The following is a 576,716-nucleotide window of genomic DNA, read 5'->3' as shown; positions in this document are numbered from 1 at the left end:
AGCTACATTTTGCTGTCCTTATCACCTACGACAGGAATATCGAAGTAACATCTGGGAGCAAGGCTACAACTGGTACCTACCTGAAGAAAAATTAAAGTAGCAAGTATGTAATAAAACTAAGATTTTTGTTCTTTAAAGATATCTTCAGTAATAGATTCCTCTGACCTTTAAAACAGTTTTTTAAAGTTTCTTTATGACATTTATATGGCAGTTACACCTTATTTTTAAGTTCTTTAGTTCTCTGCTGCTCTATACTGAGAGAATGAAGATTTGGTTAAAGTCTAGATAATTTGCCAGCACTCTGGCATGTCTGGATTCTCAAGAATCCATCGCTACGGAAATAAAAAGGAAATTAAACCACTAGAAAAATAAAAAAAGTATGTTAGGTTGCTATGGAGCCTGATTAACAAGAGCAAGGAAATGTGGAGGTAAGATTTTACTTTATGCTTAATTCGCTTCATTATGCAGTGGCTATGGCAGGAGATTCAAGGGCCCCGTGCCACCGCTCTGCACTCACCTGAGTGCCAGGTCCTCTCCAAAACCCACCAAGCACCCAGGTCACCTCCTCAGGAACCAGACCGAGCGCTGCCAGCTGCCAGATTCCAGGCAGCTCTGGGCACCTGAACCTTACACTTATTTTTGCAGGTTTAGCCATTTATTCAGACTGTTTCAAACAGCTCCGTAAGCCAGTACAATTACATCGCAGCCTATTTTTGATCTATTACAACTGCAGCAACGGAAGGCCTCCTCTGAGATGGCCCCTCACACAAATTACACATCATAATTTATTAAGCATGCCTGGAACAGCCTTGGGAATCATAAAGAAATTAAACTGCTTTTCTGCAGTTTTCCACTATTCAAGTACAGACTAATATAATGACTTACCACAGGACTACTACTTTTCAATGAAGTCTGTGATCTAGAGTTTTTGTCAGCAATGGATGTGCACTATTTGATAACAAGCAGGTATTATAATACTGCAAGAAAAGTCAAAAGATCTGAGATGGACTGTAGCTCCTTTCACTGCTCATTCTTTATGAGCAATAAGTCAGGCAGTGTGGGCCTTCAAAGTAAAAGCAGGTGTTCTGGAATTAAAAGTCATAACTTTACAAGCAGTTTCGCAGCTAAGGACAAGACCACTTCCATCAAATACAACATTGTTAATGAACTCTCGTTTCTGAATTACATTTTTTTTTTTTAACTAAATGCATGTTTTCAACTGATATTTCAGTGAATCTGGAATTCCAACAGTTAAAACAAAAAATCAGGTTCTAGTCACACAAAACAAAAAGCTGAGAATACCAAAGGGCAGAGTTGACAGCATAACTGCTGAGAACAGCCAGGTTTGTAACACATGATAACAGAGCAGTGTGTTAATCACCATGATTTTATATTGTTATTGAGTATTGCAAGAAGTTACAAATCAGGAGGGTCTACAATGAATACCTGCATGTGAACATGGGCACAATGTGGGCCCCAGCGAGTCTCACTGGCATGTTGCTTCCACTGCAAAAGTCAGATGTGTCTGTAAGAACATGTATCATGCAGCTCTACCTCAAAACTACAATTCCCCAATTCATCTCTGTGCTTTAAATTACCATATACTTCTATTCTATTTCTGAAATGAATGAAACAAATGTCCCAGTAATTTCACCCTTCCCTCTCTGCCCCATCAATATGCAGGGCTTCCAAAATATCCACTCCTGGCCCTGTCAGCAAGCCACTGGGTTACCTAACAGTGCTGCTTCCCCTCCTCAGGGCTCGTTTTTTGTCTGTGAAATGGTAGTAAACAGGAATCCTCCTGTCACAGAAGTGCTGCGAGGAAGGAAGCTAACGGCTGGTGTAAAGTGTCTATATGCTCAGCTAGAGTATCGCTCCCTGTTCAAAGCTTCCTCCCATCCAAAACAGACACCATTTTTTTTACAAGCAGACAAGTATTCCTCTGGAGTAACTCCATGAATTTGATCCCGAAGGCGCAGCCCCATCTGCATGCATTGCTTCCTTGGGTTGAGCAGAGCTGCAGAGACACCTTCCAGGGCAGCCGGCAAGGCAGGAGCCCCGGGCACGTCAATCTGCCAGGCTGTTAGCAAATCCATCCTGCTTTTTGATGAAGTCCCTTAAGAGCAGGATAGTGGGACTGACGGCAGGCTCTCTTCCCAAAAATAGCTTACTTTCCCCTGGTCTTGAGGAAAGCTGCCTGGGAGGAGAAAGCAGAAGGCGGCTCGTGAAGTCTATAAAAGCTACATCAGCCCTGGCAGTTATTCAGTACTACACAGCATTTGGGGAGCCCCAGATGAACAGTAAAACAGCCCGGCAGATGACATGATGACTAACAGATGTAACAGCAACAGCAGTTCAGTCATGTTGCTAACTCCTGCCCCTGGGATACTCATCACCGCAGTATTTTAGATGTAGGGGTGCAGAGGAAAGGACTGAGGAACTGCTGTTAAGCACAGTGGCAGAATATAGGCTTTGTCTGCTGTCTGTACATTGTATTTGAAAAAATAAATAAAAAATCCCAAAATAACCTGCATCCTGTACCTTTGTGGACGTTGTGCTGACATTGTTTTTAAACCACCTGCAGGTTTCAAAGTGCCCACAACAACCTCAGGTACTCTTCAGTATGCAAGAACAACTCAAAACTGTGACTGCTTCTGTCATTTGCAGGCATTACACAACACTTGTAAGTCGGTGAGCTCGTGAACAATGAAGTCGAGTTGCTCTGTCCATCTACTTTGTCAGCATTTGACCACAGGATTCAGACAAAATGTTTTTCTAATACCACCGAATGCAAAACGCTACATCTGGAAACCAGGAACACAGATGTTGTCAATACCAGATGGGAGATGGAGCTTTGAAGAGCAGCAGATGGACTCTGAACTCGCTGCAAATAACTGCCAGTAAGAGCACTCAGCATGCCATAATGCTATGGTAAAAACAGCAAGCACAACTTGGGGACACAAGCATCAAGAAGCTGAGAAGTAATCTTAGCACTATATCTTTTCTGTGGCTACGTGGAGCACTGGGCTAGCCAACTGGTGCTGGTTCATTAGATACACAGGAACAGAGTTCCCAAAGAAAAGGTTTCCAGCTTCCAAATCCAATACATACAATATCAGGCTTCAAGGGCTCATTTTCCTCAGTTCATCCACGAGCTGAAAGGGATTAGTGGATAGCATGAGACAGACTGGGACTTTTCAGCCTTGTTGATAAGGATGCAGCAATACCCAGGTCAAAGATTCTCGAGAATCCATCGCTACAGAAACAACATAATTCTCAGTAAGGACTACAACCAAATATTAGAACAGGTTCTCAGAGCACACGATAAATTTAAGGAAAGCACTTTAGAAAGATTGAATAACTTTCCAGGAGTTACACTGAGATATAGCTTTCAGAGTAAGTAATTCAGATAAGAGATATATAGGGGGTGGAGAAGGGAATTGCTGCAGGTGGCAGGTTGATTTCGAAGTGAGAAGAGTGCCCACAGTGAGACTGATTCGTGGGTGCAATTCACATGTTTCACATCCGACATGCTCAGGAGACTTGCCTTGCAGTTTGAAGGCAGCAACCGAAGCAGAAGGCTCACATCGCAACCGTTCTCTTGTAAGGAAGACAATTTTCACTCTGCCTGGCATACAACCAGTATAATCTGTAGGTTTCACCATTTTCTGAAGCAGTTTTGCTGTCCAAGCACCATATGAGTCCGATAAAGAATAAAGCTAACATGTTTTGGGGATAGAAGTGAAAGGGCACCAAGTGTCCCCTGCACCACTTAGCACCCATGGAGACTCAGTACAGCATTTTGCTGGATTAACCAGCCTAAGTAACTGGTTCCTGCTGGTTTACCAACCCCCTCAACTGAGAGCAAATGTGGTAATGCTGCAGCAGACAGTATAGCTTTCCTTAATTTACATAAACGAACTACCATCTTCGGATCTAGCAGCTGCTTTGCACATGGTTCTTGGCAAGACTCTGTTTTTCCAGCACGATGACTCAACTCCTTCCTACTAGGAAAATTACTAAGGTTTGGGAGGTTAACTACTCCCTTCACTAGGCAGTCTTGCCTATAGGATACAGAGCTTATCTTTTTATCACTGAACCAAACCCGACAGATTACAGCACTGCTACTACAGCAAAACATGTCTGGTATGTCTAACACCCACACTCAAGTGGTGTATTGCATCCTTTGATATATCTCCCTCTTTAATGTCTGGATAAATGCAAACCCTGTTTTATTGCTGAAGACAACAACTACCCCTATTCAGTGTATTAATGCACTAAATATAGTAAATATGTTGCAAGCAATGTTCAAAATAAGCAGGCACACAGTCTCTGTTTCTCCTACAGAAGCATCTGCTCTGTCTGCACGAGGGCACATTGAACACTGACTTCAAAATATTAAAACCAACAGGAGCCACCATCACGGAAGGCAGGCAGGAAATAATTACATCTGCCAGAACAGCGGTGACAATTTGGAGTACCAGTCCTCTCATTCCTCCTGCTCCCCGTCACAAAACCGAGCTCATCTTGCCCAGCATGGATAAGACCGGGTTCTGGCAGTACCACCAAACAGGATGCTTGTTTTCACTAACTATGTGGCAGCAATAGACTAGAGCGACTCACTTCTTCATTTACTCTCACAGTTTTGACCGTGCTGGAAGTTCCTTATGGAACTGAAAGCACGCATACAGCCACTTGCCTAACCATGGCCATCTTGCTGTCGCGCTGTCTGACCCTGCATATTTAAGCCTGGTATTCTAGAAACCTAAGGGATGTTACCCAAAATAACTCTGAAACTTTTACGACAAGATAAATTGAGGAGTTGAGGTAAGGGAGTTTCAGGTGACAAACAGATGGTTTGTGTCATCCAGCTTTTGTACAGCTGCATTATCAGTTCTCCATTTACGTCCATAGGGAAGCAACTACACCTTGAAAGGGGACTACACAGGCTTCATGATTGCCTTTGTAAGATCTCAGTGCTCCTGCTAGCCTCTGCAGAAGTTCCCCCTGCAGTTGTTACAGGGTCCTGAAGGGTGGACTTCTGAGCTCTGGGAGGGATTAGAAGCGGGCATGCTTTTTATAGTACATTTATTTTTGATTCTAGAGCAGGAAATATACTGCCACACATCCCTATCTTTTATTTAGCTTTGACCTGCTCAGCCTACATTGATGATTAAGTTCTAGCAGTTCACGGCTTACAGAAGCATCAAATCTTAGGACACAGTAAAAGCACAAAGACTTTCAGCTTGTAGGTATCTTAAAATGTACTTGACGACTTCATTTCTCACCTCCCTGACTCAAACTGAGGTACAGAGGGGCCACTGGAGCCCCTGACTTGGAGTAGCATTAAGTTGAAGCACAGCACAGAACACACACAGCCCCTAGCTCAGAGGGTTGTTGCTGACAGGCCTAGGAACATGCTTCCACATGTTTCAGTCTCAGACCAGTGGGAGAGGAAAAGTGCTTCTTTAAAAAAGATCACTGTAATCTAAGTGAAAGATGAATCACTTACCTGTCTCATTTAACTGACTCATCCTCAGCCAGTTGAGAGGCAGATCTGTACATTAGTGATAAAAAAATTCTTGAGGAAGATCTAAAAACCAAACATTACTGTGTACCCCACCACTATTTCTTCCCCTCCACCAGTGTATTTACACACACCACTCAATAAGCTCCGAAGACTTCCAGTCAGCACTACTTAGGTGCAAGAATAACTCGAGGCAAGCAATGTTTAGCATAAGTTTATTTGTACAGGAATTGCAGTATCATTACGGTCCAAAACCCAGTTTCCAAGGGTGACAAGTGAATACCACAGTGCAGAACAGTAGATAAAGTTGTTGTGACCAATCTCACATCCGGGCTCGTCACAAATCCAAGTACTTCTAGTATCTTGTTCTGCCAGCTTAAAGGGAAAACTCACTTTTTCGAACAAGCATGAGATTTTCCAAGAGCTGACTTCTAATAGTAAAAAAAAAAAAAGAAATAAACATAGAAAAAAGCCTTCAAATTTCAACAAAAAGTGCAGTTTTAATCAGAAAGAAAGACAGACAAGCCCAATGCAGATACTTCAGTGAGTGGCCTTCTCTTCCAATGAAGGAGAAAAACTGGAGTGCTCCAACCATTCCCACAAAAGCTTCTACAACTATAGCCCGGCATCCCACCTTGTAACAAGTTTCAATGAAATTAAAGAGCACATATGAAACACTTCACCATATTTAACAAATCATTGACAGCAATGGTTTGAGTAAGACTTAGATGCAAAAGCTGTAAGTATCACTATCCATTTGGCTCTCCCAATGCCCAAATTAGACCAATTTGCCAGTAACGATGGCCATCTTATTGCTTATTTCTTTGCCTAACAATTATGGCACTCTGATTCAACAAGTTTAATAAGAGGGACAGCAAACAAGTCCTATCAGTACACTGAATTGAAGCAATTTGCCCAAGTTATTTTCTAAGAGGCCTTTTCCCAACCAATCACACAGTAAGAGATCACTACAAACATTTGCAGTAATTCTAGCAATCAGAAACCCACAACATCTAGGCACAAAATATACCAAGTGCTTAATTCTACAGCTCAGTCACAAAAAATGTGGGGTTTTAAGTCTCAAAAAAATCTCTAGGTACATGGACTAGATTTAAATACTATCTTCTGCTTTGTAGAAGAGATATTCATGTTAAAGCAAAAGGTGAAGAACTTTTGAAAAATGGTTACTCAAAAGCAGCCTCCAGCTTAGTGACTAACTCAACAAGCTGAGGACAAGCACAGCAACGGTTAAGTCTTGAGCTGGGGGAGCATAAGACATGCTTTACTTTGTAGCTTTCCAGAATGACTGTGGATCAGCATAGGGATTTCAGGGAAGTGACTAAAACCCACCCTACTAGTAGGTCTCCTTGGTAGCATCTTTATCAAATATAAGATTTCATCTATCTTACAAATGAGCAAAAATATTAATAAACTGTACGTTAAGGAGGACTTGGTGATGAATATTCAAAACAGATGCTTAACCTCAGACTGACATAGCCCCGCAGAGTTTAAGCTACAGGAAGAAGAGAGCTATTTTAAACCATATGGTCTAGTTTCCTAGAAGCCTAGTCCTTAGGAATGATGCACAGATACAAGTCTTGCAGTCCAGTATCGCTGTAACTTTGCTTTGATGCTGCTGCCTTGAGGGAATGCATTTGGGTAATAGCCTGAAGTGTAGCAGCCTGTCTCAAACCTCCACTTGATACAGAAGCAAGCAGAGGAGAGTGCAGGTTCGCATCACTTAGCACTAAAGGGAGACTGAATCATGCAGGCAGCCTAAACTTGGCCTAAGGTCATTACTTTAACCTAGCACTTATTCTCATGTTACTCCCAGCTACAGGGCCCCCACAAACCTGACTCCAAACCAACTAGCACGCACCAGATTAAGCTGCTGCTACCTGTGACATCAGGCTGCCAGGACAGCTTGAAGTCAGAAAGGGGTAGACTGCTGGCAGCACCACAATGAAAAGCTATTCAGTATTTCAGCTCCACCTAGACCACCAAGCCAGGCTTGTTTTGAAGGCAATGAGACCCAACATTGTCCCAGCAATCCCTTATATATTAGTGCCAATGCAGTAGGTAATGTGCAACTTCAGGCTACAGTTTAGCTACTCAAGACGTTAACAATCCAGACTAAAAAGCATCAATTATTTATTATCCCAGAGCAATTTAAGATGCAGACAGGGAACACAACAGTCCTGCAAAGCTTAAACCAAGGAAGTCAGACATTCAGAGAACAGCCATTCAACTTTTAAGAAAGCTTCCTTAGAATCCTCTGTTACAAGTTACATTAGCAAAAGCACAAATACTTTTGGCAGGAAGCTTGAGTTCTCCATAGCTCTGCCCCAGCATAAATCCAGGAGAGCTTTTTCTAGCACTTTCTTTTCCATTAGATACATCTGGCCTGATGCAGAGCAGCCAAGGTATTCAAAGACTAGTAAGAAATAAGTCAGCTTGCTTCAAGCTAATGAGGACTCCCTCCTGAGCATGGACTGCTTCTTCCACATGAGCTGATGCACAGAAAGTTCCTAAAGATCAGCCATGAGATTTCCTAAAGATAAGCTGTGAGATCCTGTAAGACATGAGTGTAAGCTATTTGAAACGAAAATCAAACATGTCCCTCTAGGCACTGGTTTCATTCTGCAGTGGGCATAGCTTTTTTTAAAGCCAACTGAAGCTATTTAAGAGATGAGAGCAACTAAACTTTCAAAAAGACTTCCTCCCTTCTGGTGATACTCTGTACTGGTCCAAGTATTGCTCCTCATGCAGAAGTTACTCATTCTGGCAGTAAGCTTGTCTAAGTTTGACATACATGACAACACCAGCAATTTGTTAGTTTTTTTAAAAAGCCTTCCAACTAGTGTCTTGGGTGAGATGTACCTTGCCTGTATGCTACTCCAAGTCCAAGCCACAGTTTATGTAAAAGAATAGATTTACTTTTAAATTCAACTACTTTGGCAGACTATTCAAGAGCCTTCAATAATAAAAAAGCCACCAAACTATTTGCTACTGAAGATGCTTACAAGACTGTTGAAGAAGTTACCCTAAAGCATACCTGGCTACAGCCTGCTTCCTCAATTGCATCCCTCCCTGCCTTCTTAAGCTAAATGAAGGAAACAGTAGCTCTGCTGCTGTACTAATGTGGTCTTCATGAATCAGTTATGTTGCAAATTGTCCCACTTTTCATAACTAGAAGTCTTTGGTCCTACCAAGAATAAGCAGTTTTTCACTGCCAGGTAAGTGCTGCACTGCTACTGTTTTCTACTTCTATTATCAGCTATAGGAGTTTCATCTGCTTTCTGCTTTACCTTCTACACATAAATCATTTGTTTGATTCAGCACTTTGACTTCTAGCTGTCTGCATGAGCTTGTGAGACCAAAGAAGGGTTAGCAATTAAGTATCCTTAAACATTGCACCAGTACATATTAAGTATCTCAACAGTTTGCCTTTCTAGTTCTATACCTCTTTCTGTTTCTAGTACTTCTCTGGTTAAGCAAAGGAACCTCAAGATCATTTGCTATATGTATTTTTTTATTGCAGTTCAGTGAAAAAGTCTTCCAGTCAGTTTCTAGTACTGCTGCATACAGAACCGTGGAACTCTCAACCATCCTTATAAAGCACAGGAGCATCAAAGCAGGAAGTTCAGCACATACCCTTTAAGAAGGTCAGCCTCCAAGGGAGTACACACTCTTTCAGAGGCTATTCTGAAAATAGGGGTAGACTTTCACTACACACAGCCTCTGTGGAAAGCTCTGCTTAGGGTTTATATACATGAAGTGAAGGTTAAGACTGCTAAAGACAAAGATCTTGACTTTAACCTCCCAAAATACTATCTCATACAGTGACCAAGTGATAGTGATAAGCCAGTAAGCTTAACCCTTAAGAAGAGACAAAGGCAAGCCTTCAGGACCTCCTGAATTTGTACAAGAAAAAAATCCTTAGGAGGCACTTCAGGAATTTATACTGTGACAGACGTGCACATCAGACTACAAGTTAGTGGTTTGTTTTTTTTTTTTTGCCTGCTGTGGACCCATGAGGAAGAAAGTTAAGTCACACTTCAGTATAAGAGCTGCGCTACTTTCCAACTGTGCTAATAACTGTTTTGAAAGATACAAAGACTTTATCTTAAGCCTATACTTAATAGTATTTTCCCATCTTCACCATTCAAACAGCGGTTCCAATTTAAGGTTTTAATGCCTTATTCCAAGGACTTAGTAATTTTTTAAATCAGGTTTTGGTACATGTTTAGACAAGCCACCTTCCATCCCTTTTTGTACTCAAGAAAAGTTTAGCCAGCTCATGCTTTAGGGACAGATTTACTAATTCATCTTCAACTTCCAAGATGTTATCTTGAACTTGAGGCAGGACCACACACACCCATGTACTACAGGAAAGAACCTTTAGGCCCTCTACAAGAGGGACAATATCCATACCGTTATCAGTTCTACACAGCCAGAAAGTAGAAGCAGCCCAAGCATGACACAAGCCCACTCTTGCACAATTAGTTCAATAGAAAGCTGACTAAAAATTGAACTGAGGAAGTATAAAGTAATGAGATTAGGCAATAGAAAGCAGAGTTTTGGATCAACTTCTGCTCTGCACAAGACATTTTCCAGTCTTTGCTCTATTAACTAACACAGTTTACTGAATACTCCACTTAGATGACATGTTAACAGCTATTTCCAAGACTGGTACCTAGTTTTGTAACTATTCCTCTAACATTTGGCTGCTGGTTCTCTTCTCCCAGTGAGGAGGTAATAAGGCTTCTTGGCATTTGTAGAGATATATTGAAAAGGTTCTTCACACATCACCTGGCTGTGTATTCCTACCGCACACCAGGAAATGGATAGTCCAACAGTCATATTTATTAGAAAGCCTCCAACCGGCAGTCATTACTTGTATATATACACTCGGCAACTTGGCTTTTAGTAGCCTCCACTCAAGAACGCTGGAGTGGAACGATCAATTGCAAGGCAACCAAGTCGGGTAGGACTGGCTATATGGCACGGGAGCATTTGCAAGGTAGTAGTTGCTGAAGTTCACATCACTAACATAAGGTGCTGGCTGGTAATAACAGGTAACAGTAGTGGCATTAGGGATGATGTTCTGTTCTGCCAGTACTCTGAGTGCCAGCAGAGAAATCAAGTTGAGAGTCTGCCTTCGCTCATGCCCCATGAGACACACAGTGCTCTCATTTACCACTCTGCGCAGAATCATGAGGTAGTCATATTTGCTCCTCTCTTCTTTGGAGAAGTGGTTCTGGAGGTAGGTCTCTAGTTTGCGCTGCTGATCCAGGATGTCTGGGAAGTCTATGAAGAATCGGGAGCACATGTAGCGCTCCAATGTTTTGATCTCATCTTTATCCATGGGCCTGAAGTCTCGCACTAAGAGGTTACTATACTTCAGAAGTCCACCACCTCGGATCTCTTCAGGATTTTTGGTAGCTATCAGCTTGTTCTGGAGGTGATCAAAAGCCGCTTCGAAGTCTCCATACATACTCTCCCCAATCACAGTTGGATGGAAGTGCTCTGACATGGGGTTTTCTGAGTAGTCATAGTAGAAAAGCAGGGAATCCAGTATGATTTGGAAAGAGTCCACACTGAACTCGAACTGTCGTCTTATACAGTCCACAAACTTCAGCTCCACGTTCCTACCATGTTTGTTGGAAAGTGATATCAAGCTCCAACGGTCCGATTCTGTTGACACTTTAACTAGCTTCTGGATGTAGGCTTCCTTCAGTGTTACTGGACTGATTTTTAGCTTGCTTACTCCTTCTGGTAAGAAATTCAAGAGGGAGCGCAACACCACATCTCGAACTAACTGAAACTCTGCCTCACTTGGAAGAGAAACTTGAAAAATGAGATCCAGGTCTTTGCATCCCAGACCATTATCCTTGACCAGGACGTGGCCAGCTGCAGAGCCATTCAGACGGACATCATGTACTGCAATGCCTGCTTCATTCAGCCTCCTCCGAACAGTCTGAACAATGTCCTTCAGAGTTATCTTCAGCGTCGGGAAGTTACCTCGTCCATGGATTGGGACCACCTCTGTAAGAACCTCATGCAGACGGCTGACCTGCTCCCAGTTCAGTACGCTGCATGACATGCAGTCTGTATTACTTCCTTTGCTTGCCATGTTAAGGTTTTTCTTCTCCAAAGAAACTGTAAGGAGGTGGGGGAGGAAAAAAAAAACACAAGTTAGACTTTTGGTTTGCACTTCCTAAATATACATCCTATGCTCTGCTTGCTGTCTACATATAGAACCTAAAGAAATAATTCTACCGACTAATGATTATCAGCAAGCCTTTCACCTGAAATGATCCCCTATTTCCCTACTTGTTCAGGCAAAAAATTTAGTTGTCTGTGTCCTTCTTGGTGATGGAGAGTTAAGTACTGCAACACAGCAGTACATTTCAAAGGGAACTTTTTAATGAATAATACAAATAAGCTTTGCCCAGGTTTCCAAGATCTGCAGTACCAGCTGAAGCCAGCAAGAACCATAAGCACAGAACACTTTCAAAAGCTAACATTGAACTTGTTTCATTATAGGTAAAGCTCAAACTTCTCTTGAACTAACACAACAGTGGAAAACACTCAGGTGTTTTAGTTCCAGGGCTTAGAGATCCAATTCACTGAGAGCACTTCAGTTATGCTAGAGACACAAGATAGTTTTTCACAGAAGTTTTTGCTTTCTTAGCCATCCAGTATCTCCCTCTTACAGGCTAAGGAAGAAGTCCACCTTGCTCCTGCAAAAACTATAGGACTTCAGCATCTTGGACAGAATTTCAGCTATAAAGCCAGATAACAGAACTTTTAAATTTGCATTCCAGTCTGTAAGCTATTCTTTTTCAGATACACTACATAATCAAATTACCTTTTGGGCAATATTCCTACTTTCCCTGACCTTTTACTCATTTGTGGAGGGAAAACAAGCTCGTAAGAGCTGGCATATATTCAGATGGGATTAAGGCACACATGTCAGCTTTACACTAAGGACTTAAGAACCTCAATGACCAGATTTTGTCACAGCCTAGTCCAAGCTTTAGCACTTTAAGGGGAGCTGTCCCATCTCTTGTAATGGTTGAGCAGATATTCTCTTGTACTTCAGTGGCTTGTTTTGAAGTATGTCAGTACTTCTGTAAGCTCTACAGTCATGCAATTCCAACTGGAGTTAATACACTTTCCTGTTTTAAGTGTTCCAGCTTTCTATTGTGGCCAGGTGCTCCCTGACAGCTACAGACTGAGGTCTCACCTTCATCTGCCCCAAGTACTTGTGAAGGCTGCACTGGCAGCCGCCAAGGTCAGACTACTCAGACTTAGCGCGGTTAACTCTTGCCTACCATGAAGTGTTTAAAAAACAACCATACTGTTTCCCAACATGAATCAGCGCTGCGTACGGAACACTTTAAGCAAGATTCAAGCAGCAGCTATTGTTATCTCTTGCTTGTCACCCTCCACCTTTTAACTCCCAAGAAGCTCATTTGATCTGTCACCTCTAAGAACACAGTCAAATCCTAAAGCAGACAAACAGCAATGTAAAAGTGCTCCGGGGGAAGCAGTTTCTGTCCTTGGGCATAAGCGGCTGCATATCATATCAGCTTCAGTAGCCATGAAACAAACTTGTGATTCATAAAATAATTAATCCAGGACAAAGCAAGGGTTTCTTCAAACTCAGTACTTAAAGCTCCAACACAGCATAACCCCAGAGGCATCAAGGCTGACAGGAGTTGCCCTCACAGACTTCAGGCATATTAAAATACACTTTCACCTTAAAACACTATCTTCATCAAAAACTTCTGATCGCTACACAACATGGGAGTCTCTCATGACTTCTGGCTCACGCTGCAAGTGCACAGGCTCCTCCTTTCCATCTGTGGGCTCCTTAGCAGCTAAGGCAAGGCACACAGCACACCAAGCAACCAGAGAGGACTTCTCCAGCAGAAGCTTTCCACCCCACCGCCCGCGCTTGGTTCTGCTTGAGCGTTTTTGTGCAGGGGCATTGCGTGCATTGCCGTCCTTGCCAGCACCTGCTAGGGAAGATTTCACCTCCACAGTTCAGGGGAGAGTTTAATTATTGGGCTACCAGCCTAGGAAACCTCTCACTCCGGAATCGCTCGCATGCTTTGCCTACTCTGCGAGATTTAAGTTACTGACAACAGGAGCGAGCGGCTGCCTGCAGCCCCGCCACCGGCTGCGCTCCCCGAGCCTTTATTACCAAAGAAATAATGAACGCGCCTGCCCCAGAGGCTCGCACAGCCTCGCCCGGCGGCCGCAGCGAGGAGCTCCGCGCTCCTCCCGCCCCGTCCCGGCCCCGCTCACCTCAGCCCGGCCCCGCCGCGCCGCCCGGCCCCGCTCCCGCGCACGCCTCCCTGCCCCCTTCGCCCGCCCTTTATGGCCGCGCCGCCGCCCCGCCTCCGCTCCTCCTCCGCCCTGAGGGGCGGCACGGCGGCTTCCAGCCGCACACGGACACACGGACGGACACATGGACGCGGTGCCGAGCCCGAAGAGACGGGGACCGGCTGCCTCAGCCACGGGGAGCCCAACGCCCCAGCGGCTGTCCTGAGGAGACCCCCGGGGCAAACGCCGCCCCCGGTGCGGGCAGGGCGAGGAGCGAGCCCCCGGCGTGAGGGGAGCCGCGGGGCGCTGGTTTAATCGCTTTGAACGCTGAATATGGGGTGGTTTTCCAGCACCGGGTGGGTTAATGGGGTTTGGTTTATGTTCAACAGCCCACACACAGGAGGGAAAGTGACTGGAAAACACGGTCGGGAGTTAGGGAACAAAAACTGCACTTGCTGGTGGAAACCCTCAATATTTGGGCAAAAGAGGTGAAAAGGGATCTGGGATGTTTGCTGTGCACCTAGCAGTGCCACAGCAGTGTTTGCAAAGCATTGGGAAAAACACATCTGGAGTGCTCTTCTGTCATACACGCCAAGGAAAGATGAATTCAAACCTGAGCGCATGCAGAGAGCTGATCTTGTGAGAGGAGACTGAAAAGCTCCTCTTTTCTCAGCAAACAGAAACAGGCTTTCAGCCACCAAAATAAAAGCTGGGCAGGAATATGGGTGGGTTTATTTTGTTTTTGTATTTTTCTCTGTGGGCACACTTGGCATAAGTAACAGGAAACAAGAAGAGCTATTTGAATTAAAGGATAACATCGATTCGAGAATAACAATCAAGACAGGTTATCATCTTTTTGTCTGATGACATCGTCATCCCTTCAGACTATTGCAGTAGAGAGGAAGGGGAGTAAAACTAACTCATTTTAAGATGCGGCTAGATAACAAAATCCATAATACAGTTGTCTGTGGAGTTACAGGGTTGAACTTCTGAATCCAGGACATCTTTTTCAACATTTTTTTTCCTGTGCTTCTGAAACAAGAAAGAGAAATAGGGAACTCAAAAAGGAGTAATAGCAGAAATGACGGAGGCGTAACCACCGGTAAGGAAGTGTCTCACTTGGAGGTTAAAATACTGAATGGTCTCCCCTTTTAAAAAGGTGTTTTCAGCAGTACTTCTGCATCAAATGCCACTGTCTATTTTGGATGGTATATTTTCTGTTCCCTCTTGGGCAAACAGCAATTACATGTTGAAAAAATATTGTTTGTAATACTTATTTGATATCAATAAAGGCAAAGACACTTGTAGTACAATGATATTACAGATGTTAAAATACTGATAAAAGGTTCGTACTTTATTTGTTTAGAAGTTCTTGTTTCACAAAAATGTAAAAACAAAGAGGTGTCTCAACCATATCTTAGACATTGAGTATGCTTCAGTGGAAGTGCAGAGCTCTTTGTAGTGAATTTAAACCTCCTGACAATACGCCTGCTCTTGTCATCCATTGATCATACAGGAAGGCCAGAGGGACTGGATTTTGAAACGCTGTTTAAAACCTGCTGGGGCAGACTCTTGTGTAGGTTGCAGGAGGCGCAAGGAATGCATCTTTGAGTAATGGATGTCTAGGGGAACGAGCCCATTTACCCCTGGCAGGAGCCAGCCTTCTGTTATCCATCTGCATCTGTGCGGTGGATTACGTGAGGATGGAAAACACGGGAATGCACAGCCCACTGGCAAGACGAGAGATTAAAAAGCACAGGCTATCGCACGAGTGCTGTGGCTGCTGAGGGGGTTCTGACCCCGTCCCAGAGCACAGCCACAGTGCCTGACATTTAGGCAGGACTGACTTTCCCACTGTCAGCTCTAACACCAAGCCTAGGGAGAAGTGACAGGAGACAATCGCAGTCTCAGCAAACCCTCCTTTCTTTGAGAACAACTGGGGGACAGATTCTTGCTGAGAGGCACCATCTCCCTCTGCTCCTGGACAATCACCCTCTTGCCCTTCTCCCACAGCTGCTCTGTCCCTCATCTCTGCCTGCAACCCCAGTGCCTCCCCACAGCTATGCTTGCTCCTCTCCTGTCCGTAGCTTCCCTGTGGTGGGTTCCCCTTTGGGACACACTCTGTGGGAACCATTTCAAAGAGTTTTCAGAGAGGATGGGGAAGGAAGAAAGACCAAATGGGTGCTGGGACATTATTGTAACAGAGGGAAAAAAAAAAAAGTCTGGAAACCACCAAAAAAGAGGTAAGTATGAAGTTTTATAAACACAGAGCAACTTGTTCATTTTAATCTAGTAAATAGGGCAGCAAGTTTGGCAGATGAAATGCACTTAAAAACTTGTAAGTCAGCTCAGTGACCTGGCACTGTCAGATTAGTTTCCCTTCGTGATGCATTGCCGAACGTAATGTGTCACTATAAATCTTGCCAGCTGCAACTGTTAAAGCCATAAAGTGAAGTAGGGTTATTAATACACACTAGTAAAAGCTGTCATGCTCTATTCTGTAATTGAGCATCAAATGTGCAGTTGGAAAACATTCCGTTTTGTTTGACATGTGGGGTAACTGCATGTCTGCAGATACTGAGAGCATGGAGACAGGTAAGAACATCCCACTCATGTGGGGTTATTGTGAAATCCTTCTTCAGAGTAACAGAAGCGAGCTCCTCTCTGTGTTAGTAGCTGCCTTTACAAGTCTTTGAGGTTTCCTGTGGGGAGACGCAGCAATCTTTCCTCCCGATGAACAAAAATAGACATGTAAAGTCCTGTATAGACCCACAGGGCCTAATGCTGGGAACAGTAGTGTTTCAGAAATCTGAGGTTAAATTTGCCACTAAAAGCACAGCAACAGCTGAAAGGTTGTCCAAGGAATGAGATGCTACTGTGTAGGGCTCTCCAGCTCCCACCAAGTTTCCGAGCTCAGCAAAAGCTGAGAGGCACTTCTCCAAGAGGCAAGAAATGCCACCAGGGTGCTTCACCAGCAGGACCCATGCAAAGCATGACCTTCAAGTGTCTGCTACATTGAGACCTGAGGACACAGAAACTGAGTCATTGTCTCTCACAAATGTCTCAAGATGTGTTCCCACCTGTTGGCCCTTTCACACACAGCTTTGCTGTGTGCCATCTGTGGGCTACAGACTCTTCTTCTCATGAACTGTCTTGTGTATACTCAAAAATCTGCTTAAAAGCTTGAACGAACAGAGATACTTTTAAGCATGGTGACAAAGTACACTGGCCACATACTTCTGGTTGGGCAGAGACACCTGTGCCTTAATTTGAGCCCCCGGCACTTTTGCTTCTGCAGTAGACCCAGTTTTGCTGATCCGGTTGTGAGGCTCTGGAGTGGGAAGCCCAGGGAAGCCCAGCATTTTCCTTCCCAGCAGTGTTGAGATTTCTCCCACGTCAGCCCTCCCTCGCGATGCATGCTGAGATGGAATGCACTTGCTGGAGCGAGTGGGCAGTGGTCCGTCATCTGAGTTGTTTTTCCTTGCACCTGAGCTTGCCCCAGCTACTTAATTAGTCACACGGTTTCCCAGAACCCGGGGGAGAATGAACTGTTAAAAATTTCGGTGGCATAGGAGAAGACAAAAGCTGAAGAGGGGGAGGCGAAGTGGGGGTTTGCAAATCAAACTGAAAAAAATATTTACTCTATTTTGGGAGTTGTGAGCAAACTCAGGATACATCACCATATGCTCAAGCTGCAGGTGGCAGACAGCAAAGGGGAGTTCACAGAAACAGTGAAGCTGTTTAGGGAGTGCAGCCTCAGTCGTGTGAAGCTCTTGCACACGAATTTTGTACTTTCCCTCACCACAGATTTTCACTTTGAAATTACAGCTTTTTCACATTCCTTCATCATCCATGGCTCTGGGAGCTGATGTACAGGAGTGTAGTGGTCACACCACACCTGTACCAACCCCACAGGCATCAGACAGCAGTCTTCTGCATGTGAGCCCAGTCTGTTGCTTCTGTCACTGTAAAAACAAATGCTACTGGTCACCCCTACAATTTGAAGGCTAACAGACATGATTAACTATCTCTTAGTACTCATACAATACTGACATAAAACTCACAGCCCCTTCAATAACATGTACTTGCCTGCAGACTTTATTCAAATCCCTCAAGAGCTGGATAATCCAGTGTTTTGCCATAGTAGTTTGTTGCAACTGTTAGTTACTTTCACAAATAAAGGTCCACAAAGTTTGATCTGGTTTTAATTTTCACCTATCTTTATTTTCAGTATGCTTTTTTTCTTCCATGCTAGGTTATAGGGTCTTTTATTGAAAAGTTGTCTGAATTCTTTCTTTCTTTCTTTCTTTCGTTCTTTCGTTCTTTATTTTTCCAACAAACCCTTTTCTTCTAGCTGGTGGTAACTGGAAAAGGAGGTTTTGTGCATAATGTAGTTATGTAGTTTAAAATAATCTAAATTACAGCTATCAAAGACTCTCCTAACCCATGCTCAGAGGTCAGGTTTATGCCACTGGGCAGTGAGGCAGCTCAGGGAACTGACCCAGCTGAAAACTGATCCAGCCAAAGAGGTCAAATTCAGCTGGGCTAGCCTGCTAACAGGGCCACCACGCAATCACGTGGGCACCAGCACAAGCATGGGAGGTGAGGCAGGTTGACAGCAAACTTTAAGCTGCCATGGACTTGCACTCTGAGAAGCCTTTGGGCTTACCTAAAGTACAGACACATCTTGGTCTGCTCCATGGGCCACCAGCACTGTGCAGGGAAACTCTACAGCCCTGGAAGCTGCTGTGTCCCAGCACAAGGCTGACAACCAGTGCATGATCCCCACTGGCATGGGTCAGGGAGTCCTTGAAGAGCATGTGGGTGGGTAGCATCTCTGTCAGGATTTCTGCTGTGGCCTGTCCTGCAGCGTGACAGCTGCTCCTCCAAGCCCCAGCTCCATCCACGTCTCTTGGTGGATGGGGATAACAATCTCCCTTCCCACCAGGTTTAATCTCACCCTATCAGGTCTGAGGTGACTGCCAGCCTCACCCCCTCCGTGGCCAGCTGGCATCCTACAATGATCTGAGGGGCCCCTGCAGACTGTTTTTGCAGCAGTTCAGCCTACAGCTGTCTCATACAGAGCTGTGCAAGAACAATCCTCCCAGTGACAGATAATCGGGGCTTTCAGGCTCTCTTATCTCATACAGGGCAGGTAGGGTAAGGTTTCACATCTCACTCTGGGAAGACAGCATTACCATACCTCTTTCTAATGAAACCCAACATTTTTCTTCTGTTTAGAAACTTGCCAAGCAGTCTATGGGCCTTTCTGACTATGCTGGGAAAAACTTGCAGCTACATGCTAGAGATCACTTTAGACAAAGTTTGAGGAAGTAAAGTATCGGGATCTTTTGAGATAAGGAAAGGTTAAGGCTGTAGATGTGTTGCATGGTAATGTTTTCCACAGGTGTCCTGCTAAGGCAGCGCATCTTCCTCTGTGGGAGTAAAAGTGAGTGCTCTGTCTCCTTTCATCATACGGCAGGTCTGAACCCTATGCAGGGCAGAAAAAAGTAGCTGCACCAAGATTTCTGCATTGCTCCATAATCTTCCATGGCTTAACTTGCAATAAATCTTGGAATCAAGGAAGACATGTTGCCTCTGTCTACACTGTATCAGATTTCAGCACCAAATGCAAGTCATGGCCTGGTTAACAGTAAGAGATCAGAACAGAAATCTGGAGTTAGAACTCTCTTGCAGTTTAAAATCTACTTGTTGCATGAGAACCAGCACAAAACAGATAAGCGTGACAGGTTTCAAGCTGGGACAGGCGTTTGATTTTTAGTGGCAAGAAGCTACTCAGAGGTTTTATGCAAGGCCCATGAGGAATTACTTGGTCTGGATTCAGTTTTAGGTTACAGTGAGAAGCATATTCAGTCCATAAGGTGTGTAACAAAAATGTTTACAGGAATGCAAAATCTGTGACAGTAAAAAGGTGCTTATAGTTTGGGTCCCGAATGAGAAGCCTCAGTCTAGAAAGAGTTAAAGCTAACTGCTGGTAGTTTTATTCTGTAAGTCAATTTTACTCCTGCTTATGTGGATGTGATTGTGTAACAGATTTTACAAGTGCACTGATTTTGTTTCCCAGCAGATTTTCTCTGTGGCTGATTTCCTGTAGAAGAACTCAGCTCAGATAAAGAACCCTGCTCACTGTGAGTGCCCTACAAAAGTAACGCACAGGGAATGAAGGGCCCTCACAGCCCTACGGTTTGTTTTAATCTCCAAGCCAGCAATTCACAAACACAAACCTACATACCAGTGTTGGTTCCAGAGGCTTCCTAGATAAATACTCCTCCAGGCCTCCTTTCCTCACTGAATGTAATGGTTATATCACAGGACTACTTTGAGGCAGGATAGCAGAAATCTTAAAAAGTGTAGGTGCTAGGCTTTCCTGCAGTGACTGATCTCACCTTTAATCCGTTTGTCCACTCAGACCCCATTGTTTCAGCAATGTATCAGGAGTTTTATTAATGATGCCTGTTTTCTGAGTATTTGTAAGACCACAATACTTGATGCTTTCATGGTTTTCTCTGTAACTGGAATTCCAGAGCTGGAATGTTCACAGCCTCATCGTAGCACTCGAAAGGCTGGCAGCACTGAACATGTGCCATTTACTACTTCTCCCCTTACAACGCCTTACAAATACAGGTTAAAAAAAAGGGGGGGGGGGGACTGGGGTAGAAGAAGGAGTGCCTCCTATGCTTCCCAATGCCACTCTGTGCCAAAACCCCTTTGGGCAGAAAGGGAAAATGCTATCTGCGGAAAACCTCTACCAAACTCTGTGCATGCCTTCTTTACCAGAAACCATCCTAGGCATACGGAGACCATTCACGCTACCACCACGGCAAAAAGAACCACAGCCCAACACCGAAGCGCGCCGCGGTCTCCGACAGCTGCCAGCCGTCCCTCACACACCCGCACAGGCCCCGTCCCGCCCCCCTCCGCCATTTTGTGGGCGGCCGCCGACGGATGCCGCCATCTTGTGGGCGGCGCCGGGCCGCGGCCATGGCGGGCGCTGCGGCGGAGCCCGGTGTCGGCGGCATGGTGGCGGTGTCGGCGGGGCTCTACGTGGGCGGCGCGGAGTCGTGCTCGTCCCCGGCGTCGCTGGCGGCCGCGGGGGTGGTGGCGGTGGTCACAGTGGACGCGGAGGAGCCGCCGGCGGTGCCGGGGGTGCGGACCCTGCACGTCCGTGCGCGGGACGAGCCCGGCGCCGACCTGCTGAGCCGCCTGGACGAGTGCGCCGCCTTCATCGGCGCGGCGCGGGCGGGCGGCGGGGCCGCCCTCGTCCGCTGGTGAGGGCCGGGGCCGGGGGCTCGGCGGCGGGGCTGGCAGCCCCGGGCGGCGCCGAGGGCCGGCCTCGCCTCGTCCCGCGCCTTCCCTTGCAGCCAGGCCGGGGTGAGCCGCAGCGTGGCCGTGGTGACCGCCTACCTCATGAAGACGCAGGGGCTCGGCTGGGAGGAGGCGTACGCTGCTGTCAGGGCTGCCAAGCCCGATGCCGAGTGAGTGCCCGGCCGTAAGGGCGGAGTGAGGGGCGCTGCCCCCCGCCCGGCCTCAGCCCGCGCCCCTCTCTCTCACCGCAGGGTGAACCCGGGCTTCCAGGGGCAGCTGAAGCTCTACGAGGCCATGGGCTGCACGGTGGACAGCGGCAGCGCCCTGTACAAGCGGTACCGCCTGCAGATGCTCAGGGAGAGGTACCCCGGTGAGTGGGGGAGCCGGGGGGGCTGTGGGAGCGCCGCCCCTGCCAGTGGCGCTCGAGCTGGAGGTGAAACTTGCCGCTGTGGTCTCCCAAAGGCCTGGGTGGCTGATGCTGGGTGATCACAGCATCATACGGTTTTTCTGCTCTGTGCTTTTTTGCCCCACGGACCGCACCAGGCATCCGGGTGGGTCTTTCTGATGTGTGGTTACTTTAAGTTACCGTTGTTAGCAGTTTTAAGTCATGTGCCCCCATCTGTGGTTTCTGAACTGTGTTGCTGTGGTTTGTGACTGTCTTTAACTAGCTGTGCATCAGGAAGATCTCATGTGTCTTGTGTGCTGTAGGAGGGCAGCATATGAGTATGGTGGTGGGACACGGTTCAGAGATCATTTAAAAAAAAAACCACACTAATTTCAGAGCCTGTTTGATGTCTTTCTGCATGGACAGCAAACCAGTGGATGTCCTTCCGTAGGACATCTCAGGTGGGACGAGCATCTGTCCTTAAATGCACACAAGCACATCAGAATTACGCCACTTTACAGACTCAGCTCAGTGTTTGTTGACTGTGAGTACTGCGCTCAAAGTAGCTGGGCATAGTAGTTTGTCTGGCCTTGAGCTGGCCAGACAAACGTTCATATCATATTGTCTCATCAGTGGGAGAAAACAGGGTATTTGAGGTGTGTCTGAGAAATGAATCTGTGATGAACTGTTCTCTAACAATTCCTCCTATGCTTTTATTTCCTGTTTAAATGAGAACACAGAGCAAAAGGCAACTAATTTACCTTTGTTAAGGCCACATTATAGATTTCATTTCACTGTGCTAAGTGAATCCCAGTCTGAGTGTGGTGGGATGAGGCTGTTTTAGTTTGAGCTTACCTAATGGAATGGTTGAGTGAACAAAGTAATGTGAAGAAAGTAGCTTTTACATACGGTGACTGGGGCAGAGGCATAGTGCTCTCTTCTCCCACTGTAATGCGTATCATGGCTTTATTGATCTGATTCGCAACTTAATATTGTCTGCTTTGCAGAACTTCAAGACTTACCTCGAGAAGTCTTCGCTGATGATCCAACCAATATGTGTCAAACACTGAACACAGAGGTTCTCTACAGATGCAGGAAATGCAGGTATTGAACCATTCATATTTCCCACAACATAGCATTTTGAAATGATCTCAAGAGGAAAATAGCCTGTGTAAATCAGTGGGTATGTCATTATTGTTAGAACAGGGATAAGATCTTGCGTAAATTTCCATATAGCATATGCCACAGAAATTAAACAGAAGTAAATTGTGAAATACAAAACTTGAAGTTGAACAGCACTTGTGCAGCCTAGCTCATCACATTGTACGGGAAGGTATAATTCTGCTTGGCTTTGTGAAGTTGCTTGCTCTGAAACTGTAATTTCTAGTTTGTTTTTGAAAATCATGTTCTCCAGAAAAAGACTTGACTCAATTTTAACTACTTTTTATGGATTATAAAGTAAAATACAAAGTCCTGCTGCTTCTTAGATGTAGATTTTTTTCAAGCATATGAGCTTAGATTTTAAATTTCAGTAGGTGGGAACTATTTTAAAAAAGATCTATGTAGGAAACAGCATATAGCTGAAAACTACACAAATTGTAAGTTTTGCTAAGAAGCAGACCTAAACAGTCAGTACCTCCTGACTTTTCAGACTAAATGAAAAGAATGTAGGATATGTAATCCTATTTATTTACATATTGTCAAAAGGTTTGTGTACCTGTGCTCCACTGTCTGTAAGTTTCCCCAGTAAAAACAAGCATTTTACTTTTTCTTGCTTTTTCCCCCCTTCTGTCGTGGAGGACAGGCGCTCTCTATTCCGTAGTTCCAGCATTTTGTCCCATGTGGAAGGAGATGGACCAACAGCCTTTGTTCACAAGAGAATAACGGAGTCAGCGCAACTTTGTGGTGGTGGCCCTGATAAGTGTACCTCTTACTTCATTGAGCCCGTGCAGTGGATGGAGCCAGCGTTACTAGGAGTCATGGAAGGACAGGTGAATGTGCTCTATTTTTGTTTGTTTTTTGCCAAGACAAAACAAACTTGCTATTCCCTCATGTGAAGGTCCCCACCCACTGTCCTAGGTCTCCCAGCCTCTCCCGAATCAATTTTGCAGATTACAGACAGATTCTCAAATGTGAAATATCCTTTTATAAGGAAATGAGCTAGAGATCTTGTTGGCCTGAGAACACTAGCAAGGGTGTTGGACAAGGATATTCTGGTGTTTGCTTTTAGTATGAGAACGGGTTTGTGAGACTTACAAAGCCTGCTGTGGTCTCAGGCTGACTGAGGCTTTCTGATGTCCAAGAGACTGGCATAACTCCTGGAACCAAACCAGGTCTGATTAGCTGCATTTCCACGCCATCCCTTCTGCCAGCACAGCTGTCTCCTGCGCCCTAGGGCATGGCAAGCACCAGCCTATTTAGCTTTCTTTTTTTGCCTGTTTTTCAGACTGTTTTTCTGTGAAATGATACATGGGAAGGAGCTGGCTTAGTGCAGGTTGCCATAACTTAATGTACCACAGAATTACATTTTACATAGAACTACATCTGAATGCAGCTTATAACAGTTCATTTGTTTTTCTTGCAGCTTCTGTGTCCCAAATGCACATCTAAGCTGGGCTCCTTTAGCTGGCGGGGTGAGCAGTGTTCTTGTGGCCGCTGGGTGACTCCTGCCTTCCAGATTCACAAAAGTAGAGTGGATGAAGTGAGAACGCTGCCAGTTGGTAACCTCCTCACTGCCAAAACCTGAACTCATCACGCCTCTTGATGGACTTCTAAACAACCACAGAGAAATGCTGGGTAGCCTGGGATTGCCGGAACTGAGGTTGTGACTCGCACCCCCTTTGTAATACAATGGAATTACTTGAACCTCCTCAATTCTCACTTTCAGTATCTCTAATACATGATGTATATGCATGTGTATATATGTGTGTGTGTATATATATATATATGTATATATATGTATAAAGGCAAAGCATGTCCCTTAAAGGGGTGTTGCAGAGTGGTCAAAGATGTACAGAAATGTGCATGTGAGTGAGAATATACTATTTACAGAAGGTCTCAAATCCTTATATAGGAAGAACATTACCACGTTAGTTTAAGGGTGTGGACAATAGCGCTACTAATCTGATACAGGAGTTCAGAACAATTTACCTAAAACAGGCATCTCAGATTTTAAGAGGGATATATTCCACAACATGATGTACAAGGCATGGAGATACTTCAAGGCTTAGTAATGGTGCCAATGTTAAGGCACTTCACAAGGTGTTGCATTAGCATGTGTCACAGCAAGATCACAGTTATACTTCTATTACAATAAAGCACATACACTGCAACATGACACTTTTCAGATGATGTCTGAGGAGATTGTGTAAGCTACTGGAGTGGGGGAACTGAGTAAAGTGCCCCTGCTAAGTTTATTCCAAGTTGATTTAGAAAGACCCCAAAAGTAAGATTTTTAAAGGAAGGTGTATGCTTTGCTTATGGTATGCTGTGAACACCACTGTGGCACAGCTTTGGTTTGACATCAGAAAATGGGATGGGTAGGAGCTACATTAAATCCATTTTATTCTCATTGACTTCAACAATTTTTTAATCTTTTTTTACACAATTTCCAGCAACATACATTATGAAATATACAAGATAAAGTAGGCGGCTGGGTTCTGCCCATCATTTCATTCCTCCCACTTCTGTGGAGGGAAGACTTGCAGTACACAGTGAACATCAGAATCTCAACACTGAAAACTGAGACACAAAACAAAAAAAAGACAAAAATATATATGAAACTGTTTGAACTGGTCACACGTCAGGGCCAGGTACAGCACAATAAATATTAGAACTGCATTATCTTAGACATCTTCTGTAAAGTTTATAACATCCTCTATTTAAAGAGATAAGAACATCTGTTTTCTAGCATGAAATGCTACATAGTACAGTGCTGAAGGGTATGAACAACGAGGAATCCAGCAAGAGCTTGAGTGGTGACTACTCATTCACACATGCTCATTGTTAAAATAAGCAGCACTCATTGAAAGTTTAGTGAACTGTAAACCTAACCATTCACTACCAGAATACCAGCTGTAGTAGTAGTTTATTTTTGGAGAACCAAGAATAGTAAATCCATTTAAGTTTCGGCTGGGCTTTCCATGGCAAACAGCGAGCTGATACCGTAATGGAAGTGGCAGCATTTGGTCCTTAGCTCCAAGATCCCTTTGCACCATTACTATTCAAAGCTGGCAGCTGGTGGAAAAACACTTCAGTGCAGAATGAACGTTTACACAACCATGCCACTACCAGTGTCATCCACAACAGTTACTGTTTCGTGACCATAACAAGTCAGCAGATGCCAGCCTGGCACAGTGTTGCACGACAAAGAAGTGTTAGATGCTATGTGACACAAGTGAGAGTTCAAAGACTGGAGAAGATGACAGCATCTTTTTCCTCTCTCTGCAGCAATGATAGGAGTGCTGGCACTTGAAGTTCGACAGGAAGGCTGCTCTATGCTCACTCCTCATCTCAAACTAGTTTTGCCAATAAGCAAGCCCAAGACAAAGCAATTTCAGCTGCTTGACAGACTGTGCTTCCAGAGCATAGTGCAGAAGTCACCAGTTTCTCTTGCATCATAATCAAGAAGGCAGAAGTAAATACGCTTTGTACTGTTGACCTTCCTCCTCCTCACCCCCTATCCCCAGAAGCTTAACATCATATAATATTTTTATGCAAGAACTGAGGACCTGTGCCACTGCCAAACAGGCCAAGTTGGCAGAGGTGGAGCGGGAAGGTTAAGCACGTGCTTTTCTTTTCCTAAAGACGACCTGGACACTGCACTGGAGGCAAGTGTTGGTAGAGAGCACCACCTAGGAAGGACTGTATTCCTGGTCCACACGTGGAATCACCACAGCCTGTTATGGCCAGTAGTACGAAGCAGCAGTAACACGCTTCACAAACTAAAGCAGCTGAGTGTTGTGAAATTTTATGGGGTGAGTGGGATGCAAGAAGGCAAAAATCTGCTGGAAACTGAGCACCTATGGCTTTGACTTTAGCTGATGCTCAGTCCAACAGTCCCATCTGTATTAAGTAGGAAAATAAAATTGTTTCTCCAGTGTACAAAAGCATACTGGCTACTTGTACACGCTCATCTTCTAGTCAGTCCTTTCTTGGAGAGAGCCAGAACTACCACAATTCGATAGCGACAGGCTCAGTTGAAGGTCGCAGAAAGGACAGGGTAGTGAAGAACTTTGGTCATCACAGTATGGTCAAAAATTCTGTTTAAGAATAGGGAGTTTCATAATAGTCACTTAGCAAAGTGCTAGACCTAAATGCCCTTACCACTGCCAGCTCAGACCGTACCACATGACTGCATTAAGATCTACACCTCCTCTGCCAGTGCAGCTCAGTTGGTTGGGTCCCAAGGCCAGAGACTGCTTACCAAGAGAGCTGGGAGAGGGCAAGCTGAATTTTTTCCCGCCCTAGAAGTGTACAACAGCATTTCTTCACTCAGCCGGGCCCATTCGCACGTCACTCACCATTTCAGACACACAAAGCAATGCTGAACACAAACTAAGAGGAATGTTTTGTAAAGACACTGAGTATGAACAGGGAAACATAGGGCTATTTATCAACTCAAGTACTGTTGCATCATTCTTGTAAGGTAGGGAAGCAGAGGAGTTGAGATGAGGAATTCAGAGGACAAAACGGAGTGGTCGCAGAGGCCGAGTCTAGTCTTCCAGACTGCGAAACGCATTCTGCATATCCTCAAACAGTTGAGCATAGTCTGCCTTGATTTTTGCTTCACCATCTTTGACAGGGTCCTGGAAAACAACATAGTGGATGAACAGATCAGTCCTGAAAAGCCTCCGGTACTCAAGACAACCCTGCTTTGCCAGTGCTATAGTTTCTTGACCTCAGCATTAACACCTGCTAACTACAGAGCAGGCATTTATAGCTCTGTGTCTGCTTTCTGTCAGTCCTTTGTCTCAGCAACAGCCACAAGATTTAAATCTCATCCACTTTCCACATTCAGCGAGCAGGCAGAGTGGATACTGAACAGAGAATTACTTGCATGAGCAGTGCTTACTTTACCTACTGAAAAGGAACTGATTTGGAGAGGATCCAATAACACTTAGCGTCTTTTTTAATACTGTGTGATCCAAGAGCTGCAGTAATTCATACCAGCTCCTGTCCCGAGAGCAAATGGAGTAAGGTTCTTGTTACTCAGAGAAATGCTCTGCTGTATTTTTTGGGGTGCATTCCTTGTAAATGCAAGAGTTACTTTGCTATCACTCAGATGTTGATCAGTTAATTAAAATGGCCTTGTGAAATCATAACAAGCTCAAGGACATCTTTGAACAGCTGCATGTTCCTCAGAATACCTTTCATGAAGGACAAGGGCAAATACTGTAACAATCAGCCTTGTTCTGAGGCTGCAAGGCCTTCCCTGTAAGAAGCAACAGCAGTCAAGCTATGAAATCTGTTAAATGTCTTCACCATTCTCTTCTCAGCATTATGTTCCTCTAGGTCAACTCAGCTATTGGTAAACACAGAGCACTTACAGCTACGGATTGCATTACCTATCGCTCCAAAGTACACAGACAGCAGGACATTTAAATTCACATGCCTTTTAGGCTGTTGCTCAGGAAACACATTTTTTCTTTCATAACTATCACTGTATTAGAGGGCCACCTCCACATAACATTTTAATTCTACAGATTGCATTTTTCAGTCATGCCTATCCACTGCTATGCTGTATGCCAGGTGTCTTCTAGTGGCCGGGGTTTGTAAATGAAAGTATTACTTCCCCTATTTCCACATAACCAGCTCTCAAGCAAGCTCACATGCCCAAGTGTATCTTGTTACGTTCTTGATGTTTTCAGAATATATACCAGGGATCTGCTTGTTGCAGAAACAAGCCAGTACCCTGCAGGAATAGAACACTGGCAACACAAGAATGCTCAACTTTAAACATAATTTTATTTCATGGCATTAATTCTTGAAAGATTTGTGATACTGGCTCATAAGAGTTTTAAAATAAGCATCACATTTTTTACAGAATATTGCTTAGCTACTTCAACATCAGACAGCGCCACAGGTTACTGTCCTAGCAGTAAATGCTACTACCAGCATGCTATGCATGAGTTTTAAGAGAGGAGTAGGAACGCTGCACTATAAAGGATGGATACCGAAGTTACTCAGAGGGTAACCCAGTGAGTAGACCTATATCTAAGACAACCAATGACCACGTTTGAGTAAACAGCTTTTAGAGGCCCTGGTAACTCCCGATAAGGAGTGCAAGCCAGTTCCTAACAAACATACCTTGAATTTCATGGAGGTAAGTCTGTAGAGGATTTCACTCATGTTCTCTCGGATGATGGACCACGTGATCTTATTGTCACTCTGGGCTGTGGTTTCTACAGCACGGCGTGCCATGTCATAAAACGCAATCATATTGGAAAGCATTCCCACTGTTTTATAGAAAGGGCAGAATCTGACGGAACAGAAGAGGATTCATCAGGCATCTTGGAACAACTAACAGGACTAGCCTTTGCTCCTGCCTTCACAACAACTCTGAATTCTCACCTGAAATAACAGCCTGCACTACTCCACAGCTTTCTGATACATGCTGTCAAAGGAGACAGTGAACCTATGATTCACCTATTCAAAAATGTGGGACCTATTAGAGGCAAAGGCAATCATCCTAAAGTGAGGTTTCCAGAACACCCAAACACTGAACAAAACAGGAGAACAGTAACCATCACCGTACAAGTCTCACATTCAATCCTTCTTCCTGTTTTGTCCATTATGGGATTAGGCTTTCTGCAAGCAGCCTGGGAGAACCCGACAGTTCCGCAAGTTTCTTTGCTCACAGGAACGGGAGTATTTTTATGATAAGAACAATCCAGAGGCTCCACGCACAGAAAATTCCTTTTTTAATGGACAGATGACTGCCACAGAAGGTACCTCATTATTATTTATACAATACATCATGGTAATTCCTGTGCCTCCCTGTCACACACAAGCATACCTTGCCTTAGCAACATAACCAAAAGGCACACACCATTACAGAACGTGTCTAAGTTTTTAGTGATTAACAAGAGAGCTATGTAGCCATTCAGATCTCACCTGTCATAAGGTGTATAACCATTCTGTTGCAAGAAGTCATCTTTTATCAGCTTGGCAACCTCCAATGTAATTTTGTCTGTTTCTGCCAAAGAAGCCTAGAAAGTAAGGTCCACTGTTAGTTTAGTACTCAACTCCATTCAAATCACAGAATAGTTTGGGCTGGAAGGGACCTTAAAGACCATCTAGTTCTAACCCCCTGCCATGGGCACAGACTTTCACTAGACCAGGCCAAATCCCCATCCAACCTGATCTTGGACACTTCCAGGGATGGGGCACCCACAGCTTCTCCAGGAAACCTGTTCTAGTGCCTCACCACCCTCATAGGAAAGAATTTCTTCCTAACATCTAATCTAAACCTGCCTTCTTAGTTTAAAGAGTTTAAAGCATAGTATGTCCTGGCCAAGAACCATTATCTTTCAGTACCTTCTTTCCTTTGGATGTTTCTCACTTCCTGCTACAGAACAGCCAATTTACTATTTTAATAGCCCAATGGGCCAAAAAGTCAGTAATTCTACTCTAAGCCTACCTGATCATAAACAATGAAAAGGAAGTTTCCTTTAAGGTAGGAAAGAGCCACCAAAGAAAACACACATGGTGCTGCTATGAGATACATTGAAACATTACCTTCCTACATGAAGAAGTAAAATTATTCGCCCTTCCCTAAAATTCTGATATCCATGGAAGAAAAGCTAGATCTGAGCATTTTAGATCAGTAAGTAATATTAAGGATTTGATATGAGCCTCCACAGCTAACCATGGGCTTTCCCTTTGTGGCATTCAAGAAAAATAAAGAAGTTGATGACAACAGTATGTCGTACTGTGCAGGACAGACACAACCCTGCTGCACAGTTATTACTGTTAGGGCACTCTTCTCTACTAGTCCGAGTACTTCTGTGGTGGGAACAATACCCACAGTTACAACCACTGGACTTGGTATCACTTCCGTGCCAAGGAACTGATTCTATCCTGTTCTGTAAAGTAGTCTTTTAGAACATATTTTTGTAAATAAGAAACTGCAGAAGGCCCTTTCCTTCAAAGGCATATCTAAAGAAGAGAGCTCTGCTAGGCAAGATCTAGTGAAAAGCCTCATCTTAGCTGGGCTAGAACAGTAGTGAACAGGGCTAGCACCAAGACCAAACCTTCTTCAAACAACGGTAGTTACAACATGTTACCAAGCATTACCGGTACCTTGTAAATCAGCATAACTCAACTAAACATCATGGAATTAAATTACTCTCAAGTATGTGCTGGGTACCTTTCAATTATCATATTTACAGTGCTAAGCTAAAACCATTTTCAGTAAGGTCCCTTTTGAGAGCTCTCAGGGGAAATTTTGCTGTCCAAGTTCAGCACTCCATCCAAAATAGTGAAGTGAAGGAAGGAAATTAAAGAATGCCTGTAAAATGGAGCCATATGTAACGTCACAGGTTTCCATAAAGAAACTAGATAATCGCCAGTTTTAGAAAACGCAGACCACTTCTGTTTCTGCATACTAACTTGTAAATACCAGCACCTCTCGTCTGCTGCTGGCAATATGGTTTCTGAGAAATTGTAACTCTTCAGGCTACTAAAAATAAAGATCAGTCTGCATCATCTCTCTTACAAGGTCTACTTCCAACAGAGTACTATTGCAGTTTGCAACAAAGGGGACTTTAGCAGGACTTGAACACTGGAGCGAAGTTTCTTAACTCCACCTATTAGATGCCCTGCAATTTAATTTACATGAGAAAAGTAGCCTCAAGCCAAGGTTTACCAAATCTAAAAAAGTGTTTGTCATTAGAAGTCAAATAACATACAAGAAAGTTTCACTAAAGCACAGTTAAATGGAGGAGGAGCCTGGCATCTCCCAGTGAACATTTGCCTTTTTTCCACAATGCAGTATCCATCAAGTTGGGTCTAGGATATGGTCAAAAGCCTGTGCTTGCAGTAATGAAATGGAGGACAGCTCACAGACCCCCTATTTCCTCACAGCTGGTTACTCACCTTCCCCACAAGCTGCACAATCTCTGCAAGGTCCTCCTCTTCTTGTAGGATCTCTTTCGCTTTTGTCCTGAGAGGGACAAACTCTGTAAAATGCTTGTCATAGTACTCATCCAGAGCACGTGTGTATTTGCTGTAACTGATCAGCCAGTTGACAGAGGGGAAGTGTTTGCGTTGTGCCAGCTTCTTATCCAGGCCCCAGAAAACCTGCCAGAACCAAACAGATCAACTAGTCTTCTGAATCGAAAGCAAAACAAAATAACTGAAAGCAAAATGAAAACACGCACATACACACACAAAAACACAATATAACAAGCAAGTCTGAGCAAACAACACAGCAAAGGCTATCACAAAGAAGCCCGAGAAAGAAAAAGAAAACCCGATTTATGCTAATTTAACTATAGTAGTGTCTTTCAACTATGTATCTCAAAAAATGATGAACTCCTTTAAGCTGAATTTAGCTTGAGACTCCTCATAAGGGAGGAATAAGCAGTAACAAAGACAATGTCAATAGTGGAGTCTAGTTAAGCAGAGCCCTATTTAACTCAGCTCCTTTTCCCAAAACAGGGATGGGCAATCAGTTGCAAGATATTCTTCTCCCAGTCACCTGCTCTGAGGATTTTTTCCTGGTTTCGATGTACCTATTAGAAGTGCTTCACTTTCCATCCTAGCCAAGAGTGGCCACACTTCAAGTGCAGCTCAAAGGGATGCAATCAGGAGGCACATGGATATTCCTGAGCAGTCACTGTTGGCAGGAATTGGCACCTCTTCTTCCTCTTCCAAAGGCTTCTCAAACACATCAGTTCAGAGACCATCTCATAAGGTCACACCTTTTAACACTGTTAGAACATTTTCCAAAGCACCCTACAAAGTTGCCTGTATCAAATCAAAGCTCTCACACAGCCACTGGCACAAACGTACTGAAGCACAACGATTTTGAGTCTGACAGTATGGGCAAAAGAGCTGCAGCTTGAGGGACGTACCTGCACAATGCCCAAAGTAGCTGATGTGACAGGATCTGAGAAGTCACCACCTGGGGGAGAGACACTGAGCAGGAAGACAGAAGGAAAAGTAATCAGAATCACTGTCACGGTTTAAGCTGAAGTACCAAACATGTGACTATACAGGTCAGTGATCACAGAAACAAGAAAGGCTAACACCATTTCACATAAATAATAGGTCGCAAGCTTCTGCTGCGGTGATAGTAGCAGCATGCCTACACAGGGGTGATATCAAGGGTACCATGAACTATAGTTATTTCAGTAACTGATTGGCAATATCAAGGTATGATTTTAGTCACTTTAGCTTCAGGTAGTAACTCCAGCTTGGATTACCAAACCTACCTCAACAGGAACAGATTCAATAGGTGTGCCGATAGGGCAGCTTGAAACACAGTGAAAAGATTATTTTACAGAAAATATCCCACTTTGAAATTATTTCAGGTAAATATCACGTATTTATCTATACTATTACCAATTCAATTTCATTTGGGCTTGACATGCCTTCCCAAACAGGTAAAAATCTTCCAAACTCAAAAGCAGATGCATTTGTGCACTTATGTTGTATACAGCAGAACCAAGCAGAGCAAATAAAGGACTTCGGAGTAGTTGCAGATGCTAGAGGCTCTCCTGAAGACCCCATGAGGAAAAGCCATTTTACCCACAGTACATTATACAAATAAATACAGCCTACAAAAGGTGTCTGCCTCGTGTATAAGTTTCTAGTTCATACCACTGCAAGCCACCTATGACATTTTATCAAAAAAGAAAGTGGTGATGGCCCATTTTCTCTTCTCTCACCCTGAAAATTTCAAGTGCCTCTGGACTTGGTTTTTCGTGTTTTGGTCATTCTTTCAGTACAATGCAGTAACTGGTGAGAAGGGATTCAGTACTGTCACCACAGCCTAGGGTACACAGGAATGCTTTTCAAAGTTCTCTTCTAACACTTCAGCTGAAAATTTCCATGTTCTACATGATGTCTGGGCACCACATACTTTTCGCAGCCCATCACAGCTTGAGATATGCTGTTCTGTGTATTTCTACTCTTCAGCAAGAGAATCATAATGAATTACGTCCCCGCACCGCTGCTCTAAATACCCCTTCTTTTCTTTTCTGAGCGTGGTTTGACATACTTTGCAGTGACAGTGCTAATGACACTCTTCCTGGAGCCACTTACTCTGACTGCTGTGACTGTGATTCCACACCTCACAGAACTAGCGTCCACATTCATTCTTTCTGCCCCTATGCACAATTTAGCGTTACTTAAGGCTGAACAGAGACTAAGCATCTATTTACATATCTGTAGTTCTGCAGCTGCACAGAGCAACAAGGCCTTCTTCTTTGAAAGTACTTTGACTTGCGAAGATATACGGGAAGAACTGCAGCCAGTGCAAAGCAAAGAAATGCAACACTCACGCTCCGACAATGCTGACGCTGCCTTCCCTTTCAGGATTTCCCAGACACTTCACTCTGCCAGCTCGCTCATAGAAAGAGGCTAGACGTGCACCAAGGTAGGCTGGATAACCACTGTCTGCAAGTATCAACACAAAGGAATCAAGTCAAAGGCTCTGAGTTTAAAGGATGTATTTACAAGACTGGATTGAGAAAAGGACTACTCACCAGCTGGCATTTCAGCCAGTCGTCCCGAAATTTCTCTGAGGGCCTCAGCCCATCGGGAGGTAGAGTCTGCCATCATACTGACATGGTAGCCCATGTCTCGGAAATACTCAGACAGGGTGATTCCTAGAACAAAGACAACAGCACGCTGCAGGATACAGTTCAGAAAGGAATTCTACCCTCATGTGTTGTCACTAAGGGGCAAACAAGATAAATAATTTAAGTTTACACTCTCATGTCAACAGAGACTGAAAGTCTTTCTTCCCACAAGATCATGTCCATGCTGCCTTTTTTTTTTTATTTCATTTCACTCTCCCCATTTTTGCTTACAAACCTCTCCAGCCCATCTTACATTTCTGTGCATTTTTTTTGAGGAGACAGGGCAATACCATTGACAGTATTCTTTGCCTCACTGAAACCATGAACACAGCCTCTTCTTACTGTAAAATGTCTCCTTCCTTTCTAAGCTACCAGAATACAAATGTCAGAAAAGACGTTTTATCTGACAAATTTTAATTAAAAAATATTAAAAAAACAAACCTCTAAGAGGCTGCAAAGGAAAGCAGGCGACTCAGAGAGCCCTATTCCTGCCCACTGAGTAGCTGTACTTGTCAGTAAAAAGCTATTCATGAAGAATGTAAGCTTACATAGTACGTGGGGCAAAACTAGATGAGACCTGGTGTGGTAAGTTCAGCTTATAAGCAAGAATTAATGTGTGGAGATCATAGTTATATACAAGCAAGTCAAATTCAATTGTGATACTAGGACTTTACACAGACAAGGCCTGAAAGAGTTGATTTCTGTAATTAAGCATGTTTCATGGTACCAACCATCTCAGGAATGGAAAATACTAGAGCACAATAGCCTGCTCTACACACAGAACCTTTTTCAGCCTTCTGCAAATCTCACCAGTGTAGATAGAGGCCTCTCTGGCAGCCACAGGCATGTTGGAGGTATTTGCTACCAGAGCTGTTCTCTTCATGATGCTTTCTACCTTGCCATCAACTTCCATTGTTAACTAAAATGCAAGGGGAAAAATAAGACAAAACGATAACTTTAGCTAATTATTTAATCTGTAGTACTCACCTTATATGAGGACACTGTCCTCACAGCCAGTCTAACGAAAGCAGTGACTAGATAATAAGATTTCAGGATGCTATGCAGTTTTGCCATCCAGATTACACACAACTTAGCCCTAAATTACACACCTCAGCCTCATTTCACCTTCTGCAAGCGCCAATCCCTATTAAACCCACTTCTTACCACAAACAAATGAGTAATGACAAATCCACTGCGTCAGGAAGTACATTATCTTCTTTCAGCCTCACTTTACTAGGCCAGAAGAGGCAAATATCTTGTCCTCCCCTCCTAAGTCTACGACGAAACAGAATGTTTTTTCTCCCACCTATACCAATCTGAGATCATTTTTGACAACTGGACATAAACCCACATACATATCTCAGATGAAGTCTCACAAGCATGTGAACTATAGAATGCACATCCTGTCATTCATGCAGAATTCTTTAAAATATCCTGGGATCTACCTTTTTCATGGCCACTCCAGCTTGCCATCATCATCTTGCAATCAACACAAGCAAGACTTCTACCCCTTACTTCTAACAGTGGAGTTTCAACCTAACAGTTCAGACTATCTGCTCTTTCCCTTATTTTACAGAAGGCTGTGCCACAACTAATCCACTAACATATAACAACAGGCAGGACAGAACTTGTTGCATCTTTTTTTTTTTTTTTTTTTTTAAACTAGGCATTTTCTACTGCATCCTTTAAATTCAAATGCTGCATTTGCTATATGTGCTAAAGCTAGAAAAGTTAGAGAAAACACCAATAAAAGGTAATATCTTTATAAATTATACCCAGGCGATTCATGTTGGCTTTATTCTAAACAAGTTAAAAAGTACATTCAAATACTAGCCCAGATGTTTCTTGAGGGGCCACTGAAGTCATTCCTGAATGAGCCAAAACTAATTTATGCTACTACAGTCAGAACTTACAGCCAGGAAGATCTTTTCAAGTCACTATACCAATAAGAAATTTTACTCAGTTACAATACAGCATAATAGCAAGTCTTTCCAAAATGGTTTACTCTCCATGAATTCTCCATACTAACCTCAGGGAAATCTCTCAGTACTTCAGACATTTCATTTCCTCGTTCTCCACAGCCTACATAAATGATGACATCACTGTTGGAGTACTTTGAGAGAGACTGTGAAATTACAGTCTTCCCACAGCCGAATGCCCCGGGAATCGCTGTTGTACCCCCTTGTACACACCTGAGTAAAGAAAAGGGACTCTGATTTGCAAGGAACTCAAAAACAGCTCTCTCCCATCTCAGAATATACTTTCTAATAAAGCTGTCTAATTAAAAGCAGAACGACAGGAGTAACATTCTCTGTTCTAGGTGAGAAGCACAGAGGTATTTCACTAAACCAGAAGACTGAGGGAATAAACTACACTTTTCCTTCTACTGCCCTTGAATTATGTGAGTTATGCTGGTACAACAGCTATGCTTTCAGGCTTGAAACATGGTTGTTTTCACAGCTGGAAGCACTGACGGAACGCAAACGTCAAGAAAAGAATATCAACTGCACTTAAGTGCGCATTATAAGAATAAGCAGCACAATATTTTAGGACCAAAAGTTACCAAATTCAGTGCCTTGGAAGTTAGCCATTTAAAAAGGCATTTTGAGTTACAATTCTGTGTGACAGTTTTCGTAAGTAGTGATTCTAGAAAAGCACAACCTCAAGACCATGGAAACAGATCCTACTCGTGCTCAAATGGAGATATCCAACCTTGAAAGCTATAGCCTTTCTGTAGATTTGGCATGATTAAATTTAGACTTGTCAATTCTTTACTGGATTAATGCACAAGAACTATCTTATCAAACTAACTTTTTAACCTTTTTCCACTAGCAGGTTCTCCTGGCAGATATATTATCAATCAATATTATCAGCTAGATGTGGGTGGTGGTTTTTTTTTGTTTTGTTTTGTGTTTTTTTTTAGATTTATGCTGAGGTACAAAGTGAAGGTTTGGGGTCTGTTTGCCCTTAAAAAATTAACACCACCCTCTCCCCTAAAAGAAATTTCTTACATACTAGAAAATCAAGGGTAATACTTACGGGAAGAGGGCATCCAGCACTCGTTGGCCAGTTAACAAAGGATGGTTTGCTGGTAACTTTTCAGTAACAGGACGGACTTGACGTACAGGCCAAACCTGGACCATAGTGAACTTCTCCTTCACACCTTCAAACTCCAGCTCTAAGACAACATCCTAACAAAGAGCACCAGACATCTGAAGTAAGCAAACAGTTGCACACTGGATCAGCATGCAAATTTTCATCTCAGTTCCTCTGTGCTGCTAGGTCTTTGATACAACTTCAACACCCTATCATCCCTTCCAGGGGAACGCACTTTCACATATTTAGAATGCTACTAGGAAAAAAAATACAAGATGGAGCTTCAACTAAAAATATGCATTTAAAGAGGAAGTGAACTTTTCATATTCATAGGATACTGTAGATCCCTACACAGGATAGCAAACATGGCATACTTAAATGCCACTGGTAAGTCATAAACAGAGAAAGTAACTGCACAACCATGAAAACCCTGCTGGCAGGGTAGCAGATGTGATTGTCAACTCTGATATTCTGTTGCATGAAAAGCTTTGTAGCTTCATACAGAACAGAAAGGGTACATCAATCCTATGAAAGAGATATGGAATATCCTGATAACTGCTGTTTGGGAGACTTACTGAAGTGTCATAGTTTCCTGGTGGAGCAATGTATGTAACTGTACCCCTGTTCCGTGGGGGCAGCATGATTTTGTGCTTGATAAGGGAATTTTCATTCACTATGCCATAAATATCTCCACCCGTGATGTGGCTGCCAACCTGAAATCAGAACAAGTCTATTAGTCATAAGTGAGAACTCTAGTTAAAAAAAAAAATGCTGACAAAGAATCATATAACCATAGCTATTAAGTCTAGCACCATGATTACTTCTTTTGTAAATGCATTGCTACAGCACAGTAGCCCATTTACATAACTCATTACTCTAACATCACATTGCTAGCGATACTACGTGTGTTCAGAAGCATTTCAAGGCTTGGACTGAATCAATTACTGACTGGTGCAAGGAATTCTCCTTGTTCCTTTTATACCTCTCAGCTTAATGTGCTAAGTAGAGGAAGGACAGCATATGCTAACCTGAAGGACTGGAATAAAAATAATAATAAAAAAAAGCAGGTGCCAAGGGCTAAAGCTATGATATTTTCCACTTCTAAGGCCACCTTCACTGTGAGCAAAATGTGTGCTGTTGTTATTCTTTTTGCCGAGGTAGCACCTGCTGGTGTTTAGTGCAATTCCACTAGGCTCTTTATAGTACTGCAAACACATTAAACCTTTGAAAGTTTTCCATATGCAGCAACAACACACAGTAAGTCACACAGAGTAAGTTTTCATGATCCTTGTCTAGTCCTCACTCTCATATATCACTAACACCTCCTCGCACCCCTTTTCATGAACTTAATTCATTGTAACCACAGTTACCAGCAGTCACAGACTTCACAGTCTGCTGAGGCTCTATACTCCAAGAGCAGAGGAACAAGAGAGGATGACAGGCTTACCAGAACCTACCCGCAAATTTCTAGAAGGTGTGAAGTCCCATTTGACATCTCGGCTCAAAGCTGACACATTGACACCTCTAGGGATATAGATACTTTTGGTCAGAGTGCTGATGTCTGACAGAGGCCTCTGGATACCATCAAAAATAGCTCCCATAATGCCAGGTCCCAGTTCCACTGAGAGGGGTTTGCCAGTACGCAGTACAGGATCTCCTACAGAGACACCAGCTGAAGATTTGCTGAGGAAAAGTTCATCCAGGCAAAGGACAGGGAAGAAGGCATCACATTCACATCATCATACTCTTAAATCATCTTTCTAACTTTAATGCGATACTTTTGTTAGTATGTTATGTATCATCATTTGAGAAGCATGTAGACTTTATACTAAACTCAAGCTGAAAGTGCTAAAGCAACAAAGTTGCCCATCCTCCAGAGAGGCAAAGCGGGGAGTATATATTCTGCTTTATGATCAATGGTTCAAATCAACTACATGCATGAATTTAGCAGAGTACAAGGCAGCACGATGGCAACGCATCACGCATTTCTTAAGTCTTCAAACCTGCTTTCTAGGTTTATTGGTAAAGCCAGACGATGCCGTGAAAATATATAATTTTTTGCTTCATAATTTGTTATAAACACAGCACAACTGTTTTGACTGTGAGCGTTGCAGAGCTTTTTTGTCAGGAGTCTTATTTTAAAGAGCATTTGTCTTAGATTAGCATTTCCCTCATCTCTAAAATTGAGCTGTCTAGTCTATGCACCACCTGAGCTCCAAAGATGCAAAAGGCCAGCAGGGCCTTCACAAAAGGCCCTACTAGAATATAAGAGAAAACCCCAAAAGCCTATGTAAGACTTGAGAGTAAATGCAAATTGAGTTCAGAAAGCCTTCATTATCCTCTCATAAGAGATCTAAGAATAAGATATACTTAAAACACTGGATTTGTTCAATGTATTGATGGAAGGGTACTAAATATTACAATGATGAGACAACTAAAATCACAAATTATTAGGTACAGACACAATCTAGTAACCAGTTTACCATCCAACTCCCCAAAACAAAACTTTGGGAGTCAGCACAGGCTTTTTCCTGGCCTTTACACATAGGCAGAGCCAACTCTTCAGTTTAAAAGACTTAGAAAAAAAATCTCTGGCTTCAAGTTTAATGAATTGCTCTGATGTTCTCTTTTACACTTGCAACAGGAAATCCACTTTAAGACTAGATTTTAGAATACAGGCTGTGTCTTGGCTGGACACAGATTCTGCAAGCACAATACAGAAGCAAAAAAAAAGAATTTATCACATCTGTTGGAATAGTTCGTCCAGAAGAAATCCTGCCCACTTTACATTTCCTTCTGAAGTGTGATAGAAGAATTTTCAAAAGCAAAGAAAAAAATATGACAAATACTACTGCTTGGTAGTCTTGCCAATCGTGGTTGACATTTGTCCAACAACTTTGTTAGCAAGGAGCTGTAATACTTGAATTCACGTGAACTTAAATATATATTACTTGGTTTTCATGTAAAACAACAACAAAAAATTATTTGTCACACAGCCAAGCAAGGTAAGATTGACCTTGAAAGTGTCAGAATTTACAAAAGATGTGGCAGAACAGATGCTGCTGCCTGCCGGCATTGGAAGTACCAAGCGCTGGTCCCAGCCAGCTTTGTTCATTGCCTTTACCATAACCACCGCTGTGTTCTGGACTGAACAGTCTGGCTGCTCCAAAGGGATCAGTGAAAAGGATACACGTTTCTTCATATACCTGGACGGTTGCCAAATCACCTTCCAGTCGGATAATTTCCCCTACCAGTTCACTGTGGCCTACTCGTACCAGTTCATACATAGCAGCACCTGCCATGTTGCAAGCGGTGACCACTGTAGAAGACAGACACACATGTGAATATTTTTCCTATAGTTCAGCAAATTAGCTCATCAGAAGCCAGTAAGAATTGGACAGGATAAGCCTGGTATTCACCCAAATCAGAAGCACATCCTTGATTTAACAACGGGATAACTTGGCTGCCACAAGTCCTGATATTTTTAGTTTAAAAGCAAAAAAAAAAAAAAAGGCTTTCTTTTACACATTTTACACTGTTCCTTTATGTTCATAAGACAATACTATCAGAACATAGTACACAGACAAATCCTCTGGTATATCCTGACAGATGGTGAACGTTAAGGGTTTTGGAGGTACCGTGGACTTTGCAGACATCATATTAAATAGTCACTTCTCCGTTTAAGTTAGCTGGGCCACTTCCCCATCTGATTAAATTAAAACATACAAGAAAATGTCAAAAGGTCACCTGACACTTTGTAGTTACAGCAAGATGTGGCTGGGAACTTGCATTTTCAAGTTTATAAATTTCTGTTTAACTCGGTAGTGTTTCTCAGTAACAAACTACTTCCATACATAGATCAATTTTGCGGTATTTACTAAAAGCAATGCATATCTTTATGTCTGAAGTGGCAGACATTTGCACAAGTTTAGGGAAACACTATTCTGATATTTTATTTTGTAGAAAAGGGATGTGTATTTCAAGGCATTTAAGTTAACCTTCTACAGATGAAGTCTACTTGTTTTGGACCTGCAGCCTTCTACCATGTTGACTTCGATTTTAACAGGTTGCACATGGACTACTACATGAGGTGTTGCTGCTTTAGGACAAAATTCATCAAGTCTTTTATAGCATCCCTTCTGCAGTTAAGGAACTGGCATTTTTCTTTAGGTAGGTACAAGCCATGGAAGTTTCTCAAAGCAGCTCCACTAACAAAAATACATGCCCTTCTTCTGTTCTCACATTAATATCCTTTCCTTCATCTCTTGAAAACAGTGCAGGAGGGAGAGGAAAAGCCAGTACAGTCTGGATATAATTCAAAAGCTGTTAATATCAGAACCCATATAAACCATTTAAGGTGATAAAACAGGAGGAGCAGTCATCCTTCTCCCAGCTGTAATACCACCACGTACTGCCACCCTCCCTGACACCCGCAGCACACACACTGTGCAGTAACACAGGACAGCCTGACAATGGCAGAGAATTGAATATTACAGAGTCCAAAGGGTCAAATGGGTTTGGGTCTGGAACACAAGCCCTGTGAGGAACAGCTGAGGGATCTGGGGTCGTTTAGTCTGGAGAAGAGGAGGCTCAGGGAAGACCTTCTTGCTCTCTGCAACTACCTGAAAGGAAGATGTGGGGAGCTGGGGGTCAGCCTCTTCTCACAGGTAACTAGTGATAGGACTAGAGGGAATGGCCTCAAGTTGTGCCAGGGGAGGTTCGCATTGGAAATTTGGAGACATTTCTTCTCAGAAAGAGCAGTCAGGCATTGGGATGTGGAGGCGTCAATGTCCATTGGGGGTGTTCAAGGAAAGGTTGGACCTGGTGCTTAGGGACATGGTTTAATGGGTGACATTGGTTATAGGGGGATGGTTGGACCAGATGATCTTGGAGTTCTTTTCCAACCTTTATGATTCTGTGATTCAGTGAGAACAGACTAAGCATCACATACGTTTATAGAGAAGCTTAATGCAGTTTCCTGAACAAGTGGCTTTATCTCACTGAGAATGCTTGCTAACTTTTTTTTTTTTTTTTAAATATTATTCCTCAGCCTGCTTACTGGTCATTATATCTTTAAATAAAACTAATTAGCATTAAACCTTGTTAGTATATTTCTTAATCTTTTATCAGAGTAAAAGGCAGCAATCCTTCTTAAAAATGAAAAAAAAATCCCACCCAGAACTTTATTATACTTCCTCCAAGCTAACAAGTAATAATACTTCTCGATTAATAATAAACTAGATGAAACAGAAGCTATGATTTTCCTTACAAAATACCTACCAGGTCCTGAGACTCCATGGACATAGCCAACAAAAGCCTCTCTGTCCTCATCACGGATTTTGGGTAGCTTGGAGAAGTCCATTTTGTCTATTTAACTGTACAGAAGGAAAAAGAGAAAAAAGTCATTTCTAAACAACACAAGCATATGCAGGAAGTTCATCCTCTCCCTCCCCTCTGCACTCTTTTTTTCCATTTAGAAAAAACACTGAATAATTCTGAACTCATACAGCCCGAAGCACCTTAACCGCTCTGATTTTAAAGCAATAAAACGTTAAAAAGTAACTCATTTAAGCAAACAAGAACTAGCTTCCACTATTGCAGAAACACATGGCGGAACATCACTCCCCAATATGCTCCACAGAAGAGACACGCTCCAAAAACACCCTAAAACTGCTGGTCTTCTTTCAAGCCAAGGAACAAGATATTTAAACAGTGGAGAACCTCTTCTGCCATCCACATCTCATCTAGCCGCCTTCAAAACACAGAGTTTTCCATGACTGAGTGATTTCTAGTCTACTGTATACAGAATGTTCTGGTGCTGCTTTACCACCACTGTTCTTTAAAAAGCAATAATTCAAATATTAGTTGTGGAAATTCAATTTTTGCTATCTCAGATTGCTGAATCAGAGTGTTCAGAGTAAAAAAAAAAAAAAAATTTAAAAATTGACAAGCACCAGCACTCAAACGTGAAAGTCTGTTCCACATGCCTCACAGTTAGCAAAAGGAATGAGGCCGTCTTTGCTCTTGGTGAAACCTGTGGAGCATTAGAGAGGAACTGTGCTGAAAAATGGCCAAAAAACCCACCTCACAACAGTTAAACAACAGACTCACATCTCTTGCCATTTATTGACTAGAGAAGTGAAACAAGGAAAAGCTCTTCACAGACAGACCTCGTAGATCCATGTTTGTCCTGTAATTGGCGGTTGGGCTGTCCTGCTTCTGGTGCTGGTAAGAGCATTTAAGGGTTTTGCTTTGTCAGCCCTTATCATGCTTTGTGTTACCTTGGAAACTGATCGGTGTTCAAGAACAGCAAGGCAAATGTCTGCCCACTTCTACCTTACTGACACTTTTACAGTGCTGGTGGAAGGTGCAGTGTGGTAGCCCCAGCACACGACGTGCTCTGCTTATCAACAGGGCCTATCCAGCACTGCTCAGTGATGCGAACCTTGCGCTGCATCTGTTCACACTCACAGTCCCCGCGAGAAGCTTGACCTGACCCAGCGTCATCTGCAAGGCAGCAAACAGAAGCACACACAGGCTTGCAGCCTGCCATGTATACAGTGAGTAGAGGACAATTAAATTGCCACCCCTTCCACAACTGTTAAAAGTTGCTTTGCCGTCTGCTCTTCAGGAGCCATAGGTAGCTGACATTTGCCATCCTTAGATCTTATGACCGTTTCCATCTCTTTAACGCTATACTACAGATCCTCTGCCCCTCAGCCTCTTTACCAATACGAATGTTTTAAATCGGTGGCTCATCTCTGTAAGAAAAGGACCTCCAATGATTCAAAACTCCTATTTGTCCCAATGAACAGCTTCTTCCAGGCTCCGTTTCTCACTGGAGTGGGTTGTGTAACATGGCTACCAGCGGTTCCTCTCACAGCAGCCACCCCAACAGTTGATCGTGACTCAGTTGCTACCAGCCTGGAGTAGAACTGGTAACTCAGAGCTCAAAGCTTCTCGAAGTGAGGCATCTGTTAGATCCCCCTACTCTCTAAAATGACAATTTATCCTTTAAGTTGCCTATTGTTTAGGCGCTGAAGATGACTTTAATTTCACTGCTTATTTTTCATAAATCCCCTCTGACAAGGTGCAGAGGGAGGGCCTCACAAAGCAATCTGCAGTTCCTGAGCAACTGGTAAGAGCTGGTTCTAATTGGACCAACACAATTGTCTCATCTTTCTTTTTTTGCTTCTGACAATTAAAATATTGCAAAACTTGAGCACAATTACTATTTGTACTGAAAAAAATGCAGCTGGTCTTATAAAATCCACCCAAAATGCTCACTTCAACACACCACACGAAACAACCTCTAGAGTCCAAATACCAAACCTTCTAGAGGAGCACAATGAAGAAAGGGTTAATCCAATTTTTCCTAAGTGAATTATCCAGTTTGGCAAATAGACAGTACATGGTCCCCTAGCAAAGACTCAAATTACCAAGGTAAGCAAAGGTGGGAAGAATACTGGCCAGCTTCAATTTAAATTAACTTTTCATATCCAAGTCAAAACCTGAAGGTTGGCTGAAGCTGCTGCTTGAAGCAACCGTTTATTTTTCAGGGAGGCGAAGAACCACCTCAAAACTGTCATTCCACAGTTAAAAGGCAACTTCTTCACTTCCAGCATCGGCCTCTCTTGTTCCTGTGGCTGCTCTTCCTTACAGCCACCTTCCCCACTCACCGTCCAAGCCAACTACCAGGGAAGGATCACCTACGGACAGGCCAGCGAACCCTGGCCCTGTCCTGACCGTCAGCAGCTGTACCGACTGCTTTGAAACACAAGTATCTGCTACTGTTCCAAGTGTAAAAGAAGCCGTGAATTCTTCCTCACCTTTGCTGACCCATTCTTTAGGGGGCTACTAATCTTTCAACCTTGAGTGCGGCTTAAGAAAAAAATGTTATTTGTCTCTACACTGTTTTCTCGTCTTTGCATATCAGCATTAGGTGTTTATTTTAGATGGAAAAGTCTTAGAGAGCAGAAACGTTATCTACCTACACTGTTACATGTCTGCCTTGTCAGTACTCAGATAAAATGACTTCCCTAAAGCGTGCCAGAATTTGCTGAACATCACTTCATGTGTGGGCAGACAGTACGTACTGACCCCAGAAGGCAAAGCAGCTAGCCATTTTGGAAATCTACTGGTTCTTACAGCCCTTCAGAGGCCTCTCGCCAGCACAGGATATGCAGTTCACTCCAGCAAACTCCACTAGCACACCTGCACAGAGTATTAGCTTAATTTTAATCCCCATATCATAAAAAAATGCATCTTGTATCCTCTACAACTTATAAATTAGTAATCTTGCTTCTGTTAAACTGATCAACTATTAATTTGAAACATGCTTTAAGCTCTAACATGGTCATATCCTGCATAACAGTACCAGAAATCAAAATATTACTTGCTGCAGAAACATCTCAGACTGAAAGGTGCTTTAAAGTAACACTATAGTCATCCTTAAACAAGAAGTGGCCAGCAAACCTCATTTTCTATCTTTATTTCTCCCCAGCACAGCAATTTGGCTACACAGTAACCCCCCATAATGAAAGTATCCTGCTCTCAGTGCTGTTTTCTGTTACCATTCCTTGGTTCTGCCTTAACCATTTGACCAGTCCCCAATTTACACAATGATTTGCCTAACCACAAAGATCTCTTCAAAATTAAGACTCTGGTGAGATCTTTAGAAGGAGCCTCCTTATAGCAAGGAAGAAAATCCGTGACTATTTACTAACATAAACACAGATTCTTACCTTATTTTGCAGAAATACAGAGGAACGCAAATCCCCGAAAATGGAGCAGTGCAAGAATTCAGCAGCTAAGCATCGCCACTTCAGAAATAATTGTCCTTCTAGTGCCCCTACACACAGGGATGAGAAAGCCTGCTGCAGAGGGGAAAGAAATTTCTGACACACAGCAGAGGCATAACCACCTGACTTGATGAGTCATCAGTCTCTCTCCCACCAGCACTGAGGAATGCCGCAGTAGCAAACCAGCTACCTAAAGCCCAGCCGAACTCCCATCTGCGCCCTCCTTAGTGCCCAGTACTGAGCCCAGGAAATTCAAAGCAGCAGACATTGCTCACAGCAAGGACCTCCTGCAAAGCCAAGGATCCCAAATGCTCCAAGGGGTGCATAAAAAATCCTGGAAAAAGAGAGAGACGCCTGCTTTCTGCCGGGATCAGCTTGCCTCCAGTGTAACATATCCATGCCAGTGCACTCCGCTCCCCACCAGCTTAACAGCACGACTGTTTAACAACAGACTGCACAGGGAGACGCTGACAGCACTGCAATGCTAATTGCTGGAGTATTTAGAATAGGTATTGATTCTTGTCAAAATAGTCTTGTGGGGCTTACCACTGCTAACATAAAAGCCCTCCCCCTAGTTGGCAGAAGCATTGATGCAGCTGCATGATATCCAACACCTCAGCTACACAGACTGATGATCCACACTGAGTGACGGCCACGTGCATCCGGTGCCGAAGATCAGCAGGCACTGACACTGTCCTGCATATCGCACAAAGGACGAGCAGCTGTGGGGTCTCTCCCCCAAGAAACCGCATGATCCAAAGTGCTCCCTGCAACCGTCACAACTTCGTGAGATTGTCTTTGCAGGTTCTAGGATAAGCAACATGTCAAGTTGGCACAAATGCTCAAATACGCCAACCAAAGCAGTATTAAATAGCACAAGACTAGCAGTTCAGAGGCAGCAACATCATGTTAGCAAGTCAACAGTGCTTGGATTCATTCTGCTGGAGTAAATTTGAACTAAGGTCACAGATTTTACTGTATCCGAAACAGAGTAATGTGTTTTGACTTCTTGGGTAGGAAAATGTAGTTAGAATACAAGCCCATACATTCAATATCCAGGAAAGCTTAACAGGCCTACACAGTTAAACCCAGCCAAATAAAGTTTTCCAAAGAAAGAGGTACAGGGCACAAATCCCACTATCCAGATGCACGAAGATGTGTTGCATGGGTCCCGTAAATATGGTAATCATTGACGTGGATTTGCTGTAAGTTGGAGACTTTATACTTCCCCTTTGAACAGATGATATTTTTAAGAGGAAGTATTAAAAAAGTACAGTGCCTGAGTTACTAGACAAATGCAGAAGTTAGGCAGCATTTCTGCATCTACAATCCGGGATATTTTCCCGGAAGGAACAGCATGGCCAGAACTCTGACACAGGTCACTGGGAATGGACAACAAATAGCGTTTTCAGGACATTTGCTCCTTCACACTACACGGTTGCAATTTTACCATAATACAGCAAGGAAAATGATTCCAGGTTTCTCAGGCACCGAATAACAGAATTACTGAGGTTGGAGAGCACCTCTGCAGATCGTCCAGCGGGGTTCTGGTTACCTCCAATCATGGAGACTCCACAAACTCTCTGCACAACTTGCTCCAGTGTTCAATCACCCTTGCAGTAAACAAACAAACAAAAATCATTTTCTTATGTTTAAGGGGAACCCTGTGAATTTCAATTTGTGCCCATTGCTTCTTGTTCTTTCAACAGGTACTGAGAAGAGTCTGGCTCCATCTCCCTTGTTCCCTTCCATTATGTATTTATACACTTTATGGTCAGGTTCTCCGAGCTTTCTCTTCTCAAAGCTAAATAACTCTCAGCCTCCCCTCTTAAGAGAGATGCTCCAAACCTTCAACCAATCTTTGTGGCCCTTTTCTGGACTCACTCCAGTAAGTCCACATTTTTCTTGCCCTGGAAAGCCCAGAACCAGGCACAGCACTCAGGACAGCATATAGCTGGTTCAACTCGGTGTCCACCAAGACCTCTTCTGCAAAACCACTTTGCAGCCAGTCAATTGCCAGCCAGTACCAGGGCATGCGGTTATTTCTCCCCGTGTGCAGGGCTTGCCATCTGCCTTTGTTGAACAGCATCAGACTCCTGTCAGCCCATTTTTTCTAGACTGTTCATGCCCCTCTGAATGGCAGCACAGCCTTCTGGTATGTCAACAACTACCTTCCAACTTTGTATCAGCTGCAATATAAGAAAATCATGCAGGATTTTCCTGTAACATGCCGTAATTTTCTCTTCAAAAAGAGCGTCATAGCATTGAGATACTAACTGTACCAATCTTCTTGCCATAAGCCCAGAGGTATCATTGTTTCTTAAACTCAGCAATACAGACAGCCTCCCAATTAAATATTCATACAGTTCCACTTGCCACAGGGCACGCTGAGGTTGTCTCCGCTCTTGATAGGTCAGGAATTTGTGTAAATAATGCTCACTTAGAGCTATGGAACCACCTGCAACCATACAACACAATTTGTCCTTCATGCAACTTGTTCGTGGGTGCTATAAAGCCACTTCCTCTCATGTGAGGCTTGCTACTTAACACATGTACAGTTAAATCCAGGTGTATTCCAAAGAGAAACAGACACAGGCTGCCACTGTCAGCACAGTACACTTCTCCTGAAGTCTGATGCCTTCAGGAAAGCCAATGGCTACAAAGTGCAACTGTGCAACACAGCAATTCATTCACAAATTCCTACTGCCTTCTTCCTCAAACACATGGGGACTCACTGGTGGGCAGCCAATACATATAAGCTTCACACTTCAAGCAAACAACATATCTCACACACAAGCCAAGTATGCATAAATTCATGAATATATATGTAATAAAATAAACATGAGACCCTCCCCTACCACAAAGCGGGGCTGTGAAGCCTGTCCACGCAAGAAGCACCACCAACCATAAATTACCTTTCAAGCACCCAAGCTTTGGGAGATTTCTTCAGTTAGAGCAGACCTGGACTAGAGAAAAGCTGTGTTTGAACATGGCCGAGAAGTTAGCAGAGCAGAAATCAATCCAGGCAGAAAGGCAGGCAACTCATTCACTGTGTAACTGATTTGACCCACTGGAGATTTGATCAGCTCAGTAGATAACCAGCCTTCTGACTTCAAATGCAGTGGTCACACTGTGTTTAGAATCAGTAAATATCCCAGTTTTGTCAATTAAAATATTCCTGTTTCTAGAGAAGCCACTTTGTCTGTGTGAGTAAATCTTCACCACCTAAAAAGCCACCCAGCATTCCACAATACATTTTTCTACAGTGGTTCTTTCCTCTCAGCCCAGAAGGCTTCTCCAGAAGAGCTTTAGAGGTTGAAATGGATGAGCTTCCCCTTATTTCTGAGCTGTTACATTGCTTTACTAACTTCTGACTGTGAAAAATTTGACATTCCTTTCAGACTGTAATGCCTCCTGCCCCTTCTTTGGCTTGATAGACTTTCACACAGAATAAAGATCTAACACAACAGAGATCCAAGCTATAACAGAGAATACCAATACAATATTCATTTCTGTGTCCTACAGTGACCATAGTTTCTCATCCTGATCCTGTCTTCTAACTGCTAGGGCTGAGAAGTTCTGCAGCCATCTGCTTTGTGCAATGCTCAGTCATTTCCCCTAGATGAGCAGTAGTTTCATTAACCTCACTAACGTTACTGCAAAGCTAAAGTATCCACTCTTGTTTTCATAAAATAAAACCATCACTCAGCTTTTAGGCGCATTTGGCCTTGTTGCTTGAAATATTTCTTGTTGCTCTAGCCTTTAAGATGACAAACAGCAAAATGAGATGAATGCAAAGCTGTAAGCAATTACAGCAGCAAGCTTTACTGCGGTTCAGTAGAGTAACTTCTGAACAGTCGAAGATTCTTAGCTTACATGACAAAAGGTGTGCAATCTCACAAAACAACTACTGCTAGATTTATAGGTAGGGTCAGGTATTTTATACAACAAAACATATGAGTAATTTGGGCCCGTTAAAACATACCAGCTCCTCTGTGAACCTTATCACTACCCAACCCCTTGTCCCTAAGAGCGATAGCCAAAATACTGGCTACAAATTCACAGGAAGCATTTCGCTACCCTTATTTTTCAGAGCAGTCTTTAAAGTAGGGTTATTATGGAATCTTCATTTTATTATGTGATGTATTTGACAAAGCAGCTTGCTTGAAGAGCTGAATCAAGAATGATTTTGCATGAAAGCCTTTAAAAAAAACCTAATACACCTCGGAGATAGCAGCACTCTTTTCCAGCACTTTGGTATAATGAAACACCTGGTTGGAATCACAAACACACCTATTCGCATGGGACTCCCGTAAAAAGGAAATTAAATTGAGGTTGACTTTTCCTGTAATGGAAAACTTCATCTTTATGTTTTAAAGCAAGTTAAACCACATTTGGAGATTTTATGTTCAATTACCTAAGTATTTACAGATTCTTCAGAGTAGCCAGAGCCCCTCCAACATAAACTATGTATGGTGGCAGTTGTCTGAATATCTACTAGGTGACGCAAATTTGTCACAGTAACAAACCCCTCAAGATTTCATGGATCTAGAAGAAATTCATTAAGCAAAATTTACTTTTAAGAAGTCCTTATCAACGCTGTTTGCATTTAGCCACAAAACACCATATTAGTTTTTCTGAAGAGCTGCTTTTAAAACTTTCTATTACAGTAAGAAATGAAATAATGATGTAATGATGAGAAGGACCAATCGTTTGTCCCACTAACTGAACTTCTTGGAAGATGCAGTATTATTTGCTAGATTAAAATATTAAAAAAAACAGGCAAGTAATTCTTCAGGCCCTTAGGAAACTCGCACAACTGAAACCACAACTGAAAGCTATACTAAACTTTTCTAACAAAGGCACAGTTCAGTGCCCATAAAAATAATGCCTTTACGTATAATCTTTGCATCCCTCATTGCACTCTACCATGATGATGACCTCAGAAGTACCACTGCTCGTGCTTAGGGCACAGAAAGCCAATCAGTGTCAGAGATGTTCAGACCACCTATCTTTTATGCAGTCTTAAACAACAGCAGCAACCACAGCACTCCGTTGAGCACAGCTCACAGCATCCCAAAGATGCAACACAGTGAAGGAAACACTACATCTCTACAGGGCAGATTTCTGCATTTTTCTTGGGATGCAGGCTGGAAGGAAGAGTTAGTTGGAATAAGTGATTCCCTGAAACTCATCAATGCACCAACATTTCAACTTGGCCACAAAACTCCCATTCATCTGATTAGGAAGGACAAAGATGGAATTCCACATTACAGAGGCACCCTCTAGGAACACCATTGTCCCTTAGGAGCTTGCATCTGCAACAGGTCAACTTTCAGCACGAGTTTCAGTTCGTTTAACAGTCTAGCAGGAAAAATCTCAGTTGTTAATTGATGCAGCAGTAGTCTTCAAAATTATCCTTCTCAGTAATGCAAAAAAGCAAATGCTAATGTAAGCGGCCCAGTGCTTTGGACACATGGTCATGACTGCATCTTCTCATACTAGTTTTAGTACTTCTTGATTACAACATTTTAGAACAGCCACAATGGACTCTCCAAAATGATGTGAACAATGACAGAAGAACTGTCGACAGCTACCACACATGCATTAGATCACTGTCAGACAAACTATTTCTGGAGTGAGCAGTGACACTGAAATTTACTGTCAGACAAGCTCAGTGCAGTAACCAAAGTGATGACCTAGGAAATAAATTCAGCAGCTAAGAGTGATTTTCACCTGCTATTTGGTTAAATGATAGTAATAAAGTCAGCTAGACTATGACTTTCAGGATTTATCCATATATCTCTAACCAGTTTCAGAATAAGTGTATCACTTCAATACAGAAATGATGCTAATAGATAGCAGGTAAATTATATAAAGAAGTCTAAAAAGCTGTCAGCAAAAGGTCAGTTGTTCTAAGTGGGAGGTGTTTAGGAGAATCTGACAGAAGCAGGCGAAATAAATGCATGCAAAGATGAGATAAGCTAGCCAGAACAAAAATAACATATACATTGTAGAACTTATTGCAGTGAGATACAACCAAATCCAATAGCTTAGTATAAGCTCAGTCTTCTGCTTTCAAAGGTGGGGGGGACGATGATGACAATACACATACAAAAAGCACTTTTTCATAACAAGGGCAAGATACAGTGCTGCCATCCAGAAGGTCCAACCTAAGCCAGTTTTGCATGATGGATCTGTAGGTAATCACCTACTGAAGAACGAGCTTAGTCTCTGTACAGACAGAAAGGGTGGATTCATTCAGCTTCCCTTGCTGGAGCAGATCCCCATTTCTCTCCATCCAGCTGGAAGGCTGAAGAAGTCACATGCCTGAGGACAGTGAGTAAGAATGAACAAGCATGATATCCCAGTTGTTCCAATCACCTGTTTTCCTTGACTGTGTTCCATTCTAAAAAATCATGTGGATACCATTGTTCAAGAATACCTCAATAGTTCCAAATCTAAAAAAAAAACAACCACCTTTTCTTTGTAAGAAATGATACAAGTATTGGGGAAAGAAAATCCGTTTCAGTTCATTGCGATAACTTCTGTGTAAGTTCTAATACTTTTCCATGCAATTTAGTTAAAAAAAAATAAATAAAAATTAAAAAAGGCATGCTATTATTGGCCAGCAACAGCATGCAACATATTTTGGTCAACACCAAAGTAACCAAATAGATCTACTGAGCTCTCCTGTAATCCTTTCAACTCTTTCTAAAAGGCTGGGGATGTCTAATTAAGAACATAGCTTCAGAACAAGCAAGCATGAGGGAAAAACACAAGCAGGAGTTTGGCAGGCTTGGGAACTCGAAGAGACAGCATCGTGATATCAAAACACAAAAGGAGGACCAAGGTGCATCTAAATGTATCTCCTCTAGTAATCTGCTGGTCTACAGCTGTTTCAGATGACCACGAGTAATGTTAGTACACATGTGCATCTGGAAGATAAATGCTGCAAGTCATACAAGGAAAAAAAAGACTGAAGCACACTGAAGCCTACAGACTTTGCAAGTTTATATTGAGTTATAAAGCAGTTAACATATACTTAGATCAAAATAAAAGTTAAATGTAAGCTAAGATGGTATGAAAATTAAGGAAGTAGTACTAATCACTCATGGATGAACTTTAATAGCAGCACTATCTGTAGAAAATAGCTCTTGATTTGGAAAATTGAAGAGTGCATTTTCAGGAAACTGAGATCTTGTGTTACTATTGCAACACAAGACTTCAACCCCCATTTGAAGAGTCAGCTGATGTCAGCTGACATTTTCCAGCCTCGTCTTAATTTCTCCTTCCCCACTCTATCAAAGTGATGCTTGTGGTTGTTTATCATTAATGCCACGCTTTGTCTCCTGATTATGGAATTAATACTAGTTTTTTCTGCCATGCAATAATACAATAGTTGTCAAGAAGACATGACTTAATAACCTGAAAAGCATAGTAAAAATAATCTGCAAGATTTTGGGGTATTCAAAGACCTGTAGACATTGACTTCAAGTCACATATTCTTAATTAGAAAACAATAAAACATAGATACCATTAAATACGTATGCTTGATATTCATCGAAAACACCTTTAGAAGTACGGTGTAGACAAGCCAAACCTTCATGTGCTGCAGGTCTGTGGAGTGCTTAAGTCAGTACAAATTCAGCAACTGACACAATAATTTAAGGGTCTGCCTTGTAGTTGTTCAAACTTTCACTTGCCAATGCCAACCTACACTTGGCACATGCTCCCTGAGGCGCTACAAACGGGTGGGCCCATGAACCAGCTTTAGCTTGCTGTCAGCAGGTTTTCCTCCTTTTCCCTCTCCACTTCATCAAGTAGCATTAGCATTTTAAATACTGTGACAGATCAAATGACTGGTGTGCTCTGCTGAAGTATTGCATTACAACGAATAAAACGATCACCAAACTGCTTTTATTCCCCGCTGGAATATGAATTCTGTAATTTGTAGTAGGAGAAGCTAATAAAATTGTAGAAGAAATCACTTTGAACAGATATATCCTGACACACACGTGTCACATACCTGAGGGTCACGGCTAGCGATGTGAATGTCACCCGGAACAAAGCCACCTCAGACCTATCTTACCTTTAAGCGAGTTTTACGGGCGGATCACCTCATTTGGGCTCAGATTCCACCCCTGGCTCCAGGAACACAAACCGCCCTGGACTCACCAGCAGCGTTTTCAACCAGACCACGACCTTCGGGCCCTGGCAGCAGCACTGCCGTGCCACAACGCCCTCACGGCGCAGCGGGGAAGCGCCCCGGGCACCCCCGTCGGGCCGGCGCTGACTGGAGCTCCACAGCCCCCACACGCCGGGCCGGGCCATCATGGCGGCGGCGGGCACCGGCGGCCGTTGGCGACCGTTGGCGGCCGTTGGGGGCCCTGACAGGGACCCCCCCACACACACAGACCGCGGGGTAGGGGAGAGGATTGGTGGGGGCAGGCGGGAGGGGGGTGTGGGGGGGGGTGTGGGGGGGGGCGCGATCCTCACCTGCGGCGCCCCGCTCCCTGCAGCGGCCGCGGCCCGGCTCAGCTGACAGCGGCCCGCGTGCGCATGCGCCGCTGCCTCCTCCCCTCCTCACCCCCCTCCTCCTCCTCCTCCTCCTCCCCCCCCCGCCCAGCTCCTTGCAGGCCACGTGATCCCCCGCACGCGCGCGCGGCGCCAAGCGCGCTCCTCTCCCTCTCCTCCCCCCCCTCCCTTCTCCTTCTCGTCCTCCTCCTCCGCCAATCACCGCGGGCGACGCGCGAAAGCCCCGCCCCCGCCGCGCACGCGCCGCGCTAACGGCCGGAGGTGAGGGGGCGCCGGGGGCGGGCGGCGGCGGCAGCAGCGGCCCATGTGGAGCGGCCGCGGGGCGGGGAGGCGACGGGCAGCGGCCGGGGCAGCAGGCGGCAGCGGCACCGGGACGAGCCCGGGACGAGGAGGAGGAGGAGGAAGAGGAAGAAGACGAGGCCCGAGCCGCGCCGCCGGGCCCTGCACGCAGCCAGCGCGGACGGCGGGTAACGGCCAGGCCCGGCCGCGCCATGAAGGGGTGAGTGCGGGCTCCCTGAGGGAGCCGCGGGCTGCGCCGCCGCAGCCGTTAACGGCTGTTAATGGCCCCCCAACGCCCTCACGGCTCCGTCGGTTGGCTCCCGGAGTGCCTCTCCGCCGCGGCCCTGCCCCGCTCGCCCCTGGCTGCGGGTACCCGAGGGCCTCACCCGGCTTCTCCCGGCCCAGCGGCCCGAGTGACCTTGCGTAGGGCTTACCTGCTTGGGTGCCGCCTGCGGTGTGGGGCCGCGAGCCTTCCCCTCCGCTCCTTCCCGTGCGCGGAGGAAGTTTCCCGCAGCTGTTTCTTGAAGCCCGCGTTATGCAAGGCAGGGTGTTATTATTCCAGTCTGGCGGCTTAAGGCAGGGTGAATGGAAGCTGAAGCTCTTAAGCTTTTGCTAAGAAATGATAAGGGGTTTACCTTATTAGCAGCGAGGGGGAGGTCACACAGCGAGGCTGCTTGGTAGCAGGTACTTTGCCATTTCTTACAGCTCATAAGCAGCTTCAGGTGTCGTGAGTGGCTGGTGAGTATCAGTAGAAAGGCTTAGCAATGACTGTGCTGAAAAAGTAATGAGCCAGCTATGTTAGATAGCTGTGCTTGGAGTCCTGGGAAATCCTTTATTCACCTGGGTGTCCTAGGTGAAAAAGGGCCCTCTAACAGCTGGAATGATGGGCTTCATGAAGAGTGCAGCAGCACTGCTCGGTGAAGATGGTGGTGGGGACATGATCCTTGCTCAGCAGTGCTCCTGACACAAGAGATGTGTTTTCCTTCCACCCTCCATCAGCCAAACAGAGTGGCTGAGCTGCCCAGGCCAGGCAGCAGCTTCTGAGGTCTCCTGGCAGGTTGCAGCCTGAGTTGCCTGCTCTGCTGCCATGCTCCACTAGGGGCTGGGGCCCAGCCTTGCTTGTGCTGCTCAGGACTTCTTACAGGGAACTTCTTACTTATTTTTTTAAATATGAAAAACTATGGAAGTAAAGAACCCACAGCCCTCTTCTGCTCCCAGAGCACCCAGCTGTGCTTAAGTTTTTGTTTTCACTTAAAGGCAGCTTTATCACTAGTGTGGCTTGAGAATGAATCCCTTAAGGTTCCATGCTTGCATATTTCTGCTTTTCTGGTATTCCTTCATGTCTTTGAAGAGCAGAGCATGTTCCCATCTTGTCAAAGCACTGTTAGCACCATGCAGCCAGTTCTTGTGTGGGATAAAATCTTAATATTGAGTCCAGGTGTTCTCTAAAAATTCAGATTGAGGCAAAGGGGATGATAGAACTCAAGCTGAAAAATAACTGAGTTTCAATACAATGAAAGGGCTAGACGAGCATTGCAGAAGCAACACATTAAATTACATAGGGATACTCTGGAACAAAAGCAAATTGTTTATCAAGCTACAAAGATCAGAGGAGATCTCTAAAAAGCAAGTGCTCTCAGAAGATAGATCCCAAAATAGATCTAAGGCTTCAGATAAAGCTTCCAGCTTATAGAAACTAATGTGTTGTTTGAAGAGATCCGATCTGACTTGAGTATTTAATCCAAAATTGTGGACCAGTTCTTTTGAACAAACTAACTCCATCTGAGCGCATTTTCTCTGGGAGTGCATATGTTGCATAGTAACACACACCACAAAGCACAGAGGTAATTTTGGGAGCACAGAGACCCATAACATCAGCTGTAATTATGAACAGTCTACTTTGGCAGAGAAAGAATTAGGAAAGCAACTAGCAAGTTCACTGACGTTTTTGAAATTTCAGATCTACAAGAGACCATGTAGTCAGCATGTGTTGCTTGCAGCCCTCTTTGCTCTCCAAATTCAATGTAACACTGTTAATAGCACAGAGCAGATTGTAGTGTTTCTGTCATCCAGGTGTGTGAGATTAGGTGACCTCTTTTACAGAGGACCTCTGAGTTCAGGGAAGGTGAAAGTTTTTGTTTCATTTAAAACTTTCTCAGCTGCTTAAGATTTTTTCTTAATTGATGGGCTAAATACCAGCTTCTGAGTTTGATAATTGCTATTATATCCCACCTGATTTTGTGTTACTTGGTATTATGTTTGCTCTTCTCTCATCTTTTGAATGATTTAGGAGGAGACTTAGGTTTCCCATTTTTTCTTAGACATGATTTGGAAAACTGAGATAAATCACTGTTCTGTTAGTGAACTTGATGAATCTCTAGAGGTCCATTTCGTCTTTGTCGTTTATTCATATATGTTGTTATTGTTAGTTCTGGAATTTAAAAATCTATTTTAGAACTGTATTTGCATGAGGAAAAATAGCAATGGTAAGGATTCAAGTTTTACTGCCTGTAGTAATTTGGCTCTTTTTGTGGAGCAGATGTAAATAATACTCCCTGTGCTTTATTGGTTTTGCAGGGCTGATTCAGTTGTTGCTCAATAGTTTTGTATTTTTGTTACAGTTGTTATGCTGTTCCTTTTAAGGACAGAAAACAGAAAATCTTGTACTGATTCTTGAGCTGGTTGCTGTCTGTGGCCTTTCGATGCCTTTATTGTCAGGGTGCTTTCCTGACCCGTGTCAGTTCAGGCGAAGCCAGTGAGGATGCCCTCCAGCCTTTCCCTGTTGCCCTTCTCTCAAAGCCATGCCACCCGAGGGGTGCAGTGCATGACACGTGTGCTCTGTCACGTGCTTTTACCCGAGGGAGCATCAGCTCACACACAGCATGCAGCGTGTGCTATGAGCAGGGCCCCAGGCGCGTGTTCCCATGCAGGTGTCGTTTTGTCCCGTGGACCAGAGTGCTCCCTGCTTTTATTGGGAACCACTTGTGGTGCTGCCGTGTGCCAGCAGGCGTTGGCTGTGTGATGAAAAACCTGCTGAAGTAGGGAGCTGGGTGACACGTGCTGTACCGCTGCTTTTAAGAAATATCCAGGAGACCGCTCCCAAACTTGTGGGTGCTGCAGTTCAGTACAGTTTATAGTCCCTGAGGGTCCCGTCTCGGTGACTAGATGTACAGAGACGGCAGCTGCTGCAACAGGGAGCTGTGTAACTGAGAGGCTTTGCGGGCTCACGCTCCTCTAGCTGGCTTTGTGCAAGTGGCACCGCAGCTGGGGAATGCTGGGCATAACAGAAAAGTATCAATAGTGTATATATAAACACGGTGAACAGTTCTGGGTGAGCTCTGATATCAATGCTTGTTTTGCCTGGATTCAAGCAGCAAACCCTTCAAGGCCCTGAGGCTGTACGTGTTTCTCACAAGAACAGGGAATTCCTCCCCCCCCAAGTTAGCATTACAGAGTTCGTGCAGAACTGTTGACTTGTTTCCATTTGCAAGGCACAGCGCTAAGCTTAACGTATACGGGAGGAAGTTCCAAGTTTATGAGAAAACTGCTGAATTGTCACGTGTACTGGAGGCAGGACAAAAAAGGTAATTGAGCTTGAAAATCAGTGTTTGGTTTTGGGATTTTTCTGAACCTAGAAACGTCCAAGTGTGAGCTGTATTTTCTGCACTTAATTTCTTCGTTAGTAAATGTAGACCTTGCCTAGAGCGTGCTTTCAATCGGCGTAACTTCTTCTAAATCAGCTTATTGAAACTCTGCAGTTTACTATAGGTTCTTTAACTGAACTTATAACTTTTACCACTTTGAATTTAATTCCTTAACCAGGTTAAGGCGCTCCATGAAGTAGGAAGTTTTGGCAGGAGAAGAAAGAGTTAGGCTTGTAGTCTTTTTATGAAAGCATCCTACAACCTAATCACTGTTCTTGAGTGGAGTTTGACCATTCAATTCTTTTTATGTGTATGTATGGGCTTGCTAGTTTGGGACATGTTGGTTTGGGCAATACTCCTGTGAAAAATGTATCTTTAGTTAGTCACCAAATGCCACAGACTCTGCTGCCATCTCCTGAAGACAAAAGAAATGATGCATCCTCCTTCCCCACTAAAATGGGGAATAATGGGTGATGGTTGAGCCAGATAAATACTTTTATACAAGTGGAAATGATTCAGAACTTTTAAATCCTGCCCATTTGGCAAATACTAGAAGTGTTCAGACCAATAATCTGAGAAGGCACTAGATATTTCTTCCCAGAAGAGGAGGAGGGAAGGACAGGAGAAGTCAGATCTCTGTATTTGTTTGGGAATCGATAAAAGAGAAGTGCAGCAGTCCCTTGCATCCCTTCTGCTTTAAGTGGGGCAGGCGATGTCAGGGTTACTTTCTGCTTCCTGCTGAAAGAGGTGAAGGGAAGAAGTGACCCATGTGTTCTTCCTGGGAGCTTCAGAGGAGCAAAAGTTTGCCAGGAGGGAGATTGGAGGTGGGGACGGAGGGGAAGAAAAAAGAGAGGAGCCGTCTATGCATAGAAGACTTGCTGGTTATCTGGAGGCTCCTGGACTCGAAGACCTGAGAGCAGAGAAGCAGAGCATTGAAATGGGGTAACTGTATTTGTATCGAAGAAAGCATATTGAATTAATTCATTAAGGGAAGGAAATGAGGCTTTGTAGAAAATAGAACCAAACCCGCTTCCACAACAATCTCATTAGGAGACTAAAATTAAGATATTTGAATTTTCCTGGGGGCAGAGTTATTCTCTGGGTTGAGAACGCCGTGCAGTGCGGTAAGATCTTGATGTATGAAATGCTTCCTCAGCTCATGTGACCTTCCTCCTCCCTCTTCCCTTTCTTTCCCAAGCTCTATTTGATTTTTGGCCCTAGCAGACTTGAATCTCAACCACTGAAAAGTTTTCCCATTTCCCCTATCTCACCATTGTATTATGTGCTCTTCAGAGTACAAGGGGAGACTCAGGGCAGCAACTCAAGGCTTGGGACACTTTTCTCTACTTGGTGCTTGAAATTTCTCACCAGTAAGGATCACAAATTATATTAAAATTTGCAGTTAAAGGAGATTGTTTGTTTGTTTTTAATAAGTGGCTCTTAAGCACAAGCTTTTTGTTTGAGACCATTTTATTCTTCTTGAAAATTAGGAAAATGAGAGAAGAAAACAGCCTTTTGTGCTTCATAAGTTAGGAGTTTACAATGATTGTTGCCTTAGAAATATTGAAGTTAAGCACACAAAACTGATAGCACGCTCTGTTAGTTTTTCACAGTATGCATCTATAATATGTGATTTGAACACCTGAAATAACTATATATCCGGGATTAAAATCCAGATTATGGGCAGGAGATCCACAATGAGTTGTCATGTTGCCACAAACCATGAATGGTTTGTGAGGAAAGGTATTTTGGCAACTTACAGAAATAGTTTGTCTGATAGTTCTCTGTGGAGAAGTTTGTTACCTAATAGAAGTACAAGAAGCCTCTCTGAGGTATTCAGTTATGTAAATAAGGCACTTTGTGAACCCAGCATCACTTCTGTTTTGAATCTGAAGGTAAACCTCTGTTCTCATCTGAGGATCATTAAGTATTTCATGAATGTTAATTAGCGGAGGCTTGTGATTTCTTCAGGCATGTAAGGATTATAACTTTCATAGCCAGGGGTATTGATGGTATGGAAAGGGGCTGTAATTTGTAAGCAGTCCCAGGATATTGGTAGTGGAGCCACAAAACTAATTTTAAGTTATTCCAAACTGGTGAAGGATTCCTGCTTTGACTGGAATCCTGGTTCAAAATGTGGATGTGGTTGTGAGCTTACCTGACTAATGAGGAGAGTGGTTAGACCAGCAATGGAGAGTTAGGATTTCTGGCAGTTCTTTATCTGCTGTGTGATCACAGGCAAGCTGTTTCCTCTTTCACCTTACTTTGATGCACCTGGGTCAGGTAACACAATAAGCCTTTACCTCATGAGGCGCTTTGAAGAAGCAAAGTGGTTTGGGCTGCTAAGTGATGTATGCATGGCTGCTTCTCTGTTCTAGACCAGCTATTAATTATTGCTATTATTTTGGAGTTTGGAAGTTCTGCCAGCTGTGTGTGGCGATTCCTGTTCTTTGTGTCCAGCTGCAGAATGAAAAAGCTTTTAATTTTCTTGGGAAAGTTTATTTTTGACACTTGTTGACATGGCCTTATTGTCTCCTCTTTGCTCTTGCATAATCAGACAGCTGAGACTCTTCATGATTGTATTGCCACTTTAAGGGTGTTTGTTTGCTTTTTTGGGGGGATGGGGACAGGGAGATCAAAATGTAGATTTGAGCTTCAGTACATCAAAGAAAAGAATTAAGGTGGGAAAATTGTGGGCTATTTTAGCACAGCTTTGTTTCTTGCATTGGAAGACCAGCCAGTCCTCTGTACAATGGTCAAATTTTCTAGATTGAAGCAGAGCAAATTGTCCAAATATAATGAAGAAAAATGGAGTGAAATGCACTGTGTATTTTTTGTAATAAATGAGAGGGGACAGGATGGTCTGGAGTATGTCTTGTGGAATTGCATCATGTCAGTGAAATCTGTTCACATCTAGATCCATTTGAATTGCACATCTTGGGCAAAGTCTTCTGTTAATTCTGGTTCTAAAACTACTTAGCTTTCTTGTATCTAGTGCTGTCCCTTTTTACAACCCAGCACCCAGCTGGGGGTAGCTTCCAGCAAGGTATCAGGTGTTGTGCGAATACGTGGTCTCAGTAGTAAGTGGGGCTAAAGAAGACCAGGGGCTCAGAAGCAAATCGGTAAGAAATTTTGCATGTTAGGTTTCTACTTATCCTTCTGGTTTTCTGACAAGTGAAGTAGAGCAGATTTACAGCCCGCAGATCTTCTAGATAATTGAAAACATACTGGTCTGCCCACAAGAACTAGACTAACTTGTGCGCCTAGCAAGACAGCTCATCTGGTTGGTTTTTTGTTGCTTTTTTTTAAATCTAGAGAGGCTCTTTTGGCTTTGGAGCTGAATCTGAGCAAAGCCACACCCTTCAGGTCTATAGCTTTCATAGCTCTGGTTTGGTTTTATTTTATGGGAGTGGATTATCCTGTCTAGACTCCTGCTTTGACTTGGAAGCCAAAATAGAAGCAATAAAGCTAGTTGGCTGCTTAGTGGGTGACAAGCCTTCTCTGAAGTCCTCTAATTTGTTCGGGAGCTCTTCTTCCCCTGCTCCCTCTCCTGCCTCTTCCACTGTACCTCAGTAAGTTTTGTGAGTTGCAGATATGGTTCTGCTAAATATAGAGTGCCAGATGCTTTAAATAAGCCTGAGCCCAGCTATCAGTTACACAGAGATCTGTTTCAGTCAAGCACATCCCTCTGGGGAGGGACTTGCACTATTTAAAGCTGAATGAGACTGAGATTTGCACAGCGTGAAGAAACTCAGATTTTCTCCCTTTTTTCCCTGATGCCTGCTCTAAACTGATGTCCAATGCATGCTGTTCCCTGTGACTGAATTAGTTTCTCCTCACAAACTGTAACTCTGGAAACTGACTTTTATGAGCTATCATCCTCTATAGCAGTTCTGCATTACTACAGAGCCTTACAGCATACAGAAATGCTAATGTCTTGCTTAACCTGTGTTACTTCCAGTCTGAATTTAAGCCACTATCAGAAAAGTAGACTCTCTGCAAATCGCAGCCACAAAGGCTGTGGACAGAGGCATGCCGCTGCAGTATAATTAATTGGATTGCATTTGGTCCTGCAAAAAGTGTTGGTTTTTTTCTGGCAAGTGCTTGAAGGATTTCAGGGCAGTGCATGCAAGAGCAGGAGTGTTGGTGCTTATGCTCTGGGCATGGATCCAGTTTCAGTAACTACTCCGTGTCACCTCTCTTAATTCCTGCATCCACTGGGATTTTGTGAATCACGCTTCACTCCGCTCTGACGTAGTGGGCGGCGTTGCCATGCACCAGAAACCAGCTCACCTCACCAGCAAAGTCTGGGTGTGTGTCTTCTCAGCAACTGAACTGCAGTACGTTGCAGTTGGGAGAAATGCAAGTGTAGTCCTAGGATATGTCAGGAAAAGACTTCCAGTGGAGACAGGGAAAAGCTAGTGGGGTTGTACAAGGTGCCAGTTTGCATTTAGTTCTGTGAGCAGTTTTGGTCAACCGTGTTTAAGAAAAATTAATCTGAAGGTGCAGAGAAGAGCTAGGATGACAATAGAGCAATAAAGGAGGAGGCTGGGATCTTGGCTTTAGGTCAAGATCAGGAAAGTTGAAAGAGGGCACAGTAGCTGTCTGAGAAGCCAGGCAGTGGGGTGGGGTGTGTTGCCTCACATCAACTGCTGAAGCAAATGAGCAGTGCAGAAGAGCATATGGGTAGGACTTGAATACATTCAGGGTGGAAATCAAAAAGACTATGAGAATAATGATGACTTGGGAACAGCCTTGCAATGGAAGATGTCTAAGGCTCCAGGGGCTGGTACTAGATGAGCACTGTGTATAATGAGGCCTGATCTGATGAGCCACGAGTCCCTTGTTCCTCCCTGTTAAAACTAATTGAATGGGGTGTTGGGCCTGCAGTGCTCCAGAAGCTGTGACACTTAAGATGGATACCGTTGACTGTTGCCTCCTGCATGGGGTGTTGTTTGAGATACAGGGTGACAGTAATAAGTCTGTATCTTCTTAAGAGTATTATTGGAATAATAGAACAAAATAACTTGTTAAGGAAGGGCAGGTCCCTTCTGAGTCCTTCAGGTTCTGTCATGATAATTTGAGCTCATGATGTGTTTTTTTTTCCTTGCAACAGTAAAGGATAGGTATTTGTGGTATGGCCTGTGCTGAGCTGGAATACACAGAACTGGCCTAATCAAACTGTAACTGATACAGGGAATTTGTTACTGGTTTGATTGAAAGTAACTTGAGAAAATAGGTCTACTTGTAAGTAGCTTTCAAAAAAAAAAAAAGGTAATAGAAAAGCTACTACCATTACTCTAGAGGAAAGAAAGGTGTGGCCAAGTGGTGTACTTTGAAACTAAGGACTTAAAACAACCCCAGCCTCAAAAGATCCAAGACAAAGTGCACACTGTTCCATACATGATAAGGTAGAGCACAAAATCATCTACTCACTGAATTATCCCTGTGCTCCTCTTGCACGGCTCTTCCAGAAGCAGTTTAAACTGGGGTAAGCTAGCACTTCTGCTCAAGAAGCAGTTCTGCCTCTGGCAGATTTTTTCCTCTATGTTGGCAGAAGACTTTGTGTGGTGAACCCAATCGGGGGACTGATGTGGGTTAAAACTAAACTTTTATTTCTTTGGCTAAGTTAGTTTTAATTGGGGTTGGTTCACCACATTGTTGCACAAACCTTTGTGCCAATAAAAGGGTGGAAATGAGTGGCTTGGGGACAGCAAGAGCGCTGCTTTCAGCAGCAGGGAAAGCTTTCCCTTGTTTTTACTTGAGGCCCCAGTGGCACTTTTGCTGTCCTCCAGTAAAGTGAACTCTCGTGATGTGGGTCTTCCTTTCCATTGGCTCATTTAGTTTACTTATTAAAGGTGTGTAATAGATGTGGTGTTGATTTAATCAGCTAGTGCTATACATTAATGTAATTTATGGTTGGAGTACATAATATTTAAACAGATGTACTTAGCATACTGATTTATGCTTCCTGTGGTGGTTCTCAAACTTCTTTCATATTATCCTCCAGGATAACTTGCTGGCCCTGCCGCAATTCTCAACCCAGGAGGAAACAGCTAGTGACAGAGCAGAGGAAGTAGGCAGGAGGAGATGGCAGGAGGCAAGCGGTGACAGTGGGGTGGGGAGCCCAGGGGCTATAGGAAGGAAATTGGTCAGCAGCACACTTCAGCCACCTGCTGCTGGAACTGTTTCTCTGGCCTGACCACTTGAGAGGTTATGTCTTGGTTCAGGTGCTATGAGCAGCCTTAAACTCTCCTTCTGCCTTTACTTACTCATTTTTTCCTGTCTGGAACCTTCTTGGGGAAGGCCATGTCTCTCTCAGACATCTCAATCCTAACTGCCCTTGATAAGATATCCTAATCCTTCTGTGATTTCATCAGAAATACTTCACAGTGCCTGGCCCACTGTCTTCTAATGCTTGATTTCTTGCTTCATCAATGACTAATTTGAAAGTAATATCAGCAAGCACATGCTACCTGCTAGTAGTCTGTTGGAGACTTGCCAAAGTGTGAAGTGGGAGTTGCTCTGCAATAACTTCACCATGAATTCATTGTAAAAGCTCAGGCTAGTTAGTGTTAGTGATCTACTGAACCTTGGATCTGCTGGTTAACCATGGCGATACCTTTTTATTTTTAATGTATTATTCAATCTTTTGGACAAGTGGTCTAAGCTTTCAGGGGATTGAGTGTGAATGAGGTTTTTTTCTTCTCTTACTGACCATCTACTCTGCAGCTAGTCTGATCTAGCCAGGCAGGTGGGACCTGCTCTCTTTGGTTTCCACTCTGATGCAGGCTGCAGCAAAAGAGGCCTTCTCTTTGCACCTAGAATGAGATGACTGAGGTGTTCTACTTGAGCACAGCACTCGTGGACACTAATACATGTGGGAACCTCACATGTTCAGGTTTAATTCCTGCCCTTTCTGAGAAAAGGTGGCAGCACTGCTGGCTGGGATGAGGCAAGGATGAAAGTTGCTTTCTGTGTGCCCAAAGAAACCCTGCCATGCTAGGCTGAACAGCTGTGCCAAGCTGGGTGTAAAACAAGTGTTAGTTAACTCACTGTCTAATAACTTTGCTATCATTTGATAGCATGCTTGTTTACCGTGCAGTACTTCTGTACTGTGAGGAAATCATCCCTTACGAGCTCAGCGCTTCATGTTGGAATATAATTCTCAAAAGGGCTTGCACAAGTGATGAAACATGAAGAAAGGAATCTTACTATTGAGAGCAAAATAATCTAGAAGGTGGAAGAAGTTGTAAAACAAAGGGCTGGTGGCAGTAGGAGCCGTGGAAGATGGATACTGCTTACTATCTGAGCAAAGCATATTGGTTTGTAGCTAGAAACTTCAGTGGTATATCCCACTGCTGCTGCTTTTAGTATGCCTGGGTATGTTGGCATAGGTAAAGTGTAAGATTATGGGGAAACTCTGGTTTCTTCTGTCAGTCCTGAGATCACTGTTGGAGAACATACGGTCCGGTTCTGGTGAGACGTCTCTTGAGAGATTTCCATGCAACAGGGCAGAGCTCAGGGGCGAACTACAAGCATTCATGCTTTAGAAATTGCTCTTGTATTGAGGAGGGGGAAAGAAATTCACTCACCTGTTCATCTGTAGGCACCCATACTTGCACGAGATGCTTGACACCAGAGGATTTTTAATCTGTTTGGTAAATACGTGATGGAATGTTAGACTTTGCTGAATACAAAGTTCAATATGCAAGTACCATCATTAGTTCTTTGTGGTTAGGATAATTAACTGGAACACACTAGTCTGATGGAGAACTACACACTCCTCCTTAGTCCATTAGTTAAGGCCAGGTGGTTCTCCAAAAGGTAAGCCTTGCCTATGAATTGTTCCTCTTTTGCAGGGCTCACTAGGTAGAGTGAGATCTGTGTCAGAGTGGGCAGTGGTGGTCCTTGGTGCATGAGGCTGAAATAGCTTTGTAGAACGGGAGGCTGTGGTTCTTGCTGTAAAAGAAAAGGAGAGAGGTGGGTGTGAGGGCAAGTTAGGCTTCTTGAAGTAATTGTTAAACTCTCTGTTCCTGTAGCTTTTTTTCTGTTAATTGCTCTGCAGCCTGCATAACTGCCTGGAAAGCATTGGATATCTATCACCATCATTGGTAGTGGCAACTAAAACGGATATGGTACCTGGAGTATTAATTGTTTAAGGTGTTTTTGATGCATAATTGAGGTCAGTTAATAAAGCAGACAAAGATTATGCTCAGCATTGTTGGTACAGTTCTTAAAGGAAAAATGCTGTTGGTTATTATCTCTTCTTTGTTTTACTGTATTATGTAAATTAAACTGAGTTGTTGTGCCCTAGGCATCAACCTATTTGAAAAAAAAAAAAGCTGACTAGGCACAAAAGGCGTTGGAGATGGAAAGCAGCTACATGTTACTCGAAGTAATGTTGAAGACTGGCATACAAGGATCTCATAAAACTGCCTTTTTTTTGAAAACACGTAAATTTTTTAAAAAGTAGCAAACAGTGTCTTTAACAGTGTTTGGGCAGAAAACAATCTGCCTGTGTGTTTGGTAAAGCAGGGTTGCAGATGAACCTAGAATTGTGTATATTTCTAACTCTGTATGCATTGGGTTTGTTCCTGCCTGCATCTTCTGATTACTATTTCAGAAAGATACTGCTTAGTTTCTTTTATTGTTCATTCTAGTAGTCCTTGCTAAAACTGACTACCTGCCCCCCAAAGAAAGTGGCTTTGGGAATATGAACTATTTTTTTCTGCAATATGCTTCTGGATATGATGCAGTGTTTTTACCAGGAAGTTAGCCTCATAAAAGGGAAAAGCTTGGAATGCTTCTTCTCAGCATAATTCATCGCAGTACTGGTATTTCAAGTCTGTATTTCTCAGTCAACAGGAAGAATGACTTTGGTGATGATAATAATTGATGCGTGTGCCACCCTGAAAGTGGCACTCTTACATATTAACAGGCTTAATAGGAGTTTGCTGCTGCACACAGTATTGCTGCACTTTAGAGACAGATGTGTAATACCAACTTGTCTAAGCATAAACTTTATATTGATAGGTGGTAGAATTAAGGCTGTCTTTGAAGCATGGGTGAAGACTTCATTACTTCATTTTCTTGGTATCTATCTAGCCTCTTGTCACTCCCAAGATTTATTTCTCTATTGTAATGTTCCTACAGTGGTAAGTATTCTCCTGAATGTTTTGCTGTCTGCCAACCGAATAAAACACACACACTATATAGTATGTGAGTGTTAAGTGTGGCCTGAGAAACTTCTGACTGTATAGCACTTTTTTTTGAGTTAAATCAGCTACCAACAAAAGAGTTGATTGTATGAACACTGTAGTTCAGATATGCATTGAGCTGATTCTTAGGACAGTTCTCTTAAACATAAAGTAACTCATTTTTGGTGTCCATAGGAATTCTGGAGTGTGTCAGATGTTAAGCATGTTTTGGTTTGTTCCAGTAGCCGGATCGAGCTGGGAGATGTGACGCCACACAACATTAAGCAGCTGAAGAGGCTAAACCAGGTCATTTTTCCTGTGAGCTACAATGACAAGTTCTACAAGGATGTACTGGAGGTTGGCGAACTAGCCAAATTAGGTACAAATGTTTTTGCCAGTAATTGTGGGCTGTGGTGGCAGAAATGCTCATTGTTGCTGTCCTTAACGGTTTTGAATTGCAGATCCTTCTATTTTGTTGTTTAACATAATGAGAAATAACTGTTTGGGAACCTTAAAAAGCTACAGTACCAATCTCAATGGGTTTGTGTTCTAAATAGCTTACATTTCACTGGGAATAGACATGTTTTCTGTTACAGCAGAAAACTTGATGTTTGCAGCCAGCTTACCTTCTGAAGTCATTGCTAGTTGGTTTTAACTGAAATAAACCAGCCACTGTGTCAGAGCACCGCTGGTAATTTCACTCGGTGTCGACTACGATCTGATTTTTATCTGGGTGGGGGAATTAGCAACAGGGAAAGAAGGAAGATAAAGGGCTTAAATGAAAGAGTTGCATGTGTAGTCTGAGTCTTGTGACTAATAATGCTTTGTTTCTCTCCCGGTAGCCTACTTCAATGATATTGCAGTGGGAGCGGTGTGCTGTAGGGTGGATCACTCCCAGAACCAGAAGAGACTGTACATCATGACGCTTGGATGCCTGGCACCTTACCGAAGGCTAGGAATAGGTAAGGAGTTCTTTTGTGTCTGAGTTTTCAAAGAAACAAGATTTCTGTGCAGCTACTGAAATTCCTCTTTCTAGTTTTTTCTACTTTAACCAAGATAGCCCAAGATCGTGCACTTCCAGAGCAATGATTTCTTTAGAAGGAACATTGGGGAGAGAATGATTTATGACATACTCTTGCTTTCTTGCCTTTCAAAAATTGACTTTATTTGTAGAACTTTCTAATTCAGTGCTTCAGATTCTTTTAATCACATCATCCTGTGATGTAAACACTCAGCTACTATAGATATGAAAATTGAAGCATAGAGATACTATGAAACAACTTCTCAGAGGTACGTAGCCAATATGCAACTCACACAGAACATCGTAGTTCAGTTGGAAGGGACCTACAAAGATCATCTAGTCCAACTGTCTGACCACTTCAGATAATCAGAAGTTAAAGCATATTGCTGAGAGCATTATCCAAATGCCTCTTGAACGCTTGACAGCCATGGGGCATCAACCACCTCTCCAGTAAGCCTGCTCCAGTGTTTGACCACCCTCACGCTAAAAAAGTTTTCCCTAACGTCCAGTCTTACCCTCCTCTGGCACAGTGGTGTGCTGTTCTCATGCATCCCATCATCGGTGACAGGAGCAGAGGCTGCACCACCTCTGTGCTTCCCCTCCTCAGGGAGTTGCAGAGAGCTGTAGGGTCGCCTCTCAGCCTCCTTTTCTCCAAACTGGGCAACCCAGGTGTCCTCAGCCTCTCTTCACAGGACACGTGTCCAGCCCTTCTACCAGCGTTGTTCCCTTCCTCTCAACACTGTCAATTATGTTAACAACCTTTTTGTATTGCTGAGCCCAGAAACACAGCTGTCCTTCATTGGGTCACTTCTTCAGTCTTCTAAATGAAGGCTTTTTGCTAATTTTTTATATTCTTCTCCCAGTGCTGATTATTGCTACTCAGGGGTAGTACCTGATTTCTGTCTATACAGCAATGAGTATTTCTCAATGCTGCAAATCTGCAGGCCAAGTTAATCAAAACCTTATGGTATTAGCTACTTGCTTTGAAAACCTGAAACCAAGAAAACTATTTTCAATTTTATTAGGTTTTTGTCAGAAAAACTTAGCAGTGCTCTCACGAGTTTATACATTGCTTTGACCACATTTTATCCAAGTTTGAGACCTTGAAGCTTGTATTTAGATAAGGTGCTTTATACTTGTGCTTATGGGCTGTTTTTTTCTCCAGAGAAATAAAGAATAAAGTTGAGTGGAATTTTGTGTACAGAAAGATGAAGTACTTGTATACCATATTTTGCCTTTCCTAGTTCTAGTAACCTCTTCCTGAACGCAGCAGTGGAGAAAAATCATAAGCTATTTAGAGAGTTGATTTATTCAAAGTTGGTGCATTTATAATTATAAGAGTATCTCATTCACAGTGATGGCTTTGCAACATGTATTTCTTACAACTGATGTTTTTTCAAATTTTGGTGCTCACAGAAGACATCTCCATGTTAAATTTTATTTTCTGATTTTAGAACATAGTGCCAATGTCATCAGTGCATGCTCTTTCATTTTAGCCTACGTATGGTTAACCTGCCCCTGCTCAGGAAAGCTCTTACTGATTGTGCGCTTCTGGTTTTGTTAAGTATTTCTTTACCTTTTGGCAGGAACTAAAATGTTGAATCATGTCTTAAACATCTGTGAAAAAGATGGCACTTTTGACAACATCTATCTGTAAGTAAATGAGTTGCACCCATACATTCAAGAGAATTTGAGGTGTACTTGGGAACATAGGAAGGGAGATCCAAAAGCATTTTAGCAACTGTTTCAGTGGGGTCATGAAACATCTTTCTTTGTAAATGCTAACAAGAAAGCGGGGGATTGTATTCTGAGCTGCCTGTGTGACGCAGAGAAAACCAAGAGCTTGCTTGCTTTACAACAGCTTCTCTAAATTTGCTGAATTTGAAAGTAGTTTAGTTATAAAGCAATGATCTTTAAAAGAATTACATTGCATGATTTGAAAAAAGTGATAAGTTTTCCATTTGAGGACAATGCTACAGTAAAAAAAAAAATGCAAGTCTTGCATGTAGTTTTGAGGCATTTGCTGTCTTTTATGATGTTAATGTGTTAGACCATCAGCACAGGTGCTCGCAAGCCCTCTAGGTTCATACTCAGTAGTAAGCCTGACTGTTTATTCCCATTCTTGTGGTGTGACAGGTCAGCTGTTTGTGCAGCAACACAGTAAACTTAGTCAGTGACCTGACCCAGCTGGGGAAAATTGTTTTTTAGCATTTTGGTTCTGGGGTTGGTTGGTTTGTTTTAAAAAAATCAGCCACATATCTACATAAGCACTTGACATGATACCAACATGTGGGGTACTACGGTAGAGGACTGGGCTGCTTGAGAGGGCACTGCCATCCTAATAGATCCAAATGGAAATAGAGCCTGAAATCCATGGATGCCAGAGTTTTGCTTCCCCTCACTGCTGGTTGCACGCTTCTGCTTCTTCCTGTGCATTGGCATCTGTTTGATTACCAAGTGAGCCAATGCATTTTTGACCAGATCACTTCTGAGCCATTTTTTTCCCTGCCCGTCACTGCCTGGTTGTATCAGCACAGGCACTGGGCATTCCTGGGGGTAATCCCACAGCAGCCGTGGCTTAGATGCACTTAAGCTGCCACAGAACTGCACCCTGAGCTCTTGCCAGGACTGAAGATGTGCGGAGAGGAGTGTTTCATACACTGATATCAGTGTAAATAGAGTGACTTTCTCCTCAAGCTGAGTCCTACTCTGCCAAGAAGGTGCAAATCCTCTACTAGTGTAGCTCTGTGTCCACTCTGTAAGAGGAGAAGGTATTTTAAAGAGGAGTTTGATTAAAGCTGCTTTTGGCTTATATTTCTGTTCTCCTCTCTCAGAGGAAGTGGTAATGAATTCTCTCTCAGATGCCTGCTAATTGGCACAGGCTTTCTTTTTTGCACATTACTGTGTGCACAGCAGAGGAACTATTTGCTGTTTTTAATGAAAAAAATCCTTCATAATCCTTCTTTCAGTTTGCCAGAGTGGGATTCTGGGATGATAATAAATAGCTCCCACAGTTGGGCACAACAAAATTCTTTGATTGGCCCATTGGTTTTACTGCTCTCTGTTGCCTGTGCCCCTACAGACAGAATACTTATCAAATTGGGTGCCCACACTGCATATCACTGGCTAAATTTGTTGTTATGAAATTCACTTTTAGGTACTTGGTGTTTATTGGACTTGACACTAACATCTTTTGTTTTGCTCTGCTGTTACTTCTGGAGTTGCTTTGGTTCTATGGTTATGCAGCACGTTGTCATGACAAAGTGATTCATGAGCTTGTGCAGTGTCCACGGAATTTGGGGAGTATTTGATGAATACCTTTTGCTGAGCCAAGCTTTTTTTTTGGTAGAACTTGTGTAAATAAATGCCCTAGTTGCTTAAAGGGAAGAACTAGTAGCTGTTTTTTTTGGAGGCCTTCAAATTCTGGGAATACACTGGAGCAAGATCTGTAAAACCTGGGGGGAAGGGAAGGGAGGAGGAATCTGTAAGTCCATAGGGCTGCTTTGTACTGACTTAGTTTTTTGTGAGGAGAGAAGGGCAGTAAGCAATGAGCAAAGAGTTAAAATCGTATCAAATGACATATTAGTGCAATCACTGGTTGGTTTTGTGTTACAGTGTGTAGGGATCATCACTCAGACAACTGTTTTGGGCCATTTAAGAAGTGTTTCTAAAGGAAGCTAAAAAAAGTCTCAAACTTTTTTTCTATGTATTTCTACGAAGTATCTATCACTTCTAAATTAAAAGTTGGAATTACACAGTAATACAGCAGAGTTTCTCTAATATCTGTGTTCTTTAAAATGGTTTTACTGAGGGGAAGTATTTGCCAGTTCTCAGAACGATTGCCACAGGTCATCTAGGAGCTGTGTTAGCTCAGGATTAAATTGAGAAGATGAAAACTTTGAATCCTGAACTACACAATCATTTGTCTCTGTCTAGATAGCTCCTTTTCTTATCTTGCTTGTGTTCTTTATCCTTTGTTCACAGTGTGGATGTACAATTTTATACCGCAGAGTTCTGATATGTCTGTCTCCTCCTTTCTGTCCCAGGCATGTCCAGATCAGCAATGAGTCAGCAATTGACTTCTACAGGAAGTTTGGCTTTGAGATCATTGAGACGAAGAAAAACTACTACAAGAGGATAGAGCCCGCAGATGCTCACGTGCTGCAGAAAAACCTCAAAGCCCCTTGTCTTGGCCAGAACGCAGATGTGCAAAAGACCGACAACTGAACAAAACCCCAATGAACACTTTCTTGCACTTGCTTGTCGCCAAATAAGGAAAGAGAGGCCTATTGATTTTTTTATTCCACCCCTTCTTAATTTTTTTATCTTGACCTCTCTCCAACAAAATGTAATGCTTCTTCCAAGGATTGTCAGATCACGGGGTTTTTTTGATCTTTTTATTTTTAGGGGTGGGAAGAGGTGTGCAGATCTCTTTAGTCTGAGGTGCGGAGGGCTTGAGCAGGTTATCCTGATGACAAGCTTCCTTCAGAGAATTAATCTCTTTCAGTAAGCAGAATGTAAATCTGAGGCGGGGGAAAAGGAACAGCAATATCTTGTCCTTTGATTCCTACATGATCGTGTTTTTTATAACCTACAGGGTACTTTACTCCCCCCAGCCTTTGAATGTTACTTCAGTACTTCCCATTCTTCCTCTTAATTCCCCCCACCTCAAAAAAAAGTATTTTTAGTTTTTCCCAATATTTTTGAGTATGGCTTTTTCCTCCATCTTTTGCTGAGAAGGGCGGGCTACTTTACCATACCTTTTTACTCTGCCTGGGCTGATCTTTTTGAATGCGCTTTTTTTTTAAATAATCCTCACCCAAGCTGGTGCTACATTTCTTAACTGACTAAGAGGAGGGTTTAGAGTGGTCTTTGTTTTTTCTTATCTTCACTTATCAAATTCCCAGCAGACTTCTGTCAGAGTAAGAGCTATAGCTGCTGTTGGCAAGAGAGAACTTTTTTTTTAAAAAAGGAAAAGAATCCTGAGGCAAGATCCTTGTTCTAAAAATGGGTGAAACGCTGTCGGGCTCATTGAAAGTTAGTTTTATCTGTGTTGTTGGAATGGGAAAAGTGATTGTGACCATCTTAGTCTCTTTGATCACATAAGGCAAGCACCTGTCTCCAGGTAAATTTGCTACAGATACTAAATCTGTGGTGACAAATCTGAGATGAGGAAATCTGAGGCAAGGGTTGAGGAAGCCAGGCAGCAGGGTTGAGAACATAAGTAAGAATCTGACCCTAATCACATAGCTTTGCATGGGTCTCCTGGATTTGCTTGGGAGTGGCTTGGCTTGCTGTGTTTGTGCTCCTTCGGGAGGAGGTGGTTTAAAAACTGCACGTTTTGCTCCTTTTGAAGATTCTTTTCCCCTTTTCCCCTTCAGCTGTAATAATGCAGTTCTCCCCTCATGAGAGGGGTGTTCATGGAGCACTGGAGAAAGCAGCATATTCTAGACCATTTTGTGGGTTTAGAAAATAAACCGAATGGCTTCTTCCTAGTACTGTAACCTCAAAGCTACAGTAAACTCTATTAAGCTCTGCTTTGCATCCTTTCATGCTTTCTTTGTGTGAACATCAGTGCTCCTTTCTATGCACTGTTGTCAGCAATTTTACGTATGCCAACACAAATACCAACTTGAGCTTGGACTCTTCACCAAGCATTTGGGAAAGTGCACTGAGCTGAGACAACACCAACCTGCCCCATTCCCCAAGTAGATACAGAACTGCATTCCTTTCCTGTTTGAGTTTTTTTTAAGTTTGATCTTGCATCTTGAATTCATCCACTTTGAAAGCCTCCAACCTGTAGTGTGCACTGCAGCATACATCTTGTTAGTAGGTGCTGTCCAGTCGTTTGAGGGTGATTTGGGAACCAAGGATTTCAAGATGGGAGCTGTCATAAGGGAAGGGATGGTACCCCCTCATTGCACACTGTGTGGTCTTTGATACCTGAGGGGTGCCTATACAAGCTGCTCCAGAATTACTGCTACTTTCCCAGAGGTGTGGAGTGTTTATTGGCGTGCATCTGGACAGACCTATGCTGGGAAACGGCAACTCTCTTTGCTGGGTTTGCACTAATTGAGTCTTGGTGATGGGCTGATGTCTAACAACAAAAGCCCCTCTGCATGGCCTGGGCACCTGTGTTTGCAACAGTTGGTAGCAGACTCTGGCCAGGAAGCTGCGCACCAGTTTCTTTGGCCAGAGGCAGCCTACTTTTGACAAAAGCTTATTTTTAGGACCTGCTTGCACTGGTTATGTTGGCAGTTCCAGCATCTTTCTAGAAGGGGGATGTACTGAAGCACAATTAGCTTGTCATATGCCAGCATAGTTTCCCCGGCCATCTGTAGACCAAATCAAGAGAAGTATGTGGCAGGAGAGAGAGATAGTATTGTACTTGAGGATGTTTGCGCAGCACAGCTGTAACTCAGACCATAGCTGCCTCTGGTGCCAAGCAAAGTGCTCTTCATTCTTCTAGAACTAAGTGGTAAGTGTTTGGGTTGGGTAGATGGGTGTGGGGATATGAACTCTTAGGATTTGCTGTTGTCGTAGGCTTCCACAAATTGGTGTGTTTCACAGACAGTTTTCCTTCAGGTTTAAAAGTACGAGTCTGATGTCTGAACTTGCTTGGATTAACCTTTGTTTCTGTCTCTTTTTGCTTTGGGCTGCCATCGTTCTATGAATGTATCCCTGAAAACGATTCTTAGAGCTCCTATTCCACAGCAAACCTGCCTCATTGTAACTTCTGATGAAATGTATTGTAGGAGGTGGAAGAAAGAGTAACCACGCATCTAAGACTCCTTTTCCCAGGCTATTAATCCTGGAAAACGGTTGTTGAATCTTGAATACAAGGTTTAATCTAAATCTCTTAGAAAGCTGTGTTCCCTGTACATGGATGAGAGTGAAGGTCAGTAGTTCTGAATGACAAACAGTTGTATTAGTGTATCAGCTGTGTGGCTGTAGGAGGACAATGCTGTAGTGCTGTTTTCCAGAGACACTGAAACTGTGTGAAGTATGAGCTTACTGCAGAGAACTTCAGTTACTTTATATTTTGCTGCAACAAGACCTCCTTTTAGCTCAAAAGTGATGACTTATAATGGCTTATGAACAAATACATTTTTTTAAGTTAGGAGTTTAAGTGGAGAGAAAAAAAAAGCCACCAGCATTTCCTGTTCTGGATGAAGATGTAGCAAGAAAAAGGTATGCAACTAGCAGCCTTAGAGCATAAGGTGTGTATATAAGTGTTATTCCTGAACCTCTGCAACCTGTTTTGTCGTACATGGATTGAAGAATGAAGATGATACCTGCAAAGAGACTCCTACTAGAGGACACCATGGTACAGGGGAAAAAGAATCATCCAGGAGAGATATCCCTCATTTTTGGGAGGGGGAAGGGAGAGAATTTATTTTGTGTATACAGAAACTGGCTGAGTTTACATGATGCAGCTAATGGTTAAACCTGCCAACTAAATATGACATGCTGTTACAATTGAAACAAACTTATGTGATATTTTGTTAATTCTTGATGGTGCCCTGTGATGTCTAGTAAAAATTTGATCCCCCAAACATCCATTGTTATATTCTCCCCTGTGTTGTAATCCAGGGTCAGCTGCTATCCACAAAGTCTGTGTTTTGTAAAGCGTTTGCTGACTTGGATGTTTCTTTTGAATCTGCGACTGCTTCCTGATTAATTTGGCTGAGACCACCCCTGGTCTCTTGAGTTTAAATTTAGTTAAAGGTATGCTGTTTGCAGTTTACAAATGCATTCTCAATGTTACAATTTAAGTTGCAGGGGGAGCAAATTCTTTACAAATAAGATGGTCCATTTTTAATCTATATCATTGCCCTTGTTGTACATCAGGAGCATGTTTTTGTTTTTTCTCAAACTCTTTAGAAATACCGTTCAGAATAAACGTGCACTATTTGAGTTATGTCACTTATGACTTGTTGTGCATTTTTTGCAGCCCAGCTGTGTCCTTCTGAAATCAGATACAGAACATTCTTCCAAAGCCTCACAAACTAACTGTGAAGATTTCTAACATAAACTGTAAATTAGGCTGCTGTGTGATGAATGCCATGTGTGTCTGATGACTGAGAAAAGTGGGAGTTGTTTATTTTCCCTTAAGTCATGAGCCTTTTCTCAGAAATCCTCAGCCTTGTGGGGTAGAGGGAAGGAGAAGAATTACAACTCTCCTGGACTACTTTTGCATCAAATAGTGAGCGGCCTTGAAACAAACAGACCAGGCATCAAGAGCCTAGTGTTTTATAGTTGTTATAAATAGTATATAATTAATAATTCATCTGAGTTAAACTCAGGCTTTTTATAGGCTAAGTATTTTGAAAGTATTGAAATTAATTGCTAGCTATCACCAGTTAGACAATCTTTGAAAAAAGTCTGTACACGTAAAGCAATTTATTGTAGTATGTGGTGAGTTCTTCAATACTGACCTTTTAGAAAGGTGCTTAAGTAAAACTCACCTCTTCTTAACTATTCTAGTTCCATCTTCTCTTACAGATATTTTAAAAATAATTTTTCAGCTCCTTTCATGCTTTGAAGTGCCATTTATGGAGTGATATATTGTGGTACACTTTTTCAGGGGGGTGGAATGTAACCCCAAATATGTTACAGTGTATCTGTTTATGGAGATTGCCTTATCAGTGGTTGGAGTCTGCATCTGTTAGGATACCATGCAAAAGTGAAGTTCAGACTGCAGACTTGACTGTATTCTTGAGCTGCTGCTAGCAGCTGTCTTCCCTGACCTCTACTGGAGGGCTTAGAAGGCACAGCTGGAGATCTGTCTGGAGAGCAATCTTCATCCACTTTAGCCTCACAAGGCAGCTGCAGAAGCTGGAAGACTTGCTGTACTTCAAATTGCCTCAGCATTCCAAACCATTCCGCTTATTTTGATCTCTTCGATGTTTCTTTCCTTCTCCATACTTGTCCCAATCACCTCCAATCAGTCTGTAAAATTTCAGACAACTCAGTTACTCCTTTACAGGGAAACTAGCAAATAGCCCGCTTGTTCATGTTGCTTTCTTCTATAGATTAGGTGGCTCTGCTACTAGCTGAAGGCATGCAGTTACTTCCCCCGCAGTATTCAATACTCAGGTATTTACATGGTCCTTGTAACAACTTGTGGTGTGCTATGATCTCTTTTAGCACTTTGCATTTGTTTGTTACTGAGGTGATGTATTCAAAGAACAATTATAATGCCATTATCTAATTGAGTATCAACTCATTTACTTCACATGGAAAAGTGGGATTTCTTTCCTATATTGTGTATGTAAGCGTATGTGTTGGGTGTACTTTTCTTCTCTGACACTTAGTATTGGAAGGTTCATCTGTCATTCCTCATTCTTATTACCCTTACTAAACTTTACCTCACTCTACTCCCTTTTTGCAGTACAGTAGTGTTGAGGAAAGATGGACCCCCAACATAGACTTTTGTGGGACTCCACTGTTGGCTTCCCACTGACATGAAAACTCATCTCCTATTCCATACGTTCTCATTTCTGCCTTTTCATCAGATTCTAGCCCTGTGAGGATACTATCCTCTGATGTAGCTCTGATTATTTAAGTGTTTGGACAGGCATCTCTTACTTTCGGGTTCATTTGTAGTCCCTTTGGATATCCACCAAACAAATTTCCATTGCCCATGGGTTGATCTACTCCTTTTCAAGTAATCAAGTATGGTTTGGTAAGGCTTCCTTTACAAAAATGCTAGTAATGGGCATAACATACAGAAAGGCTTTGCTGGAGCTCCTCAGGGTGAGCCATTGGTAGAGTATTGTAATCTGTTCCTTGCACTAATACTTTCTCATTGGTGTTCTCCGAATGTTTTCAACCCATGTAGTCCAGATGTTTTATTTTCATCCATCACCATAACAGCAACTCATCTCATCCTACCCCATGTGCAACTTCCTGAATATTTGTGCAAAAATCTATTGTTTTAACTAACAGATGTTAACGGACTGCTGATCCTAACTAATTTCCTGCTGCATGTGATTTCACCTGTGACTTTTTGCTGGCTTCTTGTAACTGTACATCAAGCGGAGGATGCGCTGCACTGGTGATGTGAGGATTTCATGGAGCACTCCAGGGCACTACGGGGTAGCAAAAAGTAAGCTCGTTTTTCCTGGTTTGGACGAGGGCTGCATTTTTAGGGAAAATCCTTGTTTAAAAAAAAGCAAGGTAAGGATGTAACATATAAAGGGTAAGTGATGGGTGTGTAGGGCAGCTAATTAGGAGTGCTAATTGCAGGGGGCGGTGGGGAAGGGTAAGGAGGCAGAGGCTGGTGTTTAGTGACAGAAACAACATTTTTTATTTTTTATTTTATTATTTTTTATTTACTTTTATTTCTTTGTCACATAGGTGTTCTGTGAACACAACGTTTTAAATGGGAGAAGAAAACAAAGTTTTATTTTATTTTAACTTTGCCAGCCCACCGGCTGTGGAAGCGCTCGGAGCCAGCTGTGGTCCCGAGCCCCCCCTCAGGGCCCTGTGGGGCCCGTAACGGCCGCCCGCCGGGGCGGGGCCTCCCGACAGCTGCTTTCCCTTTAAGAGCTTCCGCCCTCCCCCGCTCTCTCATTGGCCGGCCGGGGTGCCGATCTGCGGCAGTTCCTGTTTCGGCCACCTTAACTTGTTGACGGCACGCGCCGCCAGCCTCGACCCCTCCGCCCGCCGATTGGCCCCGCGCCGCCTCCGCCCCTCCCACTTCCAGCGAGCGACGCCTTCCCCCGCCCACCGCTCTTTGATTGGCCGCGGCGGCTCGACCCGCGCCGCCGGATTGGCTGCGGCGGGCCGCGCGTGCGGGCAGCAGGTTCGGGTGCGCGGCAGGGGAGCGGAGCGGAGAGGAGGCAGCGGCGGCGGCGCGGGGTGCCCGCACGGAGAATGGTGCCCGCCGTGGGGGCGCCGCCGCCCAGCCCGCCCAGCCCGCCGGTGAGGGAAGGGAAGGGAGGGGAGGGGAGGGGAGGGGAGGAAAAGGGAGGGGAGGGGAGGGGAAGAGGGTCGCCGTTATGCCCCCCCCCGACCGTTGCCCTGAGGGAGGCGACGGTTGGAGGGCGCGCGCCGGGCTTCGGCCTGTTGCCATGGCGACGGCGGGTGCCCCCCCCCCCCAACCGGGCCCCTTTGTCCGTGAGGGGGGAACGACCGGGGCCCGGTTGTGTCCGGGGTTTATTCACGGCACGGCCCTTGGAAACCGGCCCTTCCCCTCGGGTGTACCTTCGGCTGGGGTCCTGAGGGAAGGAGGCTTGTGGGCACACCCCGAGCCGTGTCAGAATTAAAAATTCTGGCCGATTTCAGTCGGATTTGGCAGTAGCAGAGGCCTTACGGAGACGCGGGTAAGGCAGAAGGATGCGTTGGGTCACTGGCCGTAAGTACCTAAAAAATTGCGTGTCTTTATTTTTACTTTTCACATAATAGCTTAGCTTTTCTATTATATCGCATGCAGATGCGATTATTAAAAACATTAAGCAAAAGTAGCATAACGATTGCACGTTAAGCAGTCAGAAGTAGGTGATGTAAAAGCTTGGTTTGGAAACATGACTTTAGTTTCTTTTTCTCCTCCATATCCAGTGCGTTAGAGCAATGTTGCTTACGTTGATTACGTTATACAGCACTTTAACAAACCGCAGGGTGTTACTTGGCACACGTGTGCAATAATCAAACAAGCAAGAAGGAATAAATATGGAGAAATGGTCCTTAGTATTATTATAAGGATTTAGAAGTTTAATTCTGACTTACAATTACTGGTATAATAATGATCGTGCTATAATAACGATAAGTACTTTTTGGAGTGAAGTAGGTTTGACAACTGGAAATGTGTTCATCACTTAACTGGAACTAAACTTGGAAACTGTTTGTGTTCCAAGTGTGGCTTTAAGGCGGGTATGTTCAAAATAACATATCAAGTGTGTGAAGCACCATGAGAATAGATGCAACCCATGTAGTACTTGGATATTGCTTACTGCCTTTCAGAATAAGGTTATCAACACCTGGAAGGATTTTAAGAGTGGAGAGAAAACTGGTGCTGGAGCCTGGGGGAGTCTAACAGCTGCAAGGAGAGAATTAGGTTGTGGGTGCGTGCTGGGAGCTTTACTCCTTTGGTTCCTGGCTTTCAAAGCAGTAAGTGTTCCCAAGAGCTGAGCGGGGATGGACTGAAGTGTCTGTTAGGTGTGTGGCGTTGTGGTGTGTGTCTGGCACGTGCCTGCTGTGTGCATCACCGGCTCGACTGTTGTAGCCGAGCGTTAGCCTTAGGCTGCGATTCCGAAGACAACACGTGAAGAAGGTGGCAAAAATTAAGCGGCAGTGTTCTGCGGACACCACGGACCGAGCTGCTCCGGCCTTTCCCCTTTCTCTTCTTGGGTCAATGTAGAGGGTGCTTCCAGCTTCTTTAAGGGGAGGAATTAAAGAGCTACTTCTGTGTGTTGTTTGTTTGTTATGATTTCAACATACTAAGAAAACAAACAACACCTCAGGCTTCCAGGTATTGAAGTCTGACAAATTAGTCATCAGGGCGACTTGGAATTGAGTTCTATTCGCATGCACCTTTACTTTGCAAAGCGGGTTGGTGCAAAGTGTGTGGCATTATACACAGTCATCTTCAGTTTTGGCGTGAGTTAATGTAATGTATGGATTGAATTCGGATTCTAAACAGGGTAGAAGTTAAATACTCATGGAGGACATGGGTGGGGTCATGCTGAATTTGGCAAGGACAAGTCAATTGTTTAATTTTCGTATGAGTGCTTGTGTTGTTACAATAACCGTTTGGATCCAGGATGGTCTTAAAATTAACTTTGTAAATGACACATGCCTGGGGAGAAGTATAAGTAGCATTTGGTGTGAAGGGATCCTCCATGAATCACGGCTGTTTACATCTGAACTTTTAAATATATATATTATTACACTTGTTTGTGTGTGTGTATATATATATACTTACTGTGAAACCTGTGCCACTTTGAAGGGTCGTGAATGAGTGTCACCGCACAACGTTTCAGCTGACTCTGTTTTCTGTTAAGTAACATAATACTGAACATTGTCCATGAATACCAAAATCCCGTTGGAGACGCGTGCCTAGCTGTGTGTACAAACCAGATGTTTTTAGGAAAGTGGGTATATAAACTCTGTGTGTATGTGCAGCATCTGGCAGCATTAATATCTCTAAGAGTTTAATAACAGGTTGAGTTACAGTTTTTGGGCCTCTGAAGACACGTTATGCTTGTCTTCAGCTTTAAGGACTACTCGCTCCTAGTATTTGGAGTCCCTTTATAACTTATTTCCTGTGCTAGCATTCTTTATCTCCGTTATATTTGTGACTCCAAGTCAAGTTCCTCAGGAACATATTTTCCTATTCTGAAGGGTATTGATCATAATGTGGTTCTGAAAAGTCGAGTGAAAACATTTTGGATTGAACCACTGAGCGGTAGGGCTTCCCTTTTTTCAGAATGTAGTAAAGCTTCTAAAGATCATAGCTCCCTGATGAAGCAACACTGTGCAGTGCCACGCTTATATAATGATAACGTAACTCCACGGTTAAAATACAATTCCAGCTTTTACATGTGCACTTCATGTATTCAAAGTGTGCTTTGTTGTGACTTGACAACTGTAGCACTGTTGTCATGCTCTGAGTAAGCACAAAACTGATTCTGCTACGTGCACAGGATTGACAAATCTTGTGCAAACAAAGTTTGTTTCCTGTATGAAGAGCAGTGGCATCACTCTTCTAAGATGAATGAGTTACTTCGCAGCCATGACATGCGATAGCAATCTTTTACATCAGCCAAGCCGTGTGCCATTGTGCTTCAGATGAGAAGAAAGTAGCGAGCTGTTAAAGATGTTCTGTGCTCCATGTTAACAAGTGCCTTTCTCGCCCAGTTACCTGTGCTGGTACTTCTGTCAGGTTAATTGGTTAAGAGGAGTACCATTAAATGAGATCGATTCCATCTAAAAGCACACCCCGATTGTGCTGGTACTCGTGTACCAAAATGAGTTTTTTGGGACCCCTCTCTAGTGAGACTGGAGAGATTAGAGCTTGGATCTAGTAACTTACAAGTCTAGGTGCATGTTTCTCAGATCTTAGGATCTGAAAGTCATTGGGATGCCTGCCTGTGTCTGTAGTCTGTAACGAGTGGTTGGCTTATGGGACATTAAATTCATGCTGACCTTCACCCTTTGGTACAGTTGGACCCTGCCCTGCTTTCCTACATCAGTGAAGTTAGCTAGAAATTGAACGCTAGTCGTAGGTTGTCTGCAAACTGCCTTTTCCTCAGTACTACAACTCTTCTTCCTCATTTACTACAATAATAAAGTGTATCTTCCTGTGTCTTCCTCTCCATGGCTCAAGTTCAAAAATTCTCCTGCTGGAGGGGGCTTAGCTTGTGCCTGTGTTTGGAACGGGAAACTTCCAATAGTTCTTTCCTTTGTTTAAGTGGAAGTAGAGAGAGCTGAAGGCTTTGAGGTTTGTCTGTTCGGTTTTTAAGTCTGAGACCAAGGGTGATGCTCAGTTCCAATACCTGACGATCTGGATTGTTAAGGATTGCCTTTGTCTGAAGCAGTAGTGTATATTTTATGCTTGCTGTGGTTGGCAAGGTATAGAGTCCCACCTGTAAATTGTTTCAAGAGGCTTTCCAGTCCCTCTTACTCATTTTGTGGCTTTTTTTTTTCTGCTTGTTTTTTGTTTCTGTTTGTTTGTTTGTTTTTCTGTTTTATTTTGGCAGGGCAGGGATGGGAGGACCTTGTTTCTTAGCTTGGAAAAACTAATGCATTTGGGCTATCCCTTGCTCAGGAACACAATGGGGATCTCTCCCTTCTAGTCTCACTTTAAGATATTCTTGCCAAGGTAGTCTCAGGTGGCAACTGGGGGATAATTTCAGACAATTATAGAAAAAAAGAAGATGGAAGTCAAGCATTTTCATTTTAGAGAAGGATTTTCTAATGAAGTAAAACTTGCAGGATCATGATATTAGTCTGTCTGTTGTTCCTGTCCCTTGCCATTACCCATTTCTTTCAAACTTCCACAAAGTAATAACTTGGAAGTCTGCTTTTAGCTTCTTCTCCATTACTGGTGGTGAATTTCTGTAATAGTCCTGTGTGATTTTTCTGGTGTTCACAGAACTACTTACCTCTGGATAGCTCATGTACATTTATTCTCCCAAGCTAAATAACTAGTTCCTAAAGTAAACAAATTAATGAATCCAGGTTTCCTATGGATTTGCATCTAGTTGTTCTGTTTTTCTGGTGTCTAACATATACTGATCTTGATTTTAAATTTCTTTTTAAATGTGGCTGTTAAGACAGTGTGTCTGTCCTAGTCACCTGGTCTTAGGTATCTTTCATTCCGACCTCTCTGTTACATCTAACTGAGATAGTCTGCAACTTTATCCCTGCCAGTAGTACACAAAGCTATCTGTCAAACATCCAGACCACAAGGTGAATTCCTTATTCTTGGAACTGAAGAAATTGCCTGTTGGACCCCTTTTATCTGGAAAAAAACTTTGAAGAGCAAAGGGGAGAAGTGGCTCTCTTCCGGCTGCTAAAACCTTTTGTTAGGAGCCTGGAATGAAAAGGACATTGCAAAGTTCTGGGGTTTTTGCTCGTTTTTGTTGGGTTTGTGGTGGTGGTGGTTGATTTTAAAGCTCGTTACAGCTGATGGTAGTGAAAGTACCATTTCTGGAATCCTGTGCTGACCTTTTCTGAAGGACATGGCCGTATGCTCTGAACAGGTGCTTTGGAAGCACTTTCACACAGTTGCTGTTTTGCAGGGTTCTGAAAGTTGAAGTTTCATTAACTATTTCTTTTAAAATCAAGGTACTCAGAAATTACATGCCTTAAAGGTGGTGTTGGGGGGTAAGTTAGATTAGCTTGTGTGATAAAACTACGTACTGTTTCATGGTACCTTCTACCTCATCCATTTCTGTGTTTAGCCCCGTTAAGATTCATAGGGAAAGCTTTCATGCTGGGAGGCCAATGTTTGTAACCAAATCTCAGGATGGATCTCTTCTGCATGGTTTAAAGGAGCTTTGTAGTGAAGACCTACACAGTACTGCTTCCCGTAGCATGAACGCGTGATGAGTTCTTGGTTTGTGTCATGTTTCTTAACCCCTAACCTTTAAAACATTCAAAAACTTTATTGTGTAATCCTTTGTACTTAATTACTTATCTGAAAAGATGGATAAAAAAAAAAAGTTTGCATAAACGCTGTGGATGCCCTGCACATTTCAGTTCTAGGATATTTTGCACTGCTTATTAGTTAGGGACTTCAAGAGAGAGCAGCAAGTTGTTTTAGCAAGTGCCTGTGCATCTGGCATGGCTACAAGGGGACGGTCTAACAGCTAACCTGATACCTCCTCAAGACCTTATAAACAGGCTTTGTGAGGATCATTTGTAGTGGCACAACAGGTCAGGTTTAAACCAAAAAATTAAGTGAAGAGTAGTATCCTGGGTGCGGTAGCGAAAATAAATGTTTCTGTTTTGATTTTAAATCGATTATTGAGCCCTGTAACAAAGTACTGGTCTTTAAATAGAGATTTCATTTGGTGGCGAGGTCATATCAGAAAGCAGAATCAGATTAGCTGTTGCTGAATCTGTAACTTCTCATTTGTTCAGTCAGTCTTTAATGTTTTGGATACAGCTTTCCAGTGGGGGGCTTCCTCAATTACAAATAATCATCTAGCTTCCACTAATCAGAGACCAGGAAGACTTGCATGTTACAGCTTTTTCAGGAAAAATAAATGGCTTGTTCTTTAGGTAACATCCTACTAGAAAGGTTTGGCTCCCTGGTAGATGCTATTGCACCAGAGTGGAAGTGCACTCACAGCCACGGTACAGGCTGCTTTTGTCCTCTGCTACAGGTAACCTAGCCCACACAGGGAATGATGGCCTGTCACAGAAGGAAGTTGTCTGCACGCCACTCTGCATCCACTTAGCCTTCCCCCTCAAAAAAAGGTCTTTGATGCCTTTTTCAAGCACGATGTAATTATCTATGTCTTCAATTTGAAATTAATCTCATGTCTTGAAGTGCCCAGTGGATCACTGGACATTGAAAACCAGGGAAATGAGCAGTGTCTTGCAGCTTAAAGTAGTGCCTCATTTTTTCTCACATCTTTCATGAAATTGGTATGGGGTGACTTTTGAATCTTAATGAAATATCCAATGAGCATGGTATCATGAGGATTTCCATGTGTGTTTTTTTTTTTTTTCCTGATTTCCCAATAAGAGTTCTGGTCCCTTTATTTTGATCTAAAATAGCTGGAGACCCTCTTTAGGGTGACAGCTCTGGTCTTTGTGATTTTAACTTGTGTGCTACTTGTGCACTTATCACTCTTTGCCCCCCGAGTGCCTTCTTCCATGTAATAGTTCATCCCGGTCACAGGAGACAGTTTGTGTAGGCATTTTCCTTTGCTAGCATTTCATGCCACCTCAGTCTGTCTGTAGTACCACGATCATCCACACAATGAGTGAAGGTGGCAGCAGTTCGCTTCTGGATGCTAAGGTCCAGAGGTGCCTCTCCAAACAGCTTTCAGAACAGCAGAGCAGGTAAGAGATTCGATTCAGTGAAGCAGTAACTCCTCCCTGTCTCCCACAAGGTTTAAGTGAATGAGGTTGTAATCTAGGAGAGCTGGAGGGGCAGCAATGGCAGAGCAAGAAGAATAAACAGGACAGGTGGATCTTCAGAAGTTTCTTAAGCAGATTTGGTCAGGATTTTGCAGATGAATGGCTCTACAGCAATGCTCTCTTGAAACAACGTGTTAGGAAATGGTCACAAGCAATTATGGCTTTAATATTATGGAATTTGTAAATATAAACCAAAATGACTGTAAGTGTGAGAGAACGTTACTTGAATGATAAGCCAGCTTCTTCCTGCAATGTAGTTATAGAGGGAGGGAAAAAAGACCGTCTTTCTAGTTCTCTTGCGTGACCTTATATAACATCCTTACCGAAACTTAATTGCTGTAAGTCAGTAGGAGGGAAGATACCAATGTCTTTGAGGTTAGATAGTACAAACAGAAGAGGTAAAGAAAAAATTCTCTAAAAGCAGTGATTTTTTTTCCCCCATCTGTTGTTTTCAGACAAGTTAAAAGAATGAAGTGGATTGTATAACGAGCTGTAGTTTGTTGGCATTGGTTTGCTGATAGTAACTTTTGCAGAAGTTCTTGGAGCAGCCCACTTGCCCAAGGAAATTATCAGCTGGTTTGGATCGGGAACGTGTGTTCTGTGAGAAGCTGAGATAGCTCTCGCCTGCCCTATAATCCCCCATACACCCACCTAGACCAACCTGACCCACCCTGGCCAGCCAGTACGTAGGTGCTGTAGAGTTAGCTGGTCACAGAGTTGGGCAGGATCCATCTGGTCACCGTCAGTGTCAGCACCGACCTCACCTGTTCTTCTCTGCGCAGTCTTAAGTTTTTTGGTAAACAACTGGCAATTTAATGTCTTGGATTTCTTTTAGGTCAGTCAGTGGGCCCGGCCATCATGAGCATGCAGGTGAATAGACACAGTGCAGTAACAACAAAACCTTGGGTTCTTCAGAAACCAAACTAAAAGATACCAAAGGTAATTTTCCTCTTGAATAGGACTGTTTTTCCTGCTGGTTTCCTGTACAGTGGTCTTAAAAGGCTACTTTTAGTAGCAAAAGTAGTTGGTAGGTAGGAAACAATCACAAAGATAAAGTTTCAAGTTAAATTTTCTGCAACTGAGAATGTAAAATGAGCGTAGAAGCGTCTCGAGGGGAGAATAAAGAAAAGGCAGTAAGTTGTGGCTTTTTATCTCAAGGGCACCTTGCTTGTGATTAAAAGCTTGAATTAAGTCCCTGCTTGAAGCTAGCCTTGTTGTAAAACATGCATGGAAGACTGGAAAAATAGTCACTTGAATGAAGAGGACACTGTCTTGCTGGAAAAAATTAGCATTTGTGTAGTAGATACCTATGCCTTGGAACTGATCTTGGCCATAAATCATGACCTGAGGTATGAAACTCCTAAGAACTGCAAGACTGTAGCACTGATTAAAGTGCATTAAACTTAAATCTCCAGAAGACAAAGTATCTCTTCATTTCTGGGGATGGCATTGCATTTAAACTAAAAGCAGTATTTCAAGTTGACGTTGTAAGAGCTATAAACTACATAAAGCGTGTGAGTAAATAGCCATAAATGGCCAATTGCATCTCCTTGATCTGTCTAAAGAATTTATAATTTGGTACATTATTTCTGCAAAAGATATTCAGCTGAGTCAAGTGAGCATGTTGCATGAGTGAACTTAAAATATATTTGCCCCTGAGCTTATAAAGCAAATACTCGTCTTCTGCTGTGCTGAATCAGAAAATGAATCTCTCCTGGAAGTATTACTTGACATGGAATAAGTAAAGAGAAACCATTGTTCAAGCTCTGGTGTGGTGACAGCTGCTAGGAAGAAAAGGAGGTAGGATAAACATTATACAGCAGCCCACAAAAGTCTCTGCCTCGGCAGCTATATTTTAATTTTTAATTTTCAGAGTCTGTGTTTTCAACAACTCTTTAGAATACCACCTGCCTACTGTTGCCAGCTCTGTTTTGGGGTTTATCAAATAAAATGCAAAGGGTTTTGTCGTTATAGGATAAGAATAAGAAAAAAATCTTCAGTTCCCCATCTGTCTTTTCATACAGTCTTGAAATAGATGCCCCAGGGTTGTATACAAGTGCTGTTTAATACATCTAACCACTTCTTTTCAAGGAGCAAATCGGAACATGAAATAAACTAATAGGTTAATTAGGTAATGCGTACAGCTTTGTATGTTTTTATCACTCCTATAAAACTGCTTTGAAACTTTGGGGGAAACATTGTTTGAATTGTGTGAATCTCAATAAGCTTCTGGCTTGAAGTAATCCCACAGTAAAGTGAAGTTAAAATAACACTCATGGCACTCCTGTGCCCTCTTCCTTCGATAGGAAATGAACTGTGCCTCCCAGCAGAATGAACCATATGAAATGCAATCTTACTAGTTATTTATATTTGATATTTTGTGAGGCTAATACACTCAATGTGGTGGCATCTGGCTGGAAATATGCAGGGAATGGCACTGCTTAGAAGAAGGTTGTTGACCCTCATTAAAAATAAATAAAAATTAAAAAAAAAATGGACAGAGGAGGATGAAACAGGGAGATAAGACGTCTTTGACACTTTGTTATAAGAACTCTCAATTTTCTCAGGATCTAAAAATGTTTACAAGCTTTATTAATAAATTTCAACACAAACTTCCCATAAGACCTTGCCTTTCTTCCCAAATATGTAATGTATTGCTGAATCATTTAAGGCATCTGCTAGGGAGGAAGGAATAAGGCCGGTGGAAAAATACATAGATCTTGATTTTATTAAATGGGGAACCTGGTATTAGGAGTAAGAATTGAGCTGAGGGAATGCAGACAGAAGCAGCTTTAGTGTAGGAGCATGGAGAGAAGATGGGAATGCGGATGCAATCTGGACTGTGTGTAGGGAGAAGCAGGTGGAGTCAGAGCAGATGTGTCTGGTTTGGGAGAGGGTTGGTTGTTTTTATACCCATTAGCTCTGACACATCTGTGCTTCATCTCGCATAGTAACTGGCCATCTAAATTCATATTAATGCTTTCTACATTAAATACACTGTACTTCAGAAATATCCTTTGGTTCTGAAATTGTATAAATTTCAAAAAAAAAAACAAAACAACAAAAAAAAAACAAAAAACAGAGCTATCTGGTAAATACTTAGTCTTTTAAAAATGGTAAATTCACCAAAATGGAGACAAATTTCATCTTTCTGTTCTCACTTCTAGTGTACTTGACATGGTCTAGTAATGTCCAATAACAGATGCCAACTCTGCCCTTATGGATAGCTGCAGAAAAGTCAAGAAACAAGGTGTATGGCTATCACCGGATGCAATCAACATCTTCCATCTTTTAAACATAATGTTTGTTTGTGAGTTTTTCAGTACCAGAACTATGTCCACACACTCTGTTGCCCACATATTTACCCCACTACATAGAAACAGCACAGCATATGCTAAATTGAATGTTCCCTGTGCCCTCTTGCACAGCAAGTTCACCTGGTACACAAGGTGCGGTCTTAAAGACGGATAGACAAGAGTGTACCATTGCCAGCCAATGAGTCCGCTTCTCATGCCTTTTCTGATGGCCTCAATGACAATAGATATTGCTGTGCTGGTTTTACACAACTGAAACATCAAACACTGAAATGAGGTGTACAGACCTCAATCCTGCAATGTGTATGTGAGCATCTCTCTGGTGGCCAGCAGTGTAAAAGGTGCCTGGGGTCTGACCAGATTTACTTTTATAATCAGGATTGGACATCTGCTAAACTCTCCCAGTTAATCCCTTCATCATTCAGTGTGGCCCCACCTGCCTGGTACGATGAATGCAGCTAGGATGCGTGTAAGGACTGATGACCACCACCTCAGGGAAGAGGTTATAAATGTCTTGAGTGTGGAGCTGGGTTTTCTGGCCTTCAGAGTTTTGAATTTTCAGTAACTTGAAGGACTCTCCCACAATAAGAGACTACATTAACTCTCAGTTTTTCTCACACCTTAGGCAGAGCATGGCTGGTGAGAATGGAGAAAGCGAAGCCTGTCAAGAAATAGAAGTAGGTAGTGCTGTGCTCCCTTTGGGTGAGTTATGCCTCAGATGGGCTGTACATAATGCCCAGCGGAGTGGTGTAGTGCTGTAACTCATCTTGCACAGGATTGTGTCTGACTTCGTGTTGGTGTGCATGCTCTTGTGTCAGGTGGACTTAGGTTCTTGAAAACTTCACGCACTTTGTGTTTCCCGAGCTGGACCTATCTGCAGAGTACTGCCTGTTTGTTTTATTTCATTGTTTGCCAACTTTTCCTCTGTCTTCCTAGGAATAGATACAGTGCTTAAATAAGAGACAGTGTGGTAAATGGCATCAGCTGCAATGTTAATCAATTAAGGTTTACTGAGTGAGAGTGTTACATTCAAGCAGACTTTTAAGGGTGTCAAGACTGGAGAGCAAACCCAAGTTCTGCTCTGGCCCGATAGGGAATATTTCTGTTAACTTTACACACATGTGCACGCATACTCCCTTCCGAATTGTGTGCTTCAGTGTTCTGGGAGCTCTATAGGTGGCTGGTCCTAGTTCATAGGGATTTTTTTTCCTCATCTTTTAAATGCCATTGTCAGTAATGGTAGACTCAGTTTACTGAAGAACAGCTTGATGTTGAAAGTTGTATTAAAACCTACCCGCACTTCCTTACAGTAAAAACAAGCAAGCAGACAAACAAAATACCCTAAAGATACAAAGCTTGGTAAAAGAAGGTGATAGGCTTTCCAGGACGAGCCAAGGAGAGGTGAAGCCACCAGGAGTGTGAGGGCCCATGGGAAGAGTTGCAAGAACAGGTTGGTTGGCGAGAGTATGAGCAGGAGCATGATACTAAATACAGACCTCTGTCTTGTCAAAAATAAATAAATAAATAAAAAATCCCCTGGTGTCATCTACAATATACTTCATGTTACTTGGTCTATAAAGCTCCTTGCTCTAGTAGAAATGTGTTCAATCGTCACTCATTTAACCTTATCTTCTGTTCTCTTTTTGTCATGTTTTTGTTGTCTTAATACAGACTACTTATGTGTTCAGGCTGAGGATCTGTGCAACATACTAGGTTATCACATATAACTTTATTTCATAACTTTATTTTTAACTGAATTTTATGTATCTGAAAACATGAATGTAGGGTGTCGGTTTGGTCTGTTCTAAACTGTACATTAACTCAGTAACAAGCAAGTTTTGTAACTTTCTGCATTATGAGGTCATTTCATTAGAGTGCTATTAAACAGTCACATAATTAATGTCCTCATTGTAGTTTGTATTTTACTTAGCATTCAAACTTTATTTAGAACTGAGAATTGAAAGCATATTCAGCTAGGAAGTGCTGATGAAAAAGACGAGTTCAGCTGTACCTCTTCCCATTCAAAGAAGCAAACAAAAAATCCAACAATCATATATTCTAATTTTCCTTTTTGCTTTCTTTAAGTAGTTGGGATTATAGTTGTGGGTTTTTTTGTTTGTTTTTTTTTTTAGTTTAAATTAACTGAGGAAACCGAAACCAGTTCTTCATAGAGAGCAGTGGTTCTTATAGCACTTGTATAGGTAATGTACTTCATTTTTAGTGCTCACATGACTAGCCCCTCTACAGCAAGGTGATAGACTTCTGCGTACTGTGTAGTGTGGCCCTATCCTTGTGGTCAAAGGCAAAATGGTGTAACAAATGTGTGCTAAGAATTCTGTAGAGTGCAGTTATTGTTAATTCCTTCCACAATTTTCTTCAGGCTCTCTTCTCTGAAACCATGCCAGAGATGACAGAGAATGAGACACCTACTAAGAAGCAACATCGGTGAGTTTCTGTGGAAAAATGATTTTTGTAGTTCTGTAGCCTGTGGTCATATTGCAGTGACAAAATTTCTAGTTAAAAGGTTCTAAGGGGTAATAAGGGTACTAATGAGAAGCTCTGAGGGTTGACCAGGATTGATCCAAAAGTCTGGGAACTATGGCTACAAACCTGCCTCTCTCTCTTCCCCTGTCTACGGTGAGTTATTTGTCAGGTGTGTCTACCTTGGCCACCAAGGCAAAGGAGTTTCTTTATCGCACAAACCAGCCAGAGGCATGTAAGACTGTATCACCACCTAGGTTAGACTGCAGCCTGTATTATTGCAGAGACTCCTTGCAGATGTTGGGGGAACACTATGATCATTTTGATGGAGGAGTTTTTATCTCAAATCGCAGTGAAATCTAAGTCTTCTCAAATCTCTGGTGGAAGTCAAAACACACCCGTAGGTTGAATAGCAAGTCTATAACCAAAATTTGTAACAGAGGGACTCAAAATTCATTACAACCTTTCCAAGTCTTCATTCCTGTGTAGTAGGTTATTGATCTAACACTTTATGTGGCAGGGCAGTCCTTCATTCCCTAGTTACAGCATCCATCTTATGCTAGCTGGCCTTGTAGGATATGATTTATGATAAGAATGACAGATGATTGTTTTGTATATAAGTGGGAAAATTGTATTTTATTGTAAATTGAGAAACCAACGATCTCCTGCTTGCATTTTAGTTCTGGTGGTGCATATTTTCAATGAACAGAAGATTCATCTCTTCTTGAATAGCTGTAGAACAGATGTGCAGGCTTCAGTGGCATTTATTTGACTTTAAGATGTTCATCTTTAGGCATGATTTCTTAGCAAATGTCTCCAGATATGGCCGTCTGCAGTAACAGCACTGTCTTGTAAAGGTTGTCTGAGTTACACACTGCTTTTGGTGAGTTATCATAAATAAATGCCAACTCAAAGCACAAAAGGGTACGTGGCTGATAATAATCACACGTGTCATCCACCTACATCTTGCCTTCTCACTTCAGATTCCTTGTTATGTCTGGACTATGCCTTAACAGTGAGTGGAGAGCAGAAAATGCTATTCCCTTTTTTGCAACTAGACTAAGAGGGTGCTGCTGGACAGACATACTTTTGAATTTTTTTTTAATGAAACATTTCTTTTTCCATAAGACATGTGCTTTGCTTTAGTAGATTTCCTGAAAGTATTTGCCTTACTGCATGAATAAGCAACATTTGATTTATATATGGAGAGTACATATTTAGGATTTACTGATTTCCGGCAAAGCAATTTGAGGCTTTTCACAGTGATCGTGCTGGTAGCTGTTGGTCCAGAAATCCCAGATGAACATATGAAAATAAAGACAACCATCACACCCCAAAAGCATAGACAGAATTTTGAGGCAGTAAAGAGGAAAAGTTGCAGAAGAATGGTAATTCAGGCTTCTCACACAAAGGAAATGTTTGATACTAGAAGGTATGATGTTTGAAGGTAACACATCTGAAAGAATCAATTTGTGTGGTAATATTTTCTCCTGTTACATTGATTCTGTGAATGTAAAAGCAATATTTCAAACAAACAATTAGCATTCCTGGTGCTCAAAAGTAGTGTTTTTTTAATAATTGGCTTTATTGAACATTGGATAGTGTAATAGTTCTTGCTGAACAAAAACATAAAAATCCTGCCCTGTAAATATGTAACAATAACCAAATTGAGTATTACACTATGCTTTGTTTTGCTGAAGTTGATTTAAGGCTGAACACTAATGATTTTTTTGTTAGAAACTGTTTAGTACCAATGTCTAATACCAATTCTTTTGAGTGTAATTTCTGCCGTGTTCTTGTTCAGAGCAGAATACAGTATTTAGTATTTTTAACTGTAATTAAAATAAGAAAATAAGAGAAATGTTTGTATGCAGATTTTTTTCCCTCTGTTTCATATCACTGTTTTCCCTTTATGCTTAACAGAAAGAAAAACCGGGAGACACATAACGCAGGTAGGAACACAATTTTTGTTTTTTTGATCTAGAAATAAGCACATATTCTTTGAACTATTAAAACTTATTTTGCATGGAGAAGGTTGCTTCATAGGAGTTTATTACATTAAAAAAAAAAACACCCTAGCAAAAGCATCTTTCTGTGGTCCTGCTTAGAATACCTATGCACAAGTACCTCTTGCTTGGTCTCTAGGTTGCTGTTTTCCACACATGTCCAAGTGTGAAAGTGTGACCATGTAGCCAATCTTACCATTGCCATTAAACTAAAAAGTGAACAATCTCTGTTCAGTTATAAAGGAAAATAAATGCACAGGCATTCACTCACAAATAATTATCACCTCTATTAAAAAAGAAGTAAACACTTAAGCAAATCAGAGAGAGGTATCTCATCCAAGCGCTTTAGAGGTTACATGGATTAGAAATACTCCTACAGCCTGTCCCTTGGGCACCCACCAGTAATTGTGTGTGAATACCATCTGTGTGTTGTAGGACTTACATCCCTCACACAGCATGCAGTCTTTTGTCTCTGTCAGATTTTAGCTTCAGTGTCATTTGATAGGTATCAGCAGAAAGGCTTTGGAAGAGTCTGACAGGTTTATCTATATAGATAAGAAATGCTAGACCGTGAATCTGGTTCTCCCTTCATCAAACAATTCAAATGTGTGGTCTTTACAAACTCAAATGGAAAAAACACTGAGCAGTTTCCATGTGAAAGCTGTGGAACATAAAGCTTGTAGGGCTGTACCCAGGGTGCAGCCAATTTCTTAAGGATTAAGAAGTATTAGGAAATAATCTTATCAAGCCTACTTTTAAGATTGCCAAACTCATTCTAATTCTCAGTTCCTGTTTTGCTTGCTGATAGCTTTCCAAAGTCTTCATCTTCTGGGCTGAATTCTGCAAGATGTGGGGACCAGCTCCCTCCAACCCTGTAGCTTGCTTAGTCATTAATATCTGGACAATCTGAGTAGAGTGGATAATACTATCAAAACAAAGGAATAGCACTTCACAACCACTGTGATATCTGTATGTATAAGTAACAGTAAGAGATACAAAAATTAATTCCCAAGGATCGTGGGTTTTAATGTTTATATAGCTGCTCTTGTGTGACTGACCACTAAGAATACTGGTGAAACTGGTATCCATTAATGAGCTTTTAAATTCATATGTGGTTTAATTGGATAATATTATGTAAAAGTTACAGGCTTAACTCTTCAGAGCTGTTAAATTGCTTTAGAAGATAGGCTATAGGATTTCTTTAAATGCTGAATGCAAATGTCTGCCTTGTCTTTAAATAATAGTATGAAATGCAGCTTTAGTTCAGAGTAACTGATTTGATCAGTTTTTACTTCTTTGAGGAGTCTGTCGTTCATTTGTTCTAAAGGAGAGTGGCCTTTTGCTGTAGACATGTTAGAATGTCTAACATGGGAGGAAATGTCTAACACTGGGAAGAAGTGGAATGATGTTCAAACATTGCCCCTGCCTTAAGCTTGGCAAGTGACTTAGTCCTCAGAGCAGAGAGGACACCTTGTGGATATACTTTAAATGAGGTGTATGTGACAGATTCCCGCGTGCTTCAGTTCCTATCTAAATGGAGACTTGGGGCAATGCTTTTTTTTTCTCCTTCAGACTTTGTCTTTGTTTTACATCATAAATTTCTTGCAGAAGATGCTTTATCTTGCTGTATTAGAACAGCATTTAGTGTATCTAGGCCTGTCTCTGTGAACACCTTTCAGTCTGTCCTGAAATAATAATAATAAAAAAAAAACAGTAATTTGAAAAATGTAAATTGAAGTCACAGACTGCTGAAATAAAACTGCTTAAATCAATATATTCTTTGTAAAGGAGTACAAAGTAAAGCATTGTTTCACTTGTTGAAAATGTACATTAACCTTTGGGTTACTGTGGGTTTCTATATGCCATCAAAACAGCCCTGCTGTACAAAACATAAGGCACAGTGAATGACACATTGATTCAAATCTTGACAGAGCTATGACAGAACTTTATTCAGGCTCTTGTGTAAAAAGAGCTTGCAGAGAAAACATAAAAATCTCAAAAAGAAAAAACAACAACAAAAACTTACATAAGACTGAACTATGTGGGAAAGAAGCTGACTATGGAGGAAAACAGAGATTAATATCTCTGAAAAAAAAATGCCCAGAGGTACTAGATATGTAGCGTATACCCTTTTTGCAAGTGTTTAGGCCTCATAAAGAGATAAATCATGTTACTAGAGGACTGTAATTTAAACACTTTTTGACCTTCTCTAAATAGGTAATTCACCAGAAATATTGTTCATTAAATATTTTATTTAGTCCCAATTATAATTAGAACTTGCACAACAGTTATAGCTTTGAACATAAACATGAGTAACTGATAGTTCTTGGAGCTAGAGATAGATTCTGTGTTGGCTGCTCCATCAATATGAATTTAACATTCAAATCTGATAAAAAAGAAATAATTTCTCTTTTGGTGCTAAACTTCACATTAGGATTTAAGAGACCCAGATTTTGTTCCTAAACATGCAACTGATTCTTTAAATAATCTTGTTTCATTTGTTTTCTGTATGTATAAAGTTACTCTGTCTGCCTTTTGAAAAGGGTTTCATAGAAATCAGCTAAAAAACATTATCAAAACCTGAATTATGAGTTGCAATAGCTCTGCTTTTTCCACAAAGGGGTCCTGAACATGCTCACCTTTTAAAGATACTGCTTCTTATGTTACAGCTCTTAGTGTCATTGAGTGCTAATTCAATAACTGAGCTTTACTTTAGAGGATTTTTTTTACACTATCATATTATTAAGGGTCCCAATAGCTCAGGAAATAATGTATTTACGAGCCCTTACATTGGTATTAGTTGTCCTGCTGTTGACTTGTTCAACTAGATGACAAAGTGTGTATTACCTTTACTTAGTGGAGAGACATCGCAAGAAGAAGATTAATGCTGGGATAAACAGAATTGGAGAACTCATTCCCTGCTCTCCAGCACTCAAGCAGGTAAGTGTTCATTCAGAGGTACGTAGAAGTTTCCTGTAAAATGCTTGTGTGTTTCCTTGTCCATAGAAGTATAAATACTTATTTTGCTATTTGTCTTACAAAGAACACGAAACTGTCTGAATTAACATGCTTGAAATCTTACTAGGTCTTAGTAGTATTTAAAAAAGATACATGTAATAGAATTCCTTTTTAGAAGTACAGGGCCACATTAATGTAATTGTACAGATTTTGAGCTTCATATCTGAAGGTGTTGCACATAACTGTTGAAGGAATGAGTTGGACATGTGACTGACCAACTTTCTCTTTGATTCACATTTGCGATATTTTTGAGAAGGCATAAGACAGACTCATTTGCCCATAGCCATCTAGTCATCTTGCCGATGTCTGCCTTTCTGTCTGATCCACAGCTTCCCAAAGTTCTCATTAAGGGCGCCTGAACATTACTAACAACAGAAGATAAAAAAAAAAAACAAACTGTCCCAGCTGCTGCCTTTTCTGTGTTGACCAAATACCTGTTCGCTCTCTCCTCTGATGAAAGGGTGGCAGGATGGACAGAAGTAGGTTGGATCTGGCCAGTGGGTTGCTGGTTGGATTGTGCATCTCCTGTTTGTCAAGTTGTTCTTTACTGTTTAATACAGTCTTTACAATGCTCAACTAGTGAAAGCTATGGGTTAAGCAAAATCATTTTTCAGGTCATTCTCCAGTCCCTCCTCTGCCCTTTGCTGGTGATTGCTTAATGTCGTAAGATGTAAATTGAATTGCATGTACGTTTATTTCCGTAGTCTTCGATATAATGAGATGAAAGCAATTCTGAAAGTTGAATGCTAATAGTGAGGTAAGACAGTGTCCTTGTGAGAGATGAAAAGACAAAATGACAAAGGCTGACGCACAGAAGCATCTTTTTCCAGACAGAACAATCTACAGCAGAGACTATTACTACAGAACAGCAGAACAAGAAAGAAAATGAGAAGTTTAGCAGGCAGAATAAACATTATCTTACAAAAAGAAGATGGTGGAAAGGTTATGGTATGTTTATTCATCCCGTATTATCCAGTATATTAGTTTCAAAATTATGCAAACGCTTCCCTGGATAATTGTTCTGTGATTGCTTCTTTCCTAATAAAATATGTATGAAGCAGCGTCCTGGAAATTTCAAGTGGTGTATATGTTTATTAGTGAACAAGAATGATGCTTGCTGCTTGGATTCTGTGGCTTAGTATTTAGGTTTTGGCATCAGAAAAGTTTCAGCTCCATCATGAAACATTCAGTTCTTTAAAAACTCACAGCATTTTAAGGTCAGTATCACCCATGAAATTTCTGGTTCATCTTTTAAAAAACAAAGAACGAAAAAAACTACATTCAGAGAATCATTCAGGTTTTTTAAAAATGAAGACTGTTGGAACAAATGCAAGATCTATTGTTGGTAGATCCAATAATGATGAGGTTTTTCCTAATTTTTTCTTTGTTTTTCCTTTAAAGAGCAAGAACATGATCCTGGACCAAGCCTTTAAGTATATTACAGAAATGAAAAGACAGAATGATGAACTTCTGTTAAATGGAGGGAACAATGAACAGGGTAAATAAAGATTTCACTGGAGGCTTTAGAATTTCTGTCACTTCTTTCCAATGTGTGTCTGTTAGTATTTGCTAACAATGAAGCCCGGGACTCAACAGACTTGATGAATCCCAAGACATGCATGCAGGAAAAATACATCCACTTAGAATAACTTGAAACAAGACGTAAAGAAAAGCCCAAGTGCATGTTCTTGTACATAGCTATGAGATATAAAGAAATCATATTGTGATGTAAAGTAAAGAGCTCACAGATAATGCAGTATGATCTAGCAGATTCCATCCTGATGTATTCTACTGTAACGCGCAGAACAATTTCTGACATTGTTAGATTTTTTTTGTTGGAAAAATGGGGTTTCCTTCATGCATATTCTTTTTTTCTCCTTTCAAATACTTTGAAGGTAGTAACAATCTACTTTATAAAAGTATAATACATCATATAGATTCTTATTTAACAGATGCATAAAAATACAGTGACGGAGATATGACAGAAATAATCTCAGAGCTAATGTTGTGGTTTGTAGTTTTTATTTCTCCACATACAATAGAATTCTATTAAATAGTTCATCTTGTTGATGTAATTGCATTTGACAAGCCTAGTTGATTTTCCTAGATAGGTGAGCTGTCTCCAAGTGCTGTTTTTTGTGGCTTTACATAAGTGCATTGTATTTAGTTTTGCATATCATTTTCATATATAATGAAACTTAGTGTCCTGGAAAGTCATGAGATTACCGATTCAATAAAACTAATTTTAGTGCCTGCAAAGGATCAGGAAAAAAAAACAAGATAGATCACCATGTTTGTTTTTCATTTGGTAATTAAATGATTAGTGTTTGTGGGTTTTTTGTTTTATTTTTTAACTAATTAACATATTTAACTATTGGTAGTGGAGTAGCCTGTGGGTTTCATTAGTTTCCTGCTCAGTTGAAGGGTTTACCAGGATACTCTTAATTTACATTATTTTAACCATTTGAAGTTATTATTATAATCCATACATTGTTAGTAATGTATTTCAATATTGCATAGAACTTACTCTCCAAATCATGTGGTAGTATTACCTGGTATTTGCACAGGTGCTGAAGTAATGGATTGCTCTCACTGTTTTGTAGCTGAAGAGATAAAAAAACTCCGGAAACAATTGGATGAACTTCAGAAGGAAAACGGGAGATATATCGAACTACTGAAAGCAAATGATATTTGCCTGTATGATGATCCTACAATCCACTGGAAGGGGAATCTCAAAAATGCAAAGGTTTCAGTTGTTATTCCTGGTGATCAGGTTCAAAAGAACATCATCGTCTATTCAAATGGGAGTCAACCCAATGGAAATAACCAGGGAGCATCTGTCCAGGGAATAACGTTTAATGTTAGTCATAATTTACAAAAACAAACAGCCAATGTTGTGCCAGTTCAGAGAACTTGCAACTTAGTGACTCCTGTGACGATTTCTGGTATTTACCCTGCAGAAAACAAGCCACGGTCTCAGAGTACGGTTTCTCCACTGGCACCCACTCAGCCAGTCCCAGCAGGGAATGTTCTTGAGCTTTCCACCCTAGAGAATGAGCAAGGTGTGCTTGCTACTGCCAGCTCACAGAGCACTTCTCAATCTGGAACAGAACAGGAACTACAGAGTTCTCTAAGTAATACATCACAGAATGATCAAAATCTCTCCAAAAGTAAAAATGATGAGGGGTGCCCGAAATTAATGAAGAAAACACTCCTGCAGGGAATCAGCCTTCCTTCCAGTGCCTCCACGGAAGCCTCTCAAGTTCAACAGGTGAATGCAACCTGTTCAAAAACACCCAATTCTAGGAATGAATTTCAAGAAGGCTGTGTAATTTCAAACAGTGACACAGCTTGCGTGCCATCTGTGAGACTGTCTAGTACAGATAGCTTTTCCTCTGTAAATGTCCTCAAAAGTACAGACTTGGTAAGTAGTGCTGGAATGCCTGTGACTTCTGCAGCAGAAGGAATTAAGGCTGTAACGGCAATAAGCACTCTGCCTGCCAGTCCCCTAGAGAACTGCTGGTCTTTTTCAGGCTCTACAGGTGTTGGCGCTTCAGACTTGAAAAACATGAGTAGCCTTACACGGATGCCTTCAGCTGGAAACACACAGACCACGTGGACAACTTTGCAGCTAGCAGGAAATACTGTTCAGCCACTAAGCCAAACACCATCCAGTATGATGACTGCGCTACTAAATGAGCCAGTTAATGGCGCTGGTACTGTATCTCCTGCTCACAGCAGGCCTTTGACCACAAGCATTAGTCTAAATACTTCTCTGCCTGGAGATGTGCAGGCAGCTGAACAAATTGTAGTTACCTTGCCCTCATGTCCGTCCTTACCTATGCAGCCATTAATCAGCCAGCCACAGGTTAAAACTCAGGCTGCAGGAAATATCCTTTCATTAAATTCAGCTATGCAGGTAATTCAAATGGCTCAGCCAGTTGCGTCAGCCGTAACAGGAGCACCAGCCAACCAGAATGTCATAATTCTCCAGCCTCCAAACACCACTCCATGCCCTCCAATCATGAGAGCAGAAGTTCCTAGCCAAAATGTCAGTCAACAAATTGTAATTATACAAGCTGCTAGTCAGAATCCTCTTCCTCTCCTCTCTGCCCAGCCTTCTGCTTCAGTAAGAGTTCCCATGAATGGGCCTACTGCAATCGCAAACTCTAGCAACTCTGTACAAAATTCCCCTCTTCCACAGACTTTTGGAGGGAAACACCTTGTTCATATATTACCAAGACCATCCTCTTTGCCATCTTCTAGCTCTACACAAACATTTTCAGTTACAATGTCAAATCAACAGCATCCTCAAACTATCTCATTAAATGGGCAGCTTTTTGCATTGCAGCCTGTGATGTCTTCATCTGGAGCTGCAAATCAAGCCCCTATGCAAATTATTCAACCCACCACCAGCGAAGATCCAAATACCAATGTTGCCCTCAATACATTTGGTGCTTTAGCTAACCTCAATCAAAGCATATCACAAATGGCTGGACAAAGCTGCTTACACTTGTCTCTCAGCCACCCTGCCAATCCCACAACTGTCCATAACCAGATCGCCACAGTTAACTGTGTGTCATTACCAACTTCGGTGGCATCTGCAATATCTGCAGAGGGTTCAGTATTAACTAGTGCATCTAATTCAATAAATGCTTCCCCCAAAAAAGCTGCTGCTGGTTTGCCATCTAATACAAAATCAAAAAGGACAAACAAAAAGCCGAGTACTAAAAAACACCTAGCAGTCAACAGTAAAGTTTCCTGTCCAGCAATTCCTTGCAAAGATGCGGGGAAGGTAGATTGTGCTCCTGTGGAAACTGTGTCAAAGCATGCAAACGGTGAGGGGCTGTCTGAAAACATGCCGGCAGCATCGCAAGCTTTAGCTACGTCGCAGGCGAGTGGTGTGGCAGCACCAAGTGGCACGAGCATTTCTGACTGTCATTCCAAAGAGTCTGAGTGCTCTGAGCAGGCAGCCGGATCCTGCCCTGTGCCAGAGCTGCCGTCGGCAGAGCTGCCGGCTTCCTCGCCCCTGCAGCCCACGGTGTCTGAACCATTGGTGCTGGACCCGCCGGCTGCCAAAGATGCTGCTCCTCTCCCGCAGGCGCGTCGGTCTCAGAGCAATCCACCTACTGCCTCTGCCTTGTCAGAGTCTTCTGCTCCCTGTGAACCCCCTGGTACCTTAACGACTTCTCGTACTGAAGCACATATGACAAATTCTCAGGTTGCTGGGATGACAGCAGCACAGAGCAGCGCAGCAGACCATACTTCCAAAGCAGGAGCAATTTCGGAGTCCTGCAATGTTGCACAGGATTCTTCAATTATCATGCAAGATGCAGACTTGTTAGAGGGGCAGGGTCTAACCAAAATGCTGTCTGATCTCACAAAAGAAAGTACAGCTGAGGAAAAAAACTCTTCTTTTACGGTTCAGGGGGAGCATTCTAATTTTCCCATGGAAAACTCTAAATCAGCGGAATCAAATGTTGATTTGCCTGAGAAGCAGGAACTTTTGTTAATGAACTCAGAGGGAGATTCTCTCTCCCAGCATCACACCTGCATTTCTGATCAGGAAGTAGTTAGTGCTTCCCTAATTGCCAGCAGGCAGGCAGACTCCCCAATGTCAACCAGTTCTGGTAGCAGTCGAGGCTTCTCAGTGGCGTCGATGTTGCCAGATACCACCAGAGAAGATGTTACAAGCAGCACATCAACCAGTACATGTAACAACTGCACATTTTCAGAACAACCCGACATTGTAGCTCTTGCAGCAAGAGCTATTTTTGATCAAGAAAACCTCGAGAAAGGTGGAGGAGGAATACAAGTTAATATGAGGGATGCCATCTCTAAGTCAACTGAGGTTGCATCTTTGGAGAGAGAACAACCGACTTTTAAACCTTTACCAGCGAAAGAAAGCAATGCAGGGCCATTAGAAACAGCATCAAACAAATTCAGTGCTCAGGATACAGTGCAAACAAATGTTGATAGACAAGTTGAAAAACCAAGCTGTTCTGTAGGAGGTGTGGAAACCTCAAACACTTCTTTGCAGATTTCAGCCTCCCAGTCACCAAGCATAACCAGTTTAAGCGTGAATAATCTAATACACCAGAGTCGCATTGTCCATCCCCTTGTGAGTTGCTCAAGTTTATCCCAGCCTTCAGAGCCACCAAGTGTTCCTGCAACGGTGAGTCTCTCCCTTCCATCTAGTTCATATGTCAACCAGTCTCCAGGACCAGCTATGATGAATGAATACGCTCAGGAGCAACTGAATGCTATTAGGGCAAACACCATGCAGGCTCCCCAGCTGCAGGAATCACACTTAAAGCAGCAAGGCCATGAAGGTCGCAAAGACTCAGCCAAGCGGGCTGTTCAAGATGACCTTCTGCTCTCTACAGCAAAGAGGCAAAAGCAGTGCCAGACAGCACCTATAAGGCTCGAAGGCATGGCACTGATGAACCGAACACCAGAGAGCATTGCTGATCAAACGCAGATGCTAGTCAGTCAGATTCCTCCTAATTCATCAAATTCAGTGCCGTCAGTGAGCAATCAAGGGCACACGGATGGCCTTAATAGGTTATTCCCATCAAACAGCAACTTTGTAACACCAGCTTTGAGACAAACTGAAGTTCAGTGCAGCTCTCAAACATCAGTTTCAGAACAGCAAGGTCAAGCAGGGCAGCACTTGCAGCCGATTCAGCACGGTCCTTCTCAAGGCATATCTCATCTTCACAGTAATCATCCATACTTAAAACAACAGCAGGCTGGACAGTTAAGAGAAAGGCACCACTTGTATCAGCTGCAGCACCATGTCACTCATGGGGAAAACTCAGTCCACTCTCAACCCCATGGTGTCCACCAGCAGCGAACAATACAGCAGGAGGTGCAAATGCAAAAGAAACGAAATCTTATCCAGGGAAGCCAAGCCACACAACTTTCTCTACAGCAGAAACACCATGGAAGTGATCAGACACGACAAAAAGGTGGTCAGCCTCATCCTCACCACCAGCAAATGCAGCAGCAGATGCAGCAGCACTTTGGAGCTCCTCAGCCTGAAAAGAACTGTGAAAATCCCGCAACAAGCAGAAACCACCATAACCACCCTCAGAGCCATATAAACCAGGAAATTATGCATCAACAGCAACAAGATGTTAGCAGCAGACAGCAAGGTTCAGCTTCTGAACATGTGTCAGGGCATAATCAGATGCAGAGGCTTATGACCTCGAGGGGCTTAGAGCAGCAAATGGTGTCCCAGGCAAGTATTGTAACCAGACCATCAGATATGACTTGCACTCCTCATAGGCAGGAGAGAAACAGAGTCTCCAGCTACTCTGCTGAAGCACTCATCGGGAAGACACCCTCTAATTCAGAACAGAGAATAGGAATATCTCTTCAAGGCCCTAGAGTTTCTGACCAGCTTGAAATGAGAAGCTATCTAGATGTTTCTAGAAATAAAGGGTTGGTCATTCATAATATGCAGGGCCGTATATCTGTTGATCATACAGTTGGCTCAGATGTGCAACGGCTTTCTGATTGTCAGACATTTAAGCCAGCAGGACCCAATCAACAACCAACAGGCAATTTTGATGTACAAGCCTCAAGGAACAGTGAAATTGGTAATTCTGTGTCATCCCTCAGGGGCATGCAGTCGCAAGCTTTCCGAATTGGTCAAAATACTGGGCCGTCTATAGAAAGACAGAAGAGATTGCCTTACCAGCCAGTACAGGGTATTCCAACAGGAAATACCCTTCCATCAAGGGAAAATGAAAATACATGCCACCAAAGTTTTATGCAGAGTTTACTTGCCCCTCACCTTGGAGAGCAAGTTAGTGGAAGCCAAAGATCACTCCCAGAGCATCAAAGGAATACGCAGTGTGGTGCGTCCTCCACGATCGAGTACAACTGTCCCCCAGCGCGAGAGAGCGTCCACATCCGAAGAGATGGTGATGGTCAGAATAGGGAAAGCTGTGACATGTCTATCGGTTCAATTAACACAAGGAACAGTTCTTTAAATATTCCTTTCTCAAGTTCTTCTTCTTCGGGAGATATTCAGGGTCGAAATACAAGCCCAAACATTTCTGTACAGAAGTCCAATCCCATGAGGATGACCGAGAGTCATGGAACGAAGAGTCACATGAATACACCTGTTTCTAGCAACATGCATGGAGTCGTGAGGTCCACTCACCCTCACCCTGCAGTTTCTCATGGAAATGGTGAACAAGGGCAACCATCCGTTCGTCAGCCAAATTCTTCAGTTACTCAGCGATCGAGGCATCCTCTGCAAGATAATGGAGGCTCTAAAATACGTCAGCCTGAAAGGAACCGATCTGGAAATCAAAGACATGGAAATGTCTTTGACCCTAGTCTTCCCCATCTTCCCCTGTCTACCAGTGGCAGTATGATCCTCGGGCGCCAGCAGTCGGCGATAGAAAAAAGAGGAAGCATTGTCCGCTTTATGTCTGATGGCCCTCAGGTGTCTAATGATAACGCAGCCCCTGACCAACACACGCTCTCTCAGAACTTTGGCTTCCCTTTTATTCCAGAGGGTGGCATGAATCCACCAATAAATGCCAATGCATCTTTCATCCCACCAGTTACTCAGCCTAGTGCCACTCGAACACCAGCCCTAATCCCAGTCGATCCTCAAAATACGCTGCCATCCTTCTACCCGCCATACTCTCCTGCCCATCCCACTCTTTCCAATGACATTTCTATCCCTTACTTTCCCAATCAAATGTTTCCTAATCCAAGCACAGAAAAGCCAAGTAGTGGAGGTTTGAACAATCGATTTGGATCCATTTTGTCCCCTCCCCGGCCTGTTGGTTTTGCTCAGCCGAGTTTTCCTTTGCTTCCGGATATGCCGCCCATGCACATGACCAATACGTCACACTTATCCAATTTTAACTTGACGTCTTTGTTTCCAGAAATAGCCACAGCTCTTCCTCCAGATGGTTCAGCAATGTCGCCTTTGCTTTCCATTGCAAACACATCTGCTTCAGATTCTTCCAAGCAGTCATCAAACCGACCTGCCCACAATATAAGCCATATTCTAGGTCACGATTGCAGTTCAGCTGTATGAAGACTGATAGACTGACTTCTAGTCTGATGCATTGTTTATATATTTAAGAAAAAGAAAACGGATCTTACTGGCATCCCTGAAGAGCCCATTCATAGCATCACTGTTTATTTGCCTAAACGTATGTATATGGGTACGTTTTGTATTTATATACACACTGTATTTCCATCCACCTTACTAACTTTAAAGCACCAGTGCCTATAGTAATGCTTACTTACAAGTAAATGGTAAGAATGCAACATTTAGAGCTGTGCAAATATTGATTGTTGATTTTACAACAATCAAGTCTGATGTCTGATTGTCCCAGGATAATCGCCACCTTCAGTAGTACTTGGATGTAAAGAAAGAATTGAGAACATCCGAACGAGAGATAGGAAAAAAAATGCTACAGATTTCAATTACAATGTGTTTACCTAAAACTAAAGACAAACTTGAAGTGGCTTGGGTTTCTCTTCTTCCTTTGAAAAATATTTTCAGGAGCCTCATAACAAGTCAAGTCTGTGTTAATCCAGCATTATTTGATAAAGCCATTTGTTGTGCAGCTTTTGTCTCTTTGAAGCTTGTCACATACACTTGACTTAAGGCTGACATTACCTGGCAAAAATTACTGTGTTTCTATGGTCAGCAATTAAAAATACTGTTTTAGAAAATTGACATTTCTTTAAAAAATGACTTTCTGTTTCTAAGACAAAATTTGTTTGGATCTGTTTTAACAATGGCATCTGTTACTGCTGAACTTGGTCAACGTTTTAATGTAGCTTACTACCCCTGCTGGTGTAGTCAGCAGAGACAGCAGCCCTGTTTGTTGCCATTTCATTGTTCATATGCTGCAAGTTACCTCAGGGTGTTTCTTGAACCTTGTTTAGCACCTTCTTAACGTCTTTTTTTTTTTTTTCTTTCTCCTCTTTTGGCCCATGCTCAAACACCAGCTTTCTGGTTTCTAGGAGTGACAGCCCTCTGTTGTATTGAACAGCACATAGGAGGAGCACTGAGCCCATGGCATCCCACAAAATTAATGGGGATCCTCGTGGGCACAGCAGCTACTTAACACTGCCAACAGCGTCGGGGCCTAATTTAATATCAGTACTTTGCACTTGAATGCACCTTTTGTCTAAACCCGTATGATTGTGGGTGAAGGAAGAACATGAATGTGTCAAGATTGAAATATTGCATACCAGGAAGACGTGGTTTGAGCATTGTGAGGAAGGGGGGACGTGTTTGTGCGTGCATGAAGGACAGAACGAATGTGTGTGTGCTAGCTTAGTCTCTGGTATACTTCTACAGATTTTGATCCCATTTCATTTAAGGGAGAGGGAAGAACTAGGTAAGTTTTATTTATTTAATGGCTCTGCGATGTGATTTTTCTTTTATTTTTAAGTGCATGGAAATACCATTCCAGATTATATTCTTCAAATAGCATAGTAACTTCAGGTTTCCTCATATGCAATCATCCCACACCTGGCTGAGAGGCTTTAGCATAGAAGAGAATTGGGCAAAATAGAATGTAGTCTACCCTGGTGATGTCTCCATTCTTAAAACGTGGGGTATCACAGTATCACAGTATCACAGATTTCTAGGTTGGAAGAGACCTCAAGATCATCGAGTCCAACCTCCGACCTAACACTAAGTACTCCACTAAACCATATTGCTAAGCTCTACATCTAAACGTCTTTTAAAGACCTCCAGGGATGGTGACTCCACCACCTCCCTGGGCAGCCCGTTCCAATGCTTAATAACCCTTTCGGTAAAGAAGTACTTCCTAACATCCAACCTAAACCTCCCCTGTCGCAACTTTCGCCCATTCCCCCTCGTCCTGTCACCAGGCATGCGGGAGAACAGACCAACCCCCACCTCTCTACAGCCTCCTTTAAGGTAACTGTAGAGAGCGATGAGGTCTCCCCTGAGCCTCCTCTTCTCCAGGCTGAACAAGCCCAGCTCCCTCAGCCGCTCCTCGTAAGACTTGTTCTCCAGACCCCTCACCAGCTTGGTCGCCCTTCTCTGGACTCGCTCGAGCACGTCCATGTCCTTCCTGTAGCGAGGGGCCCAAAACTGAACACAGTACTCAAGGTGCGGCCTCACCAGAGCCGAGTACAGGGGCACAATCACTTCCCTAGCTCTGCTGGCCACACTGCTTCTTATACAGGCCAGGATGCTGTTGGCCTTCTTGGCCACCTGAGCACACTGCTGACTCATATTCAGCCGACTATCAACCAGTATTCCCAGGTCCTTCTCGGCCAGGCAGCTTTCCAGCCACTCATCTCCCAGCCTGTAGCTCTGCTTGGGGTTGTTGCGCCCCAGGTGCAGGACCCGGCACTTGGCCTTGTTGAACTTAATGTTTTGATGTTTTCCTGCAAAGCTAAGTAAAATGGTTCTGCTTCAAACAGGGGATCACCTTTTAATTCAGATGGGGAGTATCTTTAGGACACTAAATGTAAGTGGTGGTTCACTATTTTTGTGTTTATTAAAACTAACTGATGGAATATTTATTTTACTTCAGAGCAAGCCTGCTTTACTGTACTTGCCACAGAACAGTAGCATGTGGTCCATGCAAAGCAGTAGCCTTAGGAATGACTGTCAGTCCTCAGCACTGACTGAGCAAACTGCAGGTCTGCGTTTTGTCTGATTGGACCAGACTGGTTTCCCCTAAATTCTGTAGATCCCAAATGGGCTGTGTCAGGTGGTGGAAATGTGTTCCCTAACATGTCATGGATCCATGGGTTGTGGGTGCTAGAGACAGGAGGGTTGTCTCAGCAGTGGCACCGTTTGTTACTGGGTATTCTGTGCAGAGGAATGCAAAAGAGCCATTCTTATTCTCTTTAAGTGGCATTTGTTATGAGTAAGCGTATTTGGCTTTCAAGACAAAGTAGTGAGAAGTTAAGCCCTGGTTTACAGGACTTTACTTAAAGATGTTAATCCTGCTCATCCCTCATGTCGTACTGCATTAGTTTCCTCTGCTGGAAAAGCTCCACTGCTCCATGATGTCTTTCAAAACTGGAGAGAGCCTGTAAGCTTACATGGATATATTTCTTCCTTTATATTGATTTCACTATTAATTTCACTGGTGTTGTATCAAGGTTTAAAGCGATCATGAGTATTCAGTATAGAACGTATTGTTTGTGTTGGGTTTTAGTGTTTTTTATCTTTTGTTTTTTAAGGTGTGCATTGTTTTCTGAACAGGCAGTAACTGCATCAGGAACTTTCGTGTGCCCCTTTTCTGTGTACAAAGATGACCAAAAAAGCAATCTTATTCACAGGATACCTGTAGTGCAGGCCATTACCACAGAGGCATTTCAGTGGTGTAAAGACTGTGATTTTGCAGCAACTGCACAGTTTCCTGGTGCGTGGCTTAAAACTAATCACCGTATCACCTTCATTCTTCTCTAGAGGATTGTACCTTGCGTTGCTGTTGCAGGGTGCGGTAGTTCCCATACCATGCTGCTTCACGGTCTTTCTCAGGGCTTTTTATGAAAGCTGCTGAGACCAGGATGGAGACCAGTTCACTACCCTCATTGATCAGGGCGATTTCTGTTGACGTTCAGCCACGTGCCTGTAGGAGTATTTTTACATGCCATAAATGATGCCAAACGATCCAGATGTCATTCACGTGGGATGAAAGAAAAGGTAGGAAGACCTAGCCTGAAGAGCTTCATATAAATCTGTTTGTCCAAATTCTATTATCTTCCCCCAAAATTCTGTTATTTTCACTGTTGACTGGCATTTAAATCAATTTAATTCAAGAAAAATTGGCTCTAATGCATAGTGGTTTGGTCTAATTGACAGTTGGGGATGGTCTTTGCTGTGTCTGGCCGGGTGCCCTGGTTTGAGAGTGACTTGTGGGCTTGCCATGGAGTTCAGTTTCTCACATTGGTGCTCACCTGCCTGTGGGAGGAACGTTTGATGGACTGGATAGTTTGCATCAAAAGAGAGGAAATGAGATGTTGAGTACTTTTGTTAGCTTTCAATTATGGAATTGCTTTGGTTTTCCTCTTCACTGTAAACTAATTGCCCCCGCCTTTCCATATGGACCAGGCGGCGACTCAGCTTCTTGCATTTTTTCCGGAGGCTGGTTCGGGCCTTTGGCACGTTGGTGCTTCAGCTTTCTGAGTGCTGGCCCTTTGCAAAGGCTTTGCTCTCAGCATGAGCAGTGAGGGGAATGTCTTTACTGTTGAGTTGAAAGAATATTTTTCTTTTTCCTCTTCCCCTAACATTGAAACCGTTTTGTGTATCAGGTTGATGAAATTTTAAGGAAGGCTTACCTTACCTCAGACCATGCTTTTTTGGGGGAAAAAAGTGTGTGAAAAAGGAGCTTCTGTAAGTTTTGCTGATGAAATAATTGCTCTACTTGTTGTCATAAGAATTCTATAGGCAAATGCATTTTATTCAGCAAACTTCTATAATGCCAAGAAGAATGACTTGGTATTTTAAAGATCTCTTGTTTTTAAAAATATATTTGGAAAAGGTTTCGTGGTTTTAATTGTAATTTATTGTTCTGAGAGTGGAATTGTTTCTTCCAGAACGGTTCCACTGTATCTTTCTGAAGGCTGCTTACTCTAAGTGGGGGTTTGCTTTGTATTTGAAGAGAGGAAGAATACTCCATATTGGTTAATTTAACAAAAGTAGTAGCAAAAGGGAAATGTTCAGAACTACCTCTGGGGTGGGACTGCCACAGTGAACAAGCATTGTGCATCTGTGGCTTTCAGCTTGTCCTAAACGAGTTCAACAAACGATAGCAAATGGGCATAGGGCTGAATTGCATGTATTTTAATGTAATCCTTGATTAATCCCTTAAGAAACCTGGGTGAATACGAGCAGAATCAGATTAAGTTGAAAGCAGGCAATAAACAAGTAACGTATTAACATTTATGTAAGTTTGATTGAGAGAAAGGAGCTCATTTAAGCGCAGCTAAGGAAACAGAAATGACTTGAGTGTGTGTCTGAGCCATACTGGAGTGTGTCTGGTAGCTCCTGCTGCAGTCACTGGACTGCTGCCCAGGGGCAGAGCACCTCTCTGAAGAGAAATGCGCTGTGCTAGTACGGGGCCGCCACAAGTTTGCACAGATTGCCTACTGCACTTTAAAGCTGTGCTGCTGCTGCTGCGGTCGGTCACTATTGTTGTTGCAGAAACTAATCGTTTGGCAGGGCAACTGCAAAGGGCATTCCTAGAGAAAAGGTGTCATTTCATTATTTCTGATCTCCTGGTGTCTTTTTCACCTTGTTCAGAGGTACTTGTGCAGCCCTGGCTCAAGGACTTTGTCACGAATGCATGCCGCCATCTGTTTCTGGATGACTAAGTGTAGTCAGAAGCATTAAGAGCTGGGACCTTTCCCTCTTCCCCAGATAACTTTCATGCTTATCACTTCAATAACAATCTCACTTTGACTTGGAAAGAAAGAGTAGAATTGGATCTATTTATACCAAATTGATCAATCTTTGTGATACAGTGATGTAAGAAGCTCCATTCCCTATCACCTAACCTGTGTTTTCCTCTTATTTTCCTTTCTCCCACTGCCACCGACCCAGCACTGCCAGCAGCTGTGAGGACAGGCATGCCCGTGCAGACACAGGTTTGCACAGAACTCTGCCTTCAGCCTCCTGCTGCCTCTGCTGTCCTTAGAGTAGAGATAAGACCAACACTTTATTCCCACTTGTTACACTGAGAGCAAATTATTCTGTGAAGCAGTGATTTACCGGAAATGTTTGGTCATCATGATACAGAACAGTCTTCTCTCTGCTAAGAATCCTTACTTAGTTACATGAAAGCCACTTATTAGTTGCTGATACCAGTTTTTATACGATAATTTCAGAAGAAACCTAACTGAATTTTTACAAGTAGGTTCCAAGTTTGCAATATGCTGTGCAGTTTCAGCAATCACAAACGTGAAACAACCAAGACAGCAGTGGGTTGTACCCATGTTCCTGCCTGCTCACTGTGAGAAGGAAAGCAAAGATGGATTTTGCCACAGGAGATTAATCAAAGATGCTGTTGCCCTCCACAATGTAAATTATTTATATTCAGTCTAGAATTTTCTGCTGTGCTCTTGTTTTATACAGCTGTAAATTACTTGGATACAGCGCCACTGGAACGTCCTTACTATTTTGTAATGGAAAAAGGAAATCTGCAGTAGAATATATAATGAATGAACAGGAACATCATCTTGCAATTGTAAATAAGATCTTGTTCTGTTTATTTTGACATCTTTTTACAAATGTGTTGCATTTGGGTGTAAATATCCCAAACCATGACCTTGTTCAGAGTTCTGAGATTTCTATTGTTAAATGTAATACTTTGTTTAATAGCTGTAATAATTATTTGTATAGATATGAACATGATAGTATTTTATTAAAAAAAGGAAAAATGTTCCTTGAGTACTGTATTCTTTTTGGTGCAGCTTCTTTCCCTATTTAAAAAAAAAAAAAAAGTGAGATGGAAGGCTTTCAAGGTAAGTAAAAGTTTTGCTTTGAGAGTAGGAATTTACAGTTAGGCTTTTCCATCAATACATATTCACTACTATACTAGAATGATGTACCACTTTATTTGGATAGATATAAAACTGTTATCCAGAAGAAATGTGTATTCAATCTAAGTAATGCAGGGCAAATATTGTCCCTGCACAGGTGGCAGTCATCAGTGTCTTAAAGCACCTTCCTGCCCCTTGTGCTTGCCGGCCTGCTCTGGGCCAAAGGCCCCTGTCCTGCCGGGCTCATACAAGTGCTGCGAGTACAAAAGCAGAGCTGAGGCTGGCTGGAGCTGGTTCTTCCCATGCACCACCCAAAAATCACTTGACTTAGTGACAGCACTGCGCTGGCTTTTACTGAGGAAGATGTTCAAGGCCAAGGCAGGTGCAGAAAGGTGTTGCAGGAAATATAAAAAAAAAAATAAGGCCAAAAGTTAGTAGTGCTTCTGCTTATAAAACCAGCAAATACTTATACTATGACTTAGCAAATCAGCACGAGTTCGTATTTAATAACCAACTGTTGAAAACAGTATCAGTGTAGAAGTGGAGATAGCTTTTTTTTTTTTTTTTTAAATGCCCTACACAGTCTGGCAGCCACCATTTCCAGCTGGGGTAGCTTCTGCTTCTGTTATGCTTCTCAGCCCCTCGTGAGCCATGTAAACTCACCGAGTGAGGGGAAAAAAGAAAAAAAAAGAGAAAGGATTCACTGGGAAACTGAAGTGTTTGTTCCTCTTCGCAAGAGGTGTTAGAGCAGTTTGTGCTGAGTGTAGGAGGGATGAGCACATGGTAGTGGATGCAGGGACCACGCGACCAGCCCCTATCACACAAGGTCTCCACAGTTGCTGCTCTGCTTTTCTTTCCCTGTACCCCCCATCAAATGCTGTTCTGTTCAGAGAGAGATGAAACAACAACAAAAAGCGATGAACTTGAGTCCCAGAGGAGTTGCCTGTAAATTGGGGAACACAGATCCTCCCACCTCCCCAAAAACTCCTTCCCCAAGGACATTCACCGGCTAAGTGCTGCAGGACCAGCGGCAGGAGTTGCCCTGTAGCTGCTGAGGGCTGCGCGGCCCAGCCTGGCCAGGACAGGTGGTGACACAGAGCTGCTCAGGGGCCGAGCCAGAGGCTGAGCCACTTCTGCCAGTGCCAGGTCTGAGGTGGGAGAACTGAAGCACGAACAGAAACCAGGGAGGGCAAAGGCAAGAGGAAATTTAAGTCGTCGCATCAAGCTGTAGGCACAGAAGCAGCAGGGAGATGATTCCAGCTCCTCCTCCCCCGTCTTGGCTTGAGGTGCCGCTCCGTGTATTTAGCTCTGTTTTTCTGCTCGTTCTGTGCCAGTCGCTCCCGCGCTGCTGCTAACACCTTGCCGTGTGCATGCTGTGCTCAGCTCTGCGTAGTGCTCAGCACAGCGAGCCCATATGTTGCTCTCCTACCTCCTACACTGACCCTTCCAACTGCTGTTCAGCATTACAGTTTCTTCTCGCAGTCAGAAATGATCACCAGCTTCTTGGTCAGCAACAAAAACAGGCTTGGACCAAGCTCTGAGACTACAAGAGAAGAAGCTGCCACTTTTTCTCCCCAGCTAAGCACAGGTTGGGGCAGTCCTGCAAGGCAAGAGCCCATCCTGCACCCGGCTGAGCGGGGGGCAGGGGTGTGAAGGCAGCACAGAGAGCAAACAGGACTTTGGATCAGACCCACAAACAGCAGGATCCTGACACCCTGCCAAAATCAACAGGTTTTTAAATTGACGTCACGCCCCTGCCCAGCTCTCTGTCTCAAGGGGTCCGAGGGAGGCAGCACCTGCTAAATCTTGTAAGAAACTGCACTGGATCCTCTGGCCAGACTTGCCCACTTCGTATAAAATATTCAGCGTGCCCTTGCCTGGTGCGATTGCTGCTGCACGGTGTGACAGCAGCACGGGCACTGAGAAACGGCGTTACAAAAACACAGGTTGGTGGAGTTTCTGCAGGGGGCAGAGGCTCCAACCACTGAGTCTCCAGCAAATGCAGGACACTCTCTCCACCTCAAGCACCTTTACCACCTCAGCAATGCCTCCCACCTCCAAGAATTTCCCACCCCAGACAAAGAGACACATCGCCCTCCAGGTCCCAGCAGGGTGGGATGGGCCTTGCCTCAAGGAGATGCTTCTTCTGGTTTACCACTCGGCAGGAGGTGATGCTGCAGCTGTTGGTGTTGACAGGCCATGTTCTCAACCCCCCTGTGCTCCCAGCACCAAGGATTTAGCCCATGCACTGCCCTGCTGCAGCACCTCCCCACACAATGCCATGTAACCCGCCACAAAGGCCCTCACAGGGCTTGGCCTGAACTTTTCCAGGCACTTGCTAGAAAAAGAGATGGCCAGCACAAGGCCCACGGTGAGGACTCCATGGGGAAATTTTCTCCCCTCTTTCTGCTACATCTCCAGTCCTGCCCCCAAAGTGCTGTCCTACTTGCTCACCTCACCAAGTGATATGACCACGGCGTGGACGTGTCAGCTCCCAGCAGCTCTACCTCTGCAGTTCTTCATGCAGCCTCAAGGTGCCACCACACAGCCCTGCCTCAGTCCTCTGCTCCTGCTGTTGGAGCCAGGAATAAAGAAGCAGAGAGCAGAGGGAACAGAAGGTGCTGGCAGCACTCAGTGCCATCACTGAGTATTACTGTGTGACCTTAAAGCTCCAGGAAGAGCACATCCTGCACACCTCAGCTTCCTGAACATGGGCTCCTACAGCAGCCCTCGCATTTGTGGGTAGCAGGACAGGGTAGCACAGAACCTGCATTGCAAATGTGTGTGTATACACACACACACACACATATATATATAAATGTATTTAAATATATATACACATTATAAATATATATATATAGTCAAACATTCATACGCTTCTAGGTACAGAAACCCAAGTGGCTCCATCTGTACAGCAAGCTTAGGGTTGTGCTGAGCAAGATGGAGCTCCACAGCTTCACTACGAAGCCCTGATCAGAGTGGCCCAGTTTGCTGCACTCAGCAGTAAGGATTTGGGGTTTCTGCAGGTCAGGCTTCCCTGCAGTCTCTCCTTATGGAGAAAAAAAAAGAAGCTGCAGGCAAACCTGTGTAGTTGGTATTGGATTCTGTCACTTTAGCTAGACCAAGAACAAACGGCAAGGCTGCAGGGTGGCTGAATAGAAAGCAGGAACGCTCCTCAGCCTGATACTCCTCTGCTGGCACTTCTCAGAGAAAAGCAAGTGGCTTTTTTTTTTTTTCTGCAGCACACGCTGATACCTTGAAGGAAGAAAAGCTCATGCTTAGCAACAGGTCTGAGAAACCTGCCCCTATTCATACCTATTCTGCGTACTGAAAATATACAACTCCATCTGCACAGCAAACCTGCAAGCAAGCCCCAACAAGCCCAAAACATTATAACCCAGCTCAGCACGCTGGGACCACCGCTGCCTTCTGTGTGCTCTGCCTGTAATGCAGCTGCATCTCGGTGCAGCTAAATGATGTCTGGCAGCCTCCCATGTGATTCCTCCTCCATCCCGCTCTGCACTCCCTTTCTACACTCGAAGGGGCTACCATGCCAAACAAAAGCCTCTGTTCCCAGCTGAATTGTCCTCATGGGGCTAACTGGAGAAAAGAGAACGAGCAGGTCATCAGTACCTCTGCTCAGGAAACTTTGCCAGGGTCACTGTTTGCTCTTAGTGACACCTGAGGATGACAGCAGCTGGCTAACAACACCGGGTGTCCCTTTGCCCCGAGCACTCCCCTTGCCATTGCTGAGAGCTGTAGCAGGACGAATTCAGATCAACCTGCAGAGCAGGGAACCAGGAACATTCATTTTATTGACCATCTTGACAAACTTCAACTTAGAAAAAAAGTAAAATAAAAACCCGTTAGTGCAAACACTTCCTAGGAGATACAGACTTCTCAGAGTAGAAAATTACCAGTCTTCTGTTTTGGTAAACACAACCAGAACGGAGCCGTTGCATCACTGAATACATGCATATACACCAAAGGAAAAAAAAGTCAGATAACAAAAATAAGGACAGCAGGCCTCAAAGAATAGTTTTTAATCCAAAATTAGCAAAGCAGGTCACATTTTAGATGCAACACCTGCAACAATTCACATCTCTTTCTTTTTCTCTCTCTTTTTTTTTTTTTTTTAAATAACTGATCATTCAGGAAGAATGTGAAGACATTAAAAAACTTCAGATGCAGAAAAGTTGAAGAAGTGGGGGGAAAAAAGTTTGGTCCAGATCTCTAGATAAAGAGCTCAACCCCAATGTCCCCAAGACCTCCTCTGCACCCCAGCAATTTTGGGAACCTGCTTTGCCGAGTTTCCCAAAGCTTGTGGGAAGAGAAAGCCTGAGGCTGCTGGACAGCTTCCCTACTCTCCCCTACCCCTTTAGTGAGGCTCCTGGATTGGGCCATGGAGCAGGAACCAAGGAGCGACCCAGCACACTGGGCTGCGGCTTCACCACTCCGTCTCCTTCATGGTCACAGCACGTTTGGTGCTGTAAGGAGACCATCGCACTGACAAGCGGTTGCATAGGAGCTGCCAGATAAGGGACGGGAGGCTGTTTAACACGTGTGAGTGAGAGCGGCTGCAATAGCAAGGTGAGGCTCTGCCTATGGCAGAGCACTTGTGAGCAGCCCTAGTCCACCATCCACATCCAACACTGCAGCCCCTGGACGTGTTCCTCTTGTTACTGTAGACCCCACCAGCTACAGGAGGAGCCTCTCCCGCAGAAGAGAAAGCAGTCCCCTGCTGCCACCTCAGCTTGGAGGCCTTTGCTCACTCGGCAGCTGTTCTGCACGCTGGGGTGGCGGTGGGACAGAAGCCAAACGCTCCCCCTGGGCTGCCAAAAGGGACCCTCCAAGGGCAGCAGCCTGCAGGGAACAGGCACTGGCTGCCGATGCAGGAGGAGCTGTGTTGCACTTCTCAAACTCACCGGAGAGGAAGCAGAGCACATCGGCAGGGAGAAAGGGAAGCAAAGGTGTTACGTACACCTCCTGTTTCCTCCCTCTTCACTGCCTCCAGTACCTGCTGCGCCCACGAGACAGAGGGCTGCACGCTGGTTGCAGCTGCTGGGTTGTACCTGCCCCAGAGGGTGCGGTAGCAAAGGAGCAAACATCATCTTCCCTCCCGGTCCTGCCTCAGCTACCGCAGCACCCCTTGGTGCTTGCTGTGGGATCCGGCTCCTCCGCTCCCACGGGGCTGCAGGCCACTGAAGCAAGCCCATTCCCCACAGACACCAGTGCTCCAGCGCCTTCAGCCAAGGGGCCTGAGGACGCCCCCACACCTCCGTCCCCCAGGGGCTCAGAACACCGGGATCTTGTCCCTGCGCACCGTGTCCAGGTCATCATCCAGGGTCAGCAGGACCTAAGGAGGGAAATGCAAGGCTGCTTCAGGTCTCGCTGGCCAGCCACAGCTAGGGGAGAACAGCTGTGTGACCCACAGCCCCAGAGGGAATTTGAGGCAATGAGGCACAGGGAGGAACAAGGCAAATGAGGAAGCCTTATTCCTGATTCCAGTGGCAAGGGAGCATCCTACTGTGAAGGATGTCTTGAGGCAGAGCCAAGAAGAGTTGGGGTACTTCTGTGGTGTTGTAGGGTGGCTGCAGCTCCACACGCACATGGAGGGACAAGGAAAAGGAGGAGAGGGTGAGGCCATATGGCAGAGCTGAGAGCAGGACTTACCAGAAAGGAGAAGAACAGAGCAGCTGCAGAGAGGAAGTGCCAGACATCATGGTCATCAAAGAAGCCTAGGAGGATGCACGGCCGGTTCTTCTCCCGGGACTCTGCTGGAGTCTCCTAGGGGAGAGCGCAGGTGGTCAGGACCTGCTATCTGCTCACACAGGACCACGCAAGCCACTTTGAACCCTCCGGAGAGCACCCTGCTCTAACCCTCCATGAGGAAGCAAAGAAAAAGCTCTGTGTTGACAGGACATGAAGCAAGAACATGGGAGAAATGCAATGTAATGCTTCACACCTGGGCAGAGACCTGGGACCACAACCCACAGCTTGGGTTGGGTTAGTCATCTCTCCACAGGTGCAGGCAAAGTCATTGTTGGCTCAACACAGCTTCTCATGCTCCCTTCCCAATCTGCTAAAGGAGCTGAGCCATTTCAGTTCTCCATGAGCAGACCAAAATTTTTGCCCATAGTATTTTATTTTATTTTTTGTAGAAAAAGAACAACAGGAAGGAAAGGTGACAAGAGACAGACACAGGCAGAAGGATGGCAAAAGGGAAACATTACCTCCCAGCTGCTGAGGGTCTGGAAGAAGAAGTAGAGGGCAGCCGCCCACACCACTGCTGTGGCCACGATGCAGAACAGAGGGATGGGCAGGAGCTTCTCAGAGCTGCGGAGCTGCAGGGAGGGATGCGTCCTCACCACGGGGGCTTCCCAGGGGCCAGAGCCACACACGGGGCTGGCCTGCCAGCCTGGACTGTCTACCTCCATGAAGGGTCGCCCACTCCAGGGAGATGCAGTCCAGTTATCCTGAAGACAACCACTGCGCAGCATCCCCTTCCCAATGCCAGCCCCTTGTCCCACCCCAGGCCCCACAAAGGCCTCCCCATGCCCCTCTGCAGCACTGCAGGAGTCCAGACTGCAGCCAAAAGGAGGCCTATTCCTTCCCCTTCAGAGGCAGGCAACCCTGAGACAGCTACATCTCCCTTTTTTACCTTCATGATGATGTAGAAAGCCAGATACAGCAACAGGTTACAGATAAAGATGCCCAGTATGTAGGAGGCAAAGTCTCTGGGCCGATACACCAGCCCAAAGATAGCACTGAGGGGAGAGAGGGGAGAAGAGACATTAGACAGTTTCTTCCATTGGAGACAGGGTACATCCCCAAACTGATCAACACCTGCATCTCCCCCCAGACCACAGGACACGGCAACATTGCTGCAGCCTCCCAGTTTCCTGGAGAAAATAGTGTTCAGCCCTGTTCCCCGTTGAAACGCAAAGTGAAACAGACTCATCCATGTTCATCCACTGAGAGTGACCAGAGATACCAGAGGAAAGGCCTGGGTTGCTTCCACCCCATGGCCAAATGCATCTCACTCAGAAGGACTTGGCCCCAGATCTCTGTGTTTAGCACAGGGCGTGTTCCTGAGAAGCAGCTTTAGAAAACAGCAAGAGTTTAAGGCAACGATTTCACATCTCATCCAAGAGCTGGTCCCTCCAGCCATCCCGTTACTGCCGAGCTGGACTCTGCAACTGTGAGTAGTTAAGTGTCTCTGTCAAATCTCCTGCACCTGGGCTGTGCTGGAAACCTCCCAGCTACAAGGGACATGTGCATAGCACAACAGAGCACTGTGGTGGCAGACCAACCCTGGACAAGCTCATCAGACACAAGCCATGAGACAGCACCGGCTGAAACACTAAGGATGTCTCAGGTATCTCTGTAGTGCCCTGCAACCCATAGACCTGGATCCATCTCTTTGCCAAAATGTGTCAGAAGGGCTCCGGGACAGGACTATTGCAAGGCACTGCTGCATTTCCCCACCACCACAGACCACCTGCATGTCAGTACTGAATCCTTCTGCCCACACGCACAAGTACACAAGACACTGGCAGCCCACTACTTACAAGGACCAGTTGACCAGGTTTCCAACGATGAGCAGCACCATCCTGTCCTGAAGAGAAGACATCAGTGTTTGTATGAAAGCAGAAGGAAACAAGAAGAGGCCTTTGCCTCAGAAACTCAGGATAGCATTATCTGAGGATTTGGAGTCTGGTTCCTGTAAATGTGTATGCACCCGGCTCTCACGTTTGCTCCACAGTAGCGCGTGTCAGATGAACACTGCTCTGGCCCTCACAGATTTGAGGAGCGCATTGCAAAGTAGAGACTAAACATCTACACAAAAGGACCAGCCCATCAATTAAGAATCAGTCTCGGGAGGTTCATTTGTCTGTAAATCCTTCGACTAAGTTTCCACTGTTTTCCTCGTTAGATTCCTCTCCCCGCGCCAATTTACATGAAGTTTATTGCACAGAAAAAGGACGTTTGAAAGAGGAAGCTGGAAAAAAAAACTGATAGCTTCCCACACATATTCACAGAGCCCTTTTTCACCAGTCTCACCATTAGCAAGGGAAGAACTTTAACTGTGGCAGAAGGGTTACATCTGTGGGGCATGTGCATTTATGCTTACACAGCTGCTTTTATGACTTAGCTATTTCAGGCCAGCCAGGCTTATTTTATACTTGAGTGCACCAAGTTTGCTTGCAAAATTCAGTCTGAGGCTTATTGTGAAACTGGGGAATTAAAAAAAAAAAAATGTAGCCCATAAATAAAAAACTTCATTTGGCTTCAAACACTAATTAATGCTCTCTGCCCAGGGGAAAGCAATCAGTGGGATACGAGGTAACAGCTACTGGTTTTGTTGTTGTTGGGTTTTGTTTGTTTGTTTGTTTTGTTATTTTTTTTTTTTAAACACTGCCAGCCCCGAGGCGCTGTGGTAGCAATAGCCATTGCATAAGCCACACAGCCATGGTAGTCACTGTATTCCCTGGAGAGGCTGTGCTGCACAGAGCCTTAAACCAATTCCTTTGAAATGATGTCCCCAGAGAGGAAGAGCAAAGGCAAATACAATCATGCTTGTATCACCTTTGCTTTGATGTTTTATTCACCAAGCCTTAGATCTGAGAAGTTCTGGTGGGGTTAAACAGCTCCAGCAGAGATCTATAATTACTTATACATTGGTGGGGCTAGGGGGAGAGAAGGGAAGCAGGCAGCATCACTTTTGCAGATAGTCACAACCCTTTCTTCTGTACACTGGAAAGTGACCAAATGCTGAGGGAGGTGCTGCGATGTGAGAAGTCACCTACCATGTACATCGGCCGACTGCACTGCTGGATACAGTCTGTGTACAGCACCATCGCTGCCCGACGAAATATCCCCAAGTCTGCCAAAGAAGAGGACAGAGAAGTCAGTGTAGCCAGCAGAGCGAGCTCCAAAGTGCCCACAGGAGAAAGATGCAGGCACCCACTGGCTAACAGAGGATCCAGAGTGTGGAGGTCAGGGTGTCCACAAATTAATTTCTTGCCCTTTGGGAGCAGCCCATGCTGAGCAGAAGGGCAGCCACCAGGGGATGTGGACAGTGTTTGGCGAAAACAACAGGCTAAAAACCAAACAGCCCCTTGACACTGGCACTGCCCAGAAATCAGATAGGCCCTGCCTGTCCACTTACACAGGTTGGCTTTGCAGCCATTTCTCTTTAGGGCAGATGCGTATGTAGGATGGGGAAAAATGCTTTCCATGGAACAAGCTGGCAGAGCAGGAAAATGCAGCAGACACTCATCTGTTGTACGAGGGGCCTAGAGAGGCAGGGTGTACTCAAGCCATTTCTGCTCCCAAAAGCATTGTGAAAACTTCACTGGAGAGCCATCAGGGGCAGTGGGGATGGACAGACATGCACGCACACAAACACCCCTCTTAAGTCACAAACGTGGAGCTCAAGAAGGCTCCCAAGCCAAGATCAGAGCTCTCCTGTGCTACACCGTCCCCTTCCTGCCAAGGAGCAGCACAGCTGCTGGCAAACTGACTTCACTTCTCCAGGTGGCACACGAGCCCGCCCACCCCTCACATCCATGCATCCCCAGCCGCTAAGCTGCTGTTCAGTCTGTTCAGAGAAGAATGGGAGCTGCTCCCAGTTACCTGAATCAGGGCCATCTGAGGCAGACAGGAGCAGAAGAGGAAGGAGAAACATGTTTGTAAGCAGAGCACGAGAACCAGGATCCCCACCAAACCTCCTCCCCCTCTCCCCACGAGGGGGGGTTTATCTGGCTCACCCCTCTGAGTACGGCACAAGGGAGAGCTGCAGCTGTATGGCAGACTCCCTGGGAGCCCAGGTCTTTTGGCACCACAGGGCAGACGGGGTCTGCTGATTCCCATGGTCTGGGAAGCAGCAACATGAGGACTTGAGAGGCCAGGAAGAGCAACAGATGAGGGAGAGGACAGGATAGCCCAGAACACAAGAGCACACTGCAAGGCTGGCCTCACAGCTGCACCAAATGCCACTGAGGTGGCTTACATGGCTTTGAGCAGGAGGCACCTGCACGCCCCAGGGGAAGAGGGCTCAGCCACACCACTCACCAATCTTGAAGCGGCCCATGTAGTAGATCTGGGTACTGAGAGCCAGTGAAGCCAGCACGTGGATCATCGAGAAAATGACCCAAAACCACATACCATTTTTCCCAAACACCTGAAAGCAAAGACATATGAAAAGCAAACTGAGCCCTGTTACCAGCAGGATGATCCTTTTCTCTCCTGTATCACCACGGTGCATTAGACAGCCCCACTGAGCATGTAAGAGAAACCCCCAAATCCTCCAAGCCAAAACAGATCTATAAATCCAAACATAGTTCAGGAAAGCAAGAGGAGCTCAGCACTTCTGGAGGATGGACTGTTCTTCCCAAATGTCCCTTCAGACAAGGGTGACAGCTCAGAAGGACTGCAGCTGGCTCAGGGAGCAGAGAAACAGGGACTCCCAAATCAGGCAAGCTCTCTGGTCAGCAGCTGGATTTCACAAAGGCAGTCAGAGAACCAACCATTACTTTACCAAGTATACTACTGCAATCCCAAAAGGATAAAGCTGTTCTGCGGGTAATTGTAGGCTTTTGGTTTATTTAAAGACTGGAAGTGACCTATTAAAACATTAATATTTCAGTTATACATTGAAGAGTCCAGAAACTCCAGTCTGCTGACAGGCTGTGACCACACATTCCCCTCCCCTGTGGCCACAGCACATGCCTGAACTTTTCCTTTTGCATTGAGAAAAAAAGCAAGCTGAAAACCTCTGAATGAATGGAGCAAGAGAGACACGCAGCTTATAAGTTCCACCCTACAACTTCAAAATATCTCACAAAAAATCATACAGCATCCCATAATAAAAGTGCAGTGTTTTGAACCTGTTTTGAACAGTGTTTGTGCAAATCTAGCACAGCTATCAAGAGATTCTTGGAAATTCTCGAGTTCACCAGCTATTCCTTCTTGCCTTATCCCACAGACAGCCTCTTACCTTCATAGAATCAATTGGCATTCTGCGTTATGTGGGGTAGAGTTTGGCTAACAGTCCAGCTGGGACCCAGCCAGTAGTTCAAAGCAAGAATTCAATGGATTTTGCTTGGTTACTGCTGAATGAAACAGTCCTACAGTCCTTCAAATGCAGAGAACCAGAGACCTCCAAGGTAAAGAAAGCACAGGCCAGGGATTCAGGCAAACCCAGCTCAGCACTTACAATGCTATATGAGCAAAGAGGCAAAGCTCTGTACCAGCCTGACCCACCAGTGTCCGCTGGTGTCAAAGGGTGACCCTCTTGTGACTCCCCTCTGCTCCAGTGCCCTTCTGTAGGCAAATATTCCAGAAACTTGCCTGGGACCCTACCAGCCATTATTCTCACTGTGTATTTCTCCAAAAATAGCAAGGCCAATGGCAGGAGATGTGGCCAGCGCTGCAGATTTTTCCAGACGGGAGAAAGAGGCACAAGCAACCAGGTCAGGACACTTGTCTGGGAAGCTCAGCCAGCCTCACCTTCCTCTTCCAAAGTGGGTCACCCTACTGGGGGCCAGCCATGTGCCTGTACACAGACACCTTGGTGCACGAAGGAGGGAAGGAGGGCATGTGGTAGGCAAGGCCTGAAAAGGAGCCCACCTACGGAAACTCTGCCCTTCCCATCCCTGTGAGATCAGGGAAAGGAAGGAAGAAAAAACCAAAAGCACCAGAAATTCAAGTTCTAGCAGCTGCTTAACACGCTTTTATCCAGCTCTGCTGTTCTCCCCTGTCCTTTGCCCACTTAAGCCATATTTCCAGCCACACCGCCTGCTTCCCAGAGAATGTAGGTAAGAGAGAGCCATACCACTCCAAGGACAGCCAGACAGATGACCACAGCAAACGAGGCATAGGCAGAGTAGGCGCTGGCATTGATGTCTGGGTGGCGAGTCTGGTAGAGCTTAAGCATGCACAGTCCTGCGATCATGTACATGAAGGAGGTATCTATGGAGGGAACACAATAAAAAGTAAAAGCAGGTACTGCCAGCAGGCTGAGAAAGCTGCTCAAAGTATGTACAGAGAAATGGGGCAGCAGGGTCTAACTCAAGGCCAGCTGGCACAAATCCCTGATGCTGTACTGCATCGTTCAGCAGCTTGTCCTTTGCTATCTTGCAGCACACCTACCATGCGCCGGGGCAACAAAAAAGAGGCTCAGAAGAAAAGTGCCCAAAACAGGACAGCACAGAAATAGGCAAGGAAATGCAGAAAGGTTGAGGTTAAATGGGACCTCTGGAGGTCATCTGATTCCACTCCCTTGCTTAAGCAGGATCAGCTGTAACAGGGTTGTTCAGGACCATGTCAGGCTTTGAATACATCTCCACAGGAGATTCCACAAACTCTGAGCAATCCATTCCAGTCTTTGACGACCCTCCCAATTACAAAAAAAAGCATTTTCTTGTGTTTGAATGGAGTTTCCTGTCCTCATCCTGTCACTGCGCACCTCTGAGAACAGCAAGGTTGCATTGTCTTCATTCCTTCTCATCTGAAATTTATGCATGCAGGCAAGTTTCCCCCCTCTCCCCGACCCTCCTCTTCTCTCTAGGAAGGTGAAGCGGCTCCACAGTGGAAAGTTTCCACTGCAATGGCAGACAGAGGCTTCCTGGGCTTGAGCACTTGGCCACTCAGGCTGTACACTTGCCATCTTCAAACTCTGAGCAGCAAAGGCAAAGGGAGTTCATGCCAACAGCACACTACCAGAGTTTCAAGGTCTGGAGAGGAGGCCAAAGTGCATCAGTCTCCATCATCCAAAGCCTCTCTACCTCCTGACTGAGCCCTGGAACAGGCAAGCTCCAGGGAGCCTAGCAAGGGTAGGGGGGTGAGAAACACTGGCAGTTCAGCAGGAGACAGAGCATGGCCTATCCTACTTCCAGCACATGAAGAAAAAGGCAACTCATCTTACCAAACTGGAAATTAGAGTAGTTAGGGCAGACATGGTAACAGGCACTGAGCACGCCTTCCATCATCAGAGCGATGCCCATAGCATAAAAAAGACCAAAATGCTTTGGGATCCCATAGTCCTGGAAGAGAACAGAGCTGTACAGAAAGTGCCCTCACCGTCCTGATTACAAGCAAACTTTCATTCTCCATCAATTCACCCCTCCTAACCCCCACACATGTCCTTCAGCGTGTGTGCAATTGTAGCCATACTGCATGGCTGGTAGAATCCACAGGCAGCGAATCCAAGTTAACTACACAAGCCTCTGGTCTAAAGACCTCAGATGACCTTGTTACTGACATCTGGAGACCAAAATGTCACTGCCCTGTAGCTGTGCTGTGCTACATCCTGCACAAAACAGAGAGAACAACGGGGACCCAGAAGAGCAGCCTTGCTCTTGTGGTCACTGAGGGGTTAAAGGCACCTGAGTAGCAGAGTCCATCAACACAGCTAAGAAAGCGTCTCCATCAGGATCTGGCTGGGATCTCATCTGAAAGCCCATAAGCACCAGATCCCTAAATCTGCTAAGGCCTTTACTTGCTACCAAGCCGGTGAAAGAGCTGCCTTTCTCCAGAAATCACCAGCATGACTGCCCACAGGGCTGCAGATTTCCTCCATCATCTCCCGGGAGATACTGAAGAGACCGTAAAGGTTCTGACTACAACGAGCTCTGCTTCAGAGCTCAAAGAGCCAAATTCCTCTGGATTATCATACAATGCTTTGTGCCTTCTTGCTAACAAGAGTAACAAGAAGAAACTCTTGGCTGTGTTGTACAAATCAAACCTCACTACTAACAAAAGCACTCTCCAGAGGAAGAAAAAAAATTAATATTTCAGCAACACCACATTTAGCAGGATGTTAGTTAAGGCTGCACTTTTCACAAACCCCATTACAAACCTATGTCTAGCTTTTTGTTCACAGGAACATACTGCTTTCTAGAAGACAGATGCTTCTCCCCACTGCCACATCATGGGACAAAACAGGGATCCAGATGTGCTCCCAGACATCTGTCCCTGTTCTTCCACAGTGAACACCAGAGGAAGAGACAGAGCCACAGGAGTTGTTCCTCTACTCATCTCCCTGTCTTTGCAAGTCCAGGCTGGGTAACCAGAGCAACACAGACACACTGCAAGCAGCAAAGTGGTGGGGTGTGCAGGAACATGTCTCACCTCCACCCCTTTTCAGTGAAGGAAAAAGAGGAGAATTCAATCCTCCAGCAAGGAAGGCAAATTGAAAACCACTGTGCATTGCTCTGGTTGTCAAATTCACCCTGCCTTTCCTCCCTCTACTTGGTCCCATGCAACCATGTTCCCTACCAGGGTATAGACATCTTTCATCTCCATGGCCCGACGGTGGAGGATGTCTCTGCGCAACACAATGAGGAGGAAGAGAAAACCCAGCAGCGTGTGGCCCACATTGCTGAGGATGTTGTTGAAGGCACTGCAGGAAAGAAGGAAGTTTACGACAAGGGCAGCATAGCAGCAGGAGGCTGAACTCCAGGCCACAATAAACTGAATCCATTTTGTCCCCCCTTACCTCCACCATCCTCCACCTCAACAGCTGCAAAACACCTGCCGTTTTTACACACTGGACTACAATTTTAGGTTGAGTAGTTCATCTGCCTTGGTAAATTTAACACTTTTTATGTGAGATTCCCAACTCTGGGTTCTTTTTGCAGTCCAATATTAGGTCAGAGAAGTGCTGCACTGAAAGGACTGATCTGAACTGCTCTTCAGAGCTGCTTCTCCTTGGATACATGTGAAAGTGTCCAAACGAGCACGAGCCCTTCATTGCTGCCAAGCAGCTTTGCTGGGGCAACCTAAGTACCACATATTCCTGGGTGCATATCTGACTGCAACAGAAAGCTACTGCTGAGCTCAACAGAAACCCCAGGAAGACTCTGCTCAGAGCCCTAAACTATCAGCAGGTCTTAGCATGGTTGCTGTGAACCTTGTAAGGATAAACCCCCAACCTGGACACAGCATGAGCACCCTGGATGCATAAGGCAGTAATGCAGTGACCACAGGGCTCACTCACCTCAGCACCCCGAGGGGATGAGCACACAGAAAGTTGTAGTAGCAGATGTCCTGGTTGCCTGTCACATTCACTACCTGGACAGAAAGGAGGTGGGAGACCTGATGTTAGCAAATCCTCCCTGTTTGGAGGCATTTGTGTTGTGCAAACACAGCGCATTTACAAGGTGTAAGTGACAAACTGCATGTACAGCACTTGAGGGGTGCAGCTCTGCAGCCACTACACTCTGCAGCTTTTCATGAGCCACTGTAGCTCAGGATCCACAAGGTCTTGAAAAGCAGCAAAGCTTGTGGCAGCCCCTCAGAGTCCTTCAGACAGGATTAGGGTGAGCTGCTGTTGGCTGAGCCCTTGACTGGCTTGAAACCCATCTGGTCTTTTTTGTTCTCTTTGCCTAGCTTCAGTACTTGGGGCAGAGCAGGGACCAGGTGCCAGTGTTTCAGAAGAAAGTCACTGTGTAGTCAGATGCAAAGAGGCATGTAGGGACCAGGAGGCAGCCTAGCAGTAGCACTGGCATGGGGAGTACCAACATCTGCAAGCAAAGCTTTTATGGGGGGCAAGATATTGCTACAGGCCACAGACCTGACAACGTTTTTAGGAGAAAACAGTGTGTGTGCTCTCACCCAACAACACTAACAGAACTAGGATGAGAAACAGATCTGCTTGCAAATCTTGGAATAAAAACAGGATATCAAGGACTGGAAGAAATCACTCATATCATAGCAAACCGTACTTGCTTTTGGTTGTTTTTCAAAGATCACGGCAGGTTCCTCCTGCCTCTAAAATGAAATAAGCCCTAAATGAGGCATTGGAGGATAAGGAAAACAGAGGTGTAGGGAGCTGCAATCCCTGCTTACCATGCAGAAATAGCAGAATAGCTGCAGCAGAATAACAAGCTAGCAACAGTGATCAAAACCTGGTACAGAGAGCAGCTAAAGTAAACTGTTCCTCAAAGACAGAGCAGGATTCCTCGGGGACCCCAATTTCACTGCAACTGTCACCCTTGCACTGTGCAGCCACAGATCACGTTTAAAGACAAGATGACCCCAAGACCTGGAGACAGCCCACAAAGGCCAACGCACCGTCTGGTAGGTGATGACAAGCTGGATGACGGGCAGGGCATAAAACACTGCGATGGTGATGATGTTCCTGCAGAGAGGAGGCAGAAGCAGCAGTTACACACACCAACACAATCTCTGCACACCCAGCACAGAGCCTCACAGGGCTGGTGGAGGAGCAGGAACACCCCAGTGCCTAAGGGCACAGGCCCTTTTCTCCCTGCCACTGCTTTATACCAGCTCTGGTTGTGATCCCCATGAAGCAGAAGAACAAATGAACTAATCCAAACAGGAGGCAAACGCCACGGGCACAAGAAAAGCCAGGATGTGCACCACAAGCTTGTGTGTTTGGGTTCCAAATCATTGAATGATTTGGGTTGGAAGGGACCTTAAAGATCTAGTTCCAAGCCCCCTAGCAGGGACACCTTCTGCTAGACCAGGTTGCCCAAAGCCTCATCCAACCTGGCCTTAAAAGCTATTACCCCTTGTTTTATTACTACATTTCCTAATAAAGAGTCTCTCCCCATCTTTCCTATAGACCCCCTTTCAGTATTGGAAGGCCACTGTAAGGTCTCCCTGGAGCCTTCTCTTCCCCAGCCTGAACAACCCCGACTCCCTCAGTATTTCTTCATCGGAGAGGTGCTCCAGCCCTCTGATCATTTTTCTGGCCCTCCTCTGGACCCACTCAAACAGGTCGATGTCTCTCTTGTGCTGGGGACCCCTTCCTGTAGTACTCCAGGTGGGGTACCAAGTGAGCAGAGCAGAGGGGGAGAATCACCTTCCTCATCCCGCTGGCCATACCTCAGTTCCCCCTTCCCCATTATGTTCTAGCACATTGCTTGTTACCACACTTTAAAGAAGTTAATGCAAACCAGTGACCATTGCCAGGATCATGTGTGCACTGGTCCACAGACATCCTCATTTGAGGTACGTGGGATCTGCAGTTGCTGGTTAGAAAAGGGTGTAATAGGACAGCTCAAAGAATATCCCCAGGCCTAAACTGTGGTTCTAAAGACAAGCATGTGGACACAGATGGAGAGTCCACAACCAGAGACTGGGTCCCAAGCTTGGGCCTTGCCAGTTTGTCTTCTCCTTACCAAAAATAAATTTTGTATTTTTTGCTGACAATCCTTCGGTCCTTCCTGGACAAGTCTGAGAGATAGAGGAATACCTAAAACATTAATGAGAGAAGAAAGAGGGAAGAAAAAAAAAAACAGAAAAGAACTGATGAAAAAGGCAGTAGAAAATCTTGATGCACTTAGAAAACATGCAGCTTGGTGCAATTTACAGCATCTTTACATAGCAATGGAAGAGCTCATTTGCTCATGAAGAATCCCTTGATTCTGTGTTGAACAAGTTCTACAAAACCCTCAGACCTCCAGGAATGGCTCTCAGTTGTCGTCCCACACAGAGCAGTGCAGGGCAACAAAAGAAGGCAATTTCTGAGAGCTGATAGCTTAAATCACAAAACATGTCAGTCGCTCTATGCATCTACTGGAATCACTACTCCTACCAGACATCGTTGCATGTTATTTTCTCTCTCTGCTTCCTTGGACTTTCTGGGACACTCTGGGATTCCTTCATCTTTCTCAATAGTTCCCAACACATTCTGATTTTCCACTTTAAGTCACTCATTTCAGCAGTGCGCTTAGCACGTCAAGAAAACATCCTAGACTCTGAAAGAACACTAAGAAGCATGTTCATCCATATTAGATGAAAACCACCCAAGAGGGAAGTGGAAACTTAAAATTTCTGGAGAGTGACTAGTGTTGGTCCTAGCCCAGCTGTGTCCACGGCCCCAGCAGCAGCCATACCTTAGTGCGGATGACATTCTTGTCGCTTTCAATTTCTGGCATGGTGTCAAAGTCGCTCTCCTCCTCCACAGAACTGTCTGTGTCAGAACCAGCTGGTGGCCCACGCTCAGGGGAAGACAACTGCCGTCCACCACTGGAGCTAGACTCATCTGGAGCACAGCAGGAAGAAGGAAACACGCAGGGTAAATGCTAAATCCCTCTATGCACAACAGCAAGGAGGATGCCCAGATATCTGCAGCAATACACTGGGAAGAGCCAATGTGATTATTCAGGGAACACACTTTTCCATGATCACAAAGCTTCCTAAAAGTCTCAGATATCAGCTAAGAGCACTTTCAAGGACTATCTCTATTCTTCCTGTTCCTTGTCCCTCCCACCTCCTTCCCTCAGTATTTTTCTTTTTTTTTCCCCTGCTTTTACCCTACTACTTTTCATCTCTAACATTATCTACTCTTCAGTAGCCTGGGCTCTGAAAACTGGAAGTCTGAGACCAACCAGAAAGCTCTAAAAATACAGGCAGGATGTTCAGAGGTCAGAAACCAGGTGACATAGTTAAACTCTTTGAGGCTTGAACATTTCCAGTGCCTGAGACTCTCTGGGCACCTCTTCCAGAGATTTGGCACTTTTTTGGTGGACCCCTCCTTATCCCCCTTCCTCCTTCCATCTGAAGTGTAACCTCGCTCTCCCAAGCTGCAATTTCGTTTGAAGTAGTTGCATGCAGCTACTAAAGCAGCTCGTGGCTTTATTCCCTTCTGGCCCTAAAGCACCAAATCTGTGCCTTCCCCTGCACCAGGAAGGGCACTCCCTGTCCCCTCAGTTCTGGAAGACACGGTACCAATAGCACCATAGCTGCTTCCCTCGGGGGTGCTGGATGTGATGGGGTGCGAAGACGTCATAATCCCAGATCCTGCAACAAGAACAGACCCAAAAGAGCCAGTTAGTTCCACATCAGAGCTTCGAAGCATCTCTCTGAGGAGAATGCAAACAGCTTGAAGAGTTGGAGGGGCTTGGGAAAAGCGGCATTTCTCTTAACAGATGGCACCCTGTCTCCATCTAGAGCATACTGTGCAAAGGGGAAACTCCAGCTTTGCAGTATGAAACAAACCCCTTCCCTTCAGCCTCCCCACAGAGGCAGCCAGTCTGACTCACAAAAGCATAAGCCTCTGTCCAGCATCCCGTAGAGATCACATCACTGCAAAACTTGGCAAATACTATAGCAAGTCTCATAATATTCAGAGCACCCTTATGAATTTTCTATTTTTCTCCTTCCCTTCCCCATGTATTGATCTGTTCAAATATCACCATCTCCATTTATCCCCGGAAAAGTCAGACAGCCTTTGGCAAGACAGCTACTCCACAGTTTTAACCAAGCAAAAATGTTGCATGAAGAAAAAAAAAAAAACACAAAACAATCTTGTGTTGATGACAAGAGGGACAAGTCTTTGAGGACTGAGAAGTCCTTGCCTCCCACACACACACCTGAAGCACAGAGGGCTGCACCTCCCAGTCAGGTTGCACTGGGACTTTCCTCCCCCGGCTCCACATTCCTTCTTTTTGCCTGGTATCTGTTTGATCCCTGTGGCATGGCTTCAGCGGCTGAACTGGCTGCAGACAAACACGGCAGTAAACCCAGCACGCTGAGCCCCTCACAGAGGGGTCAAACGCCCCTATCGCAGAAGGGAGGGAATAGGACCGCACCTTCCAGTGGTGGCAGCCAGCAAGACTGGCCCAGCTGCCCCTAAAGCTTCGCCCTCACAATGTTGTGCAGCCAGTCAGCAGCAAAGGGATACAGGACATGGGACAGCATGTAAAGCCTGGCAGCCTTACTGCAGCCTGGCAATGACCCCTGTCTTCCCAAGCTGTGCCTCCAGCTTCCTAGTACCTGACCTCCTCCAGACTCACAGGAATAGGCAGACTCCTCTCTCCAGATGGCGGCTCCAGGCACCTCTAGCACCTTACGCAGCTTTTCATACCGTTTTGATTAGTCACATATGTAAAAAGCCCCAGAACAACGCCTGAGCCTTATTCCCAAGCAAGTGAGCACCCACACAACAATGACATTTGATCTTTCAAGCCCAAATCACTGTTTTCCTTCAGCATGTTCACAGTGCTCGTTGCACTATAGGCCAGCAGTTGGTCTCCATTTCATCTTCTTTACCCTCCTGCCCCATCCTTCTGACAATGCAATGAACAGCTCAGAGGGGCTCTAAAGTGGACAATGTAGTGTGAACTGATCACCCAAGGAAAGGTTACGACATATTGCAGCCCCCCACCCCAAGATATCCATTCTGCTCTGAGCAGGAATTGCCAGGACATCCTCATAGGTTGCTGCAGGAGCAAGCAAGGTCTGCCTTCTGCTCCTCATCTGCTGTGCAACACTCTCTCTCTCGCAGCACAGCTCTTCCTGTTGCTGTAAAGTAACTTGGAAATCCAGATCACTTGGAAGAGTGCAAGAAAGGCATTTCTCCATGTTCACAGCACTGAGACACACAGACATCCTACTCCCATCAGTCCTGTCCCATAGGGATGCTCCCCTTCTTATATAAGGGCAGGCTGTATGTTCTCAAATGACACGTCAGCCTTCTCTCCCAAGTAACCAAGCTTTAAATCTGGACAAAGCAGGCGTGCCAGGGAGAAGAGGCACCCTGCACTGTCTCTAGCAGTCACTTTGGACCCAGCTCACCCACTAATTTCAGTCCCATTTCCCAGTGTGTGAGTGAGTCAGCAAAGTAAATGCAGTGTCCTAGGTGTGGTTCCTCCAGCTATTGTCTCCTCCAGGCAGCAGTGGTGTGGGATGGGAGGTGTCCCAGGGGATTAAAAAAAAGAAAAAAAAAAGTTAGCCACGGAAACTAGGTATTGGCTGAGTGACCAAAGGGGCATATGGAGTCATGGGATATTCAAAGACAGTGGGCAGAGACAGGTTGTTCAGCACCTCTATCCACACTTTCTTCATTGGGAAGGGAGTGATGGGGAAGACAAAAGCCAGGGCCACCACAGTAGAAAAGAAATTCCAGAGGGTGGGAAGAGGAGAAAAAGTAACAGAAAGCCAGGATGTCCTGGGTGATCTAGAGGACAGGGAAGATGCAAGTTATCAGTTTATAGGCGTCAGTCAGACACACACCCTGAAGAGACAACAGAGAAAGAAATAGCATGTAGGCAGGATGTCGTTCTGTAGAGAAAAGGATGTGGCTGTGACATGCAGTACCAGGCACGTGAAGGTGACATGGAGTACAAGAAAGAGGACAAGTCACAGAAGGAGCAGGTGCTCTGGGGAGGAAACCCAGAAATGGTGAAGGAATTGCACTCCTTTGTCCTTTCAGCAGTCCTCCCCCTCTGTGAGCCCAGCCTCCCACCCTCTGGGTCTGTGCTAGGCACAGTATGCACACCCTGCAGCTCCTCTGGGAACTTCCCAAACACCAGAACTTAATTTCCACCTCTGGCCAGGGCAGCTTGGAAAGCAGCTTCTCAGCTGCCTTCAGCACCTATACTCACAGCTGCAGCACCAGCAGTGCTCCCCGGGGCTTCTGCACTCACCCTGCTTAGACTGTGCCTCATGGGCTTAGACATTCTTCCCTTGCAGCCAGCCTGGAAACCTTCCAGTGCCTTGGCCAGGTCCCTTGAACTTCCCCAAACTCCTCAGCACACATGCGTTTCTCACTGCTCCAAGACCTGCTGTTGTCTGACAGCAGGATCCATCCCCAGTCACTCAACATTAGAATATTTTTAAATCACATTTTTACACTCCCCTGCTCACGTGGTTGTGAAGACCACCTTTCACACACACCTTGTGTCATATAGCAATGCATATGTGGATCTCAGTGGCTGAAGAAGCCACTCTTGAGAAGCCAAACGTCCTCAATTGCTTGACAAAATATTAACTCAAATAATGCCAGGTCAGAGTGAAGTTCCATAGCTGATCCTTTAAGCACAGCTCAGTTATGCTCATGGTAAGTAGTAAATCTAGGAGACTGAAGGAGCTAGGGAATTAAAAAAAAAAAAAAAGAGAGAGAAAAAAGAGAGAGAACACACCAAGAACCTTCCAAGTTCTTGCTGCTAAAATGTAAAGTCCTCTCATTCCCCAGGAGAGAGGTGCAAGTGATGTTTCTTTACCCTCAGACCAATGCTTTGAACTATTTTTAAGGCACTAAATATTTAAACAAAACGAAACAGCTGACCTCCCACACCTCACCAGGAGGCCCAGTGCCACCCTGTCTTCATGACAAAAATGTTCACCTTTCACCAGTAGCTTCTCTGATACAGCTATGTTTTTATAACACAGAAATCTGCAGTATGTAGAAATGTGGGTGCAGCATAAAGTAAACAGAATCCAATACCAAAGTAAATAACACAAACAACACTACCTAACTGTATTAGTCATTCATTTACTTGGTTCTCTGCAACTTCCAGTGAAAAACAAATTAAAATTTAATTTGAGAGAGAGAGAGACTCCATTCTTAAACCAGGCAGAGGAAATTTTAAAGCATAAGAGCTGAAAAAAGTAAACCAAAAATCAAACTGCTTTATTTAGAAATGAACAGACGTGGCACTGGGAACATTAGCCTGTAACTAGTTCTAGCTAAGGCTTGTCCTTCCTCCACCCCTCCAAAAGCCAGCTCCTCAGAGCAAGGGTCCAGACCAGGGTTTGGTGGACCCTGCTTCAAATGCCTTTTCTTGTAAGGGCAGAGAGGAAGCTCTAATATCTTTCATTATTACCAGAGACTGTGTGGAACATGTACATGGAAGGAAGAATGGTTGAAAAGAGAGAAGGTACTTGACAGACAGCCTGTCTCCTGCCTTGCCTAGGACTTGTCTTGTTCACTTAAAGCTGTCACACAACAGAAAAGAGAGCTTACCATCCTCAGGACTCAATCTTCCAGATGAAGCCTTCCTCCGAACCCTGAAAAGCAGTAGACGGCACTCATGAAACAGCCAACAAACCCCATTGCCTGCTAGCCATGGCAAAATTATCTAGACTGCTAATAGGCCAAAATGCTGCAAGCTTTAAAACCAAGAGAGAGCAACAAAAACCCACAAAAGAAAAATTAAAAAAAAAAAAGAGTACTGTTTTTACTAGAAATGGCTCTGCCATGACTGCTTGCTGGCTACCTCTCCCATTTTCAAAGCAGCAGAGTTTTTTCCCCTTACACATGCACCAGGGTCAGGACAACCAGTTACGTTATTATCCTATCCTACACTGCTCAGTGTATTGGGAACAGACTCTTGAGTAACCTTCTGATACCCAGATGCCCCACTCAGGGGACTGGGCACATGAGAATCCACTGTAGCAGGAGCTACACACACTTAAGTAACTTCATTGAACTGTTCCAGTGAGATGTTCATTGAAACGTCATTGAAGTTAGGCCAAACCCCCCATCTTGAAATTGTTTTGTTTCAAAGCACCATACTTTTAAGATCGTTTCTTCTGAATCAGTGGAAAAGTTTGCCACCTTTAGTCTGAAAAGCTCTATGATAATCATTGTTCATGTAAAACCAGTCTGCTATTTGCCAAAGGCTCTCCTTGGCTCTTCTCATGCCAACCTTTGCCCAGTAGGCCAGGGAGGAATGCAGAAGAAACCTTCTTCCACACTTTGGACAAAGGATTTGCTTAATCATTGTCACTGACGACACAGGCAGCAGTGACTGATCCCAACAAACTCCACCATCCCCACTACCTTAACAGCACCTTCCTGCTGCCCCACCAAGGCTCATCATGTGCTAGTGGTTACCTGCCCTACAAGGGCAAATCTTACCTCTCTTTTGGGCTGCTGTCCCCTTCCTGCCCCTTTTCACCCGAAATGCCATGCAGGATGAGGCACTTCTAAGAATAAAGAGAAACAAGAAGGCTGTTCTTGTAAAACCCCTTGACTCACCTGATATAGTGCACAAAAGCAACAACCACTGAGCCCAGGTAAAAGGAGAGGAAGCTCAGGAAGCTGAAGAACATGGCCTGGATGTAAACAGACCCTGGAGAAAGAGAAAGCAGCAGTCAGCCCACAGAGCAGGGAGAGTCTGCCCTGCTCTTCCCAGCACCGCCTGCTGATAACACCCAGCCCCAAACAGCTCTCCAGACCCATGTGCTTTCTTCAAGAGGAGATGACAAGAACCTTCTGCGAGGTCTCTCCCCACTTTCTTTGTCCCCAGTGCTAACCAGTCCCATGACACCATCCCATGACAGGGCTGCCAGACCAGCCATACCCTCCTCCACAGAAGCACCAAGTTCCCCCACCGTAAAGCTGCACTGCTCTGCACAGAGACACTGACTTTTAATAGAGGGCACGATCGTCACTTGAAGGTTCTTTGTCCGCTGTAGGTTCCAGGTACGGTTGACATTTCCTGTGAGATGCAAAGTGTACAGCAAATGTAAAGATGGTCAAACATTAATGGCCTCTGGCCCTGATCTCAGTTCTCTGCATTTGCAAAAACAGGGTCTGGCTTTTCACTATAATTTTTGCATGGCTTTGCAGAAACCTTTCCCAGACTTGCCTACATAGTGTTTTGTTTTGTTTTCCTTTTTTCCCCATCCAGCCACAACTTATTTTTCAGACTTAAAAAAAAAAAAAAACTATGGTTGAGCCTTCCATAAGTTGGTCGACTCTGCTGACAGCTTTAGGATAAGACACCCAAAATGTGACTTTTTTTTTTTTTGAGGGTCAGCGAGAGGGGAGGCAGGGGACAGGTAGTGTGGCGGTGGTGGAACTACAGAAGTCAAGTATATCTGCTGATTGAAATCTTACTTTTCCTACAGAGAGAAAGCCACCCAACTTTGAAGACAGGAGTGTACCTGACCTGAAATAAACTCCACTTCTTATGAGGACAGCTGCACCCTCGTTCCAGTTTCAGACATCACAGGAGTGGTGACGACCACTGCCCAGGAAGTGGATATATTTGTTTTCTGACTTGGGAAAGCATTGGAATCAGTCTCATAAATTATTTCTAAAAAATTATTACTGTTTCCTGCTCTCCCAAGTCATAGATCCCAAGATAGCAATGGGAAAAAATGCCTTCTGCAGGAACTGCTGTGAGCCTCCATGCAGGCAGGAGAATAACAGCAAAACGGGAGTGGGGGAAAAGAAGGAAAAGAACAAGAAAAAAGCTGCATCCAGTAGCGCCTAGATGTCTCCATTATCTCCCAAGACACCAGTCACTCCTCACAAGAGCATATAACCCCAACAAGCCAGGTGCTGTTCTCTACAGACATTTCCTGGAATGATAAGAACTTGTTAGCCTCCCTAACACATTTTTGCTTCAACCTTCCTCACAGTTACCTGGATAAGATACAGCTATATATTGCCATCCCACAGGCAGGACCCAAAAGATTTCTGCTGTTCCATCACCCAGATCGAACAACGAAATCCAACCCCCAGCACAACTCACCGTGGATGGAAGAAGGCACAGAACCCCCACAGGCATAATCCTCTGGCTTGATGACAAACACAACGAAGAACTGCTCACCTGGGAAGTCCTTTCTCTGCACAGAGAAGACAAATCCATGCGAAGTGAAGGAGCCTCTCCCTCCATACAAGGCCGAGGTGATGCTCCAAAAGGCTAGATATAGGTTTTAATTGCTACACAGACAGCAGCCCCACAGAGACCTGCCTGGTCTGGACAGAGCCTGGCTTCTGGCTCCCCTCATTCTTGCTTACAATAAGATGAGTTCACCAGCATTCATTACATTACGTCCCAGTACAAGCAAACCAATGTTGAAGCATTTATTTTAATTAATATAAACCATCTATTGAAGCTTTGTTTATTAAAAGGCCCTATCATAATCGCTCACTGTAGAAAAGCCAAGGTTCAAACAGAAGACACCTGCTCACAGAAGCTGCAGCCATGCTGACCTACGGTGCCAGCACCCAAGGCATAACACATCTACCTAAACAAACACAAGCAATGCTTTGTAGTCAAAGTAAAATCCCTCCTTTCCATTGTAACAGATGATCTAATGAAAGCAGACACCCTTCCTGGAATCAACAGAAGAGAACTAGGGATACAGAGGACAAGCCACTGAAAAACATCACTTGGACAAAAGTCAGTCTCACCTGCACCGTGATGGCTGCCTGCTTTGTCATGGACTGGTAAACACCGTTGAACTCCACGTTATGGTCCAGGTCATACACTGGGCACTAAAACAGACAAGAGTCAAGCCAGACACACAAGTAGATGTAGGGTGACAAAGGGAACAGGACAACAAGGACCCATTCAGAAGTTAGAAAAGCTGCTCTGAAGATGCAGTTTGCCTGAACTCACTACTGTTGTCATCCTCTCAAGAGGGCTATGATTAAATTCCAGATGAGGATTCAGTCAGATCAATCTCTCTGACATTCCCAAAGGGCAGCACATTCACTAAGCTGTACACTTAGCATGTTGCATGCTTTGTGGTCTGTACCATAAGCCAAGTGCTTGGACTCATTTTACTCTTTGCCACTACAGTTCTTAGTTCTTTACCTGCTAGGCTGAACAAACACCTGTCACTCTCTTGTCTCCTGCCCTTCTGCCACTCAAACATGGGGATGCAAGCAGAAGTTGATGTTACCCATTTCTTTCCCCACCCCAGGTATTAAAGGCAAATGCTGGGACTTCAGAGCCGGTAGCCAAGGCATCTTGCACCTCTCACTGCCTTGTTGCTCCCACAATGCTGGTCCCTGCACCATCCAGGGAGGTGGGGAGTGAGGAGAAATGGGGGGCTATTTCCCAGCTGCAAGTTACAGCCAACCTCCCTTGGCAGGGAGCAGCTGTTCTCCTCTTTCAAGGAAAGGGAATGAATAATTGCAAGAGGGAAGAGAGAAGATTGAAATGGAAAGGAGGAGAGACCTCATGGCTGGAAATTAGAAGTTCCCCATGCTGCCTTGAGCCAGGGAGAGTCAAGGAAACAGCACTATCCTCCTACTCAGCTACCAGCATCCCAGCCAACACCACCCCACAGAGAGACAGACCTGTGCCACAAGGTAGTAAAGAGCTAAACCTCATGAGGAGAGCATGATAACAAATGCCCTCTAGGCAGACTGTAGAGGAACAACTTGCTCGCTATTTTGCCAATAAATAAAATTCTCAATAAGTAAATATCAATAACTAAAAATCTCTGGATAAGCTGCTTGAACTCAGCATTTGTCTTTGCCTCCTTCCCACAGGACTTTCATTCCTCTTTAAGGTATTCCCTTCACCACCATTATGATAGGGTGAAGCCCTCCTTAGAGTCATGCTCTCTGTTGGGGCACATAGGTTTTCACAGAAGGACAGCAGACAGCTCCTCACCCTCCTCCCCTCAGACTTACCACAATATCCTGGACGGAGACAACTGAACATGGGTAGACTGCATCAGACACCACCTTAATGATAACTGAATCAACATCTTGAGGAAACTTGTATAAAAAGTACTGAGGAGAAAGCAGAGTACTGAGAGTTACAGTCCAGAAATCACCTCTGCCAAAATAGTTTCACAGCTTCCCTAAGGCACCTGCACAGCCCAGTCTGGACTTTGGGTTGGATGTAGTGGGCTTACACAAAAATTCAGATTTCAAATATTATGACCTTACAGTAGAGAAGACCAGATTAAACAGGTACAGATCACTTTTATCTCCCTGCACAGCGCACCACTAGACAGACATTTTCAACATGCAAGATGCAGCATAGCTTTTGTTCCCCTTAAGCTTTTTTCCACCTGGTCAAGCTAAAGCAACTTCATTTTTATAGTCTGCTCCATTTTATACTGCAAAGAGCAATTTCCAGATGTTTCTGTACTACTGTTGGGACATTACATATGGAGCATGTCATGGAGTTTTATCTCAGATGGGTTGGCTCAGAGAGTGACAATGAAAAGTATTAGGTCAAATGGCTGAACTCAATCAAGAGTTTCATAAATGAATGCTTGACACTGGACTGTAGGATATGGATTTTTTGTTTGTTTTCAAGGACAGTTGGGGAGGCAATGGAGGCGTTGTCTTCTCACTTCAGCTTGGAAAATAATTCAGCTATAGCTCTGGAAAAACTGGGAGAAAACAACACCTGCTGATATTCTTACTTTCCCTTCTGGAGAGAGGGACATGTTTTGAGCAAGTCCACAGGACAGTCTGCGGTGTCAGGAGATGCACTCCCCTGTCCCTGCAGAGGCCTTTTCAGATGTGGGCAAAAGATGTCCCAGGGAATGTGATTGTATATTTATCCAGTAAGAGTTTGATGTACTACCATTGCTAGCTGCTGGGTGAGGGTTTCTGTGCTCCTGCCTGTGGACAGGCTTGCTGCAGAGGCTCCCACCACCCTGCTTGGAGCCCAGACCATAAGAGTTCAGGCTCACCGACACGGCTACCACGAGGGGCCCGATGGGCACCTCACCCCATCCTGGAGGGGATGCAAAGCAGAGGACTCCCACCAGCCACTTCCCACCCTTCCTTATGGTCACCTTCAGGAGCTGCTGCTGCTGCCCCAGGGCAGGCAGAGCCCATGGGGAGGGGAGCTACCCCAGGCAGGCAGCTCCTGCAGCTCTCTAAGAGACACTCTCACCTAGAAAGGTCCCTTTATGTCACATAAAACTCAATAACAAGCTGGATTTCCCTGCCCTCTTCCCAGGAAGTAGGACCCCAAACTGGAAGGACAGGGATAAGTCAGAAATGACCCAGGCTTTTCCCAAGTTTGTCCATTTCTACTAAAGCAGGGTCCCTCCACTCCTAAGGGAGCACTGGCTCTGAGGCCACAAGTCCTCTCAAACTGAAAACTCACCAAGCCGGTTTCTTTAGCAGACAACATTTTATCTCAGCCAAGCAATGACTCCAACAGTCTGGGCTCCCTGATGACCCAGGTGCACTACCCTTGGAGAGCTTCAGATACTTGAGGAAATCACTCATGAGAACCCCTCTCTTTGTCTTCTAAAATCATGCTTATACCAGAGTGCAGAGTTACCGTAAGGGGCACCAAGACTGACGGTACTCTCCTGCACAGACAGCGAGTGTATAAACGCATCCTGACAATGCTCCTGACCTTTACAAGTGTATCTAATTTCTTCTTCCACCCTCAGGCATGAGCTGGGTTCTGGGTGACAACTCAGCAATTGTTATGCCTGTCTTTTTCCAGTCTTTATGCTATTACAACACTTGTCCAGATTTTTCTTTTTTTTTTTTTTTTTTGGCAGATGATTTAATACTTTGATTTACAAAAAAATAACAGCATTATATCAACTAAGAAACACTCATCTTGCACTCTCTACATCTGGCCTATAATTAAAGTCACCAATCTCATATTATTCATCATGACAAATAACAGACTGAAGTCACAATGTTAATTCCCAGTTTAGATCCTAAACACTCTGCATTCAAGTTACAATCCTAATTAGTGAGGTTTTACAAAAGAACCGTCACCTCATGTGCTTCTGTAGTGCAAAACATTGTATTCATCTGCAAAACAGCATAAGACACTTGAGACCAGATTAACTGGTTTGCCTGATTATAGGAAACCTAAAACTAGGTGATGTTACTAACAGTGATTGCAACAGCAAAAATGGAGTACCAGGCAGCCTGGGTAAATTACATACTTTCTCAGCTCCACAACCTGCTGTATTACTATAGCTATTACTATATTATTGTATATGAAAATGCCAACAGCATTTTTATTCAAGGGAGGACTTGTAGTTTCTGCAGGGCTCTAAACAAGGCTGCTCAGCAAGATGTGCAGCTCTCTCTACCAAACTAATAACCAGATTTATCAGGCATTTCATTTATCACCTCACACCTTGACTTGCTTCCCTGAATAAGGAATAGGGCTTTGAGCTCTGCTGTACCTTTACAGCTCATTTATTGATTTGGATCTCTCTGATGAAGAACTGCATCTTAGCAAGTCTTTCCAGGGCAACTGAACCAGTGCTGGCTAGAACAAAACATTGGTGCACACCATCTCACTTCCAAAAAAGTGCAATAGTCCAATGGTCTTTGGACTTCTCTACACATTTCTGGAATTTCCTGAACTGTGTGATACCATTCATTTGTTCTAGTCATACTTTTTGGTGCACTCAGTTGTTTTGCAAGAGGATCCAAACATGTCAGTCAGTGTATCTGAGGCACTGCTACCTCTTCACTATATCTACATAAAAAAGACCAACAGGAAGGAAACTTCCTCGCATCCTAAGTGGGAAACAACGCAGCCACATAAGGCTTTTGCCATCTCTAACAAAGGATCATGTGAGCCATTTAGATATGAGAAGACATACAAGCAACACCATGCAGGACTCCTCCTTACCTGGGGCTGGGAAGGGCTGGCAGTGAAGTTAAAGGGCTTGTTGGTCCTACAAAAGAAACGCCAGCATGTTGAAGTCTAAAGCTTTCAGAGTTGGAATATACACAGAGCACTTTCAGATTAAGCAAAAAACAAACAAACAAACAAACAAACTCATTATTTTCTGGGAAGGAAAGGGAAGGTAAAAGTATGGACCAAATCCCTGTATAACAGATGGATGAAGCAATTGCATTTGCATTCACTCATTCCAGCTTACTCAAGTTGGAAGCTCTCAAGCCTGGTCACTAGCAGCTCATACGCAATATTAAATGGTGCCATGGAAGCAACGTCCACAAATATAATCTGTTCAGATGGTCCTGTCTCAGGTGCTGGCTCCGAGGGACAGAGGGTCCGACTCACTTCTTGGTAATTGTAGGTCCTCTGGTAGCTGTAACAGCCAGTGGAAAGACAGAAGGGAAAGTTAGGTGGAAAGACAGTAGTTAAGATATTGTTCTGCAGTTTTACAAATTATGTGATTTTTCCCTGCCTGCATAAATGAAATATTGGTCTTGGCCTTTCAGATTGTTCTGCCTTTTATTCAGAGCTCAAACTCCACCTCTGTTGTTGTTTTTATGGTATGCACGTGGTTATGCTGGCCATCCTCAGCATTTCACTTCCCTCCAGGCTGCCCGTGCCAACCGCTGATCTAGCACATCTGCCATTTGACAGCTTCAGAGAGAGGAACAGCTCAGAACAGGTGTTGTTGTTACCACCTCCTGCATCAGACAAGACACTGCGGGCTTCCTGCTGCCAGGATTTCAGCTACATGATGAAGCTTCACATCTCAGATGGTCTAAGGTGCCTTCCAAGTCTCAATACTTGCAGTGCCACTAGCTCTGGGGTTGCTGAAGCTACACAACAGGATCATGTTCACAAAGACAAAGAAAATACTCCAAAACCAACCTCAGACTCAGCTGTATCTGGCATGAGAAATAGAATCTTATCCCCAAAATACACTGTAACCCTGCAGTTAGGGGACTCTTTCAAGAGCTTTTTCAAACCTTGGTCCAAAACTAGAGGCCTAGAAAAACTTGCATACAACATAAGCAGCTGTGGAAATAACAACACCATTTGGCAGACTCTGCTGACTGGTGACACAGGCAGGTCCAAAGCAGACATGTCCCCTGGTATTGTGTGTACATAGCTGAGAAACCAAGCAGGCTACCAAATATGAGGTTACCTCCCAGATCACAGTCATCCTATGTTCAGCTGAGAGTGACCAAGTATGCTTTGTAACCAAGCTGTCCACACTAGTGGACAGAGCTAGCACCAGAGGAAGGCTGTTGCTGGATATAACTGGTAGACCAACGTGTTACAAAAAAGAGACTTCAGTACTTACAGGCCTCGAAAAATTAGTGGGACCTGCCATGACAATACTCCCTTCTGCTGGCGAACTACAAACAGGACAGGATATTGGAGGTTCTCGGAGCTGCTGTTCACATAAACGCGCACTGCATCTACCTGTGTAAAGAGAAAGGAGAGAACAGGTAGGTGTTAGCAGAATGCAACAAACAAGACAACTCCAAACCCAGGTGAGAGGAACACATCCCTGTCTTTAGACTGACATAGATGTTGGCAATATCCACAGATGAATCAGTTTGTCACTGAACCAGTTGCTCAGATCCAGAGGTCATTTAAGAAGCACCTCATTCCTGCTGCTCTGATCCAGAATCACAGCCCTGTTTCCAACCCAGAGTTGACTGTTAGATAAGACACAGTGAACAAATGCAGTAGATAAGAGGAAGAAAGTTTAGTAGTTTCTACTTACCCAACTAGGAGCAACCTGAGTAACTCCCCCTTAATTTTATAACAAAAAAATCACCCAAGGGTACAAACTAGGATTTCTTTGCCTGAACTCTTATGTCCCCAACTCATTCAACTCTGCTGGGGAAGTCACAAAAATTACTGAAGAAGGCATTAAAAGTCAGGGATGAAAAAGCAGGTTAGCAGTCAGCATCTATCTCTTTTGTTACAGACACTCAGATGACCATAACCCATATTTACACCAGCTAATAAAACAGAAATACACTTCTGACTGCCCTCAACGGGCCAAGGAAGGATGCTTTGGTTTATGAGCAAGGCTCCCAGCATAGCCCACTGTAACAGCAGCTGAAGGCTTGCCTTATATTGTCTAGCCACCACACAGTGGCAGAGGTAGGACAGCTGTGAAGAAGGCAGCCCTCACTTTTCTATTTGCTTTGAAAAGCAGGCAAGCAGTTGGTGTGGCCATGGCCCCATTTCCATTTCAAAGGAACACCTTGTTCATCTCCCTCTCCAGTGCTGCATGAATTGCTCACGAGTTGTGCAAGCTCATGCCTTGTTTTAGTCAGAAGACACAGTACATCTTGATTGGAGGCCTTTAAATCAATGAAAACATACCAGGTAGATAAGAAATAAAGCCACCACATCTTGCCTAGAGAGAATCCTTTTGAACTTTTCAAGTGGAAGTCTCAACATACCTATCTCAACTTTCTATCCTCCATGCATAGAGAAGGTAAAAGGGGGTGACAGCTTCTGAGAAAACATACAGAGCTGGCCAGACACCAGCAAGGCAGCTATGCTTACAGTGAGGATACCAGAAATAAGGTTTAGCAGAAGGGTTTTGCAAATGCAATCACAAGTCTAAAAGAATAAAATTTCACGTTTATTCTTGTTTAGTCATTCTAGGATCACATGGGAGTTTTATTTACTGTAGCAAAACACTTCCCTCTTGAAAGCCATAATCATTATCAATTTTCCTGCCATCATCACAGTAATGCAGCACTGACAACCACCAATTCCTAAAAAATAAAGTCTTCAACAACAACAACAATCACAAATCATTTAATTAAAAATCCCTTGAGACTGAAGTACAAACCAGGAACTCTTTCCATCGCCTTCTGGTTTCTAAATCTTTGCAATACTCTTTTGGCATGCCTTCCAGCTTTTTCTTCTGACCAGAAGAACTGCATACGCAATTTCATTTCCAAGTAGAGAGAATTTCAGACAAGGGTGCTAAAACCAAGTTAAGAAAAAAACACCACAAAGCAATACTCACAGGTGACACCTGAAGGGCCAACACAGCAGGCCATTGCCAATGGACAGCACTGGAAGATTTCTCTACAGCTTCCTTGCTCTCTGTAGGTGCCCTGCTCAGATGGGAGCCAAGCCAGCACATGTTGGTATAACTGGGAAATGAAGGGAGTGGGCTGAATGAGCTGCTGCTCTGTTCGTAGGTGTTTGCTGTAAGTGAACTTTGTGTAGCTGTAGTTGCCATGATGAAGAACCCAGACCCAAATGAAGGGACAGTGGAACTGAACAAGAAAATATAGTGAACACATGCAGCCATTCTTCATCCACAGGGAAGCCAACTGTTAGTTCAGAGAGATCACATTCTAGCTACATGTCAAGAAGCTTTTTGCCCATGAAATGGTTCAAGCAAGCCCCCCTATGCAGGTGATTTACACCGCCTCTAGTTAGACATCACCCCCTGTGAACTCTCCAGAGCTCAGCACATTAGCACAGCACAATAGGAGCACACACCAGACACTCTGCAAATAGTACTGCTGGGTTATGCATCCTCAACTGTTCACAAATGCAAGCTAGACATTAGGAAATTGTACTTTCTGGGTTCATAAAAATCAGTGCAGAAGATGTAGTTATGCTTATGTCACAGGTAATTGGGTTTACTTGAGGTGTGTACGATTCATTGGTATTAACTGGAAGACTTTAAAATCTGCATCTGTACTTCGAAATTCTTAATTTAAGAACTGGAATAGCTGTTTTAAGTATATGCTAATGCTGAGTTGTATTAAAAAAAGAAAAAGCTACTACTTTCACAGTTTGCCTAGGCTTTGGACACAGAAGTGAAAGCCATACACAGATGAAAACACCTCTTCTTCCCACCTGAGATCTTCTCTTTCAGCAAACCAAACGTTTTCAATATTGATTCTAAGAAAAAGAAAATAAAAAGTACATCAACAGAAGTTTAGAAGCTGTTTAGAAAAGTCAGCCAAAAGAAAAAACTGCTCTGAGGTGTCACAAAACACAGAATGGAGCTCTCTCTTTCTGTCATTAAAAGGTACAGCTTTTGGTATCCACTAGGATACATTTGGGATAGTTCTACGATTTAGGCTTAAACTCCTTGGAAATGCCAGCTCTTCCCACTGTTACATTACAGCGTAGTTACAGCAAGTCACTTATCTCCAGTGGTGCAGGATATTTTTCAGCTTTATTAACGTCTCATGACATTTGGCTTACACAGGTAAGAACACATGCTACCTGCATTCTGTCATGTATTATCTGAGGAGCCATGGCCACGTAATCAAATACAGCTTCATAAGCAGACAAGCACAACACTGCCAACACAAGACCAAAGAACTATTTTTAATACCAGAATTTCATAATCCGAGACCTTCACTAGACATTTTGTGGGATCTGAAATGTCTGTTTGGCCAATTTGCTGAATTCCTAAATATTAATAAGAGATGGGAATACCATGCTAAGACACATCCCTGAACATTTCTACATAAGATGCAAAGAACGGCTTTCATAAAATGTTAAGAAACCAAGCAAAGCAGGGCTCTCTGAGTCCTATCCAAAACAGAAGGCATTTCTTCCCCAGTGCAGTTTGCAATGTATCGAGGTATGCCGTCACATCCTTTCCCAAAAGTGACCTTCACCAGACACTTGCCTGTGGAGCTCCACATCAGATGTGGGGAACCTGCTCTGCTTCACAAATGACCCAAGTATCGCATGGGCAGACAAGAGTGACCACGGCCTACCCCACAGCTCATACCCAAAGAGAAGGATGGGAGAGCAGACTTTACCTGCTTAGGGAGTCAGGAGTGCATGGTGTCAGGGGCTAGATCTTACTGAAGATCCCAGAACCTGGGAGCAGCAAGTACCCCGCAGTGTAGCTCACTGTTGGACAAGGCAGGGCATGAACCCAAAGAGTAGAGGCAGGTGTCAGAGCCTGTTCCCCTTGGGAACCTCTGTCAAGAACGCTATTTGAAATAACAATTCCTGCCCTTGCAGGAGACAGTAACTCGCAGTGCCTAACAGGACATAAGCTTCTCATCCTCGCCTTCTGCAATATTACCACATCTTACGTGGTGAACCAGCTGGGCCGATGGCTTCCCTTCAGGCTGCTCCAGCTCAACCACCCCTCACTGTTGCAGGGCTATCAACGGACAACGGGCCTTAGTCTAGGACCAGAGGCAATATCCTTTCCTCATATGAAATGACCCATATGAAATGCACTCCAGACCCTTCATTATCTTTGTGGCCCTGCAGTAGACTCACTCCAGTAAGTCCACACTTTTATTGCACTGTGGAGACCAGATCTGGACGCAGTACTCCAGGTGTTTGTAACTGCCCAAGGCAACTCCGCAGAGCATAACCCTTGCAGTATTTTACAAGATGGAGTCACCTCTGTAACAGCTGCCTGGACAAGCCCAACAGTAAAACTGCTCATACAGCGACTTATTAGCACTCTACTCACATTTTTACCCTGACACCCTCCTCTTGGCCTCAACATCCCCTGCTGAATCTGGCCAGATCTAGCATTTTATTTTCCTGTGAAAGGAAAGCTAATTAAGACAATGGCTGCAGGTACAATAACGCAGCTGACAAATTTTTCAAGCTGGGTCCACATTGCAGTTCAAGCCCCTGATTCTCCTTGCCTAGGGTGGCTGTAATGTCCCTGGGCAAGGGTTACTGCCCTTACTTGCACAGGGTTACACATCGCCTCCTCTTTGCTGCCAACACTAATACTCTTTACTCTCTCCTTCACCTACAGGCGAGTGCACTAAGCATGTCTTTTTTCAAATCTCAAGGCTCTTCCAGGTTAAATGCCCCATTAGTCTGAAGATCAGACAAGTTTCCACCAAGGAAACAAACAAAAAAAAGGGGGTGTGGGGGAGAGAAAGTAGAAGGAAAAAAAAGACCTCCCTATGAATCCAAGGCTGAATCCAAGATGTTTACTTAACTAACAACCAGCAATGCCAAGATTAATTCATTCTGTTAAGGACTGATCATCTGTTTTCAGGCAGTCCTGCTGTTTTGGCAACTGCCATTCCAGATGCCTGGGGGGCCTGCTCAGAGAACTGAAGACTTTTGCAAGTTCTGTCTTCTACTATACAGTTAACGTACAACTTCTGAAAAGCCTCTAGTGTTGCAACGACATGCTATGTGCCCACAGCAGTCACCATCTCCATTTTACAGATGCAGAGACTAAAGTGTGCGAAGAGAGGCAGAGGGCCACAAGCAATGAGCTTGGAGCTTAGCAGGGGACAAACAACTGAGATATTCAAAGCCTGAGACCTGCTCCCTGTACAGTTTCTACTGCACAACTCTGAGAAGCACCAGGTGAAGAAAGACCAGGCTATAAAGCCTGCCTATTCAGCCTCATGTTTCAGTACTAAACAGCCAAGAAGCTCCCTCAGTTTCAAGTATTTAGGGGTGCATTCACCTTGCCACCCCAAGTCACGTCCCTTTCCAGCAGTTGCCCAACAACGCTTTTACTGCCCAGATGACAGATGTGCAGCTTTCTTCTGGGCAGCACTTAAGCATCGCTCTCTCCCCCTCTTTGATGCTCTGCTGCTATCTCACCTCGAGTCCCTACCCCAGCCTGTTTTGTCAACTGCTGGCAGTCCTCAAAGTCTCAGCCTTTGCAAACAGACCTCGAAGCAAGTTTGTTTACATTTACAATTACAGATCCAAAGGTTTTGACAAAATTAATGGAGCTGACCTCCCCCAGATGACACCTCCATCTGGCCTACTCACTGATCCTTACGACCAAAGCTTGGCAAGCTGAGCCCTAGAGGACAAGCGCCCGGGTTACCTGTGCCTTCTGTACCTTTTGCTAGAGGAGGGCTGCAGTGTTTCCCCCGGGGTTATGAAGAGCAACAGCTGTCACAGAGCAAACACCAAGGCCTAGGATGCACTTTCTGCTCTGCATCTAGGCCAGTATCAGGAGGTAAATCCTGCAGCCCGCATCCTGATACAGGAAAGGTTTAATTACCCCCATGGTGTGCTGCCTGCTCGCTCTCCCAGAGCAGGGCAAGGGAAGGGAAACGAGAGCTTTGGTGATTAACGCTTGGAAAGGGAGAAGCCTGCGAGGGGAAAGAAAGTCCCTCTGTAGCGATCCAGCAGTCAGATCCGTCATTCAGTTTCCCTCTCTTGACAAAATTAGGCTGAGCATACAACACCTACAACATTCAACCAGTTTTGCTCCTATTTCTATGCTCCTGTATTATTGCTAGCACTGTACTAGTAAGAAATAGGATTACTAGGAAGAGGGAGGCAAGATTCTCAAGTCTAAATATTCTTTAAAATCTAAGCATTCATTCTCATTTATTACCCACATGAAAAGTGGTATATGCTATGTAACATGTTCTGGTAACAACGGATGTGGAGAAGGCTGAGGTACTCAACAAGTTCTTTGCCTCAGCCTTCACTGCCAGTCAGGCTGCCCACGTCTCTCGAGTCCCTGACCCTGTAGATGAGGGCTGGGGGAGCAAAGTCCCTCCCACTGTAAACAAAGAGCGAGTTCAAGACCACCTGATGAAACTAAACACGTACAAGTCCACGGGGCCTGATGAGAGGCATCCCAGGGTCCTGAGGGAACTGGCTGATGGAGTTGCCAAGCCTCTCTCCATCATATTTGAAAAGTCCTGGCAGTCAGGTGAGGTCCCTGGTGACTGGAAAAAGGGAAACATCACTCCTGGTTTTAAAAAGGATAGAAAGGAGGACCTGGGGAACTACAGACCAGTGAGCCTCACCTCTGTGCCTGGAAAGATCGTGGAACAGATCCTCCTGGAAGCAATGGCAAGGCACATGCAGGACAAGGAGGTGATCCGAGACAGCCAGCACGGCTTCACCAAGGGCAAATTGTGCCTGGTCGGTCTGGTGGCCTTCTGAGATGGAGTCACTGCATCAGTTGACAAAGGAAGACCAGCCAATGTCATCTACCTGGACTTCTGCAAGGCCTTTGACATGGTCCCAGATGACATCCTGGTCTCCAAATTGGAGAGAAATGGATTTGAAGGGTGGACCATTCAGTGGATAACGAATTGGCCTGAAGGCTGTGCCTAGAGCATGGTGGTCAATGGCTCTGTGTCCAGGTGGAGGCTGGTGACCAGTGGTGTCCCTCAGGGGTCTGTCCTGTTTAATATCTTTATCAATGACATAGACAGTGGGATCGAGCGCACCCTCAACAAATTTGCAGATGACACCAAGCTGAGTGGTGCAGTTGATACAACAGAAGGAAGGGATGCCATGCAAAGGGACCTGGACAAGCCTGAGAACCTAATATGGTTCAACAAGTCCAGGTGCAAGGTGCTGCACCTGGGTTGGGGCAATCCCGGACATGAGGACAAACTGGGAGAAGAACTCATTGAGAGTAGCCCTGCAGAGAAGGACTTCGGGGTTCTGGTGGATAAAAAGCTCCACATGAGCCAGCAGTGCACACTTGCAGCCCAGACGGCCAACTGCATCCTGGGCTGCATCAACAGGAGAGTGGCCAGCAGGTTGAGGGATGTGATTGTCCCTCTTTGTTCTGCCCTTGTGAGATTCTACTTGGAGTACTGCGTCCTGGTCTGGGGCCCCCAGCCCAAGAAAGATGTGGATCTGTTAGAGCAGGTCCAGAGGAGGGCCATGAAGATGCCCAGAGGGCTGGAGAACCTCTCCTACATAGAAAGGCTGAGAGAGCTGCGGCTGTCCAGCCCAAAGAAGGAAAGGCTCCAGGATGACCTCATTGCGGCTTTTCAAGATTTAAAGGGCACTTATAAAAAAGATAGACAGGAACATTTTGCTCAGTCAGATAATGACAAGACGAGGGAGGACAGTTTTAAACTAAAAGAGGGGAGATTTAGACTATAGGTTAGGAGAAAATTCTTCACGCAGAGGGTGGTGAGGCACTGGCACAGGCTTCCCAGAGAAGTTGTGGATGCCCCATCCCTGGAGGTGTTCAGGACCAGGTTGGATGAGGCCCTGGGCAACCTGATCTAGTGGGTGGCATCCCTGCCCATGGCAGGGGGGTTGGAACCAGGTGATCTTTGAGGCCCCTTCCAACCCAAAACATTCAATGGTGTAACCACTATACACAACTTCTCTCCACCTTCCCTCGGTTCAGCACTTTGTATCTACTCCATGCAACAGGTGTTCAGGAGCTCAGCAGAATTTAGGTGCAATTACAGGGAAGCTTGGGAACGGAGAGAAAGGATTAATATTGAACTGCAAGCAGAGCTTCTCTCATTTGCTGTCAGCCACTGACTTTTTGTTACAGAGTGTAAAGAACCCTAATTAGCAGAGGAAGACATTTTGCTTGGCAGGTGATCTGTCTAGCAAAAGCATCACAAGGGACGGGAATAACAGTGTAGTACCTACGAACAGATGTTTGTGTCGTGTTGGGACAATTAACCCACCTCAAACATTTAATCTATATTTTGCTTCTAGATCCTATTGTCTGGATATAGACAATAAACACATTTGTATGCAACAGATTTCAAAATTTGACCACTGAGCCAGCGCGAGCAGTCACATCTCTCCCTTTGAAATTCAACGTTCGGCATTTGCCTCAAGGGTACAATCTCCAGCAAAACATTTTAGAAAAAAAAAAAAAAAAGGCAGGAGGGGAGGGGAAAACAAAGTGTTTTATCTAGTTCAAACATCATTCTTCCTCCATACCTCTCCAAAGATCATTTCATTTTAAGAACAAGCAATTCTGACCCAAGAACTCCTCTCTGCCTCAGCTAATCCCACCGCACACACCCCTCTCTCCCAACACAGAAATAAGATCCTAGCTATGCTGCATACAGAAATAAGGGGGAAATCCAGCTAGAAAGCGCAATTTTTGTTTCTCATAATAACAATCCCCCACGCTAGAACAGAAGGATCTAGTTCAGAGCCTCCTCTGCATCCACCCCCACTCACTCAGCACTGATGAGACGAGGAGGAAGCTTTGCCTGGGCAGCAAGGTGGTCAGCCAGCTCACCGCCTCTGCTGCAACACCACCACTGCTGAGGGGCTCCACTTTGGACCAGGAACCTCCAGCGCCACAGAAAACCTCTCCCTTCCACATACTCCTTCTCATTGCCAAGCCTCTGCCACGCACATCTCTATTCACCAGCCGAGTTAGCGACAGTTTTGTTTCTCAGATGACTGAACATGAACTTTTTTTCCTGTGTTCCAAGGTGGACAGAGCAGTTAGCTGAAAAGAGAGGGAGCTTCCAGCACTACATTAAAATGTGTTAGACCAGGAAAGACAAATATTTGCACTTCAGTTCTATCACCCTGGAGATAGGGGGAGAAAAAATAAAAGGAAAAATTAAAAAAATGCAACTGAATTCCATTCTTTAGATGGGAACAGGCAGAAGGAGCCGGTCCCAAACTCACACAGCTGAACAGGACCAATATGGCTGCAAACATTAAGCAAAATAAACTGGGCTCTTGTTGACACGAAAGAGTCCTTGGATTGATTATTAAGTCTACATTTCCCACAGAGATTACACAGCAGCTTAAGACTGCATGGATGTGAATTTATGGGCAAGCAGGAGGTTGCAGCAACTGCTTCTGCTGCAAGTAAAGTGTTTTGAGGACGCTAGGCAAAACCTTTGAGTCACACCGGGGCTTTGCCACATTCCCCACGGCACCCGTACACAAGTCTTTCCTTGCAGGGCCTTTGGGGATTATCAGTCCACGTTGCAACAGCCCTGGTTGTGGACCTGACCAGGCACTGAGCCAAACCAGTGGGCAGGGAACACATCCGGCAAGCAAACACGCAGCCTGGTGCTTACAAAGGAAGGTCTCAGTGCAGGATGCATCTACAAAAGCCTCTGACTGCTGCAGTCTGCTGGTGCGCAGGAAAGAAGCGCTTCATTTTTATATAAACCCTGAAACTAAGTCAAGTTGGATTCAGCCAGGTGGGCGAGAGCAGCTGAGGCAGGGAAGCAGCACGTGCCCATTAGTGCCCAACTCTTCCCATGGCCAGCACGACAGGGGGAGGCAGAGACCCTGAAGGAAACTAATTACGGGTGAGTGATTGGAGTTACAGAACCTCTTTCCTGCCCTCTTATGAGATATGAGCATTACTCCTGTCTGATGGCAAAAAACAGCGTGGAGCTCAAAGAGCATTCCCTTTCCGTCTGACGCTGTGCCCGAATGCCAGTAAGTCTTAACTGCTGTTTAAAGCAATCTGCCAAGTAACCTTGGTCCACAGTTTTCTTACAGCATCTCTGCCAGAAGTATTAAACACCCAAAGCAGCATAAACCAAGTGAGAGATTCTGAATATTTCAAGCACAGCCTCAGTCACATTGTTCCAGGATGAATATTTTCATTTAAAAGTTCCACTTTGTGCAAATACACTCAGCGTGGACTTATGGCCTGCCACAGACGTTCCCATGAGTTCACTCGCTTGTAGCAGTATCTGTGCAGCATAAATGGAAGAAAGACAAATACAAACCATACTAATATTTTGTTTTCCTTTTTTAAAAAATTATATCCTGAAACCAATGTCAGTAGGGAGACTCTAGGCCAGACGGAAAGAAAAACTCGGAGTTGCCATGGTGTGTGAAGTACGTACCTGTTTCTGACCACCCTGAGAATTCAGGGTGGCATTAAATAAGTAAATAAATAAGTAAATCCCTTTTTGAACAGCTTGTTAAGGAATGAACTGTTCCCTAACAAACAGCATCATCCTAACCCCTACCAGCTGGAACTCTGAGCTAGGACAACCCCTGAAACCAAAGGAGTTTTTAACCTTCCTAAATTCTCCCCCACCCCAAACTCACAGCAGTAACTCTGGGATGACCATCACAACACAAACATCTGGTTCTTTCTTGGATTCCAAGTTCTTCACCTCCGTCACGCTGGTGTGGATTGAATTATATCTCCTACATGTTTTCTTCTCATTTAACCGTTGTATGTTTGTTTTAAACCACCCTGAACTAGTTTATTTCTATGTCCAAAGAAAAACATCAGCACAGATAGAGCAAGGAGGGCTGTTTCTGAAGTCCTCTGTGTTTCTATAAGTACACGCAGCAGGAAACAACGTTTGCTTATGCAAGCACACTAAACTGTATTCTCAAGCTGGGCAGATGGCACACCCTTGCAATACAGCTTTTACAGGCTGCACTTTCATTCCCTGAATATCCCCTAAAATAGCAGGCGAGGTCTGGGTAGGAAAAGACATACCTTCCTACCCAACAACTTCTGCACAAGTTATTTAAGGACATTTCAGCCTCCACTTACAATGTAAATGTTTGTATTATAAATCGCTACACTGCTCTTGGAAAGGGTTCAAGCCCAGCAGAGGCGTTTTGATGAAGTTGCCCTTATTCATATGCCCTTTCTTTTTGAAATCGAAACACTGGGGGGGGCTATCCATATGCAGGCTTTTTTCATAAAGCCTACAAATGGATAGTCTCCTTCACCTTTCTAAGTAGAAAAATAAATAAATAAATCACAAAGCACAAACATCTCAGAAAGCCAAAAAAATACTGCAAGTGAGAGGAGATCTCAGCTGGGCTCAAGATCCAATCTCCAGCTTGAAGTGGAGCTGGGTCCCCACCTTTCTTTCACTTAAGTTACCCCATTTTTGCCAGCGAGCAGGGGGTTGCTCAGTTTCTTACACCAAGCTAAATTATGCGTGCAAAAAGTGTTCCAAAGGAACCCTGTCGAACCTTGCTAGGCTTCAGACACCACACGTTGTAACTTTCTTTGATTTTACTGGCTTTGACACCATGCCTACATTTCTGGCTCATAAGACATCTAATTTAACATTAGGCTCCAGAAATGGTGAGCGGAGGCTCTTCCAGCATCCTGTGGTGAACAGGCTAGCTTCAGCAACCAAAATGCAACAGTGTTCAGGCCCTGGATATCCTGCAATAGCAAGAGCACTGCTGACCTTAAGAGATCTCCTTCTTACTTAAAAGCCCACAGTCTTGCCTATTGATTTGATTTTTACCCGTATCTCTGTGGCTAAACTGGTGGGCTTCCACCCAGCATTGAGGAAAGACAGAGCCTAACCTGTTCTGTCTCCCTACGGCTCAGGTTTGACCATCTCCAAACAGGAAACTGAAGTTTTACTGCATGCACAGTATAGCTGTGGGCTGAAACCTGGGCTGCAGCCAAGACCAACATTACAGAGAAGACATGCGGGAGAGCACGGGAATACTCTGAGGTAGTTTGGTTCCAGCCCGCAGAGCCCTACACATGCAGCCTAAGAACAGCCCGGGAGCTAGAGGTGAAAAAGCGGCTCATAGATTTGTCGCAACAGACACGGCGGCTGCTGCTGGAGTGGCACCGACATGCACGTGAAACAGCAGAGGACAGCAAAAACGGATCTGATTGCCGGCAGTTATTAAACCAGGTTGCCCTGCGTGGCACAGCTCAGTTTCCCTGTAGCTACAACAGATGGCTTTGGTCTGAAGAAACGACTCCTCACACAATCTTAGAGGAATGCATGGTGAATTTCAGTTCTGCCTCCTCAACCAGAGCAAAGCAAGTGCAACTGCCATCCACACCAGGCTACAGAAGACTCTTTCACCCAAAGGCAGGGGAACCCAAGAGCATCGCACTCTTTGGGTTGGAAAAGGCACCTGGTCTCTACCTGAGGGCCACACAACTTAAGGCATCAAGCTGAAAGACTTCTGTCCTTCTCACTAGCATTGCTTCCCCTCTTCCCTTGGGTTGGCCAATTTCTCCCCCACCTAAGTCATGAAAGAAGGAAGGGCTGTGATGTTAGCAAGTCTCATGGCAGCACACAGCCTCCCTCCCTTGTTCACTGCAGGTAAGGTTTTACCTCTCAAGCAGGCTCCACGTAAGAAACAGTCACTCCAGGGCTGCACATCCTCATATGACACGATTGCTAAGCAGAGAAGCCACAGCCTAATCTGCTGCCAATGACGGCTTACCGTGAGGCTGGGCCATATGGGAACCGAGAGCGGGACTCTGTTCTTACTCCTGGCAAGGGAGGAGGAGGAAGAAAATATCACCCACTCATTCCCCTAGAATAGGTGCAGCCTACTGCTCAGCTTTTGGGCTCATCGTCACCAAAATGCATGAATGTCCACGTGCTGCATCTAGATTGCAGCAGTTTTGCCTAGAAAAGGAAAGCTGGAAACTTGTTCTCCTGAGAGATACTTGTTTTTCTAAGTATCCAGGTATCCTCCAAAACATGCACTCAGCTGATTCTCTGATTAGGAAGAAATTGTAATGTCTCCAGCAGTCTTGTTCCTCAAGATACTCCCCAGCTTCACTTTGAACCTGGTAGAGAACTAACCCACAAGTACAATATGAGTGCCATTTGTGTTTCCAGCAAGTTAACCATTAGTGACTGCCAGAGCTTACAATGGAGGAGAGAAGAAGCTCACTTTGAATTTCTTCAGTACTTTGCCCCAGCCTCCCTCATCTTTTTGGAAGCCCTTGTATTATTGCAGTTGTGGAACTAAGCAGGTTCTCTCACTTGTCACATAAATCCTTCTCTAGCCAATGGCACATCCAGCAGAAATACTCAGCGGCTCTTGTTCAGCTTCCCAGACAGACACACTGCACAGGCAGCTCCAACTTAACATACTCTTCCCTCCCTCCCAAGTAGGGACACGTTGAGTATTTGGAATTTGAGACACTCAGGAGTGTGCCACGTTCATTCCCCTTCCCTCATCTCCCTCCATCTTGTTTGTCTCCAGTTTAAACAACCCAAAAAAAAGATAAACCTGCTTGCCCAACTAATTGTTCATTACTATAGCATGTCTGTGTTTGTTGTTAGAGTGCATATCAGCAGGAACAACAGCTGGTTTTATTATTTTTAATATTTTTTTACACTCATGGTTAAACATGAAACAACTGTGCAGAGAGGAAATTTTCAGAGTGCAGCTAGGAGAAGAAAAAGAACCAGAAGAGCAATAAAAGACCCCACAATAAATGAAGACTTTCCACCATGGAAGACTGAGGAAGGAGTTCCAACCATGGAGGGATCAAGGAGGGACACACGTGCAGGCCAGCGCTAGAAGCTCCTCACAGCAGAGGTAGCTGTGCTCCTCCTCCTTCGGCACAGCCCTATTTTTACAGCTCCACCTCAGGAATTAAGGCCTAAACCCTAGCTGCCAAGTACAGGAAAGCCTGAAAGCTCTCCTAACTCCAGACACAAGGTGAAGTATTTCTGCACAGCACCTAGGAGGTTCAACCCCACAGACTAGCAATGTATACATACGTAAGTTTCATCCAGGTGACCAAGTCAGCACGTAAACACCCTTCTTGTCATTTCATACGCATAGAAAAGGAGATGCAAAGAAGTGAAGCGACTTGCCTGGCTCAAAGCAACTCTGCTCCAGAACCCTGAGTTGCACTTTGCTCACAAGTAGTTGTATACAAGGCAAAAGAATCCGATAAGGAATGCTTTCCCCTTCCCTATGGCGTGCATACCTGTATCCCAGAGAATAAGGAGGACTACATGGATGAGGATCATCCTTTGAGATCAAGGAAGCACAGATTTTCAGAAAGAGATGGGTCTCTGATGCACCAAACAGGAGCAATGGCCTTTTTTCCTCCTTTCCCTCATCCCTCATTCAAGCACTGCTCTATCCAGCTGCATTTTCAGATGTGTCCTGGCAGCCACAGCACGTGAGCAAACAGAGCATTTGCAAAGAGCCGATGGATCACAGGCCAGCCCTCATGCCTTGTCTTTGGCTCCAAGTTGTCCCCTGCCTTGAAGGCCTGCCCTCATGAGTGAGAGCACTGGGGGGAACAGCTGAACCCACAGCATCAGCAAAACAAATCCTTGTTTCAGAGCCAGATCACTCCAGACCTGGCTGTGCTTCAGAGGGAAAGCAATTAAACTCACCCACTGCAGCCCTTCCTAGTGGAAAAATGCTCTTTTTATTCAATTAAATCTCCTGTAACTAAGGTTAATGTTCCACGTGGTATCTGCCTCAAGGTATAAGAGGCTTCTGGCTGACCTGCCATCAGCAGAGACAGGAGGAGACTGAAGGGATCAGGAAGAGCAGAGCTTGCACGTGGCCAGCAGTTGACTAACACTGGCTGATCCTCCACTCGCTAAAAGTTGGAGTCTAAAGACTGCAGTGAAAAGGAAGGATTAGTACACCGAGTTTTTGCAGGACTTATGTTCCTTCAGAAGATCCAACAACTACTGAGTTAATAGCATGCCCCTAAGCGTCTTCACCACTCTTTGGCAAGCAGCTTGCCCACAAGAGCATAGTCCCTGATTAAAGTCAAGGTTCCCACCACCCAGCTTCCAAACTTGAGCAATCACCACCACCAGGGAGATGCAGGACCACTGGGACAGACCTACCTCTAGCTCTGACCAGGCTGGCAAGAGGAGACCCAGTCAGGTTTGTGCCTCATCAGTTCAGGGCCACAGCCACACACGTGCAGCCAGTTATCCTGGTTAGCCAGCACCTTCCTGCAGGCTTGGCTTAGCTCAGGACTGCTGTCTGTAGGGCTCCTCAGGATCTCTTCTGGGCACCCCTCACCAAAAAGTATCCTAGCACAGTTCACATTTAAGTGGTTCTCTCTTTCAAATTAGTTTTCCTAGCCGGAGCCATCTGTATGGCACTGTTTAAGTGTGTTGATGGCAGTGTTTGGAGAGTTCTGCATTCAAAAATTATCAAGCCTCAAACCTGAAGTTTCCTTTCCTAGATATGCTCTCAACCAGCTCGACATCACTGCAGAGATTTCAGAGTCCAGCATATGGGGATGTAGAGATTAGCACCCTAGGGTTTCGGCTTAAATGTGGCAACAGTCATTGCACATTGTCTCTGCCAGCAAGCCCCAGACACTATTTATTCTGCTAGCAGCCTTGGTTACAGTACCCAGTACCCGTAACACCACAGGAAGCCCAACTTACATTACCCTGAGCTTTTACAGCAAGGCTCATGTCCAAAGAATGAATTTGGCCTTTTGTGCTCTGTGGTGACACCCAATAGTTAAATAAACCTGGGCTGGCTCACTTGCATCAGCCCTGAAACAAAATTCATGCCCCATAAATACCAGGTGCATTTTACTACACTGTAACACACAGAACAGAAGGAAGACAAGTCTTTAAAGGTCTGGATTTTGCAGGGTAAACCAAAGCCTTACCAAAAAGTTCCCCCCACCACCACCTTTTGAAAAATCATGCTCTTATCAACTCCCTTAGTATAAAAAAATAAATAGAAATGCAGTGTGGAAGGATAGACGTTTTCCATTTTCTCTTGTTCTGTGCAGCTGAGGACAGGAGGGTAGGTCCATTTGTATGGTTCACCATCTTTTGGAAAACCGAAGCGTTTTACCCAGTAATTAATGCCCGATCCAAACAACGGGGGCAGAGTTTCCAAGGTACCACTTAGCTACTTGATCTAAACACGAAATTAAAAAATATAAATAAAAAAAAAAGGGGGGGGGGTGTATCCGCAGTAGCTAAGCCTGCATAAACGCCGTGCTTCCTCCCCCATCGCGCCCAGCCGTGCCTTTAGCAGCACTGCCCCGCAGTCCCCTCGCCCCGCGGCTCACCTGCCGGGCTCCCGGGGGACAGCCCCGCGATCCTAGAGAAGCCCCCGAGCCTCAGAATGGTATTTATAAAAGGCTCATTAAGTGCGGTTCCCGATCCGCCCCCCCCCCCCCCCAGACTTCAACCTGCCTCGCCGCAGGTGCTTGCCGGGGGCTGCGGGCGGGGGGGGGCGCAGAGCCCGGCCGGGTCCCGCACGGCAGCGGGAGCCCCCCGGTGCCCGGTGCCCCTCTCGGGGGGGATCCCGGCGCCTTCCCCCCCCGCGGCTCCTACCTGCCCGGGCTGGCTGCGGTAGGCGAAGGCGTAGAGCCGCTCGGCGCTGATGTTCACGGCGCCCCGGTAGAGGCGGCCGAAGGCTCCCGGAGCGGGGCTGCCCCCGGGGCCGCCCCCCGGGGCCGGGGCCGCCGCCGCTGCCCAGAGCAGGGCGCAGAGCAGGGCCCCGGGGGCTGGGGGCGCCCCCCCGGCCATGGCCCCGCCGCTGCCGGCCGCCCGGCTGCCTCTCCCCGGCGGGGCGGGCGCCCGGGAGCTGGGTTTGCGATTTCAATAAATCCCTCGGCCGCACGGGGGTGGGGGGAGGCGGGCAGGCAGCGAAGCCCGGGCCCCCCCCCCGAGCAACTTTCCTGGGGAAGGACCCTCCGCGGGGAGGGGACAGGGGAGGGGAAGGGAAAGGAGGGAGAGGAGGGAGGGGAGGCCGGCGGCTGGCCCCGGGAGGAGGGTCTCCTCCGCGTGCCCGGCCCCAAATTCTGAGCCGGCCTTCGCAGCCGGTTGTCAGGGAGCTATTCCCCTTCGGGATGGGGGTTAGGGGGTTAGGGGCGCGCAGGCGTCATCAGGCGTGTGGGGACAGGGGCACGGCTGTGGCGTCTGCAGGGCTTCGACGCCTCCGGCCCACCGAGTCACGGGTGTCCTCGCCCCACGGTCTGTTGGCTTGCTGGAGCACGGGTTCGTGCCTGTGACACATCTCAGGGGCCATCCCAAACACCTGGTTTTGGCTGCTCAGAGGTGGGGGATAAATGCCGTCAGTTTTTAGTTCAGCCCAAAGGTGTGGAAGGCTGCAGCACGGTGTCGTTCCGTCAATTCAACTGTGGCTCGGTGCTTCTTATGCTATTTGAGGTGTTCGTGAAACTGCTACAAAAGTCAGTGATACTCTGAACCTTTTCAGCAAGATGAGAGCGATACTGTTGGGCTGCGAAAGGGTCAGAGGTCTGTCTCTCACTGCTTTCCCCTCCTATGCTCTTTTGTTGAAAACATGCCTGGGAAATGTGTCAGATCCCATGGCAGAGGGATGCATTTTTAACTCAGAGAAGGTAGAGCATTACTGAAGCAACCTGAAAGGCTTTTCAGACTGAAGGCAAACTCATAGAAGCCACGATTTTATAAAGCCAGCCTGCGTCCTCCAACTGTGTTATCTCTGGCCAAAGCAGCTTTCCAAGCTGTGGGGTTTGTTTTCAAGGCTGAGAGATTTCCCCGGAGTTGCTTTTGTTTGGAGGAAAAGTTGTAAGGCTCAGCAAAACGACTGAGCTAACATTATGCTGCCATTTTAATCCTTGGGCCTTCGTGCGATCTCTGCCAACAGCAAACAAACAAAACAATTGTCAGTGACCTGTGTTAGTGAAGCAGACCACATGCAAGTCACTCTGTCTTCTGTCAGAGCCCTAAGAAGGGGCACTAAGGGCAACCCCCCACATGAGGTCTCCTGGAAGATGGGCACTCCAACACCAGGAGTGCCTTCCAGCCTGGAGTTTCATGCAGTGCAGACCAGAAGACCTGAGCAATGTCACCTCTGAGCTCTTGCAACTCTGTCTTGCCTCTTACTGGGACACAGGATGACCTGTTCTGGGGGACTTCGAGCAGTGGTGGCACTGGGAGACTTGTGGCTTCCCCTCAGCATTCTGTAGAAGCCTAAACCACACAGCTCCTTGCTCACCCACTGCCTCCTTCAGCCCCACATACCCCTCTGTGGCCACCCTGACTAGATGTATATTTTGGTATTCTACAAAAGACTACACATTTTTTCTTCATTTTGAATTTTAGAGTTCAAGTTTTCTTTCCAAAATACCATACTTTGTGCTTGTCTTTATTGAATTTCACCTTACTGTTTTGAGGCTCTTTCTGTGATTCAGCAGCATTGTACTTTTGTTCAAATCCTTGCCTCCAAAGTGCTTGCGGTACTGCCCAACTTGGTATTATTTAGAGAAGTTTGAAGTCAAAGGTCAATTCCATCATCCAAGTTACTAATTAAAATAATCAATCTTAGCAGACAGATCAGATCTCTTATTTGAATATACCTTCCTATTGTCCGGAAAATAGCCACAGCTATATTTTGGGAATTGCCGTTCAATCACACACTCCTTTCATGTTAATTCCAATCTGAACCCTACTTGCCTTTATGAGGATGGTGTTCAATGTAATGTCAAAAGTCCTGCTGAAGTCTGAATGTTTCATCTGTTTCTTTCAGCACTTCCTAAGCCAGTTATCTCTGCAAAGAAATAAATTAGGTTACTTTGACGTGATTTGTTCTGGACAAATGTGCACTGCCTGTTTCTCATCACTGTATTGTTTTTTAGTTGTTTGCACCCTGACTGCTGAACAGCTTGTTTCATTATCTTTCCAGATAACAAATGGAGGTTGGCTGATTTATAACTCCTCACTCAGCCCCGTTGGTAAAGATGAGTAGCCTGTTTTCCCTTTTCACATCCACCTAAATCTTGTTCTTGAATGGCAGCATGTATTTTGGAAGAAAGAACAGGGACACTGTAAGAGAAAAGATGCTGATCCAGAGAGATCATGGGTCTGGATCAGAGGAAGTGTTCTCATGCGTGCCACAGCACTCTGGCATCAGGGGATGGCAAAGGCTGGCTGCCCCCTAAGGCACAGGGAGCCAAGCGTGATAACATGGCCAGCAGGGCAGGGGCTTCACCAGCCAGGGCCCCATCCCACCGTACCCAAGCAAGACCAACAGGGCATGCCTGGAGATGGCAGCTGGGGTCAACAGAGAGTCCGGATTGTCAGGCAAACCCCGAGCAAATTGTCAGGCAAACACCCGAGTCAGGCCAGGAAGTCCGTCACGGCTGTCACACAACTGCAGCTGTAGTGCAGGCAGGGCCCAGCTCCAGAGCCCCAGCTTAAAAGCGGCTCCCGTGTGATGGAGGAGGTCAGCCCTCACCAAGGCCTCCCTGCAGCGTGCCCTCCAAGGTCACTGGAGTGAAGGGGGGCAGCCCTTGGCTGTGCTATCTCTGTGTCGGCGCCGAGCCCGGGGTGCCAGACCTGCAGGAGGGGGGATGTTCTCAGCGCCCTTTCCTCTGGATGTGTTGGGGCACACATCTCCTGACACGGCCCTTGTTCCCAGGATGAGCAAAGCCCAGGGTTGTGAGCATCTTGGGGGAAAGGAGGGATGATACTGAAGCAGAGGCTCACAAGAGTGCCTTTTTTTTTTTTTTCCATAGAACAGAAGTAGAAAGTCACATTGCTGCTGGAAAAAACACTCTAAGGAAGTGATATTTCTCCTGGTAACCAGTACTGCAAAAATATCCAGGACAGGAGAAAGATCTCAATTATAAAGGAATTCCCTGAATCATACTAATTTGGAATATAAAAGAAAAAGAGTATAAACATAACCAACCAAATTGTTTGGAAACTTATTTTGGAAAATGAGGGTTTTAAATGTCTGCCATTTGGATATGCAGTCTCTGCGTTACATAAGCTCCACTGTGAGTAAATAGATGCTGTAGATGTTCAGCTGGCTTCTGCAGAGATAATGGATCATTTTCAGATGCTGCTGTAAATGTAGTGTGAAGCACAAGAACTGAAGGGTAGACAGGCTTTAAGATAACTGGTAGAAGCACAGTAACCTGCTCCCCATTTTCTGATATGTGGCTGAAGTGTTTGAGACTAGAGCTGGCTGAATAAGTGTCTCTGGCTTGTAGTATATTAGCTTATATGACGTACTTAACATTTATATTTGATTGTAATTAATAGTAGCAGAGAGGTTTATGAGATTTCAAAGTAGATGATATATTGATCTAATTGTGCCATGTTTGCTTTCTTCTCTTTCCGATAGACCTTGTTCTTCAAGACAGTTTTAAGCTATTCTAGGACAGAATTCCAGATGTGTCCTTAATTTATGCTTTTGGGTTCCAGATTTTCAAATAAACAGAGAGAAATGAATCCAGTACATTGCCTTACACATATCCCTAGGATCAGGTTTTTTTTTTTTCTTTTTACTATAGGCTGAAGTCTGATGTTCAGCTTCAGGTTGCATATGGTATATATGTAAATGGAAGTTCAGGTGCAACCTACAGCATAAAAAAAGATGACTCAGGCACATTTTTCAGCTCTTCAGCAAAGGCAGTTGCTGCTAGTGTTTTCCTGTCACTTTTTTTTCTCCCTTCATAATTTCCATCTTCTTTTTCTTTAGGTATCATATGCAAAGCAATTCCTTCCCTCAGCACATTGACCACTACCATCTGCATCTTTGCACTGATGTTGGTTAAGCCAGAGTTAGATTGATAAGAACCATCAGGAAATCATCATTTCTAACATCATCACTTCACAGACATCAGGAAAATAAATCATCATTTCCTAAGCATCAGGAAATCTGGGTGAAAGGGAATTTTTCTCTTCAAGGCATGATTTTTGAATGAGAAGCTGATAAACCTACATCTTCACTTTTCACCTCCAACAGACAAAACATTAAGCTCACATTGTATTATTAGAAAGCGTCAACTCTAACCCTTCGAAGTAGTTTACATCTCTACATATGTGACCCAGGGAAGAGGAGGATCTGCGGTGCACTTGTGGGGCAAGTCTTTAGGAGGTCGGTTTGTTAAAACAACCAAGGGTCACCTTTTATCTTGATTTAAGAGCTTGTGTGACATCCTGCTGTTAGTTCCCCTTAACAGCATTTGGAATGCGTTTTCGCATGGGGAAACTGCCAAGCCTTCCTCACGGGGACACGGAGGGCTGGCTTGGGACGGCAGGAGCACCGAAGAGGGGTACTAATGAAGTTAATTAAGGGGACGAGCAGCCACCTCAGGGGGCAGAGACACCCCCCCACAGCCCCAGCAGTGCTGGATCTGGTCAGTACGTACCGGGCGGGCCCTGAGGGAGCCGCGAGGGGCGCGAGGCGGGGCCAACCGCCACCACCTCCCCCCTCGGGCGGGGCAAACGGACCCGGACCCGTAGCAACGGCTGCGCGCGCGGCGGCGGCCATGTCGCGGGTGCTGCTGCGGGGGGCACGGCCCCGGCCCCGCGGCCCCGCCGCCGCCGCCAGGAAGGGCCCGAGGAAGGCGGCGGCCAAGCGGGACTGGGACGTGAGTGCTGCCCCTGCCAGCCGCCCGGGCCTCCTCTCCCTCCTCTCCCTCCTCTCCCTCCTCTCCCTCCTCTCCCTCCTCTCCCTCCTCTCCCTCCTCTCCCTCCTCTCCCTCCTCTCCCTCCTCTCCCTCCTCTCCCTCCTCTCCCTCCTCTCCCTCCTCTCCCTCCTCTCCCTCCTCTCCCTCCTCTCCCTCCTCTCCCTCCTCTCCCTCCTCTCCCTCCTCTCCCTCCTCTCCCTCCTCTCCCTCCTCTCCCTCCTCTCCCTCCTCTCCCTCCTCTCCCTCCTCTCCCTCCTCTCCCTCCTCTCCGCCTTGATAGGGATATCCTTTTTGCTCACCGATAACCTCGCTAAACGTGGAATGCTTTCGATGCTATGAAAGTGTACCGTTGTATAATTTTATGCTACTTACGTTCTGTTTCAGAGGGATTGCTTTTTACTGAAACTTAACAAAAAATAAATAAATCCAGTTCCTTCTCTGTTCTTGTTTTTGATGTGTTCTCGTGTGCCTTTCTGCAGAGTACTGTCCATGACCTGACAGTCCACCGTGCCACTCCTGAGGACATCGTAAGTTTCACATTTGTCATCGCTTCTTTTCCATAACCACGAGATTTATCTGATTATCTAGCATAAGTGCACACTATACGTACTGGGATAGTTTTTTGCCAGCAATTACTCTCCCTTCTTAAGCCTCTGAACATACGGTTCTTTTACTGTTAGTTTTTTTGTTTATAATATGTCAGGAATCTGCAGCTATTCCTCTGGCAGTCAGTGTTTTTTCAGTTCTCTGTTTCCATTGGGAAGCAGTAACTATGTTTTTATTTCAACGTAGTGTATCCCATCATAGATAAATAAAAACTCAGTGGAGTAGTTTGACATTAAGCCTCATCTCTGCGCAACAGACCAAAAAAATGTGCTTTATTTTGGAATTTTCTATAATTCTGAGGGTGTTCAATCTTCATTTAAACAATTTTACAGCACTTCTTTACATTGAATGGCTTGTTCATTACAAAATACATGAATTCCATTTCTTTTTCACTGGTAACACTGATCACCAGAATGAAATAGACAATAAGAGCTGTTGTTGATTTTTAAATTTTGATGGACTAGTCAGGATGGATAGATACAATAGCGGAGATATATGTGGTTATCTTGATGTTCTTTGGACACTTTAGCAAGCACTTGACACATTTAATTTCTTTAATTTGTATTTAAACTGAATATGTATGTATCACTGTTAGAAGAAGAGCGAGAATTTTGCTGGTAATTGACACTAGTGTTAAGTCAGGAAAATATATCTTCTTACGCTTATTATAGGTGGGAGTGTTTATGTTTTTTGCCTCCATTTACAGCTGAGAAAACTCCTGCTGAGTCAGCAGATGGAAAATGAGTCTCCCATCATTCACCTTTGGAATTGCGTTAAATGTGGCTAGTACTGATGGGATTTGACATTTGTGGATGTTTGTGTGCTGTCATTGGCACTACCATGAAAGTAAATTAAACATCCAATGCATGAAGGATAAAATCAAGAAAAAGGGATAGTTATCATTGTCCTGCTGCTTTTGTTTTTAGGTTGTACCTGGATTTTTAACTGGTCTCTTTTATGTTTGTGTAGCTGCGTCGCCATGAAATACATAAATCAAAAAACAAAGCACTGGCCCATCTAGAACTGCAAGACAAGGCACTGAAAAGAAAATGGAAGAAACAAAAGCAAATGGCCCCTGATTCTTTGGAGAAGAGGAAATTGGCTCTGATGCGTGAGGTAAGAGCTAAATCTGTGCTTTTCAGCCTGTTGCAGATGATTTGTAGTGGGAAAACTGCTCTTGCACATAGCTGAGAATTTGTTCCTCTTTTTGGATAGTTGGACTTATCTGTGTGTATGCTTTCTACTTGCAGTGATGGGAATAGGCTGCATAACGTTTTAACTGCTGCATAACATCTCAACTTATCTGTGCAGTTGAGCATTTCATCCTTGTTCCCTGGCTATGGCATCTGTAATGCTTCAGGCCTCTTTGAATCTGAACATCTAAATTTTAATGTTTGCGATGGGAGAGGTTGCCTGCCTGAAAATCTGAAAGAAGATATGAGTTCATCTCCAGCTCCACATGGAGGGTCCTATAACAGCGTATTTCTAAAATACTGTTAGTGCGTTACACTGAATGGTAGGTGGTGAATGGATTAACATAGTGGGGATGGTTAGGATTAGTCCTGTTTAATTATCTTTAGTAACAATCTGAAATGGGAAGGAAGATTAATTTAAATGAAATTCATAGGTGATACATGGGACAAGGTGCAGCAGTCAGTGAGTATGTTGACAGTGTGTAAATGGGCCTAGAGGGGTTAGAAGCTAATATCACTTGGTTTTCTGTTGACCACAAACAAATGTGAGCTAATTTACCTTGGGAGCAATGCTCTAAATAATGCTTATAACATGTTCAGCAGGTGATTGAAACTTAGGGACCTGCTGATTCTGATCTAGTAGGGGAGCATGAAAACATTTGTCAGGATAACTTTTGTCTGAGTAAGCACATCAACTTAGTTTTAGTTGCTTTAGGCAAAGGATATCATGTTTTGGAATAGGTAAGCATTAGCATTTTTTTTTCCTCTGTAGATCTGGCATAGCATTGTCTAAAAACCTGCATCAATTTGACATCCGATAGCTAAACGGGGAGTTAGTATCAAGGATAAAAGCTGAATGGTGATTTGGAGAAGTGAATATACAAGATGATTAAGAGACATGAATACTCTCTGATTTGCTAAATTGGTTATGAGTAAAAGTGATCTATTGCAGTGTAATTCAGGCTCAAAAGTCTAGACAGACATGGAAGTGAGGTATGTAGGGAAACTGCAAGATGAGGGGAAAAAAACAGGTGAAATGTCACTGAATTATTTTTTTTTTTGAATGAGGCTGAATATAAAGCATTAGCAAACTTATCAATGGGCACTGAAAGAAACTCTGGGAAGATAATAGCATGTAGTGCTCTGAAACTGCTGCATGCCAATTTTTCTTATGATTTCCAGGGGAGCAGAAATTAAATCTGACAAAAGAGGCATAGTGTACGAGGGCATAAGTAAGCCTGTCTTTCTGTGGGATCTTCTAAAGTACTTTTTCTAGCTAAAATTGCATAACTATGATAAAGTGGAGATCACTTGCATATTGTGTTAGGTTTACGTGGCAAGGGTTTGGCAGTGGGATGGCTGCAGGGGCAGCCTCTGTGAGAGGAGTCCAGAAGCTGCCCCATGTCAGATAAGGGCCAGTTCCAGCCAGCTCCAAAGGGACCCACTGCTGCCCAGAGCCGAGCCAGTGAGCGACGCTGGTTGGGCTGCTGTGAGAGCAGATTTAGTTCCATCTAGAGCAGAGTAGCTGAGTGCCTCCTTAGGCATGGTTCCAGTTGACATGATTCCAGTCATGGACTTCAAATACTGGGTGAGAGAGAGACTGAAGCTGTATCTTGTCAGAAATGTGTTGAGATGGCCGAATCATTTTGCGTTACCAGGTGCAGTCAACTGTATTTGTGTCCACTGAAGCTTTTATGAAGGCTTGTGGCAGGATTTTAAGGCAGGATTTTCAATAATGAAGGATGAATGAAACAAGTCTGTCTGAATTGGTTTGTATCTAATCAAATAGTTCATTTTTTGGGTGTCTGTCAGATGAGACAGTGTTTATGGGGACCCCAGAAGTGATAACTACTTAACGTTTCAGAAAAACAAGGTGAATTCTAGTCACTCAGAATGAAGTATGGTCTTCTGATTTGTCTTAATTGGGATCTCGCTGTACGGTACCAGCTCTGTAAACATTGCCTTCTTAGCTATCCTTTTGCTAACTGTTTAGAAGCTAACTGTACTGTTTTGCTAACTGTACCTGAACAACAAAGGAAAAATCAGTCTGCACCGTATGAAGTATTTCCTTATATGCTATACTTTCAGATTCTCTCTGATCAGTACCATTTGCAAGATGTATTGGAACGATCTGATCAGGTCATGGCTGTGGCAAAAGACTTGTTTGGGGATGCTCCTCGCACACGAACAGGTAGACCATCTTATTTCTATGTGATAGTACATTTAAGATTATCTTCCTGCTTTTCATAAATAGTCTTAATATACAAAGTATTCTTTTTAACCGTTTTTATCTGGTGTAACACAATTGATTCTGTTTGTGTTGGATGAAACACAGATGAGGATAACACCTAATGTGGCAGGGAAGAGAGAGCCATGGCTGGTTAATCTGCTGTACCAGTCTGTTGTGGAATTTCTGGTCACTTACTCTGAAACATCTGATACTGACCATTTCTGCAGCAAAGTTACCAACCTACACAGAGTGCCAGTTGTGCACCTATAGTAGTTGTGATTCTTGTTGCTACGTGGGTTGCCCGCTTGTTCTTGGATATTGCTGGAGATTTATCAGCATCTTGTGAACATTGCTTTTCCATTTCTTATCCTGGTTTATGAGTCCTTATTCTGTTTGCATATGAAATCTTAAGTTTATTTTTTCTCTTTGGGCTACCATTCTCTTTTGCTTATAATGATGGTTTCACCCTATATGCTTTTTCTGCACAAGTTTATTTACACAGGACAGAAGCTTGATATGTCATGGCTGAACGTCTTGAGATAATTCTATGGCTTTTGCCAGTTAGTCAAAATGACAAACCCCTGTGACTCCTCTTTATACAATGTACAGGAACTTGCTTTTTGGTACTAATTCCTGTGAGGTACTACAGACTGAGTCCTCTGAATTCTTCCTGATATTATCTGATTCCTTTAGGTTTCCCTAATGTAACAGTGGCTCCTAACTGTGACCTAGAATCATCTCAAGGACCCATCATACAAAAACGCGATCCTCCCACTGAGCTTTCTATCCTTAGTGAATCTGTCATGGATTCCCAGGTAATGTATATTGAGTTCCATGCATGTCCCACGTTTCTGGGTTACACAAAATAAGAATATTCAAAGGTAGTGTATCCAAGCAGACCTAAACCTTTCTTCTGTGTATGTTGTGGCATCTTGATAACATACAGAGAAAACTGTATTAAATTGAGATAGAATTAGTTTTGCGAGAGTCTGAGAATCACGATTTTTGGATTTCTCAACCTTTAAGTAAGAGAAACGCCAACTTCTTATGTCTCACATTAGCATGCTCTCCCTTTTAATTATTGGATAGAGAACAAACTAATTACAAACTTACTGAAATATACCTATGATTTTTCAACTGTCTGCATACATGGGGACGTAGCCAGTTGGGCTCCAGTTTATTTCAGATCATGCACATATGTACGTACCTCACTTAACTCCACAACCTTGATTAGTACTACAAGTTTTTTTTAATACTTTACATTATTGTGCAATTATTTAGATTTGTGTAACAACTTTAATGTTTGTATAAATTCATTTAAATTTTTATTTAGATTGTGTCAGCATTCCATTTTCTTCTGATAGCACGAATTATACCAGGAATGCTCACTTTGGTTTGAGAAGTGTCATATGACACCTCTGAAAAGTAGCTCACTGCTGAAGACCGTAAGGGCTGTGGAACTGAAAGTGATGGTGTTATATTCTCTTGATTCCCTAATTCTGTTTCCTATTGTCTTGCACAATTGTCTGCAATTTGAGTTGCACTACTGCTCTGTCCATGCATTTCAATGTGTGTTTTTTTTTGTTTTGTTTTTGCTTTGCTTTTATAGTGAAGAATTAACTGTAGCATCACTGGATGCATGTGGTAGGATAGGCTTAGATTTTTAGAAGAAACTAGTACTGATAGCTGTCAGCTGAGTTCTGTGAGTTTTTTTCTTATATTCCTATGAAAATCACAATTAAAGGTTATCCGGTGGGGCATACCCAGAAGGGCAGAAACCTGATAGATTCTTTTTTAATCCTAAGTGTATGTAGTGTGTAGTTCTTATTCAATATGAATTGTTGAAATAAAACATTGAGTATTGAATTAATCACTTGCTGTGTTATTTTCCAAGATAATTGTCAGTATGAATATTTCTCATATACTAAAACGTCTCCCAAAACCTTCCCATGGAGATCTGTGGGGTTCTTTGTTCTGTTGTTGATTTGTAATTTTGTTTTGGAGGTGGGGATTGAAACAAATTAGGGGGAGAAGGGTGGCTTTTTTTCTTGAGGCAATTCCAATTGATGTATAACTTCTTCTTAAAGACAACTTAATATTTCTCTGAGGTTCCTTTTGTTTTCTTTGTCTCCTAAAAAGGCTCTAAATGAAGTGCAAGAAGAAGCATTATCCATCTGTCAATCGGAAGATGGACAGCATGAATCTCTGAATTTCAAATCCAGTGTCAATGCTGACAGGTCAGTGCGAATATATCTGTTCAAGCTTCTACTTCTTTAATACTGGAAATAGGAGTTTAAAGGATATTGTATGGAAGTAGTTAAGTTAGTTGCGTGTGGTCTTTTTTCTGTTTGTTTGTTTGTTTATTTCCCTCCCTGCTCCTTTCTTGACCTCAGAATTCTAGAGAAAGCCTTTGTTGTAATCTTAATACTGGGAATGAATGTGAATAGGGAAGTCACCTGAGTAGTTACAGGTATTCTAAAAAGCTTTTTCTAGATTGCAAAGATTATCTAGAATCATGCTATTATATCACAATTCATTATTACGCTTGTTTTGAATGTAGGCTGCTTCAGATACTGAGAGAAGAAAATTCGTCGGTGAATTCTCGGTTGTGGGCTGAAAGGGGTATGAGAAGAACTACCTTATCACAGGAAGTACCTTTGACTCCTCCAACAACTTTTTCTCCACCATTGGATCGTTCAGGTTGGATTTGCCAAATCACAGACTATCGAGGGTTATTAAGCTGTTAATAGGATTCTATCCAGAATTCCTGTTCTGGGTTGGGGTGAGAGAGAGAGACTTGTTAATTTGGCTCAGATGATCTTCCAGTCTAAAAAGCCAAGTTTTCTAATCTTTCTAATAACTTTGTAACATACTACTACTAAGAACGTATCTCCAATTTCATGTATTTTTTGTTTTGTGTTTAAATCAGCCCTCAATGCTACCAGTGTAGTCAAGAGAATCCATTCAAAACTTCAGAATGAAGACGAAGAAGAGACAGCAGACTCGACTTATACTGTGAGACAAGTGCTGAACCCAAACTCAGGAAAACAAAAGCAAATTTCAGCAAAAAGTTTAGTATTTTTAAAAAATGACATACCTTCTTCTGACTAAGGTCCTTAATATCATAGCGTGAAAGGAATCTTTGGAAGTCATCTAGTTGTGCTCCCTGCTCACAGCAGGGCGAACTCCAAAGACTGATTGAGGGCCTCAGCCATCCAAGTCTTGAGCATCTGTCATTCCACAGCCCCTTACGTAGTGTATTCTGGTGACAAAGCAAAGTCTGTAGCAAGCACGGAACCACCAATATGATTCTGTGGTGCAGCCCCTTACCTTGCTGGCTATAGAGTTCTCCCTCCTGTGGTGCTTTTCTGTTTCTAATACAGCATTTTGGTCGATGCTGTACAGCTTTATGAAGAATTTCAATCTGCATATTCTACATGTAGTTTATACCCGTTGTCAATCCCCTTAAACAGCTGTAACATGTAAAGATAGTTGTAAAAGAGTCACTCATTAAGTATGAGACCTGAAAACAGCTGAAATTTTTCACTGGCTGGTCACTGGCAAATTGTTTCTGTGCTTTTAACTGAGAAGAAAAGTATGAATAGGTTTCTAAGATAAAAGCACCAAACAGCAACGCCAGAGAGGTACTAATATGGGGACAGAAAACGGGGGGTTTGATTATTGAAAATGACTGGAGTGACTAGGGATGTTCTCTTATCATCCATATGATGTTCTCTTATGGACCTCTCCTTTGATTTATTTCAATAAGCAACATAATTTCATTCCTATTGCAAAGCTTTCTATACAAATTGAAATTTCAATGACTTTTTTTCTCCCCCCAGTGAAAAGAAAACAAACTGTACAGAACTCAGCAAGACAGAGGAGAGATGATTCTCTTGCTAATTCAATCCCTGTTGACCTTCAGAGGGACAATAAATCCAGTCTAGATGTTCTCAGCTGTATGTTACACGAAGTGGAGCATGAACTGGAGGAATATGAGCAATGTACAGGCCGTGAGGTTCAAAAAGCCCAGAGAAGTGAAGGCCTCACAGGATTTACCTTATCCCTGGTGAATGCTCTCTGTCGTTTGATGCGCTACCTCAAAGAGGTGAGAAGACTTTGAATTCCATCTGTAGAATGAAAGAAAAAGGATATAAACTTGCATTAAAGGCGTCAACTTCGGTCTTTCCTGGCTCCCAATCATTTGACTTTGAAGTCTAATTATCATTACTTATTATTTGGATTGCATGCAGTTAGGAGATAAAAATTTAATTTGTTAGAAACAGGTATCCCTAATGAAAAGGGAAGAATTCACTGCAGTGGAAGTCTCCAAGTCACTATTTGCAGAAGGTATTAATCAAATTACTTTGAAACTTATTTTTTATGTATGTTCAGAGCTGTAGCAGGGTATTAACTACAACCTTGTTTAGAAGTTCATTTTCTTCTTGGCCTTCCAAAGTTGATGCTATTGTCACTAGAAAAAGAGTACCCGAATCTTCAGTTTTCTTTGAGGAACTCCTTAGCTTTCTTCTTCCATCCGTAGCAGCAATTCCACTTTAAACAAAAACGACCTGAAGTGCTTACTATAGCAATGCACAGCTGCAGCTCAATGGAATTTCATAAAGACAACCACCTGTAAGCTGTGTGGAAATAAATACTGTTTTTAGAAGTTTTTATTTCATCTCTAATCCAGAGCTATTCAAGATGCAGCAGTGGCTCACAGATTCATTGAGCCTTTGTGAAATTGTGAACCAGATTATGACAGTTCTTGCACTCTTAACAGATGCAGAAAAATGTGCTGTCTAAATACCAGTGCTCTATTTCATAGCAAGGGCAATAGATTCCTAATGAATGTGGTACTGTCCTCTTTTGGTTCCTTTTCAGAGTGTATAACCATTGGAAAAATTACTTTAAAAATCTGATTTGTTTTATTATTTCATGTATGGATGCATAACAACTTATAAATTGAATACTGGGTAGTACAGGAATATGAAAGATTCTCCTTTAAGACCTGTGTTGGAAGCAAACAGTGAATGCTCAATTCAAGATTGAAAAATTACTACCATCAGAGGATGGACTTTGGCTGAGGTGTTATGTTTTAAATATTGTTCACAGCACGTGTTCTGTGTTAAAGTTGCAATGCTAAAGCAGGATATTAAACTTGTTTTTTTGTGTAATTGTAGGGAAGGATTTTTTGGAAGTCCAATGAAGTGGTTTCCATCTATTAGGAAAATGTCAATAGCATGAGATTTGTCATAAATGTAATTGGAATCATAATTTTAATGACTCTTTGTGTTCCACAGAAATGCATGTTCTTGAGCCTCTGAATTCCTTTTTCTGTCATTTTTTTCTCTAAGACTCTTTTGTCATTTTTTTTCTTTAGTTGTTACATTCATAAAGAGGAGGCACCATCCAATGTATCTTAAGAGCTTTTATGCTATTCAAACAGAAGGGCAAGGAGTCTTGAGTATTTGTTGAGACTACATATTGTGAAACACATATCCCGACTCTTGTATTCCCAGTTTTAACAGAGTACCTCTGTGATGCTGTTTTTACTTGAATAGATGTGTTATCCTTTCTTCCTTCAAGGAGCTGATTGTTTGTAGGATCATCTTCAGCTTCTGTGAATTTACTACTTAAATTCTGAAGTAGAAATATGCAGAAATCTCTCAAGCTATGAAATGTGATTAATTGTATTCAATGTTCCTCAAGGTAGACAGTACACGTCCATAATCTTCACTGACTTTTCCTCTTTTGTGGAGCTTTAATTAGTGTTAGAATTTGATAATTCACTGGGAAGTACAGCTTGTCTGTGTTTTTTCCTAAAAACCTAGTGCCTGTGATGCTAGGAATAAATCAAGTCCGTGTGTTCACCATCTGTATTACCTAGCCAGTAGTGCTAGTGAAGTTCCGAAGTTTGAATTACAGCTGGCAATATGTTCCAAGAAAATGAATTTGCAGTGGCTATTTAAAAAGCCTCTGATTTCAGGAATTTCTTCCTTAGTGGTTTTTTACTTCTGGTTCTAATGCCAGCAGAAAAGAATCTACGGTACATGATGGACTACTCTTGCTATAATTTCATCAGTGCAGCACAAAAAAGATACCCAAATCGCTTTTCAGGATCCTTTTGGAGATGGGAGGTATGTCTTTTATTCAGGGGTTCCCTTGAATAAATGGCAGGCTACCATTTGGGGGAGGACCCCGTTTCCGAATTCTGTGGTGCCTGTGTAACTCTTGATAAGCTCTGCTCTGCTAGCTACAATGGTCCAAAAAGTGGCAGTTGTGTAGTCTATTTGCCCATTAGAGATAGAAGGGAGTCTCTGGTGTTCTGTCTTGTACACGAAGCCTGTCTGCTGCTGTAGCCTATCTTAAAATCATAGATTGACAAAGTCTTGTGTTCAAGTAAATTACTCAAAAAGTACACTCTTTTCTGTTTAAAAAAAAAAAAAAAAGAAAAGCATAGATGCTTTCTAGAACTTTTTCTCTCCATGGGAGCAAACATGAGCATGTACTTTCTTTATTTAGTTAAATCTGTCTTTATTAGCGTATTAAGAATGCTGAAGAACAGGCACAAGTAGCAAAGGATACTGACAAACATCAGCACACCTGGAATTGTTTCATTACTGTATGGAAAAGAATCAGTGTCTTAAAAATAAATTATGTCAATGCAGAGACAATGCTTGTCATTTCTTCTCTTGTCACTGCAGTCTGTAAAAGTTGTAAGGATTTATAGGATTCCCTGCAGTGTTGTGGAGTAACAAACAAGGAACAGTAAGCAATTTAATGAAGTCCAGTGAAGTCAATTTAACAGTAGTGGGAAGAGCTTTTACGGTATGGTGTGATGTTGAACCATTCCTGTTTTCAACTATGAATCTGTATTAACTATAGTAAGTTTTAAACTTTTTCTCCCTATTTAGAGTGAAATACAACTGCGTGAGAAAGAGTTGATGAGGCAACGTCACGAGGAGATGTTGAATGAGCACCGAGAACTGATCGATGCTTTGACTGCAGAAATACTCCTAGTGAGGGAAGAAAACATTACTATACAGGTACTGAGCCCCTTTCCCCAACTTGCTACGGAGTTTTGCTACAAATGTGGTCTGAGATGCATTGTCCATATGTTCAGGAAAGAAAGTGATAAAATGGAATGAGGAGTCTGAGAACAGCAGTCGTGGGGTGTGGGGAAGGGATGTTTGTGAAGTCAACGTTTTATTTTATTTTTTTAGTTTGTATTTAACTTTAAAGCTTGAGAAAGTGCTAGTTCCTTGAAACTGGAAACTGAGCTTTATTATTTACAATCTAATGGTTTAAGCACCTGCCACTATTGGAGCAGTGAAGTGGAATAGATGTAATGCTACATTTTCATTTCTTCAGCTTGTGGTGGAAGTAGATTTTTATTATTAGTTACATGTGGCAATGAAACAATAAACAACCTTGGAGAGGAAGTGGGATGATAAAAAAAAAAAAAAAGAAAAAAGTGATTTTTTTTTTTTGAAGCAGGAGAAAAAATAAGTAAGAAACATAGAGACATGAATAATATCAGTGGAATCTCACAAATTCATGCAGTGGTATTAAGAGGACAAATTTATTCTCAGTGCTGCTTGTGGTGTATAATTTTCTAATCCATGTTTTCATGTTGCTAGAATAAAAATATTTCTCTCTTTCTCTCTCTCTCTCTCTCCCCCTCTCCCTTCCTTAGAAGAAACTTCAGCAATACATGATTGTAACAGATGAACAGATGACCTCTCTCACTCAAGCATTTAAAAGTCTCCCTTTGGTAGAACCTAGAAGAGAACAAAGTCCAAACCATTTTGGAACTGCAAGCAGAAGTCCATCAAATGGCCAAGGTATGTGTATGTGTGTGTGGAGAAAACTGGAATTGTGACTACTTTATTTCTCTAGTAGAAAATCTGGTATTTAAGAGATGTCTACTCGAATAAACACCTCTTGTGAGCCTGAATCTCGCTTCTGGAAATTAATATGCCATGGGTTCCACTGTGAGCAGAAGGACTTTGCTACAGACTTTTAAGTAGTCCTATAGGCTGAATTCCATCCCACTGGCTTTCATATATCTGGCTCTGGGCTTGGAAATTATCCATAAAGACAGATCTTGGGCTTGAACTTTTTAAGTGACAAGTCGTTTTTTTCCTGAAAAAGAAGGCGGAAGGAGAATAGCCTTTCCTCACAAATGGGAGGCATCCTTCTGTTCCTTACCCTGTTAAGATGTCTTACAAAATCAAGTTAATCCTGGAACGGGTTGCCTAGGGAAGTGGTGGAGTTCCCGTCCCTGGGAGTGTTTAAGGAAAGGTTGGATGTGGTGCTGAGGGACATGGTTTAGTGGGTGACATTGGTAGTGGGGTGATGGTTGGACCAGATGATCTTGGAGGTCTCTTCCAACCTTAATGTTTCTATGATTCTATGGATTCTGAGGATCTTAAAAATAAAATTAAATTTAAAAAATTAAGAATTGTCCAACTGAAGCAGGACCCTGCCTGTCTGTTGCCGAGACATAGTATGAGATTGGTTCCTCCATTAAACACTGGAGGTCGCTGCTGACCAGAAACAACAGTTGGTTAGACCTGTTAAGCAGCTGGGCTAAGTTAACATAGAACATCTCTGGAAAGAGGGAGAGTGGCTGAAGAAGAAGTTGGAGGGGGAAATATCATGACAAACAGCATGTGGGGAGGATGCTTTGGAAAGGCAGTTCTGCATGGTGAAGCAGAGGAGGAAGATCTTTCTCACCTCTTGCCAGGGTCATTACATAAGGGGTGTAAGGTCTTAAATTCCATCTCAGTAATGTGAACCACAAACAGTATCTTAGGCAAACAGCCTCTTTTGTCTCTTTGCAGAGTGTTTTTTTGTCTCTTGTATTTTGGGATCACATATGTTCTCTCTAATTTCCTGGTAACTTGCTTTTGGGAACAAATATCCTGAGCAGAATCATTAAGAGTGAATTCAAAGATAGCACTAAGGAAGCAGCGTATGCACGCATATTAAAATTACTGTGGTCTCACAGCTAGTTACAGCTTTGACTTCATGCTTTTCATTTTTTGCCTCCCTGGTAATCTGTGCCTTACAAGTCTCACGTCTGTGTGCCTTATGCACGGGCTGCAAACAGTTCTCTTAACAGTATGCTGAAATTGTGAGCCTATGTATGATAGCTTTCTTTGCTCTCTTAAGCCCAGTAAAGATTTTTGTATGTCTTAGTGGGAGTTTTTTACTGGGGGACCAGAAGGAATTTAGGATTATGTGAGGAACATATTGTAGTCTGTCTTTTTAGATATCTTCTACATAAGATATGTAGATATTTTAGACATAAGAATTGTCACTGGCACTTCTTTCTACACTGCTTTTGCTCTAAAACTATTTTTTTATTCTACTCTTGCTTTGTTTGTCTTTTAGAAAAAAATGATTTGAGCTATTTTGAGCCCAGGAACGATGAAAGCAACAGGGAAAATATGCTGAAGTTACCACAAGAAGAACTGCCTTTCAAGTTTCCTCAGAAGCCAAGTGCCTCAAGTGGTGTAGGAGCAGGCAGAAGCTTGCCGGCTCACATCTTCCAGCCAGCTGTACTGTTGTCACCACCCCGGCAGAAGAGCAATCAGGAGTTGTCTCCCCTCCAGAATGGTGAGATCTCTGGACAAAGTAGATTTTTACTATTTCAGTCTCTCGGGCTCATATTACTTTTGGAGATGTCTTTTCTATGAAACTTTAAATCTGAATGCCTAAGCGCCTTGGCCCTGTAGTTGGAACATCCTGCTTCTGCACTCAGATATGCGTTTCTTTTCTTTTTATGCCTATTGCTAGATTTCTTTTAGACTTTCTGACCCCTGCAGTTCTCCATCTGTAGTCCTCTGTCAGTGACAAACCAGACTGGCATTTTTAACTTGTACTGGTTTTGATTGTCACTGTTTGCTGTAGCTCTTTGTCTGCGATTTACAGCACGTCATCTGAGCTCTCCCTCCACTGAGGGTGTAATCCAGCCTCTGTCACCTATAATGGTGGAACCACTGAAGACTGGAAACCTAGGACCTTAGCAGCCTGTGCTGCAGACAAACAGGGATGTCTGTAGGCTGCATACTCCTTGAGCTAATCTCCCCAGCAGAGATTTTTTCCAAAAAAAAACTGGGAGCAAGTTTCCGTATGAGTTTCATTTAGTAGTACACAGGAAGTGGTTGAAGAAGTTTGGGGTGAAATTATGTGGTGCCAGATTAACTCACAGTCAGTATTTGTAGGCTTTGGGAGTGTTTCAGGTTGCTGAGTGTGATAGGCCCCTGTAAAGCTGTGTTGTTGAGGGACAGATAACTCTCAATTACTGGTTTGGTTGCTGACAGGAAACAGGCCACAGCACTGAGGCTTTATGCCTTCTCTCCTTTCATCCTACTCCTGTCATCTGTATTGATTTGTAACCCTTTTTTTAGTTGGAAAAATGACCAAAAAGTCACTTTAATTTTAACAATTTACCAGGACAAGACAATTGGAAATTTATATCTAGTTTAAGCTTTTGGTAGTATGCAGTGCTGTGAGGAGGCACATAATAAATAAGGAGGAAATGAACTAAAGATAGTTTTCTTCAAAGAGCATCATCTGGCATCGGTCCCATTGAGAACTGTTAGACATGGTCTGCCATTTGAAACAGGAACGTGAAACCATACTCGTAGACTTAGCTATAGTTAGGTATGTGAGAAATGCATTGTTCTTTTGAGACTGTGAAGAATGCTAAATGGCTCAACAAATACTTTTTGAGTATTTCTTTATAAAAAATGGTTCATAGAACAGTAGATGTAGGTTTAAATTTTTGAATGTCATGCTCTGCTCCAGTGGCAAAAGCTAATGCTTGGGAAAGAATGGCTATTTGGTATGTAAAACATGGAACCTCTGGTTTTGATCACAAAATCCAAGTTGGACTTTGCGGGTGACAGCGCTGTAACGTATTTGGTCGTGTGTGGTGTGTTACCAGTTTGCTAACAATGACCACAAGAATATTTAACTCTTTCTGTTGGCCACAGTGCTTCAACTTCTTCTTAGGGAATAGGTAAATTATTATTCCAGAAGTGTTGTATTGTACCATTCCAAAAGCTTTGTTACCAATCCAATATAAATAGCAGAAGAAAATACATACTTACAGTTTATTAGATAAGGTAATTGGTTTTGGGAAAATGGAGGACTTACGCAGAAGCAGTGGTTGATATATCAGCTAAGACATTCAAAACATTTCTCTTCTCCCTGACTTTTCTCTCAAGCTCATGTACAGTGTAAGACTATTTGCAGTAGGAAATAATGCTGTTGAGTCCTTGCAGCAGGATCTTGCATAGAGTGATTTGGATCAGTAACATACGCCATTTAGGCTAGATATTACAATTCAAATTCCTGCTTGATTGTTACTAGCCTGATGCAATAAAGTTACTATTTGTTTTCCTTAAAAAAAAAAAAGTCTCTTTCATTACTGATCATTTATTTTTTGTTTGTAGTATTTACAACAATTTCTCAGTTTACTGAAAACACTGAGAGAGAACCAGGCAAAGAAAAGAGCTCACCTTCCTCCCTGAGAACACAGAGCACAACTGAGGAAACCAGTCTCATCACTCAAAGGCAACCAATTCCTACTGCAGACAAAGACTTGGAGAGTTCCCAAGAGAAAATCAGTCTGTCCTGCACAGCTGATGCCAGAAAAAACAGCGCAGTTGAAGAGTTCTCTCAAAGCAGTGATCTGTTGGGACAGATAGCTGAGATCACACGGCAGAACTCACTAATTAAAACTCAGCTGAGCAAATTGAAAAGCTTCTCAGAAGACAGAAGTACCTGCCTACATCAGCCAGACTCAATGCAAAATACAAATCCTAGTTCAGACTCGTCACAAGGACAGGTGAGAATTTAACAGAAGGCTGGACTCCCTTTTTTGCTGGTCTGCTTTCCCATAACTTACTGATTCTTTTAGACTGTTTCCTACCCGTCAGTTCCTTTAAGAAAAAGAGTAGCAAAACAGATATTCTTTTCATTCATGTGGACTTTGATTTTACCATTCCCTTAGGAGGTCAACAATAGTTTCTCATATTGGGTCTATGTTGTATACAAGTGCTGAAAAGCCCCATATGTGCAGCATGTTTATAAACTTTGAGTATGGTTGTGCTGCAAAGAAAGAGGTGATTGCAATAGGCGTATCTCTTGTAGCTTGGATAATACTATCAGTGAAATAAGTGAATAATCATAGAATCATTTTGGAAAAGACCTCTAAGATCACCAAGTCCAACCATTAAATATATTAATAGTGAAAACACTGCACCAACCCACAGGTTCTTGTCAAGCTTTTATAATATGTATTTAAATCCATGCCATGTGTCTCTTCTGCTACTCTGACCCAGAAGCCCATGGAATTTAAGATAGTTTGGGTACATCACTTGCAAAAAAAATGATACTAGGGTATGTGCTAGTTGGATCTGTCTTGGCAGTTTTACTGTGCGGTGAAAATCCCCAAATCTTGGAGAAAGAGAGAACTTCAAGGCTTCAATTCACATAGAAAATCTTTAGTCTGCAACTAAACAGCTATTCAGTGGCACCCCAGCGAGTGGAGTTAACATCACAGAAATGTCTAATCCCTGCCCTCGCTGCTAGCTTTGCTTCTGTTCCATCACAGTGGCTAAATTACTGTTCAGTTAAGGATACTAAAGACTTTAAATTCCCTCATGTAAATGTAGGCTGAGAATGTGTGGTTACCATCCTCATTGTAATACGTGTAACATTGAGTCCTGTAGTTGTACAGGATTATGCAAACTTCTTAAATGATCTTTTTGTGAAAATAATTACTGGAGCAGAAGGTGTCAAAATGGATGAAAACCTGGTTTAAAAATGAGTTCCAGGATAATTCTGCCACAAATGTGCTTTTGCTTCTACACTCACTCCTGAATGTGTGTCTTTCTGGTTAAATATTTTCTTAATTATGGTTAATTGCTAGAGGGTTGAGGGGGTGCTGGTGCTGGTACTGGTACTGTTTGGAATAATGCAGATAAGCTATTTTTCCTATTTATAGGAAGACCTATTTAAAACATTGTGTTTAGTCAATTAAGGACCTAGACAAAGGACAATGAAAGGGACCAAATCAGATTTCTCACAGAAGGTGCTATATAATTAAGTTTACTTAATTTTTCGTTTGAGAATTAAATGTATAGAAGTACTTGAAATATATTGCATGCTCTCCCTCAAGGTGCAAATTTAAGTTTTTTAATTGGAAGTATAATTATCCAATTATCTAAGTAGACTCATCTTGTGGTAACGAAGAGCTTGGAGGAAAGAATAGCAGAGTTGAATCGTCAAAGTACAGAAGCACGTGATAAGCTGTTGCAGCTAATAGATCAGCAGAAAGTAGCTGCTGCTGATCTGGTCTCTCCAATGATATCTTCTGTTCTGCCCCCATCCCTAAATTATACTGGTAAGTACCCAAGTTTGGGAGAAACAAAAACTGGTAAGATGATGTTTTTCCCCTTTTGTGGGTGACCTGTCCTGAACTGATTGTAGTTGTGGTCAGCAGTATACTTTCTGTTAATGCCTGTGTGGTACAAACACTCCTTGGTTTTAGAGGTGGAGGACTTCAGAGAGCTTAAAAAAATCTATCAGCTAAAATTCCCCTAAAATTAGTTTCTTAGTAATTAGTTACTTTGCTGCAAATATTGTGTTTCGTGGTAAATTTGTTCTTTGCCGTGCCCTTGTCTGCAGAACAGTTCTGCTATGCAGTCACTGAAGGGCAGAACTAGGCTTTGTGGCCAGCAGATGGCAAGGGAGATCCTTGGTGTCTGAAATTCCCAATATTTTCATTCTTCTTGCAGCATGTTAACCAGTCCTCTATGATGGAGAATCTTTTTTGAAAAGACTAAGTATTTACATCAAGCTTCTACAAATGTTATCTGTATCTCAACCACATTTTTGAAGTTTAAGTCTTTTGAGTGCTCTTTCCATCAGACTACCTTGCTGAGTTATTGCCAGTCCTAACAGAAAGAAGTAACTGAAGCTTCCAGTTATCTGAAAAGATAAATTATTGAAGGGGATGTTCTTGCCAACTCAAGACCCGTAGATTAGCTGCCATTTGTAACTATAAACAAAAATACTTTCCAGCAGATGAGGCCTTCTTAATCTTTTTCGTGGAGTTACTGCAATTACAAGCAGAACTGTGTGAGCAAGTACACACATGCTCTATCTAGGACACCCACCCTTTCCCCCTTCGTAAACCGCAGAAGATATATAAAGGGAAGTACTTGAGTGGGGAGAGGAAGGAGGAGGAGGAGAGACCGCATGTGTGCACATGCATGCAGGTGCATACGCAGTGACTCACAGAGTGGGATCTTAACACTTTTAGCACTTCTATGGCTGTTTTAAGATAAATTCAGTGTGAAAAGTAAAATCTAAAGGAAAAAGTCGAGAAATCTCGGGTTTCTAAGTCTCCGATTACTTTAAAAAAAAAAAAAAAGTGTTTATCCAGGGAACAGACATTCTGTTTCTATGCACATTGTCCATAGTTGCTCTGAATAACTGCTTTTAATATCTGTCATTATAAGAGGACGGATATTGGGTTGAATGGACCTTCAGCCTGAAATTTTATGTCCGCATGAATATATGTTTATATATTCTATGGAATTGTGAAGAGTTATTTGGTGGTCCTCAAAAAAAAAAAAAGTGAAAATGAAATGAATATTGTAAAATGCTGCTGTGTTCTCATCAAAATCAAGCTATTATTTATTTCATAGAAAATGCAAGGAAGACGATTGAAGTGTCTATTCCTGTGGCAGCTTCTATGGACAGCTCCAAAGAAGATAGCGTTTCCCCTGCCAGTATGACCAGTGTAAGAAGGTAAATGTTGACCCTTTACTGTTTTATTTTTTGTAGTGTCTTGATCGCATGCACAGCAGAACTGTAACATGATGGAAAAATCACGATGTCTTTCTCTTGGCTTCATGAACTTTCCCAGACTTCATCAAATTCTGCTCTTTGGAAATAGGACAAACATTCAATAGCTTCTTCAAATTTCATTGTTTGTATTTAAAATACCTCCACTGTGACATAAAACTGATCACGTGAGATCTAAGATGTGATTTCAGTGACTACTTCCTTTTTTTTAAATGTCATCTTTTATGTTTACAGGTCTGTAGGGGACTCTAGCAAACCTTGTTCACCCCTAAGTGCCACATCAGAAATCATGAAATTAACTTCTGTCAGTCAAAGGCCAAAGGTAAGACTGAAAAATCTTCAACGAGTAAGTTTGATTGCCGTGTCATATAAAGAGAATGCAAGATAGATAAAGAAGGGGGTAGGGAGCTCAGTCCTACCGTAAATCTGCTGTGGTGAAAGGTAATTGACTCGTGTCAGTTTAGATTCTGGACAAACTGAGCACTAGTGATGTTGATTGTTTGCTGTCACGGGGCTGGTGTTTACAAGCGAGTATTCCTGTAACTACTCTTTCTGCTGTGGCATTTATTTCTATTTGTGCTTAGAATGGGGAACCTCTTTCAGGCTTTCACTGGTGGTTCCAGAGAATTTCAAGTAGCCTTTATGATGTGGAGTGATGTGTAAGAGAAAAGCAAGCTTTCACCTAGCCATTGCACAAGTGCTGAAAACTAAGTAAATCTGAAAGTAAAGAAAAATCACTGATCTTGATTACTGATTCCTAATATGCAAAAAGAATAGACTACAGAGATGCTTTCACATTGGAATTCCAGACAGTAGTGTAGTCTGGTAAACCATTCATAGATCTGTTTGTAGCAACCGTGAGAAGATACTAATGCTGTCTTTCCAGATATCCAAAATAACTGAACTTGGGAGTCCAAGACTTCCTGCCCTGATAGGGAAGTAAACATCCCCATAGGGGAAGTTCAGAATACTTAAGGTAGATGTGACTTAAGCTAGGTGTCTATAGTTGACAGTGTGATTACCTCTGTGGTCCCTGTGGCAGACAATTGCTTCATATCAGGGAAGTGGATAATCCGACACAAGCCAGCACTGACTAGCAAGTCTGTGGGAAGCTTATGATATATGACTTTCAACTTGTTTCCTCTTTTGCAGGCAGAAAAACAAAAAGAAGAAGGTTGGTTTGCATTGTCAACGCATATTATGTAAAGGAAGCTGCGCTTGAGTCCTTTTTTTATTTTAATTTTCTTATGAACCGCAATTTGGATCACTGTAGTCTCCCTCTCCAGATGTACAGTTTAACTCTGGAGTGCTTTCATGTCAGTATAAAAAGGTCAATATGGTATAATACTCTGTATGGCACAAATACAATAAGGAATTCCTGGGAATGAGTTTCCAGACTGGATGCATTGCATCACCTGTTTTCAAAGAGGCTGCTGTAGCAATACAAACGGGCTGCACGCCTATCCAATACCTGTATTACATATGCTGAAGAAAGAAGGATCTAGAAAATGTATGTGGAACTTAACATTTCTGGAGCATGTATTTGCACATGACATGGGATTGAAAAAAATCCAGAAAAACTCAGATGACGCATATGCACATACGTTCAGAAACAACCTGGAGATTAGGAAGCCAGTCTATTTCTGCTGGATGAGAATTTGCTTCAGAAATAATTCCTTCTGTGTTTTAGTTACCCCCCAAATTTGTATTTTCTGTGCAGTTAATATATCAAGGATTGCTTCTGGACTTGGGGATTGCTTTTTAAATATATTTTTTTACAGTAAAAATAAAGTGACTATTGGAAGTTGAAATCAGAATCTCTATTTGTTATATACTAAAATGTGATCTTTGATACAATAGAAAACTGATGTAAGTTATATTCAGCTATCCTAATGTGTATGTTTGTGTGTGTGTATAGTACTCTAATGACCATGTTTGCACATTGATTTTATTTGACTTTTTAAAAATAGCTGTCATTTTAGATGATTGACAATAAAATACATTCATTCCTTACATTATAGTAAACCTGGGCAAAAACCTTTACAATTGCAGATTTTTTCTGTCTTAAAAAAAATCTCAAGTCTGCATTTTATGAGTAAAGCATCCCTTTAAAATTATTATTTTTTAAACTGACCTGGTCTAACATCCCTAAAGATATTAGTAGAGTGTGGTATAAAAAGGGGCCAGTCCCTATCATTTCAATCAGTTCAGTTTTAAGAGAATGAAGAAATTTTTTTTTCTATTAAGAAGGGAGCAGTTGCTTTTAAACACACTTTCTGAATATAAAAACTGTGGAATGAAAAAAGAACACCTGTTCAAATATTCATTGAAATGAATGTGAGTGAGGCAACAGTTAAAACTGCTTGGAGGAAATAACTGCTTCTGCACGAGCTGTTCAATGCCAAGGTTGGAAGGGACTGCATAACCATGGTGCCTGCACATTAATGCTGTTGTTGCTGACTTCCTCTAAGTTATCAGTTAGTTATCAGTTGCCACACATGCTCTGTAATCAGGGAAGAGATTGAATTATCATCTTCCTAATTCATGTAGTCTGAAATTTTGTTTAGGAATAAAAGAATTGGAATCAACCTTTTGAATCATCAGCTGGTGTCCTTGAATTGGAAGCTTCCTTTATCAAATTATTTGTTTTAAAGCTGTCATCTTAGCTGTATGCCAGGCTTGTAAATGCTTACTGAGAAGTACTGCTGTCTTTCCTTTTGATTGCTGAGAGTAAGATCCGAGTCTCCTTGGAATCGGTAGAGCTCAGGTTCAGGAGGACCACGGGGGTCCTGCTTCAGAGTTGGGACTACTGACCTTTTGCTACATAAAATGGCATTTGGGGTGCAGAGCCTGTGGCCATCTGAAGCAGTAGGACCGTGCAGAACTACTGCCCGGGTCCCAAAATCTGCATAGCTGTGTTAGCAAAGTAGTGAACTCCAACTAGTCACTCCTGCCTCTCAGCACAGGCAGCTGGCTCAGCTGCCACCCTGCACTGATGGGGCTAGCCAGGTGCCAGAGCTTGCTTTCAACGTGGACTAAATGCTCTGTGCTATTTCAGAAGGCAGGAATGTGCTACTGGGCGTCTGTAGTTGTCCTCCCACAAATTCCTATACATCATAGGACTGGGGGAAGGCAGCGTCCTACTGCTCAGGGTCACACAGCATTTTATGACTAAAAACAAGCTGCAGCTGAGGTGTGGTGGAAGTGCATATGCTGGAAGTCTGTATCTTACTACACTATTGATGAGAAACTATTACTGATTTTTTTTGCCTGTTCTAGATAATGTAACTGCAGTTGCTAGTAACACCTCTGATTTTTCATATATGGTAAAGGAGAAAGTTTTAGGCCTTCATCTTTGTTTTTCAGTTGTGTTAAAACATAGACACACTGGTGTCATCCAGTCCCAGAGCTCAGTGCAGTGTTTTTATTGCTAATGATTTTAAGATTTTGCATGGCAAACATTTTACTTGCATTGCTTCCTTTCTTCCAGGTGTTTCATGTTCCTCCTTTTTTTTGTCTTAAATGTCAGCAGAAGGACATTTGGCCACAGACCACAGTAAACACAAAAGTAAAAAGCAGGTACAGAAAAGCACTGCAGTCTTTGCTTTTCCTTGTCATCCTCATTTAACAGGTGTTCCAAACAGAGGTTGGTTTCCCTTTGAAAATGTTTCAGGGGAAAAGCATGAGAAAGTTTCCTAACGATGTTTTGATTGCAAAATTCCAAATTAAAATCTTCATTTCAATTAGTGCTTTCGTTTTAGTTTTGGAAATGGGAAAACTGTTTTTCTTGGGTTTTCAGTTCTTTCCTCTTTCCTAGTCATCAGTCCTTCTGCAGTTACATGAAGGAGGCTCTGTGCAATGCCTTGCTTGGGTTTTATTTTGTTTTTGAAATTTTAGATAGCTGATAAATAGCTGAGGGCAGGGAGCAGAGAGATGAAGTCCAGAAATAGATCTTGCTTTCTGCTTTACGCTTATGCGTACTTGCTGTAATTTCTGGGAAACCAAAAGGTTTCTAGGACTGATACTTTAATCTTCGTTTCACATTAGACTTTAGGAGGACATACAATGTCCATAAACCCTTTTTAAATGGAAAAAGCTCCAGTGAGAGTACTTCCCTCTGAAACCTTTAGCTGTACAGAATTGCCAGCACCATCAGGAAGGTGATCTGGCACTGTTGACTCAGGTTGCCTAGGTGGGTGTTAAGATGACTATCCCTAACGGTAGTGATGTAGCCCTGTAGGTCTGAGGTGGCAGGGACTGAGTTGCTAAGATTGATTGCATTGCAGTTGCTGAGATGCCTTAGTCTTTTTAGCTGTGGAAATAAGGAAGTGTCACTTGCAACCTGAAGAACCTCTGTAATGACAGTAGAGAGAGGGGAAGGCTACCATGACAAAATAAGGTCTAATTTAAATGTGCTTTTAGAGCTGTGCTGTTACCCAAAGGGAGAGAAAAGCACAGAGCTGTGTAGCTCCAGAGTTTTGGAATATTTTACTGCTGAAAGATGCTTAATCAGTGTAATTTGTTAAGAAAAAAAAAAAAAGCAAAACAAAACACTATTTATTTGAGAAAGTGTACTGAAAAAAAAGGGCTTAAATATTTTTTGTGTGATGGATTTAAATGCCTTATGTTAATTGAACCCTAGGGGATCTGAGTGCCTTGCTTTTGCCAAAGTCTGCGATGCTTTATCGGTGACTAGTCCCTCTGAGAATGTAAAACATAAGAAGTTAAATGTGATAAAGGAACTTCCAGGCACACAGTTTTAGAGATGCTCCTCAAGAGAGCTGAAGTACGGTATCAGAATACTAAGATCAGCTGTGACACACAGTAACTATACTATAAAATGATTATTACATTGTAATACCTGTATGATGTTATACTGCGCGCTAACAAAGCCGTTTTTCAGAGGTTTATCCCCACGTTTCTGCAGGCACAGCTTATTTTGTGCCTTTGAAAAATATTGTCGCAGCTGTCAAAGCTATTTGAGGAATTCTATGCAGCAGCACCGCTCCACTGTCTCTCTAAACCTAGTCTCTGCCCAACCCTTACTGAACCCTACAGGCTACAAGAAAGACTCTTCAAGAATTCAGGCTTGCACTTTGCCCCTGCTACAGAGATAAAGCTACACCTCCAGCGACACAGACAGATGGATAGACCAAGTTTGAGAAACAGATCTACTGGATGTAAAAGTATTTGTCTTAATGCATCCACATACAAGTTACCCTGAGCGGGGTGCAGGCAGTGCTGGGCTGGCCTGCAGGTACAGCCTGGCCTTCACACTGTACAAGCCCTGTGGCTGCAGGATAAACGCAGCTGGCTTGTGGTAACAGAGGAGCCTGCAGGCAGCTCCCACTCGGTACCAGAAACTGTACCACCTGCACGGCCTTGCCTTCATCTGACAAGTGCAGCAAGAAGGCCTCTGAGGGCTTCTCTTCTGTAGAAATGATTAATAGAATTGTTTACTTGCAAGCAAACAATGTGTATGTAATAGCTTGAATGACCAAAAAGGAGGAGCTTCTCTCCGTGGATGGGATCTGTGCTGTGTGCTGTGGGAGAAATCCATCCAGGGTCCAAGTGATGCTGCGTGAATTTGGGGTTCCTTGTGTCTGAAGGGACATAAGGTTTACTTGCTATTGATATTCCTCTTGTTGTTCTAAGTAAAACAGCTATTTTATTAAGCTGTTTGTTGTCAGTCCTTTCTTGCTGAGATCCATAAAAAGCTCTGCACCAAATCCAGATGCAGCTAAACATGATGCATGTTTTACATCTTATATAGCGTTTGTTACCTAAAGAATCTGAGAGAATCTGAAAATGGGATTTCTTACCATTTTTTCAACTGAGGTATGGAGCAAGCTATGGAAAATTCCAAGTTTCCTGGTCCTAGCACAGCACTGCCTTGGGCTGGGCTGGGCTCAGAGACACGCTGCCCCTGCACTGTGAAAGCTGTGCCTCTGAGTGGTTGCATGACTGCAGAGTCCTGAGCCACCTGTGCTCTTCAGAAGCACAAGGTCTGGTCAAGAATGATTTTATCTTCATCATCACGACTTTATCTTCTGCTGTCTTTACGTGTGCACAGCCCAGCCTGGCAACTGTCTTGCGTATGGCTCTATCCCATGACAGGAGTCACAAAAGTTCTTCTGTCCTTTCCTTCTGTGGCACCTGAAGGGTGCGGGTGGTGGTGGTGGGAGAGCAGGCTTTGGACAACATGGAAGAGGAGCCTGTAAGTCTCAAAGTACTAATTTTCCATCCTAATAACAGCATTAAGACATATATCCCTTATATTTCTTAATTGCATTTCCTTGGAAGCATTTCTTCAGTCACAGAAAACACAGATATTCTTACACGTCACTTCAAAGCCACCAATTCCCTGGGCAAGAGGAGCAAGACGGCACGAGGTGGGCATGGAAAGGCAGATGTAACTGGCAGTAACCTCCGCTAACTGCAGACAAGAAGTGGACTCCAGCAATGGGTGGGGTAGAGCTGGAGGGAGCAGCTGCCAGGCTTGCGTGTCCTGCCCTCCTTGAAGTTGTGCAGCACAGTTACTTCACCGTTTATAACAATTAGTCACAAGCTCCCGCCCAGCCTTCTTGAGAACTGCCAAGTGCAACTGAGACAGCACCAGAGAGGAAAAGGGCGAGTGCCTCTTTTCAGCCTAGCAGGCTTGCCAGCTCTGGTGACCAAGCACAGTTTCAGCAGAAGCTTAGAAACAGGAAAAAAAGACGCTTGTTTCTGACACAAAAGCTTTGCCTCCTCTGTAGTCCCTGCACAGCAGCTTGGTTGAGTGTCTGAGGTAGGAACAGAGAGTGAGGTGCTTCAGAAGAGCTACCACGGAGAAGAGAAGTGGTCCCAGACAGATGAAGTTCTTGCTGGGATAAAAAAAAAAAGCCTTTATATTCACCCTCCTTCCCTGATCCTCTCTCTCTCTCACCCACACACCCACACTATATGCACCCATGAGAATAAAGCTTTGTCAGGTCTCATACTGAGCACAAACCTTATCTGGGATGCTGTCTCGAAGTAACGCCACCAAATGGTACATTTTGTTACTTCCCACTCACGCCCTGGATGCTCTTTGCTCCTTCCACACACATACACCTCCACTGCGTGATCTGTAGTTGCTCTGTGAGGAGCAGAATTAATTCAGCTTGCTCTTTGCTGAATTGCTGCACCATTTTTCCATCTGCTACCTGCCACCACCATAATAGCTGCATCCCCATGGAATAACCTACTGTAGGTAATACCCTCATGACCCCCATGGTCTGGGCAGTGAAGAGAAAGGGGAATGGCTCTGTTGTCTTCTCGGTGTGAGCATTAAGTGTCTTACTTATCGATTTTCTTTAGCTTATAGGAACTTACTAACTTTAAGGTCAACTCCCCTGTCTCAAATATGGCTGAAGGGGAGGTTAAAAAGCTCCCGGCAAGGCCCAAGAGGTCGCACAGAACTTACTTCCTTAGAAAATCTGGCTTGAAAGAATTCCAGTTTCATCTTCCTTTCCAAAAAGGCAGGCAGGACACAGGATAGATTAAAAAGAATATATATAGCTGGCAGAAAGCTAGAAGTGGCAGCAGGTGGCTCGAACGCAGCAGGGTGGAGGGGAGAGCAAGAATGCCCGGTCAGAAGCCACAGCAGGGGCAAGCCTAAGCAATGCCAGCGCTGCTGGGTGCATCAGCTGCAGCTGCTTTTGTCTTCAAAGAGCCACTGCTGACTGAAAGGGCACTGCTGACCACCTCGATCTTGGTGTTTCCTGTTGCAAATCAGGAAGACATGAGAGATCAAGCTTTCTCTTTTTGCTGCTTGCTTTCCGTTTCATGTGTTCACAGATCTCTGTACCCTATGCTTCCTGTTTGCTCTTTCAGGATCCAGAGAAGCACTCGTACATGGCGTCTGTGCCTCTTCCACAGGTTTAGCCTGCCGGGTGTGCTGTTTTGCTGCCTTCTTCCTTCACCTCTCCCATATCACACTGCAATGCTTTATGTCTTTCTGCTGCAGTGTGGGTTGGATGTGTGACAGCAGCTTACAGAAACGTACTTCAGAGTCATGCATGAAGATGAAGAGACTTGGGCTTATGTTAAATAAGGCTCATCAGTTTCAGTTTCTTTTAGTCCCTCCAACTCAACACTGGCCTGAAAGGAAAAATCTGCTAGAAAATTTGAAAGAGAGTATAGGTGTGCACGTGTGATGGGAGATGTTTGGTAGTGAAGGTGTTTCTCAGAAAAGCAACTACTCCCAGAAATGCCATGTAGTAACTTTGTGAGGGACCCTAGGGCAGACATCCTCCATTCTCTATCCCAGTCAGTGACCCAAGCAGGGGATGGGTGTAGCCTTCCTGCAGCAGCTGTCACATTCCCCATGCCTTCAGCTTCCAGAAATTGTGTCATGTGAGACTTGGCCTGGAGGAATGCGCTCATGTGCCTTACAGGCCCAGCGCAGGCAAAGGTCAAGTGGTACCTCCTTTTTGGAAGGCAGACTTACTAATCGTGGCCTGATTCTGCCTTGTCAGAGAGCAGTCCTACTCCTGCTCCTGGTGGGAGTCATCTCTGTCACGATAAAGAAGAAAAAAAAGACAGCTGTGTGGCCTCAGGAGTTACAGGGCACTGCCCAGTAGCAAGAGTGCTGCAGAGTTAAGGGACGTACGTACTCAGCTCGGAAGTTCAGGCTGGGACAGGGACACATGAACTCACCCTAAGGCATTTTATCAGGAGTCTTCTGATGCTTCTTGTGGGATTTTCCCGGTGACCTTTGTTTGAAAATCCGTAGCCTGGGTTACATGTGGCAACGCCAGCAGCAAAAAGCGCTGTGCAGTTTCAGTTTGAGCACTTGCAGGCCCTGATGTGTCTATCTGCAGGCTCAGAGCAGATATTCAACAAGCAGCTTTTGGAGGTTGGCTTTGAAGTTTGGTGCTTGATTGCAACAGGAACAATCCAGAAATATGTGTGGGGTGTGGATCTGTCCCTCAGTTTTTGTTATAACTAGGCACACACAAAAACTATGTCTGAGATCATATACACACAAAACCTGGACCCAGCAGGAGGGTGTCATTCATAGAAGACACACTAAAGACCTTTATATTATACTTTACACCCAACCATGCCTGCCACCAGATCTAAATTTGCCTCACACCCTGTGCTGAGGGACAGGCTTGGATGAGCCTCTGTAAACAGACTGATAGAAACAGACTCCTCAGGAGCCTATTGGAAGACAATTTGGATTCCTTGTTGAACTGGGGATTTGGATATTCCAGGTGAGGTTGATATAAACAGGAAGAGTTGTTAGCTGTGTGGCTAGGGAATAGACAACAAAAAACAGTTTGCATGGAAACAAGCAATGGTGCCTCGAGTATTCCCAGAAGAGCCGTGTGGCTGGTTGGCACGTTCAGAGAAGCCTCCGAACCACAGCAGCTCTCAGGGCTGACAAACCCACAGTGGAGCTGGAGCTGCTGGTCAACTGGAAAGCAGCCAATGGTCTGTTCCACTTCTCTTTTCTTGTAAACTCCCCAGATAAGCTGCTTTCCTCCCTCCTTTCACTGACATTAACCCAGGCCTTGGCATTTCAACAGCTTCTCCATTTTCTGTCAATAAGATCTCTTTCTGAGCAACTTTCAGAGGTTCTTTTTTATTATTATCAGTCATCTTTGACATTTCTGCAAGCCCTGCTCCTTGCTCCTGTTCACTAATGACTTTTTTTTTCCCCCCTCATAGCAAGATATTCAGAAAGAGCTCCCTAAAAGTAAAAGAGTATGTAGGAATAGGGAAGCATGAGGCATCCCATTCCACATTTAACATTGCTTTGTGCACACACTACTCACAAAGATTCTAGGAAGGCAATTGGGCTTTTATGATTTTTTGGTATATGGTGTACAAAGTGTTACCAATTTTTCTTCAGAAAAAAATATTAACAGGAAAACAGCATAAAGCTCTCCTAAAATGGGCTAATTAGCAAGTACAATGGAAATATTAGACAAAAGAGAGGAAGGGGGGAGGAAACCATCTAATCTTCCATGTCTCTGCATGATGATTCAGTGCTTAGTGTTAGGAAACAAGCAGCAGACAAACAGGAAAAAGAAGGAGCTCCAAGGAAAGTGCAATAGGCAAAGAACAGGTCACCCAGAGCAAGTGTACTGAGTGGCTCTGATAGTCACTTAACAATAGGAGCAGGAAAAAAGACAGTATGAAGAGGATTCCGTTTCAAGTAAATCTTGGGTCAAATGATGGGGGTAATTACCTATCCATCAGCTCTTGTGAAATGTGGCAAAAGGAAGTCATTACAATTTAGTGTAATTGTAATGACACATTTGCATTGTTTTGTTTTTGTAACTATCGTCCTCTGTTGCCCGTCAATGTTTATAAGTTAACGTGTTCTCTTTTTACCTTTACCTTTTGTCTGGCTACAAAGCAAACTCTGAGCAATCCAAGATGGGAGAGGGCGTTCCTGACCGATTCTTGTAATGCTTTGCAGCCCAATATGTTTCTTGGAGGTATTCACAGGGCACGAGCATACACGTCCCTTGCGTTGCCTACCACAACTTAGGTCTTTGTGGCATAGGGGCTTCCTCCACTGACTGGCAATAGCCAAGAAAGCAACATTGTGAGGAAAAATAACCGAAACCAAAGCACCGCTGGAGTTTGTACTAATGCTGCTTCAGTTTCCCAGGCCACTGGGTTAGCACTTCTGTTGACAGTTCTGCTTCTCCTCTCTTCTTTCTCTGAGAGTTTCACGAGGCTTTCGTGACTGTTCTCTCTCGCCTGTTTCACTGTCACTTCCTCCTGTCACAGGGAGGTTGCTGCAGATGTGTGCTGACAACTCTTGGATACGTGAATTAGCAGAGATCTGTCCTGTCCTCCAGTCTGATCGGCCTCAGGCGACATGATTGGATCAAATCAGCTGAGCTGGAACCTCGGTTTTCCTCTGCAGTTGCCAGCTTTGGCTCATTTCACCTTCTCTCTGCAGCGATGGAAGATGCTGCCTTTCTCTAGATAGCTCACCTTTTTTGCGCAAGGGCTGTGTTATAATTCTCCCATTTTCTTCCCACACCCACACTTACAGCATCATTTGCTATTCCTTCCACCAGAGTGGCTGAAAGAACCAGTCTTTCCCCTCTGCCACAACATCTAACATCATTATCAAGTCATCTCGTCTCACAATGACTGCAACTTTTATCCTCTCTAACCCCCACAGCAACCACTTCACTTGTTAACAGTTCATGGAGGCCGCTAAACACCTTTCTTTTTTTGATCAGCTTCAAGGTTTTAAGCACTTGACCGTGACCTAGCCTTGATCTCATAAAAGACACAGGAAGATTTGAGTGTATTGTACGAAGAAGACAATGCCTTTGTCAAGCCATTATGAGTCGAAGAGTGTTGTTAACACTGCTACCGATTAAGTATTTACACATTGCTCCGTTTAGATAATCTGCTCTCAGCAGTCCTAAAAAAAACTGACTGAAGATCTCCCTTGCTTGTTGATTTTTAACACAATTTAGGAAACTTAAAATCCAGAATGTCAAATGTCATTTGTTTCATGTTGGTATTCAAAAGGGCCAGCAGGATGGGACAGATAGGGACACGGTTTATTGGGTGATACTGGTGGTAGGGGGGTGGTTGGACCAGATGATCTTGGAGGTCTTTTCCAACCTTAACGGTTCTGTGATTCCTAGGCTAACTAATGGGAAAGCTGGTGTAAAGTCCAGTCATGAAAGGCTGAATGCCAGTATCATCGCTGTTAGCCAACACGGCTTTTCTGCTTTAAACAAACCTGTCTTCATTCTTTGAGGAGCTTACAAGTTAGACGGATAAAAGTAATTCTGTAGATACCATCTAAGTCTAAGCATCTTTAATGTTATCTGATTTCAAAGCCAATCTTCTACAATAGTCTTAACTCCCAGGTGAAATGAGTCAACACAGTTATCAGATGATCTCCAAGGCAGCCCAGGAACCTGGGCTGGGTGACACTACTTCTGTTCAGATTGCACAGGGCCGTTCACTGGTTTTGTGAACATTCAGGAGGAAAACCCAACACCTGACTGAACACATCTCGCAGATGGGCAAAGGCTCTGTTTTGAAGACCGACTGCGAAGGCTGGTCCAAGGTGGCCTGCAGCAGCTCTGTGGAGCAGTCTCGCTCAGGTGTTAAACCTCGAAGTATGGAAATGGAAGAACTGGAAACATCTGCCCGTGGTGGGGAGCGGGGCTGCTGCCAGACCGCTGGCTCGGAAAGGACAGTAGGTGTCCAAGCAGCAAAACCGGCTCTCTGGCACCTCACCAAAGAGGAGCGGGACAGAGGGGGAAGTGATCACACAGTAGATTTTGCAGTTTGGGTGAGATCTGTGTGAGAACACGGCGTTTTGTTCCGGAGACCGCGCTGTTACGAGAGAAGATGAAAACGGGTGAGTTTGGGAAGTCCTGAGAAAACGCCCCTGTGGCGAGCACGCGTCGAACCCGCTTGCTTTATCACAAAGAAAGGTCAAAGGACAACCACTAAATAAATAAATAAGTAAATAAATAAATAATAAAAAAAAAGTGACCGCCTTTTGCTGTCGGCCCGGGTCAGCCGCCCCCAACCGCCGTCGCCCGTAGCAACGGCTGGGGGCGGGCGCGAAAGCCCGGCGCCGGGGGCAGGGCGGCGGGTGGCCGTGAGGGGAGCCGGGGCGGGCCGTGAGGGGAGCCGGGGCGGGCCGTTAGCGGCCGTTAGGTGCCGTTAGCGGCCGTTAGCGGGATGCCCGGCGGAGCGGGGCGGAGGGATGTCGTCCGCCTGGCGCTGCCCGGCCTGCGCGGAGCCCTGCGCGGCGCCGCGGCTGCTGCCGTGCCTGCACTCGCTGTGCGCGCCCTGCCTGCGGCGGCTCGGGACGCTGGGGGAGCCGGCACGGGCGGGCACCGCCGCCGCCGCCATCACCGTGCTGTGCCCGCTGTGCGACGCCGAGGTGTCGCTGCCGCCGGGCGGCGTCGGGCAGCTCCCCCCCGACTACGTGGCGCTGGGCCGCGGCCGGCTGGGCTGCGACCTGTGCGCCGAGGGGGCGGCCGTGGGGCGCTGCCAGACGTGCGGGGCCGCCCTCTGCCCCTTCTGCCGCCAGGCCCACAGGTGAGCGGGCGGCAGGGCGGCGGGCAGGGCGCCTTCCTCCCCTCGGTCCGTGCCCGCACGGGCACCGGCGGGCCCCAGACCAGGCTGCCCTCCTCCCTGGTCGCTTTCTGATTTAGCGGCACTGGGCACGGGGGTTGGCCGCTCCCATGTGAGTGGGTGCTGGTAGGGCGAGAGCTTTGCGTGTGGGGATGGGATGCTTCGGAGAAGGAGAAGCTTCTCCAGGAGAAGGATGGGAGGTTAAGCTGTGGTGGGGTTGTCGGTGGCCTGCCGCTCTTCACCTCCAGAAAGCTGAAGAAATGCCTGCAGAAGAATTTTACCTCAGCGAGGGTCTTGTCAGCAGGGCAGGAAGAAGAGATGACTGAAGTAGGGCTAGGAGCTGGAGAGGAGGAGGCTGCAGTGGTCTGTGAGCAGGGCAGAGGAAAGACAGTGCCTCGGAAGAAAAGTGTCAGGAAGTCTGAATGGCCTTCTGAAGCAAGGAGGTCACAGGCCAGATCAGGAAAACACCCACTGACACCAGCCAGGGTGTCTCTTAGCCTGAATTAATCAGCTCAGCCTTTTCCCTCTTCATTCACTGCTCCTTTCCATTTAATAGCAAATTCTTTTCCCAGAAGGAACTGAGGCATATTCCTCACTGCCCTTCCCCCTGCCAATATTGGTGCCTGTGGTGAAATGGCTTAGACTCTTACTTACCTTTCTGTGGGGCTCTAATTTTCAGCATACCATTCCGATTAGCTAATGCCCTACAGCCCCTGCAAGCTGCTGAAGAGTGATAAACTGAGACCTTGATTAGCAGCCTGCTGCTGCATTGACAGAAATAGCTGTACGAGGTATAAAGCAGCAGAAAATTTGTCCCAATGGTGCACTTCCTGCCATATTAACTGGTATCATTTCTTCACCCTATTAACATCTGCAGGCTTGCACCTGCCTTTTCCTCATGGTGTAACAGAACAGGGGCCAAGGAAAACAATTTTGAAACGATTTCTTGGTGTGCAGGGAAGATTTCTAAGTGTCTGAGTGCCACTGTTGTGTCTTTTGGAATAAGTGAGAGATGTCTTAGGTTGAAGTCAGGGAAGTGTAAATGTGAAGGACGTTTAGCAAACCATGGTAGAAGGCATTGAAAATGTGCTGGACCCAAGGGAAATTACTGGGAAGCAAAAGCAAAATAGACCACATCCTGCTCTGTGATTAGTTTGCTTTGTGTTGCCAGAACAACTCTAGAGCTTGGTCCTCGGAGTATTTCTCTGCCTATGGCTCAGAGCTCCCTCTGCAACTGCCAAAAGTCAGCTTTTGCACATGTAGTCATTAGTGCAGGAGACAAGGAAGGAGGGACAGCTTTTACATTCTGGTCAGTAACTAGCCGACAGCATCCAAAATAGCACAAAATGAAAATACTCCCGTGCAGCTCTGTCACACAGTGGATGGCTGGGTAAGACAGGCTTTTTGTATCCAATCCTTGGTCTCCTCTGAGTGGGGTCTAACCTGGCAGCTAAAGGAAATGGGGTTTGGCTTTCATAATAATCAGTGTTTTACCACAGACTGTTGTCCGTCTGTCCCCTGAACTAGATTTTCCCCTAAGGGTTAGAGCTCATTTGCCTCAGCAGATTTAAAACTGGTGGAAATCATTGGGCTGACAGCTAAGGAGCCTGACACTGCCTGTTCCTTCTGCAGAAGTGACTGTGGGTGAGCAATTCTGTTTCAAGACCTTCCACCAGCCCTTGCTTCACTGTGCACACCACCCTCCTGCTGTCTGTCACAGCGGGCTCTGGGGGTAATTGCAGCTACCCCACTTCTGTCAGGCTCCGTGTAGGGGCTGCTGTCAGGAGCAGCCTGACAGCCCGCTCCCTGGTCTGTGTGTGGCAATGGTGGGGCGCACGGTTCTTGTGTCTGAAAATTGTGCTGACAGCATACAGGGAGCCTGGGAGCAGCCTCTAATGAGATGTTTGCAAGTGCTGTCCTCTTTTGTGTGGAGCCTTGTCCTCAGGAGACCACAGGTCCTTTGTGCAGAGTGAATTTCAGGGGATACAGCAGGGAGCAGCGCACAGTCTGTACAGACTGGCGTTCACGAGGGGTCTTGGGTGCTTGCAGTGCATGTTCAATGTGCATAAATTTGTGGTTGCTCCCTTCTAGGAGACAGAAGAAGACTGCTTCTCATGCTGTGACAGAGCTGGAGAGCAGCAAGGATTGCAGCCAGGCTGGGAGGCCTCTCTTCTGCCCGTCCCATCCATCGGAGGAGCTACGGCTGTTCTGCGAGCAGTGTGACCAGCCCGTGTGCCGGGACTGTGTCGTAGACAGGCACCGGCAGCACCCCTATGACTTGGCCAGCAACGTTGTCCACAGGCACGGGGACTCCCTGCGGATGCTGCTGGAAAGCACCCAGCAGCGTGTGAGCACCCTAGAAGGCGTGCTGAGCCAGATCGATGGCATGGGCAGCGCCGTCCGCGTTCGTGCAGAGGCCGTGGCCACAGAGATCTGTCTGTTTGCCAGCGGGTACGTGAAAGCGATTGAAGAGCACCGGGACCGGTTGCTGAAGCAGCTGGAGGACTTGAAGGTGCAGAAGGAAAACCTGCTGCAGTTGCAGAAGGCCCAGCTGCAGCAGCTGCTGCTGGACATGAGGACGGGCGTGGAGTTCACGGAGCGCTTGCTGACAAGCGGCTCGGACCTGGAGATCCTCATCACCAAAGGGGTGGTGGCGAGCCGGCTGGCAAAGCTGAACAGCGTTGCTTACAGCACCCGCCCCAGCGTGGACGACAACATCCAGTTCTCTCCCCAGGAGAGGGCAGGGCAGTGTTGCGGCTATGAGGTTTATGGGGCCATTCTCAATAAAGTGGTTGATCCAGCCAAATGTACCCTGCATGGGGAAGGTAATGGGGTGCCGTACCACTTAGTGCTCCCTAAAGCCACCTCTCCATCCCCTGTACCCACGCAGCGTGCAGCTTAAGGCACTGGTGGCTCCCTGCAGGCCAGGGGGGCAGAGGGATGCAGCAGGCTGGAGCCCTGCTAGAGGTTGCAGCTGCTGGGGATGAGATCCCACAGGAGCTGTGCTGAGCAGGTAGCCCAAGAGCCATCCCCGGACAGATGTAACAGAGCACACTGCAGCCGCTCTCTGCAGCATCACTGACCGTCAGGCGAGGCGTGAGGAAACCCCTAGGCCAAGGACCACGGCTTACTCAGGGGATGGGAACGCTGCCTGCAATGGCAGGACGTGATGCTCTGCCAGGGCCCCCAGCTGTTTTGCAGTATGGGTCCTGGCAAATCCTCTCTGTGGCTGAGCAAACACGTTGATTCCCCTCACAGCTTCGGATATTGCCTGCGACATAGATGGTTTCGCAGAGGTATGCTTACTAAGGACTTGGAGTAGGGCCAGCAAATAGATAATGTCCGGGCAAGCAAATAGATGATGGTCAGACCAGCCCTCAGAGCACAGCCACCTCTGGCCTGCGAAGGGCAGGTAAGACAGACACAGGGCTCCACTGGTCGTTTACATGTCAGAGTGTAAGCAGTGAGGTTTCCAGGGCTCCACGCTGCACGGTGGGGCTCTTCCTACTCCCTCCAGGTTGCACAGTGCACCTTGAGGTGCGAAGTCTCCAGCTGGGCCATGACCACCCTGGTCCACGCAGTCCTCCAGGGTAAGCCTGCCCAGCACCTCCCAGTACCTACAGCGCTCTGCACTCTCCTGGTCCCCAGTGGTGCTTTTACTTTTTCCTGTGGGTGGAGGGAGCTGTATAGCCAGCAGCAGAGTCCTGGCTGTGCTCAGATATGAGTGAAATGCTACCAAGTGGGTAGGAGATGGCAATTGTGGCTCTTCTGAATCCTTCCTTGTCCTGTTTCTCTGCCTTACAGATCTCTGCATCGCCCGTCAGAATGAGCTGACTGGCTTTACTCTGCTCTGCAATGACACCACGGGAGAGCAGATGGGGAGAGGAGGAGAGTCCGTGAGGGTGACCATCACCCACAAGGACAAGAAGGACTGGTGGGTATTTTCAGCAAAAAACTCCCCAGACACTGGGTTTGCTTTTCTGTCTCCCTTACCCTGGCTCCCTCCTTGTTTGGGCAGGTGGGAGGAAATGCTTCAGCATCTGGGTCACGATCTGTAGGGGGAAAAGGCACGATGGTTCTTCCCACCAGTAAAGCAGTGCTTCCTAGCAATCATTTACTGCCGTGTGGAGTTTGACAGTGTTGGCTCACACTTGTATCGAGTCTTTCAGCAGTTTGGGACTGAAAGGATTCAGTTCACAGTGGGTATCGCACATTGTCAGACTGAGCAACAGCTGCTTCCCCCCCTCCACCCCACCAGACACCTAGGGCTCCTGTTTTGTTAAAACCTAACGAGTGTAAAACAACACCAGAATGACCACCCTGAGTCAGACAGACAGGCCACTAAGCCCAGGAACCTCTGGCAGTTGATGGAAGTGCTTAAATTAATGTTCTGGAGAAAAAAAAGATCATTGTTGAGACTTCATCATGCTTTCTCCTGTAGTTCCAAGTGTTGAGCACCTTAACATGCTTGGAAGTTTTCTAGCAAAAGCAGGGAAGACTGCACTTGACCTCCGATTTCCACAGTGAAAATGACCAACTAGAAAAATATTTTGTAACTGTTTCCATGCCACGCTTCTTCTCTGAAGCAGCGAGACATTAATGCAAATAACAGAACCAGTTGGGGTTCAATTCTTAAGAAAAACTTCGGTTCTGTCTTATAGTACATACACTGCAGCTAGAGCAAGAAACCAGCCTACCTTGTTCCAGGATTCAGTCTTGGGGGGGATGACCTGATGAAAAAAGGGATAGGATGCTAAAATTCCTTGCTATGGGGAAGTATTGGTGAGCCATGCAGAAACAGTACTGGGTGCACAGATGCCTGTCAATGAAATACCGTTGTTCAAGAATATTGTTCCAACATACATTCCTTTGTTAGGTGTGCTCATGATGTAGGAAGGTGTAAACATGAGGTTTATGTGGATTTTGCTTTGTGGGGTAGAGGTCGCTGTGGCCACATTAACTCAGTTTCTTGGTCCTGTGCTTGTGCAGTTGCTACATCCGTTGCTGAAAGCTGTCTGGCTTTGGGGAGAGGCGCAGCAGCTACTGAAGAGCACGAAGTGTCACCACACAGTTCATGGCAGGAAATGATGTAGGCAGCTGTACTGATGTGAAATGGTGGGGGATGGGGAATACAACCTACAAAGCTGGAAGATTAAAGATGTTCATGTCGCGGGGCACGAGAGACTAATTAGTGAGGATTAGGAAGAACACCTTCCTCTCCGCAGAGCTGCTTGCTAATTTTCTGCAGAAGGCTCTTTCTGTGAAATAGGCAATCAGTTCCCGAGTAACTAGATGATGCTTTTTCCCTGTCACTCTGTCCACCAGGGTCCCTTTAAAACCTAGTGAGCTTCACTTTGGAAAGGGGGAATTCACCAGCAAGGACCTAGAACTCCTCAGAGAGTCGAAGAGAAAAGTTGGGTAGTGGTTGAAGTGATTCAAAGCTGCCTTACTTCCCGTCTTCCTCAAGGGCTCTTCTGGAGGTAAACTGCTCTCTGAAGCTTTGAGTTTACCCCATTTCTGAGGGCTCTTATCAGATGGGATCATCTGGTTTGCAAGTGTGCTGTCAGTCATCTTCTGCTCTTTCAGCGCTCTGGGCTGCCACAAATCCTTGCAGCACAGCTTAGCTTTGTGTGACTTCCTTTGTATGGTTATTGCAGCTCCTGGTAGCAGGTGTATGTGAAAGCTGCTCAGTGCTCGAGCGTTGCTCATGCATCCTGTCAAGCTCACTCGAGACCCACGGCTGCTGAACATGGGTGAGGATGAGGAGCTGACCACATATCTAGGCCAAACAGTGGTTCACGTGTAGAGCAATTTTCTGCCAGTCACTGACCTCTTGGACTCCTCTTTGTCTGTTCGTAGTGCAGTGAAACCAACTGTGTGTGATAACGGTGATGGGACCTACCATGTTTCCTACAGCCCTGAGGAGCCAGGCTTATATGCCGTCTGCGTCTGTGTGAAGGGGCAGCATGTACAGGTAACATTTTTTTTTTTTTTTTCCCCCTGGTTCTTCTTTACATGCTTCTCCTTTCTAAGTATTTGCCTAAAATCTTTCAAAGGATTGCTGCTATCGCTTGGCAGTTAAGACTGAGCTTACTGATCTGTGACCGACAGGATCACCCAGTTTTCTGCAAATGCAGACACAACATCTGATAGCATCCACTGCAGCTGCCTCTCTGCTTGCTTGTCCTCCGCAGGGCTCTCCATTCACTCTGACAGTGAAAAACAAGTTCCGCAAGCACCCAGGTGTGTTTCACTGCTGCACATTTTGCTCAAGTGGAGGACAGAAAGCTGCTCGCTGCGCCTGTGGGGGGACCATGCCAGGTGAGTGCGCAGCTTTCCCTGTGCTGCTGACGTCAGGAGGGTTTGCTGCTTTTGGTCCCCCCTAGGGTAGATAGATGTGAGTGGATGGATACTCCAGCTCACCTCCTGTCTTGCACAGGTGGCAGGCGTGTGACAACCTGTGTATACATATCTGCTGGTAGGATGGGACTGCAGCAGGGAGAAACGCTGCAGGACATGTTGAGGGTCTTTGAAGCACACCCCGTGTACAGAGGCCTGAGCCAACCCTGCAGGAGATGGGGCAGGGCAGCTCTCGGCAAGGATCATCCGTCAGCCCTTGTCAGTGAGGCTGAGCGCCACTGTGGCTGTGCTGTTCTGTTCCAGCGCTGGCGTGCTGGGAGCTTCCTGGCTGTGCCACACAGTGCCCAGTGCTGTGCGCTCACTCCTTAATTAGGATGAGAGTTCAACTCCCTCATTTGTTCAATCCCAACCAGCTTCTGTGCCCTTGACCTGCATGTTTCACCGTGTGTCTTGCATGTGTTTAGTACAGAACGAGACTCTTCCTTTTTTGGGGGGGGCATGCTCTATATCCAGCTCTGGCGATAGCCACCAGCGGCTGGCAAGAGGCTCTGCAGGCCTATGTCTTGCATTACTCAGCAGGCAAGGAGACAGAAATCTTCAGCTATCCCCAGTGACTGGAAGGGGGGAGTCCCTCTTGGTCATTCCCCTTTCTTATGGAACCCTGGCATTTTGGTTTTAAACACGCATGTACCTCCCTTTCTTAGACAAGTCCTGGGGCTGAAGCACTTGCTGAAAGCCCCTGACACGCTGGGATTTTCTGACCCCCTCTTGGTCAAGCTGATGGTGCCTCTTCTCTTGCAGGTGGCTACCAAGGCTGTGGCCATGGGCACAAAGGTCACCCTGGCTGTCCCCACTGGTCGTGCTGTGGACAAGTCACAAAGAGCTCAGAGTGTTTGGGGCCGCCCAACGACAGCTCACAGAGGAGTTTGCTCAGGACAGTGGCACTCTGAGCAGCCAGGTGAGCCCCTGGGAGCTCAGGTCCTTCCTGGTGGCTGTTGGATGAACACAAGCCACGAAGATCCCCACGATCACTACAGAGCCTTGTTGCCAGAAAATAACATTGTGATGGGTGTGAACTGAGGAATGGGATGAGGGAAAATAAAATTGTGCCTTATGTTCCACCTGGGGGTGTGTATGCAAGGTTGTTTTGTGCCTGGACAGGAGCAAACTCCAGGAATTGTACTGATGCCTGCACTTTTGAGGACTTGAGACCTGTGGGTTCAGGCTCTGAGGGGAAAGTCAGTCTGAGCAGTTACCTCACAGGAGGGTCAAGATGTACCTCATTCTGCGGGATCAACAGTCTGCTGTCCTTCTCGAGGAGGCCAAAGCTGCTTGTCGGGGCGCATTCCAGTCTTTGTGTTCGTGCTTTGGAGAGGCTTGGCAGCCTCAGTGCAGCTCCTGCCTCCCCGTCATGTACCTGGCTGGGTTCTGGCCTTGGATGTGTGCATATAGCGCGGTCACACTCCTGAGAACTGCTGTTGTGTTTGCAGCTCTCATGTTTTCTCCAGGTGGGCTGTAGTATCATTACGCCCTCCCTGCAAAGTAGGAGCGAGGCAGATCTGTAATTTAACTGAGACAAATTCAAGGAAAACCCATGGCACCAATGAGAACAGGAACTAGAATGTCATTCACCTGGTCTGCATGTTCTCCGTGGAGGTGGTGTGGGACACAGCATTACTAGGGGTGGTGTGGGATCCAGGAGAGCATCTGTCTCTCCAAGGAAAGGTTTGAGGGCCCTATCAGCATCTGTAGGAGCAAGAGGTGCAAGCTCACAGGTATCTGTCCCAAACTTAAGAAAGAGCAGCATCAAGGGATATATTTCAGCAGATATGCTGGATTTGGCTTGCACGGTCTTGGCAATGCTCTGATTTTAGGAGAGCTTGTTCCGTTTTCCCCAGGGGAGGGAGGATGTATCTCCTGGGTTTGTATGCGTGCTGCCGACCCGTAGCTGGGGAAACAGCTTCTTTGAGGAGGAGGAAGAGGCAATTTCTTGTAAGGGCAACTGCTAATGTGCTGATTGCTGTCTGCCACTTGCCTGGGTGAATCAGATGCTCTGGGTACCTTCCTGAACAAAACTCATTTGTGCCAGTGACACTGGGAACGCTGCTGCCCCGGGAGTAACCTCAGCCACAGGTGCGTGTTGCTAGGGTCTGGTAACACTGCCTGGGGAGCTGGGGTGGGGACAAAGGTCTGACTGTTGGTCACTGGGGAGAGGAATGCTGCTCTAGTGTCAACAGTGGGGACTGGTTCTTGCTTTCTGGATGATAATAGCTGGGTTGTAAAAAGTAGAAATCTGTGCTGTCTGTTTGCTTGCTCAGACCTAGAAGACTGATCTGTTGTTCTTCCCTCTTACAAAGCCAGTTTTGGAACCTCTTCCTCCCAGCAAAGGAGACAGATAGCCTTATGCAAATGTTGTTTATAGCTGTCCATTAATCATCCAGAATGGGCTGTCAAACAGGGAAAGGTTAGGCAGTTTAAATCTCCAAGTTAGGCAATTTAAGACGCCAAGCTGCTGACTCTGAAATTTCAAAGTGAAAGTTTAATTTGAGGCAATCTTTAATGGAACAAACTGTAACCCATTCTTGTCCTCGCTATGTGCTCAGTACCGGAAGATGTTGTAAAAACAAATGTGTCGTTTTCTGTCTATTTCTTGCCCTACCACCCCTGCATATGTGTTGGTTTTAATTGGAACTTCCCAGCTGTGTTACAGAGCGAACACATAAGCACAGCACTGCCTTCTAGGCACAAAAGTTCTGTCTAAAATACCACGGTCCGCTCAAACAGAGAGGAGCGTGGAACTGAGGAATGCGTTTTCATGTTATGCATCTCTTACACACCCTGTCGCTGACATTTTCCAAGAAGCTGTTTATGAGAATTACACCAGTGAACACAAAACCTTCAGAGAACTGCAGTCAACTTGGTGTGAGCTCCATGTTTAACGTGGGAGAGCAGCGTATGTACAGCCTGGGCGGCTAGTCCTGCCAGGGCGAGGGCCTTGTTTCAATCTTTTTGTGTAGACTTGAAGGCTCAGTTAGTCTCAGGGATTATAAAGTATCTATCGACCAGCTACCTCTCTGTGCTTTGGCAAAGATGGCTGTGTGTCGTGGTAGCCTGAAATTGTGTTCACAGCAGGCAGACAATGCCCATAGTCACTTTGGGGGGTTAGATGCAAGTGTCCTCCCATTACTTGCAAGCAGACCGTGCCCGGTATTCTTTACTCAAAATATTTTGCCAATCATGCGTGTGCTGCTGATCTATCTGTAGGATTCTAACACTGATCCCCAACAGCCAGCCCCAGGAATGGCTTCCAGTTCTTCTTTGGTAATCAGCCTTGGGCAGTTGGTGGATTAGGAGGTGTAGTTGGTCTGCTGGGCTGCATGATGTTATTTCTGACCGGCTGATCATCAAGCAAAGACATTTTCAAGACAGACGTGTGCTGTGCTGACAGAACTGTGCTAGTAAAGGTGCATGTTTTTCGCAGGACAAATGCCCTTGCTGATAAAAAAGCCTTGCTTATATTTAAAAAAAGAAAGTGATGAGCGTGAGGAGAAGCTTTCAGAGGCAAGAGGACGACTTAGTCTCCAGGTAGGGAAAACATGGGAGGGTAGCTGATCCTACTGTGGTAATTCTCCTTCCTCAGAGGAGGCAATGCACACTGCTGACACAACTGCGCTGACAGCTCCATGCACGAGTGTCTAGTTTGTTCCCAGAAGATCACAGGAACAGTGCAGAAGCTGGCCCAGCAGGGCTTCTTGGCCTTCCCAAGGCAGAAAGTGGTCCACAAGAGCGCTCTGACCACATCAAGGCAGACCCTTGCAGCAGCACACCGGCAGCATAGGTGGCCTCACTTATTTCCAGCCCAGGGTGGCTCACCACCTCCCTGTTTTGAGATGAGGGTTTGCTCTGGCCGCTGCTGCTTCCACCTTCCCTTCAAGGTGAGGTGAGGCCAGGCACAGGCAGAGCTGATAAGGCAGCGCCAGGCTCTCCTTCCAGCCCCCAGGGTGGGTCCGCTGGTGCATCCGTCTGCAGTGCCTCTCAGGCACCTCCTGACACCATCATTACTGATGTGGGAGCACGAGGCTAGAATGGTCTCCAACATTTTTGGCCAAATCCCAAGGATAGCCTTCATATTTTTCAGCCTGCTGTCCGCCTTCACCTCTCTTGAACATTTCATCAAGTTTTGCTGCTTGTCAGCCTCCTACAACTCCATCTTCTCCTGGTTCTTCTCCTTCACAGGTACTTTCTTCAGCTTTCCAGTGATGCTGAAATAAGGCATGAACTTGCTGTGAGGGAACTCTTCTGGAACAATCATTACTTCTGCACAAATACATGAGTTGTACCACGAAGGGCATGTCTGGTTCTTACGCCCATGCCTCCCACAGACCACTGAATGTCTTCTTGCCCTTCCCCCCCTCCTTTATTATTATTATTATTTCCTGACCCACTTTCAGCCCTTCCTGCCCACACTGTTCCCTCATGCGGGCAAGAGGCAGCGTGTGATGTGGCCAGCTCTGGGGCACCAGCTGGTGGGCCCAGCGAAACCAGTAACTCTTTGTGCCTGCTGCAGCCTTCCCCTCAGCCAAGGAAGCCGATGTCTGTCTTCTCCAGACACTCACCAGCTTTCAGACCATGTGGGACCAGATCCTGCTGTCGTGTCTGGTGGGATATCACTAATAAATCCAGAAGTGGTAAGAGCTGGGCAGACTGTGTTATCACAGATCCTTATTTTTTTATGTCAGATATCCTTAATAGCTCATTTTTAACCTTACAAACGTATGGAGAGGGGTAGTCTCCAGCTTGAGAGCTACTCTGTAATTAACATGATGTTACCCTGGGTGAATGGGACTTGCCCTGGTCCTGCTAGCGCTGTCTGTGCCTGAGACAGACCTGTTTTTCCAAAGTGGAAGTAACCTGATCGTTGCCCCAGAGTTAACCACTGCTGAAAGGGGACGCCTGGTTTGCGCAGTGCACCAAAGGCAGCTGTAAATCAGGTGTCACTGAGGGCAACAGGATGTTTCTTAAGGTTTATTTCCCACCAGATGAGATGGCCTAGAGCTATTCTTAGCTTTTAGTAATGCCTTGCTAATTTACAACAAGTTTGGTAATCAGTGAAATGCTACAAAATAAATCAGACTAAAAAGTGTTATTCCTTGCCAAAGCAGAGAGGAAGTGAAAACTGTATAAAGTCTGCATTTTAAGTTTAAACTATTGCAAAAATCAAGGGGCGTAAGTGATTCCGAGATGTCCCTTCCTCAGTTCCATTCAGAGGCTGTACGATGAAGGACAAGCTTTCAGTAGCAGCCCATATTGGAGCATTAGGAAATATTGGGATATACAATTGGGTGGTCGCTGTGCCCCTCAGGGCATCTTAAGCTCTCCTGAAATTTTCTTAGCCTTTGCAGCTTGTTTGGTCACTGATGAGTGTTGATAATAAGCTGCATCTTTATCTGAACCTCTAATGTTTTTTTTTGGTGTTGGTGGTGATTGTTTTGTTGTTGGTGGTGGTTTTTTTTGGTTAGGCTGGGTATAGTGCTTGACTGTTCCCAGTTCCTCCAGACATCATCATTTTTGCATGGGAAAGCTGCTAGCTCCCACTAACCATCCAAACTCACTGGAGGTGTCAAAGGACTATCAAAAATTCCCCTTTCACCATCTTTCATGGAAAGCAGTCCACACATAGATGACAGAATATGCAGGTTCCCTTTTGGGAAACCAAACAGTGGTTCAAGCTGCTGTCCCTTCTTTTCTCTTTGCAGTCTCTTTGTCCTTATCCCCAAGAGTTATTCAGCCTAATCCCAGCCTCAAGTGAGACCAGACACCGAGGGAAAGGCTTGGAGAGTCTGCTCCAGTTTCTTTCCTTTGCATCTTCTCATGTCCACCATAATGACAGCTCTGAGAGCGGCAGGAGCTGGGCTCAGGGAAGAGAAGCAGTTTGGTCTGGGGGAGTTCAGAAGAAAACAGCAGTCAGAAAAGGGGCTGTTGCCACACTGCTGTGGTTCTTCTGAGCTCAGAGGAACCTCTTAGCACAGCACAGAGAGGCAGGAGAAGCTGCACGTTACAAATGAGGCCAGGAAGGGGACCCACAGATGGGACCTGTATGCCCAGTGCCAACAGCGTGACTGGAGATTTTAGCTGGGAGACCTGAGCTAGTCCTGGATATAATGCAACCCACCAGTGATGGGTCAGCTGTGGATCTGCATGGGAGACTGCTACGCTCTGACCTCAGGATCATTCAGCTACCATATCATGAACTGCGTTATATTATATTTTAAATCAAATTAAATGTTTCTTTAATGGATGGTGTAGGAGGTCTCCCCTGTTCCCCAGTGACTTAACCAGTCAAAGGCATGGCGGGGGGAGCTGAGATGCTCCATGCTTCCTCATTCCTGAGAGTTCACTGTTTGCTCTCACCACCCCTTAGCTGAGTTCAGTTATTTAAGCAGGACAGCCTGGGAGAATGCATCATGCAAAGGACAGGAGCTGTGCTGAACACTGCGTGGGTCCTTCAGGCACCTGGAATTTGGCTTGTCTTCGTAGGTGCAGCGACCATGGCATCCCAAGGCCAGGTCATATTCTGGAGGTATGGTATTATCTGCGTCTGCTTCGGGACAGAGAGGGGGGAGGGAACTGCATTTTCCAGACTCCCTGACTGCATCACTCTGCTGCCAGGAGCTTTCAAGAGTACATTTCTTTGCAGCTTGACTCTATACTGCTACTTAAATACCAGAACAGCTTCTTTTACACAATCAGTAAGGCCATGCAGCTGTCAGACACTCATGCACGGGTCACTGACTGCAGCCAGGATGGAGATGTGTATCCTAGAGTCTCTGCATAGGTGGATTATACCATCTGGGATTTTAATGCCGTTATAGGTTGGGGCATCGATGGCTTGAGAAAGATCTGTGTGCCTGCTCTCTTAGCTTGGGGTTGGCCCTCAGACAGTTGCTTAGGTCTCCATCACAGCAGCATGCTGGGAGCAGGACGGTGTGTGTGTGAGTGGACGTGACCTCTCAGGCATGAGCTGTGCTCTGGCTTTGTCACATCGGGCAGCAAGGAAGAGCTGAATAGTAATATTGTATGGACCTTTTCACCAATGAAAGTGCACTCATTATATGCCATAATGTAATCATAATCATAATGTAATGTGGTGTAAATATCCACTGGGCATCTTATTTCTCAAGTGACTGGAGTGCATGTAGCAATCAGGCCTGCTACTCTCCAGAGACAGACAGCCCAGCTGGCTCTTGTCAGGGAAATGCAATGACCGATGGGTGTGAAAAAATGAGTGCCTGCCTCTTGCTGCTCTCAGAGCAATCCTCCAGCCCTGCCAGTGTCCCTTTCTGCCCTGGCAGCTGCGTGCGGAAGGCCACTGCAAGCAGCTGGCTCCTTCGAGGCCATTGCCTCCTCGGGCTCATCCTGAATTGCAGAAATGGCCCAGGGAAGGAGGAGACTTTCTGGAAGCTTCAGAGGAGCAGTGGGAGGTTGTTGTTGATTTCAGTGAAAAAAAAAAAAGAACTGGAAGAAAAAATATCACAAAATAAAAATGATGTGCTGAGAAAGGTAGAGCGCCACAATCATTAACTGCTCATGGGAACCCCAGATCCCATCCTTTTTGGCTACCCCTCTTCCTCACTGCACTGCTCGTGCTGGGAGGGTGAGGGTGGGCAGCAATGTTCCCCTAGGCTCAAGCAGCTTGCGGAGCAGACAGCAGCCTGCTGCTCGCATGGGACCCCAGTTTGATATTTGACCCTGTCTGCCTGCTCTCAGGGAAGGCAGCAGCTGGCAATCAGTCCTGGGTGCTCGACCACCCGAAGCCCAAGAGCTGCAGTCCCCTGGTTATAAAAACAGCCTGGTGGAAACCAGGAGCAGGTGTGAGCCCATCTTCCCCTTCTCCCATCCCTGCTGCTTCATGCAGGAGGGACTTGCCCACATGGTGCAATTCCCTAGAGCTCCTTATCAGTCCTGCAATCATGGCGTCTGCGGAGAGTCAGGCAAGATTTCATAAGCAACTGATGCAGGCCCATGGTAAGTGAGGGAGGAGCAGTGCAGTCTTACGAACACCACAGGCTCTCTTGCAGGAAGCTGCCAGATGTGCTGGGAAAATTACGTTCGCCTCCCTAGACTCTGATGCAAAAGCCACTTCTCCCTCTGTGCATGGGGCATCCCAAATTCAGGCAGCTCACAGTTTCCAGACCACCTTGCTGCAGCTCTGCAGGTGTGGCCAGGTGTGAGGGAGGTGGGCTGCATGGTAATGTTGTCCTTTTTTTCCCCAAATAGCCTGACCATGGTCATTATCGTCCTGGCTGCAGTGATCGCCCTGATCATCGGGTTTGGTGTCTCAGGTATGAGGCTGCTCAGACTTCTTGCTGGTGCCAGGGGGGTGATGAAATCCTGCCCTGGCATCTGTAACCTCCATCCTGAGCATGGGCTGAGGTGTGGCACCGTGTGGAAGTGCCAACTACCAACCTTTAATTAAGGCTTGATTTATAGCAATTGCGTGCAAGATGATTGAATGAAGATTACATGCGTGACTTCAGTTCTGACATTTCTTGGCTAAGTATCTCTCCATGGCATTAAACCACATCCTGGCTCTTGCGTAGCCCTCCTAAAGTACAGAAAAAGGGAAAATCTACAACACATCTATCATTGAAGAAGCCACCTGCAAAGCATTGCTGGTCACACTTGAACCCAGCCTTGACAGTGCTGTGGTGCTAACGCAGGTATTGTCCTCTCCAAGAGGCTATGCTGTGCTCCTACGAGCCTGTGAGCTCTTGAATGGTTTAAATAATGCCGAGATTTATGCGCACAGGCTGAAGAACAGTGCTTGGCACTCACAGCTTGGTGAGGAAATCTCTTTGGCTCTGAATTTCCGAGAAAACATGTCACAGTCACGCATGAGCCCTGTCTGCTTCGGGGCAGCTCTGATTTTGCCCCAGGAAGTGAATTCTTGACCTGTGCTTTCACAGCGGAGTTACAGACATTTTTTTTTCTGTTGTGTTTTTGTTATCTTGGGTTCTGGTGTGCAGGCGACTGAAACATCCACCTCCATCTGCTGCTCCATGGGAAGCCAGCTGACAAAAGGGGTGGGTAAGCGTGGAGCAGCCTGAGCTGCTGGAGCTTTGGTGCTGAGTTAGCTGGAATTGTCCCGGGGCTTGGAGCCCCAAACCTGAACACACAGAAAGATCTGAAGATACTGTGCTCCTTCTCCCAGATGGGGGGAATGAGGGCTGTACTGGGAAGTGGCTTCCAGGATGGGGCATGTTGCCCCAGTCACTTGGAGGTGACAAAAAAGCCTTGCTGGGTGTCCTTGGCACGTGCTGGGTGAGGATACGTGGGGACAGGCTGCATGGGAAAGAGGAGACGGCTCAGGGCAGGAGCTGACTCTCAGGATTGCTGGTTAGGATTCAGCTTGAAGAACAATCTGTGTCCCCAGGGAAGGGAAATGCTGATTTCTTTTACACAGATGAAAATGGTTGTGGTTCCAGTAAAGGTGAAAGAGCAACCTTTTATTTCCCTGCCAACATTATGCCTTGCAATCAGCTTTATATTAAACAAAGTCAGATTACAACTAAGAAAAAGTATGAAAAATATGTTCTGGCACAAAAATCCCATATACATCTGAGTGAGTGAGAAAAGACCATGCTAATTCTTCTGACTGGTTCCTACAACGAGATATGGGAAGTGACTTTTTGAAGCAGACTGACTGCTACAGAAGCGCTCCCGTGCACTGTCTCGGTCAGTCATTCCTGGGGGTCGCCATCTTGTAGGCACACCAGCATACCGATGAGGTGCCCTCACGAAGTGCCAGGGCCCCATCACGTCTGGATGGAGCTGATGTCCATCCGTGGGGTGGCCTGGCCTCTCTCCACTCTCCCTTTCCTCACACCACTCTGCTTTCTCCTCACAGGAAAGCGCTCCATCAGCGTCACTGCCTTGACGTCCCCTGGGAACCTCGGCCAGAGCGGCCTCTTGGGCTGCACCTTCGAGCCCGACATCAGGATGGGCAGCATAGCAATTCGGTGGGCAAAGGCTGGAGTGGCCGGGCTGGTTCACGAGTTTAGAGGGGGGAAGGACCACCTGCAAGAGCAAGACGTGGAATTTCAGGGCCGTACGGCGGTGTTTGCGGACCAGGTGATTGGTGGAAATGCTTCCCTGGAGCTGAGAGACGTGAAGCTCTCCGACGCCGGTACCTACAGGTGCTCCGTCACCACGTCCCGAGGGAGCGGGGTGGCGGAGCTGCAGTACCAGACGGGAGGTGAGGAAATGCTGCCCAGAGATACAGAAAAGAAACTCCTGCTGTGAAACGTAGGCTGGCGCTGCCAGGTCTGGCCACTAGAGCAGGTTGCCAGAAGAGGTTGTGGAGTCTCCCTCCTGGAGATCTTCAAAAGCCACCTGGATGTGGCCCTGGACAACCTACTCCAGGTGGCCCTGCTTGAGCAGGTTGTTGGGCCAGATGGCCTCCGGAGGTCCCTGCCAACCTCATCCATGCTGTGGTTGTGTGACCTACCTGAGGTTACTCAGGTGCTGGAGCTGGTGTGAGCAGTCACCACCATGGGGCCCTTCACACCTGGGTAGGACGGGTCTGATGGTGGTCATGAGGATCTTCTCCCTGAGAGGCTGGTTTCACCAAACCTTGCCAAAGGAATTGCACATGTCTTAAAGGGGGGGAAAATCCCAGCTGAAAACTGCTTGTGAGGTTTGGAAACGTTAGTTTTGTGAAATGCCAAATTCGATTGTGTGGCTTTACCGTATCCGTCATCCCATGGCGTGACAGAAGCTGAAAGCTGACACTATTTTTTCCTACCTCTATGAAGTCCCAAAGGGCAGGAAGTGCTGCATGGCTTTGTTAAGTTTTTTTGATCATGCCCCAAACTTCTGAGTGTTCAGAGCAGGAAAAATAATTACATGTGAGAGAATAATATTTTTTTTTCTTTCCTTTTCCAGGGGTGTTAATGGCCTTACTCTCTCTTTCCACATCCTTGTTTCAGAGAAAGGAGATTATTTTAGCACTTTTAGGCATTTGCTTTTTTTTTTTTTCCTTACATTTACCACACGTAGCCTACTAGCTACTTAACTGACTGCAAAGAGCCTCTATTTTTAGAATGGGCATTGCTAAATGATTTTCCAAAGATCCAGATTTCATCTCTGTTAAAGACAAAAGTTAACCTTTTCTTTCTAGACTTAAGATATATCTCCAGCCAGAACTGCTGCATAGTAAAAATTCTAGCATATTCAGAATCTTTTCCTGGTTTTATAATTTATATATATATATTTTAAAAAACGACTCTCAAAGCAACAAACTGCCCATATCATAGTTATCTGAAGTATTACATATTTGCTAGATTGAACCAAACTTAAAAGGTGCACTGATACATCTGAATTTTCACTTATGGGTGTTTAATTCTTCTAACACCTCTGGTCTTGGTCATCCCATTCCCTGCTGGCACAAAACAACGTGCTTCCACTAAGCTCAGCAGTTTCACCTGTTTTTTGTTGTCTCTGGTTCTTTCTTATTAATTTGTGATGAGTTACACCAACTACATGATGCAGACAACATGAGTCTGTACAGGTGTTTCTCTAGCTGGCTTTTGCTGGCACCCCTGTGGTCCTAGCACACACCTTGAGCTCAGGGCTTAGCAGAGGAAAGTTGGTCCATGGCTTTTCCATGGCATCTTGTAGTTGCACAGATTGAAGAGCAGCTTGTATCTACCCTTCCTTGAAACCACGTGAATCTGCCTGCTTTTGTGTTGGTTGATTCCGTGTTCAAGGTAATCCACAGAAAGGCATTACAGATAACACATGAAATGCTGTATTAGTGTTTTATTTCTGTTGAAAGGGGTGAACTCTGCTCTCCTAAAAAGCTGTCATTTCTCCTACCATAAGTGCACATGGGAAATACAGTGAACATAAAGAGGTGTGGTTTTTTTAGGAGACAAAGGCTAACACGAACGCAACTGAGTCTGCAGTAGCTTTAAATGCTTTGTTCAACCCAGGAAGTTGACTTGGTCCAAGTCCTACATCCCAGGCCACACCTTCACCTGCCCCAAGCCCCAGCAGATTCAGGTGGTGCTGCCCTTGACTGCAGCCCCATTTAGTGTGAGAGCTACAGCACAAGGCTGTAGGTGTTGGTCAGGTGTTGTTATCAAGCTTGTAAGCAGTAAGCAGAATTAAAAATACTGAAGCTGTGCCATAACCTCAGATCTTGTCAAAATGGTGTGCCTTGCCCCCGGTGTCTTTATTCCTCTACATTCATCCCCTTGCAGCCCAGCCTGTACAGCCCACGTTTTGTGTGGCTACATGCAGTGCTGAGACACTGAGCAGTAGTGCCCTAGAAATACCTGTAACTGCCAGGCAGGCGCAGCTGGGCATTTTGTGCCCAGTTCCTAGATATTTGCCTTCTTCTGACTCTCTCCCTGCTTTCCCTCCCCAAGCCTTCAGCACCCCCCAGGTCCAGGTGGAGAACAGCAGCAGCGGGGACACGCTGCAGTGCGAAGCACCGCGGTGGTTCCCTCGACCCACCGTGCACTGGACAGCCTACAGCGACACAGGGAAGTGCCTGCCTCGGGTTGCCAACACCAGCTACGAGCTGAACTCCGAAAACATCACCCTGAAGGTGGTCTCCCTGCTGCATAACATTACTGCTAACGCCACCTACACCTGTGTGATTGAAAACAGCATTGCCAAGGCCACGGGCGACATCAAGGTGACAGGTAGGGTTTAACACCACCCAGAGGGGGGAGAAGCCTGCATCCGTGCGTGCCGGGGGGCTCCTGCAGCACTGCCTCCCCTGTGTTGGTGAGAGATTTCTGTAAAGGAAGGGAAAGCAGGGGACCACTGCTTGCTTTCCACTGCTGGATCCCAAATAGCAAAATGTGATCTGGTGGATTGGTCAATGTTCCCTTATCTAAATAGGCAGATGCCCGAACCTGTCAGATGTGTCTGTAGATTGCATTAAATCTGCCACTAAATCCAGGCACGTCTCTCTCTGGGGTAATGGAACCAGCCTGTGTTTGGTCCTGCTATGTCAGGCCTTCTCCATGGTAACAATCACTCCCTTGGCACGGGGACAGAACGGGCAGGGAACAGGAAGGAAGGATGGACACACTTCATAGGAATGCATTCCTTCGTATCTTAACAAAAGCCAAACAACCCCCCTCAGCTTTTGACATTTTCTTCAGCCAATTCAGTTTAGATCACTTTTTTTGTGACACACCAGGAGGCCGTTAGTTGGTACTAGTGACAATTTCTCTGACTGCAGCCCACTCCCTCTATTTAAAAGTCCTTATTTGCAGGAAAGCAAACTTACAAAAAAAGGCTTAGCTGGAATTTGTGGCGTTCTACCATTTGCAGTCATAGCTGAAGTGCTAATAGTAGCATGACCTAGGATTTAGCAAATGAACTAGATCTTTTCAAACTAGTTCAGGCATGTCTGCACCACACTGGTATCACTAGACTAATAGGTCTTCATTTTTCCTGGTGTTAGACTCATTTGTTAGTTTGGATCCTACAAGGAAAAAAAATAAAATATCAGTGCTTCTCTAGAAACACTGGGATAGACTTCACAATCCTATCTGATTGCCTTAACAATTAACTACTGCCACCTCCACACGTATATTAAAGGAAGTAAGTAGTCACTTAGGTAAAATACCTATGCTTTAACAGCAGTGCATTTACAGAACAGAATCTGATCCATAAACTTTGTGCAAGACCTGGGATCCTAGACCTCGGTTTGAAAGGGAATGTGGCTGGGTTTAAGGATGTTATTCAATTATTTGTCATCTACACCATCCTAAATCTTCAGCCTCTTATTTTAAGGCAAACCTGTGTAGGCAACACTTAACCAAGAGCATGGATAAGATTCGTAGTACCACTCAATAATAAGACTGTCAGACACTTACTACTGGCAATGTTATATTGCATACATGACTAAAACATTTGGATCTATATTTCCAAGCTAAGTTTAATCTGTGCTCTGTACTGATCTAATCAGTCAGATGTCTCAGTCATTCGGAAGATAAATAAGTTAAATATAGGAACACTGTACTGGAGGGAACCCTTTGGATACTTGACTTCAGCTTTGCTATCTCAGGCACATACATCACAGAATACTAAAAAAATTTAAAATTTATTTTCTCGTCCTCTCCCCCACTAACTGGAAAACCATTGAGAATCTTGCTGCTGTAAAACTGGTATTTACAATCAGTTTGTATTATCATAGGATATCCTGAGTTGGAAGGGACCCACAAGGATCATCAAGTCCAACTGTTGGCTCCACACAGGACCACCCAAAATCAAACCGTATGTCTGAGAGTGTTGTGCAAATGCTCCTTGAGCTTGGATATCTTTCCCTATTGTACATGGAAAGGGTCATACCTTCTGCAGCAAGTTCCAGCAAAAGAGGCAGGGTCTGTCAGTATTCAGAAAAATTAGGAGGAAGAAATACACTCATTTTGCTTTTCTTCTGTGTTCTTGTTCTGGTAGCCTCTCACTATTCTTCTGCTACAGATTTCAGCATTACCAGGGGGACCAACTTGCAGCTGGTGAACCTGAACACAGAGTCAGCGTCCTCATCCCTTCCAGCCTGTCACTGGATGCTTCTGCTTCCCGTGTGCCTGCTGTCAGTATAAAACATCTGGAAACACTGCTGGACCAAGGAGGTGAGCTTGGAAAGAGAAACCGATAAGCATACATGCTTGGTACGATACATGGAAGCTCTTGCTGAGCTCTGTTACAGCAGCAGGCTTAACTCAAGCCTGGCAGAACGGGAGGACATGTCTTCCTCCTGCCTACAGCCTTTCTCCATGCTCAAAGTTAGGTGGGACACGTGGCTTGTCCCCACCACAGGCTCCCTGCTGGCTTTTCTCATCACTTTCTGCAACTCCAGATGTTCTCCTCTTACATTGTCTACGCCATCACTTATTCTTCCCTTCATTTTCCCTTCATGATTCTATGATTTTATTTTCCTTCCCTCCTCAACCTTCTCTTTGACCCTAAAAGTGGACTTCTGGCTTGCTGCTCTGAGTGCTCTCCGAGCCTCGAATACAGTTCAAGGCTGCAAGGCCAGGTGCCAAAAAAAACAAAACAAAACAAAACAAAAAACCCCACAGAACAAATGCCTTTGCTATTGATTAGCGTTGCAGCGAACTGGTGATGGAGAGCTACAGAAAAATTAGCTATAAAATGATCATCTCTGTCCTTCCATGCAGAACAGTCATTACAGCTACCCTGACGCGGAACATGCTTACATGCTTCATGCTTTCCTCCCTCTTGGGTTGAGAAATTTTTAAGACCAACTCCCAGTTCCAAGAGCACGTAGTGGCACAAAGCGAAGCCAGTTGATTTTTCCTTTGTATTTGTTACTCATGCCAGCAACAAGATACTTTGGCTTCAGAAAGAGAGTGAGCATTGTGATAAGGACAGTTGCATAAATAAAGGAAAAACTCTGATCATGGGAACAAGATGTGTTCTCTTGTCTGAAGTAACACAGTGAGCAGAAATCTGATCGTGGACAGAGATAAACAGAAAAAGGGTTACCTGTAACAGATCTGGGAAATGGTCCCTCAAACCCAGAACACTAAAAGCAGGCAAATCAAAGAGATTTGATTTATCTGTTTCATGTTTTGTGATTCTCTGAATATATTAATAAAACTGTAAGTAATCTATTTAATCTTCTCAGAAAACCATAATGAATCTCCTTTTCTGAAAAAGGCATTTTGAATGGCAAAACCCTGATGGATTAGAAAATACCTAACAGGCTAACTGATGGATTAGAAAATAGCTAACACTGGAGTAAATGTTATGTTTTCAACCTCACAAAGGTAAACAGCCTCTGAAGTCCTTTATTAGGACAGATGATTACATTTGTAACAGGAATTAAGAGGAGCAGGAGAGTATTAATACAGGGAGCAGACGGATGACTAAAATAATGAGGAGGAAAAGAGGGAGAATAATATTACTGGAAAGTTCAAGTTCAGAAATAAACCTAGTTATTCAACACAGTTAAGACTACATATACAAATTTGCCTTTTTGTTTTTTAAAGTCTCTTATCTAGCACTTCCTATCTATTTCTGAAGCACTGTTTGTTACTACTTAATTTTACAGGATACTTTCAGTTGCACTTTTTAATCAGATTTTGATCTCTGCATCTTAGGTCCTTACAGTCAATGTTTTCCTCAGGCTGAGATAAGCTTATTTTTGTTTGGTTTTGTTTTTCTTGGGGGAGAGGGGTGAGCTTCAGCAAAATCTTTTACCATTTCTAAGAAAGCCTCTGCAGGAGGTGGGGAAAAAAAAAAACAACAAAAAACTGTCACAGCAAAACTTGTGCAGACCTTTCCTTTAAGCTGTTTTGCAGCCTCCTTTATGATGGAGTATCAGAACTTTGTTGGACGAATAGAGGCACTGGTCAGGTCTTGGGCCACTCGTGCTTTGTTCTGGAAGTGCCCAGCAGGCCTTGAAAGTGAAGACACTTTACACGTGCTCAGTAAACCCATCACCTGAAGTTTAATTATAAACGAACAAATGAAACCCAAAATAGAGTAGCTGTTCAAATACGCACTACACACTGAGTAAGGTGGGGAAGTGAATTTACTAACCTGTAGCACAGGATGAAGGATCTGGATGTTATTTTGACAAAAACAAGTGCAGAACACTCAGCCATCACTGCAAGCAGATGTCAAGTGGTGATCTCCCTCCCGTGTGTCGTACCAGCTAGGCTGCCATGCCGCTACAGATACAGGCACGTACCCTTGCAGTCGTTCCCTTCCCGATCAGTGGCAGATGGACAAACCTGTAGCGTGTTGTGAACTCGTACCAGAGCTCACTGCATCCTTCTTGTTCCCAGCCCCAGGCAACATTCAGGCCACTGTTTAAACTGTAAAACAACGCTTGTATAGTGCTGTGATTTAGTGCCATGATTTAGTCTCCAAACAGTAATTTATTCACTTCCCTTCTCCTCTTGGAGGAAGGAAATCATTTAAAATAATTTTAATAATTTCAGGCGGGTTAAGGAGAATTTCCCCTGTGCCAACTGCAGTTTCCCATGAAGATAGTGAATTATTTGCAAAAGGCCTGGCCCTGGCTCATAAACCAAGAATCTACACTCTGCTTCAGTTCTCCATACAGCAAGTAAAAGAATATTAAAATAGACACTGTTATTTAAACTGTATTTTAATAGCTTTATTTAGTAGATACTACCACATAAAATACACACATTGTGTGCCTTAGGCCCAGAGCAATGACTACCATGCAGGAGACACAGAACACCTCTCCCGCAAAACATAGTCCAAAATGGCTGGTGGCAATGGTCCAGAACTCAAGAATTGTGTAAGTCCCAGCAGCTTCTTGATTACACCCTTCATGCTGTGCTCGCCAGCCTGTGCTCCCACTGGAAAGGGGTAAAGAATAAAGCTCCTAATTCCAGGAGGTATTTCCATAACTCACCTCCCATTGGGGGAGATGTTAAGCCATGGCTCCCGCTTAGCAGCGACTTGGCGTCCTCCCAATCCTCTCTCTGGTCAGATAGCACAAGGCTTTTTGTTCCACTTCTTCCACGTTCAGGCACAGCAGGCTCTGTCGAGGTCCCATTTGTGACACAAACTCAACTTCACCACTCCGAAAATTTCTCAGCTGCAGTGGAGCTGAAGGGGAAGGACACAACCTGTAACAACTCAGCAGATAGCTCCTGCCATGTTCTAGCAAACAAATGTGAAAGTTGCTGGGGGAGGGAAGGCCTCACAGCAGCTGCTTAGCATCTGCTAGACCACAAAGGACAGGAAGATTAATGAATACAGGATTAAAGCATTTAGCCAGCATTCCTCCAGCTTAGAGGAAACTGACATTTACATTGTGGATTGCTGTGAACGATGCTCTTCTCACATAGCTGCGGCACTGAGCTTTGTGTCTTTCCTCACCATCAGCAACCTGGCTGTACAGTGTCACATCCAGAAGACAGACTCAACAGCACAGCATCCTTTGGTGAGCTTAACAAGCCAGCCCCTGCAGCACCTGGGCCCATACCCAAGTGCTAGGTGCTAGCAGGAGTGGCTTGAGGAGAACATCCCCTTAATAGAGCAACTGCACAGCTGTGGCATCATGTGCTCAGACACCGCTTCCCATGAACTCAAAACTCTTCAGCACTTTACAATCTGTGGCCATGGTGAGGATTTCCAGACCTACTCTTGACTCTACCTGACGTCCTGACTAAGGCTGAAAGCCACTTAGTTTGAAAGTTCACACAGTAACTCTGGCTGGCCAGAACCCCTCCCATCCCAGAGCTGGAAAACTTGTTGTAAAAGAGAAGGCTTTTTTTATGTATGAGGCAACCCACAGAAATAAATCTGTTACCTCAACACTAGGGAATAAAGGGAGAGTGGAAGGGGGTTGCTCATAAAACATGTTCTCACCACCACCACATATGCACATGCCTCTCACTGACACCTTAGAACAATTACTGTCCTGGGTGTTTAACCAACCTGGAACCACATTAATTATTTTCCTGGAACCACACATAAAATGTTAACAAAATAGTTCCAAGTTCCTCACCACAACTGCAAGGATAATTCAGTACTATTTTTATGCTTCTGTGTAAAGTAAAACCAACCATATATAAAGGTCACTTTATACGACAATATTATACATTATTTCTGCATTTTTGTAACCATAGTTCTGCTGAGACATCTTCGCCCTACGCTACAGAGCTCACAATTCCATGGAAATCCTCCAACAATCCTGTTTTGTGGGCAGTGAAGGCAGTTCTCCTTCCCCAGCATGGTGAGCCGGCTCCTCCCTTCCTTCCCACACCCACCCAGCATTACAAAAGCCAACAGTGTTTGCTTACCAGGCTGCAGGATCTTGGAGGGCTTCCTGTCTAGGCTGAAATCCAGCAGGATGGGGCGGCAGATGAGAGGACTCCTGCAAAGGCTCCTCAGGTAGCAAGCGATGGGATCCTCGGGATCCTCTGCACACTGAGGAAGGGAAGTGTGTGCTGTCAGTGAATGTGCAGAGGGAGGCAGGGAGCCACTAGAAGACCCGTGGCAAAGAGGAACCCAGTCCAGCTGAGGCTCAAGCCCCGCACGCTGCAGTCACTGCCAGAACAAACCACTCACCCCAGTCCCAGTAGCTTCCCCGTACTGAACGGACACTCTGCCCCTGCTCTGCACGCAGCTCTGCACAGCTTCCCAATCAAGAAGGCTCAAGCCCAGCATCGCCGCCACGTGCTGGTTCCTGCACAGCACCAAAGCTTCGCCCGTTCCGTCCTCCACCAGCACCCTACGGGGAGAGCAGGCAGACTGAGGAGTGGAGGGAGGTCAGGACAACGCCCTGCCCCTTCACAAGTGTCATGTCCCAGAAAACGCGTCTCAGCGAGGAGAGAAGTGTGTTTGTTCACAGCTGGGAAGACGTGAGGAATCTCAACTCTTAGCTTCGCTCTCCTGTCCGCAGCCCATCCGCGATTTGCCTGTTCCCTCCCGTCTTGTGTAAATTGTTCCCTCCTACCCACTTCTTCCCGGACGCGATCTTTACAGCGCTTACCGTGCACTGGCTTGCCTCACTCCAGTGTGTGATGGGCAGGGTGGGCTGTGTCGGGTGCACTTCCCCTGAAGGAAGAGTAAAGCTACAGCTATGTACGGGTGGACACAATAGAGAAGGGGAACGGCCACTGTTTCTTTTAATCCCCCTAATTAAGTATGCAAAGGATTAAAGAATTTCACTGAATTTCCATTGGATGTCTTGGGAAAAGTTTGCATGGGGCGAAAAAACACATGCTGCAAGGTGATGAACCCCAGTGGCAGCGCACAGGGGAAAAGCAGAGCACTAGCACAGTAGGATTCTCCCTCTGAATGCCCTCACTTTACCCCCACTCCTGGCTGCAAGCCTGCCTGAAATCAGATGCATACTTCTAATCGGCTGTCATTTTGGTCCCTTTCCAATACGCAAGTCTTTTTCAGACACCGGAAAAAGAGGTTCTGGAATTGAGATAGGAACTCCTTTCTTCTGCACGGTAGCATAGGATGTATGAGTAGAAAGTCTGCAAGCCTCCTCCCAAATTATCTCTGGCAGCTTGAATACCTCTTTGAAGATGCTGCTGCAAAGTGAGCAAACCCACTGCAGGGACAGGGTCAACACACAGGACAAGTGGCATAAAATCCGTGCCTGGGGCAGGTTTTGTAGATGAAGTTGCAAGTTGGATAGAAACACTAGTGAGGGGGATGAGGCTTTTCCTGCAGGACTAGAAGAAACAGGAACATGACAAACTTGAAACAGAGAAACCTTTCTTGGGACACTGAAGGTGAGAACAGACCCTAGACTCACCTGGAAGGAAGAAGTAGGTGAGAAGCTGGCAGAGAGAGGACAGTCACACAGCTGGAGGCAATGTACGTGCAATACACATTGTGGAATCTGCAATATGAGAGAGTAGATGCCAGAAACAGCTCACAGAAAACAAACCAGAGATGGCTGGTTTGGTCTTAACTGTAACATGATAGGAAAACCATTTGTAGTGAGGGCTGGGGAGACAGGAAGGCATGCACAAGGGATAAGGAAAGCCCAAACAAGAGGAGAAATGGTTTCAAAGACAGTAAAAGGGAGGTCAGATCCAGACCAGAACCAGATCAGGGACCTAAAGACAGAGAGAGGTACCTGGAGATTTTGCGTTCCAAGTTCTGGAAGAGGATCTTGGCTCCAGGAAGCAAACCCCACAGATGCTGCATATAGGTCGCAGCAATGTAAACGTCCAGCACAACAGGGGAGCCTGGAGCAACTGAGATGCTGAGCTTCACGCTGTGATCACTAGCTAGCAGACTCCCTGAGGAGGCAGAGAACAACACACATCATGAGCTCACACACAGGTAGCTTAGTCTGTCACTGAGCTGAACCTGCTGGAGGTATTTTCTCTCTCGTCACAGTGAGGCTACTGTTCCATCTCACACATTTTCCAGGTAGAGTATTCCCACAGCCAACAAGCACACTGTACAATTTCCCCCCTGACATACAGTGGGACACTTCCACCTGTTCTCAAATACACAGGTAGCCAAGCGCAATGGCTCCCTGAAACAGAAATAAGCAAGAAACAATCCATTACCTGACAAGGCTGTCATGAAATCTTACCTTTCTGCTTTAGAAGGCTGAGAGTCACAGACGGCTTCTCATTCTTAGGAGAGGCACACAAGATCCTCTCCACTATCTCACCAGAGAAAGAAACAAGGGAACCTCTGAAACTGAGAGCAGACCAGAATCATAGGATTTCCGTCTTGCCTGAAGACAAAGGCAGAGGAAAAAGTCCCGACCAAGATTGCAACAACAAAGGTCAGGGTTAAGTACAGTGCTGTTACTTGAGCCCAGCTTCAGGGGAACTTGCCCTTGAGCACCTGAAAGACTGGATACAGGGCAGCTTGCTGCAGCCTACCCCACCCAGGGACAAGAGGCCCCCTTAACTTGCTTTCTGCTTTTTCAGGTGCAGGAATAGAGAAAATGGGAGAGAAATTACAGCTTTCCTTTCTGCTTAACTCCTGATTATTTTTCTTAGAGGAAGAAGTCAAGCAAAGAAAAACTCAGCTAACCATAACACACTGATAAAGGTTTTGGGGTGTGTGCATATCACCCCAGATTAAATGTGCTTTGAAGAGGAAAGTTTCCAACCTCATTATTTATTTGAGCCAGTTGCATTAAAAACAAACAAAAGGAAACAAAAACCCTTCCACATTTTCCCTGCTGCACCTGTTTCCACTTCTGACAGGAATTTAGCATAGATCTTTGCCACCTACTCCACACCAGCAGTAGTGCAAATTTTTTCTGGACACCATTTTGCAGCCATGTAGCCTGCAATCCCTTCAGCTTTGATAAACAGGACAGAGTCAGCCTGGATTACTTACACATAGGAGTATTTCTAAACAATACTTATCAGGCAGATAATTCATTAATCATTAATTATTCATTTATTAATGTTGTAGTGTCTCCAACAAAGACCAACGTTGACCCATTCCATAAGGCACAGTCACATCTAGTACAGGGCAGACCAACAAACCTGTTGCTAAGTATTTCTGGAATGGAGGAAATTCTCTGGTCCATGCCCGTCAGCACTGCCCTGGCTGCCAGCTAGAATTGGGAGAGAGACCGGTTCAGATGGGTTGCAGTATATAGCAGCCAGAGCAGTAAAGAAACCCTGCATGCTTTGAGGTACTTTACATCAAATAACTGATGCTTCCTCCCCAGAATAATTCCAAGGCAGGAAAATAAAAAGCCCAGCAGTAGCCCCTAACGGAGCTTAGAGCAGAATGATCTCATCGACCAGATATTCTATACCGATAATTTTCTGAGCTAGTTCTGGAGAGAACCACAAGTCACCCGCAAAAGCCCAGGGCAGTAAGGCAGTGCATACCTGGCGCTCGGCTGGGCTGGAGAGCCATGTCTCATGCTGTAAGTGCCAGGTATCTTGGACAGGCAGGCATAAGGGGCAAGATGACCTGCCCAAGAACTCTGCTGGCAGAGGTGGAAATCTGAGCTTGTCAAACACTTCCAAGTCCTAAGAGAAGAGTGATAAGGCAAAGAAGATGACTATCAAAGGAAGAAGATGAAAGCTACACAGAAAAGAGGACTGCTGATGAACAATGTTTTAAAGAAAGAAAAACAACCACCACTGAACTCAAAGCTCTGAAAGTTTTAACTAAACACAGAACTGAGGCAGTTCCTTGGCAAGACAGATGGGAATTCCAAGCCTTGAACAGAGAAGTCAGAGGGTGACTAAGCTCATCTCCCACATGCAATTTGGCAAAAATTCTCCAACAGGAAACAGCAAGACAACCTCTCCCTTACCGAGCAGCGAGGCACAACGAAACGATACAGCCCATCCAGGTGCAGAAATGGAAACCATTGCAGCGACTTCCCCATAAAGAGCAGTAGCGCCTGGTGGGAGATGGGGAGAAAGGGAAAAGGTGATGAGAAATGTTAGGAAAAAGGTAGGAAATGGAAAGTAGAGCAGAAAGGGAACAAGCCCAGCAGAGAGTGTCTTGGTTGAATAGTAAGGTTGGCACCATCCAGGAAGGTGGATGTATTTACAGGAAGTTGACTGAGATAAGGAACTCCCTTGGAGCGGCACAAGGAAGTTACCTGTATAAATACACACCTGTACCCAAGACAAAAATCACTCTCCCATCATTTAGAAATCTAGATCTTTAAATTATCACATATCCAGCTCCCAACCATATCAAACCACCCCCAAAGCCTTCTCCCGCCTCACTTCTTGCTGTTTCGTGCCCTCTTCTCCATCATAGCTGATCTCCTCCAGAGCCGGTACGTTCCCAATCTCTCTGGGGTGGTTCCACAGCACAGGTCTGCCCAGCCACAGAACCGTGGCTTGAAAACTACGCTGTAGCTCTTGCCCTTCTCCACCTCCTTCTCTGGCTAGTTGGTAATTGCGCAACATCAGACCCTCTTTCTGGGTAACCAAGAACAGGTGAGATACGCAGCTGGTTCTTCCAGTGCTGCTCGGGCCCTTCTGACAGCTCTCATCTCTGTCAGGATCTGGCTTGGGATCTTCCAATTTCAGCATTTTTGCCTCTGGGGTTTCCAGCTCAGAAGCTGAGCTGCCGTCATTCCTTTTCCTCAAAGAGGTGCTGTTTTCACCCCTACGATCCTTCTGGATTTGTCCTTCCGCAGCACGGAGAACCTGAACATCCTCAAAGTAGAACTGCACGTAGACACTGAAATGACAAATGGTAGCAATGAAACTCCCTGTTCCTGACAGGTGGCTGCCTAAAACAATACCTATCTGGCAAAAACACTTCTGGTGAGTGCTCAGCAGGTATTCAGAAAGAGCAGCAAGAAAGGGTGAAATAGAGGGCAGCTACCAGGCCGGACGTATTTTGAACAAAATGGAAATGGTGGATTTGTTGCTGATAAAAGTCTCCTTTCCTGTAAGTAGCAAAGAATAGTTGCTTTGGCACTGAAATATTATGCTGATAAGCAGCTCTATCATAGTCCAAAATAGGTGTGGAACTGCAGAGTAATGATTTTACTAGGGTACTGAATAGAGGGACCCACCTGCTTTTTTTCTCCCTCACATACTCTGGATTTGCCAGCTGCTCCCAGGAGGGAAAATCACTCTGAATGAATCTTTCCACTACAAGCTGATAGTTCTCCACCTGCAAGAGTGATCCTGCAAAGAAAACAGAGAAAGGAGCTGAGCTAATGAAAAGAGAACTCAAAAACAGCAAGCTCAGTTTCCTCATTTAAAGTCACGAGGCCAGGCAGTGACAAGTTCAGCATCTCCACACCAAGTCTTTTCTTCCTTGTTTTGTAACTGGATGGCAGAACAGCAAATGCCCAGCACCCTCCAGTTTAGCGCTGTGGGACATACCTATGAGAGCTGTATTGGCAAAGGGGCTCCCATCCCTGTGGGATATCACACAGGGAAGTCTGCTGCTGTTGTTCTGCAGCTGGAGCAAACTGCTCCTAGAGGAGACTCTCAGCACACCTTGTACTATCTACAACACAAAAGAAGATAAATCAGAGCGTGCACAGCAGCAGCCCAAACGCAGCCTGTGTTCAACACAACACAGCTGAGAAAAGCGGTGTCATTCCCTAGCAAGAGGAACAGGCATGCAGCAGATGGGAAAGGACAGCAGATGTGCTGGAAGGCGTAAGGAGAACTGGGAACTCTCGGGACACAGGCAGTAAAGGGAACTAGGCACTTACCACTCGGGGCTGGAAACTTCCTGCCCAGAGTGTGCAGTAGGACCAGGCCAGCCTGCGATTCAGCTCCTGGGTGCCCATGTGTTGTGCCTCCAAGGGGGAGAGCAGCTGCGAGGGACAGAAGCCTTCCCAGCTCTTCTGTTCTGCCACGCAACGCAGTGCGGACAGAGATGGGATCTGGCATGGGGGATCCAGGGTCAGATACTAAGAGAGGGGGAAAAAAAGATAAATAGTAATCATAATAATAAGAGCAGAGTTTCTTCCCATCCGATAAACAGAAAACAGCTCACAGAGCATTTACCTTCTTCAGTGGACACTGGTGTGTTTTTGCTAGGATTTCATTATAGATATCTCTTGTTTCCTCTCTGCCAGGTACCACAGCTTGCAGAAGGGGGACAAGGAACTTCTCTGCAGCTCCAGGGTTTTGGTGTACTGAGCTACGCAACAGTTGCCCAAAGAAACAAGAAAACCTGAAAAAGATTACACATTAGTAGTTCTCATTTTTCAGTGGGTTTTGCATTTAAGCCAGGGATTCTTTCTGCTTGTTACGAGTAAATGTGCTGACAAGAATTAAGGAAAGTGCAAAAAGAAGACAGTGATTAAAAAAGGAACATTTAAGGGTGATGCACATTGAAGTCAGGCAAGCAGACAAGGAACAGGAAGAGATACAGAAATGAACAGACTGGCAAAACCTCAAAAGTCAAGTGGACAAAAAACCCACATGAAGATAATCTCCCTCTAAGTCACACAAATGGACCTCCACGCAGTCTGGTTAAGCTTGATAATGATTACTCATGTTAGGCATACTTGGTTTTCTTTTACAGGATGCAAAAGTTACAAGACAGAACAAAACAACCACAGATTGCTCTTGTTCTGATATTTTCCTTGCATTGGGTTCCTTTCAGAAGCCTACCTCACCACTTTGAACACCTGAAAGTGATTGCACTTCCAGTCAAAACAAAGTCTTAATAACAGAAAGTGAAATCAAGTAAAGAGAGAGAGTAACTAACTCACTGCAACAACTTTCAGGCAGTAGCAGAACTTGGCAGTGACATTTAAAGCAAGTGGAAAAGCTAATAAAAACTAAAACTTATACCTAGCATCATTCCTGGAGCAAAACCAAAGCTGTTTTATTGTAAAGCATGGTAAAAAGTCACAATGCCAGTGAAAGGGAGGAAGACGGAGCATTCTAAAAACTGCTATTTGTCTGGGATTGAATATATACCTTTTTGTATTTAACGTCTGAGGCAGCAGTTACGATGATCAACCCTAACTATTCCGGAACAAAACAAGCATTTTCAGTAACGTAACCCAGAAGTGAACCCAGAAAGTGTCCCACAGCTGTACTGCAGAGCACAGCCATCAGGGAGAGCAAGAAACCACCCAAAAGCCTCAGAGATAAGCTTGTGTGGGAAAACCTGCTAGAACAGAGGTTCTCAAATGGAAGCTCACGCTACTGAAAAGACTCAGAACATCTAAGAGCAGTATGCTGAGCGGGTAGCGCTGCTCCTGTGAGGAACTAGGACATAAGAGTCTTTATACCGTCTGTGATTTGGTTCTAGCAGTTCCCAGCTCCAGCCTCAGTGCCCACGGTCATTAACCATGCACACCAGGTTGGAAGGTGCGCGTTCCTACAGTGCCTCTGTATTTCAGAACAAGGCTTTGTAGGTGGGAATAGGTCAGAATGTGCTCTGGAGCACTGCAGCTTCCAGAGAGCAGTGGGCTTATTACACATGGACCTGAAAAAGTCCATGATTTCCTCATAAGAGTGACTGTAAGGTATAAATAACCGGCCTTGATGTGAAACCTAAATGAATGGCTGGCTTAGGCCAGTAAACCAGAAGCAATTGCTGCTGCCATTAGTCTTCACGTACGTGAATTTTGCCAACACGTGGTCTATATGATGCCCAGGTAGCTGTAGCGAGGTGGGGGTTGGTCTATTCTCCCACGTGCCTGGTGACAGGACGAGGGGGAATGGGCTAACGTTGCGCCAGGGGAGGTTTAGGTTGGATGTTAGGAAGAACTTCTTTACTGAAAGGGTTGTTAGGCATTGGAATAGGCTGCCCAGGGAAGTGGTTGAGTCACCATCCCTGGAGGTCTTTAAGAGACGTTTAGATGTTGAGCTTAGTGATATGGTTTAGGGGAGGACTTGTTAGTGTTAGGTCAGAGGTTGGACTGGGTGATCTTGGAGGTCTCTTCCAGCCTCGGTGATTCTGTGATTCTGTGAAAGCACATTTGCACAAAGCCTGACTTCAGAACTACGCTCACCTCTCCTCAAACGTCTCCAGGAGGCTCACCAGCCAGAGGTAGCATGGCATATCGAGATTATAGCGGAAGAGCAGCTGTAAGTAGAGGTTTCCTGAAGTGGCTGGTGGCTGGTAAGGGGTGCTGAGCCTTGAAAAACTCTTCAGCGTGACAGTGCTGTTCAGGCAAGCACCAAGTACAATGGAAGGAGAGGACACCACAGGCTTTTGTATGAGGTGGACATCGATGAGCTGAGAGAGACAGACATTCCAACTTAAGACAGGAAATGAGCAGGCTACCATGAAGTCATCACCCCACCCCAAATCCTTTGTTACTCTGTTGGATGGTCTATAAACCCAATGGAACTGAAGTACCTGCCACTGCTGAGGCAGGAATCAGATTATCATTTCAACTCTCACGACCAAGCCTGGTAAGTAAAATCCCTGATTTTATTTCAGGTACTTGCTGAAAAAGTTCCAACATTCCTGCAGTCTTCTGTTGACCCACACATTTGTAAGCCATGCCCCAGGGCAAGGGTTTGGTAGCCAGGTGAGAAGAGACCAGAAGTTGCCCCAAGTCAGGTAAAAGCCAGTTCCAGCCGGGTCCAAAAGGGTCCCACTGCTGGCCAGAGCTGAACTGATGTGCAACGCTGGTTGTGCCCCTGGAGCAGAAGACTGAAGAAAGGGTAAAAAACTGCTGTGCAACAACAGCTGGTGAGAGGAGTGAGAAAATGTGAGAAAAACAGCCCTGCAGCCCCCAAGGTCAGTGCAGCAGGAGGGCAGGAGGAGCTCCAGGCACACAGCAGCAGTTCCCCTGCAGCCTGCAGAGAGGCCCCCGGTGGAGCAGGCTGTCCCCCTGCAGCCCATGGGTCCCACACGGAGCAGATCTCCACGCTGCAGCCCGTGGAGGAGCCCCCGGTGGAGCCCGTGGATGTGGCCTGGAGGAGGCTGCGGCCCACAGGATTAGGTTTTCTGACAGGAGCTGCAGCCCATGGGTAGGAGCCATGCTGGAGCATTTCTTGAAGAACTGCAGCCCGTGGGAAGTACTCCATGTTAGAGCAGGGGAAAGTATGAGAAGGAAGGAGCCTATGAAGTGCCAGAGACGAAGCATTATGAACTCATTGCAACCCCCGTTCCACATCCACCTGCACCGCACAGGGACAGGGTGTAGGGGGGGAAGAGGAGGGAGAAGAGTCAGGAACAGAGTGAAGTTGAGCCGGGGAAGAAGGAGAGGTGAAGGGAAGGTGGTTTGAGTTTTGTTTGTTTCTCACTTTCTTACTCTATTTTTAATCAGCAATAAAAGAACCTTCCCCAATTTGAGTCTGTTCTGCCTGTGATGGTAACTGGTGAGTGATCTCCCCGTCCTTATCTCAACTCAAGAGCCTTTTCCCTCCATGTTATTCTTTTCTCCTGTCTGGCTGAGGAGGAGGAGCAATAGCACAGCTTGGTTGACAGCTGGCCAAGATCAACCCACCACACCTCACGAGTCTCACAACTTTACCTCCACACATGCTCCTGGTCGCAGTCCACGTGCAGAGTTCAACAACTGCTGGTAAGCAAGGCACAAGCAGACTTTGTTATCAAGTTCATAGAGACCAGCTTGGGCATTGAGTATTTTGGTGACGGTTCCCTAAATAAAAAGCAAACAGAAAGTTACAATTCTGGATTATATCCCAGAGTATAAGAGACTCACAGGCCCGAGTGATAGGGAAATAAATTCATGACGACAATGAGATCTTGCAGGCCAGGAGCTGAAGCCCTAGAGCATGAGTGGGTGAAGGCTAATGCTACAAATCCTTACCACATATGAGATCATCTTGGACTTTTTGGCTGATCCTAGCCTCTCCTCTTCAACTCTCAATTCTAAGGAGTCACTGAGCTGCTCTGTGGTCTCAAGGGAAGCAGACAGAGAGGATTCTCCTTGCCAAGCACTGTCCAATGACTGCTCCTTTACCTGCTCTGCACAGTAAGGCAGAAGGCAGGAAGAAACACCAGTGACAAACATCCTTTGCCCAGATTTCTTCAGGCTGGACATACTCAGGCCTGTTACTGTGTACTTGTGACCCAACTGGAGAGTATGGTGCCATGCCAGCTGGCTGGGCTTCTAGAGCAGGGAAAGAAAAAGTGACATCAGCATCTCCTGCATAGGAAAAATATTATTCCCAACCCTGGTAACCCCACCTAATAATCTCTTCTTTTGAGAGGATCAGCTCACACTCTTACTAAAAGGGTGATATCTGCAAGATGTTCGAGGGCAACGCAATTGCAGAAGGGAGGAGGGTTGTACTTCTGCAGGGCATAGCAATAGACTTATGGTACATGGACTATTGTAGGCTGCATGGAATGAGACAAGAAGTGTCACTAGTAAAAAGGATACGTAAATCAAACTGAGAAGTTAAGGGCAAGCTTCAAAGAATTGAAGGATTGACCAACATGTACACAAATACATACGGTGGGCAAACTCCAAGGGCTTACCTGCACCAGCACAGGGACCCTAACAGCTGAGGTGAAGCACTTCAGAAAGAGAAAGAAGAATGTCTTCCGGTGAATACAAAGGAGAGGGCTGAGCCTGGCCAATTCACCTGCCACGTTGAGCTTTGGTCTTTTCTTACATGGAATCCTATAGGACGATTGAGGAAGCAAAGCAAGTCAGAAATGGAAGAACTCAAAGCATCTCAAAACCAAATTACACAAACACATAGCATGCACCTTCTGGCAATAAAGGATCTAACAAAGTCATGTGGACCATTTCTCTGAGAGGTTTTCAAAACAACACTTGGCTACAAAATTCTTACTTTAACTTTTCATATACTAAATCCCTTTGACATTTTTAAAATCCTTAATACTTGAAGACAGCGGGATTGTGTTGAAAAGATTCACGTTCCAAGACAAGAGCCAGATTATAAAAAGCTTTACCACAAACAAGAAGCCAATTATAGGTTGAAAGGGGAAAAAAGAAAGTCACAAGCAATTCTGCAGCAGAAAACAGAACTCAGTTCTGTAGATCCATGCAATATGAAACTATGAAGTCCCTAAGGCTATAAACAAAAGCGGCCTGAAAGCAACAACAGTCTTCTTGACAAACTTGGCACAGAGTAAAAGAGCAGCAAAACTGAAAGCAGATGAGAGGAGAAAAGGGTGGCATATATTTAGTCATTTCATGGTTTCATTTCAAAAAATGAAGAAAAAAAAAAACCACCAACAAACATTTTTCTTTTAAAAAAACAAATACTTATAATTTTCATTTAAACACCTACTGAACTTCAAAATAACCATTCCACTTACTCTGAACAAAGAAAATCTTGATTCTTAGACAAAGAATATTATGTAATTTAATAAATTTTTAAAAATAAATGCCAGGACCTCAACGTACACAAGTCCCAAGAACAACATTTGATGAACTTTATTGATAACATCGTTAAAGAAGGAACATGGAAAACTGGTCAGATAACAGGGACCAGCAGAGAAGCTTTAAGTTAACAAAAGTCTAATAGTGTACACACTGAAATATGAAAAAAGTTTTCTTGTTTAGAAAGTTGTTGAGCTAAACCAAACATTTAAGCTCAAATAAGTTGTTCATAAGCAGAGAAAGCCAATTAAACCAGAAGAACATAAAGCACCCTCACTAGTCACTTTTTAGTGTTGCATCTAGAATTGTCTGCTCATGAAGATAAAACATTATCTAGCACAACCTGAAACTATGAACTTGAGTAAGACTTGCAATTCCTTTGGCTACTTTTTCCCCTGTCAGAAAAGGGGAAGAGCATCTCCAGTCATAGGCTTGTCAAGCTGGTGAAGAGGGCTTTAAGCTACAGTTGCCAGGGGAGGGGAACCTCACTCCATCCCGCTCCTCCCAGTTTGACGCCAGTGTCAGTGATAGGTGCCCAGAGCCTGGAGAAGGGTCACAGGTCAGCAGGAGAGCACCTGAAGAGCAGCACGAAGTAATTCCAGCCACTCCAGCCAGTAAGGCAGCTTCATCAGGGGCCCAAATCAATGTCTCTGCGCTAACACATATGTGGCGTGGGGAATAAGTAAGAGTAGTTAGAGATGCACATGCCTGCAGGGCTATGACTTCATTGGCATTACGGAGACATGGTGGGATGGCTCCCGTGACTGGAGTGTTGGAATGGAAGGATACAGGCTCTAGGGGAAGGACAGGCAGGGAGAGGGGGAGGGGGTGTTGCCCCCGGATCAATGAGCAGCTGGAGTGCAAGGAGCTCTGCCCTGGAATGGGTGAGGAGCTGGCAGAGAGCTGATGGGTCAGGATTCAAGGGGGGACAGGGACAGGTGACGTTACAGTGGGGGTCTGCTACAGGCCACCTGGTCAGGAAGACCAAGCAGATGGGGTCCTCTAGAGACAGCTAGAAGTAGCCTCATGTTCACAAGCCCACGTCCTCATGAGGAACTTCAGTGATCTTGATATCTGGTGGAGGAACAGCACAGCAGGGCAGAGGCAATCCAGGAGGTTCCTGGACTGCATTGATGGTAACTTCCTTCTCCAAGTGACAGAGGAGCCAGCGAAGAGACGTGCTATGCTGGACCTCATTCTCACCAACAAGGAAGGGCTGTTGGGGAATGTGAAGTTCCAGGGCAGCCTTGGCTGCAGCGACCATGAAATGGTCGTAGTTTAGGGTCCTGAGGGCAGCGAGGAGGGAGCACAGCAAGCTCATTACCTTGGGCTTTCGGAGAGCAGATTTTGGCTTCTTCAGGGATCTGCTTGGTAGAGTACCATGGGACAAAGCCCTGGAGGGAACAGGGGCCCAGGAAAGCTGGTTAATATTCAAGGAGCTCCTCCTCCAAACTCAAGAGTGATGCATCCCAACGAAGAGGAAGTCAGGCAAAAATGCCAGGAGGCCTACACAGATGAATAAGGATCTCCTGGCCAAACTCAAACAGAAAAAGGAGGCCTACAGAGGGTGGAAGCAAGGCCAGATAGCCTAGGGGGGGAGATACAGAGAAATCATCCAAACAGCCAGGCGTCAGGTTAGAAAAGCTAAAGCCCTAATGGAATTAAATTTGGTCAGGGACATCAAGGGCAACAAGAAAGGCTTCTGTAGGTACATCGGTGATAAAAGGAAGATTTGGGAAATTGTGGGCCCTCTCTGGAAGGAATGGAAGATCTGGTCACCTGGGATACGGAGAAGGCTGAAGTACTCAATTACTTTTTTCCCCTCAGTCTTCACTGGCAATAGCTCCAGCCACAGAGCCCAAGCCCTGGAAGGCAAAGGCAGGGACTGGGAGAATGATGAACTGCCCACTGTAGAAGATCAGGTTTGAGACCAGCTAAGGAACCTAAAGGTGCACAGGTCCATGGGACCTGGTGAGATACATCCGTGGGTCCTGAGAGAACTGGCAAAAGTAGTTGCTAAGCCACTACCCATCGTATTTGAGAAGTTGTGTCAGTCCAGTGAAGTTCCCACTGACTGGAAGAGGGGAATCATATCCCTGTTTTTAAAAAGGGTAAAAAGGAAGACCCAGGGACCTACAGGCCAGTCAGTCTCACCTCTGCACCTAGCAAGATCAAGGAGCAGATCCTCCTGGAAACTCTGCGAAAGCACATGGAAAATAAGGAGGTGATTGGTGACAGCCAACATGGCTTCACTAAGGGAAGATCACGGCTGACAAATCTGGTGACTTTCTACAACAGGGTTACAGCACTGGTGGATAGGGGAAGAGCAATGGACATCATCTACCTGGACTTGTGCAAAGCATTTGACACTATGCCCCATGATATCCTTGTCTCTACATTGGCGAGACATGGATTTTATGGATGAACCACTCGGTGGGTAAGGAATTGTCTGGACGGTCATGCTCAGACAGTTGCAGTCAACAGCTCAGTGTCCAAGTGGAGGTCAGTAACGACTGGTGTTCCTCAGGGAGTCAGTATTGGGACCAGCGCTGTTTAATATCTTTGTCAGTGACATGGACAGTGGGATCGAGTGCACCCTCAGCAGGTTTGCCAGTGACACCAAGTTGAGTGGTATGGTCGACACGCTGGAGGGAAGGGATGCCATCCAGAGGGACCTGGGCAGGCTTGAGAGGTGGGCCTGGGCAAACCTCATCAAGTTCAAGAAGGCCAAGTGCAAAGTCCTGCGCCTTGGCTGAGGCAATCCCAAGCACAAATACAGAGTGGGCAATGAATGAATTGAGAGAAGCTCTGAGGAGAAGGACCTGGGGGTGTCAGCGGATTAGAAGCTCAACATGAGCCAGCAATATGCGCTTGCAGCCCAAAAAGCCAACTGTATCTTCAGCTGCATCAAAAGCAGTGTGGGCAGCAGGGCGAGGGAGGTGATTGCCCCCCTCTGCTCTGCTCTTGTGAGACCCCACCTGGAGCGCTGCGTTCAGTTCTGGGGCCCCCAGCACAAGAGGGACATGGACCTGTTATAACAAGTCCAGAGGGCCACAAGGATGATCAAATGGCTGGAGCACCTCCCCTAGGAAGACAGGCTGAGGGAGCTAGGGTTGTTCAGCCTGGAGAAGAGAAGGCTCCAGGGAGACCTTATAGCAGCCATCCAATACCTAAAGAGGGCCTACAGGAAAGCTGGGGAGGGACTCTGTGTCAAGGAGTGTAGGGATGGGACAGGGAGTAATGGTTTTAAACTAAAAAAGGGTAGATTTAGATTAGGTATTAGGAAGAAAATTCTTCACTCAGAGGGTGGTGAGGCACTGGAACAGGTTGCCCAGAGAACCTGTAGATGCCCCACCCCTGGAAGTGTTCAAGGCGAGGCTGGATGGAGCTTGGAGCAACCTGATCTAGTGGGAAGTGTCCCAGCCCATGGCAGGGGCGTTGGAACTGCATGATCCTTCCAGCTCAAACCATTCCATGATTTTCTTATACTGTAAGTATCATTTCCACTGAAGAGAACAGCTAACTCTTAGTATCTGACATTTAACTGGCATTTATCTCAGCAATCTGATAAGAACTTGACCAGTGGTATATATTAATTTCATATTGGAAAGTAATTCTGGATTCTAATGATACTTTTGTTTCACTGTAAGTAAAAAAAAAAAAAAAGGAAAAAAATTGTGCTAAGCAAAGTAGTGAACTTTAGCCTCAGCAAAAGTTTGAGTGATCATTTTGTTCTCATGCTTTTTCTGTAGTAGACAAATTGTAACTATTTCCTGAGGTATTTTGATTACTTTGCCAAAATACGGAATAAAAATTTCAAGTAAACTCCTGGAAAATAGCTTATTGATGAAAAGTGGCTTTATTACATAACATTTACTTCCATCACTCACCATCCTGCTCCCACCTGTGGCAGAAGCATAACGTGGCTCTTCCTAAGCCAAGCACTCTTTGTGATACCTGCCAAACCAGAGCCAACAGCACTACGTTGCAGATGACCGCGCTAGGCGTTTACCTGGAGGCAAGCAGAGGCTCAGCCGATGCCGGGTAGATGACTGCAGTGCTGTCAGGTACTTTCTTTGGGAGGAGATTTACTGGTATGGGATCCAACAGGATTTCTATGTACCCTGCTGCACCCTGGTCTGTCTGCAGTATGTATGCCCAGCTTGGGAAGAGGAACAGTGACTCCAGCCACTCCAGTTCAAAATGCAGGAGCTAAGGCAAAAAACAGAGAGATAAAACCTTGAGATGAATTACAGTATTTTTTCTCAGCATTAGTTACAATGTTAGTCTACTAATTTACTGTTACACACACCATAAACTCTTATTCTACTGCTGGGCTTCATTACCAAATGACAGCAGCGTTTTCTACCCACTTCCCTGTCTTGCACAGAGAACTTCTGGCCTTCCAGATGCAAATCTGGTGCAGATTTGCTGAGCTCTACAACTAGCATTTCCTGAATTATATCATTCCCCCCGTGAGGCTTTGTTATTTCCAGGCTATTTTTCTAAAATTCTCACTTGCCCTCCTTTCCCATGTTTCGCGTTAGAAGACGATACCAACAGAACTAAATCACTTTTGCCTATTCTTCACTTCCCTGGAAGGTACAGCCTCGTTGCTCTTTCATCACCATTCCAGGGGTTACCTAGTATTTAGACTCCCCGTCCTATGACCTTTAAGAGGCTTTTTATGTGACACCACTGTCACACAAGTTATTACTTCCTCAAAGTATGTCATCAGTGCATCACTGAACAACCACTGCAGTTCTCCAGAAAGTTATTTCTTCTCCACTGGCTGAAGTTCAACAAAACCAGGATTCTACGATCTCCGTGTCTCCCAGGCCACCTCATGCTGTTCAACGTGTAACAGGACTGTACACTAGGCTTACTCTTCTCTTTCTCCAGGCCAGTACGTTCAATATTTGCTCTCCTAGCAATGACAAATTTGACATGTTCCATCCTCTCCCCGGGATGTGAGCTTGCTGTTTTCATGTCAGTTACATAGATGTGTTATTTTTCTCAGTACAGACCCTGGCAAACCATTTGAAGCCTGTGGCGGTCTGAGACAGAGCCCCAGAAGCAGAAATAGACACAGAAACCCTCAGACCAAGGACATACCTCACAAGGAATTATCCCAGTATTGTCTTTCACATATAGGCAACCATCTACCAACTTCTCTTTGTCCTCTTGCCTTCCATCTGTTAAATAGCCAACCAAGATCAGGTAAGCCCTCGGCAACGAGCTGTGCGTGGATAAAGCACCTTGTCCTTGACGAGCCCATTCTTTAAATTCATTAGTGCTCCAGGTCAAGTGGCTGCAACATGGCATGCACTGCTGACTCTTTAGGTCAGAGATCGAGATGAAACTGGAAAAAAATGAAAAGGAAGAACATAGAAGCATGAACTCAGCCTGCAAAGTTTAGGGATTACAGTGATCTTAGGATTGGACAAAGCTTGGCCCAGTCAGAAGAGCCTTAGCCGTTGGCATGGTTTGATGATACCATATGGCAAGAATCAACCCATTCACTGGCATTTATCAGGGATGTCCCTCAGCTCAGCCAGCATGTCTGTTCAGCCCAAGTATCCCCTCTGAAAACAGACACCCTTTGCTGCTACAGTCACCTGAGTAGGCAGAAGACCTGGAAAATGTAATAATTGAGAGCTGACAAAATGGAACATGTTTTCAATTTTTTAGTAACGTGGGGGGAAGGTGGGAGAGAGAAGAGTTTAGACATTTTTAACTTGAATGGGAGACTGAGAAAAGCCCAACAACTGCTCAAGACAGCTTACATGTCAGTAATGAACATAGGTAAACACCAACTAATTCCATCATTTAGTGTGAAAAGTGCTGAGCTGTAGCCAAAGCAAGGCTGAACAACTTCTACATGAAAACTGTGCCAGTTTTGGAACAGATTTGCTCCTGTGCATAACTTACCTGATATAAAGTGGTGAGATAAGTCAGTAATCTTAGGCTGTGCCTTCACCCGTAAGAACACAGCCAAGTGAGCCCTGAATCTTTCCATCCACATTCTGAGCCTTGGCAGGGCGTGAGAAGAAAGAGTAACGCTGACATCACCCACAGTTGAGGCTCTCCCCATCTGAGCATCTATCATGCTTGGACTGACCACGGTACCGAATATGGGAGAACAAGACAGCATCCTCGCTGGACCGTAACCTGGCTGTCCGTGCTAGAGAATTAACAAAAGTCCTCTGTCCATGCGAACAGCAATACTGTAAGAGCTATTAGTATTGCCAGTCTCTGGCTAGTGATTTGGTACTTGTTTCCAGTGAGGTTGGCTGACAATTTCAGGTTGTGAAACTGCAGCTGTATTCGCAACACCCACTTCTTCAGGAGCTGGAGATAACCACATTCAGAGAATATGAATTTGAAACATTTCACTTGATAAGTCAGGTATCAATAGTTCAAAGCCAGAAACTTGTCTAGACAAGTGATGGGTCTTCATAAGCTATAAATAGTACTTGTATAAAAAAAATAATCAGAAGAGGTAAACGTGTGTAGGTACTTGTGTATTTGGCAGGAACCTCAACTGTAAAGGATTAGCTGAAAAGGATGTAAGCAAACTGCTGCATCCTCAGAGATACAGCAAAATTGGGATTAATACTGATGCCTATGGTCTACAAGCAGAACACAGTGCTGTTCATGTTTTCATTATGAGTGCTGATTGCTTTTTGGATAAACCAAAACTAAAGGAGTACGCTGGATCCTTGCTATCGTATGCAAGTAACTACTGAACCCTCCTCTGGTGCTCCAGAACTCGAAGGATAACTGTGGACACCATATGCTTACAAGCAGCCCAGTAGCCTCTCACACAAGCCAGGGGCTTTAACAAATGTTCCCCCATCATGAGTTGGAGACGGCAGAAATAGATCCAGGTGATCCAGACCATCCAATGTGGACCCTTTTCAGCAAGCTGCATGCTTTTCACGATGGTAAAAATACAAAAGGCTTCCACCTACTAAAACAAGGACCACGCTATCCTAGATTCCCTCTTCACAAACCTCAGCGGGCTAACACTGACAGATATCAGTGCAGCCTAGCGGGATCCAGCTGCGCACCATCCAGCTCTCAGCGAGATGCCCCACTTCGCTTCCGCGCCCTCCCTACCGCAGACTAGCGGATACGGTGCTTAATCATACCGCAAGAGCGATCGGGGGCACGTCGAAGCCAAGAGGACGCGTGCGGTTACCCGTCTTCGACAACAGCCCTCCCACCCCCAGCATCCGGGGCGGGCTGCGCAGCGCTGCTTTGGCTGCTGCTGCTGCTGGTGCTGCTGCTGCTGGTTGTGGTGGCGGTGCTGCTGGGGATGCTGCTGGTGGTGCTGCTGCTGCTGCTGCTGGTCGTGGTGGTGGTGCTGCTGGGGATGCTGCTGGTGGTGCTGCTGCTGGTCGTGGTGGTGCTGCTGCTGGGGATGCTGCTGGTGGTGACGGTGCTGCTACTGGTCATAGCGGTGGTGCTGGTTGTGGTGCACCCCAGCCCGGCTCCGCGCCCCCCGGCTGCACCCGGAGCCTGGTGGGCGGTGTCTCCTCCTCATGCCCGACACCCCCCCATGTCCCCCGTCCCCAGCCCCGTCCCCGGTCCCGTCCCGTCACCTGTAGCCGAGCGGCAGCTCCCCGCGGCCCGCTCTCCTCAGGCACCGCAGCACCGCGTCCAGCTCTGGTGACGGCGGCGGCTCCGCGCCGCCCGGCTCCAGTCGGGTTGGGAGCGCTCGGCGGACGAAGTCCCCGGCAGCCTGCAGCCAGCGGCGCTCCTGCGGAGAAGCAGACACACGGGGCCTCAGCGCGGCGGGGCCGGGGGACCGGGCGGCCCGGGGAAGCCCGGGGCTCCCTCACCGCCGCGCTGGGCTCCGCCATGATGGCGGCCGGGTCGCGGTACCACGGCAACGGGGCGGCGGCGGGAAGCGCGCGGGGCCCGCCGGGAGCTCCCCCCCCGCCCCGCTCCAGTCCTGTGTGTGGAGATTTGCTTTGGGGGGGAAATAATTTCTCTGACACTCGTGCTGTTCTGGTGAAGTGGCTTTTTTCTTTTTTGGAAGGCCGAAGGGCCGTGCAGAGCGATGCCTCATGCGCTCGTGTGATGGTCTGAGGTGAATGTGAACGCTCCGCGAGAGCTGTGGTTTCCCCCTCCTCGTTCCATCTCTCCCTTTAGGAACGGGTGTTGTGTTGTTCTTGGTCAAGGCAAGGGAACGAGCCAGGCAAAACTTGGTAAACCTCTTCCGTCCCTACCCCTGGAGGTGGCCACTGCCAGGTGAAAGGCAGCCTGGCCATCTCCAGCCCTGCAGGAAGCTGCTGCGGACCAGCCGGAGCCGGCCCCGAGGCTGAAGGGAGCGGAGCCATGAAGCTGCGCTGCTCTGGTTACCTTGTGCCGTGCACGTGCCGCTGCTGGCTTCTGTACAGCAGATAAGCAAGCCCGGAGTACAAACAAGAGCGTGGAGATGTTTGGCTTCATCTGAAACAATTCAAGGAAGGCCCAGTGTTGATTTTATGCATGTCTGGGGCTTCTGCATGTGAAACGGGAATGTTCTTCCAAAACAAAGCTTAGTAGCTCAATCGAAAGGCCTCTGAGTGCAGTACAGAGATAACTGCAGAAAATGGGAGGACGGTGCCCTGTCACAAACCCTCCCCGTGGCAGACTGTCCGCTGTCCCTGGTAAATGGGTGCAGCAGCTGTCCCACTCGTGGTCCCTCCTGTTCATGACACCTGTCTCTTGAAGTAGCAATGGCCAACGCTGGTCATCCTCAGCAGGCGAGGGGCAGGAGCAGATATACAAAGAATAAAAGTTACCTCAAGAGCAGAAATGGCTCTGCAACATGAGGGTGAGGCTTTAGGAACAGCAAATAAAACAGAGTTCTTTATCATTTAGCCACTTATTCCTCACTGTGTACGTTATTTTTCATTATATTTAAAACACTACCTTTGGAAACACGTATTAAGCAGAGCTCATCCAGAATACTGCCTACACTGCATCATTACATTACTTCCCACTGCCCCTGCAGCTGCTTCACTGAAATGTACAGGAAGACATATACTTCACATTAAAAGGTACAGGGCATATACACTCCAAATATGCTACTCTGGGCTGATAAATGCATTTCTTAAAAGTACTTATGTGCTTACAATGTAGTTAAGGGGCAAAGAGTTCCCTTACAGCTGCAGGGTGAAGCTCCACACGAACTTGCACTAAGTAAGGCTGAAACGGCTTTATATCAGGAAATTTTAAGATTACAGCGACCCTCCTTTTCCGTGTATTTTCCGGCCGTCTCAGTCACACGACACCACCGACCGGTTCAGATTTTTAAGGAACACGCGTGCTGCCAGGCACCCCGGCGGCACACAGACGCCTCCGCCGCCCGCGCTGAACTTCGCCTGATCTGCCTTCAGAGCCAAGGCTGCCCCGGGAGCCCCAACCGGGAGCCGAGCCCCAACCGGGAGCCGAGCCCCGGCTGCCCGCCCCCGGGGGCGGCCCGGGGGTCGGGGCGGCCGTGCTGGGGCCGCCCTCCGCCGCCCGTCCTCTTCGCTGCCGCCGAGCGCAGCCTGCGGCAGGAAGCGGGAGCCGGGCCGGGCTCGCTCCGCGCTGCTCCGCCCGGGGCTGGGCTGGGCTGGGCTGGGGCCGCTTCTCTGATCGCCGGGACCCTGCCATGGGGACGTAGCGGGCGGCGGAGCCATGCCCGGCGCGGCGCTGCCCCGCAGCTCGCTATGCACGGTAAGGCACGGCGGGGCTCGGCTGCGGGCGGCCCCGGAGCTGAGGGACGGGTGGGGGCCAGGAGTCCGGGGGGGGTCTCCCTGTGCCCCGGGTCCGCGGCCGGTGTCGGTGCTGCCGCTCCTCGGGGCCCCCCTCCTCCCCGCCCGCTTTGGGCTGCCGCTGCCCGGGGGCTCGCCTTGCCCCGGGGGAGCCATTTTCTCCCTCAGGGGGGAAGGCAGCGGGAGGCGCGGGGCAGCGGGGACGGGGCTGGCGCCCGGTGCCGTTTCCGGGATTTATCCTGACTCAGGGAAAACGCCGCTGGATTTACGGGAACGGCCGGCGGTTTTCCCGGAGGCCCTTAACTCCCCACGTACCGAGGGGCTGGCTCTGGCGGCAGGCAGCCCCCGGGCGGCCTGGGGTGCTGCAGTAACCTCGGGGAGGGGCGACTGGGATCCCTCAAACAGGGATCGGAGGGCTCTGCCCCCACCCCGAGCTTGGGGCTGCTCAAACAGCGAGTTTGCGTTTGCTGTTGAGATTTCTTCTAACTTCTCGGCTGTCCGGGGTCGAGGTGGCTGAGCCCTTCTTCGCAATTTCGCGGGAGAAAAGGTTGTTTTTGGAAGAAATCTGAGAGTTTCGTGACTAAGCTGGCTGATGGGGATGGACGGCCGTGCGGTATCGGGTGTGTGATAGCGACCGGGAGCGTATCGTTTCGTGATAACGCGATGATGCGGGTTTGACTCGCAAGTGGGTTTGGCTGTCTCTGAGAAGTTGTTCCGTGTGTTTACGCTGAGAGTCTGCCTGTCCTGCAGCTTCTTGCCTTTCTTTATTTAAGCGTGATGTCACGGCTTTACGTTATGGTATAGAATTTGCAAGATCGACCTGTTTGCCCCTGAATACCCGAGCTTTCTAGTAACAAACGCTTGCACTTGACTGCTCTAGACTAATAATGCTGGGTAACTTGTTCATTTGCCATCAGACAGTTGTGTCTACCCAACTCAAAGGTACCTTCTTCCAGAAGTTTTCATTTCTGCTCGTGGAAGCTTTTGGAAACCAGTTACACAACTAGTGCTGGCGAGACAGCGCAACTAAAGCTGCGGACTGGGAGCACTCCGTGCCTTAACCCTGCCTGTGGATCACTTACATCTCGGGACCTAGACAGGGCATGTGAACTGCTGAAGTGACTTGCATTTAGATTTTAAAGCAGTTAGCAAACCCGAATAAGTGTATTTCTGTCTTCATGATGGCGGTGCACATATTTTGCTGTAGTTCAGATGCTATATGTGATATTACTGACATTATTCTCAGCAAAACGCACAAAATTTCTGAATTCCTTAATCTTTATGTTGTCCTTAGTTAAATAATATGTTAGAGGAAGAGCGCCCTTTAGTAGGATTTCTTTTTCAGGACATTTTTTCCCTGCCTATTTGCATGTGGTCATTTCAAGTTCGTAATTACACCACACACACTCATTCCAGATAGTCCACATCTTTTCCATAAAACCATACTGTATTTATTAATGTTACAATTCCTGCTCTGTTGTATGCCCTCCTGTCTTCCATTTACTGTCCATATCCTTCTACATTTGCCCTCGTGGCCTTTCTTACTTCCTTGATGCCTCCGTTCTAGTTTTCCAATTCTTTTATGTTTCCTCTGATTCTTCAGAATTTCCTGTAATTTGTTCCTATGCGTTCTCTCTTTCTGCATGTCCTTAACATCATTTCCTTGTCCTCTGTGTTTTTGCCTTGTACTTCCAGCTTTTGCAGTAGAAAAAAAAATGGCAGCTGTCTTCACTGAGCCCAGTGTATTTTCTCATTTAAAAATAAGTTTATATATAAGGGCGGTTTCATTTGTTAAAGGCAGTTCAGATTTATGAGGAAAAAAAATAGCCATAAGGGTGCTCCTGACATCAATTCCTTCTGAAGGTAAAGGGAGGAATTGCAAATTTAAAGCTGGAAGCCATGTTACATAGAAGCTGAAAACCAGGCTACCAGGTTTGTCAGCCAGAACTGTTGGGCCTGGTATTCCTGTTGGCTGTGGTGGCCAGCAGCAGGCCTTTATTGAGGGTTTCAGACCACGGCAAGCGTGGCAAGCAGTGAAAAATAAAAACACTTTCCCAGCTTCCAGGGATCTGTGGACTGTAGAAATTCCTGAGTCAAAATGGTGTCTTTGTATTTGGGAGACCTGTGTATGTTTCTCCTTCTGATGGATGTAATGGTCACTTCTGGAGCCCAGGCACATTTTTGGCACCCCAGTGCTGTGTCATGGAGCCCCACACCTCAGCTGCAAGTTGACCAAACAATTACCTTGCTGTGTTTGGTTTGAACCTGTCCCCTGCATGTTTTGGGTGATGCCAATTAGTTCTTTCTTCGGAAAAGAAAGAGAACAGCCATCCCTGTTCATCTTCTCCAGCCACCTTAGTTTATCTTCCCCATGGCATTAATGATGTGGGGGCCCTCTGGATTATCCTGTGCTTGGTTGCCTCTTCTACAGACCAGTGTTTTTAGTCATTCCTCTTACGGCAGCCATGCTATACCACTGATAACCCCTGTTACCATTTTCTTTATAATTTATGTATCAATTTAAAATAAGTTAATTATGTTTTCAGGACTGGAGACCAGTATGGTTATCTGGATTCCAAGTATAAGATCCGTATGGATTTACATGTTGATGTATCAGCGCTCTGTGTTTTGTTCTCCAATCCTTTCCTAAGTAGTCCATAGCGTCTGATTGCATTTCTGATTGCTTTGTCTAACCAGACTCATTGAATTTTTTATCTGCTTATTAATCAATTTTAATTTCTGTTCTTGATTGCTGTCTACTTCCAGCCAAATGAAGCATGCTGTTATCTGGGCCTGTGCCAATCTGAATTACGTGGTAATTTCAGTTCTCTCAAGTAACCAGTATTGTCATATGGATGCCTTTCCCTTGCTTTTTGAGTAATCATTCTTTTTGCATTAGCATTATTATTTGGGGTAAAAAAATTGTCATTTGGGCTAAATATTGTCATTTTGCTCCCTCTTATCTATTTCTTTAGTCATCACAAGGGGGCCTTGCTTTTGCGTGGGACATAGCAAGGTATTCTGTGTTACAACCTTAGCTTCGCCCCTTGGATAGCCATGAGCTTCCTTTGAATGCCTGGAAACACGGGCCCTTCTCTTGCAGGCTTGGGAACCTGACAGCAGAAAGAGGATCACAAAGCTACATTTTTCTATTGAAGCAAACAGGAGTAAGTCAGTTCTAATGAATCACACTCAGTGTGTGGCAATTACCTGAATCTTAAAGAATCCACTGAGTGAATCACTGACAAGGGGCGTGAGCGTGGCTGCAGCGCAGCTCACGCAAGGGCCAAGGGCTGGTGCCCAGCTTAGCAGCTGCTCTTTCAGAATTAAAGCCTCGGGGAGGGAGGTTTGAAGGGTGAGACCCTGCCGAGCCATCTCCCAGAGCTTGCTCAGACAGTGCTCTGATTTGGAGCTGCATGGCTGCACTCTCAAAGTCAGCCCTGAACACGGGCAGGCTAACTGCTGGGGTGGCATTTGTGTGCACACGCTCAGGACTCAGGCGTAGTGTGCACCACCGTGTCCTTTAATGAAAAGCTAAAAAGTTATGTTCTTATAGTTGTGATCACTTCCACTCTTTACTTTATCTATGCATACTCATATATTATATGCACGCATTTTATGATGTGAAGTTCGTGGTCTTTATTGACAAACACATCTTTAAGTAAGATTTCTAAGGCTTCCCTTCATAGTAGCATAAAAGCTATTATCACTCTCCTGGTTTTAGACAAGGCCTACAATGTAGTATTCCACTCTTCAATCTTCATAAAATGGAGGATTATTTTAATGTTAGCTCTTTTATCCTTTTGTTGACCTTTCCAGGTTTTAGTGAGCAATGAGAAAAGCTTCCTGTAAATGTTGCTTTAATATACATTTCTCAATGCTTAAAGGAGAAGTTCTGGTTTCCCGTGCATCTTCATATATCAAACTAAAAAATGCAGCCTTGGAGAGATTTTGGTAATGGATGAAGCAACCAAACAACACAAGGATAATCCTGCACCCTGATTTCTTTTCAGTCTCATCACTCTCTATTTGCTTCCAAACTTCCAAGATCGCAAGTTTTTATGACTTGCCAAAAGGGCTAACCGATGACTGATACGTAGATTACTTGTGCATTGGTGTATAATCCTGTTGAGCTTTAAAGCAAAAGGAAGTTTCATCCTTATTAGAAAAAAGTATATAGCATATATTAAGTATTTGAGAAATTCTAATGACTTACACTGCCTTTTGTTTGCAGGTAGTTCATTAGCTTAGAAGTGGAATTTGCAAAATGGAAGTTTGCCTTGAGAGAAACAGTTGAATAAGTTTTTGGAGGAAAACACTTTATTACACATCCAATATGTTAGATGTGTACAAAAAAGGAGTAAGCCTCCCAATCTCTGGATTTCAGCAGTGTATCTGGATTTATAAAATTGTTTTATTTTGAAATTTTTAGCCTAATGCTTCTGTATTAAGGAGATACAAGCTCTGGATGTTATCAATGTGGGGCTATTTTAAGCACTAGCCTGGTGGTGAGCAATGCTGTCTGAATTGTTTGGTATACTCATACCCAAGTGTTTGCTCCAGCAAGCATTTCATTCCTGCTAGCTGATGTGCACTGGTGGCAGGGTCTCAAGGCACCAATTGTGGGGGCAGGAGTCAGGTCTCACTCGTCTGATCCCCTCCTTCCCATCCAGTTTGCTTTCTCTGAGAGGCCTTTCCCTTTTGCTGACACCTCTGGGCATCCACTGGCTTTCTGGGAGAGGGCAATCTTGTTCCCTACACAACCGTCTCCATCATGACCCTCTCCAAGACCCTCTTGAGGGTCCTCTCTTTCCCACCACACCTTTCTCTTGCATCTTACTGCATCCTTCACTTTTACCTTTGTTGTTTCCTTGTTCCTTTATTAGTCCGCATAGATGTTGGCTCTCCTGCAGATCTCTGTGCACAATCTGGTGAGGCAGAAGCAGTGGCAAGGATGGAAATTATAGTGGTGGCAGCAAGTCAAAGAGTATTTTCAGTCTGGAGGTGTTGCAGGGGCTCCTAATTGTGCCTCAGCAGCCAAAAGTTTGCACGGAAGAGCTCCAGGGCTTATGCGGTATTTTTGACTGTAGCTATCAGGCAGTAAGTGCTTGGAGATGTGAAAAGGAGTGAGGGTTGCCTCACAGGTGATGAGAATTTGGGGATACGTAGCTGTCACCCAGAGGAATGGAGTTGCTTGAGGAAACAGTGCTTGTTTTCATCTGCAATATTTTGTTTATTTCTGCAGCACTTTCAGAAGAGAAGCCTAGAGTTTCTGCTGACTCTTTTTTCCTGGGCAGTCCCCACTAACTAAAAACATGAATCACCGGTGTGCATGATGTGGTTTGGTGGTTTGAATTATCATTTGGCTTTGGTAATCCAGGCTGCCCATTTTTCTGAGCAGCGCTGGTTCGTGGGTGCTCGTTCTTTCTCCTGGCAAGTGGAGTTGGAGCGGAGAGTTGTAAATTCAATGATGGAAAATCATTTTGTTTCTGTTGTACAAAACCTCTAAACTCTGCCTTGCTGACCTGCTATCTGTGGCTTAAGGCTTCAGTGCTTGATAATTTCATGTATTTTCTGAACTCTATTAAGTTTATCACGGGTATAAACTAGTGTAACAGCTGAACGGTTTGGGAGCTGCTTAAAATGGTGGTTTTTTTCCTGTGTGAATGTTTTTTCTGAAAGGCCAAGTCATTGGTTGTGAGTCATCTGTGGTCTATGACTCCATTCCTCAGATTTCAATCAGTAATAATGAATGTGCTGATTCTGGTTTGATTACACTTGTAGACACACTTTCACTTAATCTAATTAAAAAAAAAATCAGGAAAGGTGTTTTCAATTTCTTTTTCTTTCTGAAGATTTTTCTGACCAATCTTGTATGTGTTTTTGGCTTGATCTTTGATGCTTCCCTCCCTTGTTTATATTACTGGCTTGTTTGACTTTGGGGCCAGCTGCATATATTCCCTTGTTAGAGGATCTATCATTGGCTAGAGAATCTTTTTTTTTTTTTTTTACTGTTATTGTCAGACCATCTGTGTAAATGATCTTTTACCCATTTTCCTGCAGGCAATCAATCTTGTAAGACTGTCAGCTGCCGAAACAAGTTTTTTTCTTTTTTTTTCTTAGTGTTGGAGTGCTTGCATTTATCCTGTGGTCAGCTAATTAAATCTGAAACGATAGCTATTTAAATATGTGATTCTTTTTTTTTCTTTCTCCAGTTCACCATTTTAGCATCTGGTATATTGAAGATATCTGTTGCATGACAAAGTGCTCTGAAATTCTTGGAAGAAATGGGGTTATTGCCTTGTCAGAGTTGCAAAGACCTGTCCTTAAAGTTTTAAATGGCCTTCATGTATGTTACTTTCTCCTACAAGGCTTCAGTTTTGAGAGAGAAACAGGACAGCATGGAGCTGTCATAGCCATCTCATTTTGCGTATCCTTTCTGAAGACTGCAACCACAAAACTGGTATCAGCGTTGTGGTTTACCCTCTTTGGTTTGCTTTTCTTTTGCTATAGTTCTCCTAGCCAAAGAAGCAAAAAGAAAACAGAGCTCTGTCGCTGTGCCCGTACAGCCAGGTATCTTACTGCTTTCAAAAATGCACATTGGGAAAACGTTGCAGGGAAGTTAGTGCAATAAAACTCAGTGTGAGATTGTATGGGCAGGAGAAGTGGTATTTATTGCCAAAAAAAAAAAAAAAAGAGTTGTTTTTTATGCATTCACGCTGCCTGATGCATAGACTACATAAGCACACACTCTCCCCAACATACTCAGAAGCACCAACACGTGCGTGTCCAGGTGATGTGGCCAGGGTCACTTGTGTGTGATGCAGAGGATGAGGGACGCTGGCTGTCAAGTCTTCACCACGCCACTGGGGTTCTTCATGGCAATGCAAACTAGTTTTTGGACAAGTGCTTCATAGCCTTCAGGAGCCGTCAGCTGATATGGGATGGGTCTTCGCTGTAGGATCATGCTGAATTCAAGCTCTGTAAATCTTGGGCCAGATTTCTTTTTTTTTCCTTTTTTTTCCCCCCTTTTTTGTTGTTTGTTTTTAACTTGTCTGAATGCATGTTTGAAATACATGTCTAGGGTCTGTTTTTCAGCTGGGCCAACAGGCAATGGACTTGTTCATGTGCTGTGCTGCAACCTTGTTAAATCCTCCCGTGCATGGTCTTTTGTCGATGAGTCATCTATGCTGTGGTGTTACCAGAGCGTAGACCTTTTGGCCATGACATTAACACCACATTTCTCAATCTTACTGCTGGGAATGGTGTCCAGGGAATGGTGTCGTTCATTACCAATACAGGCTGTTCTTTTAACTCTTTGCTTTGCTGTTGTTCCCATTGTGTACACACACAGTCATAATGCAGTCACACTAATCTCAATATTTCTGTTAAAATTCTTGACGACAGTCGTCTTCAAAATTAAAAATGGTAAGAAAATCTTAAAGGAGTAAAATACCCAAAAAGTTTACAGCTTTGTGGCAGACTGTTTGGGCTGAATGCTAACAGTATCAGTTTAAAAGGAAAAGTGTGTTTGTTGGGGAGAAGTTGAAAACCTAACTTTCCCACTTCTCTAGGGCAGGCTTGCTCAAAAAAAGTTTTGGAAGCCTGTCTGTACTTCATATTGCTGTGAGATCATCCTGTGCCTTTTTACTCCAAACTTGCCATCTGGTTTGTTTATTCAGTAGAACTGCAAGTACTGGATGCATTCTTCTCTCTGGAACAGTTTCTGGATGGACTGACTTACTGTGTTCCTTAATGAGACATTCCTTTGCTCTTGAGTAACTTTCTTGCAAGCTGCAGCATTTTCAAGGCATTCCATCTTTAGATTGAACATCACAAATAGTATTTGCTCTATATACAAACAGCTTATCATTGTCTGGCATATTGGCTACTGGGTGGCATGTTAACAACACTGGTGACAGGCATGGCGTTGTTTTTTTTTTTTGTTGTTTTTCCCTAAATAATCTCCCTCTCTTGCACTTTTGTCAGTTGGAGGTTCTGATATCTGAATTGGTCAAGTCAGTTGAAAGCACTTTTACAGTAATCCTGAATCATAAATGCTAAAGTCAGCTGTGCAGCCTGTCAGGGAATATGAGGCTTCCTAACCCTGTTTTTTTTTCTTTCTCTCTCTTCCTCATCCTCTCCCTCTGTATTTACAGGTAATCTTAACGTTTGTCTGTATGTTGATGGAGGAATCTGTAGAAATTGCTCCAGTGCCATATACTGTGCAAGCCCGCCGGGTCGCTTTGGATAGAAGAGATCCCTTTCACCCCTTGAGGAGGGAAAAGAGGCAGGTGCACTGTCAACTTGGACAATACCTACATCCCAGAGAGACTCACTGCTGCATGAGGTGCCATGCAGGTACATTACTGTAGAATAAGTACATTAATAGTGACCTTTGCCTCAGAGGCATTCCGCTGTCCTGCTCTCTCAAACTCTCTGTCCTACAGCTACATCCGAACTCCCTTTCCTTGGTAGAAATTCTTACTGTCTCTTCTCTTCCTCCGTCAGACTCTGTGCTGGTGAGAGGAAAAGTCCTACCCTGTCAGCCCCAGGATTTCTCTGAGGACCCAGTGACTCCTAGCCTCCCTAAGACAGCACATTTGTCTTCCTGTCAGATCTCTGCTAAGTGATTTTTGTTGCAGGTACCTACAAGGCAAAAGACTGTGAACGGCCTGACCAGGCACCTGTCTGTCTTCCATGTGCTAATGGCACATTCACAGCTGTCGACAACACCATGTCTAAATGCTTCCAGTGTACACAGTGTCGTACAGGTGAGTTGCAGCATTTTTTTTTTTTGTGTGTGGGTAGGTTAGGGGCTAATAATACCTGTCATTGTAATGGTGGTCTCAGCTGAAGGTGAGGTTGGAATAGTCACTTTTTTTTTCTTTCATCAGACCTCCAGCAGATAGTAGAGACCCCATGCACCCCAAAGGAAGATACTGTATGTGGCTGTCAGAAGAATCAATATCAGATTGGCCAGGCTGATTTCTTCCACTGTAGGAACTGCAGCTCGTGCCCCAATGGGATTATTGCGAACTGTGAGTATGGCACGGGTACGGCTCAAGTACAGATACACCTACAGGTAGCTGCCACTAGGATAGACATCTGCAGCCCTCTCCTTGCTTTCTGACACTGCACTGCCTTTCCCTGAAGTGAATTTAGTTTTGGAACAACTCTTTGTTTTGCCTACCTGCTTTCCCCAGGAAGACTGCTTTTTTACCTGTTTTGGCATCAATCCCTGTTTTCTGTCACAGATTCTACCTTCTTTTTGTCCTTGAATGTTTTCTTGTCTTGGCTGTCATGAGATGTTTGCTACTTAATTTCAGTAGCTCTGCCTGCCTTGCATGTATTGAAGCAAAGTCTTAATGTTCTGGTGGAGATTTCCCCTTTGCCTTCCTTATTTTGCGTTTCTTTGACTGTTTCTCCTGATGCTTATTGCATTTTCCTTACCAACCGCTCTAGGCACTGTGCGTATAAAGGCTGAAAATGCCAGTGTACAGTGCAGTGTTTTAAAGTAATGCTGAAGTGTACCCAGTGGCATTTTATCACCAACGCTGTGATGTGGGTCTGGTGCAGATGTCTGGGAGAGCTACCCATGCTAGGTGTCGCAAGTTGTCTCAACTGCAGTCAGGATCAGAAACCTTAACCCAGCCCCAGGATGCTTGCCACCCTCCAATTTGTGCTGAAGTCCAGTTCTGCTCATGTCTCTTGAATGCTCCTTAGGTTGTTGTCCTGAAGCTATCCCCTCTTCCTTGCAAATTCAGTATTTCCTGTCTCCTTCAACATCTCTTACCCTGCTTAGCGTGAGTTTTATTGTCTCCCTGGTGAACGCATTCCCTCTGGCATTCAGTGATCTTTGTCAGTTTCCCATGCTTACACCTATCCTCAAGGGTCATCGTCTTGCACTGCCCTTGAGCAATTTCCTTCCCTCCTGTCTGATGTAGAACTATTTCAGTTCTGTCACTCGCTTGCCACAAAATGTATACTGCTTATTCTAGTGTCTTTTCCCTCCCTTCATGTAACTTTTGTCCTTCCTTCACTACTCTTGCCTCCTTCTTCCCACATCTTTTTTTAGTGTCCATGCTGTGACTTGCTTAAAAGCAATAGCTTGCTCATTTCTTACACTTAGAGCACAGCAGATCGTAAGAGTGGATATGTCTGTCCCATGGCTTGAAGTGATTTCTCCCTGCCCCAAACGGACTTCCTCACCAGTCCCAGCTGCTTGGGGACGACATCTTCCTCATTTTTGCCTAACTAATGTGATTTCCCCTTCCTGTCATGCTTGAACTAGAGTGACTTTTCCCCCTTTTGTACTGGAACTATCCTTATCCATCAGGCCAGTCTCAGCTGCACTGTGATTTTATTCCCTTCCTCAACCTCTACAGAGGTCTCTGACTTACCAGGACAGTGATACGCTCACCTTTGTTTTTATTTATTTATTTTTGTCCTCCCCCAACTCCATCCTCAAAAATAGACTGAATCTTCTTTCTGTTCTCCAATAGCAATTCTCCAGGCTCTAAGAAGAATGATCTCCCACCCATCTCAGAATTATTTTTTTCCCTTTTTGTTTTCCTCTCTGTCCACATTATGGCAACAGTTTCTTCTTTTCTCTGCAGGTTCAAAGAACAGAAACACCATTTGCAGGTGTAAGCCTATGTTCTTCCTGTCACTTGATAACATTTGCAAGCCTTGCAACAGGTGAGCTTTTTTTCTCCTCTATATGAGCCTCCACTGAGTAGGAGAGAGAGCAGATGCAAGTCCCACTGTGGGGAGGGAATTTTTCTAAAGGTTTTGTCCATCTCGATTTTACAAGATTCTGGCTTTCTGGGGCAATTGGTGGTGTCCTCCACTCTGGCCCTCTCCATGGTAGGCATCATGGTGAACCACTGAGGACCTGTAGTCACTAGGCACGCTGAATTGCTCTGCTTTGCAGGCTCATCTTGATTTGTCTGTTATTTAGGGTTGGTGCAAATGGCTGGTGTCTCATTTCACGCATGCTCATATCTCTGATTTGCTCTTTCAGCTGCTCTGGAGAAGAATGCTTGCAATGTCACAGCCCAGTGACTACCTCACCAAATTCATCTGGGCTGAGTGAGTACTGGGGGAACTGGGAGACGGTGGAATCTTTCCAGTGTGGGTTTTTGTTCTGTTGACACCTTCTGTCAACCCGTTACTTTCTCTCCTCTTTCAAATCGTTATTCTTTTTCTCATTGGCATTTGCATGTGCTCACTTACTATTCTTTCTCCAGTGTTTAACTCCTCCTTTCTTGGTCTCTCATTCATTTGCCCTCTTCTTTTTGTCCAGATGGGAGCCTTGTCCTTGGCATCATTGTTGCAATATTTGGAGTTATCTCTGTCCTCTACATTGTAAATAAAATAGTGAAGCTGGTTCAGGAAAATGGGATAGCCTCTTCTTTCTACTCCTGCGGTGAGTACAGCAGCATCTGCTGTGATATTAATTGTGGTGGACATCACTCTGCTATGTGAATGTATGTGTACACACACGTGTGAGGGAAACAGTGGGATCCCATTACTCTGCCTTGCTGCAAGGCCAGAGGAATGTGAAAACTCAACAGGCAAGCTTGTTGATGCGGTTCTTACAACTCTGCTTCTGTGCTGTGACTGGAAGTGCATGTGAGCTCATTGCTGGGAGATGGGCATTTTGCTATAAAACCTTTTGAGGTCAGGATCGTGAGTAACTGCTTTCCTGTTTTCTCTGGGAAGAGAGGAAGTGAAAATTATTTCTGCTTTCTTTCTTTTTTCTTTCAAGTTTCTTCACTGCAGACAAGCAAGGAGCCAGTATCTGAGGTGAGCAAGATGATGTTTGTAAGAGCTTCCCTTCCTTTTTCAACCGTGTTAACCTGGGATCCAGAGTAATGTTGTTCCCCATGGGCTGTTTTCAGGCCTTGTATTTTCAAATAAGCTGAGTAACAGGGTTATTTAATTCAAAAGTTTTTCATTCTAGAGGGTGGATCCATTAACATTTTACTTCCTCTCTGCTAGGGGATGCTTTTCAAACTTCTGGCTCTGTGTTCGTTTTTTTCCGGAGGCATTGTTTTTTGCGACAGCTGACCCTTAATCCCTTTTTCTCTCTATATGCCCTAAGTTGAGAGAATTGAAGTAATTTTAGTTTGCTTTAGATCTTGAACCCAGAAGCCCCTGAGTACTGCTTTACAATGTTTCCTCAGGTCCGCTGTTGTTCCCCAATTAAGAGGGCCCAAGCAATAGTCCAGGTAGGGTTTCCACAGCCTTACAAAGAAGGTTGATGGGAAAAGTGTCCTGTGGAACTTGTAGAATGGTGATGATTTGGGGTCCCGGGCTTACCTGATTTTTGCAAAAAAATATTTCTTCCAGACTACCATTTTTGTGATGCAAAAAAAAAAAACCAAACAACCCCCCCCCCCAACAAAAAACAACAACCAACAAAACAAAAAATCTCCTTGGGAAATAAATGGTTAGTACCTTCTGCTCAAACGAGACATATTGGAAGAATTAAAACCTCATCACCTGCTCCCTACCTATCTTTGCTACATTTTTGTATATAAAGCTAGTGATTCCTTGCAGGAGATGGGTGTTGTGGGTGATTCTGGACTAACACAATGTCTCTTTTAGGTTGAGGTTAAAAGGAGTGCAATTTCTATCCTTCCTGAGGCCCAGAAGGAAACAGAATTGTTAGTGAATGCAATGCCACCATCTGCACCTCTGCCACAAAGTTCACATGAGCTACCAGACTGTGTCAGACCTGCCAGGAAGACGCAGCTACCAGACAGTAAGTGAAACTCCCCCATCCCTCCCTAGGCAAACCGGGACTTGATTATGCAGATGTGGCTGGGAGGATGTATGAAACCTTACCAGGTGTGCATGACCTGCATGCATACTTCATGCATGGCACAATACAAATAAACACACCCAGAACCTGCGAGTCTGTGTACGTTAAACGTCAATGCAAGACTTTCCTGTTGCCTTTTTCTGCTACCAGCAAAATGGATTCTCATAGGTGCTGTCATGGTGTCAGTCTTAATGCCTCTGGAATGGTGACACAGAGCTTTTTTTTTTTTTTGGAGGGTGGGGGGATAGGATTGTGTGGCAGCAAAGCCCTGAATATATATATGCTTAACTCTGCCCATAACCTTATACAACTGCATATGGAAGTATCACATTGTTTTTTGAGGGATAAGAGTGAGTCTGGACATCACGTGAGTCTGTGTGACTACCCTGTAGAAGACCTGAACAGGAGGGGGCAATGCACAGTTCCAAGGCACCATCTAGCCTTTCAATGACTGATGTTCCCCTTGAGGCTGAAAAATCCTGGTTCTCATACTGAATTTCTTCTCTTCTCCCAGATCCTGCTATTCTCTACACCGTGGTGGATCACGTACCGCCATCTCGGTGGAAAGAGTTTGTGAGGCGTCTGGGTCTGAGTGACTATGATCTAGAACGAATTGAGTTGGAGCATCGGCGTTTACGAGATGCCCAATATGAAATGCTCAGACTGTGGAAACTTCAGATGGGCTATGCTGCAACTGTGGAGCGTATCAGCTGTGTTCTCAACCAGATGGAGCTGAGTGGCTGCAGTGAAGCTATTCAGGAGGCTTTGCTAAACCAGAACTCTCCTCAAACTTGCAGCCTCCACAGCCATCTTTGATCTATTTCTGCTTTAGTTACCCTTGCTGTGACTGTTGAGAGAGGATCACATCTCCCTTCCTTTCCTGTCTCCCCTTTCCTTTGCCTCCCTATCTTTCTAACCCTCCTTAAATGGGTTTGTTGGAGACAGCAGCAGATTATGCTGGAGGAAAGCCAAGGTTTCTTTACAACCACCGAGTTAGTTCAACGCGTTTTCAACCAAGAGAGACCTCTGCAAGAACTCCTTTCCCAAAGAGGGAAAGCACCTCAAAAAGGAAGTGGCGTGCGGACTCTGACCAAGGTGAAAACAGGAGCTCAGAGTGACTTGATAGCTCAGCTACTCTACAGACAAGTTGGTGCTGAAACAGGAGCGTCACCCAGCATACAGCAGGCTAACTTGGAGGGTGACTTGGTTGAGCTGGCTGTTCAAATGCTAAAATACTTGCTCTCTTCTTGCAGATCTTTTTTTCTGCAATATCAGACAGTTAAACTGGCTCACATTGCAGCCATTTGATTGTGAAATCTGACTCAAGGGAAGTTGTGGGAGGACGTGCCTATTTCTGGGAGCAGGAGTGGACTTGCACCCTTTTGGTATCAGCTGGTTAACAAAGCGCTGTACCTTCAGCCCTCTCACTGTGGCAGAAGTTGCAGAGATTCAGAAGCAGTGGCTCAGTGTGAAACCGGATGACATTATCCTTTCCACACCTCCCATTGCCCTCTGGTGCAAGAGGAATACAGATTCTGAGCCTGGGGGTCAGATAAAATGGTTGGTGCTTTTTCTAATGTTTCTTCTGCATGTAGAAAACATATAAGACAGCATTAACAAAACACCTGCCTGTGTGTTTGTCCTAGTGCAGAGTGGAAAAGAATGCATGTGTCCGTATGGGTGAGGAGGTACCTATGTACCTGGTAGTGTGAGTGCCTCTGCAAATCTGTGCTTCCACACAGGTCAGTAGGCTTGTGTCTGCTTGCTTTTTTCTCTCTGAATGATTTGCTGAATCTGACATAACTGCAAATGGGACTGTGTATGTGTACATATATATATATATATATATAGATATAGATATTTTAGCAGCTGTTCAATAAATTCACACTACTTCCTGGATTCCATTCTGTGAGCACTGCTTGGGTACCATCTTGAGGCTCTTGATACTGCTTTCTCATGGGTATTATTACCCTGGGTGAAGTTGAAGTAGCAAAAAGCAATTGGCCTGCATCAGGTGCAGGTTGTCCACATATTTGTGAATGTGGATTTTTTTTAATCTCTTGTCCTTTGACTAGACAGAAGCTTTCTATTGTAAATACACTAAGTGTTCCAAATTAAAATTTGTATTTTTATCTCTGCCTCCGTTCTGCTTTTGTCCATGTAAACTTCACTTCTTTGGCTTGTGGGTGGGAGCAGAGAGTGGGAAATGACTTCTAGAAGTGTAGGAGTGGGTTGCACCTGAGTTGGGATGTTGCTCTGCTGAAAAAGTTTGTTTTAAAAAGTTACAGTCTTTTGAATATAGAGCTTAGCTGCCTTCAAGTCACAGGAAGCCCTGAGGGCAGGAAGTGGGACTGAAAGCAAATCCAGTTGCAGGTCTTTTAAAACATTCGAGTCAAATGGGATGCCAGCATATTTAAAGTGAATTTTAAAACAATAGGAAGGAGTCATGTTGATAAGTATTTGGATTTTTAAAGAGGAAAGTATCTATAAATGAAATAATAATTGATTATACTTTAATATTACTCCTGCAGAGGCATGTTTTTATCCGATGAACATTAAGACAGTAAGTTCCTCCTGTATCAGTGAGAGAACTTGAAACTTGGAAGTGAAATGTGTCCGAACTGACAACAGGCACTGATAAAGCCAGGAACTGGAGTTGGTTTTAATTCCCAGTTTCAGGCTTTGTTTTGCTATTTTTTTTTTAATCAAATGAGATGGGACAAAGCTCATTATAATCCAGTTTTATCTTTCTTTCACAATTTGTGCTCGACAAACATAGCAGTATAATAATAACTAGAAGTACAGGTTCTTGATATTATAGAAGTGAAACTGGGAAACTCAGAAAGCTTTTTCCTGGAGTGCTATCTAAGGCTTTTTCTCCCCACATCAAACTGCGTTTAAAACCCAGGTACTTCGGAGATCAGTGTGCCAGGTAGGCCAACGTCGTTATGCTTTCCATGCCCCAAATTCAGTACATAAACAGTAATTCACGATGGTGAGAAGCTTCAGAAGACTTTCAAGGTGTTCTCAGTGTAACGGAAATCATTTTGTCACATCATGGGTGCAGCTGCAAAAAGAGAAGCCTGGAGGGCAGCCTTCAGGAAAAAGGGAATTCGACCTGTTTAGGTGTATGCTATTTTATTTTATTTCATTTGTCACTATTTTATTTTTCACTGAACATCTCAATCCACCCCCGGAATTTAAACCCCCACGCCTTATTTGACCCATCCCCTCAAGATGGCGGCTGCCCGCTCCTCCCTCACCGCAGCGCGCGCCGGGCCGCCCCTCCCAGCGCTTCCCCCCCCCCTGCGGGCCCGCCTTGGTACGGCCCGGCGGCCCGCGGGGCACGTTGGGAGCCGCCTGGGCGAGCGCATGGCGCTGTGGCGGCGGGGGAGGGGGGACGGCGGTAACGGGAGGGGAGCGCCCCCCAGCAGCCGGCCGCCATGTCCCTCAACAAGTCGATGCACGCTCGCAACCGGTACAAGGACAAGCCGCCCGACTTCGCGTACCTGGCCGGCAAGCACCCCGAGTTCCGGCAGCACGTACAGACCACCCTCTCCGGCAGGGTGAGGTAGGAGAGGGGGGGCCCGGCCTGAGCTCGGCACGGGGAGCGGCCCCGGGGGGTGTTGGAGCCGCTGCCGGCCGTTGTTTGTTGCTTGCAGCCTGAACTTCAAGGACCCCGAGGCGGTGAGGGCTCTGACGTGCACCCTGCTGAAGGAGGACTTCGGGCTGACGATTGACATCCCCCTGGAGAGGCTGATCCCCACCGTGCCCCTCAGGCTGAACTACATCCACTGGGTGGAGGACCTCATCGGCCATCAGGGCGCTGACAAGGGCGTGCTGAGGCGGGGGATCGACATAGGTACTGGCATGAGGCGCAGCGGTTAGTTCGTTGTTTGATGCGAGTGAAAGTAGCTGATGAGGTTACTTATGCATCAGTAGCAATGCCTTGCTTTTGAGAAACAAGTCCGAAATGTCATGATGGTGAAGCTGGCCATCCAACCTCGTTAGTATTTCATTCGGGCAGTATTTCTGTGCACTAACACAGGGATGACTAGCAGGCAGTTCTTTGGCTCTTTGTGGCCCTGAACTCACTTGAACGGCTACATTTTTTCTCTTTCTTGACAATGTAATTCTTCAATTCTTTAATTTTTAGCATGGTTTCCAGTAGACAAGCTCTAAGGTTTATCTCATGTGGTGCGTGCACAGCTACTTTCCTTTCAGAACTCTTAAACATGTTACCTGACTTCAACACATTTGATATTAGGTAGCATTTTCAAAAACAGTTTCTATGGACTTCGTTGCAGTAGGCGGCTAAGCAGAAGAGAGAGATCCTTTAAGTTACCTAATTGGAAAGAGTTTGCAGCCAGTTTTGATATTCTAATTCAGAAGAACCAGTAGGTCATCCAAGAATAACATAAGGAGCTGTGGAAATAACTGTGCATGCTTTTGCAAGTTTACTAATTTTTTTTTCTGTGCTTCAATAAGTCCATATAATAGTAGTCTCCTGCTATACCTCTGAACTCTGTTTTTGTAATGGTGAGATATTTATTCTTTTTACTTGTGCCCATTAACTTCAGTCCTAAGTTTGACTGTCACTGATAATTGGACTGCCAAGATGTGCCATGCTTTTTAAAAGAATTCATGATGTGCTAGAATATATTTTTCTTTGTTAGCAAATTTTATCTCTCTGTTTTTTAAGATATCTTAATTGACACCCTCTTTATTGTTTTAGGCTTTAGGGAAAAAAAAGTAATGTAACAGGATATATGTGTGGTTGCTGTATGCATCAAAGTAAAATTATTCGTGATTGATAATAGAAAAATGCAGAAGAAAAATATTTTTGTGATTTCTTTTTAAAGTAAAACAATATATTTGGCTCTCATAGTATGAATTAATCATTGTCGAATAACAGCTTAAGAAAATAGTTTGATTGTTTACTAAAAAACTTATTCCAAGTAGCGTTGCAGTGTTCTTTATTTAAAAGCATGTCTTTGACAATACTGTGATTTAAATAAAGAAAATAAAGTTCATTAAATGACAGAGTAATGGGTGATAAGTGGTCAATGTTTTCTTGAAATTAGTTCTTTTTGTTGTAAAAAGTACATAGTTAACAGCTATGCTGTATGTAATGCCAGAGACTTATTTTGCCTTTTTCATGGCTTTTTGCATCCTCAGGGACAGGGGCATCTTGCATATACCCATTGCTTGGATCAACTTTGAATGGCTGGTATTTTCTTGCAACAGAAGTGGATGATATGTGCTTCAATTATGCCAAGAAGAACGTGGAACAGAATAACTTGTCTGATCTTATAAAAGGTATGATGTAGTGGTATATGTACTAACATACAAATATTGTGACCTATTTTTCTGCCATGTTCAGTGGCTTATCAGAGTTAGTATTCTTGCCAAATAACATGCTCTGTTGTTTTTACTGTCACAGAGTGTTTACTAAGGTCCACTTATGCTTAAACCAGAAAGTCACAGCTTGCGTAAAATGGAAAGTGTGGATAAAGAACTACTCATATTTACAAAAATCTGAAAGTTAAGCTTTATCCTAGAGAGTTTTTCTCTCTTCATGTTTTTTTCTGTTATTGAAGTATTTCTTAAGAGTTCATGCTATTTCTGCCGCTAGGAGTTGCTCCCCTCAAATAATTCTCACGACACTGGTACATATTATTGCTCGTACAGAGAGTAAGGCCTCAGACCTCATTTCTGAATGAGGTCTTAACAATGCCTGTGGTAGTAGTAGAATGCAAGAGGATGCAAAAATTTCTGTGGGAGCTCTATACACGATAAAGCTGGTCCATTATTCAGCTCTGAAATAAAAACTTTGGTTCTGCTAGTTTTTGGAACGTTTTTACCCAAATGTTTTCCTCTTGGCCTGTCTTCCGTGTCAGTCTTGAAGATCCAAGTCTCTGTGTGGGGAACAATAGCAGTATTCTGTTATGGCTGTTAGGATTCTCAGTGGTGTTGTGGTGTTTCACTTTACCGGTAAAATCTCTGGCAAAGGGAGATATCTCAGGTGAAGCTGTAGTGCCAAAGGTGATAAGCTGGAGTGACTGACTGACTGCTGTTGACCAGAGCTACAGGCAAAGGAGTTCCCCTGAGGGCACCTTTATGGAGCTGCAGCCTCCAGACTACCCACCCTGCAACTTCTTAACTCCTGGGTCTGAATTGTTCAGCTAGAGCTGATGTGCTGCCATAATCAGTAACTTGTATAGCAAGTCATTTTCCAGTCAGACTGAAAATCATTCTGTGTCTGTTTTTTTTTCCTCCAAATGATTTTTGTCATGTTGTAAGAGACTGTCTTGAAATTTTTGCTGAACAGCTTGATTTGGAGATCATGTTGGAATATAACCTGTATTCTTCTAACTTCAACGGAAGTGTTAATTCAGCAATAGTAAAACCAGCAGTAATGTAGTGATGATTTACTAATTGTATCATAGTTTTTTTTATTCCCTGAGGAAAAAATAAGTAATGTTTTTTAGGCTGAAAGTGAAATACTGCTGTCAGTAACATTCTTCCAAAAGGAATCTTTTCTATATGTGCAAAACAGGAGCTGATAATCCCGGGGGTTACTTGTAAATGCTAAAGCTTCAAAAACAAACAAACAACAAAAAATGTGGAGTTGCATGTGTATTTTATTGGAATGGGATGATGTGCAAAATTTATTGTCTAGTTTAAAAAAACAAACATCAGTACCCTGTATATAATGGTAAGTCAAGATATTTTCATAAATTTGAACTCTGATAGCTTTTAAATTTGTAGTTGTGTCTGAGAGCTCAGTGTAACTCACGCAGTTCCTATTGTTTTAAACACTCACGTCTCGCATTACTACTGTGTAATGCTTAAAAGCTGTTTAAATGCTAATCCTTAACTTAGTCTTTATTTGCATGCTGATGTGTTTTTTTGTAGACTGTACTGTTAAGTGCAGTTTTAATAGAATATATTGTTTCAAGAAACACTGAAACACAAATGGCGTGCTAGATAAAATACAAAGTTCTGTACTGACTACATCTGTTTTCTATTAGTGGTTAAAGTACCACAGAAAACTCTTCTAATGGATGCACTGAAAGAAGAATCTGAGATCATTTATGATTTCTGCATGTGCAATCCCCCCTTTTTTGCCAACCAGCTGGAAGCGAAGGTAAGCTAGCAAACTAATGCAAGTACTTACTCCAGTGTTCAGTGAGTGGGAGGATAACAACAATTTAACAACTTCTCTTGGGGAAAGTTCAGTGGAAAATCCCAAACCATTACAAAATAGCATTGAAGTTTTCTCCTTTCCTACCCTCCTTGCCCCAAAGGAATATTGAAAAACTTAACCACTACCCTATCTGAAGTGGAGGGTGACTAGTAGACTTTTTTCCATGAGTTCTTGCCATCTTATAGAATTAGTTTAGAAAATAGACAGCTACTAAATCTGAAATCAAGGAACCATTATATAATGGTGTGGAGGAATCAATTTTTGGGAGTTGTGCCTATCTATTTTTTTTTTTGCTTAGTGATTTAGGCAATATCATACAGCACAGAGCTGTTCTTGCAAAACTCAGTGCATACAGTCAGAAACTTAATTCTGTAATATGGGTCAGTAGAAAAAAAAAATACAAGTGTGAAATTAAACGATGTAGGTTGCAGTTGTGTAGATGCATGTAACCAGCATGTCTTTTGTATTGCAGCCACATATTTCAGGTTAGCAGGGTACTGGTGTGTGACAAGTAACTTACCTATTTTTGAGATTGAAAGGAGGTCACACAGGCTTATTTTGAATGTGTCTTTGTCTATTATCCATGGTGGCAATGTGGGGGAATAACCAGAGGTGGTGGCACTTGCTACTAACTAAAGATTGAGGCAGGATGCAGTGTACAGAGAAGCCTAACATTTCATTACAGTCACTTCAACTGTTTGTTCTTATCCAGGGAGTAAATTCTCGAAATCCGCGGCGTCCTCCTCCAAGTTCTGTAAATACAGGAGGGATTACAGAAATCATGGCCGAGGGGGGAGAGCTGGAATTTGTCAAAAGAATTATTCATGATAGCCTACAACTGAAAAAGAGGTTACGGTAGGTGTTTTGTGTCAGTTAAACTTTTATCTGCTGTTTTGGTTGAAATAATGTGAAAGTTATATTTAAAGGAAGGAATGTAGCTGTGTTATCTGTTTGGTTTCTTTAATGATACGTACACATCAGTAATTTAGTCTCAGTTTATATAAAATTAATTGTTCCTGAGCATCAAACAATTACTGGTTGATATGGGATATATTTAAAGGCAGGAGGCAAAAAAGCCTGTAGAAGTGACAGTTGTAGCTTGCAGCTCAATTAGCACATACATTTGCTGAAGGTAGTCAGTGTTTATTCTTAGGGGCTTCTGGGATAGGAGGTTTTATGTCAATGTCTAGTAAACTGTTCATTGCTTAGAAGCTTCTGTCTTTTCATGGTTGAAATTTGGTAACTCGGCAGCTTTACCTACTAAAGGGCACTGTTGTACTGAATGCTATCTTGGGTGAACATAAGCTGAAATAAAAATAATAGTAAGACTTCTTTTGAACAAGAAAAACAGATGGCATGTCTTCATTTTTTTTTTCCCTGTTTCTTTTTTTTTCATTCCCCTCGTGAAATATGGGTTAGGTGATGGGGACCCAGATAATGAGTTACAAATAAGCAGAATTGGTAGTCAGTAGGTCTGCTGCTTAGGCAAAAATGCTTATCAATAACTGAATATTCCTTTTCAAGCTGATTCACACTCCAAAGAAAGTGGAGAAATTAAATTATTCTAAGGGGCAACATCTTCCACATAGAGTCATTCTTTGAGACATGATTCTTGGCTGTTTAGATACTGTTTCAGTATTAGTCTTACAGCATTTTCTAAAAGACAGGATTCCCCTCACCAGTCTGTCTTTGCTTCTTCTATCCTGATACATGTTTTACTGTGTCCTAGTCACTGTTTAGGAGTGTAATTTTGTTCTTTTGTTTTGTTTTTAAATCTTCTATTGTTCGTGCAGATTTCTGATCCAAGTTGTCCTTTCTGTTATTTTCAGTTGATGTACGTTTATAAAACACTTTATTAATATATTGTCTGCAGATGGTACAGTTGTATGCTGGGAAAGAAATGCAGTTTAGCACCATTGAAAGAGGAACTTCGAATCCAGGGGGTAAGTTTTTATAAAGTCCTGTATTTGTTCAGTTCAATATACGCTGTGTTCCAATGTGTGTATGTAATTATTATTGAATTATTTTTTTGAATAATTATTTACAAGAAAAAAGAAGTGATTCCTTGTTAGGCAAGCACTCAAAGCAGTTGAGATTTAATTGCTGCAGGATCAAAGATGATAGATAAATTGTGCTCTGTTGTCTTCCCTTTTTTTTCTCCTGTTTTGTCTTTGTCATTTGTAGAACTGTCTTCATTCTTCGAGAACTTAAAGGGCTTCTGTTTTAAAACAGTCTTAACAAAGTTGTTGTAAACATTTTTTGCTTTCTTTCCTTTTAGCTAGCATGCAATCTATCTATTTGGTTGACAAAATAAATTGTAACATTTATTTTTAAAGGAGATGTAGTTTTATTCATTTAATTCACTAACAGTTGAAACTGGTGTTAGTTGACAAGAGAACTGGAAAGACCCGGAAAAGGCTGAATGAACTTTAGTTAGAGAAATAAGTCTCATGTCCTCTTTCCTATACGTTGAATAGCTTGCTGTTACTATGGCCTCTGACATCCTCCTAGCACTTTTTCTGAGCTAATACTATAACCTCCCCATTTAAAAATTCCTGCCTTGCTCTGACAAATATTTTACAACCTAGCCTTTTCTCACTGAATCACCTTTTGAATGTTGGAATAGTTTCATCAGTGAACTGAAGGATCCTGCTCAACCGATACATACAGTTTAAAGTTAATTACCAACTTTTATGTTCTGTCACCGTTTATTCTGTGGTCAGTTCTGGCACCAAGTAAAATGAAACCTTGGGCTAGTGATATCTCATGCAAGAAGGGTGTGCACAGGACTTTTTTATGGCTTGCTGGAGGAAGCATAGTCTTTTATGATTTCCCCTACACAGAAAATGAGTATGAGATCTCTCCTTGTGTATGTATGGTGGGGAGTAGAAGGAAGGAGAATGCGTGGTGAAATCAATTATCAGAAAGAAGAACTACAACCCATAGAGAATCCCTAAACTCAGTGCAAAAAGCAAACACTGAACTAGGCACCAAATTTGATGTATCTGACTTTCTTCCCTATTCTTGTATTGTTTGCACCTCTGTGAAGTGAGAGAAATCCTTGCCAACCATGTACAGAAAAGCTGAGGTTTTGTTTTTGTATTCTTGACATTACCAATTTAATTCTTTTCATAATCTCTGTTGTACTAGCATTGGTATTACGTTTGTTTCAACCATGCACATGCTATTTTGTGGTTCAGGTTAGAATGTGGTGTCAGTGTTCTAGGAAGTCCACTCTTGTTCAGACTGTCTAGATGTTTGCTGTATTTATTGGGAATTTTGATAGAATTAGAAATATAAACATGGGAAAAGTTCTAGGATAGAGATTTTTCCTTTTTTTTTTTTTTTTGAAGGCAGTTCTCAGAAGTAAGATTTCTGTTTTGCTGTGCAGACCTGGGGCTTATGCTCTGGAGCTGATGATACTTCAGAATGAGCTGAGATTGTGGATATTTATCCTTGCTATTATATAGCATGTTCTCAAAACCATACATAAATGCCTTACAGCATATGTGGAAACGATAGTTAAACACTATCATTGGATCTGAGTTTTATATTTAAAGACAGTGTAAGTTCAAACTTGATTTTTTTTGTCAAAAGAGATAGGAAAGTTTCTGAGCACGTTTCTGCCATCTGCAGACAGTGAAGGGCTTGGGTTCCCAGCCCTTCGTTGCCTTTGTTGTGTGTTCCTTCGCTACAGTAATGGGTTCAGCATTCAAATGTGGAACAGGAACAGGTCCTAAACAAGGAGAAAGGATGTGTTTTTCCAGAGACAGAGCGCAGATGTGTGCAGGATCACATACTGATATGCAGTATGAGACTGGGTACTGACCAGCTTTAAGTGGCACTAACATCTATGAACTACGCCAGAAGGAATCTCCATTCCTGTCACAAGAAAGCAATTATGCTAACTTCTTTTTGGTTGAAAATGTGCAGAGTAGAACAATGTTATTTATTGATATGAAATGAGGTTTTATATTGCTGTTTTACATAGGTTCCTAAAGTTACTCACACTGAGTTCTGTCAAGGACGCACCATGAGATGGGCACTGGCATGGAGTTTCTATGATGACGTACAAGTACCTGTAAGTAGCTTGATTTTGGTTGGTTTGTGATTGTCTGTGCCTCTTCTTTGAGGAAGTGCCTCATGGGCTGTGAATGCACCTGCTGTGAAACAAGCTGTTCTTCAGAATGGAATATTGATAGGCTGGGCTGTGTGAACAGTGGGATTTCCGACTTGGCTCCCAGTCTGTTAGCTGGTATTTCTGACAATTCATGTATGACCTGTGCTTAGGGAGGAAAAAAGAAGCCTGCAGGGAATTCCTTGTGTGTTTCAGTGAAAGTAAGGGTCACTTGTAAGATAATTCAAAAAGCTGTTTAGTAATATTAAAAATATACTAAGGTTTGGGCTGGATTTGAACTTAAAATTTCCCTCTGAGAAATTGTTTTTAATTTGCCATATAGATTCTGTTACCAAATAGATAGAAACACATTTAGCTGCTTTAGACCTGCCTATGTGATTGTAAATGGAGCCTGTTGACTTTCACTAAGTTGAGCCAGTTGCTTTTTGATGAGGACGTACTGCAATACCAGCCTTAGAGAAGATCTTCCAAGTAAACATTCAGTGAACTCGGATCATGATGTGCGTCTTGGGAACAGAGGTCAGGCATGGATTCCCTGGAGCAGTCACACTTTGTCAGTTCACAGAGGGATAACACTTTGAAAGAACCAGTAAAGCTTTTTGCCTGACATCTGAAGATAAAATCCCTCCCTCTGTCTATCAGGCTAGCATAAAGTACATGCCCCTGTCAGAGGTTTCTAATAACTCTTTGTAGTGAAGTGAAGCACAGGCTATGTCAGTGACAATTTAGTGGCTATACTCTTAATCCACATGTATTCTGAGTACAAAAGTCATCCCACTAATATTGCATAGCATTGTAACTTTCTGGTGTTACGCTGGTTTTCTTTCTTCTAGTCACCTCCCTCTAAAAGAAGAAAATTAGAAAAACCTCGGAAACCAATTACATTTACCGTCTTGGCTTCTACAGTCAAAGAGTTATCCACCAAAGCTGCAGCTATGGGCTGGGATGCTGTAGAAGCCATTGCTGTTGTTAGAGCCTGGGTAGAGAAGATTCTTGCTGATCTGAAGGTAAAATATTAAGTATTAGATGTTAGAACATCTTAATTTAAAGCATAACTCCGAATGGATAGTATGAATTTCTGCTGTCTTCTGCAATAGGTTCAGCATAAGCGTGTTCCCTGTGGAAAAGATGAAGTTAGCCTGTTTGTGACTGCCATTGAAAACTCCTGGATTCATTTGAGGAGAAAGAAACGAGAGAGAGTAAGGCAATTACGAGAACTTCCTCGAGCTTCTGAAGATGTTCTTCAAGCAATGGAAGAGGAAAAAAACGGCCAGAAAAGTGTGAGCAACAGTTCAGACTGTGAAAAACCCAAGACTGAAGACTCTGAAACAGGGTTTATGGCACCTGATGAGGATGTCCACTTGACCGCAGGTGACAAGCTAATGGAAGAATCTGCTGACAAAGAAGAACATAGTGAGCATGTGGAGGAGGAGGAGACAGAAGCAAAGCAGGCGGAAGTGTCATGTAACAAAGGTTCCAGTAATGCAAAGGAGGAACTTCAGCCTTCGGAGGAAGCTGGCAATCCAGCAGTTGAAAAAGGGCAGAGTCCCAAAGAAACTAGTAGATGTTTTCTTTTTAAGTGTTTAATGAATGTGAAGAAAGAAGGAAATGATGTATTAGTAGAAATGCACTGGGTTGAAGGACAGAACAGAGACTTGATGAACCAGCTGTGCACATACTTAAGGAACCAAATTCTTCGACTAGTTGCTGGTTAGCTCTTTTTCCCATTTTGGTAGAATGACTCCTCAAATTTTGTAAACTTTGTAATGGTCTAACATTTTCAGTCAGCAAAAAAAAATTCCCCTTAAAAATTAGTAAAATGGAGATATTTTAAATATATTTTTTTAAACTTGCAAGGAGTACATGAAGTATCACTTCATGTCCAATGAAATGCTGGGAAATAATATCTCGTGATTCAGTTGTAAAACAAAATGTTACAGTGCAACGTGTCTATGCTGTGACCATTTCAAATATCAACAGTGCTCATTCTGGTCTTTTATTTCTGATGCAAAAGATATATATATTGTTACCAAGTAGGAATCTTTACTGAAACATTTTCTTCAATGTTTTTCATACTAATGCAGGAAATTGTTAGCTACCTTGGGAATTGCCTTCTGCAGCTGAGTCCTCAGCAGAGGGTTTAAGTATGCCTCATAATGCATTTACCTTTTGGGCTACAGAGCAGCAAGATGGGTATATCCTCCAAATGATGTCAAATCATTTAAAAAATCACTTTAGAAACATGATATGATGTATTTTTCTGGTGTTTGGGCTTTGAAACACTGAAGAACTTACTGTAAGTGAGCATCTGTTTGTATAAATTTCATTTTAACGACTAAATATTGATGTCACTGGTGAGATTAAACTAGTTGTACACTTTCAGAATCTGAAGAGATTATTTCTGGCTAGGTGACTTATTAAAAGCATAGAAGGCAAGTCCCTTTGTGCTATTCTGTGCTCATCTTCCCAGCCCGTTTTATGCAAGGATGATGAGCCCCACAAGGTAAGCCTGTGTGCGTGTGACATGCTTGTTATTCTGAAGCAGACTGCACTGTCTTGCTTCGTTAATTACCTCCACCTTCCACTTGTACAACATGAGTAGCTTACACTCCTCAGTGTCGCTTAATCAAAGCCGTTACATTTCCAAAAAGAAAACCAATAGTCAGCGATTAGGATGGAGGAAGAGTAATAAAAACAGCATCATTGGTGTAAAAGCAAGTTAGTGTCATCACCTTCAAAACGCGTTTGTAGAAATACTGGAAGAATCTCAAGTCACACTTGAGTACAGCTTGACAAAACTGTTTGGGGCATGTAAGGAAGAGGCAGAAGGTGTTACTGGGATGGAATTCGGTTTGGGGGAATGGACGGGAAGAAAAAAACCACCTCAGGGAGCTGCCCGCTGCAGCCGCTGGGGGCAGAGGCCGCCGTTTGAATGGCGCGGCGGGAAGATGGCGGCGCCCCCGCTAACGGCGGCGGGGCGGCCGCTGCCCGCGGGGCCGGGAGGGGGGCACCGCTCGGCCCTCAGGCTCCCGGCCCGGCGGTGCTGAGCCCCCCGCCCGGCCTCCACCGCTCCCTGCACGGCAGCGGCGGCTCTCCAGGTAGCGGCGGGGGGCAGCGGGGCTGCCGGCGGCGCGTGGGGCTTGTGGCCGCCCTCAGACCTCGGGCAGGGCCGGGGGGAGCGCCCAGCGCTGCCCCGCTCTCCCTCAGAGGGAAGGGAAGGGGCTGCGGCTGGGCTGCACGCCGGGGCCAAGGGGGGTGCGTTGTGCAAAGGGGGCTCCGCGGGGTTTCCTCGGCTCCGTGCTGCTGGGGAGGGAGGGAAGGCGGCTGAAGGCCGGCACGGTGCTGGTTCAACGGTGGGTCCTGTTCTTGGCTTGGCCTCTAGGTGCTGCCACAGCACAACGATCGGTACGGTCTGTATTCGGCGTGTGCGGTGAGGTTCGCCTATCTTAAGTTGATTCAAGAGCACAAGAAGCTGGTGAAATGTACTAGATCTACAAACATCGCATTATGTGTTCCTGTATAGTGCCCTGATACCTGCAAATGCAGGGGAGCGTGGTAGTTTTTCATGACGTCTCACTTATATGTGCAGTGTGTTTACACAGCGGCTCGTAACTTCATCTCTCACAGTGTTTTTGTCACTCTAAATGATTTACATCTCCCAGCCTCTTCTGCAGTCAGGTAGCATCTTCTCCCCAACGCGGCTATGTGCTGCAAGATGCAGTTTTGTCAGCTCCTGTGAATGGAGCTGAGCAAGGCGATGTACGGTATCTCCTTAGGACACCTCCTCCAAGAGGACTGAGTTAAGTGGCACTCCTGTGTCCGCCTGACCCCAGATTCTGGAAGGGTTTTCCTTCAGATGCTTCTAAATGCCCAGTGCTTTAAATCCAGCAATGTGTCTCATCCTCATTTTGACTTTCTTAGCATTTTTCTAGTAGGTAACAGAGGTTAGTGCAGTGGTACACTTGTATATATAGGTCTTCAAAACTTGTTTCCTAAGTCACAAGTTTTGAAACTCATGTTCAGTGCTAATCTAAAGGTATTCTTCCAAAGCTAGAATCATGTAATCCTTTATTCATGCTGTCTTTTATATGTAGTTCACTGTTTTTAACTTTAGGAAAGAAGCTTGAGATCCCTTTGTGCATTCTGTTTGACTCTTTTATACGGTTACAAATCCTAATTTTGCCATATGAGTGGCAGTTGAGGATAGACAAACCCGATCTCCTTTAAATGCCCCATGGGAAGCCTGTTCTCCTTGTGGCATACTGTTGTTCACTTCCAATAGTGCTGAATGTTTTGTTTAGTATTTGTATAGTGTTTTGATTATTACAGAGCCAAGCTATATCATCTTCTTTATGTATTTGTGCACAGGAGAATGGTCAAATACAAGTGATAGCTAGGTTGGGGTTAACCTCAGGAAGGTAGTTGCAGTTTTTCATATGTTGAATGTAAGTACTAGCATGCATAAGCAGCCAGTATTTTTCTGATCTAGCTTGCCCTTCCACTGTTATGACAATGGTGGAAAATTTCTTTTAGATTTTTTCTTTTGAGTGTGCTAGTAGAAATTGGTACAGTAGAGTCAGTACACACACTTACTTGTTTTTCAAATAGCTTTGATGAGGTCTTTTGCAAAATGCTGCTATGGGAACTAAGTAGTCGTGGATGATAGGGGAGGCATCCTTGTGGATCAGAAATCTGTTTTCTGTCTCAGGTGAGGAAAAGGACAAAAGGTTTGAGTTATCCTAATGATTTGGAAAAAAGGTGAACCAGGGATGAGGCAATATTTGTAACCAGCACAAAGTTATCTAGGGTTATAAAGACAAAATAAGCAGAAAGGAACTTAATTAAGCTAGAGGAACTGGCAATGTGGTAAAGATACTAATCAGTGTTGAAAAACAGAAACGACACACATTGAACATAGTAGCTTGAGCTGCCTGTTTGTTTTATGTTGGTTATTTTATTTCATCTGTAAAGCAAAAAAAGAGCCTGGGCAGTTCTATAATCTGCGAGGGTTACTGAAGGATCAGTAGCAATAATCTAAAAAGGAAACAGTCTGAGTAAGGATGAGATGGCAAACACTCTGTAATGCTGTTACACTAATCACCGCTGAAATTCTGCTTGAGTCTGTATTTGGTCATGGCTATTCTGTCTCAAAAGCAAATATCAGAGTGAGAGTTTGGTGAAGAAATTATTTGAATGTGGAAAACCTAATACGAGGAGAAATTGACAAGATGATGTCAGGAGATAAGAAGGATAAAACATTCATAGGAAATATTGAAAAATACGGGGGAGATAGTTTCTTGTTACCTTTCCCCACAATACAGAGCTTGTAAAGAAGTTTGACATTCGAGTATCTGACCGAAATGATGACCTCAGATTGAAGGAGGATACAGGATGATACTTTTTGTTTGTTTGTTTTTCCCCTCTTTCCACCCGAAGGCAAATATCAGCAGGTAAATGTTCCTGAAGACCAAGCAGACAAGTTGCTTCTTGCAAGCTGGGGTCTTCCGAAAGCAGTTCTGGAGAAATACCACAGTCTGGGAGTAGTGCAGATGTTTGAATGGCAAGCAGAATGCCTAATGCTCGGACAAGTTCTGGAAGGAAAGAACCTAGTTTACTCAGGTATGCAAACATCTCACAGAAATGATCCCCCTGACTTTCCCAGTGCCGTTCACAAGAACATGTTGCTGCTGAATGATGCCGATCTGACAGATAAAAGGTCAAGATCCTCTTTATTCTGGAGAGAACCTGTTAGGAGAAAATTTCTCTTTTCTGTTCCATTGCCATACCTCAGATCTGGCTCAATGGTCTCCTTCCCAGATGTGAGGAGAGATTTTCTTTTCTATTTTCTCTGTTAGTGTTCGTTTAGAAACTGATAATTAGGAGTCAGTTAATGATGACTCTGTCTTTTATTACAGACTAAGTCAGCCAGGAACTGAATGATACCAGCAACAGTAGATTTAAATATTTATGAAAAATTTATTTATTATCTATTTTTTTCAGTCCCTTCATCATTTTTCTTAATCTAGTTGGGGTGCAGGAAGCAGAAGAAGCAGGACTGGTGAGCTATAAATCTGTGGGAAACACCAACTTAGGTGTCTACTCTACATGCGAAGAAGGTCACAGAGCAGCAATGGGGGCATGAACAGCTTAGAAGTAGGGGCAGGGTGATTTTCTTAGGCTTTCATCCGAGTTTTATTACTTGGTTGCAGAAGACATTGGGCCAGATTACTGAGTAATGCCTATGCCCCACTATGCTGCACGTCTTCCACAGTTCTCATGGTATCATAGTCCGCATGATACCCTCGTTTTTAAATTGGAGAGACATGGATTTAATGGAGGGACCACTTGGTGGGTAAGGAATTGGCTGGATGGTCATGCTCAAGGAGTTACGGTCAATGGCCAAGTGGAGATCAGTTAACGAGTGTTGTTCCTCAGGGGTCAGTATTGGTACCAGTGCTGTTTAATGTCTTTGCCAGTGACTTGACAGTTTGCTGATGACACCAAGCTGTGTGGTGTGGTTGACACCACTGAGGGAGGGGATGCCATCCAGAGGGACCTGGACAGGCTTGAGAGGTGGGCCTGTGCCTGCAGGAAAGCTGGGGAGGGACTCTTTGTCAGGGAGCATAGTGATAGGACAAGCAGTAATGGCTTTAAACTAAAGAAGGGTAGATTTAGACTAGGTATTTGGAAGAAATTCTTCACTCATAGGGTGGCAAGGCACTGGCACAGGTTGCCCGGAGAAGCTGTGGATGACCCATGCCTGGAAGTGTTCAAGGCCAGGTTGGATGGGGCTTTGGGCAAGCTGGTCTGTTAGAAGTCTGTGCCCATGACAGGAGGGTTAGAACTATATGGTCTTTAAGGTGCCTTCCAGCCCAAACCATTCTATGATTCTCTGGGAATGATAGATGGCAACCAGCAACATTCACCAAACAGGGCAGGGCAAATACATTTAGGGGCTAGGTCAGTAAGATGGTGGCTAAGCTCTTCTTTCCAACCAAGAGACTGTAGTCTTCTTTTCTTTTTTCTTTTTTTTCCCCTCACTTGCTTATCTCTGAGCTGTTGTTGCCCAAAGCAGAGATGAGAGCACAAACTGTGGTTGCAGAGTGGAAGAGAATAGAAGAGAAATGCTCTGCAGTCCTCTTGACCCTTTATTGGGGTAACTACAAATGTAGTTGTGACTGTGTGAGATGGGAATCAATTGAAGAACCTTGCCCCAAATTCTCCTGGTTTTCCGTTCTATTTTTATGATGCTTATTCTTTGGATTTTTTTTTCTTTAAAAATTAATAAAAAATAAATAAAATACATTTTTCAGCTCCTACCAGTGCCGGAAAGACTCTTGTTGCAGAATTGCTCATTCTGAAGCGTGTCTTGGAGACCCGTAAGAAAGCTCTTTTCATCCTTCCCTTTGTCTCTGTGGCCAAGGAGAAGAAATGTTACCTGCAGGTAAGTAACATGCAAAGAGAGGAAATGTCTGGCTTATAGTTGTTTTTTAAAATGAAGTTTTTGCATGGATTTGAGGGGAAAAAATAATAATTTTGCAATATTATTTCAGAAATGAATTGTAGTAGAATGAGATCAAATTTTAAATTGTTTGATAAAAAAAAAAAGTTTTAGCCAAAAAGGGAAATTTCTAAAAATAAAATAAAACAAATAATTAAGGAGTTGATTAAAACATTTTATTTTTGACTGTTACAGCATTGTTATTTGCATGCATTAGCAGATTTTATAATATGCAAGCTTAAAAGGAGTTTTCTAATTAGAAATTGTGTCTAAAGCACTGCAAAGGGGAGGTGTCAGCATAATCAGAAAGAAACTTTTTATTTTAGCTTTCCTTTGGGTGTTCCAGCAGAATTTTGTGCTTTTGATTTCACTTTGCTAAAAATATGTTCTGACAGAAAGTAGGTATGTCTGGGCTTCCTCATCTCAAATATTTAGAAACAAAAGTACAATGGAAGCAGTCTTTTTAAAACAAACAATTTTTTTCTGAAGGGTGTTCGTATCAAAAACTGTTTCCATTAGCTAATGTGCCAAAGAAAAATTAATAAAGGCAAGAACAAAATCAGTGGGTATTTTTGTTATAGTTTCTGACACTTAAGATATTTTGTATTTTATCAAACTGAGATGGCACCTTTACCTTGTAAATTGCTAGGAAATGTTACCAAGTGCAAAAGCTACTTTGTAGTGTTTGATAATGGAGAAAAGCTTTTTCTTTAATCTTGTAAAGCTGGAAAGTTATCCATGCTGTGTTCTGCTACTTCTGGCCTAAGGTTTGGCTTTATCTGCACACACTTGGAATCGTATAGTACCCTACCCATCTGCTTCTAAATATTTGTACCTTTTGTTAATGCAGAGCATAATGTGCCAAAGCTTTGGCAATATGGTAATACTCATTGGAAGAAAAGGAATCACTCTTTTTTGACTTTCAGCTGGGAGATGTGATGTTTCTGTATTTAAGGCCCAACATTTGGCTTTTGCCCCAGACTTTTCAGGAGCAAGGCTTCTTTGTAGATAACACATGGGCATTATAAACTGTTGCGCTGTTTGTTCTCTAAACTTAATATTAAATTATGCTTTCACATGTGACAGTGTTCACCACCTCTTACTCAGTTATGGTTACTTTATCCTGCAATGTGTACTGTATGGCTTCTGCTTTGGAAATGAAAGAAATGACAGTGGTGTGTGGGGTAATTAGTAATAATTGCCTGAGCTATGGTTTTAATCTGATTAGTTGGCATTATAAATGTTAGGGATTGTGGTTGTAGGATGCAGTCTTTATGTGATTTCAGCGAGCATTGGTCAAAATTCAGTTCTAACCTTGGCACAACATTCTGTATCATTGGAAAACAGGCCCTGTTTCAGGAGGTGGATGTGAAAGTTGAAGGCTACATGGGAAGCATCTCTCCAGCTGGACGTTTCTCTTCTCTGGATGTTGCTGTCTGCACCATTGAGAAAGCCAATGGCCTCATCAATAGACTAATAGAAGAAAACCAAATGGACTCACTGGGTAAAATACTACTGCCTCACCACTGGGAGGATGAGTTTTTTTCTTTTACATAATCTGAGTACATGTGAAATTATGGGATAGTTTGTATTTGCTCAGTTCCCTGTGCAACAGACAAGTTGTACAGGAAATTAGAACAATTTTTCTTCATCCAGAGCCCATCTGATTTGGATTTAGGAACACAGTCTGGACTGTTCTACATAGCTCAGCGACTGGGGAGTGAGTAGTTAAAACTGCAGCTTTAGTTTGTCTGATGTGGATGACAATCCACATATAGTGATTATTTGCAATAAGCAGTGATTCTCACAGTGAGAAAATATCTTCTAATTAATGAAATTGAGTTATAAGTCTATGACGTGTTTGAGTCCAAGAATTTTTTGTTTGTTTGGGACAGAGATTGTGTATGTATGTTATTAATGGTTTACCTTCAGTTAGTTCAAAGAAGAGGAGGAATTATTTTCAGTGCTTGTTGAGGTCCAAATAATGAATACTTGGAGCTGCACTGGGTAGGCATGGTGACTAGAAGGGATGTAGCACTCATTTCTCTCTTCTAGTCAGCTCAAAAGCCCTCTGTCTTTGCAGTATAGACTTCTGGGCTACTATAGTTCTGATGACCACTAGATAATGGTGGTGTCCTTTTAGTGCTTGGGAGGAGATATAAAACCTGAGGAAGCCCTGTGTTTCTAATCTATACTTGGAAAGTGTCATGTTCTCCTAGCCCAATTAGATGATTGTTCTCTTTGTTTGTCTGTTCAGTAAAACTATATCCAGTTGTATTTTATATAGTAATACTTCCCATCTTTGCTCTGGCCTGTGACATAGCTGGTCACTATTTTAAAAATACAAAAATTGGAAAACTAGATGAATATCAATCTGCTTTGAGACTTCCACCTGTAAAACTGCTGTTCCATGTTCATCTGGTATCATAATATTCTTTACTGTTGTATACCAGAAAAGTTTTTTAAACACAATAGAGAATAAGGGAAAGAAAGCTTTGCAGATTTTATAAGTGTGTGAGATCATGGGTTAACACATTGACACCTGGGCTACAGGGGCTGGATCACCATGAATTCTTAGACTGCCAGTGGGTTGGAGGATAAGTGGATGACCATGGCTGTACAGCATTTTAAAATCATTTCAGCTGAAGCTGCTGCAGTCTGACCCAATCCTCAGTTGCATATCTTCATCCCTTCCTTTGCAAGAGAACTGATGATCATGCAGTTAGTTATTTAAATATATGGCTCAAAGTTTGATACTTTGTTTAGTTTTTTGTTTGTTTTAAATAGGGCTAGTTTGATGCTAGGTCACCACACTGTACCTGCTGTACTGCCTGCACTAGGCAATGAGTGGGGTCATAATATCCTCGTTCATGTTGGTTTGGGTGCCTTATAAATATACCCAGTGTACTAAAATGTATTGTTTAATAATAGCATCTTTCAGAAGCTGGAGATATGCCAAATTCCTTTGGTTGGCACCTCCATTCCATCACTACATCTTTTTTTGTGCTTTGTGAGAAGAATGTGCCTGAGATGAGTCATATAACTCCACGTACCAAGAGATATGTGACTCTTCTCAGGCACATTTTTCTCACAAAGCAGTATAACCAGGGAAATGAATGCAGGATTTGAGTTTCATTATTACATCCCCAACATTGATACTTCTTTAAAGCATGACATTTTTCTTACACCATTTGAAAACACCTCTACTGCAACCCTCTTTTTCCCTTGTGTCCCAACATGACCATACAGCTGAAATAAGAGTAATTTTTCTTCTTTGTGTGCCTATTTGAAAGTAATTTTAAAATTCAATTTTAGTTTAAAAAATCATCTTAAAAAAAATGACGAATTTTCTATTTGGAAATGCATCTTCATAAAAGCTGTAAAATAAAGGCAGGAGCTGAAAATGCCTTTTTAACTCTCACCTAAAGCAAGCTTGTCTAATACTGGAAGATTGTACATTGCCTTCTAATTAATTCTAAATTTAGACCACTTCGTAACAAGGGTGTTTTATCTTTTGAGATGAGTTATTGGGAGATGACTGCAATTCTGGATGGATTCCATCTCAAGCTTGAGCTGTTCCTTTTGTTGATGTTAACCCCCTGCTGATAGCTCATGTTGCCTTTGGAAGTTGTTGAGAGCAATTCAAATCCTCTGCCTGGCAGAGCTCTCTTTGCTGTATGAAGCAGTTAAAAGCAATTTTGTGTTGCTAATTATTATATACCATGTGTCAGTTTTGAACATCCATGTACATGGGAAATGCTGTTCCTCTTGTTGGTGTTCAGCCTCTTGACACTGATGCTAAAAAAATTTTTAGGAGACCAGATTAGAGAAGAATCTGCTTCCTTCTCAACATGTCAGCTGGGAATAACGGATATGTAATGTGCAGTTGTGATACTTGTTTCTTTTCTTAATTTAATCTTAAATAATAAAAAAAAGTAGGTTCTTTGTATTTAAAAGAAAAAAACAAATTCTCCCCCACTGTCTTTAAGAACTTTTTAGTTTTAAACAGGACGTGGACTTAAAGTAGTCTAGTTATTCTAGAATAACCATGTGTGAGATCTTTCAGGTCCTTCTAGTATTTTATTTATTTTTTGTCAGCAGTCTGCTAGACATACCTAATTTGCAGACAGAAAGTAGACACTGAAGGTGGCCTAATTTTCAGTAGCAATGCAGAATGGTGCAATTATGGCCCTAATCGCACTCCTGAGCTCGTTGCTGAGTAAAAAATGCCGTTGCATGCTGGGACCTGTAGTCTTCCTTGGCTGCAATTCCATTTTAAGATAAGGATAGCTTTGTGAAAAATAGTTTGCCTGATGTCTCCTGCTATATTATCCCAGTGGGTGCCTTCTGAGTACTGCTTGAAGAGAGAAGAGCTGTGTGCATTGTGTGACAGTCAGATCTCATCAGCTTAGAGACTGCTGAGGTAACACAGCGCGCAACTTTAGTGTGGGTATAAATATTTTTTTTATAGCTGAGTAGCAGTAGAAAGAAAACATGCGGCCCATCTGAAGAACAGTGACATTCCCTGTGTTTTGGCCTGTAGATACCACTAGTGTCTTATACTTCATTTCAGGAAGCAAAATGTGCTGCATTTTGGTGCAAAGACTGGAAAGGTAAGTTGTGTGAATTTTTCTTTAGGAGATACCACATTACACTGTCATGTCTCAAATACTGGAAAAATTCAGTCAGATTATTGGATGGGGAAGCAGGGAGAAGCTTTTTTTCTGGTAGCTGAATAATTGCGTCTTTGGTGACCAATGAATTGCAAGTTTTCACAAACAAGCACAGAATAAAGGAAGTAGAGGAAGATGGAGGAGCTGGCTGGGTGGGAGTTTGTAAAAGAGGCTGTTGAAGCAGTGCAGTACTCTTCTAACTTAAGTGGCTTGAAAGAGAAGGGAGGAGAAAACAGACAGAGAGAAGGAACATATGTAGGAAGGAGAGAAAAAAAATGAGAGGGAAAAATAGCATTGAAGTAGATAATATAAAGTCACTCTTGCCCTTAAGTTCCTGCTATTTTTGCTGTACCAGAAAGATATTTCATAGCTCCAACAAAAACAAAAACTCCACAGCAGCAGAAGTAATGAAACCCAGTGTCCTCTATGACCTACCTTCTTTTCTTTTTTCCTTTTTTTTTTTGTTAAACCTTCCTTCAGCGTTTTCCATATCCCTGTGGCACTGTCGGTTGGTCAGTAAAGCTGCATATAGCTGCAGGTTGGGATGTATGCAGGAAGTGTGCTGGGTAGCTAAGATGTAGTGGCTCCATGTTTTTTCCTAAGGAAAAGAAGGAAAGAGACCCCAGTCTCCTCTGATATCTCTAGATGCTGATATTCAGAAAGCTTTCCAGTCAATATTCTTTTCAGTATTTCTACCCATCTTTCAAATTTTATGGAAGTGGCTGATTGATTAAAAAGTTATCTGCAGGAGGCAGGAGGACAACAGATAGAACAGTCACATAAGGATTTTTTCATTAGAAAGCAAGAGTTACATAGTAGAGCTCATTCTGGTTTGGTGGGTGAGAAAAGATATAATAGGAAGCCGTCTCTGCCAGGTCATCTGCTCTAGGTTTCTTTGCCTTTTTTTACTGACATCACTGAATGGTGAAGGAGTGATGTTTTTAATGTGAGATCCTGATGTCGACAAACCTTTTGATTAGCTTACTGAGGGCACTGGAGTGTTCTCTTCCAGATACTGTGAGGCCTGGGGGCTTTTGCTTGCAAATGGTACAGATGCTTCCATACTGTTTTGCACGGTGACCAGATAGTAGCAACTCAACCTATTTTTTTTTAGAAGCTGAGTATTTGTGTATGGTAGGTTGTGGGAGGTGAAATGTCATATCATTGGTCATTATATGTCTCTCTTAAAAGAATCAGTGACAGAAGAAATTCATAATTGTGTTGGTAAGCACAGCTGGATTTGTAAATTTAAATTGCAGTTAATCATGTGGAATATGAATGGACTGAGTCTATCTGTTCTTAGTTTGGAGGTTTGTCAGTTATAACCTGAGTGCTTGTCTTTATTAGGAGTGGTGGTTGTGGATGAGTTGCACATGCTGGGAGACTCTCATCGAGGATATCTGTTGGAACTCCTTCTGACCAAAGTTCGATACGTTACAGAGAAGGCTGCAAAACGGTGGGTAGACCAGAATATTTTATCTTATAACACTAAATTATGGATGGCTTATTTTGTTCTCTAGGTAATTGGAAATTTGGGTTAGCTCCAGGGTTTTTATGTGAGTGATGACCTAGACTATTTTGGTTATTAAGGTCTCATCATATCACCTCTCCAGAGGCCTGCTGTTGTAGTCAAAACCTCTTTTCCTCATAGTTTTTAATTTGAATGCTATCATGGGATTCATTCTCTCAAAAAAAGAAAGAAAGTGAAGTTTTCCTTTATTTTTTTAGCCTATTTATTTAAGAAAATAAAAATTCAGACTTCTTTTAGTATTTTTCCTAGACAAAGACAAACAGAGGAGATGGTATATCAGTGTTCTTAATTTTTACCAGTTCAGCTGACAGAAGAGTCAAAATCATCTGTTTCTATGCACCAAAACTCATATTTGCCAGCTTTTCACTGCTGCTTCCTGTCTTGTGAGTTATATCAGTGCTAGGCTAAGCCCAGACTGCCTCTTCAGTTGTAGGGGAACTGTCTTTTTGACACTAGTCTCTTTGCTGGGTCTTTTAGCCAGCATTTCCCATCCTGATTTCCAGGATCCAGCAGTGTTCAGGGTTGAATCACCTCTGACTATTTTCTTGGTTTGGAAGCCAGTATACTTACGAGCATCATGAGTTGCTTTGCCACTGCTTTTCCATTGGCTTATCATGCACCTGCAGGACAGATGCAGGACAGCTCTCGGATTTCCTCCATTCCACTGAAGAACCAAGAAGGAAAAAACATCTGTCAGGGAAGAATCGGTACATCAAGGAATGTTTGAGGGAAGATGAAATACTTCAGCCTTCACCATATAGGCATTAGGGCCCAGATCTTTTATCTCTCTGTCAAGGTCAAATTGTCAGTGCTTCCTCATACCACTTGCTGACAGGAAGGAAGCGACCTTTTTGATGTTGTTTTTCTTTGATGCTTTTATTTTTTAATGGGAGCCCCTTTATCCAAATTCTTTAAACGCTGTCCATCCTGACCAGTTATCAGAATGTCGAGTGCTTTTAAAAGCTTTTTAAGTGGTTAACTGGACATCCTGCTGAAGTATGATGCTTTGTCATTGGACCAAAAAATATTCTCTGATGGTCATTGCCAGCATGAGTGCCGTTGCTTCTCAGCAAGGCTTTCACAGACTAAGCTAAAATTCTGTAGCAGATTTTTCATGCCCCCAGTCCAAAAGAATGCTGCAGAACTGGATTTTTTCAGTCCCTGGTGGGGGATTGCTATGCTAGCAAATGCTTGAAGAGCTTGGGTAAGAGGTTCTGCTTCTCCGTATCTTCCTTATTTCTGTCTTATAAGCGACCAGGCTTTTTTATCCTAGCTTTGAGGTAGTCTTGTTTCCCCTGTCTTGCCTTTTCCAGGATTACCAGGATTTCCTAAGAAGGTTCAGGCCATCTGTGAGCTCACATTAATTTTTCTGACCTTTTTATTTTTTGAAGTCTCAATTTGTGGCTAAGGGCATGGATGAACAATGCAAGTTAGTAGATGTAAAATGTTGGCTTAGGAGCAGAAAAAGAAAACAAAACAGAACACATCTGTCCTGTGAATTTAAAAGCCTGAATTAAAGTATACATTTGGGTGTCTAAATTAATGTTTTGTGTTTTCAGGTCTGTTAAGAGTTGATTATTTCCCACTGACTTGAATGGAAGCAGTTGTTCAGCACTTTGAGAACTGAAGCTGCTTTCTTCTTTACTGAACTAAGGGCTTTGGTTCCCAACTCTAAGAAGACCTTAGTTTATTATTATTTATCCTAAAATTGAGACAAATGGGTATCTTAATTAAGGCATTTAGTGTAGACAGACTGCAGCAGAGACTGAGCCATTCTTTTATTTCCATGCTCTTATTAATGGCAAGGAAATAGTTAATTTGTTTGTTTATTTTCAGTTTCTCCAAATATGCAGTCAGTTTCTAGCTGTTGTTGCTTAAAGAAGCTTAAGATTTAGATTCAAAATGACAAAAAGTTGAATTATCTTGTAATGAATGCATAGCTTTTCATTGTGTTTGCTAAGAGTAGAATATGACTTGTTTCTTTTTCATGAAGCTTAAAAACATAGCTTTGTACTTTAGACTCATGAAGGAAATAGATTGGGTTCATTTTCTCTGAATGCTGTTTTGCACAAGAGTAGCCTCACTTGTTACTAACTTTAATTTTCTTTTAACCACTTCCAGACAGACAAAGACAACCAGCCCTGGTTTTGGAGGGATACAGATAGTAGGCATGAGTGCTACCCTCCCTAACTTGGGAGTCCTAGCCTCATGGTTAGATGCAGAGTTGTACTGTACAGATTTTCGCCCTGTGCCCCTCATGGAGTGGGTGAAAATTGGCAACGACATTTATGATTCTTCCATGAATCTGGTGCGAGAATTCCAGCCCAAACTTCAGCTGAAGGTAACAAAACTCCGAGCAGTGCCTTTGGGATAAGACCTTTTCTACAGCTAAGGTTAAAAAGACAGCTGCTGGTATGTTTTTAATTTTTTTGACTAGGTGACATCCCCAATTTCATTGTTTATTTCATAGATTGTATGCTGAAACTAAGGACAGAATTCATTACTTTTTTGTCTTTTACCGATTAAAAAAACAACAAAAAACAAACACAGTCATGAAGTCCTTTAAGTTTCTCAAATCTGACTTGAAGACTAAGTTAGCTTTGCAGCTGTCTTGTCTCTGAGTGCTTGACAGATAAAGCGAGCTTGATTCTCCCCCTTACCCACCACTCTATCTTGTGTCCTGGAATTTACGTCATTTTCATAGATGAAGGTAAGCATTCCCTAGTTAGCCCAAGGAATTTGCGTTAATTATTGGGGAAATGTATTTTTATTAAAATATGGTATTGAACCTGCTTATGTTAAACTGCTAAATGAGTTATTGTTGTCATTGATTAGAAGGCAGATGTCCATCCAGAATCTATTTCTCTGAATCTATTTTCAGTATTTAGGACTTCTGTGCACTGAACAAGGATAAAAAAAAGTTAAGGGTAATGACTATAATGATTTGGAAGAACCAAATGGATAGAAATGAAAAAATGTACATTTCCTGCTTGTAGATTCCTATTCCGTGGAGTCTTTGAGGTGTGAATTCTCTTCCCAGTCCTCCAAACTGCTCTGTGTAAATACTAGTCTTGGACTAGTAGTTGGACAATATGGGCTAAATGGCAGCAATATTTTGAAAGTACCCAGCTCTCATGTGCACAAATATCAGTAGCATGGTGGCACAGCAAAGAAAAAGGATCCTGGAAAAAAAATGAAATGTTTGTGACAAGAATATCTAGAAGCTTACATTTATGTAGCCATATTGAGAAGGTGATGTTGTATTTCCTTCTCCAGATATGTTTTGAGGCAGTTGCTTTGGATAGGTACTAAATTGAGAGAAAGAATTAAACTAGGCTTATGACTCAACACTTTAAGGAATTTAACTTCTTTTATAAGATCAGGGAATCCTCTTGAGCTTGAAATCTATCACTGGACCTTCACACTACTCTTTCGTGGCCCACTTTGAGACACAGAACAGAACCTGATAGCTCACCACTTCTGCTGAATTTGGGTGAATCCTTATGGAACTTCTGATTATATATGTACAGTTCTTGCCTTTGGTCCCCTGTTTTCATTTGTATTTCACTGCTTTTTATTTCATTGCTTTTTATTTCTTACCTTACTCTTACCTTTTTTTCTCTTCCTTCGGCCTTCTTGCTGGAAGAGAATCTGGCTGGCTTAGCCAAGCAAGATTGTTGCAGGAACTCTCTTAGGATCTTGTAACCAAAAAGGCTGTAAACAGTAGGGCTTTGCATGCACATCCATATATTTAGCCTCAGTCTTTAGTCAGCAGTGCTTTCTGGGTGCATCTGAGTGGGGATGCTCAGACTACTGCACCTCATGCTTTTAGTTTAGCCAGCCAAGTTAACTCTTCCTTCTTAGTTACTGTAGAGCAATGTTTTTCCTCACAGCTCTTCTGAAGTTTAAAGCAATAGTTTTTGGTCTTGTCTGCAGGAGCTTGTTTCTTTCCATTGGCTGTAGGAGTCCTCAAGGGAGTAAGCAAGGTACCTTTAAATTGTGTGGTACAAAAACCAGACTCTCCTCACAGATGACAGCATACAGTGCATCCCTCTGTAATGTGCACATTGTTCTTTCTCACTGCTGTTAGCCACGACATGGTGGATGCAGTGTGACTTTCTGTGCACTGTGTAGCCTTCAATCAGAAACAGATTAAAAGAGCAAGACATAAAACCTTAGATTTATTTGTGGTTAGGTCTAAGGTGGTCCTCAACAATAGGTCGTACTAGCGCCTAGACTTCTGAAAGCAAGACAGAAACCAAGATGACAGTGCTCCATCTTCTTTACATGTTCCTCTCTCCAATTTTTAATAGAAAATTCCTACTATGACACTGAACAGTGGCAGCATTTACAGACCCTGTGCAGTGTGAGATAGCACTGAAAATATTTTGTCTCACTTCAGGGAGATGAAGACCACGTTGTGAGCCTGTGTTATGAGACTGTTTGTGATGGCCATTCAGTTCTGCTCTTCTGTCCGTCCAAGAACTGGTGTGAGAAGCTGGCAGACATCATTGCTAGGGAATTCTACAGTTTGCAACAAGCTGAGAGTAAGAGAAAAGTAGTTAATAAAAGACTGTAGTATGTGCAGTGTCTTTAATGCAAATTAATTTTAGTAGAAACTATAAAGATATTTTCTCTCTCAAGGTTGTACAAGAAACTCATCCCTTTCCCCAGTTATTGTGGACAGAGAAGGAATAGATGAGGTCCTGGATCAGCTAAAGCGCTCTCTGTCAGGGCTGGATTCTGTGCTCCAACGTACTTTGCCATGGGGAGTGGCATTTCATCATGCAGGTATTCCTGAATATCTTGGACTTGAATTCTGTAATGGTCAAGTCATTTGGGTTCTTAGTGCTGTAGTTATCAGCAATTTACCAGTTTCTTTTTGAAGTCTCACGTAGCTTATTACCTAAATAAGATACTTCAATTATTTCTCAGTTAGAGGTAAACTTGAAATTCTTTTACTGTGGACAAATATTTAATTCACTAATTGTTATGATGAATCTTCTCTCTGTTGTGTTAGATAACAACAACTTTTTAGATACAAGATAAAAATTTATCTGGAATACCTGAAAAATTAACTGATTTGCAGCTCAGGCATTTTCAAGTCCTCCCTAAAGCTGCTACGGTATTTCAGAGCAATTTTCTTGAACTTAATACTGAAACAGATGAGTAAATAGAAGAAATCTAACAATGAAAATGAAAATAAAAGGAGAAAGTGCGCTAGCGCTTCTGGCTAGATCTTTTTATTTTTTACTTAGGTAGTTAATTGTGCATGTAACCTGTTGATTCACTTACAGAAAGGACCAACTGTGGAAGACACAACAGTACCTATAGAATTGAATATGTAAGGGGCATAACTCCAAATGCTTACAGAGAGAGAGTTTTTTTTTTTTTTTCTCTCAAGAGTAGACTTGGACTGAAGTCCCCAAGGAGCGTAGAAAGATGCATATTAGTCCTGTAACATAGAATGGAAATAATGATGAAGGGTTCCAGGGTCAGGACAGCAAATGACTAAATCCTAGTTCCTTACTGTGTGTTACATCAAGCTTTCTTCTTTTCATTGAACTTATTTATTTACTTGCAGTGCATGTAAATATGTAGTAGGTAGTTCATCTTGCTACAATGTGTACAAATACCTTAGAAAAACTAATTTATATCCATTACTATCAATTAAATAATGAAAACTTCATAGAAATTTTGATGCAATTATGCATTGAAAGAAGTTAACTGAGGTAGTGTTGCAAGTCTAGTTCCTAACTCGGAATGGTAAATGTTCATTGAATTTGTTTGTTCTTCTTGCTTGACAGTAATATTATTAGCTCTTAAATGCAATTTCACCATTACTGTGTTTGCTAAAAGTTATTTTTCTTCAGGTCTTACTTTTGATGAACGGGACATAATTGAAGGAGCCTTTCGCCAAGGCTTGATTAGAGTTCTAGCAGCAACATCCACTCTCTCTTCTGGAGTGAATTTGCCTGCACGTCGAGTGATTATACGAACTCCCATGTTTGGTGGTAAACTGCTGGACATCCTCACTTACAAGCAGATGGCAGGAAGGGCTGGCAGGAAAGGAGTAGACACAGAGGGTAAGCAGAGGCTTTATTAACATTCCCTAAGAACGGTGTTAACCTGATTAAATCCAGGGCAATGCTTTGCAATTAGTGACTAATCATGATGAATTCCTTTGGTATTCAGTATGATTAAGTTAATCAAGATGAATTTGTTTGGTATTAATGGAGTAAAAATTGTAATTCCCAGAGGATTCTTTTCACTGCATGAGACTGACTTAGGTATTTACATGTCTGTTACTTCAGGAATGGGTTATTTTCTTTTTTGAATTCTTGTTATCTTCTAAGGCTCTGTTCAGTTGACTTAATTCTGTGATACACGGTCAGTTCACTAAAGCATTTACAGTTTCAGTGAGAAAATTTACAGTAAACTCCCAATGGACAGGCCTAAAATTTAAGAAGTGCATTGAAAGTCTACAACCATAATTTGACAAATTCCTTTTTGTTGCCTGAAGTTCTAATTTGGGTTTATTAAACTTCCACTAAAATTAACAGTGATTTTTATGGATCTTGAATGCTACAGAGAGACAAGGAAATACAGAGAGTTGATCATAGATAACATGGTGTCTTCATGCATACAGTGGATCGAATTGATGTTCAACAGAATGATCCTGCCTGTTATTTTAATTTGTGATGGAAATTTATCTTTCTTGATGCCATTTGGAAAAATTGTGTTCTGCAAATGTAAACACAATGGAAAATATGAAGTTCAATAGATGCAGGAAGTGAGATTTGTCCTGCTGATGGTTTGATTGGTGCTTGCTGGAACCCTATGTAAGCAGAGTGTTCTTATACTTAACTTTCTATTTTTGCTAGGGTAGCATAGCAACCCAGTGTTTTGTGACCTATATCGCTATGAGCTATCCCTATACGTTAAAGAAAAGGACAGCTGCATGCTGTACTTTGAAATTTTCCAGACTTTGTCATTTGAGCATAAAATAATTCCTTGAAGTTTCTTCTTTTTTTCCCCTTCAAGTCACAATAATTAGTACCCTTTTTGACAGTTCTGATGTGACTGTCTGTTTTGCACAGTAAGCAGTTGATTTTATGCTGATGAGCTTCATGAATGTACCATTTTTTCCCACTCTGTGTAGTGTTTTGGATGAGAACATAAAGCTACATTACCAGCTGCTACTCTTTCACAGAACAGGGAGACTGGAGGACAGCAACTTCAGCTGGAAAATATGCCATATGTAGATATGAAATTCAGCTGACAGACAGAAGCTAATCAGAAGTTAATTGATGCTGGGTTGAAGGTTTTTTTTGTTTTTGTTTTTTTTTGGTTGATTTGGTTTTCCAAGCATTGCAGTGTTGGATCGTCTCAGGTTTTGATTTTTTTTTTCTGATTAGAAGGAAATTTAAAAACATTATTTTAGAAAATGAAATTGGATTCTTTTTGCCTTCATCAAAACTATCCTGCTCCCAAGCTGAAATAGGTAAAGCTGTTCAATATTCGTGAACAAAAGCTAGAAGCTAGGCTACAGATGCAGTTCTTTTCCATTTACAGGTAGAGATACATACATATGTTGAATGAGTTAGCTACAGAAATGCAAATTTAGATGGTAAAGATAGATAAAACATAGTAGGGCCTTTTTGGTTTAATGGAGTTTTTTGTCTAGGTAGCCAGAGTCTTCTGGTGTTTGTTTAATCTGATCCTAATCTGGACTTCTCCTCTCATCTGCAGTGTTCAATAAGGAATATTAGAACAGTTTAGTTTCTTTTTATTGTTTCTTCTCTCTCTCTCTCTCTCTCTCTCAGCTGTTTGCTAAGTTGAAGTTATTGGCTTTAAGTTCTCAGTGGCATCTTGGGGAAGGGTTCCACCCAAATCTTAAATGGCTGTCAGATAACGTAGGGCCGAGTGGACACCCATCTTCTGTTACATTTATCATGCTGAGGAGTCAAAGTTGTGATAGGGAATTGTAGGTCACATCAGAAAGAAATGAGTTAAGGTTCATCATTGCCATCATTTCACAAAACAATGCTTGTGGGTGGTTTGTTGTATCTTCTATACTCTCTGGCAAAAGCACAGGGTCAACAGATGTGAAAAGTTTCACACGGCAGGATAAAAAAATCCCAAAGAGACACCCTCTGAGCATGTCTTTCATCCTTTGATGGCTACTGTATTACCCTAATTTAACATTCCTAGGATGTTACTAAGATAACGACTACCAAAATGACTTTGGTGTCCAGGCTACGTGCACTTAAATCTTAAGCAGTTATCATAAACCAAATTTACTGTCCAGCTAATCCAAATCTAATGCTCTCTTTGTTAGTCAAAGAAAAGCTCATCTTGAGTGAAATTTATTTATTCTATACCAATTGGCAAAGCTTCTCACTAGCTATGTCTCTCAGGGACCTAGTTTCTCTTTAATAGTTTTGTTGAAAAAAGAATTCCTTTGTGACCACTGCATTTTCCCCCTGTGGTTTGTACAATTACCTCATAAATACATTAACTCATTATTTTTATTTTTATTTTTGTTTCACAGCTCACCTTTTTTTGTCTCCCACATTATTTCAGGATTAACTTTAAAGTTCTATATCAGACGTTGTTAGGTAAGGTATATTCAGATGTACTTTCAGAGGAAACCATTCAGGATACCTAAGATTTTACATGTGCATGTATGTATATACATATATATACAAACATGTATGCATTTATGAAAGTTCAAAGAATGTGTAGTTACTTAGATTAATAACTTCAATGAATTTTTGAATTACTTTGGTATCTATGTTATTATTTTGGGAATGGAAGCTGGTTGTATTAACACAAACTTCCAAAGTGCTGTGCAGCTTGTATGTTTTCTTCCAAATTTTGAGAATCTTTTCAGTTTAATAATATAATGCAAAAGAAAAATAGATGCCACTGTGTGTCATTGTTCCAGTCAGTTCCAGAACAAGAAGAGAGAGTGGTTCAACAGCAAAGCAGGTGGTCAGAGAATCTATGGAGTCCTCATCCCTGGAGATGGTGAAAGTTGATTTGGGAAGACCCTGACCTGCCTAATGCAACTTTGAAGTTTGTACTGCTCTGAGCTTTTAATTCTTAAGTATTATGCATCAGTGAGTCCTTAAATAGCAATGGCTATATGCCGTTCAAGATTGCAATAGTTTTTATCTTTTTTTTATTCAGCTTTTTCAATAGTAACTTAAGTGTTCCATTCCAGTAATATGTCCTCAATGAACTGTAAGTAGCTATTACAGTGCTTAGATGCAATATGGAGGTCATTAATGTGTTTTTTTTTTCTTTTCTTTTTCCCCGTATAGGTGAGAGCATTTTAGTTTGCAAGCCCTCGGAAAGATCAAAAGGAATTGCTCTACTTCAGGGATCTCTCAAGCCTGTTTGCAGTTGTTTGCTTAGAAGAGAAGGGGAAGGTGTTACTTCAAGCATGAAGCGAGCAATACTTGAGGTACGGGACATGGAGAGGATGTAGAACAGTGCTTGCAGTGTTAGGATGATTTCTTTTGTGACACCATCAAACGTTTTATGTGTATTTTTTTCCCCCCTCTCTTGTCAACACAAGCAGCTTCAGAAGAAAGTTACTTGGGTCTATCAGCTTGCTGCAATATTAGCATTTTGTTTTGCATATGGCTGTCCCTGCTTGCCAGAGAGGTTTTGACATAAACATACTCCAATGAGTTATTAAGGCTTGCTTTTTCATTTATATATACTCAAACTGCAGGCAGAAGTGTGTAATTCTTAACCTTCACATGTTATCTGACAGTCTTTACTGGGAGGTGCTTGTACATTACCGATTCCTGAAGCTTTGTAGACTGAATTAGGCCATAATGACATTTGTAGAACCTTAAAGAGTTCTTTATTTCCCCCCCCCAAGTTATCTACCTCTTTTGCAGAGAAATGATTGAAATTTTGCAAATATGTTTTTTGTAAACAAAGAGACATGGTACTCCATTTGCTCCCTTTACCCTTCCTTCCTCTTTAGAGTTTGCACAGAAGTAAAAAGGAACAAAAAGGTTTACGTAGGTGAGCTCATCTCCTTTTCCAAAGTTGTTTTTGGGCTTGAGCTGAACTTAGACATTTTAAATGGAGTTCTTTTTGCTGTTCTATTCCTACTTTTTTTTTTTTTTTGTGAAACTGCAGTGATACTTTGAACTCGGTTGTGATTCCATAAGTTTAGAATTCTTACCAGACCAATGGAATTTCTAAATGCACTTTTTTACATAAGAACTATCTAAAGATGGCTTCCCTTCTGGTTGGGGGTGCTTTATTACGTGAAAAAAATCTATTGAAACCATGAAACCGAGTTTTTAGTTAAACTGCTGTCTCAGGGAAGACACGCGCACATGTAAGTGACTCACAAGGGAAAAGCAGTTATGTGGAAAAAAAGATCCAAAGGAAAAATCACTCTAAATCAGGAAAACAATCATAGGATGTAGCATTCAGATTTATTAAGAGACAACTTCACTATACTGAAGGGTCTTGGGAGAACTCCTCTTTTGGTTACCTTTTTTTCTTCAGAAAGTTGCAGTTTGGGTTCTAAAGTTTTAAAAGTAGGGTTGGCTAAGCAAAATGCCTACATCTAGTCTTAGTTCTAAATTGCTACTATGTTTATGTTCACTTTCAAAATGCTAGGATAAGATTTTATATGAGTTTGAGTTTTTTAAGAGCTTTAATCTTTCACCATAGCTTAGCCCTTCAACTTCTTTACAAGGTGTCTAACTTTTTTTCCAAGACAAGTCCTTAAAGGTTGGCAGTTGTTTTGCCTCATTTTCCTCTCTCACACTGGTTCTTTAAAACTTGGGTAGGTAATGCACCAATCTCTGTTTCTCAGATGTGAAGTTCCATCTTGCTGTTTACCTGGCAAGATGAACAAGTCACTTTCTTCAACAGATCATAGTGGGAGGAGTGGCCAACACTCCAAGTGATGTACAGACCTATGCTTCTTGCACTCTTCTTGCATCCAGCTTGAGCAGTAGCAAGTGGAGAAATGAGAAACAGCAAGACAAAGCACAGACTGGACCTATTGAGGCTTGTGTAGCATGGCTGCTGGAGAACGAATTCATTCAGGTTCTGGACTCTGGCAATGATGAGAAAGGTAATGTTGTTCTTCCCCATTCTGTTTCTTACCAGTGACTGCGGTTAGCTATTTTGAATCAGTAAATCTTCTGCAGCTGGGTAGATATTGAATGTAAATTTATAATGGGAACTTCTGTGCATTTCTTTTATTAAGAATCATGTATCAAGAAGTTATAGCTTTCAAGAGGGTGTCTTTATACCTTCTTAATCATTTTTGTATGCAAGTGTTCTTGGAAGGCCTCTGCACGTTACCTCTAAGACCGATGTATCCTTATCTACAAATTTCCAAGATATCTTTAAAGAAGGTGAACTTTTACTACAGGATGTATGCACACTATAATTTTTGTCTTTATGAAGAAGAACTGACATATTCTGAGAAGGTGCAAGGCTCTTCTAGAACCTGTTGTATTAGGCTGCACTTTTTCCTCTTTTGGGCTGTTTTCTTAAGATGACTAATGATGCGATTCTTACAGAAAGAACTCCTGTTACAGAATAATTGTATATCTTTTTTAAAGAAAATGACGTATTTGACACTCTCAAGGAAGGTATGTTCAATAACTCCTTGGTGGTGGGATTGTAGATGAGTTTCCAGTGTTTTTTGTTAAAATAGCTATCATAAGTGCTAGTGTGAGTAGTTAGAGGGATCCAGACTAGTGATCTGGCCTCTGAAAAAGGCTAGCTTAGACTCTATGCAAGATTTTTGTTTTATTGTTTCCTTTTTCCTGTCTTCAGAGTGGGGAGATACTCCATTTCTTTTTGAAGAAGCAGTTGGGAAAAGTCAGTAGAATCTATAAAATGCATTGCAACCTGAAAGTGAGATATAAACTTGCACTTAAATTTCTCTGTATGTCTTATTTATTTATTTATTTTTAACAGCAAAGGTTTATCATCCCACACATCTTGGCTCAGCTACTCTTTCCTCTTCTCTTTCACCAACTGAAGCCATGGAAATTTTTGCTGACCTGCAGCGAGCTATGAAAAGCTTTGTTCTGGAGAACGACCTGCATATTGTCTATTTGGTAGGTTCCTGGTTCTGCATTTCATATCTTGTACTGCAAACAATGAAAAAGGATTTAAAATACAGTGCAGGATTCTTGAGAGCTCCATGGATGTATTTTTTCTTGGCTTGCTTAGGTAATCCTAAATGAAGAAAAGTTTTGAAATTGAATGTTCTTCAAATCGAATCTGTTCCCGTAGGGTCTATTGTGTAGGCAGGTGCTCCATGTTCATCTAAGCCCATTTTTGTCACTCCTGACTTCAGAAGGTTTCAGAAATTTGTGAGTTATGTTTCTAGAATAATGGTAATTTTTCTGAGACTTCTGAAGTGAACAAAGCTAATTGCTTTTGATTTGTGTTTGGGATCAGCAGGATGCATCTCAGATTACCTCTGGAGGCTCAAAAAACTTTGGGGGTTTCAGCATCTATTTTGCCTACAAAAAGCCTAAGAGAACCACATTTACTTTTTTTCCTATAGGTGGGCCTTTTATGGGTTCATTCATCTCTGATTTAGTTTACTTGCCTGGTGATCCTGCCAGGGCTAAGGGAAGGAGTGTGCTAAATCTTTTGAAGGGAAAGTGTCCAGAAGTTTGTTAAGAGTAATGTGTACATGCACTTGAAAACTAAGCAATACTGTTTAAGGCTTTTGGAGAGGGAGCCACAGATCTGTCAAGATTAGTGAGGAAACAAGATGGAGTAGCAGTGAATATCCAAGGATTCACAGCTGCATGGCCTATCATTCAAACATAATCCCAAACTTGACAGTTATCTTTACTCTCCTTATGTATAAAGTATATTTTCTTGACCAGGCTGATAAATCAATGGCAAAATTTGAGCATCTCACCTGGTGGAAAAAAAAAAAAAAAGCTTGGCATTGCAGAAGTTGTTGGGCTAGGGGTTGGGAGATACAGGAGATTGAGGATGCCTGTTTCTGCTTGCTGTGTTCATTAGCTTAGTTATTGACTGAAACTTTTTTTTTAATCAACTAGTTTTCCATGTGTACTTTTATCTGTGTTCTAGAGGACCACATAATATTTTGTTCTGTTCCTATGAGGAAAAGTGGACTATTTTGTGTCATGCACTAGTGAGTTTTTTCCTGTTTCTGTCTCTAAAACAGAAAAAAAATCATGAATTTTGTTCATGCTCTGTGGTACAGTCAGTGCTAGCAATGTACTTTTTTTTTAACCTTGTACTTTTTAATTACAGCAGCCTGTCTAATGTTATTTTAATTCAAATTCACTCAAGTTCTTGAGATTCTCTTCCATTAACCTAGCCTAAAACACTTTCTTGCAGTCTGTTAATTTTTCAGGCCAAATAATTTTATTTTATTTTTTTAAAGAATTGTTCTCTGTGTTTCTTATGAATTATCTGCTATAATGCTTTATAATTATTAGGCTTGAATCTTTTACTTGTACAGATATGAATTCCAAGACCTTGTGTTTTAGGAAAGTTGATTAAAAAGAAGAAATATTTCTTAGACTAGGAAAAAGGTTTTCTTTAAAGAAAAAAACAAAACAAAGCAACCACCAACAAAACGCAATCCCTACCTTAATAACTCTTGTTTTTCTCAGCAGATGAAGAGGAATGGACAATTTACAACTGTGTAGGCGTCTGGTATTCTGTGTTCTATTAAATGCTCCCCAACAACTGTTAGTTATTTCAAAATAATTAATGTTGCAGTATGTCAATACAGATATGAAGACATTTTGTCTCTTCATACTGAAACTGACTGTGCTGACTGAATGATAACAGAAATGTTTTTTTTTGGTCTGAAAGTGTGTTAATGCTTTGAATGGCTTTTTTCTTAGTGTAAAAAAAAATGTTGAGACTTAAGTGTACTCAGGGTAAATGAAAACTTCAGTAAGTTCTGGCAAAACTTATTTCCCCTCCTGCTTTATCAAATGTCATGGCAGTGGTTAGTGTACTTGCTAGTGGCTCTAAGAGGCTGATAGGTAATCTGTCAATTTTGTTAAAAAGAGAATGAAGTTTTATTTTGTTAAAGGAGTGTAAAAATACAGCTTAAAATATCTTATAGGGCTTGGATTTAGGGAACAATCTGACAAAGTTTCTGAATTGTTTCATCATTAGTGTATCCATATGAGTCACGTCACATCTCATCAGTACAAATATTAAAAAAACTGGGTTAGAAGAGCTTTTACTTTCTTCAGGGTACATGGTTATGACTCAGTGCCTCTAGTTGTGCGTGGGATGCTGTAACCACATTCTCTAGACTGCATTTTTGTTTAGCCAGAGCTCTGCTCTGTTTGTTTCTCTGAAACAGTTTTTTACATTATCTCATTTTCTTTAGGTTACCCCAGTGTATGAGGAGTGGACCACAATTGATTGGTACCAGTTTTTCTGCTTATGGGAGAAGCTGCCTGCTTCAATGAAACGTGTGGCTGAGCTGGTGGGGATTGAAGAAGGCTTTCTGGCCCGCTCTGTAAAAGGCAAAATCATAGCTAAGACAGAGAAACAGCACAGACAAATGTCAATCCACAAAAGGTAGCCACAAATGGATGTGAATGAGCAAAGACCAAAGCCTGTAATACGAGGGGTGGGTAGGCTTTTTTCAGGAACTGGTTTTCTTGATGTGTGAGCTGATAGATACGCTTAGAGAGAACCTGGGCCCAGTCTACTCCACAGTAACACTGTTATCACAAGATGTTTGTGCTGATGTTATTTGGAAACCATCTTCCATGTTTCTTTTCTGTGCTATGCTATAGCAGCACTCTGTCCTGTGCTATCACAGAGAATTTTACCTGTACTCTAATGTGCTCTGGATGATGATTATATTTCCATGTATACTTCTTTTTTTTTTTTTCTCTAGGTTTTTTACTAGTCTTGCCCTTCTGGATTTAATCAGTGAGGTTCCTTTAAAAGATATGACCAAGAAATATGGTTGCAGTCGTGGCCAGCTTCAGTCCTTGCAGCAGTCTGCTGCCACCTACGCAGGTAAGTTATGTGGGCAAAAAATCCACAAGAATCTTAGGTTAGTCTATTTTCTTTCCTTCCAGACAGGGGATAAGACAGCCACAGTGTGTAACAACAATCAGTCTTGTAAAACCACTTCCAACTTTATAACTTAATCTGTGGTTGCCCCTGCTTTGAGATGGAACCACAGAGCATGCTGTGGGAATGGGGCCAGCTGGGTGGAATCAAGCAGTGCCGTAGCATGCTGATGTCTGTGGAAACCATCTGTGTACTGTGCAGGAATGTAGTTTGTTCAATACTAAGTACAGAAATTAAGTACAAGTCCATTCTGAAGCTTTGCCGCGTTAGGAAAGAGTATCTTTCAATACGGGTAAAGCCCAGGGTCTTTTAGACAGCGTGCCTTTTTCCTGCTTGCAAAGTAATTGGTCAGAAAGTATAATTTTACAGTTTTCAAAAGGGTGAATCGTTCCCAGGTCGTTTATCACCAGGTAATGAGAGGTCAGAGAGCTGTCACCTTTATCATAGCTTCCTTATAAGGGCTGTGTAGGAGTATAGGTAGCAGCCCACTATGTGATCGAGATACTATTTTTTCTGTTCCCTAAGTCAAGTCTTACAGTACTCCGTAAATGGATCTTCAATTTTTAAGACAGTTTTAGCTCAACTTGAGAAACCATATGTGTGGGTTGCAGCATGAGTCAAAGCCCCAGAATGAAAAGGTCACGCCAACTGATGCGGAGTAGTTTAAATTAATTCTGGTAGTATAAATAACTTCTTGTTATAGCGGTTTCACAATTCTCTATTCCCAGTGTTAATCATTTTCAGCAATCAGGTAGATAAGTGCAGGAACAAAAGTAATTTGAAAAGTAAAATGAACTGTTGACATGACATATAGTTAAGAGATATGATAAAAACTGTATTCTATAATCACTATAAAAATATGGCAGTGAGGGATGCTGTGTCTTTCAGTTATTTTCATACTCTTATAGATGCAATACATGAGTAAGAAATGGTCTTTTCCCTGCTCTTTTCCTCTCCCATGTTTTGGGGACTGCAGTTGTAATCTTCGCCATAGGCTTTGCTACCTCCTGTGGTACTCTCTGTAACCGAAGTTCTGCAGGCCAAGTTCTGCTCTTAGGGACGTCAGTGCAGTGGCTTCTCTTAGTCCCTCTTGTCATTGCTTTTGCTATCTTCTTTTTATTGTGTTTGGTTCACAGGAATTCTGCTAGAGGATATGCACGTGCTTCACCTTGCAAGGTTAGAGTCTTTGGAAAAGCAGTGTTGTTCAGAGTTTCTACCTCACTTATAAACTATTTAATTCTAGATTACGTTGACTTCTGCAAGAGCAGCCCCTAGTCAGGATTGTAATAAACGTGAGTTAGGAAATGGTGGCCATTACTGTGAGTACTGGGAAGGTGACAAATGTGAAGGAAAAGTCTATTCATCTGGGACAGAGAGGGGAACGGATCCAGCTTGGTAGTATTGGAGGTAGAGTTAAGACTTATGTAACTTTTGTGTTTCAGGAATGGTAACAGTTTTCTGTAATCGACTGGGCTGGCACAACATGGAGCTGTTGCTCTCTCAGTTCCAGAGCCGCCTCACTTTTGGGGTTCACAGGGAGCTTTGTGACCTGGTACGAGTCTCTCTGCTGAATGCACAGCGTGCTAGGATGCTGTACAACGCTGGCTTTGTCACAGTGGCTGATCTTGCTAAAGCCAGTCCTGGTGATGTGGCAACTGCTCTGAAGAATTCAGTACCATTCAAAAGGTGAGAAATGAGAAAGTCCAGAAATAAAGAAGTTTGTTTATAAGGTGAAGGATTTCAGGATGAAACCTGTAATTAAATATGGCAACCTTTTGGGACTTGTTGCCAAATGTTACTTAAAAATAACTTGCAGGTCTCTGTGACTGATCACAGTAATTACATGATTACTCTGAAATTAATAGAAGCATGTTGTATTTGCAGCATGACTTTGTGAGACCTAAATTTTCTTCTTGTTCCTGAATTGTTAATGCTTTTTGGAGATTTTTGCTGCCTCAAAAAGGTTAACACTTTCGTGCTCCACCATATGAACAAATGAGTTCATGGTTTATTACTGTATACCATTTCAGATTCTCTTGCAATTTTCATGTTAGTGCAATGACAAACTTTCTCTATCATATACTTATTGGACTGTGTCATGGCACCTGTCTAGTTTGTGCTCCCGAGGTTACCTTTCTTTGCATGGAAGTGTGTAGATTCAGTCCTGGATCTTGCCTTAGTAGGGATTTGGGACTTATCTGGGGCACATATTTGGTTACAGAAACTTGGAATGCTTCTAAGGTATGCAGTGTAGAAAAAGCCAGTAATATCTTTCTTTCACTGATATCAATTTGAATGTGGAAAACTGAAACTGTTATTTCCCATTAAGCATGGTACATTTTGGACATAGTGCTTCTGCGAAGCTGTGATGCTATCTGAAATAGGAGCAGAGCAGAACAGGGCCAATTCCTTGGGTTGTTTGCTGTTTTCTGCATTAATTTTCAAATCTGTCTGTTACCTTTCCCACAGCGGTCGTAGGGCTGTGGATGAAGATGAAGAATCAGCAGAGGAGCGTCGGACTGTGCGCAGCATCTGGATGGCTGGAATGAAGGGTTTAACTGAAAGTGAAGCAGCTTTCCTCATTGTGGAGGAAGCCAGGGGACTTCTCCAGCAGGATTTGGCACTGATGGGAGTGCAGTGGAACCCAGAGTCTTTTCTTGAGTCTGATTCATCCTCTATGATTAGCAGTGAGTCAGAGCTGGAAAACAGACCATGTAGATCAAATGGAGAGCAGTCTTCTGAGTCTTCTAGAGTGTTAAACAAAAAAGTGTGCAGAGATCAACATCATAATAGCCTTGGTTCTCAGGTTGGAAATGTATCAAATATTAAAAAGGGATGCAAAAGGCGACTAAGCGGTAGTACAGCAAACTCCAGATTTGAGAACCAAGTCCCTTGTAAGAAACAAGCTCAAGCAGAGGAAAGGAATGATGACACTGTTCACAGTGCTAGAAAACATCCCAATATGAGCAGAGATAAGGAAGGAATTTCTCAGGTCAAAAATGAGGTAGATTCCAGGAGAGCAATTCCAGAACTCCCTACTGAGCAAAGAAGGACACCAACATTGAGAAAAATATCTTCAGCCTCTAGATTGATAAGAAGTATGGACACACATTTAAACCGGACTAGGAACAAAAATACTGTTTCAAAACTGCAGAGCTCACTACTTGAAGATTCAAGTATGCTTAACATAGATAAAGAAAAGCCTTCTACCTTCCACCCCGGCATTTCTAAAGATAATTTTTTTTCAGACCAAAATAATAAGGAATTTTTAGAAAAAAGGTCTGTAGCTCACAAAGTCTCAAATTCTGTACAGATGGGGGAAATTAATGGTGGGAGGAAAGATAAAATGGAGGAGTTGTTTACAGAGCCTTCCACCTCTAATGAAGGTGTGCCTAAGGGAAGAGCATGTTTTCGGGCGACTGTTATATTACAGGGTACTCCAAATATCAACAGGGAGATGCATGATACCGTAGAAAGTCCAGTAGTACCTGCTGCTGCTAGAATACAGAGAAACAAATATATTGATGGTAGGCAGAATAAAGTCAATGAAATGCAAACAGACGTGAGCTGTGCTGAGGCAACGACTGCTAAGCAGCACTCTGCTTTAGGCACAGATCATTGTAATGTGTGTGGTAGCTGCTCTGGAAATGGATGTGTCCATAATGGCAGCAGGAAACAGAAGCCTGCACATTTTTGTCCTGGTGATGATAAATCCTGCCATATTCAGATCCAGAGTGGTGACAAAAATGGGAGTGCAAAACCCAATGGAATATTGTTACAAGCTGGAGTACTACAGAAAGGCAACAGTCATCCTAAGGATATTCTGAAAGACTCTTTAGTAAATTCCAGAGCTGTTTGTGATGCAGATGGTGTTCAAAATGGTTCATCCTCTGGTCCTTTTTGTGACTGTAGAGACTTTGAAGACAGCTTACAGTTGGATACTCAGACTGAGAGCATAATAAAACAGGAGGCAGCAGCTGGAATCACAGGACAGCAGGGAATAGAGGGTTCAGAGTTGGCAGCAGTACCACAGCAGGAAACCTTCAGGAAACTAAGGACTTTGCAGACTGAAAATGCTACTGGTGAAAGGCTAGCTGCAACAGTAAGGAAACTGGGCTTATCAAGTCTTATCACAACAAATAATGTTATAAAAAGCACAGATCAGCACTGTGGTAACAAAGTTTTGGAGTCGGGAGACTTAAATGCACAGCCTATAGGAAAAGAAACAGAATTTGCACCTTTCCTTAAACAAAGTGATTTCTCTGTGACTGACTCCCAGCTACACAGTTTCCTACAAGATTACCAGACCCAAAATTCAGTGAAAGAGGAAGGTGCTTCTAAACGTCCTAATAAAGCAACCTCCCCTCTTGGTAGGGAGCAAGAACAAGTAGGATGCCATCCTGTCACTGAAACGAGCCTGAATATGAGTGATAGTTTGCTGTTTGATGATAGCTTCAGTAATGTCAGCGATCTTTCAGCTATGCAAGCTGTGGAAGCTGACAGAAAGGAACCTGAGGGAAGGCAGGGGGCTTTGCTTCCTGCAGATGGTCTTTTGCAGAATGTAAGGCCTGTTCAGAATAAATCTGATGTCAGTGACAATCAGAAAGAGCATGAGGGTCCAGCACAATGTAATGATGGCTCTCTAGCCTTCTCTGATCTCATTGCTGAAGTGTTGGATCATGAAAACTCCCCATCATTTCTGGGAGATATTCCTTCTTCATTTCACGGTCAGTTCCGATTAAGAAACCCAGTGATTTGTAACAATGACCCCAATCCAAAGGTTTTAGTAGTGGATCAAGGTGAAAAGCTCCAGAGCAGCCAGCAAACTTTGGAAGAGAAAACCCATCCAGTGGCATGTACTGATCACTCGTTTGAACTGAGCCCAGGACTGCAGGATGTATTAGACAAATGGCCTAGCCCTTCAGGCATTGAACCAGTTTCAGTAAATCTGCAAAGCTCCTGTTTGAAAGGGAAATTGGTTGATTCTATTGCTAATCAAGAGCCAGATGCAGTTTTTGAATTTGATCATCGTCAGGCAGAGCCTTTGCCCAATTGCCAGGATTTAAAAGACCATTACAGAATTAAAGAAAACAAAACAGAAGACTTGGATGTTCAGAAATCAGACTGTGTAACACTTAAGCTCAAGGGAAGCAACAGAACATCCTATCCTCCACCAGATAACAGTAATGGGTTTATTCCTCCAACACCCCCCAAAGAACTTTTTCCCCAAAGTTCTGTATCTCTCTCTGTGAAATCTACAAGGAAGAGGCAAGTTGCCTGCGTGAAGGAAGGGCAACTGATTGAGCCACAGCAGAACAGCAAAGGTGATGCAGAGCAGCAGGAAAAAACACTCCAGTTCAATTTGGAGAGTGTAGACCCAATTGAGACTGATGGGATAAAAGACGATTCCACTATAGACCAAGGCTTTTCACTGCAGCTGTCTCAGGATGTTTTTCCACTCATTCCCTTAAGTGCTGAAAGTTTCACTATTATTGATGTAGCAAGTGACAAAGTACTTTTCCAGACTTTTCTTGCAGAATGGAAGGAGAAAAGCAGATTCTCCATCTCAGTGGCATGTGAAAGAACAGAACGTCTGTTGTCGCCCAAATCAACGATTGGTGGCAGATTCAAACAAGGTTAGTTCAGTGTTCTAGCATGTTAATTTGTGAACAACAGGGTAGCGTCTTCCGCTGAAAGCAGGGATGGAGAAGGAAAGAATTTGCAAAAAAAGGAGGAAAATCACTGACATTAACTGAATATTGTCAGTCTCAGTAAAGCAAAGGAGCTGAGTGTTAGTAGGGGGATGGAGAGCTGGTGTCAAGCATTGCACTGTTAGGTCTTTGGTGACTGTAATGAAGCCTTAGCAGCTCATCTGTATGTGAAAATGTCTAAACATTCTTAACGTTTCTTATCTAATTTTAAATGGATCTGTGTTGTGCAGTTCCTTCGACATATGTACCTTTCCATGTCATAAGTTTTAGTATATTTTCAAATAAATAATATATTGAACAATAAACTGTATGGATTGCTCAGGGTCTCCACCAAGCAGTATTACTTGTGGGGTTGCCTCTGAAGTGAGGTTAAATATTTTCCAGTTTGCAAGATTTTAATTTGGTTCAGTGTATCTATGTATGAAATTCAGATCAGTCTCTGGATTGTTACTATATTTTTTTTACCCCCACAGAAATACTCATTTGCCGCAGTTTGTTTGCTGCTGCTGCTGTATAAACATACTTTTCTTTTAAAAACACAAGATGAAGCAGTTACATTTTTTGCTATCATATGGTCATACTAACAAAAAATCTTAGCTATCAAAATATAGTTTTGACAGACAAATGTGTAATGTTTTACAGATTGATAGGAGGGAATACAGTTCTGCCTGAACTTTTGAAGAGATTGCTAGAAAAGGCCAGAGTTTTGCAGGGATGCTATATTGGTGATTGTTTCTGCTAAGAGATAAAAGAAACTGTTGCTGTTGTATTCTTTTTTCAAAAAGAAATACAGATATTTTCTCCATATAGATAGAAATGAAGGTACATATTCACTTTAAACAAGTTTGCACTCAATTGTACGTACTTACATTTTCAGGAGTAAAATACTCTTGCATTTATGGATGCTGTTTTATAGTTGTAACTTAAAAATATTTCCTTAGTAAGTTCTCCCCAGAGGACGCAAGTTAAAGACGATGGATTTCCTGTCCAAGGCTGTGAAGACATCTTGGTAGTTGGACTGGCAGTGTGTTGGGGTGGAAAAGATGCCTACTATATCTCTTTACAGCAGATGCAAGACCAGAATGGTGAGTGAGCAGACAGGCTGTGCTGCATTACATGACACTGCATTTTAATAAAGTACTTGTGATAGATAGATTTTTGGAAGTACTATGATTATCCCTAACCCAGCTCAGTTTTGTGATGGAGTGATTTAGCCATATTATGGATCAGCACTTTTTAGCATTCAGCAGGCTTGAACAAGTTGCTATGGATATATCTGTGCTGCTATATAATAAGGCCAGGTAATTGGCTCAGGTGCTGAACTGTTGCTCACGTGTACTGCTTACATGTTAGCTTACTCCCGTGTTCCCTCTAGCTTACTTGCTTTTCTCTTACAACCTCTTCCAAATTCCATTCTCTAGATCAAATCTCAGGCTAGAATACTGAATATAACCCAGTCTGCGCTAGTGGCTAGGTTTTGATTCCTGGCCTTCCTTTTTTAGTAGTATAGACACAACACACTGTTTCTTGGGAGCCATTTCTGGTGTGATAAAGTATACAAAAGAGGTATAGATTTATTGTTATTTGTTCACTGTCCTACTGTTGTTTTAGCTGATCATATTCAAGATTTTATCTAGCTTTTCTTATACAGTGGGTATAAAGTTGATTTTGCTTGAATTTTCTGCCTTAGAAATCAGTCCGAGTTTGGCACCACCGCCTTTGGACAAAAACCTATCTGTAACAGAGAGATTGCAGCATCTGCAGCTCCACCTGCAGAAGAAGCAGGAGCGCTCACTTGTCGTGTATAACTTCATTCAGCACTACAAGACCCTGGTGATGGCTTGTGGCATCTCCTTGGAAGGAAATTTTGAGGACCCAAAGGTTGGCAGGATTAAGTAATTTATCTTGGGTAAAACTACTAGTTTAAACACACAAATGCAAAGACAGGAGTTACCTTCTGGTACTTTTCTTCTGTAATTTACATTTAAATATGCACCTCTGCCAGGGGGTTTAGGGAAATTTTCTTCCAGTGGAAAATCTAGAACAATGTTTGGAGGAGACTTCTTGTACTGTGTGTGTTCATGGTGCCTGCAAGAGAAACAGGGCAGATTCAGTGATGTGTTAACTCATTATTCTTTCATGCCTGAGTACTTAAGTGGGGAGGATGCGTGTAAATCCCTGGATGGGCATGAACTCTTGGCTTGTTGCTTATAAGAAGCTACCGACTGAAACGGCAGAAGTGCTTCTGGGCAGATTATTGAATCTCTGAGCAGAAGACTTTGTCACTAAAGGATTTACCCGCAATTTGTGTGGACTACTACTATTTCCTCAAAACAAAACAAAGTTTACATGTAATTTCAAAAGGTAGGGGTACCATCTGTTATTCAAATGAAACTCTAGGAAGAGGTAAAAGGACCTTCTTGCCTTTGATAGAAAAAGCTCTATGCATAGAAATTTCTGTTTTTGATTTTTACAGCTTACATCACATGTAGGCTGAATACCATGATGGCAATATTGAGGTCTGCAGGTAAGTAGCAAAGCTGTTCAACACTAGGACAAACTTAGCTTTTCTTACTAAAATCTAGTTCTAGGATGAAAATGAAGAGCAATAAAAGTAGCACCTTTCCCCATACTGTTCCATGTATGAAAAGAAGTCATACTCGTATTTGTTAAATTTAGTGATGCAGTGAATATATACATACATACACATTCACACCTCCACATCCCCCACATACCCCTACCTATATATGTGTTTACCTTCTGCTTGTGTGGCAGAGACAATGTAGAAACCTGTGCTTCATCCTATTTTGACACAACAAATTGAAATATAGCTATGAGCAAAATTGCTTTGAAGACAGTGGGAGGTAGGAGGCTTACTGAGAATAAAATTTGCCATGCACTATTCTTGCTACTAGTGCTGATATGCAGAAAATAGGAGAGCTCAGCTTGACTCATATTCTAGATCAACAGCAAGTCTTGATTTTTACGAAGTCAGTTTTCAGAGTAAACACGTTTTGATCACGATTGTCATATTTAATCCCTTTTATGTTAGGATTTAATAAGTAAAAAAAAGAAGGACAGCATTTTTAGATGTGTTAGGTCAACAAAGGGTATGATCTTCAAATGTGCAGAATTAACTTTCAGTTAAAATGAAACTTTTCGTTGACTTATGCCATCTTAAAGGTTTTAGCTGAAATCATGTAACTTTTCCACAGATTCTTACAGTCTGCCAGACAAATCAAGAAAAATGATCTGCAGTAAAACCTTGCGTTAACCCCCAGTCAAATAATATCGTGTTATGATTAAAATGGAAAAAAGGTCTCATGGAGGTCTCTCTTTTTAAGGTTGCATGTTGGCTGCTTGATTCTGGCTCTAAGGAACGTACACTTCACAGCATGGTGACTACATTTCTACCCAATGAGCTACCTCTACTGGAAGGGGTAGGCACTGGCCAGGGAGTGCAAAGCCTGGGGCTTAGTGCCAGTAGAGATCATTCAGGGCGGTACAGAGCAGCAATAGAATCTGTGCTCATCTTCAATGTCATGAACCAACTCCATGATGAATTACAGAAGCAAAATCTGACAGGTAAAGAGAGATCCTCCACTTGAGGGTAAAGACAGACGGTAAGGGTAGCTATACTACCATAAACTGAATGATCAGTGGAAAAGAGAGGAGGCTTGGGAGTTCTTATCTAAGTGTATTCTGTAGTAAGATGTTGATCTTTTAAGAGAAAAGAGGAATATTCCTGTGGAAATAATCTGTTTTGTCAAAAAATCAACCAGGGGAAAATTTGTGAATTCATTATAGGATTTAAGATGATTTTGTATCCCAAATATCCACCAGTTCCACTGGTTCAGGCAGCTACCCAAGATTAAACAGACCTAAGTCTTATTTAAAATCTTTGAATCAAACAGATCCTTACCTCCCAGGTTAGTACCCTGGTCACTATGAAGGCACTTCCGGGTCTGTCTGTGGTTTCTCATCAGCATTTTGAAAAACCTTTTCTTTTCCTTGTCAGATACAATTTTTAAAATCCTCAGATATTCTCTGAAGGATATTTCTTACTCTTTGGCCTGCTAATGTAGCATTCTTTCCCTTTATATGCATTGTGCCCATGAAACTTTTGTGATCCTGTAACAAATGATCTGGTGCTTTGGCACTAACATTTGCTGAGTGTTTGTTCCTATTTGAAAAGAAACAAAAAAGCCCAAAGCATGTACCTATTGATGGGCTTTGTGATGTTATTTCTGCTAAATGCATCCAGAGCCTAAGATTAAGGTCTGTCCAGTCTTACTGATGTCTTTTATTTCAAGTTTACCACATCATTTATGACTGTGACAACTAAACCTTAGAACATTTTTAAAAAGGTGGGTGTTGGAATGAAAGTGTATCAAGCTAGAAAGCTTTACATTAAGCACATCTGCTTAATGTAGATATCCAAGGAGATGTGTATTTCTTAGGGAAAAAAACAGCACATTTCTGACAGAATTTAACTTAAATACTTTTGTGATAAATGTCTTACTATGAAATATTCCAGAAATAGAAGTATTTAAATTAAATCTATTAAAAGTTTTCAGTGTGTCAGGACATTCAGTTTTTTAAAAACCAAGAATTTCCCTGTTGCTTTTTTATGAAACTGTTGCTGTTGATCTGTTTTTGATGTTAAGTTTTTCTTGTCATTTGTACTTACTACAGAAGTGTTTTCTAAAGTGGAGATGCCCAGCCATTATTGTTTGGCTCTGCTGGAGCTGAATGGCATTGGCTTTAGCACAGCAGCATATGAAACCCAGAAACAGGTCATGCAAGCTAAACTAACTGAGATTGAGACCAAGGCATATCAGCTGGCAGGCCACAGTTTCTCCTTGACCAGCCCTGATGACATTGCAGAGGTACGTGAGGATTAGGGTGGGAGGGAGAAGGCCTTCTCAGAAGTTACTCTCAAGATGCTTTTGCTTATATGTATATGCATATGAAGAAAGGACAAAACACAATATAACTCTTCTCAGAGTTGATTAGTCTTTATGCTAATTATGAGCTTGCTGCCTGCAAGGTGCTGTACATCTTCTACTTGTTACTGATTGTTGTGATTTCTGCTAACGTCAGCAGAAATAAGGAAGGTAGAAGTGAAGTGGAAATAAATATGTCTGTATAGGACCTTGGCTCCTCATGGAGCGAGCATGAGATGGTCTGCCAATCAAATGGCTTTTGGAATAGTTTGGTTTAATGGTGCAGGACTAGACCAGCTTTGTTGGAACAGCAGTAGTTTGCATACATTAGATGTGATATCATGTAATCTCAGTCTAAATATAGTTGTACTGAATAAGCTGAGTTGTTGCTCTTGTCCCTTCACAGGCATGAAAGAGAAGGAAAGACTGCTTTACAAGTTTAGAATGCATTACTGCCTTTTTTTAAGAACCTGTCAATTTGTTTATAGAACTGATTTCTTTTTTAAAAGCCTAGGAAAGAGATTTGTATTTAAATTACTGATGCTTTTATTCCTGAAGAACATTACTTTCTGTTTCTTATGTATGCTACATGGTATCACAGGAGTAGCTTAGGATTGCTATGCATACAGTTCTTCGTTTTAGTTCATTAATTTCTTTTTGAGGGGCTATACTTGATATGTAATAATAAGTAATCAAAATTTGCAAGCAACAATCACTAAAAGAAGTTCATAGAAATGTTCCTGCTTTGTTGCAAATGCAGAAGTTTTGCTCTGTAGTATTAGCCTGAGTTAGAGCTCCTGAAATAATGCTCAGCTCTATTCTTACTCTGCTTCATGGAAAAGGGTAAGAAAAGTTTTTCTAAAATGCTGTTCTTTGAACTACAGAGGCTTGTTTTTCATGTAGAAATTTTGTTAAGAATCACGTGAAGTATCTTTTAGAGATTAGTAGAGCTTCCCTCTTCTAATTTTGTGTCAGTAAAACTTTTATGCTACATAAATGTGTGAGATAGAAACTTCTATTCCTTTCTGCCAGCTGTGAAATGAAATACAATAGCTGTTAAATTGTGTACAATGCTACATAGAATGAAAAATGAAGAACTGTGTTGTATATGTCAACTAGTGAGCACATACTTCATTTTCCAGCTTTTGATAATTTCTTAGAAAAACTAGTATTCTGGCATACTATAAAAAGTATTTGTGACCACCTCCTTCTGTGCCATTCATGTTGCACTGAAGCCTGTTCCCTACTAACACTTCTTTTTCTTCACCAATGTTCTTTCCCCTATTAGTCATCTTGACTCTGTTTTGTTACAGTTGACTATCAGCAGTAACCTCACAGATTGGATGGAGTTGATTACCTTCCCTAAAAACATACCTCTGAACTCAAACTTACAGTATTTAGGAGATGAGATTTTAGCTTGCATTTTGTAGCTAATTAAAACAAGAAGGAATGACTGACAGCAGAGATCTTTAATCAGCTTTTTAATTACCTGAAGCATTCCTACTGTCCTTTGGCTGAAATAAGCTGTTTAAGTGCTGAATCCCTTTTTGTGTTCTCCTGGGAGTAGCATGCAGAAACTGATTTGAAACTTTGGCCTTTTTCAGGTTTTGTTCCTGGAGCTGAAACTGCCACAAAATGGAGATGTGACAGTTCAAAGAAACAAGAAAACTCTGGGTTACACCAGAAGAACAACTGCTAAAGGAAACATGGTTAGGTTGAGCAAGCAGTTCAGTACAACCAAGGTACAGTAAAGTCTGGGTCTGGTCTAAAAGTAGTTGTAAAAGTAACTCCCTCTTCCTTCACACATCCACTGCTTGGATACCTTGGAGTTAGGTATGCTGACTTAGGTGAAAGGAAACTTATTACTGCCTCTCCTCTGCCAGTTACCACTGTAAATTCAAACTGGATTCAGCCTTCTTCGTTAGCAGTTATTAACTATTCCTACTCTTCTAAAGCCCAAGTATAGCGAGGACATAACTTCAAATAGCAGGTTTCAGTGAGAATAGTCAGGCAGAATTTGATTTTTCAAACCAAATGTAAGACCAAAATAATATAATTATTTTGTAAAACCGATAGCAGAAGAATGTTTCAACATCAGCTTGAAAGACACTTAAATATCATGGTGATTAAGTACAGTATTTTTCCTACCAGTTACCACACAGTCTGAATTTTGTGCTTCAGAGAATGCTTCTTCAGAATGGTTGATCTTATGGTTTATCAAATTTAGCATTTCAAAAGATTGTATATATGTGAAGGTGATCAACTACTGCAGGCTAATGGGTACTCTTGTCAGACAAGTGACATTAGCAGATATATATGTTCCCCGTTTTCAGGACTCATTAACGTATTGTTTTCTTAGTTTCACCTTGTTCAGCGTAGTCACTGGCTGGAAAGCAAGTACTGATTTTTGAAACTAAAGTGGCTATGAATAAATAAGTGTGGTAGTGGTGGCAGAGCAGGGAGCAAGAAGCAAAGTGAGGATTCCTTCCTTTTGTGATGTGGAATGCAGAGGTTGTAAGTGCCTGCTACATCAAAAAAATGTTGTATCTGAGAAATGTTTGTATAACATTGTCTTTTGAAAAGTGGTCTTAGCATGTAGATAAGGGAGAAGAGGGAGACAAATATGCAAGAAGATGGAGGAGAAGCATTAAGCTGAGCAAAAATAGGCAATGTAGGGGTCCCATGGCAAGTGGTGCCATGAGCATTTCAGGTGACTTATTGGTTGGTGCAGACTAACGGCAGTGATGAGGATGCAAAAGTCCAAAGAGAGGTGATTGCCTTGTTTGTGTGTAATAAAGCTGCAGCTGTATCTCATGGTGTTTTCGTTGTCCGTGTGTAGGCAGTATAAGTGGAAAAGGTAGCCATTTGATTTTAAGGCAATGAAACTGGAAACTCACTGTGGGTGAAGGAGTTACTTTTCCCTGCAGAATTGCAAAAATAAATAAATAAATAAATTTATATATTTTATATATCTTATTTATAAATAAAGCTTTTAAGGCAATTAATTATAGTTGTGCTCTTTTCTCTCCATAAGGATGTTTTGGAGAAATTAAAGACACTTCACCCATTGCCAGGGCTCATACTAGAATGGAGGAGGATCAACAATGCCATTACTAAAGTGGTGTTTCCGCTACAGAGGGAAAAAAGATTGAATTCTGTGTTGGGAATGGAAAGGATATATCCAGTGTCACAGACTCACACAGCTACAGGTAAAGAAATGTGTAAAAAAATTTTCCCTTGTTATTAACTTTTGACAGTGTTTGTATGAGGTAAAGATCAAGGAAATCAAGACTGTGCTCTCTTTCAAAACAAATAAAAATACAGAAATACCTCTGTCATGTTAACCTGCACTAAAAGTCTAAGTGTGTTAAAATACATATTTTTTTTGTTCCCCGAGAAGTGTTATTCATTTCTTGCATATATTAGCATGTAAATCTCTGACCCTGGAACAGGTTCTGGATTTTAGGGTTTCTTATTAGTGAGAAGGAAGTGCTGCAGTGGAACCACCTTAATGAGCTGGAGCTCATTAAACCCAAATTATTTTTCCTTTTCTTCAATTTTCTCATTTTTTTCCCCAAAACATTTGGTTGTTGGAGATGCAGATGTGTGTTCTCCTGTGTTAGGTTAGAGAGGCTCCTTTTGGACTCTCACTTAATTATGCCTTGTCTTCCTTCTCAGGTCGAGTAACTTTCACGGAGCCAAATATCCAGAATGTGCCAAGAGATTTTGCGATTGAAATGCCCACTGTGGTTGAAGAAAGCCCACCCTTTCGAGCTGTTTATTCTCGTGCTGTTTGTGGCAGTAGGTAGGGAGGATCTTAGCAAAGCTTCTGTCTACTTGCCTAGTCTTAATGTGGTCAATCTGTGAAATTTCTCTTTTCTGACTTTGCCTGTGGCTGCTGTCTTGTCAGTGTGACTCATTACTCAGTGTTTCCCGTACGCTTTCAGAGGAATAAATACCAGAGCATTCAGTGACACATGAAAGACATAATAATACTAATGGCATGTGGCTCCATGTAGCCACTTGCTTTTTGTAGTTCTTTATGAAACCCTACAGTTGGATGGAAAGCCTGAGTCTAAGGAGTAACTAAACTGGTTAGAATCTGGTTTGACTTCCTAAGAGCTACACTGAAAGAGGGTGGGATATTGTGGAAGGAATAGAAGAAAGCTCAGACATTTTATGCTGTGCAGCTCACTGTGTAAAGGAACATGGGCGAACATATTTTTTGTTCTTTGCTATTAATTTCATTTGTGATAAAGCACCTTCTTCAAAAGCATGCAGGTAGCACCCTATTTGGACATCGTTACATGCCAAAGAATAAGCAGTTGCGTGGAAGTCGTGAACTGTCAAGGTGGATTTTTTGGCAGCTAGCTTGTGAGCCTTCATACTTGGTTGTGGTTTTCTCTCCTTTCAGTTTCTCTTCTTTTCCCACTCAGGTTCTTGTTCCACGTGTCCTCTAGGAAAAGAACCAGGACTAGCCATGGAGGCAGCAGTGTCATTTTGAGAAATAGCTCTGGCAATGCTTAGGCTTGCAGCAGTTATGCAGGACAGTGAGCTGGGTTCCATAGGGAAGCAGCCCATCAATGGAAAGGAGTCCTTGCTGAACTTGAGAGAGGCCTGCTTTTCAGACTGATTTTTTGGAAATACATTCCTTAGTTAAACCACTGTGTTCAGAAGCAGTGCAATTACAGAGGCACAGAGATGACTTCTGGCACAAAAGAAGCTGTCATGTAGTCTCAATCTGATAGGCCTTACAAACTTCAGTCCAAAGTGTCTTTTTTTCTTAGTAATTACCATACCTGTCTGTCTCCTCCTTTTTACCGTAAGAAGCTTCTGACCAAAGCAATGTAACTAAATTAGATAGTGATTAAAAGCCCTTACTCACAAAAAGAAATTGGGAACTTCTGCTGGACAGTGTGATTATCTGTAGCTCCTGCACGTTGTCCCTCACCTTTATTTCTTTTGAAAACGTATTTCTGTGACTGTTGTGCTATCCTTCATCTCCTTGATCCCTACCATCCCTGAAAAGACAAGGTATAAGAGGACAAAGGGAGTGCCCAAGGGAAGAACAGGTGGTGTCTTCCATGCTTTGCTCTGCTGAATTTTCATGGATCTCAAAGAGATACCTTTTTCATTCTAATAAAGAAGTTGATCAGGTCCCTGACCCAGATTTCAGGGGCTTATAAAGGCCTTTCACTGGACAATTTTTTGCTCAGTCTTTAGCAAGGAAACATGCAGGGTGTTATAAGCATATCATTTGTACTTTTGCTCTGTTTTTACAGGTATACTTTTGGTTTTGCATGTGTACTTGTGATGCTAGGGGGGGTCTTTTCTGTCTCTATTAGCAGTTGGTTGGAGTAGATGTTCTGCATATGAGAACAATGTTGACAGAAGACTTGGCACTCAAGGTGGTGTGTTGAACTTTTAGGATTCCTGTAGGACTCCTTTCTTGCCTTTTTGGAATGCTCCTGTCACAGATCTGGGGCTTTTCATCTTACCTGTTTTGGATCATAATTATCCAGTTTCTGGACCAAACCCTAAATATACTAGGAATATTTACCCCTAAATCTATTCAGTCAGTAAATCCCATCAGGTGTACATATGGTCTCAAATTCTCACACGGTCAAATTAGGTATGGGTTGTCCAGCAGAGTGGAATAGAGGCTACTGTCTTACTTGCTTTCACTGATTCTTTGTGACAAAAATGATTATGTATCTTTAAGTGTTTTAAACATAGTTGAAGAAAAGTCATTCTTTGTCTCCACAGAGGTAGAAGGCATTCCAGTATTTTGCCTAATGGTGTAAATATTCAGGGTGAAGACAGATCTGAAGGAAGAGGAATCCCATTTTCTGTTAGCATGCGGCATGCTTTTGTTCCCTTCCCAGGTAATAGCCAGATCCTGCTCCTGTGCAAGCTACTTGTTAAGAATATAGATAACAAAAAGTCCTAGATCTTATGAAGAATTAAGAAATGGTGATGGTACATATCTGAGCAGTCTCCTTGGGAAACTAATGCAGTACTTAGTGTGCTCTCAAAATATTCACAAGAAGACTGTAAAGAACAACGTTTTAATTCGGTATTCAAATGTTTTTATTGCAATGTTCACACCTTTATTCCCTCTCTAAGAATACATATTTTTTAAGGAGCTATACTTAAAGAGCTCTTAATGCACAAATTGCACTCTGCTAGGATTCTCTCTATCCCAATGTCTATTTTCACATTGTCTGCCCTGGCTTAGTACAAGTCTGCTGGTCTGATCTCTGTGCTAGATTTCTATGCAGACACCTGGTCAGATACCTCTCTGGGTATATTTGATGTAGGGCCTGGATGGTAAACAGGCAGGCCTGGGCATTGGGGAAACAGGCATGAATTTGTTAGATTTTATTTCTACTGCTGACTAGCACAACTTTCAGCAGGGACAGAAGCAACTTCTGAAGGTATTCACAAGAAATAGAGGCTGAAGTTGCATAGACAGGGCTGTCGGAAACTTTCAGAGCAGCAGGTGCAAGCACAACACCTAAGAAACTTCAGTCCTTTTCACTGTGGTTAGCCTTTGTGAGGTTAACTCCAGGAGATGAGGGGAAAGTTCTGTGGTTTAGTAATAGATGTTATATCTTCTTTGCTGTTACTACATGGACATAAATGATGGCAACAGTCAAGAAGATGTGATTTGGGCCTTCAGTTTCTGAAGAGGTGGAGAGTCATGTGCTTGGGATGTTGTTGCAGTAATTTATAAAATAATGATTTAGCCTAATTTGTTGACTTCAGGTGGCTTAATCTTGTCTGCTGATTACTCTCAGCTTGAACTGAGGATCCTTGCTCATTTGTCTCGTGACTGTCGACTCATTGAAGCCTTGAACAGGGGTTCTGATGTCTTTAAGAGCATTGCAGCAGAATGGAAGATGATTGATCCTGAAGCTGTTGGAGACAGCACCAGACAACAAGCTAAACAGGTAATTTTTAGGAAAAAAACAGCAAATTTCTTGGCAGGAAGGTTTAGTGTTCAAAACGTCAGGAGTCACAGTAGTATGGTTTTCTGTTTGAGTTTGGCTGTGACTTTTCAGTAATTGGTTTGAAAGTCCTCCCGATCCTAGCAAGTTTTAGCTGGGGCTGTCTGGGTTTTGGGGGATGGGAGCGGAGAAAGGCAGCATGAATGCCTTGGACTTGAAGGTAGTCTCTCTTCTTGAATGATTGCCCTTGTTACCATACACTTGTTTTCTAGTGAATCACGCTATTTTGGCTCAGGTTTCTCTGCATGGCTCACCATATGTTTGTGGTTTTTTGCACTGTCCTCTGGCAGATTTGCTATGGAATCATCTATGGAATAGGAGCGAAATCTTTAGGTGAGCAGATGGGGATTGATGAAAATGATGCTGCCAATTACATTGAATCCTTCAAATCAAGATACACAGGTTAGGATAAGGCTATTTGGGAGCTGGGTGTTTTTTGGTGGTGGTGTTGGTGTATGATTTTTTTATTTTTTATTTTTTTTGGGGGGGTGGTTGGCTTGCTTTTGATTTTTAAACCCCTTCACTTCATGTCTCTTTAAATCCTAAATTTCTCTCAGCACTCTACTACTCCTATCTTTTTCAAAAAAGCTTTTCATGAAAAAGCCTAGTGCATAAGCAGAGCAGTTTGATACTCCATAATGTTTTACTCTATACTTCTGTTTTATTCATCTTTAGGACACTGTTGTTTGGTTATTACATTTGTCAGCCCTGGGAATTCATTTTAAACTTCAGCTTCATGAAGAAGAAACTCTTTTCTTTATTAAAACACAATTTCAAAGGATATGTAATATGATTTTAGATCACGCTTCTTACAATACTTAAATATAACTGATCTCTTTTGTCTTCTGATTTCATTGAATTTTAAACTGTTTTGCTTATAACTTACATTTTTATCCATCTGCTCAGAGTAGCTCTCCTGTACTTTGCAAAAAGTTATTGTTGTGTTTCTAAGAAGCGTGTAAGCACGTTAATTTTTAGGAAAGCTATAGAAAGAGTAGAGCTACAATCAGAAAATGAACGGAGGGCAAATGGTATGAGACAGATAGCTGTAATCATAAAACTTTGAAATGAGCTGGAAAATTATGTTCTGAAGATTCAGGATTTTCTTCTTTAGGAGACAAATGCTGAGGAATGGTTTCCTATTAAGAGTGCGTTTATTCTCCAGTATATCCATTCTGGATAGTCCCTCCTCCAAATACCACTAGAAATGACTTGCTGCTTCCTCCCCCCCTCAGTAAACGTGCAGTCACACAATCTCTGCAATGTGCAAAGACCATATCTTGTAATTTTACTTCCTATGAATTTTCACTTCTGCGTATTGCCATTGCTAAATTACCTACCTAGTGGATTGACTAATGCTGTCAGTCTTGATCTTGAATAGCTCCTTTTTTGTTTTATATTTTGTAAACCTCGGAAAGTAACCATCTGAAGTTAACTTCTTCCACTTCAGTGCAGTTGTTACCTGAACTTACAATGATAGAGACTCTTCCATGTCTCACCTTTCATTGACCTAAGTTTCTTTTTAACACTTTTGATGGATTGGCTCCTTCCCTTGCAGAGCACAGGTGGGTGAGTTTTTCATCTTAGAATTTGAAGTGACACAGTCTGAAGTCAGGCAACCTGAGGCAACAAGAGCTCTGACTTCTGCTTTAAACTTACCCCCTTCCTGCTACTTGTCTTTCCAGTGCTGTTCCAGGTCCTGACCTCTTCATTAGCAATAATCCACGTATGATTCTCTGTGCCTGGCCACTGTGCAGAAATGACTTCCTACCTCCTTTTGCACAGCCAGATATCGTGACACTATGCACTCTCTTCCACCTCAAAAGTCTTAATAAGTTTCCCAGCAGAGCTGAGAATAGGCTGAATAAGTGATTGTGTGCTTTTGAATCCTTCACTGACAGGGTCTAGGAAACGTAAAGAAATACCTTTGTGCTGCTTGGGTTTCCCAGGCTGCTTTCACTGACCTCAGTGAGGAGTCAAAATGGAACATCAGGTGTCTTGGTGAAAACTTTCTCTTTCCTTTCACAGGGATTCAGAAATTCTTGAGGGAGACAGTAAAGAGCTGCAGAAGAGACGGGTTTGTGCAGACCATCCTGGGAAGACGGAGATACCTGCCAGCTATTGGAGATCCAAATCCCTACAGTAAAGCTCACGTATGTTGAGTGCAGTACTTTCCTTTTCTTTTTTGTGTTAGGTTTTTATATGTATCCATAACTGTGTTTTTAGAGGGTCTACGAGCCATTTTGGTCATGACCTTCCACTTCTCACTTAGTTCATTGTTTCCTCAGTTGTTCTCTGAATAACAAAGCTTTTGTCATGATCTGTTTGACGTAAGTCTTCTGTGAAGACTGGGTGTGCTGCTGTCATCACTGTGCTAACCTCACTTCATAATTCCCATTTGGAACTAGAATGAGTAATTTATTGATGTAAGCGGACATGATTTTAAAAAGCCTCCACACAGTGATGTGTTTTAACTCTTCCCACTCAGAGGTCTTTGCATGTTATACTCTTTCAGCACTTGAATAAGAAAGGGGACTTAAAGTCCTATATTTTGGGGTATTTGTTTCTTTTCTTATGTACTCTCAGAGGAAAATTGCTCTACCTTGTTAGATAAATATTTATTTAATATACTCCTACGCATTGGCATTATTTTTTCTCAAGGTCATTTTGGACACAACCGTCATACATGCTGTACTTCAGTAAGAGTGAATTGACTCCCTGGAGAGGTGTTGGTGCATTTCTGTGGGGAGAAGGCATTATACTTCTCAGTAGGAAGATGAATCAGGTTGTGTGGAATTAAAGACTAGAGTGGAAGATGGAGAGGGTGGAGGAGTTTGTACTCTGAGTAGTTGAAAGGGAAACAAGGAGATGTTTTAAAAAAAAACGTTTTTTATTTTTTGAGATGATTTGACTGTTTAATCTGAAGGATACTTCAATATGAAGCTTTGTAGATGTACCTTCTGTTCAACTTTAATAAGATTTAAAAGAATAAATCAAAGACCAATTAATGAATTATCTTCACTTTCATTTCAGTTTCCTCATAACTTTTTGTAAACATTTCAGTTCTGATCTGAGAGACAGAGAAGACCCTCAGAATACAGTTTTCTTGTCTCAGAAGGGGAATGGTAGAGAGTTTTTGTGTGTGGGGAAAAAAACACCGTTGTGTCAAAGTGGTCTGGTGTGGTTTTGCACAGCTGTAATGAGCTGGGAGTTAGGGTTTGATGCAGTATGACTGATAATTATCCATTCCTGATTGTTTTGAAGATAGGCAGAAGTGTCTCATGGTCCTTGGATTTGCAGTGAGATTTTTCTGGTCCTCATGAAAGTCTGTAACCATGTGTATATGCTTCTCCCTCTTCAGGCTCGTGACTTTTCAGGCTATTGCCCCTGATGCCAATACATCTTAAATTTGTGGATATGCTGCTCTTTTCAGTCATCTGGAGAAATACTGTGCATGAAGCTAGTCTGTAATGTCTTGTGCATATATGATAAACTCTGGAGGTTTTACTGTGCTTGTACTTGGCCAAATATTTATTATTTTTAATGAAGTACATGTGGCATGCTGCATTAGATTTATTTTTTGGGTGGGTTTTGAGAACAAGTGTCTTTGTTTAGGCAGAGCGTCAGGCTGTAAATACAACTGTTCAGGGATCTGCTGCTGACATTGTCAAAACAGCCACTGTGAACATTCAGAGACGCCTGGAAGCTTTCTCTTCTGTGATCAAGTCCCATGGGCACCTGGAGAGCTCATTCCAAAAAGATAAAACAGGTATATGGACCTCTTCCTTCACCCCTGAGTGAAACTTTCAGTGTTACAAATGGAAAAAAAAAAATCCCCCAAAAAAGCTTAAGGGCTTTGGGTGGGAGACAGATTTTATTTTCTGACTGTATTAAGTCTCTGCTTAATGGGCAAATGAGTTGTAAGGAGAGAGGGAGAAACCCCAGTTGTCTCAAAGATGATGTTGCAAAGGTTGGTAATGGGAGTTCCTTTGTGATACAGTCTGTGATGCCACTACAGATTTGTTCAAAAGTAGGAAGGAGAAACTGAGCAGATATACTGGCTTCAAAAAGAGTAAGAAGATGGAGTGGAACAACTTCTAGTTCCAAAAACATTTTTTTTTTGTTAGAATTAAGTCTGGCATTTGTTGAACTGTGATGTACTGAGGCTCCGCAATATTGTTATAATAAAGCATTTACCAGCATAAATTTCTTCTGGCTGCAGACAGTAAAGCTGCACTTGGGTACTCATTCCCAGAGGAGTGCTATGAGGACTTTTTTTTTTTTTTTATAGCATAGCGTAGACAGTGATTTCTTCATCAATCATATGTTTTTAGAAAGATAGCATAAGGGACGGAGTTCTATATTTTGTTGATAGTTCTTCGACCTGAAGCACGAAACTGTCTTGATATGAAGACTCTGATTTGTAGGCATGAAAAGGAAAAATAAATAATTGTCAAACCTCTAAAAACATCAGGGAGTTTTATTTTAGAGAGGCAAGATTCAGAGGTCTGCAATGTATGGAAGGCATGTGCCTACCAGCAACATACCTCTCCAGGAGCAGAAACTCCTTATCTTTGACCAGGGAGAGTAGATGCATTTGTGACTCTTTTTCATCCTCTAATATTAGCTGTTTTAAAAATTTGAAAGAATTCCCTTTCAGCAAGCTGTGATGCCTTTCCCATCAGAGATGCATGCTGTGTCATGTGCCTTCTTGAAGCAGCTCTGTTGCGTGTGAGGTTTATGTGAGGAACTGATGGGGTGAAACCCTTCCTGTAGTTGTGAACTGGAGTCCTCCTGTTAGCTAACCTGAGAAATATTTGAGTCTGATGCGTGTGTGGTGGATTTTTGTTTGTTTTCAGCTTTTACTATGGAACTGTTTGTTCTATCTTATTTTTGGCAGGCAAGATCTACCAGGATCCTGTTTTTGTCAGCTGCTTATTGCTTATTCAAAAGCTGCTCTTTTTTTTTTTGCCTTTTTTTTTTTTTTTAACTCAGGAGTAGTAGCTACAGTTTCAGATAACTGCATTTGGGAGGAGGCTACTGCCTTTTTAGACTAGCCATTAAAATGATTTTGGAAGAAAAGCAGAATCCTAATTCAATGCCAGAGAACATTATAAACCAACTTCTGATTAAACTTGACATGATTTTGTTTAAAATTTACTTTTAAAACAGATGGTTCAGGAGACACGACCGTCTCTTGTTTTTGTTCTGATTCACATCTTTATAAATTAAGGCTGAAATGTTTATATCTAAAATGTTTTTCATTTAACATTTTCCCCTCAGTAGCTGTACAAATATTGATAGGATAGTAATGTTTTCTGTTTTTATCTTTAGGCATGGGCTTTTTCATTTTAAAGTTCCTCATGTTCTTTTTCTTAGCATTAGGAATGTGTGAACGTTTTCTGATTACAAAAACACTCCTCTGAATAGTGATATCTATTGACCTATGCTCTTCATCTGTGCAGGAAGACTATCCAGGAAGAGAAACAGAGGGATGTTACATCCCATCAGTGGAGGCTTCTTTATCCTCCAACTCCATGACGAGCTCCTCTATGAAGTTGCAGAGGATGATGTGATCCAGGTACAGCTGTGCAGTTGTATTTTTTTAAAGCTATCTACAGCATTACAACATTTCAAACAAGCCTTCTTACTAGGATGGATTCTCTCTTGATGTGTGCTAAAAGGTCTGTGAAAGAAATGTTAAATTGGATGAAAAACTTTGTCTGTATTCTTGATTACTTTATTTTCAGACTTGAACCATTCCCATGGATGAAGTTCATAGCTTATTTTCCAGTGTGTGCTTTGCTGCCTGTAGCAGCAGTTTATGACTCAGTGAGTGAAATAGCTTAGTATCGTTGATAGCTACAAGGGGAAGTTTTTCTCATGTGGAAATTCCCTGAGTTTGGAGGAATTTTTGTCTCTCTCTTTATTCTCCTGTCTTCTGTTGCCTAACTCAGTATGTGTGTTGTTACAGCTGTAGTTTGTAGTCTGTGTAGGGAAAGGAGGACTCTGTACTTTTGGTACTGTTTCCTCGTTCCCTATGTACCCATCTTTCTGGTAAGATTGTTATGGTTAGCAGCATGCTAGATAAAGGAAATATGCCACATGGACTTAAGATACATTTCATGTGCACATATATATCTGTGCGCTCTTCCACTGTGTAGGCTCTCTGGTGCCTGGGTATACCAGTGTCTCTGATAGTCTAAAAGGCTTGCTACTAAAAGCTGTATGCTGGCATCTAAGTGTTTTCACAAGTACTGAGCACAAATCCAGGAAGGCTCACAGAGTGTGCTCCCATATCTTGGGGATGTCATTCTCCCACTTTTTTTCTGCCACATTCGTAATGACAGAAGACCATTTCCTGATGGCAAGCAGTAACTTAGCCTGAGAGAGCTTTCAGTAGGAGTGACTGGTCTGAGCAATTTTTTTCAACTTTCTTAAGAACAAAGGGTTTAATATTTTTCTTTTGAATCCCAGCTCTAGATTCTGTTCATTTTGCCAACTATGATCAGACATCTGCTTCTTCAATCCAGGCAGGCTATTTCAGAGATGAAAAGGCACCTAATTTTCATTTTGTAGAAAACTGAAATCCCTCTGGAGTATAGGCTTTTACATCTTTAGATGGTAAATCTAAGTTATCATGGTGTCCCCAGCAGAACCAGATACAAGTGAGTGGGTTTGAGTATTATTTATTTATACTTATTTATTGTATTATATTTTTTCAGTAACAGCCTTAACTTCAAGGACAATTATTACCAGCTTCTCCAGTTTCCTTTGGATATACTTCTGTCCATATAGATTCTCTGGGCAGTCACTTAAAACAGTATGTACATATTTCCCAGACTGGGACTTGTGTTCCAGATTTAGCTTGCATGTTTTTCAAGGATTTTTTTCTAGCTGAAGCAACACTGTACTTCTTACCCCTTTGTTTAATTGTTTTTAGGGCCAGAAAGGATCTTTTTTTGTGATAATACTGCCTGTTCTCCCTTCAAATGCACCATTAGAATTGTGCTATAGTGGAAAGGTACAGGTTTGAAAGGATCTCTTAAATCTCTCCCTCTCAAGCCCTCACTGGAAGTAGGGCCTGAATTCATTATCCCTTTTGAACTGCAATACACGTTTTACTAAAAAGCGGGCATTTCTTGGTTTCTGTATTGGTGAGTTTTTTTTGATCTTGCTGGCACAAAAGTTTTATTATACTGTACGTCACGTACAAGTATTGTACTGTAAGTCAAGGGCAAGAAAGAAGACCGTGGTAATTACAGGCCTGTCAGTCTCACTTCAGTGCCTGGTAAAATTATGGAGAAAATTATTCTGGGAATTATTGAAAAACACCTGAAGGACAATGCAGTCATTGGTCACAGCCAAAACGGGTTCAGGAGGGGAAGGTCCTGTTAATGAACTTAATTTCCTTTTATGACAAGATCACCCATCTAGTTGACCAAGGGAAGCCATTTGATGTAATTATTTTGGATGTCAGTAAAGCTTTCAATACTGTCTCTCACAGTATCCTTCCTGACAAAATGTGCAGCGTACAGCTAGATAAAAACATAATACAGTGGGTGAATGATAAGCTGACAGATTGGGCTCTAAGTGTTATAGTAAATGGGGTTACATCAGGCTGGTGGCCAGTCACTAGTGGGGTTCTGCAGGGCCCCATTTGAGGGCCAGTTCTTTTCTGTGTTTTCATAAATGGACGCAGGGCTTGAAAGTATGCTCAGTCTCCTGATGACACTACCAAATTGGGTGGAGCCGTTGACTTTGTCAAAGGCAGAGAGGCCTTGCAGAGAAATCTGAACAAAACAGAGGGTTGGGCAATCACCAGCAATATGAAGTTCAACAAGAGCATGTGCCAGATTCAGCACCTAGGGAGGGGCAATCCTGGCTATACATACAGACCGGGGGATGAGAGGCTGGAGAGCAGCCTCGCAAAAAGGGATCTGGGGGTTTTGATCGAGGCCAAGCTGAACATGAGCCAGCAGGGTGCCTTGGTGGCCAGGAGGGCCAACCGTGTCCTGGGGTGCATCAAGCACAGCATTGCTAGTCAGTCATGGGAAGTGATTGTCCCGCTCTATTCTGCACTTGTGTGGCCTCACCTTGATTACTGTGTGCAGTTTTGGGCACAACACTATAAGAAGGACATAAAAATATTAGTGAGTGTCCAAAGGAGGGCTACGTGGTGAAGGGTCTGGAGGACAAGATGTATGAATCGTGTCTGAGGTCCCTTGGTTTGCTCAGCCCCGAGCAGAGCAGGCTGAGGGGAGGCCTCATGGCGGCCTGCAGCTCCCTCACGAGGGGAGCGGAGGGGCAGGCGCTGAGCTCTGCTCTCTGGGGACAGCGACAGGACCCGAGGGAACGGCATGGGGCTGGGACAGGGGAGGGTCAGGCTGGGGGTTAGGGAAAGGTTCTGCGCTGAGAGAGCGGCTGGGCACCGGAATGGGCTCCCTGAGGAAATGGTCGAGTCACCAAGCCTGCTGGAGTTCAAGAAGTGTTTGGACAACACTCTCAGACACATGGTCTGATTTTTTGGTGGTCCTGTGTGTAGTCAGGACTTGGACTCAACGATCCTTGTGTGTCCCTTCCAATTTAGGATATTCTGTGATTCTTTGTATCCCTTGGGTGCAATAAGGATTTGTATTCAGAAAAGTTGGTGTTGTCCCATGGTTGGCGCTGGCTGCAGCTTACTTTCAGCTGCAAAACTGCACAAAAGAAAACTAAAAATATCTTTCCATATATCCAGGAATTTGTGTTCCGGTCAACATAGTATCCTTACAAATTTTTAGTAAGATAAATAATACTAGTGATCATTCATTTGATTTGCAGTCTATCAGTGACCTAGTTTGCCTCTTTTAGAAAACTAAATTGGAGTAACACCTATTTTTTCTTGTGCTAAAGGTGTGGAAAAAAAAGGAGATGTGAGGGCTTACATGGTCTGTGCAGAATGTCAAAGTGAAAGGGGGGAGCTTTCAGAGCTTATCACAACAGCAAGGTCGTGGTAATATTACCAAAGATGGTAGAAATTGGCTTGTTAAGCTGGCCCTGGCAAGGAGGAGTTTCAAGGAATTTGATGTTCCTTGCTGGTAAGGTGTGCTGGGCATGTGACTGTTCTCAGAGAATCTCCCTCTGTATGGTTCATGTTTCTTTTGAAAATACTGTGCCCAAAACTTAATCAAGGCTGTAGTAGTTTTGGTTAGAGTGGGAAATTGATCTGTGTGTCACACAAGCAACGTTTTCTTTTTCAAACTGCATTTGTTTTCTTACAACAGTATGCCTTACTTAAGCCCTGCTCAGGTTTTAATCTCTGATAACCTCCCCTTTTTTTTTCCTGTTCAGACAGTTATTTTTCATCTTATTTTTGGACAGTAGATTATTTCTATCCTAGTTTTCTATTCTGCTTCCTCCTACTCTGTACTTGTCTGTACTGAATTACATCCTATTTCAAAGCATTTTTCTAGGTTATCAGGATCATTTTTGAAACGTGATATATAAGGGTGTAGGATTTTGGAAGACAAATCTCCCTCTACTTCATAATGCTGTTGTAAACCTGTGCTATGATCTCGTCTGCACCCCCCTCCATTCCCTGTAAAAATTTACAAAGAAATTTCTCCTTGTGGGTACCAGTGAGGGATGGGATGAGTGTGGATTGAAAGATTCATTCTCATAAGCAAACAGGGCAGGCTGGACTCCATGTGGGTCTTGGGTTAGGAAGAATGTCCTTTTATCCATGGTAGGTATTTACCGTCAGGAAAAAAATCCAGTCTCTTACAATCCTAAAAGTCACAAGCAAAAATATCTTCTGGGACCTTAACTGTGTGCCTAAATGAATGTTTTCGTAGAAATACCTTTGGAGGGCAGCAAGTTGAAGTTGCCTCAACAAAACTGAGGGCAAACCTGAGCAGTTTCTAACACTGCATGGAGTGCGATCTGCTACTCCCAGCAGTTTGTAGTGTTTGTTTCAGAGTGCCTCTCATGCTGACATGATGAGGAGGAACATAGTTCTTTGCCTCTGGTTTATTTGTTTTGTGTGTTGCTTTCTGAACATTGATGTTTTCAGAACAGACTCCATGAAACCCTCAGAATTATGCAACTGGGTGAAAGAGGAGAGTGCAGGAGTCTCAAGTATTTAATGGAAACTTACTCATGCTTTTTTTTTTTAAAGTAATCTTAAACAATGTGGAGCCAGTCCCAACTCTGTAATGCATAAAATGTTATTTGTTTTGAACACTTATGTGTTCATAAACTCTAATAAGGATTAAAATGTTCTGTTACATTCCCGTCAGTGCAAATAAATGGAAGAGCTCCAGATGTCCACCCTATCTATTGACATGAAAACAGAGCATTGAGTTGGTGTATATTGGGCTTCTACACAACTCTGCAACATCTAATGTGTGTTTTCTTATAGGTAGCTCAGATTGTCAAGCATGAGATGGAAAATGCTGTCAAACTCTCGGTAAAACTGAATGTTAAAGTGAAAATTGGACCTAGCTGGGGAGACCTGCAGGACCTGGAGCTATAGACATGAAACAGCTTTCTTGTATGTGGAAGACACCATGGACTGGTCAAGGCAAGGACCAGCACACTCGCAGGCAGTGACAGACCTGCTCACAGTGCAGTTCTCCTGCTTGGGTTTCTATGGACATCCTTGCAAACTGTCTTCTGAAGTGGGTTATGGAAGCTGGTATGAATTCACCAAGCCAACCCTTTCAAAGGTCAGATGGTGCTGTGAGACATGTTTACGGAACTGTGGAAATTATTATTGCTAAAAGCATACTATTTAAATTAATTGTTAAAATATGCTTGTTCTTGTAATTTAAAACAAAGCCCAAAGCCTGATGAATTTATAGCGTATGAAATGAGCTGGATTATTTTATTAAAACAAAGCACAGAGATTATTTGGAAGTTCTTGTGTGTAATTGTGTATAGGACAAAAATGTCACGGTGTTTGTAATTAATGTTGAATTTTATAGGCATCTGCTAGGATCATTCTGTAATTAATTCTGTTGCTGGTATTCAAGTGCAGAAATGGCTTTATAGCTACACTGAGCAGCTGGTGCCTGGTTGGCCTCTGACTTTTAGGAAAGAGTTTTGGTGATTGACTAGTGTAATTCATCCTACTACCTTGCAGACTGGCCTTGGGAGGGATATTGTTTGGAATCTTGTAGTTAACACAAAATCTCCAGCAAAAGCCTTCATTTTAAAGAATGAGACCCAATTTATTGGTTAAAAACTTAACTGCAATTCATACTGTAAGAAAAACATCTCAGTCTGGCTGGCTGAAGTGACAGCCTTGCCTAGTGTTTGAAGTCTGTTGCGTTAATGAGGTTTCACTGAATGGTGGGTGACCTGTGGTTCTTCAGAGACCAGTCTCGTAGGGAAGCCTCAGGTTGGTAGCCTTGCTGTAAGTTGCTCAGATTTTATTCTGTGCTTTGCTACAGTGTCTCTGACTGTGTCCCTGTGGTCAGGCAGAAAGATTTTTCTGGAAGTTTGGGCTTTTTCAGATTGAGCCAGTCCTGAGGCTGACTCAGATCAGCAGGCAGGATCAGGTGCTTTAAAAGAGGGGACAAGGAAGGAGCTCACAAGGAATTAACCTGCCAACGTTTGGTGTTACTCTCCTCCTGGTTTGGCTAAGCCTCATGTTGCGTGATTTTGTTTTCCTTCCAGATTGATGCATTGACTTGGACAATAGCTGTACAAGCTCAGCTATTTTTATTCACTTTCATTCAGTGCCTTATCTTGAATTCTATTACTTTCATCGTATGGCCATTGTATGTTACAAGAAAGGGGAGGACAGGTGCTTCTCGTCATCTCCTTTGTCTCTATTTACTTTATTATGCCTTCTCTTCTGCATTTCCTCCCTGAAGTAAGCAATCTCTTGTTTCCATACTTGCCTACTGTGAGAAATTTTCAAGCCCTTAATTATTCTCCTTTCATTTCTGAACTTCTGCTGCATCCTTTTTAAGAAGTGTACTTTTGAAGTTTCCTTTATAACCTGATCTGAGATGATGCATGCTTGGCTTTGAACAGCCTGATAGCATGCTTGAGCTTGTTAACTTCAAATACAGTGGTTTTGGCATGGCCATTATCCTGACATCAGAAGTATCTGGCTCTGAGGTTTCAAGAACATGGTGAGTTTTAAAAGATGTTAATGGGGCCCCCACACAAAAGGTCACATCCTGGACTTTGATCCACCACCTGTGTGTTGTGCAGCAAAATGGGTATGTGGTATTGAGTCAAAGCACCAGGTGATGATGCCCTGACTGCTCTTCTCAGCACTCAGTTGACCTTCTTTCCTGCTTTTATTTCTGTTTTTCTTCACTTTACATCAAGATTTCTTTGTTACCTTCCTGCCCTCTCTACACAGTGGTTTTCTACCACATCTGTCACCTGATAGCTGAGCTCTTTATCCACAGCATTCACTTGATACAGTTGTTTCTTCTCTATTCTAGGCTTATTAAAGCTTTTGTTAACAGACCTGAGCCTCGGCACCCTGGAGTCTGACCATTTGTGTGCTCTGCCTGTAAAGATGTTGAGTTGGATTCATTATCAGTTCACAAGGCCTAATGAGTTCCTGTTCCTGGATGTCATGCGGTGGCACACCTGTGCTGTATTTCAGGCCTCACTGGAGTTACTATAATTTGAGTTGCTTGTTCTTTGGCACATTGAAATATTTTTCTCCTGCATACTCTTTTTAGGATTTCAGAAGGATAGACCTCGTGTGTATTTCTCAGCAAGCTCTCTATACAGGGAGATGCTAATCAATAAAATGATTGACACACAACTAAACTTATTTTGATAAACAAACTCAATGGATTCATTATAATTAAGCTGTAATTTGGATCAAATGAGAACATAAAAGGTGGCCACTGCTCTGTAAGCGAGGCAGCTGCTGTGTTTGAGTCATGATATTAGGACTGGTTCTGAGCTGTTGCCTGATTGCTGCTATTTACATTCCTTAATTCTGATCAGACTTTAACTATTAATAAGACTAAGCAGGGGAAGCAGAACAGGACTTAGGTAAGATAAGCAGAGGCACTGCTGAGAACTGTGCTGAAAATAATACCTGTTATTTTCTGACGCTGGTAAGTGACCCAGAAGGAGATTTTCTGCTTGCATTATTTGCTTATTTACATATTTTTGCCTTCCCATCTATACCCTATGATGTGCCAAGGCCCAGTTGTAAACTTGACTTTTTTCTTGCTCGGGACCAGATAAATGGAGTGCAGGTCACTCCCGTAGCCAGGATCTGATGCCTTTGTGTGTTTGCTCTCTGTTCCTCAGGTTGTTGGTGTCTCTCCAGCCCAGTTTTGCCTTTTGTTGGCTCTGCAGAGTGTGCGCAATAACAAGTGTGGTCTGACAGGCCAGGAAGAAGATGATGGATGTACACTGTGGAAGAGTTAGAAGCTGCATTTAGTGTGGCAGCTTTGTCATGCAGCACGCACAGAGTTGCTGCTGCCTCGTTCTGTCTTGTGCGTGGCACTGCCTGGCTGATGCACCAGCAGGTGGGTGTCTGCCTGCCAAAAGAAATCGGGATAGGATCCAGTCCTAACAGACAGCTGAGGTCACCAGAAGAAGAAGACTGCGTTGTCTTCACATAACATGGCCCCGTGTGACCCAGCTTCTCAAACGGAGAGCCCCTTCCCTTAGGTTGTTGAGCAGCCTTGTTCTACTCAGTTCATATCCACTCTCCTGACAAAAAGGCTCAAATTTTGATGCAAACTACTACTGAACCCTTTTCAGTACTGGGCAGAACTTCCCCATTCTCAGTAGCAGGAACACCTGTCATCAGTATCATATAATGGTTTGGGTGGGAAGGGACCTTAAAGATCACCTAGTTCCAATCCCCCGCCATGTATGTGTATGTGTGTGCCAGATACTTCTTACCCACCCACCAGACCAGGTTGCTCCAAGCCCCACCCAACCTGGTCTTGAACACCTTCAGGGATGGGGCATCCACAACTTCTCTGGGCAGCCTGTTCCAGTGCCTCACCACCCTCTGAGTGAAGAAATTCCTCCTAACATCTAATCTAAATCTCCCCTCTTTCAGTTTAAAAGCATTCCCCGTTGTCCTATTGTTATCTGAACCAGCGAAAAGTTGCTCTCCATCTTTTTTATAAGCCCCCTTTAAGTATTGAAAAGCTGCAATGAGGTCTCCCCAGATCCTTCTCTTCTTCAGGCTGAACTCAGCTGAACCCAGCTCTCTCAGTATTTCTTCATAGGAGAGGTGCTCCAGCCCTCTGATCGTCCTTGTGGTCCTCCTGGACCCACTCCAACAGCTCTGTCTTTCTTGTGCTGGGGCCCCAGACCAGGACGCAGTACTCCAAATGGAGTCTCACAAGGGCAGAACAAAGAGGGACAATCACATCCCTCAACCTGCTGGCCACTCTCCTGTTGATGCAGCCCAGGATGCAGTCGGCCTTCTGGGCTCCAAGCATGCAGTGCTGGCTCATGTCGAGCTTTTCTTCCACCAGAACCCCCAGATCTCTTTCTGCAGGGCTGCTCTCAACGAGTTCTCCCAGCCTATCATCATGTCTGGGATTGCCCTGATGCAAGTGCAGCACCTTGCACTTGCTGAACCTTATTAGGTTCACATGGGCCTACTTCTCAAGCCTGTCCAGGTCCCTTTGGATGGCATCCCTTCCTTCTCTTGTATGGACGGCACCATTCAGCTTGGTGTCATCTGCAAATTTGCTGAGGGTGCGCTCGATCCCACTGTCTATGTCACTGATAAAGATATTAAACAGGACAGACCCCTGAGGGACACCACTGGTCACCAGCCTCCACCTGGACACAGAGCCATTGACCACCATGCTCTAGGCACAGCCTTCAGGCCAATTCGTTATCCACTGAATGGTCCACCCTTCAAATCCATTTCTCTCCAATCTGGAGACCAGGATGTCATCTGGGACCATGTCAAAGGCCTTGCAGAAGTCCAGGTAGATGACATTGGCTGGTCTTCCTTTGTCAACTGATGCAGTCACTCCATCTCAGAAGGCCACCAGACCGACCAGGCACAATTTGCCCTTGGTGAAGCCGTGCTGGCTGTCTCGGATCACCTCCTTGTCCTGCATGTGCCTTGCCATTGCTTCCAGGAGGATCTGTTCCACGATCTTTCCAGGCACGGAGGTGAGGCTCACTGGTCTGTAGTTCCCCAGGTCCTCCTTTCTATCCTTTTTAAAACCAGGAGTGATGTTTCCCTTTTTCCAGTCACCAGGGACCTCACCTGACTGCCAGGACTTTTCAAATATGATGGAGAGAGGCTTGGCAACTCCATCAGCCAGTTCCCTCAGGACCCTGGGATGCCTCTCATCGGGCCCCGCAGACTTGTACGTGTTTAGTTTCATCAGGTGGTCTTGAACTCACTCTTTGTTTACAGTGGGAGGGACTTTGCTCCCCCAGCCCTCATCTACAGGGTCTACAAGGTCAGGGACTCGAGAGACGTGGGCAGCCTGACTGGCAGTGAAGGCTGAGGCAAAGAACTTGTTGAGTACCTCAGCCTTCTCCACATCTGTTGTTACCAGTTCTCCCTTCTTGTTTATCAGAGGGGGCACACTCTCCTTGGCCTTTCTCTTCTGGCCAACGTACCTATAGGATTCCCTTCTTGTTATTCTTTGCATCCCATTACCAAGCTCAGTTCCATCCGTGCCTTGGCCTTCCTGATCCCATCCCTGCACATTCAGACAGCATCCCTGTGCTCTTCCCAGGCCACTTGTCCCTGCTTCCACTGCCTGTGCATTTCCTTCTTGCACCTGTTTGACCTTGCTCAGCCGTCCTGGTTTTCTGTCCTCCCTGCTCGCTTTCTTACACAGGGGATGGAGATTTCTTGTGCTACAAGGAAAACATCCATAAAGAGTTGCCAGCTCTGTTCAGCTCCTTTGTCCCGAAGGGCAGTGTTCTAGGGGATCTCATCCACTAGGTCTTCAAATAACTGGAATTTCACTTTTTGGAAGGAGTTGATGGGGCTAATTGATCATTTTGCTCATATGCATACTGAAATCTTTCTTTGCTGTGATCTTTTTGCCAAAGCTTTCTTTATATCAGTACCTATTAAAAGTGCTCTGTACTTTCTTGTGGCTGGGCAGTGGTGGGAGAGAGCGATGGGTGACAAAAGATAACTGATCTGATTTGTTTTAGACCTTTTGCTTTTGTCCCATTATATTTGCATTTTATCAAGAAGAGAGTTTGCAGAGATTCTTCTGCCATTTTTTTCCTATAAATCTGTAGCTGAAAAGAAGGAAGGTGAACTGGAAGCTCAGTAGCTTCGGCTGACATTTTTGAGCCTCTCCTGGCAGAGCAACTGAATCACATTGCTGGTAAGTGCCCTTAAAAAATAGCTTGATCCTGCACTTTTGAGATTTCAGCTTTTACAGGACTGCTTTTAACCTGCATTGGAAGTGACATGAAGGGTCCTGCCAATTGGCTAAGAAGTCCAGGTACAAGGTTAATGTTTCTGGGGATGGATATTACAATTATGAGCTCCATGCAGTAAAGTATAAGCGTGTTATCTGGGTTCAGGTTTTGTCCCTGTTCAAGCTGCTGGAGGAAGGGATGTGGCCATCCCAGCCTCAGCAACAGCTGTGGCTGGATTTTGTTTTCCTTAGTAGTGTAAGATCCGTCCAAAAGCTTTACATAAACTACTTACCTTTTGAACTACTATAAAGAATCTAGGAGTACAGGTTGAAAAAAGAGATCTACACCAACTAGTTATCAGTTCTTTATTTTCCTTCCCTCTTTTTTTTTTTTTTTCAATTTTTTATTTTTTAAACTGGGAACTTCAAACAGCTTCAGTTAAAGCAGCCTTAGTTTTCCTTTTGTGGTGCTGTCTTAGGATACCTGTGGAAACAGGAAAGGGTTAGCACAGGAGTGTGTGGTTCACCCCAGATCTGCCTTCATTGTGAAATACAGGTAATGACTTGTTAACAAACCCACGCGTACGCTGTCCACGTTTCCTTGACACTGAATCTGAGTATTGGTTGCTATTTAAAAAAAGTACAATGTTTGATTTGTTGATTTAATCACGAAACAAAACACATGAATGGAAACACTCATTTACATGACTATTGCTTATACACCTAGATGAAGAGTTGACTACAAATGGCCACATGTAGTTCCTTAATGAGAGAGAGTGTGTTCTTACTAAGACCATACCAAGACAAAAAAACATTCAAGACTGAATTATACTGTGCTTGAGTTCACCTTTAGGTTATGAAAAATGATGTACAGGTGCCAGGGTATTTAAGGGGTGGAATTAAATGAAATCTGGCTTTTTGCCTCTGTTACAATACACACATCTTATAAATGGAGGAGTCCTGAGGTTGAACACAGCTTTTACTTAAGCTGCACTATTTTCTTCACTTTTTAAATTGTATACTGAAAAAAATATTGTTGTATGCATATCTTCATTATAATACATTTTGGTGCAAAATGGCTTCCATAAAAGTAATATGTTTTAGAGAATTTCGATATGTGATAATTTTATAAAATATGCGTAATAAATAGAGTATTTCTGCTAAATATTCATGTAGGAAGCTATTCTGGTAATACGGGGAATGTCTAATTGATGTAAATAGTGGACCTGTTGAACTATTTAAAAAAAAAATTAAATCATTTAAAAAACAGGTGATTATACAAAACAAAAATTGATCCTCAAATTCTCCTTTGTCTTTTAATTCAGTATTTGAAGCTTAGGTTAACACTCTATGAATGGATTTGTTTTTTAATAAAATAGCTTGTACTTCATTGAAGACTTGCCTACTCTGAAAACACATAACCTAATTTCATGTATTTTCTCTGCATGCTCTGTCTATCTACAGTTCTATGCATAAGTGTAAACACATCTGGTCAAACCCAGATGTATGCGTGTGCTGTTGCAAGTTCTGTGCATCAGGTTTTGGGATGTGGTTGTGACAGAGAACTTCTGCAAAGAATGTGAGTGAAAAGGGTATCCAAACGAACAACAAAAAAAAGCGTGTTTTAAATTGAACAAATATATTTCTAGGCAATCTGGTCTATTGTAACTGAGGATTACGATGTTGAAGATTACCTCCAGGTTTAGGATTTGCTTGAGGTGGTGCTGTCTTAGTGGAAAAGGTGAAAGCACATGATTTCAACATACAGTGACAGCTAGTGTCCTTAATTTTCTTACAGCAATTCAGAAGCTGTGCTCATTGCTCTGAATGCTGTGACTTTAGTACTTTCATTAATAGCCTTTAATAGTGTTCAGGTCAGGCCTTTCAAAAATCCCACACTCCCCCTCATTTCACAATAAATCAGTCAGGCAAGAATTTTTCCTCCCTCATTCAAGTTTTTAAGCGAAGTTTTTTTTTTTTTTTTTCCACATACATGGTAAATCTTGATAGAAAGCATTTAACAGTGTGCACTAACAAACTTATACAACATATACATTACATATATATATTTTTATATATAGAATGTTCTATATACAAACATATACAACTTTTTAGATCTCTACAGACTACCAGAAAATTGATAATTATAGTCACAAGTGGTAAACTTAACAGAAATAGCAGTTTGTAACTGTCTGGAAATAGTAAGAGTGGAAAGCAAGATACAGCTGTGACCTAATGGGGAGTACTAGAGAAAAGTTGTTTTACAATTTCTTATTCATGTTTTTAAGTTTGAGGGATGCTAAATTCTAATTTTTCTGTTGCATAAAATGGAAATCTACTGGAAGTTTTTTTTCCCCTCTTTTTAAGACAGAGACTGGCAGCTGCCAAGGTAAGTCAGACATCATGTAAATGACTTGTTGAAGACACTTTTTTCCCAGGGCATGCTATGGCGATTAGCAATTAAAAGTCATTCTTAATTTTTTTTTACACTTGATTCTCAAACCAGGAGCAGGCTCCAGCTCCAGCCAGAAGAGATGCTTCCACCGAAGTCAAGGTAACGGGCTTGCGATGTTCGCCAGCTACACAAGGTGCAGTGTATGGAAAGCTTAAGCAGAACTACTGCCTACCTTGCCATTTAAGTATGCCTGCTGCTGCCTGACCACAGTGCGCTAGCACTCATCTGGGCTGATTTATTAAAGGCTGACTACATTACACCAATTTATAGCAGACACTGGCCCTGTAGCCTATGGATATACAAATGCCACACTTCAACTGGTAATGGCCTTCTCATTTGCGCTGTCTTAGTGCATAAACGAGTGTAGGGCTGGGTAGAGAACCAGTTCTGGTTGGTATCTTGACAGTAAAGAAGACTACCTAGCTTCTCTGTAAAAGAAGAAAAGGTAGGAAGAATAAGGCCTAAAAAGTTGGTTGGAGGGTTTAAATGATCTGCTGCACAAAATTATTTTGTTTCCTAGAGACTAGTGGTTTGGGGATATAGGCCAGAGCACAGGCAGAGCGAATATACATCGAAACAGAAGATATAGAATGGCTCTAATATTGTTGTCATTTATCTATCATTCTAGATGCCTGGTTACAGTGATACTTCCTCATATGCAAGTGACCAGTTCTGGGATCTGGCCACTGGAAGAAGTTCTCCGACCCAGTTCATACTGGCATCAGAGTGGTGAGTTTGCTGTTTCCTCGTACACAAACGCACAGACATCATCTTGGGTCACGGACGATTTCAGGTCCTTAACTCTCAGTGGAAACCCAGGCATTGCTGGGCTTTGACCTTTTTCCCAGCAACTTTCTACAGTTCTCACAACTGTAGTCCAGTTTTTCCTGTGACAGAGGAAAACTTTTCGTGTCTCATTCCCAGTTGAGCTAGACCAGTCAGGGTTCTCACTTGGATTTTGCCCACAGAGAAACATAAAAATCCTGTAAAGCATAGAATGCCTGTTATGCTAAAATATGAATTTAAAACTTTACACCTCAGATCTGTTCCATCCCTTTAACTTGCACAGCTGTGTTGATAGTGAAGCTAGACTCTAGACTTCCAGACCGTACAATTTCCTGGGCTCCATTTTAAGGAAACAAAAGATAGGGGAAGAGCATCCTTGAAAGAGATCATTTGAACACTGGTGAAGTTAAGATCTAGTTATGAGGGGATGCTGTCTGTCTGCATCAATGCCAGTCAGGACTCCTTGAAGGAACATCATCTGTACCTCTTCTCATATAGAAAAAAAAAATTAAATGTTGCTTTTCCTCCTTTTCCTCACTTTCATTTTCTAATTTGAAGCTATGTCCAGATACATGAAAACAAGTCTTCAGTGCCTTGTTTCCAAGCCAATGTTGGAAAAATTTCTAACTTAACAGGTCATCTGTATGGTAGTGAGGTTCTTGTAGGCTGCTGTAACTGCAGCATATTCCTAGGGACTAGGAATCCATTCACATAAATAGGTGATAGGTAGGTTTTACTTACTGTTGTCTTCTACAAGCTGGAGAGTGTTCTGCTGAGTTCTCTGTAGAAACCAATCAAGCCACTTTGAAGCAGAAGCAAATTACTTTTAGTAGTGTAAGCAGAAAATCAATTGCCACACACCTGTGGTGTCATTTGCTCTATGTACCAATTCAGTGCCATATGTTGACAGTTTTTTCATGCTCCTCCCTGGCCCATCTTTTACTCTTGCTGCTGTGAGCTCTCTCTACTAGCTTGATGGGATCTACAGTTTCCTTAGCATAATTTCAACCAAACACTTAAGAAAAAAAAAAATAAATCACTGTTTTGCAAGCTGCTAAGCAGCTTTTGTCAGTGGAAACTGATGGGACTCTCCAAATTGTAGCACTGTGGTTTCCCATCGTGCCTTCCTAACTTCAAGAGTTCCTAAGCTTGTTTTCTATTCCTGCTACAGAGAAATAAGGCAACCAAGTGATACTGAAACCATGGGGATGAAAATGCCATAGCCCCCTCCAAGGACAAGTGAGATAAATCTAGAGCACGTTTTTAAAAGTACAGATAAGGATGACATGTCATGTACTCTGAATTGCAAATAAACCATCTACCCTCATGTTTTAATGACATTTCAGATGGTGCCTGTCTAGCTACTTGAAAAATCTGTAAAGTTTGGGCATAGGTTTTGAAGTTATTTATTCTTCTGGTAGGAGTTAAACAGCACTTATTTCGAGCAAGGTTTTTCAAGGGAAATAAATAGCATATAAGAAAACACAGCTCAACGCATTTTTTATGTTGAGAACAGTAGCAAACATGCTTGAAATGTACTGACATTTTGTAGTCTCATTTTTAAAAAATAAAGATTTTTTTGTCATCTAAGTATTTTTTTTTCTCAATAGAAATTAATCCCATTTTTCTTCAGTCGCAACATGCTTTCTTTTTTTTTTCTTTTCTTTTTTTTAAGATGTCAATTAGTCATGCAAAGTTTTGTAAGTGCATTAACATTTGAGTTTGTACAGAATATTTCTAACCAGACACACTCCCCACAGTTCATACCTACAGCTTCTGAAAAATACATGCCACAGTGATGGTTGAGTTCCTTTTGGAAAAAATTGGCTACTGCATAAGCCAGGTGTTGGAGTAAGACCCACATGACTCTAGCTTCCATCTCATGGCCTAAAAAATTTCTCCTTGAATCTCACTGTGATGAATCCAATATTGTAAGAGGAAAACATCTTCTAGGAGAAAAATTGTTTCTGACCCGTGACTGGTAGATTTGGGAATGAATGTTGCTTCCCTGAACAGTGTTCTTAATAAAGCCACAAGCAGATTCTTTAAAAGTTTAAAACTGGTACCATTTTTTGTCCTTGTATTTCAGCATCACCTACAGAAATGGGAAACAAACAAATAAAGGGATATAAAACACTGTCCTGCATGAGAACCATCACAAACTTCGTAAGTAGTGAAGTAGTGCATTACTGTTCCTTTTTTTAATCATCAGGTCTTAATTCCACTGAGATCTTGTTTTAAATATTTTATATAGTAATTGTTAAATTCTTAAAAATATATACATATATATAATTGCTTACCTGTTATTTTTGTTCATGAAAAGATTTTTCCTGAGGAACTTTAACTCCTTTACCACTTTCCTTTCACAGAAGACTAGGAACTGCCAGTGCTTTTAACACCTTTAGAAAGAAGCTCATCTATGGAGCACAGTATATATGCACTGAATATATAAACTCTGTTTTGCATTCAGGACAAGTTCCTTCCATGTATTTTTGCCTCACACTTAAAAAAAGTCAATAAAAACACAAAAATCTTACCCAGAGATGTAATGCATGTTAAACCAGCTGTACAGTTAACTGAAGAACATACATTTTGGGGAAGTAGTCTTTCATACTTTTTATCTTAAAAAAAAAATCACTTTCGTTGATTCCCAGCTTTAACAGCATGGGCTGGAAGAGCTTTCTATTTCCACCTCTAAGCACAGTATTATCCTAAATAACTGTATCACAGTGCTGTACTAGAGGTTTTCTCCTCTTCTTGCCAGTAAGATCTGTCAGTGTTCTTATGTACACACCTATTTGTTTTCTGCCCTACTGCATAGATCTGCTGCACTAAGCAGCTTAAAAAAAAGACTAGTCATGATGATATAGTGAAAAAAGTGTGAGACGAGAAGTACCACATTCTAAATTCAGAGGTTAACAATGGATGTTCATTTTATGAAAACATGAAAGGAAGAGATGTGCAATGAAGTTTATTTTGGGTATTCCATTGTGCAGGGGAAAGAACAGAAAAAACAGCATTTAAGTTAATGTGAGTACACCTAAAACAATATGACCAGGTGAATGGGGAGCACAGTATTTGAATTTCCTGAAGTGAAGCAAAGGAATAGTTGTAGAGTTTGTGGTTCCTAGTTCTGTGTGTGTGGTGCCAGGGCTCTTACCTCATGTGCATGTTTGGAAAATGCTTCTGCACTGGCCATCATGCTCGCAGTCCTTTCATCCAGCTCCCCCAGTTTCTGTCCTCGCTCATCAAGGGCAATGCGTGCACGAGTCAGGTCCCCAATAACTCCTCCTGCAGCTCCTCTCACACCTTCTATTCCTCCTGATCCAGGTATGTGCTGGGCAAGACTGCGAGAGGCTTTTCCTGCTGTGGCCTCACCAACTGCAAAGGAGAAATAGAAACAGGGAATGAGTCATTGGCTGTAGCGCTGTTGGTGCTTCTGGTCCCTGAGCTGTGGCCTTGCAGCGATGACACCTTGTGTGTAGATGCCATGTGTGGAGGACTTTGCTCTCTGCACCTGCCCATCTACAGTGCTGCTGTGCACCCCCACCCCTCCATTGCTTAAAGGAAACTGTTGAGGTGAAGTAATCACAGATAAAGCAACCAAGAACCCTGCCCTTTTTTCTTTTCTTTTTCTTTTTAACCACCGATCATATAAATCTTATGTACCACTCTATTCCTAGATGATAAGAGCAAGAGATCCCATGTACCAGCTTCTGGAAGGAAAAAATAGTCACTTACAAAGTTCCTCTCTGTCAAAAGCTTGTCCACTTCCTCCAAAAAGTCCTTTGAGAAAGCCTCTGTTTTGGGCTTCTGGTGTTTCCACAGGAGTAAACAAATCCCCAAGCATGTCCTAGAAAGTAAGTCAGGCAAAAGTCCATGTGAAAAATTACTGACGTGAAAGCAGGTCTGGGTCTTTGCTTCATTTGCATTAGTTTAAAAAGCCACATACATTGGATATATTCAAGTTTGTGAAAACATCAGTGGTAAGATCACATTTTGCTTAGAAACAGCAGAGGCGACACTGTAATTGAATAATCAATTTGCTGTGAATTATGTGTTTTGCTTTAGTGATTATCCAGGCAAGCAGGGCATTCACTCTCTGTTTTCTCTTTATAGCATACCTGATTTCAGTGCTTGCTAGCAGTTCAGAGGTTTCTTTTTTGTTTGTTTGTTTTTAAATAAAAGCCCATTGCCTTCCACGTGCCCCTCTTTCATTCCTAATCATTGTTATTGTGCATTTTGGCAGTGCCATCAGTAATGCTAAATAAGCATGTCTGGCGGCACTGTCATGGTGACAGAGATTTTGGAGCAGTTGAACTAAATCAGGGCCAAACAAATCTCAGGCTTAGCTTTATTTGCAGCAGTATTAGGAAGGTGGGCTCTCCAGAATAAAACTGGTAAAGAAAGCATATGGTCCGATTAGAGTTTAAAACCAGCAAGGCTGTGTGATGAGAGCAGATGCTGCCCTGTTGCTCAGCTCCATGTTTGCTCATCTATGCCTCAACAGGCAGACACAGCTGTTCTCCACAAAAGGGTCCTGGGAAGCTGAGTGCTTAGGACAGAGCTGTGACTCACTCACTGCTCCTCGGCATAGTCACCTGCTCTAGGGAGAAAAATTAGCGTATCCCTTTGAGCTTAAGTGGCCTCTCTTATGCAGCCTGGCTTGTTTTCTAAGGTAGCAGGTGATGCTGGGTCATCTGCCTTTTGTACAAGGCTAATGGCTGTGCAAGTCTTTTACAGTCCCTGTTGCATAAAAGCCAAGATACAAGCAGTCATAGCTCATCAGTACAGAGTAGCAAGGGCTGTTTCCATTTTGTTGTTGCATGACGCTATTAAGGTTAATAAAAATCTAGCTTGTAACAGCATCGTGCTATAGGTTCACCATCTAAGATACATTGAGCAAACCTTTTAATAATTTTAAAATTGTTTCCCTGCAAAACTCTCTCTTTTCCATTGTGCAAAGCTGGTATGCAATGCTCACTCCTCACAGCGCTCCTTCAGACTTGAGACAGACAGTGCTGTGATGTGATCTGAGCAGCTCAGCACATGTTATTCCCTAGGGCATAATGAGCGCTGGCAGGACCATTTCTTTTATATTTCTATCCTAGTTCACTTATTCACCCTCTTTTTTTTTCTTTTATTACTCATGTTTCTCCCTGTAACCTCTCACAATTCCTCCTCTTCAGTAAATGACATTTTAATTTGCATTTTCATTATAAAAAACCCAAATCTAACATTGTGAAGACCTTTGCTCAAAATAAATTATTTTAATTAGACCATTTCTGTAGTTACTGTATTTTAACGTACAATGGGAGTTGCTTTCCTCATATAGAAGAAGGGGAATGCCAATTAGTGGAGTGAAAACAACAGTAAATAATTAATAATATATTAAAACAGAGTGTATTTTTTGATAATATCAACACCAGTTTGTCTCATATTCCCACTCATCTACTGAAAGCTGTAGGTATCAAGATATTTTTGGAGTTAAAATAATAATAAAAAAAAAAGATAAAATATGGGAAGGAACGTTTATTTTCACTGACACAGTTGCTATGTAGTTGGACACATGCTGGTACCAACTGCTGTGGCTGCTATGAATTTGTAACTTCCCCTTATTTCCCTTCAGTCATTTCTAACAGTTGGTCTTTCGTATGGTAGGACTTTGAGAGAAGCAGGCTGTGAAGAGTCCCATTTGGGCGCAAATCTGGCTCTGTACAGAGCCAGCAGAGATTGCAATTACATGAGGGCAGGCTGGAGACACGGGCGAGCCACTAGGGCACAGGAGCAAGGTGACTGTCACAAAAGAGTCTGAACAGCAACAGAGCTGCTGACCTCTCTCTGATCCGCTTCTCTGGCATCAGTCAGCCCGGGCAAGCACAAAGGAACGTGTTTGTCTTTGATGTCACTTGACATATTAGAAAAGAACTAAAATACTCTTTTTTTCCTTTTTTTTTTCCCCCCTCACCAACAGGTATGCTTGCGATTTGACAACAAAATATCATCTTTGGAAATGCCAGTATTACTTATTTAACCATTTGAAAAAAGTATCTTTTGATTAGAAATCATAGCCTGGCATGAAATGTTATTTTGAGAACTCTAGCAGTAAAAACGACAATTTACAGATGTTCACTGTTCAGGCCACTGGCCCTCCCACACAGACAAAGGCAGTGAAGTGAGGTTTTTGGGCCATACCTGCAGATTGTCACACATCTCCTGGCTGTACGTTAGGCGCTGGATCTCAGTGGGAGAGCTGAGGTACAAAGCCTGCCCTTCATTAGTGAAACAAAAGGTCCGCGCTATCCTCATATCTGTTACAGGCAAATAGTTGATGTCCAGCAGTGGGCGAAGGCTGGGTAAGCTGAAGAGAAGCAGATACTTAGGTTAGACAAACTGCCACATGTGATACATCTGCTGTATGGCTGCATTTTAAACCAATGTGTAAGTTTATGCTTTTCATAACTGGATTAGTTGAAGTGCATCTCTAAGCCAAAAAATTCTGCCCTCAACACAGTGCCTTCCCTTCATACTTTGCTTCCCTGCAGGGAGAAGATCCAGCTGCCTTACCTCAACAGTCAGCTCCTGCTGCTGTCTCGATTTGGGACACTCATGCAACACAGTACGGCTTGTGCCATGTGCCAGTTGCCATGTGGGCAGAGGTGGGAAATGGCATGGCAAGGCCCTGTTTGCACCCTGTGGGCAAAGGCTCTATCCCCTTACCTGTACTCCGGCTTCTCCTGCTTCACCTCATTAGCTGTACATCCTGATTCAATTTAAATGGCCTGGGCAGGGAAGGGGTGGTGTGGGAACGCAGGGGCACAATTACAGTGATGCTGCACAGTCAGCTCAATGGTGGCAATGACGAGGCAGAGAAACTAGGTGCTCCAAGTGGAAAAATCTGAAATTGCAAGAGTGGGACTCACCCCTTCACACTGGATAAACAGTACCATTTCTATGCCTGAGCTCTTCTATACTGCTCTATAGCTGACTTACCGTAACTGAGCAGAATTATCAATGTTTCATGCTAGTTATAAGTCATCAGCCATTAGTTGTCATCATGGGGGAGTTACTATGAAATAAAAGAATTCATTTTGCTGTGCAGCTGCCTTATCTCCCCATGTGGAGACAGGCCAAGGAACAGGGATTGCAACAGGCAAGGCAGGGCTCCCAGTGGAGTAATTAATTATATATAAAATGCGCACTAAATGCACCCACCAGGAGTTAATGCAGAGCATCAGACATGTTGTAAGCACACCCTACAGCAAATGCAAGTGGAACGTGACAGCACTGTGCCACCCCTTTGTTTAGTTTTGCCACAAAGTCAGTTAGATAAGTACCTCAGTGTCATGATGTGCCCATTGGCACAAAAGCACGCCAGACAGACGCTGTTACAGAGGGTGACCACATCTGCTCGCAATAAAAAGGACGTTTCGGTGATGTTGTGGACATAAAGACATGTTTGGGAAGGCAATGAGAAGACTTTGGCTTGTTTTTCTGAACAAATGACTGCAAATTGGTGATCACCCATATCCTGGGAGGAGGAAGGGGAATGCATGACAAGTTTCCTTTTTCTTGTTTTTTCACCATCATCAGCACTGTGTGGGTCCCTCCATACTTCATATGGTGGATGTGTCAACGTCCCCATGCAGTCCAAGCATGCGAAGGTCAGCACGGCTCCTTTCAGTGTCAGAACTGTGCCTGCAAAATATAATCTTCTCTCACTGGCACTGGCATCACAATTAAACTGGTTGTCAGTATGGTGGACACAAGGCATAGCTGACACCTAGGTTTTTCTTTTGTAAATACAGCAAACACATTAATCTAGCTAAGGTGACAAGTCGTCCTCGCTCAGTTCTTCCTGACCACACAGGAAGGTGAACAAATAGGCTGTCAATACTGAAAAGGTCTCCGGCAGCCTATATCAAATAATCTATATAATACATGCTACTGAACACCGTAAAAATAGGCTGTTTTTTTATCTCTATGTTAAACCAGTAGGATATTTATTACCCTTCCACTAAAGCTGCTCTCCTTAGTCTGGTGTCCATCCAGTTTTATTTCTCTAAACCAACTGTGGTGGGGGCTTACCTCTATTCCTGTGTATCCTCTGTTTTTGATCATTACTTTACTGTGAACGTGGTAAGTACATACTGCCTCTCCTCAGACCTGACCTCTCTTACTGCTCTGTCCTCTCTGCTCTGCCATCTGTCACTCACTAAGCCAAGGATCTCTCCTGGTACATCAACCTGCCAACATTTGTGTTTCCTTTCCTGAACTCCCTTCTGCTTCTCTGCAGCCTTCTGACAGGAAAGACAGCCAAACTGTTCACAGCATCCCAGACAGGATTGCATCAGAGCTGTATACAGGACTGCTATTTCCCAGTATGAAGGAGCCCTGCTAATTTCCCTGTCGTCACAAAAATTACACATGACTTTGCCCAAGACGTAGGGTAGTCTTCAGAAGTAACACAACCAAAGTGCCTCAGCTTGTGAAGCTGTGGGTCTCTCACAAGTGTATCTTTTTACCTGTGCACCCTCAATGTAGCGAGTGACCACTGCTTGATACATTTCTTGAGAATTTTCTGCCAAAAAGACTGTACAAAACCATGCAGTTTTTCTCCTGTTGTACCAAGATGGATAATAAACAGGAAAACAGCAGCACTCTTACCACTTGGCGACACCATGACCGGCTCTGACTGCCGTAGGTCGTCACTGGCAGGCAGGTTAAGGGAGAGGATTAAGACCATACCAAGGCCCGTTCCAACCCAGAGGCATGGGGAGACAGCAGAGTCGTTCTTTCGGGCAAAGGACTCCATGAAGTACAAAGCTGTAATTGCCTCCTTTGAGTCCCTGTCGATGCTCGACACGCTGGAGCTTCGGGAACGGCTGAAGGAGTTTTCCCGGTTTTCTGCATAAATAAATACAATTGAATAGGCATAAGCTGGCAATCCTAGAGCAAGCACAATTGCCTGCGGCAAATACAAACTCCCTGCAGAGTACAGAAAACACAGCATTTTCATAACCTGGGCAAACAGTCTGATACTAACGCCACACCAGCTTCCTGCCAATGTATAAATGTGTGGAAAATGCTGTCAGACCTCATCAGTTAGATCTGCATTAGAAATAGCTGCTTATTATGGAGATTAGCATAGACTAATTAGAGTTTACAACAGCCTTAGCTCAAAGGACTTGTTCTAAATAGCATGAAATAATTTTAGACCCATATGTTACCAATGCATTTAAAATTAATCCATGTATCTCGTCGCTGCAGGACACGAAGGGAGGAGCCATTACCAACTTCAGAACACGTGTCCTTTGCTCTGCTGCTGTTTCCTTTGCTAGTAAGTAGTAGCACTAAGTTCACAGCCATCGTGTATTGTCAAGCTATGAATAACTGCTCTCTGGGAGAAATACACCCATTGCTAAAGTGATCCCAGCATCTGAGATGTCTCAGGGCACAATTCAGCTCTGGTTTCCTGGGCGCTGAAATGAGAAACGTGCTCTGTGCCCTAGACAACAACTGCATAGTGAGCTGGCACTGATGGGTTCATCTTCTTGCTTAAGCTTTAGCAGGCAACAGTGAGAGCCAGGTGCAGACAGAGCTGTGTTGACTTCACTGCAAATACACAGGCACGGCGATTCTGAGGGAAGTGACAGTGAACATGGTCTGACTGCTGTAGGGCTCAGGGATTCCTGCTTTGCTTTGCCTTGTGCCAAGAAGGAAGAACAAAGTCATGCAAGGGAGCTGCTGGCACTAGCGGGAAATGTCAGTGACAACACACTGGAGGCTATAAAGGACACTGAGGCTAAAAAGTCACTGAAGACTAGAGGAGTCAGAGGGAAAAGGAGAGCAGGGCTGGCTGCTAGCATAGTGTTTGCAAAATGATTAGTGCTAGTGCTGCTGTCTACCAACCTGGAGTCAAGACCAGTCTCGATCACTGGAAACCTCACATTCTCTTCTGCAACATAAACAACTAGAGGAAGTAGGAGGCTCTGGAGACGGAGAAATATTTGAAGGTATTGGACCAGAGATAAAAGGCTTATTTCTGAACCTATCTTTATGAAGCAGATTTGTGTTTGGTGAATTATCTGTCTCATACCTCAGAATAGAGAGCTATCTATTCAGAGCCAGTGGAAATGACTGAGAAGAGGAATAGAAAATAACTTTCTCAAGTACTCCAATTTAAAACTAGGCTAAGCTTCATATTGTATGTATGTTTCTTGCTCTCCATCAGAAGCAGCAGTTTGGCAGGTGAATCCTCCTTGGACAACATGTTGCAACGTTATATTCCCCTACCCAGATCACGCCGTGTAAACTGCTGAAATTATCCTCTTCACAGCAGCTACCTGGGAAAGACTGGAGAGAACCACAGCAAAACATTACTGGAACCAGAGCAGGCATTACTATATATGCCACCTTACATGCCTGTGTTGGCACGCAGAGGTGGGGGCAGATTCACATGCTGCTCATTCACACTTGGCACAGCTGCTGTTCTTGGAGGGTATCTGTAGTTTTTCAAACAGGAGCTGTGCAGGATAACATTTCCTGGCACTTCGGTCCCACTCTAATGGAAGAGAAATTTCTGTCTCCTTGAATTTCTAAGCACTGCCTTCTCTTCACCCTGTTTCACCTTCTTCAAGTAGGCACTGTTGTTACTCTAGTTCTAGCTCAGTACTGCTAAATATATCTGCATAAAACTGGGATTTTTTATTCATGTGCAAATACAGCTTCTAATACCTTGAGAATTATTGTCTCCCATAACCCCAAGCACTTCGTACTTCTGCAGTGGACTGGTTGGCCCAGCTCCTTCTTAAGCAAAGTGACTGGGCACCACAAAAAGCTGGGCAGAGCAGGAGAGGGCAGTAATTTCAAGGCATGGATTGATATACAAATCTTTTTTTTTTTTTTTAATTCAGTGTACCTTATTTTTAAAATATCTTATTATGTAATTCATTTTCTCTTTAAAAGGTATATTAATATCACAGCCATAAAGTTCAAGTATGGTGGTGCTCAAGCTGAGAATGATGTGGAAAGGACAAATGCATCTGCTTAGTTAGCGTAGGCGACATACATGGACCTTAAAATATATGATGTGCCATTTGCATGTGTCATCAAGCTTTCTCCCTCTCTAAATTAACAAGAAGTGTTCCTCACTCCTGTGCAGTACAGTTAACTAAGACATTTTAGCAGAACTGACATTAACAGATATAATCTTTAGGACACTTTTGGGAACATACTGTGCTATTTTATATTAAATACACTACTCAAACTGAAACACAAAAGACCAGCATGACACATTTCAAAATTTGATTTCATTAAACATATCTGAACAGCAAAACAAAACCCATGAAAGGCTGCAATCACTATGTGACTTTATTGGCTAGCTCTAAAACAAGGCTGAAATCTCTCTTCTCCCTAGATTTTGGGATAAAACTTAGTTTAGTGCTATTCCCATGACACTCTTTTTCTCAAAGAGATTATACCCTAAATTCTTTATTTCAAAACTGCTCCATTATATCCTCGAGAAACATAACAGCACTCTCTTTGTGAAACTGTAAAAACTTACCTAGCCTAATTTCTATGTTTTAAAATGGTGTTCCATCTGCTAAAATTTCTCCTGTACAAACACTGCCAGTCCATACTAATCCTTAACCCAACCACCATGTTATGGATTTCCTCTTATATTGTCCTTCTATTACACAGCAAAACAGGTGTCTCAACAATGTCAGCTACAACACTTCTCTGTGTGACTCTGAACCAGCACCAGTACCACTTCCATGTACTCCCTTTAACCGAGGTTAAACAAAGCTTATGTGGTCTCCCTGCTTCAGTAAGGTGATAGACCATTCATATGTGAAAAGAAGATACTTTTCTGTTCCCCAGTAATCTTTCCTTCCTTCTCCTCTCCAGAAGATCCTTGGCACTTTCTCATAAATGTGCTCCTGCCTCTAAATTGCCTCTTGCTTTGAAATGTCCAGTATTCCTTTTGCTTGGAGAGGCATATATCCCTACTCCAGTGATCCCCCTGTTCCCACTCAGCTGTCTCTCTCTTAGGCTAGCATGTCATTTTTACTTGTCTTCCCATTGTAGATTTCCATTTATTGGCTCTTTTTTTTTTTTTTTTCTTTCTTTTTTCTTTTTCAAACAGGTCTTCAGGCTGTTCCTGCAGCTGGAAGCAGAGTGCACTATCAGAGGTGTCCAGTGTCCCCTGAGAGCCAATAAGTGACTATGACTTGGGATATGCTGCTATTCAAGTTGTTAGACCAGAATCTAAGCAGTTCTGAGCAAAAGCGTCATTATCTGCAGTGAGTGAATTTCAAAGAGCTGCATACTGTGGGTTAGGTTCATACTTCAGAAATACCACTACTTGCCTAAAAGTAGTCCTGCTTTCCTCAAAGTGTTTTCATTCAACCCTGCTCTATGCATGTTATGAGTTAGTGAGATGCAGATGGACACTCGGGAACCAATTTCCTTCACATTGGACTGATTGTTAAATTCAAGCTATGAGCAACAGCGTACAAGTAGAAGGCTTCTGATTTAAAAACAATTACAAAACCTCTAATTTGCTACCCACCTCACTGACAGAAACACAGAAGAACACTTCAACTCACATGCTAGGATAAAAACGAAGCCAGTGTTTTTGAGTCTTACCTTTGTTCATCCATGTGTGAGCTGTATAGTGACGCTCGTCGTGTGAGAATGTACTGATCCCATGTAATTGCTGAAGCATTGCCCGTCTGGAAATGTAACCTACTGCCACAAAATCGCATGCATTGCAAAAGGACAAGAACAATTGAGCCAACCGTCATCATGACATTTGTATGAAAGCAGCCCTGAGCAGTTATTGTCCTAGCTCTTTCCTTGCATGACAGAGTGGTCCTGCTGCAGTGCAATGGTGTATAGGAGAAGATTTAATTTAGGGTTTAGGGTGTTTCTGAGAATTTAAAAGACAATTTGAGTAAACGATTCCATATGTTTCAACTGCCACATTCACAGAGCACTTGTAGAGATCTTCTCCCTTTTGTTTAGTGGATATAACGCTGGAATTTCCTTACTTTCCCATGGAATTAAAGAAAAAGGAGAGGGTATACTAATGAAAATATTTATACCACTGATGTGTGCTCTTCAGGGGAACGTTCTGACTTCTGTATTCTCAGCTGCAGCAAATGCTTTGTAAGGGGAACACATCCTTACATATCATCTCTTCCAAGAAATTGTCATTGCAATTATTCTAAAATAACGGAGTAAGGACTAACAGATGCATAAAGCCAATTTCCTTTTGGAGTTAGGAATCATGAAAGCAAAAGTATGATTGTTATGAGGAATGAAATTAAACTACCAGTGAGAAAGATCAGTATTTTCACCCTAGATATTTCCTTTAATTACTGGAGAGTTTTGCAATTAACTGTCAGATGCCTAAGATGCCTAAATATTATAGGTTCTTTCCTGGTTTTAACATACTGCATAACTGATCTACTTAAAGAACATATATAAAGATCAACCTTTTTTGATATGGAAATCAATATATTCTGGAAATAAAGTTAAATGGTTTATATTCTCCTCACCTGGAGATTTCTAAAGTTTCAGTTCCAAACATCAGACTTACCAGAAGCTAATGAAAATATTAAAACAATTGACAGTTTAAGGATCATCACCTTAATATCTTTAGAGAAATCTGTCACCTTTAAATTATTGAATCAGGAAAGCATGCAAAGCTCTGAATGCCAATGTAAACATACAGTAAAGGAATTACACTTCAAACATGAATTTGCACACATTACACATCATACAGACAGAGACTGAACCGTATTACTGACGGCAATGCTTCAGCAACACAGAGGAGAAAGGGGCAGGAAGTAACGCTGCAGGGTTTTCACACATTTAAGAACACTGCACGGTTACTTGGCTAAGAACATCTTCAAACACATTTTAATAACATCACTCTAAAGCTGCATTCCACATCAAAGCAATTCACTAGAAAGCAGCAGAAGTTGTCTTAGGCACAAACAATGCAACAATCTAGACTCTTGCTGCGAATTATTTTCTACTGTATCAGCTCAAATAAGTTGCCCTAAAACTATGTCGAAAAGCACGTGAATATATTGCTTGGAATGCATTCAGACCAGGGTGACTGTATCTGCTTACACACAGCCCACACCTGTGGGATGCTTAGCCCTCCCTTGAAAAAGTTCTGCAATGTACTGTCCTGAAGTTGCTATAGTAATAGCAGTGTAACTTGAATGACTTCACAGAATTATACTAATACAAGACGATGTATGTACATGATGGCAAATAAAGGCCTGAAAGAGAAAACAGATTCAAGTCACCAGACTTGGATCTTTATTTTGATATTTCCAGAATATGGAAAAGTTCAGGCTTAGGTTTTAGTTCAGCATGTTTTAAAAACAGAAGGGAACTGTTAGAGCAAAACTGTTTTTCAAATTGAAAATGATGTAGAAATAAGCATTTTTATAGAAAGATAAAAATGCTAGAGATCTTTACAGTAAATAATGTCTATCAAGCTTCCATATTTGATTGCATGAATTACTTCCCTTTACTTACACAAGCAAACTGTCTTCATATTCAGAACAGTAAGAGCTCAGTTTGGATTTAGATTATAGTTTGGACATACATTTCTTAATCAAGGATATCACAATTCTCCATAATCTAGACCCCTACCTAAAATAGCTATGCTGCTGAAGTGTCTCTTGATACCATTGGTGGTTTGGGAAAGAAGAGTATGTTCTATAGCTTTCATATGCAGAAGTACGCAAGAATCAGGAGGAGACAAAAGGTGCAATAGAAGAAAAGCCTTGGGTCCATTCAATAAATGAATCAAAATAGTTATAACAAAGCAAGTGAAAACATTCTTTTTTTTTTCTCTCTGATAGATTTTCTGCCTGTGCAGCTGAAGTGTAGTCAGAAAAACTTTGCTTAAAAAAAAAAAAAGAAAAGCCTTTGGAATACTATTGTAATGTAACTTGAACAGTCTCAGAGTATTCATATGGTCTTCCCTTGTTCAGCCCCACACCTATACCGTTTTGCCAGAGAAGTACCAGGAACCATCTAATGGTATGCTCCACTTCCCAAACTTTCAAAAATTATTTCAGATATAGAAAAACAGTTTATGTTGATCTGAGGTGATTGCTAGCAAGCAAAAAAAAAAAAAAAGTAAAGTTGAGCATGCAGTGCACCTGCCCTCCAAATTCAACATGCCTAGTGTACAGCGTGAAATCAGATTAACTTGGAATCAAATCATCATTTAAATTAAAACTGACAAGACATTCAGTGAACAGAAGAAGAACAGAGCTTTCTTTTAGTTAGTTTTAAAAATAGGGAAAATTTGCAGATTCCTATGAGGAAGCAAGTGGACCCAGCATCCTACAAGAACCTCAAAGAAAATGTGCTCCCAGGAAAAAACAAATGCAAACTCAATCTAGCCCAATAGAGTTGAAATTTAGGCACCAGCATCACAGATGTATGCAGACAAGGCTCTTCTCTCTTTCTTACCCGGCCTCTCCTGGCCATTAGATACTCACGAGGTACCCCAGTCTCTAGACTTCCACTCCTCACTATAGGGACATAGGGAAAACTCTGCTGTAATCAGGTTTTAAACTCCACTGAAACCTCTGAGGGAAAGCAGTGTTTGGATCTGATAAAAATTATGAGTCAGTCTAAATGACAACCACTCCACTGGCTTTTTGCAGCCTAGTGATTGTAGCACTCAGCAGAAAGCTGGAGGCACAAACCAGCCTGAGAGGACTGACAGCATCTACACCTTCTGTATCTGTGGTCACTAGGTATAATGAGGACACTGAGACATGAAGACATTCTTCATGTCTTCCCTGGAAGCTACGCCACTTGTAACCCAGGCATGTTAGGGGAGCTTTACTTCAGCCTAATGGCTATGATGCTTAGCTGAGAGTGATCCTAAGCATTCTGGTGGTGACAAACTGAGCAACTAGTGGAGACTGCGGCTTACCACAATATCTCTAAGCTATTTCCTATTATACAATTCCTATTGTTACCAGCTATGTGAAGTAACTTCAAATGCTAAGAGAATTGAAATGATTCACAAGCAGAACCAACACCATGATCCCCTCACAGAGAAATAATGAAAAAAAATCTCAAGTCAAGGGCTTTTCCATCTGCTTTGAAAGCTTGTCTGTGAAAAAACATGTCCCTTAGGGGCCTCATGAAGAGTGGTCCCGTGGCAGCTGTAACATGCCCAGAGGACCAGATAAATGTCAGTTCTTCTGGCTGCCTGGGCAAGGAAGTTTCCCAGAAGCCATCCACTCTGCAATATGGTGAGGCATGACAAAGGATATGTGGTGGGGAGCATGAGCTGTTCTGAAAACCTGCCAGAGATGCAATAGCCTCCTCAGAGAACCCATTTCTGCAGTTAACTATCCCTGTGATGGAAATTAATCGCTGACTGTCCCCATGAAACTGTGGCTCTGCCTTAGTAGTTTATGTCCATTACATATCCTGTCCTCTCAGCAGGCATGAACAGCAGTTTATTCCCTTCCCCTCTGCAGTTCCCTGCCATGTATTTGAATCACTTTGTGCTGCTTCTTCAACACTTTTCTAGATCAAGGAACTATGTTGTTTTTCTCTTTCCTGGAAAGAATTTAGCTCACATCTACATGTGGGCTTCAGAACCAACTGAACCAAGAAAAAAGGGGTTAATGATAAAAACAGAAATTTCCCTCTTCTCACCACTCCCCATCCCAAACTTGGAAAGGAAACCAAATGGTCCCATTTGCTCATCCAGTTCAAAAAATCCAATGTGATATGCATAGAGCACTTCTACAGACAGCATAACAGCATAGCCATAATTGACAAGAGAAAAATTTACAACAATTTTATAGAACTATGCAGATTCAAAAGAAAATCTACAGGTATAAAAGTATACTGGATCCATTAAAATGGAAATTGCATTGTACTTGCCATAGAATTTTTGATAAGGTTATTAGAGATAATAGCTAAATATTCTTGAATGGTTTGTTTTGCCAGCACTCAGCTCTTCCAACTCAAGTATTCTATATCAAATTTTAACTTTATATAACCAAAAGAATTAATCCAAAAGCTGAGGTAAATACTGAAACTGAATTATTTTAAAGAAATCTAAAGCAAATTTACAAAAACTCTGCTCTTAGCATTCCTAAAAAATTACAATGCATACCAAACCCTTGTAAGGATTTCTTGATCAGAGTTAAGTTTGTAGCACAAAGATCTAAATGGTCTTTCCAGTCTAGGATTGTAAAAACTGGACTAGTTAAAAACTACATAATGGAAAAAAAATAATAAAACCCAGAAAGACAGTTTTCTATCACTGATGCTGGGAGAAAATAGATTTCCAAATGCAAAATTTCAAAGTGAAAATACACTGTCTCTACTTCCTTCCTAAGACATATGATACAAGCACACATGGACAGACAAATACAGAATGTTTCAATTTCTATGTGAATGCAGGCAATGAGAAGGAAAGAAAAGTCAGAGTCTGCCAGCACAGGCTCTTGATGGCAACTAGCAAGTCATGGCAGAGAAAACCTTTTGGAGAATACAAACTGCTTAAAAAAGCAGGTTGTTTGAAAAAAGCAGAAACAGATACATTTCAAATCTGAAACGCTTAGCAGAGTTAGCTGGAATTTATTAAAGCAATGAGGAGTGCATGACAGCATATGTATCTGTGCACACATCCACATATCCACCCAGCTATACCAGTATAACCACAATGAGTTCCCTCCCACAAGAATTTTATTTTTATTCTTTAACGTCAATGTTTTCTTTCATCTAAAAGTTCAATAAAAGCTAGATAGAAACAAAGATTTTATTTTTCTATGCAGAAAAAGAACAGATGTTTTGGGCCTGTTCACCTGGACTGATTTGTATTTGTGTCACAGGACAGAAGGCAAGCCATGGAGGAATACATATTTTCCCCAAAGAAGCTAAGCAAAAGGTTAATACAATCACTGTTTCAATGTTTCTGTGAAGACACTTGCAAGCAAAACAGGATGCTAGTTGGAGTCCAGAGCTGGAACAGACCAAGACATCTAACAGAAATGAAATCAGAAAAATTTAGTGTGTGAAGGCTGATCGAAAATGCACTCAATGAAAATGCTGGAAATATAGTTCCTATTGTACCAAAAGATCAGATTTAAATAAGTTGTTTTTGAAAACCAATGTGAGAAGAATGATATATTATTCTAACAGATATCTTATGATTAGTCACCAAAATGTATTATCTTCTTAATCTAATCAATTAAGAAGGGGTTTTAAGAGTAGGACCTGGAAGAATTATTTAAAAAAAATCTCCAAGCGTCATCAGTGCTTCAGAGACAGGCACTCAGCTTAAGAAAAGGCAAGAATCATCTACCCCCACACAAAGGATTTTCTCTTTATGTATAGAAAGTGCTTAGTACTTCTGAGATAGCAATCTCTAATCAAAATTCTAATCAGGCTGAAGAATAAAATCCTACCAAATGCTAACCTGAAATACTACCCTTCTGGCGAGGGCATAAAATATGTATTTTGGTTCACCAAAGGAAAATTTAAAACGCAACTTCTTGTGAATAAATCCATTATTTATTGCAGCATATACTCCTAAGTAGCCAATAAATTCTTCACACAGAGAGAATTGTTTTATTTTACTTTGGAACAGCCCAACCAGAAGCTTTTGATCAAACACACTTCCACATTTTGCAGAGAATTTTTATTCTCAGCATATTCTTTCTCAAGTCTTTTAACTTATCTTCCTTCTCCCTTGCCCTTTTTCTTAGCCCCAACCTAAAAATTTTCAAGGATCATATCACCTTCTACCATACTATTCAATAAAAAACCCTTCAGAAATAAATTCAACCTCCTGCCAAAACAATATGTCTAGAAATCAAAGATGCATGAAGAATGGCTGAATGTCAATTGTTCAAGATAGATCAGTTAGTAGAGCTAGAAATCAAAAGACGAATACCACAGGTATCTACAAAATGTTCATACAAGTTGGACAGATGGTTTCTCTTTAATGAGAGAATGCAAATCATCAGAAAAATAGTTTATAAACGTGCTGACGGGACATGTATATTTGTGCATACAAACCCATACACTCAAGGACCATCCCAAGCCACACCCTATAATATTACATCTTAGTATAAATTATTCTAAAGGCTCTGTCTGACTCTTTCTTGCAGCAGAAGGACCTATAACACAGTCATTTCATTGACCTTACTGAGAGTTGTAATTCATTTCAATGACACAGGTGATGCTTTTAAAAAGGACTTTTTTTAAGTCACATTAATTTTCAACATGTCCCTGAAAGGAAGTTAGATGATTCTCTCTAGAAAGAGATATACCTTAATATAAAACTAGATAGGTATTATAATTAGTGATGAGCTGTAGAAATAGAATCTTTTATGATATGGATACACAGAAAGCCTCATCATGCCGTCAAAGTATCACTGTATTACTAAATGCTTTGTACACAAGGGTCAGTGGGACCTTAGGGGTTTGTAGGTTCCCTCTTCTGCCTGCCATTGACCCTACTTACTCTGGGAGGATGGGAGAGAAAAGGAAAAGAAGCATAAAAGAATTGTGTAGTACTGTAGCCAGTTTAGATACAAGTAGTGTCGATATTACAGCAGTATCTGCATACATGTATTGCAGAGGAGTTTGGTACTACATAGAATGCAGAGAAACACAAAGCAATTGAAACTATTGTGGTAGTGATGAATCTTCCACTATGAACTATCATATGCAGTGGTACTTACCATATTTGAATGGTGTATAAAGAGAGGTAGATGAAAGAGTTATGATCATCATCATCACATAGAGGAAAAATGGTGATTACACAGATGAAAAATGCCCTTATGCATGGGAATTTATAAACAGCTCAGAGCTCTGTAAATCTACTTAAGTACCATTTTTACACACAAGACATTAATTAATCCACGTTAAAACTGAAATTTATAGGTTTACCATGCAAACCAGATTACTCCTTATAACTAATTGTTTGAGGATTACACTTCACCATATGTTACATGAAGCCTACAACGTGATTTAACATTTTCACTGTTCAGTTTACAACTTCATCTTTGAAGAACCCATGATACTGTAACATCCTCCTAAAGGCCAGATCTATACTAAAGATGTCAGTAAGCAGTACTATGTTTGCCATGCATGGGAAGATATAAAATACCTGTGCTAACGAGGTACAACTTGGCCTAGCAGTTTCTTTGGTATTGTTACAAAGTGCAATTTTGCTATGATTACAAGAAGTTCATTGAGATAACATATAGATATGTGAAAACAGTCTAGTTTTACATACAAATTAAGGCAATGGCTGAATGGTCACTGAAGAAACAGCAGTTTCAGTTGAAATGTTACTATTCCCAAGTATTTGTCCCTGTTACTCTGCAGAAGATTAATACTTATCTAATAAAGGCAGAAAAATAGATCATGTGGGCATTTCTCATTTGCCTTAGTACAAAGGCATTTGGATAAAGTAAACCCAATGCAGAAAGCTGTTAAGTGTTTCTGTACTGAAGCAGAAAGGGACAGCACAAATGATCCATCTTTTACCAGCGTCTTGTTCTGGTGTGATAGCCTCTGGCAATGGGAGATGATTTCTGCCAGAAATTAATGACATAGCTGGAAGAGGGTAACACATTTAGTGAATACAACCATTTTTCAGAGAGCGTCTGACCATGCTTTGCTCTATTACCCTGTGGATCAATGTAGGTAAACAGTATCCTTAAATCAAATACAAGGAGATGCTAGAGGACACTGCAGCGGTCTTTGGGATAGCACCTCCATTCTATCAAGAACAGTATCTTAGAACCCCTCCATGATGAATTAGGATATTTTCTTACTGGGTCTCACACATGTAGACCCTATTTTTGTTTTGTGACCCCCACAGCAGTCAGAAGAAAGGTTGAAGAAGAATTTAGTATTTTATATTGTCATAAAGAAAATAAAATGATTCTAGCAATTTGCAACTAGTATTTGCAAAGGTATTTGTTACATTAAAAAAAATAGATACACTGAGTGAAATAATTCCTCTTGCTCTATCTCTATTTATAATCATCAAAACAAGGGAAAGCAGGTTCCAGTCATAAAGAACTTCTGTGGTGCAGACACCTTTGCAGGTGGGCATGTTAGGATACAAATGCTCCTTACAAGAAATATGTAGAAACATGGTATTGTTGATTGCCTTTCACTTACAGCATCATGTTCTGGCCTAGCTACAGCCCAAACAATAGCCATAGGAGATTATTATCTCTTAGGCACTTAAGATATTTTTCTGCATCTTCATTAAAATTAAGAACTGGACTTTAAAAAGAGTTAAGTGTAAAAAATACTTATGTTGTTTAAATATTATTGCGTGTCTATTACTAAAATTTAACACAATCAACACTATAGTCTTACAACATTTACTTTGATACTATTCTTTTCAGTTTTTGGTAGGCTGAAGCTTTTCTGCATAGACAATGCGTTGTTGCAGGAATGAGGTGGCGCTGGAAGCTTGGGAGACAAGGGTAAAGGATGCCAATACCAGAGTGGGAACACTACCAAGACTGAAGGAAAACACACCAGCTGAATGTTCCTGCTTTTAATCTGCAGTTAAATAGCTGGCACTGCTGAAATTAAAATAGGCTGATCATAAGTTTTAAGCACAATGTATTGCCATAAGTGGTCCACTCTATATCTCTAAGTTTAATTAAGTCTCTTCACTCAGGTAGATCAAGATCTGAAGACTGTTTTTCAAGCAGCAAAACTAGAAGCTCATTATAAATACAGAAATTGATTAGATTATGGGCTATAATTTTACAGTCATCAGTGGCCAGGGATTGTGGAATTTTACACCATCTTTACTACCAATAAATAAATACATGCAAAGCCTGAACTTGCATTCTAAAAATATCTTATTCATTTTCAGACTCGGTAAGTAGAGACAATGAGAGTTTGAAACGTTAGTACTACTAGCTGTCACGATTACTGTACATAAGCCACTATGAACGATTGCTTTTCCAGAACAAAGCACCCCATCCGTAAAGGCAAAGGGGCAGCTGTAAGAGTTCGGTGAGGTTCAGCATACCGCATCCCTAGGCAGCACAGAGCTCAGGAGCAGGCTGGTTAGTAACAACACTAACACACAGGGGTTGTTCTAATTCTAAACAGTCAGGTGAAGACAGCAGTTCAGGGCAATGACTAGGACAAGGATCATGCTAAACTTAATCACTTCCACACCTGGTGAGAAATTCACAGATACCTAGCAAAATAGTCATTGCCACCCACCTTCTGTGGTGACTGGGAGGGAAATCTCCATGCAGGCTGCAGACTGCGCCTTTCTAAAGGGGGGCCTCCCAGGCCCTCGGCGGTTTGCTTTTGAGACGTCCGCGCTGGAAAGTCGTTTTCCTGCACTGCAGCTCTGGGATGTTGGACTTGTACAGTGACCATTCACGTGATCTGGAAAGTGAATGCAAAATGTGCTAGGTAAAGTGCCAGCTCGCAAAATTCAGAATGGAGGAGAGATGTTAGTGCTGATATTTAAGAATGGGTTAAGTTAGAACTTCTGAGAGTAACCTTTTTTGTTTGTTTTAGCAATGCAGCACATATATGTAAGAATAATTCACCATATCTTTAAGGTATATTTTGAAATGAATCGAGGGATATAGAACTGGTACACATTCTTACAGCTGCGAATCCACAGCATTTTATTGACCTCTGTGCACGGGTAGTCAAGATAAGGTGGGTAACACTGTCATCCTTGATGTTGTGTCTCCTATTAGATACCAAATAAATTTGAAAACTCTCTTTCCTTTTTGCTCTCATAAAGAACTGCAAGTGTAATTTAATGCAAGATTGAGGTGGACAACTTCCCTATCTGCCTAGAAGCTGCAATGACAAAGGTATTTAACTGTCCCTATTTGTGACAATTATAAAACTAACCATAATATTGCTAAGTTATTCTTTATATCCCACATAGATTTATCTTACTGCTAAAGAAACTGACTGCTGAACAATATGTTTGTCTGCTACAGAACTAAAGATGTGAGGCTGAGTCCTTGGACCCCTGCTAGAGGCCGTGGTCAATCAGCACAGCACATTCTGCCATCCGATGAGGCAGGGAACAAAACACAGTTGCCTGAAACGCTGCCTACACTTGCCTGTTCTTCATCACTGAAAACAGGTCTTTAAACCACAACAATCCACTGAGCAAGGCTTAGATCAGATTTTAGAGTGGGTTGGATTGGATCAATGGATTACAACACATTCATACGATACTATACTTCCCCTCACATCAGGTACACAAATATGAGGTGAAGAATTACTGAATGCAATTTTCCCCTCAGCTTATGAAAAGATACACACCTGTATATAACTGACTTATTTTTGGTCAGCAGAGAATCCATACTTATTAATTTAAGTAATCAGCTGGTCAGCTATTCAAAACAATGAAAGCTCAATACTATAGGTAAGGGTGAGCTTGAAGTTTCTACCCCCATTTTAAATGTCAGGTTATTTATATCTCAGAATTAGTCTTTAGGTTTCTATATATGAGTATATTCAGTATATCAAAATTCTCGTCAATTTTTATTGTATCCAAGGAAAAGATGAATTTTAATATACCAAGAAAAATTAGTTTCTTTGTTATCATGCCATGATAGCACCACTGTACACAATGAAAAGCTATTTCTACATTCAGATGATAAAACAGATTCTATACTGAATACAGCATACAGTGTGCTATTATACGTAGTCTTCTAACGTGCAAATCATGTCCTTTACTTGTGAAAGCAGTTCTGTCTCGATGAACAAAACAGGAAAGAATTGTTCAGAATTATATTTTAGAAAGCAATTAGTGTCTATACTAAGACTGAATATCTATAATGAAACGGCTCTGTAGGAGACACAACGTTCATGATTCCCATCATGTTTCTTAATACATAGCCATTAACTGAGCTAACAGCAGATATCAAACTGATGTGGATGATTCATTCAAGTTATATTTAGGAATTTTTCCAAAATATACTGGAACTATTCATATATTTCAGCAGAATGTCCTTTGAGATCGGGGCTTTGTTCAAGGGCACAGGCTGACTGTTCAACCTCAGCAAAAGATACATCCTCATCCAGCTGCTTCCTTTCTTCAAAATTCAGTTTGTGTGAAGGAGTTTCAGCATGATATCTAATTATCTCCAGGGGGATCCTAGGAAGTGGTGAGGAACATAACAGAGGAAAAAAGAATCATATTCTATAGAAACATCAACAGTATTTGTGAGTCCCTTTTCTTGAACATTGTACAGAATGGACACAATTCGTCTCAACCCCTATTCACTGTGCTATATTTTAAGAGAAATTCTGCTGTTTCTTTTAGTATGCTTGCTTGTCTCAGTTTACCTTCACAGGCCAAAATTAAACAAATAATCAACAGCTTCTGGGCACCTAAATCCCTTTAGTTGTCTTTCTGAATAAGCAAAGCCAGTTCCTGTGTAGAGAACAAATCAGCTGCAGGGACATCCTTCAAGCACTGAAGTTGGTGAAACGTTAGTTAGTGAATGCTAGAACAATGAGTGGAAGGGGGAATTTAGTCATCAGTGACACACTCTTCTATACTTTAACACAATTCAATTATTCTGATTAGATATTATTTTTCAACTATACATCAAGGAGCAATACAGCTCTGCAAACCTTAATAAAAAAAAAGACATTGAAAAAAAATAATATAATTCTGGGAAGTAGGCCTACAACATTTTTGCTGAGAAGTTGATAAGACTCAAGCACATAAATCCAGTGTGCATTTACAAAGGAACTGCGTGCATATTTTTATGGTATAAGCTCAATGATATGAAACATTTCTGAAGAATAGTTATGTACTATTTAAGAAAAGGTTCCTTATTGCATAGTATGAAAAAAAAAGTGTACCAGAAAAGTGAGAGGAAAAAACAATAGTAATTTCCTACAGTGCACTTTGTAAGGGAAACTGTGAGGATGCTTGTGCTACCACCCTTTACCAAAATGACTGCAATGATTTTCTAGCCTTTTGAGACCTGAATCACCTGATCCTCCTTTGCCATAACAGACTTCTTCCAGTCACCCCAAAGAACAGATAGAGAAAGCTTGTAAAGACCAGCTTTGTTCAACGTGTAAGGAAGAGCAACACTGAAACTTTTTTGTTTGCTGGCTCACTGCTTTTGTCATTGGGTCACTCGGACTTTTCTCATATCAGAAATATAAGTTAATATTGAGCAGCAGTTGATATTGGAGATACTAACAGTACTTAAGAAGCAGTGCTTTTGTGCTTTTGATGGAACACTGCAACAGCTCCTAAATCTCTCTTATTTTGGAGAAGGGATAGAATAAGTTGCCTAGGAAAAAAATACTGCACAAAAAGCCCTCCTCTCTTTTCTACCCCTTTCCACAACTGCATTTGTCATCTCCTTCTCTCCCTTCCCATAGATGTCATTACCACTGGCACCACATGACCCTAGCTGAGATTTAACTGAATCTGAGTATACCCCATGAGGTCAAGGGAATTTGCGTTATACTCCCTGCTGGTCCTGGATCCCAGAAGCAAGTACCGGATTTACTAATACACTGCATCTGGGCATGCTGTCTCAGCAGAGCTTCTCCTTGAAGCAGTCACCACAATGTGTGACAGTCACTCCACTCCACCTGGGCAGCACCCTTTTCTCCTGTTTGTGGATAGTGAACTAAATAGCCAGGGCTCAGGAACAGCTATTCCGCTCATTAATTTAAACATATAAGGCTCATGCAAACCCATTGGAAGTAATTATAGAAAATTACCCCATACTACAAGACATGAGCTACTGTGAACTTGATGGAACTACTGAGAGATGCCTTATGAGAGATGCAATGTGCAACATGACAGAGCAAGCCTGCTGGATAGCCTCAAATTTAATCTGATTATTCTGAGGAGTATTACACAGACCTGAAGCATATTATATATACATGGACATGCTAATTTTAGTTTATACACAATAACACATATATGTGACACAACCTGCCTTGTCACACAACTACTTTAAACTACTTGGCGACCTTTGCAAAAAGCAAAAGGGACCAGAGAAAAGCTGAATCTCTGTTAAAACCAAATGTACTGAAAATATCAGTAAGAAAGGAAAAACATGAATTTGCAGTTGCTAAAGAAATGGTAAGAAAGATCGTTGTTTTTCATTTCTAACAAAGGGATAAATTCACACAGAAAAACTAGCTGAAAACCAGTTCTTAGTAATGATCTGAAGGAGGTTCCAACTTCCTCAATTGTAAGAAAGTAATCAACAAAAGAGCAGGCAAGAGGAACAGAGAGAGCTGTTTTAATATGGAGCAGAAAGAACACAAAACATGAGAAAGTCCCAGAGAATTTCTCCAGTAAGTCTACTCTGGTAAAAGGAGGAAAAGTCTGTTTCTATTTGGGGATTTTTGTTTGTTATCAATAAATGAGAGATTAGGTAATGATTATGTGTGACTAACAGCTTTTTTCTTTACACAGCAAAGAGATACACATTTAGATCAACAAAAAAGAGACCTCACATAACTGTACAAATAGCCTGAAGGACAGTCTCAAGGTTGCACATAAGCAAAAGTTGTGTAAAAGTAGTGTGAGAATACAGAGCACACCTTAAACTTTTAACAGATTATTCTTAAAAGTAAATCCCTTCCAAAGTCAGGATCACAATTTCCTCTTGGTGCAGTTCTGTTAGCCAGGAAAGAGAGGAGGTGTGAGACCTAGCAGAAGATATTGGTGCAGATGTTTTGCCAACAAATACATGTATTTACCATTGTGCCTTTTCAGTTGGAAGAGTAAGGATGAATTGCACTATTGCCATATTGATAGTACATTTAGGTCCACACTCAAGAGTATAACACACTGCCATTACAATATACTGCCTTGTGTAATAGAATAGTATCTCCCTTATGGTAACAGGCTCCTATAATGCACTTGATCCCAGGCATCACCATTTTTCTGAAAGAAACGTGAACAGGTTTTATTTTCAGAGAATAACACATTTTGAACCACTTCACAGTATTTTAAGTATGTTGTTATTGACAGAGCCCCTTCCACAACCAACTTTTTGCCAACAGTTACAAACAATTAAACCAAAATACAAAATAAACAATATCTAAATGAGGAATGCTAAGAATATATTACTGTTTGTTGCAACATCACCTCTACATTAACTTTATCTCAATAACCCAGCAGTTCAAATCTAAAAATAAATTTACCTTTGTTCCCTGAGAACAAAGTGAAAAGTTCCCCAAGTGTGAAAATTTCAGGCTGCTTGGAACTAACTCTATTCTTCAGATTCTTCTGCTGAATTTCTAGTGATCATGTAACATCACGCTACTGGACTGACTGTCTCAGAAAGTAGACAGGACTCAGCGTACCTCAACAATAACTTAACAGAAATTGTTGCTACGCTTTATGCAATGAACAGGAAAACACAGACAGAAAACTTGAATTCGTTCTGAAACAATTATGAAACATTACACATACGGCGCTGCATAGAGGACAACACTGAAACATGCAAGTAGGGTGGATGACTGAGTGACTACCTCGGGTAACAACTAGTCCCTCGTGTCCCCTATTAGGAGCATTGCAATTGTGTTCGCAAGTTGAAAAAAAATCTGTTTTTAATTGTCTGTTTTTGAAAATTAAACCTTTTCAAAAAAAAATTTTTTCAGCTTGAACATGACAAAAATAAGGCATGGCATATATCAATTGGAGACTTTCTAAACAAAACTTACCTTTCCATCCAATATGAATTAACTAAGTGTAAGATAATTACAGAAAATGTAGTTGTAGTCAATTCTAACCAGATTCTCCTGAAAAGCTATGTCATAATGATTTTCAAGGTTTTGTCTTTTTCTCTAGATATAAAAAAATCTTTCTTTTTAACTAGAGGTAAAAATATCTGAAATAATTGAGCTAGCACTGCTGCACTTACTGGTAATGCCTCTTTTGAGCTAGCTTCCTTATCTAATTACTGAAACGACAGTAAACAAAAGGCAGAACATCAATGAGCTCAATCCTGCTTACCCACATTAGGAAACATTACAGATCTCTTCAGACATAATTTTTACCTTGAAATACTGAAATGCCAACAGGGTTATTTACTTCTCAGATTTTTTTTTGTTGTTGACCTATGTCTTATTTTGCCATCTCACACTAAGTTACACATAATTTCTGCATCAGTAGCTCTGAAAAGAAATGAAGCAGGTAGCATTTAATTTTGCCATGTTATTAGCAAGCTATGTATCTGCTATTTGTAGTTATTTGGGGTGCAAAATTTTGATTTTTGTCCAAAGCGTTCTTGATTGTATGCCAGTATAATTTACACTCCACTCCATAGATGTTAGTATATAAATAATTTGCTTGCAAGTGCTCAATAGAAAGAGACGCAGACCTTGTCATATAAACCATTCCAAATATAAACAAGTTTGCATAAAATTTTTATGCAGCAAACAATTCTAAAAAAAAAAGTTTTTTCAATCTTGTTAACCTTATGCATTGTAGATTTTTGACAGATAGCAGTTTATTGTAATTAATAAACTAGTAACAATTGCTCATTTTATTTTAGTGCTGCAAAAGCAGATCATATGCTAGATAACTTCTGATTTAAAGTTCTAGTTTTTAAATATTCTTCTGCTTGTACACAGTTGCTAAGACTCTGGATGTTGTTCTAAGTCACAACAAGGTGATAAGACCATTTGTCTCATGCCTAAGTCTCTGCCTACAGATGACAGTGTATATGAGAGCCTAATCCCACATCAGATTACTGCAGAGGACCTTTGGGTGCAGGCAGGTTTGGTAAGTCTATGTGTAGCCCCAGATTTTGATTGCTGGCCTGAAAAGGCTGCTGAGAGTATCACATCCTGAAAAGCGTACAGAGACCACAGAATGCAAGAGTAATGTACATATGTTTGCATTTCTTGAAAGCAGAGGAAAATGACTTACCTTTGAGAGTCCTCAGTAAGGAACTCTTCTTCAAGTAAAACCAGAGAACTTCGGAACAGTGAGTATCTATTATGTTGTTAGCCTACCAGTTGAGTATCATGTTGTTATTATCAACTCTTAAAAGTATGATGACCTTAACTGCTTATTTGGTGGCTTCAGCTAACAAACAGATGTTGCTACTTTTCATTCATGACTACATTTAACTATATCAATTATAAACACTTCAGTTACAGTCGCATTTTGATAATTCTAAGTACTTACCTTTCCTCTAAATTACTTACTTGCTTGTTAAATCTCCAATATACATCATAAATTTTATTTTGTTTATTTTTTTGTAAATCTGGAAGCATTAGAAGTCAGAACACAGCACCTTTCTGCATTTGAAATACAACCACAACACATGCCAATTATGCTGTGATAGTCAACAGAGTTAACCTGCTGATCAGCTCTTGTTCCTTTTTTTTTCCTTCTGGTTACTTGGACTGGCAGAGTACTAATATATCAGTTAATACAGGTCATTTTTAAAAAATGTTTGACCATAAACGTTCTCTCACTTAATTTAAGAAGAAACTAGTGCTGTCATACACTTGACCTTTGGCAGATGAGACTTCTTTTAAAATCCCAAACCAATAATGTGAAATCGCAGGGAAGCTAAATGTTTAAAAACATTTCTGTAGAAGTAGAAGCCATTAGTCCAAGCCACAATGTTTTTCGTCTTAATAAAGATCAAACTTGCAGCAAAAAAGGCAAACCACACCCTTGAATGTATCAATGAGAGCATAGCCAGCAGCTTGAGGGATGTAATTCTTCCCCTCTTTTTGGCATTTGTCAGACTGCATCTCAACTATTGTACACAGTTTTGGTCTCCCCACTACAAGTAAGACATTGACATAAAGCAGTGAGTTCAGCAGAGGTCCACCAACCTGATAAGGAAATTGGTACACACTGTGTAAGAGGAGAAGCTGAGAACTACTTTTTTTCCCCCAGCCTTAAGAAGAGAAGGCTCAGTGGCAACCTTATTGCTGTCTGTAACTACCTGATCTGAGTATACAGATAAGATGAAGCCAGACTCTTCTCAGAGGTGCACAGTGATCAAATAACAGCAAAGGACACAAGTTGGAACAGGGGAAATACTGGTTAGATATTAGGAGAAACTTTTTTTTTTCTTTTTTTTTTTTTCTCCTGTGTGGGCAGTCAAAAACTGACATGGGTTGCAGAATCTCTGTTCTTGGAGGCATTCAAGTCTCAGCTGGACCAGGTAGGTCAGGACAGTGACAGACCTTCTTTGATCAGGGCTATAGCCTAGACAACCTCTAGAAATACCTTAATTATGCTATAATTCTAACTACAAGCAGATTTCAGATGGATCCTCAATTCAGCGGTATTTTCAGACCCCAAAATGAACAGAAACTACTTTGCTCTTCTAGGAGGAGACCTACACTGGACAGTCCATAAGTTCCTCTGCATATAAAAATACATATCATTTTCAATGTACACTGTCAAGTAATTCAAACAAAGCAGTGTTAAAGCTAGATGTCTGGATTGCCTTTTCTAAATATGTCAGACCAAGGAGGAAAGCAACTCAAAATTATGATAATTTTGAATTTTCACAAATGTTCTTTGGCCCTGCAAAAAACAGATCTCTGGCCCTACAGATCAAGAGCCAGAAAAACTAGCAGAGAATGCTCCACTTAAAATCAACCAGGCAGTAAGCAAAAACAGATTAAAAGCTTCAAAATTTTGCCAGATGAATGCATGATGTTTATCCTGAGGCTGAGGCAGTTTGAGAAGTAGTGACTAGAAAGCTATGTCTATTATGAATCTAATAATGTCTGCTGTAAACTACTTTGAAAGGGTAAAGCAGGAATTGCTGTAAACCTACTGCTCATCTTTAAAATAAAAATGAGGTCTTCTTTACAGCATCTAGCTGCTGTTTCATAGGCTTAGGAGAATCCAGAAAGTGACACTTTCCTTTTAATGAAATACAAAGGCATCAAATGATGCATATTTTCATACTACAGTTACATTATTATATGCATAAATCTTTGAGGAAAGAAAAATCAAACAGATTCCACAAGCCTGGTGGAACATACACAGCATAAAATGGAATACAGAGTTATAACCAAAGCTTCTTTGTCTGACTCTTACAATTGTGTTTTATGAAGTCAACTTTCAGAATCAAAGCTTTTGGACCTCTGCATCAGAAAACATTTCTCAAATCTTGAAAAATTTGAGCTTATTTGGTACTTTGTCTAGTTTCTCACTTCTGTATAAAATGGGAGACATCTTTGAGCTAAGTTAAGAATTCATTCACTGCTTATAAACATCTGCAGAAAGCATGGGAAATTATATTAATCTTTTGAAGATCGCATCTTAGAGGAAAGAAAAATGTCTGTCTCTATTTGCATTTTCTTTTGTTCTTTGTCTACTAAAGGCTAGGTGATAGCATAAATTCATGCAGTGAAACCATCTGTTCAGAGGAATTAAATAAAAATTGACGGTCACTGAGTTTCTCGATTTTTAGTTGGTGCTTGTGTCTAACTCCCTATGATCACCTGGGAACTTTAAAAGGTTTTAAGGAAATGAGCAGAAGAGAAAAATACAAGCCGATGCTTAAAGTGGCTGGTGAAGCAATGTTTGAAAACTTTCATATGAAAGCAATTGTATATATCTAGCCCAGATTCCCCACTTTGGTTAGGATTATCCTTATAATTCATTTCACTGCAACAGTTCATGGAAACATAGATTATCTTTTCAGAAAACTTTTGGGAAACAGGATTAGGTTTCAAAATAAAGACACTGTCATTCTGAGCTGCGTCTGAAGACTAACAGAGAAACTGTACGGTATATGCAACAACGTTACTTCTTCCTTCTAGACAATCCAAATCACCATTTGGGTTACAGATTTGCAGTACCTATAATTATCAAGAAGTTATAATGTCTCTCCATATATGACATGTTCCCACGTTTCTGTATGGAGGTATGGTATCCACAGATATGACAAGTTCCTCAGCCATGATAGATAATAATCACTACATCAAAATAAAAAGATATTGAGGTCAGCTAAGTTACCAGTCATACAAAGGTCAATGCAGAGTTCCAACATACCTTTAAATCATGAAAATCCTGACAAGGTTTAACTAGACACCCTCAGTCATGGAATCGCATGTTATTCCTTTAAATACTAGAAAATGACCCTCTAAGCTAGTGCCAGCAGTGGTAGCACCTCCACATGAAACAGATTTAACCTCTACTATTTTAACTCAAAACAAAATGAAAGCAAGGACATTACATGAACCACATCCTAACAAGGGAGCAGAATTGTAAGCTGCCAAATGATAATGTATTTCCCAATTAGCTACAGTTGGTGCTGAAAGCAGGCAATGTATCAGCACTCCAGAAAAACCTGTGAGCCAGAGCCAACAGGATGGATGTGTAATATCTTACCATTTGAAAGTGGTGACTGCAGTACCTGTAATACAAGTGTGGGCCAGACAGCATTGTTATCCCCTGAATATTAAGACTATAGGTACAATCTCAGACAACAGGCAGCAGTGGATAAATAATCCCCAATAAGCTATACTTGTGTAGCCAGGACATTTTGGAACAGATGTAAATGAAATGCAGACATTATTTATCACCTTTTCCAGGAACTCTCATTTAAATTTAGCTCCTTACATTAAAAAAAAAGCTTTCCAGCCAGTTGCAAAATAAGCTATCTACAATTCAGCACAGTTTTAATGACCAGAATAATTAACAGGAATCTTCTGTCCTTCTAAGAGAGTCATGAAGCAGAACTAAAACAAGTTTTTTGTTTTTTTTGTTTCTTTCTTTCTTTTATTCTCCCCTTTTTTTAAAAGCCGCTTTCTGCAGTTGATTAGCCATGAGTAAGCGGCAGCTTATACATTGAATGCTGCTTCCACATGCTTCATCCTTAGCAATCTCTCAGGCTTCCTGATCATAGGAGTACAGAGTACCCAATAACTGTATTAGTAACAACAAACAAATACTTAAGTGAAAATTTGGTAATACCTCCCATTCTGTAAGAAATTTTTGAAATTAAAGGAGCTCTACCAGTTTCTGCAGGATGTTGAAACAAACTTTCTTCTGCTTATTTTTAGGTTATTTTGAACTTGTTCTACATTATTCAAAAATAATGAGAACAGGTAATTGGAGGAATGGTAGAAACAGGACTGTTGAAATCATGGATACGATTATACATTTCTGTCCTGGTTTCAGCTGGGATAGAGTTAATTTTCTTCCTACCAGCTGGTATGGTGCCATATTTTAGATTTAGGATGCGAATAAAGCTGATAATACACCCATGTTCTAGTTGTTACAGAGCAGTGCTTGCACTGAGTCCAGGACTTTTCAGCTTCTTGTGCTGCCCTGCCAGCGAGGGGGCTGGGAGGGCACAGAACCAGAACAGCTGACCCCAAATGGCCAAATGGACATCCTGTACCAGGTGGCATCATGCTCAACAGTAAAACTGGGGGGGCTGGCGCTGCTTGGGGATGAGAAGGGCATTGGTCAGCTGTTGGTGAGCAACTGTGTTGTGCATCACTTTTTTCTTTTTTTCTTATTCAACTGTCCTTATCTCAACCAATGAGTCCTTGTGCTTTTACCTTTTTTGATTCTCTCCCCATCACACTTCAGAGGTCATGGAAGAGAGCGAATGGCTGTGTGGTGCTTAGCTGCTGTCCAGTTTAAACCATAACAATTCCTTTAATCTTCAGAATTCCCTACATCTGTTATACTTAGGATGGATCTTCATACTTCTTATACTCTTAGGATGAACTTACAGCTTTTCTTTGTACATTGCTGTCCTGCTTCCCAATCCTTGTGCCTTTTTATTTATTTATGTATTTATTTTAACATAAAACTGCCTTCAGTTTTTCAGTATATTCTAGGCAATGCTTACAACATTGTCCAGCTCCCAGCATGACTGCTGGAAAGCTGTGGGTAAGGCATTTTTTTTCCTCTGACATGTAACTTGAGAGTTGTGTCTCAAGATGTTGACCAGAATAAAATCTTAATAGTCATTCTCATGTTATACAGTAAAGCCCTCACCACTTCTAGTTATGTAAATTTGTTTCTTGTTTTGCTAAATACCTCTAATTCCAGTCTTTTACACATTAAATTTATCTCTTTCTTGTGTTATGCTTCAGATCTTTCAGATGTGCTAACGTAATACAGATCTATTTCATGTTATGTGTCCTTCAAAATGATCTTTTAAAAATCATACTAAGAAAGCAAAGTCCAACCTATGGAATGTAGTTTAGCCTTAGATCCTACTCTATGGCTATTCTAGTGCTCTACTTATTTACCTTCCCTCTTAATAGCTGCCCATTTATTTAGTGATAAAAATAATTTTACAGGTCTATAGCTGCCTGCATCACTTCCTTTACCTTTCTAGAGAGTTGGTATTATAATTTTCCACTCCATTTTTTTGGGGTGTATTCCTACATTCCTAGTATCTCAAACATTACTGTTAATGATGGAGTAAATTATTTCAACTAATTCACTTTGTACACTGAAATCTGCATAATCTGGACCGGATTTCCCAACGATCTTGCAGCATTTATTTACTTAACCGTTATCAGGAGCTATTAGCAGTTTTCTAAGTTCCTCCGTCATTTATAATGTAGAAGACATGTTTACTACCCTGACTTTTGCCTTGGGGAACAGTGTTACATTGGTTTATACAAGCACAAGATTCCTAGTGACAGATATTAAGTTCATCTGCATTATGTAAGACTGTGATCCATCTTTAATTTCTATCTCTAAAAAGACATTCAAAGTAATGTGGCATGGCTACACAGCTTTTTCAGTCATCTTACATGAGAAACTTCCTGTGAGAGCAAAACTAAAAAGGACTCTTTGATACTGAGAATATTTACAAATAATTATAAAAACCTTTGTGTTAACCATACGCTCCGCCCCAAATGCCAGGAGTGATTCTGTTTATGTGAATATTTAAGAGGGCATGATCTGCACCAAACATTTTTGGGTTATGCAAGATATTAATGTCATTTTAGGTTTTCTGAGGTGAAACTTCTGCTTTCACTTACTATGCTTTTCCACTGAAAAATTGAAGAAGGATTGAGAAAAAGGTTATGACAGTATACTTAACATTTAGCTAAGTCTGAGACAGAAATGAGTGATTTTTGATCTGACATCTGCAGAGCTCAAAAACACCATAAAATATACACGTTCAACTATCTTATTACTGCTGTGGCACGGAATTTGTATATTAAATAAAGAAATAGACTAGCGCATGCATTGGGTGTTATAGGCAGAGAAAAACATAACTGACAACCAGTTATAATGCTTCAAGTGTGTCAAAAGTTCTGGAGCCAATTCATAACAAAATATTACACACACAGTGTGTAATGATTAGCAAAATGTCTACATAAAATAAATGAATATTAGACAAGCAAAATGCTGAGAGCTGCCAACAGAACTGTATGGGTTAATAGGTGGTTTTTAGAAAGCCTTTTCAGACAAAGCCTCCAAGGTTATTGTGTTATCTCATGGATCAGTTGGTAAAATGTTTTGCCAATGAATGTAAGGAAGTTTAAAACTGTTGGCTTTCGCCTACCGTACCAAGATCAGTCTTAAGATCTGTTGGCAGACTTAACTTTCTTGATCCTTTAACTGAAACAACAGAAAAAGGAGAAAGGCAGTTGTTAATAATTAATAAAGAAAAAGGAGTGAGGGAAAACAACATGCCATCTTCTGGTTAATATCATGCTGGAAGTTTGTAGCAATTTTTTTTTTTATATATCAGCAGAATTATGGTTTAATTTTTTCATGTAAACCATTCAGAAAAATAAATGTAACTAAACATAAAAGCACTGGAAAAAACGTTACTCCAGCTCTCAAGAAGTGAATAGTGTTCTACATAACTTTGGCTGTATGCTGCAATATCTTACCTCGTGATGACAGGAATGATTAAAAACAAATAAGATTAAGGCAAATATTGCAAATGCTGGTTATGCAGCATATCACAAATATTAAACACCTGGAAACCAATTTATTAAGAGGTTGCAATGAAGTTATCTGATGACATCATACTCAAGATATCATTCAAAAAAGAAGGCATATTGTATAGGTAATGGCGACAGACCACATTACTGTACATATTACAGAAAAGACATTGCACAGAAACGAAATACAGCAGCTTCAGGATACAATGCAGTTTTATCTAGACATCAAAATATTGCACTCAATTTGCTGAAGATTTAATTATCTGTTGTGTTCCAAATACACAACAAAACTATGATTTAGCTTCTGTTCAAAAATGTTTTCATTTCCTTACACATGAGCACATTTTTAAACAATGAACACCAAAGAACTAAAATGAAGCATGTCTTGTATCAGTCAAAATGGTATTAAACTTGTTAAAAGAATGTCATAAGAAATCTTTTATTATTAATTCAGAGGACTTAATTTCCCATATGGTTCTTTTATTTTGTCTTCATTCAGTTTTTTTCACACTGTTTTCTAGCTTTTGCCCCTTCTGTATACTGTCTGTTATTAGTAGCAAACAATGAAGTATTTGTCAGCTAACTACTATAATTCTGAAAAAAAAGAAAAAAAGAAAAAAGTCCCACATCGTAAGTATGACAGTGGCAGGAACACTGGGGCATATGAACATAAGGAACAAGTCCTTTGTAACTCCTATTTAATAAGGTTTTAGGTCAGAAGGATGCCTAGAACAGCCACTTACCATTTCAAGTCACAGAGCCCCTGAAAGAATCTCTGTTGCAATGTCATCAACTACAAAACCTGCAATGTGGCACAGGAAAATATCAGCTGGCACCTATGCTACTGTTTTTTTTTTCTCTCTGTCTCTCTTTTTTTTTTTTTTTTTCCTTTGCTGTTCTTTTTGAGCCCTTGGAGAAGAGTATGGGAGCCCTTCAGGCTCTTGAACAGCCTTTTGGTATCAGTAGAAGCAGCACAACCCTCCCAGTAACACATTTCTAGCTGTCACTTTAAACAGGTGCTTTAGAATAAGGTGAGGAGGTCTCTTCAGATCAAACCAACATTAAAATCTTGGAAAATAATTTCGATACCAAGTCTTAGGCCTGTGCATCCATTTTAAGCACTCACACAAAGGCCAACCACAATGCTTTGAAAACATTCTATTTATTTGGAGAGCTGTCATACACTTTCAGACTGAGAACAGAGGTTACTGCTCCACAAAATCAGTGCTTTGCTAATAGAGAAAGAAGTAGCACTTACTATATAATCCCCTTTTGCTTTAAGGAAAGGACAAGCTCTGGCTCAACCAGACCTCTGAAAAAGGATTACTAACATCAATGGAAAGTTGTAGGACACTTTACTAACGGACTAGAATCTACATTGGGATATTTCAGAGGTATAAAGCCTAGCTGCATTTAACACTAAGGGAGCCTTATTAGTGCTATCATCAGAGGCTTTTGAGCTTTATAAAGAGGTAGTTTAAGCTCTTCCATTTCAATATTACAGCTATTCCTGTAAAACAGATTCTGTTTTATATGCCACAGCTATTCCCAAACTGTGGTATGTATGTATGAACTGGAAGACTGCAGACATAGTTTCCAATTATTTGTGCACAGGCTCATGCACGAGGTGCAAAGAAAGCTCCCTCTGATTCCCCCAAAGGACTCTAAACAGGCTCCATCTGAGAGCTTCTGCAGCTGCTTACAGATAAAATAGGCATACCATACTGAATGCTGCAATCTAACAGGCTCAGGATGCTGAAGGGACTGAAGTTGGGAAAGAAAGGGAGTAAAGATCTGATGAGTTGGACTATGGGCACAAGGAAATTGTAGGCATCCCAATATTGGGAAAAATAGGAAAAACAGAGGCACAGGCTTGCTGTTCCTATATGGTAGGGAACATGGTGAGTAGGGGGCAAAAGTAGAAAGGAGACACACAGTATTGGGAAATGAAGTAAGTATAGCTGGGAAATCCAGAAGTTACTCCTACCACCATTTTCACCATCAAATATGAAATTTTTGGTGTAGGACATGATTGTGTGGACCACTGTCAGTAAACCAGACCTCTGAGAGTAAAGACAAAAGATGGAGTTGATTGTTTTTGTGCTTTACTGCAAAAAAAACCAACTGTGCATAATACTACCAATTATTTTTTGGGGGGGAATAAAACTAATGTTTTAATGATAAACTGATCAGAATGGGAATATTAATATGCAACCATTTTTTAATTCCTAAAGTATGTATATTTTGCTATCTCTGCATTCATAATAAAGGAGGATCATGAATAGTACGATCATGCATCTTGCTGAGAATGAGCTTTTGAAAACTATTCTAATTTATGAAAGAAGTAGATTAGCCAGCCTCTTGCTAGTTCAAGAGGCTAGCAGAGCTGTTTGTTACCTTTACTTCTTTGCATTCATGTCAGAGGCAGCCAGCAAAAATTGTAGTACCACAGTGCAAGGTAAGACACATGTCAGGAAAGTCCCTGTTCAAAAGCCTAAGTTTGGCTGTTTAAACATATCTAAAAACAGGATGATAAAGAGGCACAGAGTTAATAGGTAAGATCTGGCAGCTAGCTAAACTGAGGACCCAGGCCCCCTGAACAGAATACATCCCATCTTGTAGCCATATGGTTCCTATCAGTCTCTCAATGAAAACACCAAGTACAACCAACCCAAACAAGCATGCTCTTGCAGCTATGACATTTCGTGGTGTGTCTCCCCCAGCATGAGTGTAGTCAGAGAAAAGGTTATTCAAAATGAAGGTGACTTCTTAGAGCTCTTTTTCTATTAGTCAGCTTTTGGCTCCAAAACACTTTGGAATATCTGTCCCTGTCCTTCACTGCTAAAACATGGATTTGAGAGACGAATATTTAAATACCCACTCAGATAACATACACACAAAGATCATGAATGTTTGGCTTCTGGGGCTAAGAGCCAACTTGGGACAGCCCCCTTCCTTTTGTGGGCTCAGGTGAAGCACCCTCAGACAGTGCTGTGCTTTTCCCAGGGAGCTGCTTTCTGGCTGAGCCTAACTCTTGTTGAGCTACAGCTCCTACCACACCAGCCATACCCCTGCCTGGCCATGATCCTGATGATTTGGACCCAGACTCATGGATTGACATCTTCACCTGGACCTGCCTGGCAATCCCGGGCTGCATTTGGCCCTGCTCACCCTTCCCAGAGCTGCCCTGCTCCCTCATTTATCTCCTGTCTCTGTGGCCTATACGGAGCTGCTGGCCCCTGCCATTCTCCAACAGTGAGCTAAGGCCCCCTCAAACCCCCAGCCTGCAGGGAGGGCTGCCCTGCTGCTCCCCTAGAGCCACACACCACGGCCCAGCCCCAGCTCTCAATTTCTTACCCTCCACCAGCTCATAATGCTCCCTGTTCCTTGCAAATTCCTGACAAACACATCCTTTCTCAAGATCTTAAGCAAGCATTAATTTATCTGATCTGAAACTTCCTCACATATTGGAAAAGTGGTAAAATGCATCTTGTGTTCAAGGATCTCTTTAATGTTTAATTTGCTTTCTGACTAATAAGCATTCTTTTTAATTTAACGTAAATAAGTAGAAATGGTTATGCTGGCAGTGTCATCAATAATCAAGTTTCAAAATAAATTACATTGTTTTCACACACACAAAGTTTTGAAACATACATATCCTTGCAGAAGACAAGCAAGTAATTTTCAAATCGAGTCAAATCTCTTCAGCTACTTTGCAGTTACCCAAGAGGTAGAAAAGAGTGACTGTTAGAAACTTCATAATATTCTTCTTGAAACTAAACTGTATAAAAACATTTCATTTAGGAAAATGGGAAGTTGGCATGGCATGGGCCTAAACCCAGCTCATGTAACCAGTGGAATAAATCAAGACTGTAGCACTTAGAAGTCATAAGATCTAGTATACCTGCCATTAGGCACCTGTTCCAAAGCTCATGGAAATCAATTGTGGAAGTCTTTACACTGCCTTCTCTAAGATCTATAGTCTTAAATGTATTTGGGATATGAGCTGCCAACATGAAGATGATTTCCTAAGAATAAACACAAATGAACTTCCATTTTAAAACGCATTTTAGAAGTCGCTCTCCTGTACATGGACTGATGAAATTCTTTCCTTCTAGTCTTTGAAAGGAGTCTAAATAATCCATTGCATCTTACACAATGAAGTGAAATGGCCTCTCAGAGATACACTTCCTACTGCTCAGTGTGTTTTCAACTACATGCTTCAATATGAAGCTGCATATGAATGGTTAAAGAAGCAAGGGACAGAAAACCTATATTCCTAGAAGCCCATGAATAATATTTCCTTAATTAGATGATAAAAATAAAGCTAAATATGACTGGAATAGGTACTGTTTTGTAATACATTATATAGTAATTAACTCCAGCATTGGGTGACCATTTATACTACGAGGACTTACAAAGCCTCATAGTTTTTTAAAATTTAGTTTTAAAGATACAGAGCCCTCAGGTCATATTGCAGAGTTAAGGTAGTACAAAGCCCTGACTTTTGAACTCCAAATCACAAATGAGATCTAATGCAGTTTGACATTCCCTGTTGAAAGAACATGGCATGCACAAGTAAGAATAAGCTACTCTGATGGTATTGAAAAATGCTGATCTCCACTTTCCTTGATATGATGAGATTTTTTTAAGCCAATCAAATACCGTTATATGGCATGCCATACTGTGCTCATGAAGCACTTTAAAAAGAAAAGTGTTTTCATTAATGTTTTTCATTTTGCCATTTTTAACAACTATTATTTCATATATATATTACTATATCTGGAATACATTTTATTTACACACCAGTGTTGCTCCTCATATTGTTCCCCTTCCAGGGAACCAAGGATAAAGTTGCTTACCAGTGTGCCACCATGAGTATGGTATTTGTCATACAGACTACTATCCTCCAGCTCTTTGCACTTTGTGTATACATTGTGCATACTCAGGACCAGCATCTGGCACGAACTTCACTGCCAATGAAGACCTAATACTGATGTGGCCTAGTAACTGTAGAGAAATGAAACTACTGAAAGCATTCCTTTTGTTATTTCAACTCTGTCAGCTGGTGATGTAGACATACCCAGTGAGAACCTCATTGACAACTTGAATCATTTGACTCAGCACACAACTGTTCTTTCTGTTTCTCCTAAATATCAAGGATAAAGCCTTGGCCTATCTTTAGTAAACATACATGGGGGCTGATTTTACAAACACAGACATCATGGGACTCTGCAGAGTGCAGCACAATTGCATTACGGAGCTTGTGTGCCATGATCTTTAAAGAGATCAAAGGCAAGAGTAGAAGTAGAAAGATCCTGTCAAGTGAATCCGTAACTATACAGATTTATTATATGAGGTACAAACGTTAATCAATGCAAAGACTGATGTGGCTGTGAGGCTGTGCTGATAAGCATAAGGTAGTTCCACTCACAAGTTCTTGGAGGTCACACTTTTGAGGTCAGCTACTCCAGGTGTTTATTCTGAGTTTTGACTAGTTTTACAGTAGGTATGCCAGAACAATTTTTTTTTTTTAGTTTCGTATTCATTTAAAAATAAATAAATTACTATCAGTCACAGTAAAAGTAATTTCTATTTTAAACAGCGGTTAATTTTGTAACATTTACTGCCTACAAAATTGCACCTGATTTCACATTTTAAAGACTAAAGGCTTGGAAAACAACATGAAAGGCTAAAATAGGAAACATTCATAAATTTGTCAGTTTCCCCCACTGAATGTTCTCTGAAACAGAAAAGCAGAAGAAATTGCAGAGCAAATTAACTAAAATGTATCTAAATTAGGTATTTTGGATCAATAGCAGAATGAAAACATCAATTTTAACTGCAGAAAATGTAAGATGCTAGTTCACTCATAATTTTAAAACTAAGCATATGCATATATGTTTACCAAGTCAGTGATCTCTTAGTTCTCAGTAAAAAGAGTTTTTGGCGTGTCTTTGGAGAGAAGATCAAAAAGCTGAATCCCAGTGATCTGGGTGATAAATGGTCTGATTATACTGGTGTATTTTTTTTTTTTTTTAAATCCCTTATGGCAAGTTTCTGAGGCCAAGCTCAAGAGTTTGAGCTCCTAGTGTTATACCAATATTATTATAGAACTTCAGTATTTCCATGTCTACAACATTTGGGTTTCAAATAATACAAGGAAATACATCTTTGTTTCAGAACAACTATTTTTGTTTTAGTTCTTGATGTATCATGGAAACACTACTTTCAGATTTTTGTCAGCTAGTAATTACTGGGCTACATTCAAAGTGAAAGTGTCCTGTTAAAGTAAAATATGTGAAAAAAAAAAGGATTTGAATGGCATATTTGCGGGAATTTGTTACCATAACTAAGGAAAAATATCTAACCAGTACTTACCAAACTACAAGGTAAAGAAGTGTGATATGCATACCACAAACAAAATGAATGCATCACAGCTACCCCTGCGTACTTTCTATCACACCTAGAAGTCAACTACCTAAAACAGCTCTAAGCAATGAAGTTTAAGACAGTGAACTCACATTAAAGAGATCAATGCAGACTAGACACTTGCAGAAAAAGTCTCTAGGAATGTGCTGAACTCCATATTCTGAAGGACTATGGGTAAGATGGGAAACATTTATAAATTTTTAAATGGCTGAGATTTCACTGCAGGGTTAAAACAGTTGATAAACTAATATTTTTATTTGAGGTTATGTTTCCATTGTAAATTACAGCACTTAGGCACTGGCAGGCTCTAACAGTTAAAATTTATCAGCTCCATATTGCTACTTTTCAAATAACTTATCTATGTGCACATATGGATTATATAGATATATATACATAAATTATAGGGACTCCATTAAAAAAAAAGACAAAGCCTTTTAGGAAAACAAAGAAACAAGTCTCTAACAAATATGCTGAGTCCATTTGAGACATGGGATACGCCTGCACAATGTTGACTATTACAGAGTTTACATACTCTTCACTTCAAGATGCACCATGTAAAAATAACTTTTCTTTAAATGAACAGACTTTGAATTTCATTGTGCTATATAATAAGCACTTTTCCAGTAAATTCTTCTCTTCAGAACTGTGAGTATACACTTCACTTCTTAGGGATTAATGAAACACAGTGATGTATGACATGAATGGCTTATACAGACTGCAGGAAGAGAAGCCATCACCTTTACCTGAAGTGGGAGACTTGCAACGCTCTAGCTCCAGGGAAACTGGACTGTCACTGAGTTCAGTCAGGCCTGAAAAAATGGAGTTAAAAAGTTAAGTTACAATCTAACAGGGAATGCTTCAACTTTCTCGGCTGTTGATATTCTACACTCTAAAGTCAGTTTGGAGAACGGAATGGTGTGAAATGTGAGGGAAATACCTATTTCAGAATAACTGCAGTTTTCAGGCTGTCACTACAGAAATTTAGGTCTGCTTTAAAAAAAAAAAAAAAATCACACCTCATGTTAGCTCTAATTTGTTTTCCCGAATGCCTCAGGCTATAAAGAGTCACTTTACCTAATGGCCCAAAGCAAGTAAATATAGTTTAAAATTTAAATGTCTGCAATGTAAATCAAACTCAGTCTTCCCTGTCCAACTGACATGGAATCATCTCTGCTTTCACATGCTGTGGAATGCACGAAGGAAACCATAAAACAGGGTGGGGAAGGATGAAAAAAAAAAAGGTAGTACTGGTGAAAGAAGAAACTGAATACAAGAATATCATCACTACAATATCAGGATCTTTTGTATGAATTCACACAAGATAGCTCATTTTAAAGAGCACATAGGTGATGGTAACTCTGTCTGAATATAAGAAGCAGTTTTTTGACAAGGTACCTTTCACATTGTTTATAAAGATTTGTGAGGAACTCATGTGCAGCAGTCTACCATGGAGAACAGCAGCAAGCAGCAAGTAATGTAAGCCGAGTTTATACTGCTTAAGCATGGGCTTGTGTCTGTGATCAAGCTAAGACCCACCTTTAGCACAGATTACATACATGAGTTTGAACATGCCTTCTGGGCATGTCTCGTGCTACCCTTTACCATGGGCTAACTGTTGAGTGGGTGAGCTGGGTAGGGCCATACCTATTCAAACATGCTGCTCAGATGTAACCCATTGTGCCCTGTGGCTTATATCACTTGTGACAAGGAGGTCTGATACTTCATGCCATAGGCTGCTTTGGACTGGCAGACATCCGAGCACCAGATATCCATCTACAAGCAACTACACTCACAGCACTCAGGTCATAGAGTATAATGAGCATTAGCCCACATTCAGATGCACATCACTGTAGTACTGACAGTGTGTTTATGCACACTGCTTATGCTGATGTATCCTGGAAGTCAAACGTTCTATCTGGACCTTTCAGTATGCTTTAATCTGGCACCAGTCCTGCCACATATGTTTTTAATTTTGTATGGCTTCTGGACATTAAACCTCAGAGACTTCACCTCTAAAATTCATCTAGACACTTGTTTAAAAAAAATAAAACTCTGGTACCATTCAGTCATTGAAGTCTGGTACCATAGAAGGTCTCTTTGTATTAAAAAGAATGGGTTCTCAATGTAGATACTGGTATTTTTATTACAGTGTAACTTTGAACTGCTCTGAGAAATGGGGAACATCCAGAGCCTGATAAGCAGAATAAAAAGCTGCCACCACTAGCTAAGCTATGCCACTGCTCGAAAAACATTGAGAGCACAGCATCAATTTGGCCTGTCAAGTGGTAATACCATATTTGCTCCTGACTCTTAAATGACAGAAGATCACAATCCAGATGTTAATGTCAAAACCCCCAAAAATGTATTTCAAAAAAATTTAGTTGAATCATTTTTCATTCAATTTAGAATCTGTGGCAGAATTTTATATTGTAATCAGTTGTGAGTCTAGTTACTTTTGGAATTGCAACAGAATTCAGGAAATGCAAGCACTCAGGGAGCCTCTCTATGTATCTTTCTTACAGCAAATCTTACACCTCACTTTGTGGTCTCTGTATGTACCTGCAGATTTGGGACATTTGATTTTTGCAGCAGCAGTTTCTGTAAGGTATAGTGCAAGTTTGGTTCATTAATATATCAGAGGCCTCAAATAAATAAAATTAAATATTAAACTCTGATTCTTTTCTAAATGCAGTGTTGGAGTTTTAAAAACTTAAGATTATGGCTATGATGTTATGATAAACAAAAATCCTTCAAAACTACATTGAGTTACTATTGGTTACAGTTACAATGCCAAATCCTAGGTCATATTTAATTCTAAATAAAATTTCTCTTTTTGTGAGTTCAAAGAGACAGTATTACAGCTCAAGCCACATTATGGTGCCACTGATTTATGTAGGAAATCTGCCAAATACACCACTGTTCTGAAAAACAAATAGCAACTACTGTGAGAATACCACAAGCTCTTTATGCTTGGCAACTGTTCAACAGCTTACTACAGTAAAGATGCGTTTCATATTATGGCATTTTAGAATGGTGAATGCAAAATTCTCTACAGATCTAGACTTGTTGTCAGGACCCTATAATCTCTAATAATGTCCACCAGCATATGCTTAAAACAAACAAACAAACAAAAGTGCAATAATACCACTTATGCTTAGTGTGGGGATTTACATGCCCTCCACAAGCATGCTGTCTTAGTCTCTCTTGGACACTTACTTAGTCTCTCTTGGACACTTACTTGGACTTGCTTAAGAACTGACGCTTGTAGATTTTGCCCTGCCATAAATCTTTCTTGCTTAGAGACATTGAGTTCTACTCATTATTCAAAGTTTCTTTTAATCTTACTAAATTAACAATCCCAAAGATATTATCTGACAATGACTTGCACAATCAAATCATTCACTGAAAGGAATCAACACGTTTGTCAATTTTTAATGTTACCTTTGATTCCATTAAATGTTGTCATTTGTCTCCCTTTGAGATAAGAAAGGAAGTACTCAAGCTCGTCTATGTACTAGTGCTTATTTTCTACTGTCATTTCCTTTATAAGGAAACCATGTTAAATCTTTTTAGTATTTACTCATCTGCAAGTATTTCCACACAGCTCAGTTTCCCTTGAATCTTTGAGAGGCTACAACAGCTACTGAAGTTGCGTTAAAAAAAACCCAACAAGTTCACTTCTTGCTTTGAAGTTCTGTAGGCCCAATCTGCGTCCCAAGATATTTTAGCTAATTTTAGCAAAAATAACCAGCAAATTTTGAGTCCAGGTAGATCAAGAAGAACGTAGCGGCAAAACTAAAGGCAAATAATTGAGATTGGGAATTTAAAGAACCACCTGTGAGAAGATGAACCTGTTGACATTATAATGAAGTTGATTTTTGCTTTGAAGAAATTATAAACATGAAACTTATACAATATCTAAATATACCTTATGAAGCATAAATCAATTTTAATGGCATCGCACAGACACTTTTCAAAGTTTACTGGTTGCCATCTCCTTTTTAATAAAGAACCAGAAACATTAGTAAAGGATCAAAAATGCACTGTCTAGTATGAAAAAACTTTTATGAACTCAATTTAAAATAATTTTAATTTAGAAATTTTGATCTCTATGATTACACAATTTAGACATAATTTACTTAAAAATCCATAGCCATAATACCTTTAATTAAACATTAATAAATTATAAGCAAATTCTAATATTCACAAGCCAATAAGTAAACTCAATGTTATCTTAATCCATTGTCTTCACACTGAATTACCATAATATAGAATCACAGAAGTTGGAAGGGACCCACAAGGATCATCGAGTCCAACTCCTGGGTCCCCCAAGGACCACCCAAAATAAATAAATAAATAAAAATCAGATCATGTGTATGAGAGCACTGTCCAAATACTTCTTGAACTCCATCAGGCTTGGTGCCATGACCACTGCCATGGGGAGCTTGTTCCAGTGCCCAAACAGCTTCTTGGTGAAAACCCTTTTCCTGATATCCGGCCTGAACCTCTCCTGTCACAGCTTCAGGTCATTCCCTTGGGTCTTATTGCTGGTCACCAGAGAGAAGAGATAGGTGCCTGTCTCTCCACTTCCCCTCATGACAAAGTTGTAGACCTCTATGAGGTCTCCCCTCAGTCTCCTCTTCTCCAGGCTGAACAATCCAAATGACCTCAGCTGCTCCTCATACGTCTTCCCCTCCAGACCCTTTACCACCTTTGTTGTCTTCCTTTGGACGCTCTCTAAGAGTTTTATATCTTTCTTATACTGTGGCACCCAAACCTGAACACAGTAATCAAGCTGAGGCCACACAAATGCAGAGTAGAGGGGGACAATCACTTCCCACGATCAACTAGCAATGTCGTTCATGATGCACCCCAGGACATGGTTGGCCCTCCTGGCCACCAAGGCACCCTGCTGGCTCATGTTCAGCTTGGTGTTCATCAAAACCCCCAGCTCTCTTTCTGCAGGGCTGCTCTCCAGCCCCTCATCCCCAACTCTGTACGTATAGCCAGGGTTGCCCCTTCCCAGGTGCAGAACCTGGCACTTACGCTTGTTGAACTTCATATTGTTGGTGATTGCCCAGCCCTCTAATTTGTCCAGATCTCTCTGCAAGGACCACCCTCAACGGAGTCAACAGCTCCACGCAATTTGGTATTGTCCACAAACTTGGTCAAAAAACCTTCAAGTCCTTCATCCAAATCGTCTATGAAAACATTGAAGAGTACTGGTCCTACAATGGAGCCCTGGGGATCCCCACTAGTAACTGGCCACCAGCCTGATGTAACCCCATTTACAAGAACCCTCTGGGCCTGACCCATCAGCCAACTGTTCACCCATCTTGTTATGCTTTTATCTAACTGTATTCTGGTCGTTTTGTCCAGGATACTGTAAGAGACAGTATTAAAAGCTTTACTGAAATCCAGAGATTACATCGACTGGCCTCCTTTGGTCAACTAGCTGGCTGTACTTGTTGTAAAAGAAAATTAAGTTTGTTAGACATGACTTTCCCTGTGTGAACCCATGTTGGCTCTGACCAATGACTGCATTGTCCTTTAGGTGTTTTTCAGTAACTCCCAGAATAATCTTCTCCATGATTTTACCAGGCACTGAAGTGAGACTGACAGGACTGCAATTATCAGGATCTTCTTGCCTTTCTTGAAAAGTGGGACTATGTTTGCCAGCTTCCAGTCAACTGGGACCTCTCTGGATTCCCAAGACTGTTGAAAAATAATTGAGAGAGGTCCTGCGATAACATTAGCCATCTCTCTGAGTACTCTGGGAAAAATCCCCTCAGGCCCCATGGACTTATATGTAGCCAGGTGAAGCAGCAAATCCCGCACAAGTGTAGGATTAAATGGGAGTTTATTGTTCCCACAGTCATGGTCCTCCAACCGAGGGCAGCTGGGGTCCCAGAGCCCATCACTGGTGTTGAAGACAGAGGTGAAAAATGCATTAAATGTCTCCGCTTTGTCTATTTTTCCTTTATATTTTAAAATGACGCATTCTTTGGAAATGGCAGCTAGTTTAGAATGTAGCTGGTGACTACAACCAACCTACATTAGCTTCAACTGTATTGTTAGGTGTGATTTAGTGTTAATTACTAAAAATTAATGACTCATTACACAGTATTCTGTGTCCTCCTTTCAGAACAAGGTTACTTTTACTCACATCCTCTCAAAATGAAGGCCTGAAGGAGGAATAAAGGGTTCTCAGTGAAAAGTTTTGATTCTGAATATTATTCTCCAATGGTTAAACATCCTTTAAGTTGTTGCCTTTTTTGGTTGCTTCAAAACACTATTCATTTTCTTGTTTTACCAACAGATGGTATGAATTTCTAGTAGGAGATCAAGCTGACTTTGCAAGTTGGTATTTTTATGTTCTGCTGCAAATACAATCTCTCTAGATGCAGCACATGTATTTGTTTTAATATTGGAACACGTTATCTACTGCTAGGTAATAACATGTACAACTTGATTTCAACGGGATAAAGAAAAAAAGACAGCGCACCTCTACCCCCATCCCAGTTCAGCACTACTGCAGAGAGATTTTATTTGGTTTGGCACAGTCTTGCTACATATGAAGGTAGCTGCCAGCAAATGCTATAGCAAATAGAATGGAGCCATCAGCCCTCAAAAACTTTCTCCAGCTGTCTACTTATTTCTTCTCTTAGCCTTGTATTTTCCTCAGACTACTCCTGATAGGACAATCATGTCTCCAGTCCCTCTCACTATAATATGCCTAGAATTGATTACATTGCTCCTTTTAATTTCGTCCCTTTTTCCTTCTCCCTTCCCACTTCTGCTTTCCAAGCTGGCGAACGTGCTGCCTTGATGCTCTAAGCCCACTCTAAGCCCTTTTGAGCCTGCTTTACACATGTATATATCAAGCTTTTTTATATCAAGCTTTCTACAGATTTATTGGCTAAATTTCATAACATTTTTTTTTCTGCTTCATATATCATATATCCTTGACATTGCTGAACATGCCTTTCCTTTGGCAAACCTCGTCTCCAAGATACTGCTTCTTTTCCCTATTTGACGCTTTCTTTCACTCTCCCTCTTCAGTTGCAGTTCTTTTGCTCTCCCTGTTCAGTTCCCAGACTGAAACATCTACCCTTTCTTCATCTCTCTGTCCCAGTATGAGCAGTATCTTTTTTACCCTAATGATTCATAAAAACATCTCTTCTATGATTTCTTCCATCCAAGTTAGAGTAGCATACCTGTGTTTCTAAAATTTACTCATAAATGTCCAGACATGAACTTATCACCAGTATAAACTATTTTTTATCCTGTGAAGTCTTTTCTGTCTTCACTACTTCAACATCATAAACAGTACCAGTACTCTAATCCATAGTACTGGTTTCACCCTTGGAACATCACACTAACTCTCAGATTCAGGCTGGATACAAACTAGCCAGTTTCTTGCTGCAAATCACCTCCAAAATGATTGATAGAAATACCTTGCTCATTAATAATCTTTTCTTTGGCTTCAATGAATACAAGTCTGTTTCTTTCAAACTGACTCTCATGAAATTATCTCCTTGGTTCATTACTTTAATTGAATCAAACCCAGCTATGTCTTCCCATTAACTTCCCATTTTTATTCATATAATCCTCAATACTTTAGACCTAATGCTTGTTATCTATCATATGACTGTTCCTTGTTTTGTCTTGATAATATCAGCTTCAAGCACACAATTTCCAAAAATAATTTATTTTTATTTTCCCATCATTGTCCCTTACAAGTATAAGCTTATAATCAAAATCCTAAATGCATCCTCAAAACCCCTCTTAAATCTCCTATCTCACATTAGACCTCTAGCAAAGTACAACTTGAAAATGACTTAGCAACTGGAGATGCTATATAAATACTGCTCGCTAGCTGAGATATTTTACGCTCTGACACATTCTTGCCCTGTTCTTTGTCTTAGTGTCTGGTGCATCTTTCAGATCACACAGTACATATTCTGTATGTATGTACATACTCATTCGGTACTTCAGTATCAAAGGGCAAAAGCAGCAAAACAGTTTTTAAAGAAAGAGATGAAGTTGTCAGTGATAGTGCACAAGAGTCAAACTCAGAGTCTTCAGTTATGATGTATCCAGAAATATTTTGGGGTTGAAGATAGAAACTACTTTACAAATTTTCAGCTCTGAAAACCTGTGGTCTGTGCTAGTCATTTTGGATAAACATGCTGGTCTTTTTTGGTCTTAGTATTTATTCATTTTAGCTTTTGAGGAAACCCCCAAACCTTTGACTTTTGCGTTCTCTCTTACAGACTTGAAATTAAAAAGACCTGACCAATAATGTTTAAAACATTATGCAATAGTCCTCTTTATGGGCTGCTAGTTTTCTAACTGGCCTGGTCTTTTAACTAAACAGGCCACCTTTTATGAAGTACTATGAAATAAAATCATAGAAATGAGTTCTTAAATAATCAGTCTAGGGAGAGAGAATAGAATTTCATGTGTGAACGTACAAATGCATTTCAATAACTATATGACTCGGTACTGATGTGAGATGCTAAAACAACTGTCACCTTTCTTTATTTTGCCTACATTGAGTATTCAATGTAAAATTGCCTATCCAGTTGTTCTGTGAAAGCTACTTTAAAAAAAGAGATGAATAAGAGGCATCCTGGAGACCTAATTACATATAAGCACTGCAGTTAATTAAGATGCATACAGCTCGTTGGCTGAACACTCATTTTTGCAAAATTAATTATAGCTTTGTTCATCACATTGTGCAGCGATGAATGCTAATATTTAAATTGCATATCACTGTAATTCAAAAATTAAAAATATTAAAAACATTAATTTTCATAACTCTTTGATGTGTGTATTTTTATACCTACTTTACATTCCCCATTAAAGATCAGAGCCACTGAATGGTTCCCCAAAGCCAAATATTCAAGTACCAAAGCAAGATTAAAATTTAAAATTTCACAGCACGCAACCCAATTGGTAGACCTTTAAACCACATTGCTCTTCTGAGAATATGGAAGATTTAATTAATAACTGCAACCAGGCAGTGCCATCGCAAAACAAGAAATGCTTCATATAAGTAAGTGTACACTGAAATGAAAACAAAACCAATGGAAAATATTGTCATCAAGAATGTGACATCATTGAAAATTCATTTCTAAGGCAAAATCTGCCCCATTAGTCCATGAGATTTTCTCATTGATTCTTTTGGAAGAAGAAAACAGATCTGAAGTATCTGTATAACAAGAAAATTGTCAAAATTAAGCATGGTTGACATTACAAAGTATAAGTTGCATGCATGCTGAATGTGTTTAAGAAACACATTACAAAGCACAAACACATGGGTTTAAGTCAGGCATAGTCTCATCATCATAAAGCTATTTGCCTAACCTTTATAGAACTTACTCTGATAGGAAGTACGGATCCGTTTCGTTAAATCTGGATAAAAGTTAGACAGGCCACGCATGCAAAAGTTGTCTTTGGAACATGCCAGTACACCAGCATCAGCAGCAGGCAGAGGAAAGAGAGAAAAAACAGTCTAAAGTGAAAGGAAGTGATATCCATAACCAGCATCTAGAACAGCCAAGGTGAAGAAATTTCAGCAGATGCTTACCTTCCAATTGGGAAATATAACAAGAAAAATAATCAAAAAAAGTAAAGGATGTGGGATGGATGGTGAGAAAGCAGCTGAGTATATTTCTTTTAGATGCATAGTTTCTACTAGCAATCTAGAAATGCATATTTTTTCTTAGTGGTCACATATACCTAGCAGACTCCATTATAGCAACACAGCTGGAATATTGCCTTAAAGGAGTGGCAAATATTATCCCTGACACGTAGAAATCCTGTGTGGCGCAGTGCTGACAATACTTATTTCTAGGACAGTTAACCTCTCTACCTTTTGTACACGGCTCTGCAGCATATTGCCTATGGCTGGCTGCTCAAATTACACTGGGAGCTGCTGTGAGTCAGGCTGAACCAGAGAGAGAAGCTGAAGATAGCTTAAAGCTGCTTGTCTCTTTCCTCAGCTGTGCCAAACTTAAATCCTTAACACTTGGCACAGATGAGAGCTAAACTTGCCATGATTAAATGCCTAGAAAGTGAGACTAATAGTCTTTCAGGGATGAAAGTAGGCCTGAAGACTTACATTTTATTCTCCAAATTTCACTTTCTTTTTGGAATACAATCATATTTACAATGAAAAAAAATTATGTTGACTTTATGGAGAAATAGGATTTGATGATTTGCTTTAGGGTCTGCTGATGAAAATGCTGATGTCATAAAACCACTATTATTTCCTGCTTTTATAACTTTGTAGTTAGATTTAAAACACTCAACATTTTCAAACAGATTTTTAAATCTAATTCTAAAACTCCACAGCTATATGAATCACATTTCATAATTGTCTCTGACTCAAGTATGTTACAATGGAATAGAATATATAGAGTAAAAAGACTTGAAACACAGATCTTTTTTTCCCTCATACAAGTCAAGTTCTTAGATAACCAAAAATGTCTGGCAAAATTTAAATGTGACTAATATTTCTAATATGCAATGCATAACAGCTGTGAAATGCGATCCTCTTGGCATCAACTTTTAAGATGTGGTACAGCTGGATTTATTAAGTTTGTATCAGGAGCTTCAAGTCACTAACAAAGTGGCTAATTGGAGCTAGTTATGCTATCTACATAACATGTTTCTCAGATGTTACTCTATTCTCCAAACACAACTGCCTATCCAAATACCAATGGATAACATTTGGCAGAAGGAAGGTGCGGTTAAGTTTAAATTGAAGTCTTACCTATCGGTGTGAACTTACTGAAAACTGAAAAAAAAAACAACCAATATAGAGACTACATTTCAAGTGACTGCTAGAGAAACAATTTGCTGGTCTACTCATTACAATTTTTTAGAGACTCAGCTAAGGGAATTACTTGCTGACCTCCATCCCAAAAGAACAAACTTCCTCATACATTTTGTTTCTGAGAGAAAGCATCAGTACCTAAAGTATGTCAGGTTTCTTTTGTCAAGTTATAGAAACTCCATTGGCTGGCAAATAGTCATGCATTTCAAAAGCACTATAAAAAGCCACAGGCAAAAAACCAAAGAACATCAGGCTCATAACCACGATGTTTTACTTCCTACCTGCAGCAAACTGCTTGCTTTTGCGAGGCGAACGGGGTTGACGTTGGTATGGATCACTTGATCCATATAGGTCAAGGGTTCCCATGCTCAGCAGTACTGTCTTCTGCATAAAGTCCACAACAGCCAAACCATTGCAGTTTCCAAATGCCACTCTGAAAAAAGAAATATTTCTCAGAGGTATTAGTAATACATAGTTAAGTGGAGTAAACAGTAATTACCATTTAATATTATGAATTCTGCAGAAAAAAATTCTTCAGAAACTACTCAAAGCTTACTTTTAAAAATTCCTACAGATTCGTAATTCTGAATTTATAAAATTGTGTCCTGAATCACAGTAATTTACATTCCAGAAGGCAGACTGCCCATTTTAACTTTTTGTGCCAAATGCATTGCAATAACATCTATATGTTGCTTTACTGCATAGTGTAATTACAAAAATAGTGACGTAAATTGAGACTACAAATCTGGACATAGATCTTAAAAAGTTGTTATATATCTAAAATACAAATGTATATATATACTATATATACATATATAGTATATATATACTATATATATAGTATATAGTGTGTATATATAGTATATATAGTATATAGTATATATACTATATAGTATACATATACAAATATATATCTAAAATACAAATACAAATTAAAATAAAAATACAATGTACAATATGTAAAAATACAATAAGTTGCACTGAGGAATAAACTCTACATTTTAGGTATGTAGAGTAATATCTGTTTCAGAAATTATTAAAGCCTGTTTTGTATAATAGAATAACTTTTCACAGAGTTTCCCTAGGACAAAAAATGAATGGTATCAGTCATATTTGCCAGAAGACCACTTTATACAAAGCTTAATACATCTTCATGTTTCTTGACACAAACTGACTGACAAGGAATAGAAAGAAATTATTTCACTATTTGTTTTTTGCCATTCTTGTATTTTGCTTTAAATCATACATTAATAGAAATTGTCAGAGAAAGGATATTGAAATAAAAAAGCTTATTAGTGTAAATGGTGTCAGCAATTCCTATGTTCATAAAAGACCAGATGGGTGGAGAAGTGGAAAAATAAGGGAATAAAAATTGTACCAGTATCGTTCTCATCTGTTAATACTTTAGGCAACAAAAGTGATAAACACTTGCATCTTGAGAATGATTAACCTGGGATTTATTAATTTTGGAAAACATGAGACAAATGAAGAGTTAATGATCTGACTCTGTGGTCAGCAAATCATCAAATCAAGAAAACAGCTCATCACTTCATAGTCTGCACTTTTCTAAACTTCTCTAAGTTCACAGACAATCATGGACATATTTTTTCTTATAACTTAAAAAATTACCAAAAAAATAAGAATTTGCTTATTAATATTAAAATGCTTCTCAGGAATGATAAGAAAATCTAGGCAGACATTACTATAAACAAGCCTTAAGACAAAGTGCTAACATATTAAGTCGTTATAAAATCAAATACAAAATAAACACAATGAATTTTTCAAAACTGAGTGAATGGAATTTGTTGCTAGGGGAAGTTCTATTCTGTGAAGAAACTTCTGTGTCTTTCATAGAAATGTCATAAAATTTTCAACAGACATTCCTTGACAATTAATATGTAGATTTGTTCAAAATTTTTAGCACATGAGCTGGTAATAATTTTTCAGAGACTTTCAGTCCAACAGAACATAATTTGAATCAAATTTAGTATTTGTATTTAACCTTGTAGCTCTTCGTATGCAACTGAAGCATTTTGTAACTTTTTCCTTTTTACTCTCATAACATCAAAAAGTTTTTGGATGATTCATTTAAACAGAAATAAAACAGGTGTTAATACTTTCAATTTGTAGCTTTGCACTGTTAAAGGTAAGCAGCATAAATTAAATAAAATTTCACAACACCTGAAGACTTTAATCTTTGCTGGACATAAAAGTTTTTTTCTATATCTTTAGTCCCATTTCATGTCTGCGGTAACATGAGGTACACTGAGTTCCTATTGTTTGTAATATACAGTTACAGAAATCAAAGTAATAAAAACAATTCTGGAAGTATACACCTTGGAACACACTTACTATACTATGCTTTTCTTCTAGTTAACCTAATTATTCTTGGAAAAAAAAATTATAAAGGCAAAATAACCTCACAACTAGCATGATAAAAATGACATATCCTCAAAATTTATGCTGAAGTAACAGTTTTTCCAGATTGTGAAGCTAGATACCAGGAGAAAACTATATCATTAAACTAAATTCTGATGAAAAGATAGGATTGTACATTGTCAGTATAAGCACAAGGAAAAAGTTGAAGGAAACAATACAGAGGAAGAGAGAAGACACTCTGCAGAGGAAATTTAGAGAAATAGGACATTTTTGGTAGACCTTTAGGCAAAGAAACCTTAGGTTATTGGATTATTTATTGTCTAACATGTTTAGTTCTCTCATACTTAGTATATGCTGTTTTGAAGGAGACTGTCCCATAAATTATTACTGCTTCTAGCAAAGAAAACAATTTCACTCATTGAATCAGGCACGTTTATAAAACCACTGTAAATACTAGGAGAATTGTAACCCAGAAGAGTAGTTTACATATGAGAGAATTATGTGATTATTCCTGAAGTCAGATGACTCTTTGAGGCCTAAGACCTGCAAGGGAGCAAATGAGGCAAAACCAAACAATTTACACAAGTGATAAATGAACCTTGGTATGGTAAAACAAAAGAAACTTATGGAATTCATGAACAGAAAACATTTGAAAGCTCAGGCCAAAGACCTGATGAAGCAACAACCAAAACACAATATTTTTGCATAGATGTAAGAATTTTTGCTCTGCATAAAATTTTAAAGTCTGAAGTGTCAGCTGATTTATATAATATCTGTGGGAATCAGACACCTAACACTCATGCTTTTTATTGGAGTAACATCTTCTACATAGGAAATCTGATTAATGTATTCTGGGCAACCCTCAGTGAGAGAAAACATAAAGAATTGGTAATTAAATTGAACTTGAGGAAAAAGATACACACAGATATGCTCACTTGCATTTCCATACAGAATTTAGCATTTGAAGGTTCCTTATTCAATTTTCAATTTCAGGTTTCTGCTTCTCTTGCAAACAGATTAGCACACACATAAAAATACTGTTCTCAGAAGATAATTTCCAATTAAAGATACAATATCATGACAAATGACATTTAACACATAAACACCATTTTTTTACAAAATGTATTTCACCTTGGTGATCCTTTCAAAATAACTTTACGTTACAGATTTGAAAGGTAATTGGATTTTATTTGAAAGGATGGGTAGAATGATGTAAAACAGTTCAGTCTTTTAAACAGGAGTAGTAAAAATATTGGCAAGAATGGAAGTTTAACATCTAGTATTACAGTCTTTATGAGAATTCAAATATTTTTTTCCCCCAAATCTGGGTTATAGCACCTTTTGATTTTTACTCTGACTTCCAATGTCTGCAGAGAACTTCAAAGTATAACTGGAAAATATGTGACAGTGTTATAAACAATAAATGAATGCACCTTAATTTTGCATTACTTACAGTCCATAAGCAGAGTTTACAGCAAGACTGGTAATCTGTTGTGGAGGCTCACCGTCCACCCACACCAACTGAATAACAAGATTTGCTTGGTATCCAGGAGGCATTCGCACAGGTCGAGTCTTAACACTAAGAAGAAGAGGTACAAAACAAGAACAAACAAACTGGGCCATGAATAACAACCACTTCCCCTGAGAAAATACTAGTGAAGCAGAATCCTCTAATAAGTTCAGAGCAGTACCCATACTTGCAGCATATTGTGCAAATACCTGTTCATTGAGACTAGGCATTTTCACTAGACATTCTAGAACAGGAATGTTTTGGACGAATTTTATGCTTTGACTTTAATTTCTGTCATAGAAACAAATTTGAAAATTTCAACATTCCCTAAAGGAGAGACTCTGGAGAAAATACAGGTGAGATAAGCACTTGGGGTCAATAAAAATAATTTTTGCTTCATCATTTTGTTTTCGTTTTACTTTTCATGATTATTTTCTTGTACTATATAACATACACTTAAAAATTGGCAAGAACTTACATGGAAAACATAAAATACTTTCTTCTGAAAAATCTCAAATTGGACATTTCTGCGTTGTTGGAAGTTTCTTGCTCTTGCTCTGAGGTAAGGCAAGAGAAGACAGATGAGATGTGCCTTTCCATAGTGCACCTCACCATTGCATAACCAAAACTTCTGGACTTGACAATTCTATTTGTCCATCTAGTACAAAGAAGTCCTGTTTTCTTCTTATAATCTCATACATGAGCTAGTCTTAATGAATAAATGTTTCCTATAGAAAACCCGGTATAAATATTAGCACCTCTTCATATTTTCTTATGGCAAATTCAGTGACTTGGAAAGCAGATAGTGAAGGTGTACACTGAGAAGGGTTTAAGAACTGAGCATTTTTGTATGCCTGTGTTGTTTATGATCTTGACTTATAGAACTCAGTGATACACTGAAAGAAGATACTGTGCAAGAACAACAACACTGAGATGCGTTATTCATTAGTACACGCACACTGTAGGCAGTAATTTAGAAATGACGCACCTTATCTGCCCAGCTGGAGAGAAAAAAGTAACCACTTTAATTGTATTGTATCAGGAGCTTTGTTAATACCATGGTTGGACAGACATGCAAACAAAGAAGCATGCCAAAAAGTACGCCAAAGAAATCCTGGGAGCCAAAAAATGGTGCTGGCAGTAGTGAGATAAGACTTTCTGAGGTGTGGGTTGACCTAGCCATAATGAGCACTTGCTGTAGTGTCATTGCATTAGATACCATGTTGGAACTAATAACACTGTTCCGTCAAGCATGAAGAGATGAAGCAGCAGAAACAGGAGCTGGGGCAAGCATTGAAGGAGCTGAATAGTTTATTACTAGGTGTGCAATGTCTTTCACAACCATCTACAATTTTCCCAGGTTCTGCAGCCTCCTCAAATTTCATAGTCCTATCAGAGCATATCTAGTATACCTGTGAGTACAGGATCACATATCTGGCTTTCATAGCAGAATATATGCAGCATTTCAGGAGGAGGAAGAAGACCTTCATTGGGATTTCCAAAACATAACCATCTGCTGTCCTTTTCATGACCATGACCTGCTCCTGTATTTTTTCCTCTCTGATCACATGAGTATTTAAATTATGTGGCAAGGTTTTGGTACCAGAGGATGGAGGGGCCACAGTGGTGGCCTCTATGAGAAGAGGCCAGAGCAGAGATTGCCCTGCAGCCTGTGGAGACCATGGTAGAGCAGTTATTTCCCTGCAGCCCATGGAGAGGGCCACACAAGAGCAAATCTCCACGCTACAAGAGCAGGTCTCCATATTGCAGCCCATGGAGGACCCCACAGTGGAGCAGGTGAAATGCCACTGAGGTAAATGAAGCCCTGGATTACCCAGGAGTATTGGTGGTGAGAACAAAGGGTTCTATATCTGGGAACCCAAGCTGCTAAGGGAGAGGGGCACTTTTTAGTCCTGGGGAAAACTGAAACTAAAAACAACAGTTGTATATGATGAAGATTTATTTTTTTAAAGCACTTTACAGTGTTTACTGTAAATACGCAGAAACTGAGTATTTTATACAAATAGTCCTCTAGAATGCCTCCTGTGACATGGCCCTTGCATATCTTATGGCTGTAGATAAACCTTTAGGAGCTAGGCTAGTGGTGGTGTTTCCATCTTGCACCTGATTTTCTGTTTTCTCTCATTAGATCCTGCCCTTAGAATTTTTATAAGAGATGTAAAACAGATGAGATACAAGAAGCAAGACTTAAGTCTATTGCCCTTTCAGCTGAGTAGACATACTTTCCATCCCTATTTCCCAATGGTTAACTGATAAAGTGGGGGAACACAGTAGTGAAGTACTCTGTTACCGTGAGTTTCAACAAATATCTAAGACAATGTAATGTGTTTATTCTTTTCCCCTCCTAAACGCACTACCACGAGACTGACAATGGCTGCAGAATTAATTCTGAACTTCTCAAATATGTTTTTCTTACTGCTTTTCCAATACGTTCTTAATAACATACTGAAAAACTCAGACAACTTGAAATGCCTTCAAAGTTTTCTTTCACAGTTTTTACCTGAGCAAAAAGCAAACACCCTACTCTGCATACTCTCCACTACAAATATGAGAATCTTCTTTGGTAATCTGGGTGTTATTTCACAGGCATTTTCTTCAAGCACTAAATTAGTTTTAGTAGGGTTAAAGACTATAAGACTGGAGTAAAATAGTTTCAGATATAATTCAGTTTTTCATTCCCATGTTCGTATGACACTGTCAATCTTTATGCATGTTTGAGTCATTCTCCTGGCTTCACTAACCATCTTGCTTGACCAACACTGTTGATAGTTAGCTCTAAATTGTTTTGGTTTTGCCTTTTTGGAAGTGTTTATACTATGAGTGTAAGCAAGCTGAAGGAGTATTCATAGAAGGAATGTCAATATTTAGTGATTTCCTTGAAATTTTCTTGTTATGCTACATGGAAGTTCATTGGTGCAAAGTTTTGGGTTTTAGTTTTCTTCATGAGATAATCACAGTCAGATCTTTGTCATTTTCAAGCTACTTGTCAAAATTCCTGACTGTCTTAATTTTGAGATGATACTAAAAGTCTGGGAACATTGACTTACCTTCTGGGAACAACTATTTAATGACAGTATATGCATAAAAAATGTTTTACCTGGATAATTGATCACAAATATATCAGTTTTCTTATGCTATTTGGCATATTTGATTATATAATCTTCTGAAATAAGCAAGAAGAGTATTTCCACATTGTTACTCGCCTCTCTTGGTAACGTTTCAGAAAAATAGTAAGTTTTCATTACTTTAGACCCTTCAGTCAGTTGCCTTCTAGTACTTATTTCCAGACACAAACATTCAGATACCGACTTCTGACTAGTAAAATATTATGTAGTGTGGAGTGCTGTAATGAGTTTAAGAAGGAGATATGAAACACAACAGAGCCAAGGTTAAATGCTAGTCTGTATATAAATTTTTATGTGGATTAGCAATATAATTCAAGTTGTGCAACTACCTGCCACGTGTAGGTGGCTGCAGCTTTACAGTATCACTGTATATTAGACTCTGTACTGTTACTCACCTTATTAACTTGCATATAAAATCAATAGCATCATCCAGGACTCTACTGGGTTTTCTGCATTTCCAGTACTACTTTCATCTTATCATCATGTCCTGCTTAGAACATAAGTTATTCAAAAGAAAAAGATGGGTTTGGATTGGGGGAATAGTAGGGATATTTATATGCCTTTTCCTGTTGAAAACGGTGTGAGTGTACACAACATACTTTCATACAAATGTTAGAGGGGGTATGCCAGCAGTTCTCATGGTGAACACTAGAGATCACTTCTCTAACAAAATATGTTTCGATTTACTTTGGGCAAAATGGGGCAAAAATCTGTTGGCTGCTTAATATGAGATTGTATGGAGTTTAGCAAACTTACAAAAATGAACTATCAGAACATTTCCAAATTTATTACAGCCTTGCTTCCTTCCAAATCAACAATGCTTCCCCTCCCCTAACTGAGTCAAATAAGAATCCCTTAAGGGAAAATCTTATTCACTGAAAAAATCAATTGCATTCTTACTGATTTCAATGGCACAAAAAGGTTTCCCACTGAGATTTTTTTAATAACTCCTCTCTGCCTCTTCTATTGATTTTAATAGTTTACATTAATCATTAGACTTATGTCTGAGATTCAGCTGCTAGACTGAATGAGGTGGACAAATGAACAGGATGCCAAAAGCTACTGTCTATTATGCATGAGCAATGTCACAATATTACTTTTAAACGTTAATGTTATTTTTCAGGAGCACAACAGACTGAAATATCTGCAAAGTAAGGAATGTTTATGTAAACTGCTTTTGAAGTAATTGAGGCATTAAAAATATTTAATAATAATTAGACTGAAATAATAATGAATTCACTGAGAGGAATCATTATTAACTGTGCACTGTAATTCCTGTGAAATTATGTTTTATGGAGTTTTGTACAGAATTCTGTTTTGAAACTCTTTTAAGCCTGTAATTTATCTGCCTTATTAGTAAGACATATTATTCTACTCCAAACAATAGCAATGTGTACTGTAGCAGACAACAGTTTGCTTCTTCCTAAAGGTTGAACACCTATATACTTCCACATAGTACAACTGATTCAAAACATTTAAGATTGTTTGGTGGGTATGAACACGGTTTCCTTCCCCAACATGTCATAAAATATACATACCTCTTTCACAGAGGATTATTTTACTATTATACTAATTAATCAAGGACCAAAAGCTTTGCACATGGTCACTTTATGGAAGTATCTTTGTGAACTACAAAAAAAAAAAAAAAAGTTCCTCAAAAATTCATTGATCTATTCTGTAGTGCTTGTATTCCATTCAAAACTGGATGTGAGATGAAGATTTACTCATAGATCATACTGGAAAATTACACTCAAACTTTAACTGTAAGTTTGTCTTCTCCATAACTTAATTCCAGCTATTTAAAGTCCATTGTTAATTATTTTGCCTTAATTCTTTCGTTTGTTTAAAATTCTGGTTTCTTTTCATTGTGTCATATGCGTCATATGATGTGTCACATACATATAATTAACTTCCTTTTCTTGAATCACTAATATATCTGATACAAATACTTTTTAGAAAGATAAATATTTGAATGATGGCATAGACTTACCTAAGACATGGGATACTGTCCTTCATCATTCCTTCACATGCTACAGTGTTGGTACTGCCTGAAAGGCTCTTTAAAGAAGGAAGCTGGGAAGAGGCATCTGGAAACTGGGGAATTATTTCTGGTTCAGGAGTAATGATATCTTCTACTTCATACTGAAGTCGTACCTCTAGTGACTTAAATAAATAAAAAGCTAAGTCACAATTTAATAAAGAAAGCTGCTGGAAGTTTTATTACTTTCAAATAAATATCAGTAAATCTTATTTCCTTAAAAACAAACAAACAAACAAGCAAAAAGCAACAAAACATTTATCATCATCATGTGCAAGCAAAGAATACCGTCATTTGTTATTTATACAGCCTAACAGCCTAACATCACATAGGAACTTGGAGAATTAATTAGGTGTATTCTTCCAGTGCTGACTTTGATCCAAGCCTTTTCTTGTAAGTGAAAGGAAAGATTACAGCTTTCCAGAACTTAATCTGAAAAGACATATTAATTACTCACTCCCAAATAAACAATATTTCAGCATAAGAAGGCATCATTAAGGATCAATTTAATGAAATTTTTGTCTATTGTCCATTTTATTTTTTTCCTAAGCCAATTAATTAAATTATCATCAACTCTTTCTCTGTATTGCTAGTACAACAGAGTCTCTACAAGACAGGTTTTAGCCAGTCTGCAGAAGCTGAACAGTGTGAGTAGTACTGGTCCATGAACTCCATCTGTCCATATGTGGGTGTCAGGAAATCAGAGGTAACAGCACAGAGTTCCATATTCCTTAGACTGCACATGAGCTTGGCAGATTCTAGAATGCAAAATCTAAACATCTTAACTTTCAATCTCTGGATAGGGAAAAGGAGACCAACCAAGCTTAACCATCCTTCAATTCTTTCCACTAATTCAGGAAATTTTAACTGAAGGAATTTCAAAACAGGGGAAACTGGGCAGGGAACTCAAATCTATATAAGTAATCATCTAAAAAATAAAATCATGATAAATATTGGGTAATTCTTGGATAATTTGTGAGGTAGAAAGGAGAACTCTAGAAAACAAAACAAAACAAAAAAAGTACAGCACTTTAAGAGTTAAGGTCTTGGGAATACTAGCTAAATAGTAATTTCAGTGCTGGTTTCTTGAAGTGATCAGAAGCAATTACAGATGTAGATCTCCTTCTTAGTAGTTTCTCACCGAGACATCATCTTCACCAAAATCAAGATGGCAGCACAAAGAAGCTAATTTGTATGAAAATCAGGAGATAAGGATCAGTACACTGAAGATTTGCCTATTTCTCAACCATTGTGTTGTAACATTTCAGAAAAAAGTGATTTTGCTCAATCAGAAGAGAAAGTGTCCTTTCTCAAATTTTCACTTTTGTTTCCTCCAAGCAAAATCTATACATATTTTTTTGCCTGAATCAGCTTAGAAGCCTACGGACAACATTTGCTTTGAAAGAGTGAAATATCGAGTTCAGGAAAATCTAATCTTCTGGAAGTAATTGCTGCTGTCTGAAACAATTTATAATGCTGTCTAATGTTTACGAGGGAAGGGAGTATGGGAAGAACATGTTCTTCTGCTGACCATGTTAGAAGTGCCTAATTCTTCTCTGGATATTTTTCTTTGTGTCTTCCTTTTTCTACTAAAAATCATTTTGTTACGTTCTATCACCCACTTACACACAGAAGGAAAAATTGTGGCACCAATTTATTTTGACACACTGTAGAAATCTTTTTTTGATAATTGAATCAATATGTTAATTGATTTTCCTTTCTATGGTCAAACTACTGCAAACTTATTTTGTATCATTCCTCTCAAGAGCTTTGAAGGAGAGCTTTACAGAGGAATCATAGACTGATCACTGAGAAAGTGATCTTGTTTAATATATACCTAGATATCTTTCCTGGACTGGATGGAATGGATTTAGATAATAAAACAGCAACAAATGCTTTTCACATAACTATATGGCAATGACTCGAAGGTTGGATATAAACCAGACTTTGAGTCATGTGCATACTACTTGTCTCCAGAATCTGACATGGAATGACACAAATAACACTTATATTCATGAAGTCCCAGGCACAGCCTGTGCCTTAAGGCATGTTCAGCAGTGGACTTCCCTGCTACATGGAGGAACCTCAGAGTAGCCTTCATGCTTCCCATTCATCATAGCAATGATGTTACAAGACTGATGGCTCTCAAACATGGTGTCTATTAAAATGCTGGGATTTGTAGATGGAACTCAAGCTATGTTCAGGCTGGTTGCTACAGACACTAAGTGCTAGAACTTGGGCTCACCTCACGCAGCAAAGTCCTGAGGCTGGCCAGCCCAGTCTGAATATAGACAATGCTAGGCGAGCTAAAGTCAGGTATGTATTCCAACAAAAACTCCTGTACTTTTTGTTAAAAAAACAAGCAAACAAACAAACAAAAACAATACTAAAACCAAAACAACAAGAACACCACTTAGGAATGAAGACTTGAATGCTTGCAACAAAAATGGTGAAACAAGAGATGAGGCTCATCTCAGGGATGCGCAAAATCCAGGAGAACTCATTGATTATGCCAAAAAATATTAGATGATACTAAAACAACTCTTCACAGAACAATTCCTTATATAAATGTTTCTTAAGTACAGATGAAATCTGAGAAACTGTTAAATTGCACACATTATTATATTTTAGAACACACCGGGTCTGCTGCAACTCAGCTGAAAATCTAAAAGATGAAAATAAAGAAAATAAATGTTAGGTAATAAAAGATAAGGTGCATTTGCTGTGAAATAGTATATGAACATTGAAATGTAATGATTTTAGCAGCATTATGTGTGAACTGGTCAATAAGGTGAAATTACTGTTCATTAGCTTAAAAACCTTCCTGAAAGGATGCCTCAAGCTAGCTTAAAAATTGCCTCTGGTGGAAAAACGAGAGGAAAAAAGCAGAACAACTACTGGTAATGAATCTCTTTACCAACTGGCACATGATTACAGGCCAAAAGTGGCACAGATGTTTTTGCCACGCTAGAACTATAGACTTTCTAAAGGACATTAAAATAGTGTGAAAAGGAAAACTTTTGTCAGGGAAGGTGTAAATGGAATGGAATGTTTGGGTCAGCCATGGGGATTTTTTGAGAGCCAGCAGACATGAAGAAAGACCTTCTGGAAAGAGTGTGTCTGGAAGTTGCGGACTATTCTCCAGAGTCAGAAACTGGCAAGCCAGAAGGAAAGGCAGTCATGTTTAGATTGGCTTTCTCTTAAGAGTCGTCTGCCGTTAAGTATTTTAGACTAAAGAAAGATTTTTTTACATTTTAAGTGCCATTGAGCCACACTGCTAGAAGTGGTTGTGGCTCCTGTGAAGAAATGCAGTTTTAAACAAAAGTCTGACATGCTGTAGAATGATGATAAGTACAAGAGGACTGAAGTGCAGTTAAAAGAACATGAACTGTATGATTCTACCTCAAAAGAAGTGACTGCATGAGACCTGAAGACAGAAAAAGGAATATTTGAATAACGCTGAGGATCATGATGCTTAATAAAATAACAACTACTTAGCCATAAATCACCTAGCATTTCAAATAGTGTCTATTTTGGAGGAAACAAAGTCAGTCTAAGTCAGAAAAAAAATAAACTCTCTTAATTTTGTTAAAGCCAGTGATAATTTTCAGTTCCCTTTCATGACAAATACTATGAACATAAATCGAAGATACTAAATACTTAATTTAAGAAGAGCAATGTTGTCTGATAAAACATACATCCATCAGTATTTTAGAGAAGGCAAGTATGACAGAGATTTAATGTGATCAAAGTCTTAAAAGCAAACTACATCTGAAATCCATCCTGAATTTTACTATTAAAGTGAAAAAGAAGAGAGTTGGATAGCAAAAACTCATGTTTTTATTACCAGCTTAAGTATGAGCAAGATTTCCCTCAAAATTTTAAAAATTGAATGTTCCTAAACCTATGTTTACTGAGCTTGATATTATTTTTTTCAAGTATATGAGTACAGAAAGCACTTTGATTCAGAAATGTTGTTCTTTTATAAAGGATTATGAATGACTTACTGCAATTTCTGTATTTACTTCATGTTTGCTGAATCTATAAACAACCACATATGCAGAAACTCCTGCCACACAAAAAATTCGGCTTTCGGGACACCAGTACATCATCTGAACAGCAAAAGGGTCTTCTTCCACAATCTCAGCTGTTGCTTTTCCTTCTCCCAACTTTTGTTTTTCAAAGACCTTTGATGTTTTTAATTTGTACAACATCTGTAGAGTAACTGGAATATATTAAAACATATAAAAATACTGATTAACAATAAGCAAATCAGTTATAAAATTCTTCAGTTCCCATTTTCTTTTCAGTTGTGGCATAACAAAGAATCATGTGAAGGCCTAAGAAGAGAAAAAGATGGGCATTATATTCTGATATGCAGTATTGGTAGGACACGTATTTGATATTTACAAAATGTGTATTTGTCTGTGAAATACTTAGTACTTTCTGAGGCAAGATTATACTCAGTGTTAAAAAGAGGTTCTGATGCAACTGCTGTTTTCCTAATGAGATGAGAAACTAACATTTCCTTTGTCTTGCTAGAAAGTAAAGAGTAAGAGGCATATTAAGAGAAAAAAAAAAAAGGAAAATATTCTTGGCAACACAAAGACTTTCTGTAAGAACAGGAGTTCTAAAATTCTTTGAATTTCCTGACTAATAAGTATATCTGTATTTATACCTGCATATAAAAATGTAATATCCAGAAACTTTGGTCAAGAGTACAACTATAGCACCGTGAATTTTGGAGGCAACAGAGGAATTGTAATTAGCCCCATTTTGCTTTATTGACATTCCCCTTTGCTGTGTTTTTTACTACTTTTACATTAATTTACCAGTGTCATTAATCAATCACTGCATAAGGTCAGAAAAAGTCAGTCAGGCCCAGCACCTATTAGGGTGTGTATTTACATAAAGGTAAAGCTGCTACACATGTTACTGTAATTATGCTAGATCAGTCCAGCTACCCTGTGTAACAAGCAATGAAAAGATGAAGAGTGGTGTTTTAGTTATGTAATCAGATGACAACAGAATTATTATTATTATTATTATTATTATTATTATTATTATTATTATTATTATTTTTCAGTTTAAGTATATTCCAAATTTTCACAAATTGCAGCAATTACTTCTGTAATGAATTCATCATTCTTCTGTGTTTTGTGGAGGTGGGAGAGGGCTCAGGATGCCCTTAGTCTCAGCATCAAATCCAGAGAGTCACTTTGAATCAGGCATCTTGGGCCTACCCATACTAGGACCTGAAGAATTACAGAGTCATAGGACACAAGTACAAGGCAAGACTATGCCTTATGCATCTGCGAATTACTGGGCACCACTTGCACATGGGCAAGTAAGAGATGGCTTTTGAGATAAACCTGGGAAGATAAACTTGGGAAACTGCTTCAGTGGCTTAGCAATTGCCTGTCTCCCACAAATCTGTGTTTTCAGGTGCAAAATTATACAATTAAAATATGTCTAAAAGCAAAGTATTTTGTGCCTTCCAGTACAAGTAGGCTATTATGTTTGACAAGAATCCTCAAATTAAATTTGAACTCTGTTATAAAAATTAAGTCTGTGTGAATAATAGAACTTTGTAATAATTAAAACCTTGTAAATAGTAAGTATCAAGTATAGTACCAGTAATGCTGTAAGCAGGACTAAGACCAGGACATCAGAGATGCACTGAGAGTCCTATTACTGTTAAAGCAATGAATGAATATTCATGATCATCCAGGCTTTTACCTCCAAGGCCAACTCCCGTTGCAGCAACTGATTAGCGGTTTATGTTTACACCCTGTGAGAAGCTTTTTTTCCCCCACTTTTTTTCCCTTTCCTTTTCTCCTGTTGACCTCATTGCAATTTTTTCCTTTTTGATGTTCACTATAGATTGAAAATGCTGAAAGATGCAAACTTTAAATGTGGCATGTATCTTTTCTTCTTCCATTTCCCCAAAATATATATATTATAAAACAAAATATATTAGTCACTTTCTGATGTAACTTCTAGTAATGTTCAGTTGACATGGCTACACAGAATTCCTATATGAAATTAGGCTTTGGAGATAGTCATTTTCTCCTTGACCATCCTGGTGAGTGAAAGATTTGGTATTAGGCAAAAACAGAATTACCTGACAAACTCATCAGTTTTAGCTGATGTTAAAATCTTGTAAGTGTTCTTCATATTTAGCTGGAAATGGTAATACAATTAATCATGACAATTCTGCAATTGGACAATTGGAGTTAGCAGGTAGTTTAAATACCTCACAGTTGGTGTTCTTGGCCACTATGTCAGACTGTTTATTAGGGTCAAACTAAATCTCTCCGTGCCTAGCATTTCAGATAGTTTCTTTCATGCTTGTTTCTTTAAGAAATGAAAAGAGACTAACTCAGGAAAGAGTTGTTCTACCTAGAGATCTCAGTACTACTGAGGGGAGAGAATACAAGGCAACACTGCTCCAACTCTTGTGAAGTACAGACATTATTTAAACCAAAATACATTTGCTTTCATCCAAAATACATGCATCTTTAAAAATAAATATATTTTCCTAATAAGTACCATATGTATTTTCTGTAGGGAAAAATGCTGTTTTCCGATATTTACAATTACAGCTAAAATGTGTGGAATAACTTTTATGAAGCTTTTTCTTGCTAGCATGAACGTAAGTGCTTCCTAATTATTTCCTGGTTCTTGAGACTGGGCAGGACTTAGGTCTTTAATTAAGTAAAAATAAAATATTAAAATACAATTATACATCTTATCTGTAAAAAAGACTACATTATACTCAGAATAGAAGAGACATGAAAACCAAAACTGAACATTAGGTCTAATTCAGCTCACTCTTATATACACAAGAGGATTATGCCCTAGGTATTATTTGCTAGTACTTCGTCCTTCAGAGGTTTTGGTATGTCAGATCTGGTGTTTTAATCCCTCTCCTGGACTTTCATTCTTTTCTGTCTAATATATCTCATTAGCAATGTTTTTTCCTAATTTGCTTAATATCACCTGACTATTCCTAATTACACTACCTGAGATATTACTATGCATAATGTAAAATATCATGTATTATATATGTGTGTGCGCATGTGCATGATTTGTCAGCATTATATAAAAGTGAACTTCAGAAACTTACTGGCAGAAGCATCCCAAAACTTTACTGATCCATCTGCATGGCTTAAAAAAATATAAAAAATAAATGTGTTAAAACAAGATGCAATTACAAAACATTTTCTACTTTCAGTGAGTGATAAATATAAGTAGAAAAACTGTATTTCACTTGTGTGGTAACTCCCCATACCTTACTGACAATGTATAATGGCATATATACTAACCATAAGAAAATATTTCGTTATTAGTTTGATTGCATTAATAGAATACTTTTTGATGCATTTCCTATAGAGAACTAAGTCCCCAGTGATTTTTAAGATCACAACAGCACAAAATTAATTCCCATACTAATGCCAAGGTTAAGATTCAGCACTTTGGGCCTTGCGCTGGGCCAGCATCAGGCCTATGCACTCTAAAAATGGCATGTATATCTAACTTCGAAAAGACAGAGGGCAAGCTAATTCTGCGTAATACCTTACAGCTGCATTCTTTTTATCAGTAGAAAATCCTCCTCGAAGTAGAGTCGGAGAAAGGAGACACTTCTGTTTAAAATTAGAATAATCTCTTATCCTCCTTATTGGTACTATTGCACATATTTTTGTATCTTTTAAAGACAGCTTTTGACTATCATTGATTATAACAATTTATCAAATGCATTGCTACCATCAGCATGGCTGAGACCAGAAGAAAACACAGAATGCATCTTACAAGAAGGCTGAGTTGTACTTTTCAAGAAAACACAGAATGCATCTTACAAGAAGGCTGAGTTGTACTTTTCAGGGTGTTTTCTTGAAAATACATCAGGCATTGGCTCAATGGGGCTGCTACTTCAATCTGAATCTTTCATGGGTATGTCCCTCACTTTCAAGGTGAAATTCATCCCGGTGCACCACATCCCCACTAATCCTGTGGTATTAAAATGAATTCCCAAACCATCCCCAGACACAAAGTCACCAGAAGGCCAAAGGACAACAAGCACAGAACAGCTGGCTCCCCTTTTAATGCTTTTCTCTATGGCCCTCAAGACCAAAAAATTCTATTGCAAAGGATCCTCCTTTCCAAAGATTCCATCTTAACAAGAATACAGACTTATTTTCTAAAACTGGGGCCTCAATCAGTAATTCTTAACAGTAGTTCATCCTTGAATACAAAGCTCTGTTTTCTACAGCAAACGGGAATTTCTGTGGTGACTTTGCACCAAGAAGAAAAACCACGTACTTCAACTGAAGAAGTTAGGACACAAATACCCTGTCAAGGGTCAATGTTTACTTATAGGTAACCCACAATTAAAAGTTCTAGACGCTAACAATTTAAAAGAACAAATCCTCAGTTTCATTCTCACCCTGTAATAATGATTTCGGGATATGTCTGAGCTCCAAGGTTCCATGCTCCACCACTGATAGGCCACTCCTAGATAAACAACAAGAACATAGAGTTTAAAACTAATCCTGATGAATTTTGCTTGGTTAATTTTTAAACTCAAGAGCAGACTTCTTCTTCCAGAAAGCAATACACCTTATAAAAGGAATGAAAATGTGTAGTATTCAAGGCTTTTAACACTTATTAACATTTTTGTATATTCATTAAGACTTTGAATTTCTTTCTTTCTTTTTTAAAAAACATTTTGGCACAGATTATGAAACTGACTTTTATGTTAACAACTAAAGTTCCAAGTTTTTAAAAGATTTCTGCACAGCTAACACTGCAAACATTCAAACAGGAACCAGAGGAAGGTGTAACAAACAGCTCTGCTACTGTTTTCACATTTCTTGACTCTTGGAGCTTCTATAGGATGCTGAATAGAACTGAGAATCTATTCTGAGGATGGAGACTACTGAAGAAGCTGGCCCAGAAAAGTGGGAAACAAGTATCTGAGCATCACGATATGGGATATGAGACAAGAATGCAACTTTCACAGATCATGAGAAATCATCATCTCTTCCCTGCCTTTGTTTACTAGTGGCGAGATTCTCACTCTCTTCCTTGATCTAGGCTGGTAAAGCAAGATGGTGGTCTGTGCCGAAAACTTGACACGTACGGATACAGGATGTGGCAGATGACATGGGCAGAGTGGGTAAGGATTTGTGCAGAGTATGACTGGGTAGAAAAATCTGGGCATACAAACTGGTTCTGAGAATACGTGGACTCGATGCATGTGGGTACGGAAATGGGTGGGTGGCAAATAATTGGCTATCTACATTCTGAGTGTGTAGGATACATAAGGATAGATAAAAAGACAAATTGAAGAAAGAAAAAACATATTTTCTTAAGTACTTGGCTGAATCAAGACCCCAAAGAAGTATATAGGGCCCAGATTCTCAGTTCATGGAAAACAAGACAGCTCCAAGGAGAATACTTCTTTTAATATGAACAGAAAACTGATGGTTTGATTAGTTTGCCCAATATTTTTTCTAATTTGTTTATTATGATTTCTAATCAAAACATAAACCAGATTAATGCTTGAAACTTATAAAGTAATTCCATTTTCTATTTTTATTTCTGCAGCTTGTATTATTTCTAAGACTCTTTCATTAAGACCTTGGTAGTTCAGTAAAATAATAATTAATATCCTTATTTAATATAATGCTGTCAACTCTTAAATTCCACCGAAGCTTTTCTGCTTTCCATTATACTCATTTTATATACTACTTCTTTCTTTGATAGAGATAACATATTCAGACAAATCTGAATTTTAAAGTCATGGCATTCTTTTAACTCAATCTGATCTGACATAACTCCAGCAGCCTTAGTCCTGTATAATGGTGGCTTAAGCAACCACAGAAGGAAAGCTGCCTCTAAGCTGCTGGCTGGACCAATTTGAAATTAGCTATTAAAGAAGTAAAATGAAAATAATTTGGCAAGATATTTCAAAGACATAAACTGTATATCTGCTTTCTTTATTTAATATATTGATTTTGTTTACCTTAGTGCTGTATCCTTGCTTTTTATGTTTTGCTCCTACAGAATAGAGTACAGGAATCAAATCTGGAGGACAGTCGGCAAAATATTCTGTGCAGGTGACAGGTGACTCATGAATGTCAATAGGATATGGATTTTCAAAGATTGGAAAACTAGTCAAGGAAGACAATTTATTAGAAGCACTGTGATACACTAAACCATATAAGAAGACATTGTTATTTTACAGTGTATAACAATCTAAGTAAAATCATTACTCATAAAGTACATTTTCCCTTATTTTTTAAAGATATGTATTGTTTTGGTGTCAAAAATAACTAGTAAAGATATAAAAATTCTTGTATTGTGACAAGAATTCTCTTTTTGTAATGTAAATTTTCCCAACATATCAAAATCTTATTTATGAAATACAGAGGTTGTACATTTTCTAGAAGCTTCAAGTTCACACATATAATATATACTATGACCTAAGAACTACCTTTACAGCTGTGGATTTTATGTTGAACAGTTTTGCTTATTGGGTTGGTAAATTACTGATTCTACAGTGAACAATTGAAATAACAGATGAAGTTTATTTCTCACTTGCATCAGTTTGGACTGTCTGATAAGAAGGCAGGCCTCACTTCTGGCAGATTACACAATGTTATTCACAATTCAAAAATGCAAGAAATTTTGCTCTGATTCCACTTACATCCATTTTCTGTTGCTGAGATGATTGGAATTATTCTTGAAAGTGAATGATATCAGAATATGATTCACTTAAAATATTTCAAATCATTAAAGAAAAATTCTGTTCTTAGTTATACCAGTGTGAATGTGGACATACATAACTGTTAGTGTTGCATGCAGAACAAAGGAAATAAGAATCAGATCCTGCATTTCATGATATGTAGTTCCTCTCTGGTATTAACACTGATTCCAATGTGAAAGAATTATTTGTCATTTAAAACAACAAATGGATTATGAAAGAATCCCATAGATCCACTATAAATCAATGTCATTATTTATTAAGATACTTGAGTAAGCATTTAAGTGGTAGTCCCTGTGGAATCTAGTGAAGTTAGGTGTGCATATAAGTACTGGTTGAATCTAGTTTCTAACACACAAGTTCAGGTCATGATTCAGCAGGTGACCAAGGATCACTTAACATCAATATAACATGAATGTTTGAGGGCTTTACTGAAGGGATTACAGGCTTAGATTTATTCCCAAACTTGAAATCAAGCTTCTGTTGATTAGCTGATTCTAGTTTTTGAGGTGGAGGTAAACATATACAGTGAATTAACACCAAGAGTTAATGATTTTGGATAGTAAAATGACATTGCATGATATCACTTGGATTTTTATTGTCTGCTAGACAGTTAAGTATAAATAACTTCATACAAGACTTCACACTTACTTGCTTTGTGTCAGGTCAACAACAATGAGATCTTTTTCCAAAAGCACAACTACAGCATAGGGTTCTTGAAATTCTGTAAGAGAAGAATAAAATATAAAAGACCTGGAGTTTTTCCATTAGTCATTCTAATCAAGTAAGTTACATATATGTTCTCTGAACATTCAGAGTCTATTAAACAAAGATTTGAGATCCAAATTTTATATATACATTTGCAAACTAGACATATCTGCAAAATAGAAAGCATTTGAGTAGGGCCAGATAGGAAATGAGAAAAAAAATGACTTTTGGACAGTTTTGGGGATCGACATACATAGCAGAAACAGTATTGGCATATTGAAAGTAAAGAAATAGAATGTAAGGAGGTTCCACTTCTCACTGCATTGCTAAATCCAATTATTATACAGAAAATGTATTTTTGCTGGCCAGTATTAATACTTTTTCTGTGTACTACTGTTCTTTAAAAATAGACTATGAACAGCTTGATATAAAATGCCCTCATTTCCAAAACAATTCCAAAGCAAGATTCCAAAGGAAATGTTCTCTATACCCTCATTTTAACAATAACAAGGGATAACAGAAGAAAACGTTCACAAGACTGCACTTGCAGTAGTGTACTGTGATCTTTCAGCCAGTTTTCTTTTGTAAGAGAGCATTTTCACCTAAGTTTCAACTTATTCAAAGTATTGTGCTCTACAATTCAATGGTGCTGATTTTTTTTTTTTTTTTAACACAGATGAGTTACAGTTGGACACTGGAAAATTTGTGATCGAGAGTGCAATTAGAGAAATATTTATAATTTATTATATATAATTATTAATGATTTTTCCTCCCTAGGAAATACTTTTCATAACAAAAGCTTACATCCAGCCACACAACTGTCATAACACTCCTGTAAGTCTGCTGCGTTCAATTCAGGTACTGACGAGTTCCTTCCTTCTGTACACTCTTTAGAAGAACATATACTTTGTCTCTGTATTTAACAATTTTTTTTTGGTTATCAAAAATGAATTATTGAAATGACAAGTATATGCTTCCCTTCACTTATAGGGTACATTAATTTACATAGTGCAAAAGGTATTAAAAAATTATAAATATGAAATTAAGACTGTAATTTCAACTGCAGCAACCCATTCCAATATGTACAAGCTCAGAGTACACTCTGGAGATAGCTCATGCCAAAACGCTTAGTAAAAAGACAGCAGCTTAGTCTCCTTTCAGGCCAGCTATGAATGCATGGTGTTTGGCATTCTGTTGTTACTCCAGGCTGTAAGTAACAGGTCAAACCAAAATTTTTAAATAATAGTGTGTGAGCAGGGGGAGGGACTACAAAATGTTAATACTGGAAAGCGTCACTTTATTTGCCACAGGTAAATGAAATGCCATACTAACTTAGGTTACTGAAAATTAAATTTATTCCATGACATTGAAACATAGGCCATTGTTTTTAATATATAGTTGATTTAGCTATGTGTAGAAGATTTATTTTACTTCACTCACTGGGGGCTTAAAAAGCTAAATTTAGTTTCTTTTTTACTTACAGCTTTTCTAATGTTACTTTCTGGAGTTTTCTGTGAATTTACTTCAGCATTTGGCAGTCCCACAATATGCAGTAAAACACTTTAAGATATATACGCACATATGTTTGATTAAGAGCAATATTTCCTCACACTAGTCCATGTGTTTCAAACTTGTATCTGGAGATTTATGCATACTTCATTGTCAACTGATTACTTGTTTTCTATGTTGAGAATGCAAACAAGTTCCAGTTACTTTCAGTGATTTTTTTAATTTTTTTTTTTTTTGAGATGGAGACGACTGTGAGAACAGAAGTTCCTGGATGGGAATTAAGAAATGAGAGAAGACTGCTTCATTTGTATTTTCTGTAAATATGTTTTGCTTACTGTACTCACCATTTGGATATGGGGTTTCACAGAGAGTTAAAAAATCAACTATGGGGTGATCCATTTCAAGAACTGTAATTGCTTTTCCATGCATAATTGTTAGACTTGGTCTTCGACAAGCCTTATCATATGACAATCCACCAGAAAATATCACAAACGGTTCACTATATCAAATATAAAAACATAGCAACCGTAAGTTTACACACATAAAAGTTTACATTATAGGTTTAGTGTCTTTAAATAAAAAATAGCTTTGCAAAAAGAAAAAGGGGATGATTCTGAAAGCAGTTTATTAACTCAGGAATATAACATTGAAATAACTACAGAATTACAAACATACCTGTTTTTACAGGTCTTGTACTCTACTTTAAGAATTGGTTTACAGGATTCGGGTTTTTTACCATCTCTTTGAATTTTTCCTAAGGAAAGAAAGAGAGTGAAAACTGTATTAAAACATCATGGTAATAAAACTATCAAGCTACCAAACTAAAATATACACCTTGTAGCAACTGTATAATCAGCAAGAGAACGGAACTCTGAAGCTACAGGAGATGATGAGTGTTAATACCTATTTCCCTAATATATGTGCTTCTTTAAATTAATTACATTTATTATGGCTTTAAGTTTTTACTGCCACATACATTTAAAGGACTACAGACTACCCTTCAAAAACATATGAAAGCTACGCAGATTACTGATGAGCATGACACAGCTAATAATTATTGAACTTCACCAACTGTATACCTTTTCTGATCATAGAATGACTATAAACAGGTTCCTTTTGTTGACAAACTGTTACATGCTTTGTCATGTAACTAGTTGAGGGATAAAATTAAATGAAGTGTACATTTAAATTCATGGGTTCGTGGTTAATTCTGGCTCAGTATTTTCTTCCAGTCAAAGAAAAGTTGTTTGTAAACTAAAAAAACAACAACAAACAAACAAACAAAAAACAAAAACAAAAAAAACACCACTCAAAACAATACCAACCAAACCAAACCAAAACAATTTTGCTTTTATTACTTTGGAAAATCTATGCTTGCTTTCAAGAATAAACAAAGATATTAGCAAACAACATGGAGAATATTGTATTGTTTCTTTGTTTTACTTTTTTACTATCAAAATTACCATGTGGGATTGTGGTCTGGAATGGTCTGTTAGGACTTTTCAGGTTCCACAGGGTCAAGCTTCCATCTGAGTGACTGCACATGAACTGTTTCCCTTCATGGTGCCAAGCAACAGAATGAATAGCCTGGAGAAATGAATGAAGAACTTGAGACTGAAAAGGAATACACTGTCTACACTAACGATATTTTGATATATGACTTTGGATTATATTAATCTAACCGTGTATCAACAGTGGGATTGATTTTGTTTGTCTAGTCCATTACCAACACTTAAGAAACCAATGGCTGTAATCTACTGCAAATCAAGCAAAAATAATCCATTATAAATGCTAAAAGGACAGAAGAATGTAAGAACCTCTACTGAGTCAGACTAAAATTGAGGAAACGGTGTTAAGCAAGAAGTATATGAACAATATACAGTGCAATCATAATATGTCTGATAGCTCTTAGAAGTATTTCATTTGTCAAATGTACAGGGAATGCTATGCAACAGTTTTTACAGGTAACATACAACATACACAAGCTTTCCCAGAGGACTTCTTTGGAAAAGCAGAAATAGTACTCTATTCTTGAATCATTTTTCTTCCACATACTTAAGTTTCAGAGAAAGTACACAGAAACCTGTGATGCTTAATTTAAATACAAAATAACGTAAAAGACCAGGATTGTTTCATTGACATAAGAAAAAACAAAAACAGTGATGTAAGATAATTTGGGAACAAATAGTGATTCAGAGAAGAGTAATGTCATACTCCTATGTACACAATGCAAGTAACGTATAAGGAACGTTAGGTATACCAAAAAGGAACGCTTAAAAAATTAACAAAACATTCTCGCTATTTCACTAATAACTAGTGAAACTGATTAGCACAAGATATCAAGAAGTTCAAACACAGATTAGGCATGTAAAATAAATAATGACATTATCCATAATTACATCAAACAAGCTGAAAGGATAACAGTGCAAGTCTTTAATTTTTGCTGGTACATTCTGGAAACTAACAAAAGACATTTTCTGACAAAACAAAGTATTGCTTCTTTGATTACCGCAGTTTCTCACGCACTTCCCTCAGAAACAGAAATTCCCTGAATTTTCACCTGAATTTATTCCCCTTGTTAGCTGCCAAATAGCAAAAAATGCAATATACTTACATGTACATGTAAATAAAAGACAGTTATGCTTACATTTTGCTTACATTATGCTTACAATGCTTACAGTTGCATGTGTGTGTGTTTTCTTTTTTTTAACCTGATTTGTTCAAATCACTTTAAAATTATGTCTGGGTATTTAGTCAGCATTGGAGTTGTTCATATCAATTTTGCTTAAGCTGATAAGAAATTAACATAAGTGATGATGGTCACTCTTCAAGACTCCTTGTTGGTCTTCCTCTTTTAACAAGTGTATTGATTGTTATGGTTGGTAATGGCTCAGGGTCTGAAGGGAATTTCAGGGAAGAAAAAAAAAAAAAAGTTGTGTCTCCTTCCCAGAACTTTTACTCAGCTCCTGAGGCTGGACAACATAGCCACAAATTAGGATTTCCATTAAGATGTCCCAGATGGAGGAGGAATGCCCCAGGATGAACCTGACTTGCTTTGTATATGAATAGTTAGCTAGCACACTGGTAAGCTAGACATGCCAATAAAGACTCAACAAACTGGGCAGAAACATTGTGAACTCTAGATACTTACCTTCAAGTGACATAATGGGTGTCACCCAAACTTCTACCTACCAGAGTAGAGTTGTCAGAAAATTCCTCTCAAACACCCATAAGATATCAAACTACAACTTAAGCAACAAAAGATAACACAGAAAGATGGCTCACATACAATCCATTGACATTGCCCTTGGTTAATAAGAACCCTAGATCTGTGGGAACTACTGCATTTCTCTCCTTGTGCAAATTAATTCTGACATGAGCTTATTCATGCTTGCTATCATGCCAAATTCAAATCTGCTTTTGATGTGTTATCACACATAGAAACATTTCACATGGTTACAGTCACTAACTGTGCCTGAGCAGGAGCTAGTAACTAGCAGATGAAATTTGCTGCCTGTTAAACTGCCTCTCAGCTGCTAGGTGCCACCTGCCAACATAAGCCTCCTGTTGAGTAGAGCTGAGCAGGAATGCTCCTATAGTCACAGACAGTTGGCATAGCAGCAACTCAAATTCACCTGATAGACTGCTCTGAATTGATCAAGAAATACTTAGGATTTGTTTTGGAGGTCTCAACTAGGAGTCATGAATAACACTGAATGATGGCAATGAGTAAGTGTCCCTAATTTTCTCTCTGCTAGAATATGTCTAGTATTCTGATCTATTTCTTCAGCATCCTCACAAAAAACGAGCAGTTATTTACTTAGAACAAGAGTTCATCAGAGTGGGTGACTCATGTGAATGTTCACACAGTGTGTACACATAAAGCTTATCACTCCAGATTGGGTATGTTTCTCCTGCAATACCAACAGTGGTTGCATGCATACTCCATCTTCTCTCATACTCAGCATGTACTAAAATTAAGCATGCCCAACACCATTTCAGTTCACTCCTGAGCACAAAAATCACTCCACTGAGAGGAAATGATGGGTACTCTAAGACCACTTTTAACTGTATTTTGAACAAGCACAATACTAATCTCATCCTATCACTTAAGTCTTAAGAATCCTTTGTATTAGTAGTACTACAGGACCATTACAGCAAGGGCTGCATCAGATGTGATGCTTCCATAATGGCATAGTGCTTGATAAAGGTAGGGAGATGTCGTTTGTCAAATGTCTCTGAGAACTCTGCAGCTTCCTTTGGGAGATGTGTTCTAATGAGAGATGGTGTCTATGCTATAGAAAGCTCTGAATATGATTTGACACAACCTGTCAAACTCATAAAGCCTGCATAAGAAGATGGCTGGTTTTTGGGGGTCTGCCAACTATCGGTAATAACTTGCAGATACTTTGAAGTATCTAGTTTGTTTATGTGCTCTCTTTTTATACCTATCTATGGAAATAAACTTCTAAGGACTTTAGGAAATGGTTTGAAATGGGAGCCTTTTATAGAGGGCATCATGCAGGATCATTGATTGAAAGGGCCTGAATATCTCATACTCAAGAGAGATGATCACCACTGGCAAGATGACAGTCATCATCACACCAAAACACAAGCTTACATCTGACAACTCAAAGAGCAGACACAAGGGTCTAAGCAGCAGGTTCAAGCTCCACTCTGGCACCAAGTGTCTCACAAGTGAGAACATTTTAGTCTCTTGAGAAGCTTTGTCACAGTAGAGAAGAGCACATTGAAACTCCTTGCATAAGGAGTTGATGGGCTGCGGCAGCTTCTAACTTTGTCTTTAGTTGTGCTATAAGAGAGACAGGACTTATTTTAGCACCAGTGAGTAAAACATAAGTACTAGGGAGAAGCTTTAAAGGGAAGATACAGGCTTATAAGAACGCCCAGCAGAGGAGTTCCAGATAATGCAACTTATACAGCCTTTCTGATCCTTGGTGAGAACCTCCCTCGCTTGGAAGAAGCAGATGTTTTATGTATGAAAGGTTTCCAGCCTTCATGACATTAAGTATAGCATGACTAAAAAAGGGTAGGGAATGCAGCTGTAAATGCTTCATTTACAAGTCTGTTAACAGTGGGCAGAGTCCTCAGGTCCTCCACTTACAGGTTATTGGGTTATCTAAGTGAGCTGTTTATTCTAGGAACAATGTGCCCATGACATTGATCTGGATGGTAAGGAAAATGAAAGGACATATTTCTGCAAGTATTGGGCAGATCCTGCTAATATGGTAGGAAACAACTAAATGCACAGTCATAAGATTGCCCATATTCTGAGGAGATGTCTGCAACATATATCATGTATCCAGGTCTGCAAGACTCACGTGATGTGAAACATCACACTGGTATGACAATACCATGCAGCCTAGAAAGGACAGGCAAGATTTCACAGTGATGATGTCCTAGTGGAATAAGAACCATTGTCTCTCAGTGAACCTTTTGTTAGCCAACTGTTCAAATGAGAATGTTAAAGAAAAAGGACCTGTTCCATCTGAGCTGAGTGTCCACTACTCAATTAAAAAAACAGCATTCAACATAGTGAAAAAAATTGAATGGAAGAGACCTTTTAATAACATTTCTCAATAACAATGACATGGAAGCATTTCCTGTAGCTATACTAAACCAAGCATCTTTAAAGTCATGAGATATGAGACTATTCCTCTCTATGACAACTGAATTACAGCAGATATAGTTCTCATCTTGAACTTAAAAAAAAAAACAAACAACTTAGATTCGTAGGTACACAATCAGTTACCAGTCTCCTTTTTCCTACAGTATAAAAAATATCTGCTGTTAACTTCTTGCTCCTGTGCTGCACAGTGATTGGTTCCACAGATCTGAATAACACCAGAGAGCCTGCTTCTCAACACATCTGGGGAGACAGGAATCCAACCCTGCTGAGGAGGAAACCAGCTGAGGCTTGATCCTGTGAAAGGATGAGTATCAAGATGCAGTCCTGAGGGTGCTTACCCTGTGCTTAATGTTGAGTGACATTACCAAGCTGGATACCTATCTGAAGAAGATTACAGAGAAGAAAGAACTGGCCTTGGTGATGAACACTCATGGTGCATCAAAGACAAGAAAATAACCTGCTTCTCACTCTATGCTCCAAGTGCCTCTTCCTTGGAGAAGCCTGGTGCCAGGGAAATTTTGGATACTGAACAGAAGAACCTGCTCCACTGATAGGCCAAATAAAGATGCTGACATCTGACTATCCTTAGAGATGTCAGAAGGCCAAGTGGTGAGTTAGATGAGATCCCCAGTTCTTTCACCATTGAATACGATGACTACATCAGTTTCAATACTGGTGCTAAAGAAAGTATAATGGTATAAGAAAAAATTGTCTGGCTTAATTTCATTCATACCCTATTCAAAGAGGCATTTTGATATTCAGTGAAGGTACAGAACAATTACAGCACTTTATCTGAAACCTCAGATACAATGAAATTGCAATTGGCTGGCCAGAACAACAATCCAAAAAGATTGGTCAGATATCATGGGGCACAGAGCACTTCCATCAGTCCACACAGAATGGTGAAGGGGAGCAGAAACAATGTTTTCTGGACTCTGATCTTAGGTGACCCTTCTGTAAGAAGAGGCTCAGGTTTGAAAACTTTTGTTTTAGTGCCAAATACCAAGTGACACATGCTGAACTAACCATTTGTGACTCAGAAAAGCTATGTAACTCAGGATTTAAAAAGAAACCTTTTTAAGGGATTTCCTAGAGGAATACTAGTACATCTGGAACATTACCAATCTGGAGCCTGAAAGTCTGGAATAAAGTACAGTAGCTAGTTCACACAACCCTTTTACAGACAGCAGAAAAAACTTGCAAGTATGTCAGTAGACAATAGCAAGCCATCCTAAGCTGAACAAAGTGGAGTAATGACACAGCAAGTAACCACTGAGGAGGAAAGCAAATGACTGTAAAACAAACAAACAAAACAACAACAACAAAAAACAACAAACAAACAAAAACAAAACAAAACAAACAAACAAAAAACAAAGACAATTCCTGAGGACAGTACTGAAAAATGTGGAACAATTAAACCACAAGAAATATTCAACACCCAATCACCCTGTCTCAACAAGCAATTAAAAAGAACGGAAACGGTATTATGAAGATCTTTTATGCATTCGCTTCCCGAGCACAAGAGAAGACAGTGAATGAACAAGCACCCCCTTAAGAGACCCGTATATTGTCCAATCTCAAGGAATAGAATAGGTGCATTTTCACAAACGTGTGCACAGGCAGACTGTCACTTAGAGACAGCACAGTGGGACACATCTTGAGGCTTAAATGTTGGCACGTTTAAAGTCTGTATTACCCTGTCCTGTACAACATTTGTTTTGTGAATGCTCAGAATTTTAAACTTGAAGCTTGGTGTAGTGTTAATGTGTCTGCGAAAAAAAAAAAAAAGACTTCAGGATATATTCAGATTAACTTTTAGAGTGAAAATGAACGTGTACACTCCTTACATCTAATAAGATAATAAGAGAAACAAGGAAAAAGAGCTACAAGAAACCTATTACTGCCTGGATAACTTAACACAAAATTTCCTTTGCTACCTTCAGTTTTATTTGCATTCATGCTCATCCATGGTGAACTTACAGAAGGGTTGGTAGAACGAATCAAGTTTTTCTCTAAGGGCAGCACAAAAATCATAATAAATACGAATATATTTATTTTTGAAATAACATGTTTATTGATGCAAGATCTGTATGTGTGTTTGATACAATCTGCTTACAAACAGCAAGAGTTAATATTCTGATAGAAGTGAGTATACAATTCTGAAAACTTTTTACATGGCTCTTGAATACTGGGTAATATGAATAGACCTACAAAGTAATTTGGCTTTCATGCTAATATTCTAGTAATACTCAGTAAAGATAATAATAAAATTCCTAATGTAGCTGTATTTCAGGTCAGCTCATTGCTATACTCTATTCAACTGGGGAACCCCACACAGAAGCTGATGAACTTGTCAGAATCAAGGGGAATAGATTCTGTTGTAGTACACTCAAAAGGGGCTAATGCAGTACAACTAGAGATCTCAGGTTTTGTTGTCAATAAGTTGCTCAAAAGCAGAGCACAAACAGTGTTACCAGAACAAGCAGTGCTTTAAGATAAATATCCATCTGCTCGATAAGACATATGACAAACTGCTGAATAACAGTTTTTCTGAATTAATGGAAATTGCTTACCTCATCATAATAAGCTCTCAGATCAGCTCTTTTAGATCGTAAGTCCCAGAGTACTACAGTCCCATTTTCATAGCCTATCAATAGCTGGGGGAGGGAAACAAACACAATTATACTTTCAGATCAAAAAGGCATATACTAAAATTGAAGAACTTCAGAGTTTTAAGAATTTTTTTCAAAATACATAAGCACGATAAAAAGAAAATGCCAAGCGGACGTGCAAGATTGTAGTTCACACATAATACCTGCTTTCAAATTATTGTTTATTATAAATTACTTGTCATGACTGACAATGCAAGTTCTGATATGGAAATAAAACATGCTTTATACACCATTCTTTTTCCTGCAAGAATATGTATGTGGATAGTCTTCACAATTTTATGCCTGTTGAGAAAAATACAAATATACCATGTTCCTCTCAGCTCTTATTTTCCTTGTCCCTAGGTGGAAGGGAAAACAGTTTGACACCCAAGAGATTACTTAAATAATGTAAAACCAAAGAGTCACCAGATTAAACTCTCACTCAGCTAAATATATTTCTTTAACTTCTGCCTTCTATTTCTTTAAAACATTTTGAAGAACTACTGTTGCAGAAAATAAATTACTTACTTTTCCAGAAATTGAAAATAAACTAAGCGGTTATGCTATTTTTTACTTCTTCTAGAATTAGTATGTCATAAAATCATGCACACCTGAGACATACCGACAAGTAAGACTTGTCAAAGGATGAAAGAGGAGAAAAAAAATGCTTGGGAAAAAAATAAGAATGAACACAATGCGTTCTCTTTATTTCTATTGAAAAGAACTAAATTATTCATCTGTCACTATAGTGAGTACCCTTCATTTGAATACAGTTCATTCCAGATCTTATGGAAGACATGACGTCTGGCCTACTTAGGCATTCTGCAAATTGCCTCCCAGAGAGTCTGTTTTCCTAAGAATCTGTCTTTGGATGTGAAGTCTGAGAATGACCATAATGGCAGACTTACATGTTTCAGTTATGGACTATTTTTAAACATCTGGCAGTGATAACTGTAATTGTTCTTTGTCCATAAATACACGGAGCACAGGTTGCAGGCAAGAATTTACAGTTATTAAGAATTTGAGTGGAAGAATTACAAGACTATCTTTTAGTCTGTGAAGTCTTACCAAAATCTTTGCTATCACTCACTTCAGCTTGCATGTCATTAAAATAAAACTGCTGGACTTCTAAACAAAACATTTTTTTTCTAAGTCAAATATCATCAATACATCAATACTGCTGTATACAGAGTCTAGGAATACTCTAGTCTCTCAATCATACTAGATATGATTCTCTGTATTGCCAGGAGAGTATTCTTTATGCGGAGATAAATTACATGATCTGGGAATGACTTACAGTTAATATATTTAATACCTGAATAGGAACAGTATTTGATTATTTAAGAATTTTGCTCCTGAACAATATTCAAACTGTCTTGGAGAAATTCCAGAACATTTATCATTTTTTTCTCTGGACAGGTCCATATGGGATTCTGTAGCAGAGTAAGTGTGAAACAACATTCTTGTTCTGAAAGCATACAGCTAACTGGATAGCACCAGTGTCAGGATGCCATATGGTATTCTGACATAGTAGATCGCCATTGGGGAAGTGTACAAAGTGCCTTACTGCAACTTCTTTTGCTGCTTGTGAAGTGATCCTAAAAAGAGACGACTGTATATCCAGGAGTTAGCGATCCACATAACAGCTAGCCTGAGTATGTGCAGGCCTGTGCTGTGATATGGTGTGCTGCACATATTCTTTGACTGCAAGATAAACAGCCTGGTAATTGTAAAGGAGAAACCTGTAAGCAGCTCCCACTTAGTAATGGTAATTACAGTACCCATGTGTCCTTGTCTTTATGATAATGTAAACCAGTACGTTCTCATGTGAACAGCCTTTTACTTGACAGTAGAATTGAAAAATAAATAAATAAATAAATAAATAAATATATTTATATACATCTGTAAGTAAATCTTTTAAGAGTTCTAAAGACCAAAATACTGGTGAACTTCTTCACAGATGGGATCAGCAGTGTGTTGTGCCCTTATCGGAGGCCACTCTGATGCTGCACAACTTGCAGCTTCCGGTATCTCAGGAATATAAGATTATCTATCTTCTCTTTTTCCTTTTTTATATTAAATCCAATAAAATGTAGATAATGGATATCTTACAGAGTCTGAGTGCTTTTTTTTTTTTTTTTTTTTACTGTTTTCACTAGTGCATTACAGCTGGGTACCAAACCAGGTGGGTTTAGTTTGTATCTACCAGTATTCTTTCCATCTCAGTTTTCATACAAATATAATAAAGAAATGAATAGAAAAGCATTTAGTATGTGACCCTGTTTCATAATAAGCTTTTTTCCCAAGTGCAGCAGGCTTGCCTTTTGATTTGTATCACTCTTTTTGCAAAGATATTGTGCTCCAGGTAATTACTAAAAAGGTTAAATACCTCCTGTCAGGGACAGCCTTCCACCTGATCTGTTGCTGAAATGCTTAATGCACAATGGCACTATAGAACTGCAAGATAAAAAGTACTGTGGTTTCAGGGAAGAAGTTAAAAGATGAACAGATCTGCTGCATAGCCAGGAATTTCTCTCTCTTTCTCATTTGCTCAGATGGTAGCCATGCTGCTTAATAGTTCTGTGGTATGACGAAGTCAGAATTTCATCAGGGTGAATGCGATTGGTCTCATTGCCAGTATATTCAGGATGCTCTGAACTCTAACCTGCCTGAACCATAGAAAACTCAAATGCTCTCACTCCTCTTGACTATTGTAAGAGATCTGTAAGACAAGCTCTATATCTGTACTAGTCAATATGGTGAAAAATAAAACACCCATAAATGCAGCTGGAGGAGAAAACAGACAAAAAAGAAAAATAAGTATGTATGAAAGGAGTCCAGGGAAAAACAAACAAACAAACAAAAAAAAACACACACAAATATTTAATGCCAATTGTGTTTCTGACACCCCATTTATCTTGCTTGATATGATTAAGAATCATAAAGAAGGCTGCATAGAATTTAAAATATGGAGGAATCCTGGCACAACCTTCCTTATCCAGTGGAGTTGCTTCACATTCTTTCTGACTGAATAAATCCTTATTCCTGGAATGCTTTTGATGATGATGCTTAAGGGAAATATCTCCTTTACAATCAACAATTTGCATCTTGGTACATGCCAGCCAGCCCCCTGGTAGCACAAAACAGCCATGGGGAGAAAATAGAAAGCCTGCCAAATGCACACTATATTTAGGTGTTATTAGATCTCGGAACACAGACTCAGAGATAGGAACCTTTGTCCACCAGCTAATGGTTAATAACATTAAACCTTTTCCTATTAAACTTTCTCTAGTTGCTGGGAAACTGCAGATCATTGGAGTTAATATCTTCTTCTGTGTCAGCAAGAAAAATCCTGTTTGGTACATATCTGCCACTTACCAATGTCTGTGTACTTCAGTCTGTTCCTAATGTACACTTACTCACTGATTTGGCAGACAGTTCATGAAGTTAATCACTAGGTCCCCAAATTGCTCTTAAGTAGCACACTAATGCCCAAATTCTCTGTCGTCTTCCAACCACTGCTTGCTAGATTTGTGACAGAGCCCGTCTCCAAAATCTGCCCTGATAGTTTGCCTGGAGGACACTCTGGAAAAAATTTGAATGGCAGAAGTCTTCTGGAATTACAGTCACTCTTTTGGCACAGAAAAAAACTGGTCATCAACTACTGAACTTTTTTTTTTTTTTTTAAATGAATATACAGCTGGCACACACATTCCCCTGGCTTTCAAAAAGAAATAAATGATTGTCCTAGCTTTGGAAAAATTTGTCTATGTTTTGGGGCTCTCAACAACTGAGTGCACCAATCCCATAGGGGAATGCTACTTGTTTACTTCAGGGAAATAAGCCCAGAACTGTAATCTGTGGAGTACAAGAATACCTGTATTTCCAGCAATGATTATGACTAAATTGTTACCCACTTTTTAATTTTTGAAGCATGTGTTAAGAATATATCTGCTATCTAAGAATATATGTGCTGCCACGTCACAAAGTGATTTGGGCAGTGTGCTTTCTTCCACCAACAGCTTTCAGTGGTCTTTGGTCTACTTGAAGCTGAGGAGCTAAGCAAGATAAGTAGATCTTGGAACAGCTCTATTACCTGTTTCTTAAGAACAGCTCTACTGAATTAAGCAAAAGGTCTACCTATCACAACAGGTAGGTCTTGTACTTAAATAGCCAAATAGAAATATCAAAGAACAATATGTGAGGAGGGTGAGTATTTATACTCTCCCATATTCTCACAGCCTGATTCAATGATAGCCAGCTTCTCAACTAGACATAACTCCAGTTAAAGTCATCTTTAATAACATTTTAGGAAAATTTGGCGAACCTCTTCCAAAACCCTCACATTGATTTCTCTTGTGTGAACTTTTCTTGTTCCCCCATGTGACCCACATACATTTTTAGCACCTGCAGCACTACTTGGAATAGCTTCTACCCATTGCACATTTGAGAAGGCACTTAAATGGCTTGTCTGGAATCCAGTTTTTGTCAGCTTCATTTGATACTGTGGTGGCAAACTTAGTAATATTTAAGATTTGGGAGTTTGGGCTAAGAAGTTTTTCCTAACAAAAAGAGCGTTTATTTCAACTAAAAGCTGTGATTCCAAATCCCCACTTCTCCGCTAAGATGATACTGAGTTTATCCTCTTATAGTCTATAGGCTTCACCAAAAGCCATTTCCATATCTTCACATATTCACTGTTTTATTGCCTCAGAATTGTGGCAGCTAACAAGCTACTTAAAGGAGTCCATCCCTCTCAGGGATGGATACCTGACTTTGTTAACATCGGAATGATTGGTTTTCCTCACTTTTTTTTTTCTTTCTTTCTATTTTTTTTTTTCTGAAACAGTACGTAGGTTGGGTCTCTGCAATCACTTGGCAGAGGATGGGAAAGTAGAGGGGCAGATGCTGTCCAAATGTTCTCTCACTATTATCATAATTCATAAAGCTTCTGTCTGAACTGTCTTAACTTGTACTTGTATTGCCAGATACCCGGAGTCCCTAGATCTCTGATAATATCCTTTTAGGGTTTGCATTGAAAGAGCTCTTTCTACCCTCTTTGCAATAATTGGCATTTTCAAACTCAGGATCACAATCAGTTGTTTCCAAAATTAATTGCCTTGTCTGGCTTAGTTGCACCTCATATAGAAAACTTTGCCCCTTCTCTGTATTCTAGTGTGATTACATTCTTTTTGAGATAGGAAGACATGAGCTATACTCAGTATTCAGCAGGCATGTCAACTACGCATTTATGCAATAATTATTTTTTCTCCCCTATTCATCTCCAAATAGTGCCTAATTGTGATTTGATTTTTTTGATCTCTACTGAGCACTGAACTGATATTTTTATTGAACTATCAATCATCATTCTAAGGTCTTGATACTAAACAGTAATAATCAGCTCAGACCCATTGTTTTATATGTAAAGTTAGAAATATTCTTTTCCTCCTCACATATCACTTCCAGCTATTTACACTGAATACTTAACGAAAGACATTATTTAACCTGCCATTTTGCTGCTGAGTTTCTCAGCCCCTTAAGATCCAGCAAACCTTATCACATTACTGCTTACACTCTTTTCTAGGTTGTTTATAACTATGTTGAACAGCAAAAGTCCCAGAAGTTTGCGTTGTTTTTCTTTTTTCCATTTCCCCTTTCTGAAAAAAGACTGTTTTTTCCCTCTATTTTTTTCAACCAAAGTTTGATGTGAATTAGTATTCTCTAATATTGGGTCTTTTCATCTGGAGCTGTCTTTTGATTCAGTGCTTCAAACTTCTCTTATGTCTCTGTGTACCTTTTACTGACATTTTCCAGTAAATATCAAACTGCTGATTCCACATTCTGCAAATCTGCAAGTAATTTGTTAGCACCAATTTGTGCTTTATGCCACCCTCAGTCTATCAATGATATAAACAGCTGCACTGGGATGGTTTCAATGTGTCTTGCATTCTCTACTCTTTCTCCCCCTAAGCTTCTGATGTTTGTTTTTAATAGGGATCCACCTGATTTTGCTGTTGCGAGAGCCTTGTTAGGATGCTAGCAGTTCATCAGTGCCCAGATATCTCCAAAGTGCCCTCTGAGCAACAAGCAACTGTATTTCCAAGCAGTAACAGAAATTCAGAATGCTTCTAGTTTCCAATAACTTAAAAGTTACTTAAGTGAGATGCACTGTTGAATAGATACACCATTTGTAAAACGCAGTCCCTTATAAATACTCACTGAAATGCAACTGGTGAAAGTGATCAAAAAGATAAAATAGTTAAATAGCTTAGCATTTTAGCAAAATGCTAAAAAAAAAAAAAAAAGAAAAAACAAACAAACAAAAAACAAACAGTAGCAGCAAAGAAATAGAAACAGTTATGATAAAGCTGGCATTCTGGCAATCAAATTTCATTTTGGAAAAGATACCACAGAAATAAAGCCAACTCAGATTTTGCCTCCTGATGGTATCAATCACAACCCTAACGCTCTAACTACTAGTTTTGCTTTCACTTCTTGACAGCTCTTTGCTATTCTCAGCTGCTCACAAACAGCAGCAAGTTCCAAACGGGGGTTGCTATCATTATTATTCTTGCATAAGAAGTGACTTATAAAATCTCATGATAACTTACTATAATGCCCTCATAATAGCATACTTTTGCAAATACCAAGGTCCTCACACAATTTTTAGTCAATTCTTACTTTATCAAAACTCACATTTATTTAATAAGGAACAATTTTTACTGGCTAGAAGTTTCAAAGGATGTTGTCTGTATCACAGATTTTTACTCATTAACATTGTCCAAAGAGGTTTTTTTTTTTTTTAACTGGAAAACAGTGACCTTACAAATATATAATGAAAGCAGGTAATATAATTAGTGAATAAGAAAAGAGAAAGAGCTATTAAGGTCAATGAAGGCTATGAAATGTTGCAATATTTTTTATCATTAGTTGTACTCACTTTTCCCTCATCTCTTGGGCTGTCACTTAAATGTACAACTGGCCCAGGGTGAGTCTTTGTGGATCTGCAAAACAAAAATCAATTCAAATCTGTGAATTTTTTCTTTGCTTGAAAAGCTAGATGCTTATCTTAATTGCTAGGTATGTTAACATGTATCTCCAATAATTTAAAAGCCATTCTAAAAAGTCCAAAGGGGAATATTGTTATCTGAAAATAGCCCATACATTTTCATGTTCAACTCTACTTCCTTTTTGCCCTGTTAAAGCAAAGATTCTCTATCACAGATTAATGTTTTCTTCTTCCTTTTTTTTTTTCTAAATTTAAATCTCACTTTTCAACCTATTACAGATTTTTTTTCCCTATTTTCTAAAGCTTTTTCTGCCTTTTCTGTTGTCCATTCTCTCTTTCTGCCCTCCCTGCTTTCTTGCCCGATTTCAAGGCCAATCTGTCAAGGATTTACAGTCTCCACTGGATTCTTTTCAGTAACTAATATCCTGCTCCAGGGAGGGCTTTTCATGGGCTGCAGCTCATTCACTAAATACTCCTACTGCTTCAGTGAGAGGGCCTCCACAGGCTGCAGTGTGGGGAATTGCTCTGACATGGTCCTCTCTGTGAAGATTTTTGAACTGCCGTCTTTTCTGAACATAACTTTAGGCCCTGGCAGTCATACAGAGAAAGAAGACAAGCACTAAGCCCACAAAGTTTCAGGCTATTTGAATGGCTGCATAGCACAGGACCTTTCTGTTAGCTAGGATATGGGGTCAGAGCACACATCCTCTGAAGTTCAGGTAAGGATCTAGACTTGCTGTCCCTATTTATATGTCTGGGTCAACAATGGTCACCAGGAAAAGAAATATGGAATGGCAGGGTCCATAAAGTTTTCCTGGAAACCACATCTAAAATGACATAGGCTACAAACTGAAAAAAAGTTTTGCAAGAAAATTAAAGAAAGATTAAAACAAGGTTCTCCAGCCAAACTACTCAAAGGAATTCCATAAATTAACCATGTTGTTCTTCTTTTGGCTCAAATACTGAACTATAGCAAAACTGGCCTCAAAACATTTTATACTACCAAGTTAGACCCCAAATCAAGATTGAGAATGGTTTGCGGAAAACTCCAGTCACCTTGAACATTAAAATATCGCAGAGTAATCCATATCGTCCTTCCCAAAGCAGTCATCTAAAAGCTGAACAACCTTCCAAAACTATACCCCATTCCTTTACAAGTATTTTAACATTACTGCTGGCTGCATACACAAAGCTAGTGGCAATATGGCAAGACATTCACATGGTGAACCTTCTACATGAGATGATCCCCTGCCACCATCTTCAGCTTTGTCAGATCATGTTTCCACAGATACCTGCTGCATGTTACTTTGCTACATGAGGTTGAGGTGAGCAAGGCTTCCACAACAGCAATTTGCAGCATATCCTAGCATGGAAGTGAGATCAGCAAGAAAGCAGGGGAAAAACTGTTTATACAGTAACATTCTATACAGGCTGTCTTTTAACAGTGCCAGCAGCAAGTACCCATTTGGTTGGAGTCATGGCAAACAACCATTTTTGCAGAGATGCAAGCAGCAGGAGATTTGGCTATCATTTTTATCCAAGCCAACTTGCCAAAGAAGACCCTGCAAACTGAGTTGCTGCTTCTTAGTAACCTATACTGAAATAAAAAAAAAAAATAATTTCCATACCACCAGACCTGGAAACAGGCAGGGTAGATAGGCAGTGACAGTGAATTGAACAGTGAGATGAGGGTATTTGCAAACTGGGCTTAGGCCCACAAGTATCTTGTACTGCTAGTCCTCAGGGAATAAATATGACAACTGGGGACATTTTAGCCTGCTTTAACTTTGTTTATGACATAGATTCACCTATTTGGACTAGTCGGTGTATGGTGAAGGAAAGAACTAGATCTGTTTGGGGTACATGCTGCCCATGCCATACAGTGCAAAGTAGGAAGAAAAAGAATAAGAGGGAAATTTGGGAAGAGTGGGAGGCAGCATAAAGAATTTTACTTTTTTTTTTTTTTTTTTTTTTTTTTTTGCCAGATAAGAACCACTCCAATACACTGTGAATTCACTTTTCTCTCCCTTTGTGCCTGGCTATAAACACTGCTTCTCAATGTTCAAAACCAGTGCAGTTAGTCAGGCAACACTATGCTGGTCAGTGTGACAGAAGAGGGGGCAGAGCCAAGCAAACATCAGGCATGAATAAGCTGGCAACAGATGAAATGGTGCAAGGAGTACATGCAGACATGCTGGCTGGCTGGCAATACATGCAGGTTTTGGTCAGTTATTCCAGCCCATTGAGCCGACCAGCATGCAGGTTGGGTAAATTGGCCATACAAGTGTTGGCATTTGACCAGGAATGTTGGCAAAATTGGGGTAAATGGAGGGAGCAAAGAAAAGAGCATATCGTCTTTCTAAGATATGGGCTGATCCCATTCAAACTGCTCTTTGTATCTACTTATTATAAAAGTCAAGAACAACTTAGATGTATTTGCACAAACAGTTTTCTTTTTAAGATATAGTCATTGCTTATTAAAGAACACATTTATTTTGTGTAGAAGCAAAGTGTTACATGAGTTGTAGTCACTCTACATTACATCTAACTTTACAGTAATTATACTTTCATTGTCACTAACTAGTGCTTCCTCTATAAATGACGCAAAGCTGTCTTTTACTACCAGTCTTATTTTTATCTTATATTCTTTCAGAGATGATTTCCATACTGAGACCTCAGCTAAAAGGGATGTTCTTCACTAATACAATACTTTTTCCTACCTCATCCATTTCTCTATCTTGAATCTATTGTACTACAGTAGTTGGAGGATCCTGGGAGGTTTGCCACCTGAAACAATGCAATAAAATTTCTTTTTGCTTTTCAAGATATTAGGCACCTTTTGTTTCTTTCAGGAGTAATTTCAGTTTTATTATTAGGTTCCTAGCTATTTTGTCTATTTTGCTGAGTAAGAGCTTCACTCATTATCAGAAAAGTTAATACCAACCACAGCACACTAAATTTAGGAGATTTTATTTTTCCTTATTCTGTTCCTTTATATTTATATAAGTATTCCCTTAATATTTATATTATTTTTCTCTTCACTATTGTAATAGTTTACTTGTTCTGTATTATAACTGACTAGGTCAGGTTTTTTCCATTTTCTTCCAATTTTATTATTTTAGTCTAGCTAGTATTTCACTCCATCAAAAGACTCAATGAAACATTGTTCTACTTTCAAACCTACGCTAGAAGTCTTAGGTTCAATTCTTGTCAGCGCTTTTATGTGAAACATTGGATGAAGGAGACAAGGTGTTGGCAGTGGGGAGGCTGCAGGGGTGCCCTCTGTGAGAAGAGGCCAGGGGCTGCTCCATGCTGGATACACCCAACTCCAACAGACCCAGTGCAGGATGCAGCTGAGTCTTGTGGCACTTCGGGTAAAAGGTACTTCAGAAAGGGCAAAATGCTGCACAGGCAATAAGAAGTGAGGAAAGAAAGTGTGAGAAGTCCTGCAGACACCAAGGTCAGTGAAGAAGGAGGGGGAGGAGTTGCTCCAGGTGCCAAAGCAGAAGTTCCCCTGCAGCTCATGGAGAGGACCATGGTGGAGCAGGCTGTCCCCCTGCAGCCCAAGGAGGATTATGTCAGAGCAAATCTCCACACTGCAGCCTGTGGAGGCCCCCTCACTGAAGCAGCTGAGTATTTCCTGAATGAGCTGCAGCCCATGGAAAGCCCAACCTGGAGCAGGTTTATCCTGAAGGACTGTAGTCCATGGGAAGGACCCACTCTGGAGCAGGGAACAGTGTGAGGAAGGAGTGGCAGGGAGGAACGGTTACGGACTGACTGCAACCCCCACTCCCCATCCCACAGTGCTGCTTCAAGTTTTGTCTTAATTTCTCACTGTCCAATTCTATTTTTAAATGGCAATAAACTAAATTCTGAGTTGAACTGAGTCTGTTTTGCCCATTGATAGTAATTAGTAATCAATCTCCCCATCTTTATCTCAACCCACAGGCTTTTACATCTTATTTTCTTCCCCTGTCCTGCTGAGGAAGGGGAGTGAGAGAATGGTTGGGTCAGGATCTTGCAGTCAGCCAGGGTCCGCCCAGCACAAATACCCTGATCACTTAACAGCTGTCAGCTTTGATTATACATAGGCAAGAGGAAACAGTCTACTAAGTTTGGCAGTCATAGTACTAACTCTGTCAGGAAATAAGTAAGGATCTGTTTCAAATAATTGCAGAGCCTAAAACTCAATTCAGACTTGCCATCACGGATAACATCACACATGGAGTTGCTGGGGTGATGACAGCTGATGTTCCTAAAGCATTTTGAAATTGAAAAGCCTGCTACCCAGCAGTACTTCTGCACTACCTTTCCAGGGCTCCAAGAAATACTTTTTTTTTTTTTTTTTTTTAATACAAATCAAGCAAACCATTTTCATTAAAACTGATACCTCTTTGGACTAACCAACAAGGAATATCCACAAGGTGCAGCACAAAGCTTTTGGTTTGGTTTGGCAAAGGACACACATAGTCAGTCCCATGTTGGGGGAGATGTTCTGGGGGTATACACTGGCACAAAATAACATTTTCAGATGGAGCAGGAAAAAATATGCATGAAAGGATAATAATTTTCCATTGCATATGGCCTTTCCCTTGTTCCTCTGAACCAACCATATGGCTGGATCCAGGAAAGACATGACAAATCTTCTCTGGCAAGACATCTTTCTCGCTTCTCCTGAAGTGATGTTATCTCTCTCCCAGTGAAGGGCTGTGGCTAAGAACCCAAAGCTAGCCCCTCTGTGCCACACATTAAGACTAGGAATAGTCACATATGCCAAAGGCAGCCCAATGCCTTACGTGACATGCATCTTATTTTTTCCTCAAGGAAAGTATGTATAAATAGAAATAGCAGCAATGTTTTTTTGGAGCCCTAGAGAAGTGTTGCATGCAAAAGGACTGCCAGGCACTATGATCAATTTCTCCTAAGGGTAGACATCAAGGCTGCACTACAAGTAGGATTATGTGAAGCAATTATTTAGTTAACTATATTATATCAATGAGATTAGTTTACAAAACTCATGAAACACTATCAGAGCTAGAGATACAGTAATTACTACTTTCATACTGTAGATAACACTGCATGTAGAAATGTCTACACATGAAAACATTTTGCCTCATGTAGCTTTAGTATACATAAAATGTTTTGTTTCCCATCACTACTGTTAGAGTAGGTTTGTCAAGAAGATTGGAAAGTTGTATGCTGCCATTGTAGAACAGCAAAGAAAGAAAAATGTTGGTGAATTAAATTAAAAGCAAAGGCAGAGATACAACAGCTCCTGGAAAGGATGAAAAGGTGCTGGGAAACCAACCAAATTTGAAGCTACCTTGAATAAAATACACTGCTGTTGATGCCAGATACTTTTGTATAGGCATTTCTTCAAGCTGTCTTTAAGACACCATGTAAAAAGTAGATCCTAGCCCTAGAGAAAGGGCAAAATACAGAAGAAGAAGTAGAAGAAAATAAGGCATAAGTGAAATAATTGAGCAGAGAATTCCCCAAATACTAGCTCGGCTACAGCTGAGAGTGACTGAGAGAATAAAACTCTGCAAAGATATGAGAAGAATAAAAAAGAAAGACAAGTCCATACATGGCAGAAAGAAAAAAAAAAAAAGGTTAAGTCCCCAAAATATAATCTATGATCTGCAGTAAAAAATTCCTGAAGCAAAAGCTACCTTGAACTGAGCAAGAAAGAACGAACTAATGATATAAAATTCTGCAATACTTCATAGCCTTCACTGACCTCAATAACCTGAAAAAACAGACTACAGAAGAATTTAAAAATGGAGCAAAGGGCTCCCATAACAGCTCTACAGAACTAGAAGTTTGTTAATGAACTAATGATACTTTGAACTGTTGTGCACTTCTTCAGATGTTTTTCTTGACAGCAGCAAGTATTAACTTATCTGGTGCATGTTTCTTTGTGGGAAATGAGAGACCTGATATGCTGTAAGACTTGACTCTTAATCAAAACAGGAATGAAATGAAGAAACTATTCACTATACAAAAGGAGTCTTCAAAAAACTCGTAAGAATGCATTTTTAAAAAATGTATTTTACTGTAAAACTAGAAGGCTCAAAAAGAAGTCATCAGTGATGTTATAATTTGGACCCAGAAAAACATGGAAAATACATAGACGATGCACTCACCATCATTCTGGGAAATATTATGCCCTCTAACAAACAGAGTAACTTAAGTACTGGTGTAAGAACTTCGTGAAATACCAAGACAATCTCTAAAGCAGGCAAAAAGAAATATATGATGAAACAGAATCAAATCAAGAGAAAGCAATATTGCTCTTGAAAAAAAAAAAAGCATGTACAATTACAGAATTATCACACTAATGATTTCTGAGATGAACGAAAACCTACTAGTGGTAGAAAGTGATAAAAGTTGTTAGGGGAGGACAAAGGAACGCATTTCTATTAGTCATTGTTACAGAGTTGGATACAACTGAATGTGACAGTGCTGAGAAATGGATGTGCATAAGCAGATATTTCTGTTGTGCCAGTAGTCAGACATATTCTGTAGTTCTGCTGTTACAAAGGTGAAGTGCACCACAGATTTTAAGACTTTCTTTTCATTGGTAGAATCATGGAGAAATTGAAGAGAATGAATAAGTTAGATACCCTAGTTCCTAGATTTGATCCATAGGATGTGAATAATGTAAGTAATAATCAGTTCAACCTCAAGATGCAACTTGGACAGAATTTCTGAAATATCTAGAAGAGAGACACCTTTCAGCTTGCACTTCCTTTATATTAGAATTATTTCCATTTGGGTCAGAGCAGAGAGGGTGGCAGTTGCTCCTAGACTACTATCGCTCCTCCCATGTGCTACTTTCCTTTACCACAGTGGAACTGCTGGCTCTGAAACTAGGGAATGGGGCTTGGCCAGGGAAAGAGCTAAGAAAGAAAAGACCAAGTAACAGCTATGTCATAAATCAATTCCAACTGAGTTTCAGTTATTCATTCAGTTATTCATTGGGGTGTTCAAGCACTAAAACTTGCATGCTCATGAAGGGGGTTACAATGCACATCTCTCGTTTTTGAAGTTTAGTGGACTCGCAGCAAGAGCTTCCTTATCACAGACACCAGGTGACCTTCCAAAATGTATGATCCTGCCGTCTGAGAAAATAAATCTCAGTGTTGTTGAAGTAGATGCAAACACATGCTAAACTTACAGACTATACCTCTCTTCCAGACTTATTTCCAAATATTTTGAAGGAGAGAAACAGTTTGCATGTTAGAGAGTAGAAGACAGAGTAGCATCATGAGTACCAAGCATCTTTGGCAAAGTACTAGCTCTGCTAGTAAAGACAAATTAAAATCTTTGAGTTTTTCTTCAATCGTAGCTGAAAAGATGCTTCAGATGCTTACAGTAATAGCCGAGATCAGAATTATTAGAGCAAACGTTTCTAAACTCCCCACGTTCTAATTTTCTTTCTTAGCTCTTGACAAGGTCAGGTCCACTGAATTTTACAGTGCATATGATTTATAAAGAACTTTTTTCCTCAACTTCTAGAATCAGTTATGCCTCACTATTGAAAATAATCCCAAACAAAAAGGATTAGTTTCCTTTACATTATTAGTCTATTCATTTCTCAGTACATTCACAGTCTATTAATTTCTCAGTAATAATAAATATTGTAATAAATTACAATATTGTAAATATTGTTTAAAGCAAGCTGGAGGATCTCTCTTATAATATATATATAGAAATAGCACCTATGATAAATAGGTACTTTCACCATCTTTTCGACATATTTCTCTACTAGATACTTGTGAATGGACCCTGATGAGAAAAAACACTCACTCCAAAATTTTGTATTCTACAGATCTTTCAGTATATTTTGATAGAAAATTAGACACACACACACACACACAAAAATCACAAGTGGTAACAAGCTTTCAAGGGACAAAAAAAAAAGATAAAAATCAAACCTAAAGCCAGCTTTCTAAGTGAAAGCAGACAATGCAGGACAAGGTGATTCTCTGCAAAATAATCACTATTAGAAAAAAAATAATTCTATCAGTCATTTGATAGGTGTCGCTGACTATCTTTTTTTTTGTTGTTTCAAGGATAGATTTCTGTTATCTGGAAAAAAAAAAGTAATCTCATTAAGTGTCACAAAACAGTGTGAGAGGTTTAAACCCTGGTAAATTCATGAACAGACTAAAATGAGTTGCTGGAATATGTTTTCTACACTCCCTATTTTTTGTGCCTATGCTATACCATTGATTATATTATTACTGAGCAAAATCATCATGGCCTCATAGGAACAAGTTCAGTCCATGATGAAAGTTTAGGACATAGCTTGTAGGTGTTTTCTGAAGGGGAGAAATGACAACACAGGTATTCAGGTTATCTTGGCCATAGTGTTAGCAAAATATGTGGAGGTCCTCTTTAACCATGTTCTGAAAATCTAAGATAAGTGGAATTTTAGCTTTTTTTTTTTTTTTGGTTGGTTGGTTATGTGTTGTTCGTTTTTAACTCATAAAATGAGCTGTAGTATGGCTTTACAGTGACTTAGATGTGGTAATACATAGTTTAACATGCCAAAGTTGAAGCATTTCAGGCTTAAAAAAAAAAAATCTGTTCAATTTCCTATTGTTTTTCATTGTATAGCCTTAAAATCCCAATGACAACTGAGTTAAATCCTTATTTTGAAAATTCACAGAGATTTCATTAGAGTCACTTGCAAGGCTGACAAGAGGAGGGATTTTGAAAGGAAGACAAGTTATGTTGGTAGCCTTAGTCTGCAGTTTTAGAAACCGTGGGTAAAAGTTGCACAAAGAGGGAAAAACTCTTCTTTGAGCTTGTTTGTGCAGATGACACACAAATCTGACACACTCGAAGTTCTATTTATAAATCCTCCATCTAAGCTGAGGACTTGAGGACTTGAATATAGCAGCAGAGCAATCACTTTGCTGGGCTTTCCTTGCCAATAATTTTGACACAAATATGCCTGCACAGAAGGTAAACCCTCTGCTTCCAATCTTTATAGAGAATAGTAGCATCTTCAAACTAATCCTACACTCTGATATGATATAATCTATCTCAGAATGAAAAACAATCTTATGAGAACTATTACTTTGTACAGGTTCATTCACGGCAATACTGAAACTGTTCCTGAAGGTATACATACATATACACATACATTTTCCCATTTTCTTTCAACTTTGAAAGTACCTAACATCAATAGGCCCTATGAGCATAGGAAGCCCTGAACAATCGAGTTTCATAGCTGATCTTACTGCAAAGAGGAGGTTTGTCCAGAAAACTCCAGAGAAGCCTTCCAACCTGAATTATTGTATGACTCTGTAATACTAAAATATATAAATTATTCTGAACTTAGAAGATTCAAAAAATATAATCAAATATGAACATATCCATGGCCCAAGACAAAATTGTTCTCTCAAATATACAGCTCAGTACAATTATAAAGGAAAGTCTACTAACATAAGCCCATACTTATCAAACACACTTAGTGTTAATAGCATTCTTGTTAAAAAGTAATCTAAGTTATATTTTTACCTACAAGAAAGCAAGAGGATTTGAAGAGACATTAGGCTGTTGTTATGTCATATTCCAGACAGAGTTCAGGTGAATTTACTAGGAAAAAGTCACATAGTTTCAATGTCAGCAGTGCTAGAACATCTATTAAAGGTGGCTGCTGTCGCAAACATCACCGTTATCCCCACCAGCCTCTTATTCTAATATGGAAAAATTAATCCAGAAGGTATCGCACTATTTACCTGTGTAGTTACAGACAAAAACAACTTCTTCCATCTGATACCAAGAAGTACAAGAAGAGGATACAGCCTTCTTAGACTAGCACATTGCTTATAGGGATCAAGGTATACTTGTAAGACTGATAGAACAAGAAGCAACAATGAATGAATACCTGTGCTCAACTGTCACCAAAGCAGTAAGGTGAGAAACTAGCTTTTTAGAAGAAGAAACAATGACGGCGACCTGTCTCAACAGCTCAGTACCAAAGCTTTTTAGTAAGAAAACCACATACTTTTCACTGAAGATTCACTGAAGAATTCTAATCTGTTCTCATAAGAAATGTCTACTGTGGCCATATAAACAAAAACAAACATATCCAAAAGAATTTTGAACTAAATAGGAAGTGAAACTTGGTGGAAAGTTTCCATTTCATACAAGCTTTCAGACTTGTTCCCATACAGAAGAAAATCATCATCGTATCTGGAGGAAAGAAAATTTGAAAACACAAATGAAATGGAAATATGTTGTTCTCAAATTGTCAAAGGCATTAACTACTCAATAAAATGTATATAATACCTTTAAAAAAAACACAAATAAAACAAGACGACCTCTAATATGTCAACATCATTAAAACAATGTGGGAAAGAGAAAAATAATTAAGATTCTTCCCACCCGAAGAACTCATCAAACTTAATGTATTGATTCTGTTTTGATTAAATCTCATTCTCCAGCAGGATTTTTTTTTCAGCCAAAACTACTGAGCAGAGCTGAGCAAACTCTTACAAAGGCAGGACAAACATTCCAAAATTCCTACCAGGATGAAAGATTTAACAGAAGACTGTTTGAATCCTGATTACCTTTCATATCCTTAATTTTACCTCTTTTGAAGATAAAATGAGATTTTTGTGACTCTTCCTATTTAGTTTGGTAGGGACAGAGGGAAAGGAAGAAATAGAGGTATCAGTTTTGTCAACCTGTGGGCCATAACTATTAGTGAAGAATTTAGTAACAACAGAGTGAGGGAAAACGGGGGAATGAGGAGGATTTTGTAGAAAAGTGGCTACTATCAATGTGATCTCTGCTTGGGATGAAATGGATCTACCACTGTAGGCCCATAACCTTATAATTAGATGCAGTCTCCTTGGTCAACTGAGCTTTGTTAATTTCAGATTGCTACTTGAGGTAACAGTTTCCTCACAATATGAATCAAGTGTCTCAGAAACTGCATGAAATACTACGAGTTTTTCCTCAGCAGTTTCACTTTCTGAAATTTCACAGAGGAAACAGCTGAAAAACATTTTTTCTTTTCTTCTTAGGTTTTTACTTGCAAGAAGCATAGATTTATCCCTCTCAGACATCTATATGTCTCCTTCCATTTCATACACATAGCATAGGCAACCTGAGTTAGCTTGTCAGAGAGCTGTCATTTAACAGACACCAACATCTGCTCATTACCTCTCCTATCAGTTCATCACCAACTTTCATCAGGTCCCAATGAGCCAGATTTAACTTTGAAATTAGTCCTGTTTGAAGTAGGAGGGTTGGTCTAGAGACCTGCAATCCCTTCTCATCTAAATGATTCTACAGTTCAATAAAGAAAAGTTCTCCACAGAGTCTTAGGACCAATAATATTCTATTATTCTCTTCAGAGGATGTCTGAAGAAGATTGTGAACAAAATAAATATATCAATATATATATTGATATAGAAAAATATAAATACATAAAAATCAGAATTTGTGGGATTAATAATTATGTGTATTTCATGTAAGTCAGTGGTTAAACAGGTTCCCAAATAACATTTTCTTGTACATGAAAATGCAATTAAATGATCTCTATTATAAATGTAGTTTTCTAACATCGTGTAACAGAGCAGCTAATACTACACAGACTGATTGAAATAAAAGGTTTTCTAAAGATTTGTAAATATTTGTAACAAAAAGTTATTCTTAAAAATGAATCTTAAGATAGATACAAAAATGACCACAGTCACAAATGCAAAAAAAACCCTGCACTTACAGTTCTATTGCCTTGTTCCACATGATGACATATCCAGAAAGAATGAAGGACTCAATATTAACAATGTGTGTATTTCCCCTCTCTGTTCCAACGTAAAGCCATTTACTCTGGAAAGGTAGATGGCAGTAAGTAATCCTGTAAAGGAAAAACAAAAAAAACTGACTGAACAACATATCGAATATATATGTTTTAACATTTTTACAGATGAAATAACTGTTCTTTCCATTTTAAAACTTCAGAAAAACCTCACAGCAGGCACAGCATTCTGAAGAATGTGCAGTTGTTGGAGGTCATCTGCAGAAAAAACATAGAAGAGAACCTGTCTGTCTATATGAAGGGCAGGGAAAAAGAGACATATCACTTAAGCTCTGACCTACATCACATTATCTCCATGAATACATAAATTGCACTATGATAGCATCCAAGACTCTTGAGCTAGGCTTTCCTATTTTCTTTTTTACTATAAACAATTTTTCCAGTTCAAACAGAAGTTAATGGACATCAGCAGGATTAGTGTTTTGTACAACATAAGTGTAACACCATCATAAACACAAGAAAACATTCACTTTCTTGGCTGTTTGGGAAAGTGGGGCACTAGATTAATAGCATTACCAAGTATAGATAAGGATTATATCATAGACATGTTGAAGCCTACATTTATATCATTATTACAGAGTGATGAACCTGTGTTTGGAAATATTATCTTGGAAAATGTTATGACAGTTTCTCAATATAACATGTATACAAATTCTCACAGGTATGACAAATGAACAGATTCACGTCCCTTCGATATTATAGTTATTATACACATATTGTATACATGAAGCAAAACTATCTACATGAGATATAAAATTACCTGATGCTTAAAGCTAATCAAATATGTGCTACTTACATAGGCCGAAACATCATCTGTTCTTATGGTATAGCCTAAGGAAATTTGAGAAAATGCAGGTATTTTGCCTGCTATGCCATACATTACTGTACTTAGCATTCAATTCCACAAGCAGGCTATTTCTAGCTTTTATATACAAGCTTGATGTAAGGACTATGCAATAAATTTTATCCTTAACACCTCTTCCCCCCACAAACATGTAAACAGCATTTACGAACATAAATATTTCAAATTTAATTCTTATGGTACAGCAACGTCTCAATTCATTACAGAAGAGTGAGAGGGTTGCTGGCTATCATTCAGTAATCTGACCTTCTCCAACATGTAATGTCCCCCAAAGAGAGCATTTAATCATAGAATCAGAGAATGGCTTGGGCTGGAAGGGACCTTAAAGACAATTTAGTTCCAACCCTTCTGCCACGGACAGGAATGCCACCCACTAGACCAGGTGGCCCAGGGCCTTGTCCAAGCTGGTCCTGAACACCTCCAGGGATGGGGAATCCACAACCTCTCTGAACAACCTGTTCCAGTGCGTCACCACCCATTTACCAACCTTTGAATTAAAGAAATTGTTAAATATTAATCTAAATTTCACATAATTTCCTGTAATTGTTCCTGTAAAGTATTCTCAACAAACAAAAATATTCCAACCAGACTCTGCACAGTACGTGAAAAGTTCTAATCTAATTCTAGATTCTGTCTAATCATGTGTCAGAATATCTTAAATTGAATGCATTTCAAGTGAGCAAAGAATATTTTTGCGTTATGCATCACACTGAATTGAACAAACTAGAGATATGCAGTCTTCATATCCTAATTTATGGAGAAAATTGTCATTAAATCATGAATCCAGCACAAGCCTTACCTTTCAAAGAAATCTTGTTTTCTTGATTCAAGTGTGACTTAAGCACGATATAGATTTTGTTCTATCCACCTGTACAGGACTCATTTTCTCATTAGCTACCTAATTTTGGCAATAATTCCACCACCTTTTGTGGGAAGCAAACCAAGTGTTTCCAAGAGAATTGATTTGAGAATGGAAATCACTGTTTAGTGTGCATAAATGAAAATGCCTTCAAGCAGCAACTTAGTACTTATATTACAGGTGCAGTTAGATTGACAAATGTCTGACAGAAAAAAATTGCAGGAATTTAATCTGTTAGCTTTATTTTTCTGTTTGTAACAGATGTGAAGAACACTTTGCCCTTTTCACTCTGTAGTTTTACAAATGTAAAGCTGGTTTTCATGACTTCCCTGATCCTTCTCCTTAAACAACTTCATTATTTCTGCTTTCTCTTTAGAGGCACCATATGCTGGACTTTTGGTAAGATTCACATTTAGTCCAAATGTTTATTTCTTGTGTTTCTATACTAGCTCTACTTCTCTTTCTTGCACTCCAAAACATAAGCATGCTTTGTTAGGTTCCACCCCATGTGAAAACCTCTCTAGTCCATGGTTGATAAATCCTCTTAACCAATTCATATTAATGATGTTCATTTGCTACAAGCACTTGTAGTAAACTGTTAAATTACAGGAAGATAAAGAATAAAAAAAAAAAAAGATTTTTGACTTTGAAAGTGTTGAAAATGCAGCTCTCTAGGGGCTAACAAATGATTAGTGAGTCACACAGTGAACCCTGGTTGACTTGAATACCTGCTACTCCAAATGTTTGCAGTTGTGTCATCAGTCCAATCAGATTCAAGTCTATCTAGGAACATACGGAATTTCAGTACTCTGATAAATCTATTCACAAGAAAGTATGGTGTACTGCAGAACACTCGATCTCTGAAGCACAAGATTGAATCCAATAACCTGATTATGAAAAGTCTCAAAATCACCTCAGACAGTGTAAGACTACTTTGGTCTGCTTGTTCTCATTTTTGAAATTTCCTTCTAGGTTATAATCTCCAGCATGTACTGCCACAACAATTATCAGATCAAATGTGCGTCTAATTTCCCAGCTATTACATTTCCTCCATTTGCCCACTTCGGGCTTAAGATTTCAAGGACATAGGGTTTCAAGAGCAAGGTCTTACTGTAAAAGCAGGATCAGACTAAAGCCCTAATCATTGGCCATCAATTACAATATTTACTTTCCTGCTTGCCTATCTGAAATCCCAGACAGCAGTGGCTACTAAGGCTGGATATGTCGTATGAAGAACCAGAAGAGAAACAGTTGTTGCTAAGGAATGAAGACAATGACCACAAATTTTAATGCGGTCCTAAGCCCAGCTATTTCCTCTTAAGTAATTTCATTTTGTTCTGATAGATTTATGGGACAGGCAGATAAAAAAATATTCTGCATATTCTTTCTTCCACAATGAACACTACCCTATGAGTCTTCCCTGTTTACTCAGACTGTTATTACACATTACCAAATAATACCTTTCACAATATGTGAGCTTGTAAGAAAATGCTATTCCCTTAAAGAGAATCTAGTTATATCAAAAAGAAAAATACAGAGCTATGAAAACTAAAAGCCAGTGCTCAGAACAGAAACATACATTGAATGTAACAAACATTTTAAAAATTAAATGCATATTAGAACATGGGGATTATGGGATTGTTAGACATTGTAATATGACACTTTTTCAGGCTTCACCAAACAAAGCCATATGATTTTCATATCACATAACTGTACACTGCTCTGGAGTAGTTTCCTTTTACATTATGTAAATTAAATGCAAAGTGTTTTATGCATTATTGACTTTTTACTTTTACAGAAAACATTTACAGAACATGTTAACTTGACTTCTTTGAAGCAAGACTTAGATTTTTAATGAACATCTTACATTTCAGTAAGTACTGAAATTATTTACTTTCTTCAAAAGAACACAGTGATGTATCATACTGTAGTTTTCATTGTGGATGGAAGGTGTCCCTACATTATTTAGGGATATTAGTAAGTCTATATATCCCACAAGCAAATTAAAATGTCCTTTGATGCCCCTAAAAAAAAACCAACCAACCAAAACTCCTCAGCCAAACCACCAAATCTAGTCAACTCACCAGAAAGACGGAAAGTCTATTTTTCTTAAGAAGGCAGAGTTTGCAGTGATTTATGCAAGTATGAAGTGCTCCTGCCAAAATTTAATCAGATTGTCCATCTGATCAAGATAATATGGAACACAATTAAATGTAGACCTGAGAATCTGTTCAACATTGATCACTTACAGAAAGTGAGCCAGAACTGTGGATATTACACATTCTCAGCAGCAAGTCAGCAGCAAACAACAATCTGAATCTCATTGATCATGATAAGTAGTACAAAAAAACATGTACCGATACCTTGAAAGGTGTTCCCATACTGCTAAAATGGTCTGGAACACTGCATCAGTTTTTCAGTGTATTCAAAACATAAAGTAGGATATAAAATGTAATAATAATAATAATAATAATAATAATAATAATCAACAGTTGACAAATGAATCGCTCGAGTCAGAATACATTAATCAAAAATATCTTTAAATATTACGTAAGCAATATTTGAGAAACAATCGTGTAGCATTAAGAGGCATTGTCAAAAATTTAAACCCGATTTTAAAAGGAATGTACTCTGCCTAGCAAATCCTGAAAAGATGTATTTTTCAGAAAATCACAGCACTCTACAGTCTAACAACTCTGAGGAAAAAAACTTCATTGCATATCGTTAGAATAATAAAATGCTAAAATAATTTAGACATCTACATTCTCTGAAATACTAGCACAAACACTTAGATGGCTTCAAATCATCTTTATTACAATAATGATATTGTTCTAAGAAAAATAAAAGATAATTTCCAGAACATTTCCTTCTGTTTCTGTTGTGTTATTTTTGTTTTTCTGTTTTTAATATGAAAAACTTTCCTGGAATACATTTCCTGAACAAGGGGTTCGGAAGGAGGGAGAAGAAATTGTATTTTTGTCAAAATGATGAACAGTTTTTCCAATTGAATTATTTAATTGCTCATTCCTCGACATGAAAACTGCAACTAAATTTATACTATGCCTTTTCCACTTATACAGATAATCTTAAATATGGAAAAGAAAAGAGTATGTGCAGCCCTTATGCCTAACACTGACCGGCAGAAGAAGGGTTCACTTTCTGTATGTTCCTACTGAACCCAAAAATCAGCATGAATTCCCTCCCAGAAATCTAACAAAATAAAATCCACTCTCTGAATAGATGGAAATCTCATGAATTTACAGACGGGGCTCAAATAGGGCTTAGGGAGAGGGAGAAGAGGAAAACAAAACCTGAAGGAGCATTAACCTGAGAACATAAGCAGCTGACAGGATGCTAGCCCACTAGCTGCAAGGCAAGCCAGCTGCAGTCCTGGTGAGCCTTCCCTCAGCGACTTCTAAGCCAATCTCTTACACTCAGTTTACAGTTTGCTGTCCTAGCATGGATGAGTTCAGCTGCTGCTGAGAAAGTTGATCTCATTCCTAAAAGGGTCAAGCATACCTCAGAAGACCAGTTTTTTTCTGGAGTGATTAAATCTGTCCTGGCTCAAGGAATCCTTTCCAGCGTCCTCTGATGCTTTCAGTACTCTACACTAATTTAGAGTTACTTACCTCAGGCAGTCAATACCATGCGTTGTTCTCTTGCCATTGCCACCTGATAGACTGGCCATTTCTCTATGGTAATAGCCACTTATTGGCTGTTGTTCTGTCAGGTCCGCTTTCAAAGCAACTCTTTTCAGAGAAAAATCTGTGGCCAGTGCAGCCCTCAAGGCCAAGTGCAAGGTGCTGCATCTGGACTGAGGCAATCCCAAGCACAAATATAGGCTGGGTGGAGAATGAATTGAGAGCAGCCCGGAGGAAAAGGACCTGGGGGTGTTAGTGGATGAGAAGCTCAACATGAACCAGCAATGTGCATGTGCAGCCCAGAAAGCCAACTGTATCCTGGGCTGCATCAAAAGCAGCGTGGCCAGCATGGTGAGGGAGGTGATTCTCCCTCTACTCCACTCTTCTGAGACACCACCTGGAGTGCTGCATTCAGCTCTGCGGCCACCAGCACAAGAAGGACATAGACACATTAGAACAAGTCCAGAGGAGGGCCACAAAGATGATCAGAGGAATGGAGCACATCTCCTGTGAAGACAGGCTGAGTGAGCCGGGGATGTTCAGCCTGGAGAAGAGAAGGCTTTGGGGAGACCTTATAACGGCCTTCCAGCACCTAAAGGGGGCCTACAGAAAAACTGGGGAGGGACTCTTTGTCAGGGATTGTAGTGATTAGGACAAGGGGTAATAGCTTTAAGCTAAAAGAGGGAAGATTTAGATTAGATATTAGGAACAAATTCCTTCCTATGTGGATGGTGAGGAACAGGTGGCCCAGAGAAGCTGTGGATGCCCCATCCCTGGAATTGTTTAAGGCCAGGCTGAATGAGACTTTGGGCAACCTGATCTAGTGGAAGGTGTCCATGTCCAAGGCAGGGGGATTGCAACTGGATGATCTTTAAGGTCCCTTTCAACCCAAACCATTCTGTGATTCTCAATGACCATTCGCAACAGAAAACACTAGAATAGCCCTTCCCTTCCGTTTTGACTTGTACAGAATTTCTTCACCCCAAAAGGGAATCTACAGCTACTGAGAATGCCTTATGACTTTGATGCAATCCCCTTCTCCCTACACCAGGGAGCACAAATTATGTCCATTCACCTCTTTTTTTTCTCCTCCCTCAAACTCTTGGTTCTTTTGAACAAAAGTATACAAAATGTTGTCGTGGTTTTACTCTGCTTCTCAGCTGAACTCCAACACAACAATTCTCTCACTCCCTCTCCTCAAAGGAAAAGGGGGAGAAATTTCAAAGGAAAAGGCTAAATGGTTGAGATTAGGACAGGGAGATCACTCACTAATTATTGCCATGGGCTAAAACAGACTCAGTGTCAGGAGATTTATATAATTTATTACCTATTTCTAGCAGATTAGCACAGTGAGAAACTAATAGCAAACTAAAAATACCTTCACCCCCCATCCACCCTCTTCTACCTCCTCCCCCCAGGTGGTGCAGGGGAACAGGGAATAAAGTCTGTGGTCAGTGCCTAACGCTTTGTCTCTGCTGCTCCTTCACAGTCTTCCTCTTCCCCTGCTCCACGCAGGGTCCTTCCCACGGTATGCCATCCTTCAGGAACTGAGCCTGCGGGGGCTTCCCACAGGCAGCAGCTCTTCAAGAACTGCTCTCACATGGCTCCGTACCACGAGGTCCATCCCCCAGGAGCAAACTGCTCCAGCACGGGTCCCCCACGGGCGGCAGCTCCGTCCAGATCCTCTGCTCCTGCATGCCCTCCTCTCCACAGGCTACAGGTCCAGCCCAGGGCCTGCTTCTGCAGGGACACCCCAATAGACCACAGCCTCCTTCACTGAGCTTGGTGTCTGCAGGGCTGGTTCTCCTTTCTCCCGGATGCTGTTGTGCAGCAGTTCTTTGCTTGGTTTTGTTTTTTCTTTTTCCCTTTCTTAAATCTGCTCTCACAGAGGCCCAACCAACATTGCTCACTGTCTTGGCTCTGGCCAGAGGCAGGTCCCTTTTGGAGCTGGCTGGAACTGGCCCTTATCTAACATGGGGCAGCTTCTGGGCTCTGCTCATAGAGGTCACCCCTGCAGCCCCCCTGCTACCAAGCCGTTGCCACGTAAACCCAAGACAAATGTCCTCACTGACATACAAAGACGACCACGCTCATTTAGTTCCCCTCCTTCTCCAGTAGTTGAAAGCAGACTGGTGTTTTTAGGGAGCTTCTGGCTAGCCAGTATTCTCAGGAAGTATAATGTTGCTTTTCCATCAGTTCACACAGGGATGTATAGCTGAGATTATTGCTTTAAGTCATGACATGCACACAAGAACATTTAGACAGACAAGTACTGAAGCAATCTAATTTGTAACCAAACTGAAATGTCTAAATAGAAGCCCAGGCTAAAGCTATAGACACTGAAGAAAAGTTGCTGTCTCCAGCAGATCATCTGAAGGATCTAATTAAAAGCTATTTTGACCCTGGAGATATCTACTGTTCTCCCTGAACTCTAAAGAAAGGTAGACCTCATCAGCTTGCTCTTTTAAGACTACAGTTTTTCCACAACTATTAAAGATTATGACAGGCCTGGGTGGGTGAAGACTATTTTATGATGAGCGTAATAATTAGAAGTTAGTTCTATTTTACCATCAAATTAATCATGAGCTGAATGTGACTTCTGAATTTGCTTACTACTTATATCTCCTTAATTAATCATCTGCAGCAATAAATTGTAGCTTATCAATGAAAGTCACAAACTTTATAATTAACACTATGAATATCATTTAGCTAGTGTGACTATTTCTTGACTGAACTATTAATCCTTCCAAACAGTAGGGCCACTTGAAGACATTACTTATGCTTACTGCTTTTTAAAGTAATCTGTAGAGAGCAATGTTTTGAAGAATGGGACAGTAAAATGGAAAGTTTCACAAAAAAAGGGGACATGAAATATGGAATCAAAGCAGTGGTAACAGCTTCTTTCTAGTGCTGTACCTCCTTACCTTTCAAGTTCAGGATCTATGATAATTCAGTTTATCTGTTCAGTTTGCAGATCAGTTTAACGTGCATCTATTTTACATTGCTTTAGCTACGAGCATTCATCGTGGTCTTTATTTGCACAACAGCGATAAGTTAATCTGTGGACTGTAATGTAAGAAATAAATTTTTGGGGCTTCTCTCTTCTACTTAACACTGTCCATAGTTTTTTGTTTGTTTGCTTTTTGATTTTTTTTCCCCAAATAATTATTGTTTGAACTAGAAAAACTTGCTAAAAGATACCTATTTCAATGACGAAAGATTCTGTACTGAATGCTAAGGTACAGCAAATCATAATTTCATCTCTAAAATATTTCAATACAAATATATCCTGAGAAAAAGTATTCTATTTGTGAATGCACTTTATATAATTAGAGCATACACACACACATTGTTTCTATAAATTATACTTGGAAAAAATGTTGCAAAAACATTGTGACAGTCTATTTATAATTTCATTTTAGGAAAGCAGGCTTAAATAGTACAGATAAATGCTATAGATATTTGTTTTGATAGAGAAAAAAAGCATATGCAGCTATTGTTTTGCAAATTACTTAGACATATCAACTGGCTAGTGGTCCATTGCTACTTTCAAAGTGTTTAAGGTACATGGATTTTTCCTTATATCTTTACCTGAAAATTTATATTTAAACAATCTAAAAGAATAACTAAAAGGAATACAAGAGTCAGCAGAAAAGAGAGGAAAGAAAGAAAAGAGAGGAAAGAAAGAAAAGAGAGGAAAGAAAGAAAAGAGAGGAAAGAAAAAGAAAAGAGAGGAAAGAAAAAGAAAAGAGAGGAAAGAAAAAGAAAAGAGAAGTAAAATTTTAAGAAATGAAGTTGAAAAAGTATTTATTTTTCAAGACATTCTGTTTTTGTCTTTATTTTGGTTTCCTTTTTCTTTGATGCTACGGGTGCATTCTGAAGCATCCTTATTATAGAAACTGTGCCTGATTATTAACCCTTTAAAAAGTTAAAAACTAAAATAAAAAGAGCAAAGCAGAACACTATCAATACCATATTTGGTTCCTCTTTTTCCTTCTTTCCCTTTAAGAAAATACAAAATGAAAGTAGGCTGATACTTCAAAAGCAGTATATACCTATTCAAAACTTCTAGACAGATGAAATAACTATAAGCCTAAGGTTAGTCCCATTCTTGAATTGCGAGGCTACTCTTTCAAATGAGTTTTCAATCACAACTGTAACGATTATTTTACAGCATTCCATAATTATTTGTTTTAGGACACAAATGCTTATTTTAACTACAAAAAGCTTTAGTGTATCAACTATATGAGAATTTATAATGGATTAACATTACTTACAAGCAGTTAACTCAAACTTTGAAGAATCTAGGCAAATCAGAAAATGCATGTTCAAAAATGTTAGATGAATTATATCTTATTAGATTAGATCCACAAACTTGGAGATCTCCCCTGAATAACAAATGCATTTATGTATGCAGATAAAACCTTACAAGGTTATCATGATCCCTTTACAGGAAGGCTCAAAGCATATAGCATGCAACAGGTCCTTTTTTAAACATCAGTTTTAATTCCTATAACCTACCTTCTTACAACCTCATGAAAAAAAAAATAAAAATCATACTGTCCTGTTCAATGTGCCATAACACATACAAAGAAAGCTGCCCTATAACTTCATATAAGATACAGGCATCTAAATTCACATTCTTGGTAACTCAACAGCTTCTGCCATAGCAGCACTGCATCATTTTTACTGGCATTCCTGGAACTTCAGAGTAATTTAAAACTCATTCTTGAAATCCCAGTGTGCAAGAGGATGACAACTTTTGTAGCCTGTGCTACTAATAATTCACTTCATAATCAGGATGACAGAAAATTGTTTTCCTTCCTTAGACAAATGCACAGCAAAGACACCCTTTTCTGTCAAATCCCTTTATGTTTTTGCTTGTAAATTCATTATGATGTCTTGTGTATGGGCATGGGATCATTGACAACGACAGTGACGTACTCATCACAGCTAGATCTGTAGTATCACAGAACAGCAATGTAATGGATTGAATGGGTGTAACCAATGGACTTGGACCACTGAAAAAAACTGATCCAAGTCCAAGGAAAAAGACAAGGAAATTATATGCAGTTTCAGCATCGGAACTTGCTTCCTTAGCAAGGAAAAGATGATGGAAGAAATGTATTTTCATTGTCATACAATTTATTTCTGATGCCAGCTCATGGTCCTGAGACAATAAAAATGAGAAAACTTCCACAAAAACAGAGAAGTGAAAAAATTAATAAAACAGACTTGGAAAACAGACTAGATTGCTGCTTTCTTCTTTAGGGGAAAGACAGCATACACGATTTCTCCCTTGTCTATTGTCTTGTGAAATCACGATTTCTTATTTATAGTACTTCAGTTGTTCACCATTAATTTCTTTGAAGGTTAAATAAAAATTGAGTTGTAATACCAAGTATTGTGACAATGATGGACAATACAGACCACGGTAATAGCCACTGTGTTTCTTCTTAGCAATAAAAGAAAGCCTAAAAACAAAAGATGAAAGAGGGGGGATACTGTTCCCAAAAGAGAAAGTTTCTGATTTATTTCTTTCATTAATTTTGTAGCAGTTGCATTAAAACAAAACAAAAAAACGGGGTTGAGTTTCTCCCATCCTTTTACTCAACACAAACTATAAACTAAAAGTGCAGTTTTTTCTTCCCAATTCCATAGTCTCAAAATTAATTTGAGACTCAGCTCAAAGAGGAAAGGTTGAAATTTGTTTTTTATATGCAGAAATCTGTTTTTATATCAACCATTCTTACTATAATGAGCTTAAAACCTATTTTATAGCAATATCTATCAAGCTACTTTGATTGACTTTCTGGTATCAGGACGATACTAAAATACTGAAATTGACTTCAATGTAAAAAAAAAATTACATTTCCATTTGTGTGTGTGCATGTATGTGCGTATACTTTTACTGCGTATACACCATTTTTTTCCTTAACAGCTTCCATCAATTAAAGTCATGTAGGCCTATTGGAGACCAGCTGTTCTCATTTGTTATGCTTCAGTAGACAGGGACTCTGTGATTAGCGGTCCTTGTTCTTCTGCAATCTGTAGTCTCTCTTCTCTTCCTGCTCATGTACTGTTTAATGAGATAATCTGAACACTGACATTACTAGCTCTATTTCTGATTTACTGGAATAATGCCCAGAGTTTACTGTGACAGAAGGAAAAGTATCCTAAATCATTGCATTGGATTCTGCTTAAAGCTGCCATGTGCCTGAGCAGGAAAAGGTTGGTGTGGTTTCCAAGAAGCGAATGACTTGCTGCAACAGAGTGGCTGCATGTTCTTCACTGCTTTAATATATGACTGGAAATCTAATCTAACAAAAAGGATAGGTTTGAACAGGACTATGAATTTCAAAACTTATAAACATACAAACACAGAATTCTTGTAACTGTACAATAACAACAACAAGCTGAAAATTCCTACGAAATGAAAACTATTCCACACTGATCTATATTCTGTCTGAATTTGTTTAAATTTTTAAAGCTGCCTTTTTTTGGTCTTGTCTAACATGAATATGTATGATATTAAATAGATGATCCACATATGGAAATTATGTTATAGTGTATTTTTATATTACAATAGTAGACTTTTCATTTGTTATAACTAAGTCCTCAAAACACAGTTGTTAAATGTATCGCCATGCAAATGCATTTTAATTTTTGCTATCCAAATCTGGTTTTGCAAGGCATTAGGAATAACAAGCACACTGCTTAGTGGATGACTTAAAGACTTACAGCATATAGCAACATTACATCTACTGCTAAGAGAGAACATATTTTTTCCTGAAGAAAGAAACCAACATACAAGTTACTCAGGCAGACCATCGGGGGTGGCCAGGTGACATAAAAAAATTAAACATTTAACACAGATGTTTTAAAGAACAGAATTTAAAATAAATATCTGTTTTCTCTTAGAACTAATAGAAGGAAATACATCCACAGTGACCCAAGAGAAGAAATAAAATAGAAGAGAGGGTCTGTCGGGATGGTGGACCCTCTACTCCCTGTACTGTTGCCATGTCATCAGGTAATTGCGTGAGCTATTCAGTTTTCTCCATCGGTTCTATGGGTCTCGATGATTTCATGTGTGTGGGTATGCACATGTGCAGACATGCACACCCACGCAAATATGTGCATATACACACACCAAACTTATAAAGTTATTCGATTAACTCGTATAAGTAAATTTCATTTGTCAAACATTTTAACTACGCTCTATTTATAGCCACAGTATTTAGCCTACTAACAGCCTGAAAGAATAATTTTGGTGTTTCAGAGCTGAGAAACTTCTTGTTTAGAAACCTTCACTTAACATGTTTCCCACAGCACAGTAAAGTTTCAGATCCAGTCCTGAGACTCATTTATCTATCTGACAAAATATTTTAGGTAAAAAGCTTTATTTAAAGTAATAAGTGTCAAATGCATAGCCCAGGGATGGATTGGGGGGAAGTGCAAACAATGTTGTATGGTTTTAGCAATCAGTGGAAAGTAGAAGTGTTCGGTTGTATAACATCTTTCCATTTCTTTGTCCTTTTGCTATTAGAAACAGCTGTTATCTCTAGGAATAATTCATATATGTCAGCTATTATCTGTTAACCTGCTTTTAATGCACCAATGTGATCAATATGTGAATTAATTTGTAAATTATTAATAACCACGAAATAGAAAAATATTTGTCAAATTATTCATCATATTTTGTGATGATTTTCCTTAAGTCCTGAATGGATGCTTTTAAAAATGAAGTGATATACATAAATAATGTAACATCATAGCTGTATTTTCTGTTTTGAGGCTTTTCTGAGTATTTATCACAAAGCACATTACGATACAGTGTGCTAATGTTATTATTACATGTTTTATAGTCATGTGAAAATAGAACCATTATATATTGAGCTGTGTTAAAAGATATCTTAAATATCTTAGACAGCTCTATTTGCCTTCAGAGAAGTTGTTTAGCAAACAGGTATAAAAAAGCAGCCACTGTGGTATAATGAACTAAGGACATTTTTAACTGAAAGGAAACTCAAAATATTAACACCATTAAAGCCATGATTAAAAACAGGACAGAGATTCTTAAATTCAAGGTTGAATGTGGATATAAACACAGATCTTTGTAATATTCTAGAATGAAAAATGTGATGAGAAGTTCTGTAATTAGAAGAATTTGTTTTTTCATGTACAGATTAGAAAGCAAATATTGCTAGTAATTGTAGGGTCTAGCTATTCTGGAAGATGTCAGTTAACAGATTTCTGTAGTAAACAGTCAGTAGATCAATAAAAGGTGATGCCATTTTAGATTAAAGTCTATCCTGGTGCAATTTGAGCATATTTAAGCATAAAGAAACAAAAATACTTTTAAACTAGTCAGTTTAAGTTCGCGCAGTACTTTCTCTGCAGTAACACCAACACAGATGGCACTACAAATCCCATATAGGAAGGCAAGCATAAAAAATTAAAACCAATAGAAATAAAGTTAAGCTATGTTGTCCTCTCTGTTGCTGTGACCATGTTGTTGTTATTGAGATCACTCAAATATACTTAACGGAAAACACTAATTAAGGTTTTGAGTTTCTAAACGACAAATTTTTAAAAGTTATGGTAAAATAGGGTAGGTAGGTTTACGAAAGGTAGGCTATTCCAGAATATTCATTCCTTAGAAGAAAAAAAAATTAGACAAGGAAATGGTAAAAGACCTAGTACATATTATTTTAAAGAAAACAATTATTTAAAAATAAATAAAAAGCACTACTATTAAATTCTATTTTTAATGTCTATTTTCCACTTGATTATGTTGAAAAGGAGATATTTTACTGGCTATTTGAGAGATTCTAGGGAATTAGTTTTACAGCTGACCTTGTAATTTCATAACTGATCTTGGTACTAACACTAATGAAGTCTCAGGGACACAATATTACAGAATAAGGACAATCTGCACAAGTTGACCTGAAGAAATGGAATGCAATTTAAAATGAAAAGGGAAAGGCCTTAAACTTCAAAGAATATGATTTTCTACCTTACAGTTGGAACACAGGATATGGAAGTGTTGAAAAAAAGATCATTTCAATTTCATAAGTCCTGCGTTGTTTCCACTCCTGAAGGATTGCATGCAAAGCAGCACATGCAAATGTTAATTGTTTACTGAAAGCCCTGAGCATCATTCTTTAAAAAGTGATGAATGCTGATGCTGGATCATGCCACAAACATTTAATATGCATCTTAAATGTTTGAGCTCTCTGTTATTTTCACACTTGGCAATACAGATTTCAAAAGACACACACAGACACACAAAAAACAACAACCAAACAACAACAACAAACACCTGCCTAAGGGATTTTTTAAGAACTTCTTCAATATATGGAAGTGAATGCCAATCAGCAGCATGGCTTCTTTTGCTTTCCTCATTTTTTTCCTATCATTCTGAGTAAGTTTAAATCCTTTCCACAAACTGTCTCTCAGTATAAAAAGGTAGACATGGTTGTATGGTGAAATATTGCTTTATATTTGAATTCTGTGGTTCGTTTACACACCTAAATGCTGCATCATATCATGCAATTAGGATTTGTTTTGTGGTATAGCATGTCTGTGTAACTGCACTAAACCTAACTGTTTTCATGCTTGATGACAGACCTCTGACTAATTTGAAAGCATGTAGAAAATACAGAGTTTGCAGTTACGGAACATTAACCGGGGCGCTCTTCTGTGAGCTGGCAAGCTACAAAAGGAATTCAGTTCCTTGAACAGCCAATGAAACACAATCTAAGGTTAGTAACCTGCAAGTCCCTAATGCAAAAGTAAACAGATTCAGGTAGTACAGAGACTGCGCAGCCCATCACCAGTATTAATTCAATAACCTCTTCCTTGTCCTTTTGATGAGGCAAATGACACAGGACACAAAATCCTGCAAAGATACAGCAAGAATCTAGGTGTTCTCAGGTAAGAATATGGACCAACACACATAAGAAAAGTCACCTGATCCAAAATGATCTCTATCTTTTATCTTTGCTTCCAAGCATTACAGTAATACCCTTTATCACCTTGTTCAAATACTGCAAAATATCAGATATTATCAACTTCTAATTAACAAGTAAAAGCTGATGGAGAATTGCTCTCAATCACCCACTTAAGAGGCTTCTCTTCCTCTGCGCCAGCATACCCTTAATACTGAAAAAAGCGTTACAGGTCACAGCCTCAAAGCCAGTTATGTAGCCTTTGTCACCTGCTGATTCCCCTACAGAGGTGTACTTAAGATATTGTTATGGCATCAGTGCGCAGTGCAGGAAGATGGATTTTAAAAACCCAACAAAACTTCTACACTGTGTTTATGTATAAGTATAACGTGTCAGTGCATAAACTGACACACTGCTGTCAGCTCACTTGTAACATGCCAGTCACTGCTGGCTAAAATAGGAAAAACAGGAAGGCTATCCCCCACGTCAATCACAATACAACTCAACTAGCTCAGCTTCAGAATAACAGGAGATAAACTGTGCTTATAAGGGAAACTAATGTATACAAGCCTATATGACCTGGATTTCACAATTTTTATTTTTTAGACTATGACTACTGCCATCCCAGTTGCACTAATCTATGCGTATAAACTGCTGTATATTCAAAACCATACTTGCCGAAGTCTGCTCTGATCTATATTTTTTAAAAAAAGTGTATTATAGGTTTTGGTAGTTTAGCTTAATCCTAATGTTCTTTACAGCAGCTAGACAGTTATCTATTTCCAGTAGCAGTTATTTGTTTTGCCTAAAATGTCCACTGAAGACAAATCTGGCATCTCCTATGATATCAAAAGAAAAAGGAGGGACTAATCTAAGGAATATCAACATAATGTTATCCTTCAAGAGTTTTGAAAAGAGTCTTATGGAGCGTTTCCAGAGGTTAAGAAGCTTTACTTGTGCTTCCTATTTGTACACAGTACAGCAAATCATGTATTATCAACCATATGCCATAGTCAAGCATTTCTTTGACTAACAGCTGTATCATTACACTTCTTGGTATGGGGCTGACTACTGAAACATATTGCTTATATTTATATTTACTTGAAGGTTCTTAATGTTTTGTATTACATTCCAACTATAGCAAGAGGAATTTAATATGACAATGTTGTATGTTGATACAAGACAAAAACATACCAAATGCTATAAAGTCCGGGAGATTACACGGCAGAACAAAAATATCAGTTTATTATCACACCTCATTTTTCAGTGTTCCTTTCACACTTGATCCAAAAAGACACTTAGTAAAGGAGCAGTGAATTATCAGAGACAAGTAAATAGTGTTAATTTTGCATCAACGTATCCCTGAATTATTTGAGAAGTCCTACAATATTCTTGGAGGCTGCTTGTCACAAAGAACATACCACATAATAAATCCCTCACAATTGGCAAAACAGTTTACCAACAGTTCAGAAGAGAGGAAAAAAAAATTGGGGAGAGTTTGCAAACTGTGACTTAATAGCTACAAAATGACATTTTATTACTGAAGTATTATTCATACACTATTAAGTGTTTCAATACTGAATGATACATGGTAAACAAAAGACAACCAGTTGGTTGCAAATCTATTTGCAAACAGGATTTGTATTTGTATTTCATAAGTCTTTTCTCTTTACATCTATGTTACCAACACCTGAAAAAAGAACAAACGTTTTTGACTTTCAGAGAAGGGAGAGAGGGAATATATATTATATACTTGGGGAAATTTGACTCAAGTAGTTGCACGTATACATAAACACTACCAAGAGCAGATTTTTGTCCATTGTCCTTCGATCTTAAATGTCAGTAAACAGAAACAAATTACAAATTAAAAAATTCAGCAATATGAAGACTGGTGCAATAAAAGAAGTTACAATGACTAATGGCCAAAGATTTAAGTAGCATTCATCCATCTAGCAGAATCTAAACAGCTGTACAGTTCATGCATCAAATATTTTAAAAACTCAGAATAAAATGATTCTACATGAAACCTAATTAATTTAAGTCAAATTAATCAAGATTCTGAGATAATACAATGATCTTCCTGATCATAAGCAGATACTAGTATTTTAAGTAAAAGTGCATTATACTGCACCAATTCATGAAATCTGTCAATTGTTCAGAAAGAAAAATCTGAAACAAACAGCGTATCAGGAGACAAAATCACTATACAAATAAAATTACCATTTTTATAATTCCTCAGTGGAGAAACATGCAAATTATAAAACTTGAAGCAGCAATATGTTTCATTCTTACAGGTAAACTACATCTGAAAAACTGTGTTTGGTCCTGCAAAAGCTGTCTAAATCTAAAATTACTATTTTTTTTTTGCTTGATATTTAGTGTTATTTTATGTTAAAAATTTGAAGAGACATCATACTTCTGATGTTTTTTCTTTAAAGTTAAACAATAGTATATAAATAAGTGCATTACCTTTATGCATCAATAATGCACAGTGCAAGATTTTCTCACTTTATTAGTCATTACCGTTTTCATATAGATGCTAAATTCTATGACTTGAATGATTAATCTCTCTAAAGCTAATAGTTCCTGGACTATTTCAAGGATGCAGTTTAATATCCAATATCCTCAAATTATTACATGCTGTATCATCAGGAATTTGTTACATGCTTGTGTAAGTAAGGGGGTGAAAAAGTCAGTTCCTTGGCCCAAGAAAGTTACATTCCAAAGCAAGACATATATATCAGTTTTCTCCATCACAGTTTTTGCTCATTTCAGATTTAACTATTCTTTATTTTGTTGGTATAGTAAGAAAGATAACTAAGAAAAAAAAAGTATTCTCTTTCTTTGGGTTAAATATCATTGTTTTCCTAGCCCCTGACAAAGAAGTCCACTAGTTATGCATACATACAGAAGCCTGATTTTCTTATATTTCTGGGATTTTAGAAATAATTTGGAGTTATGCTATACACAAATATCAGTACTTTCCTTTGCCATCCCCTCCCCTCATGTCTATGTTCCACTATTTCATGCACAGATAAATAACACTCTTTTACAAGACCTCTCTCTATATGAATATTAAGGGGAATAACTGTGGATTTTTTTTTTTTTCCTTTTGTCATAGAAGCCAACAACTGGAGAACAAGATCTGACAGAAACTTTTATAAAGTATAGACAGCCTTTATTCAGACTCTGTCATATCTGTAAGCTCTCCAGGGCCACATGAATCTGGTGAGAAATCACAAGGCCCAATGCATTTAAACATCTGGACAAGTATGTTGGAGCCACGGTAAGATAGACAAAGCTGGGAAATTACAAGTGACTAGTTCCAGCAAGAACTACCTTTTGACTGTCTAAAACTTCCCTGTATGGCCTTTTTTGATATCCTACTGTTTTCTGAAAATATGCATCAGTATTGTAAAACCTGTTCTTTGCCAACTAACATTTCTTCCCTCTTAAAAAACAAAAAACATAAAAATCAGCTCATTCATTAGGTTACAAACTTTAAACAAGACAAAATAATTTTTCCTCTCTTTTGTATGAATCTTGCCCCCCTTTAGCCTTCCCTGCAAGAGAAGATGATGAAAAAAAAAATTAATGTTCCAACAGTTAAGAAAACATTAATTTTTGAAGACAGACCTTTGAGTTTCCTGAAGAAAATCAATTTTAATCTTCCTGCTTCGTCAGCCTCCCAAATTTCCCTTACGTCCATTTTGCTGCAAATTTCTTATAACTAACACAACCATAATTTGATATTTCTCCGAGCATCACACAATTCATATCTTCTGTGCTCTAACCCAAAAAATATATTCGGGAAGAAAAAAAACAAAAACAACAACAAAAAAACACAACATGGAAGCTCTCTTTTAGACTTAACTCCATAAGGCATACACACAGAGAAATGTTCCAATGAGAGGGTTAATAAGCATTTTAGCATAACTTTTTTTGATGCTTGCTCAGAGGCTTATGTTGAATTTTACATACCAAATGTGTAATCAAGCTTAGAAAATTGAAAAATCAAGTTAGATTAAAATCAATTAATTATTATTAATTAAAACTAATTGATATATATGTTAAAAGAAAATATAATAAAACTGAAGAAGTTTCATCCTGGAGTCAAGTGCTTGAACACAGAAAACTAAAAACTTATGGAAGTGTAACAGAACCCTCAGAAGAAAAGAACTGCCTACAAAGTAATTTCTTCATTGAAAGAAATTGAGAACTCTTTTTAGATTTAAAATTGGACTTACTTATTTGACACTGTTACATATCAGTATAACAGGATACTTGCCTCATAGCTTCGATGTACTAATAAAAAATGATTTAAATGGCAGCGATTGTACCAGTTACTTAAAGTATGCATAAAAGAACTTATCTTTTTTTTTTCCCCCCACTCACAACTGACTGGACTTTAATAAAAGGAAATATAGCAAGCTATGCATTTGTTACAAATAACTATATCCCCAGATCCTTTTTAACCTCAGTTCAAAAATGCCATTCCACAAAATTTAGTTTTATATGAAGCTTTCCAGTATTCCAAATAACTTGCGTCCAAATATTTTGTCCAGCGTTTTAGGTTGTCAGAAACAAAATAAAGTTTAGGTAAATGTAATGACAAAGGTTTTAGTCTTAGCACAGCCCAAATGTGTGTGCTTATTTTATTAAGAAATTCTGATAAAGTTCTAACCAATATACTACGCTAGTCTCTCTGAAGAGTAATGACAGGTAAACAGGTGAACAGACACTGAATTCTTCTAAGTACTGATTCTTTAGTTTGGATGGAAGGTTGCTGGATGAAGAACCAGACAACGATAGACTTGAATATAAAACGTAGATTTATCAAAAACAAATTGTGGATTATTTATGTACCTGGTGAGAGTACCGAGACTAAAATATTTCATTGTATATAAGACAATGGCTTACTGTCCAGAAGCAGGTAACAAAGGTACATATTATTTCTGTTATCCTCCCTCACCCAGATCCAAACCACTCGATATGCTTCTGTACATTATAAACTCTTGGGAATCTGGATGTATATTTTCTTTTATGTAATACTTCTCATAATAAAATCTGCAATTTAATGGCATTTAAGTGCAAACACTAAATGTGTTTGAATATTAAACATAGGAAAAGTCTATTTCCATAACAATTTTTAGATTTGCTGCAGCCAAACCTGTTAATTCACAGCCATGATGAAGTACTGATATCTTGCACCACTGCATAAGTAAATACATATCTAAAAAAGCTGCTGCACCTCAGGAAACACTGAACATATAGAATAAGAGAGCTACAATGTCACTGTCAGAACCATACTATGCATTATAGCTACATATTCAAATTAAAAAAAAAAAAAAATCAATCCCAAAGATGAAGTACAGAATAACCCACAAAAAATAACCGCTGCATTTATGCACTGAACCTTATTCTTCTGACTGCTGACTTAATTTTGTAACAGAAACACAAAATTTTTTTGTAATATTAATTCAAATGTAGCATTTAGCCTCCATGATATTGTAGCAGGCTTTACTTGAATGACTAAATACAGATTAAAGTGCTCAGCTTCTGACTTTGTTTGAAAATAACAACTACTCATTTAATCTATTTTCAGCAGGGTTTTTATAATTTGGTACTGATAAAGTAAAATTTAGAAAAGCAGACTCTGATTCATCTGACATTTACATAGTTTCATAAATTCACAATTTATTTCTGCTTAATTTCCAGTATTCTACAAGAATAAAATCCTTTTAAGGTAGAGAGAAGAACTATTTCTCTGATACAGCCAGTTGAAGTCCTCTGGCTAGTGCCAAGCAACAGATCAGCCTAAAGGATCACAGTGCCTGTGTCTAGTCTTTAAAACCACAACTACACCACTGTTCATGCAAATAGAAGGTTCAATGAAAAACACTGTGACAAAAAGCAGCTACTATTTTTTTAGTTCTGAGAAGGCTGCAAAAAAAAGTAAAATTTTTGTTTTGTGAAAAAAAGATTCAAACAATGGAAAAAAAAATCAAGACAATTATATACTCCTTTAGAAAGACAAACTAACAAACATGTATTATCAGAAATCTCAAAAATAGTGCTTTTTAAAAAAAAATAAAACGTTTATTTTGCGTTATATAGTCTTACCTTTCTCTGTTAAATTTCAGAGAATGTAGGATAGCTGGTCGTTTCTGTCTGAGATTCCACAAATGAAGTGTATCATCTGCACTTGCACTGACCAAAGCACCCTAGAGCAGACACAAAATATGGCACAACATGTCACACTTCCGTGGATTCTTAAGTCATTCTCACTGTCAATGATCTATCTGTAGAAAACTGTACAGTTTATAAGAAATGGTTGCTTTCTTCTAGAAAAATATATTCCACCATAAACAACACTCAATTGGAATAAATTTGGTAATTGTAAATACTTCAATTATTACAAGATCAGCCAAAGTTAAATTAAAACTCCATCAGTTTAAAATGCAAAATAAAGCTTTGTACCAAGGTTATACATGAGAACTCTCATGTATTCCCACACAAGCATAGAGATTAAAGAAAAGGACAGCCAGCACTTACTTGTAAGTGTGAAGGATATAACTACGGGAAAAAGAGTTTAGCAGACACACAAACAACTGCCAGTGCCAAGCACAGTTTAGTAGTAATATCAAGACAACATGAAACTCAAAGCTGGAACTGTGAAAAGATGCAGATAAAAAAGTAAAGACAGATAGCAGGGGGAGAAGACCAAGGAAGAACTAAGAGATGTAGACAAAAGGATGGTTTCTTTGTCACAGATTAGAAATATTCTGAAGTCTGTTTCTGTTCCCAAAGAAATGGATGTCATCCAATGTCTGACTTCTATCTGTTGGGACAGCTGGAAATAAACTTAGTCTTCTTCCTTCCATCTTTCTCCTTATCATGGAACAGTGATGCCATGTGAAAACAGACTGTTGAGGAAGCTCTTTACTGCTGCTGCAGTGGTTTACTAAACTTACATCTCAAATTAGGTCTGGTACAAGGATCAGTCCCTACATGTTCCTATGGCACAGAGGAACTAGATACTGCTGAAACGGAAGACAGTACTTTATCCTGGGGAAGGGTGAGGAGGTCAATTAAAGATAAGTTTGTACCAACTATGACGGTCTGATGGAGATAAAGTTCTTTTCTTGCATTTCAAATTTCCCTCTGATTCCCAGCAACTGTTCTTTTCAATGTTGACATATGCAAATGCAATTTATGAAGGTAAAACTTCTCTGATACAATGTAATCTATGCTTTAATTCTCATCTCCCAAAGAATTTGGACCAACCTCAGAGACAGAATCTCCACCACAGAAATCAAATTAACCCTGTGTATTAGGGCTTGTACTAGTTATGAATGACCAGCTGATTCTGGTTTCTCTATTTCTACCTTCCTCTAAATAATTTATTTGGACTGATTATTTCAGTCCACATCCCTTAGTTTCAGCAGTTCAGGCATTTTTTCCAAACGAGTTCAGAAAAAAATAAATATTTCCCAGGTTTAAAAACAAACAAAACCACCAAAACCTGAAACTCTTTAATTGAGAAGCTCTGGTATCTCCAGGCTTAGAAAAAGGATATGAAACTGTCAAAAGCATTTTCGTACAACAGGGAAGAAAACGTATGAAAACTGAACTAATACTAGCTCATAATTTGGCAGAGTTATGAGCTTCTGAAAAAAATCAGCTGAGCAAATTTATATGCTCCATAAAGTTTTCTTGCCTATTACCTTCTCCAGAGACATTCTGCACATAGCAAGCTATAATCTCTCACTGTTTCTGTATGTCATCTGAACTTGATTTTGATAATCCTTGCAATTGCTCTTCTTTGCTGCAAGTAGTAGTGTATCTGCAACTATTGAGCTTTTAGCCAATCACCACCAATATCTTTCCACAAAGACATGTAACTTATTTATTAACTTCTATTTGAAACAGAACCATGCAGCATATTCAGTAATTGAAAGGATTTTACATCTACCTGCACACATTCAAGTATTGACTAGCTTTTGCTCAGTACTTTATATTGATGTATATTAACATTATGCTTTTCCCAGCATGCAGTCCCGTAAATAGTCTTCTAAAAGTCTGTACGATTAATGTTCTCTGAACGTATGCCACTTACTTGTTGGCAATAGTTGTCAATGAGAAAAGTTGTATCACTCAATTATAATACACCAATTGCCTTATTCAACTAAATGTTTGCAGAAGAATCCAAGTAAATGTATACTTACTTCATTGATTAAGAACTGGAGCTGCAAAACTGCAGCACCACTTTCATGTTGGCAGTAGCAATCAACACCAGGCCTGCCCAATCTGTTGCCATTAAAGTCAAGGATTATAACATTTCTGTCATCACCAGAAGAGGGGGAAAAAAATAATGATCAATTAATCTCTAATTAACCTTTAATTAACCTCAATTCTTCTTGCTTTCTGTAAAACGAAAGAATTCATGCTGACTTCCCACGGTTCTAATTAAAGTATCAACACCATCAGCCTGAAACATGTGCAACTGTGAGTGCTTTGTACTTGCCTGCTTTTTTTCCCTGTGAAATAAAATGCATGAATTAACACAAAAAATTCAACAGGGTACCTCTTAAGTTTCTCTTTACTTATTATTCATTCATATAACACATGAATGTATCAGATTTTTGTACTTATGAAAACATTACAAAATTAATGATTTAGGACTAAGGTCTGTACAGTTCTATAGCAGGCTTTCTTTTTTAAATATGAGAAAAGGCTTTTTAGAGTGAGTCATTTCATGCTTACACAAAAGCTCACATGAAACTACTGCTCTCTGTCTTATCAACACAGTACGATGCAGTGCCACACAGAGGTACCTAGGTCTAGCTCTGAACTACATTACCAAGGCCAATTCTTAGCCTGAATGAAACCCCGGTGGCAATCCACCTGGTTCACTCAGAATTAACGCTGATGCAATGCTTTGTAGAAACATCCGATTGTCCAGATATATCACAAATGCAGATTTCTACCTGTTCTTTTGGATCTTTCTCCCTGCACACTAAATTGCAATCTCCCTAACTTAGATAATGGCCTTTCTCATCTGAGTCAGAGAGTTTAATGTGAAACTAATGATCTAGAAAATTATCAAAAACAATAAGTAAAACAAAAGGAGAGAGGAATATGAAATATGATATTATTAACAACATTGCTGTGTGGAACAGGTGAAACACCTCCATATTTGAAGACCTAGTGGACAAGATCCCTTGGAACACTGTTCTTAGGGACAAAGGAGCTGAACAGAGCTGGCAACTCTTTATGGATGTTTTCCTTGGAGCACAAGAACTCTCCATCCCCTTGTGTAAGAAAGCGAGCAGGGAGGACAGAAAACCAGGACGGCTGAGCAAGGTCAAACTGAGGTGCAAGAAGGAAATGCACAGGCAGTGGAAGCAGGGACAAGTGGCCTGGGAAGAGCACAGGGATGCTGTCTGAATGTGCAGGGATGGGATCAGGAAGGCCAAGGCACGGATGGAACTGAGCTTGGTAATGGGATGCAAAGAATAACAAGAAGGGATTCTACAGGTACGTTGGTCAGAAGAGAAAGGCCAAGGAGAGTGTGCCCCCTCTGATAAGCAAGAAGGGAGAACTGGTAACAACAGATGTGGAGAAGGCTGAGGTACTCAACAAGTTCTTTGCCTCAGCCTTCACTGCCAGTCAGGCTGCCCACGTCTCTCGAGCCCCTGACCTTGTAGACCCTGTAGATGAGGGCTGGGGGAGCAAAGTCCCTCCCACTGTAAACAAAGAGTGAGTTCAAGACCACCTGATGAAACTAAACACGTACAAGTCTGCGGGGCCTGATGAGAGGCATCCCAGGGTCCTGAGGGAACTGGCTGATGGAGTTGCCAAGCCTCTCTCCATCATATTTGAAAAGTCCTGGCAGTCAGGTGAAGTCCCTGGTGACTGGAAAAAGGGAAACATCACTCCTGGTTTTAAAAAGGGTAGAAAGGAGGACCCGGGGAACTACAGACCAGTGAGCCTCACCTCTGTGCCCGGGAAGATCGAGGAACAGATCCTTCTGCATTGGCAAGGCACATGCAGGACAAGGAGGTGATCCGAGACAGCCAGCATAGCTTCACCAAGGGCAAATTGTGCCTGACCAGTCTGGTGGCCTTCTGAGATGGAGTCACTGCATCAGTTGACAAAGGAAGACTGACCAATGTCATCTACCTGGACTTCTGCAAGGCCTTTGACACGGTCCCAGATGACATCCTGGTCTCCAAATTGGAGAGAAACAGACTTGAAGGGTGGACCATTCAGTGGATAAGGAATTGGCTTGAAGGCCACATCCAGCGAGTGGTGGTCAATGGCTCTGTGTCTAGGTGGAGGCTGGTGACAAGTGGTTTCCCTCAGGAGTCTGTCTTGGGACCAGTACTGTTGAATATCTTCATCAATGACATACAGTGGGTTTGAGTGCACCCTCAACAAGTTTACTGATGACACCAAGCTGAGTGGTGCAGTTAATAAAGGGATGCCATCCAACGGGACCTGGACAAGCTTGAGAATTGGGCCCATGTGAACCTAATGAGGTTCAACATGTCCAAGTACAAGCTGCTGCACCTGGGTCAGAGCAATCCCTGACATGAGTACAGACTGGGTGAAGAACTCATTGAGAACAGTCCTGCAGAAAAAAACTTGAGGGTTCTGGTGGATGAAAAGCTCAAAATGAGCATGCTTGTAGCCCAGAAGGCCAACTGCATCCTGGGCTGCATCAACAGAGGAATGGCCAGCAGGTGGAGGGAGGTGATTGTCCCCCTCTGTTCTGTCCTCATGAGGCCCCACTTGGAGTACTGTATCCAGGTCTGGGGCCCCACAGAACAAGAAGGACATGGGCCTGTTAGAGTGGGTCTAGGGGAGGGTAACAAGGATGGTCAGTGGGCTGGAGGACCTCTACTACGAAGACAGGCTGAGAGAGTTGGGATTGTTCAGCCTGGAGAAGGCTCCAGGGAGACCTTATAGTGGCCTTCCAGTACCTAAAGGGGACCTACAGAAAAGCTAGGAATGGAGTTATAGGACAAGGGGTGATGGCTGTAAACTAAGAGAGGGTAGTTTTAGATTATAATGTTACCAAACTGTAGTCCTGAGTACAATCACAACTGATAAAAGAATATGAAACTCTTCACCATTTAAAAAAAATATTTAAAATGGCCAATAAGGTTATATGGTAGTATATGATACATTCTGAAGGTTTACAATAACCCCTTGGTCCATTTTGAATAAATTCTCTGTGGCACTCATTTTTAAAATTGTTTCCTACTATTTGTTGTATGGCAAGAGGAAGCAATACTAGTGTCAGAACAAACCAACCAACAGACCAATAAACCAACCAACAGAACAAGCAACTCCACTGGGGATTTCAAACCAACTGGAAACTTTCATTCATTGGGGGTTGGAACTAGATGATTTTCAAGGCCCATTCCAACCCAAATCATTCTATGTTTCTATGATTTAACTTAAGCATTATATGCAATATAGATCCATGGCACTAGTTAATGGTTGTCCTTAATGAAAATTATGCTAGTATTGCTGTGATAAAGCAGCTATCGCCCTTCAGCATCAGTATCATGCTAAATCAGTTTTCTGGGAAGTGTCTTAACAAAGTAGATGATTTCACTCAGCGTATCCCAAACAAACAAAGCATTCTCCAATAATTCACATTTATTTGCTTAAGTGTTCATCCTGAAATACTTCACAAATTACTAAAATGAGAGAGAAATTATGCCGTCTGCTTCAGTCTGGCCAATTGCCCTGAAGTAAGGACTGATGCTTAAATAGCAGCAGCATTATCACTGACTGATGGTGGTTTTCAAACATTCTGGGAGCTGTGCTCAGGTCCTTCCAGAAGAAGGAGCTTAAGAGATATTATGACTTGGCACTTGTTCTTGGCACTTTATCCCATATTCTGAAAATTTTGAGCTTTGCTGCCAAGCATGGAGGAGTACAACCTTACCTCATCAAATCTTTTCATACCAGTATACTCTATCAGGACATACAGCAGACTTTGGACTGAATTTACTCTTTTACTTTTGCCTTATTATTAAATAAGGATTTTGCTAACAGGGAGAGTGGAACGTTTCTGAAGATTTTTAAAGGAAGGACTAATTCAGATACATGAGTACTCATTCTGATATAATGTCACTATCTTTTCTCTCTTATCAGTATGTTGGATCTTCCAGGGGCCTTCACAGACATGCCAGATTATAGTATTTTATACTAATTTGTACATAAAAGAGAAAAAAGATGAAAACTTTTGGATGTCTGTTGGGATCCACAGTGAAACAAGTACTATCAGAATTACATGGATCAAGTGTGACAGTAATAACGTTATAACAACATTTAATTCTGGTTTTAAGATCTGTATGTGTGAAATAGGGTATTTTGCTTTGTATTCACATGTATCCAACAGCTTTTCAGAAACTATTTCAACATACTCTACATGTTAGAAGCATTACATGATCTCCCCTGAACTACACTGTTTACATTGCTTCAGGTTTCTCCTGTAGCTATACAAGTAAGAGAATCTGAAGAGTCAGCAAAACCTTTTTTCTCAGTCAGAAGAGCACAAGTCTGAAAAAAGTATGAAAATGTCCCCAAATAATAAAATAATAATAATAATAATAATAATAAAACCAGCACAGATTCTCATAGCCTCTAATTTTTTTGACTAATACCCCAGATAAGGATAGTTATTCCCAATCTTATCATTGTTTTGCCAATAACAACAACAAAAGTCAGTTGTTTGGATGCCTAATTTTAAATACTTGAATCCAGCTTCATGCAGTCTTGCATGGCAGCATAGCACCTTATTAATGAAGAATTTACACTCTCAACGCTTTCAACATTCCATCACAAGTTGAAGAAATTTTCTATTTCTCAGTATTACAACCTGATTCAAACTCTCCCTACAAATCCTTTTGATCACTTGTATAATGACCAGTTAATTAATATTTATATGATATTCTTATGTCATATCCATACTCACTGTATCCCAAACAACTGTCAGAGCACATGATTACAAACATATGAAAGGTACAAATGGGCAAAGCTCCTCACAAGCATGACCTACGACTGAACATCCTGTCAGCACCCCACAACTTTCTTATTCTATGACATTTTTAATATTTGATACATATAGATCTCGTGTCTCTCACTCTTCTCAAAGAGTTAGTATTAACAGAATATGAAGATCTGAAACTCCTGCGTGTTCACTGAGAACCAAAAGTGCAGATATTTAGAACTGACTCCTGGAGTTGAGACTAGGGTTACCTGCAGCAGGTATTTAATTTCTTAGGCCCAGAACATCCAGAGCTAAGACATGGTTTTCTTCATTAACATGGGGTGATTCTCTAGTAGTGTCAGATCCAAGTGTTTCCATGTTAAATATTTTTGAAATAATAAGGACTGTAGTCTGATTTATTTCTCCTTGCACGGGAGAGGAGCTGAAGATAAAGGACCTCACACCAAGGCATGATAACTAACAAAAAAAAATACACAATATTAAGTAAAAACTGATATATTACTTACATCATCTTTTCCATAGCCAAAAATTTGTCAGTAGAAAAAATGACATCAATCTATGTCAATACGCAACTCCAACATTTTTTTGACTAATTAACGAACTTCTTCCATGAATAAAAGCAATCTATGTACAGAAACGAACACTAAAGGCTTATAATTACAGAAACAATGGTCTGAATTAGCCTTTATAGACTTTTTTTTTTTTTTTAAAGACAGATAGAAAAGGGCAATCCCCTTTTACAGACTCTCCTCTAAAGCATCAGGAATTGTAGAGTTCTGCAGAAGTAGCACTGCTGTTTGAAGAATGTCCCGTCATCTGATTTGCACTGACTAGTACATGTTTGAGTAGGAATATGTAGCACCCTAAGAGCAGATGCTTGTGGGCTGGTGATACTCCATTACATAAACCAACTGTAAGATTGCTTTAGCATGTTATTTGAATATAGGACAGATTTTTCTTGCAGAAGACCTACTCCTGATTTGAGTGATTTATCAGTTTAAAAAGGCCCAATGTATTTAACTAAATAACTAAAGAATAAAATGGTCAAATGATTCCACCAAGCTTCTAACCAACTAAAACAACCAGTTAGGTTAGTCAGTTGTATCTGTCAAAAATAACAAGATAAAAGATTTTGTCAAAAGATAACAACTATGAAAATACCACCTTGCCTTAACATCAAAGTCTATCATTTGCAGTGCTGGACATAGATAAGTTTAGTTCCTGGAATATTTAGCTTTACAGTTAGTTTTTGGAATCCCTGGAAATCTCATATAGACTATTTCTCTGTATACTAATGATAGTGCAAATTCTGGTAAAAATAAATGACACAGTCCTAGGTTTTATACTTCAAATGGGCTTCCAGCTGAGTTTTTCTCTCTTTCCATGAGATATTCTATCTTCATTTAAACATTTCAAACAGCACAGAATCCATGATTTCTGAAGTGTATTGCTGTGTATTGCTCCAGTGTTTAGTTATCCTCACTATTAAGAATGTAATGCTATATATAGAATCAATACACTTGGATTCAGTTTAAAGCCTTTGGATCTTCTTACGTTTTTCTGAGCTAAATTAAATAACTTTCTACTAGCAGAAGTTTCCTGCTGTAGATGCTTTGAAACAATGATCAGGCTGTATCTTATCCACCTTCTGCATAAACACAAATACAAACCCCTGAACTCCTTTATTCTCATGTCACACAATAGTTTTGTTAGACCTTGAATATTTCTTATGATTTCTTTTTCTGCATGCTTTATAACTTCTGTCATTGTCTTAAAAGTATTGAAAACAAAGCCACACATCAACTTGGTACCAATTTCTTTCATACAATTTCTTTCATGTGTTTTATACAACAGCATACAGCGTTTTATAACTCCTTAAATTCAATATACTTTTTTTTTTTTTTAAGTACCTCTGTGTGACAACTCTTAATTACCTTAGCAAACTGGGAAATCATACTGTTTATAGTTTTTAAGACTTCTCCTTTGATTTGCAAAGAATAAGAACCCTCCCTTCCAAGCCCCATTCTGTAAACTACACGTAAGTGAACTCACTGAATTCCTTAAAAATGACATGCAATCAAACCATAGCTCTCATGGCCCAAATCATGACCCTTTATTTGCTGTAGTTTCACTGCAAACTGCTTCATCAAAGAATAATTCTCAGTGTTTTTTTTTTTTTTTAATGTAGATGTATTCACTATTACAATGAAATTCATTATATGTTGAGTTCATCCAGTTGCTTAAATAAAGAGCTCTTCTTTTTCCCCCCTGTGCAAAGAAAAGCTGAAATGCTGCTATGATTAGCTTCTCTCTTGGGATGCTAAATGCGGTGTGTTTTACAAAAACGGAAAAAACATTTTGGCACCAAAACTCAGGAGCTTTTGGTCTAAAATGACCTTTGTCTTGTTTACCTTTCTTGACAGATTTCTCCATTCATGGATACAAATTATAGCACAGTAAATCACAGGAGCAGTTAAATATAAGTTATATATAAAGGCTGAAAGATTTGCTTCTGGCTCCTTTGACTTCTGGTTACACCACTTTAAGATAGATTGCATGTAATGGCAAGTCTCTATATATACTACAGTTGGACAGCTGGATGAATGATACGGAAAATATAAGTGGTCACTTATTCAAGTAAAATACAAATTTGTATCAACTCTATTCACAGGTTTTTTGATTCCTACGAATTTAGAAGTTATTTTGCTTCTGAAAATATCTGCAGATACCAAAAGCATTATCAACATTCATAGCGCCATATATTTTCACCTCCTTGTAAGACTATCTCAAAAGAACTTTCTCGCTTTAGGAATCTTCTGTTCCAGAAATGGAATACAAATACAGTCACCACGTGACTGAATTTAATCAATCCTAAACCTCAAATAGCAAATTCTGAAAAGCAGATATTCAGAGGCAATGACTCTACCAATGTTCTGCAAATAGCATGTAGATAAATAACTTCATACAAGCCACTTGTGTGTGTATGTATTTATATATATATATAAAAGCAGAAATGACCTAGCCCTAAACTCACCTCAGAAAAGGAGCCATTTAGCTGTGAGCCTTTAACAGCTCCGTGTAGGCAGCCACCCAAAAGCTCTGTGTTTTGAGGTTTTATTTCTTGTGGTAGTAACAAATAACATTAAGAGTTTGCATTTACAGGGAACCTCCTCTTTTTCAGGTAATTACAAACTTCAGCAAGCTCGCTAATGCAAAAAAAAAAAAAAAAAAAAAAAAAACAAGAAGAAAGGCAACAATGAGTGAAAACTGAAATCTGTAGAAGTGAGTGAATGATGTATTTATTATATTCACAAGTGCTCTTGTTTCAGAGAAATCTGTAAATCTTGCTTACAACCACTTCTGGTTAAAAGCTACAGAGTGAATGAATACACTGGAAAAAATAACACTATGGCCCTAATGTACACTGGAGGTTATGGAAACCTAAACTGAGTTAGAAATGACAAGGCTGTATGTTTTGGAACATCCTAATCACAGCAGATCATTTGAATGAGCCTGCTGAACACCATATAGAGATATAAATAAAATGAAAAATGATAATAAAACTACATTTTATTTGATTTATTGCCTTTTATGAGGGCTATGCAAAATATACCACTCATTGGCCATCTATATACAATGGGTGCAGATGGCAGCCTAACATACTCTCTCTTACATCAGAAACCAGACAGGTAGCTACCTGTCTTAATTCAGCCATTTTTAATTTCTATTTTCTCAGCCTTCAGATATTAATATTCAACACAGTATTTGCTCCATATATCTCTGTATACCAGTACATACATTACACATACCTGTAACAGCACGTACAGTTACTGGTAAAAAATGCAACTGGTTACTGTCATTTTATACTATAAAACATTGAACTTAAAAGGTAAGTGTGAATGTTGTGTTAGTATTTGTTTTCTCTCTGTTTGTACACTTGACCACCAAATTTGTTGACACTAGTCTGAGAGAAGGTTAGGAAATTTTGTTTGTGCTCTTTAAGCAAAAAGTAGAAGACTGGCTATGTAAGTTCTACACAAAATTAAAACTTAAGGCTTCTCATATTTTCTTATAGCACAGATTTATTTAAGTAGTTGAATTTTTATCAATTTGTAAGTGATCACCAGGTCCTGATTATCCTCATAGCTACCAGTTATGAAGAATTACTGGTAAGAACAGAAGATAAAGTGAAAAGCGATCATCTAATAAGTCTTTCTAAAAAAGGTCAAAAGACTTGCCAAACTAAATGTCTCTAAAAATAGAAAGCCATTTTTCCAAATATTAATTCCACCTGTAGTTGCTATGGAAAAGTTATATAACTAAAATAATCTATTAAACTTTCATCCATGGCAGAAAAGAGCTTGAGAATACATACTGTGCTTTCTCTTTTAAATAGAGACAGCAATTAGCCATTACTGGAAATTTCTGAAACGAGATTGAATATTTTCCCCAAACCCACAACCACTGGACTTCAAATATGGCCAATTCTGTAGTCTGTAGGAGATGAGAACAGATGATTAAATAATGTTGCCTTCTTATCTGAAAGTGTTTCAATATCTACTTTAGGTAATGCAGATATGGGGAAGAAAATCTTTGTCCAGGGTTTTTAGAATAATTAAATATTGCTGTTTGCTTCCGACCAATTCTTCATGTCAGGTGCTTCATACCAATGCATGCCACACGATCACAATTCATTAGTTACTAAGGAGTTTTAAGACAAGCTCTGCTGTCCACACTAAGCACGCTGGTGTCTAATGCACAGTTTGGTCAAAGTAGAAGCAATATATTTCAGGAAAAAATATACAACTACTTAAAATGGGCCATGTTTGTGCTCACAAGCATCATTCCTGCAATGAGAATGTCCTGGATTTTACTTCTGTCAGGTGAGAAGATTCCCCCTGAACCTACTGTGCTTAGGCTTTTCAATAAATCAACATAGAGCTGAAAGAAAGAATAGAAAATTTCTACTGATAAGGTGAGATAACTCCTACTTCTCTGAAAAAATATGAGCATTCTAACAACAAGGCATTTGATAGGAAGTCTTCTAAGCACAAAATAAATGCTTTCTATAATTAACCTGTTTTCTTGTAAATTTAAATTCACAATTACATGCAGAGCCTAATAAATCAACATTTAAAAAAAAAAATCAATTTAATGAAATTTAGTGACCGAAAATCTCCAGACCATTAGTTATCAAGACATTTAATCATTTATGAAAATTAAATGATTGTCCAATAACAGATTGTTAAATAGAGATTGTATTCTGATTCACAGATTTACTGTAAGAACTCAACTTTATACATCAAATTAAGTCAATATTCTGTAAGTTTTCCAATTATACTGGAACAAAGCAGTAAGGGGTACTGTAAAAATATACCTCTGAGGCACTGAAATAAAAGTGGACTGTTTGATGATATCCAGTGATGATTCTTCTTCAGTCTTATTCAGTAATATGTCAGAAAAATTCCAAGCACATCCCAGAACACTTCTTTTTTTTTTTTTTTAAACTGAGAGATCTATGAATAATAATGTATATCCTTAGAGATATATATTATACAAGGGCACTTTAGTCAGAAGAAATTGCACTAATACACAGATGCTAATGTATTGAAAAAGACAGCACCTGATCTTGACTCAGGCTTTTTACATGGTAAGTGGTTTAGAGGTTCATTCACTTGATTTTTTGAACATTTCCATTGCTCCAAGGAATGTGCTCTATAACGTCAATATGTGAAAAGAAATAGTTGAAAAGATTTTCATTCAGACATTTCAGTGTTCATCCACCTACAAGATAATATAGATACTGAGGTCACAAACCTCCTTTTTAGGCAGTACATTGCCGCCCAAATTATTAAATAGTTTTATTACTTAACAGGAAAGTGTTCACACCTTTTTAGTCAGGTTATCAGCAATTCCTCAAATTCATAATTTGCATCAGCTCTGTTATTATCTGTTTAGTATTGGATGATTCCAGGAGGTCCCTGGTACAGCACAAAAAATCCTTCACATTCAATGACTTATTGAAAGCAGTTTCAATTTGTTACTTGTGTAGTAATTTCATTCCTGCCCCAGAAAAACAGGTGAGTGACATCTCCAAAAATTTCAGTTAACCAGCACTTTTGCAAATCAATATACTCATTTTTGACACTTATTAACATAAGATGTTAATCTAGAGTTTCATATCTTAAGCAAGAAGAGACATACAAAACATACATACTATCAGAAAAAAAACCTGGCAATGAAGCTACTCAAGTCTGAAAAAAAGAATTTGAAAAAAAAAAAAAAGTTGCAATTTAAGAAAAAATTAGTTGGAATTTAAGGAAATTATTTAGAATCTGTCAAAATTTCATTGAACTATTTGGTGGTTTTTTTAAGGTTTAGTTCAATACTGTATATAATACTATAAACATGCATATGTTAAAAGGCATCCCAAATATCAGACAGTCAACCTTAAATAGTTCTACTGTAAAACCATTTTTTTAAAAGAAAGATTTTCAGCATCCAATTATATGGGAAAAGAATTCCTCTTTTTCTAGTGCAAGATATAGATTAAACGTTATCTGCATTTCATCACTCTTATAATCCTCCTGGGCCACATAACTACTCTATCAGATTTTGAAATAAAGTACATCAAGACCACAGTTAATCAGTCCTTCCATGTAAATCACATGAAATAGGTAATTAGCAGCTGGTTAAACAGTAATTTTGGAAGCCCTTTTAGTGAGTTCAGTATGAGCTATGATTTTGCTACTTCAAACAAACACTTGTAGAGTGTTTTATACAAACTAAATTCATGTTTGATGCCAGAGGTATTAAGCATTTATGTTTTATTTGCACTAAAATTTATAATCACATTAGTTAACATGGGTTAAAGATGAGTAAGGATTTGAAACTATAGTTGGTGATACTGAATAACATCCAAATAGCATTAGCATTTTAAGAAAAGACTGTTTACTTCTGGGAATAGAACAGAAATAGCAGACATCTTCCAGGATCCCAGTTTTTCCATGCCAGTTACTGAAAGTCTGCATGTTTCAGTGAAGCAGGACACTGTTCAGAGCCTGCCATACTAATACAGTATTAGTTTCAGAATAACCCAATTCTAGATCTTGTTGGACAAGAATCAAAAGGGATCTTGGCAATCCAAATTAAAAAGACTGAGAGCTCTGCCTTCCTCCAAGGATTTTGCTTTGTAGAATTTGAGAGAGCTGAAACACTGCTATAGCTGAAGCACAGCTTTCATGCTGAGGCTATGCCAGGTAACTGACAGCAAGATGGTGCATCCAATAATCCAAATCCCTCTCTACAGGATGAAGAGAGCCAACAGAGACTCCTGATGCTGTATCACTATCAGTGCAGCCCTGTTGTACCACTACTGTAATCTTTGTCAAGATCTACATTTTTTGTGATCTACTTCAGGAAGTAGATCTATAGCAGTAGCACAGTATGAACCACTCACAACAAAATAATGATTTTTTTTTAATTGAGGTGCAGATTTTAAATCCAGTTCACAACGATATTTATATTCTAATCTTCAGCATTCATATTCATTACATATTAATCATCTGGCAGACTTATTGTTAATGGCACTGTAAGATTTCTATCTACCTAGTATCTCAAATATGCACTATAGACTTCATATATTTATTTTGCAAATCACTAAAAAGTTTAAGTCCAAAGCTGAGCTTACTGTAAACAATAGAAAAGGTTGTCTACCAGCTTTAGGAGGATTTATTTTTGTACCACCGATCCACGGCATGTTAGAATCGAGGGTTACCAGACAAGCTGTTCTTCTCTTTTACTATATTTATGACACTGAATACTTGTAATTTTCTTTCACTTCTACATATAATTTGCTGACTACAACTACTACATTCATTTTGCTTCAACTGGAAAGTAGAAGCACTTCTTCTATTCATTGAATATATGCATTGCGCATTATTTCCATGCTATGTTTGTTTGTTAGTTGATAGGATTCAGTAACAAAAATGGGGTAAGAAATTAATTTGTAATGCTAAATCTCGTATTTCCTCCATACAAGATATTCTGCCCCATTTTTCTAGTCTATAGTGTCTGGAAGAGGAAAATAGCTTTTGATACCTAGAGATTCATGGGGAAAGGATTTTGTTGTTGTTGTTATTCCTTTGTTTATTTTTTCTGTGGTGTGTGTGCCGTGTGTGTATGTTTTTAAGTAATACAGGCAATACGTTAAATTTTTGTCAACTTAAAGTTGTTCATGCTTGCAGATAACCAGTGCATTGTCCATCCTACTTTACCTATCACAGAGTCCAAGCCAATGACACCTGCTTTAATGCACTGTATTGTGTATGTTTTTAAAACCTTGTTTTGCAACAAACATTACGTTTGGATACAGAATACTTGGATATTTATCCCACAGTGATATCCCCAGCAATGACGTTCCTCTAGCACCATGCAGATGCCACACTTGGACCCTGGTTTCACTGCTCCACAGTCAGCCTAGGAGAAGAAATTCATCAAATGAAGGAAATGGTGAAGGGCAAAGCTAAGCTAATCATTTACTAGCAAAGGCCTGGTAGATATACAGGTGGCAAAGCATAAATCTGGGCAGTTTCTGCTTTATTTTAAGCCTTGCTTTAGTCAAATATCACAAATTCCAAGCTCTGCACCAAGGCACTCTGTATGCCAAAGTGTCCTGTGTTAATTCAGGTATGTTTTGACATTTGTTTTGCAAGACAGATTATTAAATTTACACCAGATTTGTATTTCATTTGCCATGATTCTCTCAGTTTCTCCAGAAGTGAATTTATTTCAAATCACTGTACAATATATTGTGTTATTACAAAAGGTAAAAGTAGTCAAATATTGATTGTCTAATGAAAGCTCTTGCAAAAACATACTTTCATCATCAGCCCTTTTCTACTATCTTCTCCTACTTCTTTGTTGGAAGAAGTGAGTAACTGCAGAAAAATCAACTTCTGTCTCTCCAATAACAGAAAGGCAAAATCTCTCTTCTTTTTCTGCTGGCTCATCAAGTACTAAGCTGCAGCTTGTGCAGAAGTGTGAAGCCCTAAAAATGTTTCTGGTCTCATTCAAATAATGATATTTCTCTGAAAAAAAGTAAACCTCTGTAATATTGTTCTCTGCAATGAATCCCATGAAGTCCAATGAAGTCAAGATATCATTGCTTCCTACGTGATCTACCGTTGTTATTTACTGGTAGCATTCTCAAAACAGTAACATGGGCAACTTTTATTCATCTTGAATTTACTCATCACCAGCATGGTATAAGACATGCAGTTATAGTATCTGTGGCTGGTATTGTCTAATATATTAATTGCAGAAGCTTATAATATAACCAGTGGCATGTCAGATTTGTACACAAACCGACTTCTCAGGAGCAGTATCACTCTCTCCACTAAGGTCCATTCATCCCAGATACGTGTTCCAGACATATATGAAATTTCAGGGGAGTATGAAAATACCTACTCTGACCTCCCCTTTAAATGCAATACTGTTTGTTTGACAGAAGTCTGCTTCCAGAAAGGCAATAAAACTTAAGATTTCAAGAAATGAAGACCCTACAGTTTTCCTTGGTAATTCATTCCAAAAACTAACTAAAAACATTGCTAAAAATATGAAGCTAGTTTCCAATTCGAATTGGTCAGGCGTTGATTTCAAGACCCTAATACATTTCTCTGATAGCTTAGAAAACCTTTTTCAGTAGCCATTTTCTTCCTGTGAAAAGACATGTACAAAGCAGTAAAACTATCATGCAGTCTTCTTTTTAAAAATCTAAATCAGACTGCAATCCTCCAATCCCTCAGTATATATTTTTTTCCCAGACAAATATATATAATTTTAACTCTTCCGTAAATCTATCAAGATTTCTACAGTTGTGTTTCACAAAAACAAAAAGACAATGCAAGCAAAAGAGAAAAAACAGTGAAAGTTTTCCTAATAAGTACTTCCTTCTTGTTATATAGCTCTTATGCAGATTCCACAGACTGGTAATTTAGCACCTCTACTGAAGGAAATACCTCAGCCACCAATGCAAAACAACTATGAATGAAGCAGCCAACTGTTAAACATCACTACCAACAATACCCACTCATACTGGTAAGGCAGTAGCCCATTCTCTAAATAATCATTCTTACATTAGGGTAACAAAATAATAAATAGAGAGTTGTATTATTTATTCACTTCTCAAGAAAATAATGCACAAATTCTGCTTCTTCATGGGAACTATATTTATTTTATCTTTATATAAATTACCAACTGCATCATGAGAAGACAGACTTGTCTCTGAAGTAAGCTACTGGCCTTTTGCTTCAGTCATTTACAGACATCTCCTAATACTGTCATCGTTAAGTGCAGGGGCAACAAGTATATCCCATATCAGAAAAAGGAAATACAACCTTTTTCTCTTTGCACTTTCTTTTCAGGTAAAGGTTAGTCTGAGCTAATTGTTATGGCAGGCATGAAGTCTTCCGTATATAAACCACAGCTGCTACTCAGGAAAGTACTAGAGCTTCTGAGTTGGTTTGGCCTGCAACCTATAAATAGACTTGTGTGCTTTCTAACCAGGAAGGCTGCCAAGAAAAGTAATGGGCTGTAGCTAGTCGGTATAATCGAAGTCTCTGCTATTGTGCAGCAGGGAGAGAGAGATTGCCAGATAAATTTTTAGGACACTTTGGGGACATTTCTGTCCAAGTAACAGAATTCTCAATGTTAATTATTTTGCTCTCTCTTCTTCCTTTCCTCTGCCCTGTCTTCTAGAATAATGCAATTTAAAAGGCAGGTAGATCTTTCTAAATTGCAGACTACTCTTGAGCACTCAGATTTACACTGTGGGTGAAAACAACTGTTACCTCAGCTGTTGGATTTCTATCATATTCAAGACTAGACTTCCAACCAGAGATGAACCCCAGTATCATCTCTCCCGGCAGAAGACAATGAAAAACATTTGTTCAGTCTTAAAGCAGGTTGTCAGGTTATGATGATGCTATAGGGTTACTCTATTAGCTGCAGATTTTTACCAAATTCATTCATTCATTCAAGGTACTGTAATCAACATACAATGCCTCTGCAATGTGAAAATTCATTAAAGAAAATACTTATAGCTTTATAATGCAGTTAAAACCACAAGCATCAAGAAGAAGCTGGGGAATGTTTTCCTCAACTCTAATAGCACCTCATTTTGAGGGTTAAATCTTCATGCAGTTCATGAATGTGACTCTGGTTTAAAAGTACTTCGTACTGAGAAAGAAACAGATGGAAACCACTTCAAGGTGATTATGTCTAAAAATATTATTATTATTTTACCATTAGAGAACTACATTAAATTCCTTTTCTTTCAAGAAAACACCTAAACTTTTAAGGGAAAACTTTTTGCTATATGTTAAAATATAAATTCCTCCAAAGCACAGTAGCCTGATTTTTCAAGAAGTGAGAGGTTTGTAACCATTGACAATTGTGATTGTTTTTGAGTTCCCACCTAGTACTGCTAATTCCTTGGCTTTCACTGACAAATTAAGATAATATATAAAATAAGAGGGAATTAATTTCTTGGACTTCAGACAAAATGCTCTTGATTCACTAACTATAACAGCTGCATTATTCAAATAAAAATCTGAGAAAAGTTTCAGGCAGACAACAAATAATGGATTCTGTCAGGTTGGCAAAAACATAAAAGATCTGCCTGATATTTTGAAATCAGAGTATTTTCTTTAGTCCTAATTCTCAACCCCTCTCATATAGCATGAAGGCATCTAAGCTTTCTGCAAATTAAGGTCGTTTGATTGCTGACCAGCACAAATGAAGCATTCAGAAGAGAACGAAAGACATTTTTCATAATATATATTTCAATTGGTTTCTTTTTTTTCTTTTCTTTTTTTTTTTTATAAAGACAAGAATGTACTGATCAAGAAAGATAACTTTCTCAGAGTAAAATATTCTTAACCCAATAACTAGTCCTTGTAATAACTTATGAAACAGTACCTTTGAAATGGCACAGGTAAGGACTGATATTAGTTCTCCAAGCTCTGATGTCTGATACAAAATCTGATCCAGACTCTGTTTCAGATGTGCATAATAAAAAGGTCACAGAAGCAGAAATTGACACAATCTGTGAAGACTGCATGGTGACAAATACTGTTAGACTATGAGACTAATTTCTTTAAAATTCTGAAACTGTAACGAACTCAGGACAAGCCTCAAGACAATTTGGTAATCATGAAAGATAAGGAAAAGCAGGAATTATTTTGATCCTTCAGGCCACATTTGCCTTTAGCGAGAAGATAAGGGAGCAGAATGAGGTAGCTGCTAAGAAGGAAGAGAAGATTCATTAAATCACACAAAGCTACTATAACACTGCAGAGAAGGAAGCCTTACGTTTGTGGAAAGCACAAAGCACTTCAGGTATTTCCCCAGAGTAGAACACAACATAGCTTTGCCTCTGTTCTTGCAAATTTCAAATCCTGAATACAGGAGAAGCATTGCACCTCGGCTCCAGCATGATCACGTATTACAGCAGAACCAGCTACTCCTTTACTGCCAAGCAGGAGATCCCCAATGCTCTCTGAGGGCTCAGAATTACTGACATCTGCTCTTCTCAGGACACAAATGAAAACAAGGGAAAGGAAGAAAACTCAGACCTGTTGGAACTAAGGTGGCTCCAAATACAAGTTAATGAGAAGTGACCTCCACACTTGCAAAGTAGGCACGTTTAATAACCTTCTTCAGCAGCTACAAAAGATCTTCTTCATCATCCACCAGTCACCTGTGCACCAAACTCCTGGGTTGCTGCCTCTCACTCACTACCCTTCCCACAACTGGAAACTTCCCCTTTCTGAGAGGACTCAACAGAATACTAGGGAGAAAAGCTCCCCCCCAGGGATACAGCCAGCAAGGAAGCTGGAGGAACCACCACAATGTAAATGGAAGGACTCTTGTTCTGCTGCCCAACACCACTCTTTACCAAAACACAACCAAGCAAGCATGCCATCTGTTATAATTACACCTGTTAGCTTAGGGATAAAAAATGCCTCTGAGACATTGCTGGTGTAACCGAATTCCAAGAGCACGTAGCGGAGCATTCCTGCTGGGGAGTGTAAGCTGACTAAACAAGGGGCTGTGGCATTGCTGCTATACTGTGAGAGGCCTCTGTTGAGCTGTGCTCCCACAGTGCTCTAAAATTTGGGAAGCTCAATAGTTTGTGGATAGTACAGCTCAAGGTACTGCAAGTCCCCATGACCATTACCTCCTAGAGAAGCTAGATGACCTTCCTATTCCTCCAACACATCGCTATGTTGCTGTCAGTCAGTATTTTTCCCATGAAGCCATAAGAGAAGCAAAAGATATTTCTGTGACCAAAAAACTGCTTCAAATTCTGACCTACTGGTATAGAGCAAGTCTTCATAAGCACGATATTTTTCTGGAAGACGTATTTGGTCTCAGAACATTTTGCCCTTTGAATAGAAGCTGCCATTAATAGAAGTGATACAGCAGACAGAACTCACCTACACTCTTCTGGGCAAATTTGTTAATGTGCACTACTATGAAGAGGAAGACCATAGTATATCCATGCCATGCCTGTTGGCTAGATATTGAATCATAGAATTGCTCCAGTTGGAAAGGACCTTAAAGATCATCTAGTTCCAACCCCCCTGCCATAGACAGGGATGCCACCCATTAGATCAGGTTGGGCAAGGCCCCATCCAGCCTCGCCTGGAAAACTTCCAGGGATGGGGCATCCACAGCTTCTCTGGGAAAACTGTTCCAGTGCCTCACTACCCTTACAGTGAAGAATTTCCTCCTAATATCTAGTCTAAATCTATCCTCTTTTAGTTAAGACCATTCCCCCTTGTCCTATCATTATCTACCTGAGTAAAAAGTCCTTCTCCATCATTTTTTATTAAGACACCTTTAAGTACTGGAAGGTCGCAATGAGGCCTTCCTGGAGCCTTCTCTTCTCCAGGCTGAATATCCCCAGTTCTCCCAGCCTTTCTTCACAGGAGAGGTGCTCCAGCCCTCTAAGCATCTTTGTAGACCTCCTCTGGACGCACTCAACCAAACCCACATCTTGTGCTGGGGGCCCCAGACCTGGATGCAGTACTCCAAGTGGAGCCTCACAAGGGTAGAGCAGAGGGGGACAATCTCCTCTCTCCACCTGCTGGCCACTGCTCTGTTGATGCAGACCAGGATACACATCTCTCCACATCTCTCATACACAGTACTCCACACCTCTCCAATTTAGAGACAAGGATATCATGAGGGACAGTGTGAAAACCTAATCTACAGATAACTATTTAATGTGAATTGTCCTTGTATACATACAGCTTTCAATCTATCAAGCCATGTATCTTATTGTATATGCAGAACACTATTGGTCTTCACAGCTTTTTTGTACATATATATATATATATGAATAAAACACATACATATAAAATAGACATACATATATATATGTATGTATAATATATACATATGTTGGAACCTCCATTTTTTCAGTTACAAAAGTGTCCAGATTCCAATGAAAGCCTAAACTCTCAATCCCTTTGGGAATCTAGCAGAAATAATCAAAATCTGTAGAACAAGGTTGGACACATGAAATCTACATAGTATATTACACAAACAAGGTAGTAAGAACAGCAGTAGTTTGAAAATACAAGACCATTTTACTAAAAAATATGTTATCCATAAAGTTAATAAAAGGAAAATAGAGTGGTTGGTTATTGGTACTTATCAGTTGCAGTTTTTTAGAGTTCAGTCTAGTATAATAATTGATAAATTAGTTATAAATTTTACATGCTTGTTACTATCATTATTTGTACTTTAAAATGTGGGTTATCTTGTAATTTACATAATCACAGAAAATAGTCATGTGGTTCTGTAACTGAGTAAATGCTACTTATTAAAATAGCAAAGGCTGTAATTTATATTTCACTATCAACTTGTTACTCCTCTTTATTTCAGAGTTTCAGGAAAATAGTTCACTATGCTTATTCCTTCAGAATGAAAAAGTGATAATTAAACAGAAGTTGTTCTTGCATTGTGTGGAAACTCTCTGGATCCCTAAATGGAAAATGGAAAGTCTGCAATAGAGAGAAGATGAAAACAGAGCATTCAGACATTTGCAGTCCACAGAATATGTAAGTTAACATAACGAGAGAAGCAACAGGAAAGTCTAGTTTCATTTTAAATCTAGCCTCCTTAAAGACATCAACCCTGCTATCTATGAAACTGCCAATCTGGAGCATCCTTCCACAGCTCTAGGCTAAAGTCTGAGAAAATTCAGCTGACTGTGATCCTTTCTTAACCCAGCTCCAAAAATTATCTACTGACCCATATGAGGGAGTTATCTTTGCAGAACAGTTTAAAGTGTTATATATAAACATAAAACGAATTGCAGAAATATTTAAAATCCGTGAACTACATCACTATCTTGAGCTGTTAATGAAAAAAAATCTTTTAGTTCATCCTCTTTAAGGGCATTAGTACAATATAAGTATTCTTGAGTTGATGAAATAAATACACAATACTTCCTTTCTTTAAGATGCACACATCAAAAATCTCCATTTAACTGTGAAAAGTACCACACCCACAGCACACTTCATTTCTCCTCACCACTGCCTGTACCATAGTACCTGCATGCTCCATTTTTTTGCCATAAGCCCATATCTTTCTGCCAAATCTAGAGCCCGCACTGCACTCCCTACTTTCTCTTTTGCCTTTGTTAGAGGCCCATCCTTTTTTTGTCAGATGTACTGTCAAGCACCATGACTTCCTTCATGAGTCACGCATAAGCAGAGCAGACAAGCTGAGACTTCACATGCTAGCTTGCTCCTCCAAACCAGGCAGTAACCCGTAGATGCTACGCCTCCCCATTTAATTTTCTTATAGACTACTGCTCAGAAGATGTTTTTTCTACAGTTTTAGAAAACAAAACTAAAAGCTATCCATCCTGGAAAAAAAATAATCCATGTAATCAAGCCAAACTCAACTTTTTCATTGCTGCATTTAGCACATAGTCAATGTCTGCTCAACAAGTAAAGACAGTGCCTCAGTCACTGTGAAACTTGCTATCTTGTAGAGGACATATGAGGACTGGAACATTTAAAGTTTTCAAAGAGCTTAAATGAGGCTGCATGACATGTAACACTCATATAGGAAATCTCCAGAGACACAGATTTTACCTTGAAAAATGTCAATGTCACTCCCAATGACTGCAGAAACTGTAGAAATCCCTAAAATGTTCCTTCATTGTGTTTCATCTGACTCACCCTGCAGTAAGTTTTCAGTGCTGCTTCTCTACTCTTCAGACACAGTAGTCACTGGACTTTTCAGAGATCATTTTCAAAGCTCTAAAGAATCAGTATTCAACTAGTAGAGCTCATATTATGAAACTGATTCCACACTGTCATATGCTATTACCAGCTATGAACTCAGTAATGGTAGGGGAACTAATAATGTAAGTTCTAGTAAAAGCTAGACTGCATGAAATACCAAGAAAATGAAACAAACAAACAAACAAAAAAAACCTTCCTTAAATATGAAAGGCAAAAATCAGAAAGACTAAGGATAACATGAAAGTAGACTGCAACACTCTGTATAGTCAGAGTGCATTTGTCTGAACCATTTAAATTCACAGTCATCAGAATGCTGACCAATGAGCCTAGAAAAGAAGGAGGTTACAGTACTTCAACCTAAAGACCAGTCAGGAACAAAGAATACTCAGTTCATGAAATTTGATTTCTGAACTACCAAATTTCCATGTCAGACTTAAATATGTTGCTAGCATATTAATTACAGTAGAAATCCTTACATTTACATACTAGAGACCTTGGAAATGAGACAGAAGCACAAAGAAAAGATACTAGAAAATCCTAGAGAGACAGGAAGTCCAAAGACTTCTAAGAAAACCATGAATACAGAACAGATCATTTATCAGGGTCTAGCAAACATTATCTATTCATCTTTTTTGTTTGTTTGTTTGTCTTTTGCAGTATGTGGAGATAGTAACTAACCTGAGGTGATAACCACTAAACTAAACTGTGTACGTAGCCTTAAGAAAACAGAAAAAATAAATATTGCTCAGGTTCTGGTACTCAGATGCCACAACATAAACTAACACAAATTTTGAATGAAGGCAATCTCGCTTTATAACAACTTAATCTCTTTTCAGCTGCAGCCAAATCCTTGGAATAAAACAAAAACTTAGGAATTACATATATAAACACATATGCAAATATAAGTACACATATATAGACATATAAATGTATATGTATGTATATATATATATACACACGTATGTATGTACATTTATATATAAAATCCAACTGGCAGAATATGACCACTACACTGAAAATCTGTATTTTTCCTAAACCATGCTATTCGTATTACTTGGTTCAGCACTCAGAACTGGCTTCTTGAACTCTGTGAAATAAAACAGAAGCAACAATTTCTGCAGAGATCCCAGCTCAGCTTACAGAAGAATGGACAATATTTACCTCTAATAACAGCCTCTCTCTAAGTCAGTGGCCTTTTGCTCAACCACTTTCTCTTTTTAGCAGTCAGCATGACCTTTGGTCACAAGAGGATACAGATCAATAGTATCAACATGAACTAATCCTTGCTGAAGCATTTTTTTTCTGTCCTTTGCTAAGCCAAGAAAGCAAGAATTGCTTCAACTCTTAAATTATGTGCCTAAAATGACACATAGCATGTTATGTTAAATAATTGTAGTGGGTTTACGTGGCAAGGTTTTGGTAGCTGGGGGCGGGGGGGGGGGGGGGGGGGCTATAGGGGCGGCTTCTGTGAGAAGAATCCAGAAGCTGCCCCATGTTAGATAAGGGCCCTGCTGTTGGCCAGAGCCAGGCCAATAAGCTATATTGTTTGTGCCTCTGTGAGAGCATATTTAAGACAGGGAAAAAAACTGCTGGGGAACAGCACCTGGGAGACAGGAGTGAGAAACAGCCTTGCAGGTGCCAAGGTCAGTGAAGAAGGAGGGTGAGAGGTGCTCCAGGCGCCAGAGCAGAAGTCCCCTGCGGCCTGTGGTGAGGACCATGGTGAAGCAGGCTGTCCCCCTGCAGCCCGTGGAGTACCACGGTGGAGCAGGGTTCCACGCTGCAGCCCGTGGAGGAGACCACGGTGGAGCAGGTAGACCTGCACTGACGGAGGCTGCGCCCTGTGGAGGACCCCTGCATGAGAAGGACCTGGGCTGGACCTGTAGCCTGTGGAGAGGAGCCCACACAGGAGCAGGGGGACTGTGGGGAGCTTCTGCCTGTGGGGGACTCAGGTTGGAGCAGTTTGCTCCTGACGGATGGACCCCCTAGTACGGACCAGTTCTTGAAGAGAACTCTCTGGAGCAGTTCTTGAAGAGCTGCTGCCTGTGGGAAGCCCACGCAAGATCAGTGTGGGAAGGATGGCATCCTGTGGGAGGGATCCGACGTTGGAGCAGGGGAAGAGTGACTGAGAAGGAGCAGTGGAGACAAAGTGCTATAGACTGACCGCAGCCCTCATTCCCCCATTGCCCTGCGCCGCTCGGGGGGAGGAGGTGGAAGAGGGTGGATGGGGGGAAGGTGTTTTTGGTTTCTTTCCTTTGTTTCTCACTTCTCTAGCTTGTTAGTAATAGGCAATAAATCTTACTATCTCCCTACTCTGAGTCTGTTTTGCCCGTCACAATAATTGTTGAGTGATCTCCCCGTCCTTATCTCAACCCTTGAGCCCTTTTCATCGTATTTTCTCCCCCTTTCCCTTTGAGGAGGGGGAGTGAGAGAGTGGCCGTGGTGGAACTCAGCTGCCCACCCGAGTAAAACCACCACCACAATTTAAAAATTAATCTCAATTTTTTTAGAGCTAAGAAAATTCAGTTTATTTTTCTACTGACATATGAATTTCTGTACTCGGAAGCTGTGTACTCAGTAATAGTTAACAGGCCAAAATATCTCCAGAAAATACTTTCACAATTTGTAAAATTTAAAAACTGAGTGTATCATAACAGGAATGCAAGTTCTCTGAATTTAATCCAAATCAAGATTTATTATTCATGCATCCTATGTATTAGGAGTACAATGGGCACAGGAAAGTTATGTCAATTTTTTATTCAAGTAAAGTGTCCAAAAGCTAGCAAAATGGAATGATTTCTTCTTTTTTAACTTGGAAAGCAAAGATGTTAAGAACAACATCGACTATACTGAAACTAGACGTAATTTTCTTATACCTAAGTAAATGCAACATGCATGTAGGAGAGAAAAATGCATTAAAGTTTGTATCAATTACTGTATTAAAGTAGTGAAACCACACATATAAACTAGGATTTTCATTATAAATTACTACATAGAATAGAAAAGCAGTACATATTTACATCCAAGGTTCTAGGAGAATACATTTTAAGTCATTTTTCAATTTGCATGCAGCTAAGCTATTCTTTGTAATATAAAAAAGAGGTAGAGCTCAGGGTAAACAGCTCAAGAGACCTTAAAAAGTCATATAGTCCATCCTCTTACCCTGCATTGCTCTGACTAACTGATGTCCAAAAATCAGTCTCTGGAATTATTTGGCTTCCTTACAGTCCCTACTTGCAAAACCTTGAAGCGATAACAAACGTAAGCTCCTGCCACTTATTTTCTGTGGAGATCTATCAGTTTTCCATTTTATGTCCATTTGAAACACTAAAAGAAATAAAGAAAATGCCTAAAAGAGGCAGCTTAATTTTCTACACTTCCAAGGCTCTGGAAACTTCAAAATGATTATCCTTTTCCATGTTACTGTGCCTTTTTCTCTGACAGTAACAGTTACCTGTTTTGTCCAGCACTGCAGCATTCCACTTGCTTGGTGCATAATACTAGGGATTATTCAGAGTATCTGCTGTGTACTCACAATGGTGATGTTGAATATAAGTGGAAACATTGTTTACAGGCCCATCTTTGTTGCAGGTGTACTAAAGTATTCTACATTACAAAGCTATATTAGCCAAACATTTCAAGCCCCAACAATCCTACCATTGAGACAAGGTAGTTAAATTTGGTCAACAAAGATTGGGATTGCAGAGCATAAGGAAATTATAAGAACAAATGAAAGGCTAAAGGGACATGAGAAATCAGGCCTTCTTGATTTCCACTTTATTAAGGAAAGCAGCAGAGGGCAGACTGTTCTATAGATTCTGGGATTCCTGAAATGTTGTGTTTTGAGAACACATTCTAATAATATCAATGAGTTAACCTAAACAGATGAAACAAACTAACAAAATCTACACATTTTCCCCTAGAAAGAACAGCAATTAAAGAAAAGGCAAACACTGCATGAGCATTTTAAGAAGCCTGCCAAAATTCTGCTCATTTTCATTCCTCAGCTATTTAATAATTCAGGCAGTACATTGCAGTCAAAATGCCCATTTGCCTTTTCTGTATTTGTATAAAGCATTAGTCAGTGTCTTTTAATCATGTTGCCTATCTTCGGAACTGTCATTGCCCGTTATGATTTTGCTACTTTGAAGAGAAAAAACAACAACAACACTTCCATGTATTGAAAAGACACATGCAATGCTACCTATACATCTCGTAGAACTGTGAGAATGCCCATTTTAAAATTCATATACATACTTTTCCAAAATGATCATTTATCGTCACACACCAGTGAGGTGAAACTACTTCTGAATAGTTCTGCTGGTTCTATTCTGCTACGGTTTCCACTTTAATGTGTTTTATTTTTCCCTACATTCTTTTAGTTTCTAGGATACCACCTTCAATAAATTGACATCTAAATGTTAAGGTCATCATTACAGAATATTGTAGCAGGCTGTCTTATGCACATGCAACTGTACATTTTGAAATAAAATAAATAAATAAAAAAGCAGTTTGTTTTTTGTTAAATTCAAACAAAAGTTTGAATTTAAAGTGCTCTTACATGGAATAGGTTGGAGGATATACAGGCACATGGTGACATATATCATATTCTTACAAACGTTAATGTTCTAGGATGCATGAGTAAGGAATGCTCATTCATATACAGGACTTGGCATGTGCCTTTCCTCTTAGCTTCTGGGCAAGGTGGTCCATGCAGGGGCTGTGCTGCGAGGGCTTCCTGGAATATGTCTCAAAGTATAAGAGAACTCAGTGATCATTTTTTCTTCTATTTTCTCCCAGGAGTTCAACAACAACAAAATAAAAATAAAAAGAGAGATGCAGTGACTAGATTATACACAGCCAGTAAACTTATTTAAGTGGCAATATTAGGAGTCTGAAGAACTTGTAAGTGTTCTTTCTAAAAACACTGTAATTATATCAGTTCAAGATCCTGGCCAGAAATTTCAGAAACTGTTTGAAAATCAGCAATACTTCCCTCAAACTGGGGGTGGCAGGGTGGAAAACAGGGAATCAAACAGAGAGATTTAAGTAAACAAATGTCTACTGAATTAAAAAGAGAAATAGAATTGGACAAGAACTCAGGAACACCTGAGTCATTAAGATTACCACTCTCGTGATGTTATGCCAATGTCATCCAAGTTTATTGGGATGCAAGTAGACCAAATGCATGCCAAATCCATGCCTTGGAAGCCACGTAGCACCATTAGAATGGCAGCAAGCTTGTGCTAACAGCAATGATACACTAAAAATTACAAAAAAAAATCCCACCGAAGTATTCCTTGCAGCATTTGGACACAGGACCAAAATTATGGCAGAAGCAAGTAACAAAATGATGTTCATAAAACTACTGAATGTATAGCTTATCCCAAACATAATCTGTCAGCTAACTTTAAGGATCCTGTGGAAAAAAATATTGTGTGTTCACGTTATTAAAGATCACCTCTAGTGCGTTTAAGTGACAGAATTAAAATTATAATGGCAGATCTAAGTATGAAGTATGGCAATCCTTTTTTTTTTTTTTTTTTTTTATACCTGACTGACTGAGTTGTTTTCTGTTCATATTAGCATAATAAAAGTAATTTTTCCAGTCTCTCTAACTTAAAATAAGTACTTCACTGGTATAGTACTGCCATTAGGTAACAGATATATGAACAATAGCCAATTAATTGTGCATAAACTCATTGAGATAACTTTCAAATATTCCCCTGAGACAGTACAATTCTGAGAGATGCACTGATTTATTGCAGCTTGCCTACAAGACTGTATTCAGCAACCATGTGGTAAACTTCAGTCTTAACATCTATGAACATCAAGGAATAATACTAGTTTTAAACTCTTTCTGGGCTACAGAGAAAGAAAAGTTCTGAACAGAATCTCAAAAAGCCATTCTGTAACCAGGAGTAAAAATAATCCAGATTAATTTTAGACTGTTACTATTTAAAAATGTCAAGTTACAGAGTATATTTTTGGTGCTATTAGATTTGATAATATCTTACTCGGAAACAGGAAAGGAAATAGTTTCACATAATCAAATTATTTGCTAGTAGGATCTTTGGAATATCTTCAAAATGTTTACAAACAAATTATTGGAAAATGGAATAGCCTTCCTGATTTTGTGTGTGACTTATCTTTAGTAATACAGGTTTGTTAATGATTAGATTAGATAGAAAGTGATCTGTAACAAGCTTTTAAGGCAAAAGGGGATTATTATTATTATAATGAGATAATTTTATCTTTCACATGATACAGGTCACAGCTTTTGTTATGCAGTTCCTGCATTATTATGATTCTGTTTCAACAGTCATGTTAGTTACAGACAGAATATTGCTTTTAAGATGTCAACAAAGCACTGTTCAACAGTGCAGATTGCACATTCACCCTTTGTATACTGAGCTGCAGAACTGTCTTAAAAAGCCACATTCTGACAAAAGCCTTGCACAAAGACAGTATCATTCTCTTACTTGACGCAGAGAAACACATGCTTCCTGCTGGCTTTTTCCTCTTTCCACACCAGAGATCCTGTTGTCACACAAATCTTTGACATGGAAGGTGGATAGCTGCATGAACATAAAGTCATTTCCTCAAAAGAAAATATCTACAATCAACTGATGCTACTTTTTAGGGGGTTCTCTGCATTTTTGCTTATGGAAAACTAGTCAACATTATCTCAACTGATAAATAGTTTGGGGGCGGGGTGGGGATTATAATTTAAAATGAATGAGATGACTGCTGGATAAATCTTCCAAACCAAGAGGTGGAACACACTGCAAAATCTACACAGTCCTTTACAGTTGATGCATCACATATCAACAGCATGTATTGAGAAACGTATCTAAACCATAACACAGATGACTACCATAGCAAGTCTTCTAAACAGCGAGGACAACTTCCTAAGCAGAGGTCTATAGAAAGAGCAGAACTGAATGCAGACAGAACTGTCTGAAGTATGTTTGTGAAATTTTTACCCTCTTTATGCTTCTTTGCATCTAAGGCGAGGCTGCCAAAGTCCATTTTCCTGAGATCATTGGGTGGTCCCCAAATGCCTTCATTACTATGCATTGCTAACCTGCCAGAAATGAAGGTATCAGATAACTTTGTGAGGTCCTTTCTGTTGTCAGAAAGATGATGCATCTAGAGAGGCACCATGGGGTTGCACAGCCCGAGGTTATTCATGTATTTCACAAGTAATTTGAAAGTTAAACTAGTGCTGGTAAAATCTGCAAGTAACAAAAAAGGTTGTTTTTTAGGATAAATAAAAAGGAGAAAAGTCAGTCCTGCTGAATTGTAGAGCCTGTGGCCCAAGTAAGCAAAATGGAGGACTGAATCCTGGAAAATAGTGACTAAGTATGATTCAGGAGTCATGACACACAAGCAACTCATTATGAACTACTTCTAAATACAAAAACTATCATGACCTTTGGATATGTGATAATGAGATTAGAGACACTGTTAAAAAGATATTTTGGGGAGGTCTGAGATATTCACAGACAGAAAATGTACAGAAAAGAATCAAGGACAAAAAGATTATATAAGCTATCAGTACCGTTTATCAAAAAGAAGACTGAGATGATATGCTGATTGTCTATGATCTGCTTCAAGAAGAAAAACATGACTACTAAAGAGGTCCTTAATCTGAGAAAGCCATAATAAGAAGCAATTGCTGAAGAATGAATTTGAAAATGAAACAAATTGGAAACATAGAATAAAGTTATTATTTTTTAAACAGTGAGAATAATACAGGGAACCAGTGAAAAAAGGTGAATTATTATGTCTTACTGATAAAGCAAGAATTAATGAATAATAAAGTATCCGTATCATACATTCATGTATTAATATGATCCTTCACTATATGACAATGTTGTAAGATAGGAAGGGTACCAAAGATCATGAAATTTACACGTAAGAGATACCTTGTGTAATATTTACAATGAATATATTAGTGGCCCTAGTAATTCAGTGACTGTAAAGTAAAAAAAATACTGGACAAGATCAGCTGGTTGACAAGCCAGAGGAACACAGTCTTTAAATAAGGTGCCTTGTCCCAGGGAAAGTCCTCAGTGTCATTTCCATAGTTGACATTACTCCTGATTAACTAGTTAGGTATTTTTAGGTAACCAGACTGCCTGATTCTGACAACTGTCATCAAATACACTTTCACCTGTTTAAATCCAAGGGAATATAAATGTAACAGATGAATATGGAAGTAGTCCATAATGTAAGGAGCACTTGGAAAGCAGGTTTCTGCATCTACTCTGCTAAGTAAAATAATACCCAGGAGCAAAGCTATGCACAAGATTCCCTGGTTGTTACTTGGCTCCCAGGCTCTGTTCTGAAGAGGTGCATTTAGCTCACTCTGAGACACAACCAGGGAGTAGTTCACAGGGTGGAATATTCGAAGGAGCACTCTCCACAGCTAGTGAGAAAAGCCTGTGCCTTATTTGGCTTCTTCAGCCCTATACAGCCTTTCAGCTCTATCCCCAAAGTTCTTCATCCTCAAATACTACTGCATACATTCCTACCCTGTTCTGGAGTTTGTAAGACACATCCTTTGTCTCGTGTTATAAAAACACTCTGCTGTAGGGCTGAAACACAGACCTCACATTATTTCAGAGGCTTTGAAAAGAAAATAGAAAAAAAAATAGAAAATCTTAGACACACAGTGGACACCAGTCATGTTATGCAGGGTGACATCTCAGGAGACAGAAAGACCTAAGTAGTTTTGAGGCGAGACACTCCATCCCCTGCAGTCCAACAAGCATTCCCTGAGATGGACACATTTTTGCATTGTCCATACAGCTTCTGAGTCATTAGTTCTCACACCGTAAAATAAAAAAGTGAAAAAGTTGTAGGTGGTGAAAATTTGAAACAGGTGAATAGCTCATGTCACAACTAGTGGTTGGGAAAAAAAAGACAATAACCAATTATAAACTACAGTCTTGTTCATACAATTCTGAACATAAGTCTAGCTAACTAAAATCTTTATTATTAAAGCCTGTAGGGTGATGAAAAACAAAGTGAGCTATGGTAAAAAAACAACAAGCTAAGAATACTCTGCTTCTAGAGGTTAAAAAACAACAACAACAAAATAATCTTTAAGGATTTGGTTCTATGAAAGTTTAAAGAATTGTTTAAGAACCTGAACATATTTTGATTCACCAGCATACCTTTACATTGAGAGGCCAACCTCCAGCATACGAGTTGGTTGTGAGGTCTTTTCTGCTTGTGCAACACAAAACTGCTGTTTTAGCTACATGCATCCTACATTCTGATGCATCCTATATTCTGATGCAGGATACAAGTGCTTGCACCCAGCAAGCTGTCACAGTCACCTGAAGCATAATACTAGCATAACATAGGTAATGTAATGACTTTAGACTATTTGAGTTCAGCAACCTATTAGGGCCTAAGAAAGAGGACTTGAAAATTGTTTCAACATACAGAATTTTTGAATTTAAGCCAACTTTGAAGTTAAAAGTCTCGTATTTGCTCTGTTCCATGAATATTTTTGATGTGTATTATTTTCATAATGTACATGTATATTGTACAGCTGTTACATGTATATTAATTTCTAATCTTTGTTAATGAGTAAAATTATGCCTGACTGATAGAAAACACCTCTTTTTAGCAATTCAAACAACATTTTGATTGAGAACTCGATTATATGTAAAATATTTCCATCAGCAATAATGAAACTGCAACATGGAAATAAAAGGGACAGAAGCACAAAGAGTGATATCTGGACATTTTAAAATCACCCCACTGAATGGAGATGTTTTAAAAACAGCCACTCAATGAAGAACAGATTCTTATGTATAAAATCGTGCTCACAAGAGGATAAGTGTTCACTTGGAGACAGAGAGCAGTTAAAAAAAAGAAAAAGGGACAGAGCAAAGACAAGAGTCATAACACTCTTCACTGTTCCATGACAAGCTATCAGTTAGTAATACAACAAGACCTGACAAAATCAACTAAATAGAATAATATGAGCAATAGGTTGACATATGAAAAAACATTTTGACTACTTGAATGCCACATATCATTAAATGTCACTTTAAAGAGCATCTGTCTGAACCACCGATGACAATTTTTTAAAAAAGAACTTCACTTTTATATTTCTAGCCTTCATGAAGATCATGCAGCAGCCAATATACTGTCAAAATTAAAGAGCAAATCTTTGCATGGCTTAATTCCCAGGACCTTTTTTCTACTTTTATTATCATCACCGACCACACAGAAGCTGTAAACAATTTGTACACATGCAATATTTGCCCTGTGGGATCTTGCTTTTAACCGATTCAAGAATGATGTCAACAGTAATTCACTTATGGTTGTAGACTGCAAAATGTTGATGGTTCAATGTCCAGGACATTTCAACAAAGTACTGGGACACAAAAGGATAAAGAGACAGGAGGATGAAAACTACAGACTAAGGCAAATATTAAACATATGGATTTAAAGTTACATCTAACTCTCTGGATCATCTGTTTTATTTCACGACAGTAAAACTATATAAAGCAAAAAAGTGATTAAAAATATTTACGTAAATATATGTCAATATTAGGAAAATTGCAGTCACATTCTCCGACGACATCTGAATGTGACAGTAAAAGCTTACAATTAAGGTATCATTTAAAACCACTTAACTAGGTAACGCATGCAGACATCACTTCTGAAGATGACAATTTTGTATTTTTCTACTTATTGTATAGATATTCTGCTGAAATTAAAACAACCAACCAAACAACAAAATCATTTGACAAGATATAACCTTATAAGTGAAAATTTTGATGAAAGAACAGCCATCCAATATCCCCATAAAAAGCTTCTCAAAATAGAGATGTTTCTCACTGAATTTTGCAGTTTTCAGTGACCAACAGACTTGTTAATAAAATCTAGACTGTTAGTTATATAATTGCACTCAATCCTTTGAAACAAATCTTATTATATTTGGAACTCTGACACTTAACTCCCACCTGCTTGTTTGTTCTTTCTGCTTTACCTTGTGTTTTTGATGGTGAACTATGTTTGCAAGATGAAAATCAATCTAGTTAATTACTTCAGTTTATCCATAACATCATGTATTAAATAGTAAAAAGGAAAGTCCTGTTGTATGGTTTTATGATTAATCTAAATTTTTTAGTTCATACTACAGGCAAAAGTGATGTTCCTGTCTTTCTCATTGCTGCTCTTGACTGAACAGTCCTATCTTCCTTGTGTTGACACTATGGCTAATTTCCACTGCCACAAAAGCACAACAAGGAACCGCTTGTGCTGGACAGAAGCTCTGCAACAAAAGATAAGACAAGTACCCCCCCAAGACTATTTTTTTCCAGTTCCCAGACCTGGCTCATCGACCAGCAAGATAGAGGAATGGGGATATTGGTTGGTAATGGAAGATACTGAACGGAACCAAATGGAACAAGCTGTTAGAGTAGGAACACAGAGATTAGTTTAAATCAATTGTGCAGCTTCACCTTTTGAGACAATGTTTAATAATATATTCCAACATTTTCAATGAACTCCCATAATCCATAAATAAATTAAAAGGGAAAGAGAGAGAGAGAGAGAGAGAGAGAGAAATGTGTTCATTATTAAAAAAAATAATATATATATATATATATATAAATTGCACAGGATTTGTCAGTGCTTGTTATTTCAGAAAAAAAGCAACCCATTCTTACCTGCCTAAATAGATTAGAAACCTAACACTAGGTATCCAGGTTCTAAAATGCTGTTACAGTCTGTGATACTTTGGGGGGTTTCCCACTATCTCCTGCAGTATATTTAGCTTTTCTATGGCATTTTAAATTTGAATTTAAATTTGTTTCAGTAGGTTTTGGAACCTAAATACACTAGTATCAAATTACTACATAAAAATCAAAGTGAAACTAGCCTACGTAATAGCACTGTATATAAAAAGCAAAAAATCAGCAAGTAAAAACAACTAGTGATCAATTCTATATTCATCTTAATTCCTATTTCTATTGGTATTTTATAAATGGAAATACTGTAAATTAATACCTTGTCTAAAGAAAGAGAGAACATGTAAACAGAAAAGTGACCTTTTATTTTTTTTCTTATTCCTTGCTCTATTTGCATCAGCACAGAAAAAAAAAAAAAAAAAGGTGAACAGATTCAATGAAGAGTATTTCCAGTCATTCACCCTACCAATAGAATAAGAGTAATAAAATGATTGGAACTTTAAGCAAAACTTGCACTGTACAGCACATCATATGAGTTCATGTATGATGGAGAGAGATCCAAACCTTTAGGCAAATCTATAACCTGACATACAAATTTTAATGGGTGAAGAAAAAAAGGAAAAAAATATCTTTAAGTGATTAAATCAAAAGAGACTTTATTTAATGTGTGAGTTAGCTCTGAACACATTAAAGCAGCAAAACCAAGAGAACATATTTTTTGCTGTTTTTTTTTTTTCTTCTGCAACTCTTTCAACTTAAGCTAATCCAAACAATGGAAATTGATTATTTTTTTTTATCAGATGTATCAAGTGGTTATCTAGGAAAAAATACTTTTTAAAATTTGAATATTCCCTGTGGCATAGTACATTCTGAATTACATTTCAGAATTGCTTATCCTGAGTTACTGTGATCCTGAATTCTGAAACAGGGTTTGTTAGGGAAATTCAATTACAGGACAAAAGAACTAGATCAGCATATTCTCAGGAACTTTGGAAACTGAACATCAGCTAACTGATCCTGATTACTAAAGTGAAACAGTTCCATGATTTCAGCCCTTTTTTTCTGACCTACCCTGTGGGGGTGCTAGATAGTAATCCCTGCCTAAGCTTCCCCCGAAGCAAATGGAGAAATGGAGATGATCTAATGAGAGAAAGCAGAGGTGGAACAGGCGTTGTCTGAAATTGCAGCATCACTCCTCTGTAGTACTTCCTGACCCACTGCATGCATACAGCACAGGCCACCACTTCAAGTTACCCAGGTGGCTCCTAGCCTTGGCAGGTGACTTTCTCTAGGAAGGTCTAATAACCAAACTCAGCTGCAGCCCAAGAACTCACTGAGGCACGAATCCTCAAGATTTCCACGAAGAATATCAAGTACATATGATCATATTCTGAGATGAGAATGATTACAGATAAACAAAGTAAATGTATTTCTCAACTTGTTCTGAAAAAAAAACAATTGCCCATGGTCACAAAAATTTATTCCCCTAAATGGCTTTTTAATCTGAATTTTTAAAAATAAATCAGCATCAGAGTTCTTCCAGTGCTACTCCCTGTATTTTATCTTGGGACTGCTCTTCCACTCCACAAGCCACTTCAGTCTGATAGGTCATCCACAATGGATGAATAAGAAATATACGACTACATCTTTGCAGAAAACAAACAAACAAACAAAAAACAACAACGAAAAACACCAACCCTGGAAAAAGAGATTTCTACCCCAACAGATTTTTTTCACATATTAATAGCTGCAAAAGGTTACTTGTCTTTAAGAATTATGAAATAAATACCATTTAAGTGTAAAGTCACTCCATAAATAGGAAGCACTAGTATGGCAGCCAGTGAGCCGTTAACCAAGGTAACTCAGGTGTAAAGTACTTCTTATAATGCATCAGATGTGTCAGCATATTTTCAGGTTAAGAATATAGTGAAATAAGCCTTTTTTTTTCATGAAAACAGATTAGAATTCACATTGCACATCATTCATGCAACTAGAAAACTGCAACATGTTTTCAGTTTTACTGCTTTTCTCCGCCAAACTGACTGAAATCAATTAAGATGACACATTATGAAAACCATTGAGCATAACAAATTCATAACTTCTAGAGCTGAAGCAGCACTAATTGCTCAAAAATTGTCTTAATCATTTATGAGTTACTGTAAAGTAGGAAAAGAGTACAGCCTCTAGTTACAAAAAGACAATCATGCAGCTGGCAAGGATGTGACTACAACTCAAGCAGGTAATTCCCAATGAGCTCAAAAGGCTCAGATATTGATAACAGCATTATCTGCAGCAGCATAACGATCACTATGGGCTGACCTCTCAACGTGTACTCATATTCCCAGGTAGAATGTGAGTTCATTCACTGAGTGCTTTCCTACCAAAACTGTATTCCATGCACCAAGCTTAGGTATATCCACAGCTGGTGGAGTTTGCACTGGGGCTACACCCCAAGAAGTTTTAAGCATTTTATAAGGAATAGAAAAACATTCTTAGGAGTGCAGGAGTGCTCTAACAATCACTGAGAATCCAGAGAACAGTCTAAGTTGCATGGTTATATATCTTCCTTTCCACTCATCCAATTGTATTAAAAGAAATTTAAAAAACAGTACATTTTTAACAGTGTTCTACTGTCAGCAATTGCTAAAGCTGTCATTGGAATATGAGGAGAGGAGAGGAGAGGAGAGGAGAGGAGAGGAGAGGAGAGGAGAGGAGAGGAGAGGAGAGGAGAGGAGAGGAGAGGAGAGGAGAGGAGAGGAGAGGAGAGGAGAGGAGAGGAGAGGAGAGAGGAGAGGAGAGGAGAGGAGAGGAGAGGAGAGGAGAGGAGAGGAGAGGAGAGGAGAGGAGAGGAGAGGAGAGGAGAGGAGAGGAGAGGAGAGGAGAGAGAGGAGAGGAGAGGAGAGGAGAGGAGAGGAGAGAGAGGAGAGGAGAGGAGAGGAGAGGAGAGGAGAGGGAGAGGAGAGGAGAGGAGAGGAGAGGAGAGGAGAGGAGAGGAGAGGAGAGGAGAGAGAGAGAGGAGAGGAGAGGAGAGGAGAGGAGAGGAGAGAGAGGAGAGGAGAGGAGAGGAGAGGAGAGGAGAGGAGAGGAGAGGAGAGGAAGAGGAGAGGAGAGGAGAGAGAGGAGAGAGAGAGGAGAGAAGAGAAGAGAGAGAAGAGAAGAGAAGAGAAGAGAAGAGAAGAGAAGAAGAGAAGAGAAGAGAAGAGAAGAGAAGAGAAGAGAAGAGAAGAGAAGAGAAGAGAAGAGAAGAGAAGAGAGAAGAGAAGGAGAGAGAGAGGAGAGGAGAGGAGAGAGGAGAGGAGAGGAGAGGAGAGGAGAGGAGAGGAGAGGAGAGGAGAGGAGAGGAGAGGAGAGGAGAGGAGAGGAGAGGAGAGGAGAGGAGAGGAGAGGAGAGGAGAGGAGAGGAGAGGAGAGGAGAGGAGAGGAGAGGAGAGGAGAGGAGAGGAGAGGAGAGGAGAGGAGAGGAGAGGAGAGGAGAGGAGAGGAGAGGAGAGGAGAGGAGAGGAGGGAGAGGAGAGGAGAGGAGAGGAGAGGAAGGAGAGGAGAGGAGAGGAGAGGAGAGGAGAGGAGAGGAGAGGAGAGGAGAGGAGAGGAGAGGAGAGGAGAGGGAGAGGAGAGGAGAGGAGAGAGAGAGAAGAGGAGAGAAGAGGAGAAGAGAGAGAGAGAAGAGAAGAGAGAGAAGAGAGAAGAGGAGAGAGAGAAGAGAAGAGAAGAGAAGAGAAGAGAAGAGAAGAGAAGAGAAGAGAAGAGAAGAGAAGAGAAGAGAAGAGAAGAGAAGAGAAGAGAAGAGAGAGAAGAGAAGAGAAGAGAAGAGAGAGAAGAGAAGAGAAGAGAAGAGAAGAGAAGAGAAGAGAAGAGAGAGAGAAGAGAAGAGAAGAGAAGAGAAGAGAAGAGAAGAGAAGAGAAGCGAAGCGAAGCGAAGAGAAGCGAAGAGAAGCGAAGAGAAGCGAAGAGAAGCGAAGAGAAGCGAAGAGAAGCGAAGAGAAGCGAAGAGAAGAGAACCCTACATCCCTTGTATATGCACAAAAGTGTCACTGGGTATACTGAGAACTTCTGAGACTGTAGAATGAAAGGCAATTGTAAGAGCTGAGAGATGTGCAAAACCATGATAACATGCAGAGGAGTTCTAGGCAGGTTGGAGTGAGTAAAGGACTCTTGGATTTGCTAAGATAGCTTTAATGTGGTTATACTGAGAGGATGCAGTGAACTAGCTGCAGATTTGTGCAATAGCAAAAATACCACATTACAAGGAGAATTACTACTGTGAAGATGCTGGAATTGAATATTAGAACTCCGGTAATAGCAGGACAGTATTCTACAGCAGCAGTCTTTGGAAAGTCTGTGTCCTCACACTGAGATGATGATGTCTCAGCCTCTTTCTCTCGTGGTTATCTTCCCTTGTTAAGGCTCAGACAAGTGGCCAGAGAGACAACATGAGGCTTCCAGTCCAGCAGGTGTAACAAACAGCATGTGTGCAGAGCTACAGAAAGACACCTACTGATTTCCTGAAGTTCTGCAGAACATGAGAGTGCAGCAGAATTGAGGAAACATTCCACGGTTGTAAGATGTGGACTACCTGGTAGTTTTATTTTATTATTATTATTTTTTAATGTTATTTAGTGGCAGGAGAGGTTGCCCAAGCGACTGAAAATAGTGACAATACACAGCTGGGGACAAGCAAGAGGAGGCGGACTTGCCTGTGAAAGCTTGTCATTTAAGATGTGACTCACACTCAGTAGTTTGAGGACTCTAGAATGGAGATAGTGGTAGTAGCAATGTGCTACTGGAGGCTGAGGCCTTCAAATATGGATTTATGACTTTGGTGAATGTTCTGTGGTAATCCTTCGGAGACAAAAAACGGGAGAAGTGGCAAAGGAGAACCTAGCAGCTTCCCATTGCCTCCTTGGGGGAAAGGTGGTAAGAAACAAACAAAGATTCTACAGTATGAATAGGATGGTAAGGTTGATAGTCACTTATGAACGCATAAGCAACATCGATTAAAATTTGCCACGATGGAATTTTGCTGAAATGAAAGAACTGGTACTAAGATACATGAGGAATTTAAACAGAGGCTTTTAATATGCGTGCTTATATAACCTAAAAACTAACATACAGATTTCAAGGGCCAGTTCTACCTGGGACTTTGATATTCTGATACATGGTACAAACAACTTATTCAGTCTTTTATTACCCAGGTAAAAAAAACATTATTTGTAACTCTATTAAAAATGATCACAATAATAACTGTTTTCACTTAGAGTGATGTCACTATTTTTCTGCTCTTTTAACATTCCAAAAAAAACCTAAGATCAAGAGTGTAGACAGGTGGTAATTTTCCTGACAGGTGGCCACATTACACAGCATTTTCCTAGACCCTCCCCCGAAAAGCAAATGCAATCTGGAAGTGTACAACTGCCAGAAATATCTTCCTTTCTTTTCTCTTTGTGTGTATGCTGTTTCCTCCTTTTTCTTCACTTCAGACAGGAACTAAAATAACACACAGTGATGCACATTTGGGCAATGACATTTTTGCAATCTCCTCTGACATTTGGAGAATGTGCGCACTGAATCTATACATCCTGGGATTTCATATAGCATTTCTGTATGTCGCAGAACATTAAACAAACGCCTGTATATCTGATCAGAGTGCTCAAAACCTGACTCTGAGAACAATTTCCAGTTATGCTACATAGTCTATCTAATGATTGTAGTATGTAACCAAAAACCTAAGGATTACGCCTCAGCAATAGTAAAGTATATGGGGAAAATAAGGTACAAGATGTATTTTACTCTTCCTTCACTTATCACACTGTTAGGCTGCTCTCATAGCAGAGCAAGGTGAAAGACTAAGAGAATCAGTCCTGAATTCCTTATGATCTGCAAGATAACACATAAGAGTACCATCAGAAGCATGCTTACAAACTTTCAGGCTAAATGCCTTTGAAACAGCTGTGGCTGAAGTTCCAGCCTAGAAATTGAAGAACCTATATTCTTTACCCATCTCTCATTAGAGACTAAGTCAAATCACTTCACCACTCAATGCCTCTGTTTCCTCACCAATAAAACCAGAATAGCTCTACTGATTCTCGTTTTAATCACTGTGATACTTAGTGATTAAGGGTTTTGCTAAGACATACTGCTTTTCCCCATTCTATAGTATTGCTTTTTCCAGTTTTCATTCATAACTGCCCAGATTATAAAATAATGATTCAGAACTATTTGAAAGTCAGTGCAAAGCTGCAAATGCAAAATGAAGATCTTAAATACTAATCAATTCTGTCATCCTTTACATGTGATGCTTCTCAAGAGTGTTTAAACATCCTTTAAAAAAATAAAAATACTGAGATCCAGCAGAACTATAGACTTCCCTACATTTTGCATGGTGTTATACCACCAGCATTGGTTAATAAAATATATCTCTTAGTTTTTCAAGTCCCTGGAAGCGAGAATTCATGTGAAGTAATGACTGTGTTTTCTGTTGAACATGATGAAAACAATATGAATGCCATTTTTTCCCGCAGAAGGTGGGAGAAAATATTTTTAATGGAGATTTTACAATTTTAAGAACAGCAGTTGGACTAACAGATGAAATGTCTTTATGCAAAACCAATTTTTAATACAACTCTTTGCCCATTATCATGAAAAGCAAATATATGTTCTTTTTCAAACATTTTATTTTATTTTAATGAGGAGAACAAAACCTAGAGGAAAATGCAGTCAAACTATGTGGAGGTAAAAAGTACAAGATCCATGTGGAATAACCGCATTCAACTCAATACAGTTGCTCTAGATTTACACTAGAATCCAGAATATTAAAAGGGCTAAAGGAAAGAAAAAAAGTGAAATGTTTCAATCACACTGGAAATGAGAAGCTTGCAAAACAATAAAAACAACAAAACCTGATGAGTGAGTCTCCTGGGTTACCAAGGCCTAAAGGAAACAACAAAAACTACTACCACTACTACTACTATTATTATCATTATCATTATTATTATTATTATTATTTCTTTGATTCAGCTTTTAACAGAGTATGTTGGTGAAGAATTCCTTATTCCCTTTCTTTTCTTTTCTTTTCTTTTCTTTTCTTTTCTTTTCTTTTCTTTTCTTTTCTTTTCTTTTCTTTTCTTTTCTTTTCTTCTCTTCTCTTCTCTTCTCTTCTCTTCTCTTCTCTTCTCTTCTCTTCTCTTCTCTTCTCTTCTCTTCTCTTTTCTTTTCTTTTCTTTTCTTTTCTTTTCTTTTCTTTTCTTTTCTTTTCTTTTCTTTTCTTTTCTTTTCTTTTCTTTTCTTTTTATTAGGCAATACTAACAAAAATTCTGATCAGATTATCAGAAACATAGGTTCAGAAACCAAGAGACAGTGTTCTAAATAAATTACTGTTAAATTTAGATGATACACAAGCAATGTTTTGGAAGGATCATAGGAATGAAGCAGAATGGACTCTAGCAAAAAAAAAAAAAAGAAAACTGTATGGATGATAATATATACATTTAAAAGGTACTTGAAATTATCTGGAAAGTTACAAACCAGTAAATCTTACAGTGACACCTTGCAAACTTTTTTGAAATAAAAAACAAAGCAAAACACAGCAATATAGAATTTAGTCTAACCATTATTACCTATAAACAAACAGTAAGTCCTCCAGAAAAGGTAATAAGACACTGATCTCTTGGTACTGCTTGGCCTTGTAAAAAGTCATGAAACTGGACAACCATCTCTACAGTTTTCAAAAGGCTGCAAATAGTCCTTACACAGAAAAAATGAGGAAACTATAGACACAGAATAAGAGAAAATTCCTCAACTGCTTGAGTAGGAGAAAATGACTATGTCAACAACCTGAAAAACCTGAATTTTAACAGTCTTCAAAAATTCCTAGTAGGATCTTCAAGAAATTGAAAAGCATTTCCAAAATGTGTAGGAGACAGGGGAGCATGGTCCAATTTTGATAGTGATTTTGACATTCTGAAGACAGTCACTGAAAGCAAGGGCACTTACGCTGAAGTCACAATATTCCAGTGTAGATCTGGTAATGTCTGATTTATTTGTAAATCTGTACAAGGCCTGAAGAATTAAATACGTGATAAGGTCATTCGGTTCAGCAAGTTTATTAAGGAACTGTAAACAGACCTACATAAATGTGGTGAAAGACCAAGATCTATGTGCACTGTTTACAAATGAAAAGTAATCTGTCATTAGAAGAAAAAATACATATAATTGCTTATGCACATTAAGAGAATCTGAAATAACAGCAGAATAGAACTGTAAAGCCCTATATCTAATGTTATTCAAATTGTTGATGAGTAAAATTGCTGCAATAAAAAAGCCCCGTGGGAGATCCTATGTGCCTATAAGCTTCAATCTGACATGAAGATTCACGGCTCAATTTCTCTCTAGAAGTTAACTTTATAAGATTCTGTTGTTAAAAATACCCTTCCTAAAGTTCCACAATCATGTCTGAATAATAATTGCAATGAACAGTGACAACAAGGCTCCAGGGCATATGTACTATGATTATATAACCACAGATTGACTAAAACTTAAAAAAAAAAGACAGCTTCATTTCCATGGACAGTATAAAAACACCTAAATAACACTTGATAGTATTGTAGTTGGTCTTGAAATTGGTCAAGGAAAAATACTTCTTTTAAATAAGCATTTATATAAATTTATGTGTGAGAATGAAAAGACTTTCAATTATTATTATTATTATTATTTAATAGAAGATGCTCTCACAGGTCTGTTCTTAAAGCAGCTTGAAAATCCTTAGTGTCAAATTTTCAAACTAGTTTAGGTAAGCTTTCTTTAGTATCATCCAAGCTACTTACTCATTTCAAAATCAGCAGCAAGGGCAGATAAAACTTAATTACCTAAGTCTTTGATTGCCTAGAAAGTCAGACTTTCCTTTCTAATTGTTGCTATAACTATAGAAACTATTAGTTCTTCCTATTCCCTATTAAGTAAGAAGAGAAAGCAAAAATGAGAAATACTGAATGAAAACCTGGACTTTAAAGGTATATCACAGAATCATAGAATGGCTTGAGTTGGAAGGGACATTAAAGATCATCTACTTCCAACTCCCCTGCCATGGGCAAGGACACCTCCCACTAGACCAGGATGCTCCAAGCCCTATCCAACCTAACCTTGAACACTTCCAGGGATGGGGCATCCACAGCTTCTCTGGGCAAACTCTACCAGTGCCTCACCACCCTCTGAGTGAAGAATTTCCTCCTAGCACCTAATCTGAATCTCCCCTCTTTTAGTTTAAAACCATTCCCCCTCATCCTATCATTATCTGCCTGAACAATCTGTTGCTCTCCACCTTTTTGATAAGCCTCCTTTAAATACTGAAAGGTTGTCACAAGGTCTCCCCAGAGCCTTCTCTTCTTCAGGCTGAATATCTCCGGTTCTCCCAGCCATTCTTCATAGGAGAGGAGCTCTAGCCCTCTGATCATCTCTGTGGCCCTCCTCTAGACCCACTCGAACAAACCCATATCCTTCTTGTGCTGGGGGCCCCAGACCTGGACATAGCACTCCAAGTAGGGCCTCACAAGGGCAGAGCAGAGGGGGAGAATCACCTCCCTCCACCTGCTGCCCACTGCTCTGTTGATGCAGCCCAGGATACAGTTGCCGCCTCCTGGGCTACAATCGCACACTGCTGGCTAGTGTTGAGCTTTTCATCCACCAGAACCCCAAGTACTTCTCTGCTGGCTGTTCTCAATGAGTTCTCCACCCAGTCGGTACTCATGTCAGGGATTGCCGTGACCCAGATGCAGCACCTTGCACTTAGACTTGTTGCACCTCATCAAGTTCACATGGGCCCAATTCTCAAGCTTGTCCAGGTCCCTTTGGATGGCAATCCCTTCCTTCTGTTGTATCAACTGCACCACTCAGCTTGGTGTCGTTTGCAAATTTACTGAGGGTGCACTTGATCCCACTGATATATATACATATATATCTTGTAAGCAGGATGATAATAAACTACAGTTTTAATTAGGAATGCAAAGCTACCAATGAAAGGACAAATAAACTCATGGTTTTAATAGATTTGGCTATTTCTAATTCAGATTTTGAGAGCATCTTTATGTAATCAACTTTTCTGAAATTCAGCTGTGTTTTACATAAAGATTAATTCAATATTTACACTCATATTTTAAGTGCATTTAAATCAAGAAAATAAGTTATGATTCTTACACTAATGCAAAACTAATTCCAGTTCTGAGAGAATTGTTTACTATATGATCACACTGAATTGTTAAAGAAGTGCTAAAGACTGTATAATAAATAATGGTGAAGACTTTAAAGCCAAGAATTCAGAAAGATTATTAACTGCAAGAGTTGCATTTGCATGTACAGTCTTGATTTGCTAATCCATAATTATGATTATGATGCCAACATTGTATCAAAGAGGTCAGAAGTGGAATAAACTTGCTAAAGACCACATAAATTTAGGAGCTGATGATCACATAAGTGAAATATTAAATATGTGAAATATTTGGAGGACAGACAACACATCCTTACTTAGCCACTGTTCTTTATGTTTGTAACAGTGTTCATCACTGTCATGAATATATTTAAGGACGTCTTTTTTCTATAGCTCTGAAAAATATAATTGTGATATTACAATTTGTAAGACTTCCTGACACTGGTAGATGCTTTTCCATTTTACATATATAAACAGCAGAAATCAAGTTAGAGGCTCTATTTATTAAAGGGCAAAGGACTTGAAAACGCAAGTCTCAGGCCTTGCCAAAAATGAAAATGTTTATCTCCAAAGATTCTGTTTAGCCAGCTCTAAGTCTGCAGGTGTCTCTATCCATCAGACACTTTCTTGTCTGATTGACAAAGTGTACTTACAAAGCATGAGGAAACTGCCCCTATTAACAGTTCAGCATTTCTTGCATCTAAAAATAATGAGGAAACAAAAATGAATGGTTATTCTGCTCTAAATAAAAGTCCTATGAGCACAAGGACAGAAGTGACTCTGTCACAACATTTGATCTTGAGTTCTTAAAAGTATAAGTGTCAGAGGAGAAAAATGGTGCTTAAATTTGCTTTGCATAATTGACTGAGGTTAAAGCCATCTCTACATTGGACTGTGGTTACAATTCTAATTTGCACTAAAAATGATAACAAATACATCTCCTAGGATAATGTCCTGACTGTATCCTTGGAAATACAGTAACTCTTGACTCCTTCAGTTCAGAAGCATAGGATGTGCAAGTATGGGGGAGAAGGCAAAACTCATTAAGAGACAGGAAAAATGAGATCGAGGCTAGCAGGTTTTCACCTGGGGAAGGGAAGTTTTGTGTTCCAGCTCCTACTGTAATCTGTGCATACTATCCAATGATTTGTTAATACAAAATAACGACATTCACTAAAGACAAGAGACATGGGCCCAGACAGGCAGCTTTGGCACTACCAGATCTATTGGGTGTCATTTGATCTTCCAGTGTAAGGTATTATTTTACAAAAAACATGTATGAAACAAACACATGAAGCTATAATAAATTAGATGTTCATTCTGTCTTGCTAGGATAACATGATCTACAAGAATGAAAATAACTTTAGAAGTTATAATTATTGCATTTAAAAACTGTTTAAAATAAAATTTATAAACAGTCTGTGAACACAGACTAGAATACAAGATTCATCCTTTAAATTATTTGACTAAATCATTAACCTATATAGACATGGTTACACTTGCATTTCACTTTGTGAAAAGCACCTCACAGGACTACCACTCTCTATCATCTTTGACAGATCTTGGAGGACAGGAGAGGTGCCTGAAGACTGGAGGATAGCCAATGTCACTCCAGTCTTCAAGAAGGGCAAGAAGGAGGATCTGGGAAACTACAGGCTAGTCAGTCTCACCTCTGTCCCTGGAAAGGTGATGGAACAGCTTGTTCTGGAGGCCATCTCCAAGCAATTGGAAGAGAAGAAGGTTATGAGGAGTAGTCAGCATGGATTCACCAAGGGGAAATCGTGCTTGACCAATCTTGTTGCCTTCTATGATGACATCACCAGCTGGGTAGATAGAGGGAGAGCAGTGGATGTCATCTACCTTGACTTCAGCAAGGCTTTTGATACTGTCTCCCATGACATTCTGCTAGCAAAGCTGAGAAAGTGTGGGATAGACGAGTGGACAGTAAAGTGGGTTGGGAACTGGCTGACTGGCCAAGCTTTGAGGGTGGTGATCAGTGGCACAGAGTCTGGTTGGAGACCTGTGACTAGCGGTGTTCCCCAGGGGTCAGTGATGGGTCCAGTCTTGTTCAACATCTTCATCAATGACCTTAATGAGGGAATAGTATCCACCCTCAGCAAGTATGCCGATGATACAAAGCTGGGAGGAGTGGCTGACACGCCAGAAGGCTGTGCTGTCATTCAGCGAGACCTGGACAGGCTGGAGAGCTGGGCAGGAAGAAACCAAATGAGGTTTAACAAGAGCAAGTGTAGAGTCCTGCACCTGGGAAGGAACAACCGGACGTATCAGTACAGGCTAGGGGATGACCTGCTGGAGAGGAGCTCTGCAGAGAAGAACCTGGGGGTCCTGGTGGACAACAGGTTGACCATGAGCCAGCAGTGTGCCCTGGTGGCCAAGAAGGCCAGTGGGATCCTGGCGTGCATAAAAAGGAACATAGCCAGCAGGTCAAGGGAGGTGATCCTCCCCCTCTGCTCTGCCCTGGTCACGCCTCACCTGGAGTACTGTGTCCAGTTCTGGGCTCCCCGGTACAAAAAAGACAGGGGTCTCCTGGAAAGAGTCCAGCGGAGGGCCACAAAGATGATCCAGGGCCTAGAGCATCTCCCCTATGAGGAAAGGCTGAGAGACCTGGGTCTGTTCAGCCTTAAGAAGACCTAGAGGGGATCTTATCAATGTTTATAAATACCTGAGGTGTGGGAGACAAAGGGATATGGCCAACCTCTCTTCAGTGGTCTGTGGGGACAGGACAAGTGGTAATGGCCACAAAATGGAGCACAGGAAGTTCCTCACCAATAAGCAAAAGAAATTCTTCACAGCAAGGGTGACAGAGCACTGGAACAGGCTGCCCAGGGAGGTTCTGGAATCTCCTCTCGAGATATTCAAGACCCATCTGGACGCCTACCTGTGCAACCTACTCTAGGGAACCTGCTTTGGCAGGGCGTTGGACCTGATGATCTCCTGAGGTCCCTTCCAACCCCTACAATTCTGTGATTCTGTGAATACATGGTCTGGTAGGAAAAATGTTCTTGTGTATAATGGGATATGTAGGTTAAAAGTCTTTGGTGAGAAAATTGATGTGAGACTCTGTCCTGGTTTCAGCTAGGATAGAGTTAATTTTCCTCCTAGTAGCTGGTAGGGTGCTATGTTTTGGATTAGGATGAGAAGAGCGCTGATAACATGCTGATGTTTTAATTGTTGCAGAGCAGTGTTTACACCAAGCCAAGGACTTTCCAGCTTCTCGCTCTGTCCCGCCAGCGGGCAGGCCGGGGGTGCAGCAGGAGCTGGGAGAGGATAGACCCAGGACAGCTGACCCAAACTGGCCAAAGGGGTATTCCATACCATCTGATGTCATGCTAAACAATATATAGGGGTGACTAGCCAGGGTGGGGGGGCTGGCTGCTCGGGGATAGGCTGGGCATCATTCAGCGGGTGGTGAGCAACTGCATTGTGCATCCCTTGTTTCATACACATTATTAGTAGTAGTACTATTACCACTATTATTATTATTATTTTCCTGTCTTAATAAACTGTCTTTATCTCAACCCACAGGCTTCACTTTCCCGTTTCTCTCCCCCATCCCAGAGAGGGAGGGGGGAGGGTGAGCAAACAGCTGTGTGGTGCTTAGCTGCCGGCCGGGTTAAACCACAACAGATTCTCCTATCTCAAGTAAGTATTTAAACTTACTAGTTTAAATACTAGTGGATACAGGATGAGCACAAATGCTAAGATGTAGCATCCATCACTGCATTTGATGTTCAGTCTGACCTTGTACACTTGCTCTGAGAGGGTCTGCCGGCTCTTATCTTTCAACAGATATTGCTGGAGAATTGTCTAGGTGATTAATCACGTTAGTGCTCTATCGAATACTGAGCTACCTGACCCTTATAAAAGTAAGACCCTTGTGGGTGTCTACAAAAAAAAATATTTAGATGGCCTGAAGAGGATGGGCATTTCTCAGGATAGAAAACTGAGCAGAGATGTTCAGAAGTTTGGTTTCAATTTCAGATGCTTGAATTCTACCTAAATCTTGCTTAGGCACTCCAGTGAGGTTTTTGGTATTACAGAATTCAATAGGGTTGTTCTTGTGAGTAAAGCAATGTACTGGGTCAGGTCTTAAGAACACACGTGCTGTTATGTCTATACGGTAGTTTTATAAATTTCCCACCCTTAACTTTTGGAATTCTCCGTGTAATCAGATGTTATCGCTGGGAGCATATACTAATATCTCTCAAGTGCTCGCGTGATTTCTCAACAAGACTATGTCATGCACAAATTGGATGACTCAGTTTCTTTGGGGAGTAAATATACAAAATCTCTCACACCTTAAATGGGAAGAGGATAAACAACCCTCAGTAAACTGAAAGAGAACAGACAAGCAGTCTATACCATTTAGCATAATGCAAAGGAAATACTCTGCAGACTTAATAAATAAGTAAAGGGAGAGAGTTTAAACCTTGCAGAGAGGACAAGGAAGAAAAGTACAAAATGAAAATGTGAAGCCATCATGTCAATTTGTCAAATCATTTTGATTTTAAAATGCTGAGGAAAAAATTTACAACTTACAGTTTATTAGAAGTTTAGTTGTTCAATTCACACCATTCGGATACCTCTCAAAGGACAGAAAACAAACAAAAAAAACCCATAATGCTACTTATGACCTATTTATGTACTGGATTCTTCAGTAAGAGGACATAACACGTATGTAAAGAATCTCTTCTCTGCATCAGCCTGCAGTCACTCTTACCCTCCAGAATCCTCTTATCAATACGCTATAGGGAATAAACATTACCTTGCCTACTTGGTTTCATGAATGGCATCTAAACTCTTCACTCTAGCACTTCCTTTTCTGTTTAAAAAAAGCCAAAATCAAAGGTAAGTTTTCATTTAATTTTTACCTAAGAGACTACATTCTCGCATTCCAAAATGATGTCCCTCTCATGAATTTGCCTAATAAGATAAAATGAACTGGCATTAAAGCTATGCAAATAATCTACTGACTAGAGAATGTATGAGGTCTGTATAAGGAATATAGGGACTTCCTAACCTGATACATAGCCAAATATTTTAAAGTAAGTTCCTCAACAGATGAAGTATTATTAGCCACTCCTTAGCTCTAAGCATTTATCTTAAAGTGAGATTTCTCAAACTCTACAAATTAAGATTAATAAAACTGCTGTGAACAAGGAAGTACTATTGTAATCTAAGTAGAAGTGGGGCAAAAATCTACCTACATCTGAGATCAACAAATTACTTGAAGCTGTGAACTTACATGGTGCAAATAATTAGGAAAAAAAAAAGACTAGGTTGCAAGTTCTAATCATAGACTTCCGAGAGACAATGTAGTTGAGTAAAATTATCCATGTGCATGCCTAACTACTCAAATGTTAGTATACTTCTACCACACATCCCATTGATTCACTGACAAGTTTCTGATCTCATAGTAAAAAGCACAGTGCATTTGAGATCAGTTTGTATCATATAGGCTGCATAATCCAGCCGATCTGTATTTATTTACGGACATGTTTGAAATATGTAAATAAAATGTCATAGAGCTATCAATTTTGCATAGTAGAAAATACAGCTAAATAACAAAACAGAAACTCAAACTCTCCTAGAAGCCTTAATATTTAAAATGTACCTTCTGTAACTTCTTAAAATCTAGCAGTGTATTGTGTGATTAAGGTTCAAGCTTTCTTGGTGCAATCACAGAAACAAAAACTAAAACAAACAAAAACACACAGAGAAATTAACCATAACACAAAACAATTAAATTCTGCTGTCCTGCTTACATTCTGTGAACGTTTTTAGAACAAATTTTGTATAGTGATACACAAACATACCCAGACTTAATATCTACTCAGCAAGATGAAAAAATCCCAGAGACTGTTCACTAGAAATCACAATTATTATCAATAATTAGAGAGAAGACTGTAAAATCTTATTCAGTTTTGCAATGACAGCATGCTAATACCACTAGATTTCCAGTAATCATTACTTGAAAACCCTAAATATTCAAATAAATGGGACTGCAGGATTTTCAAGAAGTACACTGAAATTAGTTGAGATGGAGTTTATTTTCTTCATGGCAGCCTCTCTGGTGTTGTGCTTTGGATTTATGACTAAAACAGTGTTGCTTTCATGCCAGAGTTTTTGCAACCGGGGAGCACTGCTTGGACAGCATCAAGGTTTCCTTTTTCCACTGTGCTCTCTTGGGAGTAGGCTGGAGAGCACCAGAAGCTGGGAACACAGCTGGGGCAGCTGACCCAAACATACCAGAAGGATATTCCATTATGAGGATGAACCAGGGACATTTGTGGTTATGGCACTCATCTCCCCAAGTAACCATTAGTGTGCTGAGGCCCTGCTTACCAGGAAGTGGCTGGACATCTGCCTGCTGATGGGAATTCGTGAATGGATTCCTTATTTTGCTTTGCTTGAGCACATAGCTTTTCTTCACTTATTAAACTGTCATTATCTTGACCCACAAGTTCTCTCACTTTTGCTTTTCTGATTCTGTCCCCTGTCCTGCTAGGGGGAAATGAATGAATGCCTGTGTGCTGCTTGGCTGCAGGCCAGGTCAACCCACCACAAGACACTACCAAAGACAGACGCTGTAATTGCAAAATCCGGGATATGCAATATGCCTATAAATATGCCTATAAATATGCCTATAAAGCAAACATGCCCAGAAGAAGGACAGACTATAAAGGAAGGGACTCTTCTTAATTTTATCAAAACCCAGTGTAACTGAAAGGTGGCTTCCTGAGTCCTCCTTGACTTGCAAGTATTTTGGTATGATGTTAGCACAATAGCAGACATACCAATCTTAAAATAAAGTGTCATCTATTTTTTCTTTTATATTTAGTCTTTAAGGTAGTTATTATGAACGATTTTATTGGACTGGTCTTTGCATATCAACACAAAATCAGAAGAGGTGCTGAGAACATTATTGTAATGACACAGGGCATAATTCAGAAAGCTTGGCACTGACGTGATTTACTTTCCCATACATAGTGGAGCTAGAGCAAAAATCCAAAAGTTCTCATTGTGCAGGTGTGTGATTGCATACACCACCAGCGCTCAGATATGGTCTGTCTTATTTCTAATTTTCTTGTTCCCATTTGTACCATCTGTGTGGCAACACCGTTTCCTAGCCTGCCTCCCTAGTCCAAGTTTGGACAATGTGCCCTGTGAGGTGCCACAAAAATGCAATGCAATTTAATCCTGCATCTGCAAAAACTATGTTGGCAGTACATTTTACTGAACATATTTTCCTGGACCTCCTTTTCTGACAAAAAAGATAGGCAGAATGATATTTGGTCAGTCTTTGCTACAAAGATTGCTTTGTGTATGACTGACTGGAGGTTCTGGTCCTAAAAACATAAGCTCAGATTTGTGGGACAGCATTTTCCTCTGGATGTGGAATGACCAAGAGTTGATACAAAACTTTCAGATGAGGAGCAGAATCACAGAGGCCTCTGCTCTAAGTATAACCATGACTTCATCTTCCACTTATTTAGAAGTCCATGCATGTTTTCAAGAGTGTCAATCACTCCATGGAGAGTTGCGGCTCCAACTCTGAATTTTTAATTAGTAACCAGTTTGCAATGAGTAAGTGCGCCAATAATGACAGAATGCCTCAGACACAATCCTTCAAACTATCTTCTTTCAAATAGTAACAGTAGGACACACCAACAAAATCATCCCAGCCTTAGCCAGTTCATTGAATCCACAGTTCTAAGTACTGCTCAGGACTGCTATAACTACCTAAAACTCATGAACTACCATCTCATGTTATGCAAGCCTTGGAGGTCCACCAGACCTAGACATATAAGAATATCAACAGTTAATATTAATATTAATTCTGGCCTACGATCTGATGGAGAATAATGCCTTCATTACATCAGGGACAAGATCTTTATTAGTGTTTGGATGCCTATATATATCACAACTGGGGATGCTGGCTAACAGCAGGTTCAACATGAGTCAGCAGTGTGCCCTGGCAGCCAAGAGGGCAAACCAATTTTGGGGTGCATTAAACGCAGCATAGACAGCTGGTCAAAAAAGGTCAAAAAATGGTCAAAGCTCCCATAACATTCAGCATTACTGCAGCCTCACCTTGGATATTGTGTGCAGTTCTGGGCTCCACAATATAAAAGGATGTTAATGTACTTGAATGTGTCCAAAGGAGGGGAACAAAGCTAGTAAAAGGGCTGGACACATGTCCTGTGAGGAGAGGCTGAGGACACCTGGGTTGCCCAGTCTGGAGACTGAGAGGCGACCCCACAGCTCTCTGCAACTCCTCGAGGAGGGGAAGCACAGAGGAGGTGCCGGCCTCTGCTCCTGGTCACCGATGATGGGATGCATGGGAAGGGCACAATGCTGTGCCAGGGGAGAGTCAGCCTGGACGTTAGGGAAAATTTCTTTCCCATGAGAGTGGTCAAACAGTGGAGCAGGCTTCCTGGAGAGGTCGTTGATGCCCCATGGCTGCCAGTGTTCAAGAGGCATTTGGATAATGCCCTCAACAACATGCTTTAACTTTTGGTTAGCCCTGAAATGATCAGGCAGTTGGACTACACGATCTCTAAAGATCCCTTCCAACTGAACTATCCTATCCTATCCTATCCTATCCTATCCTATCCTATCCTATCCTATCCTATCCTATCCTATCCTATCCTATCCTACCCTACCCTACCCTACCCTATTCCATTTTATTCACAACAGAAGCTGCATACCTCCATGCTGCTGGGTCTTGAGAATAGGCCCTGACAATGACGGAGCCCATTCCTGGTTTGGCTGCCCCCGAAGACATGTAGGGGTAAGTCAAAAGTGCTTGACTTAGTGCAAGGCCTTATGTCCCTCTAAATCATAGGTGCTCTCTGCAAAGACTCAGGACAGCCTTTCTTTCAGACAGGAATAGTGAGGCCTACTTTTTTTTCAGCATTAACGCCCAAATTCTGCAAATGATTTAGCCATTAAGGACAGTACACGTGTACATGCTACTTTTCAAACTTATTGAGGAGAGCTATGAATTTACTTTGTGTCCAGAAGGGGACTGAGTGGGTTGGAAGAAATGTGCTTAAGTGGTGATGACTTCTACATGCAAATTTCTAAACAGTCTTTGACCTCTTTCACACCAAAACTAAAAAGGAACAGGTTGCCACATTTTCCCTCCCTGCACTTCCTTTGGATGATGATACTGATGCCACGGCCACATTCTTCAGTGCCTCCTAAGATTTGCCTACTTCGACCATTCACTTTCTGATAGCTCTTGATCCACAACCTCTTTTGGACAAGATTGGTTTCTCCAATGATGCTCTTTTTTGATTATTCCTTCTGTACTCATGTTTGGCTTTGAATGCTACATGTGCAGCACTCAGGAAACGTCTTGCTTCTTGACTTGAACAATTTCCTTAGAAAAATATATAATTCAGATGCTGCTTTGCACGGGTCAGAAGAAAGGTGGAGATTGAGATTATGTTGCTTGCTTGCTGTTCCACTAAGTAAAGGAAGGAGTCAGGGCTGAGGAATAGAAATGTAATGACTATGAGAAGTAGAGTGAAGTAGGTCATGGTTAGGGAAAGAGGGACTGAGTTGGCCATGGATGAGGGAAAATGAGCTCATCAAGGAAACCTTTCCCTCCTCCTCTCTTGAATGAGATCATAGGTTCTGTTCTGTCCATCTCCTCATTTTTCAGACCTCTATACCTAAGACAGAAATGGGTCTTTTTTTCACAGCACAAAAAAAGAATCCCACTATATGCATGTACCTATATACTTTGGGTTTGCCATTTTGCTGGATAGTAGTTTTCCTAAACTATTTGGAGAAATACCAATTCTCTCTCCCACCAAAATTATTCCCTAGATTAAAAAAAAAAAAAAAAAGAGGATAAATACCTAAATGCATAGGTTGACTTCAAATTTCTGTATTTTAAAGATGTTTGCCAAATTTAGGTTGTAAATATCTGTCTAAAAAGATAATTAGCAGGTCAGAAGGGAGAGCAGATTGATGTGCATTACTTCCTATGCGTGACAACATTTCTGTTGATGAAAGTTTTGAACAAAAAAAAAAAGGTAGGAAAAGGTGAAAACCCCTATAGGTCACCCAGAATCTAATTAAGACATGCCAATTCTCTGAGAAAGTTGCCTATCACCACTAGGCAACATTTCAGTATCACAGTAAGGTTTTTTTTTATTATTATTATTATTAATAAACTCAATAAAATTGTTGAAACACACACAGAAAGCATTTTTTTCAGATAGTGATCATAAATGCAGTCATCAGCTCTGATCAAAATCCTGCCAGATCCATCCACCTGTATGCCAATTTTATGTGCATCTCCAAATACATTAAAATCTATTTTTTTAGTAATTTGTTTGCAGATGTCAGGCTCTGGTTTTTTTTTTTTTTTTTTTTTCCTCCTGGATAAACATCAATTGAAAGTGTGGTAAGCCCAATACATTTAACTGTAACATATTTAACCTGTTTACTTATAATGCATGAAACAGACCTAGGACACCAATGGCCCCAAAATATAAACATATATGCAGAGGCCTAATATGTACACACATATGAGTGCACACATAGACAGATACTTAATAATCTCTGAACAGATTTAAATTTCCCTAAACTCTGGGTCTGTCAGATATAATCATACAAGTTAATTTGAATATTTTTATATATTTTATACTTTTTTCTTCTTGTAGAGTGACATTAAATTCATTTCTCTAATAACCCATTTAGGTATCCATGCATATAAATATACACGTATGTATGTATTGATTACCAGTTGGATTTTCAGAAAAACTTATGTTAGGAGTACTGACTCAGTGAGGTTTGTGTTCCTGAGTGACTCAAGCACTCTGGAAAAATCCCAGATATATTCCACAATGAGATAAAGATGAAACGCATCAATGGTTCTTCCAAATCAAACACCAGAACTTTAGTTTTATGATCTTGTCTGCCCTTCCCCCATTCCATCTGTGCAATAAATCACATGGAGTAAACAGCATGGAAGACAGCTTATTTTAAGGATGAAGATCTAGTGAAGCCTTGTTTAGATTAAGAGACAGCAGTTTTAGGGAGAGTAAACCTGCCACACTTTATGCTTATATGTTATGCCGCTATTCTGACAGACCATCACTTTACATTATATTGCTTTCTTTAAATATATCCATCCTGATGTCCAGCCTGACATCAAGCATTCTTTATCATGCTTCCTTTAACTACTGTAAAATTCCATGTTTCCTCAGAACTCCACAGGTGATGATTTAATTAGTGCTCTTTGATTTTCTCTAGAGCTCACAAACATCCACAGTTGTACTTCCCCCTAACATGGTCTCTGTGTGCATCAGCTGCTGAATATCCATGCTGTTCAGTAGAGCGATCTTAGGTTTTGATTTCACCTTCCCCTTTACTTAGGATAGGAACTCTGGAGTCAGATATATGACTATGGGCTATTTCATGGAAAGAACTGAGAGAGCCTTGAAGCCGTGTTTTATTTTTCAAAAGATGTACCTATTAAAATAGGTATTGCTGTACCATATTTTACATTCCAAAAATACCCCTGCTATCAAAGCATGGGAAGAAACACACAAAATAGGCTAGAAAAATTATTCCCAATATGGTCCAAAAGCAGAATCTCTGTTGAGAAGAGCCTACAGAATTTTGTTCTGATTTGCAAATGGATCCCCACAAAGAGTTTTTAAATATGACTGAAAAGTAGGCCATCTTTCATACCACTCAAAATTGAAAGGCTATTTCTACATTTTGTGGCAAAGTTCAGAGACAACTGCTTTCTGTCACAGTTGAATTTCTGGAAAGTAATTTCATAAGGTAAGATGATTCAATTTAAGGACCTGCTCCTTAGTGTCTAATTTTCTGTCTCTCCTCCATCTCTCTTCCTGTCCAGTCCCAACCATGCACTCCTTCCAGCCTCCTTATGCATCACTCTGACAAGCACCAGAAGTAAGCACCACTAATTCAGTTAACAATCTATCAGGTAAGTAACACAGCAAAACTGAAAAAGTATTTCACCAGGTTAGTGAATTGGAGTGCTTTTGGAAAGATCTGCGGAGCACTGGAGTCAGAATAAGGAAAGCATCAGGACTGTGCAGGTAAGCGAAAGGTTGGGGCAGAGCATCAACTCCACTTTCAGGTGTTAGTAAGTTGGAATACTTTTCTTTGCTTAGGAATAAAATGGCTACTATAATGTCTGGTGACATTGTAATATGGCAAGTTGTTATACCTATTAGAAAGGCCTTTCACATGTTGTGGATGGTTTGCTTTTTTGCTTAAGCCACAAAGAATGAAAACCAAGATTTCATTGCCCCATGGCATCATCCATGCCAACATGAAGCCTGTCAATCTAAAGAATGTGTATTATTGATAACAATAGATAACAGTAAAAATATGTCCAAAGATGTATTATTAATTTAAGCCTGTATGATGATGGATAAGCTTTTAATGGTGTGGAGGCCACTCCAGACCCAGTACTTTTCTTTGCACTGGATTTAAACTTTCCCTCATTTCTTAATAAGCAAAGGTGATAACAGCTATGGAATAGTATCTTTCAGAATTTGTTACTGCAGCTGACCACCAATAATCAGTGACTTGGTATAATAATATGTAGATGCTCACATGCCTGAAGTAGGCGGCTATACTGGCTAAGCACATCTTTGATGTGATGGAAGAAGTCAAAGGGAAAAGACCCAGTGATTCTGTAAAGTACCTATAATGAATTTTTGCAAGTGTTTGTGAGCTGGATAAATGACAATATGGAAATAGGTATCCTGAAACCCGAGAGCAACATGCCACTTCTACAAGTCTGCTCTTGGAATAATCATTGCTAACAACACTGATTTTATTCAGATAGAGGATGTGACAAAACCCTAGTCTTCTTTTCCCCTGAAATGAGGAAGAGACTTCAGTCTGACCAAGTTTCTTATTTTCTTTCCCCCTTGTATAGTGATATACATTCTCTGATAGTAATTAGAGACTGCATGCTTTGTTTTATTGTGTGTAATGTCAGAAGGTTCTCCAGGCTAGGACTAGAGAAGAAGTACATGGAGACAATAAGAAAAGGAAGTCAATTTCATTGCCCTTCTTCATCTGAACATGTTTGCCTGAAGCAAGGATAGCCCAGACAAAGTGGCAACAAGACATGATCTGAGCAATGATCCAAGTATGGGTGCTGAGAACAGGCTCCCATTTCCCTCTTTCCCAAGAGGGAAAGAATTGTCCTTAGAGGGGAAATACAATTTTCTGTGTTTAGGATGAATGAGAAGGATGACCAGATGATAAAGCAATTGTTTCTAGATTGGGTGTTTTGCCCTTTGCTTGCAGGTTTTGTTACCACATGTTGGTAACAGGAAGACACTATTTCATCAGAGATTTGCAGTGCACTCATTCTGTGGATGGAGCATAGCTCTCCTGTGAGGATCCAGCACCCAGCAGACAGTGATGCAGGTAAAAGTTACATTGTTTTCTGAAGTTCCTTGAGAATCCCACAGAGACTGCTAGGATCACTAGAGCATAGCAACAGCAATTCCCATTGCTATAGAACTATTTCTGTTACATCTAAAGCAGCCTGAAAAAAAATCTAGGAGAAGGCAAATTGACTCTCATTCCACAATGAATTTTCATTTATCTCTGTACTGTAATGGAAATTTATGAATAATATCCTCTATTTCAGGCCAATTTAGAATAGTCAATTTCAGTAGTGCTGCTGGATCATTTGAAATGATCACCCGAAGCAGTGATGTTAAACCTTTATTCTCAACACTGAAGTACATGCTTCATTTTCTTTGGAAAGAGCTTATCCTTTGAGACTTGTTAACTTGTGACCAGTAGACAGCCCAGTACTTTGTGAGCCTTTTGGAAAGACAGGGAAGCAACCATACTGTTACATGACTTGCACTGGTCACAGGAAAACTTATTCTATATTGTTACATGAATACTAAACATAAACTTGTTATGCCTTTGTGTTGCCCAGCACAACAGAGTTTGATCCAATCTGTGCCTTTTTGTTGCTAATAAATAAATAATTAAATGGTTGCATTTCTCTGATGGTAACCAGTTTGTCCTTTTATGCTGTCCACAATACTGGTTAGAAGCACCAGCTTCGCCATCAGAAAATGATGAATGTGTGGAACAAATTATTTCATTCTGTTGTGTAACACATTCATTGCAGAATGAAATTGTGTTGCTCTATTAAAAACTACTTTTACAGGATACTGTGGAAACAGAGAACCATAAAAATCTATACTGTTTTTAGCTTACTTTAAGAAAATCCATTAAAAATTTTATTTTCATAAGTAATACTAAACCTTTACATCTTGGCTTGAATCTTACTGCCTGACTTCAACAATTACAAATGGCTGTAACACAATTGGCTTAAATGAGTCTTGTTCACTGTGTGGTCCCAGGCCCTGTTTCACTGATCACTGTTCATTGCTGCGTACAAAGACAAAATTATTAGTCCATGATGAGGCTTTTATATAATATGTTCTGTGAACCTTTGAGAGCCAAGTTGAGAAGCCTCAGTTAAAATGAATAAATAAGTAATTCTTTTTATGGCACACGCTGTCTTCAAAGCATAGCTCCCATCAACTCTGTGCTCAATTAAGCAAACAAGGCTCCGTGTGCCAAAGCTGAGAGGCAGTTATGTTATGAGATGACATATCACTCAAAAAATCATCTTATCTGATAATTTTGATGCCTTTGTTTGATTCGGGTCCTAGAAATTTTTCCCGTAAATGAAGTAGGCTTTCAGTAGCAAAGCCGGAGAAGAGATATTAAAGGAGAAGGTACTTTGAAAAACATTCTTCTCCCTTCTTCCTCTGACCCTTCAATAATCCATTTCCATAGATGATCTATATAGAGTTTTATACAAAGTGAGGGATACAGCCTATTTTCTGCTGTGTGTTCCATTCCTGTGGCAAGTGACACGCAGGTTTAACTCACTTCTGCATGAAAATGTATTAATTCAGGCTCTGCACCTGCATTTTTCTTGAGGGTTTTTCATAGGTATAGGATGCTTAGCCAGTAGCAGCTCTGCTCCTACACAAGCCAGGTTGCTGAGATGGAAAGAAGTGGTGGGCTTGGGAGTCAATCTTCTGTAAGGTCTTCTTCCTACAGTACCTACATTACCTATGAAATTCCCAGTCTCCCCACTCATAGAAGACATCACATCTACAAATCTTCCAGAAGAAAAGCTCCAGCTTTCTAACTTTTCGTAACTCCCTAAAGAAGAAAACAAGACTACTGGACTTGCACTTTCCCAGAAGCGCACAAATTCAAGGGGATTTTCTATTTTGTAATTATGTTGAATGGAATATATTCAATCTACTTCATCCAGATATATATTAAGAGTAGAATCACTGGAGCACAGCTTGTTGCATAACTGGTTCTGTTGAGTCTTGTGGAAAGAAAATGAGGCTTATGTAAACACAACCATTCAGAACAAGAGCACCCGAAAATGGAGGAAATTAAAGTTTCAGTCATGTTACATGAGGCGCAGATTGGTTCTCCAGGAGGAAGTTTTTTTTAGATTGTCACTTGCCTTTGATTGGTATTTTATATAGCACTATCCCCTACTTTCAACCCTGGAATTTATTTATCTACAAGAGATTGTAAAAAGTATTGGCTTATTACTTCTGTATCTTGTAACTCTTAAACCTTCCTGTAATATCCTTTCTTCTCTTTTTTCTTACTTCATATGTAGTTTTACCAGATTGGAATACATTTGAACCAAGACAAATTAAGAAAATTATTCAGAGAAACATTTTGAAATACATCACATTTAAATATTTTTCGATAACCAAAGTTGAAATTTTCAGTACATTTATATCCAATTTATTCTGTGTAGACATCCAAATTAAACTTCCTGCAGTATAAAAATACCTGTAAGGTTCTGGCACTAATTTACCTTTGTAACTAATGAAGAGAAACAGACACTTTTAAACTGTTTCATCCGACTGCTTGAAACATCTCCTCCAGGACGAAATGAATCGTGCCCTAAAATCACTGATTTCCCACCATTCAATTAGGAGAGTTTAAACAGTATCTCATACATTGATATCTACAGTGTCTCCAGTTGGCTAGCTGCATTGCAGCAGTGAATTTATTTATTGCTAGGACAACATTTACACCTTGCTTATCACCACATTGTAGTTTACACACTGAAAAATCTCTACTTTTACTTGCTGAAAACAAAAAATAATTCTGCTTTATGTTAACCGGTATATGCCAAAACCATACACCAAGAACTCATTCAAAATTTTTCCTTTGGACACTTTCAGAAACTAATGGTAATTACTCAACAGCACATTGTTTTCCAGTCCATATAGCAAAGCAAAATGAGATGTAACATAGCATCATAACCTGCAACCTTACCTGAATGCTTGCAGATGTAAAGATGATTCACATCACTGCATTACAAATACATAGAAATCATATAAATTATGAATATGAAAGGATACATTCGTATTGCTCCTGTTCTCGTTCCAATTGCCAGAATTTTCTGAACTGGGTCAAAAGCTAAGGCAGTGGGTAGATAAGGAAAACCATGGCGAACCGTCTGAAAGAGAACAAATGAAAAAAGTGAATGAAATGTAATCACAAATAACAAAATAAAAGCATGTATGTTTTATTTTACATGTACAGGAAGATAATCTACATTTTGCTTTATGTTGTATTATTTGCAATACATTTCCAGAACAGTATTAAAATATATCATTATTTTGAATACTGAGGTTAATTTCACTCATGCCGATTTCTAGACATGCTCTTTACTTGGACGTTTTATATGTTTTTACTGTAGCAAAGTAGATTGCAAAGCATATGCCAATGTACAACTGGTATATATTCCTTATATAGTATAGTGAAAGACAACCTCAATATGCAAGGCAGCTGTAACTGCAGATTGAAAAAAAGACATGTAATATGCTTTTAAAACACTGCAACAAACAGCCTCAGCCTCACCAGAACAGCCACAGTGGACAGAAATGGAACATGTCCAGGGGAAGAAATCCAATAAACCAATAAACTGAATGGAGTCTATGAGGCAAAAATCCTTAATATCAATTTTAAAAACAAAGACAACAGAGAAGATGTTCACAAAATGAACAACGGAACCACTCAACCTTTCTTAATTTACAGTACTATGCTTTTAATTCTCATTTTTCAGAGATACCTTGGGGAATAAATGAACTAAGTGTGATGCTATGCATCCTTGAGTTTGAGACTGCCTGAAATAATATTTTAAGTTATCTTAACCTGGAAGTTATGACCAATATGACTTGCCTGATTGTTAGGAGGAAAAATCTCATGACGGAAAAGTCCAACACAAGACTAAAAATAACTTGACTAAACTATACAAATAGTACCAAACCAAACAAACAAATTTTAATGGATGTGATTCTTTACCTAAAATTGGGCACCAAATATCATATTTTTATTTCCATTTTATTTATTTATTTATTAGTATACAGTTAGGATTGGAGAGGAAGTGCTTTGGACTGAATGGAATTTAATATTTTCAGATATTTTATCTTCCTTGAGATTATCTTGTTCATGAACCGTATCAGCTGAAGCATTCAGCAGTCCCTATGGAACAACTTCTACAAAAGGGATTCCTTAATTGCAGACCTGTTGAGTAAAAGGCAGATGATGATTGCTACAGCTGTATCACTCCAACTCTGTTTTCTTTCATTCCAGATGGAAACACTTGAACTGATATTCACAAGTAGTTTGGGAACAACCAAATGTATGTTTTTCAGCAAATAAACACTTCCTTAAGAGAAACCTTACTCATCTCATATCTTAATTATTGCTGATAAGGTATGTCTTTAAAAAAAATCTAATTACTAGTTTCTAGACTGCAAAAATCTAAAAGCATATGCTAGCTCAGTAAGCTGTTGAATCATAACTCATTTTATGTTAATGTAGACACTTATCAAAGATTTCCACAACTCTGTATCTGTTTTACTTTGTGCTTTGTGTGTGTGTGTGTGTGCGCGCGTACGCGCTTGTGTATGTATGTGTGTTTAACCTTTTCATCTTCTCAAGGGGCAGAATTACTCAGAATACATAATTTCATATTTGACACATAAGCTGTGACTAGACTTACATACTGTAAAAATGCTTTTACCTCTCACGTCACAAAACCATCAGGAATTACGAACTGTATTTTCCGGTGTGTCTAATGTTTGGCCTAACTGCATTATTAATTTTCTATTACATTTTAGATGTCTGTACTCTTGCAAATAAATGCTTTTGTAGCAGAAAAAACAAACAAACAAGCAAAACAAACACCACCATATTCCACAAAGGATTATTTTTAATTATTATTATTTTTTTAAATCCTCTCTATAACAAAGTTTGAATTTGTAGCAATTCCAGTCAAAATAAGCCTTTCTGATGCTTAGCTCTCAGTGGAGCTTAGAGTTCTGCTTTTCAGATCTAGGAATGTAAAGATCAAAATCTGTAATTCTTGCTTATGCATTTACATCTTTTTTGTATTTTCAGTATTTCCGCAATCTATATACAGTCAGACTTTTCATTCAGAAATTTCATCTAGGCCCTGTTTTGACACAGATCTACTCTCTAGAGGCACAGGAATGTACATATTTTCAGAATCATACCTCAGTAAATATCCCTGAACTTAAGGATTGACTCAAAAGTGTTATTTCTATTTTGAAGCCATTTTTTCAAATTTGAGAATTTATACCTATCCCAACCTGGAAGTTCTTGTGAAAGCAAAATTCTTCCATTTGTAGTACAAAAATATTGTTGAAGTCTATTGATCCTCCAAGTAAATTACAATTTTCAAGTAAAATATTTATATTTATTACAACTCCAAACAAAGGACAAAAACAGCTTGGAAGGAGAGCCAAGCTATAATGTACACAGTTAAGATGGAAAAAGATGCCTTTACACTTGAGATTTTGGCATGAATTAGAGCAGCCTCAGAGGCAATTCTGAAGATCAAGCCTAGAAGAACAGGCATGAGCTGTAGCTCTTCAGGCTCCCAGCCTCTTCTCCTTATACTTAGTCCAACAACCCTTCTATTTCCAAGGACTGTAAGAAAAATTAACATGAGAAAATAGATTTTTCTGTTACATATTGACGGAACTCACGTGAACTGTATGTGTAAGAATGAGCAACAATTCTAGCACTGCTTCTGGACTTCCTTACAGCATTTACTAATACAAATGAAGAAGAGGGGAAGGTTACAAAATTAACTTGATACTAGGGTGACAAAAATGTTCCTACTTCATCTGAGCTGTGTCAAGTAGGAACGATATTGACCAAAACTAGCAATGGTGAACAGAAAATGCAAAACAAAGAAGTTGGTTTGTTTCCCCCCCCCCCCCCCTTTTTTTTCCTAAAATTAAACTATCTCAATAGCAGACAAAAACAGAAAAAGTACCGTAAAGCATCAGTCTGTGTTCTCATGAGCATAGGACCTTAGCCATCCTTAACTATCCTAAAAAAGAAGGTACCAAAATAAGGGAGAGAAAAAGCAGACAGCAGATGGAGCCAGGACTGCTTTTCTCCACATTATCCCGCTTTCTTTTATGTCTCCTTTTTTGGTATGCTGTCTCTAGAGGTAGTCTGCACTCCCTAGGACACGAAGTTTATATGCAATATTTGAAACATTTTATTTGAAACAGAACAATTACAAATGCAGCTATGATTTCAGCATAAATCCGCATTTAGTTCTGTTATGCTATTTTAAATGTGATGAAAATCACTTCAAGCAAATACTCCTACAGTGAATTGCACGTACATATCATTAAAGTAACCTTTATATAACCATTTTACCTAGATGAATACAAGAAATTGATTATTTGGATTTGCCAATATTCTACCAATGAACATTTTAATATGCTGTACAGAACATAACAACAGTCCCATTCTGTCTAAGATATCACAATGTTTTTCAGTAGCTGAAAAATGAAAGTCTCACTAGTAGTAATACGTAGCATCCAGTGCAATTTTTCACATGGTGTATAATTTGGATTCCATTTAGCTCTTACCCTGCACTAGGAGCCAGGGCATCTAAGCATGTTCACAGGTGGTTCTAACAACGAGCTATATATTTTTTTTAAGATAAAGATGGATAGTTCTTTTGCTCTGTGTCTCTCTGCACATAAAAGCTAGAAACTGCCACATGGGAAAAACTATCTGCAAAAAGGACTCTAGAGCTACAGACTGTGAAGGCTGATTTCTACCCCTTGCAAGATGGTAAAATAAAGACTAGGATCATGGAACACATGTACAAAAATGGTCTGCAGAAGGTAGCAGAGTTTCTACAGTGGGAAGTCCTGTTTAACTAGTTTTCTGTAATTCTATGAAGCTGTCAGTATGCATGCAAATAAAAGAGATATGAATGGACATATCTGAGTTTTCCAAAAGCTTCCCAATAACATTCCACAGTAATGTTATCACAGAAACAAAGTTGCCATGGGACTGGAGAAAAGGCTTTTTTATGGACTGAAAGCTGGTTAAAGAACAGGAAACAAAGAATAGGGTTTAATGCATTTTTCCCATGAAGAACACACAGAAGTAGAGTACTCCACAGACTGGCTCTTGGATCAATATTATTCATTATCTTTAATGATCTAGAAAAGATACTGGACTAAGATCTTCAAGTTCACAGCTGATAGTAACCTCTTTCAGGTAGTCAAATGCAGTACTTACAGAAACCAGTTCCAGAAAGACCTTATCAAACTGAGTAAGTGGGCAAAAAAGTGGTAAGTTAGCTGCAGTATGGATAGATACAGCATGTAGGAAAAAATGTACCTTCACTAAGCTTACACAATGCTGAATTTAGAGCTAACATTTACAACCCAGGAAAGTGACTTTGTGGGTGCAGTTGGCATTCCTCTGAAGTCTTCGGTTTAATATGTAGCAGCAACCCAAAACGCTGAATAATGTTGAAGAATAGTACAGAGAATAGCATGAAGGGCATCATTTTGCTTCTAGATGAAACCGTTGTGAGGCCTTATCTTGAGTATTGTACACACCTCTGGTCTTCACACCTGAAGAATCAGTGGTGTCAGAAGTGAAACATGTAAGGCAGCTAATGCTCAAGGTGACGGAGGCAAGCCCTACCAGGAGCAGCTCCAAATGCTGGGACTTCAGTTTGGAGGGAAGAAGGCTGTGGGAGGATATGACTGAGATTTACTGAACTGAGAGGGTGGGTAAGCTGAAAGTGGACCTGTTATTCAGCAAATCCACAGAGCCACACAAGTGAAAGATTAGTTTAAAACAGAAAAAGAAAATACTTCCTTACACAACAGGTAATGAACTCCTGAAACTTGTCACCACAGGAGGTTGTGAAGGCAGATAATAATATCAGATGGTTCAAAAATGCATTATTTGGTCCCAAAACAGTAAATCCAAATGCATCTTTCAGACAATTATTTAAAACAAACAAAACAAATAACTAAAATGAAAAATAAATCTTACAATCTTCACTGAAGTTGCTCTTTTCATTACAAAATCATCTGCAGAAACCTCAGAAATATGATTTTCCACTGCCATTTTCAGTTCTGCAAACTGGATGTTAAACACTATTAAATCAGAATGGTCCTATTCGTGTAGGATTCATATAGATACAAACAGTCAATTTAAGAGGAAAATAAGGCCTTCTGAATTTCAAAAAGTATTATCCTCATGACTGTTTGCCGAAATATAGTGTAGTACGTCAAAAATGAAAAGTGAATATAATTCAGACAGAAAAATCCACAACTAAATGACATGACATAGATCCCCATACTACATTACTCCCAGTTCACAGCATAGGTGAGGTTGGAAGGGAATTCTGGAGATGGTTTAGTGTGCCCTTCTCCTTCCCGCCCCCCCCCCCCCCCCCCCCCCCCCCCAAAGCAGAGTGGCTGCATTTTAGTCGTTTGCTCTATTTAAATGAATGTTCTGTGGCAAAACTGCACTGTCTAGCCACATCTAGCACTGCACTGACTTACAGCATAGAAAGGGTAACTCTGGAATATAATCATCCCAAGGTAGGTATTATCCTCTTTGGAGAAATCCTAATTTCAAGCGAAGACATTTGGTGCAAAATGATCTCATCTCTTCCCTTCTCATTCTTTCTAAAAGGGCTCTCAATTTTAAAAATTGCAAGAGAAATATGCAAAAAGGAAGGAGAATGGAAAATGTAGTGAAGGAATTGCATCCCCTTTTCAGTAAATATGCTATAAGAGGCTTTCTACTCTTGCTAGTGAAACTATTGAGAAGATATAGGACATCAGCCCTTTACAGAAGAACCTTCTATCAGCTGTAGTGTATCATATGTAATATAAATGCCACAAACTTTAATAAAACTAAATTTGCCTTTTCCTTTAATGTAAAATAACTTAGAAAAATATCCACAGATTTCTAAGCTCAATTTGGCCTGCCTGCTTATGTGAGACTAGCAATTCTTTACAAGCATTTACCACATTGCTTACTATTTATTATTAATTCATAATTAATCTTCTCCTACCTTCTTGCTGTATGCATATTGTATGTTGTATGTTGAATATAGAATTTAATCTGGAGATACTGGCCAGCATCTCATCTCATGTAAGGTAAAGACACATTCCAAATGGAATGTAAATATTTTGTGGCAACTTTTTGCCCTCTCAGTGAAATTCAGCAGTGAAATCCAGCAAATCTTGCAGTTGACTATTCCCTCCTGTATTGGCCACAACGGTACCAAGGGCATAGCTCACAGACACAAATGAATACACAATAGCCAAAGATCACAAGAATCAGATCTCCGTTTACATAATCACAGTTTTCTTGCCTTTGCCTCACTCAGTGAGCAATTAAAAATATATGTAGCGAGAAACAATGAATGAACCAGGGTTCTTTGGACCTGCTACAATTAACTTTTATCCACAGCTACGATGGAATGGATCTGTAATAAAACTGATGGTGGGCAGGTGTAACTGAAAACACATACACACCCTTAAAGGATACAATAGGTGGAATGGGTTGTACAAGGCAGAGGTTCAGAGTTCACAATTTATGACTTTTTGTGATGTCCAGCGGATAATACAGAAACTTACTCACAGAAACTGTGGCAAAGAACATACACAGAACAGCACCCATCCATCCCATGCTTTGTGTACTGTTTAGACCAAATGTGATGGATGATAGGAACAATATATAAGCAGACATTTCAAGAAAATAAGATGCAATAAAGACTGGACTGCCACACATACAGACATACGTAATATGTCTACAATAGCTGAATAAGGGATGTGACTTCTGACTGTTTGACTTCACAACATTAGCATTCTTACATAGGAGATGTTTTTATGAAATACAGGTAACAATGTTTAACTGCTTAGATTTAAATTCTGCAAGAAGGCATGCTACCATATACACTTATATCTGCACAATATCCCACTAAATTCAGTTGGGCTACTTTTGAGTACAAGCATTCCTTAATTCAAATCCCTAAATATTAAGGGTCATTTTTTATTTTTTTCCCAATACTGTATACAATATATATTATTGCAATGGAACCATAAAAGTGCACCTCTTCAGACTTTGACCCTAGCTACAGGCAACAGATTGTCTCTACTGTTTTTTACTATTCATGGTCTTTGCAGGTGAACTGTTAGAAATGGACACAGCACTGTACAAAGATAACATCTTATTACATTTGAGCATGTTTACCAGCCATCTGTACCTAACAATATCACTTTCTCTTCTTTCCACAGACGCACATTACTTACACTTCTAATTGCACAGTCCTCTAACTTCCTCCTATCGTGATTCTAACATACGTTGTGACAAATTAATATATCCATATAAACTGCTTTTATAAACACAGTTTCTTAGTATAGCCAATAAACCAGTGCGTTCACATAGCTTTGGGTACATTTGTTCACCTCCCTACTGCTTCCTTTTCTCTTTATAAAGTGAACATACTAACTTTCCACAATGAGAAGCATAAATGGAAGATTTTCATACAGACCTCAAAAAATGATTTGGGCATATGCCATTCACCAGGGAGAATCAGATGTCTTCAGAATAGGAGTCAGATATGAATGGAGAGTCATCTAAAATAACCAACTAAAAATGGGGTCTATCTGAGATTTAGTCTGCCTGCACTGAAGACATTGCTTATATATCCAATGCTTTACAAGACATCTTTACGATTAGAATACTCCCTGAGATACAAGCAATCCAGACTGAATTTCTTCCACCCTCCTAGAAGAGTCACCATTGCTTTTCCCAATACAGCAGTGAGAAACTTTCTCAGTTGTAGCTGTAGTCTCACTATATACAGTGTGTCTGACTCCCTCTATCAGGGGTAAAAGTTAAGGGGATAAAAATGATGGGGCACAAAGGAGTGGCAACAAGAGAAAACCTGGGTATGGGGATTAACTTTGTGAGAAAAACCCCAAATCCCAGGTATAAACTCAGTACAGTTATCACAGGATGAGAAAGAGCATTACCACACCCAACTGCAGGGGGACAGGTCTGTGGTTTGTGAATGTGAAGGCTTTGTTTGCCTCGGTATGTCTCATGGGTTTTGACCATTTACAAGGTGTCTGAGGATTCCCATCACCAGGTCAAGAAAGGAAAACAAGAAGTTCTGTCATGATGATCAAGAGCCTGTGAAAAATTGACCCCTGAACATAGAGATTTCCAAGCTGCCCTTAATAAATACTTTCACTGAGGAGGAACATTCTCTCTTTCTTTTGAGGAAAAAGTGCATGCTGAATTTCAATTCTTTATCCAAGTGTTCCATGTTTGATATTGAGGAATCCTTGTATAAAAAACAATGCTTGAAATGGCACATTAAATTACAGTAAAAGAATATTTCTAAAAATGCGAAGTCAACCTTAGAATGCAGAAAAAAATAGAACATCCACAAACTAAAATAATCTCTGCAACATGTGCAACATGATTTTTCCCCCGCTTACAGGGATTAATTAAATTATATTTTTCTGTTATAGAACTTTTACCACACTCCATGCATAGTACAATCTGGGCTGTCCTACGGACAAACCAAAGTTATACAATACGAGACATGAATTAAGCTTTCTACATGTGGCCATTAATGTTTCCATTTTGTCATTGACCAATTTGTGGTTATGGAGGTTGATGACATTCACACATTTTAGGTACAATTCAGAGGTCCAGTCTGAAGCCAGAATTTCATCCACAGTCATCTGAGACATGAAGGAAATTCAGAGCCATTCTAACTATATAATGTGGACATATAAGTTTTCAGTGTGAATAACTAGCCTAAAAGCAAGTCTGTAGATGTGCAAGATACTTGCAACAGAATGTGAAAACAATGAGAGGCATAACTGGAAGACGTAATTGGCATAAAAGTGTACGCTAAAAATGTAGATTTAAAGCAGGTCAAGCTGGACACTCAAAAGAGTGGAGACTAGACAATCCACATTGTGGATCTTCTGTGTCTCGATTCCTCATCTATACTGCAGAAATAATGATACCTTCATCTCAGAGAAATATTGTGAAGATCAATTCATTAATGTTTATAACGCTTTCAAAACTACTGCGATGAGCACTTCTGCTGAGAAAGCCCATGGGTAACTTAATATATGGGTAAGCTCTGAGTTCTAAGAATGCAAAGAAACACTGAAGTGCTTTCTATTCAGCAAACACCATGTTCTGCTAAATAAGACCTACAGAAGAAATGTGGGATCATGTAATTAAAAGCTGTATTTGCAAGCAAACATAGAAAATTGGAATTTTAAAGTGGTTTGTTTTGCAACCTTAAAATTTGTAAAACAGTTTTGAAGTTGTAATTGCATGTGTTGGCCTTGAAAGGTCTGCATTAATACATTTAGGATTCGTATTTGATTAACAGTCAGTTATAGTAATTCAAGAAAATAGGTATTTTATTTGAATGAAACAAGAGTGTCCAGTTGTACTACTACAGATAGCTTATATCTTCAAATTTCTTAAAAAAGAAGCTTTTAATGTGCTATACTCTTTATCCCTGATGAACCCTGTTTCAAATTGATACAAACATTTAAAAAGGAAAATACATGACGCTCATCACACATCATAAATACCACTGTCATCTAATTACAGAAGTGTCATTTATGAATCTGTAGTTTTGGATACGAGTAAGGTTTAATACTTAACTTAAAATGGGTTTTCTCTGAAATGTAAATCTTCACACAGATTTCTTTTTAGCCCTGAGTGACCTTCCTAATGATGCAACACAGAAAAAAACAAAAACTCTAGCTAACTAAAACATTATGGGCAGTTTATAACAAAGATTTTTTTTATTCTTCATAACCTAACATAGAATTCTGTGTTACTGCACAATTGTTCTTAAACTGCCATTTGGAAACCCATCCAAATGAATTTTATTACTACTGAAATGCATCTTCATGTTGCGCATACTTTAAAGTAGCTGTTTGACTGCTATCGGAGGGGCTAAACGTTCATCTTCATAGGTTATCAAAATAAAGTATTACTGTCTCTGAAACCTGGGAACTAAAATTTAAGACCACCTTATAGGAAATCCAGATAATTAAGGTATGTAAATTGGCACTATAAACTGAAGTACCTACATCAAAATGTTTTTACATAATGTCACTCCATGAAAGAGGAGTTCAGCCAAAAGCAGAACAACTTCTATTATAGCCATGATCCCAAAGGAGAGAAATGCTAGCAGTAAACATAAAAGGGGAAGTAGTCTTTGAAATATGCCTGCTGATTGGATGCATCTTGAGGGCCTGTTTTTGTTAAAGATAAATTGGAATAGAAAGCCACAATTGTATCAGCCAAGGACAGCCATTCAAGTTTCAACGAAATTTTAAAACTATTCTGGCCTCTGTGGGTTTTTGCATAAAGATTGGGTGATGTGCGTACTGAAACTATGACTATGCTATCAATATGAATAACACAGCAAAGTTCAAAGGGATGTCAAGCAAGTCTACCCAGTGATAACACGTTAAGACCACTTTTGGAGAGAAGACAAATTGCATGCTTTAGGTTTAAAGGTAGCCACAAAAACGTCGGAGTCTGTGGAATAATTCAGTGAGAAGTTTACTTCAGGGGTTCTTAAATCTTTTATAGGGTATCTGGCTGCTGCGTACAGTTAGAGAAAACATACTGGCCTAGACTAACTGTAGGTCTAGTAAAGTGCAACTCTTACTATGATCCTAACAGTGGTCTTGATTTCAAACATTCTTTTCATAAAGTTAACCTCTTGCTCTACGAATTCAACCCTACAATTGTTCTTCAAGAAGAGCTCAAGCAGTTCGCTATGGGAGATTTATTTTAATGAAGAATATACACTATATTTTCAAAAAATGTACATCTTCATTTTTATTCAGTTTTCCCCAGACTGCAGTATCCCCCAACAAACACTCTTCCGCAGAAGTAAGAAAATCAGCATTTTCTCCATTTACGTTCTTTCTGCTCAAAGTTCTACTCAAATGATTTACAACATCCTAAATGTTATCTTCACAATTCCTATAATAATATGAGATCTCTACCCACTGCTGTATTTTAATTTCTACACACTATGACCAAACACAGGCTGGCCCAGAAAATCCTTAATAAAAGAGTAAAGTAGGTCTACCCCCATTATGATTATTACAAACTTTACTAACATATTCTACTGGATTGTACCTAGTTTTGGACATGACACTCCTATCTCACATGTTCAATTCAATTAATTTGAACAATAATCAATATCTTTATGATATCCGTGTGGATACCCCAATCTCAAGAGCAGCCCTAGATAAATAATGACATGTACTTCAGCTTCCAGTTGTCATAAAATACAGTTCTGACAAAATTTCACCTTACGTGAATACTTTAAAAAGGATGACACCGGTTCATTAATACAGCTACCAACACATAAATTTATGATGCTTAAAAAAGGCTGCAGTAATTTCATATGTAATAGTTTTGAGAATATTTCATTTATAGTCTTTCAATACAGAAGACTACATTAATGATTCAAATATAAATGGCCAAAGTAACTCATTGTGAACATCTCACTATAAAATGAAATATTCAGTATACTTCTATTAAGTTCTAATTTTATCTTGAAAAGACACCATGGTAATAAGCATACCAAAAATGTCAAAAATTAGACACATCTTTCAAGTGTGTTACTAACAATACCAGGTATGTTACCAATAAAACTTGCTGTTTTCTGCTAGACGAACAGATCTGTATGTTTAGTAAAGAAGACGTCTCACAAACTTAAAAAAAGGCAATTTATTTAAGTAAAGAATGTAGGGTAAGGCCCTCTAATTCTTACGTATGAGTCAGCTTTTACGTTTCATATCTAAATGAAGATTTAATAACCAGCAATGAAGGAAAAAATGGTTTGGGGTGTTACTCACACTATGAGCCTATCTGACATGATCCTGCAGATCATAACAAACCAAAACTGCTGTTAGCTTTACTCAGTTCTGTGTGCAGCAGATCACAGACCATGGATCCTTAAATTGCAGCCTGAACTACTTACGTAACTTCACATGAAAAAAAAAAACAACTCAGAAGTTCTATGAATAAAGCTTGGGGAAGGCAAAGCTTTGTTTGTATGTATTTTTCATTTAATTCAAATTGACTGAGGTACAAATTATGGCTCAGATCCTCCACCCTGCGCCTGCGTAGAGTCCCACTGCCTTTGGTCCACTTGCATAGGGCATAATGCAGGACTGGGGCCTGTGGGCTTTTGTTGGTTCACTCAGAGCTGCTTGTAATGGCACGAAACAGCAATATAGCTCATTAAGTAGAGCCTGTTGAATAAGCACACTGCGGTATGTTATGAACACATAATCATGGAATATTTGGGGAAGTTTGCTTTTAGTACACTTCTGTGCCTTGAAAAAAGGAAGCCGGTGTTTTGTATACCATAGAGTGGACTTCTGCAGTACCATGCATTCATAAGCAAGTGCTGCTGCAACCAAAAGCTCTCCTATCCAAATATTTACTTTGTGAAGAACATTTCAACCAGACGTCTGAGTCTTCTAATTGAAAAAGAAAGGCAAGTATTTCCTACTTATATCTTCTAAAAATAATGTATTCCTATACACCTATGTTTCTAAGTAGGTCTCTTGGAACCTAACACAACTGTTTTCAAGTAATATCAAGCCAAAGACAGGAAATACAGAGATAAGGCAGAGAATTAACTGCTTTTGTTTCTGAATCATATGTTGTCTATTTTGGCAAATATACCACACAACATAAAAATATATCATACAAAATATAGATCTTTGGCACTATGAAACGAAGAACTGTATTCACTGTACCATTACTCAGAATTCTTAAAATGCCAGACCTTCCAAAGATATTTTAATGTATCTTGATTATTTGCATTATCTTTTTCTGAAGTGAAAAAAATGGGAAATCACTGTTCTGAATATCTGGAATTTCATAAAATGCTGTATTACTGTGTACATAAACAAAGGGAGTCAAATTCAACCCTGGTGCAAACAGATATGATTGCAATGGACTGATCACTGGGACTGTTAAACTACAGATTCATTGGACTCAAAAGGCCTGAACCTGCATTGGGTCAGAGTGGCAAAGAACCAAAAACCTCTAAATATGACAACGATGTGTAACCTCTTCTAAAGGTCTCTGACACTTTAAATCATGGGGGCTTATCCTTCTTCACATAAACCCTCTAAGAGTTTTGACACTAGCTGTATTTGAAAACAGAACTGAGTTAAAATCATGACATCTGCAATTATGAAAGCTGTGTTTCACTGGGACAGATCTGCACACAAACTGTGTTACAGGCTTCTCTTGCTTGTGTATATTTCTTCCTTCTTCCCCAAACACAAAAAGAAATGAGAATGTGCTGGAGTTGACTATAACCCAGATTTCAAATCAGTTGGTGTCTGACTAATGAAAGGATTCACCTGCTTAATAGGTGAAGTTCATTTACTTGTAATGATGTAAATTGCATTAGTTAAAAAATCTGCGTTTGAAGCCAACAGAACTTCTAGCAAACTCAACAGAATTAATGTCAAAGTTAAAGATAACAGCGAGGGACTAGAGAATAAAAATACGACCTCTCTTTTATGATCTTCATTACAAAAGTATGATTTAGTATTCCAGGGTTGGTCAAAAATACCAAGTAGCTTGTACTGTTTTTACTTGTGCACTTAAAAATTATGCTGAAAGCTTTGTTGCAGAAAGCAGTCACAAAACATAAAAACCACAGAGATATCTTCAGCTTGCTATTCAAAGAAATTTTCTACTGAAGAACCTAACCAATGTGTAAAAGCCAATGCTAAACAAATTTAGAAACTTTTAATATTTATGCTGTTCCACTGAGTTTACTGTCATATAATCACAGTACTGATTCAGTACTGATGCTAAAAAAAAACACATCCTAAATCTACATCCAATCTCTCACACATAATTAATATGCTATGTTCAGCAATAACTGCACTGTCTTTTTATTTCTAGCTTGTGCCTTGTTGTTAAAAAAAAAAAAAAAAAAGGAGAGAAGGAAAAGGAGAGAGGATGGTAACAGAGAGGAGGGGGGTAGATACACACTATTTTGAATTTCTGATGACTTGTAAACATTATTTGTACTAGCACCAATTGATTTGCTTTTCTGTCCACAATCTTGCTACTAGTTTGGAGCCCAAGAGTGAACTCCGGATTGGCCCCTGAATGCTGAAATCAAGATTTTATGAAATTACTGGCTACCCCAACTCTACAGCAGTAAGAAAAAACAAAACAAAACCACAAACAAACAAAACACGAGAGCTGTCTTCTCATTTCCAAAGTCCTTATACAACCACTGCAGTTCTCGAGTAAAAAGGCTTATTGGCATCACATTGCTGCCCCCCTCAAAAAAAAACACGCACGCAGAGTAGCTTTTGTTGTTGCCGTAGTAAAAATGAATAGATATTATAGCCCTTACCTTACAGATTTGGAAATAATCTGAAGTTAGCGTCTCCTGGACCTCATCTCTGGGGGTCCCCGCAGCCCCTGCAGTCCCCGCCGGGTGCACGGAGCCGCCGCCAGCCCCGCTTCCACCGCCACCGCCGCCGCTTCCACCGGGCGAGGAGGCGGTCAGACCATCCAAAACTTTGCGGAAATTAAATTTCTTCATTTCGGAAAGATCTGTTAGGAAGATTTGCGGGGCGTGGGGGAGAAAGGCTGCGCCGTAACACGTTCGGCTACATGTAGCGCGAGAGGGAAAGTCTGTAGCGGTCCTCTGAGTGAGGCAGCACTTTAGTGGCAACCGGGTATTAGGTATAATTGACTGAAAAATACGAAGGCTTCATTCTGTCGGACGTACAAGCTGCTTGGGCAGGTCCCTTCAGAAATAATAATAGTAATAATTAAAAAAAAAAAAATCCTCAAGCAGCAGAGCTAAGGTTGATGCTCAGAGACGGAGGAGCGATGGAGCAACCGCCACCCGCCTCGCTCCCCAAGCCCCCATCTAGCAGCGGGTTAAAAACGGGAAGCGAAGGCGAAATTCGAAATTCAAAAAAAAAAATAAAAAAATCAAAATTCACAAAAAATTCAGCCTGCCTCTGCCGGAGCAGGCTCCATCCCTCTCCCTCTTCCCGCGGCCGAAGGTTTGTTTGCCCTGCGGGGCTGGGCTATTCAGCGCCACAGGAGCCGACTTCCACGGTTCTTCCCCCTCCTTCGCCCCGCCACCGCCCTCCTGCGGCAGCCGCCGGCCCTGAGGCGACCGCTGCTAACGGCCGCTGCTAACGGCCGCGGCGCGAGCGCGGGGCGGGAGTGGGAGCACGAGCCCGGGGCGGCGGCGGGCGGCGGGCACGGCCCCGCTGCTAACGGCCGCTCTCCGAGGTGCTGAAAGCCCCGCCCCCAGCCCGGGCAGGGCGGGGCGAAGCCTGGGTGATTGACGGCGGGGGGACGGTGATTGACAGCTCCCAGCGCCACGCTGGGGAGGGACGGGGTGTGCTCATTGGCTCGGCTGTCGGTGGGCTGGGAGAAAGAACCAATGGGCGCAGCGCCAGGAGAGATGAGCACGCGCTCCCGCCAATGGGAAAAGCTGCGCCGCCGATTTCCCTCCCTCTTCGCCTTCCCCTCACGACGCCCCGCCCCAATGCGGTGCGAGCGGCGGTTGTTGGCGGTTGGCCGTTGGCCGTTGGCGCTGGCGCTGTGGCAGCCACGGGCGGGCCGCGCAGGGGCCGCTCTGAGGGCACGGAGCCCCGCGGCGGCGGCGGAGAGTTGCTGCCTCGCCTCGGGCAGCGAGCCCAGGGGAGTGCCGTGAGGGACAGCCCACGTCGAGGGGACGTGCCCACCTGATCCCAGTCACCTCACAGAGCTGGAGGTGGTTGCTGAGCTCCCCACACCACACACACCACCCCACAACACCCCTTCTTTTCTTTTATTCCCCCCAGCGCTGTGTGGAACGTCGAGCAGACGCAAAATGTGACAGAAAAGAACGGTCTTCTGCCGTTGCCACCATTAACGGCTGCTGCGATGCCGTCACAACCACGGGGAACACCGTGGTGAAACAACCCACCTTCACCATTTGGTCATCCAAGGCCTGCCCCAAGCTCGTGCAGGTGGCGTAGGGTGGCATCTCCAATCTCAAATGTGGCTAGAGAAACATTACACTGTACACAAGACTCTATAAAAAGTTTATTCAGGTCAGAAACGAGCAAGGTAGCTATTAACAGTGACTCATGACGTGGTGCTGTCAACGTGGTTGGAAGCTCAGAACTGACTAAAACAGTGTAAGGAACAAACTTACTCTGTGTGGTACTAAATATGTAGCATCTCTTTTTGTATAATAAAACCACAGAAATGATTCACATTGGTCACATTTTGCAGCTTCATCAGGCGTACTTTATATCATTTTTGGTACTCATTATAGTGCCTAATCTTATTTTTTGGTAAATCCTAGATTTCTGTGAAACAAGGTAATATTTATTTCAGTTTCATACATTGAGCTCCATGTGTTTATTTTTCAGCTCATCTGTTTGTGTTCCAAAAGATTTTAGTACTCCCCATCTGAACAATAAAAAGATTCCAGTGAAGTTCAAGGAATAAAGCTTGACTCACGTCCTGTTGAAAAATGAAGGATACATTGCTGATGAAACTGGAAAGGCTTCTGTAGCCAGAAAAAGGAAGAGGATTTGTTATGGGAAACAAGATATGTAAGGGCTATGGCTAGGAGACAGAATGAAAAAGAGGATGGCACTGAGTAAGCAAATCTGTAAAGATGTAAGTGAAGGGTTTTGGAGAATAAGGAAAAGTCAAAACTCAACTGAGGCTATTTGAAGAATGCCATGTCCTAATGCCACGTCCCGCTGATCTGTGCTCACTACAGGCAAAGCATGTGAGGAAAAAAAGTAAAAAAGAAAAAAAAATAACAAAAAACCCCGAAAGATAAGAACATGAATTGTAAATGTGAAAGGGAAAGATAAGGTTAAAAATGAGATAACTAGGATGAAGAAAATGTCATGGACAGATTTGCAAAAAAGAGAATAGACCGAGAGTCAGGGATGCTAGAGGGAGAAAAGCAGATAAGATAATTAGTTCTAAGTGAAGAAAAGTGAAGATTGAAATTAGAAGAATGATTAAATGCATTTGGAAATAGAATAGGATATGTACATTTTTGGAATATTAACATCTGCCTTTCAGATTATCAGTACTAAGATCTGGGTATTGATGATTATGTATCACCTCAGAGTATACAAAAGGGTTTGTAACCTCACACTGCTGATTTGCAGTTAAAAAATAAACTTGTAGAAAAAAAAATGATGCTGCCATAGCATAACATTGTGCAGGTCTGTTTTAAAACACTAGGTAAAATACTTCACTTCAGTTGTGCATACAAGGCATGTAGGTACCTTTTGAAAACTTTTCTCTAAGCTGTGTGCAAATCCAGAAGCGGGGACGAACTTCTGCAAAAGGCTAGTTGGGGGTGAGGCAAAGGGAGACAGGACAGTGCTGGGCATACAGAAACTGTAACTGTGATGATGTGCACAGAAAGTAGTCCCACTGAATGACCTAGCTGGTGAGGAGTTCTGGTGTTTAAAAAACAAAACAAAACAAAACAAAACAAAATGAAACAAAATAAAATAAATAAAATAAAATAAAATAAAATAAAATAAAATAAAATAAAATAAAATAAAATAAAATAAAATAAAATAAAATAAAATAAAATAAAATAAAATAAAATAAAATAAAAACAACAACAGCAAAAAACAACACTAATTTATTTTTGACACAGAAAAAAAAACACATTTTCTTTAGCTGGGAAAAAAGCAGTCGTCTGGTGAGGCATTCAGTCAGTGTTTTGCACTGAGTTGGTATTGAGGATGTTCAATAGGACACTTCTGAGGCTGGGCAGTTTTGACACCAAGAGTATTAATAATAGGTTTGTAAAATGATGAAAATGTGGAGAGATTTTAGATATTAAATAGACATAACAACTGAGATAAGATATCCCAGTGCACTGTGGGATGTATCTATCTGAATCTATTTTAGATAATACAGGGAGAGAGTCTATTCTTCAGTGTTTTCTTCTGGATAATTTCTTTTATCAGTCATCTTGTTCTGCAAGGTCAAAGAGAAACCAAGTGTTAGAAGTGTAACAGTTTGCTAGCAAGATCGTGCTGAGGAATACAGCATCTTTAACAGTCTATGTTATTAAAATTAGTTTGAACTCTTAATTTTGATTTCTGCTTAGGTAACCCTGTGACTAGATTTTATTAATGCAGTAACATTAATAAAATTGCTAGGAACCAAACCTAGCAAAGGAGACTAATATTATTTCAGCTTTATCTAATATTAGTCTGATTTAAGAGCTGACAAACAAAAAGGAGAATCAGGCGTGATGTGCTGAGATCGGCCGACCAGAATGTGATAGTAGCAGAGATTGTGTACGTTTTGGAAAGGACTGACCTTTAATGTTTTGGTTGAAGTTCTCTTTGGGGTATTTTTGCTTACCTTTTGTTGTCTCTTTTTTTTTTGTTTGTTTTATTTTGTTTTGTTTTTGATAGTAAATTCTTTCAGCCAATGGGGTAGAACTTCCTGAGTTTGTTAAGTGCAAACATATTTTAATCTCTGGTTTTTATTTTTGCTAATTTAAATAAAAACACGGTGCAGAGGTGGGCAGTAAGGCTTTTTTAAAGGCCTTTTAAAGATCCTCCATAGGTGGTTTCTAGTTTCAATTTGCACTTTTTAATGATTCCTACTGCTCTCTTTCTTAATACATTAATTAGTAGTTAAAATCTATGAGCCATCAGAGATACCTTTGTTTTCCCACCAGCAGCTGACTAGAGCACAGCCTTGCAGCTATATCCTACAAGAGAACCTTCACGCTTGTGCATAAATGAAGAGAAGGGATGAAGTCAAGTACCAGAAACCCATTTATGCCAATGCAGGCAAAACGGTGACTTTCCATAACTGCCCGTTGCTCTTCAGACTTTGGGACACTTGCCAATATCACCCATGTTTCTGTGTAATTCCAGACACTAGAAGAGAACATTGCATGGCAGCAAGCACAGTGTTCCTGCCTGCAGAACCCCACTAAAAATATCCCCAGTCAGCACTGAGTATCTGGTTAGAACAGCTTGCTGAACTCTATCAATTAGCTAGATCTTAATCTATTTAATGTGTTTTATTAAGGCTATATAATGCTAATGTTTTAATCAAAATGTCAAGCAGTACTAAATCAAATTCATTAGGAAAGTCCAAGTATATCACATCTGTGTGGTTACCTTGATCAAACAAACCTGTAATCTCATCAGAAAGTGAAGTCAGGCCTGCTTGTCAAGATTTGTTTCCATAAAGCCATGTGGACTTGCTTTCATTATATTCCTACCCTTTAACTCCTTATTGATTGAATCACACATAGCACGACTGTTTTCGTTCGCATAACGTCACTGCTTTGTCTGGGATTACTGAAGATGCTGTACTCAGGTCTATTATTACCCATGTCATTCCATCGTCTTGGAATAACTTGAGGTTTCCTTTGGCCCTTCAGATTTGTAGCTGCACAGAAAGCTCTTTAAAAAATTAGCATTAGAAGGCTGGAAACCTACAATTTTAGGATCTTTGGATGCTTAGGGGCAATAGACACTGCTACTTGAAAAACAGTAGTGCCATTTCATAGGTGTCAATGGGTAGGAAAATTATTCATCTTCCTCATGTACTATTAATACATTATACCCCCACCTTTTTTTTTTTTTTTAATTATTTTTCCCCACAAGTACAGGATAGAAGTATTTAGCATAAAAATTAGATCTCTTATTCAGACTCAGAGACCAGTGTTCTTACTGAAGAAGCTGTGAGAAGATAAGATGTGTGTCCGCAAAATGGAGGATATCATTTTGTAACAAGAACTCCATTTGGTGCACTGGGCCAAGTGCAGGTGTAAATCAGCCTGTTGATAGAGTTATGTGTTATGGCTTGAGCTGATCCTTTCTCATTGCTGTTGAAAGGGGGGGTTCTGCATCCACTCGAACCCTTGGTTTTTTTATCCTTTCAGCAATAAATTAATTTGTTAGGAAAGTCAATAATTTTCTTTTGGGTTAATGAGCTGGATTAGCTCTGTGCAGGGTTGGAGAAGCAATAAAGCTGGTGCAAAGAAAGGCAGAGCTATAGCCCTGTGCAGAAAGGTGGGGATAGTCTCCCTTTGGTTAAACCTAGTTCAGCTCAGGTGTAGAATATAACTTCATTGTCATTGTGGCCTGTTGAGTTATATTCCAGACGTATTCCCTACCCAGGAAGGGCTGCATATCTCAATGAAGAATTATCACAAGCTATCTAAATAGCAGGCCTACAATTCTGAGTAGTTGTTATGTACTGGCCTATTGCAGTACAGCAATGTATTTCTTGCAGAGGGTTCTCCAAAGATTAAATAGTGGGACTTGATGTAGACTTGGTTGATCTGGATGCAAGGGTCCTTTCCTAACAGACTGTGGAGTACAGGCTGTGACAGAAGCCACAGAAAAGATGAAAGTCTCAGTGATTATTTGCACCACAGTTATCTGCTGTATCTTTGCTATAGCAAAGACATAAAACACTAGTGTGTCTAGCTGATATAGCTTCATTTCTAATCATGACAATGTGGGGCCTTGCCTGGGGCACAAAACCTGCCTAAGAGCATGGGTAAATACAAGGGCAGTTGGTATATGCCACATACCATGTGGACACAGACTACCAATTTAGCATAAGGGTGTACAACTATGCTACCACTGCACTGATGGCAGTGCAGGGATGCTTTGACTCTCCTTTACTGGTTAATCACTGATGACGGTAGAGGTTACAGAAATTTCTTTGATCCGTGAGTATCTGTGGTAAGACTGAGGAGGCTTGGTCTCATAATGAGGTTCTGTTTTTCAACCTGAGACCCGAGGTCTGAGGTCTTGTTGTTTAGTTGCTAGACAAGAAACCACTATACAGGACTGTTTATCCCATTCTGTCTTCCTACTTTAGCCTCAGATTTATTAGCCTTTATTATAGTTCTCAGGCTAATTTTTTGGTATTCCCTCTGCAGCCAGCTTGCCTTGTACACCGTGCAGTTTTCTAGTCCTTCTTATACCCTTTTCTTAATGCTTCGTTGTACAGATCAGTAGCTGTCACATAGCTTAGCTATGTCTTTCCCCTCTTGCCCCATCAGTAATGACTAGCCAAAACTATCTGTCTTTCCCAGGCCCTGCTGTGAGCCAGGCTATTTGGACCTCTAACGGCCCAGGTTTGCAATCCTGCCTGTGTACCTGATGGGGGTTGAAGCTGTTGGACTTCCAATGTATCTAAAGGTGCAATGGTTCATTAAAATATTTTTAGTGACTGGCACAGACTGTCAGAAAGCAAAGTTGTTATCTTCCTACCCTAAGGGTTTAATTTCCGCCAAACATATGTCTGACTTTTGATCAGTATGTACCTTTTCTGAAATTTTTGCAAAATATTTTCATTGATGCTTTTTCCCTTCTGAACATTCTCGTCTTCCTTAGTAGCTGCAAAACAGCAGCAACTGATGCCTTTTCAAAGTCAGTTGTTATTAGTTCTCAGAATAGCTTTCAAAAAAAAAAAAAAGAGAGCTACAAAAAATACGAAAATAGGAAGACAGGCTGGGGTCCTTGACTAAATGCCTAACAAGCCAGGTAATATGTAGCCAGATCACCAAACTCACCAATCACTCTCCAAAATGCATTATCAAGAGATCAGAAATTTCCAAGTCATCAAGGATAAGCTTTCAAATAAGGAATATTAATTGAGCGTGTTAGATAATCTACTGCATTTAAATCCCTTGAGAGAACAAGATCCTTTATTAAAGCAGAATCAGTAAGAGATTTAGCAAATCGGGAAGACTGTAATTCACACTGAGTATTCTTTTTGTTGTCAGCTTAGCTACAAGTTTGACGTTTTATGCCTTTTTCTGTTATTGCTCCGAGTTTTTCTGCAAATTATCAGTGGCATTTGAAGTGACAGGTAATGTATTCCAAATTGTTAGTTCATTTTACTAGGTTCTGCACTAACAAAGGTCTCAATTAGGACTGGACTACTTGTCTTGGTTGCTTTCAAACCCACACAGTCTTGCAGGTTTGACACATAATCTTTGGATTCATATTCCATTTGCATGAGGCAGTAAAGTAAGAGCATAAGGAGTTAAAAAGAAAAAAAAATACATTTAATGAGTCTACACTTGTTCTGTAGAAAATCCTTCAGCACAGTTTGCATTTTTTGGGGACTTCTTCCAATAAGAGCAGAAAATAGACTTCTTTTTAGCTGGGGAAAAAAAATGGGTGCCCTTCAAAATCCTTCAGTTTAAATTATAGGGTAAAAAGGTCCAGTCACTCAAACTAGTTTGATGAATCATAGGAACCAAAAATATAATATGTCAATTCACAAAACATCCTTGGTCTCTGTGCAGAAAGAATCCTCATAGAAAAGTCTAGACCTGATGCAACCTCCATCCAGAAGCGGATAAGTGGCAATGCATATAGACAGCCTTAAATTCACCGTAGATATTTGCATAAAAGAAGAGTTGGAAAGATGAAGGCAGAGAGAGAGAAGAGCAAAGGGAAATGGAGCCACATCCCAGTATTTCAATCCTTCTGTCATTAAGGGCATTCAGTTTTATGTCTGCATCTTTCATTTTCAACAACTGAGATAATCTGTAAGTACATTACTATTGACCTGCAAGACCAATATTCTTGTGTCTTCCAGACTAAGCAATACTTCATAATAAACAGCCTCATCAAAAGACTCCAGGGAAGAAATTCTACCTGTAATCTGACTTTCAGCCCTTCTATGAAGTCTGGGAAGAAAAGCTAGCTAATGCTGCACAGCATCATCCCCCAAAACAGGGCCACGTCCTGACCACAGCCATGCCATGGTCATTTGTCAGAGAGGGACTGCAAACTACCTAATCAGCTGTCTAGGATTATCTCAGGCTGAGGAAGTCTGTGGATGTACTGGATGCGTTGGATCACTGCAATGACTCTTATGCCTTCTTTTCCCTCTCCCTCCATCATTTTTTTTCTCTGTTAAATCTTAATTTAAGAACAAATTGGAGGAAGATGAGACTGTTCTGTCTCCTCTGCAAGTGTCCTACAAAATATTCCAGCCTAGTCTTGATGCTTCATTGAAAGGAAGTCTGGCAGAAATGTTAGCAGAGAAAATACAATCAGTCCTAGAAGTTAAAAAAATGTTTCTTCCTGCCAGGAATAACAGCTGTATTATCCCTCAGCCCTTGTTCTGTCTCTCGGACAGGGATTTTCTTTATGCCAACATCATATATCAAATAGGAATTTGGTATGTAGTGCCTGTATTGGAATGGATTGGGTTGTCCTTGCTGTCCCATTCACAACCTTGAGGCAGTGGATATTTTCAGGGTGCTTTTCCAGCTAAGAAATTAGCTCAGTGCTGATCTGCAGCATCATGTTGAACATGAAGCCTGTGCCTCTGCAATTACTATGCTGCCTGTAATCCCCTAAATGGCTATTTCTTCAAGAGTAGAAGGAAACGAGAATCAGGGTTCTGCACACAATCCACCTCAGGCCAGAACAGAGCTTAACTCTTCAGCCCAGGCTTTTCCATTTTTGTAGCCTGAGTCTGTGTGGATCCCAGACAACCATTGCTCTGTTTTCTAAAATTTACAAGACCTAAATGGTGCATTCCTCTAACTCATCTTGTCTCTGGTCTGGCGTCTACTGCCCACAAACAGTGCTAGCAGCAATTAGCTATTGCCCAAGAAAGTAAGAGCTCCTTTTTTTCTTGATTACCAAAAGGTATTCATGTGGGCAATGCATTCTGAGCCACCTGCACTGCAGGCAGAAAACTGAATATCTCTGCTGTTGGCTGTAGTGAACTGACTGCAGGTAGTGACCCATAACCACTGCTGTGAAGAGCTCTAACATCTCATGAAAGCAATTAAGAAATAAACCTCTTTTATTCTCTAACACAAAAGCAGGGGAATTAAAGTTGTACTTGCAGTTGGATTCACAGAACAACTATTTCAGTTTACCCTTCTCTTTTGCTCCGCTGAGGCAGGGTCAGAGACCTCTCCCTTCTCCATCCAGTGCCCCTTTACCACATTCCATGAGGAATTGTTGGTGATATTTTTGGTGATCCTTTCTCAAAGGAGAATTAATACATGATATTGCCAAAAATCCAAGCCACGTAACTGGTAGGATCATCCTGGAAAGCATATAGAAGTTGTTGAAAATACATATGCAGAATTTCCTTTTTTACTTACTTACTATTTATGTACTATATCCCAAACTGCTGAATTCTGTTCTACTTCCTGTACTGTCAGTCAGAACCTCCAGAACTTTCCTGGTGTTACAGTCATTATATTTTATGTAGGGTGATAGGAATAATTTGCTTTCCAGTTCAGAAGCTCAAAACAGTATTAAAATGTTTGTAAATATACTGCAATAAATTTATACATGTAAATTAGATTAGTGGATGTTTCCTTTGAAAATAGCAAAATGATTTTTTTTTTCAGAATGTTGCTTGCATTTTGTTCGTATGAGCACCATTTTCTAAAACTGACATGCTTAGTCAGTGTTCCCATTGACAAACTAGCCCAAAATATCTGTTACTGACCTCTGTTCCTGTCCTTTTTGACAGATTTGCTGGTAACTCAGGTCAGTTAAACTCTGTTTTCACTTCTGCCATTTAAAGAAGCAGAGAACTCGATTCTAGTACATTTCGAGGGACACCCTGCAACTCATTTGTGCCAGGCTCCCTGTTCCTCTGTATTCTGAAGTAAGGCATCTCTGACACGAGATGACCTGGCAATATTCTCTTCTAATATGAAGTGAGGGTCAGAGTGCCCTGGTTCCTTGTCTCATGACACTGGTAGCTGTTTCCATTTCTTCTTACTGAGCAAGGCTTTTCATTTCTGCTGTAGGAGAGGACATCTGTTCTTCTTGCTTCACCTGCTCATTGTGGTTGTGTTATTTCTGCTTCCATAAAGTCTGATCGGCCCATTGTACATAATGTGCTTCTCCAGAACACATAAGTGAGGGAATGAAACACAGTCCATTGTTGTGCTGCAGATGAAGAATCAGATGAAGAGTCTGTTTGAACTGACTTTTAGGGATGAGCACAAGGGCCTCTCAATCTGAGTGACAGGAGGGAGAAGCAGAGCTCAGGAACCAGAAGGAGGGGGCTGTGGTGCAGGTCCTGGGAGATGCAGCTGCCTTGCAGAACAGAAGCCCAGGTAAAGCCCCATGGGGTTGGCAGGAAAGGGACAGAGGTGGCCACCAAGCTCTGAGCCTTATCTAAGCCAAGCTCTCAAGCTTGGGCAGGAGCTATGGCCACCTGGTTGGGCCGGGGGATTACAGTTGGTGGGTTAGCAAGTCTCCCAAGAAGCTGCAGGAGGAATTTTCTGAAATACCTGGTAGAGACCGCCCTCCCACATTGCAAATTCAAGTCTCAGCCAGACCTGCTACTTTCTAGGTGGGATACACCAGACATATGTGCTTATTTACCCATCTCTGTCATAAACCTATGCTTTATTGCCTGAACCCAGCAAAGAGTTCAAAAATCTTTCCCTCTATGGTTCTACTAAGTGACTAGCAAATAATTGCCTAGCCCATTGATGTATGTCATATCATGTTCATCTCTATCCACAAGAAAAAACACATTTAATCTTCTGGCTCCATTGTCAGGAAAGTGTTCAAAATGTATTGACAAATCATATGGAGCATTTTGACAGTTTCTTTCTAATGTAACTAAGTTTTCTGTATTTTTGAGAATTATTTCCTCAATTATGTAAAGTAAATCAACCTATAGATCCTGGTTTAAAGGATAACACTTGAAAAATCTGGCAGTTGTTAAATAGCATGCACCCAAAACTGAGTATGCAACCTTTCAGTCATTTGTCACATACTTTAGTCATTTTTTTCACCAGTTGGGCTGTTTGAATGTGAATAGGTACAACAGATACAAGCAGGAATTTATCCAGTATTTAGGCTTGCATGTTTGTGCATGGACTGTTGCAGTCCAGGTCATTCATCAGAGGCTCCCTACACTTGTCCCACAGTCAGTATAGGTTCTGGCCTTTTCCTTATGAGTCCAGCATTTCTGGAACAATTGGGGTTGGGGAGCAGCGTTTAAACTCTGCAATTTTTGCTAACATAAATACAGCATCCCAGCCCTTCTTTGCATTTGCTGTGTGCTTACAGACAAATTGTAAACCTGAAGTTCTCACTCATTTTAGCATTAAGAACCTTAGACATTTTATGGGTTGTGTGCTTTCTGAAATGTTCAGTTTTGATCAGGTGCATGTACACTTCCTATTCATCATAACCTATGGCGGATGATTGGCATTCATATGAGAAATGCATTATGCTTTCCTACCAGTACGAATTATTGCTTTCATCTCTGCATTTACATACATTGATGCTTGTGCTGATTCTAGACACATTTGGAAGGAAATGCATTTCAAGTGACTGATAGAACAAAGAAGGTTTCTAGTTCTTATCAGTCTTTTCTTTAAAATATATCATATGACTGACTTAGTATTCAAATCACTGCATTTAGTCTAGGCTCACCAAAACCAATTCTGTCTAGATGGGTTTGTTGTTTCTTTGTGGGGACTTCTGCTAAAATTCAATCTGTTGCATCCTTCAAAAACCTTGCCTTTTAAAGTTTTTCTGTTCCAATGCTACTGATGCCACTACATTTATTTGGAACACAAAGAGCTGAGTTCCTTACAGTTCTCTTTTTACTGACATAGTTGGTGTTTAACTCTTCCACTTAAGAAAGGGTTTCATTTCAGTGTTGGGTTGCACATTTTTCTGTCTCTGTACTTTGTTTGACTCTGTTATACTAAAGGACACCACAGACAGAGACTATTGCTGTGATGTCCACCCATGACAGAACCCAACGTGTCAGAATTTACATGTTCATGATTGTGGGACTAATGGAAGCTGAAGAATGTATCTACTTGCCCTGTATGCTTCATATAGGTCTCCCCCATACCTTTATTTTACAGTTTCATGTGTGAATACATAAAAGCCTGAACTCTGGATACATGTTTTATTTGAGAGGCTAATTGACCCATTTTAATTAATTGCCTTTGGTTCACACATAAAAGATCACCTCTCCCATAAGTAGCTTTTACAGAATTAATCTTCTTAAGCAGTGATGCTGATCTAGCTTCCTCTAAGGCATTTGCTCACACAGCCTCCACACTAGACTCATCCAGCAAGGAAATCCCCTAAGACTGTTTGCTAGGCTCTGGGAGAATCCTACCTCACAAAATTGTTCGTGGAAGAGGCAGGTCATTATATTTAATTCAGATGTTCTTTTACCTCAGGAAAGGTAGCTAAATTAAACTGACCTTAACTTGCTTTTGAAGTTCTTCCAACTTCTAGGAACAACTGCACAGAAATTATTGGGAGTTAGGAAAGGCCCTTTATCACAATCTTTCTGATACTACATTGAAATCATCTTTGAATACAAAATACCACATCTTCAACCCCTTTCTATCATGCACAGATAAAAATATTACTTGTGTTAATTTTCCATGAGTTTTTACAATGTAAAGAATTCAAACATACCGAGTCTCAGTTCTTGCCTGGCATAACTCACAGATACAGAATTATTGAGGCAAGGTAGTCTTGTGCTTTATTTTTTTTATTTATTTTTTTTTCTGGCTGCATCACAAATGGTTTTCAAAGCATCTTTTTTTGTGCCTCACTTTCTTTTTAGCTATGCAACCTGCTCTGGCTGGTAAGTAGAAAGATGCTAGTGTGGCAATAATGTAATACCTGGAAGTTGTAAAATTGTAAAAGGCATCCATAATGCTGAGAACACTCCTGGGTTAAAACTATCCTGATGCATTGAGAAGTCATTGCACAGACTGTGAAGAAGTAGTATGCTGTATTGGCTACAGAAAGCTTTGAGAAGACAGTGGCTTCCACCTGCCACTGTGGTTTGACTGCTGGAGAAAAAAGAAAAAAAAAGTTAAAGTGGTTTGGTTCTTGGAGCTTCTCACTATGAGCATTTTGTTGTATTCACAATATTTTGTTATACATACGTGGACTCACTATGCTGTTGTTAATATGGATAAGACAAATATAACTTCTGCTAACCCAATCTAATTTAATTTCATGCCAGCTTGTCCAGCTTAAGGGATAAGAGGGAAGCAATAGGTGTGACATACATTGATTTCAGTAAGGCTTTAGACACTGTACAGTATGGAAGACAAGTCTCAAAGTAATTATTAATGTCTTGTTGCTAAACTGAAAGGTCATTTCAGGAATCTAGCCTAGCTTTTTGATTCTATTTAATATTTTAATAGTTTAATTTATGATTTAGATAATGGAATAAAAACATATTTCTGCATCTTGCAAAAGCAAAAAAGATTGCAAGCACTCTGGTGGAAAAGATAGCATTCAAAGTTGTTTTGGTAAACTGGAGAAAGAAACCATAATCCACCGGGCAAGACTATAAACCAAAGACCAAAGTGGAAGAGGTTACATTTAAGCAACCATCTCCAGAATGGATCTGAAAACTAAAACAGAAGTTGATCTTGTTACATCAAGTGTTTCTTTTCTTGTTTTATAGATTTTAGAGCAAAGTCAGAGGGAACAATGAGAGGACCATGAGATGGCTTTGTAGCTGTGCATCAGAAGCACTCCCAAAACCTGAGAGGAAAATACAGAACACACAGGTTCTTTTTTGAATGCTGTTGTCATGGCTTATTAGAAGCAAAAGTTGATAAAATGACAGCATGTGGGAGATGTAGCTGGGTCAATGACTCGTACAGGTTGGATTTTATAGTAACACGTGTTGGGACGCAGCAAGACTTAAACAGAAGCTGGGTGGGAGACTTGGGAGAAAATTGATTCAAAACGGACACTGATGTCAGGAGTAGGGCATGGGTTTTCAATGTTAACATGAGAAGAGGGAGTAATACAGAAGGAGGAGAAAAAACAGGATGGGAAAAAAAAATCAGCTTTCTGTTTTGGCTGTACTATATTTAAGTTGACAGCTAGCTAGCCACAGAATGATGTCCGACAAAAAACAAGAGGTAAGTTTGGACAGAAGACTGACACCAGTCAGTTCGGCATTTGTCAGTGTAGTGATGAGCTTTGAATCTGTGTTTGTGGATGAAATTGCCCCCAGGGAGCGTGCAGAGGGAAAACAGGTTTTAGGGGCAAGGCTATGGAGCCACCACAAAACATTTAAGACCTTTGAGCCATCATACCGCCACACTGAAGGGTTTGGAAAGCTTATGTCATTCAGACTGTATGTGGCAGATGCAAAAGCACAGAGACCAGGATGGCAGGCCATCTTCAGAGATGGCAGAGGCCGTACCATGTTTGAAGACAGGGCTCCGTTCAGTGGCTCTGTCAGGGTGAATTGTTCTCTGTCCTTCCACATGGTGACGGCAGAGGAGTCCTTCCTCAGTTTGTCTGTGGGCCAGGGCCTAGCACTTTTGTATTGTTTATAGGAGTGGCACCAGGCCAAACACCTGAGCTTTCAATCAACCTTCCCCTTAACTTATAAAAAGGAAGAAAAAACCCAGCCCTACTGCTCTGAAGGAGTGTCTCTAAGTTGAGTCACGTATAATCACTTATATGGGCTTTGTGTTGGTGATGGTAGGGCAGACCCAGCCTGACTTAGTCTGCCATTACAACAACCATCTGTCCCTCGTCTCGTGCTCTATCCCTTCTATCAATCTTGTGATGTCCCAAGTAAAAGCCAGATCAACATGCCGAGACTATTTGCTTTTTCATTGTGTCAGTTTTCTGACAGATTGGCTTGTTCACCCTGCTCATCCTGCCGTTGCACAACCTCTAGAGTTCAGAGCTGATGCAAGAAACGTACCAGGAGTACACATCTGGGGAGATAGCCCCTTTCGGCAGGGTAAGGAGGGTGAGGTGCAACAAGAAGCAGCACTTTTGGAGCTGATCTCCTGGTCCTTAGCATAGAGTAAAAAATTTCTTGTGAAGATGAAGCAGACTGTGCTTTAAACCCAAGTTACCAGAGTGCAAGGCTCCAGTTCTCTATCACATTTACATGTATTAACAAACTACTAACTGCCTTTTCTTTGATGAATTTTGCATTTTTGCATATTCTTCTTCATCTTGTACTGAGCAAACACTGCTTAGATTTCTTTCTATAGGCAATGTTTACATTGAGGCATGAATGTAAATATTTTTTGGATATGAACAACCACTTTTAACTCAAAGATGAACAGATATACTCAGTGGTACTTCGTTTACATTTTTAGCTCAGTTTTTACAGTAAATAAATAAATAAATAAATAAAATCCAAGCCCTCAGAGCTGGGTACACTCAGCTTTAAGACCAGTCAGTAGGTGGGAGGTGGGAAGGATCTGCCAGTGTGACCTGGGGGATAATAGATGAGAGTATTTTGACACTGCGTGTTTCTCTCACGTACTGTGCCTGCCTCCTCTCACCTTGATTATAAAGTTTAAAAAAATCCAATTCTTCACCACCTACACACGTACTATTAAAATCACGATGTGTATTAACAAAAAAACTTTCTCAGCTGGATGGGAAATTGCTGATAGTATTGCTAGCCATGGAAGCCAGCTCTTCATTGTGTAGCCATCCACCATGATGCCATAAAACCAAAGCCTGCCAGGTTTTAGTGCTTTAAAAATTGCTAGTTTCTCATTCACTCCTCCATCCTTCCTTCCTTTTAATTTTAATTTTAATTTATTTATTTATTTGTTGTTCAATTCCTCTCTTCCTGGACAAATACAAGCTGCCAAGATCATGGGCAGTGGTTGCAAAGCACAATGTAGGGGTGACCAAACTCTTGCACATTGCATTGTTCTGGGGAAAGAGGTGGGAAGGAGCAAGATGGACAGGGCCAGCAGACCTGCATTCTGGATACTAGCTGAAGAGTGGCTGCACTTGTTGATGTGCCTCCTGCCCTCCCTCCCCACCAGAGCTGGCCAGCAGCTTTGGGAGATTCTGAGGGCTGAGCTGTTTTTAAGAGAGTCACAAGCACTGTTTAATAAGAAGCAGTTCTGAAAAAAAGTCCCTAGGCCCACTGTATCTTTCCAATTTAAGAAAACTCAAACCCAAGTTCAAACTTCACAACTGTCCTGCTTTTATAAGGCACCACCTGCCAGCTATGGTCATGCATTTTGAATGGGGTTACACAGTGGCTTCACAAGTTAGGGCCCCAGTCTGATGTAATTATGCTCTGTCTGTGGAAAAGATACTGTTTTACTTTGCTACCTCCTGCTAACTTAGCCCCTCACTAATTTCTGTTATTTTTCTCTGTGCTTTCTTCAAGATTTGCAATAGAAAATAGTGGATAAGAAAAGCAGAATGACAAAGATGATTTCTAGGAGGAGAGATTTTCTCTGTAATTCAGTCCAGCAACAACTATTGCTATTTCAGTGTACTTTTTTTTAGGGTAGACTTCAAGTACTGAACATCACATACTTGTGCTGGCATTTAACATCTGTAACCCTGAATGGCTCGGTCAGTGTTGGAAGGATTGCCCTGTTCTTAGTAGTCCTTATGTCTGCTGCTGTCTTTGAGACACTATTGAACAAGAATGATTGATACGTGGAAGGAATTACATGGTAAATTGTAGGCAATTAATTCCTATACCAAAAAGAAATGCATTGAAAGGCATTAAGGTATAAATAGAAAACACATACCTCAGTTGAAACAGAACACACAGCTGCAAACAAAAGTAATTTTATTGCTGCTGTCTTTTGAGCCCAAAGGGAACGAAAGCAAGTAATTAATGAGATATCTCCATGTGTCTGGGTGTTGTAGGTCTTTTTCAGCAGCCGCTGAATATTTCTTCTGCTTTCATTTATCTTCTCCTAGCACTTTAACACCAAATAACAATATGCACTTAGTAATTAAGACCTGTCTTGCAAGCATAACAGACTCTCATCTCCTGCACAGCTGTGGGACCTGTAACACGCTTCCTCGCCTCACAAGGAGCTTATCTGAAATATGCGAGGTGAGTCACTATCTAGGCTATAGACTAGATAGGGGTATTTCTTTCCCCAGTCCTAGCTCTCACTATCAGCTGAGCTAGAACTAAGGAAAGAAATACCCCTACCAACTTTTGTGCTGCCACCATGGCATGTACCTGCATAAAAAACAGGTGGGGCTGCAGCACAGGTCTTCTGTTTTAAGACAAACTGAACTGAGGAAGGCAAAACGCCAGAAAGAGTTGTGTCCCAGGGCCACAGGAGGTCCATGGGAATGGTCCATGGAGAATGCCCAGAGCAAGCACAAGGCAGAAAGCAGGCATCCATTCTCCAAGGGCACTGGCCCCAAGCTGGGGGACTGCTCCACTTCGTGACTTGGCTTGGAAATCGGGGTCCTCTCTTAGGATAGATGGCCTTTAGCAGTGTGAGTGTAGCTTTGGTAGCTGGGTATTCCTCCAGGAGTTACCATTGGTGGAAGAGTTGTAAAATTCCCAAGCGCTGAGGTTAACCAGGGCCAAGTTATCATTTGTTTCTGGAGTCAACCTTGTTTTGGGTTGCCATGGTATGGGAAGCCAGTGGTTTGTGTTTAGCATTTGTTCAGAAGGCAGTTAGGCAGAGCTCTCTTCTCTTTTAAGAAAGAGAAGAGATGTTGTAATGTTGTATTCCTCTCCCCAGTCTGGAAGGTTACCTCAAGTCTGTGGTTCACCCTCTCTGAAGCCTATCATGTACAGTCCCTGTTCCTTTTGACGCGGACAGCCTCAGCAACAATACACTATTAATTACAGGTTGTTCTGTTCCCAAAAAGGCAAGGGAACGCTACACATGAAGTCACAAGTAAACAAAACTGTAATTCATGCAAATGAGTGTAATTTAAAATGGCTGACCCCATTTTCCTTAATGGAAGGAACCAAGGTCCCATTCCTCTACGCTCCATAGTTAGGAGACTCACTCATATCAGCATTAAGAAAGCCTCATGCTGAGTGCTTGTTTTTTTGGTTTTGTTTTTGTTTCTTACAAACAGAATGGGCACAGATTTGCTGATTCTTGCATTCTCTCCTCTTGTTTCCATCTATTTTGCTTAGGTATTTTTTGAATTATGCTGACCAAAACATGCTTTGATACTCTTCAGTTACATTACTTGCTTAAAGTCATGACACCTATTAATCCCAATATCCATTTAGCACAGTATTTTTATGTGTTTGTGCCAACCACATCTAGCAATTCCCCCGTGACTGTGTTCTCGTTAACCCTGGGACTCTTTTCTGTGATCTCTCCATTTCTCTGTACTCATGTTTATTCATCCCTACCTGTATTTTTATTGGGTTGAACTTCAATTTATTGACTTTACCTCATTCCTCTAGCTTTCACTTCGTGTATTCTCACCCTCTGGGGTAATACATGCTCTTTGTAATGTGTGTTTGTATCCTGCAGGTATAGTTAGGCTCTGTACAGTTTCCTGTCCAGCTGAGGGACAGAAGACCTCCCTGCTCAATCCTTCACCGCTAACATCTTGGGTGCTTGGCTATTTTTAACCAGCTTTTGTACAAGGCAGGCGTATCACCAGTTTTGAACCCCGTTGACACTGCTGTCGTGGATGTGTTTTTCTTGTTTCCTTCTCATCCACCCTAAAGATAAGAGAGGACTTGCCCAAAACACTTGCTCCACATCTTCTCAGAAAAAAATAGAACAGAATTAATTCTTGTGTGACCTCTTCTGAGAATACAGCTTTTTGTCCTCTAGTGGCAGGACCACGGTGGGGTTTAGGAAATTTTCTAGCACTCTATGTTAGCAGATCTGATCCTGTCATTCAGTGGCTCATGTTTTTAGCTCCTAGCAGTGATACCAACGAAGCTCATTGTGCTGGCTATGCAACTTTTAACTTCTAGAGCTTATTGTGTTTCTAGAGCCAGAAAAAGGAGCCAGGATACTAAATACCTTTCACTGCAGGAATGCCAATATACTGACCAAGGCCAGTGTTTCAAACAGATCTGTAACCTTCTCATAGAAAGCCTGTCATGGCATGGCATTACTTAGATAAACACTGTTCTACACCTTTCCTAGCTGCCCTTGCTAGTTGCCTGAAAATGTGTTATAGAGAAGGCCAAGAAGAGATCTCCTCCCAAGCTGGCTGAAACAAGTAAAAGTGCACGAATCATTCCACCTCCCAGCATGAGGGATCAGGCAGGCAAGTGGCATTGTGGGCTGCAAGGAGAAGAGACGTATGAACCTTTGGACAGTAGACTCTTTGATGAATTTGGATGAGGGTGTCTGTTCACAGCTTAAGTTTTCTACATCCAACAAACTTCTGGCTACTGTCTGATGACAAAATGAACCCAGGTTGTGTGCATCATTTCTACTGGCTGCTCTAATACTGGCTGCATCTGCATAGCTGGGTGTTTGAGCCTCTGGAATATTGAAGTTTAAGATTCAAATCCTTATGAAAGAGGATATGTTGTAATCCACTTTTCATTCAGTGGCTTTTGAATTTCTAGACTGAGAAAATATCTTTAAAACAGTTGTATAGTTTAAAATTACTGTGTGTTGGCTGCAGAACTCTGCATGGCATCACACATTTCCCTGCACTTGGCACATGCTGGAAGTGCTGTAGTTTGAGAAGTACCATTCAAATTTAAGTAATCTGCATATAAGAACATCTCAGGGAACTATACAAAAAGCTACCATGGGGTATTTTTTGTCCACTAGACTTGTTACCCTGTCAAAGAATATAATTAAGTTGGTTTGCCAGATGTATTATAAGCCCCAGTTGCTTGTTATTTATCACCTTATTTTGCTGTAGCTGCTTACACAACAACTGCTTTATTAATTCCCCCAGCTATTTGTTAGCTATTGATATAGAGTTCTTCATGTTCTGGTTCCCCATCCTACATTACTGGTACAGTGAGGAAGTCATCTCTTTTCTTGAAAGGAAAACTTATTTCATATTCTTTCCCAACAGACAACCTTTAGGATCACACTTCCCTTTTGGGAATGCTTACCAGCAGTTCTGATTATTCAGCTGGTTACCCAGCCTAATTTTGTCATACTGCATTGAGTAGTAGTCTATATCCAATTTTTCTATGTCTTCATGTTGAAATGGTTGTTTCATAGATCTGTTTTGTGATTTGCTTTGTTGTTTTCTAGCTGCTGTTGGGTAAGGCTTCCTATAGATATTATCCTTTTCATTGGAAAGTAGTTAAATGTTTCAATCTTCATATGACTGTAATAAAACAGAATAGTCTGCATGTCATTCCTGTAGTAACTGAAGGCTCTCCAACTGATTTATAAATGTGAAGCAATATGTTCTTAGCAGCCCCTCTGTAATAAGATTATTGCTTTCTCTTAGAAAAGGCAAAATGAGGCACAGAAAACATGTAGGATAATTTAAAGGTCCTTGAGAGCTGCAAAACTGTGATGGAAACCCAGAAGACCAGCTTCAGAGTAGCCGTATTGGAATATATAGTAGAGAAGCCCCCCCGATCCAGTTTTCTCAGCTCTGTAAGACACCAACAACTGTGGTCCTGCAGAGTGCCAAACGTCCCTCCAGCCCAAGCTGCAAGTCAGTATCATGTTTTTCAGTGGAGCTGTACAGCAGCACAGGCTCTGCAACAGTTGCCTCATGTCACTTAAGGTCAGAAGCTTGGGGTGCTCTGGTCTGGCTCCATCAGTTTCCATTTAGCCGAGAGAGATCTGCAGATCTGGTGCTCAGTGTCGCAGACTCTTCCATTTAAGATCTCTTGTTAGCAGATAACATCTATTAACCTGCTGCTGTGCAGAGGATTCATCACAGTCACCAGCTCCTGCCCAGTTTTCCTTTGTCACTGCTGAAGACCACCTGAGAGGCGGCACTTCTGCTAGCTGTCTATATCTATTTGTCTGTTTTGCACAACAACATATAAACATGAGGATCTGCCCTCCAGCTTCAGGAACACGAAGGAGGGTTTGAAACACTTTCCTTTCCCACTCTTCTCACTTGTGATTCCACTCCACGGAGCTCTTACTTTCTGGAAATGTTCTCCCCTCTTGCCACAGCCAGATACACACTTCAGGTTAAATGGTCCCCATATTTCTCCTGGATCTGTTTTACAACTCCGAGGACAAAGGTACCTTACAGATACACCCTGTAGCCTGATCTCTTTAAAGATGCTTTTCCAGGAATATCTTTTCTGGGACATAAAACAGAGTTGGCTTTAGAAGTCACCCAGGATAATAGACCCCTACGGGTAGCAAAAGCATAGCTTTTCTGTCAGCTTTGCTGAAGCCATGGTCATGGAAAGCCAAGTTACCTGGTATTGCTGAAAGAAGAGCCCAAGCCTTTGGAATTGGTGGAGTCAGCAAGTCCTGGAGATAGAGGCAGCCACCTTCGCTTCTCAGCAGTAACAACCTCAGCTCTCCAGGGATTTCTCCTACTTCCTATCCTTTCTTCTCCCCACTCCCTTTCCCAAAACCCTTGACCCTGGAAGAATAACATTCAGTTTTGCCAGAGTCATTGGAGCTTTGAGCTATTCTTCAGCTATAACCTCTTTAGGCAGTTGGTATTCTCCAGGCTCCAGCATCTGAAACCTTCTTTTCTTAAAGAAAATGGAAGTTTCCATTAAACGTGCATCCAGACCCTGGATGCAGAGTGAGTAAACACTCAAAATGTATATGCTTAAATCTGATGAATTTTAAATCCTGTGTTTTGAGGACTTGGAGGAGCTGCAAGGTGGATAAACAGCTCAGAGCTGTGCTTAATTGTGCCATGACACAGGTGGCCAAGTGCAAGGCACTTTATCAGCGCAATGGGAGAGGAAGCTGGCTCTGCCTGCCCGGGTCAGGCAGAGCAGTAGCTGAGATATCAATGCTGAGCTGCTGCCAGAGCTGAATCCTCTCAAAATGAGAATAAGGCGGCTGTAAGTGGCAACAGAGACTCAGAGTCAACTGTGATATCCTGCAGGAGAAGATAATATCTAAGTTGGCAAGCACTTTCACACACCCCAGTCATCCCATCTTTGTGCTCGGCACAATGGCTGGCGAGGGAGCGCAGCACTTAGGGTTCAAAAGGATGAGAAAGGAGGGGCAGGGGTGGCAGAAAGGCTTGGAAGGAGGAAGGGGAGAGAGGGAGAAATCCTGTGCTTCTCACAGACACCTGAGCAATCATCCTGAAACACGGACACAGCTGCATCAAGCAAAAAAATAGATGCAAAACCAAAAACAAAATCCCCCTGGGTTTAGGAAACCATGAGGAGCTAGACTGAAAACCAGACGCATTTCAGAATAAATTTGGCGTTTTGAAAGCAAGGATGTGAAAGGCACATGAGCCACAGTAATAAAATGTGATATGAGCCGTTACCGTAAACAAGGAGGAATAATTGACAGGGAACGAAAACAGATCTGCAGAGCACACATAGCCCAGGGCTCTGGCAAACCTATGGAGAATGCGAGGAAGAGGAGTGGCATGGGGAGAAGTCGGAGAAACACTAACAAACCACAGGCACAAAATAAATACTTCGCCCTACAGCCCTCGATCCCTAAGACCGAAAATTCAGCTGGCGTCACTAAATGGTACCAGGGTGGATCAGCAGAAAGAGCAGCCAGCCTGTCAAAATAGCAGCTGCTGTAAGGGGAGGAGGAGACCTGGAGAGATGCTCTCCCCCCAGCATGAGGAAAAGCAAATGTATTTTATGCTGAAGGACAGAGTCAGTGTTCGTGGGATGTTAAGTCATATTGTTTCTTGCTTTGGGCATGCACATTATCAAACACAGGTAGCTCTATCTGCAGTAGAAAGTGGCCAGTTTAGGTATGGAGGGGAGAAAAGCAGTGGGCAAAAGACCCTACAGATGATCTAGCAGATGATCACACCCTCCTGCCACATACCACAGAAGTAGGGAAATATACACCTAGACATGCGTGTGCGTATATTTGAGCACTTCAAAAGCATATAGGAATGACTAATGTTAGGGAGCATTTATTTTGAAATGTGTGGGCAGTTTGGCAGAAGATCTAGCGAAGAAGGGAGCCACCCTCAGTGCTGTTGTCCCACAGCCCAGCACAGTGATGCTGCATGACCTGTTTCATGGAAACCCTATCCTAAAAATGCTCCAGTGAGTTAAACAATACAGGCACTGCTTTAAATAATAAATAGTAGCATACAAAAAAAATGGATATTAAGAGACCATGATCTTTTCAGTGCAGATTACAAGACAGAGGGGAAGATGGGCACTGCTGGCTGACCCACCTGAAGAAAGCTGCTAGCTGAAGCTAGGTAAGGAGGAAACCTCATGGTAGGAAGAGGGACTGGAGTTTTGCTTTGTGTCCCACAGCACACGGGGAGCCAGCTATGGCAAGGGGACGTGGTCCTGCAACCTGGCATGTACAGTGATGTTAAGCAGCAATCCATGCTTACAGTCAGAAAAACTTCATTCATATTTGTGATGTTTTCTTCCCGTGCTGCCCTCTCTCAAGCAGTCTCTGCAGAGGGGACTTGCAGCCCTGCACCCTGCAAGCTGCACAATATGCACTTCTGTTTGGGTGTAGATTCTTCAGTGCTGCTTTTGAATAATTAAAATGTCTTTTCATGCACGTGAAGTGTGTCATCCTTTGATCATCTCTATTTTGCTAGTAACCATCCCTACCTGACATATCAATGGCTATTGCAATGTCATTTCCTTGCGTCCAGTGAATATCAGAAGAGACAGGCAGACAAAGAACAAGAATTGAAATGAAATTCTGAGGATAAACACAAATCCCTGCCATTACAGCATGTTCATGCTGTGTCATAAGCCAACAGAAAGGTTTAGACTCGCATACTGTAGACACTCTCCTTCCCTGCCTGCTACACACTGCTCAGGGAAACAGAACAGAGTAAAGAAAATCAAAGCCACTGATGACAGGAAGATAGCGATTAGGAAAACAGGCTTCCTGCCCCACTAAACCTAGGGATTTGAAGGATGTTTGATTCTTCAGAGCGGGCAGTGAGAGGTAAGAGCTTTCAATCACCTCCAAGAGTGCTTAGGGCTTCGTAGACTCAACCCTGTACCTCGTGACTGATGTTTTTATTTGTTTTGCTGAAATGTGTAAGACAAGAAGGTAGGTAGGTCTCTCTTGCATGCTCTCTGTCTTGCACTCTATGCCTTAATTCTGTGGGCATTTGAAAAAAAACATCCTCCTATCATGGTACATCTAAGCTAGTACACTTGAGGTTATGGGAAGCATCTCTCTGAGGCTGTTCAGAGCCCATCAAAGATGAAAGAAGTTTCCACAGACTTCAGCAGGCTTTGGATCAAATTCTGAGAAAAAATGCACAGCACTGGTTTTGCATTAAAAGCAGGCACTTCTATATACTAAGATTCAATGTTTTCGGAGATGGTCAGACATACAAGAAAGAATCTTCTGGTTGCATTTGTATTTCCTTCCAATGAATGAAGAAGGCCATGCAATATTTGCATGCCTTTTGTTCAAATCACCCTTTAAGGTGAGAAAAAAAAAAGGAGAAGGAGCAAGGTTGTCCTCCCCAGGTAATTACCAGCCATGGCGAGATGAGGAGCAGGAGTTCCACCACTGTAACAGCAGACACAAGTGTCTGGCACCCTTACAAAGTCAGACGACCGTCTGTGATGACGTGGAGGAAAAATCACTTTCTGTGTTAAGCAGCTTCCCCATAAGGAAAGGATGTGGCAAAGGTAGTTATCACAGTTTGATAGCCATAAATATTCAGCTCCCTTAGCCTCCTGCATACAGAAGTGGGTGCACCTGTGGGGCTGTCAGCTTCAGCACATTAGTTTAGATTAGGCAAGCACTTTTGATGAGACGTTCCCAGTTGGCCTCCATCTCCTGCTTTGGCTTGCAGTGTGGAACAGCCTTGAAGCACACAAACAGATTCCTTCAACTTGAAATGGAAGCAAAAGACATGCTCCAGAAATGCTTCTGAAACACTCCAGCTACTAATGGTTATTCATTAGGGGTCCAAAGTAACATTACCCCGAACCAGCTTCTGGCTGCCCACCCCAAACTCCAGCTGTTTTGATCCATGGGTCTGCTCTGGTTCTCCTTCACTGCTTGCTAATGTATTCCTCCTTTCCCAAAGTAACCTGGCAGAAATTGCAGTGCCAGAAGTAATGTGGTTCGATGCTTGAATAGCTAGCCGAGTGACTCCCTTGCAACAGATCAGATAATGAAATCCAAATGTGTATCTGCAATGTTTGCAAGCAGCTGCTAGAAAATAACACAAGCACGTGTTTGAAAACAGTGCACACAGGCAAGAATCAGGTGATTGCTCTTGCAAGAGGTATCACAGATTTTTGTTACACCTGCCCCTGGGGTCAATGGCTGCACCATACACCACTGAGAAAAAAATACAAAACTTAGAAGCAGTGACTGGCACACCTGCACTGCAACGTGTGCTTTACTGGTGCTCGGCTGTCTGGGAGCTGAGTATCTCGTGGGCTGAGAAGCTCGTAATGATGCGGGTACCGTGGTGTGAGCTGACACCACCCCTGTACACTGTGGAATTAAACTGAATTGAGATGGAAAGATACCTGTGCACCTTTCCGAGCTGGTCTAGTGGCCAGCTTCTTCTTATGCAAAACTTTTTCTTCTTCTGGCCTGGAAGCTGTGTAATTTCAGTCTGAGCTACATTATTTTACAAACTTAGCTTAGCCAGAGGATAGAGCCAGCTCCCCCCAGAAATGCATTTATAGATCACAACCAAGTCAGTTCTTGATCTTCTTTGGGCTGAACTTGAGGTTCCCATAAAAAAACTCACCAAGCTCTTTCTCTTTGACAATTACTTGGAGAGCTCTTACATAGTTTTTAATCTCACCAATGTAGTACAGGCCATACTGATCCCTTATTGCTCTTATTTTTAAAGCAGAAGGACACATGAAACTGTCAAGTGGACATCTCTGATCTATAAAGATAGCCTTACCTTAATCAGATAAACATGAAACTCATTTTTATGAGAGGTTTCATTGATTGCTTTTAAGAAAATAGGTTTGGGCATTGACTGGCATTGAATGTGCTTCTATTCATTAATGATTTACTCACCTCCCATATCTGCTTAGCCATGATTTTGTCTGGGTCTGGTTTCAGGCTAATTGGACTTGGGATATCCAGGTCATCACAGTGCCATTCTTAGGTGTAGACTCAGAGTTTGAAGCTGCTGGCGTGCCCCTGGCTAGCACAGGACCAATGTGACATCAGACTTGCTGCACTGGCTGCACAGACACAATCTTCAACAACGTCCTGTGTGTGTGCTCCGTGGGGAGCAGTGCCCAGGACATCACGATTTCCAAGGACAACCCTGGTTCACGCTGTTTAATCAACAGTGTAATGTCAGCACTTTGCTGGTCCTTTGTATCTCGCCTTGTCTTTCAATGTATTTTACAAATCACTGTCAGTGGAAGCTCCTCAGGCACTTCTTTCAATATTCTTGTTGCAAATTTTCTGCTACCCAGACGTGCACGTTGCTGAGGTTGTTGCTATTTAATGTCCCCCATTGCTGCTGAGGAGACAGGAAATATTTTTTCATTCCCGTGAAATGAGCACATCCCTTTTCTTTCCAGATACAGGACATAAATATTCAGTGAATATTTCTTCTTTATGTGAACCATGATTAGGAACTCTGCCTTCTTTAGCACTGGACCTACAGGGACTAACAATGGGAAGAGAAGTTGCTGAACCTGACGAGTGGTGTTTTTGCCCAAGAAAATGGGTATGAAATGCCGACAAACAAACCTAAGTATGAAATCACAAGAAGGTTATAACCAACTGGATTATCCAGTTCTAAGATGGTTTTGATGCCCCCCACCCCCACCCCTTCCTTGGGATCTGGGTACAAAAAGAACCTCTTTAACATCAGTATTTTCATGGAGAAGATTGTATGACATTGTCCTACAGATAGATAGCAGGTGGATTCGATGATTCAAGAAGCCCCTTTGAATCCTTTTTTCCTGTACTATAGTAAGGATTTCATTAGGTCTCGGTATCCTTTAATAATGCCTTATTGCCCTTAATCCTTAAACCCAGGATTTTTTTTGTTAATGCTTTATCTTCCTCCATCAGCTGTTTGTTTCCCAGCTGGTGACTTGTGTGCATGGGTATCAGACTTTTTGTTGTTCACATTTGCTTTGTGTAATAAGGTTTGTAATGATTATTATTGGCTGCTACTTCACTTCCTGTCTTTATTAAGATGGACTTGCAATCAAAAAGCCTCTCACAGCATTACAGGTTGTGTTTTTTTGGGGAATCTAATTGGGTTTTCTCAAAAGCGACATTCATATTTTTTATGCTAACATTTTTCCTTGTAACTATGATTTGCCTGTAGCCGAACTCTGGAAATTGTCTTTAGAAAGTTTCAGGTAGCCTCTGGCAGGCTCAGGACACTTCTGCTTGCAAGTAGCAGAGTTTGTCAGTGTTTTGGTGGCAGGAGGCACCGATTTCCATCTCTCTGATTGATTTGTGCTTGACCTTCAGGACTTAACATGAGCTGCAGTTCTTCAAAGATGTTCAGCCCTTCATCAGCAGTGGGGTCGCCGCCTGTGCCTCCACACGGGCAGCACCAAGCACTAAGCAAAATGGCAGAGCTGTAATGCTGGGGCGTCTCAGAGTGCATGAGGACTGGAGGACGAGGGATGGATTTGGGCAGAAGAGTCCCACCTCAATCCACCCCAGTGTGTCATGAGCAATGGGATCGGAGTTGCTCCTGATAATTCAGCCTTTGTCCATTCAGACACAATGATTGGGGTGAGTGATTTGTGACAGAAATACGTGAAAAGTCACAGACTGATAACCAAGGGGAAAAAACAACAACAACAAAAACCACCAGTCACAAATATAAATAGTAAAAGCACTGAGAGTCTGCACTTTAATCCAAATCTCCCTGAGAATTTTCAGTGATTTAACAATATTTTACAAGCTGTTCCAAGCCACGTGAAGATATCCTGCCGCCTGCCAGCAGCAGCAGCAGCACTGCAGCACGGTGGAGGGGTGATGGTGGGGGGGTTGCTCCTCGGTCCCTTGCTTTTTTCTTCAGTTCTGCTTTGGGCTCAGCAGATGCTTTGTACGATCAACCTTGTTAGCTCTGTTGCTCCCTCGCCCTTCACCTGCCCACTCGGTGCCACAGAGGGAATCTGCTCAACTTCCATAAACGTGGGGCAAGCCACCAGCCCAAGGAAACCCACATCTCCCGCTGCCATCAGCCCTCCCTGGCTCCCTCCCCGGCTCTGGAGGGGTGACCCTACGCTCCCAACTCCCCATGGCTTTTGCTATGGTTTGAGCCATGCCCAGAATCATTTGCACTTCATAGGCTATTCAGAGCCTGGACCTGTGACAGCTGGGACTTATCCTGAGACCCAGGGCATGTTGCTAACACTGGGTAGGAAACACCAGTTGCAGAAGCAGGTTTTTCATTCTCAACATTGCATCTTGAGTATTGTGTCCATTCGGAGCCTCTGCTCCGAAATATATTAGCATGGATAAATATATTAGCATGGAGCTCAGTGGAGGGCTGCTCAGCTGCGAGAACTGGGTTTGTTCAGCCTTGAAGATGAGAAGGTATGGGGAGGTCTTAGTGCTGTTTACCATGGGAAGGCACAGAGAAGGTGGAGCCAGGCTTCCCTCAGAGATGCACTGTGGTAGGAGAAGAGGCAACAGGCACAAGGTGGAACATGAAAAATTCTAACTTCATGCAGGAAGAGCTGCTTCATCATAAGGATCATCAAAGATTGAAATGTTGCCCAGAGAAGTCATAAAATCTCCATCCTTGGAGCTGGCAAAGCCATAAATACCTTGCTCTAATTAGGCCTGCATTGAGTCGGGGGTTGGACTAGGTGGCCTCTAGAGCACCTTTCCAGCTTCAATTAGCTTGTGACTCTGAACTTCATTTACTGAATTATGCTTTTTCTTCCCCTGTGCGACTACTGTTAGCAAGCCCAGCCCCATTTCTTTTCTCTGTGATTTGGGAAGATGTGACTTTATCACTGCAGCACAGAGGTTGAAAGTTTTCTTCTCATTGTACTGAGCAAATCTGTATATTTTACCAAGCCTTTGTTCCAGGACGGCATACAAAGTGCCTCTGCTAAATAGTCACATACATACACTTCATTTTTACCTGGCTCAGAACCATTTAGATACGTATTTATTTAAGAGATCCAGTAAGTCTTCCCAAAGCACCAAAGACCAAGGAGAGAAGTTTTATCTCAGAATAGGAAACCTTGAGGAGACTCACAAAACATAACTAAAGCACACTGAAATTGGACTTTTAATGGTTTTTGAACAGGTAAAATATTCCAGTTTGCTCTGTTCCTTCCAGGAGTCTTTGACATCAGAATAAGAAATTGGGATAAATCTCAGCAAATGCAACTCTGAAAAATCTTTTCCTAAACACAGAGAGAAATAATCGTCTGTCCAGTTCCAGCCACTTCTTTTGCCCAGTACACATCCTTGCTGTTAATTATGGCTTGTGCAAAGCTTGACTTTTTCTGTGAGCTTGGACTCTCTCTCAGATGAAAAAAACATCTCTTTGATGAGGAGATAATATACTTGTTATAAACCCTATCCCCTAGCATTTCTCATAACTGGACAACCAAAGTACTAAATATATGCACTCACCATTCAGAGCTGTTATACTGCCAGCACTTCTGAGTTAATTAGTTTTTCTTTCAAGGGGGAAAAGTAATTTTTAAATTGGTTTAATCTCAGTCTCACACTAAGGGTGTCTCTTTATTGCATTTCTTCCATAAACTGTCAATAGCATTAATTAAAAAAATATTTTTTTTAGCTCCTTCAATTACGATGAAGACTGTATCTTTCAGTGAAACAAGTGAATAGCTGTCATCTTAGTAGCAGGTGTTTCCAGCATCAGGGCTGGGATTTGGAGGCTGAGTCCCACATCTCGGCTCTTGAGGGGAGGGCAGTCGGTGGTGGTGTTAGGGTTACAGAAGCTCTGTAATGTGCAGAGAAAAATCTTCCCCTTTACTTTGTGCACAAGGGAAAGCCAGACCTTGCTGTAAGCCATGGCCCACAGTCCCATGAGCAGCCCAGTGCTCAAAGCTACGTCACCAGGGATGTTACCAGCTCCCCAGAGGACAAAAATGGAAGGGACAGAGCCTCTTGTCTCCTTATTTTAAACTTTAAAACAGCCTTATTGTGTGCAAGCAAGAGATCACTGGGATGAGCAGCCTGTCTAATCAGTAATTAATGGAAGAAGCTTACAAGGGAGTGAAAAGAACAGGGCGACAGGGAAAGAAACATTCCTGAATCATAGAATCATAGGATTGTTTGGGTTGCAAGGACCTTTAAGGAACATTGCATCATATCTAAGAGCAAACTTCACCTGCTGATTTTTCTCGAGTCTCTCTGAACGTCTTTATGATTTCTGCCCCCACCAACCCCCCCGGTGATCGGCTCCACAGGGCTTTGTGGAGCCCTTCCTGGTGACCACACCCAAGAACCCAGATCACCCAAGAACCAGAGGCACCCAGTGAAATTGCATAAGCAAGCGAATAATGCTTCCTCTGAGGACTTCATCATCTCTTATTTGTTTGTTTGTTTGTTTTTCTGGGCAACGGTCTTAATCTATTTAGTCTTTCCTCGTAGAGGGACCTGATGAGCTCCCATGGCTGGGTCCTTCCAGCTCCATCATTCCCCTCAGCAAGGAAGGGAGGTGGCTTCAGCACATACCACTCCCCTAAAATGTCCTGGGTTTCGAGGCTGAAAACTGACAGGGCAGGTCCCTGGGTGAGAATTGGGGAAACAACACTGAAGGGACGGGACTCTTGTGGGTTTTGTCACCACACAGTGCCAATATGTCCCTTTGAGGTTAGGTGAGGAGAACTTGCAGGACAGCAGCCAACAATCCAAGGTATGCACGTGCACAGCTGTTACAAGATCCTGCTCCTCTCCTCGTAATTGCCAGACTTCTGTGTCCCTTTATGATCCCTTCTGAATTTTGATCAGTCTTCATAGGGTGATCCATGATGACACTGGTCTTCCAAAGCAGCGGAGGCAGCAAGCAGGCACAATTGGGGTTGGTTTGTTCCCTCCCTGCTCATTCTACCAGCTCTTATTGCTTTATGTGGCTAAGCAGTTGTTTTTCTCACCTTACCACATGGCGAAACCCTTCTTGCAGTTCCTCACTATTGCACTGAGTTTAGGTGCCTCCAGTTGTAACAGCGCTGAGCAGCAGCAGGCTTAGCAGGGATTTTTTTGGAGCACTCCTCTCTCCAGTGGGAGAGATGCACTTTCCTTCCCACCCTTGCTTCCAGTCTCACCCTTCATTTATTCACAAGCCTTTGATGCAAGAGATGCTTGGAGAAAATGTGGAATGCAAGCGGGATTGTCCTCCCTTTCACAGGTAGTATCTCCTTTAAGAGCACACGGAGTGGGAAAGTGCAGCTTCTGCCTAGGAACTTCCACCGACACTTTTTGCAATGGTCCAAGAGCTCATTAATTCTATTTATTCCAGTTTCCACTGTTTGATGAGCATGGAAATCACATTCTGTAAAGGAATTGGACACACTTGCCTCCTGCTGATGCTGTAGTACCCAGGCTGTGAGCCTGCGCTCCCTTGCCAAGAGCATGATCGCAGACTCAATTTTGCTCCCCACCTCCACCTTCAGGCTTTGCAAGCAGAGCTCACCAAAAGAGAAATGTTCTGGCCACCTTCTGAGGTTGCCTATTAATCAAGCAATGGAGATAGGAAATTCAAATGTGCGTATTTTGATACAGAATAGATGAACCCCTTCTGCCAGCAAGCACTAGCAACACCATGCATTTTAGCAGCAAATCCCGGTAAAATTACTTAGACTCAAGACAGCATATAGACTCCAGTGCTAATAAATCACAGTTACAAAGCCATAGCATTATGCCTGACAGCTTTGCACAAGGTTTAAAGACAGGTGAGCCTTGAGTTAACTCATTTGTATATGCATACAGGAGCTAAGACAACCCTGTGTAAGGGCACACTATTCCACACCTTGTCTCTCCTGCAAGAGAACGTCTTGGAGGCAAGCCACTCATTTCTTTTTGGTACAAGTCATTTAATACTCTAGATATATAAATATGTATGCATGGTTTTGTGCATATATACACATGCATACAGCCTCACCTTCAGCTTAGGAGTGTTTTGCCTGGAATTTGCCTTTTGCTATTGAGCTGTGAGTGCAAACAAAACGAGGCATGGCATTTTCAGTTTGGTCTGCTCAAAGATATGCCCCATGCATAGGATATACAGAAAGAGTCACTCCTTAAGATTTCAAGGTTGCAATGACTGTTGTCAACATCCAGCTTTACCCAGTAAGGACTTCTAAGTGACAAGTTCTCTGCTCAGCTTACTTAGAAGAAAAGCCCATCAGAAGCAGTGGCAGATCAGGACACCCTGCAGGTCAGGCAGAATCAAGGCAAGGGGATTTAGCCTGTGTACACCAGAAAACAAATCAGGTTGGATTTTTTTTTGTGTATTTATTTTTTAGATTGCCTGATAATGCAGTTCCATACAACCTGGGAAGTGAAGGGACTGAGCCTGTCAGACTTCTGCCATCCTTTCTAAGCTGTAATTCAAATGACCAGGCTCAGAGGCATCTCATACATGTTTTTAGCTGCTGTTATTTCTACTGCTCGTTTAGTTGCAAGACTATTTGTTCGTCTTCAGATTATGTTTGACATCTTACTGTAAATAGTCTGGGTTATAAACATCTCACGTGTCAAAGTCTGAGGATGTTTGTCTGACGTTCTGGTTTGCAGCTATTTCTTATTCTGCCTCTTCAGCAGCTGTGTCCTTGGTGATGGCTGTGTTTGAACTTGGAATCTGATTTAGACACAGGTTGGGTATTAACCAGTTAGCAGAGCTGGCTAGAAGACGAATATTCAGCTCCAGGACAGGAAAGCTGCCTCCAGAAGGGCTGGCACAGAGCAGGGAGCCTGGAGGCCGTGAGCATGTGGCTGCTGAGGAGACACAGGGCTGGGAACCGGGGCTCAGTCCCACAGCAAACGCAGTCACTTGGTGAATCAGGTACCTCCTTGCTCCTGTCTCCTTCTGGCAGGATTTCAGGACTGACGTCCTGCAAAGCGTTTCCTGCCACTTTTGGTGAGAAGTACAGCCAGGCAGCATGCAGTACGCCAAACACTTGCCAGTGGTACGTATCATACCTCATCCAGCAACAACCCAGGGGCCAAAATCCTCAAAAGCATGTCAGTTTACATCATCATTGTATGGGATTAAAATGAAAAGAGTAATTCATCAGAAATACGTAATGGAGCGACTTGCCGCCTGATAGACCTTCTTCCCGTTCTAAAAGAAACCCAGAAGCAGTTATCTTCATGTGCCTTTTCCTATGCAAGTGGATTAGCATCTTGCCTCCGTCAAAGAAGATATTCAAATGTGATTTGGGATTAACTAAATTGCCAGACACCTGGAAGGAAGTTCAGTAACATATGTACCTTCCACTTCAGTCATTTTAAAGTGGGGAGAGAGGAATATTTCACCAGCAAGACCCCTTGGACCTAATGGGTGAGAGGAACAGAAGATCATTTAGTGAATTTCAGGGCAGAAAATGCAAAAAAAAAAAACAAAAAACAAATGTTGACAATGCACATGCTTGTAATTGTAGCTGTTACCTCATGCAGTCCTGGTTTGTGGTGTCCAGCAGCACTGGAAGGGCTGATGATGGCTTCTCACAGGTGCTACACATTGTGCCTGTGACTATTTAAATTTAGGTTATCTATAACTCAGCCACCACCCGTCCTCTGGCATCTCCCAGAGAGCGAAGGACTGACCAGCAGCCTTCCCCCTTCTCCTGGAAAACCTCTCTCTGGCCTGGCTGTGTCTGGCCTCTCTGGAGGTACCCAAGCCCATAGCATCTCTTCAACTCTTTCTCACCTGGTTGCAGGAGGAAGGCATGACCCTCATGCGGTGACTCTGGCAACTGTCCCTGCTCCCTGTTTTAATGGGCTCATGTCTTTGTAGGAAGTGCTCCTCGCTCAGGTTTCTCAGCCCCTCCTCTGCCTCGCTCGCATGGGATGGGGCTGGATATCGTGGAGCTGTGCCAGCCCACAGGGGCTGTCTGACAGCCACAGCAAGCGAGCACTTCGTACCTCAGAGCTCCGTGCAGTGATTGCCTCCTTAATTCCCATCCCCACACCCAGCACAGAGGGAGCACATCTCGTTTTCTCTCATTTCCGTGATGGGGGAGCCTGCAGGATAGTAATCTACTGCCATTGACAATGGAGATCTTCTGAGGAAACCTTCTGCCCATGGACTTCTCCCTGACGCTATGGCAGTGGAGGTGGTGGCACAGCCAGGAACCAGAGGAGAGGGCAAATTTCCCCTCGGGATAAAAACCAGAGGAGTCTAGTATGGAGCAAAATAAGTGGGTCAAAACATTTCTGGAGTCTGGGGACTCCTGGGCAGAAAGAAGATGGTTCTAGAAATGGAAGCAGGTAAATCAGCTGTGCATGAAACTGTGAGGTGGTTAGAAAAGCCCAAATGTTGTCTGGGGGAGGAAAAAGGTGGTGGGTGAGGAAGATAATGACGCTAAGCACCTGTCGGAATAACACACCTTTACATATGCCAGCTATCACAACTCTGCAAAGGCAGAACTGCTGCTTGGGAGCCCAAAGGAAGGGACGATTCTCAATTTCAGGAATAAAATGACAAAAGGAGGCAGAGCAAAGGCTTGGCTCAGGAAGGCTGCAGCAGCACTGGACCCATGACCCAGTGCCTGCTGGGCTTTGCAGGCTCCCTTCTTCCCTCCGGGGATGCTCAGCTTCAGCTCCCTGCAGGCAGCTGTGCCAACACCCTGTGGGTGCAGGGGCCGTGGCTTCCCACAAGCTCCAAAGTGCCTGAGCAGATCGAAGCACCTGGAGACGAAGCAGCGGGAGTGCTTGGGAACGAAGTGCCTGGGGACACCTTTGGCTTAGAGAGTCTTCTACAGCATGAAAGAATTAGTATGTCCTTGAGAAAGGCAGGGTTTTGCTCTTCCCCTGGCAGTGCAGGCTGACTGATGGTCCAGACCACAGCTGGCACTTGTGGCATCAGGGCAGGACAAGCAGCCTCCAGCTTAGAGTATAGAAATAATGAAGGCCAGAGCATTTTGCACGTACAACTTTTATGTATCCTTGGACATCCCATAGCAGAAAGTAAATAGATGAGATGACAATGGTTGTGTATACCTGATGAATGAATTAACTATTCATTTTTAAGTTCATTTTTAAGTGAGGATTGTGGGAAGCAGGCTTCCTAGCCGGTGACCTTCCGAAAGCATGGGGAAGTGAGCTAGGAAAGGGAGAAGGAGCTGGAGAAAACTAATAATGTCACAGAATTCAAAGAAGGATTCTCTTTATTTTGTGAAAGTGGCTGAATAAAACGACTGGCATCTTTACTTGGCTAAACAGGATTTTCTACTTGTGTTATTTTAAATGCCAATTTGATTAGCCTGATGGCTGCTGATTTGTCCCTAAGAAGCGTGTTACTTCAATTTAGCCTTACATTGAGAAAATAGTTGGAATGGCAATAACATTTAACGTTGTGTGCTTTCCCCCACCAGACGTGTTAGCTTCGCCCACAGCACTTGAACCTTAGTTTTGGAGATGTTTAAGCTGTGGGCAGAGCTGCCCTCTGCATGACCACACGTCATGAAGATGTTCCAACCATCCCATCTACTGCTACCAGAGAAAGCCAATGACCCCTGGTACCCAGCTCATCACAGCCACGTGAGGAGCAGGGCTCGCTCACACATTCTGGATAACCCCCCAGAGTGATGAAAAGCACTGCTTTTTGTAACATTTTTAAGGATTCAGTGGTCAGAAATGCCATTTTTTCTCTTAGTCATAAAGCAAGTCTTCAGCTCTGATGGGCTCTAAAAATCACACGGCGTAAGCTGCTAGCTGCACGGCTTTCCGGTGGTTATGGGTTTATGGCATTTGTTTTCCCCATACTCTCCTCTGCAGCTCCCAGCTCTGAACTGCCCTGCCCTGTGGCAGGAGGGCTGGCCTCCACCTCTAAGACAGCAGCGTTTGGGGAACAGCTAAAACCATCCTTCTGGGGAGAGTTTGTGCGAATGATGCTACGGGGACCTGGGGTCAGGTTGTTAGGAGGAGCACACCAGTGCAGCATCACAGAGCCAGGGGGCTCCGAAAATCCCTGCTGGCCAATATATCCTGCATGGTGGTCACCACAGAGCGAGTGCAAGCAAGGAGAGAGGAAAAATGCACTGAGATATATTATTAACAATATGCTGTCATTGACCCGACCAGTCATTTGCATTTCTCTCTCCAAGAGCAGTGCTGGCAGTGCGGGCAGGGGACGAAGTCTTGCAGATCACCTGGGATATTCTGCCTGGAGAATCTGTGGGTGCCCCATCCCTGGAGGTGTTCAAGGCCAGGCTGGATGGGGCTTTGGGCAGCCTGGTCTGGTGGGAGGTGTCCCTGCCCATGGCAGGGGGTTGGAACTGGGTGGGCTTTAAGGTCCTTTCCAACCCAAACCATTCTGTGATTCTGTAATAATTGTGCATCCCATCTGCACTCAGCTGCCTGTGGTACCAGGATGGAGACCACTCCTCGTCTTCAGCCACATATTTCAGAGCCTTCTTCTGATGAAAGGGCACCTAGAGACCCAAACCTGTATTGTCAGGCCACCCCTGAATGATTTGATGCAGTTTGTGTCAATAACTGATGAAGGCATCTGGAGAAATATCTCTTATCATGCTGCTATAGTCTTCAGCTGTAATAAAAGCTGTGGGTTTTTGCTAATGGGTCTCATACCTGGGGCTCAGCCCCGGAGCCAGAAAGCATTGCAATACTCATAGTACCCTCAGCAAAATGAAATGCAGATGTATCTCCTCCTCGGGCTAAAAGCAACTTGAGAAGGAGCACTGTGCTGCGTCCATTTGGGATTGCCAACAAACACACTCAGGAAATTTCAGGATTGGCCTCGGCACCAAGAGGGCAAAACCATTCAGTGATTGAATCCCACAGCTGGAATACAAATAACCATGGCCCTCGCTCCTTCAGCCGCCCCTGACAGCAGCCTGGGAGAGATCTGTGCTATCGTCAGCTTCAGTCCTTTCAGGTGAGGGAAACATTTCCAAGATTTCATTTAATACCTGTATTTAATCCATTACATCTCCCTGCAGGCCTCCTGAAGGCCGGGCTGTGATTAAGGAGGAGATAAGTGCCCCATTTATTGCTCTCCTGGTACCTCTCCATTTTCCTCTCCGCTTCCATGGGCAGCGTGCATCCCGCACACGCAGCCGTGCCGTGGTGGACCCGTGTGCCCCGTACGACTTGAACCCTTGGGGTGGGTTGGAGAGGAGAGACCCCAGCTCCAGATGCACTCGCTGCCCTGTGCCAAAACTCTTCTGCATCCTCTGCCTCTTCTTCTGCCTCCTGCCCGCCTGGGGGCTGTCTGGATGCTCCGTCCTGAAGGCGGGGAAGAGGAGTGCTGAGGAGGAGCATCAGGCCTGGGTATCATCTGTTTTGTTCTCTCAGCAAAACAGAGATTTTTTGGGAGATCTCTGATCTTTTTTGAATTTGCGTAAGGGCAAACCCACCTTTTTGTATTTTCCCTCTTGAAAACACAAGGGGAAGGCTGGGAGAAGCTACCAGCAGCTCCATCAGACCATGGAGTACACGTCTCCTTCCCTAACGTGCTCCATGAATCTTCAGCGATGCAGATTAGATTTATGTCCTTTCCAACACCGGTTGCCAGTGTTAATGCTCTTATGATAACTGAGACGGACAAGCAGCAGTTTTGGTGTCCACTACGGACTCAAACTACTCTGGGCACTTGCCACAAGCAGGGCGCTGCTCTTTCCAAAGCCATCTCCTGTGCACTGTTGTTGACCACATGAGCAAATACACTTTCAAGCACAGTGTTTACTCTGTTTGTTTTCGGTATTTGTGATGGCTTGACTCACAACTTTCCTTGGGAGGACTCCATTAGCCTGTAAATTACCGATCCCACAAGGAGCCCATTAGTACTACACTAAGCCAGAGTTCATTTCGTGGTAGCACCGGGCCCGCTGGTGCATCCGTGATGCTGGTGCCCACTGTGTGAGGAGGTAAAAATGCAAAATTAAAAACAAAGCATGGAGAGGACTGCAGATGTGAGACTTTTGATGCCCGTCTTACTGGAAAAATCCACGCAGCTTGCTACGTGTGTCATTTGTGAAGATAAACTCTTCTATTACGGACTTCAGATGGTCTCCAAAGAATGACTAACAAAAACTTCAGCTACTACTTGCTGCTCTGACAGCAGCTCCTACCCAAACTGCACCAAATGCCTTGCCTATTAACATTCCCAAAGGGAGAGAAGTTCCAGCAGGGCTGGTAAGCCCCCGGCGTGACTTCATACACTTGTTTCCCATACACATCCATAACGCCGCACTCAGAGGAAACATTCAGACTAGGCGGTGTTTTTTAACGTGGCGTGGGGCTCGTTTGTGCAGCTCCCCCACTGCTGCACGGTGCTCCCACACCAAATCTTCCAGCACGGCCAAAGGAGCAGCCAGGTCTTTCAGGTGGACCCACGGCCTCTTGCTGAAATCGGTTGCTCACTCGCAACCTCCCTTGTATGACATCCAAGAGGTAGGCACGCTCGCTTCCTAATGGGCTCTGAGGCAGGGGAATACACCAGGCTAAGAGGATTGTGAGCCGAGGCCCTCGTCAGCACATTGTGTTTTTCTTCGCCTGTGTATGGCACCCATGTGGCCTGGGAGAGTGTGCGAAAGGGAAATTTCTCTCAAGATGCGTCATCTTCTAAAGGGCATTATTTCCCTCTAGCATCAGCTCTCTCCCATCTTCATCGCTGTAATGGGGATGGTTTCCATCTCCTGACATCACTGGGAGGGCTGGGAGGTGTTCAAAGCACATCTTCTTGGAAGGAAGTATTGTACGGCAAAGAAAGAATAATTATGGTGACAGTGCAAAGAGAGCAGATACGTCTCCCTAAAAAGATTTTACAGCCTAATTTGCATTAAAAAAAAAATATTTTTTTTGTTAGAAGCCGAAGGGAAACATCATGACAAATTCAGCAACTCAAAATATTTCGAAGGGACAAAAAGTACAACGGTAAAAGGAAAAAAAAATAGATCAAATCCAGTCCTACCAAATCATACCTAGTTCGAGAAGCAGCAAAGTTGAGGGTAAGGGGCTGACCAGCCTGGGGCTGGTTCCCCAGGAGGGCACCCCCAGCGTAGGACATCAGGGGGCCTTGTTGGCGTTGCCCACTGGTATTGTCCCTGAGCCCATCCACGTCCTCCTCTTTCTGCTCCCTGCAGCATATGCCAAGAGGAGATGGGAAAAGCAGTGCCCCTGCTAACAGCGTCTGGCAGGTTTGACGCTGGATCAGGCGGATTTCCATTGTCACAAGTGCAGAAGAAAAATGTCTCCGAGCAGGAGGACTGGCTTACCAGGTGGAACTGAGCCAGACTCCTCAGCGCTGCTCACATTTGGCTCACTGCGAAATTACCACTGCTCGCCCTCCTTTCAGCAAGTAACGGGATGGGAGAGGCTGGCAGTACAGATTCTAGGTGAAAAATAAATAGAAGCAGCACGTCAGGGCTTTAATCACATCCATACGGCACCGTCCCCTTTCTCCTCCTTGCCAGATGCACCTTTTTTTGTACAGAGACATTCATGCTCACACAACAGCATCCGATCCACCTTGATTTTAAGGCTGGATCCCTGCTTGCTCCTGCAGGTGGGCAGTGTGAGGTTTCCTCCTGCAGCCGTGCCGAGGGGAGGCAGGCGCCGGGTCTCCAACGCGCTGCAGCCGAGCCGAGCCGCTTCCCGTGCGGCGGCTGCCTCAGCCTCCTCACTGCCATCCCTGCCTGGCTCATTAGCATCGAGCTGTTCAAAGGGATGGAAATCAAATTATATTTAGGTCAGGGACATATTTTAAGCAAAAATACCTATTATATTTAAAGCATCTCGTTCAGAGGCTCTTTGTCTGCTGCTTCCAGGATGGCTGCACAAATATTCACTGCCCTTAATGTGTTTCTTGATAATACAGCAGGAGCTTCCAAAATCTGATTTTTGCTTAGATATAAATTAGGTTCATTCTCTCTCTCAGTCTAATTAATGACGTTAAATAAGCAGCCACCTTCTGGCAGCTCGTTAGGTATCCCGAACAGGAAAAAGCCCAGATTTCACTGGGTAACTCTGGGAGAAAATAGCTGTGCCATAGGTATGGCTGTATAGGGTTTCAGCCCTGGGTGGCCCGGCCGCTATTGCTCTGCTCTCGGCTCGGATTGACTTTCTGCGGCACCTCATGACACTTCCCTCCTCCAAGGGACCACGCCCAAGCCCCTGATGCACCGCAGGACTCAGGGATGGGGCTGCCGTTGCGTTCCTCCTCAACCTGCTCAGCACAGAGCCCTCAGGCCTGGTGTCCTCCACCTGCTCGTAAAATTTCCACCTCCATCGAAGTTTTACCTTACGCCTGAGTCCGGACACAACCTTCTCTCCCCTCCAACGGGGAGCAGCAGGAGGCAGAGCCCCAAGCAGAGCTGCCTGCCTTCCCCCCTGCCCATCAGACTCCCCAGCAGCACACCCTGCTGCTGCAGGCACCTGGCAGCCAGTGCTCTTTAGGTGTCTCGGGGAGGAGGTGATGCTGTTTTTCCGCCCTTCCTCCGGGGGATCTTCAACTCCCTCGGCTCTCACAGCGCTGCAGCCTGTTTGATCTGTTTGAAGGAGGCAGTGACACGGGAAGGAAGAATTGGATGGACACAGACCCCCTGATGGTGGAAGCTGCTTTTCGGGAACTTGGTGGAAAAGATTAAAGCGTTCCTGTTTTCCAGTGTTGACAGCGATCCTCTCCCTCACCAGCACCTTCATGATCTGCTGTGGCTGCTCTGTGCTGGGCCTGTGAAGATGCTGTCCTGCTGCGGTTTCCCTGCCCTGTGATGGGTGCAGGGGCAGCTCTCCCACGGCTGCGACAGGCACCGGTGTCTGGGACCTCTGGGGAGAGGAGCAGGAGCAGCTTGAGGAATGAGTTTTTCTTTCCTGTTTGAACGGCGGTGCCCTGGCCTCGAGCGCGCTCATCAGATAAAATGCACTTTAGGCTGAAAGCAGACGCAGAAACTGGGTTAGACACAACATCCACACAGGAAGGCTTCAGAGCTGGACCACTCACGGCGTTATTCGATTAGTGCTAACGCAACACATGAGGCCCAGCAGCCAGAGGAAACGGCCGGGCCTTCCTCAGGACAGATGGCTTTGTCCCCGCATCAGCACCAGCCTGCTGGCAGCTGCTGCCTGGCACGCCTGGGCTCCCAGCAGCGGCCATTCTTCCTGCTCTGGCATGTGTGCCCTGCCCTGCTTCGGCTGCAGGGGGTGGGAAGTGTTTATTAGGTAAAGCCCCCACCTCACAGATGCCTATACTGGATATATGTGCAGTATCGGGATGGGAAGGGAAGGGAAGGGAAGGGAAGGGAAGGGAAGGGAAGGGAAGGGAAGGGAAGGGAAGGGAAGGGAAGGGAAGGGAAGGGAAGGGAAGGGAAGGGAAGGGAAGGGAAGGGAAGGGAAGGGAAGGGAAGGGAAGGGAAGGGAAGGGAAGGGAAGGGAAGGGAAGGGAAGGGAAGGGAAGGGAAGGGGACCGAGATTTCTTCACTTAAGCTAATAAACCTACAGCTTGATTTTGCAGACTAAAAACTGCTGGTGTGTTACGAGAATGAGTAGTTGCACTGCATTTGGGATTAGTTCTCAGATTCTATCCTTGGCTCTTTGTAAACTGACCTGTTTTTCTCCAGGGTTAACCTTGAATTCAACGAAATTAAAT

The 576,716-nt window shown here is 41.4% G+C and overlaps 15 protein-coding genes and 1 long non-coding RNA gene across 66 annotated transcripts; 10 read left to right on the top strand and 6 right to left on the bottom strand.

The window, feature by feature from the left end:
- Positions 1 to 9,528: 9,528 nt before the first annotated feature.
- Positions 9,529 to 13,921, bottom strand: TENT5C (terminal nucleotidyltransferase 5C). The gene is made up of 2 exons (XM_080598024.1): positions 13,847 to 13,921; positions 9,529 to 11,689 (listed from the first exon to the last, which is right to left on the bottom strand). Exon 2 carries the CDS (start codon positions 11,661 to 11,663, stop codon positions 10,491 to 10,493), a length of 1,173 nt encoding a protein of 390 aa, XP_080454150.1. The 5' UTR covers positions 11,664 to 11,689; positions 13,847 to 13,921; the 3' UTR covers positions 9,529 to 10,490.
- Positions 13,922 to 17,968: 4,047 nt separating this feature from the next.
- DUSP12 (dual specificity phosphatase 12) lies at positions 17,969 to 24,493 on the top strand. 3 transcript variants are annotated; one of them, XR_013952985.1, is made up of 6 exons: positions 17,969 to 21,153; positions 21,247 to 21,360; positions 21,461 to 21,560; positions 22,583 to 22,679; positions 23,375 to 23,566; positions 24,160 to 24,493. XR_013952985.1 is itself a non-coding variant. In XM_080598017.1 (6 exons), exons 1-6 carry the CDS (start codon positions 20,560 to 20,562, stop codon positions 24,319 to 24,321), a joined length of 1,254 nt encoding a protein of 417 aa, XP_080454143.1. In that variant the 5' UTR covers positions 19,540 to 20,559; the 3' UTR covers positions 24,322 to 24,493. The 3 variants fall into 3 exon arrangements, 2 of the variants coding, with proteins under 2 accessions (XP_080454143.1, XP_080454144.1); XM_080598017.1 differs by having other exon boundaries at positions 19,540 to 21,153; positions 23,380 to 23,566; XM_080598018.1 differs by having other exon boundaries at positions 20,848 to 21,153; positions 21,442 to 21,560; positions 23,380 to 23,566.
- A 629-nt stretch (positions 24,494 to 25,122) lies between these two features.
- On the bottom strand, positions 25,123 to 56,248 carry ATP6V1A (ATPase H+ transporting V1 subunit A). 4 transcript variants are annotated; one of them, XM_080597986.1, is made up of 15 exons: positions 55,533 to 56,248; positions 42,761 to 42,855; positions 40,671 to 40,799; positions 38,938 to 39,152; positions 38,056 to 38,193; positions 37,424 to 37,575; positions 36,414 to 36,576; positions 35,195 to 35,303; positions 34,289 to 34,411; positions 34,085 to 34,199; positions 32,654 to 32,717; positions 31,674 to 31,877; positions 29,691 to 29,785; positions 28,884 to 29,055; positions 25,123 to 27,382 (listed from the first exon to the last, which is right to left on the bottom strand). In XM_080597986.1, the coding sequence occupies exons 2-15, from the start codon at positions 42,840 to 42,842 to the stop codon at positions 27,290 to 27,292; spliced, it is 1,854 nt and encodes a 617-aa protein (XP_080454112.1). In that variant the 5' UTR covers positions 42,843 to 42,855; positions 55,533 to 56,248; the 3' UTR covers positions 25,123 to 27,289. The 4 variants fall into 4 exon arrangements, with proteins under 4 accessions (XP_080454112.1, XP_080454110.1, XP_080454113.1 ...); XM_080597984.1 differs by lacking the exon at positions 55,533 to 56,248 and adding an exon at positions 54,781 to 54,904; XM_080597987.1 differs by lacking the exon at positions 55,533 to 56,248 and adding an exon at positions 54,374 to 54,397.
- Positions 55,042 to 76,889, top strand: NAA50 (N-alpha-acetyltransferase 50, NatE catalytic subunit). 2 transcript variants are annotated; one of them, XM_080598033.1, is made up of 5 exons: positions 55,042 to 55,318; positions 68,188 to 68,321; positions 68,785 to 68,904; positions 70,550 to 70,616; positions 73,010 to 76,889. In XM_080598033.1, the coding sequence occupies exons 1-5, from the start codon at positions 55,311 to 55,313 to the stop codon at positions 73,188 to 73,190; spliced, it is 510 nt and encodes a 169-aa protein (XP_080454159.1). In that variant the 5' UTR covers positions 55,042 to 55,310; the 3' UTR covers positions 73,191 to 76,889. The 2 variants fall into 2 exon arrangements, with proteins under 2 accessions (XP_080454159.1, XP_080454158.1); XM_080598032.1 differs by having other exon boundaries at positions 55,045 to 55,318; positions 68,185 to 68,321.
- Positions 76,890 to 79,748: 2,859 nt separating this feature from the next.
- USF3 (upstream transcription factor family member 3) lies at positions 79,749 to 112,807 on the top strand. Of its 15 annotated transcripts, none has more exons than XM_080597832.1 (8): positions 79,768 to 79,892; positions 87,400 to 87,503; positions 90,504 to 90,555; positions 92,259 to 92,323; positions 94,283 to 94,311; positions 97,223 to 97,305; positions 98,785 to 98,881; positions 99,987 to 112,807. In XM_080597832.1, exons 3-8 carry the CDS (start codon positions 90,511 to 90,513, stop codon positions 106,448 to 106,450), a joined length of 6,783 nt encoding a protein of 2,260 aa, XP_080453958.1. In that variant the 5' UTR covers positions 79,768 to 79,892; positions 87,400 to 87,503; positions 90,504 to 90,510; the 3' UTR covers positions 106,451 to 112,807. The 15 variants fall into 15 exon arrangements, with proteins under 15 accessions (XP_080453955.1, XP_080453949.1, XP_080453958.1 ...); XM_080597837.1 differs by lacking the exons at positions 79,768 to 79,892; positions 87,400 to 87,503; positions 90,504 to 90,555 and adding exons at positions 93,153 to 93,242; positions 95,174 to 95,334; positions 98,214 to 98,331 and having other exon boundaries at positions 92,279 to 92,323; XM_080597829.1 differs by lacking the exons at positions 87,400 to 87,503; positions 90,504 to 90,555 and adding an exon at positions 98,214 to 98,331 and having other exon boundaries at positions 79,749 to 79,892; positions 99,987 to 100,125.
- Positions 112,808 to 116,933: 4,126 nt separating this feature from the next.
- SIDT1 (SID1 transmembrane family member 1) lies at positions 116,934 to 161,219 on the bottom strand. Of its 3 annotated transcripts, XM_080597960.1 has the most exons (26): positions 160,793 to 160,857; positions 146,071 to 146,200; positions 144,373 to 144,494; positions 143,251 to 143,421; positions 142,998 to 143,043; positions 140,048 to 140,149; positions 138,815 to 138,898; positions 138,150 to 138,243; positions 137,037 to 137,108; positions 136,646 to 136,739; positions 135,629 to 135,672; positions 131,611 to 131,682; positions 130,776 to 130,924; positions 130,059 to 130,132; positions 128,986 to 129,052; positions 127,910 to 127,983; positions 127,189 to 127,312; positions 125,837 to 125,954; positions 124,745 to 124,881; positions 122,983 to 123,091; positions 121,716 to 121,792; positions 120,477 to 120,523; positions 119,567 to 119,672; positions 119,139 to 119,249; positions 118,579 to 118,692; positions 116,934 to 118,261 (listed from the first exon to the last, which is right to left on the bottom strand). In XM_080597960.1, exons 2-26 carry the CDS (start codon positions 146,188 to 146,190, stop codon positions 118,199 to 118,201), a joined length of 2,391 nt encoding a protein of 796 aa, XP_080454086.1. In that variant the 5' UTR covers positions 146,191 to 146,200; positions 160,793 to 160,857; the 3' UTR covers positions 116,934 to 118,198. The 3 variants fall into 3 exon arrangements, with proteins under 3 accessions (XP_080454086.1, XP_080454085.1, XP_080454084.1); XM_080597959.1 differs by lacking the exon at positions 146,071 to 146,200 and having other exon boundaries at positions 160,793 to 161,219; XM_080597958.1 differs by lacking the exon at positions 160,793 to 160,857 and having other exon boundaries at positions 146,071 to 146,205.
- Positions 161,220 to 165,669: 4,450 nt separating this feature from the next.
- SPICE1 (spindle and centriole associated protein 1) lies at positions 165,670 to 186,600 on the top strand. Of its 2 annotated transcripts, XM_080597941.1 has the most exons (17): positions 165,670 to 165,828; positions 166,347 to 166,394; positions 167,443 to 167,589; positions 169,755 to 169,857; positions 170,590 to 170,711; positions 172,036 to 172,133; positions 172,457 to 172,596; positions 172,826 to 172,966; positions 173,739 to 174,004; positions 176,814 to 176,945; positions 177,596 to 177,743; positions 179,299 to 179,523; positions 181,368 to 181,762; positions 183,151 to 183,322; positions 184,632 to 184,734; positions 185,026 to 185,113; positions 185,944 to 186,600. In XM_080597941.1, exons 1-17 carry the CDS (start codon positions 165,727 to 165,729, stop codon positions 185,995 to 185,997), a joined length of 2,484 nt encoding a protein of 827 aa, XP_080454067.1. In that variant the 5' UTR covers positions 165,670 to 165,726; the 3' UTR covers positions 185,998 to 186,600. The 2 variants fall into 2 exon arrangements, with proteins under 2 accessions (XP_080454067.1, XP_080454068.1); XM_080597942.1 differs by lacking the exons at positions 184,632 to 184,734; positions 185,026 to 185,113; positions 185,944 to 186,600 and having other exon boundaries at positions 183,148 to 183,284.
- Positions 186,257 to 193,821, bottom strand: LOC308197511. The gene is made up of 2 exons (XR_013953044.1): positions 192,236 to 193,821; positions 186,257 to 191,654 (listed from the first exon to the last, which is right to left on the bottom strand). It is a non-coding gene; the product is annotated as an uncharacterized lncRNA (long non-coding RNA).
- A 3,419-nt stretch (positions 193,822 to 197,240) lies between these two features.
- TRIM45 (tripartite motif containing 45) lies at positions 197,241 to 205,379 on the top strand. 4 transcript variants are annotated; one of them, XR_013945178.1, is made up of 6 exons: positions 197,241 to 197,862; positions 199,990 to 200,723; positions 201,703 to 201,832; positions 203,224 to 203,378; positions 203,556 to 203,651; positions 203,758 to 203,872. XR_013945178.1 is itself a non-coding variant. In XM_080576826.1 (6 exons), the coding sequence occupies exons 1-6, from the start codon at positions 197,525 to 197,527 to the stop codon at positions 205,206 to 205,208; spliced, it is 1,593 nt and encodes a 530-aa protein (XP_080432952.1). In that variant the 5' UTR covers positions 197,257 to 197,524; the 3' UTR covers positions 205,209 to 205,379. The 4 variants fall into 4 exon arrangements, 2 of the variants coding, with proteins under 2 accessions (XP_080432951.1, XP_080432952.1); XM_080576826.1 differs by lacking the exons at positions 203,224 to 203,378; positions 203,556 to 203,651 and adding exons at positions 204,093 to 204,219; positions 205,060 to 205,379 and having other exon boundaries at positions 197,257 to 197,862; XR_013945177.1 differs by lacking the exon at positions 203,556 to 203,651.
- Positions 205,380 to 205,532: 153 nt separating this feature from the next.
- Positions 205,533 to 223,086, top strand: VTCN1 (V-set domain containing T cell activation inhibitor 1). Of its 7 annotated transcripts, none has more exons than XM_080576831.1 (6): positions 209,491 to 210,838; positions 212,536 to 212,600; positions 214,166 to 214,513; positions 216,690 to 216,968; positions 218,764 to 218,915; positions 222,921 to 223,086. In XM_080576831.1, the coding sequence occupies exons 1-5, from the start codon at positions 210,723 to 210,725 to the stop codon at positions 218,883 to 218,885; spliced, it is 930 nt and encodes a 309-aa protein (XP_080432957.1). In that variant the 5' UTR covers positions 209,491 to 210,722; the 3' UTR covers positions 218,886 to 218,915; positions 222,921 to 223,086. The 7 variants fall into 7 exon arrangements, with proteins under 7 accessions (XP_080432960.1, XP_080432957.1, XP_080432956.1 ...); XM_080576830.1 differs by having other exon boundaries at positions 222,175 to 223,086; XM_080576833.1 differs by lacking the exon at positions 222,921 to 223,086 and adding an exon at positions 221,256 to 221,394.
- Positions 221,413 to 244,212, bottom strand: CTC1 (CST telomere replication complex component 1; the record flags this gene model as incomplete). Of its 5 annotated transcripts, XM_080576805.1 has the most annotated exons (25): positions 221,413 to 221,895; positions 223,095 to 223,221; positions 223,363 to 223,525; positions 223,787 to 223,851; positions 224,324 to 224,483; positions 224,567 to 224,653; positions 224,894 to 225,059; positions 225,362 to 225,471; positions 226,278 to 226,348; positions 226,632 to 226,775; positions 227,066 to 227,155; positions 227,490 to 227,952; positions 228,293 to 228,407; positions 228,609 to 228,735; positions 228,947 to 229,147; positions 229,245 to 229,413; positions 231,212 to 231,438; positions 232,688 to 232,816; positions 232,988 to 233,290; positions 233,662 to 233,806; positions 238,548 to 238,747; positions 239,651 to 239,897; positions 242,143 to 242,300; positions 242,906 to 242,995; positions 243,913 to 244,212. In XM_080576805.1, 25 exons carry the CDS (start codon positions 244,210 to 244,212, stop codon positions 221,735 to 221,737), a joined length of 4,218 nt encoding a protein of 1,405 aa, XP_080432931.1. In that variant the 3' UTR covers positions 221,413 to 221,734. The 5 variants fall into 5 exon arrangements, with proteins under 5 accessions (XP_080432931.1, XP_080432933.1, XP_080432934.1 ...); XM_080576807.1 differs by lacking the exons at positions 242,906 to 242,995; positions 243,913 to 244,212 and adding an exon at positions 242,383 to 242,493; XM_080576808.1 differs by lacking the exons at positions 242,143 to 242,300; positions 242,906 to 242,995; positions 243,913 to 244,212 and adding an exon at positions 240,467 to 242,106.
- On the top strand, positions 244,106 to 259,251 carry TNFRSF1A (TNF receptor superfamily member 1A). Of its 2 annotated transcripts, none has more exons than XM_080576827.1 (10): positions 244,106 to 244,249; positions 252,447 to 252,648; positions 252,933 to 253,061; positions 253,185 to 253,328; positions 254,907 to 254,988; positions 255,314 to 255,381; positions 255,596 to 255,718; positions 256,061 to 256,098; positions 256,903 to 257,059; positions 257,634 to 259,251. In XM_080576827.1, the coding sequence occupies exons 1-10, from the start codon at positions 244,211 to 244,213 to the stop codon at positions 257,933 to 257,935; spliced, it is 1,284 nt and encodes a 427-aa protein (XP_080432953.1). In that variant the 5' UTR covers positions 244,106 to 244,210; the 3' UTR covers positions 257,936 to 259,251. The 2 variants fall into 2 exon arrangements, with proteins under 2 accessions (XP_080432953.1, XP_080432954.1); XM_080576828.1 differs by lacking the exon at positions 244,106 to 244,249 and adding an exon at positions 244,343 to 244,834.
- A 1,183-nt stretch (positions 259,252 to 260,434) lies between these two features.
- On the top strand, positions 260,435 to 270,846 carry METTL16 (methyltransferase 16, RNA N6-adenosine). 2 transcript variants are annotated; one of them, XM_080576823.1, is made up of 9 exons: positions 260,435 to 260,690; positions 260,782 to 261,002; positions 262,298 to 262,438; positions 264,154 to 264,269; positions 265,042 to 265,184; positions 266,203 to 266,272; positions 268,321 to 268,410; positions 269,301 to 269,474; positions 269,565 to 270,846. In XM_080576823.1, the coding sequence occupies exons 1-9, from the start codon at positions 260,563 to 260,565 to the stop codon at positions 270,180 to 270,182; spliced, it is 1,701 nt and encodes a 566-aa protein (XP_080432949.1). In that variant the 5' UTR covers positions 260,435 to 260,562; the 3' UTR covers positions 270,183 to 270,846. The 2 variants fall into 2 exon arrangements, with proteins under 2 accessions (XP_080432949.1, XP_080432950.1); XM_080576824.1 differs by having other exon boundaries at positions 260,437 to 260,690; positions 260,782 to 260,981.
- Positions 270,847 to 270,999: 153 nt separating this feature from the next.
- On the top strand, positions 271,000 to 325,836 carry POLQ (DNA polymerase theta). 4 transcript variants are annotated; one of them, XM_080576802.1, is made up of 30 exons: positions 271,000 to 271,565; positions 273,904 to 274,086; positions 275,781 to 275,911; positions 277,316 to 277,472; positions 281,989 to 282,097; positions 284,294 to 284,513; positions 286,575 to 286,719; positions 286,817 to 286,963; positions 288,046 to 288,258; positions 291,502 to 291,644; positions 293,087 to 293,291; positions 294,149 to 294,291; positions 296,577 to 296,770; positions 297,096 to 297,220; positions 298,720 to 298,963; positions 299,747 to 302,913; positions 303,930 to 304,073; positions 304,679 to 304,869; positions 306,333 to 306,573; positions 307,684 to 307,877; positions 309,539 to 309,676; positions 310,969 to 311,143; positions 311,613 to 311,739; positions 313,701 to 313,819; positions 314,703 to 314,887; positions 315,235 to 315,277; positions 316,973 to 317,097; positions 318,560 to 318,713; positions 320,410 to 320,525; positions 325,347 to 325,836. In XM_080576802.1, the coding sequence occupies exons 1-30, from the start codon at positions 271,400 to 271,402 to the stop codon at positions 325,458 to 325,460; spliced, it is 7,758 nt and encodes a 2,585-aa protein (XP_080432928.1). In that variant the 5' UTR covers positions 271,000 to 271,399; the 3' UTR covers positions 325,461 to 325,836. The 4 variants fall into 4 exon arrangements, with proteins under 4 accessions (XP_080432928.1, XP_080432927.1, XP_080432929.1 ...); XM_080576801.1 differs by having other exon boundaries at positions 315,235 to 315,346; XM_080576803.1 differs by lacking the exons at positions 320,410 to 320,525; positions 325,347 to 325,836 and having other exon boundaries at positions 315,235 to 315,346; positions 318,564 to 318,710.
- Positions 325,837 to 331,642: 5,806 nt separating this feature from the next.
- Positions 331,643 to 536,879, bottom strand: STXBP5L (syntaxin binding protein 5L). Of its 10 annotated transcripts, XM_080576815.1 has the most exons (29): positions 535,108 to 536,878; positions 534,491 to 534,890; positions 520,056 to 520,153; positions 460,530 to 460,611; positions 458,425 to 458,525; positions 436,891 to 437,025; positions 425,073 to 425,136; positions 418,055 to 418,138; positions 411,295 to 411,418; positions 410,507 to 410,585; positions 410,176 to 410,330; positions 408,266 to 408,338; positions 406,874 to 407,021; positions 405,293 to 405,360; positions 403,976 to 404,016; positions 400,854 to 401,071; positions 396,799 to 396,971; positions 391,606 to 391,731; positions 388,055 to 388,206; positions 386,315 to 386,386; positions 377,671 to 377,736; positions 356,822 to 356,992; positions 347,183 to 347,284; positions 343,199 to 343,438; positions 341,869 to 342,229; positions 340,727 to 340,892; positions 338,273 to 338,384; positions 337,692 to 337,912; positions 331,643 to 336,626 (listed from the first exon to the last, which is right to left on the bottom strand). In XM_080576815.1, exons 2-29 carry the CDS (start codon positions 534,680 to 534,682, stop codon positions 336,585 to 336,587), a joined length of 3,666 nt encoding a protein of 1,221 aa, XP_080432941.1. In that variant the 5' UTR covers positions 534,683 to 534,890; positions 535,108 to 536,878; the 3' UTR covers positions 331,643 to 336,584. The 10 variants fall into 10 exon arrangements, with proteins under 10 accessions (XP_080432941.1, XP_080432943.1, XP_080432939.1 ...); XM_080576817.1 differs by lacking the exon at positions 377,671 to 377,736 and adding an exon at positions 370,113 to 370,163 and having other exon boundaries at positions 534,491 to 536,879; XM_080576813.1 differs by having other exon boundaries at positions 534,491 to 536,878.
- LOC308188141 (uncharacterized protein) lies at positions 334,336 to 347,143 on the top strand (the record flags this gene model as incomplete). Its single annotated transcript, XM_080576836.1, has 4 exons — positions 334,336 to 334,474; positions 336,621 to 336,697; positions 343,802 to 343,871; positions 346,680 to 347,143. The coding sequence occupies 4 exons, from the start codon at positions 334,336 to 334,338 to the stop codon at positions 346,751 to 346,753; spliced, it is 360 nt and encodes a 119-aa protein (XP_080432962.1). The 3' UTR covers positions 346,754 to 347,143.
- Positions 536,880 to 576,716: the final 39,837 nt, after the last annotated feature.

Source organism: Anser brachyrhynchus, assembly GCF_964034855.1.
Source record: "Anser brachyrhynchus genome assembly, chromosome: 1".
Lineage (NCBI taxonomy): Eukaryota > Metazoa > Chordata > Aves > Anseriformes > Anatidae > Anser > Anser brachyrhynchus.
Note: the sequence above shows the minus strand (reverse complement) of the source record. Positions and strands in the feature narration are given on the sequence as shown.

Bases quoted from the DNA above. Each gene is read 5' to 3' on its own strand.
- TENT5C (XM_080598024.1), bottom strand. From the start codon at position 11,663: ATGGCAAGCAAAGGAAGTAATACAGACTGCATGTCATGCAGCGTACTG.
- DUSP12 (XM_080598017.1), top strand. From the start codon at position 20,560: ATGCTTCCCAATGCCACTCTGTGCCAAAACCCCTTTGGGCAGAAAGGG. The intron at 21,561-22,582 runs GTGAGTGGGGGA...TCTGCTTTGCAG, and splicing joins GCTCAGGGAGAGGTACCCCG to AACTTCAAGACTTACCTCGA. The intron at 23,567-24,159 runs GTGAATGTGCTC...TTTTTCTTGCAG, and splicing joins TAGGAGTCATGGAAGGACAG to CTTCTGTGTCCCAAATGCAC.
- ATP6V1A (XM_080597986.1), bottom strand. From the start codon at position 42,842: ATGGACTTCTCCAAGCTACCCAAAATCCGTGATGAGGACAGAGAGGCT. The intron at 34,412-35,194 runs GTGAGATTTGCA...TCTTTGTTCTAG, and splicing joins AGAGGCCTCTATCTACACTG to GAATCACCCTGTCTGAGTAT. The intron at 34,200-34,288 runs GTGAGTAGTCCT...TGATACTTGCAG, and splicing joins ACTGGCTGAAATGCCAGCTG to ACAGTGGTTATCCAGCCTAC.
- NAA50 (XM_080598032.1), top strand. The intron at 68,322-68,784 runs GTACAAATGTTT...CTCTCCCGGTAG, and splicing joins TGGCGAACTAGCCAAATTAG to CCTACTTCAATGATATTGCA. The intron at 68,905-70,549 runs GTAAGGAGTTCT...ACCTTTTGGCAG, and splicing joins TTACCGAAGGCTAGGAATAG to GAACTAAAATGTTGAATCAT.
- USF3 (XM_080597823.1), top strand. From the start codon at position 79,845: ATGGTGCCCGCCGTGGGGGCGCCGCCGCCCAGCCCGCCCAGCCCGCCG. The intron at 79,893-92,258 runs GTGAGGGAAGGG...AATTTTCTTCAG, and splicing joins CCAGCCCGCCCAGCCCGCCG to GCTCTCTTCTCTGAAACCAT. The intron at 97,306-98,784 runs GTAAGTGTTCAT...TTTCCTTTAAAG, and splicing joins GCTCTCCAGCACTCAAGCAG to AGCAAGAACATGATCCTGGA.
- SIDT1 (XM_080597959.1), bottom strand. From the start codon at position 160,987: ATGGCCGGGGGGGCGCCCCCAGCCCCCGGGGCCCTGCTCTGCGCCCTG. The intron at 135,673-136,645 runs GTGAGTCAAGGG...ACTGCTTTTCAG, and splicing joins GCTTTTGTGCACTATATCAG to GGTTCGGAGGAAGGCTTCAT. The intron at 121,793-122,982 runs GTGAGTGGTGTG...CTTCTTTGGCAG, and splicing joins CATGGGCCGCTTCAAGATTG to ACTTGGGGATATTTCGTCGG.
- SPICE1 (XM_080597941.1), top strand. From the start codon at position 165,727: ATGTCGCGGGTGCTGCTGCGGGGGGCACGGCCCCGGCCCCGCGGCCCC. The intron at 177,744-179,298 runs GTATGTGTATGT...TTTGTCTTTTAG, and splicing joins AAGTCCATCAAATGGCCAAG to AAAAAAATGATTTGAGCTAT. The intron at 185,114-185,943 runs GTAAGACTGAAA...CCTCTTTTGCAG, and splicing joins CTGTCAGTCAAAGGCCAAAG to GCAGAAAAACAAAAAGAAGA.
- TRIM45 (XM_080576825.1), top strand. From the start codon at position 197,525: ATGTCGTCCGCCTGGCGCTGCCCGGCCTGCGCGGAGCCCTGCGCGGCG. The intron at 197,863-199,989 runs GTGAGCGGGCGG...GCTCCCTTCTAG, and splicing joins TTCTGCCGCCAGGCCCACAG to GAGACAGAAGAAGACTGCTT. The intron at 201,833-203,757 runs GTGGGTATTTTC...GTCTGTTCGTAG, and splicing joins CACAAGGACAAGAAGGACTG to TGCAGTGAAACCAACTGTGT.
- VTCN1 (XM_080576831.1), top strand. From the start codon at position 210,723: ATGCAAAGGACAGGAGCTGTGCTGAACACTGCGTGGGTCCTTCAGGCA. The intron at 210,839-212,535 runs GTATGGTATTAT...TTCCCCAAATAG, and splicing joins GGCCAGGTCATATTCTGGAG to CCTGACCATGGTCATTATCG. The intron at 212,601-214,165 runs GTATGAGGCTGC...TTCTCCTCACAG, and splicing joins CATCGGGTTTGGTGTCTCAG to GAAAGCGCTCCATCAGCGTC.
- TNFRSF1A (XM_080576827.1), top strand. From the start codon at position 244,211: ATGCCCGGCGCGGCGCTGCCCCGCAGCTCGCTATGCACG. The intron at 255,382-255,595 runs GTGAGTACTGGG...CTTTTTGTCCAG, and splicing joins ACCAAATTCATCTGGGCTGA to ATGGGAGCCTTGTCCTTGGC. The intron at 255,719-256,060 runs GTGAGTACAGCA...TTTTCTTTCAAG, and splicing joins CTCTTCTTTCTACTCCTGCG to TTTCTTCACTGCAGACAAGC.
- METTL16 (XM_080576823.1), top strand. From the start codon at position 260,563: ATGTCCCTCAACAAGTCGATGCACGCTCGCAACCGGTACAAGGACAAG. The intron at 261,003-262,297 runs GTTAGTTCGTTG...TTGCATCCTCAG, and splicing joins TACTGGCATGAGGCGCAGCG to GGACAGGGGCATCTTGCATA. The intron at 268,411-269,300 runs GTAAGTAGCTTG...TCTTTCTTCTAG, and splicing joins ATGATGACGTACAAGTACCT to TCACCTCCCTCTAAAAGAAG.
- POLQ (XM_080576801.1), top strand. From the start codon at position 271,400: ATGGCGCGGCGGGAAGATGGCGGCGCCCCCGCTAACGGCGGCGGGGCG. The intron at 302,914-303,929 runs GTTAGTTCAGTG...ATATTTCCTTAG, and splicing joins TGGTGGCAGATTCAAACAAG to TAAGTTCTCCCCAGAGGACG. The intron at 320,526-325,346 runs GTACAGCTGTGC...GTTTTCTTATAG, and splicing joins CAGAGGATGATGTGATCCAG to GTAGCTCAGATTGTCAAGCA.
- STXBP5L (XM_080576813.1), bottom strand. From the start codon at position 534,682: ATGAAGAAATTTAATTTCCGCAAAGTTTTGGATGGTCTGACCGCCTCC. The intron at 458,526-460,529 runs GTAAGTATACAT...TGTCTGCTCTAG, and splicing joins TCCAGTTCTTAATCAATGAA to GGTGCTTTGGTCAGTGCAAG. The intron at 396,972-400,853 runs GTAAGTCATTCA...TATTTATTTAAG, and splicing joins AAGTAAATACAGAAATTGCA to TCACTAGAGGTACGACTTCA.